Genomic DNA, 555,740 nt, shown 5'->3' on the forward strand with positions numbered 1-555,740 from the left:
CTAGCTGTCTCGTAGCAATTATCTTTTAACAGAGGGAGATACGGGCAGTCCTTGGGGGAGGGGGAGGGGGCGCAGGTGCAGCCTTGTTGTGCTTCAACAGTGTGCTGGCGGACAGGAAGAAGCTAACTGGATGTGCATCCTTCTTCACGAGGCTCTATCTTGTCCATGTCAAATAACCCGTGAGGGCAACCTACTGTAATTTGTGCTTCTGTCCCCACCCTCTGTTCTCCAAGCCATTGCTTTTACCCTTCCTGGGCAGAAGAGTTTCCAAACCACAAGAAAGAGCGGAAAATACTGCTCTCTGTGAGTCTGGTGCAGTTTGAGTTGTTCTGGGACTGGGCGGTTGGGAGGGTGGTATTGTCTTCAAGGAACAACATAGGTGGATGCAAAGGGACCTAGGAGTTAACCTCGCACCTTCGTCGCCCTGACCCCTGGTCCCAGCTGCTCTAGGGCCCAAGGACACCCAGGCACGTGCTTCTAGGCTGTCACACAGCTCTTGGCCCTGCATCTCAGGGGACAGCCTGGACTCACCTGTCTGGTCCTTTGAAGCCCTGGAGGTGGGGTCAGACACATATCTGGTCCTAACAGTCATCTGGGGTGATTGTGTAAAACACATATTGCTAGGCCTCACCCCACGCATGTAAATCCGTGTTTGCAGGAGGGGGCCTGGGAATCTCTATGTTTTGAATAGACATCCCAGATGCGAGAAACGTTGGTTGAGAGATTAAGAGCCCTCACTTTATTTTTTTTTATTTTTTAAATTAATTTATTTGTTTATTTTTGGCTGCGTTGGGTCTTTGTTGCTGCGCGTGGGCTTCCTCTACTTGCGGCGAGCGGGGGCTACTCTTTGCTGTGGTGCGCGGGCTTCTCACTGAGGTAAGAGCCCTCACTTTAAATCGGTGGTTCTCACCCTTGGCTGCATGCTGGAATTACGTGGGGCGTTTGTAAAAATACTGCTGAGAGATTATGATTTAGTTAATCTGCAGTTCAACCGAAGCATTGTGATTTTTACAAAGCCCTCCAGGTGTTTCTAAGTGGGTAGCCAGGGTTGAGAATCATTGCTTTGGAGCCGGATGTGTGTGGGTCTTGGCTCTGTTTAGGCTTAAGAAATTTGACCTTTGACCAGGTACTTTCTGAACATCATTTTCCTTACCTGTAGAATGAGAATTGTGATGCCTATTTGGGGCGTTGTAGTGGGCATGCAATGAGGGTGCCTGTAAGTGCTGTTCACAGCACCTGGGACCTGGTAGGTCTTTAGATATTCTGGACACAGTCCTTCATCAGATATATGATTTGCAAATATTTTCTGCAAGTCTATAGCTTATCCTTTCTTTTCTTTTTTTTTAAATAAATTTATTTATTTTATTTTATTATTATTATTTTTGGCTGCATTGGGTCTTCACTGCTGCGCGCGGGCTTTCTCTAGTTGCGGCGAGCGGGGACTACTCTTCGTTGCGGTGCGCGGGCTTCTCATTGCGGTGGCTTCTCTTGTTGCGGAGCACGGGCTCTAGGCGCACGGGCTTCAGTAGTTGTGGCACGCGGGCTCAGTAGTTGTGTCTCACTGGCTCTAGAGCTCAGGCTCAGTAGTTGTGGCGCACAGGCTTAGTTGCTCTGCAGCATGTGGGATCTTCCCAGACCAGGGCTCGAACCCGTGTCCCCTGCATGGGCAGGCGGATTCCTAGCCACTGCGCCACCAGGGAAGCCCTCTCTTTATTTTCTTAATCTTGTCTTTTGGGGCAAGTCGAGAGCAATTTGTGGGAACAGCCCATGGCCTTTCTGAGACTTCCAGTTAGCATGAGTGAGAAAGCATTTCCTAGTGTTGCATTTGAACCCTGGCTCTGCTGCTGCCCGAGATCTTGCATTTCACCTTCTCGGCATCCTGAGTGTGTCAAGTCTTGGAATGACTGAGTGGCCCAGCCAAGGTCAAGCAGCTGGCGAGTGGCAGGGCCAGAACTCGAAGTCAGGGTCCAACCCAGCCTGCTTTTCAATTTCCCACTGTGCCTTTCATGACCAGTAGCACAAGTCAGAGGGTTCCCAAAGGCCTAACTATTCTGCCTGCTGGGGAAGTGGTCTGACCCTCTCTCCTTCTCAGCTGGACTCCCAGCCCTCTCCCCGTTGGAGTGACGTGGAGGGAAGAGGTTTCAGTGGGGCTCCCACAGGGTGATGGAGGGTGGAATCCAGTAACCTAGTGGGTGAGCCTTTCTGGCAATCACGTGGTTGGATGGGAGGGTTTCCAGAGAGGCCTGGGGCTCAAATCTGTATGCTGTATGATCAGGTCCAGTGTGTGGCAGGGAATTTAGTTCAACGTAATCGCCATCAGTATTTCTTCCTGCCTCACAATAAACATACTAGCTCAGCAAAAACTGTATCATTTGGTGAGTAAGAGCTTTGGAGTCAGGTAGACCAGCTGTACCACATGTGAGCTATGTGATCCTGGGCAAGGCATTCTGGGTATCTCCAAATATCGGATTCCTCCAAAGTAAAATGGTGATTTTATTGTCCACTTCAGAGGGCAACGGTAAGAACTGAACAAGATGATGCTTAGCCTGTAGTCATCACTCCATAAATTACTTTTTCAAATGCAGATGCAGCATCTGGATAAATCCATTAGGAACCCTCCCCCCAACCAGACTGGGAACCTGGAGCTGCCCCCGGTGGTGGGGTCCGTGGGGACTGGGAAGCAGCCAGCTGGAGCCCCTCACCACACACCCTCCCTCTGTTCCTGCAGCAGCTGGTACCATGGAGATTGTGTACGTGTATGTCAAGAAGCGCAGCGAGTTCGGGAAGCAATGCAACTTCTCCGACCGCCAGGCAGAGCTGAACATCGATATACCGCCCAACCCTGAGCTGGCCAAGCAATTCGTGGAGCGGAACCCCGTGGACACGGGCATCCAGTGCTCCACCAGCATGTCGGAACACGAGGTGGGTCCCTGCCCCAGGGGCCGGCGCCAGTGGAGGTGTGGTCCGGCAGGGTGGCTGGCCAAAGCAGGCAATTGGGACCGGGTGACTCCATCCCCCCGGAAGCCAGTTAGAGTGGACCAGTGAAGATGCTGGAAGTATGAGGGCAGAATCGCCCCCACACCCACCTCGGTGCCCAGGATCAGGACAAGGCCCAGCACCAACCACTCCCTGGGCCGGGTGACTGTAAACCAAGATGTTCTCTCTCCCAGGGGCTCTGGCCTCACCTCTAAGACTCTTACTAGAGTTGTTTTAGGCATTGGGTACATCTGGGAGAGGTATCTGAGGGGGCCAGGGATTCACATCTACAGGACCTGCCTAGCTTGGGAAAAGGAAAGGGTCCCATAGAAAGTGCTGGTCAGAGGTGCCTCCAGGATAAAGGAACTGAGGGGCATGTTCCTGTCCAAACTCCCAGATTTCTCCTGGTCTGTCTGAACCAAGTGATCAGCTCCTGATTACGTCAAGAACTGCTGGGAGAAGATTAGACTGAAGGGGTTAACACAACCGTCATGTTCCCAAATCAACGGAGTGAAAATCACACTGATTTGGCCAAAACACTTTGTGGATGGCTCCAATAACTCACAGTTCAAACAAACTTGAGTTTCTTGCTTCCCCAGGGCAAGCTGCCGTCATGGCGACCAGGGTGGTTTTGTTCATGGTGTAGCCACCTAAACAAGAGGGCGGCCATGAAGGCCACACCACATCGGGGTCTCCTCTGTCAGCAGCTCCACCCTGTTGAAACTTTTAGCTTTTGTGAGAACTGGCTTAAAAAGGAAAAGGAGAAGGGGAGTGACTGCTCAATGGGTATGGAGTCTCCATTTGGGGTGATGAGAAAGTTCTGGAATTAGAGAGTGATCATGATTGCACAACGTTGTGACTGTTCTTAATGCTACTAACTTGTACATTTTAGTCAAAATGGTAGATTTTATGTCATGTGTATTTTACCACAATTTAAAAGATGGGGGAAAACTGGGAAGGAGGAAAAGAGGTAAGTTTAAGGGGTAAAACTACACCTATGCCATCCTCCCTACAACAGAGAATGGGCAAAGCAAGTCCACACTCTTAATTGTTTTTATGTTTCGATTCCTGTGACATTGTAAATGGTAGGGTGGAGAAAGCTCAGTCACGTTTTCCTTTGGGATCTCACAGAACCGATGGGTGGGCTCCTCTGGACCTTTAGGGTGGAGATCAGGTCAGAACTGGATTTTCCATAGCCACTGGCAGCATCAGCAAAGCTGCTAACTCCACAGGGGTGGCACTCTTGTGGCTGCCTGTGACCACCTGAGGACCAGAAAGTTCCTTGCTGGACCTGAAAATATTGTGGCTTTGGCCAGGGGCACCTCACGGGTCCATCCCTGAGCACTCAGAGCCCAGGGACCCGGGAGCCCTGGGACACTGGTTTGCAGGAGTGGTCAGATGCTTCCACCAGGGCCAGGCGTCTTCTCACCTGTGGCTCTCTGTTTAGGCCAACACAGAGCGGTTTGAAATGGAGACCCGGGGGGTTAATCACATCGAGGGGGGCTGGCCCAAGGATGTGAACCCCCTGGAGCTGGAGCAGACGATCCGCTTCCGGAAGAAGGTGGAGAAAGATGAGAACTACATCAACACCATCATGCAGCTGGGCTCGGTAAGGCTTCCTTCAGCGCCCGTGGTCAGGGCCTCAGCCATCACTCTGCTTCCCCAGCTGCGTGTCAAGCTCGGCAACTGTGGCTCCTCGGGGAAGGGCGCCAGCTACCTTATGGAACCTTCTGTCTGGGAGCAGGCAGGCAGGTCCACACGGCAGACCAGAAGGTCCAAGGACTGAACGGGCTTTAAGAGGAATCTGAAAAGTGGGAAATCCTCTGGGCAAAGAGAACCCCAAGGAACCCCACCCAGCAGCTACCTGCCAGTAGGGATCATTCATTCATTCGACACATTCGGATGGAGCTTCTAGTCTCTGCCAGGTGCAGTAGAGATTGCAAAAATGAAATTCACATATATTCTGCCCCAAAGAGTTTATAATCCATTGGAGGCCAGAAACAAATACAGAGGTATCACTGTATAATGTAGAAAGAAAGGCTGTAAGAGAAAAGATGCTCTGCCATTTGCCCCATAAGGAGGGAGAGTTGATTTCCTGCTGAAGGAATCAGGGGAGTCTTCCTGGAAGAGGTGGCACTTGATCTTGAGCTTTTCCTTGTTGGACATTTGGAATAACGGGGAATGGCCTTCTGGGTGGAGGAAACAGGAGATGGATGCCATATATGGAGTGGTTACTAATTCTGTTTGCCTGGAGCAGTGTTTCTTCACCTTTTTTTCATTGTTGTCCCCCAACAAGCCTTTTTAGACATCGCCCCACCCCAATGAAAATGTAATACCGTAGGTGTACTATATATTTATGTACTGTATGTATATCTGTGCTTTGTATAAAAAAGTAATAGTATTTTACCCCCAAGAACCAATTTCCACCCTTTTGGTGGGTAGATGTTGCCCCCAGTGAAAATGCATGGGCTGGAAGGATGGGAAAAGACTACTAGATATTTCTCGTCCCTCCCAGACTCCATCTCAGCCCTGATCAGGCTGAAAGGACCTCCCTTTACTGCTAAGAACTCCCGATGTGTCCTCCTCAGATCATGGAGCATTGCATCAAGCAGAATAACGCCATTGACATCTACCAGGAGTATTTTGATGACGAGGATGAGGTGGAGGTGATGGAAGAGGCCCCTTCAGCTAAAACCATCAATGTTTTCAGGTACCTCTATAGCCCGGCAGGTGTCTGGCCAATTTCTTTCAGCCCTATGCGTGGGTGCTTCCAAAGGTGACCCCTTGCCAGTCACTCCATGCCATGGGTACAATGCCACCTGTGATCCGAGCTTAATAAGGGACAGAGCAATAAAACGCCCAGCAGACAAGTGGTGCCTACCCTGAGGGCAGGCCTGGTTGGTGGAAAGGGAGGACAGAGTCTGGGGAAAGACTAAAGCAAATTTGCAAAGCTGTGTACAAGTGTGGTTGATTCATATGGTGTAGAGAATGTATCAAGTACCAAACATCAGTGATCCGGCTGCAGTGTGAGTAAACAAGACCCTCATCCCAGACTCTCAGGAGTGTGCCTGGAATAACCTCCAAGGACAGCAGAAATTTGACAAAAGAAATTTATCCCACAGACACATGTGTGAAGTCACTGGATATTCACTGAGGCAGGGTGTGTGCCAGCCAAAGACTGGAAGCAAGCGAAACCCATCGGTAGGGGGCTGGTTCCAGCAATTCTGGTATGCCCACACTGTTGAATACCACGCAGCCATCAGAATGAATGAGGCAGCTCCTTATGTGCCTATAGAGAGTTGCCAAGATTTACTACGTGAAACCAAAGCAAAACAAGGGGCAGAACAGTGTGTAGAGAGCACTACTTTTTGTTTAAAATACACCTATATGCATGTGTGTATGCATATGTGTGTACATGTGTATGTATATATATGCATGTGTGTGTACATGTATACATGTATATTGCGTGTGTGTGTGTGTGTATGCTCATATATGCAGAGAATACCTGTGATTTCAGACGTGACTAGCCTCAAATGCCAACTCTGGAGGATTCATTTTGCTACCATGACCCACTGAGGGTCCTGGGAAGTGTTTTACCCAGCCCTAACGTGACCAGTAAGGACTCTTTTCTGATCCAGGGCTGAGTCATGGTGTGCCAAGCAGTCTTCTAGCAATGGGCGTGCAAGAGAAGGGCCAGGGTGGGGCGGGGGCTGTCTGTCCTGCTGCTCCAGCCCTGCTGGGGTCTGACCTTCCATGTGGATATCCAAGAGGGCTGATGCATTAGAAGTCATGCCATCCAACCTCCGCGTCTGACAGATGAGGAAACTGACCCTAGGGAGGGGATGTGCTCAGGGCTCACAGTGGGTGGGTGACCCAACCAAGGATGGGCTTCAGCCTGTGCTCCTTCTACTATGGCAGTGCTCCCAGGGGGGAGTGATGTGGATGAGTCACACGGCCAGAAAGTTATTGCATTTCCCACTTTCGTTCATTCCTTCCGGTGACTTCAGTGACAAAGTGTCAGTTTGGGGCCATTAAGTCTTTAATCCTTTTCTAACTCTTACACATTCTCCCTCCCCTTTCATTTTTTTCTATTAAGAGTTAATTTTTTTCTAGCAGTTTCTTTTTTTTTTCCAGAGAAGGAAGGATTTATTAATTGCAACAAGTAAAGAGAACACCTCAGATCTTTCCCGAAGCAGTGTCTCTCGAGCAGTTTTAAGTCCCCAGCAAAACTGATCAGAAAGTACAGAGAGTTCCCACATGCCCCATCCTCCCCCATCCCACACAGCCTCTCCCACCATCAGCGTCCCTCCCCTCCTCCCTCCCCGCAGGTGGAACATTTGTCACAGTCAGAGAACAGCACTGACGTCATTACACCCTGCCCTTGGTCTGTTCAGGCTGCTGTATCGAAGTACCGTTAAGTCAGGTGGCTTATAAACAACAGAAATTTACCCCTTACCACTCTGGAGGCTGAACGTGTGAGATCAGGGTGCCAGCAAGGTCAAGTTCTGTGTCCGGTGAGGACTCACCGGCCCCCTGCAGTGAAAGTGCTGAGTCCTAACCACTGGACCTCCAGGGAATTCCCAGGACTCAATTTCTAACTCAGAGACAGCCGTCTTCTTGCTGTGAACTCACAAGGTAGAAGGGGTGAGGGATGTCTGTGGACCCTCTTTTATAAGGGCACTAATCCCATTCATTAGGGCTCTACCCTCATGACCTATTCACCTCCCAAAGGCCCCACCTCCTAATACCAACCCATTGGAGATTAGGCTTCAACATATGAAACTTGGGGGGTTGCCTACAGCACACCCAAAGTTTATAGTTTACATTAGGTTTCACTCTTTGTGTCATACATTCCAAATGTATTATACAGAATACTTTCACTGTCCAAAAATCCCCTGTATTTTTTCCTATGTATCCCTCCCTGCCCCCAAACCCTTGTCAACGACTGATCTTTGTACTGTCTCCATGGTTTTGCCTTTCCCAGAACGTCATATAGTTGGAATCATACAACATGTGGCCTTTTCAGATTGGTTTCTTTCACTTAGCAATGTGCATTAAGTTTCCACCATGTCTTTTCATGGCTTGATAGCTCATTTCTTTTTAATGCTGAATAATAATGATGTCTGGATGTACCACAGTTTATCCATTCATCTACCGAAGGGCGTCTTGGTTGGTTCCAAGTTTTGGGAATTATGAATAAAACTGCTGTAAACCTCTGTGTGCAGGTTTTTGTGTGGACATATGTTTTCAACTCAATTGGGCAAATACCAAGGAGCATAATGGCTGAATTCTTCACCCTCCCTCATAGTTTAATATTAATGAGAAATCAAGCCTCAGGCTCAGAACTTTCAGCCACCGAAGACATCAGGCTGAAATTTAATATTTTATTTCCATTGTCTTAATTTTTATTAGTTTTTATTTATGGCTGGTGAGATCAGTTTTCCAATTAAGGGAGTCCTGTCAGCTTTGTTTTTAAAATAAATTTATCTGAGCGGATGTTTAAATATGTATGAATTCTTTTAAGAAAAAATTTAGCAAATACGAAATTTAGGGAGCCTGGGATTTCAGTCTTCTGCCCTCTTGCCCTCCCCTAAAGGGATCCCCAGGAAATTAAGCGGCCAGCCACACACATCTCCTGGCACCCCGATGGCAACAGGAAATTGGCAGTGGCGTACTCTTGCTTGAATTTTCAACGGGCACCTGAGGGCATGAGCAACGAATCGTACATCTGGGACCTGGGTGAGAAGCAGAGGGGTCTGGTAGCCAGGGAAGGATGAGGGAGTGCGGCAGAAGCCAGCGAAAACTTGGGGGAGGAAGGTAGACGCAGCGGTACTCTCGTGGGGCTGGTCCCTCACTGGGATGCCCAGGGACCCAGGAAGAAGCCACTGTCTCGTCCCTTTGCTGTCTGGGTTCAGGTGCAGCCAAGCGAAGCCAAATCAGAAGCAGGAACTCCCTTCACTTCCAGATCCCGGGGCATTCAAGACCAGACCACGTGGAGACCCAGCTCTGGGTCCCTGAAGAGCATATCAGAAAGAGCCCCCAGCAGACTGAGAAGGGACCCGAGGGGCCCTCACAGGGACGCAGGGACTCACCTCTGTCCCACCTGTCCTGGCACTTTCCCCTAATTCATGGCCAGTAGGGGCAGTGTGTCCACTCGGGAGCACGGACCACTGTTGACAGAAGGGCTCACTCCAAGGGCAGAGTCTGGCAGGTAGCAGGTGATCGTGGGCTCCATCCATGCTCTCAGGCGTCCCTCATTGCTGTCGTTGTGAAAATAAACGTTACCTTTATTAGCAGGTGTAGGTGCCACACACGGGACTGAGCACTTCACACTTCTGAGCAGCTCAATGGGCTCTTAGCGCTGCCCCGTGGGCCGGACTCCATCATTACCCCCGTTGTACAGACAGGGCAGCTGGTTCACAGAAGTCAGGGGAGAGCTGACTTCTTGTAAAAGCCTTGAACCTCATTTAACACCAAACCTGGAAAATGGACTAGAATGACAGTCACACACACACAATCCTGATTCCCAAAAATAAAACCAGCAGAAGAGCCTCCAGGGCTAGATGCTGGCCACTGAGGACCAGAGCTTGCAGCCCGGAGAGGGGCTTCCAGGCTTCCCCCTGCAACCCCCCACCCGTAGAAAGGGTTAAAGTGTTTGACCCTGTCCTTTTTTTTTCCAGGTCTGGTAGAATATATATATATATATATATATATATATATATATATATATATATATATATATAGTCGTTGCTGTTGTTCTGCTTTGTAGAAAACCCCAACAGGCCAGAAATTGCCCTAAAGCCGTCTTCTCCTCTTGTCACCTTGGAATACAACCCCAAAGATTCCCACGTGCTCCTGGCAGGCTGCTACAATGGGCAGATCGGTAAGGAGGGACCCCCCGCCCCGACCCCGGCACTTAACCAGGAATCAGCCCAAGTCCCCTGCAGGCTCTCAGGCAGCTTGGCCCCTGCTGCTGTCTGGCCAGGGCCCACCTGCCAGGCCAGGCTGGCCACGGGGGACAAAGTGGGGTGGGGACTTCCTGTAGCTTCCAGACGTCAAGGTGAGACAGGTTTTGCTGATACTTCAGCCGTGTCTTCAGTTGTAGAAGTTCAAGTGAGTCTAAAATGAGTTCAAAATAAAAAGTTAAGAAAATTATGGGCCAAGTAAAGTCAAGAAACATTTACTGTACACCTACCCTGAGCTAGGCTAGGTTAGCTAGAGGCAAAGGGGTTATGAGACCACTGGGGAGCTCCAACTCAGGAGATGCAGTCGGGGCAACCTATATGGTAAAGGGTGTGAGTAATACCAGCCATATAGAGTGAATGGGGGGAAAAAAAGGAAAAAAAAAAAAAAGAATTATAGAACTGGCTAAAACAAGAGGTATGAAGACCATTTACAGGGGGATTCGTTCAGTTTAGAAACTGATTCTATCAAAACTTGTTTAAAACCAGCTTACCGTCTTGCTTGTTCTTTCATTAGTGAGTTAGATAAAGCTTCATACATTAAAAAAAAAAAAAAAAGAATGAATGGGGAAGTGTTAGTTCTCTTCTGTTTTTTTTTGTTTTTGTTTTTGGAAGAGTTTGTGAACAGTTGATAGCCATTCTTTTTAAATATTTGGTAGAATTCACCAATGAAGCCGTCTGGTCCAGGGATTTTTCTTATTGGTATTTTGAAAGTTGAAAATTCAACCTCTTTATTTGTTACAGGTCTTCTCACGTTTTCTGTTTCTTCTTGAATCAGTTTTGATAGATTGTGTTTTTCTAGAATTTTTCCTTTTCATCTAGGTAATCTAATTTGTTGACACAATTGTTCATTCTCTTACAATCATTTCATTTCTGTAAGATTGGTAGTAACATCTCCTATGTCTTTCCTGGTTTTAGTAATTTGAGTGTTCTCTCTTTTTCACTTGGTCAGTCTAGCTAGAGGTTGGTAAATTTTGTTTTATTTTCAAAGAACCAACTTTTTATTTTATTGATTTTTCTCAGTTTTTAAACTCTCCATTTCATTTATTTCCACTCTAATCCTTATTATTTCCTTCCTTCTGCTTGCTTTGGGTTTATTTTGCTCTTCTTTTTCTAAATTTCTTAAAGTGGAAGGTTTGATTATTGATTTGAGGTTTTTAAAAATACAGATATTTACAGTTATACATTTACCTCTAAACACGGCTTTAGCTACACCTAAGTTTTGGTATGTTGTCTTCTCATGTTCATTCATTTCAAGGTATTTTCTAATTTCCCTTTGACTTCTTCTTTGACCCATGGATTATTTAGATGTATGTTGTTTAATTTCTCTATATTTGTGAATTTTCCAGTTTTCCTTCAGTTATTGGTTTCTAGGTTTATTCTATTATGGTAAGAAAAGATACCTTGCATGATTTCAATCTTTAAAATCTATTGAGACCTGTTTTATGGCCTAACATGTGGTCTATCTTGGAGAGCGTTCCCTGTGCGCTTGATATGAATGTTTTCTGCTTATTGTTAGGAGCCAGTAAATCTCGCAGACTTTGCTGGAAGGCTCTGTGTGCGTACTTGAGCATACCTTCAACACTCAGCCAGGCAGTCGTCAACTCTGCCTTAGCTGCTGCACCGAGCCTTACGGTCAGCCAGAGGTGAAAGTTTAGGGCCCTCTCAGTTCTTTCCTAAGTATGTATGCAGCCCTGGGAATGCACACAGCCATACCCATGCATGTGACCTTCTAGGTTCCAGGAGCTTTTCAAAACCCCTATGGACATTCTCCAGCTTTTCCTCTCAAGCTTTTTGGTTAGCCTGTTGTTTGCCCCACTTGTTATCCACCACCGTGGGACACTGCAAAGTTAATCAATTGTCTGTAATTATAATTATTTTCAAAATTGCCTTCTTAAAAAGACCTTTTTCACTGGGCAAGCTCCAAGTCAAGGTGAATATAGACAACCTTGCAAGTGGGGGGTCTTCCAGGGAACCACCAGACAGACAGGTCAAATAATGACAATTCTTTGAATAGGAGACTTTGAAAGAGCTCCAGCTCCATTCTGCTCAATCCCTCGGCTGCCAGGCTATTGGTTTTTTACCAGGTAGGCAGAATGTTATTTTTCAAGGCTCCCATAGAACTGGAGAGTATAGGATCCTAACTAGGGCAAGTCAAAATGCAACAGAACTTACTGTTCTTACCAAGATTCAGCCGTTGTTCTCAAATAAACACTCTGATTTGCTGCCAGCCTTCGGCTAATTTCCAGAGTTCTGAAAAAGTTGATTCTGACCATTTTTGCCAATGTTCTCTTGGAGAGAATTCTCAGAGGTCTTTACTCTGCCATTTTTGCTGGTGGGACACCCAGAAAACTGATGTTGGTATCCCTGGTGAGCTCAGAAGAAACCTGCCCACGTGGGCCCTGAAGGTTCCTGCCTGCCCTTCACCTCTGGCCTTGAAGTAACCAAACAGTTAATCCTGCTGTCTGCATCCGAGGTCAGACTCAACCAGACATGAAAAGGGTTCCCCTTCCCTCCTGCCTTCACGAGCTCTCTTATGTTCCCCTCTTGCTCCAGGAGGAGGGGCCGGAATGGCTGGGACACTTCTCAGCAACTCCCTGTGGCCAGGCTGCCTCCTGGCCTCCTGGCCTCCTGAGGCCTCTGATCTCCCTCTTAGACCTGCTACCTCCTCTCCAGGGGAGCTCCTGGGTTATGAAATAGACGTGGGCTCCCATAAACCTCCTGCAAATTTATCTGTGCGCCCAGGCTCTAAAAGGCTGAAGCAAAGCCACTTGGCCACGATTTATTCAGGAGCCCTGCCTCGCTCATCATTCATAACCCCTTTCAGTGGTTTTGCATGCCAGCTCGGACCAGCCCAGGCTCTGGGGCTCTGCTGTCTGTAAGACAGACATGGTGGGACCCACCCTGGAGTACTACTTTGCCCAAGCAGAGCGAGCTTAGCTAAGAAAACCTGTTTCTGGGCCAGACTGATCCAGGGCCAAATGCCTTGGACTTGGATTCCATAAATCAAGACTTATGGATCATGGACTTTTGTTGTTGTTTTACAAAACCAGCTTTCCTAGAAACAGCGCTGAGTAATAGGGTGGGTCCTTGCTATACACTCGTGGGAAAATGAAAACAGAATCCACTGGGACAAAAAAAATAAGTAAACTTTGAGTCTTTCTTGGTAAAACAGAAGAAGCAACATACTAATGATGAATCAGAAGAAAGGACAAATCTCCCTCTGTGTGTTTCTTTCCGATCAAATGCAGCAAAGGTACAGAGGCGAAAAGGGAATGAGTGGATGCAGCAGGAGAGATTTGCATAGATGTTTTTACTTCCCAGAGCCTTTCCCTGGGGTGGAGGTGCTCCTCTCTCTTTGCCTGGCTCACTCCATCCCGAGGCTCCTCCTCAGTCTTCGTTCCTTCTCACTTCCTCCAGGAAGCCTTCCCTGACTGCCTCCATGTGTCTCCCTCTGGAGCAATCACGGCACGGGCTGTACTTGCAGATTTCCCTTCCTGTCTCCCAGGGACTGTGGCTGTCTGAATCCCAGTGGCTTCCCCAGTGCCCAGCGTGATGCTCAACACGTGTTAGGGGCTCAGTGGAATGAACGAAGCATGCTTTGGGGGCTGGTAGGAAACTCAGGCGGGTTTGAAGTTAGCCCTGCTTCTAAAAAACCACATACCTGCCAAACCAAGACAAGCAGCATCCCTCTATCCCGTGCTCCCTGCACTAAGAAAGGAAGCCTGTGCCTCCATCACATCCCCTTCATTTTCTTCCCCGCCAGCCTGTTGGGACACCCGGAAGGGCAGCCTGGTGGCAGAGCTATCCACCATTGAGTTCAGCCATCGAGACCCTGTTTACGGCACCATCTGGCTGCAGTCGAAGACGGGCACCGAGTGCTTCTCGGCGTCCACGGACGGGCAGGTACCGACCAGCCAGGCGCTGTAGGGGGCGAGGGGGTGGGGCTCAGTAGCAGTCTCCCGGCCTCCCACTGAATTACCTAAGAACGTTTCCTTTTCATTCCATTCTTAAATTGAATAACAGGTAATCCACGCACATGGAACAAGATCCCAAAGGTACAAAAGGGCAGACAGTGAAACGCCGTCCTCCCACCTCTGCCTTCTAGCCCCCCAGTACCCCTCCCTGTAGGCGCCCACCCACATCAGCCTCCAGGGTCCGTGTCTGCATACAGAAGCCAACGTGTCTGTCTTTGCTCTCTTTCTGTACACCTGGCACGTTGATCTGCACTTGACGTTTTTCATTTAGCGTGTCTTGAAGATGATTTCATATATCGTAAAGCGCTGCCCCATGCCTGCTAAGGACTTAATAAATTATGGGTATGCTGTAATTTGTTTAAGTGGATTTTAATATTTTGTAGTTACCAAAAAAATGTGGCAAAGGGTGTGTTTGTATATAGATTACTGCACACATGTGAAGTATACGTTCCTGGCGGTGGGATTTCTGGGTCAAAGCATGTGTGCATTTTGAATGTTGCTGTATATTGCCATACTGTGAGGAGCCTTTAAGAATACAGACTCCAGGGCCCACGTCTGGCAATTTTCCTTCAGTAGGTCTGGGGTGAGGCCCTGGCATCTGGATTTTTAGGAAGCTTGCTCATGACTCTGATGGTCAGCCAGGCTTGGGACTGTGGACCAAAGGAGTGATTCTCAAAGCATGTCTGTTCCCTCGGGTTGCCGGTAGTCTCTGTCAGACACCCCTTTGGCCCCAGGGACTGGCCCCAAAAAGGTGGAGGGGGTAAAGAAGGCAAAAAAGTCAGGAGAGTTGCGGGACCTCAGGTCTCAGAGTTGGCCCCTCCTCCCATCAGGTCATGTGGTGGGACGTCCGGAAGATGACCGAGCCCACCGAGGTCGTCATCATGGACATCACCAGAAATGAACGGTTGGAGCATGCCTTGGGGGCCATCTCCCTGGAGTTCGAGTCTACTCTGGTGGGTGTCCCTTCCTCTCCCTTCCCTGACTTCCATTGCCAGGGCAGCCAAAGCCAAGGGCAGACCCGTGGCTACTGAGTCAGATGGACCCTGAGGCTGCTTCTCACCTTGTGCCCTGGACCATCCTCCTGTGGTCCTCCGAGACCTGTGTGGTCTTTACAACCACTTTCCAGCAGGGGGCAGCAGAGCAGAGGAAGGAGGCCATTCTAATTCACTCAAGAGTCGCCATTTGGCTAGTGTCCTGGCTGATTAGAAGGCAAGCTTTCTGAAAGGACGGGATTCCAGAGAGGCCCCATTCTATGAGAAGAGCCCTGTCCACAACCAGCGTTCAGAGGCCAGGCTGCAGCTCTGTCCCTGCCTCACGTGGGACCCTGGGCCGGTGGCTTCACTTCCGTGGGGAAAGAAGAGGTGTTGGAGAGGAAAATGAGATCAGAGGAGGCTCCTTGGCAAACCAGAGCACGGGCCTGTGATGGCATTTAGTAAATGAGAAGGAAAAGTAAAGAAATATCAAAGTGGTAATGTGGTTGTGTCCGAGGAGGGAAGCTTCTAGAAGCTGCAAATGAAGACTCCCTCCAAAGCAAGAAAACGACCTTTCCAGATGGCTCTTGGCCTGGCTCCCCCTTGGGATTGTCACTGGTTTGCTTCCAGGCCGTGTGACATCATTCCCAGGCCCTTAGGAGGTGCAGGTGCTCTGGCCTCACCCCTGCCCTGGGAGTCCCCCACCACCACCCCCCAGGCGGGGGATCAATGTGGTGGATGAGGTGGAAGACAGTTTTACTGACCCCCTCAGCCCTGGGCGTGGAGTCACAGTGGGGAGGACTCAGAAAAACATTCTGTCCCCGAATCAGAGATTTCTAGGCCAAGTGCTAGATGCAGTGACCTCAATGCCACTAGTCCTCATCTCTCCCACACTGTGTGCTGGACCCTCGTAACTGCCTTACGTTGTGTGATCACCCATGACTGTCTTGTGAGGTGATGTGATTATCCCTACTTTGCAGATAAACAACTTCATCTTAGGGAGGTAAGTCACATGCTCTAGAACACGGGGATGCCGGGGCTCAAACCCAGGGCTCTGACCCCAAGGCCCAGGCTCTTCACCCCATGCCCCACCAAGGAGTCTGAGGCATGATGGGCCACCGGGACCTGGGCAGTTTATCTCCCTTACTAGCTTGCAGAAGCCCTGGAGTTGACTTTATTCCTTACTTTTCTGGGACCCTCGAGCTGTGTTTCTTTCCTTTCCCCTTTCCTTTTTTTTTTTTTTTTTTGGTTTAATTTTTATTGGAGTATAGTTGATTTGCAATGTTGTGTTAGTTTCTGCTCTACAGCAAAGTGAATCAGTTATACATATACATATGTCTACTCTTTTTTAGATTCTTTTTCCATGTAGGTCATTAGAGTATTGAGTAGAGCTCCCTGTGCTACACAGTAGGTTCTTGTTATCTATTTTGTATATAATAGTGTGTATACATTAATCCCAATCTCCTAATTTATCATTTCCCCACACCTTTCCTCCTTGGTAACCATAAGTTTCATTTCGATATCTGTGAGTCTGTTTCTGTTTATAAATAGATTCATTTGGGGTTTTTTTGTTTTGTTTTGTTCTTTACATATTTATTTATTTAGGCTACACTGGGTCTTAGTTGCGGCAGGTGGGATCTTTAGTTGCGGCATGCGAGCTTCTTAGTTGCAGCATGTGGGCTTCTTAGTTGCGGCATGAGGACTCTTAGTTGCGGCATGCACATGGGATCTAGTTCCTGACCAGGGATCGAACCTGGGCCCCCTGCATTGTGAGCGTGCTATCTCCCTAAATAGGTTCATTTGTATCATTTTTAAATTAGATTCCACATATAAGTGATATCATAGAATATTTGTCTTTGTCTGACTTACTTCACTTAGTATGATCATCTCTGGGTCCATCCATGTTGCTGCAAACGGTATTATTACATTCTTTTTAACAGCTGAGTAATATTCCATCGTATATATGTATCACATCTTCTTTATCCATTCCTCTGTTGATGGGCATTTAGGTTGCTTCCATGTCTTGGCTATTGTAAATAGTGCTGTAGTAAACATTGGGGTGCATGATTCTTTTCGAATATATGCCCAGAAGTGGGATTGCTGGATCATGTGGTAGTTCTATATTTAGTTTTTTAAGGAACCTCCATACTGTTCTCCACAATGATTGCACCAATTTACATTCCCACCAACAGTGTAGAAGGATCTTCACTTTCCTTTGACCTTCCAATTTGTAGCCCAGTTGTTCTTTTTAATTGTAGTAAAAACAAAAACAAAAACAAAAAAACACACATAATGTAAAATGTACCATCTTAACCATTGTTAAATATATTTACATTGTGGGCTCTCCGGAACTTTTTCGTCTTACAAAACTGACACTCTGTACCTTTTAATCAACAAACTCCCCATTTTCCCCTCCCTTCAGCCCCTTCAACTTTCTGTGTCTATGAATTTACCTCCTCCGGGTACCTCATTTTAGTGAACACTTCCTGCATTTGTCTTTTTGTGATGAGCTTTTTTCACTTAGTACAATGTCCTCAAGGTTTATCAACATCGTAGCACGTGGCAGAATTTCCTTCCTTTCTGAGGCCAAATAATATTGCATTGTATGGGCAGAGCACATGTCGTTCACATGTCGATGACACTTGGGTGTTGTGAATAAAGATGCTATGGGCACGGGTGTACAATGTAGACCAGTTTTGCCGGGAGTAGTAGTTGGAGGCTGGAGGGAGCTCTTCTAGATCCATGTTTTACATTATTGATTCAATCATTTACTTTATGTGTAAACATTCAGGATCTTTATGGCAAAATGCTTAGTGGACACAGTGAGGCTACATGAAGAGGGCTGGCGATGAGATTCTCCAGGGACCAGAAGAGTCAGGGGGGGCTTCATTATTTGTGGGGCCCTTGGGCAGGTTTAAAGAAGTGTGGGACCTGATCAAGCGCAAGAGTGGGCGCAGCTACCTAGAAGGGGGCGGGGCACAGCGCGAGCAGAGGCTTAAACCGAAGGCACTTTCAGTACCTTTCGACCCGCAGCCGCCCTGCCGCTCCGCCGCCCTGACTCCGGAAAACCGCTCGCCTTGCCAGCTAAACCCTGAGCTGATGTTCCATGGAGCCTTTCGCTCACGTGTCACCCCCTCCACAGCCGACCAAGTTCATGGTGGGCACGGAGCAAGGCATCGTCATCTCCTGCAACCGCAAGGCCAAGACATCGGCCGAGAAGATCGTGTGCACCTTCTCAGGCCACCACGGCCCCATCTATGCCCTGCAGCGAAACCCGTTTTACCCGAAGAACTTTCTGACCGTCGGCGACTGGACCGCCCGCATCTGGTCAGAAGACAGCCGGGAGTCGTCCATCATGTGGACCAAGTAAGGGGGGAAGTTGGGGGGGTGGGAGAGGGGTTCCGGGGGTGGAGGGGACCGAGGGGGCCCAGCCCAACCCAGGAGTGCTCTGAGCCTTTCTGTGTCCACCCATAAAATGGAGAAAACACTTCTCCACAAACAGCCAAGCTTACGCTGGGAAGTGGCTTGATTCGGCCACTTCACAAAGGAAGATGCTTCAAACCGCACATTCATCTGTCGATGGACATTTAGGTTGTTTCCACGTTTGGCTATTGTGAATAGTGCCGCAGTGGACATGGGAGGGCAGGTATCTCTTCAAGATCCTGATTTCAATTCCTTCGGATAAAGACCCAGAAATGGGATCGAGGACCCTCCACACTGTTCTCCACAGCGGCTGCACCAATTTACATTCCCACTAACAGTGCACAAGGGTTCCCTTTTCTCCACACCCTCTCCAGCACTCATCTTTTGTTTTTCTAATAATTTAGCCATCCTCACAGTTGTGAGGTGATATCTCACTGTGGTTTTGATTGCATTCCTCTGATGATTAGTGATGTTGAGCACCTTTTCACAAGTGGCCTGTTGGCCATCTGTATGTCTTCTTTGAAGAAATGTCTGTCTGGGTCCTTTGCCCATTTTTTTAATCGGGTTATTTGGTTTTTTGCTATTGAGTTGTATGAGTTCCTTATATATTTGGGCTATTAACCCCTTATCGGATATATGGCTTGAAAATATTTTCCTTAGGTTGCCTGTGCATTTTAAAAATTTATTTATTTATTTATTTATTTATTTATTTATTTAAAAATTTTAATGGCGTATAGTTGATTTACAATGTTGTGTTAGTTGCCTTTTCATTTCGTTGACTGTTTCCTTTGCTGTGCAGAAGCTTTTTAGATTGATGTAATCCCACGCGTTTATTTTTGCTTTTGTTGCTTGTGTTTTTGGTGCCATATCCAAAAGGTCATTGCCAAGGCCAATGTCAAGGAACTTTTCCACTGCATTTTCTTCTAGAAGTTTTATGGTTTCCGGCCATACGTTTTAGCCTTTAATTCATTTCGAGTTGATTTTTGTATACAGTATAAGATAAGGGTCCAATTTCATTCTTCACTGCAGAAATCGTTGAAAATCTAGGTTAAACCAAGTAGGAAGTATAACACTCTCTTCATCTCAGTAGCATGAACTTTTCTGGGCAACTTTTCCTTCCTCCGACTCCTTTCAAGTGAGTCTCACGGCTGGGGGACTGGACCCAAGCCTGTGCCCTGGAGTTGGCTGTGGAAAACGCCAGTGACCAGCGCCTGGGAAGGACCCCACCCCAAACCCTTTATAGTGCAAACTGTGAGCTGTGGGTGGCGAGGCTGGTGCGGCTAGAAGTCAGACACAAGAAAGAACTTCCTGCCCAGCAATGAAACCCTGGAGCCGGGGCGGGGCTGGAGGAGTAGGGCTGCGGCCCCGCAGGCTCTCCATCCCTCCCACCCACAGGGGTCCCTGACCGGTGTGACACCTGGCTCCCAACAGGTACCACATGGCTTATCTCACTGATGGTGCCTGGAGCCCGGTGAGGCCAGCGGTTTTCTTCACCACCAAGATGGACGGGACCTTGGACATCTGGGACTTTGTGTTCAAGCAATGTGACCCCGCCCTCAGCCTGAAGGTCACGTGCACCTGCCTCCCCATGCACCCAGGCCCTCAGACTCTGGTGGCACAGCAGAATCACCTGAGGGGAATTAAAAAAGGAAAAAGGCAGATGCCCGGCCTTTCCTCCCGCCAGGCCTGTTCCTTCAGAAGCCCGGGCGCAGGCTCCTGGCAGCTGACCCCTTCCAGCCTGAGCTAACGTAATCCTATCAGCAAAGCCAGAGCAGAGACCTGCAGGCTAGGGCCGAGGAAAAGCGCGGGGTTGGGGAAACTGCAGAATGAAAGTGGGGCTGAAGGGACTTCCCCGGCGGTCCAGTGGTTAGGACTCCACGCTCCCAATGCAGGGGGCGCGGGTTCGATCCCTGGTCGGGGAGCTAGATCCCACATGCCAACAGTGCAACAAAAAAAAAAAGAAAAAAGAAAGAAAATGGGGCTGGACTGAAGGGGTGGGTGTGGGGGGCCGGCTGAGGCGGAAGATGCGGCTGGGGGTGAAGGGCTTTACAGCCAGTCATAGAGTGTGAACTTCATCCTGTGGGTTGAGGCTGGGGTCCCCCTCAATCGGGGGAGTCACCAAGGGTGTTTGAATGGGGCTGCTTGGCTAAGTCTCTCCAAGAGCCAGATAATCAGACCAACAAAGGGTGACATTGCTCCTCTCTCCTCCCTCACCCGGGTCTGCCTGACCCTCCAGCAGGTGTGTGACGAGGCCCTCTTCTGCCTCCGGCTACAGGACAATGGATGTTTCATTGCCTGTGGCTCCCAGCTGGGGACAACCACGCTGCTGGAGGTCTCGAGTGGGCTGTGCACCCTCCAGAGGAATGAGAAGAACACGGTTTCCTCGGTAGGTGCGGGCCCCGGGCGAGGTGCTCACCAGCTCCTGAACTGACCTGGTCCCCAGGCCGAGCGGGCCAGTCAGGGAAGGACAGATGCCCTTTTCTGTCACCTCCTGGGAAATGGATGGATATTTGGGGGTAGATCAGGAAATGAGCCCGAGAAATGGGTGTTGGGAATATCTGAACCCACCCTGGCTTCACCACTCAGTAGCCAAGTGGCCCTGGGCAAGTCACTTTACCTCTCCAAGCTTCAGTATTTTTCAGCTGCAAATCCAAGTGGTTTGACTCGGTCAGTTTGTCTAGTTTCAAACAACATACTTTTGGGGCAGCAGAACCTGTCCAAGGAAGTCTTAGCAGAATGCCTGTAGAGAAGACAGCTGGAAGGGGACCGTCCTGGGGAAGGGGCCCTGGGGGCTGAGATCCATCACCCCGGAGGCGCCTCCCCAGAACCGTGGGGCACGCAGAGAAATTGAAAACCCCTGGTGCCGAGACCCTGGGAGACCCTCCCGGCTCTGCCTGAGATTGTGGTCCCACCAATGAACTCGTCCTCTGTAGGCCCAGGCCGTCATGTTGCGCAGCCCCAGAGGGTGTCCTTCACGCCTGCTTCCGTGTTCTTGGAATTCCTTGGAACTGAGTAACTTGGCACCCCTGTTCCCGCCTCCCAACCCCAATATTTAGCCCCCCTTTCTTGCCGTTAGCCCGGAGTACAGGCCTCTGGGTGGGCTGCTTGGAGTCGAGCAAGGAGAGCCCGCCCGGCCCCTGTGCTGGGAGCCGGCGCTGCCTGCCCGCCTCTCCCACGGCCTCTTTGTCCCTGTGCACAGATGTTTGAGCGTGAGACCCGGCGGGAGAAGATCCTGGAGGCCAGGCACCGCGAGATGCGGCTGAAGGAGAAGGGCAAGGCGGAGGGCAAGGATGACGACCTGAGGGAGGGAGAGCCCGCCTTGAACCTGGAGGAGCTGGTCACCAAGGCCGAGGAGGAGTTCTTTGATGTTATCTTCACGGAGCTGAAGAAGAGGGAGGCGGAAGCCATGAAGCAGAAGCCCAAGCCTGTAGGGGCCTCGAGCGGGCTCGGGGTGGGGTGGCCGGGAGGGAGGCACGGCGCCCGGGCCGCCTGCTTGCTGACCTCGGGCGACCGCGAGCAAGTGGCCTCGCCAGGCGGACCTTCATTTGTCCATCTGGCAAGTGGGAGGAATTACTCCCTTCCTCCGGAGGAATCCTAAGTCTCCAAACAGACTTCAGGCTCCCTGAGCGCAGGAGCCGTACCCTGTGCTTCTTGAAATCCTCCTCTCCCCACCGCGATGGGGACCTTGAACATGCATGTGACCCGCGCTACATGAGCCACCAGAGAAGAGGGAGCCTGGAGGCCCCGGGAGGAGGGGGCTGTGAGATCCGTGATGACCCCTCCTGGCAACAGGGGGTGAAATTTGTCCTGAGCTCAGCCATCCATGGCCCCGGCTCCAAAGCACCTTCTAGCTGCATCACCTGGGCCGGTCACTTCACTTCTTGGTTCCTTAATTTTCACCTGGAAACTGAGGAGATGGAGTGATAAAGGTAGTGTCACCTTCCAGGCCCTCTTCGGTACCAGGGGACGAAGAAAAAAACATGGTCTGTCTGGGCCATTGCCTTTAGGGGCCCACCGATAAGACGCTAAGATGTGAAAGAGTGAAAGCACAACAGGGAAGGGAAAAGAACAAACGAGTGTGGGCCAGCGTCTGCCCTTGTAAGCAAGATCGGCTACCTAGTTAGGGAAGGAAGGAAAACATGGGGCCCCTAGTTCAAAAGTATTGAGAAGTTCAAGGGGCTTCCCTGGCGGTCCAGCGGTTAAGACTCCGCGCTTCCACTGCAGGGGGTGCGGGTTCGATCCCTGGTCACGGAACTAAGATTCCTCATGCCTCGCAGCCAAAAAAAAAAAAAAAAAAAGGGTTGAGAAGTTCAAGACAGTGGCAGCAGACGCTAAAGCAAGCGTGGAGCCCTGGTCAGCACAGGCCGCGTGACCGCACAGGGCGCCGGCCCATGAAGCCGGCCCTGGCAGCAAGAGGGGCTGTGTGTCCAGTTCTCGGGCACTGATGGAGTGACAGGGGGACGGAAGGTGGGTAAGCACACGGAGGAGCTCACCGGTTCCATCCCGTGACTACTCACCATTTCTGCCTCTCTCCCACTGGGTCCAGAGACAGGCTGTGATTGCTGTGGGCGCATTTTGCATTTGGAAGTACTCGGATCTGAGCGGCTTTATTCTCACACCATCTGGTGGTACCGGTGGGGCTGAGGCGAGGCTGGAGTCCTGCCTTTCTGACCCACAGCCCGGGCTCCTCCCACCCATCCCCCCGGGGCCCTCCAGCCCTCCAGCAGGTGATGCTGACACCGTGCAATGCGGCCACTGACTCCGTGGCTGGTGCTGGACATCCCCAGATGTGCTCCCCACAACAGCGTGAACACTCTGGATGGAGAAGCTGATTCTCAGAAGGGGTTAAGCTACACAGAACCTGGCCCCCTCCTTCTTCTGCCCACCACACGCTTCCTGCCCATCTCTGCGTCTCTGCAGTTGGCCAGACCTTCTGGGGTCAGAGCTGAGAAAGCACTGCTGGATCCTCACATGCATTATCTCTAATCCCAGCCACAGCCCTGCAGGGAATCATGTCCCCTTTACAGGGGAGGGGACCAAGGAAACTCAGGAGGAACTAGCTCGAGGTGGCCCAGGCAGCAAGCGGCAGGTGCCCGAGGCCGTTCCCACCGTCCATACCCGCAGGTGTCGAGCGCCCGCTAGGCCCTCACGGCCGTGGTGCTGGCAGCGTGGCCTCCTGGGTGCCCAGCAAGCTAGGCTCAGGGGTTAACCTCCCGGGTGCAGGGAGCCCTGCCCCCCACCAACAAGTCTATGCTGTCTTTCCGTAGCTGAAACAACCAAGTCTGGAGACAGAAGAGGAGGTGGAGGGAGAGGAAGAAGGGGCGGAAGAAAGAGACGGTGAAGAGAGTCCAACCTTGGAAGGTCAGCCTTGACTGGAGCCCCGCTCACACACGTGCTTGCTTCCCACCTCTCGGCACTGCCCTGGTTTTACAAGTCGGGGTGCTGACCCCCTCCCTTAAAGAGTCTCCGGGGTAAGGGAGGGCTGGAGGAGCAAAGGGGCCCCAACCCAGCCCCCATGCCCCACAGATCCCCGGTCCCCGGTGACTCCCTGAACCCAGTCCCAAGAGACGCCTCGGGGGGAGGGAAGGGGCAGGGTTCATCCCTGGGCTGGTCCCCTGGTCTCAGCCACACCCCAGCCAACCTCACCCAGGTCCCCTGGCCCTCCCTGTTCCCTTGGATTGAGCTTTGCAAGGGCTTTCCCGACAAGCATGTTCCTTCACAAGCTTGCAAAGCTTCCGCTGGGCTGGCCACGGCCATGGCCGGGCCTCGGGAAGGCCTGTGGGTGCGGGAAGCGGTCTCTCCTTCTCTCTTGCTCACGCTCCACACCCATATATGACTGGGGAACAGAAAGTCTGTCCACTTCTAAGACGTCTTTCCAAGCAGCTCCTCTGGGGAATGTTGACCTCCAAGAGGGTGAGAGTCAGTGGATGAAATGAGCTGGGTGTCTCTTGCACACGGCGAGCTTTCTGCTGTCTTCTTTCTTGTAAAATTAAATTAATAATAATAGTGCTAATGGTTAGTGCTTATTATGCCTCCCGCACTAAGAGCTTTTCATGTTATCTCGTGTCACTCTTTTGATAAAGTCCCTGGAAGGTTTCTGCTCTGATTATCCTTCCTCGGTAGAGGAAGAAACAGGTTCTGGGAGACATGTGGGGACCTGCCGGGGTCACCGGGCTCATGAGGGGCAACACGGGGACGGGAGCCCAGGCAGCTCACTCCCGACCCTGCGCAGGGCCCGAGGGGGCTCCAGCATGGGCAGTGGGATGCCACAGCAAAGCAGAGCGTTTGGTGACCAGAAACATCGGTAGGGCAAGAGGGCAATTCAGAGGCAGCTTTTTTTTTTTTTTTTTTAACATCTTTATTGGAGTATAATTGCTTTACAATGGTGTGTTAGTTTCTGCTGTATAACAAAGTGAATCAGTTATACATATACATATGTTCCCATATCTCTTCCCTCTTGCGTCTCCCTCCCTAAGAGGCAGCTTTGCACCAGGAGAAATCCCGGACCACCGTTCACTCTGTGGGTGTCAGGTCATCCCGATGGTGACTGAAAGTGCTCTTTATTTTTAAATATTTATTTATTTACGTATTTATTGAGGCTGCTCAGGGTCTTAGTTGCGGCTTGCAGACTTCCCAGCTGCGGCATGTGGACTCTCAGTTGCGGCACACATGCAGGATCTAGTCCCCTGACCAGGGATCGAACCCGGGCCCCCTGCATTGGGAGTGCGGAGTCTTACCCACTGGACCACCAGGGAAGTCCTGAAAGCGCTCTTTAAAAAATAAAAAATGACTGTGTTAAGAATCTTACTGGGGAAGGACACAGGGTCAGCTACCCCTTGTTCCCAAAGGAAAAAAAAAAATCCAGTTGCCACTGTGGCTAGACCTTGATAAAACAATCATCGCAGGGCACACTGACTGAGCACTTGATCTCTGCGTTAACCCCAGAGGGAGTGATATCACCACCTACAATCCCTGAGTCACGATGTGCCAAGCAAAGGCACAGAGAGAGGGAGGGAATTGGCCAAGTCTCCTGGGGGCAAGTGGCACAGCTGGGACTTCAGCCCACCGTCTGGCCTCGGAGTTCACGCCCATCTGCACCCCACCCTCAGGTCCCCCAGGAAGGGCAGTGGGCCGGCCCGGCTCCGCTCCCCGCCCAGGGTGGCATCCAGGCAGAGGGTGCGGGCACACCCCGCACCCTGCTTTGTAGGATCTCCTGTGATAAGGCCCCTCACTGTGGGAGGACACAGGGAGCCCCAGTCCTGCCTGACGAACAGGGGTTTCAACTGGGGGTGGGTTTTTGTCTCCAGTGGGACACTTGGCAACGTCTGGGGACATTCTGGATTGACGAAACTGGTTGGAGGGTGCTACTGGCGTCCCGTGGGTAGAAGCCAAGGGTGCTGCTAAACATCCTACGGTGCACAAGACAGTCCCCACCACAAGAGGTCAGCAGTGCAGAGGTCAAGGAACCCTGACTTAGGACTTCCCTGGTGGCGCAGTGGTTAAGAATCCGCCTGCCAACGCAGGGCACATGGGTTCGAGCCCTGGTCCAGGAAGATCCCACATACCACGGAGCAACTAAGCCCGTGCGCCACAACTACTGAGCCTGCGCTCTAGAGCCCGCGAGCCACAACTACTGAAGCCCGTGCACCTAGAGCCCGTGCACCTCAACAAGAGAAACCACCGCAATGAGAAGCCCGTGCACCACAACAAAGAGTAGCCCCCGCTCGCCGCAACTAGAGAAAGCCCGTGCACAGCACCGAAGACCCAACGCAGCCAAAAATATAAATAAATAAATAAATTTATTAAAAAAAAAAAAAAAAAAAAAAGAAACCCTGACTTAGAGAAAAAAAGTCTATCCAAATGAAACGTCCTGGAGAAAGTCAGAGCTCCCTGCGTTAGCCCCGGGAACACCGATGGACCCCTGGGTGAGATGCCGGGCTGATGAGCCCCAAGGGAAAACATTCTTTTGCTTTACTAGAATTTGGGCCTTTGGCTTCTGCTGGCAGTGGTGGGCCACCTCTGGGGCCTCAAACCCTTCGCTGCAGTACAGAGGGTGCCACTGTGCCGGACGGCATTTGAGGAATGGGCGTGGGAGAGGCGAGGAGGTCCCCTCGGACATCGCGGGGCAAAGGGTGGCGTGAGCCCTGTGAACGCGATACCCATCGCTGCCCATCCTCACCGACCACCGTCCCCTCCTCGGTCACCAGCCTCCCTGGAGCCTGTTGCCTCGTCTTTCCCAGCAAGGAGCAAAACAAAACCACGATGCATCGCTGGAGACGCAGGCGCTGCTGGAAAGACCCAGCCCGTGGGCGTGGAATGTGGAACGTGGAGGACAGGGCCTGGGTGCGGGGACACATCCAAGCAGGGTCGGAAAGCGGCTGAAGCGGTGGCCGGACCCAAGCCTCCACAGCACAGTTAAGGCCCCCCCGCCACCGGTCCATGCACACCCAGGGGAGAGTGTGCCCCTCCTCTGGGACCTGTTCCACTCGGCTGCCGTGACTGGCTACGATGCCGCTTACCGATGCCGCTTCAGTTGCAGCTGCGACAGCCCCGTGCGCTGCAGGGGAATCACCGTCCCGCGTTCCCTTCTGTGTGGCAACCAGATACCGTGGGCCCCAGGGCAGGACTCTGAAGAAGGAACCCCCTTTGCCCTTCACTAGAAACAAAATAAAGTGCTCCCTGGGGTCCAGAGGCCCCTGGGATGGCACTGCCCCCCGGGGGAGGCAAAGGTGGCAGCTGGTAACCCACCAGGGCCAGATCAGCACCCACTTTCGGCTCTTCTCTGTCTCCCAGAACCAGAGGCCCAGAGGCCCAGCACCGGGGTGCTAAGGGCCTGATGGTTACCCTCAGGACAGGCATGAGAATGGCAGACAGCAGCAGCGCTGTACGGGGCTCAGAGGCAGGCGAAAGGGTCTGGGCTTTGGAGTCTGCCTCCAGCTCAGGCGCTTGCTGTCTGGGTAACGCCGACTTTGCTCCGCATCGTGCCAGGCCCCGGCCACGGAGCAGCAAGCAAATAAGCCAGATGCAGGCCCTGCTCTCCCGGAGCTGGTACACCAGTGGGAGAAATGGAGCCCTGACAAATACACAGATAAATGTAGAATGACAGTTGTGCAAAGTGACAGGGCCCTATGAGCGGGATAATAGGAGGAACTAACCTAGACTCTGGGAGCGGGGGGGGGGGGGGGGGGGGAAATGGGACTGTCAGCAAGGCCTCCGTGAGAAAGTGACAGTGAAGCCGAGACCCAGGACGAGCGTGAGGCAGCCAGGCGGTGTGTGCGCAGGTGCGGGTGCGTCCGTGTGCCCGTAGACGCACACGCGTGATTGTGGAGGTGTACAATGGAGGGGGCAGTCGGGCAGAGGAGAGAAGATGCTGGAGCTGCTGTCTGGCCAGCAGGCAGAAGTCGCTGTTGGGGAAGTGCGGTGAGCAAGGGCTGGAGAGACGGGGAGAGAGCCTGGGCGGCCAGGACCTTGACGGTCCCGGGAAGGATTTTGACCTTTCTCCTAGTATCACTGAGAAGCGGGGGAGTGGTGTGATCAGATTTGTATTTTTACAAAATCACTGGGCTGCTCACGGCTGATGCCGGGAGGGAGGTGGCCTGGACCCTGGTTGGAGGATATCAAGGTGTCGGGTGAGAGAAGATGGCAGCTTGGAGCGAGGCGATGGCTATAGACTTACTTACCTCTCTGTATCTCTGTTACCTACCTGATTATTTGGGGGAGTCAATGAAATAACACGTCAACATAACACCACAGTTGGGTTCAACGTGAATGCTCGATTAGTGTCTATTACCTCTCTCATTTAGGAGACTCTGGTGGCAGCCTTCACCATGGGCAACAGGTTCTAGGTTAATAAGAGAACCTACTAGGATGATGTGTGAAATGGTTTCTCGGGATCCCTTCAGCAGCTGAACCCCAAACCTGGAAGGGGATGCTGGGGCTTCTTCCTAAGAGACAAATCCTCAATGGGTGCTCTGTTTCCCAATGACTCTCCTTCATGTCCCCTCCCAAGCTATAAGTACCCTTGTCCAGCTCACAGGTAGGGGGGACTTTGATCCCTTGGGCCCTCGAGGGTGACAGGGCTTTAGAAAGTGCTCAGGGCTCATTGAAACCAGTGGGTTCCAACGGGGGTGGGTTTGGAGGACAGCGGAGAACGTCACATACCTCTGATTGAAAATACCGTTGTGCGAATTCCCTGGCGGCCCAGTGGTTAGGACTCGGCTCTTTCACTGCCAAGGGCACGGGTTTGATCCCCGGTCGGGGAACTAAGATCTGCAAGCCAAAAGAAGAAAAAAGAAAGAAAGAAAGAAAATACCGTTGCTCCATGCAAATAATAGTCATTGACAACATCAACACTCAGGAGGGCAGCGATGGCCTTTTATTAGGTAAGGGAGCTTTTGCCCACTGGAAACTTCAGGTGAATGACTGAAGATCTCAATGAGCTCAGAAAAGCCAGAAAAGGGGGAGGGGCCATGTGAGATGAGTTTTGAAGGCGGAGTTAGCCAGAAAAATAAATGGAAGATGGACAACCAGGACAGAAAGGCAGGAACAAAGCCCAGGAGTGATTGAAGAGCGTGGCACATCCAGGATACTTTCCGTGGTTGAGCATGGCCAGAGCAGGGGCAGGAGGAGGGGACGGGCCAAAGATGAAGCGGGCAAGGCCAGGACTCCAGGCTAAGGGGCCGAGTCCGTATGCAAGGCAATAGGGAGCCATGGCAGGATCTCAAGTGAGGTGATGACACTGATCTGTCTCTTAGAACAATGATGGTGGGAGTGGGTGGGAAGAGAGCAAAGCTGGAGGTAGAGCAGGCAGGTTGCTGCGGCCACCCAGATGGGACACTCCGAGGTCCCAGCCTGCGGGCAGTGGCAGTGGGGATGCAGAGGAGGGTAGGTACTACACGCTCCCCAAGTGCCCGGGCCCCTGCCCTGATGGAGCCTACTTTGATGGCTCTTTGAGGGCATAAAAAGGAGATTTGTGGAGAAGGAGGGGAGGGGTCTAATATGGAGGACCAACAAATTCAACAGAAGTTGGAAAGGGCGTAGCAGGCAGGGAGACCAGCATGAGCAAGGTAGGACCCAGCACCAGCATGTGTTTGAGAGCAAACAAGGAGTCAGGACGGGTGGATGCAGACCAGTGTGCGGGTTGGCGGGGGCGTGGGTGGGCGGTGAGGCTGGGCAGGGGGCTGAAAAGGAGGTTGTGGTGAGCGGGGTACCGGCTTCTACTTCCAGGTCAGAGCTGCAGCTTTCAGAAGTGGAGGAGACCGCAGGCAGGGGGCACAAGGGGCCATGATGTTGCCCAGGTAAGAAGAGGTAAAAGCTGGAGCCCGGGCCGGGCCAGGGCGGGGAGGGGAGGGGGGGGGATGGCCAGGAGACATCGAAGAGGAGACACACTTGCAGAAGTAGAACCGCCAGGACTGAACATAGAGATGAGAGGAGAGGGGAAGTCAAAGACGACTTAGAGGTGTGGGGCTCTAAGGACGGGGGTGTCATTGACAGAAACACGGGAGTCAAGTGGGGGACGTTTGAGGATAGAGATGACTTTATGATAAGTCAGAATCTAAGTAATATGGGCTGGGACCACCTGCTTAGAAGCTCCTCTTATTTTTACCACCATGGGCCATCCTGAGTAGAATTTATGCATGAGGAGGAACAGAAAAGAGAGAGAAAGATAGCTATAGTGTAATTGATTAGAGGCCTCGTGTGCTGAGCCAAATGGATTAGACTCGGGGGTCTGAAATGCAAGGCTGGAGCGTGTTTTCTTTCCTTCCTTCCTTCCTTTCTTTCTTAACAAATTTTGGATTTTCTTTCTTTTTTTTTTTTTTTTTTGCCTCACCGCAAGGCTTGCGGGATTTTAGTTCCCGACCAGGGATCCAACCAGGCCCTCGGCATTGAAAGCACAGAGTCCTAACCACTGGACCTCCAGGGAATTCCTTGGAGGGTGTTTTCAATCCAAATGACACATCTTCAAACTTACCTGCTTCTCCACGCAGCTCGCCCGTTTGCAAACTGTCCAGCCTCCGTGCGCAGCCCCGGGAGCAGCCTGGGCCAGAGGACGGGACAAAACCTTGGGACCCCATGCTGGAGTGTTTGGTTTCCACTGAGCTTTACTGGGTTTATCTATTTATCAAATCCAAAGCCGCCGGCAGCTTTCTGCCACTGTTTATTAATAACTATACCTGACACGAGCTCCTTGGGGTCAGCTGGGGAAGCCAGTCCCAGGACACAGGCTGGCATCATGTCTGGATGTGTGCCAGGCCGTCTGAGACAGCCCCAGGGGATAAGCAGCTCTTCTTTACCCAGCTCCTTAAAAGGGAAGTGAACCCCACTGGACTCCCCTTGCCCAGTCTTTGCAGGGGGGCTGCCTGGCTCAGCTTCAGTGGGGGGAAGGAGAAGACAAGAAAGATGATGGCTTCTTCCATCAGAAGCAGGTGGAGCTCCACCATCACCCAGGAAACTAAGGCCCAGAGAGTATAGAAAACACTGACTCCAGGTGATTCAACAAGTTGGATTCAGAGCTGGGACCAGAATCCTGTTTTCCTGGGGCCCCTGAGGCCAGGAATCTTTCCACTGTGCTTCCTGAGTGTGTAATTGCTGTCGTTCTCACCAAGAATGGAGACTGCAGCGTCTGACCTATACTTTCTTGAACAGTATCGTGGCTGTTACAGCAGGCAGGGAGCCAGAAGGCACACAGACCCAACCATCTTGACCTAGATTCTGGGTTTACGGATCAGGTCTGGTTTGCTAGTGAGGTACATTGAGAGGCGGGCTCTTCTGTGACACAACCCAAGTGACATAGGTGCTCCCCTGCACACGCGGGTGGGCAGCCTGGGCAAAGGGCCAACTCTTTGCCCGCTCTGTCATTGGACACGCGGTGGAGACACCACGCCAGCGACACGAGCCCACAGCCACGATGCACGCAGCGCCCATGGAAACACAAGGCTGCCAGCCGCCGCCCTGGAGACGCTGAGTCAGACAGACAGACAGACAGACAGACAGACCGGCAGAGGATGCTCGCGGCCCGAGCGGGAGGCAGCGTGTCTTGTCTCTCGAGCCACGCGGCCGGACGGGCGCCCCCTGGAGGGCCGTGGAAGAGGAGCCCAGGCCGCGAGCCCCGGGGCGCGGGGAGGCGGCGCCGAGAGCTACCAAACGGACGGACGCAGGGCCGCGCCGAAGGCCGGAGGGTCGCACGGGCGGACGCTCGCCGGGAAAGCGGAGCAGGCCAGGGCGCCTCCCCGGCGGAGGCGGCCACCCCTCGGCAGCAGCGCGGAGGGGCGGGGGCGCGGGAGGCGGGAGGCGCCGTCGGGGCCCTCCCCCGGCCCCGCCTCCCTGTCAGCGCCTTCGGCCGCGGGCGCGTCGTTGGTTTCGGGTTGTCAGGCAGCAGCGGCGCAGGCGAGGCTGCGAGGGAGCCGGCGGCGGTGGGGCTGCGGCTCGGCCATGACCGCTGTCGCGGCCTGAGCCCTTCCACCCGCCGCAAGCATGAAGGACAGCGGGGACTCCAAGGACCAGCAGCTCATGGTGAGACCCCGTCAACCTCCCTCTCCTCGACCCCATCCCTGGTCCCCCGAACCCACACTCGCGGGCGGCCTCCGGACCGTACTGTGTGTCCCCGCTAAGAGGACACAGGGTCAGCAGCTGGGAGTGTCCAGAGCAACTTGCCCCGAGTCGTGCATGTCAGGAAGGAGGGCATCGTGGCCACCCTGCTAAGGCCTGGAAAGTTAGCCTGGCTTCAGTCCCATCCCCCTTTACACCTTCCCACCAGGGACCCCCCACCCCGCCACCTGTGCAGATGGGGCTCTGGAACAAGACTGCTCTCTGATCCAGAAAAGCCAGGGGCAGGGAGGGCTTGACCTACCTGCCCGGGGAAGGAAGGTGGGAGTTTCCTGGTGAACCAGGGCATGCCAGCCCGGTGGCGTCAGGAGTTTAAAGGGTTTGGGGATCACAGGTAGGTAGACAAGAGCCCCCAGGTACCAGAGGAGCTGGTACAGGGTTGAAGGTGGCTGGTTATTGGGTTGCAACACAGATGTTGCCCAAGTCAGGACTCTAAACATTTCAGAGAAGTGCTGGAAGCAACCAAGATGGCCCCTCAGAGCCCTGGGGACTGGGGCAGAGGAAGAGGTGTGAGTGGGGGGCACGGGAGACAGGTGGAGGCAAAGACAGGTTTCTGATTGTCACTGGGGCCAGACTGAGTGATGGGGGGAAGACTCAGTGACCCCAAAGCCACTGCTTTCTCCCAGCCCCCTCCCCATCCCCTAACTTCTGAGATCTGGGAAAGGGCTGCCATCACCAGCAGGTGGGTGGTAATGTAACTGGAGGATAATGCAGCCCCCAGAGACTCCCGCCTCCGTAGGGTGAGCTCGCTGCTCCGAAGACGAACCTCAGCCCCAGGCCCCCAAGCAAGCCCGGGGCTCTGGAACATCCTCTCTGGCAGTTTAGAATTGTCTCTTTGAAAACGGCTCACCTTGGCTTGTGTGGCACGCGCCCCTGGGGCAGGGATGGAGGGGCCTTCCCTGCTACCTGTGGAGTTTGGCTGAGGAGGCCGGTGTGGGCGGCCTGACAGGCAGTGAAGTGCCTCTGAGAGTGAAGGGTTCTTACCTGGCATGAGCGCCCGTTAGTTATACCCACACACCCCCCCTTGGTGCCCCTCAAGGGCAGCTATTTCCCCTTGATCAGTAGAAGAAGCAGCTCCCCGTCTGTGGGGAGACCCAGGCCCAGGATGAAGACCCACCATCTCTCTCTGGTGGGAGGGTAGAGGGAGGTGGGAGCTTCCGATGGCACTGTCCCCAGGTGGGAATGCGGTCACAGGTTGTCCGCATGAGGAGGGGATGTCCCCTGGGCCCCCCGTCCCACCTCCCGCCCACATCATTCACAGACGCGCAGACAGCCTGCACCACTGCCAAGGGCTCCAAGTTCAAAGCCCAGGGGAGCTGCAGGTGCTTAATTTGGGGTGTGACTGATGCAGCCTGGAGGAGCAGACAGCTCTCTCCCTGGGGCACAGGCTCCTGGGAAGTTCATAGACTCAGACAGAGCCCACACTCTGTGGACCTGGTACCCTCAACCTAGATGGTAGCCTTGAACCACTGAGTTTTCCTTAAGATAAACCAGGCTTGGATGGCTGAACAGAGAGGAACCCATGGGGCTGGTCCAGGGGAGGATTCCTGGGGTCCTCTCATCCTTCTCTCTGCGGCCCGGCACAGCCCTCTCCATCTAATCCCAGGGGTCTGGCCTTCCCTCCCAGGTGGCGCTCCGGGTCCGGCCCATCAGCGTGGCGGAGCTGGAAGAAGGAGCCACCCTCATCGCCCATAAAGTAGACGAGCAGGTACATGGGGCTGTGGCTGGGAGCTGTAGGGCAGGGCAGAGGCACCTACTCACCTGGTGGGGGCAGGAAGGGCCCTTCCTCTACCTCTGAACTCTTGTCTGTACTATTGACTACATCATCAAGGAAACCACAGTCCTTCTTCCAGGAAGCCTCCCTAGATTGATCCAAGGAGAGCTAAAAGCTTCCCTGGTCTGGGGGGGAGGGGGAGCTTGAGCCCCTCCCTCCGGCCCTGAAAAAATTCACACACCTTCCGTGTACCCATGACTTGATTTCCCCACCTTAATGGGTCTGCTACCCGTAGAGCACGTGTTCATAGGGTCTAGAGCTAATGCTCATCTCCAGACTCTTCATGTTTTGCAAAGTCTTTGGATGTCTATTTGCTCTCTTGGTTCTCCTGTCAACATGATGAGGTGGGCAGGGCAAGCCCCACCTCCATTTACACAGGAGACAAGAAATATTTATCAAGTACCCACAACACGCTGGGGACAGTGCCAGGAGCCGGGAAACCACGGTGAACAGAAGAGACCCTGTCCTCCCTCCGTTGCCAGTGCAGGGAGATGAGACTTAAATGAAAGAATTGAATCATGAACATATGAGTTTGTAGCCAACAAGGGCTGCAAAGAAATGCATGGAGATATGAGAATAAGAGGGAACTTGACCTCGTCCCAAAGGTCAGGGAGGGCTTCCTTGAGAAAAGGTGCTTGAGCTGAAACAGGAAGGATGAAGAAGAGGTCATTAGGAGTGTGCTGAAGGGAGAAATTTCAACCAGAGGGACGTGCACGTGCAAAGGCCCTGTGGTGAGAGGGATTGTGATACACTTGGGTAACTGAGAAAAGGCCAGCGTGGTTCAAGCCAGAGAGAGAAGGGGCGAGAGGAGTGAGATAAGGTTGGCGGCGTGGGCAGGAACCAGACCGCGCACTCTGTAGACCACGGCCAGGATGGTTTTGGGGGTAGGCAGTTGAGGACTCAGGTTTGGGGTGGGGATGGGCACAGTGGTGGGGGCAGGCTTGGTGCCTGGGTAGAAGCATCATGGTGATATGGCCTCTGGGGACCCCGAGAGCAACCCCTTGCCTCTGCTCTGTGGCTGCTGCTAGCTTCTCCTGAGTGCCCAGGCCCATCAAGGTGGCGGGAGTGCTAGGGGGTCAGAGGAGTCGGGGTGGCCCAGTGCATTGCACAGAGAGGCGTAAAGTGGGCACCTGCTGGCCTTGAGCCTGGCAGGCCGGACTCAGGAAGCCCAAGGGCCATGGTAAGAAGACCATAGGTGGACAAAGCCTGCGATGCCTGCCTGCCTCGGGGCCCCTGGGGGCAAGTGCTCACCCCTCCCAGCCTCTTCCTTCAGCCCCAGTGAGCTGTGGCCACAGCAGAGCTGGGTGGCACCAGCCTCCTGATTTCTCTTCCTCTGTGCCCTCTTGGAAAAGGGTAGCCTTCCTCAAAGACCTGAAGGAAGGCAGGGGAGGGCTGGGAAGAGCCCATCTAAAGGCCCGGTGGGAGCAGACGAATGCACACAGCAGCCGTGTAGCGTATGTTCCATCATTTACCCGCTGTGTGGCCTGGGCCATGTTGCTTCCAGAGCCCCAGTTGCCCCCTCTGTAAGTGGGGACGGTAATCATTATGCCTCCTCCGGAGGATCTTCAGCCGCAAATGTGTGCACGGTGCTTCCCCAGGGCCTGGTACCCAGCAGGCATTTAACAGCTGTGAGTTATCGTCTATAAGTGACTGAGAGTGCCCAGGTCTGCTGGATTGGCTGATGAGAGGGGCCAGCCATGAACGGCCAGAGAACTCGAGAGGAGAAACCTCCTTCCAGGCAAGGCCACTCCCTGTTTTTCCAACTTGTCCCCAAGGATATCAGGTCCTCAGAGGTGGGACAATGATGATCTCTCTCTGGGCTGCTCCTGGCTCCCAGCCAGAGTGGGGGCTGATAGATATTAACTGATGCTGATGGAAACGCTCTGGCCCAGGGCACAGCCCATTGTGTGCCCACGCACAGCAAACACTGGCTCCTTTCTGTCCCTGCCAGTGGAGAGGGAGGCCGAGCTGCGCCTCCGAGAAGGTCCCAAGGGCTGGGCAGTCCCAACGAGGCTGCTCCTTTGTCAGCTTAGACATGGAGAGAGTGGTCTGAGCAGCGTGGGCTCAGGGCTCTCAACACAGACTCCAGGCCCTGCAGGGAGAATGCTAAGCTTCTGGCCCCCAGCATCTTCTCTCCCTGCTGGATTCAAAGATGCACTTGCCTGGGACTTCCTTGGTCCAGTGGTTAAGGCTCTGCACTTCCACGGCAGGGGGCCCAGGTTCGACCCCTGGTCGGGGAACTAAGATCCCGCGTGGGATTCTGCATGGTGTGGCCAAAGAAAACAAAACAAAAAAAAAACCCAAAGATACATTTGCCTGGGCTGCAGTTTGGGAGAAACCACAGCAAATGGCAGGCTGGGAACCTCCGAAAAACCAGCCGCCGCTCAAGTGCTCCGTCCCTCTGACCAGTAAGGTGAAGTCCAAAAAGTAAAATGGATAGCCTCGCCCTCTGGCTAGGCCCTGCCCCCTGACCTCCATCCTTCTCCGGTGACCCCCATGGCTTCTCTGTGGCCCAGGCCCCCCAGGCTTGCATCACTGGCCCCGAGGGAGGCTGGGGGCTGCAGGCTTGGCCAGCCTCACTGATGGGCCAGCTGCCCGGTGGGCTGGCAGGGTGAGTTTGGGAGCATCCCCAGGACAACAGGGCCTTCGAGTCTTTTCCCAGCAAAGGTGCAGCTGGGCCCAAGCATTCTACACAGCACCCAGCCTCCGCTAAAGAGGCGTCCGCTTGGGAAGCGGATCTGCCCTTTACCCGGCTGCCTCCGTTGCTCCCTTGGTTGTGGCCCTCCCTCACGGCCCAGCCCCGCAGAAGGGCTCCCCAACCCAGCCTCTGCTGGCCTGGGGCTCTGGGCTCTGCCTCCTCTGTGATGCAGGGCCTACTTCACCCCTGCTCGTGCTGTCTCGGGCTAGCGGGTGGGGAGCCGCCGAGCAGAGCAGCCCAGAGGTCCCTACTGAAGCCCGGCCCCTGGTGGTCAGCAGGGAGGCGACGCTGCCAAAGCCCACCAGCCGGTGAGTTCTGAGCGGGCAGAGGTGGACCGAGGCCTCAGCCACCCACTGGCTTGGGCCACCGAGAGGGGCCCTAGGACCGCCTTGCTTAGAGCTGGGCGTCATTCTCCTGCAGATGAGGGAGACACTGGCCCCCTGGCTTTGCACAGGTGGACGCTCACTTGGCAGAGTGTCCGCTGGGGACAAGAGGCCGGTGTGCCGGATTCTGGGGAAGCTGGAGTTAGGGTTTGGATTTGTAACGAGGTGGTCCGGGTGCCTGTGGTCTTACCCACCCCCATCGCCCCATTTGATTCGGGATCATTGTCACGGCGCCGTCTTAGAAGTCTTCATGGGCTAACGCCTGCCCAGTGCTTGCCCAGCAGCTGGCGCACAGTCAGGGTTTAACAGATGTTAGTTTATCTCCAGGGCTGACACACGGGATGGTTTCAGGCCCCAGAGGTAAGTGAAACCCTGGCCCACCTCCTGCCCGCCCCCTTCTGGCTTCAGGGCTCCCTGTCTGGAGGTCCCCAATCTGTCACGGCCACACCTTTGTGTTCATGGAAGAGTCAGGTAGGAGCTTGGTCTCCTAGCATCTGGGGCGGGAATAGACCCTGACGCCAGACCCCTCAGGGATGCCACTGATGACCACAAGGTGTGGGGGCGGCCTGAGAGGTCGCTGGGCCCAGAAGTTCCAGAACAAGCAGCTCCCTTCACCCCACAGAGCCCACAGCCTGCTGACCCTCCCCGCAGCCTTCCAGACCATGTTTGTCCACAGGATTTAAGTCACCTGACCATATGCATAATCCCGCAATTAGCCTTTATCTGCTCAAAGCCCAACTGTCACCCCCCACCCCCCCCCACCCCCGTGCCCCTGGGGTCCTGTCGGAGGAGCCAGAAGACAGTATGTTAAGAACCTGCTCCGCTGTTGGACTTCCCTGGTGGCGCAGTGGTTAAGAATCCGCCTGCCAATGCAGGGGACACAGGTTCAATCCCTGGTCCGGGAAGATCCCACATGCCGCGGAGCAACTAAGCCTGTGCACCACAACTACTGAGCCCACGTGCCACAGCTACTGAAGCCCGCGCGCCTAGAGCCCGTGTTCCGCAACGAAGACCCAACACAGCCAAAAATAATTAATTAATTAATTAAGAAAGAAAGAAAGAAAAAAAGAACTTGCTCGGCCCAGCCCAAGAGCTGTTGAGAGGATTAGAGGCGACCCTGTAAGGGAGAGCTGTGCCACGCAAGTGCAGGCTATTGTGAAAGATGAATAAAGTCTAAGGTGACGGATGCTGGGAGCAGCCCGGGCACCTTCAGCCCCACTCACCTGCCCGGGGGCGGAGCCCTCCCTGCACACCCACCACCTGGATGCTTCTTGGTTCTGTGGCCCCACAGGAGGGTGACCGGGGGAGGATTCGAGAAGTCTTTCCCTCCACCCTTAGCCACCACCCCGCCCATCTGCCCAGCCCCCTCCCGGCCCCAGGAAACCACTTTCCATCTCTATAGATTCGCCTGTTCTGGACAGTATGTGGAAATGGAATCATACAATATGTGGTCCTTCATGTCTGGCTTGTTTCACTGAGCATAAGGTTTTCGAGGTTCATCCACATTGTAAGACCTTCCCCGGCGGTCCAGTGGTTAGGACTCCATGCTTCCAGTGCAGGGGGTGGGGCTTTGATCCCTGGCTGGGGCACTAAGATCCCCCAAGCCACGGGGTGCAGCCAAAAAGTTAAAAAAAAAAAAGGCTGCATCCACCCTGTAGCCTGGGTTCAAACTTTATTCCTTTTCGTGGCTGGATACTATTCCATGCTATGGTTACGCTGCATTTAGTTGACCCATTCATCAGTTGATGGGCATTTGGGTTGTTTCCTACCTTCTGGCTATTATGAATAATGCTGCCAGGATGCAAGGATTCTTATACTGAGTGCCTGAATGGGTACAAGGCAAGAGTGCAGGTTAAAAAGGCAGATCTGTGGGCCCAGTTCCCCAGAGATTTTCATTCAGTGAATCTGGGTAGTGCCTGGGAATCTGTATTTTACAAGCTCCCAGGGTGACACTGATGAAGGCATCTGTAGACCCATGAGAGATGCAGCCCTAGACGATCTTGGTCACACCTCCTCTCACCCGAGGCCTCAGGGACCTCAGAGTCTTGTAGGCAGGTTGGGACCTGGCCAGGACATCAGCCAGGTGTGACTCTGTCCTGAGCAGCCAGCTGGGCCTTGGTGGCTTTATGAGCTCAGCGTTCTGGTCTTTTCCATCTAGCCTGAAGGCTGTCAGGGCCCAGGGACACCCTTCCTGAGATCAAAATCTCCTTTCCTGAGTACCCACAGGATGGTACTTTTACAACTAGAACTATGACCAGCCATGAATTTTCCTTCTTAAAGAAAAAGCAAACAAAAATCTAGAAACAGCCTTACAGGGGTGATAGCCACCTGGAATCAGGCTTTTGTTTTGCTGTGTCCTGTTTACACCCTGAGAATACAGGAGCTATGGGCTCAGCTCCCAGGACTGGAAATGATGTCTCCTAGGCTGGGGCCTTCCCAGATGCCCGTTCTCTGCTGGGGCTTCCTGAGTAGGTGAGGAGTGCTGGCACGATTTCTTCTCTCAAGGCTATGGCCTTGTTGGTCCTCCCAGACTTCCAACTGGGAAGCACTTGAGGCCCAGAGAGGTGGTGCCGTTTTCCCGAGGTCACACAGCAGTATGGAGCCTGAACCCAATTTGCACATCCCCTTCCCCGGAGATCTTCGCTGCCAGTTTGGAGGCTTGAGGAGGAATAGTCTAGGTCAGAGGTTTTCAACTGGGGGCGATTTTGCTCCCCGGGGGATATTCGGCAATGTCACAACTGGGAGGAGGCTGTGCCATGGCCTCTAGTGGGTAGAGGCCAGGGCTGCTGCTAAACGTCCTACAACACACTGGATAATTCCTGATAACAGTGATCCAGCCCAAAGTGTCAATAGTGCCAAGATTGTGAAACCCTGGTCTCAGTTTAGCCATTTGGAGGCCAGAGAGAAGCGGTTAAAACTGCAAAGCCGATCAAAGCCCGGCAGCTTAGCGGTGTGCAGCAGGAAGAACTCCCGACACACTTTGTTCGCGGTATTTCTCACCTAGGAGACGCTGGAGAGGAGCCTGGTGCCTAATGGGGACACAGGCTACGGATGACACCCTCCCCCGAGCCTGAGGCCCCCTACTTCCCTTGCGGGTCTTGGGTTTCGGGCCCAAAGCTAGAACCGTGGAAAGGTCACAGTCGGCATTGAATGAAAAACAGGTCTGGAGGTGGAGGCAGTGGGGGCAGGGAGAGGTCAAGCCCGGGGGCCTCTGCTGAGCTAGGAGGCCTGGACCAGTGGGGACAGAGCCCTGCCGTGCGCCACCCACCTTCCCCACTCCCGGCCCTGCCTCCCACCCTCCCGCCAGCATCGGGAGGGCCCTGTGTGTCCTGTGTGGTCAACGTGCCCATTGAAACCTCCCAGAGTCAGGTGCCCAGCATGCCACAGGCATGAACATTTAAGATGCAAAGGGGCTTCCCTGGTGGCGCAGTGGTTAGGAATCCGCCCGCCAAGGCAGGGGACACGGCTTCAAGCCCTGGTCCAGGAAGATCCCACATGTTGCGGAGCAACTAAGCCTGCGCGCCACAACTACTGAAGCCCGTGCGCCTAGAGCCCGTGCTCCGCAACAAGAGAGGCCACCGCAACGAGAGTGGCCCCCGCTCGCTGCAACTAGAGAAAGCCCGCGTGCAGCAATGAAGACCCAACACAGCCAAAAATAAAATTAATTAATTAATTTAAAACATAATAAGATGTAGGGAATTGTGAAAGAGAGCTCCCAGACTAGCCCACCCCCTCAGGGCTGAGGGAGGAGCCCGCCTCCATTACTGTATCACTTTGTAAGGCTGCTGGAACCAAGTACCACAGACTGGGGGGCTTAAACAACAGAAATATGTTCGTTCACAGTTCTGTGGCCAGAAGTCTGAAGGGCTGGCTCCTTCTGAGGCTGCAAAGGAGAATTTGTTCCAGGCCTCTGTCCTCGGCGTGCAGATGGCCATCTTCTCCCTGCGTCTCTTCCCATCATCTTCCTGCCACGCGTGTCTGTGTCCAAGTTTCCCCTTTTTATAAGGACACCACCAGTCCTTATAAAGGGACCACATCCTAACTTAACCGATTATAGCTGCAACAACCCTCTTTTTAAATAAGGTCACATTCTGAGGGACTGGGGGATTGGACTTTAATATTTGAATTTGGGGAGGACACAGTTCAACCAGGACAGGCCCCAGGAAGGCAGCTGTTGGTCCAGAGGCAGGGGCGGGAGGCCTCGTGGTTAGGAGCCTGGGTTCTGGAACCCAACAGCTCCGAATCCAACCAGCTCTGTACTTGGCAGTGCAGCTTTTGGGTACCAATCTGATTCCTCATGATAATCCTGAGATGATACAAGTGCCTACTCTAAGCTGTTGGGGAAAATGAGAAAGTGCGTGCAAAGCACTTAGCACTGCATATGGCACATTCAAAGCTCCCTCCGTGCAGCTTTATTGAGAAAACATTCTTTGGGCAGATGCTGGGTGCCAGCCTAGGTGACATTTAGGACGTACAGGAGCCTCCCAGAGTGGGGGGAGCATGTGCTCACAGAGGGGCCCCGACGTCTCCTTCTGTGGCCATCTTGGGTCTGTGCTCTCGAGATTCCTGGCAGAGAGGACAGGAGGAAAAATCCCTGCCTTTCTCACAAGAAACGCCAGTGATTCTGAGGCCGTCTGCCCACAGCCTACCTCTCACCTCACGGCCTTGCTAGTGCTTTTCCCTCGTCTGCTTTCCTCACCTCACATTCCTCAGCCAACTCTTATTCATCCTTTAAGACTCAGTGCTGGGGACTTCCCTGGTGGCGCAGTGGTTAAGAATCCACCTGCCAGTGCAGGGGATACGGGTTCGAGCCCTGGTCCGGGAAGATCGCACATGCCGTGGAGCAACTAAGCCCATGCTGTGCCACAACTACTGAGCCTGTGCTCTAGAGCCCGCGAGCCACAACTACTGAAGCCTGTGTGCCACAACTACTGAAGCCCACGCACCTAGAGCCCATGCTCTGCAACAGGAGAAGCCACTGCAATGAGCAGCCCAAGCACCGCAACGAAGAGTAGCCCCCACTCGCCACAAATAGAGAAAGCCTATATGCAGCAACAAAGACCCAACGCAGCCAAAAATAGATAAATACATAAACTTAAAAAAAAAAAAGAAAAAGACTCAGTGCTGGCGCCACCGCTTCCAGGAAGCCCTCCTGCAGGGGAAAACCTGGATCACGGATCACATGCCCCTCCTCTATGCTCTGATTGCCTCCTGGAGCCCGGCGCTTGTTATTACAATGATCCACTCCACTGTGATGTCAGAGGCAGGAAACCACATTTCATTTTCTCTGTCCCCTCGGGGGCCCCGCTTAATGCCTGGTACAGAGAAGGTGCCCCGCAGTCGTGGTCACCTGGCCTGAACTCCCTGTGCTGCTCCCTGTGGGCCCACAGCGCCCCACCCCACCCCAGCCCTCCGCGGCTCAGCTCCATTCACCTGGCTGAGGGGCACAAGGGCCCCATTGTATGCCAGAGTGGACCAGGATGGGGGTGGTGCTGTGAAGGGTGGGGCGCGGGCTGGGGCCCAGACAGATGGAGGCCCAGACAAAGCCCTCTTTAAGGGGGGATCGTAGCAGGCGTGCTGACAATGTCCTGATTCAGGAGCCTGGATGTCAAAAGAACCAAATGCCGATGGTGCCATGAACTTGGCAGTGCCCAGAGGTCATTTGAAGGTGATCAGTGGGTGACGGGCATCAGTGCACACAGCTCACCCTCTCCTGCATCAAAGGTCCCTAGAGGGTGGCCCTCAGGCCGCTGGCGCTGCCGGTATGCACAGGAGTTCTGGCACCGAGGGTGAGAGCTGTACATCTGGTCAAGTTCCATCGCGTTCCACTGGGACCCACACCTGGGGACTTGTGGGCGGGTGTATCTTCATTTGGGTCTGAAACTTGATCAGGGCTCCTGCTGCTGGCGTTAGGGCCCGAGCCAGGAACTGGATCCTGGGACAAGCTTACAGGGCACTGGGGCTGAAGCCCTGAGGTGGTAGCTGGGGACAGGTGGGCACCCCAGGTACAGCCGCAGGCCCCGACACCCTGCACTCAGCTCACCATGGCCACCCAGCCTCTGGCAGGCTGTGAGGGGGCCTCAGTCAGTGGCCTCATTCTTTCCCTGCACAAAGCCCCAGCCCCACCTGTCTGGAGCATCCCCTCTAACTGGCTTACCTGGAATCCCATCTGATTGGATAAGACCTCTGGGTGAGGGTCCCGGGTCGGGTCTCCTAGGGAGCTGTCTTACCTCCTCCTTCTTCCCTCCTCCATTGAGAATCCCAGAAGGGGGCCCTGCTGGGACCCCAGGGGTCTTGGGCCAGTTTAGACGCAGTGAGCACAGGTGTGTAGCTACTGGGAGGAGTCTGGTGGGAGCTCCAAGGCTGTGGTCCTCCTGGCACTGGGCCTCCTGAATCCTGGTGCTGGACAGGGGTGCACCCACAGGGACCCATGTGGATCTCCCAGGTCCACGGAGCTGGGCCGGGCTCCCAAGTCAGCCTCCTCTGTCAATCAGCTCCCTCTGCCCCTCATGCCTTGTCTGCTCTCAAGTCCTCTCTGGGCTGTCACTGGCCCTGGCTCCCCTGCTGACCCAGGAAAGGAGCTCCATCACTGTCTCTGCGACCTTGGGTGGCTCTAGGACAGCCCATCCCCCTCAGTGCCTTGTCCTTTGTCAGGACTCAGTTTACCTCCTTGGCCCCGGCGTTCCTGGACACAGAGCATCGTCCCCACTCCTTCCCATGTGCTGAGTGAGGAGGGGTGAGGTCAGTGGTCAGTGTTGACATTGGTATGGGCCTGGGGCTCCCGGGTGACCACCAGCCTCCCCTCGGGTGCCTTTGCAGATGGTGGTTCTTATGGACCCAATGGAAGACCCCGACGACATCCTGCGGGCGCATCGCTCCCGGGAGAAGTCCTACCTATTCGACGTGGCCTTTGACTTCACTGCCACCCAGGTGAGGGACGCCTGGGCCCAGGGACACGCAAGATCCTCTCTCTGCCCTTTGACCCCCTCGGGAGGGAGTCCTTGGGGGACCCTGCCACCGACCCTCAGCCTTCCTTCCATCACTTGCTCTCTCCCCACACATGCAAGTGTGCGTGCGCCTGCGTGGTGCATTCAGAGCCTCCTGCGTGGACACACCCCGGTCAGCACGCGCAGATGCCACCCTACACGGGGACCCACCCAGCACACCCCACAGGTGGCCCCTATGGGAGCTGGAGGAGAGTGCTTGAAGCCCATCTGGTGCTGGGAGGGGAGCTTCGGGAAGCTGACACCCTCCCAGGGACCCCCGTCTTGCCCATCTGCGGGATGCTCCCAGTGGCAGGTGTAATGCGTCCTCGGGGCTGGGGGCTGGGAGCCGGCTGTGGGGGGAGGCGTCTCAGGTGTCCTGAGCTCTCTTTCAGGCTGGCATCCCCCCATGGGGTGAGAGCAGAGACATCCATCCCCCACTTCCCACCCCCACTTCTCTGGGGCCGAGGGCTCCAGGGACAGAAGCTGCTTCTGTTGGGAGCCAGGATGTGCCCGTGGGCCTGTGTGCTCTGCCCTGCCTGTGCCCGGGCCCCTGACGGGTCTCCTCTTTCCTGCAGGAGATGGTGTATCAGGCCACCACCAAGAGCCTCATTGAAGGCGTCATCTCAGGCTACAATGCCACTGTCTTTGCCTATGGGCCCACAGGTGAGGGGGAGCCCAGCCCACGGAGAGGACTGTATGCCCTGGTTGGCCCCTCTGAGAGTAAGCCCCCTTGCCCTCCACCGCCGAGCTAGTCTGGCCCCAACCGGAGCAGGATCCGAGGATGTGGCTGATTAAAACCACCCTCCCCCAGGGCCCTTTGGACCCAGAGCCCCATCCCCAGCCAAGGATGCCATCTTCTCCCCTTCCCCCCACCTCTCTGGCCATCTGGGAGGGTCCAGCCTTGAGGACAGACCCAGGTTTGCCAGGAGCCCCTGCGCTCCCGGCCGCTGCCCTGCTCACCCGCCCCCCTGCTCTGCCCCAGGCTGCGGGAAAACCTACACCATGCTGGGCACAGACCATGAGCCCGGCATCTACGTTCGGACCCTCAATGACCTCTTCTGTGCCATTGAGGAGACCAGCAACGACATGGAATATGAGGTGTCCATGTCCTACCTGGAGGTTGGTCCTCCCTCCACCCTGTTCTGTGAGCTTGGACAAGAGGTCCATAGGACCGGGCTGGCCCACCTCCCTGGGGCCAGGTCACGGGGCAGTTTCCTGGGGTGCTCATCACTGCTGCTCTCCCATGTGCATATGGTTGGCCTCACTTTATAAAAACTGAGGCTCAGAGAGGTTAGGCAACTAGATCGAGGTCACAAAGTAAGTGAGGGAGCAGGGATTCAAACTCAGGACCCCAGGGCTTTAAAGCCGAGCCGTGCCCATTGTGCCACACTCCAAAGTAGCCTTGTCGCTGAGCACAGACCTCAGCCATCCTCCCAGACGCCATCCTCCTGGGCACACTCCTGAAAGCCAACCCTGTCTGCCCTGCCAAGCTACCTGCAGGCACTCGGTGCATATAGGTACAGGTGGGAACTGCACTTACACGGACAGGCTGGGACCTGCCAGCCTTCGCTATCTTGCCACAGCCTCTGATGCCCACCTGTATGAGTGCTACCACCAGGCAATGAGGGGTCAGCGGGGGTGGCCGTGGGGGAGGCGCACACAGAGGCCAGAAGAGGCAGGAGAGCCAGTGGGCTAGACGCCATCTGGCTCCTGGCCTCTCCGGCTCCCTCCGGGAGCTGATAATCTCCTGGGTGACAGCTCAGGAAGGGCAGCGAGACATTGCTGCCAGCAGCTGCTCCAGCCAGCGTGGTGTTGACTCAGCCAGCAAGATGCACTTTGGGGGCCTGCGAGGTGGGAGCAGGTGAAGGTAGAGTATGGGTTGCCTAGAAACAAACAGGGCTCGGCCATGGGTCAGGTCCCATCCCCTGTCCCGTGCCTGGCCAGCCTGCAGAGGGAGTTCCACTTGGTTCTGATGCCTTCTGTACCCTCGACTCTGGCAGCCCGATGTTTCCCTCTGGATGCTGAAGCCCCCTATGCCACCCCATAGAAAGGAAGGGGTCTCTCTCCTTAACCAGGGTTTCCCTGAGAGGAGCCTGGAGCTCTCGGGAGGGACGGAGAACCTGGCCATTGCCTGAACCTCCTGCCCTTGGTCTCCCGTTAACATCTGTCCCCTGCCCCTCCCAACCTGGCCCATCAGATCTACAATGAGATGATCCGGGACCTGCTGAACCCTGCGCTGGGGTACCTGGAGCTGAGGGAGGACTCCAAAGGGGTGATCCAGGTGGCCGGGATCACCGAGGTCTCCACCGTCAATGCCAAAGAGGCGAGTCTTGCGTAGCCAGCGGGCAGTAGGGAGGGCCACTAACCTCCCGGGGGGCTGGGCAGGAGGGGGCTGGACCCTGCAGCCAGGGAGCAGCTGCCCACTCAGCTGGGCTGGGGCTGGGGCTGGGGCAGACACAGAGAATCCTGGATGACACGCCCCCAGCCACGCCGACCCTGGGGGCTGACCAGGCAACCAGCCTCCCAATTTACAGACAGGCCCTGACCTCCCAGGCCCCGCAGCACACAGGGGGCCGACCCACCCCTGCCTGGACCCCTTCCCAACCTCTCAGATGCAGGACGTGGGAGCATCCCCACAGGTACCCAGGAGTGGCCTCCCTCCCCCGTCCCATCCACCCAGATCATGCAGCTGCTGATGAAGGGGAACCGGCAGAGGACCCAGGAGCCCACGGCCGCCAACCAGACGTCCTCCCGCTCCCACGCCGTGCTCCAGGTGGCCGTGCGCCAGCGCAGCCGGGTCAAGAGCGTCCTGCAGGAGGTGCGGCAGGGCCGCCTGTTCATGATTGACCTGGCTGGCTCGGAGCGGGCCTCCCAGGTGAGGCTAGCTCCCCGTGGGGCTGGGGAGGAAGCTTGGGGGGCAGGGCAGGGATGCTGGCCGCCCAGCTCCCCAAGGGGTGGGGGTGGGGACTGTCCCAGGGAGGGCGGGGATGAGGGGGATCCCGAGGGGAAGGGACTGAGGAATGTCTCTGATGAGCAAGAAGGATGTGGGGGGGGGGGACCCTGGGGAAGCGCTCAAGGGCTGTTTGTGGGAAGGGGCCTGGGAGTGTGGGGATTTCTCCAGGGAAGGAGACAGTGGCTGCCCCGGAGGAGGTGGGGGGAACAGGCAAGAGAATGAATGCGCCCAATGAGGAGCTGGGGCAGGGGGGAAACAACGTCCCCGACTGGGGGCATCGTGGGCAGAGCCGGGGAGGGGCCCTTGCCAAACACATCAGGGAGAGAAAAAGGTCCATCATCCATTTCTCAGCATTTGTCCCCCATCACTAAGCCCTGTCCGCCTGGCCCTGCGCCTGGGCCCGGGCCCCCTCCTGCGGGCAAACTTGGAGGTTTCACAGTCACGTGAGTGCTGGTGCTGGGTGATGTCACCGTTAGCACTGAAGCAAATGCAAGGGACAGGACAGCGCCAGGGAGATGTAACAGGGCTTCATATTTGAACGTGTGGGGTTGGTTTAAACGGGGTGGGGTTGGAGAAACACACCCCTCTCTTCCAGTAAAGGCCTGAGGGCTTCCTGGAGGAGGAGTACAGGGGAGCAGCCAGCTCCCCGCGGGGGGAGAGGGTGTGCCCCGCGGCCACCGGAGTGAGTGGCTCCCAGCTTCACCAGGCTGGCCAAAGACGTCTCCCGAGGGCGGCTGTAGGCAGAGCCTCCTGGGACTTGACACTGTCCTGCTCTCACACCCACTCACATACACCTCAACCCATTTCCTCACTCACAGACTTTCTTATACACATATACATGCTGTCACATATACACATGCAATTCACACACACTCACTCCCCCCCTCCACACACACACACAAACTTCCCTCTTCCCTCCCTGAAGCCTGGCGCACCCTCTAGAGCCGTGTGCCCGTGGCCACGCCTGTTGCCATGCCCGTGGCCGGGCCGGCTCTCAGCTGAGCTGCCTGGGAAGCCACGACCCACCTCTATCGCATTCTCCGTGCTGCCTTAGCTGTGCCGCGGGGCTAGCCCCGGGGGGGACGAAGTGCCAGGGTCTCAGCCCTCCTCAGAAGCCTCTTGTCCCCCACTGTTGTTCAGAGGCCTTCGGGTTCTCTGACCTTCTCGAATGCCCTCCGTGACCCCCGGACAGAGGGCGGGACCAGGCCCTCAGCATCTCTCCCTTGCAGGGCCCCGGGGGAGAGGGAGGGGTTTACAACTCAGGATGGCCCGGGGCAGGGAGTCACGCCCACTGCTCGCCCCCCAGACACAGAACCGTGGGCAGCGCATGAAAGAGGGGGCCCACATCAATCGCTCGCTGCTGGCCCTGGGCAACTGCATCAACGCGCTGAGCGACAAGAACAGCAACAAGTACATCAACTATCGTGACAGCAAGCTCACCCGGCTCCTGAAGGTACCAACTGCCGCGGGCCCAGTGCCTGGGCACCCAGGGTGGGGCTGCCAGCGTCACAAAGAAAGATACAGGACGCCCGGCTGCATGTGAATTTCAAATAAACAAAATCTGTCTGGGTATAAGTATGTCCCATGCCATCTTCGGGACATACTTATACTAAAAAACAAAAAACAAAAACTCACTTGTTATTCATCCAAAATTCAGATTTCACTGGGTGTCTTGTATGTTATCTGGTGACTCTCACCAAAAACTGGGCAGCAGGGAGGGAAAAGGGCTGCATCTGACCCCCCACCCCGGGGCTGTGGGTCTAGCGGAACTGGGGGGTCGTCTGGATTTGGGGGTTCAGGTGGTCAGTCAGCATCATGGCTCCCAGAGGCTGCTGTTGGGAGGCCCCGCTCCTGCCTGGGCTCTGTGTTCGGTGCCTCAGCACCCCCTTCCCAGTTCCTCTCATCTTGTCAGCGAGTCTGAGTTAGGGGATTACTATTTCCATTTGCAGATGAGGAAACCGAGGCACTAAGAGGCTAAGTAACCTTCCCAAGGCCTCACACTAGTAAGTGCTGGACGTAGGGTCCCAGCAGAGGTCTGTCTGGGCTGATAGCAGAGCTGCAGGTGACTTAATGCTCGCTGGCCATCGGCCTGCCTGCATCACTGCACTTACAGCCTGGGAGGTAGGACAGTTAATTACTGCCACCCTCGAAACCCAAGGAAGCCGAGGATTAGAGAGGTGATGGAGCTTGCTTGAAGTCGCCCAGCTGGTAACTGCTGCAGCCAAGGGCTTTGTCTCCCGCCAAGCCCGCAGCCCCGCTGTACACTCTCTCTCTGTCCAGGAGGGCATTGCAAGCCCAGGGCAAGGGAGGCGGTGGCCACAGGCCAAAGTCAACCTCCATACAGAGGCCCCCTCACCGCCTCACTCCAGCCAAGACAACAGTGCCACCGGCAGTCGGATGAAGGGGGGTCTGGGAAGCCAGAGGGGATGGGGGAGGGGCCCAGGGCCCCACGGGGCTCTTCCCCCTCTGGTTCCCAGCCAACCAGGGCCGCTGCCTTTCCTCCTTCTCACGTATGAGGGGAGGAGAAGGGAAGCCGGGAGACCCTGACCTGGATACTCGAAATTTTCAAATATGAACTTTGGCGAAGAAGCTGGAAGAGGGAAGAAGGGGGGGCGGCAGAGGAGGAGGGGAGAGTCCTGTGATGCTCGGCACCAGCACCTGTGAGAGTGTGTGCGTGTGTGTGTGTGTGCGTGTGTGTGTGTGTGCGTGTGTGCGCGTGTGCGCTTGTGCGTGCGTGTGTGTGTGAGTGTGAGAGAGAGAGAGAGAGAGGGAAACGCACACACGCGCACACACACACACACACACACCACGAGGGCATCACGAACAGCCTGGCGGGAGCAGTGTGCAGGAAGGCAGGGCCCTGCTGACCGCAGCCCGCCCTCGTCCCCATCCAGGATTCCCTGGGGGGAAACAGCCGCACGGTGATGATCGCCCACATCAGCCCAGCGAGCAGTGCCTTTGAGGAATCCCGGAACACCCTGACCTACGCTGGCCGGGCCAAGAACATCAAGACCAGGGTGAGGGACCCCTGGTCTGTCCCCCAGGCCCCGCCTTCCTGGGCCAAGATTCGAGCCCCTGGACTGATTCCAGGCCCTGCCACCCCACCCCACATTCTCTGGAACCAGCCACCATTGCGCCGGCCCCATTCCCCAGTCCAATGTCACCCCTGTGCCCTCCCCTGTTGCCGGCCGGGAAGCCCACAGCCCCTGAGAATCCCCTTCTTCTTGTTCAAGGTCTGTGCTCCCCCAGCCCCACATCCCCTTCCATCTTCCCGTTTTCGTCTTCAGATACTCATTCAGATGTTTACCTTTCCAAAGCCCCTAATCAGAATAGTCATAATAGAGGTGACCGTTACTACGCACTTATGTCGGGCCCTTTATCAAATCATCTCATCTGATCCTCCAATGAGGCAGGCGTTATTTCTGTCCCCATTTCACAGCTGAGGAAAATGAGGCTGCAGGGAGTTAAGTGACCTCCCAGTCCCAGGGCAGTGGTGACGCCGAGACTAGAGCTGTGTCTGCCTGTTTTCCAAGCCCACGTTCTCACCCTCTCTGGTGAACATGTGAGAATCCTCGCTATCTGTTAGGACGTTTGTTTCCACCCGTGTGGGTCGAGGGGTGGGAATTCTAAGGCAGAATTTCATGAACATTCTCCCAACACTACAATTCGCCAGACATTGTTCCAGGCACTTTATGTTTTATCCCAGCCCTCAAGGAACTTAATGATGGGAGGAGACAGGTAATAATAATACTCTGAATTGATAGTTCAGAATATTATTAACAGCAGGAAATGATGCCAGCGATCGGGGATGCGGGTGCTGGTGGGATCCCATGTAGCTCTTTGGAGACTGTGAGAGGGAAACAAGGATGGGGAGGAAATTGAGGGAGAGAGGGAGCAGTTAGGGTAGAGGTTCCGAAGGCAGGAAGGAGATGGTGTCGGTGGTGGGAGTGGGGCAAGTACGATGGTTCCTCGGCTGGAGCAGAAATGTTCCTGATGGAGCAGTGAGTCACAAGAAAATCTAGAGAGAGTGGTGGGGGAATCAGGGCATTCCCTCAAGCAGTAGGGAGCCATTGAAGGTTGGGCAGGGAAGGCAGCATTTTAGGAGTATGCCTCTGGCGGAGACACGTAGTGTTGAGAGGTTGTAGGATCAGAGGACAGGAGTCCATTACTGTCAGGAAGATCAGGGGTAAGCAAGAGAGAAGAGGAACCCGCAGGCAGGCCCTGGCGTCCAGGTGACCGTACCTGCTCCCCTCGCATCCCCACAGGTGAAGCAGAACCTGCTCAACGTCTCCTACCACATTGCCCAGTACACCAGCATCATTGCCGACCTGCGGGGCGAGATCCAGAGGCTCAAGTGCAAGATCGACGAGCAGGGTGGGCGGGGCCAGGCCCACGGCCGGCTGGAGCGGGGCGATATCTGTCACATCCAAGGTGTGTGTGGGGGTCTGTGTCAGTGGGAGCCCGTCTCCCGAAGCCCGTCCAGGCCGTCTCAAATTGCTCAGGGGTCAGGCAGGGCTGGGTTCAAAGCTAGACGCAGATTCTTTCTGGCTGAGTAGCCTTGGGCTAGTCATCGACCGCTCTGAGCCTTCAGTCCTTCAACTGTCAAATGGAATCATGATCTCTGCTTCAGAGACTCGACCTGAGGATTAGATGGTATCACACGAGTGAGTGGCACGTGGGCATTCAGCTGTGTGGGGCGTCACTCTCGGGGCCGCAGTGCAGGGCTCCGAGACTGTGCCTGGCATCGCCAGAAGGGATACGGTGCTCATACATTTTCTGTATTTGCTATGATGATTTTCCAACAGATGGCAGTAAAGTGTCTAAAGGGCACGTTTTATTAGTTGACGGAAAGGTGCTCTAAAGGCTGGCGGAAGCCCGGTTCATACAGAGAAGCTGGGAATCACCTTTGGGTCAGAGCCTGAAGACTCAGTGCGGAAGTGGGATGTGGGAGGGGTGTGGTAATCTAGGAGGTCTTTCTGGAGGAGGTGCTTGCACAGGAAGTCATTTGGGAAGAAAGAGAGGGGAGGGCCCCAGGTAGCCCAGACTTTCCTGGCCTGACCCTTCCTCCTCCACTGACCTCCCCCCACCTGCCGTTCAACGGCCAGCCAAGGTCCAACTGCACAGCGAGAAGGGTGAGCGGGCTGAGATGGGACCGCTGCGGGAGCAGCTTATCAGCGCCTTCCAGGAGCAGATGGACGTGCGGAGACACCTGCTGGAGCTGGAGAACCACGCCATGGAGGTGCAGATCGACACCTCCCGCCACCTGCTCACCATTGCAGGGTAAGCACCCCCCACCCCCCGGGACAGGGGCTGGGAGCTGGAGATGCATGCTGTGCCTCCCACCGTGGCCTGAATCCCGGGTCTCCCTCGGGGGTGGGGCTGCGGCAGCTGGGAGCACGAGAAGTCGCGCAGGGCACTCAAGTGGAGGGAGGAGCAGCGCAAGGAGTCCTACACCAAGGACGACAGTGAGAAGGACTCGGACACAGGTGATGACCAGCCAGACATCCTGGAGCCCCCCGAGGTGGCCTCCGCCCGGGAGAGCATCGCTGCCCTGATGGGAGAGCAGAAGAAGCTGCGAAAGCACAAGGTGCCTGGGGTCTGGGGGTCTGGGAGGGTGGGTTTGAGAGGCCCCAGCAGGAAGGGGCTGGGGGAGGCTTGTGGGAGGAGCGAGAGCTGGGAGCTCAGGCCACAAATCCCCTGTGACCTTACTAAACTCCTTCACCTCTTTGTGCCTCTCTTACCCATCTGTAAAATGGGAGTATTCAGCCCTAGTAGGGTTGTTGGGAAGATTAAACAAATGCCTTTCACATGCCAAGGACTCAAAAAATGGTAGCCAATATCATAATTAGGATTTTCCAGATCCCTGCCCTCTGTTCTGGAGCATATCCTCGCCAGGGGGTTTCAGGGTACCATGAGCCCTGAGGGCATCATTTGAGCTGGGGCTCAGCAGATCCACGGAGCTGGTTCCAGGGATGGGTTGTGGTCAGGACGGCAAGAAGGTAGGCACAGAGGGGCCACTCAGGAGCAGCCCCTGGTTGCAAGGCCCGAGATGCAGCTTCGAGGGTGGGCCCCGGAATGGGGCTTCGGCCGGGAGCCCACAGTCCGGGGGCTGGAGGGGCGGGGACAGGCTCAGCGGCGGGCGAGAGCCCGCCTGGCGCTGACCCCGCTTGGTCCCCAGCTGACGCTGGAGCAGCGCTGCCGAGAGCTGCGCGCGCGCGGCCGGCGCCTAGAGGAGACGCTGCCGCGGCGCATCGGCTCCGAGGAGCAGCGCGAGGTGCTCAGCCTGCTGTGCCGCGTGCACGAGCTCGAGGTGGAGAACACCGAGATGCAGTCGCACGCGCTGCTCCGCGACGGCGCGCTCCGCCACCGCCGCGAGGCCCTGCGCCGCCTGGAGCAGCACCGCAGCCTCTGCGACGAGATCATCCAGGGCCAGCGGCAGATCATCGACGGTAGGGCCCGCGGTCCGCGCGTCCGAGCCACCCACGGGCCCCATCGACCCGCGGAGGGCCCGAGGGCACGCGCTGAGCCCTGCCCCTCCCCCGGCAGACTACAACTTGGCCGTCCCGCAGCACCTGGAGGAGCTGTACGAAGTGTACCTGCGCGAGCAGGAGGAGGGCAGCCTGGAGCGGGCCACCATCATGGACCGCGTGGCCTCTAGGGCCCTGCAGGTGGGCGCCTCGGGCCTGAGCATGCGCACATGTGCTAAGGGAGGGGCCGATGCCCAGGGCAGGGCGTGCAGGTCGTCGGCATGGCGGTGGGACCAGGCTGGCTGGTCCCCAGGGAGTTGACTCCTTCCTTCTTATCCCACCCAAAGGCTTGCCAAGCCTGAGTAAGCTTCCTTTCTCGGCGTATTCTTCTCTGGCACTTGTCCCCGCCCAGGCTCTGAGGGTCAGGTTTGGCTATCTGAGAAATGACAGATGGCCCCAGACGCCCTCCCAGGAGACCAGGCCACCAGGCAGTGCCACGGGCGATGCCTAGCATACCACAGCTTGTCCCTGGGGACCCAGAACAAGCCCACTGCCCTCTGGGGCTCCCAGCCCATATTACAGCCCCAGACACCCTGTGTGCCTTTGTCACCCTGTGCTGCTACCTGGCCCAGGACCAAGCCTTCTGACTGCCCCTTCTCCCCCTCCCCAGGACAGCTCTTTGCCCAAAATTAGCAGAGCAGGAACCTTGCTGACCCCAGAGTCTGACCCAGAGAGCGTGAAGACGCTGAGCTCCGAAGCCCAGCTCCTACAGAGCAGCTTCCTGCCTCCGATCAGCACAGAGAGGTGAGACCAGGGACCACTTCCTGCCAGCCCTTCCTGCCTGAGCCACCACAGGCTGTGTCCCAGAGATGCCAGCACAGATTAGGGCTTCCTGGGGAGGATGGAGCGGGAACGACAGGGGGGAGGTGGCACAGGTCTGGAGCCAGGACCTTTGGGTCCTCTCGCCCTTTACATAACAGCTCCCCCCCTAGGGTGGGGGTGGCACTGCAGTGGGACCAGCCTGGTCAACAGATGCCCATCCTCCTCCGCCAACCTCAGTGAAGCCAACCACGTGCTCAAGGCCAGTTCCGGGGCCTGGCAGGTGAAGAGCTCCTCTGTGCCCACCCCACCCCCCATCCCGATTGGCAGCCTGGTGACGCAGGAGGTGAGCACTGGGAACCGCTGGCCCGATGGGCTCCTCTGCTGCAGGTGGGAGTACTAGGGTGGACACCCAGTGGTTGGGATACAACCTTTCCAAAACAGCCCCCTGGGGACATAGGGTCCCTGCTGTGTCCAGTGGCTTCTCTTCCCAACCAATTCGTCTCACAGGCCCCCACTCAGGACGGCCTGGGCAGCCTGAGCGGCCGGATCAACTCCTCCCCTGACAGCAGTGAGAACCTGTCAGAGATCCCTTTGTCCTGCAAAGGTGTGCCCCCTGCCCACCCTGTCAGCCTGAGCCTGGCATCGTCTAAACTGCTCAGATCACCCAGCCCAGAGCCCCTTCCTTCCCTCTGCACTGCTAAATACACCCATGCGTCGGGTGCTGACCATTCTAGAAAGAGAGGCACCAGTGCCCAGAGAGGATTAACGACCTGCTCTGTCCACACAAAGCTGGGGGCACAATCAGAAACCAGAAGGGGGAACACATGGCACTTAGGATCATGCCCCACCTTCCCACTCAGAAATAATTGTAATAGCAAATATAGACCGAATCCCTACCCCCTGGCCATAGGCTATGCCCACGATCTCAGTTACTCCTCATAACCTGGGACTTCCCTGGCGGTCTAGTGGTTAAGACTCTGCGCTTCCACTGCAGGGGGCATGGGTTCGATCCCTGGTCGGGGAACTAAGGCTTGGCCAAAAAGAAAAAAATCCTCACAACCCAGTGGGGTTAGTTTTACCATCCCCAGTTTACAGATGAAAGTAAGGCTCAGAAACTTGCCCAAAGTTTCTTAAACAGCAAGCAAGGGGGGATGCTTTGGCAGAGAAGGGGTGTTGGAGGTGCAGGAGAGGGAGGAATATGTGGCCTTGATCCCGGGTTGGGTGCTCCTTTGTCCCGCCGCAGAGAGGAAGGAGATCCTGACGGGCACCAAGTGCATCTCGGTGAAAGCTGCCCGGCGGCGCTCTCGGGCCCTGGGCGCCGAGGGGCGCCACCTGCTGGCACCCAGCATGGAGCGCAGCAGCCTGTCCCTGCACTCGCTGAGCGAGGCTGACGAGGCACGGCCACCCGGCCTGCTGGCCTGCAAGCGGCCACCCAGCCCCACGCTGCAGCACGCTGCCAGTGAGGACAACCTGTCCAGCAGCACGGGTGAGGCCCCATCCCGGGCAGTCGAGCATCGTGGCGATGGCCCTGGGCCCTGGCTGCGTGGCCAGAAGAAAAGCCTGGGCAAGAAACGGGAGGAGTTGCTGGAGGCAAAGAGGAGGAAGCGGAGGTCCCAGTCCTTTGAGGTCACAGGGCAAGGGGTGAGTCCAGGGGCAAGGATTGGGGGGTCTGGGCCCCTGCCTTGCTGGTGGGGCTCTGAGGGCTGGATTGCTCCAGCGGCCCCAGGGTACCCCTAGCCGTGCACCACCCTTCATGCCGTATCCCCCCAAGCTGGCATAGCAGCTGGGGCAGACCCCTGTATCAGATCCCCACGCAGCTCCCACCTCACCTCACTGCTCTCCAACCAACACAGCTCTCCCACCCCAAGACACACGTCCTGGGGCCCCGTCCCGTGCAGAGCATCTCGGACCACAGGGTGCAAGTGTGCGGGCACCCAGCCCCTGGTACCCGGCATCTGGGAAAGGTCACCCTGCCTATGGCCAAGGTCAAACTCCCTCCAAGCCAGAACACAGGTCAGTACCAGCAAAGGAGGGAATGGGAGGGGAGCGCTTGGTCAGCCCAGGGAGGAAGCATGTTGAGCTCCCTGCCCTATGGCTGCCCCTTGCTGGAAACAGGTTTCTTGAAGAATATTTGTGGGACTGGCACCTTGGGGTTGTGCCCCTAGGGAGTTCAAAGCCACTGGGTGATCAGAGGGGATGGAGAGGCATTCCTAAAGCACTGCTCGTGGCCCTTCCCGTGTTGCAGGCCCTGGGGACTCCTCACCCCTCGCTGTCCCCTCCAACCCAGCTGGTGTTTCCCAACGGGCTACCCGGGGGCCCCGCCCGCCCCATGGCACAAGCACCCATGGCAAAGATGGACGCTTCCGACATAACTGAGGGGCCCTGCCTGGAACCGGCCCTCCTGCCCCCAAGACTGAATGGGGTGTAGCAGGAAATGGGAGATGGAGGCTGGGCAGATGGGGGTGACCTGGGAGCAGGAGCTCAGCATCTCAGAAGGCTGGGGCTCCTGAGACCCAGGAACGGTGAGGGTGCCTGCCCAGCACTTCCGTGCTTTCGGTGCCACTGGGAAAGGGAGGTGAGCCCAGGAGGCACGGCCGGGATGGGAGGGCTCCCTGGCCTCCCAGGCCTGGACAGAAAACCCTGCTGCCAAAACCCTGTTCTGAGACCTGCGGCCCGACTTGGCCTCAGAAATGGGGGGGAGGGAACTGTTAATGGGACAGCTCCTGGGCCCACATCTGGGGCAGGAGCGTTCACATACTGTGGTTGGGGTCGGGGAGGGAATCTGGTTTTGTTACTTAGCAGTGGCTTCCGCCCCCAAGCCCCCTTTCTAACAATAAAATCCCATTTGAGTCTTGATGGTTGTGTTGGAAACTAGACCTTGTCTGAAATGTGGGGTGGCCATGACTGATTAAGATTCAACCCAACTCCCCACCACCACCAACCCCCCCACCAGTGCCCTCTGGCAGGTTGTACAGCACCAACCTACAAACACCTGGGGGAAAGCAGTTTTCCTCTAGACCCTGAGGTCTTTTCCCAGGAAGGGCAGGGCTATAAGGCCCATTCACGTCCCCTCCCACCAGCCTTCCCCTCTGCCCAGACCCCCTCCCAGGAGAGGTCAGAGACTTGGGGTGGTCCACAACCCAAATGAGGTGGTTACCCCCTACGAGTCGGGACTCAGAAGTTGCTCAGCTAAGCCCCCCAGCTTCAAGGTGAGAAAGCTCCCACAGGGGTACCTAGTGCCTTGACCATCTGGATGCTTTTACCTGCCCTGTTCCCTGTGGAGGTGGGGCCCTCAGGGAAAAGCTAAAGAAAGATGGGGAGCCCCTGACCTGTGCAGCCCTCCTTGGACTGTTTTTACCCATGAACTCCGTGGTTTAATCATCCCCTCGCCTCTCTGAGCATTGGTTTATTCTACCAAGAGCATTACCTTCAAGTCAGCGTGAAATCAGCTCCTGAAACCAGGCATCTGGTCTACCACCCCTCGCCTGGATTCCACCCAGCTCCAAGGCCGCCAGCGCCTGGCCACCCAGGGGGCCACGGTAGGCACCTCCGCTGGCCATGCCACTCCTAGTCCCTCTGGCCCATCTCTGCCGGGCCTGTATTTCCCGATCCAGAGGCCTCAGGGACACCGAGCTTCCCGCCCCGGGCCCCGCTTGGCTACTTCGGGGTCCGGATGAGGGGGTGGTAGACGGGCTTCACGATGAGGTGCAGGTGCAGGGCGTTCTCCACCAGGTACTCGGAGTTGCGCCGCTGCAGGTCGGCGTGCGCCAGGAAGTCGCCGGCCTCCTCGCTGCTCTGGTGAAAGCTGTAGGCGTGGCGGACCAGCAGGCGGCCGTGCTGGCGCGTCCCCACCAGCACGGTCTTCTGGAAGCTCACGCCCGCCGCGTCGCCGCCGCTGCTGGCCGGCGTGACCACGAGCCGCGGCCGGCCGTCCTCGGGGCGCGCGAGGGGCAGCGCGGTGCCCGCGGCATCCGCGTAGACGGGCCGCAGGCTGACGGGCAGCCAGCGCGGCGAGAAGAGCACGTTCCACGTGACCCGGCGGCCCGAGTCGTGGCCGCTGGGGCCCAGCTGCGTCTGGAAGCTGGTGCTGCGATCGTCGCGGGCCGGGTTGTTGATGACCCACGGGGCGCCCCACGCGGGCGCGAGGTAGTTGCGGGGCAGGAAGGAGCTGCCGTTGACGTCGAAGAACTTGGCGTAGTGCAGCGGCGAGGCGGCGTGGAACTGGTAGGCCTGCAGCAGGAGGTCGGCCACCGCCGCGCCGTGGCGCGCCAGGGCCGCCGAGCGCGCCTGCAGCTGGAAGAGCTGCGCCGGCGGGATCATGGGGTAGCGGATGGAGCGCAGCGCCCGCTCGGCCACGGCCGGGGGCGGCCGCGCGCGGCCCAGCCACGCCTCCAGCGCGTGGAACAGCTCCAGCTCGTCCTGCAGCACCAGGTCCGAGCGCGGCAGCAGCTGCGCCAGCAGCTCGGGGCTCACGGCGCCCCACTCGGCGCTCCCCGCCACGGCCGACAGGTTCCAGGCCAGGAACTGCAGGCAGCTCTGGCGCAGGGCCTCGTCCCCGGTGCTCACCGCGTAGTGGTACCAGCCCACCGCCGGGCCCGCGCCGCCCGCCAGGTGCGCGCGCATGTAGTCGGCCACGCCCCGCTGCAGGGAGGACACGCCGTACTTGGCGGCCAGCCTGTGCAGGGGGATGGCCTGCGCCAGCAGCACGACCAGTTCGCCGCAGTAGAGGTACCTGCCGGAGAGGCGCAGGGATGGGGCGCGGTCAGGGCGGGCGGCTGGGCGGGTGGGCCCACCCCGACCCCACCCCGACCCCACCCAGAGCCGCTTTGTGGGTCCAGAGGGCCCCGGCCTTGGTCAGAGAGCATCATGGCCAAGGGTGCCAACAGAAGGGCCCTCCCACGACCATCCGACCTCACCGCCTCTTCTTTCCGTTTCTCGTGGGGACATGGAAATAGCATGCACGTATTGAGCACCTACTAGGTGCCGAGCTCTGTGCTAGAACAAGACAGATGTAGCTCCTGCCATTGCGGGGTTTACTATCTGGACTCATGTGCCGCCAGCTGCTTGCTATGAGAGTGGGCAAGCCATTTAACTTCGCTGTTTGCCTCTGGGACTAAAAGATGTTTCCCAGGCTCCCGTAGAGCGAGTGCGGCCATGTGACTAAATTCTAGCCAATGAGATGTCCGCAGAGGCACAGCGTGGGATCGGGGGAAGGCTGGTTAAATAGAACTGACTGGGGTGGCGGGCAGACCCTTTGGCCCTTCTGTGTTATCCCTCTTACCATTGCCTGGAAGTTGGAAGCAATGACCCGAATTCTGCAGCCATCTTGTCTAAGCCGTTAAATCGGGGTCACTTTCTCAGACTAGAGTGTGAATGGTGCCCCACTAGCAGGAGGCAGGAGATGGGGCAGAGAGATGGCTAACCTTTTTAGCTCTCTAGCCCTCTGGTTCAAAACGTGGCCAGACACCAAAGCCACCTGGAGACATTAAAATAAGAAACGACTGCTTGGGGGACTTCTCTGGTGGTCCAGTGGCTAAGACTCTCTGCTCCCAATTGGGGGGGTGGGTTCGATCCCTGGTCAGGGAGCTGGATCCCGCATGCCGCAGCTAAAGATCCCACGTGCCACAACTAAGACCCGGCGCAGCCAAATAAATAAATAAATATTTTTTAAAAAAGGAAAGAAACGACTGCTTGGCCCAACCCTAGACGGAAAGCCCAGGATCCAGGGTGGGGCCCAGGAATCTACAGTTTTTAAAAGCTCTCACGGCCAGATTTGGAAACAGCTCTGAGGTTAACTGGTAAGTGACATGAAACCACACAGAGCTTCCAGGCAAGGGTGGGGGAGTCACGCTGCATTTTGCAGGAGTGCAGTGGAAGGAGGGAAGAAGGAGGTGGTCGCACGGTCATCCTAGTGACATCCAGGGAATGGGCATGATGTCTGCTAGGAGCCAGGGCTTCCATCGCCCTGTGAGTGGAGAAGCCAGGGACCTGGGAAGTCCTGAAGTCTTCCCCCTGATCCTTCCCCACCTGATGAACTTGTCAAAGACCGCAGCACCGTCCCGGGGCTCCTGCAGCACCACCTCGCTCTGGTTACTCAGCAGCTCCCGGAACAGCTCGCTGTGCAGTCCCAACAGCAGGCGGTGGGCGTGGAAGACCCGGACCTCGTCAGTGCCCGCAGCCTGGACCCGCAGCACCACGTCGCTGGCATTGCCCTGCCGCAGCAGCTCCTGCAGGCGTTGGAGCAGCGTCTGGGAGTGGTTGATGGAGGTGCCCGTTGACTCCCCGCCGACATCGGTTTTCTGGGCTGCAGCAGGAAGGAACACGGCACAGCCTGAGGAGGCACCCGGGCCCCGGGCAGCATGCTGGGGTTGCGGAGGGACCAGCTAGAGATGCATGTGGTTGGATGTGGGCAGAGAGTAGATGAGCCTGGGGCGGCTGTGTGCTCACCTGTCTGTGCCCGTGAAGTGCGTGGATGCATGCGTGTGCACACAAGCACATCCTGGGTGGGGAAGCTTGTGAGCCTGACCCTGAGCGGACCCTGAGAGGATGGATGCTGTTGGAAGGTGGGCAGATTCCTGGCGGGGAGAGCTCGTGACCCAGCATGGGACAGAATGTCCAGAGCTGGTCTCCATGATGCCAGACCCCTAGGGGAGGGTCGAGGAACCTCTTGGTTCCCACCCTTCTCACCTCCTGAAGAACTGTGCGCCTCACCCCTTGGAAGAGTTGTCCAAAGGAGTGCAGTCACTAACACACTGAGCACTTACTACAAGCCAGACACGCTCCTGGGAGCTCAGAATAGCACAGTGAACAAACAAGCCGGGTCCTTACACTCATAAAAGCACAAGTTAGCTCCTTAGACAGGCGATAAATACACAAATAAGCACTCTAGTTTTAGATCTTGATAAATAAGGGAGGTGATAGTAGTGGGGTGGCAGCTCCTTTAGGTGCAGGAATCAGAGACAGGCTCCCTGAGGAAGTGATGAGAAGGACCCAGCCAGAGGCCCTGGAAGAGGATGGGCTCGGCAGGCTGGGAGGGGAGCGAGGACCTGCCCTAGCCCTGGGTGGGCGGGGAGGGGCTGAGTGGGAGAAGAGGCTGCAGCCTGGAGGGGAAGCTGTTTCCAGGCCCAGCAGCCCTCCTGGGTCCCGTCTACACTGGCCTGCGGGAGACCGGAGAAAGCACAGAGGGCCAGCTTGCCCTGGACAGGACTCTCGGGGTACCTGTGCCTTGAGGCTGGTGTTCCCCGCTTCCAGGCTGGGCGCGCTGGGCCCTTCTCTCATGTTTCCAGGGATACCGTGAGGGTCAGCTGGGGACATGCCCTCGGTGACAGAAAAGTCAGTGACAGAGAACACTGCCGGCAGCTTCTCCAAGCGGAGCACAGTGTGAGGAGCTGACAGCAGCAGATGGGCGTACCCACCCCCCAGAGTGCACACACACGCACACACACACACACACACACACTCACACACACACACTCACAGTCCCGAGGCCCACGTGCGCTCTTGGAGAGGAGACTCACAGGAGAGCAGAGCACCTTTGTGTAAGCAAGAGGGAGACAGAGGGAGGAAGAAAGGGTGAGAGAGGCGCCTGAGGTTATTTCCCAGCCCCGCCTCTCCAAGCTGTCACACTGAAGGCCCTGAATGCTGATGGCACCCCGCTCGCCTCTACCTGGGCCCAGCTGCCTGGGACAAAGGACAGTGGAAGGGTCTTCTTGTCGTTGAGACCCCTGCCTGCCTGCCCAGCCCTCGGCCCCTCGGAGGCAGGCTGCCCTCCTCCACGGAGCTGTGTGATCAAATCCACTCTGCGCCCGTCCTGGCTGGCTGGACACCGCCCCCTCCTGGCCGTGTGTGGCTAAAGCCGGAAGGTCCTGCCCCTTCTCCCTGCCCCCTGCCCACTCACCTGCACGAGTGACCAGGCCCACTAAGGTCAGGATGGCCCAGAAGCTGGCCCAGGACCCAGGTTTGGTGTAGCCCAGCCTAAGCATCTTTGTGCCCGGCCCCCAAGCCAACTGGAGGAAGAGCGAAGCCCAGACCTCTCCACTCACATTCCTCCTCCTTATATAGGGTCCCGCCCAAGGGGCTGGTGCCCTCCCTTCCCCGGCTGGCTTCCCTCCCACCACCCAGCCTCTGCCGTGGATTGGTGGAAACGGGCCCCAGCTGTTGCCCAGGCAACGAGTTAAGCCAGAGAGCAGCAGCCCCAGGGGCTATTGTGCTGCCCGTGGGCCCCTGAGGGGGACAGATCCGGCACCCTCCCCCATAGCTCCTACCACCTGGCACAGCTAGTCATTCCTCTCCTGGGAAGTTTAAGGCTCTCCAAAGGGCAGGCAGAGGACTCCAAAACCAGTGGCCGCCACCAGCCCAGAGGGTCGCCGGGTCCCAGGCGCAGCCTCCACTCTGGCACAGAGCATGAGCTTGCCAGCGTCAGGGCTGGGGAGCCATGGTGAGCCGGCTGCAAAGGAAGGGCCTGGAAGAGGAACACGGCGGCAGCTCAGGTTCCCACCCCTCCCCCTCTCCCATTTTGGGGTGGGCTAGCTCTCCAGAAAGGAGGGGGCAAGGGTCTCAAATAGGGGCCCACGGCGTAACTGATATCATTTTCATGTTCTTCGTTGAAGAATGTTCCTGGGAGGGTGATGGGCCTTTAGGGAGATGGGGACTGTGACCATCACTCCCCTCACCCAGGGTCAAGGTGAGCCAAGATGGCAGGGCTGGGCGTAGAGGAGCTGCACCCGACCCTGTGCACCCCTGCACGGAGCACCCCTGCCCAGAACAGAGCTGGCCGCCTCGCTGGAAGCTGGTCCTCGGCAGGCATCCAACCCCCCTGCCCAAGCAGCCCAAATCCAGACATGGGGACTGGAGATGCCTGGTCACTTCCTTCCTTTAATTCACCTTCCCAAGAGGTCTCAGGTCTCTTGGTTCACCTTGTTGGAAGACTTCTTTTACCAGCTTCTGTCCAACGTCCTAGTGTAATTTTTCCCATCTCAGAGTTCCAAGGAGACACACAGCAGACACAGTACCCCACCCTGACAGTTGGAGAAACAGGCAGAGAGCTAGGTGGCCGTTTCAGCTGGGTTAGTACAGAGGAGAGCTCTTCTAAGGACAAAGGAACAGAGAGAGGAGGGTGGTGTCTAGAGCCCAAGGGGTGTGTGTTAAGGGTGGGCAGGTGCTGGGGAGGCCTCACCTTTTCCAGAAGCAAGTAGGGCCTGGCCCCGATCTTCACGGGAGGGAGTCCTTCCAAGTTGATGAATTGAAATGGTGGAGGTGGGGTGTGCTCCTGAGAGATCCAGCTCAGAGTTTCTCCCGAGGCTGGGTCTTTAACTGGGGATGGGTGGGAGCCCGCCCTCCCTCGCTCTCTGGATGCCAGGGACCAGCTCCATGCATTGATTTCTGCCCCGGGCTGGCACGGAGAGACCCAACAGCTCCACCCCCCTCTCTGGAGCCACAGAGAGAGCAGGAATTGGGTCTGGCACCTGCCTCGTCCGGGTTGGCAGAGCTGTAGCTGTCCAGCCCAGCGGAAACCCCTCCCGGCTGTCCTGACCTTCACGCCTGGTTCCCCTTGTCCAGATCCACCATCCCTTGCCCACTGGCTGCCCGCCTGCCCTTCCCGTGGGCTGCACCACCTCCCTGGCCCCGCTCAGCAAAACAGAGCCTCAGTGTGACGGGGGTCGGGGCCTCTGAGGGCATCCCGGCTTCCACGTGCAATGCTTTCCGCTAGGAATGTTGATGCTAAAAAGACGACGCTAAGAGAACCCACTACTCAGAAAATGGTCTTAACTTCTTAACTCCAGCCTCCTGAGGCTCTGCGTCAGCCCCTAGAGGTGTGGCTGCCTGCGCTGGAATCTCCCACACTCCACCTAGGAGCCAGGGCACCTGTGTCTTCTCAGCGTCTCGGCGATCGTCATGTACACCCCAAGCTAAGGTCTACCTGCTAGAATTACATGGCTGGCATTTCAAGTGTGCAGGGATCGGGGAGGCCCCAGGTTGCCAAGAAGACTCAGGAGGGTCACGTCTGACTCCCCATCTCTGAGAGGCTCCACCTCTTACTAGCTCTAACTTCTGTTATCCCTGAAACCCCTCTACTGATTTAGAAACTGGCTTTCCAGGAATACGCATTCTCTGTTCTCATTTTCTTAGTCTGAGGTTTTCTGGAGTGTGTGCATGCACGTGTGTGTGCTATGTATGTGTGCACACATGTGTATGTATGTGTGGGGTGTAGGTGTGCATGCATGTGTTTTGTTTTGTTTTGGCCACGCTGCACAGCATGTGGGATCTTAGTTCCCTGACCGGGGATCGAACCCGTGCCCCCTGCAGTGGAAGGGCGGAGTCCTAACCACTGGACCGCCAGGGAATTCCCTGCATGCATGTGTTTGTGTGTGTGGCGTGCGTGAGAGTCTTGGAGCTGGAGAGAAGAAGGAGGGCGTTCGCCCTGCCCAATCTTGGAGATGGAAGATCTGAGACAATCTGTTTTATTTTGCCCTGTCGATCTGGAAGCTCCATAATTCCTTGAGAGCAAGTCTGAGCTAGAACAGAGAGAAGTGTTACTTCCCACCCGAGGCAAGGGTATGTATAACTCAGGTGACTTGTCTGAGGTTTCACGGCTCAGAATGGGCAGAGCCAGGATTCCAGTGCTGCTTTGCTGCTTGACTTTTCTTTCCACAGCCCGATACTGTCTTTTCTGGGAAGCTACTGTGTTGGCCAAGAAGTTCATTCAGCCCTTTGGGTAACATCTTACGGAAAAACCTGAACGAACTTTTTGGCCAACCCAATGTTTCAGTAGTCATAGACGATCCCCGTGGGGCAAGGAATCTCTAGTGCTGGGAAAGCAAGCTTGGGGCAGGATGTAGAGTTTCTGGATCTGTGGCGTGAGTGATCAGACACGGGACGGCGGAGGGGTGGGCTCCCAGGCCCAGCCCCACCCCAGCTGCAGCCTCCCTTGCACCTGTGGCGTCTCCCTTCCTGAGCTAGGGTGCCCCCAAACGCTTAGATTGGGGAAGAGGGAATCCTGAGCTTAGGTTCCAGGCCACGTGGATTCAGGGGGGCAGAGCGTTGCTAAACAGGAAGGAATTGCTCCCTGAAGTAACTGACATGATATTGAAAGCTTCCCCTGAAGCCGGGCTGTCCCGCGGTGGCACACCTGCCTTCCTGCCTCCATCCTGCTGTCCCCCGACTGGAGGGCCTTCCATATCCGAGTGCTGTCTGCCTGGCCCACTTCCCCTCCCCATAAAGCCCGAGCTCACAGTGGCCTCGTGCTGCCTGAGCCCCTGCTCTTCCGGAGAAGGTGGTGGGAGGGAGTGACCAGCGAACAGCTCTGGGGGAGGGACAAACCCACGTTCAATTTCCAACCTCCACTTACTAGCTCTGTGGCCTTAGCATAGTTGCTGGACTTCTCTGAGCCTCGGTCCCCTCTTGTGTGAAACGGAGGTAACCTGAGTTAGCTTGAGGGGCTGCCGGGAGGGTGACACGTGTAGGACAGGGTAGGTCCTCAGGAAATGTCAGCAGAGACCCTCACACCCGGCTGTAAACGGCCCCCTGCTCATCCACAGCCTCCTGGCGCAGGGAGGTGGTGGCCTGAGGAATTATCTGTGCTACTTGCACCCTCTGGGGCTGGAGTCCTGGACACTCTGCCTGGGGACCTGAGTGGGTAGTGCCTACTCTGGTCCCACTGTGCCACCCAGGGGACCTGGCCAAAGCCAGAGGACTCTCGGAGGACTGCAGGGTCAGGCCCCAGCCACCAGGGGGCAGCAAGGCCTCTGTGAGTTCCAGGGCTGCGCGTGGGGGTGAGGCTGGGGGTGGGCGTCCAGGTAGCTCCAGCCCCAGAACTGGGATCTAACTTGGGGAAACCAGCTCTGGGACATCCCCAGAGGGTGAGCGTGGGAAGGGAGTGCTGGCTGGGCCTCAGCTCTCCTCCGAGTCACTCCACACGTTGTCCTGGGTGCCCACTGTGGGCTGCACCGGTCGCTCTTCCCCGCATGGGGTTGGGGAGCTGGCCGGGTGCAGGTTCCAGCCTCTCCAGAGTGCAAGCCACGCCGGATGGTGTTGATTTGCCAGTGACTAATTTTCCTTAAAGGATGGTCCATTTCACCAGGGCCAGGAAAACAACAGCTTGCGAGGAGCCGCTGGGTCTGGGTTTCCCAGCGCTGCTGGCAGCCTGGTCAGGCTTCTGCTGGCCTGGCCATCACGGCCGGCACTGGGCATGGCTTCCTGCCATCCTTCCAGGCCAGCGGCCCCCCTGGGTAGTCTCCTTCTCGTCCTACCACCCGCAGCCACTGCGGCACTGAGTCTTTCAAACCTGGCCCGTGAGGCTTCTCTCCAGATCTGGGTCCTGCCCAGGGCAGCCTCAGCTCTCCCTCCCCAGCACTGGTTCCCTCCCCCTGAGGGAGCCCCCTCTGAGTCAGCTCCTGGAATCTGTCTGCCTTTCCCCAAAGGCCTCAACGCCCAGGGTTTGACCCCCAGACTGAGCCCAGGCCGGTTCCCAGAGTACCCTGGAGCACGAGGCAGCCCAGCCAGAGCCCTGATGCTACCCCCTCCCCAAGGTCTCCCTCCCAGCCTCGCCCCTCCCCTGCCTGTGCACCGCCCCAATCCTGCTTTGCTCCAGGCAGCGACTACTTTACAGACTGATTCCCCTCAGCCTCTGCCCCGCCCTCTCCTTCCTCCTCCTCCCTCCTCCCTCCACCCCACCGCTCTGCGCGGCAGGCTCAGGACTGCTGGAATAATCCTGGGGCAAACAACCACTCGGAGAGCTGGCGATGATGAGAGGGAGCTGCTGGGACCACCAGAAAAAGCCACAGGGTGACCCAGGACTCAGGACCCAGGAGCATGAGACTTGCAGGACAAGAGACAGGTAAAGCGCCCGGGGCCAGGGTGGGCGGGGGGAGTACGGTGGCAGGGCCAGTAAGGAATCTAGAGTCCGGGAGTGGCGAGCTTGAAGCGGAAATGGAAACATCAAAAGCTGGAAGGTGAAACCTAAAATCCTAAAGTGTGGGCTAAGAGGGGCAGGGACCAGAGCGTGAGGTTGGTCCTCATCCCGGACCGGCCACCTGCCTGCTGTGTGTGATGGCAGGCAGGTCACCTTACCCCCTCTGGACTCAGTTTCCCCATCTGAAAACCGGGTCCGTTCCAGCTCCAATAGCACTAGGAGAGGGTGCTCTCTAGCGTAGAAAGGAGCGGAACTTAGTAACATCTCTCCTTAAAGAGGGGGGTGGCTGTCGGGTAGAGCAGTGCAGCTGCCGTGAGTTACTGTGGGTCAGGATCACCCGGGATGCTTTAAAAACACAGCTGCCCAAGCGCCGGTGCAGACCCTCCAGCTCAGGCTGCCTGGAGCAAGGCCCAGGGCCCCGGTATGTCACAAGCGCCCCACCCCCAAGCCCCCTCCTGACTGTGCCTAGCAACCTGTTTAGGGCCCTGCTTTCCAGGCTGAAGGTCCTCCAGGAGCAATAGGATGGAGAAATAATTTCTGTGTCAGCAAGAAACGCCACTGAGCGCTTCTTCCCATCAATGCAGGAGCCGGGCCACTACGGGGGTGGGCTGGGGTGGAGTGGGCTTTGCAAGAGGGATTACCGTTTGGCTGGGCCTGACCAGAGGGTCTGCACAGAGTGGGGGTGAGTAAAGCCCTCAGGGTCAGGGTCAGGGTAGGGCTGCTGCCCGGCCAGGCTGGAAAGGAACCAAATGCTCCAACCCACCCTCTGCGCTTCCTAGCTGGCCAGCTGCAGGTGACTCTACCGTTCACACCCAATGGCAGTGGGCTGAGCCAGGAGTTTGAAGGCGATTGGCCGGAGATCCCAGAGAGGTCCCCATGTGTGGCCGGGGTCATCCCTGTCATCTACTACAGCGTCCTGCTGGGCCTGGGGCTGCCTGGTGAGTGGGGAGCTGGGTCTGGGGTCCTGGGTTTGCCCAGAAATTGGGGTTCTCCTTCAATGGGTGCCAATCCTCTGGGCTGACCCCTGAAACCCAGGATCATAGACCCCAGGGCTCTCCTTGCCTTTGGGGGGTGATCTGGGTCACTGGAAAGCCAAGCATAGTGGGGAGTAAAAGTGAGGGGCCAGGAGCTGGGGTGCTCTATAGCTAAACCCAAGTTTTCACCACAGCAGACAGCCCCCGTCTACCCCCAGGAATGGGCACCTCCTAGGATGACTAATCTCGTGCAGGACCGCCCCCAGCTCCATCAAAAGCTTCCTGTACCATCCACTGCGTTCAGAGAGCAGAGCTGGGGGTCAGGTGGGGTGTGGATGCAGGAAAGGACGGGTGGAATTAGGGAATTGCCCATCCCTGCCCGTTGCCAGGGAAGCTGGTGTGTAAGGCAGTGGCCTACGGTGCATGACTGGACAAGGCAGGGCTGATCTGGTTCACCTTCCAGACAAAGTGAGGTTTAAGAAGGGTCTAGAAAGAGGAAAAGGGAAGCCAGAACCAGCAGGTGGGGAGGGACGATGAGAAAGCAAATCCGAGGAGCCCTTCTAACGCCTCTGACCTCTCCCCTCCCTGACCTCGGTTGCCATCAGTCAACCTCCTGACCACAGTGGCCCTGGCCCGCCTCGCCGCCAGGACCAGGAAGCCCTCCTACTACTACCTTCTGGCGCTCACGGCCTCGGATATCATCACCCAGGTAGTCATCGTGTTCGTGGGCTTTCTCCTGCAGGGAGCCGTACTGGCCCGAAAGGTGCCCCAGGCTGTGGTGCGTGCGGCTAACATCCTGGAGTTTGCTGCCAACCACGCCTCAGTCTGGATCGCCGTCCTGCTCACGGTCGACCGGTACAGCGCCCTGTGCCACCCCCTGCGCCATCGGGCCACCTCGTCCCCAGGCCGGACCCGTCGGGCCATCGCTGCTGTCCTTGGTGCTGCCCTGCTGACTGGCATCCCCTTCTACTGGTGGATGGATGTGTGGAGGGACGAGGACCCCCCCAGCACACTGGACGAGGTCCTCAAGTGGGCTCACTGCCTCACCGTCTATTTCATCCCTTGTGCCGTTTTCCTGGTCGCCAACTCGGCCATTGTCTGCCAGCTACAGAGAAGGGGCCAGAGTGGGCCTCGGCCCCGGGTGGGCAAGAGCACCGCCATCCTCCTGGGTGTCACCACGCTCTTCGCCCTCCTTTGGGCACCCCGGATCTTTGTCATGCTCTACCACCTGTACGTGGCCCCCGTCTACAGAGACTGGAGGGTCCACCTGGCTTTGGATGTGGCCAACATGGCGGCCATGCTCAACACAGCAGTCAACTTTGGGCTCTACTCCTTTGTGAGCAAGACTTTCCGGGCCACTGTCCAAGAGGTCATCCATGACGCCCACCTGCCCTGCACCCTGGGGTCACAGCCAGCAGGCATGGTGGCGGAACCTGTGCTGAAGCCTGCAGGACTCCCCAGAGGGGCAGAACTGTAGAGGAGGAGCCCATGCAAGGAGCTTGGGGTGGCTCACCGCCAGATTACTGGGGTCTTTGTGGTTGCTCCCACAAAATGTTATCAACACCCTACTTTGCAATCTGGGGATGGAAGGAGAGGCTCCTTCCTTCAGGGGTGGCTTCCCAGGAAGCTAAATTAATGTTGGTTGAATGAATGAATGAATGAATGAATGAGTGAATGAATAGATGGATGGATGGATGGATGAATATGAGTTGTTTCCAGGCCACCCCTTCCTGGAGCCCACCTCTCATTCCCTGAGTTGATTACTTCTCTGGCTTCTAGTGGCAATGCCGGGGAGAAAGGGAGATGTCCGCAGGATTCCAGGCCTTTCCTGGGCTGCAGGAACCAAATGCAGGGGGCCGAACAATGGGAAAGGGACTGCCTGGGAAAGGGAGTGGTCTTTTTTTTTTTTTTTTTTTTTTTGAAAGGGAGTGGTCTTAAGCAGATTCAATGCCCCAGCCCTGGGGTGACATAACCTCTGGGGTCTCTAGCATCCTGGACTGATTAAATCCCTGCCCTGGAACCAGAACAGGTTCAGGGGCCCAGAACAGCCCTGGGGCTGCACTTTTCATGGTTGCTGAGGACCAGGACTAAGAAAGAAAATGCCCTCTTAGCTCAGGGGCCAGGAGAGCAGGAAGGGGGATCCCGGCCACACCCCTGAGCTCACTCCTCTTGGAGAAGAAGCCTCTTTCTCCACCAAGGGGAGGAAGGGAGATGGCTCAGCCAATCTGAGACTATGAGGGGCTCTGCTCGGCCCCTCCCAGCCTCTCCTTTCAGCCATGCCAGCTGGGAGAGGCAGCTAGGAGAGATTAACAGACAAACCTCCCACCTGCTCCAGGCACTGGGTAAACACATTAGCAGTCTGCTTTCTGCTTTCAGATCAGACTGAGATGACCTTTCCCCTGAATGTGAGGTCCAGGCGGGCCCCCACCGGCACCCAACCCCTTAATGGGATCACAGAAAGGAAAGAGCCAGTTGTGTGCCGGGCAAACAGTCAGTGCAAAATAAATGCACTTGGCTTTCCCCCTTTCCTCTCTACTTCTCCCCACAGCAGGAATGTCCAGGAAGGGATTTTCAGCCACACCCAGAAGGAGGAAAAGGCAGGTCCCCAATCCTTTATCCACAATTCTAAACTCCAAAAACTCTGAAAACCAAGACAGTTTTCCTGAGTTTGCCACAAACACACCAGAATAGATACAAGACCACGTATATCTTGGTGCCGTCCAGCTGCATAGGTTCCACTGCAGACTCTCAGTGGGTGTGATTTTGCAACAACTCCCTACACCCTGCCAGAATAGAGATCTGTTACTTTATCTAAACCACACATTACCTTCCTCTATTCTGAAAAATTCTGAATTCTGAGACACCTCTGGTCCCAAGAGTTCAGAGAGAGGATTGAGGACATGTAAGTCCCATCACTTTTGCCACAGCAAGGTCTCAGCTGGCCCTGAGTGGGTCTGGGGCATGGCAGATTCCCCCATTGTTACCGAACCAAACTTAGGTCCGCTTGCCTGCTCACAGTAAAGCCAATCTACTGACACCCGGTTGTGGTGAAGGAAAGGGCAACATTGATCGCAGGGCGCCAAGCAAGGAGTTCAGGCAGCTAATGCTCAAAAAGCTGCAACTCCCTGATGGCTTTTAGGGAACGGTTTTTAGACAGGGTGAGGGAGAGGGTTGCAGGGTGAGTGATCAGCTCGTGGACACTCTTCTGATTGGTGGGTAGTGAGGTAATCAGGAGTCAACATCATCAACCTTCTGTTTCCAATTGGTCTGGAGTCTACATGCTTGTGGGCAGCATACAGTTAATTTCTTCCACCTGGTAGGGGTTTCAGTATCTGCAAAACAGCTCAAAGGACTTGGCACAGAATATTATCTATAACCCTTGAGGAGGAACTAAAGGTCCTTGACTTTGTTTAACGACTAAACTATTATTATTTTGTCTTGTTTGACTGTTTTCCTTTTTTCCAACAAATGTATTTCCATGTAATTTAACATACCAAATAAGGAGTTCGGGCCTTTTAAGCCCTAGCTGCCTGGACTCCTTGCTTGGTGCCCTGCAATAAACGTTGCACTTTCCTTCACCACAACCAGTGTCCATAGATTGGCTTTACTGTGAGCAGGCAAGTGGAATCAAGTTTGGTTCGCTAACACTATGTGCAAACAGACGTGTCCATGGGTAGAGCTGATGCACCAGAGCTTCATTCCTTGCTTAAAGGGGAGGGGGTGCGAGTCCAGGTACCCCAAGAAGGGGCACAAGAAGATGAGATGATGCCTTCCCCAGCCCAGCCCCAGGGGCCAAATCCACCCTACAGAGGAAAGGTGCTTTTGATGCAGAATCAAATGGAATGTCTTGAGGGAGAGACCCGCCTCCCCCTCTATACGAAACCTGTGGGGCCCTGCAGGAGAGCTGCCCAGTGCCAGGGGAGACCCTTGGCATGGAAGGCAACTGCGGTGGGGCAAGGCTGGAAGCCTGGGACTTTCCTGGTGGTCCAGTGGTTGGGATTGTGTGCTGCCACTGCGGGGGGCAAGGGTTCGATCCCTGGTCAGGGAACTAGGATCCCGCGTGCTATGTAGCACAGCCAAGAAAAAAAAATGAAGATGGGAAGCCTCTTTCAGCTGGCTGGTGGGCTGTCTTCAAGGAGACAGAAAGATTCACTCACCTGTCCCCAAACACCAGGGAAACCAGGTAGCTCCAGAAACAGGTGAGGAGGCTCTATTGAGGCAGGTAGCATTTTGCACTGGTGGGGGATTCGAGCCACGGGAATGTGGGTGTCCCTATTAATGTGACCTCACTTGTACCCACAGGCTGGAGCGACATCAGTGTTTTCAAATAACCCAGTATCCTGAGTATTGCAACCATTTTACAGACAGAGGAAACGGAGGCACAGAGAGGTTCAGTGATATGCACGTGGCCCTAAGCTGCTCAAGAGCAACAGTGAGACTCAAATTCATGTCTACTGTTTCGTTCTCAGTCCGCCCGTCACCTTGCAGGTGGTCTCGGGTGCAGAAGATTAGAGGAAGGGCAGCTTCAAGGCTGTTGGCATCACTTATAACTTTTTGGTTCTGGACTTAACAGATTCAGGAACCAATATCATATTTCTCTAATAAGATGCATTAGGTAGCAGTTCCTTTTTAATATTTTCGTAACTTTTAATAAAAGGACGAGATCATCACTGTGATAAGCATGTCACTGAAATGGGAATGAAAAGTATTCTTAAGACTGCTCATGGGCTTCCCTGGTGGCGCAGTGGTTGAGAATCTGCCTGCTAATGCAGGGGACACGGGTTCGAGCCCTGGTCTGGGAAGATCCCACATGCCGCGTAGCAACTGGGCCCGTGAGCCACAACTACTGAGCCTGCACGTCTGGAGCCCGTGCTCCGCAACAAGAGAGGCCACGATAGTGAGAGGCCCGCGCACCGCAATGAAGAGTGGCCCCCACTCGCCGCAACTAGAGAAAGCCCTAGCACAGAAACGAAGACCCAACATAGCAATCAATTAGTCAATCAATCAATCAATAAATCTTTAAAAAAAAAAAAAGACTGCTCATGTTTCCTTTATGCATTTCTATTGTTAAACTCTCAGTGACTTCTGGAGAACAAGACAGCGTGGGTGTGGGTTACCCTTCTCGCCTCCATCCCATCTGCTGAAATACCTTGGCTAACGGAAATCCTTTTTGGAATTCTAAGTTTTTTCCTTACAGGTCCCCCCCCAAGCCCCGCCCCACACACAATTTGTCAGTTGATCTTATGTTCTATTTTTAACCCTTTGTTAATATTTAAAGGCAATTATTTTTCTAGTGTCTTTCACATCTTTCCAAGTCTATATATGATTTTTGCTGTTTTCTGGTCTCTACATCCATGTGTATTTGCTTTCTAGGGCTGCCATAACAAAAAAAAGCCATAGACTGAGTGGCTTAAACAACAGAAATTCATTTTCTTAAGGTTCTGGACACTGGAAGTCCAAGATCAAGGTGTCGGCAGGTTTGGTGTCTTCTGAAACCTTTTCCCTTGGCTGGCAGATAGCTGTCTTCTATCTGTGTCTTAAAAAGCTCTTTCCTCTTTGCGGGCACATGCCTGGTGTCACTCCTCTTCTTTTAAGGACACCAGTCATATTGGATGAGTGGCCACCCTAATAGCCTCATTTTAACTTAATCATCTCTTTAAATTCACATTCTGTGGTACAGGGGGGTTAGGGCTTCAATCTGTGAATTTAGGGAGACACAATCCAGCCCATACACTAAGGTTATTTTTCTTCTCTTTTCTTTTCTTCTTCTTCTGTTTTTTTTTTTTTTTTTTTTTGGTCCCTGTCACACAGCTTGTGGGGTCTCAGTTCCCGGACCAGGGATTGAACCTGGGCCTCCACAGTGAGACCGCTGAATCCTAACCGCTAGGCCACCAGGGAACTCCCCACTATGGTTAATTTAAAGAAAATTGTTGGTTTGGTTGCATACCCAGCTCTTGATGAAAGGAATTTTTCTCTTAGCTTTATAGGAAATGTCCCTCCACTTTTCCTTCTGGTTGGTGTAGCAGGATTCGGCCTCAGTCTTGTATCTTTCAACACGACCGCTCCTTTCTCCCTGGATTCTTGGAAGATCTTGATTAAACCGTAGTGAAGATGTATCTGAGGACAAGTGTCTTCCTTCAAGAAGCTTTCCCGGAGTCTGCTACAGAGCTTTTAAATTCCACACTGAGAGTATCTTTTCGTTCAGAAGAATTTTCTTCATTTTCTTCATCGTGGTTGGGTTGCTGGCCCCCTTTCCCCTCCACCGCTCTTATTTGTCATCAGGCAGGAGAATAAATGCGTCGTTTGCCACATTTCCTGGGTTCCCTTTAGTGCTCTCACCTCCAATAGCGTTTTTTCCATTCTGCGTCCGGCTTCAAGTTTGCACGACCTGCGGGCATCGCCAAAGACTCCCTGTTATCCGCGCTTCCCTCCTCTGCTTCCTCACGTGATACCAGTGCTCCCAGGGGCTTCTGGGGAGCAATCTCACTCCCCCAGCGCCACCCCCACCCCGCCCCATTTACATTCCCGTCCAGCCCGCTTCGGGCTAGTTGGGTAAAGCGCCCCACAGCTGTCCACGTCCTCCTGGGATGGGGAAAGGTGGGAGGGGACCAATCGCCAGGCTTCTGGAACATCTGCTGTTTTCAGCAACCTGGCCCAGGGGAGGGGGTCCCCCCGCTCCAGAGAGCAAAACTATACTTTTCCACTGAATTAAACGTTGAGCGTCTTGGTCGGCCAGGTTATAGATATGCCGGCAGGGACAATGGGACAGTCTTTGACATGGGGGTGTCTTGGGAATCTTGACTCCCCCAGCCCCAAAGCCCTGGCTCCTTTGTCAGTGGGGAAGCTTGGGCTCCTTAGAGGGTCTTACGGCCCAACTTCCCCCTTCGGCCTGTCGCTATGGGCTCAGACAGCAGAGGGCGCTGCAGGACTGGAGGGACGGACAGACTGGCCTGGGAGCCTGGGGGCGGGGCTTTAAGCCAGATTTCTAGGCAGATCCGAGTTATTGCAAAGAAACGGTGTCAGCCCCGCGAGCCACGGCCAGCGGGGCGCAGTTGGGTGGGAGGACTCCGCTGTTCCCCTGGTCACACCCCTCCACCCTGAAGCCACGAAGCCACGTGCTTCCTCCCCCTGGGGTTGGGGGTGGAGGCGGGCGGCAGGTCACTGCAGTTTTCTCAGATCCTTCTGGTGGTTGGAAAGGCTTCCTGCGCGAGGCACTCTATGAAGGGCCCTTTCATCACCCTCGTCCCTCCCCTCTCCAGGGGCAGGGTCCGGCCAGCCCCTCCCCCCCGGTCTCAGATTCAGCTGCCTGCCTTCTCCAGTGTGCGGAGCTCAGCCCGCCTGGGTTCAGAGCCCCAGGGCTCCAGTCAGTCCTCCGGGGTCCCAAGTTCCACCAGCGATTCCTGCCTATGGCGACCACTTGGGCATCCTGCCCCCTAAGGGAGTTTGAGTCTTGTCACCAGCCGAACACGACAAGGATGGAGGGAAAGGGGCTGGGAAGGTGAGGAGGGAGGGAGCCTGCCAAACCCCACAGTGAGTCATGAGCAGAGCTGGGACCCAGGGCGGAGGGAACCAGGGTGGGGCTCCAACGACGCTCCCGGTCCTCTAGCCAGGAGGACCTGGGGAGGCTCTGGGAGCACCTTTGGGGGCAGGAAGCCAGGCCTGGGCTGAGGGGCGCCACGTTGAGCGGAAGGGAAGAAGGGGAGGTGGGGGGGGGGGGCGAATCCAGAGCATACTCCCGTCTGAGGCCAGCTCCCAGGCCTTCACACCTCTACTCAAGGAGCCTGGAAAGGGGACCCACCCTGGGGAGAAGGGGGCCTGCCCGCCTGGCACTCCCTCACCTTCTCCTTGAAAGGAAAGCTCAGGCCATCCTCCAGATCCTCCTGGAGAAAGTGGCCGAGGGCCTGACTCAGCCTCAGGGCTGCCCAGAGTCCCCCCCACCTGCCCTCCTTTACCTCCGTTTCCTCCTCTGGGCAGGAGTGGGGAGGGGGTGTTGAGGACACAGTTGGTCTCCTTCCCACAGGTCACCCCTGACCTCTGAGCCCAGGTCCCCATCCCCATGGCCGGGTGTGAGGGGCTGCGTCCTCCCCCCGCCCCAGTCTGGCCTTGGGCGCCCCTCCCACTGGATTGCCAGTCCCCCGCCCCCTCCACAGCTGCTGGAGGTGAAAGAGTCAACGAGGTCTGTGGCATTTCCTTCCCAGGCTCCTCCTGGATGTATATTTAGCAGACAGGGCAAGGCCCAGGGAGAGGAATGCCCAGATGCCCTGGCACTGTAGCCCCTGATCTGCCACACCACTCCTGGGGGGGGGGGAGGGGCGATGGAGGGGAACGGGGCAGGGATGTGTGAGTTGGCTTTAAACGGAAGGCTGTGGTCTCAGAGAGGATTTCGAGGCCCCGGTAGGAGAGGGCAGGACATTGCTCTTTTTCCAGGGAGAAGGACTGAGTGACCAGGTCTCCCAGGGACACGGGGGGATTGTGGAAAAGAGGGCTGGGATCAGAGCGCTCACTGTGGAGGGGCCCTGGGGCAGGGCTCGCTGGGAGAGTTCCTTCCGCCTACTGAGCCCCAGTGCTGGCCCCGGCCAGGGGGCCGTGGGAACTGAGGGTCTCTGGCAGGGTGCCCCTTCTGGTCCAGGCACCCACCCGGCTGGCTGGATGTGGCGAGAGGTGAGATGGCTGGGGTGCACTGTGCCGGGAGCTGCCTGTCCCCTTTGGGATAGCAGACGTTGCCACCAGACATTGCATGGGGTGGGGCTAGAGCAGAAGAGTTTTACTAAGTTCTCCACGGAGAGCACTTCCAAGGGCTCTGCCCTGGAGAGCGTGATGTTGAGAAATAACTGGAGGTGGGCTGATTGCAGAGTATTTTGACTTTGAGAGGGTGGAAACTGTGAAGCAAGTAATCCAATTCCTCCAAGAACCTCTGGGACGCTCTGTTCTTGGGGACTATGCTTTGTTTGCATGTTTGTTTTTTTTTAATTGGAGTGTCTGCACCCTTCCCAGAGACCCAGGGAGAATTCTGCAGATCTTTACCTCTCACCCCCAGGGCTTGTCACCAGGGGCCCTCCTTTCTTCCCCGGGTCAATGGAGCAGTCCAGCCAGATCCCAGAGAGCCTCCCACTTGTCCTAGAACTCAGTTCCCTGACCCACTGACACCCACTGAGGCCTGGGGTACGCGCATCTTCGGGTGGGGCCCCCTCAGCCAGCAGAGAAATGGGCCCTTCCAGAAAAGATCCAGGGGTTGCCTGCCATCAAGACATGCCAGTGGTTACAGGACTTAGTCTGTTTGGATTCCCCTGAGCAGGGGTCACCACCCTTCTAGAACTTTCTGTGTCATGAACCCTCATGGTGGTAACTAACCCAAACCCCTTCCCCAGAGCGCCCTCTCTACAAACTATAAGGACGCAGTTTGACCTGATAATTCTTTCTGGGGGGAGACTGTAAAAGTAGGGAGATGGACGCAAGTGAGCTGATCTGCTGTTTGATGCAAAGAGCACACAAGTGTTGCGGTGGGACACGGTGGGGAAGCCACTGGGCTGGCACCGGGGCACCTGGGTTCCAGGCCCTTCTCTGACACCAACGCACTGTGTGACTTTGGGAAAGTCATTTCCAACCCCGGGGGTCTCCGTTACTTTGTCTGTAAAATGTGGAGGTTGGACCAGATGGGACCAACGGTCAAGTCCATTGGCAAACTCCTGAGTCCTCCATGAACCTTGGTTCAGAGTAGAAGAGGCTGCTGGTTGGGAGGCATCTCACAGAATAGGCAGCATCTTCTGAGCATTTTCCATGGACCAGGCACTAGACTGAACATTTTATTTGCACCATCTCATCGACTACTCACAATAACCTGCAGGAGGTGAAACCGTGTAACTCGGATTAGGACTTGAACCCATGTTTAACTGAGATCGCACACTTGGTCTCAGGATTTAATGAAGCTCAGGTTCTTGATGTCTCACCACAGAAAGAATTCAGTGAGAGACAAAGTGATAGGTAAGAAGTGGATTTATTTAGAAAGAAACACACACTCCACAGACAGGGTGGGCCATCTCAGAAGGCAAGAGCGGCCCCAGGGTCTGGGGTTGTCAGTTTTTATAGGGGTGGGTAATTTCATAGGCTAATGAGTAGGAGGAGTATTCCAGCTATTTTGGGGAAGGGGTGGGATTTCCAGGAATTGGACCACCACTTACTTTTTGACCTTGATGGTTGACCTTGGAACTGTCATGGCACCTACGGGTGTGTCATTTAGCTGAAGCGTTACAATGAGTGTATACTGAGGCTCAAGGTCTAGTGGAAGACGACTCCTCTGCCATCTTGGACCTATTTGGTTCTAATCAGTTTATGTCGTGTCCTCAGACTCTGTCATTCTTTCGAAGGTTATACCCTGCCCCTTTCCCTCCTGTTTCAGAGGCAGGAATTATTGCATCCATTTTCTAGATGGACATACTGAGGGTCAAAGAGTTAAAGCAATTGGCCTAAAGAACATACCTGGTTAGTGGGGGAGGCAGGACTCGGATCAAGGCCCGTTTACCTCTGCGTCCCGTACATCTAACAATTGTGCAAGGCTCAGGGAGACACTTGAGTTAGCGTGGAGCCCAGGTCCAGAAGGGACGTACAGCGCATAGTCTGCACGTCCAGACACACACGAGCACACATCTCTTTACTCTCACTCTTGGAGACAGGTAAGAACAGGGAGTATTAATAGTTTGGTGCAGCCGGAGACTGGTGGGGGGGGGGGGGAGGGGGCTGTCGGCAGTGGGAGATGAAGCTGGAAAGGTGGGTTGGTGCCGGCGTGGAGGCCGCTCTTTGTATGCAGGCTGAGCTTCTGAAGGTTCTTAGGATCAAGTTCTAGAAGGATCCCGCCGACGGCATTCTAGACAAGGGATCGATGAGTTAGGAGGCTGGATGCCCCTTAGGAGACCACTGGGATGGTCCAGGCTAGAAAGTGTGAGTCCAGGACAGAGGCCCAGATGCTCCTGTCAGGGTATGCTGAGTTTGGAGGAGACCCGGGGACAGAGGGAGGGAAAGCTCACCCCCTCTGTGGCCCCTGGAACACTTCTGGGGAGAAGGAAGGTTGTGGAAGAGGCTGGACATGGAGACAGAGGAGGATATTTTGCCTGTGTTGTGACATAATCCCCCATGAGACGGTCCCTATATTACACCCTGGGTTTCCACCGCTACATAAGTTGGGGGGTTCAGCTCTCTCCCTGCCCCACTGATCAGCCTGTGCCCGTCAGGGCTTAGCCCTGAGTGCAGGCATGCAGAGGTGTCCCTCTAGACTCTGGACAGGTACCTAGAGGTGGGCTGAAGGGAAGGCAAGGTTGGGGGCGAGCAGAGATCCACCCCCCCCACCGGCAGCCCTGGTGGCCTGGCCTCCCCCCGCTCACCTCCCCTTGCTCACTTTGCCACAGCTGGCGTTTCTAGTGCCGGGGGCGCTGGGGCCCGTCCTTATAGGGCTCATGTGATGGCTACACGTAAGGAGCCAGAGGCCTGGGGGAGGCTGACCCAAACACCGCCCCCTTCGGAGCTCAGAACAGTGGCCCGGAGCAGGGCCGGCCGCTGAGGTCAAGAGGCTGGAGGCTCTTCCCTTCTCTGACCACCTCTCCTAGCCATGCCCCCTCCACCTTGAATCTTCCTACCTTACGTGCCTAGAATTCTGGGCTCTTCAGAAGCCCAGAATTCCCCAGCTCAGCCACATTCCCTGGCTCCTCTGACCCCAATATGGGAAAAAACGAAGGCCACTCAAATGAGAGCAAGCAGAGGCTATTTATCCAGAGTGTGCTACACAAGAAGTCGGCCACCATCACCCGCGCGGGACAGGGAGGGGAAAGGTGTCCTAGTGGGGCAAAGGGAAGGTGTCAGGTGTGCACTGATTGGAGGCTATGGGCACAGGGAAGCTTAGGGGGGCTCACTAGAAGTGGGGTGTCCTTGGGACTTCCCTGGAGGTCCAGTGGTTAGGACTTGGCGCTTTCACTGCTGGGACTCAGGTTCAATCCCTGGTCGGGGAACTAAGATCCTGCAAGCTGCACGGCGGGGCGAAAAGAATAAGAATAAGAATAAAAATAATAGAAATGGGGTGTCCTATGTGACTGGTTAGAGGTGCATACCTGGTTTTCTCTGGTTGGTCCTAAGCTGAAAGCAGGGATGAGAGTTAGGGAAGCTGTCAATCATTAATCAGTTCTGGCCATTTGGGGCGATTGCTACAGGGGTTATTGTTTGGCTTCCTGGACCGGTTGTTGGAGATGGCGGTCTGATTCCCTGCAAGTCCGACTTACAGCTAGCAGGCCGGCTTCCTGGCTTGGTTGCTGCAGATTGTGGGTCAGAGTTCTATTTTTATAGATGCTCTGGCCATTATCCATCTGTATAGCCAGTCTCTCAACAACAACCCGTGAATATCACTCTGGTTTTTCAGGCAAACAAACTAGGAATCGAAAAGGCTAACTGACCTGCCAAAGTCCCAGAGCCAGTAAGTTTCAGAATTTGGAGAGGAGCCCACTGGTTTGTGCTGATGTTTTTTCCCCTTCAGTCTTCTGAAGGCAAGGGTCCTGCCCCCTAGTCTCCAGCTCCTATGCCAGTACTTTGAGCACGCTCTCAATAAATATTTATTTAAAGGAACTCATACTAATGTTTGAGGCAACCAAGTAGAAATGCAAAGAGAGAGTCGGGGGCGGGGAGTTCCCTGGCGGTCCAGTGGTTAGGATTCCAGGCTTTAACTCTCATGGCCCGGGTTCAATCCCTGGTTGGGGAACTGAGATTCCGCAAGCCATGTGGCGTGGCCAAAAAAATAAATAAAATAATAGAATAAAATAGTAAAGAGTGGGGGATCCTGGCTGAAGAGGCACCTGCAGTTAGAACTGCCGAGCTTTTGGCCACCTTCCCCCCTGGCATCCCGCAAGCATCTCTGCACTCCCAGCTTGGAAGCTGAAACCACAGGCTGAGACTTGTGAGTCTGGGCCAGTTGGACCGGGAGAGAACTGGCCTCTGGGAGACAAGAGCTGTCTGCCCACGGGCCTGTCCACCCCTCTGTTATTATCAGCGTACTGGGGGGTCTGGTCCAACCTCGCTGAGTGAAAGGGACAGCCAAGAGCTGAGAAGGACACTTCCTCCCAGGAGCTGGCCTGGGGGCATGGCCAGGTGGTGGGGATGGGAGCCTGGGGCCCCGCTGGAGGCAGAATTCTAAGGTGGCCTCGTCCCTGTCCTCAAGAGTTATTCCATAATTATATCATGTTACACAGTTAGAGAGATTCCTAGTGTGGAGAGAACCACACCGCAGGGCAAAGGCAGTGGCCTGAGGGCAGGTGGCCTGATGGGTCAGGTGATGGGGGTGCTCAGACACATGGCGGGGGGGGGGGGGGGGGGTCAGGTGACCTGGCTGCCAGCGGGTTCTGTACTTGCCCTGAGACTCTCCCCGAGCCCTAGTTTCTGTATCTGTGAAGGGAGGCGTTGGCCTGAGTAATCTAACCCTACCAATTATGATCCAGATTCCCTTGAGGCCAGGATTAAGGCCAGCTCCCCAGGGTTACGCAGGTCAGGTGGGTGTAGGTGGCTCCTTGGTCCCGGGGAAAGAGACAAGAAGAAGAAATCATTTCCGGATGTGGGTGTGGTGTCCGCAGGCCCGTGTGATTCCCTCAGGGCCCCTCACCCCCTCATCCCAGCCCCCCACCCCACCCTCCACAGCCTCAGTTCCTCTACAGCCTCAGGGTAGAAGGGCCACACCTAGGAAGCAAAAAGACATGTGGCCATTGATATTTCCCGGGGCTTGGCTCTGCTTTCCTCCCGGGCCCTACAGGAGGAGGGGTGTGGTCACAATTGATATAGGCTTTTTTTTTTGGCCACGCCTTGCGGCATGAGGGATCTTAGTTCCCTGACCAGGGATAGAACCCGCTTACCCTGAGTTGGCAGCGCGGAGTCTTAACCACTGGACCGTCAGGGAGGTGCCCTGATAAAGACCTTCTGAATCCCACAGCCTGGGGAGCATCCAGGAACCTGGCTCACTGCACACAAGGTTGTGCCTCGGGAGTCTGAGCCCAGGCCGGGGAGGTGACTGACCCCTCGTGACCCCACATCACGGCCCTTCTGACTTCCGGGTGGACACAACTCGCTGCAGGAGAAAGGGAGTGGGCGGGGCCCTCCAAGCAGCCGCCTTTAGACATCTCAGTGGCTCTGCCAACTTCAGCTTTCTCTCTTCTTTCTTGTCTCCAGAAAGGCATCCCACAGAGGACTTGGTCCCTGAAAAGCTAAGGAAAGAAAAAAGCATGCAACTAACGATTATCATACTAGGTGAAGTAAGTCAGAAAGAGAAAAACCAATACCATATGATATCACTTATATGTGGAATCTAAAACATGACACAAATGAAAGTATCTATGAAACAGACATAGAGAACAGACTTGTGGTTGCCAAGCGGGGGAAGGGGGAGGCAGGGAAGGATTGGGAGGTTGGGGTTAGTAGATGCAAACTATTACATATAGAATGGATAAACAACAAGGTCCTACTGTATAGCGCAGGGAAGTATATTCAACATCCTGGGATAAACCATAACGGAAAAGAATATAAAAAAGAACGTACGTATATGTATAACTGAGTCACTTTGCTGTATAGCAGAAATTAACACAACATTGTAAATCAACTATACTTCAATAAAAGAAATTTTTCTTTTTGGAAAAGAAAAAGAAAAAGCGTCATGTAGGCTGGGCAGACGGAGCAGAGACACAGAAAACAAGCTGAGGATGCAGAGGGTGGAGTTCTGGGAGAAAAGGAAGTCGTAACCCGTTTAGCAGCCAGGATGAGAAGATGCAAAAAGAAACTGGACTTGGGAGACAAACCTCTCCTTCGGCAGAGGAGCTGCTTGGTGCCAAATCAGATCTGGCAAAGGGCACGCAGATTTCATTACAGACTCAGTTGTGGATTATTGGTGCTGATGGAGAGAAGGGAGCCGTGGTCCACAGGCCTCTGTCACCTCTCCAGGCTTCCAGCAGTGGGTCCCCTGGCCTCTCTCCTCCAGGCTTGTCCCCTCCTCTCTCTGCAGCCAGAGTCACCTATTTATTTTATTTTATTTATTTATTTTTTTTTTAATTTTTTGGCCACGCTGCACAGCTTGTGGGATCTTAGTTCCCTGACCAGGGATCAAACCCGTGCCTCCTGCAGTGGAAGCGTGGAGTCCTAACCACTGGACCGCCAGGGAAGTCCCTCCAGAGTCATCTTTCTCGATGCAGTCCTGACCCTGCATATAGTCACTGCACAAAGCCCTCTGCTGGCTTCCTATTGCCTCGGGTGAGGTCCTGCCCTTTCTGGGGCCTGGCACCCAGCCTCTCAGCCCATCTCTCCCCACATACTCCCTCCCAACCACACTCCAGCCAAGCTGTCAGATTCCCAACACCTCCTCAGTGCCTGACAAATGGATGTTACTATCCATTAAATTCGTACCAAGTGCACAAATGATAACAGGAAATCTGGCCAATTGGAGAGTTTCCTTTTCGTTTTGGAATTCCGGGCAGGGCAGGCGGCACCTGCATGCACACCGGCCTGAGTGCCTTTGCTGTGTTACTCTGTCCAGTGACGCTGCAGAGAGTGTCTGGGCCCCAGGGAAGTGGGCGGCCGCCTGGGCCTCAACCACCCCCATCCTTTGCTCCCTGTCTGTCACTGGATGCCCTCCATGGGGTCCCAGAGGAAAGGAAGGGCTGCAGGCCCAACAGATGGCTTTTGGTGGGAGCTCTGGATTACATTGTTTGACTACCTGGACAGGGGCCCCTTTGAGTCCTCCAGGCCCTGAAACTCACCAACAGGAGTAGAGAGCAAGGTCGAATCTGAGATGGGTCTGAGATGCCAGCTCCTGGGCGGGAAGGAGGAGAAATCTGCACAAAGCGTCCTTCTGCAACGAGGGGCCCCAGCAGGGAGGCCTGCAGCTAAGAAAACATTTTTAGTGGTTTTTGCTGCAGGCATCTACATTCCTGAATAGCTAAAGGGGAGCAGGCCCCAGTTGGGGGCAGGGAGAGGCACCTCACCTGGCCTTGCTACAAGGAGCAGGCATTGAAAGGAGCTAGAAATGGCAGCAAGTTAAGGACAGACCTTCAAGGAAGCCTGGAGCCGACAGACAGGGCCCAGCTTTCTCTTGGGGAGTAGAGAGCTATGTGCAATGTTGAGTTTCTGCTTGGGGGGTGGGGGGCAGTCCCGTCTCCACGAGGCTTTCAGAGAAAGGAATTTGCAGCTGAGGGAGAGGAGTGCCTTTCCTCTCTATTCCTAGATTCCAGAGTGTATCTGGAAAGAGCTGGGGCCAGGCACGTTGGTTGCCCGACCATGGCTGGGTGGAACCAAGTGGGGCAGCTCTTTGCTTAAGAGACGAGAGTCTCTTTAGCTCCAAAGGACACCACTCTGGATCCCAGACCCAAAGCAACAGGCATTGTGGAAGGCAGAATTCTAAGATGTCCCTTGGGTGTTGCCCTTGAGATTATTTTTCATTAAATGGCAAAAGGGATTTTCAGTGGAATTAAGATTACTAATCAGTTGACCTTCAAATAGAGGGGTTACCCGGGTGGGTCCGACCTAAATTGAAAGAGCCCTTTATACATACATACATATATATATATATATATATATATATATATATATATATTTTTTTTTTTTTTTTTTTTTTTTTTTTGCCTGTGTTGGGTCTTCGATGCTGCACGTGGGCTTTCTCTAGTTGCGGGGAGTGGGGGCTACTCTTCGGTGCACGGGCTTCTCATTGCGGTGGCTTCTCTTGTTGTGGAGCACGTGCTCTAGGGGAGTGGGCTTCAGTAGTTGTGGCTCGCTCGGGGGCTCTAGAGCACAGGCTCAGCAGTTGTGGCGCACGGGCTTAGTTGCTCTGTGACATGTGGGATCTTTCCGGACCAGGGATCGAACCTGTGTCCCTTGCATTGGCAGGCGGATTCTTTTTTTTTTTTTTTTTTTTTATGGCTGTGTTGGGTCTTCGTCTCTGTGCGAGGGCTTTCTCTAGTTGCAGCGAGCGGGGGCCACTCTTCATCGCGGTGCGCGGGCCTCTCACTATCGCGGCCTCTCTTGTTGTGGAGCACAATCTCCAGACGCGCAGGCTCAGTAATTGTGGCTCACGGCCCCAGTTGCTCCGCGGCATGTGGGATCCTCCCAGACCAGGGCTCGAACCCGTGTCCCCTGCATTGGCAGGCAGATTCTCAACCACTGCGCCACCAGGGAAGCCCGGCAGGCAGATTCTTAATCACTGCACCACCAGGGAAAGAGCCCTTTAAAAGCAGAGGGTTTTGGGACTTCCCTGGTGGTCCAGTGGTTAAGACTCTACTCTTCCACTGCAGGGGGCGCAGGTTCAATCCCTAGTCAGGGAAGTTCCTCATGCCGCGAAGTGTGGCCAAAAAAAAAAAAAGTAGAGTTTGTCTGATGGCAAAGGGAGAGTCAGAGTCAGAGATTCTAAGCAAAAGAAGGATTTGATGCACAGTCAGTGGCTTTGAAGATGGAGGGCTGCAAGGAAAGGACTTGAGAGCCAACTCTAGGAACTGAGACTCTGTCTCAGCCAGCAAAAGCACAGGGACCTCAGTCCTACAACCACAGGGAACTGGTCCTGCCAATAACCTAAATAAACTTGGGAGTGAATTCTTTCCCAGAACCTCCAGTAAGAGCTCAGCCTGGCCAACTCCTTGATTTTGGCCTTCAGTCTTAAGCAGAGACCCAGTCAAGCCCACCCCAGACCTCTGACTTACAAAACTGGGAGCTAATAAATGGGGCTTGTTAAGCCTCTAAGCTTGTGGTGACTTGTTATTGGCAATATAAGTGCCTACACTGTGAAGGTTCCAGGTCGTGCATGTTGACCCAAGTGAGAAGGAAAAGGCACGATTCCGATTTCACCCACAACCTTGGGGTTGCAGCCTCTTCCTGCACTCCGGCTGTGCCCCTCCTCCACACAGAGGCATCGAAATCTTTGTCCATGTAGCCTCTGCCAGAGGCCCCAGCTCCAGTCACTGGGCTAGGAAGTTTGGGAACAAACTATTTATCAATAGACAAATTACAGGTGAAGGGCACAGCTTCTTAGGCTTAATTATCCATGTTTCTTATACGTTTGCTTCTCTGCTAACTTTTCCTATATTTCTGCCCATTTCTGAACCTGTTGGATCTCTCAGTCCTTGACAAAAGCAAAATCCCTTCCAGCAAGTTATCTAGGACTCCCTGTCAGGACCCAGACTATTCTTCCAGAGAGTCCCTTAAAACTCAGAATGAATTGTTGTCTCTCTCTTGGTCCCATGACCTAAATGACTTGATTCATCCTGTGGCAAAGATGGTTAGCCGTCCATCCAAATCTCTGCTCCCCTTCCATAGTATAGAGTTTTCACTAAGGAGCTGAGACTACATTTCCCAGCTGCCCTTGCAACTAGGGGTGGTCATGTGACTGGTTCCCACCAATAGAATGTGAGCAGAAGAAACGTATGCCAACACCGTAAGAAGCAGGGTAAGAAGCAGGTGTGCCTCCCCCGTACACCCCTTCCTCTTCTACCAGCTGGATGTAGATGACAATGAGACCCTGGAGAATGGCAGAGCCCCGAGATGGAGAGAGCCTGAGTCCCTGGATCACCATATGGAGGAAAGCCACTGGCCAATAAATAATGCCTGGCTCGGACTTCCCTGGTGGCGCAGTGGTTAAGAATCCACCTGCCAATGCAGGGGACACGGGCTCCAGCCCTGGTCCGGAAAGATCCCACATGCCACGGAGCAACTAAGCCCATGCGCTACAACTACTGAAGCCTGCGCGCTGCAACAAAGAGTAGTCCCCGCTCGCCGCAACTAGAGAAAGCCCGCGTGCAGCAACGAAGACCCAACACAGCCAAAAATAAATAAATAATTAAAAAAAAAAAAAAAAAAAGAATGCCTGCCTCGGTGTGTTATATGAGATATATGAGTAAGAAATAAATTTCTAAGATATTTAGACCATTATACATTTGGGGATCTATTTATTACTGCTTTTTAGCCTACCTTTTACAATACACACCCCTCTACTAGGCCTGCGACCTGAATCAAAGTGCACAAGGTGCTGACTAAACTCCTGGGATGAAAACTTCCAAATATCCCTGTATTTCACTGCCTTTGGCTGACTCCCATCCCCGTCCTGGTTCACACTGTCTGCTCCAAAGTCTGGCTGACTCAGCTGGCCTGGGCCACCATCCATCTGCTGTCGGTGAGTGCCTGGCTCACAGAAAAATGCACATTTATTCCCCCAAAACAGGGTTCCTTTTTCAGCAAAGGTGGTGTAGCAATATATTTGGAGAAGCGAGCTACTATTCAGCACCCTGGCCCCTGGTACTTTGGGACGCAGCCAGGAAGCAGACATCTTCAGACCCAGCTCTCTAAGTGAAAGGTGCCAGCGCTTGGAGAAGAGGTGGACCAGGGTAATGGAGGGAGGGAGGAAACCAGAATGAGGTGACTACTCTCTCAGAAAGCAATTAAGCATTTCTCGGTAGCCTCAGGGACAACCTCAACTTTTTGTACTTTTCCCCCAGGGAGGCGGAGGCGTGGGGGAGGAGAGCCTCTGTAGCTGCAGCTCTTGAAAACTCTGCTTTGTGATGTGGCATTGAGAAGACTCCGAGAAGCTCTCCGCAGAAAGGCAGCCCCACCCTGCCCTCTGCCTGGGGATGCCCGCTCCCCCACCAGCCGCGGGTCTCCGGTATAAAGACCCCATCCTCTGCCTGAAGCAGCAGCGCGGGGAGCCCTGGAAGGGACTGCAGTGGGGACCGAGATGCAAGAGGGCGCCACCCCACTGTCCATACCTCGAGTACAGTTCTGGATCCCCAGCCCCAGTAGAGAGGACAGGCTTGACTGTGAACAGTCACGCAGCCTAGAACAGGTCCAACAGGAGTGGGGCTCTGTGGTAGCTCATGGATGCCACAGCCCAGCTCCCGTATGGGATCTAGATGCCCTGGAGGTCATAAACTTACACAGCAGCCCATGCTTCACAGGGCTCCAGCATGACTCTGCCTCAGCAATATCCAGGGCAAATTTGCTTTTGATTTGAGTCTGGAAATAACAATGGCAGACTCCCCGGGGCCCAGGAATCTAGCCACTGGCTCCTCCTGGCTTTTCCAGTCCGTGAGCAAGATGCAACCAGATGCATAGCCTGGCACAGAGGTTAAATGACAACGACCTGACCTGGGCTGCCCCACAGATGCCCAGAACCCACTCAGAGAGGGTCAGCGAGGGTCCCTTGGCCTCCCCATACCTCTAGGTGGGCACACAAGAGCCCTGAATCCTCCATGTGCAGCCAAAGGGGCGCCCCTGCTTCCCATCCCAGGCAGCTCTTGGCACTAACCCTGAAGTGGCGATGAGCTGAGGAAGCAGGGCTGGGCGCATCTCATGCGAGATACACTTAGAGATTTTTTTTTTTGGCTGCACTGCGCGGCACGCGGGGTCTTAGTTCCCTGACCAGGGATCGAACCCACACCCCCTGCCATAGAAGCGTGCAGTCTTAACCCCTGGACTACCAGGGAAGTCCCCATTTAGAGATTTCAAGTGCGAATCTTTTCCCAACTTCCCCTGATTCCTTCATCGTGGCTCACCACCCTTTCTGCCCAAAGTCCTTTCCAACAATTTAAATCCTGCCTTCTCTACACCCAGCTTGGTTCCCCTCATTCTGTCACTTATAACTTTGGACTCTGCTCTCATCAGTTCCTTCCAAATGTCCCGTCTCCGAATCTAGCTGGGTCCTTTCCATGCCTAGTTTGCAAACATGTCTGACCTGATCCTAACCTGCAAGCCCCATCTCTCCGAAAGGTACCAGGGGGCCGGGGTTTGACAGGTGTAATGATCCAGTGCACGGGTGCTGGGTGCCCACAGGGAATGCCAGAGACCAAGGTCTTCCCAGGACTGACAGCTCAGATGGCTCCCGGGGCAGAATAACCTGAGCCGGCTGCCCTTTCCTTCTTGTGAGTGACTCAGCAAGAAGCTGGCAGACGAAAACAAATCTAGTCCTGGATCTTGCAGAAGGGGTAGCAGGCAAGGCCATGGCCTTAGGCTATGTAGGGAGAGGTACTGAGGCTAGCGGCAGAGATGGATGCTGAAAATATGCTCAATCTCACTTAGATTAAGAGCAGTCAAATGAAAACTATACCCAGGTCCAGTTTTCCACAAAGCAGATTGGCAAACATCAAAGGTTTGATCACGCACTGAGTTGGCAAGGGTGGGGAAAGGATTTCTCATGCTTTGCTAGCGGGATTGGAAAACCATACAACCTCCATGGAGGGTAATTTGGCAATCTTTATGTAATGCACAGTTTCTTTGACCCAGCAATTCCACTTCTAGAAATGTGGCGTCTAGCTGTGCCTGTGCATTGGTGAAATGACAAGTGGCATTGTTTGTAAGAATGACAAGAGATTGGAGGTACCCTCCATAGGTCCACACTCATGGTATGCCCAGGTGATGGAATACAGCAGCCAGAACAAAGAATTAGAACCATGGATGTATGGATATGGAAACACACCCAGATGCATTGTAATGTGGGAAAACGCAAGAAAAGCAAAGCAGGAGAAGAATAGGTTATGAGGCTATCTGGTTTCAATTCTCGATGAGTGAATGAAATGGCATGCTACAATTTGGGTAAAAAAGGGTAAGAAAAACAGTATATATGCTTGTCTGGTTGTATGTACCGAAGAATCTCTCTGGATGGATACCCAAGAAACTGGTTTCATCGGTTTTCTAGAAGCAAACATTTTCATTATATACCTCTTTGTAACTTTAAACTTTTGAACTGTGTGAATATATGACCTATTGAAAAAGAAAATACAGTTTAAAGTATGTGCTCCCCACCTCCATAATGGAAAGGAATAGCTCCAGTACTTGAGAGGCAGCTACTAGTTCCAGGACAGCATGAGGTGGTGGAGGTCATTCTGTCTTATATTCACATGGTGTGTTATATTCTAATTTTGATGAAGTCTAATTTGTGATGTTTTTCTTTCTCTGTATTGTGCAATTGGCACCATGTGTGAGAACTCTTTTGCTTAACTCCAGGTCATGAAGATTTTCTCCTGTTTTCTTCTAAAATTTTATAGTTTTACATTTAGATCTATGATCCATTTTGAGTTAATTTGTGCACAAGGTGTGAATTTTAGGTCCCCCCTTTTTTTGCATACGAATGTCCAATTATTCCAGCACCAAGTGTTGAAAAGACCATCCTCTTCTAAGGTATTACTTTTGCCCCTTGGGTTTTTGTCTGTTTCTGGATTCTCTGTTCTCTCTCATCGACTGATGATGTCTGCCTGTTTGCTTACACCACATTTTCTTCATAACTGTGGTTTTGTAATGTCTTAAATTTGGGTAGGGACTTCCCTGGTGGCACAGTGGTTAAGAATCCGCCTGCCAATGCAGGGGACACGGGTTCGAGCTGTGGGCGGGGAAGATCCCACATGCCGCGGATCAACTAAGCCCGTGCGCCACAACTACTGAAGCCCGCGCGCCTAGAGCCCGTGCTCCGCAACAAGAAGCCACCGCAATGAGAAGCCTGTGCACCACAACGAAGAGTAGCCCCCGCTCGCCGCAACTAGAGAAAGCCCACGCACAGCAACGAAGACCCAACACAGCCAAATAAATAAATAAATTTTTAAAAAACTGAATAATCTATTTAAAAAAAAAATAAAGTTGGGTAGAATGATTTTAAGTCCTACCACTTTATTCTTCTTTTTCAAAATTGTTTTGGCTATTCCGATTCCTTTGCCTGTCCATATAAATTTTACAAACATCTTGTCTCTATACAATCTTTCCTTGTATTTATAGATCTAGAGTGTTTCCAACACACCAAGCAATTCTCCAGTCCCCAGAGGACACCAACAGAGTGTCCTACAACTTTAGCTCAGTTCTGACATTATCCACCAGAAGATAGCATCAGATCCCACAGCGTAAGGGTTCAGTCCCACCCAACTCCCACCCCGCCATCCCCACCCCCGCTTTAGACACCAGTTGCAAGTCCATGTTATTACATGTACTTCTGACCATCCAGCTATGAATCCGAGGTTCCCATGACTCCCTTTTTGGGTTTGATTAATTGGCTAAAGCACTTCACAGAGCTCAGGAAAACAGTTTACTTGGTAGAATACTGGTTTATTACAAAAGACATTATAAAGGATACAAATGAACCACTAGATGAAGAAGTACATAGGGTGAAGTCCCGAAGGGCGCCAAGCTCAGGAGCTTCTGTCCCTGTGGATCTGGGGTGCATCATGCTCCTGGCACGTGAAGGCACCACTCCAGAAGCTCATCAAGTTTGTTGTTCAAGAGTTTTTCTGCAGCTTATCTCCAGCTCTGCTCCCCAGTGGTAGATGGAGCTGAAAGCTGCAACCTTCTATTCGCTTGGTCTTCCTGGTGACCAGCCCCATCCAGAGGCTATGTAGGGATCCCACCCTAGGGCACCTCATCAGCACCAACTCAGTTGTGTTCCAAAGGGCTTGTTACGAATCACAAAAGATACTCCTATCACTTAGGAAATTAAAAGTGTTTCAGGAGCTCTGTGTCTAGAACAGAAGACAAAGACCAAATATATTTCTTATTATACCACCAGGTATAGACTTGTGCTACCCCAACTCTCTTTGTTCTAGGTAGGACTTTGACACTCAGATCAGACTTTGAGGGGGTTCTAAAGGTGGGAGAAATGCGAAATTTATAGAAAAACTCAAAACCGGACATTCACCTGCTTCCTGGGAGAACAGATTGTATTTTACCTGAGGAACACAAAGAATGCAAATTTGCTTTCTTTTACTCACTGAGTTGGTAAGTGGTTACAAAAAGATTCACAGACTGCTGAATGCTCCCCTCTAGGCTGCAAGGCCAAGTCTATTCACTCTTTGACAGCAAAATGATCACAACACTTCTGACTTCACCTGCAAGATATTACTTATCCATTGGAAACATGTTTTTCATCAAGGTCAAAGAACTAAAGTGGAGAGGGAATCTGTGTGGTCTTCTTCTGTGATTGTCAAGTCTGAATATACTGCCCTCCAATTCTCTGGTTTCTAGAATAGACAAGGCTGCAGCTCAACATGGAAGCTAAGGGCGGAGTTGAAGTGGGAGTAGGTCCCGCCTGCTCCACTGGTCCCTCTGGAGCCTGGCGTCGGGACCACCTTCTCCCCATGGCCTCCTTCCTGTGACTGGAGCCCTCGTTGTCCTTCAGCCCCTCCGCTCCCAAGTCCTCTGCTCTTGCGCTAGACCTGGGGCCCATGCTGCTCCCCTGTAAACTGTCCACTTTGCTATCGGCCCTGCCCGTCTCGTGGAATTGTGGTGAGGTTCAAATGATCAAGCACAGAAAACATCTGGAAAGCTACAGCCCAAACTGGCTCCTGTAGGGAATGGAAGGGGGAAGTGGAGAAGAGAGATCAGGGACATCCCTCATCTTCAAACGACTCTGATCTTGTTTCAAATTTTTTTTTAACAATTATGAATTCCTTTCGTGATTAAAAAAAGAGTTTAGAAATGTTTACAGTGACTAAATATGTTACTGTAATAATGTATTTTGTGGTCTTCAAAGAGTTTCCAGCCTTGTTAAGCTGCCAGCTACTCTGCTATGCCTGTGTGGGGGTCGGTTGGCCCAGCTGTGGATGCCAATGAGATCAGCTGGGGTGGAACCTGGGTTCCAGGGGAGGTGGGGGCTAGAGGTGTGGCCCCATGGGGCTGTGAGGATGGCTCCTCCTTCCTCCCTCTGAGCTCCCAGGTATGGGACATGTGTTTCTCCCTGGCTGTCTGGCCAGACCAGCTTGCAGGCAGGAGCTGCGGTGCCAGAGAGAAGGATGATACAGAACAGAATGGAGTCAGCACAGAACACATTTTTAAAAAATCAATCGCCGGGACAGCAGCCCACCAGAGTAAGGGAGCTGGGCGCCAAGGCCATCATCCCAAGAAGCCAGCTTGCAGCTGCGGGTTCTGGGCATACTGATGGCTCAGCAGATACTGGGGCCAGCCTTGGCCAACTGTATTCAGTGCCCAAGGGCACAGCCAGGGGCTGGCACACCTTCACCAGGAAGTGAGGAGGAATGGAGCCGTGTGCATTTGTACTTGTTTATTTGCTGTTTGAAGCTCCTCGCACGTGGGTGTGGGTGTGAATTTCCCCATGTGGCTGGAGTCCGCCCAGGACAAGCACTTCCTTGCTCACAGCCCCTCCCAGGTCTGGGAAAGTGGCTGGGGGCACGGTCCATGGAGAACCCAGGAGACCACAGGAGCAAGAAAAGGGACCTGATAAGGAGACTACTGTTGTTCCTAACAGGGGCGGTCCCCACCCACTGTCACTCTGCTCATGATAGGAGGGCAGGTCCCCAGGATGACTCCGAAGAAGTGGGAGAGAGGCAGGGACGGCAGGGAGCCCAGGGCCCTCCAGCGAGCTGAGTACACCCGGTCACACTGAGCTCAAGTAACAGTGGCTCTCACCCCTCCGGAATTTACCTCCTGTCCCTCAGGCTCCGCAGTCATTTGGTTAGTAAGTGACAGCAGCTCACCGGAAATTCTTCATGTGCTGGGAACAAGTTCTATCCATTCCTCCTGGGCTGCCCAGGACCTGTTGGACAGAGGGAACCGGTGGTTCTCTGCTGGGGACTGCAGCTGCCCAGTGACCAATGGCTCAGGGCAGGAGTAAGAAACAACCCAGGTCCGGAGTCAGCACCACTTAAGACCTCAACCCGCTCTCATTCTGAACAAGTCCAGCCCATCAGGTTGGGAGAGACACCCAAACATCCCCTCCAACAGACTGTCGCTTACTCAAAACACAAATCTCCTCTATCAGCCCAAACAGAAATCATCATGCAGAGGGCAGCTTGAGGGCTTCCCTAATTCAGGAGCCAGCAGTTTGTTTTTTATGTTTTTTTATAAATTTATTTATTTTATTTTATTTTTTTTGGCTGTATTGGGTCTTTGTTGCTGCACGTGGGCTTTGCTCTGCTTGCGGAGGGCAGGGGCCACTCTTCGTTGTGGTGTGCAGGCTTCTCATTGCAGTGGCTTCTCTTGTTGCGGAGCACGGGCTCTAGGCGCGCGGGCTTCAGTACTTGTGGCACACGGGCTCAGTAGTTGCGGCACATGGGCTCAGTAGTTGTGGCTCATGGGCTCTAGAGTGCAGGCTCAATAGTTGTGGCACTTGGGCTTAGTTGCTCTGCGGCATGTGGGATCTTCCCCGACCAGGGCTCGAACCCGTGTCCTGCATTGGCAGGCGGATTCCTAACCACTGCGCCACCAGGGAAGCCTGCCAACAGTTTTTGTAAAGGACCAGAGAGCAAAGACTTTTGACTTTGTGGCCACGTGGTCTCCATCACAACTACTCAACTCTGCCATTGCGGCATGAACACAGACAGACAATACATCAACAAATGGCTGTGGCTGTGTCCCAATAAAACTTTATTTATAAAAATGGGCCAAGGGCCAGATTTGGCCTGTGGAGTATAGTTTGCTGACCCCTGTTGTAATTCACCAGACCCCTGCTCAGGCAGGTCTGAGCAGCCTTTAAGACTGGCCATCCTCCCTAAACTCTGGACCTGCAGTATCCCTCAAGAGCCCAGATGTCCATCACTGCAGAGAGGAGAGTTTGTATGGGGGGAGAGGAAGCAGATGTTTGCTGAACTGAGCCCTCCACCCCGACCCCGGAAATCACTTCACCTTTGCCCAATTTAATTAAACCTGATCAGATATCTCCCCAGTGAACAAGTGTTTGTGGCTCCATAAATCACCAAGGTAGGCCCCTTACTTACAGAGATGAACAAGGAGTGACCCTTCTGCAGGGGGTATGTGAGTCTAGAGAAAAAGCTGGAAGCCTGAGGAGGGACCATGGGGCTTAGGATCAAGCTGCTGTGGGAAAAAATGGGTTCAAGTCTCAGAGCTGCTGTCACTTACTAACCAAATGACCTTGAGCAAGTTACTTAATCTCTCTAGGCTTTATACTTTCCTTGATTTATAAAATGGAGATAAAAACAGTCCTTGGTTCCTGGAGCCCTGAGGTTTAGATCAGATAATACATGCAAAGCATTTAACAACTAACATTTTGGGGGCAGGGCCGTACCTGCAGCTATGGCTGTTAACTTACTCAATGGGCATCTTCCATGTGTCAGACCTGTACTAGGAACTGCTAGGTTAAATCTTATTTAATGCTCATAGCAACCCTATGAGGTAGCTCTTATTATCTCCATGTTACAGGTAAGGAAACTGAGTCTCAGAGAAGTAATAATTCACCCCAGGGCACACAGAGTTAGTTATAGTCAAAAGGGAAGTGTGAAAAAAGAATCTGAAAAAAAAAATAGCTATATATGTATGTATAACTGAATCACTTTGCTGTATACCTGAAACTAACACAACACTGTAAATCAACTATAGTTCAATAAAAACAAATAAAGGTTTTTTTTTAAAGGGAAGCATGATATACAAGAAGAAATGTACAAGAAGAAAAGGATGGGAGTGGGCAAGGGAGCTGCGGAACGTCTGAAGGCAGTGGGCAGGGAAGCAGCTCCATTGGAATAACTGCGTTTTCACTTTCTGGGGAGGAAGAGGGAGTTGCCTCTGAGCCTGTCTCTTGTACACCTGCCAGTCTTTCCCAGGAAAGGACAGGTTCTTTGGGGGTTGTTGGGTGTATATCCCAGTGCCCCCTGTACTGGGTTGGGTGGTGTCTCTCAAAAATTCACATCCACTCACCTGGAAACCCAGGTCATGACCTTATTTGGAAATAGGGTCTTCACAGACAAAACCACAGTCAGGATTGACATGGGATCAGACTGGATTAAGATGGGCCCTAAATCAAATGAGGGTGTCCTTGTAAGAACCAGAAAAGGAAACATGGCAGGCGACTTAGGGACAATGGTGATGTGGAGATGGAGGCAGAGACTGGAGTGATGTGCCTACAAGCCAAGGATTGCCGGCAGCCTCCAGAAGCTGGGAGAGGCTGGAAAGATCCTTCTCTAGAGCCTTCAGAAAGAGTGTGGCTCTGACGACACCTGGATTTCAGACTTCTGGCCTCCAGAACTGTGAGAGATTAAATTTCTGTTCTTTGAAGGCTCCCAGTTTGTGATAATTTGTTACAGCAGCTGCAGGAAATTAACACACCATGTGTGAACTTTTGAGGGTAGTTCCTGGTGTCCAGGTGCCCGGCACACTCTGAGGTCCACAATGATGTTAGTAGGATAAGAGAAGGGACAGGGAAAGGACACAGGAAGGGAGAAATCCACCGGTGGGCCAGGGTGGGTTTGGAAAGCCAGGGAGTGTAATGCAAGTTTAAGGGAAGCCACTGCTAGGAGCCAGGAATAGGGGTGAAGTTAGGAAATAAATGGGAGGCGAGGCTGGCCAAGCAAGGATTCATCTCCTCTCTGCCTGAGAACTGCAAATAAACGGGGCTGGTGACAAGTTCTTCATTAAAGAAAGATGGCGCATTCAATGAATGCATTGTTTGGTCGGCTTCCCTCTTCCATTTCAAGCTGCCCTCACCACCCCCACACCAGGGCCTGTGCCTGCACAGCTGTCCAGCAGACAATCTGAAACCACTCCCACGAAGCCATTCAACTTCTAGGTCAGGATGTGGGAGTAAAACCAGGCTAGACGGTGGCCATGTATAGACCTCTATGCTGTGGCTCTGATCTTGGTGCCCCAGGGCCTGTACTCTACCAGGATTCCCATTGTCCAGGGCAAGCCAGCAGCACCTGGGTGACAAGGGAGGGGACTAAGGTTTCCCAGCAGGTTTTCGATTGAGAGGTTTCTTCCTGCCCCCACACTTCACCAAAGGCTGTTGTCATAGCAACAGCCCCTCTAAGCTGGACAGCTCAGGAGCCTGAGTAGTGGGACTGTTCCTTAATCCGAGTGGTAGCTTGTCTCAAAGATGGTGACCAGGGACTTCCCTGGTGGCACAGTGGTTAAGAATCCGCCTGCCAATGCAGGGGACACAGGTTCGAACCCTGGTCCAGGAAGATCCCACATGCCACAGAGCAACTGAGCCCATGTGCCACAACTACTGAGCCTGTGCTCCAGAGACCTCAAGCCACAACTACTGAGCCCGCGTGCCACAACTATTGAAGCCCACGAGCCTAGAGCCCATGCTCCACAGCAAGAGAAGCTACCGCATTGAGACGCCCACGCACCACAACAAAGAGTAGCCCCCGCTAGATGCAACTAGAGGAAGCCCGTGTACAGCAACAAAGACCCAGTGTAGCCAAAAATAAATTAATTAATTAACTAAAAAAAAAAAGATGGTGGCCATCACTTCCTGCCCTCCTATGTTCATACGACTGCCCCATTGGGAGGTAGAGTTCATTTCTCCACTCCCTTGTAGCCACGCTGCCCTGTGGCTGCTTTGACCAAGAGAATATGGCAGAAGGGATGCTGAGCCATATCCACACCCAACTCTTGAGAGGACCGGCCATTTCTACCTGCTCTTGGAGTTGTGAGCTGCCACTTAAGAAGCCAGGGACAGGAGATTGGTTCAAGATGGTGGAGTAGAAGGACGTGCACTCACTCCCTCTTGCGAGAGCACCGGAATCACAACTAACTGCTGAACAATCATCGACAGGAAGACACTGGAACTCACCAAAAAAGATGTCCCACATCCAGAGACAAAGGAGAAGCCACAATGAGATGGTAGGAGGGGCACAATCACAATAAAATCAAATCCCATAACAGCTGGATGGGTGACTCACAAACTGGAGAACACTTATACCACAGAAGTCCACCCACTGGAGTGAAGGAGCCCCACATCAGGTTTCCCAACCTGGGAGTCTGGCAATGGGAGGAGGAATTCCTAGAGAATCAGACTTTGAAGGCTAGCAGGATTTGATTGCAGGACTTCGATAGGACTGGGGGAACAGAGACTCCACTCTTGGAGGGCACACACAAAGTAGTGTGTGTATCGGGACCCAGGGGAAGGAGCAGTGACCCCACAGGAGACTGAACCAGATCTACCTGCTAGTGTTGGAGGGTCTCCAGCAGAGGCAGGGGGTGGCTGTGGCTCACAATGGGGACAAGGACACTGGCAGCAGAAGTTCTGGGAAGTACTCCTTGGCATTAGCCCTCCCAGAGTCCGCCATTAGCCCCACCAAAGAGCCAGGTAGGCTCCATTGCAGGGTCGCCTCAGATCAAACAACCAACAGGGAGGGAACCCAGCCCCACCCATCAGCAGACAAGTGGGTTAAAGTTTTACTGAGCTCTGCCCAACAGAGCAACACCCAGCTCTACCCACCATCAGGAAGCTTGCACAGCCCTCTTAGATAGCCTCATCCACCAGAGGGCAGACAGCAGAAGCAAGAAGAACTACAATTCTGCAGCCTGTGGAGGGAAAACCATAGTCACAGAAAGATAGACAAAATGAAAAGGCAGAGGACTTTGTACCAGATGAAGGAACAAGATAAAACCCCAGAAAAACAACTAAATGAAGTGGAGATAGGCAACCTTCCAGAAAAAGAACTCAGAATAATGATAGTGAAGATGATCCAGGACCTCGGAAAAAGAATGGAGGCAAAGATCGAGAAGATGCAAGAAATGTTTAACAAAGATCTAGAAGAATTAAAAAACAAACAAACAGAGATGAACAACACAATAACTGAAATGAAAACTACACTAGAAGGAATCAATAGCAGAATAACTGAGGCAGAAGAACGGATGAGTGACCTGGAAGACAGAATGGTGAAATTCACTGCTTCGGAACAGAATAAAGAAAAAAGAATGAAAAAAAATGAAGACAGCCTAAGAGACCTCTGGGACAACATTAAACGCAACAACATTCGCGTTATAAGGGTCCCAGAAGGAGGAGAGAGAGAAAGGACCCAAGAAAATAGAAGAGGTTATAGTTGAAAACTTCCCTAACACGGGCAAGGAAATAGCCACCCAAGTCCAGGAAGAGCAGAGAGTCCCATACAGGATAAACCTAAGGAGAAACACGCCAAGACACATAGTAATCAAACTGGCAAAAATTAAAGACAAAGAAAAATTATTGAAAGCAGCAAGGGAAAAACGACAAATAACATACACAGGAACTCCCATAAAGTTAACAGCTGATTTCTCAGCAGAAACTCTACAAGCCGGACGGGAGTGGCATGATATACTTAAAGTGATGACAGGGAAGAACCTACAACCAAGATTACTCTACCCGGCAAGGATCTCATTCAGATACGATGGAGAAATCAAAAGCTTTACAGACAGGCAAAAGCTAAGAGAATTCAGCACCACGAAAAAAGCTCTACAACAAATGCTAAAGGAACTTCTCTAAGTGGGAAACACAAGAGAAGAAAAGGACCTACAAAAACAAACCCATAACAATTAAGAAAATGGTAATAAGAACATACATATCGATAATTACCTTAAACATGAATGGATTAAATGCTCCAACCAAAAGATACAAGCTTGCTGAATGGATACAAAAATAAGACCCATATATATGCTGTCTACAAGAGACTCACTTCAGACCTAGGGACACATTCAGACTGAAAGTGAGGGGATGGAAAAAGATATTCCATGCAAATGGAAATCAAAAGAAAGCTGGAGTAGCAATACTCATATCAGATAAAATAGACTTTAAAATAAAGAATGTTACAAGAGACAAGGAAGGACACTACATAATGATCAAGGGATCAATCCAAGAAGATATAACAATTATAAATATATATGCACCCAACGTAGGAGCACCTCAATACATAAGGCAACTGCTAACAGCTATAAAAGAGGAAACTGACAGTAACACAATAATAGTGGGGAACTTAAAAATAAAATAAAATAAAATAAGATAAAAAAGACCCAATGCAGCCCAAAATGAATGAATAAATAAATAAAAATTTAATAAAAAAAATAGTGGGGAACTTTAACACCTCACTTACCCCAATGGACAGATCATCCAAACAGAAAATTAATAAGGAAACACAAGCTTTAAATGACACAAGAGACCAGATAGATTTAATTGATATTTATAGGACATTCCATCCAAAAACAGCAGATAACACTTTCTTCTCAAGTGCACACAGAACATTCTCCAGCATACAACACATCTTGGGTCACAAATCAAGCCTCAGTAAATTTAAGAAAATTGAAATCATATCAAGCATCTTTTCTGACCACAACGCTAGGAGATTAGAAATCAATTACAGGGAAAAAAATGTAAAAAACACAAACACATGGAGGTTAAACAATACTTTACTAAATAACCAAGAGGTCACTGAAGAAATCAAAGAGGAAATAAAAAAATACCTAGAGACAAATGATAATGAAAACACTACGATCCAAAACCTATGGGATGCAGCAAAAGCAGTTCTAAGAGGGAATTTTATAGCTATACAAGCCTACCTCAAGAAACCAGAAAAATCTCAAATAAACAATCTAACCTTACACCAAAAGGAACTAGAGATAGAAGAACAAATAAAACCCAAAGTTAGCAGAAGGAAAGAAATCATAAAGATCAGAGCAGAAGTTAATGAAATAGAAACAAAGAAAACAATAGCAAAGATCAATAAAACTAAATCTGGTTCTTTGAGAAGATAAAAAAAATTGATAAACCATTAGCCAGACTCATGAAGAAAAAGAGGGAGGACTTCCCTGGTGGCTCAGTGGTTAAGAATCCGCCTGCCAATTCAGGGGACACAGGTTTGAGCCCTGGTCCAGGAAGATCCCACATGCTGCGGAGCAACTAAGTCCGTGCACCACAACTACTGAGCCTGTGCTCTAGAGCCCATGAGCCACAACTACTGAGCCCGCATGCCACAACTACTGAAGCCCGCGCACCTAGAGCCCGTGCTCCACAACAAGAGAAGCCACCGCAATGAGAAGCCTGCGCACCGCAACGAAGAGTAGCTCCCACTCGCCGCAACTAGAGAAAGCCCTCATGCAGCAACGAAGACCCAACACAGCCAAAAATAAATAAATGAAAGAAAGAAAGAAAAAAGAAAGAAAGGAAGGAAGGAAGAAAAAGAGGGAGAGGACTGAAATCAATAAAATTAGAAATGAAAAAGGAGAAGTTACAACAGACACCACAGAAATACAAAGCATCCTAAGAGACTACTACAAGAAACTCTATGCCAATAAAATGGACAACCTGGAAAAAATGGACAAATTCTTAGAAAGGTATAACCTCCAAGACTGAACCAGGAAGAAATAGAAAATATGAACAGACCAATCACAAGTAATGAAATTGAAACTGTGATTAAAAATCTTCCAACAAACAAAAGTCCAGGACCAGATGGCTTCACAGGTGAATTCTATCAAACATTTAGAGAAGAACTAACACCCATCCTTCTCAAACTCTTCCAAAAAATTACAGAGGAAGGAACACTCCCAAACTCATTCTGTGAGGCAACCATCACCTTGATACCAAAACCAGACAAAGATACTACAAAAAAAGAAAATTACAGACCAATATCACTGATGAATATAGATGCAAAAATCCTCATCAAAATACTAGCAAACAGAATCCAACAACACACTAAAGAGATCATACACCATGATCAAGTGGGATTTATCCCAGGGATGCAAGGATTCTTCAATATACACAAATCAATCAATGTGATACACCATATTAACAAACTGAAGAATAAAAACCATATGATCATCTCAATAGATGCAGAAAAAGCTTTTGACAAAATTCAACACCCATTTATGATAAAAACTCTCCAGAAAGTGGGCATAGAGAGAACCTACCTCAACATAATAAAGGCCATATATGACAAACCCACAGGAAACATCATTCTTAATGGCAAAAAACTGAAAGCATTTCTTCTAAGATCAGGAAGAAGACAAGGATGTCCAGTCTTGCCACTATTATTCAACATAGTTTTGGAAGTCCTAGCCACGGCAATCAGAGAAGAAAAAGAAATAAAAGGAATATAAAATGGAAAAGAAGAAGTAAAACTGTCACTGTTTGCAGATGACATGATACTATACATAGAGAATCCTAAAGATGCCACCAGAAAACTACTAGAGCTAATCAATGAATTTGGTAAAGTTGCAGGATACAAAATTAATGCACAGAAATCTCTTGCATTCCTATACACTAATGATGAAAAATCTGAAAGAGAAATTAAGGAAACACTCTCATTTACCATTGCAACAGAAAGAATAAAATGCCTAGGAATAAATCTACCTAGGGAGACAAAAGACCTGTATGCCGTAAACTATAAGACACTGTTGAACGAAATTAAAGATGATACAAACAGATGGAGAGATATACCATGTTCTTGGATTGGAAGAATCAATATTGTGAAAATGACTATACTACCCAAAGCAATCTACAGATTCAATGCAATCCCTATCAAATTACCAATGGCATTTTTTACAGAACTAGAACAAAAAATCTTAAAATTTGTATGGAGACACCAAAGAACCCAAATAGCCAAAGCAGTATTGAGGGGAAAAAACGGAGCTGGAGGAATCATACTCCCTGACTTCAGACTATACTACAAAGCTACAGTAATCAAGACAATATGGTACTGGCACAAAAACAGAAATATAGATCAATGGAACAAGATAGAAAGCCCAGAGATAAACCCACGCACCTATGGTCAACTCATCTATGACAAAGGAGGCAAGGATATACAATGGAGAAAAGACAGTCTCTTCAATAAGTGGTGCTGGGAAAACTGGACAGCTACATGTAAAAGAATGAAATTAGAACACTCCCTAACACCATACACAAAAATAAACTCAAAATGGATTAGAGACATAAATGTAAGACCAGACACTATAAAACTCTTAGAGGAAAACATAGGAAGAACACTCTTTGACATAAACCACAGCAAGATCTTTTTTGATCCACCTCCTAGAGTAATGGAAATAAAAACAAAAATAAACAAATGGGACCTAATGAAACTTAAAAGCTTTTGCAAAGCTTTTAGGCAGAAGACCTAAATAGACATTTCTTCAAAGAGGACATACAGATGGCCGAGAAGCACATGAAAAGCTGCTCAACATCACTAACTAGTAAAGAAATGCAAATCAAAACTACAATGAGGTATCACCTCACACCACTTAGAATGGGCATAATCAGAAAATCTACAAACAACAAATGCTGGAGAGGATGTGGAGAAAAGGGAACCCTCTTGCACTGTTGGTGGGAATGTAAACTGATACAGCCACTATGGAGAACAGTATGGAGGTTCATTAAAAAACTAAAAATAGAATGACCCAGCAATCCCACTACTGGACATATATGCAGAGAAAACCATAATTCAAAAAGACACATGCACCCCAATATTCATTGCAGCACTACTTACCATAGTCAGGTCATGGAAGCAACCCAAATGCCCATCGACAGATGAATGGATAAAGAAGATGTGGTACATATATACAATGGAATATTACTCAGCCATAAAAAGGAATGAAATTGGGTCATTTGTAGAGACGTGGATGGATCTAGAGACTGTCATACAGAGTGAAGTAAGTCAGAAAGAGAAAAACAAATATCGTATATTAACGCATATGTGTGGAACCTAGAAAAATGGTTCAGATGAACCAGTTTGCAAGGCAGAAATAGAGACACAGATGTAGAGGACAAATGCATGTACACCAAGGGGGGAAAGTGGTGGTGGGGGTGGGGGTGGGATGAATTGGGAGATTGGGATTGACATATATACACTAATATGTATAAAATGGATAACTAATAAGAACCTGCTATATAAAAAATAAATAAAACAAAATTCAAAAATTGAAAAAGAAAAAGAAACCAGGGACATTAAGAATCTGCCTGCCAATGCAGGGGACACGGGTTCGATTCCTGGTCCGGGAAGATCCCACATGCCACGGAGCAACTAAGCCCGTGTGCCACAACTACTGAAGCCCGCACACCTAGAGCCCGTATTCCACAACAAGAGAAGCCATCGCAATGAGAAGCCCGTACACCACATCGAAGTGTAGCCCCTGCTCGCCTCAACTAGAGAAAGCCCACTCGCAGCAACAAAGACCCAACACAGCCAAAAATAAATTAATTAATTTTTTAAAAAAAAAAGGAAGCCAGGGACATACTGCTGGACAGAGAGGCCACGTAGGGGAGCCCTGAGCTTCCACCTCAGACATCCAGCCCAGTTGGGCCTTCAGATGACCACAGCCCCAGGTGCTCTCTGATACAGCTGCACAGAGGCCCCACTCCCATGGCCAAGGAAGAATGGGCCAATTGAACCCCATCAACCCACACAACCATGAGAGACAAAAATATTGTTTTAAGCCTCTACATTTGGCAGTAGTTTGTTTACGCAGCTCTCAGTGGTAGGAATACTCTGAAAGAGTAACCCCAGTCTTATTCCCTGGCTACTTTGGGGCAACTGAACCGCCCCCACCCCATACTCCAAGTCCATGATCCCTCATTGATGATTTGGCCCAGTGGTGTCCCTGGTAACCGGCCCTGGTTACGAGGCTGAGTTGTTGGGTGGTGCTGCTCCTCCTAGGATTGGTAGGAAGTCTTTACATTAAAATCAACAAATATCTGTAAAGCAGCTAGGAGGTCTGTGGCACTCTGAGGAGCTCAAAGAGACATACAACACTTTTTGTTTGAAGAGCGTTAAATAGCTTAGCAAGCATGCTAACTTATTGAACATCGTTTTACCCGTGACAACCATGAAAGAGCAAGGCAGGCATCATTCCTTTTGTTCCTGAACAGGAAAGTACACAAGACCACACAAATAGAAGCAGCAGAGCCAGAGCTGAAAGCCAAGTCACCTGGCTAACTACCTGTCCACAGCCCTCCTTCGCGCTGTACCCTGATTTTCCCCAAACCATCCAGATAGCAGTTTGGGGCTCGGTCAGGCCCATTTTCCCAGGTCAAAGGAACAGAAAGCTGGGGAAGAGAAAGTGACCACAGGTGCAACATATGTGTTATAATTATGGGCCCTAAATTTACTTTCCAGAGTTCTGCCCTTAGTTGTAATAACTTGGCAGTTATTTACCTTGCTGAGCCTGTCTCTGTCCCTGTAAAGGGAGATGCACTTCTGCAGACAGCTGCTGTGAACCCAGGGGGAGGGCGGGCTCTTGCGACTGTCTCCAAGGACAGAGCACGTGGAAGTGGCCCTCGGGGATTCTGGAAGCTAGGTCACCAAATGCAAGCTCTCCGCCTTGCTCTGCATGAGTAGTGTGACCTCCCCTCGCAGCCATGCTGTGAGGAAGCCCAAATCAGCCCACATGGGGAGAACCGCCCAGCCAAGCCTTTTCCGAATTCCTAACCCAAAGAAACCATGAAAGATAAGAAGATGGCGGCTGTTGCTTGAAGTCACTAAGTCTGGGGGGTATTTGCTGCACAGCAATAGATAACTGGAAGAGACTGGGTTGGCGGGGGGCAGTTAGTAGGTTGAATGGTGTCTCTACCTCCCCTTCTCCCCAGCCAAAAAAACAAACAAACAAACAAGAAAAGATACATTCCCCTGGAACCTCAGAATGTGACCCTATTTGGAATAAGGGTCTTTGCAGATATAATTAAGATAAAGATCTTGAGGGAGTTCCCTGGTGGTCTACTGGTTAGGATTCAACGCTTTCACTGCTGTGGCCTGGGTTCAGTCGCTGGTTGGGGAACTGAGATGATCCCGCAAGCCCCACGGCACAGCCAAAAATAAAAGACAAAGATCTTGAATATGAGATCATCCTGGATTGGGATGGGCCCTACATCCAGTGACAAGTGTCCTTATAAGAGACAGAAAAGAAGACACAGAGACACAGGAGCTGTGAAGCCAGAGGCAGAGATTGGAACAAGGCTGCCACCAGCCAAGGAATGCCCGGAGTCACCAGAGCTATAAAAGGCAAAGGAAAGAACGAAAAATAAATTTTAAAAAAGGCAAAGGAAAGAACGAAAAATAAATTTTAAAAAAGGCAAAGGAAAGAACGAAAAATAAATTTTAAAAAAGGCAAAGGAAAGAACGAAAAATAAATTTTAAAAAAGGCAAAGGAAAGAACGAAAAATAAATTTTAAAAAAGGCAAGGAAAGAACGAAAAATAAATTTTAAAAAAGGCAAAGGAAAGAACGAAAAATAAATTTTAAAAAAGGCAAAGGAAAGAACGAAAAATAAATTTTAAAAAAGGCAAGGAAAGAACGAAAAATAAATTTTAAAAAAGGCAAGGAAAGAACGAAAAATAAATTTTAAAAAAGGCAAGGAAAGAACGAAAAATAAATTTTAAAAAAGGCAAAGGAAAGAACGAAAAATAAATTTTAAAAAAGGCAAGGAAAGAACGAAAAATAAATTTTAAAAAAGGCAAGGAAAGAACGAAAAATAAATTTTAAAAAAGGCAAGGAAAGAACGAAAAATAAATTTTAAAAAAGGCAAAGGAAAGAACGAAAAATAAATTTTAAAAAAGGCAAAGGAAAGAACGAAAAATAAATTTTAAAAAAGGCAAGGAAAGAACGAAAAATAAATTTTAAAAAAGGCAAAGGAAAGAACGAAAAATAAATTTTAAAAAAGGCAAAGGAAAGAACGAAAAATAAATTTTAAAAAAGGCAAGGAAAGAACGAAAAATAAATTTTAAAAAAGGCAAGGAAAGAACGAAAAATAAATTTTAAAAAAGGCAAAGGAAAGAACGAAAAATAAATTTTAAAAAAGGCAAGGAAAGAACGAAAAATAAATTTTAAAAAAGGCAAGGAAAGAACGAAAAATAAATTTTAAAAAAGGCAAAGGAAAGAACGAAAAATAAATTTTAAAAAAGGCAAGGAAAGAACGAAAAATAAATTTTAAAAAAGGCAAGGAAAGAACGAAAAATAAATTTTAAAAAAGGCAAGGAAAGAACGAAAAATAAATTTTAAAAAAGGCAAGGAAAGAACGAAAAATAAATTTTAAAAAAGGCAAGGAAAGAACGAAAAATAAATTTTAAAAAAGGCAAGGAAAGAACGAAAAATAAATTTTAAAAAAGGCAAAGAACGAAAAATAAATTTTAAAAAAGGCAAGGAAAGAACGAAAAATAAATTTTAAAAAAGGCAAGGAAAGAACGAAAAATAAATTTTAAAAAAGGCAAGGAAGGATCCTCTCCCTAGAGCCTTCAAAGGGAGCATGGCCTTGCTGACACCTTGATTTTGGACTTCTAGCCTCCTGAACTGTGAGAAAGTAAATTTCTGTCATTTTAAGCCACGAAGTTTGTTGTAGTTTGTCGTGGCAGCCCTAGGAAACTAACACAGAGGTGAGAGGCAGTTCAGGACCTGCTGTTATCATGACCGTAACTGTATTTTATGACTCCTGAATCAGACGCAGAACTGACAAACAGAAGTGCTCCTCTGTTCCTCGTGGGAACAAGAGGACGGAAGCTGTGTGGTCAGGACCTCTTGGATGATGAATGATGCCTGTTTGTCACAGCCAGACCCAGAGCAGACAAAAGATCAGGGCAGGAGGCAGACAGGAGCTGTCTATCTGCCGTAGTTCCTTACAGAAAAGTTCACCTAAAACAAAAATAGGCAAAAGTATGAATGACCTGTGTGTGTGTGGCGGGGGTCTCAGTCTCTTGACCCTAGAGTTCAGGTTACCTCCCTCTAATCCTCATAATTCAACTTTTTGGCAGAGGGTGGCCAAAACTCCTTCCCCTAAAAAATCTTGTGCGGATTTGGAATGAAATCGTCATGCAGCTGGAGTTGGTGTAACTAAAATACGATGCTTCACAGAAGCACAGACATCTGCAGTGGCAACAGGTTTTGAAAAAAGGGGCTGCAAACTTCAGTGCCGACAGGGCCAGGCAGGTAGCATAAATGAGAGAAGGCTGAGTGTGGGAGACAATAGGGAGGGGTGAAGAGTGGGGCAAACGGAAGGGCTCCAGCTGATGCCTCTTGTGTGGGAACGTGGCCGCATCTTCCAGTTTTCTAAGAGAAGCTGGAAATCTAGATTTCCATATAACATCTGATTTTTAAGTTCTAGTGATCAATGCAAATTTTAAACATTGGGTGGAAAAAATGAAATGTGTCTGGCAAGTCCCTGGTGTCCAGTGGTTAGGACTCCGTGCTTTCACTGTCAAGGGTCCAGGTTCAATCCCTGCTCAGGGAACTAAGATCCCACAAGCCCCGCAGCATGGCCTAAATAAATAAATATTAATAATAATAATAATTTAAAAAATGAACCGTGTCTGTAGACGGGATTGGGCCTGAGAGCTGCTGTTTGTGACATCTGCATCTGTGACCATCTAACCCAGTCAGGCACCATAGATGCCTTGCAAGTCTCCTCACCCTCCTCACAGTGGTTCAGTCATCAGTTCTGGAAGTTCTGACTCCACCATGGAACAGGGCGTGCTTCTGACATCTCCTCTCCACCACCAGTGCCGTCAGCTCCCCATCCTCTCCCACCTGGACCACCAACCCTGGATCCCAAGAGACACCCCTTTGGGGGCCAGGTCAGGCCTCGGTGGTCCTGCCCCAACCTCATCACCAGCCTTCAGTCCTCCTCTCTCCCTCCATGGTCCCTCTTCTTTTCTTTTTTGGCTGCACTGCTTGGCATGTGGGATCTTAGTTCCCCGACCGAGGCTCTTAGTCCCCCTGCAGTGGAAGCACGGGAATCCTAACCACCGGACCACCAGGGAAGTCCCACGGTCCCTTTCATGAGCCACACTGGGTTACTCGTTGCTTTCTGAACCCACCAGGACCCCATGGCCTCCAAGTCTCCTTTCATGCCGATCTCTCTGCTTAGAATTCCTTTCCCTCCTGCCTTTGAATTCCTCTCAGAGTTCCTGGCTGAGCTCAAATCTCACCTCTTTTCTTATTCTCTCCTGGATTCTCTCACCCTCATTCCTGGCGTCCATGGAGTCCCCCGTCTTCATTCCCGTGGACTTAATGTACGTCTGTGACTGATATCACCCCGTATCTCAGCGACTGGTTAATATTGACCTTGCTGATTAGGTTACACATGTCTGGAGGCAGAGACTGACTCAGTTTCCTTTTTACCCCATGCCCCTGGCACAGCCAAGGAAGAATTTGATAGACAAATTTTGTGACCAGAATCTAGAACCCACTGGAACCCATGAGAAAGTTCCAATGTGAAAGCTTGGGAAAATGACTGCGACATCAAGGACTTTTAAAGTGACCTTGGGACTTCCCTGGCGGTCCGGTGGTTAAGACTGCGCTTCCAATGCAGGGGATGCAGCTTCGATCCCTGGTCAGGGAACTAAGATCCCACATGCTGGGCGGCAAGGCCAAAAAAATAAATTAAAAATAATAATAATAATAAATAAATAAAGTGACCTAAAGAACTGTCTCCCTGTGCTGCCATCACAATGGCAATGCCATCAACTAGGCTGGCCATTCTAACCATCGACACCCATTATTGCTATACGACTGTAATCAAGGACGATACCAACTCATACATACACAGGGATTTACACATTACATAGCATGTGCTGTGGGTTGAATTAAGCCCCCCACTCCCCAAAAAAGATATATTGAGGTCCTAACCCCCGGTACCTGTGAACGTAGCCTTGTTTGGAAACAGGGTTCTGTAGATGCTATCAAGTTAAGATGAGGTCATACTGGATTAGGGTGGGCCCTCAATCCAGTATGACTGGTGTCCTTATAAGAAGACCATGTGATACAAAGCAGACATTGGAGTGATGCAGCTGCAAGCCAAAAAAAACAAAAAAAAACAAAAAATGCCAAAGATCGCCAGCAGCCACCAGACGCTGGAAGAGACAAGGAAGCCTTCTTCCCTAGAGCCTTCAGAGGGCACATGGCCTGGCTGACAACTGATTTTGGACCTCTAGCCTCCAGAACTGTGAGAGGATACATTTCTGTTGTTTGAATCCACCCACTTCGTGGTACGGCTGCCCTGGCAAACTCATACAGCATGTTTACATCTATTCTTTGATTTGATCCTCCCAACTGCATGTTACTATCTGTGATAGCCAGCCTCCGTGATGGCCCCAGCGGTCCCACCTCCTGGCATTCACTTCTCTGTGTAGTTCTTTTCCACACTGAATAGGGCCGACCTGTGTCACTATAAGCAGATAGGGTAGGGGGGCCCTGGAGAAAGAGAACCAGGCATGGCTTTCTTGACAGAAGAGAAGCCATTTTAAAAAAAAATTTTTTTTAATTAATTTATTTTTATTTTTGGCTGCGTTGGGTCTTTGTTGCTGCGCACGGGCTTTCTCTAGTTGCGGTGAGCAGGGGCTGCTCTTCGTTGTGGTGTGCGGGCTTCTCACTGTGGTGGCTTCTCTTGTTGCGGAGCACGGGCTCTAGGCACGCAGGCTTCAGTAGTTGTGGCACACGGGCTCAGTAGTTGTGGCACACGGGCTTAGCTGCTCTGCAGCATGTGGGATCTTCCCAGACCAGGGCTCAAACCCATGCCTCCTGCATTGGTAGGCAGATTCCTAACCACTGCGCAACCAGGGAAGTCCGAGAAGCCATTTTTGGTCAAAGCCATTTCGTGATCTAAGCCTGGCCACAGTGCTTGCCCTTGAATGGGTCACAGTAATTAATGGTCTTAAGGGAACAAAAGAATGCAGAGACAAAGGACTGTTATCGGGCAAGAGAATTAACAATAGTAAAGATAATATATCAGTTGTAAAGACTGCCAGTTCTGTTTCAATGGTAAAGATTAGCCTGAGGTGCTCAACCACCAAATCAACGGCACCTAAGGGGTGACGATGACCTTTTGTGACTTCAATCCACTAAAGCTTGGACTCTGTCCGCTGCCCAAGCCCTTCATGAGAATGCATGTACCCTTAGCTTAAACCTTCCACAATTTTGTTATTCGGAGAGACACTGTTTTGGGAAAGATCCTTGGTGTTCTCTTTACTTGCTGCAGGTAATAAATCCTTTCTTCTCCTGATCTTTGGCTTGGTTGTGTCTTTCGGCTTGAACATCCACCAAGAGGCGAACCCAGTTTTTGGGTAACATAACCAATAAGATCTCGTGCAGGGCTTCCCTGGTGGCGCAGTGGTTGAGAGTCTGCCTGCCAATGCAGGGGACACGGGTTCGAGCCCTGGTCTGGGAGGATCCCGCGTGCCGCGGAGCGACTGGGCCCGTGAGCCACAGTTGCTGAGCCTGTGCGTCTGGAGCCTGTGCTCCGCAGCAAGAGAGGCCGCGATAGTGAGAGGCCCGCGCACCGCGATGAAGGGTGGCCCCCACTTGCCACAAATACAGAAAGCCCTCGCAGAGAAACGAAGACCCAACACAGCCATAAATAAATAAATAAATAAATAATTAAAAAAAAAAAAAAAGGCAGTAGAAGGTGCCTCGGGGCAGGATGAGCCTGGTTTAACTGCTCTGCTGTCGCCCTCCTGCAATTTAAAAAAAAAAAAAAAAATCTCGTGCAAATAACAGTGCGTGCCTTCCATGATTCAGTCACTATGTTCAGTTTCTGCCTTGCCCTCTCTCGGAACACTTGCACTGGGAAAAGCCCACAGCCTGAGGCCACTCAAACAGTCTGTGGAGAGTTCTTGTGATGAGGAACTGAGGCCTCCAGCCAACAACCAGCTCCATGTGAGGGCGCCATCTTGGAAGCAAATCCCCCAGCCCCAGTCCAGTTATTTATTTATTTGGCTGCTTTGGCTCTTAGCACTCGGGATCTTTTGTTGAGGCTCATGGGCTTCTCTAGCTGTGGCGCGTGGGCTTAGTACCCCAACCAGGGATAAAACCTGGGTTCCCTGCCTCGGAAGGCGGATTCTTAACCACTGGACCGCCAGGGAAGTCTCCCAGCAGACATCTTGGCTGCAGCCTCATGAGACACTTCAAATAATCCAGACCTCCCAGATAATCCACTCCCTGATTCCTGACTCCCAGAAACTGTGTCATAATAAATGCTTATTGCTCTTGTGCCACTAAATTTCACGGTAATTTGTTACGTAGCACTAGGTAGCAAATATGTGTTTTCCTATCTCAACCGAGGCAGTGTGCATGGTAGTTAAGAGGTCAAGTTCTGGAGTCAACTATCACTTACTAGTTACTGACTCTGAACAAGTTACTTTGGCTTCTTTGAGTTTCCTCATTTTATAAGCATGTAGAACAATTGTATCCACTTTAGAGACTGTTGGGAGGAACAAAGGAGTTAATACATAACTTATAACAGTCCCTGGCACATAGTAAACATTAGCTATTGTTATTATATGGGTGAGAAAAGAGCTGCTTAGCAGTTGGGCTGCGTCCTGGACCCAGGTCTCCTGACTTCCTGCCCAGTGTTCATAGTTTAATTGAATGCCTGGGGATAGACGCCCTGTGAGTCTATCATTTCTATCATTCTCTCCCCCTGCAGCTGGCTGTTTTAGCTGCAAAGCCCTGTCAACAGCTGGCTGCACACATTGTGCTGGTCGTGGGGAGACAGCCAGTAGGGGTCAGACTGTGGCCCAGCCCCGGGGAGAACTCCTCAGCCTTTGCAGGAGGAGGGTTAAAAAGGCATGCAAGAGGGATCCCTGGTGGTCCAGTGGTTAAGACTCCACGCTTCCAATGCAGGGGGCACGGGTTCAATCCCTGGTCGGAAAACTAAGATCCCATGTGCCGTGCGGCAAAAAAAATTAATTAATTAATTTAAAAAAAAGAAAGGCATGCAAGAGCAGGCAGCAGCAGGCTGGGTACCATCTGAGGGGGCTGCTCTGGATCACATTTCGTTGCCAGGGTGGGTCCAAGAACAGGAATGAGCCTTGGTTAGGAATGGCCAGGAGAGTGGGACAACCGTTTTGAAATGCAATACGGTTATTAGGGCGAAAGTGTTGTCAGGAGTAAATCTCTCTGCACGGCTGCTTTCGTTTAAGCAGATCAAAATGACCTCGGACAAGCAGAGGCCAAGGAGCCAAAGGCTCCCCCTGGAAGAAGTACCCACTCCCCTTTTTTCCTCTTAAGTCTGTGGCTCCTGCCCCACATCTGATAATAGGAAACAGTGAATGCCTGTAGTAAATGAGGCAATGGAGAAAAAAATCAGAAATAAGAAAAAGCAGTGGCATTTGAAATTTACCTTTGAATGAGCAGTGTCACCTATGAAAACTGGATGCAAAGAATTTCCAGGTGTGCTTGTAGCTTTCCAAAGACTCCTCGTGGCAAATGTAGCCTTTTGGAAAACATCAAGTGAGGTCACTGGGTGTGGTTTTTCCAAAACTGTCACTGAAGAGTGGTAGAATATGCCACCCCAAAATATGCCTCTTAGGCACAAGGGTTATTTTGAGAAACAGCACATAGGAGAAACTTTAGAAGCAGAGCCACAATTACCCTTTGGCAAGAGAAATCTACATTTATAGAGGAAATCTCCATTTGTAGTGGTGTCTTCCTCTCTGTGCCAGGAAAAGAAGGATGGCTCTAAATCCTGACAATCTTACCAATGGAGAAGGTGTTGACAGAAATCTGCATAACCTTACTCTTGTTTATCACGATGCTTTTCCTTTTTCCTTTTTTTTCTTTTTTTTTTTAATCTTTTGGCCATGGCACGTGGCAAGTGGGATCTTAGTTCTCCGATCAGGGACCGAACCCGCACCCCTGAACCCACGACCCCTGCATTGGCAGCGTGGAGTCTTAACCACAGGACCACAGGGGAAGTCCCCACACACCTTTCTTTTGTCTTAAGCTGAAGATGGTATCTAAGTCTGAATTCTAAGCCACCTCTTTGAGTTACTCACTTTTCCCCTGGTTATTCCCCATGTATACATGAGGTAAACATGTTAATAAACATCTGTTTGTTTTTCTCTTGTTAATGTGTCTTCTGCTACAGAGTTCCCAGCAGAGAACTTAGAAGAGTAGAGGGAAAATTACTCTTCCCTGCTCTACATCACCAAGACCTAAAATGGCCCATAACAGCATCCAAGGCCCTCACTTCATCTGACTTGCATTTTCTCTGGAGCTCTACCATGTCCACAAAGAGGAGTCTGGGTGAGAGGAGGCAAGACCAGACATCAACAGAAAATAATTCAAGATAACTGCCTCTGACCTCCAGGGAGAGGAAACCTACAAGGGGTCAGCTCCTGAAAAATGTTTCTGAGGGCTGGTCTTTGGGGACTGGCTCACACTTTCTTCTTGCGCTGTGGCTCCCCTCCCACCTCCGGGATCCTCATCTTCCAACAGACAAGAGTCTGGGGGCTTCAGATTATGGGTCTGGCCAATGCCTCTCACTGCAGCATTGCCCCCCTAAGGACTCCGTACTCTAATGCACCCTCGTTACTTCTCTCTCCATGAAAACCCCGCTCCCAGGAGTGTGTTCGTTTAATCATGCTGCTCTCCAACCACTCACCCTCCAGCTGGCTGCTACTCCTCAGCCCCAGTTCTGTTCATCACTTTACGTTCCTGGGAAGCGTCTGCTTGTCTTCAAGATAGATTTGTATTTCGGTGACTCTCAAATTCTATCAGACACAAGCATCGCTTGGAGAACTTGTTAAAATACAGAATCTGGGGCGGATTCAGAAAATCTATAGTCTTCTTTACATTTTTATTTTATTTATTTATTTATTTATTTATTTATTTATTTATTTATTTGGCTGCCTTGGGTCTCAGTTGCGGCACACGGGCTCCAGGACGTGCGGGCTCAGTAGTTGCAGCGCGGCTTTAGTTGCCCCGCGGCATGTGGGATCTTAGTTCCCTGACCAGGGATTGAACTTGTGTCCCCTTCATTGGAAGGCAGATTCTTAACCACTGGACCACCAGGGAAGTCCATTAATTTTTATTTTATATTGGAATATAGTTGATTAACAATCTTGTGTTAGTTTCAGGTGTACAGCAGAGTGATTCAGTTATACACATACATGTATCTATTCTTTTTCAAATTCTTTTCCCATTTAGGTTATTACAGAATATTGAGCAGAGTTCCCTGTGCTACAGAAAATCTATAGTCCTGATAATAAGCTCTAGGTTATGATGAGACTTGAACTCGGAGGAACCATGCCCTAACTGGGATGATTTCAGACCAGACTGGAAAAGATTTGGGACAGGAGCACAAGACAAAGGAAGAGAAGGCTAATAGTGACTTCCTGATCCTTAGTCATGCCTTCAACACTGGAGGGCCAAAGAGTGGATGTGCGAAGGAACAGAAAACTGCAAGGCTCTCATTTCCTGGAACGCATCCCTTGTGGATCTGTTCTCTGCTTCCCACCCTGGCTCCACCCTTATGTTGCAGGAAGGGGGACCCCTCCCAGGGCCCAAGAGTGGGCTCTTGTCTAACACTTGGAAATGAATTGTCCGAGGAGACACACATGCTGACAAAGCAAGAGACTTTTTTTTTTTTTTTTAGAGATGACATCCTTCTCCAATGGCAAAGTTCCAGGGTGTTTTTTTTTCTTTTCTTCTTTAATTTTATTTATTTATTTATTTTTGGCTGTGTTGGGTCTTCGTTTCTGTGCGAGGGCTTTCTCTAGTTGTGGCAAGTGGGGGCCACTCTTCATCGCGGTGCGCGGGCCTCTCACTGTCACGGCCTCTCTTGTTGCGGAGCACAGGCTCCAGACGCGCAGGCTCAGTAATTGTGGCTCACGGGCCCAGCTGCTCCGCGGCATGTGGGATCTTCCCAGACCAGGGCTCGAACCCGTGTCCCCTGCATTGGCAGGCAGATTCTTAACCACTGCGCCACCAGGGAAGCCCCCCCTTTTTTTTTTAAACCTATTTTTTTTTAATAAATTTATTTATTTTATTCATTTATTTTTGGCTGTGTTGGGTCTTCATTGCTGCGAGCGGGCTTTCTTTAGTTGCGGTGAGCGGGGGCTACTCTTCTTTGCAGTGTGTGGGCTTCTCATTGTGGTGGCTTCTCTTGCTGCAGAGCATGGGCTCTAGGCGTGCAGGCTTCAGTAGCTGTGGCATGCGGGCTCAGTAGTTGTGGCTCGCGGGCTCTAGAGCACAGGCTCAGTAGTTGTGGTGCACGGGCTTAGTTGCTCCATGGCATGTGGGATCTTCCCGGACCAGGGATCGAACCCATGTCCCCTACACTGGCAGGTAGACTCTTAACCACTGTGCCACCAGGGAAGCCCAAAGCAAGAGACTTTAATGGGAAGGGGCGCCCGGGTGGAGAGCCAGTGGGGTAAGGGAAACCGGGAGAACTGCTCTGCCACATGGCTCGCAGTCTCGGGTTTTATGGTGATGGGGTTAGTTTCCGGGTTGGCTCTGGCCAATAACTCTGACGCAGGATCCTTCCTGGTGTCTCGAGCATGGCTCAGCCAAGATGAATTACGGCAAGAAGGATTCTGGGAGGTTGGTAGGACATAGGGGCTGGCGTCTCCTCTCTCCTTTTGACCTTTCCCAAATCCTTCCGGTTGCTGGTAGCTTGTTAGTTCCACGTTCCTTACCAGGACCTCCTGTTAAGAGAACTCATGCAAGTGATTACTATCTTGCCTGGTCAGGGCAGGTGGCTTCGGCCAATGGTTCCCCTAATGCGTTCATCCTCCAATGGCCCTCATTCCCCAAAAAGCAGGGAACCTGCCCGCCTGGCTGCGACGACACAGAATCCTTCATGGGCCATCCGTGCCAGTTGAGTTTTGCCTCTATTCCACCTTCCTCTCCTCATAGGTGACTTGAACAATTCTTGGTTTAACCTTGGTTCTCAAGGGCAGTGTGCATCATTAATCATATTTGGCAGTGGGGAGAGGGGATTTTTAAAAACAGGCACTTAGGCTTCTTCTTGGCTAGAGACTCAAATTCCATAGTCCAGAATGGAACCGAGAAATCTGCTTTTTAAACAAACACAACAACTGACCCTGAAGCTGTGCGCTGAAGTTTGGGAAAGCCTAAGGACCAGCTTGTTTCCATTTTTGTGAGTTGCTTTCTCCCTACACAGACCGGCAGTGGAGGAAGACGAGCCTGGGACCGGAAGGTCCCAAATCACTGGTCACTCCAGCCAAGGGTTCTCAGATCCGTGGTTTCATGTAATCTCTACAGCAATCAGCAGGGGAAGAGGGGCAGGGATTATCACCTCATTTTACAGAGGAGCAAGTTTCGTGCTCTTTGGACAACTCTGTTGCCCTTTCCAGCTCTAAAACTCGATGATTTCATGGCAGGAGATCAAAACACCACGTTTAAGCTTTACGTCCATCACTTGTGACCTTAGGTAGGCTCTCTTCCCGACTTGGCCTCCAGTTCCCACATGAGGATAATAAAACCAGGCATGATCTCAGGGGGCTTCTCTGAGGGCTCTCCAAAAACAGGTTAATCACGGGGGTTTAACTTTGTTGTAAATTGGGTTTGACTATGACCCTAATCTTTTGTCACCCAAACTCAGTCTTCATACTTGATTGTTTGCACTGCAGAATCAAATCTTCCAGTCTCAATTTAGGAAGGAAGGAAGGGAGGGAGGGAGGGAGGGAGGGAGAAGGCTCTCAGAGGAAATCCATCATTGGATTTAAATTTGAGGGACTGCCCCAGAATGCCAGTGGATGGGTTAATGTGGCAGAGTGGGTATGAGGACAAACTATAAAACTAAAGGAAAATGACTACGGGTCGTGTGGTGTGAGTGACAGCAAGAATGAAGGCTGTTGTATCCAAGGGCTGAAGTATAGATTGTTTATGGCCAGTCCCCACTTTAGCAAAACCACAACTGCTATTAAGACACTCAAATGCACCATCAGTGGTTCTGAACTTTGCATGATGATTTGAACTCTGCCTTATCATCAGAGGGAAGGCAAACAGCACGTCTACCGAAGGGGCTGAAATTTCAGCTGCTGCCAGGCGTCGCGGAGCTCCATCACAGTCCCAGAATAGCGCAGCTCGGTTCCCAGCAGCCTCGGGCTGCACCGCGGCTGGGCTTCCGGCAACGGAGCTGGAGTCAAGCCTCAAGCAGCGGCCGGAACAGCTGGGACTGAACTCCACCCAGATGCCAGCTGGCTGGCCCTGCCCTGCTGGAGGCGCCATCTCTGGTGAGTGCAGGCAAGTCTGGCTCTCCTGTGGCACCCTGACTCTCCCCCTGTCCCCTTGGGGTCCTGGCTGAGTTTGACAGGAAGGACCCTCAGGGTGCCCTCAAATCCCAGGCGAAGGGGTGGGGGCTTTGGGTGATCTAGGCTGGTGGCTGGCGAGGCTGATGAAGGGCTGAGAGTTCCTGAAGGTGGGCAGGCTGCGGTGTGCACAGAGAAGACGTGACCACAGCGGGCTGGCGGCCACCAGGGGAACCGGGTTGAAGAAGGGAGAAAGGGCAGAGAGGGAGACACACAGCCGTGCCACAGGCCAGGCGGTTGCCCAGTGCAGCGCTGTCGTGAGGCTGGCTTCCGAAGGTGATGGGATTGTTGGGAGAAGGGAGAGTGGCTGAGAAGGAAAGCTGCAGACTAGACAGCTGGTCAGCCCTGTTTCCAGTGTCCTTCCCCTGTACTGGCCCACGCAGACCTTCCATCTATTTATTCCCTCGCGAATTTTTGTTTTGGCTGCACTTCACTCCATGCGGGATCTTCCCTGACCAGGGATCGAAACTGTGACCCCTGCGGTGGAAGTGCGGGCCGCCAGGGAAGTCCCCCTGGCAACTGATCGAGGCCCTGCCACGGGCAAGGACGGATCGGGCACACATCTTTCCCTCGAAGAGCTTACACCCTGGTTGAAGGCATAAGACATGTACATAAGCAAACATTCGTAGAGCAGAAAATGAGCTACATAAGAGATACGAAAGCGCTTTGGGCCATAGAACAGCGAAGTTAAAACCAGTCCAGCAGAGTTAAAACCAATGGGTTCTAATCCAGGGCTAGTCCCTTAGCCTTTATGAACCTCAGTTTTATAAATTTATTTATTTATTTATTTTTGGCTGTGCTGGGTCTTCGTTTCTGTGCGAGGGCTCTCTCTAGTTGCGGCGAGCGGGGGCCACTCTTCATCGCGGTGCGCGGGCCTCTCACTGTCGTGGCCTCTCTTGTTGCGGAGCACAGGCTCCAGACACGCAGGCTCAGTAGTTGTGGCTCATGGGCCCAGCTGCTCCGCGGCACGTGGGATCTTCCCAGACCAGGGCTCGAACCCGTGTCCCCTGCATTGGCAGGCAGACTCTCAACCACTGCGCTACCAGGGAAGCCCTGAACCTCAGTTTTAAATTGAACTCCTAGGGTTGTCAAGATCAAATATATGTAAAAGACATGGAAAAGTGTACAGTGCTACACAGAGGTAAACTATTATGGGTGTTGTTGCATTATTAGATCAGCCAGTGTTTGTGTTTCTCTGAGCTTCTCGGCCTGGGATTCTGGGAGCCAGGGATCTGAGTGCGGAGCTCAGGACAGCAGCAAGGCCAAGCCTAGACCCGGAGCCCACCCCTTCCCCCGAGAAAAGGCTGATGGCATCCCTCAGGTCTGGCCCATCATTCCACCCATTTTATTATGCGTACAGAGAACTATCCTAGGGGCTGCAGGGAAGGCTAGGTGTGAAATCTGCTCCCCACTGAGCCTATCATGGAATTACGGAGGCCAGATATCTACGTATAAAATATACTTAACCGTGCAAAGCAGCGCAAGATTGGCAAATTCATGCTAGAGGGGATGCTTTGGGAGAGCAGAGGAAGGAGGTCTATGGGGCGGGGTCACCAGCAAAAGCTTCTGGGAGAAGCAGAAGGCTTTAAAGGGGGAATAGTTCAGAGAGGCCGGGAAGGGGCGTCCTGGATTGAGAGTGGGGGACATTGTGAGTGAAACCACAGGAAGGTCAGTCCGGTGGCCAGACCCGGAGCCGACCTCTCAGGCTGGAGTGGCCGTTTCCTGTGGGGAAGAGGAGGGAGAGGAGATGGCCAGTCCAGGTTGAATGCAGCCTGCAGGGGCCTCAAATGCTGGGCAAGGGAGTTAGATCTTTCACTTAGAGGCAGTGGGAACCACTGAAGGTCTTAGGAGCCGAGAATGCCAGGGGGAGGTCGGTGAATGCCCCACAGCAGAGGGGGTTTGCAGGTGACTGGAGGTGTCAGGGAACGGAAGGAAGACTGCAGGCAGGGTGATTAGGTTGGGTGTGTGTAACCCCAGTGGGAGGGTGAGCTTGCCCTGAAATGTTCTCACAAGGGGGGCGCGGGGGGGTGTGAGGGGAGACTCTTCCTCAAGGAAGGGAAGGGGGACTAAACACTGCTGTGTACACATTTCTTTTCTGTTTTTGGAAGGGGCGGGTTGAGGGGCCTGAATCCCTGGACACTTGGCCTTGACCCTGGTTCCTAGATTCACTCAGTCTATTGACGGAGGTTCTCCAGACCTGGGCAGCTCAGAAAATGCAGCTCTCTCCTTCCACAGGGAGCTGGTTAGTGGCCACTGAGCCATGGGCAGGGAAGGGGGGGAGAGGGAGAGGCAGATTTTGTGGCCGCCATGGACGGGCTCAGCGTCAGGTGACATTCCAGCAGGTTCTGCCCTAGGCCCGTTTCCGGGTACCCGCCCAGGGGGATCATCCATGGGCAGCGGGTTGTGGTGAATAGGTGTTTATCTCGCCTGCACCCTGGCCCCTGGCTTCCTGCTTCTTAAGGGGCCACCTTGGTACCTGGGTCCTCTCAAAATGCCAGCTGGTACCAGGCTGCTCCAAGCAGGCAGTCCTAGGAGCTGAAGAGAAGAGGAAACTTAGCCAGACACCACAGCCTGGGCAGTAGCCGGTTAATGCGGAGCGCGGGAGCAAGGAGAGGTCAAATGCAAAATCTGTTTACCAGCTGGTTTGGGGGCACCCAGCTGCCTAGCGCAAGATTCCAGGCGCCTACCTGTCAGGGGGCCAAGAGCCCCACCCTCAGCTCAGCGAGGGACTACGCCTGCTCCACGGGGCCCAGGGGGCCAGGCGCCAAGACCAGGGACACTCAACCCTCTAGGGAGGGGGAAGCAGGCCTCCCAGTCCCCGGAGGAGGAAATGGCTCCTGAAAGAGATTCTGCACACTGACCCGGCAATCCAGGACTCCTGCTACCCAGGCAATAGGGAAGCCCCTCTAGGGAGCAGAACTGACCTCAAGCACCCCTGGGGCCGGCTCACCTGCTCCTCCAGTGCCCCAAGTTGGGTTGCCAAGGCCCCCTACGCTGCACTCTAATGCAAGGCGTTGCTGGCCCTGGGGAGTTGGTGTCTCCAGCAGGTACTGGGCTTGCCTGCTTCCCAGGAAGGCCTGTGGCCAGTGGGCAGGGCAGGTACGGCCCTGTTTGCATGGTGTTTGCAGTGGTCCCCCCCTTCTCCACCCCAGGGTGATGGGGAAGGTCAGCAGGGGGCTGCCCTCCAGGGGCCATGTCTCAACTCTTGCTACTAGGGTTCAAACCATAGGATAAATGGATCTACCGAGTGTCAGGCTCGGTGCCAGATACCGGGAACAACAAAATGAGTGAGACATGTCCCTGCTCTTGAGAAGACAAGAACTGAGAAGGCTAAGATACACTGAGATAAATGATAAATAAACAAATGCATACTAGGCTGTGGGTAAACAGGGCAGCTCACAACGGCTCATTCTGGGGAAGGTGAGGAAAACATGGCAGAGAAAGGGACATTGGAGCTGAGCTTTGAGGCAGGGCAGGTTTTAAAAACCTTTGGTCAGACAGGGAAAGGGGGTTGGGGGAGGAAAGGAATAGCAGAGGAGAAGCCCAGAGCATGGCACAGCGAGGCTACTCTGATCATGGTAAAACAGGACCAAAAGAATGTTGGAGAAGCAGCTTCTACAAGAGTTTGGATTAAACACTGCTAGGACTCTTTTTTTTTTTTTTTTTTTTGGCCACGATGCGTGGCTTGCGGGACCTTAGTTCCCTGACCAGGGATTGAACCCGCGCCCCTGGCAGTGGAAGTGTGGAGTCCTAACCTCTGGACTGCCAGGGAATTCCCATTTCTTTTTAACTGTCAGGGCTAAGGCTCAGAGGGGATGGACCAGGAAAGGAGAGGCTGATTACTGAGCATCTGAGTGCCAAGCTTGTGCGAGGCCCATTGTAGACATGGCTTCGCTTGGATGTTACAGCAAGGATTGGGGGTGGTGCTATCCTGACCTCTTTACAGTAGAGGAAAGTGGGGCTCAGAGCAGTGAAGTGACTTGTCCAGGTCATACAACTGGCAAGTGGCAAAGTTGCACCCCACCTTGGGCCTTGTCACTAGCTTAGACTCAAGCAGCTCAAAAAGGAATTGTTCCAATGAATAAAGGTAGTTTCGATCGGCCGGCGGCCAACAGGAACTCACGCACCATGTTGGGAGGGAGGGGTACAGACACCATCCACACAATCCATTAATCCAAGATCTATCTGAACAGTGGGAGGGCAGTGTCCCTATGGGACCACTTCTCAAAGTGTTACCTTTTGGTGAAGATGGGAGTTCATAAAGGCTTACATGCCTATGTATTATTACATTGGGCGAAGGGTATCTGGGGGCGCAGATGAGTCTGCGGTTGGAGTCTTTGACGCAATGGCACCTCCCACCGAACTTCTCTCCCGGCCACTGGCCGTGTCCATCAGGACCCACAGCCATCCGGCTCCCAGGGCTGGGGGTGGGGCTCTCAGGATTTCCACCCTCCAGTGTTCCTGTTCTTGACAGGCCCTGGGGGATTTAAGCCAAGGGTACCAGGGATCCTGGGGCCTCAGAAGCCCCAGGTCATCTGCCCTGAGGGCGTTGCTTTGTCCTGAAGGCATATCCTGTTCCAGAGTGAGACGGGGTGGAAAGGGGGAGAGCAAACCGTTCTCAGAAAACGGCCCTACATTTCCACTGCCATCACGGCACAGGGCTGGCTGGGGGCGGAGCTCATCCACTGAGGTGTCCAGGCCTGTTTCCAGACCACCGCCAGTGGGTGGCCAGGCACCAGATACCCCATCCTGGCCCCTGCCTGGGCCCGGAGGGAGGGGGGAGACTTGCCTCATGGGAGAAGTCTCTGGAGGGTGAAGGGGTTCTCCACGAATCGAGACGGATCCTGAATTCACCTGTGTCTCCCTGAGGTCACTTGTATCCTGGTCTCCCCACTACTTTCCCCACCCCTTTCCCAGGCTCCTAGATCTGGCTCTAAACGTATGCTAATGAGGGACCCCTCCCAGCAAACTGGTTTCAGCGTTGGTTGCCTAGTTAATGAAAACTAGTCAGAGGTCAGAGTGACTGATCTGTTTCGCGTAGGTCTGACCTACTGCTCCCCCTTTCAGGGTGGGCCCCCCACCGCCTGGCCCTTACACACGTCTGCACGTGCTCACGTCCGGTGTGTGTGTGTGCGGGGGGGTGGTCCCTGAGATGCAGGAGGTGGAGTTAGGGGAAGGAGACCAAAGGCACAGCAATGCGCTCTTCCTCTCAACATTGAAAAGAATTGAAACAATTCAATCCTCACATTTTCCAGGCCAGCCAGAGAGGGTCAGGCGCAGGAAGAGATATAGGGTTCTAGAAAAGCAGGGCCTCACCGCCAGCCCAGGCTGCTAAGCAAACAATCCCTCCAGGAGTCCGAAAACTGGTGTGCGAGGGGAGGAGCTGGCCTGGGGTTTATCGCTCCGGCAGCTCCGGGTGATTCAGGGAGTTTGACTTCTGGTTGTCATAGATGGAAGCACGCAAACAAACAGCCCGGGAGGTACCCCTCCCCTCTGCCTGCGCCCTCCCCCACCTTGCTACCCCCGGCCCGAGACCAGCCGCCTCCCCCCACGGTTCCCGCCCTCCTCCCGGGCGCTCCGGGCAGAACCAACACGCCCAGCCGCCCGCCGGGCCACCGGCTGACTCCGACCGCGCGCCGCTGGCGATCCCCCAGGCAACTCGGCGTCACGAGAACCAGCACCCCGGAGACCCGGCGCCCGGCCCTGCCTCCGCGTCCCCTGGGTCCCGGCCAGGCGCAACAAGCACTCCCTTCTCGGTGCGCCGCGGCCCCTCCGGGCCTCCGGCGCTTGCCAACTAGGCCCCGCTGCGTAGCCCACCTCCCGCGGAGCCCGCAGCCCTGGGGGAAGGCAGCCGGAAAATCTCTTGTTTACTGGGCCGGGGTGATCCTAGATTGGATTCGCTTCCCCATTTCGGCAGTTCCCCTTCTGCTGATTCCTGGGGCCGGAGAGGAAAGGGTGGCAACCCGCTGATGCACCCCGGGAGAGGGAGTGAGGTTGGGGTACGGGGAGGGGGGAACTCGAACTCGTGGAAAAGTCCCCGGGCGGCGGGAGGGGCAGGACTCGGTGGCCAGGCCGATGTGTCCCGGAGCGCAGAGACCGCGGGGGCCGGGTTAAACACTGCACCTCGGGGAACTGAACCGTGAAGGCTAATTAGGACAGGTCCGAACAGGTAACGGGGACACGGGGAGGGGAGCGCGCGCTAAGGAGGACCGAGTCCCGGGCGATCGCAGGAAACCCAGGCGCGGGGTAGTCGGACCCAGGGCGACTTCTGCCCACGGTCCCGAGTGGTTCTGGGCCCGGCCCACGGCGTCAGGGGCGCGCGCGGTGGCGTTCCCACGCACACTTGGTGACCCGGGTGCCGGGGAAGGATCGCGCGTGCAAGAGGTGGACGCTCGGTGTGTGGTGTGTCCACGTGTGCAAGCTCGGGGAGGGCAGGGGGCGCAGAAGGCGCGACAAAGACAGACTTGGTATCTGAGTGTGCGCCTCGCTCTAGTCCGGAGCGGCGAACTGTGCCCCGCGTGTGTCTCACGGGAGAGCCACGACGAAGGTGACAAAGACTAGGTGTCCGCCCCGGAGAGACGCACCAAGGTGGCCCCCGCGCGCGTTTGTGTGCGCGCGCGCTGGGACTTGGGGAGAGGGAGAGCCCGCCCGCGAATTGTGTTGGGCTGCACCCCAAACCGCTTTCCGGAGAGAAAACCGAGTCCCGAAAGTAAGTGCGCGTGAGTGTGCGCGCGCCCGCGTGCGGGGGCGTGGCAGTAAACAGCAGCAACCCACAAGCCGGCTTGGCCAGAAACTCCGATCTCCCTCCCCTGCCGGAAAGTGCGTCTAGTCGGAGCCTGGAGGTGAGTCGGGGATGGGTGGGGGGAGGGCCGGCCGGGCTTTGTTACTGTGTAAGCGGATTGCACGTACCTGGAGCGCCGCGGGCGCCCGATAAGCCCCTGAATGGAGGTGATGTCACGGTGATGCAGGCGCCGGCCCACCCTCGCGGCGAGAAAGGAGCCGAGCGCGGGCAGAGGCCAGCGCGAGGGCGAGAGACGGAGCGCAGCCAGCTCCGAGTCCCGGGGAGAGGCAGGCCCTGCGCCCCGATCCCCCGCCTGAGCCCCGCCACCTCAGACCAGGGTGGGGCCTGGCCCCGCTCTCTGCGCCGAGCCCCTCCCACCCTCCCCGCTCGCGCCCCGCCTGGAGTTGGCCCCAAACGCCGCGCCGGAGCTGGGCCGGCGACGCGTCCCAGGTAAGGGCTGCAGCCTGCTCGCTCCGCCCTCCCCTCGGCCGCCGGGAAGAGTGGGGTCGGGCTGGTGGGGAGTGGGCGAGGGCTGAGGCCCAGGGGTGGAGAACCGGGGGGCGGAGGACACCGCTCCTACTTCGCTCGCTCGCAGAAACTTTCCAAACCGGAGCAGGCTGGGGACTGGGGGTGTGGGAAGCCCGGCGCTGGGCTCGGAGTTGGCGGCGAGGGAGAGCTCCACGATCGGGGTCTCCAAGGACTACCCCCTCCGCCCTCGCAGCCTCTCTGCGTGACTCCGCGGCCAATAGTGACTGGGGGGCCGGCGCCCTCTCCGCGGCCCGCTACCGTGGATGGGGAGGGCAGGTTTCTGGGACCAGAGGAAATGGGAGAGAGGCTGGCCGCCCTGTTCCTTCTGTTCCGCCATCCAGGGGAGCGTGGGTGTGGACCCCGGTCCCGGCGAGAGGTAGGGAGGGGAGGGCTCAATCTTCCTGCGGGAAGTTCGGAATTTCGGTCAATCGTAGACCCTCTACCTTTGGCGGCGTGGCTTCTAGATCCCTTCCCTTTCCCCGCTCCTCCCTCACGCCCCACGGGGTTTCCTGCGCCCTTCCCAGCCGCGGAGGTGGAGTTGCGCCTCTCCAGCCCCAGACCCACAGCTTTAAACCCAGCAAAACGCAGTCATTGAAAAAACTCCACGCTCTTGATCCTAAAGCTCAGGGACCAGAATATGTTGAAATCGGGTTTTGTGCTCTTGGAGGTTCCCTGCCTGGGCCTTTATCTGTGGCTGGGGGAGGGCGTGCCGCTGGGGGGTGGGGCGCATTCCGGAGTGGCTTTCTAGAGCGGACCCTTGGGTTGAGGACTCACGTGTTTCAGAATGCTCAGGGAATTGGGGGCCAAATATCCGCCCTCGGTGTGAAGGGCTAAGCCTGGGGTTCCTGGAAGCCCTCTACCCCACCCCGACCCCACCCCCCAACTTGGGCACTGAAGTAGTAGCCCCGTACAGGTACAGGCACCTCCGACCCCTCTTCTTATTGGTTGGTTTAAACACCAGAGTCCCCTGAACAGAGGAGTAAGATGACAGGACCTAACCAGGGGCAGAGAGGAAGGAGGAGATGGATGGGAGAAGGGGAGGATGTGGGAAGGCTGCCCGTGGGTCCATCCGTCTCTCTCCGTGGGCTGCTGAGTGGCGGCAGACCCGGGAGGAAGGAGGCTCCTCTGTGGCTCTGCTGGGCGCCTCGGAGAGGGGCCTCTACATGGTCATGGCACCCTTGGAGGTACCTGGCTGTGGCTCTATATCTTACTCTGTCCCTCTGAGCCCAGGAGACAGACCGAGGCCGCAGTGTGAAGCCCATGTTGCCCTTTTCAGGATGGTTCTCAGGCTTTCGTGTAGATGGTCGAGGAGTGAGGAAAGGCGAGAAGGCCTGGCTGCCTCATCCTTGCTGGGTGAAGCCCAGTCGGGGCTGGCTGGGCCTCCGAGCCACCGCTCTGCTGAGGTCTCTCTGCCTCCCCTGGGAGAGGGAAAGAGGGAGGAAGGGGATTCTGGAACGGGATTGGGCTGACTCAGACCTGAGCTGGGGGCTGAGTGGCTGAGCCTAGGGAAAGGCCGATTTCAGAGGTGATTAAAAATACTTGTATAACTGATTCCAGGGAGGTGAAGCAAAAGGGCCCCTTTGTCCAGAAAATAATCTGCAGCTCGGCTGGGCTGCGGCCATAGTGTGGGGGGGACTCATGGAACTGAAGGAGGTCCCCCTCTTTGGTCCTACTGAGAAGCTTTTTTAAAAAAAAATATTTATTTGGCTGTGCCAGGTCTTAGTTGCGGCATGCGGGATCTTTAGTTGCGGCATGCGGACTCTTAGTTGTGGCATGTGGGATCTAGTTCCCTGACCAGGGATCGAACCTGGGCCCCCTGCATTGGGAGCTCGGAGTCTTAACCACTGGGCCACCAGGGAAGTCCCCTCTACTGAGAACCTTAAAGCAGGAGACGTGACTCTAAAGTGAAGAGGCCAGACTGGGATGGGGAGAAATGGGCACCAAATCCGTTCAGCGAATGCTTTTCAAATGCCTACTATGTTCAGTGCAAGACTAGATGTTGCAGGCGATGCTAAGATAAGCAAGTCTTGTTCACTCCCCTCAGACCTTACAGCCAGGTAGGGGACACGCCTACGCACACGATTCTAACGATCAAGGCTCAGAAGACAGCCTGGAAGTGCAGGCTCTAGGGACCCGCAGGAGGGAGAGTCTCAAGGCAGAGCTGGTCTGTTTCATCCAAGTCCTTTCCCCCTTGGCCGCCATCTTCAAACACAGCATCCCTTGGCTGGCTGAATCTGCATTCCTGGATGTTGAAGGACACTGGGCTGAGCTTTCTTTAAGTCTCCTGCTGGCCGCCAAGGGTCGCTGTCCCAGGCAGTGGACAAGAGCCAGGCCCAACGGGTCCAATTTCCCCACTTGAGTTGGTGTCTGCCTGTCTGTGCACTCCCCCACTTTGAAGTTCCCATGTTGGTGGGACCGACAGGCTTGAAGGGTAAGGTCCAGGGCCAACAGCAAAGTTGAGAAGGAAATTGGGGTGAGGGCTGTGAAGCTTCTCTGGCCCTGGCCCAAGTTCTTATGAGGTGTTGGATTCTAGCAAGGTACAGGCAGGTATGGCTCTAAGAGCAAGATAGACCAAGAAGAGGGATTGACATAGTGGTCGCAGACTAGATGGGAGCGGGCTTGGTTTTTTGTAATGACGTGGCCGTTATAAGATTTGAACTTGTAGCGTGGACTTTTAGCACTTTCCCCCACATCCAGCCAGGCCTTAGACTTTATCTGGGAAAGGATCTCCATTAGGCCTTACCTTTGGCCTTGGTCTTTAGCCGGGGATGAATGTGTGCTCAACAAATCGATTGCCTGTGCTTTTTTGCCAGACTCAAATCTTAAAGCGCAACCCTGGTTATGCCCTCATCATGCAAAAAACAGCCTTCAGTGGCTCCCCACTGCCTTTAGAATCAAGCCCTAAACTCCTTCCCTGTAGTGTCTCTAATCTGTAGCCAGCCAGCTGCAACCTCCCTTTACAGACTCAGTTCATACTTGGTGAATTTGATTAGAAACTGAATAAAATGCTGTTGAGAGGTGTTCTTCACTCTGTCTTTTCTGACCCCCTCAGCTGGGAAGAGCTTCCTCCTCTGTGTTCCTGTAACACTTTTCTCTCCCGAGAGGTAAATTCTTTTGTGTGACACTTACCTTATTCTTCTTTGGGTAGTTTTCTTGTAGACCTACCTTTTGGACTGTGTTTGTTCATCTTTGTATTTTCCACTGTGCGTCTAGGGGAACTACTGGGCCTGGTCCCCCTAGACGCACAGTAAATATTTGCTGATTTGGAATATTTGTCTGTTCTAAACTGGGACCTGGCGGAGGGAGATGGAATGAGCAGCTCTTGAAGATGTGCAGATTGCCAGAGGCTAAGTCTGAGTGACCATTCTCAGGGTTCATACCACATCTCCAACTTCACCCCAAGGTCTAGCTGTTTTGCTGTGAGCCAGAAATACTCATGATGGGGTTGAATGCTTAGGATCCCATAGCACGTTATCCATAAATTATCTCCTGGAGTGGTTCAATATTCCTTATCCATTAGCCCTCTCCGATTCCTCTTTTCTCTTCCCAGCCCTTGTAAATAAAGTACAGTTTGTGCTTTATTGATTTGCTATTACACAAAGTCCCCTACAAGAGCTTATTTAAATCGTGATGTAGGGGAAACATGCTTTTGCATTGGAAGTCGAGAGAAACTAGCTGCGTTACAGTACGATTTATTTAGGAAAACAATAATAAATTCACAAAGGAGTGTTAATTTATTAAAAGTTAATGGTAGGTGTTGTTTGGGGAAAAGCAAGCTTAATTGACAGATGAGGTGGTATTTGGGAAGGCTGAGAGACCTAAAATATTTTCAAGGAGCATGTAGGATATCTTAAAGGACTTTGAAAGTTGATCTTTATTATGTCAGTTTCACTTAATTTGTGAGTTTTATTTCCTCTGACTTAGTAACAGTGTCCTTCCCTTTCTCAATCATGGAGAGACAGTTCTGTTTGCCTGTTATACATTAACTAACCAGGAATGGTGAAAACATTAAGGGCTTAGCGGTGTGCAAATCTACACTCCACCTCCAAATGGGAAGAAAGAGAGGTGGTGGGGAAGTCGGATCATGCCATTCCCCTCCCAGCCACTAGTGGTCACTATCAGCCCAGGAAAGCTTGGTTGCTGTCTTTCTGGAAAGTTCCTGGGTCCAAGAGGTGAGAGAGGAAGAGGCAGGGTTACAACTAGTTACTTGAACATAATAAGGGGTGATTTAAATGTGGAGTCCCTGCATTTCATAGAATTTTGGAATTTATGACTTGCTTTTTAGAGCATTTAAATGTTCTGTTCTCCAGGTAAATTTAAAGTCTTTGGGTAGAAAACTCACTGATTTGGTCTTTAATTTCTCTTAACCTGCCACACTCTTTACCTCCACTTCACACAAGGAAAATCCAGTTGGTATTGAGAGCAGGGGTTTGGTTTTCTTTGGTGCCAGTCTACAGCATTTAGTAAGGCTGCTGTCCGGGACCGGTCCAGTGAGTTGTTGCAGTAGTAAGTTACCTTCCTGGTGTGAATAAAAGACATCTTTCTTGCCTTCTAGCTACAGTGCCTCAACACCTTCCATTATAGATTAATTTCTTTGGGTTTTGCTTTGCCCTTGCCTGGTTCTTGCTTTTAAAACGTTAATGCCTCATAGGAGGATTTTTGTATTAAGTCATTAACTCCCTAGCTGGGAAATTCGTTGATTTTTTTTTTTTAATATTTATTTATTTACTTGGTTGCTCTGGGTCTTAGTTGTGGCAGGCGGGCTCCTTAGTTGAGGCACGCGAACTCTTAGTTGCGGCATGCATGTGGGGTCTAGTTTCCTGACCAGGCATTGAACCCAGGGCCCCTGCATTGGGAGCATGGAGTCTTACCCACTGTGCCACCAGGGAAGTCCCAGAAATTCGTTGATTTTATTCTTGAGACTCTAGCAACTGAGCTTCCAAAGAACTTTGGATTCTGAGGAGAAGCGTTGGCCCTAAAAGTGGGAAAGTGAAGGGCAGAAAAGGGCAGTGGTAGGGAGGCATCAGGGGAAAAGTGTTGATACGTACAACTTTTCAATCATCTCTTCACTTTCTCCGGTTGCAGTTTGTACCTGTTACAGGTGCTTGTTAAATACTCACTGAATGAATGAATGCGTGGCTGATTTGCCGTAGACTTAGGCATCACAGGGACAGAGTGGAGGGGCGTGGTGTCTGGCCATTTGAACTCTGGAAGTCCCGGGGCAGAGAGGAACTGAGTGCCCAGTGAACTTGCTCACAAACCTCAGCCCCCAGCCCACCTGCAAGAGCTCAGGGAATATCTGGGCCCAGGTTATGATTTGGGGGAGGGGGAGGGGCCTGAAAATTCAGCACAGTTTCCTCTTTTTCCATGACTGGGAACAGGGATGACAGGTTTCATCTCATTTGCCTCTCTGGTCACTTGGTACAAGGCCCAGGAGTTCCGTGTTAAGAACGATTCTGAAGCCCAGAGGCACAGGCAAGATCAGTGTGCCGTGGTTCAGGATGGGGGGAACGGCGCCTTGTGTGTCAGAGTCTGACCCGGAGGACTGATTTTGCCTTTCCTCCCCTCCGCCTCTAGGGACCCAGCTGGGGCCTGGCCTGGGAGCCAGCATGGCCATCCAGAAAGCGGTGCTGATGTGCCTGGGACTGCCTCTCTTCCTACTCCCAGGGGCCCAGGCCCAGAACCACGCCCCATCTGGCTGCAGCCCGGACCTCAGCCCCCTCTATTACAACCTGTGTGACCGCTCCGGGGCTTGGGGCATCATCTTGGAGGCAGTGGCGGGGGCGGGCATCGTCACCACCTTTGTCCTCACCATCGTCCTCGTGGCCAGCCTCCCCTTCGTGCAGGACACCAAGAAGCGGAGCCTGCTGGGGACCCAGGTGTTCCTCCTGCTGGGGACCCTGGGCCTCTTCTGCCTCGTCTTTGCCTGCGTGGTGAAGCCTGACTTCTCCACCTGTGCCTCTCGGCGCTTCCTCTTTGGGGTCCTGTTCGCCATCTGCTTCTCCTGCCTAGTGGCCCACGTGATAGCCCTCAACTTCCTGGTCCGGAAGAACCACGGGCCCCGGGGCTGGGTGGTCTTCATCGTGGCCCTGCTGCTGAGCCTCGTGGAGGTGATCATCAACACGGAGTGGCTGATCATCACGCTGGTGCGGGGAGGGGGCGGCGAGGGTGGCCCTCCGGCCAATGGCAGTGCCGGCTGGGCCACCGCCTCCCCCTGTGCCATCGCCAACGTGGACTTTGTCATGGCGCTGATCTACGTCATGCTGCTGCTGTCCTGCGCCTTTGCGGGGGCCTGGCCCGCCCTGTGCGGCCGCTTCAAGCGCTGGCGGAAGCACGGGGTCTTCGTGCTGCTCACCACGGCCGCCTCCATCGCCATCTGGGTGGCGTGGGTCGTCATGTACACCTACGGCAACCAGCGGCGCAAGAGCCCCACGTGGGATGACCCCACGCTGGCCATCACCCTCGCCGCCAATGCCTGGGCCTTTGTGCTCTTCTATGTCATCCCTGAGGTCTCCCAGGTGACCAAGGCCAGCCCGGAGCAGAGCTACCAGGGGGACCTGTACCCCACCCGGGGCGTGGGCTACGAGACCATCCTGAAAGAGCAGAAGGGCCAGAGCATGTTTGTGGAAAACAAGGCATTTTCCATGGACGAGCCAGCCTCAGGTGGGTCATGGGACACCCTCCCCAGGTGCCGTTTTATTTTTTTTTAATTTCTAAAAATTTTTGGCCACACCATGCAGCCTGTGGGACCTTAGTTCCCCAGCCAGGGATTGAACCTGGGCCACAGCAGTGAAAGTGCCGAGTCCTAACCACTGGACCACCAGGGAACTCCCCCCAGGTCCCCTTTTATTCCAGGTGGTTTACTGCAGGACAGGGGGCTGGTCTCCTGAGCAAAATGGGAGGTTCCTGAGATTATCCAGAATTTTCTGCCTTAAAGTCCCTAAATCCCATTTTTAAAAAAAAATTCTTTATTTATTTTTGGCTGCGTTGGGTCTTCGTTGCTACGTGCAGGCTTTCTCTAGTTGTAGCGAGCGGGGGCTACTCTTCGTTGCGGTGCGCGGGCTTCTCATTGTGGTGGCTTCTCTTGTTGCGGAGCACGGGCACGCAGGCTTCAGTAGTTGCAGCACACGGGCTCTAGGACACGCAGGCTTCAGTAGCTGTGACGCATAGGCTCAGTAGTTGTGGCTCTAGAGTGCAGGCTCAGTAGTTGTGGTGCACAGGCTTAGTTGCTCCGAGGCATGTGGGATCTTCCCAGACCAGGGATTGAACCCATGTCCCCTGCATTGGCAGGTGGATTCTTAACCACTGTGCCACCAGGGAAGTCCTCTAAATTCCATTTTTCTTAAGGATTTTTTTCCTATACTCGTGCAATTCATGAATATATTTTCGTTGTAAAATTTTACACATTACAGGTAAAATTTCCCTCCACTGTCAGTTCTACCCCATTCCCTCCTGTTCTATCCCCAGAACTGATCACTGTTGACTGATATTTTCCTGCTAGGAGCCTCAGTTTCCTCATCTGTAAAATGGGGATAATAATGGTTCCTGTTTCATAGGATTCTTTTGAGGATTCAATTAATGCATCTTCTGGCGCTTGGAAGATACTCTAGAAGTATTAGCTATTAGCTCTGTGTATTACTAGTATTTTACTGTCATTATTATTATCCTTCCAGAGCTTGTTTTTCCACTATGTACATATCCATAGTCTTAGTTTCCTTTTAAAGTCTTTTCAGTTCACAATTTTTTCTTTTTCATAAAATCGCGTGTGCCACATGCTGATCTAAGCAGCACCCACTATCCGATAGCCAGCTTGTCCCCAAGCTCCTGCCCCGGCTCTTTGTTAATGGGATGGGCCTCTCCTGAGGTGCCAGGCAGCCCCAGAGCCTTGGTGGTTGGAGCTGAGGGCGCCTCGGAGGTGGAAGCGGCAAGAAGGCAAGAGAAGCCCCTGCAGCCTGGGTCAAGCCCCCGTCAGAAAAAGCTTGGGAGGCAGGAGGGGGTGGCCATTCTCCAGGAGACTTGGCCAGACGTGCTCCCAGCTCCCTAAGGAAGGAGCCTTTTTCTGGCATTTGTTCATTGTAAGGACCATTAGCGTTTATTGAGCACAAACTGAGTGCCAGGCATTGAGCCTTTCCGGATGTGCCCTGTGGCATGCGTCTCACGTGCTTTCTTAGCCGGCTGGTCACAGCCCCTTCATCTGCTGTGACCCGGAAAGCCTGGACGCTGACCCCCTACTCTGCTGATCGAGGTGTTGGGGGCTTAAGAGTTGACCTGGCTGATTGTTGAGCGCTACCTCTGGGACCTCTGCCAGGGGTCAGAGTCAGAGGCAGGGGAGGTTTCAGAATGAGAACTCTCTGCCTTTTCTCTACAAGCTGCGATCCCTGTGATCCCTGCCTTGGGGAAAGGAGTGATCCTCACCCCGTCAGGCCCTGATCTTTGACCTGCCCAGCGGGGTGGCCCCTGGCATCCGCACAGCCTGGTGCCAAGTGAGGGGGGAGGGTGGGGCAGCTGGTGAGGTTGGGGACGAATGTTGGGAGGAGCCTTGGCGGCCCCCACCTTTGCTGTCACCCGCTGCCTGTTTGCCGGGCCAGAGAGTTCTCAGCCTTTGTCCTCAAGACAAACACTTCTGGGCCTGTAAGGGTTTTTTTTCCTTTTATTTTATTTTTTCTAAATGGAAAAATCAATTGAGTGAGCCCAGCACTTAGGAAGCCCTATAGAGTTGTGGTCCCTTTAGAGCCGCAGGGCCATCAGCCGGCAGGAGACGGGCATCCGCTGCCCCGGCCCTCACGGCTCAGCCCTCTCCCCGGCCCTCAGAATTGGTCAGCAGCTTTCCTCCGACCCAGCGCCCAGCAGTGCAGGACAGATCGGGACATCAGCACCCCCGAAGGCACAGGGAAGTGTTCCCAGAGCTGAAAATAGTTCTGGAAACTTGCCAAGGGGCCACAGGACAGGATGTGCCTTCAGTCCCCCTGGTGGAGCTCTGGGTCCTGGGCAAACAGCACCCAGCCCTGCCCCATGCAGACTCTTGGGCAGTGGGGTCTCTGCTTTTTTTACCCTGGCGCCTGGCAGCTGGCCCGCAGCAGGAGAGGCCAGAGCTGGAGGCTGGCCATCCTGGAAGGCGGCCGAAGGTCCATGTGCCCCTCTTGGCCTCTGGCCCCAGAGGGCGGAAGGGGATGTGAAGGTTGCTGACGGGACGTTTTTTCGGTGGGAGGGGGTCTCGTGCTGCAGGAAAGCCCAAGGGGAAGGCAAGCATTGTGCTCTCTGTGCATCCAAACAAAGGGATGCTGGGCTCCACGGGGTGGGGTACACCTACAGCCTCAGCCCCAGGGCTGGCCTAGCCCCCTGTTCCCTCTCCCTGCCTCCTGGGGGGCCTTGCTTGAGAGCAGGAAAGGGAGCTGAAAGTCCAGCCCGGAACAGCTGCTGTGTTTCCTTGCAGCTAAGAGACCAGTGTCACCGTACAGCGGGTACAACGGGCAGCTGCTGACCGGTGTGTACCAGCCCACCGAGATGACCCTGATGCACAAAGCCCCGGTGAGTGGGGTCCCCGGGTGTGCAGGGTGGGTGGAAGCGGGAGGGAGAAGGCAGGCTCTGCATCCAATGCGTCAGCCTGCGGGAGCCCGGGACCCCGGCTCCTGATGCCTTCTTCCTGGGGTTGATGTTCCCGCTGCCTTTCACGACACTGTGGCGGGACCTGTCTGCCCTGTGTCGTCGGGGCGTCAAACACCCACTGAGGACAGCTGCTCAGAACGGTCTCTCTCTGAGCTGGTGGGAGCTGCCAGCTTTCCCCTAAGCAGCTTAGGGGGGGACAAGGGGGGGGCCTCAGCCAGGTAGGTGCCATTCTTGGTGGACAGAGGACCACAGGGCAGGTCTGGGTAGGTATTAGCTGCTCGACCACAGCTGTCCCAAGAGGGCCTCCTGCTCCCTCCCCCCCACCAGCAGGCAGCAGCTCTTGACCTGACACCTCCCCTGGGTTCTGGATACCAGATGCTCCATTAGCCAAGGGAGGGCGGGTGGGAACAGGAAGCCGGTGGGTTAGAGTCTTACTCACTCCATATACGTGCCTCCTCCCCGGGTGGCTGGCAGTCACTCTTGGGGAGACCCCTCGCTCTCCGGAGCCTGAACCTGCAGCTAGGTTCCAGGAGAGGGAGGCTGTGGCCAGGAGCCAGGATAGGCCGAGGAATGAATCTCAGAAGGGCATGAGCAGAGTTGGCCAGCGCCCAGACACCCAGGGTGCCCCACCTGGCCACCCCTCCCCACCTGTGTGCATGGAGTCGTGCTCCTTCAGGAAGGATCTGAACTAACAGAGATTTCATCTAATGGTGGCTCCCAAAACATGGTCCCTCGACCCCCAGCGTTACCATCCCCTGGGAACTTGCTAAAAAGGCGCAGGGGCCAGGGGTGTGATGGAGCCAATAGTTACATCTCTTCAGCGATGTCACTTTGATAACTTGGAGTTATCCAAGCCATGACGGGAGTAACCGCCCACAGAGATCTGCCAACACTACAGATCAGGGTCGTTAAACATTCACCAGATCACCGCGGGGTGGGGCCCCCTAGGCATGGCTGTGGCTTCATAAACAGTCAGGTGATTCTGACGCACAGCCAGGTTGGAGAACCCGTCCTCCATCTAGATGTTCCAGGAGCTACGTGGGGAGGGGGAGTTGGAGATGGTAAATGGGTTGGGAGGACCACCCAGGTCTGAGTTGATTCAGAAGGCGGCTTGGGGCCCTGGAGCTGCGGGGGTTTGGTGGCAGCTCTTTGCCTAGGGATGAGGCAGGCGGGGCCTGGAGCTCACCTTCCCTCCAGGGTGGGACCTGGGACCCATGCCTCAGCCTCACCCGCACAGGAACAGAACCAACGCAGCTCCGACCAGAATCCAGGCAGAGACTTTGGATTTTAAGTCTCCAAAACTTAAAACTCTCTCAAACCCCAAACCATTCGGGGTTTAAGTCTCTAAATCAGACTGCTAGATAAGAAACGTGTGACATGCCTGGGGCCTGACAGAAGGGTGTTCTGGGCCCGGCACACCAGCCATGATGCTGTTGGGGGGATGTAATGCTACCGGGGGTACTCGGGTAAGAGTCTTGGAGGAAGGGAGCCTGGGAGCGGAGCCGGGCGGGTCACAGAAGCCCCGTGTGTTTCACCCTCTGTTGGGCCCCAAGGTTTAGGGAGGGGAACAGGGCTTGAGAGGAAGATCCTTTTGGAAAGAGCCATCCACTGTGTGAAGCCCCGGACCATGGAGGTGGCTGGGAGCCTCATTTCCATGCCCAGAGGGTGGCCCTCTGCAGGGTGAGATAAGGGGCTGGAGGTCAGAGGTGAACTCCTCCGTTTCCAGACTCCGGAGTCATCCATCCCAGGCCCCGCTGGAAGGGGGCGGAGGGGGAGGACAGGGAGGGAAGGGGGGGCTGCAAGCGCAGCCCTGCAGGAAGCGGAGTGGGAGCGTGTGTGCATCCGCCCGGGCGGAACCCAGCTGTGAGGCCGCCTGTTCTTCCCTCCAGTCTGAAGGAGCTTACGACGTCATCCTCCCACGGGCCACTGCTAACAGCCAGGTGATGGGCAGTGCCAACTCCACCCTGCGGGCCGAAGACATCTACGCAGCCCAGAGCCACCAGGATGCCACCCTGCCGAAGGAAGGCAAGAACTCTCAGGTCTTTAGAAACCCCTACGTGTGGGACTGAGTCGGCACCAGGAGGAGGCGGGCAGATCTGGGGACCTGGCCCCGGGCGAGGGTCTTCCTGGGAGCCCGTGCTCTCCCCTCCCCTTCCCCCTCGCCAGCTCAGGACAGGTCATGGGCCTCAGCCGGGAGGCCCTCCCCCATCTGCCAGTGTTCGGCTGGGCGTCCCCGTGCCCCTCACCCACTCCTCAGTGTTTGTGGAGTCCAGGAGCCAACTCCGGCTTCGTGTCAGGGTCACCTGGCTTCGTGTCAAGGTCACCTGCGGCAGCCACGCTCCAGCCAAATAGCGGCGGCCAGTCAGCACCTACGTTCTCTGGAGTCTTCGGAGAGATTCCTGCAACCTTGAGAGATGTCCCAGGCGCTTCTGTCCTGGGTCTCGCTCCTCTGTGAGGGGCAAGGGTGCCTAATAAACACGTTTCTGCTTTATTAACCCTTCTCCTGGGAATGTCGTGTCTGATCTGGGCTCTCGGTGTCTGACGAGCCACTCCTCCACCCTGGCCTGTGGGCCTTTCCTCTTTCTCCTCCTCCCTCTGAATCCAGCTCCCAGGAAAGCCGCTGCTGACTTTTCCTTCTGTGCAACGAAGTAGCTGACACCTCTCCCCAGGGAAGAGTTCTTCAGCTAAGCCTGGGTCCGTGTCCCATGTGATCAGCATGGACCTCTGGGCCCGGCTCCTGGCTCGGGTCTCGTCCAGCATGTGGGCTTGTGTGAAACGAGGCAGCTTTCCTCTGGGATGCCCTCCACTGGGGTCGGGGCCGGGGGGGCGGAGCAGGGAGTTCTGTGGAGGGTGTTTGTAAGGGAAGATGGGCTGGCGTCAGCCCCTTAGTGGGAAGGGTGGTGCAGACCCGTCAGGGGATGGGGTGGAGGAGCCACTGCTCCGTCTCTCAGATCACGCTGTGCGCGTGTGTGTGTTTTGGTGGCCAGGAGTGATTCGCAGAGGACCAGGACTTGTTTTCAAAGGTGGGAAGGGGCGGGCCAGGTTCTGGTTGGTTTCACTCCTGGGCAGGAATTTAAATGCCCATTTGCTCAGTCCTTTATGGTAAAACCTTTCCACAGTGGCTCATTTGAATCCTGGGGGCTGCCCCTGAAAGATGGGTAGCACAGTAAGTACTTTCTCTCCCTTTTCCAGAGTCAAGATCCCAGAACCAGACCATTTTAGGGTTAGACAGGGCCTTGGGGGTAAGTGATCAATGTAGCTCTCTCACCGCCTCTGACAGGTAAGCAGACTGACCCAGAGAGGCCACAGAGCCTCTAGAAGTGGCCATGCTGAGACTGGCCAGGCTTTCGCAAGACTCTGACTTGTAGCAGGTCTCGGTGGCCTGGGTTCAGACATGCAGCAGTGCTCTGACCCTTTGCAAGGGGGTTGCCAAGTCGGCTCCTCCCAGCTTTGGGAATGTTTCTCCCCAACTCGCCAGAAGCTATTTTCTGACACCGGTTGTAGGGAAAAGATGTTTCTGTTGGAAGAGGGGAGAAAGGTTGCTGGAAGAAAAAAAAAAAAAGCAAACTTCTCCTTCGATGTCAGATTGCACCAACTCCCCTGGAGACTCGAACCCTTTTCTTCGTTGTTCAAACACTTGTTCTTTCTGGTTACTTTAGGCTCAGTCCCCGAAAAATAATACAAGATGGTAGACGCCCTCTTCCCTGGACCGCACGTCGTTCTGCTGTCCTCATTCCTCTGTGTCCAGGCTGGGCAGGGCCCTTGTCACTGGAGCGGGAAGGGCCCGGAGGCCACCGATCTGGAGCAGTGGAGTCAGGGGCCGTGTGAAACCCTGGGGCATGTGGCTGGGGCTATGGGCCACCCCCCCCCCCTTCCCGGCCCCGCAATTCCTGCCCAGCCCAGCCTCTCCTGGTCCCCAAGTGACCTGAGACCACAGGAGCGGTCTGCAGACACCCAGCCTCCCTCTGGACGCCCTCCCCCAACATCACAGCCCCTGTGCCCCTCTACTGTGGGTCTCCAGATGGCCATCTTTCCTGGCCATCTTTCGGTTCCAGCCTCAGCCTGTCCCACCCTGCTCCAAGGCGAAGCCAAACCATGGCGAAGCTGGCCCTTGCCCTTCTCACCAGCTCCTCCTGCCACCACCTGGACGGTGGAAGGCCGCTGAGCTGGGCAAAGCTCACTCAAGACCTGGACAGATCGTGCCTCTCTTCCTGGCCTGTGGGTCCTGGATCTGAGCCCCTCTGCATCACCACCTGATACCTTCATTGAACCAGGTCCCATCAAGACAAAGTAGGGGGTAGGGCTGCATTCTCAGGGGTCAACTGAGAGTCCTGGGCCAGATGGACCGGGGTCTAGGCCTCTCCCAGGACTGAGACTTGTGGGACTGGGGGCAGCCCCTGCGATAAGTGGTGTCCAGGACTGAAGATTGTGCCATTTCCTGATGGGCAGATGGCTAGGTTTCTGCCTCACCTTGGGCACCTCGACAGTGCTGGTGCCGCTGTCATCACCCATGACATGCTCCACCAGGTCCTGATGGCCACCAAGGGAAGTGGGGGCATCCTGGCGACCTGCACGATGCTGGCACCAACAAAGATGTGCACATGGCTCCAGACTCGTGGGAACGACATCTCTGTAGTGTCTCCTTGGCCTCCTGCCCTTGGGTACCGGAGCTGGCTCATCCAAGGGGCTCAAGCCAGGTGTGTCCCCGGAGCTCACCTCTGCCTGCTGAGATGAGAGAGGATGAGCACAGCGCAGGTGCTGACCCCGTAGGCGGCCCCACAGCCCTCACCCCCACCCCAGCGCCACCCCCCTGCCCCCAGCACCACCCCCCTGCCCCCAGCACCTGTGCCTTTGTCGCCAGCATATTTCTCCAGGGCTAAGTTGGGTGAACAGGCCCTGCAGAGACTGATGGAAGGGGAGGGGGGAGCTCTGAGCGCCCCGGACTCCTTGTGATCTAGGTTAGTAGCCCCAAATCCCTCACAGTGAATAAAGGCTCTATCTCGCTTTTTGAGCTGATAGTCTCGAGTGAGTCCTGGCAGCGCCAAGGGACCACGGGGAGCAGCCTGCAGTGAATGTGGGTTTGTTCAGAGTCTGAGTCCCCTGGAGGCCTGCGGGTGAGGCTGGGGAGGGATGGGCTTCTGAAAGATGCGAACCTGCCCGGATTCAAGTATACCCCCCACCCCCCCGCCACCCCGTGGCCCTGCTTCCTCCAGTCTATGGCCAAGTGAAGAAGACAGAAGTGTTCCAGCTGCATCACAAGCCTTGAATGGAAAAAACCAGAATAGGCCAGGACCTGTTGCAGGTGACGTCAGGCCAACACCTTGGTAAACGGCACACCCATTTCTGTCAAACCATGTAGCTCGGGGCGGAGTAGTTTGGACTTCATCACTGCTCAGGATTACATGACCTTATTCTCTGTTTGTGAGGAATTACTACCGCAGAATCCCTGTGTGTTCATTAATTTGTCTGGGATTTATTAATATATATTTTTAAATCCAACTCCTTGCCTTCTAGACCAACAAAGGCTGTTTGATTCCAACTAAATATTTTTCTTGGTTGGGGATTTGTTCTAAGGGGAAACCAGGCCTCCCAAACAGGCCAAGCCCAAGGTCACTGTCTCCCCACACTCCCCCTCTCCCCCCAAACACAAGGCCTGGTGATGCAGGCATGGGGCAAGAGAGGGGACCCACCTTTATCATAATCTTGCTGCCGCCTGGTAGGCTGGTGGGGAGGGAGGTGGGAGCACCGTTGGGTAAACTTCTGGGCTCATGGGAAGGCGGGCGGGAGCCGGGTATAACCAATACCTCCCTTGAGTCAGGAGGACCTGCCAAATGCCACGCCCAGCATTCAGTTTACACATGTGGTTCCTGAAGTCTTTCAGGGTACCTCACAGTTCCTGTAAGAGCAAGAAACAGGTTAAGTGACTTGCCCATGGTCACGCAGCTAGTTAGGGTCCGTCAGCCTTCCAATCCATTCTCACCAGGTCTAGCACTTCTAGCTCCAGGGGGACCTGCGGTGCTCAGGCACAGGTGCAAGTGACCAGACTTTGTTTCCTGTCTGCCGTCTGCACTCTGGGCCCTCTTGGATGCTGCAGCCCCCGCTCACAGCAGCCGCATGAATTATTTAGCATGTGTACCAGCCCTGGTAATGCTCTGACCTCATCCCCCTAGGTCTCAGGGCGGGGCTCTGGCCTCGGTCTCCTTGAGGAAAGGCTGCTGAAGGGCAGAGGCTGGGACGTGGGTCCCTATGGGATGTGGGTGACCGAGGGGACATCAGTACCCTCAGGGAAGTGGGTGGGGGCCAGAGCCCAACTGCCCTTGTAGCAGGAGGCAACTCTGCAGAGGAGAGAACGCACCCCAAGAATCAGATGGCCACGGGTTCGGATCCAGGCTCTGGCTTACTAACTTTGTGACTCGGGGCAGCCCTCTTGACTCTCCCTCAAGTTTCCTCATTTGTAAAATGGAAGTGCTAACACTCTGAGTTCATATTTAGTGCTGAGCTCCTCAAGGTCGCTCCGTGGAAGTCACGGCCAAGGATAAGCATCCAGGAGCTAGCTGCCTCCTGTTTCCTGCCCAGGCAGGCTGCCCTCCAGGCCAGGTTTCACCACCTTCTGCCCTCTGGAGGTGCCACATCTTCCCTTTCCTCTGCTGTCCCTCACGGGTGCCCAATGGGTGGGACAGCAGGTTGCTGGGATTGGAGGGAGACACCAAGGAGAGGGACAGACCCTTGGCAGAGCCTTGACTGGCAGGGGTCGGCAACCAAGATTTTAAGAGGGTCACCTGGGCACAAGAAGTCAAGAAGGCAGGTTGAAGAGCTAAGGTTGAACTGCTTTCAGTCCGTAAGCAAATGCTTATTAAGCCCCTACTCTGGGGACCTAGCAAGAGCTGATCCCTGCCCGCTGGGGGCTCACAGCCTAACTCCTCCTTCACTGGGTCAGACCCAGGGGCTGAAGTGGATGTGGTGATGGTGGGTTCCATCCCGGATCCATGCTGGCATTAAGCAGGCGGATCACACTTCCACCAGGCCCCTCCCGCCCCCGTCCCTCCGAGTGGCACCTCTGCTGTCAACAGGGCTCCTCGGGTGCGACCCGGTTCTTACTAACTCCCGGACTTTGGGCAGCTTCCCTCACCCTGCCATACAGCGTTTCCTCATTTGTAAAATAGACCCCAGCCTCCAGCTCTGCCTAAGCCCTGGATCTGGGGCCCCCAGCAGTTGATTGAGAGGGGCCCCGAAACCTTAGGGCTGTGCTGAGGGTGACCCCAGGGGCCTCGACTCCGGGTCTGGAGGAGAGCTGGGCGGACGCGGGGCCACCACCCCCTGGCGGTGCCTGGAGCAGAGGCTCTGGGGGCGGGGGGCCGAGGGGCGGGGTCGGGGAGCGGCGAATCCCAGCCAGCTCTGTGCTCCTTGCCCCGCCTCTCCGGCCCTGCCCTGAGGAGGGGGAGGGGGGAGGGGGGAGGGGGGAGCGGGCCCCCGAATGCCGCAGACGCCCCACTGTCTCCCACGCACCTGGGGTGGCAGGAGGTGGGGCTGAGGACCGAGCCCCGGGCGCCCGGACGTCACTGGCCAGCGAAGACCCGCCCCCCCAGCCCCCAGCCAACCCGGGTCCGCCTGCTGCTCCCCTCCCCCGGCCCCGCCCCGACACGCCTGCAACCTGATCCCCGCCGCCGGGGCAGCCGGCCCGGACCGGTTGTCTCCACTTGTGTAGCCGTCTGGGCTGCGGCCTGCCCGGGGCCGCCGAGTCCTGCCCTTTCTCCGCCTTCAGGGCCCGGCCCGGCCAAGACCCGGTCCTTCCACTCAGCTTCTCCTCTGGGGACCTTTTTTCCTCCCCCTCCCAGGCTGCGAGCCCCGGACCCGGGCCGATACCTACAGCGTTCATCCTTGTATCTCTGGGCCCAGCACAAAGCGGGGGCCAGGGAAGCGGGTCCCTGTTCCCTTGAGAAGAGATCCCCTCTGGGAGGCTCGCTGCGCTCATAAAGTTTGGATGGGTGGGTGTGATGGGGCCCGGCGAGCCCCACTGCCTCCTGCCTGCCTTGCCTCTAGGGCGGGATTTCTCAGACTGGCGCTACTGACGTTTGGGCCCAGATCATTCTCCGTGGTGTGGGCCGCCTGATGCAGTGTAGGACACTGGGTAGCATCTCTGGCCTCCACCTTCTAGATGCCAGTAGGCCACCATCCCCCTTAGTTGCGACAACCAAAAATGTCTCCGAACATAGCCCGGTGTCCCCTGGGGGCAAACGCCTGGGTTGAGAACCACTCCTGGGGGTATTGCAGTGGGCGTCCAGCCAGGGCACACAGGGCCCTGGGTCTGGAGCTGGAGGCACACCCCCCGGCTCCCCACCTCCCCACTCTGTTCCAAGTCCAGGACTCTGATGGGCTTCCCCTCCCCGAGCTGGTTTGCAGGAGCCTCAGGCCAGCCTGGGGACTATGACCCCTCAGCCTGGCGACATTCAGGCAGCACGTGACCAGCCAGCTCCTCTCACTGTGCAAACCCCTTCTCAGCTCCTCCCCTGAGGTGGGTGCCGAGCAGGGCCCTGGGGCCGGGGATGCGGGAGACTCAGATGCTTTTCTGTCACTAACTGTGTAGTTGGGGCACCAGAAGGGCAGCCTCTTACACACGAGCGTGCACACACACACATATGCATACACATCACACATACACACACGTACACACGTGGAGGTAGAGGGTAGGGGAATGGGGTTTTCGGAGCACAAAATCTATAGGCCCCGGCTGGGGAAGATTCAGTTCGGCCCCTTAACCAGGCCCGCTTGGGGCTGGCCCTCACAGCCAGGTCGGGGGTAGAGAGAGGGTGGGGTACCCCCCCACCCCATATGCAAAGCAGAATTTTCAAAAGGATCCAATCCCAGCCGGAAGTGGGGAGGTTTTACTAGTCCCTTCTTTCCCCATATTCATATTTTCCAGTATCTGCATAAAGAGACAGACGACATCATAACAGGTTAAATAGGAGGGGACGGGTCCCCAGGACCAGGCAGATGAGGGACAAGAAGGTTTTTCACTGTTTCCCACCCCCACCTTTCCCTCCTTGCTTCCTTCCCCTCATTCCTTCCTTCTGCATAAAAACAAATTACATATCTTTGGGACCTTCCTGGCGGTCCAGTGGTTAAGGCTCCACCCTTCCAATGCAGGGGACGTGGGTCTGATCCCTGGTCAGGGAATTAAGATCCCACATGCCTCGCAGCTCAGCTTAAAAAAAAAAAAATGTTACGTATTTTAAAACAACTGATCTGAAAGAAAGAAAAGGTGCCCCCAAAGTGAACTCGCCCTGTAGCAGCCCCCTTCCCACGGGCCTGTGTGGTCACTGCCCTGCCCTTTGCAGAGGCCAGACCCAGCGATCCTTGGCCACACCTCTCACTCCTCATCCCCTAAGAAAGATAGGCAGCTCTCACCCTGCCTAGTTTGTCCAGTGCCTTCTCCCCTGGGGAGGTTTCTGAGGAGGCTGAGGATGGGGGCCTCAGAAGGCAGAGTGTGTTCATTGCATGCAGGGGCATGGGAACCCCACGCCCACCCCACCCCTACCTTGCTAAATAATTGCAATTCTGAGGACTCTGAATGAGATACTCAGGCCGCAGATTGGTGTGCTCCTGCAGTTTTCAGTTTTTCTGCATGTAGCTCATCCTTATAAAGCATGCCGTGTCCCGCAGGGCAGACAGTTCAGACCTGGGAATAACATTTGGCTCGTTCATTTCATTCATTCTTTACCTCTTCATCAATATTTATTAAAGGCTGTTCCCTGCCGTCATGCTCATTGACATCAGTTTCCACACTGAACTCTGTCGGGCACACAATTTTCCTAACGCCTCAAATCTGTGACCTCCATCTCTGCGTGTCACTTCAGCCACATGTCAGATGTGTCTGGGAGTTACCACCCACCGTCTGCGTGATTTCTACAGCTACCTTACCGCATCGAGAAGGTGCTGCCATACTCTTGGGCTGCGAGGACAGAGTCACCCATAAGTGTGTATGTGTCTGAGTACCTGTGTTGGGGGTGAGGGCTGACCTGGGAGAGGTTGTCAGATTAGAAAGTGGAGCCCATGACCCCTGGGCAGGGGTGAGGGAGTCTCTCCCTTGGTCAGAATCACGAAGGCCAACAGGGGAGTTTGTGAGTCATCAGAAGGTCCATTCTCCATGGGCACCAATGAGTAGAGAATCTGGTATATTCGTTTGCTACTTTGCCATCTGCCAAGGTACCACAGACTGGGCAACTTAAACAACAGAAGTGCATCATCTCACGTTTCTGGAGGCTGGAAGTCCAAACTCAAGGTGTCGTCAGGGTTGGTTCCTTCTGAATCTGCGAGGGAAGGGTCTGTTCCAGGCTCTCTCCTTGGTGGGCGGATGGCCATCTTCTCCCTGTGTCTCTTCACATCGTTTCCTCTGGGCATGTCTATGAGTCCAAATTTCCCCTTTTCATAAGAACTCCTGTCATATTGGATTGGGGATCACCCTCATGACCTCATTTTAACTTGATTACTCCTATAAAGACCCTCTCTCCAAATCATTCTCATTCTGAGGTACTAGGACTTCACCATATGAATCTGGGTGTGGGGGGATGAAACTCTCCCATAACCCCTGGGCTAGTCTTGGGCAAAGTTGAGGCGAGTGGGCAGTACCCTGGGGCGGCTTGAGGAAAGGGACCCCAGGAAAGGACCGCCTTGAGAAGTGCAGTCTTGCACGCATGGCTGTTGTTATGTTTCAAGCACCCCCGTGCAGACTTCGTTTGATTCTCTCTGGGGTGGGACACCCCTGCCTGGGGTCTGAGACTCCCTGAAACCACCAGGCTGAGATTTTTTTTTCTCCTCCAGGAAAGCAGGTGGCATTAATAAATAAACGGAGACAATTATCTCCCTTGTCCATAAGCCAAGAATGTTGAGCTCCTTGTGCCCCTTCCCAGATAAGGGCTGCAGATCTGGGTCAAGGGAGGGCCGGCACTGAGCAAGCCCCACATATAAAGTCCCTCTGTTTAGAAAACGTGCCTCCTCGTCTTTCATGTGTCAATAAAAGAAGAGGGAAGGAGCTGTGCCCCCGCCCCCCGCACCCCAGCATCCCAAGTGAGGTGAGAGAGCTGTGATTGGCTATCACAGTGGGCCCACAGTTGCCCCAGAGGAAAGCCATAAAAGCCATGGGCATCTCCCCATCTTGGGTCCAGAGCACCACCGTAAGTGTCGGCCACCCCAGGAGTGAGCACCGCCCACCAGCTCTGACCCCCAAGGCCACCTGGGCAGGTGGTTAAAGAATCCATCTTCCAAGGAACAGAAGCTGCAGGTAACACCCAAACACAGTGTTATATTCCAACTGGAGGGCACAAAGGACCACAGTCCTCTTGGCCAGTTTCGGACTCACTGAGATTACAAAGGAAGTTCAGCCTTGCCCGGTAGGAGGGAAAGACCCTACCCTGGCATTCCCGGGGTGCAAGGCACTGAGGAGGGGTCTTTTCAGATGGCCATCCTGCCCCTGCTGTCCTAGTGGGGACCAGGGGAAGGTTTTCTGGCCATCCTTGGACGGGGCAGCAGGGAAGGGGGACTCCAGGGGCAGAGTCAGGACCTCCTGGAGGAATCTTGTTTAGTTTGATCCTGACCTTGGAAGTTCCAGGTTTTATCTTTCTAAGGATCGTTCTTTACAAACTCTTTCCTCTTCCAAGTTTCAAATCCTGAAATCCTTTCCACTGCCATAACCTCTTTACCCTCCGCCTTCCCTCCCACCCTTTCCTTGGACTTACTTCCCCTCACTGGGGTCTCGCATCTCCCAGCCCCCTCCTTCCTCCAAATCCACCAGGACCCAGTCTTCCAAGCGCCCCTGGGCAAGCTCATCCTCGCTGTACAGTCTGTAAACAAGGATGCTGCTGGTCACAACCTCACCAGTGACCAAAAGATGGTCCGAGCCACCTTACCCTGCCCCTGTTAGTCTAATCTTAACACAGCTTTGGCAGAATCTGGAGCACCACAGGCACAGTTATCTTTCTGTTGCTTGTACAATGCTTTAACAAATATTTCTGATGCTCCAGGATGCAGGGGCATGTGAGTGCGGTGGCATTAAACTCTTTACTAGGACTCTAGGGCCCTCCGTCTTGATGGGGCACTCACCCTAATGCCCCAGACCTCTGGGAACCCAATGAGAATCCTGACACTGTCTGGGGAAAGCTGGGGAGCTGCTGATCCCCATTCCCCTGTGCAGGTACCAGAGAGCTCTTTAAGCCACTCCCACTGATTTCATTTCATTCAGTAAATATCTGTTGAGTTGGCCACCACGTGTAAGGCACAGTCGTATCCTGTCCTATCCTCTCTGCCACCTCTGAGCACAAGTAGAGTCCCAGGCATCCCACAAATCCTGCACAGTAATTTCCTAAACTTATCTGATTGTAGGCATCTTCTGGGGGGTCTTGTTAAAAATGAAAGATTCAGGAATTCCCTGGCGGTGCAGTGGTTAGGACTTGGCGTTTTCACTGCCGTGGTCCGGGTTCAATCCCTGGTTGAGGAACTAAGATCTGCCGTGGTCCGGGTTCAATCCCTGGTTGAGGAACTAAGATACCACAAGCCGTGGTGAGGCCAAAAAAAACCCCCCAAAACAAAAAAGACAGATTCCCGGTCCCCAGCCCTGGAGAATCCTGATGTGGGAGGTCTGAGGGGGGGCCCGGGATTTGTGTTCACAACTAGCTGGGAACAGGACAAGCATCCTTCTGGAATTTTCAAGGGCTCTGTCCATCCATCTCCCAGAATATCTCCACGGGGGCAGAGATCAAGTGGGACTGAGAAGGAGGGTGCAGGGTCCTGGGCCGCCTGTCTGTGCTGACCCCTGTGTCTGATCTTCTGTGGCCCCTCCTCATGCAGGTCACTTGGATTTCTGCCTTGACCTGAGTATCACTTCTACCTTTTAAGGGTAATCTTTTGTTTTCCTGTCTTTGTTTCCGTGCTTGCCCATGAACCACAAACTCCTGGAAAGGAGAATTGTTGTATTTTTATCTTCATGTTCCCGTCTTTGGGCCCAGTTCTTGGTACAACCCAGATCTCCATTAAATATTTGTCAAATAAATGGATAAATGGTGCCTGGGCATAGAGTGCCCCCTGGTGGAGCCAGAGAGTATGGCAGGATCTTGGATCTTGGCTGGAACAGTCAACCTGGAGAGACATGTCCTGGCCCTCGGGTTCAGAGCAGCCCATCCAAGTGTGATGTCACGTGGGGCTGGGGTAGGGGTCCCTGGACAAAGTCTGAGGGGAAGGGATGGGCTGGGCCTTTGAAAGATGTGGCTCTCCTAGGATAGGCAGGGCTGGCCAAACAGTGAGACCCAGAGTCTACACTCTTAATCACTCTCAGCATCCATCTATCCATCCATCCATCCATCCACCCATCCATTCATCCATCTATCCATCCATCCATCCATCCATCCGTTCATCCATCTATCCACCCATACATCTATCCATCCATCCATCCATCCATCCATCCATCCATCCATTCATTTTCAGAGCCACCTTTATGGATCTGACCCTGTGGAAGGACTGGGGATGGGACACCAAATCCCCCAGTCACGTCAAGTCCCCCTGTTTGAGCCCTCTCCTTCTCGGGAGAGTTTTGGTGGTTTAGGGGTTAGAGAGTGGCTCCCTGAATTGAGTTCCCCGGCAGACTTCTGTGCTCCCTCCACCTGCTCCTGGATGTGTCCAGGGTCTGTCTGAAACCTCTTTTCTCCCCCTGCAGCATCCTCCCTCCTCCCTCTTCCTCAGAGCACGGTGCCATGCCAGGGCTCCACCCAGACCAGCTGAGTGTGAATCTCGAGGTGCAGTTGGGTAGGGAAAAGGGGGAGGGAGATGGAGGAAGTGGCTTAGGCAAGGATGTTTTTTAAAAGCTCCCCAAGGGACTTCCCTGGTGGTGCAGTGGTTAAAAATCCACCTGCCAATGCAGGGGACATGGGTTCAAGCCCTGGTCCGGGAAGATCCCACATGCCGTGGAGCAAGTAAGCCCATGCGCCACAACTACTGAGCTCTCATGACACAACTACCGAAGCCTGCGCACCTAGAGCCCATGCTCTGCAACAAGAGAAGCCACCGCGATGAGAAGCCCGTGTACCGCAACGAAGAGTAGCCCCCGCTCACCGCAACTAGAGAAAGCCCGCACGCAGCAGTGAAGACACAACGCAGCCAAAAATAAATAAATTGGTTAATTAAAAAAAAAAGCTTGAGGTATAATTGACATAGAACATTATAAAAATAAAGAAATTTAAAAAAAAATCTCCCCGAGAGAGTCTAATATGCATCCAGGGTTAAGACCCCTGCCAGCTTCTGTGTAAACAATGTGGTGAACAGGATTGGGAAGCCGTACCAGGATTATGCCTCTTTCTTCTTCACCCCACCAGGTCCCCGCAGTGCTGTGCTATTTCTCCTACCCTCTCCCCCATGTACATACAAACATGCACTCTGCCCATGACAAGAGCTGAGCCTCCTGTTCTCTAGAGCTGGAAACCTCAGCAGCGTTTAAGGTTTCATCCTCGGGTCCCTGTGGCCAAAATACATACGCAGAAAGGGCTTCCTGTCAGCAGGGAGCCTTGGGGTGGTGCAGCCTTGAACCCAGATCCTTATAGTGGAGAACGTTACCAGCAGGGGAGGGCAGGGGTGTGTGAGACCCACTTCCCTGTCTCTGCTTCCCAACCGGAGGTGAGGCTGCTCCTCCCCCACATCTGCAGCCTCAGCCCCACCCCTCTTCTAGAATAGTCCAAAGGAGGCAGGAATTGGAGCAACAGCATGCCCACATTAATGGGGCAGCTGGACCGTCCCAGGCTGGCCTGAGAGCTGGTGGTCTAGTTGGGCATCTGAGCCCCTCCTGGTCTCACTGGCTGCGAACCAGGAGCCCGAGAGACCCCAGAGCCTGAGCTCTGGCATCTGCCATCCCTCCTGGTCTGCGAGCTGGGCACCGCCCCGTTTCCTTCTCCATCACTTCCACCCCTTCTCCTTTCATCCCCTCCTTCTCCACCACGGAGGGCCAGCCTGCCTCTCTGAAGCCCCTACATCTTCTTTCTAAGGGACTGGAGCCTTCCTCTTGTTCCTGGTCTACTGACTGGGGGATCTGGAAGGATCAGTGCCACACACCTGGGTACCCGGACAGAAGCCTCTCTACTTCCTGACTTGCAGAGACGGGAGCAAAGTTACCTGCCGCAGAAAGCCGGCAGTTCTGGCAATCACCGACAGATGGCGACAGGGGCTGCTCATGGCTGGCCAGTTGCGTCTTTGCCGAGGTTCTAAGGAAAGCAACTTCTCTAGTCCCTGTTGCACTGCTTCTTGGCTGCCTGACTGGTATTCCCTGGTTCCGGCCACCTTGGGAATTAGGACCAGGTCTGTTGGACATCCCAGCACTGCCCCATAACCTGCCTGTTCCAAGGCTAGTTTTGGTCATCTGGTCCACCCCAGTTCCACTGTCCAGCCCCTGCTCACTCCCCTCCCTGTCACACTGAGTCTCCGGGGGCCCTCGTGTGTCCCCTTGGGGCCAACCAGAGATGGGACAGACAAGCAGAGATGGAACCAGGTGGGCAGACAGGAGTTGAAGCACAGAAGGCACTGGAATTCAGAGTGTGATGGAGCGGATAGGCCTGGTTTGGGCGCATGGAGGGTCGAGGCCAGGCCAAGGCAGTAAGTAGATCTTGCCTGCAGCTCTGCTGACCAACAGGAACCACACCCCTGCACTTAATTCCTCGCTCCCCAGGGAGAGCGAGATACAGACACCCATCCCCTCTGCTGAAAGTTTTTTGATGACTTTATCTCTGGCACATTGACAGCCTCTCCTGTTTCCTTTCAGTTTTGCAGGAAGGAGGCAATCAGCTCTTTGATGTAGAAGCATTTGATCAGGAAGTGGGGGAGGGGCAGATGAGGGGGGGAAAAACCCAAGGAGAAAGGCAGGCCGGGGTCAAGACGATGGATGGGGTCGGGGTGGGGTAGAGAGAGGGTCTTCTGGTTCATCTTCACCACGGGCTTCAACTTTGCTTTTTAAAAATTTAGGTATAACTTAGCTTCCATAAAGTTTACTCCTTTTAAATGTATAATTCAATAATTTCTAGTCCTTTTACAGAGTTATACAACCATTACCAGAACCCAATTTCAGAACATTTCCTCAAACTTAATATTGACATTATTTTCAGTGAATTTCTCCTTAAAGGCCCAGAATTTATGGGACTTCCCCTTCTGGGAAGGAGAGAAGGTACCTTTCCCATAACTTGACACCGGGGTCCCGTTACCAGCCCACACCATGAATTAATATTTTTATAAATCTTGCAGTTGTCTAAAGAATAGTCCAATTTCTTGCTCGGTGTGTGTGTGTGTGTGTTGCATATCAAAAGCCTTGATTTGTTAAATGCTGTCATTTTCATTAATCCTTTTTTGGAATCTCTTCTTTGTGTAAAGCACTAAGAGGCTCAGAAAACAGAAGTGGGCTAGACCTCTCGGGTCTCAGGGCAGCACAGGAAAACAGAAAGATGAAGGGAACACACAGGACCCAGGTCAAGGTGAATCAGCACTTCTGGCTCTCTCTTTCCTAACAGGCAGCGCGTATAATACTCAACCTGCTGCCTTGGAACAGGAATGGAGAGACAGGCTTTTCTCTAGTCAGTGCTCCCCTATAATGAAGTGCTGTTAACGCTTGGCTTGCCTGCAGTGGTCCTTTGAAACACACACATTTCTACCAGCTTCTGGAAATGTCTGCGAGAAGGTCGCTGTGGTGTGAGACAGATGAGCAGTGGGGTCAGGATGGTTACAGGGGTGCTGGGGGTGGGGAGGAAGCTTCTGACCTTCCTGAGGCCTTGGGAGCTGGGGTCATCTTCAGCGTGAAACTCACACATTCAAGCTCAAGGCCAAGTGTGCCCCTCAAAGTCAAATATTAGAAGTTTTTTAATGGACCACTTGCTGTTTCATCCCACCCCTGCTCTTCCTCAGCACAGGGGCAAGAGCCCCCAGGGACAGTTTTGTCTTTGCCTGGGGCGGCCCTTGGGAAGGAGGAGGAAGCAGAAGGTGGTGGTGGTGATGGGGAGGCCGGGGGGGATGGGGACTCCCTGGCAAGTTCATCAGTTTGGTTCCCGTGGCCTCATCATCCTGTTCCCATTGTGCTCCTGGGTCAGCAGTTTGGGCAGCTTCCACTGCCTTCTCGAAGCCATTCTTTCCCTGCCCTGTGCAGTCACCACCCTTTGAGTCATGAGTCATGGGTCATGGTCTGGTGGACGGAAGTTTGGGGATTACTATGGACAGACGTGGGTTCTTACGAGTAAGTTATCTCATCTTTCTGGGTTGTGAGGAGTAGAAGTGAGCACATGTGCATGATGTGTGTTGAGGAAACAGGAGAGTAAATGATGGACCAGCCCATTCACGTCTCTGATCCCATTTTAAGCCTCCCGTGAAGGGGGCAGGGCGAGGAGTAGTGTTCCCATTTCACAGAAGGGGAAACTGACTGAACAAGGATACCCAAAAAGCCGGAGTGCAGCTCAGGGCCGGGACACAAAGGCTGGACCCTCCCCACTGTCCTGTCCCCATTGTCACAGTCAGGGGTCCCCCGGAGGCCAGCTCCCTTCACCCACCCCACACTGTCAGTCCTGCTCCCTGGAGAGATCTCAGATTACTACCTGTGATTCAGCAGAGGCGCTGGAAGCCAGCGCTGGGAGAAGGCTGTCCCCTTAGACCCCTGTCCCTCTGTGCGTCCCTGGGTAGTTGGGAGGGGGCTCTTTGTCCATGGTGCTGCCGGTGCTTTCCCTTCCGGGTGTGCAGACCACTGGCCTCTGCTTGAACCTAGTTTGAGGTGTAACTTAGGTGAAGTGCACGTCTTACATGCTCGGTTGGATGGATTTAACACGCTCGCACCATTTTAAGTTCTATCCCTTTCTTCTCCCTGGGGGTGGAGTTTGGCAAGAGGATGAGAGAGAGACCTCGGTGCCCTGGCCTTCTCTGGATTGATCTCCAGTCCGGTTTCCCTTCCCCAGGAAGTGCGGTGGGCATGTGAGCCTGGGGCGATGGGGGCCCCGTGTGGCCCCCGCTTTTGTGAGGTCTTACAGTCTCCATGAAAAGGAGGGCACGCAGTGACACCTGGGCATAGGTGATCAAATACAGAAAGAGGCATTGCAGGGCACGGAGGTGAAGGAGGGGGCTCAGAGAGGCCTGAAGAAGGAGGGGGTCTTCTGAGAAGATGGCTGAGGATGGCTGTGAAAGAGTGAGTGGCGGGCACGGAGGAGGCTGAGGACGGAGGAATGACCTTGAGGAGCCGTCCATGCCCCTGCCACTGTGGGTGCCCCATCCCCGTGACTGGCCCTGAGGAGCTCACGACCATCTCTCTGCACTGGAGCCAGGAGCGGCCCCAGGGGGACGCTGCCCTCCCGAGCCGCTGCCCCCCACCCCCCCCCCCCCCCAACCACGGTGCCCGGTGAGCTCCGCAGGCCCCCGGTGCACCGGCTCTCGATCCCGGCTCCTCCCTGAGGGTGGAGAGATTCTCTCCAGGTCCAGGTGCCTGCGAGGAAGGACAGGGCCTGCGTGGAGCTGGGGCAGGAAACCTGGAGGATCCCTCCAAGGGACGGTGAGGGCTCCCAGGCCCCTGGCTGGCACTGCCAGCCCTCTGCCCACCCACAGCTTCCTCTTCCTCTCGGTCTCAACCACTGCACGTCCAGACCCAAGCAGAACAGCGTGGTACGGCCGTCACGTTGGCGGTGGACGGTAGCCCTGGGACTGTGGGATGCCCCGGAACATGGGCTGCTCAGGCCACCTGGGCCCCCAGAGGGTCAGGCCAGGCTGGGGTAGCTTCCCTAGAGAAGAGCAGGAGGACGAGATGTGGGGAGTCCCACGGAGAGGCAGGCCAGGCCAGACGGGAGCTTCGGGGTCAGGCCGCGGATGCTGGTCTCACCCAGGCTCTGGCGGGAGGGAAAGTAGATGCTCCATCCGTCCCTCCCCGCTGCTCTGCCCCTGACTGCTTCTCATCTGGAGTCCATCCCTTTGCCCGATGGATCTTGCAGTGATGCAACTCCGAGCGGGTGCATTCCACCACCACGCAAGCACTTGGAGAGTAGTAGGTGCTCAGCGGATGTCGGGCAGCGCCCCCCCCCCCCCCCCGGCCATCGCCAACTCACCCAGCTGTCAAGCTCCCCTTCTCCCCACCAGCCACAGGCACCTGCTTCTTTCTGCTTCTCAGCCCAGCCTCTTGGCCACAGTCGACCCACTGCAGTGGGTAAGACACTGTGGGTGAGACACTCCCTCCCTGAGGCCCCCCTGGCTTTCCTTCAAGCTCAGGAGGAGGCAGAGGCAGAGCTGACGGGGAGCTGCTGACCTTCCTGGGGTGGCGGCTCTTAGATTGTGCTGCTGGGCAGAGGGAAGTTCCGCTGAGCGGTCCCACCCTTCAATCTTTTCTGGCCCCTCCCTACCGTTCTCGGGGCTCAATGCTGCTGCCGCCAGTCTGCCCAGAGAGCCCCCATCTGTCACCACGTCACCCTCGCCCTCTGGTCTCTGAGCATGTGCATCCGCACTGGGAACAGGATCCCAAACTTGGTCAGAGGCTCTATGGTTGCAGGACCCCCCCCCCCGCCCCCCGAGAAAGAGGGTTCAGGCCTGCAGCTGGCAGGTTTCATCTTCACCTCCCTCGTGTGCACTGATGGTCACTAGGGAGCAGTGGGGCAAGAGCCACTTCCTTTATTTTCTGACGTCATGCGGTAATTTTGCATCATTCTTTGCATCATTCTATTTCTTGCTTAGGGCTCGTGGACAGGTTAGAGCGAGCAGGAGGGTGTGGCGGGAATCAATTCCTCTGGCCCTTTCCTCTTTGCTGTAGTTCAAGTGTTTCTCTATCTTTTCTTTCTAAAGACAAGTGCATCCCGTAGACTATTTGTAAAGCATATGTCTCCCTAACAAATCCTATTTTCCTATCGCCTTTCATTAGAGGACAGACTTATTCCCTCGGGAAAAAAAATACTGGCTTGAGGATACCATTACCTCACATTCAGGTATTTTTATAATTATGATACTACTTACTCCCTCAAATTAGCTATTATTATTATTTTTTAAAATAAATTTATTTATTTCATTTATTTATTTTTGGCTGCACTGGGTCTTCGTTGCTGCGCACGGGCTTTCTCTAGCTGCAGCGAGTGGGGGCTACTCTTCATTGTGGTGCACTGGCTTCTCATTGCGGTGGCTTCTCTTGTTGCAGAGCACAGGCTCTAGGCGCGCGGGCTTCAGTAGTTGTGGCGCACAGGCTTGGTCGCTCAGAGGCATGTGGGATCTTCCCGGACCAGGGCTCAAACCCGTGTCCCTGCATTGGTAGGCGGATTCTTAACCACTGTGCCACCAGGGAAACCCCTAGCTATTATTATTGACATTTTACAGGAGTCACGGGTTTTGGTCAAGGTCACACCAGTGGTACGTGGACAAGCCACAACCTAGCCTCCTGCTTCTTCTCAGTCCGGTGCATCTGCCTCTTAACCTTGACGTTCAAGACCTTGGCAATGACTTTTGGTGGCTGAACTGAAAGATATACATTTCTGGAAACTTTAGAGCCAGAGCAGGAAGGGAAGGGCATTCTGGGGACTCCAGATGGTGGCATTCGGAGCTACTATCTGCAAGCTCTCAGGTGACACATCACACGTTAGGACTAGTTTCCTATGCTCGTGTGGCCATTCTGGGCGAGCTGGGGGCACTTGTCACAAGGAATATGTGTGTGTATATTTAGAGTCTGAGCTCCCCGAAGGAGGAGTCCCTGCAGGCTTGCTGAGACCTGCTCTGTACTCGCCCTGAGCTGGGTCCAGTGGGAGCTGCATGGGAAGGAAGGTCACAGACCGAGGACCTTCAGGCCAAGTGGAGGACATGTGTCCAAGACGAGCAATCATTCAGGGACTCTGGGGTCATTGTGCCACCTTGGAGGTCCAGGCCTTGAGCCGGGGCTGCTCCTGGAAGGGCTGGTCCCCAGGGCAGTCGCTCTGTGGGTGCTGTCCGGGGCCCTCGCTCCTCCCCCAGGGCGCTCACCCTGACCACCTCGACTACGGGGAAACCGAGGGAGTCACTGGCTGGACCAGGAGGGACCTTGACACTGCGGTTTGGGGGGTAGGAGGGAAGGGGAGGTGAGCTGTGGGACTGGGGAGGGTCTCCTTACTGGAAATACGTACAGAACCTGCGACACGGCCGGGGCGTCTCAGGCCCCGGCGGTGGCCTTGCTCCCTCAGTGAAGACCTCCATCTTTTCAGCAGCTCCAGAAACAGAACCGAAAAGAAGCCGAACGAGGAAGCAGCGAAGCACGAGGAAAAGCAGAAGTGGGAGGCTGGAGGCCTGACACTCCTCCTCGAGGGGGGACTGAAGCCTTGGGACCAGCTGTGGCCTGGCGCTGTTGCAGGTGACATCTCTGCTGGAGAGATGGCCTGGTGGTACCAGGCCACGTGGCTGCCCCCAGCTCTGCTGCTTCTCTGGATCCCAGGTGAGGGGCTGCGGTGGGGGGGGGGGCAGGCGGGGGGAGGAGGGAAGGTGCGAAGGGGAGAGCTGCAGGGGAGGTGTCAGGAGACTCAGAATGGGACGCCCTCTGTCCACCGCATAAGACACACATCCTCGGAAGGGTAGGGCTGAGGGTCTGTCTCCCCTTCTGCATCCATCTGGCCTTAGATGAGCCACAGTGGGGCAAAGATGTGGGCCCGGAGGAAGGGCTTTGCAGGAGGTTTGGGGATGAATTATTACAGGAAGAAGGAGGGCGAGAGGCAGGCACACCAGAGTGAGTGGCAGGGTGACCACCAAGCGCACCCGGGGACATGTTTATTGTCAGGATGCTCCCTGTGGTTCACGGGTCCCAGGGGGTGGAGGAACCTTGGGGACCAGGCAGGGGCAGGCCTTGGTCTCAGGGTCATGGAGGTGAATGACTGTCCAGGGCGGCTCGAGGGGCAGGGATCTGAGGACTAGGGGGCCAGTGGTTTCCAAGGAAGGGAGATGGGACTCCCATCTCATGGGGAGAGTGGGGCAGAGCAGCTGTGGGACAGAAGGGGGAGGCTTGCTCCGGGGAGAAGAGGGCGTCCTTGCACTTATTTCTCTCCTAAGCCTCCAGGAGATTTCAGGGCTCTCCTCAGATTGCTCCTGCAGTCTTGCTAAGTTTATTCCTAGCATTTTTAATTTGGGGGTTGTTTTGCTTATAAATTGCACGTTTTCTTCAATTCTATTTGCCAACTAGTTGTCAATAGGAAAGCTGTGAGTTTTTGTGTATTAATTTTGAAATTGGTCATCCTCTCACCACTCATTTTTAAAAAATATTTATTTATTTGGTTGTGCTGGGTCTTAGTTGCGGCTGGTGGGCTCCTTCGTTGCAGCTCACTGGCTCCTTAGTTGCGGCTCAGCAGCTTCTTAGTTGCGGCATGCAAACTCTTAGTTGCGGCATACATGTGGGATCTAGTTCCCTGACCAGGGATCAAACCTGGGCCCCCTGCATTGGGAGTGGGTAGTCTTAACTTCCCCACCAGGGAAGTCCCACCACTCATTCTTCTACTGACCCTCTAGGGTGTTCATGGGATCTGCCTGCATGGAGGGTTCGCTGCTTCTCTGGTTTCCTCTCTCATTGATCACGGGCTGGTTTGGCCAGAATGATGTCCAGGACAGAGGCGGCAGCAGTCATGCCTGCCTTGTCCCTGACTGGGCAGGTGTCCAGAGTTTCCGTTAAGTGTAAAGAAGGCATCCCCTTGTGTTTTTAAAAACAGCAGCCTCAGGTGTCGGATGATTTTTCATTATCGAGAGAGATGATTACAGGCCACACCTCATTTTATTGTGCTTTGCTTTATTGCGCTTCATTGATACTGCAGGGGTCTTTTTGTTTGTTTTGGTTTGTTTATTTGTATTTGTTTTATTTTTACAAATTGAATGTTTGTGGCAACCTGCATCGAGCAAGTCTATTGGCTCCATTTTTCCAACAGCTTTTGCCCACTACGTGTCTCTGTCACATTTTGGTAATTCTTGCAATATTTCAAACCCTCCACCAGCAAAAAAGATGACAAGTCACTGAAGGCTCAGATAATGGGTAGCATTTTTTAGCGAAGTATTTCTTAATTAAGGTATGTACATTTTTTTTTTTAAGACATAATGTTATTGCACACTTAATAGACCATAGTATAGTGTAAACATAACTTTTATAAACCAAAAACTTCATGTGACTTGCTTTATTGTGATATTCGCTTTACTACGGTGGTCTGGAACCAAATCTGCAATATTGCCTAAGTATGCCTGTAATTTTTTCTCCTTGGAACTATTCAAGTGGCGAATTATATTAAGATATTTGGCTGGATTTTAGTCTTGATGTATTATACTGACTTCATGATAAGAATTAGGGAGGTTTTCCTGTTTCTTTATCCCCTGCAAATGTTTAAATAAAATTGGGATTGTTTGGTCCTTGAAGGTTTTGAGAGAACTAACTTGTGAAACTGTCTGGCTTTTGCTCCTCTTTTTTTGGAAAGGAAAGAAAAAGGAACTTCTCTTTTTTTCTTTCCCCCCAGCTTTACTGAGGTATAATTAACAAATAAAGATTGTGTATATTTATGGTGTATAATTACGGTGATGTTTTGATACCCGTATACACTGTGAAATAATTACCTCACCTCACATAGTTATCATTGGGAAAGGACCCCTTGATAACACTTACCAGAATTGGTCTACATTAAAAAAATCTTTTCTGGGCTAATACTGGTAATTTATACTTTCCTAGAAAATCACCAGTTTTGCCCAAGTTTACAAATGTTTTTGTAGAGACTTGCAAATTACCCCGGGCTATTTTCTTTTTAATTGTGTATGTGTGTCTTCTCCTTTTTTTCTTGATCTGGCTTCGCACAGGAATGTCTATTTTGTTGTTTGTTACTCCCAAAAGAAAAATCAGCTTTTCAGTGTATGTACTAGTTCCATGGTTTTTCTTTTCCTAATTTACTAACTTCCGCTCTGGCTTTACTCTTTTCTCCTGGGTGGCGTGTGTATGCATGTGTTCCTCTCTCGACTTCTTGCGTTGGATGATTCACTCGTTTATCTGAGATTTAGTGGGATGAGACTTTGTGATTCTAAAGTAAAACATTAGGACAAAAAGGAACATCCTGTTAGAAGAGATAGAGACAGACAGATAGATAGACAGACAGGGAGAGAGAGATAATGAGAGACAGAGACAGAGCCCCACAGAGAGACAGGGGAACAGACAGAGACAGAAAAAAAGAGACAGTGAGAGACAGAGTGAGAGAGACAGATGGAGAGAGAGAAGGACAGACAGAGAGACAGAGTTAAAAACTTTGGTCCTGGGCTTCCCTGGTGGCGCAGTGGTTGAGAATCCGCCTGCCAGTGCAGGGGACACGGGTTCGAGCCCTGGTCTGGGAAGATCCCACATGCCACGGAGCAACTGGGCCCATGAGCCACAACTGCTGAGCCCGTGCTCCGCAACAAGAGAGGCCGTGACAGTGAGAAGCCCGCGCACCGCGGTGAAGAGTGGCCCCCACTCGCCGCAACTAGAGAAAGCCCTCGCACAGAAACGAAGACCCAACACAGCCAAATAAATAAATAAATAAATTTATTAAAAAAAAAATCTTAGGGGTGACAGCGTGGACGGGGGAGGACTCTCTGGCTGATGGGAGGTGGCTGGCATGAGATGGGGGAACACTGGGGGGTGACCCCCAGGGCGCCCCTGACCCAAGCCCACCTAATGAACAGCCAGACTCGGTTGTGTTTTCCAGGCTGTTTGTCCCTGAGTGGCCCCAGCAGAGTGACAGGCGTCGTGGGGGGATCCCTGAGCGTGGAGTGTCGATACGCGGAGAAATACAGAGACAACAGCAAATACTGGTGCAAAGCCCCATGTTTGTTATTGTGGAAGATTGTGGAGACCAAAGCGTCAGAGAGAGAAGTGATGAGGGGCCACGTGTCCATCAGGGACCATCCTGCAAACCTCACCTTCACAGTGACCTTGGAGAGCCTCAGAGAGGACAATGCAGGAACGTACGAGTGTGGGATCACGGTACCATTTTCACTTGACCCCACCGTCCACGTTGTGGTGTCTGTGTTCCCAGGTGAGCCGTGCACACCCCTTCCCCCTGTACCAGCAACAGGGCTACCTGAAGAGTGTCAGGTCAGAATAGCCAAGGCAGAAACCTGATCAGAGACCAAACTCTGTGTGTGTGTGTGTGTGTGTGTATGTGTGAGAGAGAGAGAGAGAGAGAGTCAGGGCGCTGGCACCTCTCCTCAGTCTTGAGCGATGGGAAGGTGCCTGTCAGGGGGAGGGGAGGCCGAGAGAGTGAGTGTGCCAAGGAGAGAGGGGGGCGTGCTGGGGGCAGCCCCACAGAAAGTGGGGAGCTGAGTGGAGAGGCGGGACGGTGGGGGGTGTCCGGGTGCCGAGTGCAGTGGGAATGCTAACAAGATCTGCAGTCCAGACAGCCGTCTCTGGCAGGCAGCGTGTGGCTGTGACTTGGGGTTGGGGGAGAACGAGCCTGGGAGTGGGAGTGACTGTGGGCCCTCCAGAGGACCCTGACCTCATCAGCAGGATGGAATCGGGACTGTTGGGGACCTGTGTCCTGTTTGGAAATGCTCACTCGGCCCCGGGAGGGTCCTGGGGAGACTTTGGCTGCAGGGTCCTCCATCCTGCCCTCTTCCTGAGTGAGCATTTTGTGTGAAATCAAACAATAAAGGTATTGGCGAGTGGTGGGAGAGTCAGAGAGCGCTCCCTGGGTCTGATTTGTGTTTCTGCACCAGCAGCAGTGTCAACCCACCCTACTACTGTGGCCGAGACCTCGACAACCACAATCAATATTTCAACCATGTCGTTCACCACCCTGGCCATAGCGAGTCCCACCTACAGCGCCAGCAACGAGGAGGAAGCCATGCAGGGGTGGGGGTAAGGCGCCCGAGTCCCCATGTCTTGGAGGTGGGCTTCCTCTTGTCCATTTGGGGTCGGGAGCCCCATCCCTGTTGGCTGGGGACCTCTGGCTCCCTTGCACCCAGGCTGGAAGCCGGTCTGTATCTCCTAGCTTGGGTTGTAGGGGTCAGGGTGAACCTGCCCTGGGCTCTGAGAGAGGGCTCAGGCCGGGCAGAAGCTGGGGGGGTGGATGGAGGGAAAGTAAATTTAATGAGAGCTGATGATATCCTACCAGGCACATACTAAATGCCTCACATGAATGTTCTCATTTGTTACTCACAACCTTTACCGTTATTACCCTCATTTTACAGACCAGTAAACCAAGGCTCTGAGAGGTTAAGTGATTGGCTGGGTCATGCAGGCACTGAGGCAGGCTAGGCTCCCAAGCCAAGTTTGTGAGATTCCAAAGTCTTAGATTCTTTCTTCTAAATTCGTGATTCTCGATCCTTTTTTTTGGGGGGGGGAGGCCAAAAACCCCAGGAGAATCTGACAACATTTATAGATTCTCTCCCCAGAAAATACATACTGTCAGAAACCATTTCTGGGGTTCACAGACTCTCTATTCTGACACCACCTGGTGCCCTGCCAGTTGATTCCGGCACTGACCACCTGGAGTTAGCACAGACCCCAGCGTCCCATAAGACTCCTAAGGCTCAGTCCCATAAGACGGCTGACTTCAGAAGTGCCAGAGCACTTTGCGGATTCCCCAGGTCATCACATTTCTGATCAATTGGATGCCAGTTTGGGGGTTCCCATGGGAAGTGCTGTACTTACAGTTTTATCATAAAGGATAAATGTCAGGACCAGCCAATGGAGAGACACACTCAGGGTGAGGTCTGGGAGGGTCCTGAATGCAGAGTTTCCCTGCCCTTTCCCAGTGGGGTCAGGGGACATCACCCTCCCAGGACATTGATGTGTTCACCAGCCAGGAAGTTCCTCCAAGCCTTAGTGTTCGTAGTTTTTATTTGGGTCTCATGACGCAGGCATGACTGATTGAGTCATTGTCTGCATGACTGATCTCACTCCCCAGCCCCCCTTCACTTCCCTGAAGGTCAGGCTGGCTCAGAGCCCCAGATCTCTAATTACGTGGTCAGTCTTTCTGGCGACCAGCTCCCATCCTGGGTCATGCCATCTCTCAGCAAAAACTCAGGCAGATCTAAGGGGCTCGTGAATAACAAACGTACTCCTATTACTAGGAAAATCCCAAGGATTTAGAGTCTTCCTTCCAGGAGCCAGGGGCAAAGGCCAGTCAGGTTCTTTATTACATGACACCCCCAAGGCCCCTCCACTGGCTTCCTGACAACCCAAGTGACAATCCTAGTAACAGGCAAGGTGAAATGCAGGCCCCAAATATGCCACTTCCAGAAACTGGCTCTGCAGATACACACCTGGGGGACAGAGCTGGGTTTTGTATGGCTGAAGCCTATGCAATTTACAGGGGGCGGGGGAGTGCATCTTTAAGAAAAGACTAGAGCATTATAGATGCAAACCAGGCATTAAAGAAGGGGCCCGAGCAAGTGAGGGACCAGAAACCCCAGGTTATGTCAGCTTCCCAGGAGCTCAGCTGCTGCTCGTCCAAATATGAAGTGGTATAGTTACAAGGTGATTTTTTGCAGCCATGTTTGTAATTGAAGTCGACTGGGAGAAATGCCCATAGAGAGGGAAGAGTTAAATAATTTATGGTCCGTCCATGCAATGGAATACTATGAAGCTGTAAAAAAACAAACAAACAAAAAAACACACCCCGAAGGACTTCTTTACGTACTGACACGGAAAGCTCTCCAAGATGCATTGTTAAGTAAAAAAACTAGTGTTTATACTCTGCCTCTTTTGTGTGAAAAAAGGACATCTATAAAAATAATATACATTCGTATTTTCTTGTATCTGAATAAAGAGCCTCTGGAAGGTTCTTAGGTATACCGTGTGTGTGTCTGTGGGGGGATTTAGGTAGATGGGGGATGTGTAGAAAGGAGACTTTATACCATCTACATTTTTTTCAATGGGACCTTATCTAACTATTGAACAAGAGAGGGAAGACATGATGTCCCACCTCACCCTCTCTCCCCTCAGGCTCCAAGTGCCGCTGGCCTTGTTGGCACTTCTGCTGCTTCTGTTGGCGGGCATCTCACTGCTGGCCTGGAGAATGGTTCAGAGACGGATCAAAGGTGAGTGAGTTCCTTACACCTGCTGCCCCAGGGTAGGCAGGCCCCGCCCACAGCCTCTGGTCTTCGAGGCTCTGTGTCCTGGTTCCCAGAATGGTCCTGAGACCACATATCCCGGGTGACCCTAGAGGGCAGACCCCAGAGGCGGTGTCCTGGCATGGCGGATCCAGGCTGTGGGAGATGGCTCACCGAAAAGAGGTGTTTCCCACAGCGGGGCCTGGGGTGGGTGCTGGTGCTTCTGTCTAAACCCTTCCGTGACCTCCCACACTCTCCAAAGTCCAGGTCCCCACAGGACAGTGAAGGCCCTCTGCAATCTGCCCATCCTTACACTCTGGAAGGCAGCTGTTTCCCAACTTCTTCTGCGTTTGCTCTGGGCGCCTGGGGTGCCCCCCTGCCTCTCTGTGGCTCACTCCTGCTGGGCCCTAAGCACTGCTCTCAGATTTCCTTTCCTCTGGGACCTTTTCTTGGCCCCCAAAGAGCAGCTTAGGGGCCCTTTCCGGGTGGACCTCGGTTCTCCCACCATCATAGCCCTTTTCATACCAGATTGTCACACCTGCTTCCATGCCTGCCTGCCCACCGGCCCGTGCGACTCCTTAAGATCAAGGATCCTGACTCAAGAAAGTACAGTACTTGTTGAATGAATGTATTATTTAATATCGTCACATCGGGCACCCCAGGAAGCTCCAGGCATCTTGTGGTCCAGTCGCTCTTCTCTGAGCTCAGATTAAAAGAGAGAACGTAGGGTGCACCCAGCATCCTGTCCGGCGCTCAGTAAGTAGGTGCTCAATAAACAGTTGAGCAAATTAAATAAACAGAAGAACGGAGGAACCAGTGAAGCTGTGGTCTTGTTGCTGGCTGGAGGCCCAACTGTCACCTGGAGGAGAGCAGGTTTCTGCCTGAGCTGGAATGTGAGCCTTAAGTTTGCTTACTGGGCTGAGGGTTCTTGATTCCATGTGCACAGGGTTCTGGGGGGATGTTCATTCGTAGTTACCAATGCTGAGCTTTTCAAGGTTGCTCTGCTCCATAGCTGCAGTGCTAACTGGGAGTTGGTACTTTCTGGGGGCCGGGTGGAGGGGACCCTGCATTACTCTCTCACCTCCAGCCTCCCCGTGGGGTTCAGCCTCTCCCCCCAGCACAGCTCAGGCCTTTAGGAGAGAAATCAGCCTCAGCATATGTGTCCTTGGTGGATGGAAAGAAAACCACTTCCTCTTCCCCATCTGCTGTTCCCATATCATTTTTGGGAACCCTCCCCCTAAACTTCAGCCCATACTGCTTACCACGTGGGGGTTTTCCCAGCCTGGATTGCCTCAGATCTGTGGGTCCCGGCCATCTCCACGGTGCCCTTTCACCTAAAAAGCACCGCCCCCCCCCCCCCCGCTTAAAAAAGGGATGTGTGATCGCTGTAGAAAATTGGAAGAGTAAGTAAAGCACGAAGAAGGAAATCAACTCACCGTAATAAATAAAAACGGAAGCTCGCACCACCTAGAGAAAACCAACCACGGGCATTTGAGTCACGCCCTTGCAGTCCCTTGCATATCTGACTTCTTAAAATGTTTGCATCATACTGTAATTCCACTTTTAAACCTTAACATATTGTACGATTTTCCCTGCTAATAATGTTCTTCTGAAAATCCCTGACTCAGAGTTGACTTGTGCCGGTGGGTGACACCTTGTTACGTGATCTTTGTTTAACAGGAGAAAGGTTTTCTGTTCAAGTAGGCTGACTGGCCCTCCCCCGCTCTGCGTCTCAGCTCCTGTCTCCTGGCTGCATCCGGGGTTGTCTTCCCGGTGTCCTTGCCCCGCCCGCCTCAGCCTGATGCCTGCCCTACCACCCACTCATGGTTCTTCCCCTCAGCCCACTCTTGTTCATTCATTCATTCACTCATTCACTCACTCAGCAAAGCTGTCCTGAGCACCTATTGTGCACCAGGGCCTGTGTCGGGCTCTTGGGGACACTGTCATGACCATGATAGACTGGGTCCGCCTTCAGGGTGCATCCCGTCCAGCTGGCTGCCACCCAACCCTTTCAATGCCAACTTCCCTCCCCAGGAATGGACTCCCATCCCTTCCTCACCAGCCCCCTTCCTCCTTCCCATCAAATCACCCGTCTCAGCTGAAGGGACGGAGGGTAGTGGGGCACCCGCCTGCAGCATTTGGAACAAAATGTGTTCATATCTCAGAGCCCCTGGTTGCATGTTCCTCTGAGTCAACTGGTGGGGCTTAGCAAACACTTCTGTCGTACGTGGCCTTGTGTCTGCTGAAGGTGGGTATCTCACCTTTGACTTTGGGGCCCCCTCCCTGAGGCTGGACAGTGTCTCCCCGCAGCATTTAGTAGACTGGGCTCTGGAGTTGCCTGGCGGTGCACCCAGACCTAGGGCATTCTGGCTGCGTGTGCATCACCTGCTCCCCATCGGCTCCTGGGGCCCCGGGTTGAAAAGGCCAGGGGTGCACAGAGTTTTGCTCGGAGGCAGGACACCTGCAGAGCCACGCTGCAGGAGCCAGAAGCAAACGGCTGTGTGACCTGAGCTGCGATCCCTCAGAGCTGACAGGGCCTCGTGTCTGGGAGGGACAGACTCCCAGGCCAGGGGGTCAGAGCAGATGACCCTTGTGACTTTGTATAGTTTGATGCGGCTCTAGGTCTCTGCAAGGACACTGCCTTTTGTTTTATTATTTTATTTTTAAAAATTTAGGGCTTGTTAAAACACAGATAGCTGGACTTCATCCCCAACGTTGATAATTTAGTACATCAGCAGTGGGGCCTGCAGATCTGCATTTTTTTTAATTGCGATAAAAAAAATACCTACCGTAAAATTTTTTTTTTTTTTTTTTTTTTGGCTGAGTTGGGTATTTGTTACTGTGTGCAGGCTTTCTCTAGTTGCGGCGAGCGGGGGCTACTCTTCGTTGCGGTGCGCAGGCTTCTCATTGTGGTGGCTTCTCTTGCTGCAGAGCACGGGCTCTACGCATGCGGGCTTCAGTAGTTGTGGCTCACGGGCTCTAGTTCGCAGGCTCAGTAGTTGTGGCGCATGGGCTTAGTTGCTCCACGGCACGTGGGATCTTCCCCGACCAGGGCTCGAACCCGGTCCCCTGCATTGGCAGGTGGATTCTTAACCACTGCGCCACCAGGGAAGCCCCCTACCATAAAATTTGCCTTCTTAACCATTTCTAAGTTTACAGTTCAGTAGAGTCATGTTTATTTACATTGTTGCAAAAGAGACTTCTAGAACTTTTTCATCATACAGACACTTCCTTTTAAATGAGTGTCCTTCCTTTCTTGTCTCTCCCACCTGGGAATTTTTTTTGTTTTTGGCCATGCCACGCAGTGTGCGGGATCTTAGTTCCCTGACCAGGGATCGAACCCATGCCCCCTGCATTGGAAGCATGGAGTCCTAACCACTGGACTGCAGGGGAAGTCCCTGGGGAACATTTTTATGAGTGACTGTTTGGAGAACTACCTTTGTTTGGCCCCTCTCCGCAAGCTGGAGCCTTCCTGCTCATTCGTTTATTCATTCATTTCCTCATTCACTAATTCACCCATTCAACAAACCCTTGAGTTCCTACCATGCTACCGGCCTGAAGCGATAGGTCCCCAGGGCTGAAGTCTCTGGGGAAAGGCCTTCCTCCGGTTGGACCATAGGGATCCCCGTCCCTGCCTTGCGCTGGGATTCGATCTCCTCTCTCTTCTCTCGTCTCCTTAGCTGGTGAGAATCCAGAGCCTCACCAGAACCCCAGTCAGGTAAGAAAGGCTACTGCAGGAGGTGTCTGGGTAGCTGGGGGGCCACAGAGGAGGTTTGGGGCCTGCACTGTCCCATCAGCCAGTGGAGGTCTGTGTGGATCGCACGTGGATGGAGCGAGGTGCTCACCCCGAGCGGGAAGGACAGTGCCTGGGAGATCCGGTCACCGGGTCCTCATGAACTCTAGCCAGTCTCTTCCCAGGGAAAGTGGGGTGAGGGAGGGTCCTCCCAGCCCAGCTGTTGACCTGACCATTCAAATGCTCCCCAGAGAGGACCAGAGTGTGGGAAGGGGGAGGCCGAGTGGGAAGGCTGGGACACTGAGAGCAGAGAGGGAAAGGGGAGATGCTTGCAGAGAAGGAGGGACAGAGGGCCCTCTGGGCTGGACCATGGAGGGGCTCTGTGGACACCCAGCAAGCCCTCACACCTCATGCCCACCCTAGGCTGCTGAACAGAGTGAACCCTGCTATGAGAATCTAGAGCTGCAGATGTGGCCCCCTCTGGAACAGCCCGTTAGACCCACCCAGGAGGAGGTGGAATACAGCAACTTGGTGAGTGCAAGGGCCCAGCTCCCGTCACAGGGACCCCGGGCTATGATAGAGGCATCACCTTGTGGGGTGGCAGCAGGCAGAGAGGCGAGTGAGGGGATCCACAGTGTTTCTCTAGGACCAGGACATGTAGAAAACGGGGCAAGTGTAGATTTTGCCAAAGGTTGTTGTCCTTGTAGCTGGGGGTGAGGGGGGTGGGGTGGGAGATGAGGGAGCTATTGAAATGGCCAGTGATAATCAATAGTCAATAAAGTACAGCATTTATTAGGCACCAACCATGTACCATACACCCAACGTTAAAGACTATGATTTCTCACTGTTTTGGTCCTATCATCTCTTTGGAATGAACTCTGCTTTTCAGATTTTTATCAATGACCCCCCTATGGGGTCAACCCTTCGGCACAGCCATTGTAAAGTAGAATAATGGAAGAGGTTGCCTCCCAACTCCACCCGGCCCAGGGTCGTAAGCCACCCATTAGTGGAACAGTTTAGACAGAGGCTGAGCGATCAGTTGTTAGAGAAGATGAGGGGGAGATTTAAGCATCAGACACGTGGCCCTGAGACTAACAACATCCTTGTTTTTCTAACTTGGTGACTAATGACCTCAAAGTAGACCCCAGGGAATCCCCCGGCTCTGAGGCCTGGGACTTTGTGCTGTGTCTTGACCAGGTCGGGTGGAGCAGGAGGGTGGACAGGATCTTGGAGACCAGGCCTTGCAAGAGGAAGAGGCCGGGACAGAGGGGAAGGGTGGAGCCACCGCCCCCCAGTGGAACCTCTCTAAGGCCCTGTCTGGTGTCTCCCAGACTCCACCCTCAGCTGGGGGGTTCCTGCTTCCCCTGCCTCTCCTGAGCCTCTGGTCTCTGTCTCTGCAGGGGCTCCTCAGTGAAAACCTTCACTACATCTCCGTGGTATTTGATTCCCGAAGCCAGGATTCTAAGACGGACAGAATTCCCTCCCAGAAGCCCCAGACGCAGGAGCCAGTATACAGCATGGTTAAGAAGACATAAGCTTGTGTCTCCAGCCTTGCCAACTGGAGGGCTCTGTGGGTCACAGGAGGCCCAGGGCTCAGCCCCCACCCACGTCTGCCTCCACCTGCTCCCCTTGATGGTGACCGACAAGGCAGCTGGGCTCCCCAGAATTGTCCCTCTTGTGCCATCAGCCAGGCTGGCTTCATTGAGGACGACCGGGAGTGGGGTTCTGGATGGACCTGTGGGAAACCTTCCATCCTACTGGCTCTCGATGCATCTCTCCTGTCTTCTCTGCTTCATCCTAGCTCTGTGTGTGGAGGGCAGGAGCTCAGCCCCATGTGACTCCAGGAAAAGATGTGGCTCATGTAGGGTGGTACCTTCCAATAGCTTTGTAAATCACAGCCCCATGGAAATGCCTGGGATTGCTGGGGAGTGGGGAGAACTGATGGAGAGCCAGAAGAATACAAAGGCACTGAAGGCTGGGTCCCCCTCATCTTACAGACAAGGAGACTAAGACCCAGAGAGAAGAGAGTCTTGCCCATGGCTCCAGAACTAGCGGCACGTTCCTCTGGACTCTTAGGTTTACTGTTAATATAAGAGATATTAATAAAGTTTAAAGTATCTTAAGAGAGAAGAAAAAATTAAAAGAAAAATCCTTTCTTTTGAAGGTTGAATAATATTCCATTTATGTATATATCACGTTATGCTTATCCATTCATCTGTCAGTAGATACTTGGGTTGCTTCTACGTTTTAGCTCTTGTGGAAAATGCTGTTATGAACATGGTGTACGAGTATCTCTTCGAGACCCTGCTTTCAATTCTTTTGGGTATATACCCAGAAGTGGAATTGCTAAATCATATGATAAACTATTTTTAATTTTTGAGGAACTGCAATACAGTTACCTGCAGCAGCTGTATCATTTTACATTCTCACCAACAGTGCACAAGGGTTTCCAATTTCTCCACATCCTTTTCAACACTTGGTTTTGTTTTTCTGGTTTTTGTTTGTTCGTTTTTTTTAAAAGTAGCTATCCTAATGGACGTGAGGTGGTATCTCATTGCAATTTTGATTTGCATTTCCCAAGTGATTAATGATGTTGAGCACTTTTCATGTGCTTATTGGCCATTTGTATATCTTCTTTGAAGAAATGTCTATTCAAGCCTTTTGCCCATTTTCAAATTGATTTTTTTGTAGTTGTTGAGTTTTAGTTGTCTATATATTCTGGATATTAATCCTTGTCAGATATACGATTTGCAAATATTTTCTCTCATTCTGTGGGTTGCCTTTTTACTATGTTGATAGTGTCTTTAGAGCACAAAACTTTAAAATTTTCATGAAGTCCAATTTGTCCATTTTTTCTTTTGTTGCCTGTGTTTTTTGGGTCATATTCAAGAAATCATTGCCATATCCAAGGTTGTGAAGATTTTGTCGCATATTTTCTCCTAAGAGTTTAATGGCTTTAGGTCTGACATTGAGGTCTTTGATCCATTTTGAGTTAATTTTGTATATGCTGTTACGTAAGGGACCAACTTAATTCTTTTGCATGTAGATATCCAGTTTTTCCAACACCGTTTGTTGAAAAGACTGTCCTTTCTCCATTGAATGGTCTTGACCCTCAAGTCAAAAATCATTTGACTATATATGTGAGGGTTTATTTCTGGACTCTATTTTATTCCATTGGTCTATGTGTTTGACTTTATGCCAGGATCACTCTCTCTTTTTTTTTTAAATTAAATTATTTATTTATTTATTTTTGGCTTAATTGGGTCTTCGTTGCTGTGCACAGGCTTTCTCTAGTTGTGGCGAGCGGGGGCTACTCTTTGTTGCGGTGCGTGGGCTTCCCATTGCAGTGGCTTCTCTTGTTGTGGAGCACGGGCTCTAGGTGCGCGGACTTCAGTAGTTGTGGCACGTGGGCTCAGTAGCTGTGGCTCTCGGGCTCTAGAGCACAGGCTTATTAGTTGTGGCACATGGGCTTAGTTGCTCCACGGCATGTGGGATCTTCCCAGACCAGGGCTCGAACCCGTGTCGCCTGCATTGGCAGGCGGATTCTTAACCACTGCACCACCAGGGAAGTCCCCAGGATCACTCTCTTTTAATTACTGTGGCTTTACAGTAAGTTTTGAAACCAGGAAGTGTGAGTCTTCTAGGTTGTTCTTCTTTTTCAAGATTGTATTGGTTATTGGGGGTCCCATGAGATTCCATATGAATTTTAGGATGGGTTTTCTATTTCTGCAAAAAATGTCATTGGAATTTTGATAGGAATTGCATTGAATCTATAGATCACTTTAGGTAGTATTTTTATCTTAACAACATTAAGTCTTTCAATCCATGAACATGGGATGTGTTTTCATTTATTTACGTCTTCTTTAATTTCTTTCAGCAATGTTTTATAGTTTTCATTGTACAAGTCTTTCACCTCCTTGCTTAAGTTAATTCCTAAGTATTTTGTTCTTTTTGATGCTATTGCCAATGGAATTGTTTTCATAATTTCCTTTTCAGATTGTTAACTGTTAATGTACAGAAATGCAACTGATTTTTGTGTGTTCATTTTGTACCCTGTTACTTTGCCAAATTCATTTATTCATTCTAACAGGGTATTTTTGGTGGAATCTTTTTGGGTTTTCTACATATAAGATCATATCATCTGCAAACAGATAATTTTACTTCTTTCTTCCCAATTTGGATGCCTTCTATTTCTTTTTCTTGCATAATTGCTCTGGCTGGGATTTCCAGTACCATGTTGAATAGAAGAAGCAAAGTGGGCATCCTTACCTTCTTCTTAATCTTAGAGGAAAAGCCGTCATTCTTTCACAGTTGAGTATGATGTCCACTGCGGGTTTTCTATATATGGCTTTTATAATGTTGAAGTAGTTTCCTTCTATTCCTAGTTTGTTGAGTGTTTTTATCATAAAAGGATGTTGAATTTTGCTAAATGCTTTTTCTGCATCAATTGAAATGATCACATGGGCTTTTCCCTTCACTGTGTTAATATAGTGTACTACATTGATTAATTTTTATGTTGAATCATCCTTGCATTCCAGGAATAAATCTCACTTGGTCATGGTGTATAATTCTTTTAGTATTTTGCTGAATTCTGTTTGTTAGTATTTTGTTGAGGATTTTTGCGTCGGTGTTCATAAGAGAAATTGGTCTTTAGTTTTCTTTTCTTATAGTGTCTGGCTTTGATATCAGAGTGATACTGGCCTCATGTAGTGATTCTGGAAGAGTTCCTTTTTTTTCTATTTTTTTGGAAGAGTTTAAGAAGGACTGGTATTAGCGCTTCTTTAAATGTTTGGTGGAATTCACCTGGGAATCCATCTGGTTCTGGGCTTTTCTTTGTGGGGAGGTCTTTGATTACTGATTCAGTCTCCTTATTTTGTTATTAGTCTGTTCAGGCTTTCTATTTCTTCTTGATTCAATCTTGGTAAGTTCTAGAAATTTGCCCATTTTATCTAGGCTATCAAATTTGTTGGTGTACAGTTGTTCGTAGTACTCTCATAAACGTTTTTGTTTCTGTGGAATTGATAGAGATGTCCCCACTTTCCTTTCGAATTTTGGTAATTTCAGTCTTCTGTTTTTCTTAGTCCATCTAGGGAAAGTTTTGTTGATTTTGTTGATCTTTCAAAGAACAAACTTTTGGTTTCGTTGATTTTCTCTCTTTTCCTCTATTCTCTATTTTGTTTACCTCTGCTCTAATATTTATTATTTCCATCCTTCTGCTAGTTTTGGGTTTATCCTTCTTTTTCCAGTTCCTAAAGTTGTAAAGTTAGGTTTTTTATTTGAGATCTTTGCCCCCCTTTTTAATGTAAGCATTTAAATTTCCCACTTAACACTGCTTTTGTTGTGCCCCATAAGTTTTGGTAGGTTGTGTTTATGTTTTCATTTATCTTTAAGTGTTTTCTAATTCCATTTATGATTTCTTCTTTGATCCATTGGTTGTGTAAGAGTGTGCTGTTTAGTTTCCACAGGTTTGTGAATTTTCCAGTTATACTTTTTTTCCCTTTTCAAGTATTTATAAATAAACATAAATTGGTTGGTTATGTGTCAGTGTCAATTAGTTTTTTGAATTCTGTCTCATAATACTGTGTAATCTCTTATAAGAAAAAAAATTTTTTTGAGCATTGAGTAATGCCCTTGCAGTATGAATTGGGCCAACCATCAGATGTGGCTCCTCTCCTGTCTCAATATGAATAAAATGCAGTTAAAAAACAATGAAGAGAATCCAGTTTAACTTTTGTTATTTATTTCTAATTTCATCCTGTTGTGGTCAGAGAAGAAACTTTGTGTATCTATCTTTTTAAATCTATTAAGACTTAGTTTGTGGCCTCATATATGGTCTATCCTGGAAAATGTCCCATGTGCACTTGAGAAGAATAAGTATATTGTTTTTGGGTAGAGTGTTCTGTATGTATCTGTTAGATCTAGTTGATTTATTGTGTTAAGTTCTCTATTTCCTTACTTATCTTCTGTCTGGTCCTTCTATCCATTATTGAGAGTGGGGTACTGAAGTCTCCAACTACTATTGTAGAACTGTCTATGTCTTCCTTCAATTCTGTCTGCTTTTGCTTCACATATTTTGATGGTCTGTTGTTAGGTCCATAATTATGTATAATTGTTGTATCTTCTTGATCTTATTACCTGTCCATGTTTATGTTGTATGAGACAAATAAACCTGAACGTCTTTAGGTAACTGTTTGTTGGAGTTTCTGCTATTTACAGGAAACTACATTCCAAACTGAGGCAGTGCTCTAACCCAGAATCTTTTCCTATTTTGTCAGGGATGTTTGCTAAAACTTCACCATCCACCCAGATGGAGGAGACATCTGTTTGGAGTTCCCCCAGTTGTTCTAATCAAGTCTGTATTCATTCGTTTACTCATTCACTCATCCATCTACCTAGTCATTGGTTCAACAAAAATTATTTGAACACTCAAAGGTACTATTAAATGCAGCAGTGAAACTATAGCAGCAAATACAGTAGTGAAAAAGATACACCATACCTGTTTTCAGAGAACTTGCTGTCTAGTGGGAGCAATATTAAATTACAAAACGAAAACAACCAGAGGAATAGCCAGGTAGCCTCATGCATCTGTGAAACCTGACCATGACACAACGGTAGGTGGAACCCTTCACATACAACACGGTGTTGCGTGGTGTTCCCTGATGCCGTGCAACATGGACTCCTGGCAATGAGGATTTGAAAGGTGGATGTGAAGAGTGTTGAGGGGCCCCATAATGTGGATAGGGGCTTAGTCATGTACCTGTGCAGAGTAAGCGCTCAAAAACATTTGTTGACATGAACTGAGTTCGGTCCAGTCACATTCCAAGCCTGACCTAACGCGGCCCTTAGAGTTATCCCGTTTCCAATCAGAGAGTGACCTCTGCAGGGTGGTTTAAAACATAAAAGGACATGGTAGAAGATAGAATCTAAGACCTAAGAGGTTCTTTGCAGGACTCTGTCTCCTCAAATGGAGTGAATTTTAAGATTTTTATTTAGTCTGAATTTTCACCAATTAGAAAGACATCCTCTGTAAAATGCAAATATCTAGAGCATCAGTCAGGGGAATTGATGCTAGCTGCTGTAACAACCACAGCCATGAAACTGGCTGGCATGGCAGTGGGGGCCAGATCAAGATGGTATTTCTGTCATAGCTGCATGCTGTCCCCACCCCCCACCCCATGAATCTCTAAGGCATGGCGTAGGGATGCTTCCCAGTGTAGACCGCCCAGCATGGTTGCTACCCCTTGGGAGTCCTTCATATCACTTCCTGACAGTGGGGCTCAGTTGAGACCATCCCAGTTCTCCAGAGGAGGTCTACCAGAGAAAGTGGGGCTGGTTCTCCATCTTCTTTTCGCAGAAGTCTTGTTGCCTTAATCTACACAGATTTGCCCAACTTCCTTTCAGGAAGCTCTGCACACCAAAGGACATTGGGAAAGGCAATCTTCGCAAGCCAGATATTTTTTTAAGTTCTTTTATAGCTTTTATAGCCCCTCCAGGGCTCCCGGGGGACGTGTATCATAACTGCATCAGGAAGAGAGGGAACCTGGTGACTCTTCCCTGAACAAATATCTGCTCTAGGGTGATTTGTCGGGAGATGCCTCAACTTACATTTGACTGGATTTCATATTTTAAGTTGTATTTATTAAAAATTAGGCATCGTATTACACAATTGAAAACTCAAAATTTATTGGAGAATGTACAGTGAGAATCAGTGCCCTTATTCTTGTCCCTAGTCATCCAGAGATAATGTTAATATTTCTTCCCTTTTAATCATATAGCATATATCTATACAGCATATATCTCTAGCTACCTACCTATCTATATATCTATCATCTATTTATCTATGATGTATATGATATGTATATATATATAATATATATGATTTGATACATGATATATGACATATATATGTCTGATCTTCAGTTTTCTTATCTGTAAAATGGGGGAAGTAACACTATAAATCTGTATATTTGTGATGAGGATAAAATGATATAGCAGGGTACTTAAATCACATAACACTGTAATAATAAATGCAGCTGATATAAAATACTACCCCTGCCCACAGGGAGTTTACAGTCTGTCCCCCGGCACCTTTCCCTCCCTGGTCCTCCAAGCCAAACCATCATTCCCTAAACTGGCCTCTGCTAATCCTTCTTACATTCAAGCAAGTGATGCTGAAGATGCTGAAGGATCAGAGCCTTGACCTGAAAAGAGGAACCTGTTGACCCTGCATTATCGCCTCCTGGTGGAATTGGAGGAGTTTTGGGGGAAATCCTTTTTCTACTAGGGAGCTGTCCGCTGCTCTCCCCACCCCCTGCACCCCACAACACAGAAAACAAAATTAAAGGAAAAAAATACTTTGCTGTAGGAAAATAGTTTTGATTCAGTTTTGTAGTTCCTTCTAATCCATTCAGTACGCTGGGTTTACTGCCCTCATGGCTCAGGGAAGCCAGGGCACCACAGAAAGCAGAGGATAAAGGTTGCTTGCCTTTGTAGTTCCAAAACTGTCAAGGCTTTGTTGGAAGAGGAAGAAATGTGCACTGACCATAGATCTGAGGGACAAGTGAGGAGCGAGAGAAAGCTTTCCAGCCTCAGACCAGAAAAGAGTGGCCTGGATGGGGGCTGGGGTTGGACCCCAGCTTGGAGTTGCCCAGAGAACCAGCAGTTCTGCTGTTCAAACTGAGGCAGCCATGGGCCACAGGTGGGTAGTAGCTCTTGAAATGTGCTAGTTCTCAATTAAGGTGGGCTGTGAGTCCGAGAAGATGATGAAAATAAGAGGATTTAGAATATCTCATCAATAATTGAACACAGTGATTACATATTGAAATGATAATATTTTGGATATATTGTAAATAAAATATATTACTAAAATTAATTTCACTTGCTTCTTTCCTTCCTTCCTCCCTCCCTCCATCTTTCTTTCTTTCTTCCTTCCTTCCTTCCTTTCTTTCTTCCTTCCTTCTTTCTTTCTTTCTTTCCTTCCTTCCTTCTTTCTTTCTAGGGGAATGTGTGAGCTGAGGTTTATTCATACAGTGGAACACTCTACAGCAGTGAAAACAAATTGGATTCTTTGTTTTACAGAAGAAGAGACACAGGCCAGAGAGGTTACCTGAAACAACAAATGCCACTCAGATGGGTAACAGAAAATCTGAATCTTGTGTCCAGGACTCCTGGGATCTTAGTGCTTAAAAACTAAAACCTTTTATTATTTTAAAACAATTTCAAATTTACAGAAAAATTCTGAAAACAGTAAAAAGCACTCTCATATATCCTTTATCCAGATTCACCTTTTTTTAAAAAACATTTTGCCACATTTGTTTTGTTATTCTGTTTATATCTAAACATAATTTTTTTCTGAATCATCTATGAATAGATTGCTTATACTATCTCTATTGGACTAAGCCTGCTGCACTTAGATGCCCTCCTGGTATGTCTTCCAGTGGTGTCTGATAAATTCCTCCCTGAGTTGTGTCATTTTTTTTTTTTATTGGCTGCGCCAGGTCTTAGTTGCAGCACGCAGGCTCTTCGTTGTAGCATGTGGGATCTAGTTCCCCAACCAGGGAAGGAACCCAGGCCCCCTGCATTGGGAGTGCGACCACCAGGACCACCAGGGAAGTCCCTCCCCCAGTTGTGTCTTGCCTTTGTTTTACAGTCCAGATTCCCTCTCAAAATACAGCACTGTGTTTGCACAGGGCGCCAGCATGATAAATATTTGCAGTATTAAATAATGTAGGTTAATCATGTATTCACAACTGGTCTAAGGAATTGGAAGGTATTTCTAAATTAGCCCGAGTCCTTTAGAAAAACGACCCAGGGCTGCCTTACTCAGGGTTAAGAAAATGACTACAAAACTATGTTTGTTTTTAAACCTTACTCCCCAGCAAATGTACTGTTGCGTAAACCCTCAATAAGGCTCAGCCTTGGAACAAGACATAGGGATTGACAACCATGTGTCTCCACCTTGTGGCCATGTCTGGAATCACACATCCTGGATCCCAAGCCCATCTCAGTTGCTCCAGCTGGTCTGTCAATGCAGAAGGAATTCTGTGTTTCCCGGGTCAATGCAGCTGAGAGGGGGAAGGGCCTGAAACAGGGGGAAAGACAGGAAAACTCCTGCTCAGCTTTTCAATTCCCCCTTTGCAATTCCCACCCCTTGGATGTCATTGTGCTGAACGAAAAAATTCCTCCTCAACCTTGACTTCACTTGTTTGGTGCCCAATTGCCTTTTTCCAATTCCTGGATTTTCCCAGCCTGACTTCAGCATGTCAACGGGAAGGGCAGTCATACCACCTGTGACTGATGTAATGGATTTGGGGTCAGACAGAGCAGGTCTTAAATCTCACGTCTGCCCTTACCAGCTCTAGGGTCTGGGGCTGTCATCTGAGGCCATTGAGTCTCTGTTTTCTCATCCAGTGACCACTAGTGGCCCCTCCGTGTTTTCTACCTTGCCAGACTCAGAAGCAAGCTCTTCTTAAAAGGCCCTTTCCACTCTGCGCCCCCTGCCGTCCATGCTGTTTGTTGCCTCTGAGAATCCTTCCAGGTGCCCTTGACCTGGATTCTTGGGGTCTGCAAGTTATCTGTTGCCAATTCTTTGATGTAACACTCTTCCCAGATCTTTTGAATTTGACCCTCAGGACTCTTCCCCTTTCCTTATGGGCTGAAAATCTGGGCCACCTGGGGCAAATGAACCCACAACACTTCCTAAAACCCAGGCCAAGGGCAAACCCTGGGTTCCCGTGTGTCTGGAGGAAAAGCGTAAAAAGGGCAGGACAGTGTTTTCAGGATTGTTGAGAGTCATGGGGATGCACCGAATAGAGGCCTTGAATCAAAAAATATTGTCTGTATATGTGAATTACCTTCCTCCCACCCTCCCTCCTCCTTCCTTCCTTCCTTTCTTTCCTTCTCTCTCTCTTCCTTCCCTCCTCCCTCCCTCCTTCCCTTCCTCCCACCTTCTCTCCTTCCTTCTTTCCTCCCTCCCTCCCTCTCTCTTTATCGGTAATTGTTAAGAAGTCTATAAGGCACCACGACCTTTATTTTAATAGTTATAAGAGGGAGGATACCTAGTTGCCCTCTACAAGTAAAACTCAACAGCACGTGTTGGTTGATTTCAGTGATGAAATGACCCAGTCGACCTCAGCTGCCTAATGCAAGCTGTAATAACGTGTATTTAATCGTCACATAACGAAAACAAACTGTAAGGATGGTGGCTGTACCAGCCAGACATGTAACTGTTCAATAAGTAAAGCTCCATGTTGGTATCGATGAGTTAGTGTGCGCAGGTGGATGAATCTGGAAGGCAAGTGAAGAGGAGAGATGACAGGTTATAAAGAAGGAGCAGGGGGTGCTTCCCTGGTGGTGCAGTGGTTAAGAATCCGCCTGCCAATGCAGGGGACACGGGTTCGAGCCCTGGTCTGGGAGGATCCCACATGCCGCGGAGCAACTGGGCCCGTGAGCCACAACTACTGAGCCTGCGCGTCTGGAGCCTGTGCTCCACAACAAGAGAGGCCGCGATAGTGAGAGGCCCGCGCACCGCGATGAAGAGTGGCCCCCGCTTGCCGCAACTGGAGAAAGCCCTCGCACAGAAACGAAGACCCGACACAGCCATAAATAAATAAATAAATAAATAAATAAATAAATAAATAAATAAACAAACCCAAAGTTAAAAAAAAAAATTTATTAAATGAAAAATTAAAAAAAAAAAACAAAACCTTGGATTGACAAGGGTCTCTGATCACCTAACACTCAATGCACTGAATTCAAGGTGAAAGTCATCAGTGAGACTCACAGATACAGAGAACAAAGTAGTGGTTACCAGTGGGGAATGGGGAAGGGGGGAGGGGCAAGAAAGGGGCAGGGGATTAAGAGGTCCAAACTACTATGTGTAAAATAAATAAGCTACAAGGATATATAGTACAGCACAGGGAATATAGCCACTATTTTATAATAGCTGTAAATGGAGTTTAACCTTTAAAACTTGTGAATCACTATATTGTACACCTGTAACTTCTATAATATTGTACATCCACTATACTTCAATAAAAAAGTCACCTGCAGAACATCGATCGGCCAAGCTGCTCTTCACTTCCGCAGAGGCGGCGCTGTCCTCACAGTGTGGGACCGGTCGGTGAGAGGGTCAGACATGTCCTAAACTTGTCAGATGATCAAACTCATGGGCTGTCTGCTGATCAAAAGGATATGGGGTCAGGAGAAAGGTCTGCATAAAATTCTCTACAAATGTCAGAGAAAGAGCTCTGGGGCTTTGGGGGCTCTTTCCATTCATGTCACAAATGAAGCTGACACAGCGTCATCTTCACTAAGACCAGAGCCGGCCACTCAGCATCTTAGGGACACCTTGGAAGATGTGTGTGTGTGTGTGTTTGTGTGTGTGTGAGAGAGAGAGAGGATCAAAAATCCATACATCCATCCTTGGCCATCACAAACCACGTTTATGTACATGTGTCAGGGTGTATATCTGTGACTGTAGCTGTCAGAAAAAGTCCCCTCGGTGGAAGGGATTGATAGATATTGACAAGTTTCCCTTCAAAAAGGCCTTGCTCTCTTACTTTCTTGTCAAGAATACCCGAGAGCCCATTTCCCTTCACTCTTGCCAATCTTGGATATTTTCAGACCTCTATTTTATTTTCAGTGTGATTGGAGAAAATAGTATCAATTTGCATCCCTTCGTGAGTGAGGTTGAACCCATTTTCACGTTTATTTACCATTTTAAGTTCTTTTCCTGTGGACTACCCATTTGACCACTTGGCCATCGAGTTGTTCACCATTTTCTTATTGAGTTCCTACATGAGCGCTTTGTAAATGACAGCTCCTTGTCAAATGCCTGCAAAGTTTCCTCCCCAGTTTGCCATTTCATTCTGAATTTGTTTGGGGTATTTTCACCCAGTGCAGCTTTATGTTTTTATGAGGTCAGATTCCTCCATCTTTTGCTTTATGGCTCACGGGGTCCAGGTCCTTAGATCTTTCCCATTTCAAGATTCTAATAGATTCACCCATTGTTCTAAAAGTTTTAGTTTCATTTTATTTTATTATTTTATTTTTTTGGCCACACCTCGTGGCTTGTGGGATCTTAGTTCCCCGAACAGGGATTGAACCCAGGCCCTCGGCAGTGAGAGTGCGGAGTCCTAACCACTGGACCACCAGGGAATTCCCTAGTTTCATTTTGTATTTAAATCTTTCATCCATCTGTAAATTATTTTGGCTTAGAGAGTGACATACGGATAGAACTTCGTTTTTTGGGTTTTTTTTAAATTTATTATTTATTTATTATTTATTTTTGGCTGTGTTGGGTCTTCGTTTCTATGCGAGGGCTTTCTCTAGTTGCGGCAAGCGGGGGCCACTCTTCATCGCGGTGCGCGGGCCTCTCACTATCGCGGCCTCTCTTGTTGTGGAGCACAGGCTCCAGACGCGCAGGCTCAGTAGTTGTGGCTCACGGGCCTAGTTGCTCCGCGGCATGTGGGATCTTCCCAGACCAGGGCTCGAACCCGTGTCCCCTGCATTAGCAGGCAGATTCTCAACCACTGCGCCACCAGGGAAGCCCCAGAACTTCGTTTTTTCTAAGATTCAGCCAGTTACGTCAATGCCATTTATTGAAAAATCTTTCCTTTCCCATGCGTTGTACAAGGCTCTGCTGTGCTCCGTTGGAATCTTAGGGAGTAAGTCAAGCGACTTACCCAGTATTTGAAACCTCTCCTGTTTGGCTCAGAAGTCCACAGCCTTTCCTTCCTGCCTTGATTTTTTGACCACTGCTCTTTGTTTTACAAGTGATAGCAAGTCATGAAGGGTCCCACCACCTGGGATGGGTCCCAGGTCTGAGCTATTTGCATTCCTGCTGCTCTAATTGGATGTGAAGGGTCTTTAAGGGTGAGGTCACACACAGGAGTGGGGCCCCGAGGGTATGTCCTCACGGGGAGGCAGCTGCTTCTGCTGGGTGCTGTCAGGGGGGCCCCGGAGAAATCCCAGACCCCAGCAACTCTCCCGCCCACCTGTCAAATCACCTACATCCCACCTGTGCGGGTGGGAGCTATTTACTTGGATCTGCAACTTTAGCAGACTTTGTTCCTCTGAGGAGACGGGAGCCTCTGGGGCAGGAGGGGTTTGGACAAAGCCCTAGACGAGACTCAGGACCAGCTGGGGTAGCGGAGGGGATGCCCCTGGACTTTGTGACTTTCCTCTTGAAAAGGTGTAAGGCTTCTAATAGGAAGCCTCTCTCACCTACTGTGATGCAGCCAGCAGTGGGAATGGAGGGAAAAGACTCTGGAGGGAGAGGCCAGGGATCCAGACCGCGGTCCAAAATCCTCGAGAAGGAGGGAGCGAGAGTCTTCTCACCCCAGAACCTGGGAAACCGCCACTTTCACCTGGACCCCAGGTCAGGTGCCACCAAGTGCTAAGCCATGTTAGTAAGTGTGGGTAATTGTCGCAGTCACTGTGAATGTGCATCCCCGTGAAGTCCCTGAGGGACACACAGCCTCGCATCACTTCCAGCCTGAGGCACATTTCAGCTGGAGTCCCAGGTTGCCCTGACACCCCTGTTGCCCAGAAGCCTTCCACGTGGTTCGAGTGACCCTCACTGCTCAGCCCACGGGATCCCATCCACCCAGTGTGTGGAATCTGCCCACACAAGCAGAGATGCTCGGTGCTCTGGAACAGCCTGGAGAATGCAAGCCTCAGACCCACGCACGCAGGGAGCACAACCCAAGTCCACGTGCCCAAGGGAACAGTCCGAAGTCTACATCAGGAGCTCCTGGTGGAAACTGGCCAGGAAGGTGTGCAAATAGCAGGACATCCTGCCTTCCTGGGACTCTGGCTTAGGGACAAACACCTGCCCCCACCTTTGTCACTGAAGCATCTTTCTTGCTGGGGACACAGCTTTAGGGGGTTGACTTCAGAAGGAGCCACTCTCTACCCACAGATATCTGAGGTAGCAAGTCCTCCAATTTCAAATTCTCCGCCGGCAGAGCAGTACAGCCTGGTCAGTGATTAAAGAGGCCTTGACCAGGTACCAGGAAATGGGCATCCTGTCGTGGCTCAGAATCATGGGAAGTAGGGGCTGGCAGGGGTGGAACAGGTCACGCATCATCCATTTCACAGATGTAAAAACTGAGGCCCAAGGAGGTGAAGGGATGCACCCGAGTCTGCACTGTTTGCACAGAGCCTGGATTCTGGACCAGGCTCTAAATAGACCTCTAAGTAGACCTGAGTCTATCCTTTTTTTTTTTTTTAATTGAAATATAGTTGATTTACAATGTTGTGTTAGTTTCTGGTGTACAACAAAGTGATTCAGTTTTTTTATACACACATATATATTCTTTTTTTCAGATTTTTTTCCTTTTAAGTTATTACAGGGCACTGAATATAGTTCCCTGTGCTATACAGTAGGATCTTGTTATTTAGCTATTTTATATATAGTAGTGTATATCTGTTAATCCCAAACTCCTCATTTATCCCTCCCCCACCTTTCCCCTTTGGCAACCATAAGTTTGTTTTCTATGTCTGTGAGTCTGTTCCTGTTTTGTAAATAAGTTCATTTGTATTATTTTTAGAGACTCCACATGTAAGTGATATATTTGTCTTAATCTGTCTGACTTACATCACTTAGTATGATAATGTCTGGGTCCATCCATGTTGCTGCAAATGGCATCATTTCATTCTTTATTTAGGGCTGAGTAACATTCCCTGAGTCTATTCTTTGAGCTGAACTCCTTCACCTGTGAAGTGTTGGGAAGGACAGGTGGCATGGATGGGTAAAAGTGGGGTTTGAGCTGTTAGGATGTGGCGCGTACGTGTGTTACAAAACGTTATTACTGACCTATGATGTGAGTTTCCTTTCCTCCCCTGACCGTCTGCTCACAGTGTGGGTGACTCTTCCTGACCTCCCTCAGGGGGCTCTTCTCCTTGCTGCTTGCTTCAGGCTCAGGACAGCGATTTAGTGAGGACATACAGGGGTGATGCTGAAATGAGATCAAGAGGGTAGGTAGAATTGCATCCAGCAAGGAACCAGAACCTGTGCCGTCAACGTCAGGCGTGAGTGAAATTGCAGCTTGCCCTCCGTCTCCTATTGCTGACGATCCTTCAGCTCTGCCATCTCCCACCTCCTCTCCCTCCTCCAGTCGGTAACTCTTCTTGCCTGTTCACTCAGTGCTAGCCCTTGGATGCCAGCTGTTGTACAGTACTACTGTACTTTTCAAGATACTGTACTGTAAGATGAAAAATGCTTTATTTTTTGTGTTTGTATTATTTGTGTGAGAAGTATTATAAACCTATTACAGTACAGTACTATATAGCCGATTGCGTTAGTTGGGTACCTAGGCTGAATTTGTTGGACTTACGAACAAAGTGGACTTAAGAACGTGCTCTCGGAACGGAACTCGTTCGTATGTAGGGGACTTACAGTACATTGTAGGATGTGTAGCAGAATCCCTGGCCTCTACCTGGTAGATGCCAGCAGCAGCCCCCAGCCCAAAGACACACCTGTCATGACAACCAAAATCGTCTCAGACACTGACAGATGGCCCCTTGTTGTCTTGTCCTTGGTTGAGAACCTCTGGTTTAGAGGGTTTGTTTGGCTTATTAAAGTGAAGTCGGGAATCCCCTGGCGGTCCAGTGGTTAGGACTCCGAGCTTCCACTGCAGGAGGCCCAGGTTCGATCCCTGGTCAAGGAACTAATATCCCCACAAGCTGCTCAGCACAGCCAGAAAAAAATAAATAAATAAAATAAAGTGAAGTCAGGTCATGACATTGGTCCTTTGGGCCTGGCAAACATTCCACGTGTCTTTCTAAACTTCCTCCCTCCCCAGCCCCCAACACTGAGTTTTATTTTAATGTATTTTTAAAAATTAATTAATTTATTTATTTATGTATTTTTGGCTGCTTTGGGTCTTCATTGTTGCGTGTGGCCTTTCTCTAGTTGTGGCGAACTGGGGCTACTCTTCATTGCGGTGTGCAGGCTTCTCATTGAGGTGGCTTCTCTTGTTGTGGAGCACGGGCTCTAGGTGCACAGGCTTCAGTAGTTGTGGCACATGGGCTTCAGTAGTTATGGCTCACGGGCTCAGTAGTTGTGGCTTGTGGGCTCTAGAGTTCAGGCTCAGTACCTGTGGTGCACGGGCTTAGATGCTCCGCGGCATGTGGAATCTTCCCAGACCAGGGCTCGAACCCGTGTCCCCTGCATTGGCAGGCGGATTCCTAACCACTGCGCCACCAGGGAAGTCCCTTTTCTTTTTTTTTAAATTTTATTTATTTATTTTATTTTATTATTTTTGGCTGTGTCAGGTCTTAGTTGGGGCATGTGGGCTCTTCGTTGTAGCTTGCGGGCTTCCCTCTAGTTGTGGCGCGTGGGCTTATTTGCCACGCGGCATGTGGGATCTTAGTTCCCCGACCAGGGATCAAACTTGAGTACCCTGCGTTGGAAGGCGGATTCTTAACCACTGGACCACCAGGGAAGTCTCGGCATAACTATGTCTGATACATACAACTGCCTTATTATTTTCTGTATGGTTGAGCCTGTTACATTCCTTCCAGCAGCTTCTCACAGTGCCTGGACCCCCTTGTCCCCTCAGTAACACATGAGTCATCAAAACTCGGTTGGTTTGATATGTAAAAAATGGCACTGTCTTCCACATTTATTTGCTAAGTTATTTAAATTAAACATTTGTATTTTATTATCCACTGAATTTCCTCTTCGTGACTTGCCTCTTTCATCAATTTTCCAAATGGGGTCTTAATGTTTTTTCTTCTATACACTCTTAATCAAGAGAAATGTTATTAATCCTTTTCTATGTTATTTGTTCTAAATATTTCTCTCATTCTGTTCTTTGTCCTTTCAGTCTTTGTTTATTGGTACGTCCAAGTGCTATATTTGCATGCAGTTGAATTCACTACTGACTCTTTCTTGTCGACCGTTAATTTCAAGTTTCGAAAGTGCTCCCTGTCATCCAGGAATTTTATAGAGATTCACTTCCATTTTCTGTTTAAAAAATTATTTGATATCCTAATCTCCCTGAATTTACTTAAATGGAGCACACTGAGGGGTGACACCATAGGGTTATGCCCTAACCCTTCCCTTCCCTGCTTATCTTTTTAGTTTTCTATGCCATATGTGAATTTCTTGAGTAGACTAGGTCTGTTTTTAGGCTATTGACTGTGTTCTATTGATATGTTTATCTAGTCTTGTTAGATTTACAAGCTGGTTTCTTTATTATGACCTGGTACTGCTCTACTATCTGGCAGGTAATCCTTCCTCATTGCTCATCTTTAAGATATTAGAAATTTTCTCTTCATTTATTCAAATCTCTAGATTATATATACATGTATGCATTCTCCTTTCTCCCAAATAAATTTATGACTTAACTCAATCAAAATCAAAGCCAGCAGAGTATTTTAGAATATATATATGTATAATCCACATTTATAAGATGTATATACATATATACAGTATATAAAATGCTATCAAATGGCACTGAATGCTACAGAGAAATTGTTCATGAAAGGAAGTGTCAATCGATATGGCAAACTTCATTGTTGTCTTATTTTAAGATATTGCCACAGACACTCACCTTCAGCAACCACCACCTTAATCAGTCAGCAGCCATCAACAACAAGGCAAGACCGTCCACTAACAAAAACTTTAAAGTTCGCTGAAGGCTCAGATGATGGTTAGCATTTTTTAGCAATAAAGCATTTTGTAATTAAGGTATGTATGTTGTTTTTTTTAGACATAGAGCAGTTGCACACTTAATAGACTATAGTAGAGTATAAACATAATATTTGCTTTATTGAACCTGCAATAACTCTGAGGTATGCCTGTTCAAGCTTGAGAGATTTGCCTCAAGAGGGAGCAAGAAACGTGGAGTGGGTATATCCATACAAGGTCGGGAAAATGTTCCAGATATAAGCAGGGCCAAAGAAAAATATCTCCAACCTAAAGGCAGCTAGTAAAGATTAGAGGAGGTGATGCTACTTCAATGTGAAAACAACAATGCAAAACTTCAAGGAACATGAGAAATCAAGGAAATGTGACATCACCAAAGCAAACAAGGATCCTCCAGTAACCAAACACAAAAATGGAATTTTGCAATTTAACGGATAAAGAATTTTAAATACCTCTTTTGAGGAAATCAATGAGCTGCAAGAGAACACAGAAAGACAATTCAATGAAGTAAGGAAGACAACACACAAACAAAATGAGAAATTTAATAAATAAATAGAAATCATGAAAAAGAACAAATTCTGAAGCTGAAGAAGTCAATGAATTAAATTTTAAATTGCAATAGAGAGTATCAACTACAGAATAGACCAAACAGAAGATAGAATCAATGAACTGGAGGGTAGGAACTTTGAAATATCCCAGGCAGAAGAGAACTAAGGGGGAACAAAATGAAAAAGAGCAGAGAAAACCTGTGTGATCTATGGGACTTCACCAAAAGAACCAATATCAGAGTCACCGGAGTTCCAGAAGGAGAGAGGGAGGACGGAGCAGAAAGTTTATTTAAAGAAACAATAGCTGAGAATTTCCCAGACCTGGTGAGAATTTTGTACATCCAAGTTCATGAAGCTAACAGATCATCCCATTAATGCAAAATGATCATTTTCAAGACACAATATAATGAAACTGACAAAAATCAAAGACAAAGAGAGAATTCTAAGATCAGCAAGAGTGAAAAAGATTGTAACCTACGAAGGAAGCCCTATTAGGCTATCGGTGGATTTCTCAGCAGAATCTCTACTGGCCAGGAGAGAGTGAAATGACATATTCAAAGTGTTGAAAGAAAAAATATTGCCAGCCAAGAATATTCTATCTGGCAAATTACCCTTCAGAAATGATGATAAATAAAGACATTCCCAGACAAAGAAAAGCTGAGGCAGTGCATCACCTCTAGACCTGTCTTATAAGAAATGCTGAAAAGGAATTCTTCAAGGAGAAATGAAAAGATGCTAATTGGTAACATGAAAACACTCAAAAATATACAATACAATTTTGTAGGCTTGAATAAGACTATTTTACTTTTATTTTTTTATTATTTTTATTTTTATTTATTTTTGGCTGTGTTGGGTCTTCGTTGCTGCGTGCAGGCTTTCTCTAGTGGCAGCAAGCGGGGGCTACTCTTTGCTGTGGTATGTGGGCTTCTCATTGCGGTGACTTCTCTTGTTGCAGAGCACAAGCTCTAGATCGTGTGGGCTTTGGTAGTTGTGGCTCATGGGCTCTAGAGCGCAGGCTCAGTAGTTGTGGTGCACCGGCTTAGTTGCTCCTTGGCATGTGGGATCTTCCCGGACCAGGGATGGAACGCGTGTCTCCTGCATTAGCAGGCTAATTCTTAACGACGGCACCACCAGGGAAGTCCCAACTACTTTACTTTTAAACGTATAACCCCAAAGTTTTGACTTACAGTCTTTTTTTCATTCAGTAAAAATCTTTAAAAATTTTTATCGTGATTTTTTTCTTCAATAGTTTGTTGTTTAGACATTTTCTGAGCATGTAGAAATGTTTCAGTTCTGTTTTTGTTATTAATTTCTAACTTAGTTGAATTACATTCAGAGAACATACTCAATGATTTCAATCTTTGGAAAACTTCAGTGACCTATTTTATGGCTGGTCTCTTTAACAGTCAGTTTTTGCAAATGTTCTCTGTGTGCTTTAAAACACATGTTGTTCGAAGTTGTTGGATCAAGTGTTCCACATGCTTCCAGTTGCATTTCAAACTCATGATGAACAGTCACACTGAATGTCTATTGGCTCTATATATGGTCAGAGTTTCTGTGAATGGGTTTGTGTTTAGTTCAGTAAATTTAAACAATTTTTTAATGGGGGTCTGATTTAAGTTATTTCCATTGCTCTGAGTGCCTCTAAGCAAATGATTAGACTGAAAATACTATGCAGGCGAGTGTTGTCCTGGAGCACAGATGGTTTGAGAGAAGAGATAATAGTCATATCAGTTTACTCATTTTTGAACTGCTGCTTGAATCATTTCCATTAGGTTTAATGAAAACCTTACAAGACACCAGAGGGTATACATGGGTGCTGCTCTGTTTATACCTAACCTTTACTTGCTTTTATCTTACAAAATCACTTCTCCCAGGAAGTTTGGAACTGGAATTTACAATTCAGTGGAGAAAAAGGGATCTGGGGGACCTTCAAGATGACAGAGGAGTAAGACGTGGAGATCACCTTCCTCCCCACAAATACATCAGAAATACATCTACATGTGGAACAGCTCCTACAGAACACCCACTGAACGCTGGCAGAAGACCTCAGACCTCCCAAAAGGCAAGAAACTCCCCACGTACCTGGGTAGGGCAAAAGAAAAAAGAAACAACAGAGACAAAAGAATAAGGACAGGACCTGCACCAGTGGGAGGGAGCTGTGAAGGAGGAAAAGTTTCCACACACTAGGAAGGCCCTTCGCGGGTGGAGACTGCGGGTGGCGGAGGGGGGAGCTTCGGAGCCGAGGAGGAGAGCGCAGCCACAGGGGTGCGGAGGGCAAAGCGGAGAGATTCCCGCACGGAGGATCGGTGCCGACCAGCACTCACCAGCCCGAGAGGCTCGTCTGCTCACCCGCCGGGGCGGGCGGGGCAGGGAGCTGAGGCTCGGGCTTCGGAGGTCAGACCCCAGGGAGAGGACTGGGGTTGGCGGCGTGAACACAGCCTGAAGGGGGCTAGTGCACCACAGCTAGCCGGGAGGGAGTCCGGGAAAATGTCTGGAACTGCCTAAGAGGCAAGAGACCATTGTTTCGGGGTGCACGAAGAGGGGGGATTAAGAGCACCACCTAAACGAGCTCCAGAGACGGCACGAGCCGTGGCTATCAGCGCGGACACCAGAGACGGGCGTGAGACACTAAGGCTGCTGCTGCCGCCACCAAGAAGCCTGTGTGCACATCTTACAGTGCAAGAGTAAAAAAGACTGTAACTTACAAAGGAAGCTCCATTAGGCTATCAGTGGATTTCTCAGCAGAAACTCTACAGGCCAGGAGAGAGTGGAATGACATATTCAAAGTGTTGAAAGAAAAATATTGCCAGCTGGGACTTCCCTGATGGGGCAGTGGTTAAGAATCTGCCTGCCAATGCAGGGGACACGGGTTCGAGCCCTGGTCCGGAAAGATCCCACATGCCGCAGAGCGACTAAGCCCGTGTGCCACAACTACTGAGCCTGCGCTCTAGAGCCCACGAGCCACAACTACTGAAGCCCACGTGCCTAGAGCCTGTGCTCCGCAACAAGAGAAGCCACCGCAATGAAGAGTAGCCCCTGCTGGCTACAACTAGAGAAAAGCCTGCACGCAGCAACAAAGACCCAACGCAGCCCAAACTAAATAAATAAATTTATAGAAAAATAATGCCAGCCAAGAATATTCTATCTGGCAGTTAGCCTTCAGAAATAAAGGAGAAATAAAGACATTCCTTCAAAGAAACCCTGAGGCAGTCCATCACCACTAGATCTGCCTTAGGAGAAATGCCAAGAGGAGTTCTTCAAGCTGAAATGAAAAGATTCTAATGAGTAACATGAAAACATATGAAAGTATACTAGTAAAGGTAAATATACAGTCAGATTTAGAAAACTCTAAATCTGTAATATGATGGCATGCTAACCACTTAACCATAGTTATATAAATAGTTATATTTAGTTATAAACAGTTATATAACTGTTATATAAATGTTATATAACTATAGTTATATAAATGTTAAAGGAAAAGAGGATTAAAAATAACTATAGCTACTATAATTTGTTAACAAATACACAATACAAAAACAGGTAAAGTGTGACATCAAAGATATAAACGAGGCGAGTAAAAGGGCAGAGCTTTTGTATGAGATTGAAGTTAAGTCCTATCAGCTTAAAATGGACTGTCTTCTCTATAAGGTGTTTTATGAAAGCCTCATGGTAACCACAAAGCAAAAAACTATAGTAGATTCCGAAAAGATAAAGAGAAGGGAAGTCGAGGATACCACCATGGAAAATCATCAATTCACAAAGATAGGCAAAAAGAGAGGAAAATAGAACAATGGAAGCACAAAAAAGCCAGAAAGCAATTAACAAGATGGTATTAGTAAGTCCTTACATATCAATAATTACTCTAAATGTAAATGGATTGAATTCTCCAATCAAAAGGCATACGGTGGCTGAAAACAAGACCCAACTATATGCTGCCTACAAGACACTCACTTCAGCTTTAAGGATGCACAGATTCTCAATAAACTATTAGCAAATCAAAGTCAATAGCACATTAAAAGGATCATACACCATGATCAAATGGGATTTATCCCTGGGACGCAAGGATAGTTCAACATACACAAATCAATAACTGTGATACACCACTCATTAACAGAATGAAAGATCAAAATCTTATAATTATCTCAATAGATGCAGAAAAAGCACTTGAAAAAATACAACTTCATATAAAAAAAAAAAGACCCTCAACAAATTGGGTATAGAAGAAACATACCTTAACATAATAAAGATAATATACAACAAACCTATAACTAACATTATACTCAGTGATGAAATTCTGACAGCTTTTCCTCTACGATCAGGAACAAGACAAGGACGCTCACTCTCACCATTCTTATTCAACATACTACTTACTAGAAAACCTAGCTAGAGCAATCAGGCAAGATAAATAAACAAAAAGGATTCAAATAGAAAAGGAAGAAGTAAAATTGTCACTACTTGCAGAAGATATGATCTTACATATAGAAAATCCTAAAGACTCAACCAAAAAACTATTGGAACTAATCAACAAATTCAGTAAAGTTGCAGGATATAAAATTAACATACAGAAAAGTTTGTTTCTATACAATAACAATGAAATATCTGAAAGAGAAATAAAGAAAACAATCTCATTCGAAATTGCCCCCCAAAAAATATTTAGAAATAAATTTTACCAAATAAGTAAAAAATCTGTACAATGAAAACTACAACACTTTGATGAGAGAAACTGAAAAAGATACAAATAGAACAATATCCCATGTTCATGGATCAGAAGAATTAATATTGTTAAAATGCCCATACTACCTAGCGCCATCTATTGATTCACTACAATCCCTATTAGAATTCCATAGCATTTTTTGAAGAAATCAAAAAAAATCCTAAAATTTGTAAAAAAGACTTTGAATAGCCAAAGCAATCATGAGAAGAACAAAGCCAGAGGCTTCACACTTCCTGATTTCAATACTATTATATACAAAGGTATAGTAATTAAAGCGGTATGGTACTGGCATAAAAACAGACACAAAGACCAACATAACAAAATAGAGAGCCCCAAAATAAATCCCTGCATATAGAGTCAACTAATATTTGACAAGGGAGCCAAGAGCACTCAATGGGGAAAGGATAGTCTCTTCAACAAATGATTTTGGGAAAACTGGAAAACCACATGCAGATAAATAAAACTGGATCCCTATCTTACATAATTCACAAAAAATTAACTCAAAATGGATTACAGACTTCAACATAAGAACCCCCAGGGACCCCCCCAGGACCTCAATTATGAGCAGATCCCTGGATATCTCACAATCTGTATTCCTAACTTCCTTCCAACCTGAGACCTCTATACCAGTCATGCCCTTGATCTCTCCCCTTGGACTGTCTCAAAGATGCATCCAACTCAACAAGTCCAAAACTAAACTCGTGATTATGCCCCTCTGAAAAGGGAGGCTCACCCTCTTCCACCGTTTCCTAGTTGTCATCCCTGACCCATCTGTGTCTTCACCCCTACATCCTGTCCTGCTTGTATTCCATTCAATGCTGCCTCCTAAAGGCTCTCAAGTTTGTCCATCTCTCTATCTCCATCCCTGCCAATTTAGCACAAGCTACCATCATATCAACTCTCAATAGCCTCCAAGCTGGTCTTCCCACGTCCACTCTTGGTTATTCACCACCCTGCAGCCAGAATACGCTTTTTGAAAAACAAATCCGACCTTGTTACTACTCTGTAAAACATTCAACAGCCTCCCAAGGCTTTTAGGATAAAGGCCAAACTCCTCCACCAGACCTCAGTTTGGACCCTGCCAACTCCCCAGGCCTTGGTCCACAGCAACCTCCTCTTCCTTCCCCAAGTGACAACCACAGGGTTTCAATTCCTCATAGAGTGCACATCCCCTTGGCTACTGGAACTTTTCATGTGCTGTTTCCTGGGCCTAAGATGCTCCTTTTTTCCCTTTGCTTGGTTAACCCATACTCTTCCTTCAGATCTTAAACAGTCATTCATTCATTCAACAAATATTTATTGAACATGCATTACATGCCAGGCACTGTGCTAGGCGCTGGGATCAATGAACAAAACAAATCAAGTTCCCATTCTCAAGAAGCTTACATTCTCCTGGTGGGAGGGGGAGGGGAGACAAACATAAAATATGCCAGGTGGTCACAAGTGCCCTGAAGAAAAAGAGAGCCGAGGGTGTCAAGGGGACACAAGTGTGGTTATACGTTAGGAAGTTCTCGATGATAAGGTGATATTTTAGCAGAGACCTGAAAGAAGTGAAGGAGTCGTGCTAAGAGCTGGGGGTAAAGGATCCAAGGCAGTGAGCACAGCAAGTGCAAAGGTCCTGAGACAGGAGCAAAGAGGCTGAAAGAGAGGAAGTGAGGGCAGGAGTGGAAGGAGATGAGATCAGACAGCAAATGGAGAGCCATCATTTAAGGACCTGTAGGCCTTCGTGGGGAGTGTGGGTTTTTCTCTGAATGATTTAGGGAGTCACTGGAGAATGACATGATCTGACTTTGTAAGGATCACACTGGCTGCTGTGAGGAAAAACAAATGGTAGAGGCAGGGGTGGAAGAGGGGAGACCATGAAGAGGCAATTGTAGCATTCCAGGTGTGAGGTGATGGTGGACGGGGGTGGGCCACAGAGGGGCCGAGAAGTCACTGGACCCCAGATACACCAATGCTCCTGCTTGTAAGTTCCCAGAGCACCTCCTTCATCTATGGCAGTTGTAACTGGACGTTTATTTGTGCACATTTGATTAATGTCTGATTCCCCCTACTGGGCTGTGAGCCTCAAAGAGGCAGGAATGGGGTTTCTTTGCTCACCACGGCATCTCCAACACCCAGTGCCCATAACAGATGCTCTATACAATTTTGGTGAATGAATGAATGAACGAATACCAGAACAAAGAAAAAAGCGCACACACACACACGAACATATACACAATTCTACAATTTGCTAAGTCCAGCCTTCTTTTTTCTCTCGGGGCTCTGCTAGAAGCAGTCATCCTGTGTCTGCTCTGTACCCAGTCACGATATCAAAGAACAGCATATCAGGGCTTCCCTGCTGGCGCAGTGGTTGAGAATCTGTCTGCCAATGCAGGGCACACGGGTTCGAGCCCTGGTCTGGGAAGATCCCACATGCCGCGGAGCAACTGGGCCCGTGAGCCACAATTACTGAGCCTGCGCGTCTGGAGCCTGTGCTCCGCTACAAGAGAGGCCGCGATAGTGAGAGGCCCGCGCACCGCGATGAAGAGTGGCCCCCACTCGCTGCAATTAGAGAAAGCCCTCGCACAGAAACGAAGACCCAACACAGCCAAAAATAAAAATTAATTAATTAATTTAAAAAAAAAGAACAGCATATCAGGGTGGCGTGACATGTGCCACTTGGGTTCAGGCCCGGGGTCCACCAGTCATGGCTGGAGACATAAAATTGCTAACAACCGCTGTGTTTACTTTGTGCCAACGACAACTTAAAATCTTTTAAATGTATTACCTCATATAATCCCCTATGCCAGTCAAAGAAAGTAGGTACTATCCCCGTTTTTCAGATCTGGAAACTGAGGCACAGAGAGCTTTATGACCTGCCCAGGAACTCACAGCTGGTAAGAGGCAGATGCGGGCGGTCCAGTCCCTTGTGACAGGACGTGGCCGTCTTCCTGGGTCTGTCCCAGTCTCCCTCCCACTGACCCTTTCACCAGCAGAAGCCTGTTCCTGGAACCTTCCACCACCTCCCAGCCTCCCAACTCCCCCGGCCTCTCTCTTTACCCACCCAAGCCCATATGACTCTGTCCTGGTAAGTCCACTTCTTAGCCCAGATATGTCACCATCTCACATTCCTGGGTCTTCCTGGGAGGTCCACCACCATCTGAAACGCCATTCTAAACCTCTCCAGGTTGAAATCTCCGATCCCACTGAAAACCCTTTCAAATGCCAGACAGTTCCACCCCCGCCCCGTCCCCCATCCCCCATTCTCCGAGTCTCTCTCATCACCTCCTTCCACCAGCCAAGCGTCAGCCTCCAGAGGGTCGGCCACACGGGCCCTGGCGTCCAGACGCAGAGCCCGCGCGTCCCCAGGATGTTGGAGACCACCGTTCCCTCTCGGAAGCCCACAGAGGGGCCCAGAAAGCCTGGCCCACCAGCTCCAAACCGCCGTCTGTGGGGGAAACTGGCTAAAAGAGCCCTGGGACAGACTCCTTACTCTCCCCGTAAATCCAGGGCTGCGGACGCCGGGAGTCAAAGCCACATGTCCGAGCCTGGTGTGTGTCCCGGGTTAGGCCAGAATCCTGGAAGTCAGGAGACGAAGTAATGGCTCTCATTTTTCTTGATTCAGCTGCATTTTCGAGAACCGAAACTCCAGGATGACTGACGGCAGGGGAAGCAATACTCCGTGACCCAGCCCGCAGAAGCTCCGCCGCGTGGACGGTGCATTCGAGTTCTGACTCACCCGCACCCGGGAGAGGGGGAACGGGAGAGCGCGCCCCCTAGCGGACTTTAGAGGAGGAGGCGGGGGGGCGCCCAGGAGGAGGAGCAGGGGGAGGGAGAGGAGGAGGAAGGGGGAGGGGAAAGGGAGGGGGGAGTTGGAGGGAGATCAGGAGGGGGAGAAAGAGGGAGGGGGAAGGAGGGGGGAGTGAGGATTGGAGGAGGGGCAGGGGGAGGAGGGGGAGGAGGGGAGCTCCAGAGTCTCTTCTGAAGCGGAGGACCTCTAGAGGCTGAAACCTAACGTCTGGTGGGTGATTGCATTTCCAGGATGGGAAATCAACTTAGGTCCCCTCCAGTCCCCTGGAAGTGTGCCTGGAACAGTGAGTTGACAGGAGTTGAAGGCTGAGCCCGGACTCACTAGGTCAGCAGGCTGTCACTGGTTAGTGATCAGTGAAGGGAAGGCAGAGGGCGGGCACGTGTGCCAAGTGTTCACTGCTCCCGGTCTGAGCTGTTCCAGAGCCAGATCCTGTAGTAACTCTGCCTCCGTGACTCTGACCCCTGAGAATCGGAAACGATTTCTCCCTTACTGTTCAGCCAAGTGAAGAGTCGCCCTCACTGAACCTGTCAGGGTTCCAGGCCCCTTAGGGACATGGAGTCTGGATGGAATCTGTTTGCAGTTTTAGCGCCTCCTGGGGCCCTCCGCTGCCATCTGACCCAGCAACACCAGGAAGCCTCTCTTAACCACACGCCACCTAAGAACCACCCACGTGGCTGCCAGACAACCAAGCAAGCAGGCCGAACCCAGGAGTGGCCCCCAAACCCTCTCCCCACACCCTTTCCATCACCTCCTTCTCACCTCCTTTCCCACCATCTGCCAAAATAAAAAGTCAGTCTTCAAGAACAAATCCTGAAAAATGAGTGAATATGGAAAATCAGGTTAAGAGGAAAGTATCACTTAGGCTTAGGTCATTAAGAGGGGAAAAGACTAGAAGGAAACTTGAATGAAGAGAGGCAGTATATGAGGGGAAAGCCAGCAGGAAGTTACAAGGGTGGAGTCTAGACCCATTTCTGCCATTCCCCTGGGTCTGAGGGTTCCCACCTGCAGAAGGAGGAAACCAGACCCAGTGAGGGAACCAGACCTCACAGCTCCCACCTGAGGTCCTGGCCCTCTCAGGGGTCATCTCTAGGCCTTAGAGGGAAGGGCTGATAGAGCCAGCCTCCACGGAGCCCCCTGCTTCAATTAAGGCAGCTTCCAGATGAAATTTTCTGCAACCTACAAAAATAGAGTATTAAATATTTCATACAAAGAGTATATATAACCTAGAAGTACATGATAAAGAATAATAATAAAATGCACACCTGTATGCCCCCCATCCAGCTTAAGAAATTGTCTTTAGTTTTTTTTAATTTTTAAAATTTTTAATTTTTGTTTCCTCCTTTAAATGTAATATATGTTCACTATAGAAATTTCACAAGATCCAGAATACTGAGAAAATAAAAATCACCACAATCCCATTACCTTACTGCTAATGCTCTGGTAATAATACTTCCCCATTTATCCTGGATATACTATTTTTCTGAAACTGAAATCCTATTGTACAAATTGTCCCCTTTTGTCATCATGACCACTTTCCTTGGACCAGCTAATCTCTTAGCATCCTTCCACCTTTGAGATGCCAAGAAAATTATCCCCAAATACTCTTACTTTTGAACTGAGAGTTGTTTTTCCAGAAAGAAGCAGAAGCGGGAATTGGTGGATGGGGGAAATCTTTCTTGTCTGGCTTCCACCTGAAACATAAACTAAATTAAGAGGTTGATAAAGTGCATCCTGTCATGTCTGGCACAGGGCAGTATCTGGTGAGTAAATGTTGATTGATGATTGCCTCTCACGAGGCTGAAAGCATCTCTGGAGATAAGAGGGAAAACAAAAGCCAGTGCTTTCATGATAAGCAAAAGTGCCTGAGAAGCTTTCTCTTCAGCCCAAGCCAAGTCCTGGGTCCAGGGTGGATTCTCAGCACAGACCAAGAGTGCTCATTGCCTGTGCCTTGTCACTGCATCTTTGTTGAATCATAATTTGTCCAGAGAATAAGGCACAGTGTTGGGGGCTTTGAGGTAGGCAATGAAGAAGCTGGCATGGGCATTGCTTTGAAGGAGTTAACATTTTAATGGGGAAAGTAGGACACGCAGACAAAAGGCTCTATACCCTTTGTAGCCCAGCTCCCTGCGCACAGCTGGCTTCCTCCAAGAGAAGGAAAATACAGCCACTGACCTCTCCCAAGTTTACCATCTTATGGGCTTTACTCCCAGAGACAGTCTTACTCCCTTACTGAGTCTCAGTTAAAAGAAAATAAGAAATCCTGGGAAGAACTGAGATTGGCCTGGCTTTCATCAGGTGCACATCCTGGACTGTTCCACTGTGGCCAGGTGGGCAGGGTCCTTTAAAAGTGATGCCACACATGGACATATATACACTACCAAACGTAAAATAGCTAGCTAGTGGGAAGCAGCCGCATAGCACAGGGAGATCAGCTCGGTGCTTTGTGACCACCTGGGAGGGGGATAGGGAGGGTGGGAGGGAAGGAGATGCAAGAGGGAAGAGATATGGGAACATATGTATAACTGATTCACTTTGTTATAAAGCAGAAACTAACACACCATTGTAAAGCAACTATACTCCAATAAAGATGTTAAAAAAAAAAAGTGATGCCACAAATAAATAAATAAATAAGTGATGCCATGCTTCCTCCATTATAGCCATGGGGGATATCTGGGGCCAAGAGCAGTGAGACTTGAATCACGACAGTGGCTGAGATCACCCAGTGAGTGTACAGAAAGAAAAGAAGAAAGGGAGGACAGAACCCAGCAGGAAAATGAAATGTAAAGAGTGGAAAGAAGGAAGGGAAAGAGGAAGGAAAGGAAGAGGGAAAGAGGGAATGAGTGACAAAAGGAAGGGAAGGAAGCGAGTGACAAAGCAGGTAGGTGGGGGACCAGGACAGCCCAGGGTCACAGGAGCCATGCAGACTAGGGTTTGAAGGAGGGCAGAGAAACCAACAGCTTGGAGTCCAATAAAATATGCAAAGAATGGCCTTGGGATCTAGCAGCATATGGGTCATTTGTGATTTATCCAAATGCCAGTGAGTGGAGGTGTAGGAGTGGAAGCCAGTTGTCGATGAGGCAATGCAGACCATGAGTGTAGTTCTTGAGGAACTTAGAAAGGAAGGGTGGAAAAGCAGTGGGAGATGAAGTGGCAGAGGTGAGGGGACAGTCCCCTCCACCTGAACCACGTGGGCTTATGGAATCGATACCCCTTGACACTAAACCCTTTGCAGGCAACTTCCCATTATGAAATCAGCCACCACATTAAATGCTTATGCTGTGCAATATAATAAACTATTTCTAATAATAATAGCTAATACTTATTATCATAAATTGCACAGATCTGACCCAAAACTCATATTCTCACCCATTCTTTCTACTACCTCCCCACTGGTGGATGCAATATAAAGATGTAAATTATCCAGAAGGAGATGACAGAGTCACAGAAGCCTGCCCCCCTCAGCCAGCCCCTTTCTTAGGGCCTTCCACAAAGAAAAGCTCTCTGCTTCTATGTCTACCACCATCTACCTCCATTCCCACCAAGACTCTCTCCCAGCTCACCGAAGGAAACAAAGCTCTATTTGAATCGTTTTTAGGCACAATCATTGCTTGGATCAAGCAGCAATTCCAGACAACTGCAACATCCATTTGGCTGCCCCTTGTCCCCATGACCCGTCCCTGGAGTCTGGATCCCCCCTTTTCCATGCCTGTGCTATGGGAAAACTGCAGGGCTGCCAATGAGGTCATGTAATGACTTGATATATAACAGACATAGACAGTACCAGACTCTGGGAGATTATTCCAGGCTGACTTTATTTAGTGTGTCTCACAGCCAATGATCACCCGGCAGACCATGATGCCGTAGCTGATAGGACAGGACAAAATAGCTCTGACACCTGCATTGGCCTCCTGGAGGTGGGAAGAACATGAGACCAAAGTCCCATCCTCAGAGCTTGTCTTGGAAATAGGTTCCCCCTCTAGTTCAGCCACAGCCATTGCCTGGTGACCTCACTTCAAATAAGGCTGGGAAGTGTCAGGTTGCTGATACTCACCTGACTGTCACAAGTCCCTGTCCTTTGTCACAAGCTCCCTGTTGAGTGCAGTATTTTTGTCCCCGTCTATGCCTGGTTTTTCGAGCAGGTAGATGAAATAAGACCTCCTGTCTGTTCCCATTTCTAAAATATCAGGTGTAAAGAAATATTCTCTCTGAATCAAAAATACTCCACGTTGAACCATTAACTTGAAGGTTACCCCTGACTCTCGTTTTCCCTTTCCTCTCTTCCTTTCTTCTCCTTTAATTCCTCTCCACCCAACCCCATCCCGTAGTTCCTAAACTTGTCTTCACATTAGAGTCGTCATAGAACTTTATCATAATGCAAATTCCCCAGCCTTACCCCCCCAAGAGATCCTGATTCAGACAGTTTGGGGAAATCTGTATTTTTGATAAGGGCACCCAACCGTCCCCCCAGTTCCAAGGGAAGTCATCTGAAGTCTGTATTGAGAACTATTAGTAGACTGCCTCCCTCCAAATCCAGGATTTGAATCTCCTCTGCAGAGTCCCCGCCCAGTGGACACTCGGTCTGTGTAAGGAGCTCACACTACACCCCAGGTTAATAGCAGCACCTACTGTGAGCCAGACCCTGGCACAGGGATTTATGGATTATCTCATTTAATCACACAAAAGCCTCAGAGCTCAGGATAATTCCTAAGCCCCACAGGGAAACAGAGACTCCAAAAGCAAAGTGAGGTTCCTGAGGTCATAAGCAGGTAAGTGGAGTGGGCTAGCGCAGTGTGAACTCTGACGTGTTGCCTCAAGGGGGCGTACTTACTCTCAGGCAGCTCTGCATCTCCAGCTATGCTTTGATGTCTCACTGTTTCTTGCATGTTATTTTTAATCCTCAGATATATCATAAATTCCTCTAAATTGAGAATTGCGTGCTTTATTTCTGTTATTCTGATACTAGGTATAACAACAGAGTATTATAGTAGATGTACAGTATATATGATATTGTATAGGAATAATGATAGCACCTGGGGGTTGATATAAATGAAGAATGAAAGAATAAGTATATAGAGAGTACCTACTATGTGCTAGGCAGTGCTTATCCCATTTATTCCTCACAACCCTGTGAGGCAATATTATTGCTCCTCATTTTAAAAACGGGAACACTGAAACCCAAAGAGGTCAAGAAATGCTCCATGTCACATATCTAGTAAGTGACCCAGGTGGACCTTGGATCAAGTCTGTCTGATCCAAAATCCCAGGTTTGTCTCAATATGTCACAGCCCTTTCCAGCAGAGCGCCCTGCAGCTCCATCCCCCCAACAAGGTTTGAGGTGAGGAATGCCACACTCTCCACGATGACCAGGGCAGTACATGCGGTGGGTTTGAATAAATACTTCTCAGATGGAGAAATAAAGAGAAACGCTTGCACATGTACAAGAGACATTTATGAGACAGTTTACAGCAGCGTTGCACACAACAGCTAAAAACCAGGAACAGCCCAAGTGTCCTTCAGTAGGAGAACAGATTAAAAAAAATGTGGTCTATCCAGTCAACCAAACATACACAGCAGTCAAAACAACAAACGACAGCAAAAAGCAAAAATATAGAAGAATCTTAGCAATATAATCTTAAATCAAAAAAAACTAAAATAAAAAATGTATTTTGAGACATGCATATAGATGCAACAAAACTATATTTAAAAAGGAAAGAAGGAAGTGATGGACACAGGGATTGGGATGATCATAACCTCAGATGCAGGAGACAAAAGTATGGGTAGGATGGGTAGAGGGAATATGATTAAATATAGGTCATTGTCAAGGTCCTAGTTTTTGGTTTGGGTTTACAGGTTCTTATTGCATTACAATGAAAGAAGGAAGGAAGGAAGGGAGGGAGGGAGGAAGAAAGGAAGAAAGAGAGGGAGGGAATCATTCATGGATGAATGATGAATGTGCTAGAATTCAATTATTTTGATTATCCCAATTCTGTGCACCCTGAAGTTCAACTGAAAGAAAAATTAGGTTAATAGATGAATAAATAGCTTAAGATCCTTGCATTATCAGCTCTTGGAAGGAGGGATTGAATTCTCCTCTTCCCAGTTTTGACGTTCAGTTGTGTGCCTTGAGGAGAAAATCACAAAGGAGAGGGAACACATAGGAGCCCAGAGTACCTTCTGCCTCTTCTGAAAAATACCTGAAACTGAATCTGCTGCTCCCTGCAAGCAGGTGGCAGGCTGCATAAGAGGGCCTGCTGGCATAGGATCATGGCCAGGTGGTGTGTGATTTCAGCAAAGAAAGACCCTCAAAAAAATATGATGCCTCCTACACAGAGATGTACAACACACACCTGCTGCTAACTATGGATAAAATCTTTTAATTCTCACAGCCAAGGCTGAAGCCTAAAGAACAAATCCCTTCCCAAAAGGTGATATGTGCACTGAAAAGCATATTAAGATGTAAATGACAGGTACCTTCACTTCCTAAAAGTATATTTCTTATGTGCAAAGGGGCCTAAGTTACACAAGCAGGAAAAGATGGAGCAGAGAGGGTAGCCGAGTGAAGTGCAGGTAAACTTCGCTCCCTTCATCGTCTTGCCTGACTACTGGGCAAACGCAGCCCATCTCCCCCGATCTCCCCCAGGGCTTCTGACCTTACAGTCCTCCGACAGCACAGATGCCAGCTTCTGTGAGCCCGCTGGGGACAAATGTCCACAAGGAGGAGACAGTAAGTTACGAAGGACTTTGGGCTCAATAGGGAGCCTGCCTGGACGCTCCAGGGCCCAGTGGGCTGTGCAGCTGGCCTGTGCACGAGACAGGACAGCACCCCAGGACTGATGGCCAGTAGAAGGACCACCGGCTTGTGGGTCCCAGCCCCTGGGGGTTACCACACTTGCCCAGATTCCAGGTCAGAAAGGCACTGGGACATTGCTCAGAACTTTGTGGCAATCCCCTGTGTGTGCCAGGAATGGGGGTGCTGGAGCAGATGCGGCAAGACCACCAGCACTTCTGTGCCTCTAGAGAGGCAGACCCCCTTAGCTTTTCCTCCCCCGACCCTGACTGAGTGGCAGGAAAGGTTGGAACTTAGAAAAAGTAGTGTATGTCAGAGAGTGTTCCCAGTGACGGATCTTAAAGCACTGAGTGAATCTCTAAGGTCCCTTCCTGAGCCACAATTCTTTTTTTTCTGTTTATAAGTTTATTTCATTTATTTATTTATTTTTGGCTGTGCTGGGTCTTCGTTGCTGCGTGCAGTGTTTCTCTAGTTGTGGAGAACGGGGGCTACTCTTTTTTTTTTTTTTTTTTTCTGGGGCTACTCTTCATTGTGGTGCGCAGGCTTCTCATTGCGGTGGCTTCTCTTGTTGTGGAGCACGGGCTCTAGGTGCACGGGCTTCAGTAGTTGTGGCACATGGGCTTCAGTAGTTATGGCTCGCGGGCTCAGTAGTTGTGGCTCGTGGGCCCTAGAGTGCAGGCTCAGTACTTGTGGTGCACGGGCTTATTTGCTCCGCGGCATGTGGGATCTTCCCGGACCAGGGCTCGAACCCGTGCCCCCTGCATTGGCAGGTGGATTCGTAACCACTGCGCCACCAGGGAAGTCCCCACAATTCTTTTTTTTTTTTTTAATTTTATTTATTTATTTATTTATTTATTTATTTATGGCTATGTTGGGTCTTCGTTTCTGTGCGAGGGCTCTCTCTAGTTGTGGCAAGTGGGGGCCACTCCTCATCACGGTGCGCGGGCCTTTCACTATCGCGGCCTCTCTTGTTGTGGAGCACAGGCTCCAGATGCGCAGGCTCAGCAATTGTGGCTCACGGGCCCAGCTGCTCCGCGGCATGTGGGATCTTCCCAGACCAGGGCTCGAACCCGTGTCCCCTGCATTGGCAGGCAGATTCTCAACCACTGCGCCACCAGGGAAGCCCCTCACAATTCTTGATTGATGATTCTATGCGAATGAGGCAGTTGCAGGATGTGAAATGCATATCAGCCTGCGGCCACACCGCAAGGACCAAATCTCAGTCCTGTCTGCTATCTTCATGATCTCGGTGATTGATTTAATGTCCCTGAACTGAGCTCACTTCCACCATCCATAAAGCCAGAAGAAGAGTAGCCTCCTCCAGAGGATTATTGGGTTAGATTAAATTAGAAAATACCTGCAAAAGAGTCTGGCAGATGGTGATAATAATGCAGGTTCATTCATTATTCATCCTTGCATCTCCCAGAAAGCACCCAATAAAGAAGCCAAGGCAGCAGAAATCTGGTACCATGGTTAAGTTACCCCAGTGGCCTTAGAGTGAATTTCCCTCATTGGAGGCTCTTGTCAATGGTCAAAAATGTGACTCCTTGGAGTTCTGGGACAAGGGAAGATACCATCTGGGAGCCTTTTTTTTTTTTTTTAAGATTTTTTTTTTTGATATGGACCATTTTTAGCCTTTATTGAATTTGTTACAATATTGCTTCTGATTTATGTTTTTTGGTTTTTTGGCCGCGAGGCATGTGGGATCTAGTTCCCCGACCAGGGATCAAACCCGCACCCCTTGCATTGGAAGGTGAAGTCTTAACCACCAGACTGCCAGGGAAGTCCCTGGGGGTCTTTCTCAGGAAGGAAGTGTCAGTGTTTGGAGATCCCTTCCTGGATGAAACCCTCCCTGACTCCCACCCTCCTCCTCATCCCCAGGCAGAGAGATGATCACCATCTTCTCCAGACTAGCAGCACGTGTTATTCTCAATATTATTATTCTCAATATTTACCAGGTACTGAGATGAGCATTTCCCATGCCTTATTTCATTTAATCCTCACGACAACCCCATGAAAGAGGAAAGTGAAGATTAGCAAAGTGAAATAATAGAGTCGTCCAGATAACAAATGGCAGAGCTGGGATTCAGACTGCTGACTTCAGTGCTACACTGTCTCCCAGACATCCCATCATGGCCCTTATCACATGGTATGCTCTTTCTGTATCTGTTAGTCACACCTAGTAGACTGTCAGCTCTTCAGAGGCAGAAACCGAGAGGCTCTTTTATCTGTTTATCCCCAGCACTTAGTACAGTGCCTGGCTAAGAATGAATGAATGAATGAATGATCTTCTCCAAAGCCCCAAGGAAGGAGACGGCACCATTGTTCCTCCTAGGTCAATATGATTCATAACCTCCATCCTCATCCAAGCTTGTTGGGGGAGGGGGTGGATTTGGGGGAAAGGACAGGCAGCTACATATACAGGCTGCTCCTTCCTATAATGTATTTCTCACTCACGCCAAGAGCCCAGAGCTTGATCACGGGAACTGAGCCAGGCCCTTCACTAGGGGAGAGATGTTGCTGCATCTTTAATGCTAGAAAGGCCATCCCATCTCCTCCTTTCACAACTTTTTGCAGCATTAAATCATCATGGAGTTGATTCTGGATATCAATAGTTAAAGGGAGAAAAAGGTTAAATCAAGAGAATTACCCAAAGAAAAAGGAGACACACATCTTCAAACTGAAAGGGTCTACAGAGCACCTAGCACAGTAGATATAAAAAGGTATACAATCTATACTCGTGCTTCTCTTCATAATCGAATGAGTCTTTTGCTTTTTACTAAAGATTCATATAGGGAGGGAAAAGCATGACTGTTGCCTCAATTTTTTGAGGCCTTGTGGGAATAAACAAGGCTGATATTTCTGTGATAAAAATAGATCTAGCAATGGACTTTCCTGCTAATCTAGTTTGTGAGACTCGGTGCTCCCCATGCAGGGGTTCCGGGTTTGATCCCTTGCCTAGGAGTATGATCCCATGTGTATCCAGCAACTGGGAGTTCACATGTCACAACTAAGGAGCTCTCCTGCCGCAACTCAGGAGCCCGCGTGCCGCAACCAAGACCCGGTGTAACCAAATAAATAAATATTAAAAAAAAAAAAGGTATACAATTAGATAAATTAATGTGAAATTTCAGAAAACCGTGGATCAAGACAAGATCTTAAAAGCTGCCAAAGAAAAACAAATAATAAAACAGCTCATTTCCAAAGCTGAGGAATTAGTCTGGCAACAGACTTTCTGCTGGCAACACTTCCAATTAGCAACGCTAACTCCGGTTAGTGTACCTGAAGACATTGCAGTAATGTCTTCAAACTTGGGGGAAATAGTCTTCAACCTGGAATTCCAAATTCAGCTGAAATTGAGTAAGAGGAAAACAAACATATTTTCAGATATATCAAGACTCAGGAAGTTCACCTCCCATGTCCCCTTTCTTAAGAAGTTATTTGAGTACATTCTCAAGTAACTTCCTCAAATACTTATTCATGAGAAGTAAACCAAGAAAAGTAAGCCAAGTTCATGAGGGGGTAAACAAAGAAAGAGGAGGAAGGTATGAATCACAGGGAATACAGAATCCACATGGGAATAAAACTGAAAGAAAACACCCGAGTGACAGCTATGCAGCAGGCCCAGAAAGCAGCCAGCTCAGATTGCAGCAGGAAAATAAAGTCCTAGAGCAGAGAGGTTATGAGAGAGCATAGAAGTGAACTTGGAAAACGAGCCTTGAGCATGTGATGAAGGTCCAGAATTCAATTTTTAAAAGCAATTAAACACTCAAGGAAAAGGAAATAAATATAAGAAAGTCATTATCTAAATACAAAGAAACCAGTCCATATCAGACCGGGAAGTCACTGAGATTCATAAAAGGAATGGAATGAATACCGCAGAAAAAGAAAAGCAAAAAAGATGGAAAATCTGGGAGATATAATAAAAAAAAGGAATGTATCTCCTCTTCCAACAAGCAAAAAGAAAGGCAATCATAAACATCAGAGAAAAGACAACAAATATACAAAAAAAAACCCACGTACATATTAAAACAATGCATGATTTTGAGCAATGGGGGTATTATAAGAATAATCTTTTTTGAGCTTGCTGATATAAGCCTTTGAAAATGAAATGAAAACATAATCGTAATGTACTATCTGCTTCTGCGAGTAAACTGTATTTGCCTACCTATAGCAGTTTAAATACCAGCGTTTGGAAAAGGATTCAAATTTTAGAATAAGTCTATAAAGAATCACAAAAGATTATAGTATAGTTACATATTATATTACTATGATTACATAAAATACATTCTTTCTATCAGTTGAGAAACTTTAAAAGCAAAAGTACACCTGACAGGGACTTCCCTGGTGGCGCAGGGGTTAAGAACTCACCTGCCAGTGCAGGGGACACAGGTTCGAGCCCTGGTCCAGCAAGATCCCACATGCCACGGAGCAACTAAGCCCGTGCGCCACAACTACTGAGCCTGAGCTCTAGAGCCCGCAAGCCACAACTACTGAGCCCGTGTGCCACAACTACGGAAGCCCACGGGCCTAGAGCCCATGCTCCGCAACAAGAGAAGCCACCGCAATGAGGAGCCCACGCACCGCAACAAAGAGAAGTCCCTGCTCGCCACAGTAAGAGAAAGCCCGCACGCAGCAACGAAGACCCAACGCAGCCATAAATTAATTATTTTTTTAAGTACCCCTGACAATATCTCAGTAACAACGAACATATCAAGCACCCAGATCTTGTTCCTAATACTTTCTCCAACAAAAGGAACCAGGGGTTCTTAGAGAAATGACCGATTCTAAGTCTCGGGTAGAAATGTATAAGATAACCCTAATTAACAGATACACACTACTGTATATAAAATAGATAAACAACAAGGTCCTACTGTATAGCACAGGGGACTATATTCAATATCTTGCGATAACGTGTATGGAAAAGAATCTGCTTTTATACATATAATCACTTTGCTGTACACCTGGAACTAATACAACATTGTAAATCAACTATACTTCAATAAAAAAAGAGGGAAAAAGAAATGTACAAGATAACCCTAGAGCTAGGACCCTGGAATCCTAGGAATCTTAGTTCCAGAAAAGAATGAAGTATTCCAAAAAAAAAAGAAGGATTTTAAAGAGGAGATAAATGTCAGTGGGTAAACCTGAAAAACACAACCTCAGTCAGATGATCCAGGTTTAAACCATCAATAAGTCATACTGATACCACATTCTCTTGATATGATAAATTGATAATGACATAATCCCACACTAATCATGAGAAAAGTGTCAGACAAATCCAAATTGAAAACATTTTACAAAATATCTGACCAATACTCCTCAAAACTGTCAAGGTCATCAAAAATAAAGCAAGTCTGAGCAATTTTCATAGTCTGAGGAAGCCTAAGGAAACATAACAATTCAATATAATGTGATACCATGGATTGGGGCCTGGAACAGAATGAAGACATTAGGTTAAAAAATAAGGACATACAAACAAAGTATGGACTTTAGTTAATGATAATACATCAATATTGGTTCAAAATTGTGACAAATGTGCAAAGGTTAATAGTAGGGGAAACTGGGTATGGAGTATAAAAGAACTTTCTATACTATTTGTGTAACTCTTCTATAAGCATAAAATAATTCTAAAAGGCTATTTTTTAAAGTATATCTGATAGAGGTTGGGAAATGTAAGGGGAAGAGAAGTGAAAGAAAGGACGGGGGTGCTAATTATTCATCTTACATCTTGGGGACTAAAAAGATACAATCTACGATTAATGAAGCAAGAAATGGAGGTTTCAGTCTGTTACACGAAACGGCAGAGTTAACTAGTGAAAGAACGGAAGACAGTGGCATAACTATATCAAGAAGGATGAGCAGGGGAAATATAGGGGTACAAGTCAACAGCAAGTGTCTGTAGTTGATAAACTAAAAACGTAGGAACTAAAAACGAGAAAGAGCTAAAAAGGGTTTGCCTTAAAGGAGAAGAGAGATTGGTAGTGGAGAGAAGAGCCCTTTCTCACCATTTTATTTTCCTTTCTATTTTTTTTTCTTTAATATACCATTCTGGTTTTGGCTATAGGCATTTATTGCTTTTTTTTGGGGTTTTTTGGCCAAGCCACATGGCATGTGGGATCTTAGTTCCCTGACCAGGGCTCGAACCCGCGCTCCCTGCATTGGAAGCACGGTGTCTTAACCACTGGAAGTCCCTGTTGCTTTGTTTAAAACTTTCAAAATGAAGTGAAAAAGATAAAATTCTTTAATGTCGTTAGTTCAGTCATGACAGATATGGAAAGGGAATCCACCAAAAGTGATTGTCTTTCCCAGACAAAGAACCGAAAGCTTCCTATTAAAATGTAAATGAGTGCTCGTAAGAATCCCATCTAACAGGGAGATGCTGATAGAGATAAATTTCTCAGGGTGGACATAACCTGCCATTAATATAAAAATATGGATTGCAAACCACAAAAGCAAAGGCAACTGAACCCACATAACCCAACACCACTGATCACTGGAGTTGTGCAGAGATAAGGAAGGGAAACTGAGCACAGAAAATTCAAATAGTCACCGACCCTGAAATCAAGGGCCGAAAGAAGAGACTCTGAGAACCCCATGCCCTAGTAGAATTCTAACTCCATTTCCCAACAGAGGGAGCTGGACCAAGAGGCAGACCCCAGAACAGGGAATAAGCAGTTGGCAACAAAGCTGGATTTGCAGTGTAATTGCCTCTCTGCCTCTTCAAGGAAACATGGCGTCAGAGAGTCCATGTGCAAATAAATTACCTCCTCAGCACATGGAGACAATTGTCGACAAAAAACTGAATCAAAAAAAAATTTTTTTTTTTTTATTTTTAAATTTTGTTTTTGGCTGCGTTGGGTCTTCGTTGCTGCACACGGACTTAGTTGATCTAAGAAAGGAACAGATAATTTTATTCAAGACAATCTAAGGATTATAACCTGGGAGACAGTCTTTCAGAAAGCTCTGAGGACTGTTATATGTGTTTCTGAGACAAAGGGTTATACATCAAATGAAGTATTGATAGTTTACACAATCCAGATCTGCACGTACAAAGCGAGTAATGGGTCATGGTGACCACTTACAAGATTAAGAAGGAATGTTATTGTCTAAGGAGGTCTGGGTAATGCAGATGCATGATACATACTAAAAGGGAGGGAGGAGACCCAAACAGGCAGAGAAATATGTTAGGTCTGAATTTTTCTTATCTTGCCATAAAATATGAATTTTATTTCATTGCATTGTAAGAAAATGTCACTTTAAAAATCTCCATAAAATGAATCACTATCCTGAGATAGGTCTGCTAATGTGTAGGCAGATAGGGTTGGGGGTCCCCAGAGGCAGAGAACCAGACATAGCTTTCTTGACATAAAAAAGGCATTTTAGGCCTAAGTCATTCTGTGACCTAAGCCTGACCACAATGCTCACCCTTGCAGAATAGGTCTCAGTAGTTAATGATTTTAAGAGGAATAAAGAATGTAAGAACAAACAGCTATTACCAGCCCAGAGAGATAACTTAACCATATCGGAGGCAATATATCAGTTACAAAGACTCCCAGTTCTGTTTTGAAAGTAAAGATTAGCCTAAAGGACGTTCTTGAGCTGTTTTGCAAGATCCAAACCCCCTTAAGCAATCAACCACCAGACTAACAGGAACTTAAGGAATGATGATGCTGACATTTGCCGACCATCATGACCTCAATCAACTAGAGCCTGGACTCTGTCGACCCAATTCTATGCTGAATTCTCCTCTGCTCAAGCCGCTTCATGAACATGCATGCACCCTTAGCTTAAAATTTTCCCAATTTTGCTGTTCGGAGAAACACTGCTTTGGGAAAGATCCCCAGTGTTCTCCTTAGTTGCTGCAAGTAATAAATCCTTCCTTCTCCCACACTTTGGCTTGGTTGTGTCTTTTCTTAGACACCCGCTCAAGAGGCAAACCCAGTTTTCAAGTAACAAATGTACTTTCCAATGACACTTGAGCAGCTCCAAATATTAAAAACATACCAATCCAAAATGTAATTACTGTGAGAATAAGGTGTCTTTGAAAATCATTATGTTGATTTAAAATGTTACAAAAAGGTCCAGAAGGCATGAAGCCCAGAAAAAGAGATTGGAAATCAAACTTCTGTTTGTTTGTTTGTTTGGCTGGTTGATTTTTGTATTTATTTTGTTTTGTTTTTTGGTATTTTTCCCAGGAAAGATGATACTCTAATTCTAAATGAAGGACTCGTTTTAACTCTGATAGGTAAGAGTTGGAAGTCATCACTCCCATCCTTACAGGAAAAAGCAGGACAAACTAAAAATCAACTGCTTTTCTTGGACCCATCAGAGACCTGAGTCTGCAGGGAAAACTGCTACCCTGAAATCTGGAGAGACAGATGAATCCAGAAAGTCACGGCCGAGATCAGCTTCCCTGGAGCAAAAGGCACTGGAGCCATGAACTGATAGGAACTCTTAAATGGTAATGTTAGGGGAACCACTGACTGAAATTGCCCATCCTGGTCAGGCACCACAGTAACCATCTGCATGAGTTATCTTGCAACGGGAGGTCCTGGTAAGGAACTCAGAACTAACAAGCCACCACCAACCGGAAGAATTCGGGAAAGGTCAAAAGGAGAGAGGAGATACCAGTCCTACCAACCTCCCAGAATCCTCCTCGCTGGAATCCATCTCAGCTGAGCGATGAGCGCACCACCAGGAAGGACCCTGAGTCAGAGTGATTGGCCAGAGACAACCCGGAAACTAACCCCATTACCATAAAACCCGAGACTGCGAGCCACGTGGCAGAGCAGTTCTCCTGGGTTCCCTTACCCTCCTGCTCTCTGCCCAGGCACCCCTTCCCAATAAAGTCTCTTGCTTTATCAGCACGTGTGTCTCCTCGCACAATTCATTTCCGAGTGTTAGACAAGAGCCCACTCTCGGGCCCTGGAAGGGGTCCCCCTTCCTGCAACAGTAATTTTGAGGAACTGCTGGAGGCTGAACATGGACGCATGTGAGAGTGAAACTCCTGGGAGCCACAGTCTTAGGAGGGTCCCACACTTTCACGGACTTGACCTCCAGGAAACCCACCAGGTTCTCACAGGAAAGATTTAAAAATATCCTCATGGCTCTTGCAAGGGGAAGGAAAGAGTAATCCTTGTGAAATATGCCCAAAGCCTTCGCTGTAACAAAGGCCTCTTCTGCAGAGAGAAGACTGTACCTGAGCCTTGTCCCAAAGCCATGAGGGGAGGGCATTCCTCTCACTTGAGCCCCCTCTAGCCTTCCTGTGTCACTTAAGGCAGGTAAAAATCTGCACAAGAAGAACATTGGTGAAGTCACAAGCCAGGGACACAGACCCACTAAAAGACCCATTAAAAGAGATTTAACTGGAAGATGATGAAACATCCCCCTTTCCGGCACCAACAGGGCTCCAATATAGTAATGGAGGATTACAGCTGAAAGAGCTGCAAGACACAGACTCTCTGATGTAGGAGTACTTAGGGAAGCCCAGTGTCAAGAGAGGAGACAAAAACAAGGACCCTAGAGCATTCTAAAGTCTCTGGCGTCCATAGCTACAACAAACATTGAACAAGTCCTAACTCCTAGTCAGAGTAGCATAAACCCACACACTGAAGACCTGTTCACCTCAATTCCTATTACCTGATACAACTTGTCTGGCTTTCAACAAAAAATTACAAGGCACACTAAAAGGCAAGGAGAAACACAGTCTAAAGAGACAAAGTAAACATCAGGACCAGGCTCAGATATGACATAGATCTTGGAATTATCAGACATGGAATTGAAATAACTGTGATTAATATGTTCAAGGATATCATGGGAAAAGTAGGCAACATGCCAAGACAGGTAATGTAAGTAGAAAGAAATCAAAAGCACTGTAATGGAAAAAAAGAGAAATAAGTCAGGAAAAAAAAAAAAAAAAAACCCACTGTAATGGAAACGAAGAATGACCTTAATGGGCTCATCAGTAGATTAGACCTGGCTAAGAAAATTATCAGTTAGCTTGAAGACAGGTTAATAGAAAATTCCCAAACAAAATGAAAGGAAAAACAGAACAGAAAATCCAAGAATTGTAGAATAATCTTTAAAGATGTAATATGCATGTGAATTGAATGCTAGAAGAAAAAGGGAGAAAGTATCAGAAGAAATATTTGAAGTAATAATAGTTGAAGTAATAATGGCTGAGAATTTTCCAAAATGAATGACAGAAACCAAATCTAAAAGACCAAGTACAGGGAATTCCCTGGCTGACCAGTGGTTAGGACTTCACGCTTTCACTGCTGAGGGTGAGGGTTCGATCCCTGGTTGGGGAACTAGGGTCCCAAAAGCTGCATGGTGCAGCAAAAAAAAAAAACAACACCCAAGCACAATAAAGGCCAAAAAACAAAAACAAGACAAAACAAACAAACTATATCTAATCATATCATATTCAAACTGAAGAAAACCAAAAACAAAATCTTGAAAGAAGCCAAAGGAGGAAAAAGTAGCTTTCCTATAGAGGAACAGGAGTAAAAACTATAGTAAACTTCTCATCAAAAAGTATGCAAGCAAGAATGTAGCATAAAATATTTAAATTAGTTGGGGAAAACTCACCAACCTAGAATTCTATATTCAACAAAATTATCTTTCAAAAATGAAGAAGAAATAAAGATCTTTCTTAGACCGACAACCAAGGGAGTTCATTGTCAGCTGATTTTCCTTGCAAGAAATGGTAAAAGATATTTTTCAGGCAAAGCACAATGATATGCATCAGAAACTTGCATCTACATAAAGCAAGGGAGGGTGTCAGAGGAGGAATAAATGATGGTAAAGTAAAATCTTATTCTTCTTATTCTTAATTGATCTAAAAGATAATTATTTAAAGTAACAATAATAACAATGTATTTAATGATTATTGCACATGGATAAGTGAAATGAATGACAGCAATGTCACAAAGGATGGGAGGGAAGAATTGGGAACACTGTTTTTAAGGTTCCTACACTACAACTGAAGCAGGAATAGTATCATTTGAAGGTGGATTTAGTTTAGTTAAAAATATATACAGTACTGATGGGACTTCCTTTGCAGTCCAGTGGTTAAGACTCCACACTCCCATTGCAGGGGGCCTGGGTTCGATCCCTGGTCAGGGAACTAGGTCTCGCATGCTGCAACTAAGAGCCCGCATGCTGCAACTAAAAAGATCCCGCCTGCCACAACTAAAGATCCCACACTCGGCAACAAAGATCCCATGTGCCACAACTAAGACCCAGCGTAGCCAAATAAATAAATATATATTTTAAATATATATATATATATATACACACACACACACAGTACTGTTAACTCTAAGACAACCACTTAAAAAGTTTTAAGAAGAATTTTTTATTGATATGCTAAAAGAGGAGATAAAAAGAATCATGTAAAACCACTCATTTAAAACCAGAGAATGCAGAAACAAGAAGCATCTGGCAATGAATAGAAAATAGTTACAAACACAGTTGATATTAACCCAAATACATCAGCAATCACTTTAAATGTGAACGCCTTAATACACCAATTAAAAGACAGAGATCGTCAGAGTGGATTAAAAAAAAAAAGACTGAAGTATATGTTGTCTACAAGAAACACATTTTAAATATAAAGATTCCAACAGGTTAAAAGTAAAGGGATGGGCTTCCCTCGTGGCGCAGTGGTTGAGAGTCTGCCTGCCAATGCAGGGGACACGGGTTCAAACCCTGGTCTGGGAAGATCCCATATGCCACGGAGCAACTGGGCTCGTGAGCCACAATTGCTGAGCCTGCGCGTCTGGAGCCTGTGCTCCGCAACAAGAGAGGCCGCGATAGTGAGAGGCCCGTGCACCGCGATGAAGAGCAGCCCCCGCTTGCCACAACTAGAGAGAGCCCTCGCACAGAAACGAAGACCTAACACAGCCATAAATAAATAAATAAATAAATTTAAAAAAAAAAAAAAAAAGTAAAGGGATGGAGGGCTTCCCTGGTGGCGCAGTGGTTGGGAATCCGCCTGCCAATGCAGGGGCCATGGGTTCGAGCCCTGGTCCGGGAAGTTCCCACAAGGCGTGGAGCAGCAAGGTCCGTGCACCACAGCTACTGGGCCTGCTGTGCTCTAGAACCTGCAAGCCACAACTACGGAAGCCTGCGTGCCTAGAGCCCATGCTCCGCAACGAGAGAAGCCACCGCAGTGAGAGGCCCACGCACCGCAGCAAAGAGTGGCCCCCGCTCACCACAACCTGCGTGCAGCAACGAAGGCCCACTGCAGCCAAAAATAAATAAATTAAATTAATTAATTAATTAAAAAAAGAAAAAAAGTAAAGGGATGGAGAAAGTTATACCACGTTAGCACTGATCCAAAGAAAGCTGGAGTAGCTATATTTTCAAACAAAGAAGATATCAGAACAAAGAAAACTGTCAGTAATAAAGGAAGGCACTTCAAAACGATAAAGGAGTCAGTTCTCCAAGAAATGTGTATCCACCTAAAAACAGAGTGTCAAAATACTTGAGGCCGAAACTGATAGAACTGAAAGGAGAAAAAGACGAACCCACAATTATAGTAGGAGGTTTCAAAACCTTCTGTCAGTAACTGATAGATCTGGCATGCAGAAAATCAGTAAGGATATAGTTGACTTGAAAAGCACTATCAATCAACTTGATCTGATTGATATATTTTTTTAAACATCTTTATTGGAGTATAATTGCTTTACAATGGTGTGTTCGTTTCTGCTTTATGACAAAGTGAATCAGCTATACATATACATATATCCCCATATCTCTTCCCTCTTGCGTCTCCCTCCCTCCCACCCTCCCTATCCCGCCCCTCTAGGTGGTCACAAAGCACCAAGCTGATCTCCCTGTGCTATGCGGCTGCTTCCCACTCGCTATCTATTTTACATTTGGTAGTATATATTAGTCCATGCCACTTTCTCACTTCGTCCCAGCTTACCCTTCCCCCTCCCTGTGTCCTCAAGTCCGACCTGATTGATATTTATAGAATACTCCATCCAACAACAAAATACATATTCTTCTCAAGATCACCTGGAATGTTCAGCAAGATAGATCATAAAACACACTTTAACAACTTTAAAAGAAATCATAAAGTTTGAAATTATAAATTAATAGTATTAGTTATTTGAACATAAATAGCCCTAGAATAAAGAAAATCAATTTATCATCCTATCACATTTTAATGGACACAGTCCGTAAAGAATATCTATTTTTCTTTACTTATATTGTTTGCTCAACAATACACTTTCTGATATCCTCTGCCTGGCTAACACCCACTTATGCTTAATCCAAACTTAAAGATTAAAAACTTTAATATGGTACAATAAAAGCATAAACAAAGTTAATCATTAGAAAACAATCCACAGAAAATAATGAAATATTTATGACATAAAAGATCAATGTCCTTAATATATAAAGAGATTTTAAAATCAATATAAAAAGATGAGCACATTTATTCTTGACTCTTAATCCATTCTCTACACAATAGCCAGAGTAGTATCTTTAAAACTCAAATCTGGCCATGTCACTCCCCTATTTAAAGTCCTTCCATGGTTTGAATTGCTTAGAATAAAGTCCAAAACCTGGTCTACAGATCTGGTCCTTACCTCTCTAGACTTGTCTCCCATCATTTTTCTCCCCTCCCTTTCTGGACTCCAGCCAGACTGGCTTTTTTTTTTCAGCTCCTGACCACCATGAAGTTTTTTCACATGCTGATCAATGTGCCTGGAGACACACCACCACTTCCTTCACCTGACCGATGCCCACTCTTCCTCTAGATCTCAGCTTAAACATCATTTCTCAGGGAAGTCTTACATCATCAACTCCAGATCAGTTCAGATCCTCCATTATGTGCTCTCCATAAGCCTTGAGCAAACAGATGAAATCATGTTTGTGAACCTTCAGCGCTCAGAACCAGACCCCAAGAAGTGGTGACCCCTCCCAGGAATGTAAAGTTCAGGGCAAAGCAGCTGTTGGCTTCTGGAACCTTCTTAACTACAGTAGTCATGGATGGTGAGGAAGCTCAGGGAAAAGTTATGATAAGAGTTTCTTTTAAGCTGTTGACCCTTAAATTTTTTTTTGAATAGACAACTTTGAAAACATAATGAAATCTATGAGACTTCTCTCCATAAAAATCCACATAAGCAAAACTTTTTATAACATGTTCCATCAAACAATGTTTCACAGTTCACCTAAAGTCCATCTATTCACCTCAGGTTAAGAACCCCAACCATAGGACTACTGAGAATCTCATACATACAAACACATTTTCCCTGGCTTTGTTCATTTAATTAATACTTATTGAATATCTATAGTATAGAGATTCCAGTAATACTAACACCTGGTAAGTGAAACTTGTTTTACAGTTTAAAAAGAAAGAAAGATGTTCACATAATTGTCTCATTTACTCCTCACAAAAACCCAATGAGGTAGGCACACATAGCTCTACCTATTTTACAGATGAGAAAATGTTAGCAATCGCAGAGAACTTAAGTGATTTGGTTAAAGCTACCCAGCCAGAAAAGGAATTGAAGCCCAGAAGTTAAATGCACCCTTTTAAACTTAGGCCTGGCCCTTTCCCTCCATATTAATATTGACTCTAGAGGCCGGTGGTGATAGGACTTGTGTCTAATGAGGTAGCTGCCTGCTGAATGTCAAGGTCATCATATTAGGAAAACCTCTGAGACCACAGTCTCAGCTTCCAGTTCCCATGGTGGTCATCTTCATGCTCACCTTTCCCGGTGGTAATACAACTCTGCAAATTGGTGGTCCCAGCAGCAGGACTCTCCTGGTGTTTAGGGGAGGTAGACCGAGCTCCCAACCCCTTGCCCAGAGAGCACAATGGCTAACATTTTTTGAGTTCCTAATATACGTCAGGCACCGTACTAGGTTCTTTACGTAAATAAACTCATTAAATCCTCAGAACAACACCATGGTGTAGGTACTATTATTATTTCCAGTTTGTGGACACTTAGGGGAGGTTAAGTAACTTGCCCAAGGTTACACAACTTATAACTTTCAGAGCCATGATTTGAACTCTGGAGCCTGTACTCTTAACCAAACAACCCTTCTGCCTTTCCCAAGACAATTGTTCTTAACTCTGGCGGGGGACATATGCATCCTAGAGAGTGTAATTTAAGCTCTGGACCCTCCCTCTAGGAAAATGCAGTTAAGCAAGATTTTGAAAAATATTTCAGAAACGTCAGGGACCCCTCTGGGCCATCACCTGTCGACCTCATACCTACTGGAGGGAACTGTCCAGAGACCAAAAGAGAAGCGGCTCCAGCGCCGCAGGGCTTTGCCTCTGCAACCGCGGGAGGAGAGTTGAGCGGCGTGGTGTGACGGTCTGCTCGGTCACTAAGAATCAGGAACGGTGAGCTCCCGGGACCGCAATACCCGGAGAACGCAGCTGGGTCGCTGAGGCTCCGGAATCCGGTAGCTGAATGAGATACGCATGGGGCACCGGCTAGATTGAAATCTGGCGTCCCTCCCAGCATCCTGGAGTCACGAGACAGGGGACTAGGACAGAACTCTGGTCCCAGGCGCGCAGGGACTGTATCGCTGTTCCTGGTGCTGACACGCCGCGGTTGCGGAGGGCAGCAGCCGCCGCCTGCTCTCAGGGTACCGCGCCGCAGCGGCTGCGGGAGCTGTCCAGTGCTGAACCGGATGCGGCCCGGTCCGCGGGGCTTAGACCCGAGCCGGCTGCACCCCGCAGAGCCCGGACAGAGCTCCTGGGAGCATTGACGCAGAGCGCTGGGAGAGTGCGGAGCAGCGGGGTCCAAGCCAGGCATGGATCTGCAGAGGCTCGACTCCTACCAGGGGGGAGCTGGCCCTGACTTCCATGAGCACGTCCTGCATAAGGTAAGGATCTCTAGTTCCCCGCCCCCATCTCAATCCTGGGAGAGGGCGCCGTCACCAGTTCTCTCCGTTCCCCTCACTTGGTTTTGGAACTTAAAGAGAAACTAGCCTGTATCTGTGAGCCTGGAGAACGCTTTCTGCCTGATCCTGTTTGCTGCTCAAAACAGATGCTTGAACGCGGGGGAGGGGCCGCCCCCAGAGGTTCAGATAGTCAGGAGCTTGGTTCCTGCATTTAAATCACCTGTGTCCCTTTCTCACTCACTCTTCCTGCCTCTAAACCCTGTGAACCTCGAGCAACTTTGCCCTCCGTAACCCTTGTGGGAGGCTACATTTGTCCTCCCACCCTTACCTCACAAGCTCCGGACCCGGTAAGTCTGGTAGCTGTGGTCAAATATCTGAATTCCTGGCCAACTTGGCTGAAGTTAAACATAGAAATGATCTGCAGCAGAAATAAACTGTTGTTTTCAAACCAGACTCCCTTGTGCCTCCAGAAAGCTGCCCTCCAGCCATGACTCACTCATAGCCTCCTGAAAGTGTTTGCTTATTTCATTGTTCACACTCATCCCTTGCTTCCCTCATTCAAGTTTTTTATACAACTAAGTTATCAATAACATAACTAGATTATATCTAAATTATCAATAATGTAAATGATCAAAAATATCCTCTTGAAGTGATTGTTGGGAAAAAGTAGCAGCCTCTCTAGGCAACACTTATTGATCCAACATCCATCACTCTGAAGCATCAGAACCTTATATTTGCCATAAGAAGTCGTTATTGCACCTCATCCCTTTCTCTGCCCTCCTCATTCAGCCCTTATATTTCCTACTTTGCTGATACCGGTTTATCTATTAGTCCCCTGAAAGGCTGTACATGGTCCTATAAGTGGAGATTTTTAAAAATCAAAGTATCACTCTGAAAATTCCATGAATGTAAGCTTTGAAGTAATTGCATCCACTTTTCTCCCCTATCATACAGTTGACATTTGAGGAAACTCAAATCCGGAGAGGCAAAGTGACTTGTCCAAGAAAACAAGGCCAGGAATTATGATTCAAAGCCTAACATTCCTTTCTCTCTACAAGTTTGGTCCATAGACCAGCAGCTTTGGCATTACCTCAGAGCTTGTTAGAAATGTGAAATCTCAAGCTCCACCCCAGACCTGCTGAATCTGAATCTGTGTTTTAACACGATCCCTAGAAAATAAATATGCACGTTAAAATTTCAGAAACACAGCCGTGTGCCACACTGGCTATTTCTGACACAAATTGCAGAAAACCAACTACTAAGGGAAGTGGTCTATAGATTTGAATAGCCCAATGACTTCTCCCTCCAGGTCCCTCAGCCCCTAGGGTATAGATAAGGAGAAAAGTGTGTAACTTCCCCAGTCAGGAAGTTTAAAAACCACTACAGTTTGAAGTAAACTAGAATAAGATGTGTGTTCTTTGAGGTGGTGAATCTAGCCTCAGTAGAAAATGCATGCAAACAAAAGGGAACATAATTACAAATCAATTACAAAAGCATCCTGGTGACTAGATACATGGGTCTCTCCAAGTTTAAACCATCTTATAAAGATATAAATATTCACTTTAAAAGCTTTAAGATTTGGTGGTCAAAGATTTAAAATTATTGATCAAGTGTGGTCTTTCCCACCTCAATTACCCACGCATGAAATGCAGGATGTAGCCCATGAGAACTTTCACTTCCTTTGGGTTTATTGACTACCAAATTGCAAGAGAGCCTTTTCCTACGAGTTCCAGTATATTTGAAGACAGGTGTCTACTTACCACTAGTAAATACTCAATATCTTCAGCTTGGTTGTAAGCATCTTGAGAGCAGAAGCTGGTCTTAAACCTTCTGTGATGCTCAACAGAGTAACATATGTGTGTAGCAATTTTCCTTTTCCTATAATACTGGTCACCTCCTCCTAATATTATTTTATTTTTGTACATGACTTTTTATTGTGATACGCTTAGAAACCTTTTTGTAAAGGGGCAAGGTATCAACATATTTGTATTTTTTTATTAATTTATTTTGTTTATTTATTTTTGGTCTTCGTTGCTGCTCGCGGGCTTTCTCTAGTTGTGGCGAGCGGGGGCTGCTCTTTGTTTCAGTGTGCGGGCTTCTCATTGTGGTGGCTTCTCTTGTTGTGGAGCACGGGCTCTAGGCACGCGGGCTTCAGTAGTTGTGGCGCGCAGGCTTCAGTAGTTGTGGCTCGCAGGCTCTAGAGCACAGGTTCAGTAGTTGTGGCACACGGGCCCAGATGCTCCGCGGCATGTGGGATCTTCCCAGACCAGGGCTCGAACCCGTGTCCCCTGCATTGGCAGGCAGATTCTCAACCACTGTGCCACCAGGGAAGCCCCTGGAGGGGACATTAGTCTTAAGATCAAACATTCCTCATGGGTCATGCATACATTGTAATGCTTACTGTATACATTTCACTTGATAAAGCTAATTACATCACATTATTTGTGTATATCCAAATTTTAAAAAGTCTTAAAATTAAAATGGCAGTGTGATACAGCCAGCATATAATATTGGTCCACACAGAGTCTGATGCCTTATTCCTTGTTTTCCTTCTTTCTTTTATCTTCCCACTGAATCAAAGCCTTAAGTTACCTAGATTTCCATCTGATAGTCTGATTAAATTAATTGAAACTCAGATTTGAATTAATGATAGATCAATAATCTTACTAATTATCCCAAAACTATAAAAGATCTCCAGTTGATAGAGTAAGAAATGATGATTTTCCCTGGCATAACTCCAGGCGTTCTTCTTAATCCATAAAATGGCAGGCACGTCCTTCTCCTTCCTTTCATATATATCGAGTAAACCTGCTAGCGTTGGAGAGTCTCCTGCAGAGGCGGGGGGTGGCCATGGCTCACCGTGAGGACAAGGACACTGGCAGCAGAAGTTCTGGACATATTTGTATTATTTTTAAATTTGCTGTGTAATAGAGTCCAGGGAATCCTGTTGATTAATTAGAACATATTGACCATGGGAGGCAGGGCTCCCCTCCAACATTAGTTGCTAGGAAGGATTTTTTTTTTCCTCTTTTTTTTTTTTTAATTAATTAATTAATTTATTTATTATTTTGGCTGTGTTGGGTCTTCGTTTCTGTGCGAGGGCCTCCTCTAGTTGCGGCGAGCGGGGGCCACTCTTCATCGCGGTGCGCGGGCCTCTCACTATCGCGGCCTCTCTTACTGCAGAGCACAGGCTCCAGACGCGCAGGCTCAGTAGTTGTGGCTCACGGGCCCAGTTGCCCCGCGGCATGTGGGATCTTCCCAGACCAGGGCTCGAACCCGTGTCCCCTGCATTGGCAGGCAGATTCTCAACCACTGCGCCACCAGGGAAGCCCAGGATTTTTTAAATAAACATTTTATTGAAGTATAACAAACACAAGAAAAGCCCAAATCATATGTGTATACCCTGATGGGGTATAACCTGATGGGTTATCACGAAGAGCAGCTCTGTGCAACCACTATCAAAATAAAGGTAGACCCTTACCAGCTTCCCAGAAACCACACCCCACATACCCCCTTCCACACACACTTCCTATTCTCCTCCCCAGAGGTCACCTTTATAGAGGGGGAAGTGTTATTTAATGTTTTGACAGGGCTACCAGATTTTATGTAGGATAGTCTTAGAAACCTGGCAGAAAAGAGATATTGCTGTATGATGGAAAGAAACCCCAGGCTTGGAATCAGACCTTGATGTGACTTTGAATAACATCTGTGAGCCTTTTTTTCTTCTCTTATCTATAAAATAGGAATAATAATACCTGGCTTATTGGGGTTTTTTGAGTGAAAATGTTAGATAACATAATGTAATTTCTTTCTTTCTTTCTTTCTTTCTTTCTTTCTTTCTTTCTTACTTTCTTTCTTTCTTTCTTTCTTGGGTGTATAGGAAACATTCAATAAATGGTTGTTATTAGGACACACATCTTGAGCTCCAGAACAACGTCAATAGGTGTCACATTGGGTCTCACCTAAAATAATGAAGCTTTGTGAGAAGAGCAGCAACTTCATATGCAGAAACACACACATATTTCACAGGCACAATCCCAAGGGATTAAGCTCACACACCCACCTACACAAAAATCATGACTGTGTGAACCTTGCAACCGTGATTTCCTAAGTTGAATAGCTCTTTCCTCTGGGAGGTGAGGTATGGGGTGCAATGAGACCTCTCATTAAAATTCACTTATCTGAAAAACATACACCAAGTATCATCAACCTTGGATGGCACTTGCACTTTAGCTCATCCCGAGAGGTGAAGGCTGACCCAAATGAGCCTGAGTAACTCTTAGAATATTCTTTGAGTGTGGGCTGGAAGCTGGGAACTGCCTGGAAACACTGAGTTCATCCATGACGTGCTTGGAGTTTTTAAATAGAGTTGCTGATGTTCTCACAAATCTGAATATTTGATGCAACTAAATAATTTAAAACATGTGAACAACCTTGCTGCTCTTTCCCTTAGAGAACTCCCGGCCCTCTTTTGCTGCCAGTACAGTCTCATGAGCCATCAAAGACAATGATGTGAGTTAGGGGCTCAGAAACACTCCATGGTGGGTTCTTGCTGTGTCAGGTCCTGACTGTGAATTCTGAGCAAAGGAAGTACAGAATGGGGGCAGCTTTTGCTCCAGATGCTAGTGAATCAGGACAAAGTGAGTTCAAGAGCTCACTTCCTGGACTTCCCTGGCGGTCCAGTGGTTAAGACTTGGCGCTTTTGCTGCAGGGGGCACAGGTGCGATCCCTGGTCAGGGAACTAAGATCCCGCAGGCCACGTGGTGCAGGCCCCCAACCCCGCAAAAAAAAATAGAACTCACTTCCTAACTCATCCTCACCAGTGCTGTGATGAACACCCACATGCCAATCTTGTTCCAAGAGGAGCAAATAAATTACTAAGTTAAAGTCAGTCTCTTCTATCGAATCTCAGAAAAACCAGCAACCAGAGGGCATAAAGGCATGGACGGTCCATCCATTCATCCAGGGATTGGGCCTCATTGGAAAAAAAATGGAATCATTAGAGAGATAAGGATGAAAGTTCTCTGTCCTGCAAGGATTCCCTTGTCCTCTAACTCTGCTCCAACACCTCTTCTAGGTGAGTGGGAAAGGTAAGCAGGTCACCTCCACTCCTCTCCCACCTCTCTTGTGCTTGTCTTTCATGTCCCACTTCTGCGGCTCATCTTGTATGTCTACCTCTTTCAATAGCCCACGTGCCTCATCTTGTCATTCAGCAAACATGTACTGAGCATTTTCAAAGGGTAAGAAACTATGCTGAGCGTTAGAACACACACACACACCCCAAAAAAGTAGTTCCCACCTTCAATAAGCTCATGGCCTGTAAAACAGGCACACAAATTGCTATAATACTGTATAGAGTCTCAGATGGGCCCTGATAAAGGTACGGGAAGATATAGTGAGATAACCCAGAAAGAAATGGTCACTTCTGACCTCAATTTGAGGCCTCTCTCTCATGGCCTCTGCTTGAGAGTTAATATTTGAAAAAGGCAGAGTTCCATATACCAGCCAGCCTCCCTCCCACGAGGCTGTCACCCACTGGTCCTAGAGAAGGGTCTGGGTTCAGTAGTATTGTTCTTCCTTGCCAGAAAATTTTACCAGAGAAAGACAAATCAACCAGCAAAAGGCCATACCAGCTATTCTGTCTCCCTCTACCATTCTTTATCCCTCAAGAGCACTTTTCTTCCATTAAACAATGGTAATGAGGGACTTCCCTGGTGGTCCAGTGACTAAGGCTCTGTGCTCCCAATGCAGGGGGCCTGGGTTCGATCCCTGGTCAGGGAACTAGATCCCACATGCTGAAACTAAGAGTTCGCATGCCGCAACTAAAAGATCCCTCACATTGCAAGGAAGATAGAAGATCCTACGTGCCACAACTAAGACCCGGCACAGCCAAATAATTAAATAAATATTTTTTAAAAAACAATGTTAATGAAACACAAATTTGTGGTCAAAGAATCCGATTCCACAGAAAATCCATGCTCTGTAGGTGAAGAGATTTTAGTCTCAAAGTGAGTTCATCATACCTCAGTACCATAATACCTCAATAAAGTGGTTTATTTTCTAAAAAAAGAAAAAGAGAGAGAAAAGAAGAAGGGGGGGGAGGAGGAGATGGAGAAGGAAGAAGCAAAAGAAAAATATATATAAAAGGAAAGTGTGAGAAGACTAGATCCACTTCTTGCCAGATTTCTATCTTCAGCTCAGGAACAAACAAGAAAGCCAAGAAAGGTTAGCTGCTCCACTCCCTGTAGAATATTTCCATTTGCTTGTTTTCCTCTCTTGCCCACTCTGGAGACTTTTGGATAAACAAATGTGTATGTTACATCATTAACCATCTCTGACCATCTGGGACTCCTTTGGCTAATTCGTCAGTCCCGCCCAGATCCCAGCCAGCCAGCTAGCAGGGGGAGTGATGCTGGCTGGTTCTCCTGCATAACCTTAGCAGGAAATGACCATGACTCTGTCCAATGTCTCAAAGGCATTTTCCAAACTCTCAGGCTTCCCTCTCCAAGCACTCTTCCCTCTAATTTAGCGTTCCTGGGACCCTTTGTGAAGAAACTTCTGAAACTCACTAGTGTTGCTATGCTAATGTTTCCCTTGTGAGGTGTTCTGGGAAAGGGCTATGCCTTCCTTCATCTTCAGGACAGGAAATCCAGCTTTGCTGGAAGTGAACAGCCAAAGGTGAGCACCAGGCTAGGGAATTGTGGAGCTGGGCATTTGAAGTGGCTCTGAGTTTATCCCAGCATGCTCCTCGTTTCTATCCCCCTCTCTCAGGCAAGAGAAACAATCCTTGGAGATTCCAAGTGAGAATGGAGATCACAGCTCCTTTGCTACCTAGCAGAGAGTTCAGGCAATGTACCTCCCCAGATGGAACAGCCCTGGACCACCCTCCCATCCGCCAAGCAGAGGAGGTTTTCTGGGGACAAATGAGAGAACTCCAAGACAGCAGCAGACAACAGATCTGGAAATCTTAACCCGATTGCACCAATCAAAGCCTCCCCAACCTCACGCTGCTCCCAAAGTTAGCAAGGTCCTAAGCAGTGCAGTGAAAATAATATAACTGTTGAAACAAGCAGAACTCAAAATTCCCCCAGCAAATGATTCTTATTTCCCTGACCTTGATGCCAAAGTCTGCTCCCTCCCTTTTTATTTGCATTTCTGCTTATTAGCGGACAGTTTTTACCCATCAACATAAGGGTGTATTCTTAATAATTTGTGCTTATGTAAATGCCATAGGTATGCTTTCAGGTGTCTTGAACCAAGTTGTGTTTAAGCTCACATTTCCTTTGGCTTTCTAGTCCTCTGCCCCTGCTGCCAACAGCACACACACACACACAGACACACAGACACACACACACAGACATACACACACACACAGACATACACACACACACATACACACACACAGACATACACACACACAGAGACATACACACACAGACACACACACACAAACATACACACACACACAGACACACACACACAGACATACACACACACAGACATACACACACAGACATACACACACACACACAGACATACACACACACAGAGACACACACACAGAGACACACACACACACATAGACACACACACAGACATACACACACACACACACACACACACACACACACACACACCCCTCCTCTCACAAGGTATAGGCAGGGCCAGGGATGAGGCGTTCTTATTCTTTGTCTCTTCTTTTGTTGTTACACGAGCCTTTTAAAGGCAAAGCAAGAATTTTCCCTCTTCCTCCTCCCTCCGCCGTTTGAGTTTTGCGTCCACATCACTGCTGGCAGCTCTGCTTTTTAAAAGGCGGCTCTGCCCTCTATCAGAGCGATACCCCCAGGGGACAGTCAACTGCTTCTTCCAGCCCCTCCCAACTTCACAGGGAGCAGCCACTTAACCTCTGAGAGGGAACGAAGCCGCCGGTACAGAGCACAGAAGAGGCAGAGACCCCCTCCAGCCCCTCGGGCACCTCCTCGTTCTGGGGGGGCAGCACCAAACCTTCTCTTCACCCAGGTTCTGCCCTCTTCTCTGGTCCCCTTCTCAGGTTCCATTAGGCTATGAACTAAGTATTAAAATCATCTGCACTATAGTCTAGAGGGGCCCAGTAAGACTAACAATTGTTAATAATAAATGATAAAAATCAAGACAAATGGTTCATTTGTGGAGCATTATAGTTTACAAAAAACTATAATGCTATAAAGCATTATAGTTTATAGGTTTTACAAAAAAACTGTAATAAATGCTATGACACTGTACTCTTACCCCATGCTTTTTCCAGTAGATGTTATTATTAATTCCATGTTATAAATAAGGAAATGGAAGCCAGACGGAAAAAAAAAATAGTTACTTGCTCGAGCTTCACAGCAGGTAGGCATTATGGGAATTCAAACAATAACAGCAGAGCCTTACATAGCACGTATGTGCCAGGCACGGAGCTAAGCATTTTATATCCTTCAGTCCTACAACAGCCCTATTTTTTTTTTTTTTTTAGTAATGTATTTATTTATTTATTTATTTTTGGCTGCGTTGGGTCTTCGTTGCTGCGCGTGGGCTTTCTCTAGTTGCAGTGAGCGGGGGCTACTCTTCGTTGCAGTGCATGGGCTTCTCATCACGGTGGCTTCTCTTGTTGCAGAGCACGGGCTCTAGGCACGCAGGCTTCAGTAGTTGTGGCGCTCGAGCTTATTTGCTCTGTGGCACGTGGGATCTTCCCGGTCCAGGGATCGAACCTGTGTCCCCTGCATTGGCAGATGGGCTCTTAACCACTGCGCCACCAGGGAAGTCCCAACAACCCTATTTTAATCTCATTTTACAGATGAGTAGACTGAGGCACATAGACATTAAGAAACTTACCTAAGGTCACCCAGCTAATAAGTGGCAGAGCCCAGATTCAAACCCCAGCAAGCTGGAAATGCAAAGAGGTAGAGTCAGGAGAGGGCAAAGGGTTTCTCCAAGGGTCTCACAGATTGTCATCACTTTAGGGTGTCCCCAGCTCTGCAGGATCAGAGATGAGTTTTGTTCACTCAGTCAAGGGTGGATTCATCTCAAAAAAGCATTAAAAATAAAAGCCAAAAAATGCAAAATAAAACAAAAAAGAGCGGAACCATCTCTCCAGGCAGGCTTGTGTTAATCAAACTCACAAAACTGAGGTATTGGCCTAGATGCCAAGCCACATTATAATCAGGGGATGGTTTGCTAAGCATGAAATTCAGAAAGAAAAAAAAAAAAGAGACTTGGAGAACTCAGATGTTTAAAGATATCAGGCTGCTATGGTTTGACGGCTGGCTACACTACAAGGACAGCCTCAATCTACAACCCCCTCCGCCCCTCCTACCCTTGGGTCCTCTCCACACTGACCTCTGCCTCCCTTGACTGTGTTTAACTGTGACTTAGGGCAGGTAGGCATTCTATTCTCCCCAGATATCCAGTTTCCAACACTCCTTTAGGGACCACTTGCCTTTGAGTTTGAGAATGCCCTGGACTTGACCTGGTGATGGGGAGAGAGGAAGGTGGGGGAGGGATGCTTCCCCCAGCTGTCATCCCACCACTCTACCTCCATCTCACTCATGTCAGGGCCTTAGGGCTATGGGTTTCATGGGAGAGACCATGAAAGAGAAAAAAGGCGATTGCAGTCATTTCCTTATATCCCACCACTGCCCCATTCCACATGCCCCCCTTGAAACTGGATATTTCTGGTTGAGAATCTTGAGAATCAGCAAACGTCTGCCGGGTGCCATGTGTCCCTGAGGGTCCAGGCACAAGACCCATTCCCCACCCCAAGGAGCTGAGTCTGGCAGGCTGGGTGGCTTAGCCGGCTGGCACAGAGGACTCAGGCCACGTCTGACTGTAGCCCATGTTGACCCATGGACATCAGTGCCCAAGAAGACTTCTCAAAGGTCAGAGACCTCTCGTCTCACATGGTGGGAAGCAGGGGACCAGGTCAAATGCTTGCAGCTCTCTCAGGCTGCCAAGTTCTGGATCCTGATTCAGTCACTGATCCGAAAGGCTGTAAACGCCACAGCTGCAGGAAAGGGCCCCACCTCTGAAGGCCAGAATGGCTCTGGGCACCCAAGACAGGGATCCCTTCAAGTCCACGTCCAAAAAAGGAAGGGGCTTGTTCTGCGAAGTGCCCAGAGCAAAGATCCATGGCCCAAGCATGGCAGAGTCAGATTCAGAGAAACAAAGCTGATACCCCTCCCTCAGGGTCTCTAAAGATCTGAGCCAAAAAAAACATCCAAACTCAAAAATGCCAGGGCCCTTTTTTTCTTTTTTTTTTTAATAAATTTATTTATTTATTTTTGGCTGCATTGGGTCTCTGTTGCTGCGCGCAGGCTTTCTCTAGTCGCGGTCTTCGTTGCGGTGCGTGGGCTTCTCATTGCGGTGGCTTCTCTTGTTTCGGAGCATGGTCTCTAGGCGCACTGGCTTCAGTAGTTGTGGCTCGCAGGCTCTAGAGCGCAGGCTCAGTAGTTGTGGTGCACGGGCTTAGCTGCTCAGCGGCATGTGGGATCTTCCCGGACCAGGGCTCGAACCCACGTCCCCTGCACTGGCAGGCGGATTCTTAACCACTGCGCCACCAGGGAAGCCCCCCGGGCCCTTTTTTGATTTGGATTATTTTATTTATTTTTCTTGTCTGATTGTTCTGTAATAGTTGTCTGATTGTTCTGGCTGCAACTTACAGTACTGTGTTGGATGAAAGTGACACAAGTGGCAAAAAAAAAGGCCAGGGCCCTGACCCCTTGGGATGACAAGTTGATGCATGAAGAGAGGTTTTGGAAAGGCAGAAGTGAGGGGCCATGTGAGCTCTGGGGTCATTCCCTCCAAGACCTTCACTCTGCCCTGCCTATGCCTGAAAAGCCAGGTCTGCCCCAGACATCAGAGACACCACAAACGCATGAGAAGGCCACACAGGGTAGTCCCTGACCACCGCTTGTTCTGTCCACTTTCTTCTCATCTACACCCTGCTCTCTTCACCCCTGTCCTGTCCACCAACTATCCTGCCCACTCCCTGCCCTGTCTGCCACCTGGCTCCATCCACCACTTGCCCTTTTCACTGATTTTCTTAGAGCAGGAGGCAGCTCCTTAGCAATGAAAGAGAACTGGGCTCGGGGTGCTGTCCTGGCTCTGCATCAGCTGACTGACCTTCCCAGGTCATTCCATTCAAAAGCCCTTTGCAGTCTGCAGAGCAGTTGCACATAAGTTGTCACATGTGATTTCCACAGCACAGAGTGTAAGCAGCACAGACATTATTACTGCCTGTGAAAGGGGAGCCCTGTGGTCAGGACCCTTTTGATTGCCAGTGACAAAACCAACTCAAACCATCCTAAGCCAAAAAGAGAATTCACTGGCGAGCCGGGGGATACTGCTGACGTCCGGCTCGGTTGGATCTGGGGACTCAAACGATGGCACCAGCAGCCTCACTCTCTCTGTCCCTCAACATTCTTTCCTCTGGTTCGACTTTAATTACAACCTCCTCCTGGGGTCACATGGTTGCCAGCAGCTCCAGGGTCACATCCTCACAGCTCCCTGTTTCAACTAAAGTCCTAGATCTAATGCTCATTGGGCTGAGATGGGTCACATGTCCACCCCAAAGGTGGAGTCGGTCCTGCCCATTCCTTATCAATGGAGAGTGGAAGAGAGCAATTTCCAAGGAAAATGGGGATGATGTAAGCTGTGGGCTCGTCATGCAATGACGGATGTCCCTATGGTAATCCCAGAGGAGGTTGGGTCCCAGTGTCTTTTAAATGTTTTAGTGAGAAGTGATTGAAAAAGAAATGAACTGAACTTGTCACTCTCCCATCTAAATTGGGCTAGTTGTGTCCCACTCATGGTGTCACTTCAGACTGATTAATCCAATTTAGTTTCTTAGTAACCAGACTCAGGAAATGAACTGACGTCACCCTATAAAGGGATTGGTTTACTGGGGCTGTGAAGCCAGACCTCACCCTGCGGGTGGGAGTAGATTTTCCTATGGAGGAAGATGACCCAACTTTCAATTTTCAATTACCCAGGGAGGAGGCTGATTGGGGTGGGGGAAGGGGGGACGGGGTGAGGATGCAGGAGGTGAAGCTCAGGCTGGAATGAAGGAAAGTTCTTCCTCCTCATTTTGGGATCAGAATCAGGTTGTGTGAAGATGCCTGGATTGGACTCAGGAAGGCAGATGAGAAGTGAGACAGAAGCCTGCCAAACAAGGCAAGTGTCATGAGTGTGCAACCTGGGCCCTACATTTGGAAGGGCTCCGTGATTGTTTTAATACTCTGCTGTCACCATCTTGAGAGTATTAATTTTTGTACAAGGAACCCCATATTTTTATTTTGTGCTGAGACCCACAAATTATATAACCATTCCTGCTGTCAAATAGGAACCCCTGGAGGGTCTGAGCGCAGGTCTCTGCAGTAGTTCTGAGCTATTCTTTGGGGTGTATCTCCTTTCTTTTGGCCTCACCCCACGCCTGGTTTCAAATGAGCTGTGAGGAGCCAGAGAAGGGCTATCTTATGCTCTGGGCAGAATGGCTGAGGAATGAATTGTATTCCTCCCCAGGGCCATCACTGTGTCAGCAGCGGTGGTCACTGGCAAAGAATGGCCCAGCAGAAGAGCAGTCTGCAAGGGCCGTGGGCAGCAGGAAGCGTGACATGGAAGGCAGATCAGAACATCCAAGGGTGGATAAACGAGGCCCCAGCCTTGGGCAGGCCCCTGGGGGTAAGTGACCGCCACATAGGCTGGGGGAGAAGTAAACGAGACTTGTGTTTGTGATTTGAGCATGGCGTTGAGTGAACAGTCAGCTTTTATTGGTGGCTATTAGTTAATAATGGGAGCCATTATTATTAATACATGTTTAATTACACATTTGAGGAAAGCAAAGCAAAGAAAAAAGTTACCTGTGATGCCACTGCTTCAAAACACCTACCTTAAATAAAAACGGAATTGCACTCTGAATATATCTATGTATATGTATATGTGTGTGTATATATATGTATGTGTGTATATATGTATATATGTGTGTATATACATATGTGATATATATATGTGTGTGTATATATGTATGTATCTGTGTGTGTGTATATATATATATATATAGAACAGGCATTTTGTCATCCACATTTTTTTAATGACTACATGATATTCCATTGTATGGATACATGAAAATTCATTGTTAATTCTGAAATTTTGAAGCTTAACAAAAGATACAGAGACTAGCATAACAAAAAAGAAATGCCCATGTACCCACCATCCATATTAACTAAATGCTAACATTTTGCCTTTAAAAAAACCTTAAAGGAGCTTCTACTGGGTGTGTGGCAGTAGCTCCTGAGGGACCTCTCAGAGAGAGCTGGGGTCGGCTGGAAAGACATCAGCGGGGCCTACGCTATTACACACTGGGAACCAGAAGGTTACCTTGAGATCACAAGCTAGAGGGTCTGTGGCACTTCGGTTAAACTCCATCTTGCAGAGGACTGAAAAGACCCCGAGACACATCTATGATTGTCCAAGGCCACCCAGCAAATAAACAAGAAAAAGACAGAACCCCGGGACTTCCCTGGCGGTCCAGTGGTTAAGACTCCACGCTTCCACTGTGGGTAGCACAGGTTCAATCCCTGGTTGGGGAACTAAGATCCCACATGCCATGCGGTGGGGCCACAAAAAAAGAAAGAAAGAAAAAGAAGGAAGGAAGGAAGGAAGGAAGGAAGGAAGGAAGGAAAGGAAGGAAGGAAGGAAGAAGGAAGGAAGGAAGGAAAGGAAGGAGGAAGGAAGGAAGGAAAGGAAGGAAGGAAAGAAGGAAGGGAGCAAGAGAGAGAGAGAAAAGAAAGAAAGAAAGAAAGAAAGAAAGAAAGAAAGAAAGAAAGAAAGAAAGAAAGAAAGAAAGAAAAAAAGAAAGGAAGGAAGAAAAAGAAAGAAAGAAAGAACCCCAACCCGGGCCGTCTGACCTCAGGCCCTAAGCTCCTCCCCATTGTCATGCTGGCATGTCCCACCTTGGACCGCCGGGGTCCACAGGAAACAAAAGCTTGCACTGGAAGCTACCTCAAGCCCCTTCTGTTGCTGACCTCCCAAAATTCTAGTGTGGCCCTGGCAACAATCTCAGCCTAGCTCCGGACAGACACCGAACGCAGTCGATGCCAATGGGGGACACGAAGCAGATTCAAGACTCTGCCTCCAGAGCTGCCCAGACATCATTGGAAAGTAGGCCTGGTGCAGTGAGCCCCTGTTAATTGGGGCTCAGGAGCAACATTATCCCCTGGGAATTTGCCTCCATCAAAACCCCACTGTGACTGTCATACAGAGTGAAGTAAGTCAGAAAGAGAAAAACAAATATCGTATATTAATGCATATATGTGGAACCTAGAAAAATGGTACAGATGAACCGGTTTGCAGGGAAGAAATAGAGACACAGACGTAGAGAACAAACATGTGGACACCAAGGGGGGAAGTGGCGGGGGCGTGGGGGGTGGGATGACTTGGGAAACTGGGTTTGACACGTATACACAAATATGTATAAAATAGATAACTAATAAGAACCTGCTGTATAAAAAATAAATTAAATTAAATTAAAACAAACAAACAAACAAACAAAAAACCCCACTGCTGGGACTTCCCTGGCCGGTCCAGTGGTTAAGACTCCGAGTTTCCACTGTGGGGGGCACAGGTTCGTTCCCTGGTCAAGAAACTAAGACCCCACATGCCACACAGCACGGCCAAAAAAATATATATTAAAAAAAACCCAACAACTGCAATAGATAAACAAGGACCTACTGTATAGCACAGTGAACTGTATTCAGTATCTTGTAATAACCTATAATGGAAAAGAGTCTGAAAAAGAATATATGTATATATATATATATATATATATATATATATATATATATATAACTGAATCACACCTGAAATTAACACAGCACTGTAAATCAACTATACTTCAATAAAAATTTAAAAATTAAAAAAAAAATTTAAAAACCAACTGCAAGATAACAACCCCAGGAAAGAGGGGCAAGATTTACTGACACCAAGACAGCTCCAGGGAAGAATCTCCTTCATTTTACCTCCACTTTCACATCTGTTCTCATGTCTCAGATATTTTTAGGTAAAATACTTCTCTGCTGGTTCTTCTTTCATTTGCCATCCAACAGACATCAGGGTGTTTCAGTGGGAGGACAAGGGTCTCTGGCGTTTAGTCCTTCTGCTTTTGTGGCTTATTACAAATCTTGCGAAGGCTGTGTGAACTTTTGAAATGAGTACATCGTCTGAACTTTGCAGCTCCTTCCAATGACCAGAGGGCTGGCACTGGGCAGTGTGGCTGAGACCAAGGGTTGTGACCTGGTGCTTCCTTGTCACAGAAACCCTCACCATCCTTGACAGAGGGGAGCATTCTGCATGGGGATGCCAGAAGGAAACTCAATGTGTTTGCTCCCCCAGTGACAAACCCATCACCCGATGTTTAAAGAGCACATAGGCACAATTAAGCATTGGCTTGTAGGTTTACTGGGGGAGAAAAGTCGTATTAATACAGGAAGAGTTGCATAGATTTGTTACCTTAGTATGAATGCTGCATAATGTAGACCAGCTTATCTGATGGCTTTGGTAATTAACATGAAGGCAAGGAGAATGGGCCAAGTGTTGAGAAGGGCCCTTAGAGCCACCTTAGGCAAGCACATTCTTCCTTGGAAGAAAACAAAGACAAACAATGAGTGGGTTGCTTCAGTGGATTTGGTACTGTTCCATTTCTTCGTTAAGGTTGTGAGCAGGAGGTGTTTGCTTCCCTACCCTTTATAACGTATCTGCATCCTATATAAACATGTAGTACGCACCAAATATTTTATAACTTAAAATGAAACAATTAATAAACTAATAAAAAACAGGATTGGGGATATCTGGGTTTGTGGCACTGAAGATGGAAAGGGTGATAGGGAGGATGTGGGAGGCTTCAGAAACTCCCCAGGATGGAATTTTTATTCTGGAACATAGAGTAGACATCCCTCCTTTCTGCTAAGAGTGGATTTTCTACCACACAAGCATTCAGAATGTCTCTTCTCTATTTCTGACCCTTAGAAACAGAGTCTTACCCCTTCCTTAATTCTGAACCACTCCTCAGAGTTTCCTCAGCAAAACCAGTGGGTGAGTCACCCTTCCTTGATGCTAGAACCGCACCCCTTCAGGACAAGACCGTGTGAGTTTGCGATCACAGTGGATTATTTGGGGGAGAGCTTATGCTGGGCGGGGGAATCTGAGTGATTAAAGGGGCCTTTTTCCCAACTGATGTAGGGTCACGGGGCCCTCATGAGTGAAAACCTTAGAGTTCCGATGAATAAGATTACTAGAAGGCTTTAGGGGGACACTAGACCACACTAGCTGGACCTAGAGGAGAGAATCCATGTCTAGAGAACAGTGTAGACAAGCTCAGTAGCTGCCAATCCTTAGTCCATATGTGAGCACCAGCCCTTGACAAAGTATCAATAAATTTGTAGGAGATTATATACACACACAGCAGAAATCCATATTGGCATAAAGTCGCCAACTGTCCTTCTTGGGAAACACTGCCTATTATTCTGACTTGGGGTGCTTAAATGTCCTTTCTTTTATGAAACTATGGTCATAACAGACGGTTTAGTAGAAACTGTCTTAACCAATCCCTTTCTTTTTTTTTTTTAAATACAATTGCTTTTTTTTTAAAATTAATTAATTAATTAATTATTTTTGGCTGCGCTGGGTCTTCGTTTCTGTGCGAGGGTTTCCTCTAGTTGCGGCGAGCAGAGGCCACTCTTCATCGCGGTGCGCGGGCCTCTCACTGTCGCGGCCTCTCTTGTTGCGGAGCACAAGCTCCAGACGCGCAGGCTCAGTAGTTGTGGCTCACGGGCCTAGTTGCTCCGCGGCATGTGGGATCTTCCCAGACCAGGGCTCGAACCCGTGTCCCCTGCATTGGCAGGCAGATTCTCAACCACTGTGCCACCAAGGAAGCCCCCAATCCCTTTCTTAACCAACTTATCAGATCAACCAACACCCTTCAATCTCTTGGTGAAGCACACTATCTTTATGCTTGTGGCAATGGGCAGATTCTCTTGAAGATTCCCTCGCTTCTGCTCTCACCCGTTGAGGTACGTGTTTAACAAGAGTCAACTTCATTCAGGCCCAAACTTGTTTAGGTCGGTCAAACATGTTAATTATAATTATGCAATTTAATGAATTCATCCATAAACTAACCAATTAAGAGTGTAAACAGAAAGGATATTGACCAATGACAGGAAATGTAAACAAAAAGAGAACAGTTATTTCTACAAAAACTAAATTGAATGCTTTAGAAAAACTCAAAGCATGCCATTTTTTTAAAAAACATCAAATTAAGAATGAGGGAGAGGACTGTAAAATAGTCACAGTGAAAACATAAAAATGAAAAGAGGTTTTGCAATCAGGTTGCTTCGTAAGTATATAGAATGTCTTGCTCCAACGTTAGGGAAACTGGAACTAGAAACTCCAGGACGAGACAGTGTGTGTGATTTGTGCAGAAAAGGCAATGAGTCCCTCTTTCAGCAGACCCATCAGCGAAAAAGAGGCTTAGAGCTACATCCAAATACTAGCAAATGACGACACATTTAGATATTTTGAGCCAAAGAAAGCATTTAGAGAAAGAATATATCTTTTGTGTGATTCCTTGATTTAACCAACTTTTCCAATGAACTGACCAATAACAATTCCAACTACATTGGGTAAGAATGCACCTACTTGATAAAATAAAAGGCTGACTACTATATCAGTCCCTCCTGATCTAAAAAATTGTTGATACATGAAATCAACTGATGTTAGCTGCCTGGCCCTTCCTGGCCCTTCCTGCTAAAGGCCATGTATTTTGAAGGTTGCCAGTGCAGTATATTTTTCTCCCACAACTGACTCTCAAAAGGGCTCTGTCCATAGAGAACAGACTTGTTTGCCAAGGGAGAGGGAGGGTGGGAGAGGGAAGGATTGGGAGTTTGGGGTTAGCAGATGCAAACTATTATATATAGAATGGGTAAACCACAAGGTCCTACTGTCTAGCACAGGGAACTATATTCAATATCCTGTGATAAACCATAATGGAAAAGAATATTAAAAAAGAAGATATATATATATGTGTGTGTGTGTGTGTGTGTGTGTATATATATATAAAATATGTATAACTGAATCACTTTGTTGTACAGCAGAAATCAACTACACTTCAATTTTTTAAAAAGGGCTCTGTCTTCTGGTAAATGCCAGAAGTAATGCCACCCTCACTCAGATCAGCAGAACCTTATCTGAACTTTCTCTCTCTTGCAGTAAAGGTACTAATCCACAACCCAAAGTCTGCCTTAGCAAAGTCTTTACGGAGCAGCCGGATACGGTTGAGACAACACCTAGATGCCAGTCTGTAAACTTTATGAAACAATTTCCCTTCAAACCTCTTGCACATGTTTGCCTCCCTTCCCCCACCCTGACTACTTCCCCAGTGCTCTCAGGACTGAACAAATCTTGCTGGATTCAGGGCAGAGTCCTGTAGTCATGACCCAAAACCTAAAGAACCTAAATGCCTCCTGTGAGGACCACCAGTCAGAAATCTGCTCCGTCCAGCTATAGAATGGACTGGACAAATTTCACAAATATCATGGGCTAGTCAACTCCATCTCTAAGGACATGAAAAGCTCTCTTTTCAGACAACCACCCATCCAGATGGCTGGAATATGGGATAAAAACATTATATCCAGCGATATATCTGGTAGACACCTTTTTTAAAGCTTGAATGAGGCAATTAAAAGTGTGAATCAGAGTGAATCTGTCTTCTAAGCTGATTTACCTTTCCTCGGCTCAGTCAGGCGGCCAGGACCTTCCACATCCAGCCCATATCCACCATCCAGACAAAGTCAGGATGGGGGGGCTGGCGGGAGGGAAGTCCAAGAGGGAGGGGATATAGGTATACATATAGCCGATTCACTTCATTGTACAGCAGAAACTAACACAACATTTTGGAGCAATTATACTCCAATAAAAAAAAAAAAGAAGAGGAAGAAGAAGCAATCAGACTCCTCCAGTCAAATCAAACTGAGCTGAATACTAGTCTGTGTTCCTAGATATGTCACAAGTTTCATGACAGTAAATCTTTACTAGTATCTGTGGTAGATTCCAGAGATGATGAGTTCCTTACAATCCAACAGAAGCTTGTACTGAGCGATTCTATTTTGTCCGGGCTGCTTAAAAACTCAGCAATAAAGGCACTTGACGCACAACAGTTAAAATGGCACAGTGACGCCATTCAGAAAGTGACTTTCTGTTATGACTTATCCATAGAGCTCAATTCACTCTCATTTTGTTCTGCTTTGCACTTTTTCATTTAAAGGTCTCTCTACAGGCACTTCTTACTCTGTAAATCTTAAAACAGCCTAGGTCAAAAACACTCTTACTCTGACCCACTCAGCTCAAGTGACCAGCCCAAGAATACTTAAGCCTGCTTGGGCTCCGTAAACTCCCCCAGGCTGATAAAGCTCTTGAGATTCTAGGGAATCATCTTTCAGGGAGTGGGAGTAGGAACAAGGAGCAGCCCACGCTGAGATGAGATGGCCATCCACTAAGGCCACCTCCGCCAGACCACTTGGGATGTCCAGAGCTGTGAGAAGTTGGGGAAGCCCCAGGACACACTGATAATGGCCTACTAAACATCCCTATGGCCCCAGTACCTGCTGGGGCACTTGCCTGTGACCCCTAGGCAGAGCTGGTCCTTTCTTCCCAAGTCATGACTCCCTTCCCTGACACTTCCCTCCAGCCCCAAACAAAAGAAACCCAAGCAAAGGAATAGACCTTTGTCCTCCAGTCAAGGGGAATCATGGCTCCTCACCTCTCTCATTTCGGGAGGGGAGAAAAAAGTCTCTCCACTCCATGCTGCTGGGAAGTGGATCCTGAAATTCCTCTGGTTGCCCAGGTGACCCAGGGGTCCCTTCCTCAAATGATGGACACGGGTGTTCCTGCCCCTGATAGCTCACCCTGAGTTCCCAAGTCTGAACCATCACGTTACTTATTCATTCGGCCAACATATAGATAGTCAAGAACCCACCCTGTACCTGACATTAAACTAGGCACGGAGGATACAGCAGTGAGTAAGACAAATTCCCCACGTTTGGGCAGCCTACAGCCTGGTGGAGAGGGGGGAATCAGTAAACCCATGTGCCAATAAACAAGTTAGCTCATAAAGTTAGCTCAAAAGTAAGTACTACTTTTACTTAGGGCAATGTGACAGAGAGGAATCAGAGGTGTAGCAGGGGCCACTGCTGTTAGGGGGGTCTGGGAACGCCACCCTGGGAGGAACATTTGAGCTGAGTTGTGATAATGAAAATAAGCTTTTTTTTTTTTTTTGGCCACACCACGTGACTTGTGGGATCTTAGTTCCCCGACCAGGGATTGAACACGGGCACCGGGCACCCGGCAATGAAAGTGCCGAGTCCTAACCACTGGACCACCAGGGAATTCCCTTTTCTCCTCTTCTCCCTCTCTCCCTCCCTCCCTCTCTCCCTGCCTTTCTCTCTCTTTGGCAAACCTAACTACTCACATATCCGTTGGAAGACCATTCCAGAAAGAAGGAATAGCAAGTGCCAATGCCCTGAGAAGGGACCACGTGTTATCTTGTTAGAAGGATGGAAGAAAGTCCAGTGTGGGCAGAGCAGGGCAAGTGAGAGGGAGAGTAGCCAGAGAGAGGGTCTTAGGGGCAGGCAGGGACCCATGGATCCTGGGGGCCTCCTGAGCTGTGGAAGAAGCCACTGGAAGGTTACAAGCAGGGAGTGATCAGGTCTGTGCTTTAAAAAGATCCCTCTGGCTGCTGGGAGGAGAATGGACTCAGGAGCAGAGAACAAGAGGGACTCCAGGCCGGGGACTGGACTAGTTTGGTAACCATGGAGATGGCAAGCTGGGACGAGATTCAGGATTCCAGAGGGAGAGCTGCCAGGACCCTAGAATAAAGACAGCAAGTCCAGCGTCTGTATATACTCGACGACTGTCCCTGTGTGAGTAGCCATGTACACACACACACACACACACACACACACACACACACACATTATCCTCCTTACACACAGTCCAGGGTGGTGGCCCAGACTCCAGACTCTGGAGCCAAAATGCCCAAGTTCAAATTCTAATTTATCCACTTGCCAGCAGTAAAATGTGGTGAGTCACTGAACCTCTCTGTACCCAGATTCCTCCTCTGTAAAATGGGGACAGTAATAAAGGTGTCCTCTTAGGGTTGTGGTGAGGATTAAATTAGTCACTGTAGGTAAAGCATTTAGGGAAGAGTACCTGTCACATAGTATATTTTTTCCTATTACTGCGGTAACAAACTACCACAAATGTAATGGCTTCATTAACACAATACAAATTTATTCTCCTACAATTCTGGAGGCCAGAAGTATGAAATCAGCTGCGCTAAAGTCAAGTTGGCAGCCGGGCTGGTTCCTTCTGGAGGCTCTGGGGAGGATCCGTTCCTGCCTCTTCAGCTCCTAGAGGCTGCGGGGTTCTGTGAATCCTGGCTGCATCACTCCGACCTCTGCTCCCACCATCACACTGTCTTCTCCTCTGTGACCTTCTTGCCTCCCTCCTGTAAGAACCCTTGAGCTTGTATTCAGGGCCCAGCTGGATAATCCAGAATAATCTCCCCATCCACAAACCCTCAGCTCTGTTACATCTGCACAGTCCCTTATGCCACAGAAGGTAACATTCACAGGTTCTGAGGGTTCAGATGCCAATAACTTTTAGGACCGTTATTCAGTCCACCACTCATGATAAGCAATAAATAAACGTGAATTACTATTATTATCGTTATCATTGTGATTGCTCCCTCAGCAGCTCCAGAGTATATCCCTAGCCCCCTCCCAAGCTGTGTGGGAGAGAAAGGGATGTGGAAAGACCCCTGTCTAACTCCCAGAAGCTCCGTGAGAATAGGCCCCGAGCCCAAACCATAGCTGGCCATGATGCTGGCTGCATCAGGCAGAGGCCTCAGTAACTGGCTGGTCCCATGAGGGGACTGAGGGGCAGGCAGAAAGCAGATGAAGCAGGAATGTACTCAGAGGCCTCGAGTGGGTCTGAGAGGCGCCCCTGGAGCACAGGCTAAGGCTTCCTGATGGTGCTGTATTCCGTGAGCTCCTCGTGGCTCCTGCTGGGAATGTGGGTGATGAGGTACCCCATGTTGTTATAGGTTGGCTCTTGATCTGAGGTTTCCAAAGACAGAGCTGCATAGGCAATGTCCTCCCTGGGAAAGGGAGCCTGCAATGAAGACGTCCTCGGGGTTAGAGAGGCTGGCAGGAGGCTGTGCCAATGGATGGAGGTGATCTTGGAGGAACCTGGAGAGACAGACCCTCCAGGGCTTTTGGAGTCTTCTCCCAGGCCCCCCAGCTCCTCCTCCCTCCACTCTGCCAGGCACCTTTAGCTCCGGCCACGGCAGAAGACACTCTCCCTCAATTCCATGCCAGGGCAGCACATTTTGCACGGAATTCCAGGTCCCTCAGCCTGTCTGAGTCTCCCCTGCCCAGCATGAGGACCGTGTCTGACCAGGATCTGAGTCTCCCAACGCTAAGACCTGGTGTGGAGGCACTTCAAATGCCAAAAGCGCGCAGGAGCTCTGCCAGCAAGTCTTTCAATGGCTGCATCTTTGCCCAGCACCCAGCCTCCCACGTGGTGGGGAGAAAGCCGGTCCTCAAAGGAGGGGAAACAGCGGGTCCGGTCTGAGCCCCACAGCAGCCCCACCAAGCACATACCATGGTGACATACTGCACTTCCCCTGCGTTGGCCTGGGCGGAGGAAGAGGACCTCCTGGAAGCCTTCTTCCGGGAGGACCCAGAGTTTTCGGTCTGCTGCAGGCTCAGGTTTGCATAGCTGATGCCCTCCAGGGGCTGAAGCACCTAGGAGAGGAAACACAGGTTCTTCTTCCACAGAGGGACGCGTGGCTCTCTGCTCCCCTGGGACCCCCTCTCCCAGCTCCCTCTGCAACCCCCATCTCCTCTTAGCCTCCCACACCTCCCCCTCCCAAGCCCTCCTCCCTCCTGGCTGATTCCAGCATACGACCGGGCCCCTTCCCCGGCCCTTGCAGCTGGGCCGTGAGCATGTGGACACTTGGGCACAGGGCTCGTCTGATGCATTTGGACCTTGGTGCTCCTGGGATATGGAAAATAAGGAAGTGAGGGAAAGGCGTCTGGTGTCTCTGCTCTGACCTCGGGGACTCTCTTACCTGCTCTGGGGATATCCCAGCAGCTAAAAGACAAAAACAATCAGAGTTAGAAAGCCCATCCAGAGGCTCACAGGCGCCCTCAGGTCTGGGAAAGAAAAGAGGTGAATTAGGCTTCGGGCTCAGAGAGAAGAGACCTGGTTCTAATTCTGATCCCTCAGATGAGAACTAAGGAGACCTCAGCCCATCTATTCCCCACATCACAGAACTGTGTGATCAGCTGCTCAGGTGGCCCTGCCAATTATCAGCTCCCCTGGGATTAGGCTCAACCTAAAACTTCTGCTGGGATTCTGCCTGTGACGCCACCATTTCTCCACCTGCAGGGGTCAACTCAAAGTCACACCTACCTTCGCCAGCTATCCAGGCTGTCAAATCCCTCCCTCCCTGGCTCCCAGGGCATTTGATTTATGTCTGTCTCATCACCCTTGTCCCACTGAATTCTGGTTGGTCTTCAGGTGGGATGCGGGCTGCTAGATGGCTAAGCCTGTTCCTCCCACGCCTTCTGGGCACGGACTGTACCAGACACAAGAGGGGCTCCATCAGTACAAGTTGTCCACGCGACGGGATTGCTCGAAGCTGCCCTCTGAGTGGCGTACTCGAGCTGGGTCATCACTGCCTGGACCTACTCTCAGGTGCCCTCTGCTTCCTGTTTCTTTCCCTCCCTGCCGTCCCCCTGCCACCGTCACGCCCCCAGCTTCGGAGACAACAAAGAAACAAGAAGATTTTCCCTATGGTTTTTAGATACTGAGGGGGACAGAAAGTATTTTTAACTTAGGTCACGGACAATACATTGGGGGGAAAGTATGATGAACAGGAGTCAGGCTCCCATCTTTCCAAACTACAAGATTCCCCAGGCTGTAGGGAGGGAGCAGTGTTAAAGACGGTCCCGTGAGCGCCCAGATCCCAGTGGGTTCTGAGAAAGGGAGGAGGGGCAATTAATGTGAGAATGTGGAAGTGGAGCCAGACAGGAAAAGTGTTTGGCCGAGGCCAGACCTCGTGATTGACAAGTGCAGACTCGTGAGCCGAGGCCCTTCCCTAAAGGGCAAATATACACAGAACAAGTAGGGTAGCCTGAGAAAGGACTGAAGGGAGGAAGGGCAAAAATAGGAGTGGCCACCAACATTCTTGAGAAAACACAGAGAACTGTGTATGAGTGTGCACATGCACATGTGCGCATTCGTGTGCGGGCTATGTTGTGTGTGCATGCATGAACATGTGTTCGTGCATGTGTGTATACATCCGTGCATGTGCATGCATGCGTGTGCATGTGTGTGTATGTTTCTCGATGCCCCCATGTCTATTCAGTACCTCCTTGACAACCACAGGGATTCTACTAAAGTGTCTGGGTACCCTAGGAAGGCTGCCTGCCTAAGGCCATTGCCATCTCTGCCACCAGGAGCCAAACCAAGAAACAGATAAGGAGGCGGAGCAGAGAGGCAAGAAGACCATAGAGGGAGGCTTCCCAGGTGGTGCAGTGGTTGAGAATCTGCCTGCCAATGCAGGGGACATGGGTTTAAGCCCTGGTCTGGGAAGATCCCACATGCCGCGGAGCAGCTGGGCCCGTGAGCCACAACTACTGAGCCTGCGCGTCTGGAGCCTGTGCTCCGCAACAAGAGAGGCCGCGATAGTGAGAGGCCCGCGCACTGCAATGAAGAGTGGCCCCCGCTTGCCGCAACTAGAGAAAGCCCTCACACAGAAACGAAGACCCAACACAGCCATAAAAATAAATAAAAATAAATAAATTAAAAAAAAAAAAAGAAGAGCATAGAGGGATGATCAAGGCAGAACTGAGTCCAAAACCTACTGGGTTCACCTCCAAGCTCCAGCCCCTCAAACTGCCAACTGCTGCGGCCTTTGGGACGGCACCCCTTCCAGACTGTGCAGGTATTCCCTTGGGCTGATGGTTCCTGGATGGCCATTCTGGCCATCAATCCCACACACTTCCACGCAGCCCAGCCCCAGTCCAGTGTCAGCCAGGTCCCCTCACCTTTCTTCTGTTGTTTCACCATTCTCCAAACCACAAGTGAGGCCACCATCAAGAGAAGAAGCAACACAGCAGAGATGAGGGGCAAGAGGATGGTGACCTTCAGGAAGACACCGCTGGAAACGACAGAGGATGCCCCATGAACCCAGGCTCCCCTCCTGTCTTTGGCCTCATCCCACCCACCTGGGAGCAGGGACAGCCACTCGCCTTGAAACCTTTTGACCTACAGGCCTGAGGTTTCCAGTCTGGGAACCCCTACTCCCAGGTGCCCTCAAAGATGGTTTAAAAAAAAAAAAAAAGAGAGGAGGGTTCCACAAGGTGTTTCAGTGGGTCTAGAAGCCAAATAGAAATTGTATGGCAAAGGATCTGTTAAGGTCTCCCTGCTTCTAAGCTTGCCCCCTGTACAGGTTGAGCAGTGTCCCTCATCCAGTAATTCATATTCATTCAGAACTGGAGAAGGTGACCCATTGGGAAATAAGATCTTTGCAGAGGTTGTCAAGTTAAGACGAGGTCGTACTGGATTAGGACGGGCCTGAATCCAATGACTGGCGTCCTTATAAAAGGGAAATGGGGGCACACAGACACAGAGGGAAAAGGCCCTGTGATGACAGAGGCTGAGATTGGAGTGATACTGCCATAAGCCAAGGAGTGCTTGGCGTACTGGCAACCACCAGAAACTAGGAGAGAGGCCTGGGACAGAGTCTACTTCTGAGCCCAAAGAAGGAGCCAACCCTGCCGACACCTTGATTTCATTTCTGGCCTCCTGAGCTGTGAGAGCAAGCGAGAGGAGGCCCCAGCATCCTCGAGCTTGAGGGTCCGGAGACAAGCTCTGGCTGGGACCTGGAACTACAAAAGTCCCCCCTTTGGTAGAGTTTGGGCCAAGTGGGCCACAGCATCAGAGCTGGCTTACCCGCTGTTGGAGCCGGGGCTGGTCACAGCCGGGGAGCCACTGGTCTCTTCCAAGCTGACTGGCGCTGTGAACGTGTTGATAGCAGAGGTGGCAGGAGTGGTGGCCGGCACTGCAGTTGGTGCTTGGCGTACGGACCAGGTTACACACTGCTCTGCCTGCCCACCCACCCGCAGCCTTAAACGTGGCTCTGAGCCGGGGGTGGGTATGGGGGTGGTGGTGGGGACCATGGGCTGCCTGAGGAGTCTGGAGCAGGGCCAAGGGAGAGGGCCTATCGCCTGGACTGCTCATATCTCCCTGGCCGCTAGGAGACTCAGAGCCTCAGAGGCAGGTGGAGCTGGCACAGGTCCAGAGAGGGCATCAAGCAGAACTTGGAAGGTTAGAGGGGGCCAGGCTTGCCTCAGGACAAGGGCAGCTGGAGTTCAGCTGAAATTCAAACACTCCAGCTGCTTATGACAGGGCCTCGGCCAGTGGCCAGTGCCTCTCATCCTATTTATCCACAAGGACAGGAGCAGAATGGGGGCTATCAGCTGGCTGACATACCCAAAATCTGTGACTTCAAAGATCAGGACCAGCCCTGAGCAAAATCATAAGGTTCAGGAAGAGCCTTTACTTGGGGCAAGTTGTAAAGCTTTCACAATGGGGATGGTTACATCTCAGGAATGTTGTCAGGATTGAATGAAATGATGCTGTGCTTTGCAAGTATAACAAGCCTCACTCGTTCCCAGTGTGGTGGAGGCTCTGTTGACTGTGCGCCCACCCCCGTCGTCACAGGTGCCCAATGAGCTGGTGTCACCCGTCCGAGGGTCAGCAGAAGCAGAGCCCGACAGATAAACTTGGTCAAACCAAGGCACTGAGACCCCTGAGCCGACAAGCCCAGAGTGTTTGCATTCTAAAAGGACTTAGGAAGAGAACATCGTTAATCCCAAATATGTAAATGGCTCATGATGGGATTTCAGGCACCTGGGAATGCAGCCCTTTGACTGTGGAGGCCTTTCCAGACCCCAGGAATTAACCACAGCAGCCCCACTGTGCTGGGTCCTTCCCCCTGAGATGGGATATGGACCAGGGGGTGGGAGCAGCAGCTCTGAAGACCCAGCCCCAAATTCCAGAAAGAGCAGGAACACCTGGGCAACAGGGGTCCCAGGAAAACATTAGCAGAAATTAGGGTCTCCGGGTGAGACCTTCACCTTGACCTCCATGGGCAATAGACTCGGGCACTGACTGTGCAGAGAGAAAAATAATGTGTCGAGAAAGGCTTGATCCCATCCTGGAGGAGGCCCTGGGAGCCACGAGAGCCTCTAAGGGAAGCCCTGCCCCTCCCAATCCCAAGTGGTCTGTGTGGGTTCCATGAGACCTCAGGACTCCCCCACCCTCTGTGACAGTTCACTCTGAGTCACAGGTCACTAAAGAGGGACCCCAGGGGCCAGGACAGAGCAGGCCCTGAAGAGACACATCTACACATACACATACTCTTACCTGGGTCAATGGTCACTTTAACTTGGACCCCATCGTCAGTTCCAAATCTCTCAATCCCACACCAGTAAGTGTCTGCATCGTTTAGCCTGAGCTTCTCCATGGTCACAGTGATGGTGCGGTTTTTCCAATTGTCCCTGATGGACGCGCGGTCCTTCTTCACCTCCTTCTCTGCTCCAGTGGTTTTAACAACGAAATTGCAGCTGCGCCAAGCAGCTCCTCGGCACCACCACTTCACGTGGGTCTCCAACCCAGGGCTGTATCGACACTGCACAGTCAACGAGCCCCCCTCTAGGCTCCTCATTGCTTTTGGGCCAGTGATGGCAGATTCTGGAAAACACGAATCCATGTACCTGTCACCTCCCATCCTGAGGGCAGGGCCACAGCCTCCTGCATCGTGAATAGTTCCAATAAACCCAAGGTCCTCATGAGTTAAATAGCAGTCAAGAAAGGAATATACCTTACACGTAAAGACCTTTTGTTCTTCAAAATTCTATCAGGTCAAAGCCACCAGGAAAATCCCATAAAAGCACAACTACAGATCTCAAAGAAACAAAAACATTGACACAGAGCAATAATAGCTTCCTGTAGTTCACCCCTCTCCCCTTCTCTGTGGTCAGTAAGTCTTTCTATTTCCAGCAATGTCCTTTTGCAACCTTCTCTGTGTTATGCTGGTCTGGTGGGGAGGAAAGACCAGAGGACCCATTTCCACAGAAGACGACTTTGTACTGATGACCTCAGGAGGTTCAGCTGAAACACCCTCATCACCTAGCCCTGGAGAAACTTCCTAATGGTTCTAATTGTTTCGAGCGGTTCTACTGTAAACCACCCTGGAAGGAACACCTTTGAAATTGACCAAAACAGTGATGTTTTCCCCATGCTGTGGAATCTGTAACGCCCAGATCCCATTTCTTCCCATTGAATTGCTTCGGTTCCTTTGTCAAAAAGCAAATATGTGAGTTCTTTATGGATTTTCCGTTCTGTTCCATTGATCCATTCGTCTGTCCTTTTGCCAATCCATACTGTCTTGAATACTATAGCTTTGCAGTAAGGCAGGTATCATAGAGTAAAGCAGCATTTTCCGATATATATGTTCTTGCTCTTTCTTTCATTTTCTCACCTTTGAAAGATTCAAGATACAGAGAAATGTATCTTTATTATAAGAAAAACAACACTTCAAGCATGATGAAGAATGGCATCAGTGTCAGACCCTGGGAGGTAGTGAGGACCAGGGCAATCTGGAGAGCAAACGCCCCCCGCAGAGGCGTGGCCCCTCCCACTCAGCCCACTGTGCTCATGCAAGAAGCAGGCAGTGTAATTTCAGATCTTTTCATTTTTCTGGAGTAGTCCAAAATCTGGGTTTGGGGTGGAACCTCTCAATTTTAAAACTCTGCCTTATTTAGAAACAACAGCAATCCTGCCTGGGCCACCCAAACCCGTCTGCCGGCAGAGCCTGCTGTCCGGGCTTAACTCAGATCCATACTCATAAGGGAGGTTCTTTCTGTCATTTTCCTTGTGTGTCTTTGTCAGGGTTGGTAGTAGAGATATGCTACTTTCACACAATTGATCTGGCAGATCTCCATTTTTTTGTGCTCTGAGATAAGAACATAAATAGAGCAAAGGAATTTTGGTTTCTTTGGGATCTTAAAAAATTGGCTACAAAACTATCTGGCAAATTCTTCACTGGGGCAAATTCTTTGATTACTTAAATTTTTTTCTCCATGAATATTGACCTATTTAAGCTTTTTTATTGTTCTTTAATAAATTCTGTTCTTTTGTTTTTCCCCTAAAGTTATCTATTTTACAGTGTATTAGCATAAAGTTCTGCAAATATAAAGTATCTTTTAATAATTAAATTTTTCAAACCTATTATAATGACACATTTTGATGACATGTGCTGTTTTATTTTATTGATTATATGTGCCACAAGATTTCCTCTTTCATGTTTTTCCTCCCCCCTTCCTCTTTCTTTTTTCCTGCGTTAAACCATTTTGAGATTTAGTTGGTAAATGTTACTGTTTTTAGTTTTAAATTATTAATTTCTCATAGATATAATTTTATTTCCTTGAGATTACCACGTATCTTTTTCTAATTTGCTAAGTTTAAAACTGTGATAATTTTCTTCCTTTCTAAAATTAAATAAAGCGTGTTGAAGACTAAGTATTTACTTTTGTCCACTTTTAAAGTTAAGATATAATTCACATATCATAAATTTTATGCTTTGAAAATGTATACTTCGGTGGGTTTTAGGATATTCACAAAGTTGTACAACCATCAACTCTATCTAATTCCAGAATGTTTTCATCACCTCAGAAAGAAGCCCTGTACCCATTAGTAGTGACTCCTTACCTCCCTCTTCCCTGAAGCCTCTGGCGACCACTAATCTTTCTGCCTCTATGGACTTGCCTTTCTGGACATTTCATTCTTCTTTCTGTCTCTATGGACTTGCCTTTCTGGATATTTCATATAAATGGAAGCATACAATATATGATCTTTTTTGTCTGACTTCTTTTACTTAGCATAATCTTTTTAAGATTCATCCATGTTATAACATGTGTCAATATTTCATTCCTTTTTCTGGCTGAACATTATTCCATGGTGTGGATCTGCCACATTTTGTATATCCATTCATCAGTTCATGACATTTGGGTTGTTTCCACTTTATACATCACTTTGGAACACTGTAAAAGTGCTTTTCTTATAAAACAAAGCATGAATCTATCCTATGACCTAGCAATTTCACTTCTAGATACTTATCTAAGAGAAGTTAAAAACAAATGTCCACAAAAAAGAATTTTTATCACAGCTTTATTTATAATAACAACATATTAGAAGTAACTCAATGGAGTGGGAGGTTGGGATTAGCAGATGTAAGCTTTTATATAGAGAATGGATAAACAACAAGGTCCTACTGTATAGCACAGAGAACTATATTCAATATCCCATGATAAACCATAATGGAAAAGAATATATTTTAAAAGAATGTATATATATGTATAACTGAGTCACTCTGCTGTATAGCAGTAATTAACACAACATTGTAAATCAAAGAAAGAAAGAGAGAAAGAAAGAAAGAAAGGAAGGAAGGAAGGAAGGAAGGAAGAAAGAAAGAAAGAAAGAAAGAAAGGAAGAGAAAGAAACTGAAATGTTCAACAGGGGAACAGATAAACAAATAGCATATTCATAGTAACAGCATAGTACAGAATAATAAGAAGGAGTGAATTAGTGATACACAAAACAACATGGATGAATCTCAAAAACACACTGAGTGAAAGATCAAAAGAGAATAAACTTCATGATCCCGTTTATGCCAAGTTCTACATTACGCAAAATAACCTTTGGTGATAGAAATTACAACAGTGATTCATGGGTGGGGGAAAGATTGGGAGGGACACTAAGGAACTCCAGGTGATGGAAATGTTCTGTATCTTGATAGGCGATACAAGTTACACGAATTTGTCAAAACTCATAGAATTATACACTTAAGATCTATACATTTCACTCTATGTAAATTATACCTTATTTTAAAAGACTCTTACGGGATGCATCTGGAGTTATGCTTAAAGACATTTTATAGCGTTAAATGTATCAGAAAAGTAAAAAGGACTTGAATTTAATAAACATATATTTCAGAAGTTAAACAAAAAACAGAAGGAGGAGTAGGAGGAAAGAAGAAAGTAGAAGAAAGGAAATAATGAAGTTAATACAAATTAATGAAGTGGAAAAAATCATATAATAAGGAAATCAACAAAGCCTAGAGTTGGTTAAAAATAAATAAATAAATAACCCTAATTAGATATTCATTACAGAAAGAGAGGTCTAAATAATGAATATCAGGAATGAAAATGGGGACATCAGTACATATCCTGCACACATTAAAAGGATAACAAGGACTTCCCTGGTGGCACAGTGGTTAAGAATCCGCCTGCCAATGCAGGGGACACGGGATCGATCCCTGGTCCGGGAAGATCCCACGTGCCGCGGAGCATGAGCCACAACTACTGAGCCCGCGCGCCTAGAGCCTGTGCTCTGCAACAAGAGAAGCCACCGCAATGAGAAGCCCGCGCACCGCAGTGAAGAGTAACCCCCGCTCACACAACCAGAGAAAGCCCGCGCGCAGCAACGAAGACCCAACGCAGCCAAAAAAAAAAAAAAAAGCTAACAAGAGGATAAAGCAATAATAGGATAGGATAATAAAAGGATATCTAGATAAGATTATGGCAATAAATTTGAAATTTTTTGGAACAAACAGATGCCTAGCAAAAATAATACAATATGTTAAAACAACACAAAAAGATATAGAAATCTGAATAATCTTACAACTATTTAAATAAATTAAATCCATTATTAAAAACCTCTCCAAAAGAAAACTCGAGACTTATACAGCTTCAATGGAGATATCTATTTACTAAACGTTGAAGGAAGAAATAATGTCTACCTAATGTCTACCTACTTTAATGTCTACACAAAAAAATTCTGAAACAAAGGAAAGGAGGATGCGATCCCAAATCCATTTAATGAGACTGGCATAATCTTGATGCCAAACCCTGACAAGGGCAGTGCAAGAAAGAAATATTATAAGCAAATATCACTCATGAACTTAAGTGTAAAAGTCTGAAATGAAAAATCAGCAAGCTGAATCCAGGGAATCTTTTTAAGATTCATGCATGTTATAACATGTGTCAGTATTTCACTCCTTTTTATGGCTGATGACTATTCCATGGATCTGCCACATTTTGTATATCCATTCATCAGTTCACAACATTTGTTTTTCCCACTTTACACTAAGATCCCACATGCCGCGAGGTCAACACCCATTCATGGTTTTCTAAACATTCTTAGCAAATTAAGAGTAGAACTTGATTTATCTGATAAAGATTATCTATTAAAAACCTCAGCAAATACCACAATTAATGTGAGACATTGGCATATACTTTATAATAATGTGTTAACCTGGACATTGATCCTGTATCCACTTTTCTGTACATGTGCTGTTTTCTGAAATTCTGACCAACGTAGTGAGACATGGAAAAATATAAAATATATAATTATTGGGGGGAAATAATAACAGTTAGAGAAAATTTTTAAATCTTAAGTTTAAAAGGATTTTCATTTATAATGGAATTCAACAGAGTGGCTAAAGACACAATAAATATATTAAAATCAATGGCTTTCCTATAAACCAGTAACAAGTAGTTGGAAAATAAAATGGAAAAGTCCTCATTTACAATAGTAATAAAGGTGTATTAAATACCAAGGAATAACTTTAACAGAAACAACCAGGACTTATAGGAAAAAAAACCATACACGAACACAATGAAACTTTCTTGACAGACATAAAGGTTTAAATATAAAAGAAGGGCTTCCCTGGTGGCGCAGTGGTTGAGAATCTGCCTGATAATGCAGGGGACACGGGTTCGAGCCCTGGTCTGGGAAGATCCCACATGCCGCGGAGTAACTAGGCCTGTGAGCCACAACTACTGAGCCTGCGCGTCTGGAGCCTGTGCTCTGCAACAAGAGAGGCCGTGATAGTGAGAGGCCCGCGCACTGCGATGAAGAGTGGCCCCCGCTTGCCGCAACTAGAGAAAGCCCTCACACAGAAACGAAGACCCAACACAGCCACAAATAAATAAATAAATAAATAAAAAGTGTCATTTTAAAAAATAAATAAATAAATATAAAAGAAGAGCTCTGTTATGATCACGAATGAAAATGCTGTATATTGTAAAGATTTTCCTCCTTCCCAAATACATTTATAGATTTAACTCAAAACCTCCAGAACATTTTTAGAGCATGTACATTTTTTTCAGATAATCTCCATCTATACACATGTGTGTGTATATATATGGATATGTATGGCTATGTAATAAATATTATATTTAATATATGCTAGAGATTATTTGAATAAATGAAGAGATAAGAATTTTTAACATATTAAAGATGAGCAGTAAGGAGGGACTTGCCTGCCAGATATCAAAATAGTACCAGGCCAGGGGCTTCCCTGGTGGCACAGTGGTTAAGAATCCACCTTCCAATGCAGGGGACAAGGGTTCGATCCCTGGTCCAGGAAGATCCCACATGCCACGGAGCAACTAAGCCCATGCACCACAACTACTGAGCCTGCGCTCTAGAGCCCACGACCCACGACTACTGAGCCCGCATGCCACAACTACTGAAGCTCTAGAGCCTAGAGCCCGTGCTCCACAGCAAGAGAAGCCACCACAATAAGAAGCCGGCACACCGCAAGAAAGAGTAGCCCCTGCTCTCCGCAACTAGAGAAAAGCCCACGTGCAGCAACAAAGACCCAACACAGCCAAAAATAAATAAATAAATATTTTAAAAATAAATTTAAAAAAATAAAATAGTACCAGGCCATAATAAAGAAACCAGTTTGTGAATCTAACAAGACTAGATACACATATCAATAGGACACAGTCAATACCCTAAAAACAGACCTAGTCTATTTAACAATTTCACATATACCATAGAAGACTAAAACGATAAACAGAGAAGGGAAGGGTTAAGGCATTACCCTATCCTGTCACCTCTCAGTGTGCTCCATTTAGGTAAATATAGAGAGATTAAGGAGGTCAGCATAAAATAGCAAAGCATTTTTTAAACTGAAAGAAAACAGAAGTGAATCTCTATAAAATTCCTGGATGACAGGGAGATCTTTCAAAACTTGAAATCAATGGACAACAGGAAACAAGAAAGAGTTAGTAGTGAATTTGACTGCATGCAAATATAGCATTGGACATACCAATAAAAAAAGACTGAAAAAGCAAAGAACAGACTGAGAGAAATATTTAGAACAAATAACATAGAAAAGGATTAGTAGAGTTTCTCTCGATTAAGAGTGTATAGAAGAAAAACATTAATACCCCATTTGGAAAACTGATGAGAGATAAGAGGCAAGTCACAAAGAGGAAATTCAACGGCTAATAAAATTCAAATGTTTCACTTAAATAATCTAGCAAATAAGAAATGTGGAAGACAACACCATTTTTCACATAACAAACCAATCAAGTTTTGATGACTCACTTTTTGCTGACAGGGGCCAGGTGGTCCAGGCACTGTGAGAATATGCTGGAAGGAATGTAGCTGGTTCAGCCATACAGAAAGCCATATGGCAGTCATATGTATCAAACATAGTCATGCCCTTTGCTCCAGTAATGCTACATCTAGGATTTGGTTCTCAGGAAATAATCAGAGAGGCTAACAAAAACGGTGTGCACAAAGATTCATCACATAATTAGCAAAAATAAAGGAAACAAAGTTAACTTCCATCAATTAGGGAAATAAGTATATAATGAAATATAATGCAAACACTGCTAATTATTCTTAGAAATATTTTTAATTATGTGGAAAATTCTCATATGAAGTGAAAATAAGGGTTTAAAAAAATCGTATGCAGTATAATACCAATGAACTTTTTAAATATGCATAGAAAACAAAGATTAAACATAAATAAACCAAAATCTTAACAACTGGTCACCTCGGGCATTAAGACAGACATAAGGTTTTTTTATTTTTCCTAATTCTTCATTTTTTTCCTGTACTTTCCCAAGTGTCAACAATGAGCATTTACTACTTTCAAAATCATAGGAAAAACAAATGCCTAGACAGGGCTGTTAAATAGTGTGGTAGGCAGAGCAATGGCCCCTACAGATGTCTGTGTCCTAACCCCCAGAATCTGTGAATATGTTCACCCTTACATGGCAAAAAGGGACTTTGCAGATGTCATTAAATTAGGGATCTTGAGATGGAGAGATTATCCTGGATTATCCCGGTGGCCCAATATAATCAGAAAGGTCCTTAAGCGAGGGAGGCGGGAGGGTCTGAGTCAGGGAAGGAGTGATGACAATGGAGCGGGGGCTGAAGTGATGTGGGACCACACGCCAAGGAAAGCAGGCAGCCTCTGGACTTCCCTGGCGGTCCAGTGGTTAAGACTCTGCGCTTCCACTGCAGGGGCCGCAGGTTTGACCCCTGGTGGTCGGGGAAGTTCCGCATGCCACAAGGTGTGGCAGGCAACCTCTGGAAAGCCTCTGGAAGTCGAGGAATCAAATTCTCCTCCTAGAGCCACCAGAAGGAACGCTGTCCTGTTGACTCATTTTAGACTTCTGATCTCTAGACTGTAACATTATAAATTTGTGCCGTTCTAAGCCACTAAGTTTGTGGTCATTTGTCCCAGCAACCCTAGGATTCTAACGTGGATGGCCATTCCATCTTTAGTTGTCATTTAGTATCAGATCTGACCCTTGGACCATCTGTTCCACTCACTTCTCGGACCCCTCTTCCAGGTGCCCACTCCCCATCAACCTCAGCAGAGCACTGGCTCTGCTGTGGGAACCCTCCTGGCACAGAGGCAGCCTGGAGCTCCAAGGAGCAGCATCTTCCCCGGGCATGGTTACTCACAGCCTAGATGATCAGGAATAATCCTAGATCAGGTGGAAGCTGAGCCCCAGGGGGAGGTGAGGGGCTCACTGTCAGTGAGTGACAGTTGGGACTGGACCCCGCCTCCGGCTCAACGGGGGACTTCAGCTAATTTCCACTCTGGGTCAGCACATCTGGGGTCTTGTCCACCTCTGCCACCACTTATGGTGAGGCTTAAGTTGGACAAGACAGCTAATTTTTCTCTGAAAAAAATAGGGTCATTAAAACTCTCTTTTCTCACAGAAAATGAATGCTATAAAGCCCGGTGGGAACTTTCTGGGGGGTTTTCTTGTGTACTTTTAAAACAATGAACTCTTGCAAAGAGGGAAGTAGTGCTGGTTAAATGTGTTACTTGCAATCGGAAGTTCTATGGGAAAGGCTGGTACAGGGGGCACAGAGGTTCCCACTGAAGCCTGGCTTCCTGTTAGTGCACAGTCTAGCCTGTTCCACTGCAGACAGATATCCCCGCTCTGCCTCAATCACTCCTAAACCATATACACACGTGCGCGCACACACACTACTCTCACATCTGCTCACCATCAAGTTCCCCTGTTCCCAGATGGCAGAGAAAAAAAGCAATCCTTTATGTGCATTCCCTGCCTTGCTTGTCAATTTGTCCCCTGACTCCTCACCCAAAATCTATCTTCTCTGTTTCTACACCGAAACTCAAGGCTGAGCATCCACAAGGCACCCACAGCCGCCGGGAGGAGGAGAGCCACACATCTCTCTCCTCCCCAGAGACCTTCTCCCCAAAGAGATAATAGTATCCTCCCAATCGGCCCCACCAGGCTGTTGTGAAGTGTGTAAGGAAGCCACAAGGCCTTTCTGTTCCTCAAACGTACCGCGGCCAAGCTCGTTTCCACGTCAGAGCCTTGCTGTGCCCTGTGCCTGAAAAGATGTCCCTGACCTGAAGTGCCTGCTTCTTCTCGTCTTCCAGGTCTCAGCTCAGGCGGCTCCGCCTCAGAGGGCTTCTTCTAAGCCCACCCTATCGAAAGCACAGCCCCCACCCCCTGAGTCAGGACATCCAGCTCAGCTCTGTTCACAGTACGTGTCAGGGCTTGGAAGCATCATTTTCATTTCTATGCCAGGTGGAACGAATGGTCCAATCAGACCACGTAAAAGAGTCACGGGTCACAAAGGGATGTCCCGTTGTCATGCCCTCTGGAGACTCAGATCCAAATGCAACCACAGAAACTCTTCTCAGGAGAACACGACTGCCCCTAGTTCTTCTCTCTGCTCCTTAATTATTTTCTTATTGAGATATAATTCACATACCATGTAATTCACCCTTTTAAAGTGTACAGCTCAGTGGTTTCGTAAGATATTCACAAAGCTGTGCAAACATCAGCACTAATTCTGCAACACTGTCACCATCTCAAAAAAGAAACCCCATACTCATGAGGAGTCCCTTCCCCTTACTCCCTCCCCCAGGCCCTGGCAACCGTTAATCTACTTTCTGTCTCTATGAATTTACATATTCTAGACTTTTCATATGAATGGAATCATACAAAGTACAGCCTTTTGTGTCTGGAGTCTTTCACTGAGCTTAATCCAGGTTGCAGCAAATGTCAGTACCTCATTCCTTTTTATGACTAGTAGTATACCATGGTATGAGTATACCACGTTTCATTTATCCATCCATCAGTTGATGTGCATTTAGATTGTTTCCACTTTTTAGCTATTATGAACTATGTTGCCCTGAACATTTGCATACCAGTTTTTTGTTTGTTTTTTTAAATAAATTTATTTATTTATTTATTTATTGGCTGTGTTGGGTCTTCGTTGCTGCACGCAGGCTTTCTCTAGTTGCGGCGAGCGGGGGCTACTCTTTGTTGTGGTGCGCGGGCTTCTCATTGCGGTGGCTTCTCTTGTTGCAGAGCATGGGCTCTAGGTGCGCTGGCTGCAGTAGTTGTGGCTTGCGGGCTCTAGAGCTCAGGCTCAGTAGTTGTGGCGCATGGGCTTAGTTGCTCCATGGCATGTGGGATCTTCCCAGATCAGGGCTCGAACCCGTGTCCCCTGAATTGGCAGGAGGATTCTTAACCACTGCGCCACCAGGCATACAAGTTTTATACGTGGACATTTGTCTTCCATTCTCTGGGATATATACCTAGGAGTGGAATTGCTGGGTCATGCGGTAACTACCTGTTTAACATTTTCAAGAATGTCAAATTGTTTTCCAAAGTGGCTGCACCATTTTAAAATCCCATGAGCAATGTCCTCTCCAGGTAATGTTACGAGTCTCAATTATTTAATTCTATGAAACTAGAAGGAGAAAGATTTGGTCGGGGGGGTGGTGCGTGTTACAGCAATCATATTGTTCCCTGTCCGTTAGATGTATTCACTCATTCAACTAATACTTACTATTTGTCTAATCTGCACCTGCCATGGTTGTAGGCACAAAAATCCTGGCCCTCTTGAAGCTTACATTCTATCAAGGTGGGGGAAGGGAGAGGGCAAGCCATGGAGAAAAATAATGCAGGAATTGCTTTTTTTATTTCCTTTGGCCTCACCACACAGCATGTGGAGGGATCGAACCTGTACCCCCTGCAGTGGAAGCACAGTCTTAACCACTGGACCACCAAGGAAGTCCTGGGAATTGCTGTTTTAATTAGGGTCATCAATGAAGGCTTCAGTGAGAAGCAAAGATGTGAAAGATGTGAGGACTCAAGCCTATGGCTATCTGAGGAAGAGCACTCTGGGCAGACTGAACAGCAAGTGCAAAGGCCCTGAGGCAGGAGTGTGCCTGGCATGTTCAAAGAACATCTAAGAGGCCAGTGTGGCTGGAGTGGGGGAGCAGAGTAGAAGAGGAGACCAAGGAGATGATATGGTGCGGGACCCAGACAGTGTCACCTTGTAGCCTCTGTAAGGACTCTGGATTTTTACTCTGAGTAACATGAAGTCATTGGAGGGTTTTGGCCAGAGGAGAGACAGGATCTGGCTTACATTTTCAAAGAATCATTGTGGGATATGAGAGAAGAGATGGATGCCCCCAGGGTTCTGCCTGAGCACCTGAAAAGATGGAGTTGCCAAACACAAAGATGGGAGAGAAAGGAATTCGAGGAGAGAAGATGTGGCCAGGTCACATTTGAAATGTCAACATCTGAGTGAAGATGTCGAATGGGCAGCTGGATAGAAGATTCTTGAGTTCAGGGAGATGTCCAGGCTAGGGATATAAACACGGGGATCATCTGTATGGAGATGGTATTTAAAGCCAAGAGAGGAGGTGAGATCAACAAAAGGATGACTCTAGATAGAGAAGGTGCCCAAACACTGAGCTCTGAGGTCCCCCAACATTTCAAAGTCATGAAAATCCCCTTGACTTTTAATCAAAATGGTATCCATGGGACTTCCCTAGCAGTCCAGTGGTTAAGACTCCACACTTCCAATGCAGGGGGGGTGTGGGTTCGATCCCTGGTCGGGGAACTAAGATCCCACATGCCGCACGGCGTGGCCAGAAAAACATGGTATCCATCAACTTCAAGTTGCCTTCAACCCTCTGTCTCTGCTCACAGCCCTGTCCCCTTTTCCTCTTCATTCTACCAAGCTAACCTCCTCTTGACCTTTCCATTCTACTATTTCCTTCCCCAAAAGCCTAGAACTGCCTCTCCCTCTCCATCTGGCAAACTCCCGCTTCCCTTCTTTCTGGGCCCCCTTCACCCTCACCCCTTCCCCAGAGCCTTCCCTTGCTCATAAAGCTTTCTGGAAGGTGACAGTGCAGGAGCGAATATTCACCAGCTGTCTCCTGAGCAACTAGGGCGCCTCTGCTTTTCTGTGACCAGTGGGGGCCATCAGTCTGTCCATTTTGAATGACCAGCCCCTGGGGGGGTCAGGAGTTATGCCTGGTTCTGGGTTCATTATGAAGACCATGGTCCATATTTCTGCATTGGCCGTTGTGGGCACCGCAACCCTGGGTGAGGGATTGAGTGGATGAAACACACACAGGCTCACGACCAGGAGGAACTGCTTAGAAAGGGGGTTGGTTTCTCAGCAGGACACCTTGCTGGGCTCCCTCCTCCCTCTGCCAGCCACCTCCTCCTGCCCCATAGGCTCTTCCCGCGAGAACAGACCCAGGCCCAGCTCACCTGCAAGCCAGCAGAGGAGGAAGAACAGCAGCAACAGGTGCATTTTCTCTTCGCACGGGTCCTCCTCGGTGGAGCGAGTCAGCGAGAACCAACTGCAGTCTGCTTCATCTTCCAGCCTTTCTGCTTTCACTTATTCTCACTCTTGCACTTCCTCCTTCAGGCCCTTCCCACTGGCGAACGAGACAAAAGAGGAAGGAGGTGGAATGGGTGAGATTTCAAGGCACTTAGCAATGCCAGAAGTGATCACAAATAAGCTTTTGAGAAATACCTCCCTGTCCGGAGCCATGATGGGTTCTCTAAAAGGAGAACTTTGCTCCTTCTTGGCCTTGAAGTTTGCAGACCCACCAGTTCTGAGCAGCTCTTAACTCAGTCCTTTTCCGTTGGTGGGAAGACTGGGATGGGGGAAACCAGCCCCACTGGAGAAGTAGTGGGGAGCTAAGGCTGATGCACACAATGTCCTAAGTGTGGAATTTCAAGCGTAGCCAAATTCTCGGGAGACTGGAAGGTCAGGAGTTCCACTGTATCGCGGGGGGCTTGAGCCAAAGTCTGAGAAGAGATTCTAGATTCCAATCTAGACCAGAGATTGGAATGAGGGGGTGAGGGGGTAACAAAACCCAGACTACCTACTAAAAGAAAGGGGCTCAAAGAGTAGGGACACGGGTATTCCCTGGGGGTCCAGTAGTTACGGCTCCGCACTTCTTCCACTACAGTGGGCACGGGTTCGATCCCTGGTCGGAGAACTAAAAAACAGAGTAGGGACAAGTGAGCAGGGAACTATTGGTCCAATGGGCAAGAGGGGCCTCTGTCCTGAGAACATACCAGGAACTCTTGTTGCTGTGCCCCAGCTTACAAGGTGAGAATCCATGGATATCGATTCCAGCCTGAATCCTCCAGAAACTTGTCAATTATACCTTCCTGAAGAAACCAGCTCATTGTTCGTGGCTATTACCCCCTAGCTCCTCACCCCCGACACACACCTTGTAATAACTATCTGTTGCAGTGGGAAGAAAGGAGGCACCAGCTTCGCCTGTCTGACTCCCTTTCTTTTTTGACAATTTTGTGCCCATCTCCCACCCGTTTCCCCCATCAGAATCCCAGCAAGACCTGGGGTTAAGCACAGAAATTAGGAAAGGATTGGACTTTTCTCATATTTTGTTCCTGGAGCCACTGTTGCTGTGTGTCACACATATCTTGTGACATCTTGAGGAGCGAGTGAATCCCAGGGAGAGATATAAGCCCTCACAGGTTCATCAGGAGTGAGTAGGCGTCAGGAGGGTTATCTGCACAGAAAAACGCAGCAGCTAATAAGCCAGGATGTGGCCAGAATTGGCCTCTCACTTTACATACCTCCAGACCGTAAAATAAGGTCAACAATACAGGGTGAGAGCTCGGTCAGCCCTTGGTCCCCGCTGCTCAGCAAAGCCATCATCGGCCTGTGGCACTGAACAGCTATGCCAAGAGACATTGGGCCCCAGGAAACAGGAACACCATTTGGCTTCCAGGGGAAATGACCAAGGAATTAAGCAATTTGGAGCACCCTGAAAAATAAGGGACAGGTGCTTTGAGGGATGTGGGGTAATCTTTCCTTTCTTGGGAGCAGGCAGTAGGAGTAAACAGCCTCTGAACTACCCAAAACTCTGCCTGTGGCCTGACCCTCTGCTCCTGGGCCCTCCTGGATCAAGAACAGAAATTCTCCTTTGAATCAAGAAAAGAGAATTCTCTGAGCATCTCTAAATGATAACAAGTCTATTCCTCTAAACAAATGTCTCTGGGCACTAGGGGAGCGTCAGGCTATTCTGGGGGCCCTGTGTCCTCAAAGACCCATTTGAGGCCCTCATCCTGGCTTGGCCATTGACGTCTGCATGAGCAGTTACCTTCAATGGCCTCCAATGTCCCCATCTGCGAAGGAAGGAATTGGACGGGTTGTCTGAGATTCCCCTGCCCCGAGGCACCTGTGTGTGTGTGCGTGAATATGTGTATGTGTGCACACGTGCGCGTGCGTGTATGAGCACATGTGTGGTGTGTTCCTGTTTGTATGTGGGCCCATGTGTGGGAGCTGTGTTACAAGTGTGTAATGCATTGTGCGTGCTAGTGCTGTGTGTGCACATATGTAGTGTGTGTGTTTTGTGTGTGTGTTGATGCAATCATCGGGTTCTCCTGGTGACAAGGAGCAAGTAACTTGCTCAAGCTACTTCTCTAGGTCATATTGGACTTACAAACTACAATCTTTTCAGAACCCAATCTGTTCTCAGGGGGAGGAGCTCCTGTATTGAAAGGGCCAGTTTCATTGAGTCTCTCTCACTCTGGAATAGAAGGTCCACGAGATGTCTGTTCCAAGACCCACTGGAGAATTACAAAACCAAAGTCTAAACCAGGTGGAACTGAAGAAAACCAAGGAACTAAGCCTCTCCATGGAGGAACAACAACAAACAACATTCAGCCAGACTTCACCAGGACCAGAGCAGATGTTTGTCCAGAATCCAGGCACCCCTGGGCTGAAGAAGCCTCACTCTGGGCTCTGCCACCAGCATGACAGTGGCTTTGCTGTGCTCCCCTTCTCAGCTCTGCTCACTGGGGTGGCTAGATTCTCGCTTCTTTGTGAAAGTGAGGAAGAGGTGAATTTGCCACGAATCCGATGGTGTCAGCACCCCTCACTTGACCAGACCCTTATATCAAATTTTGTATTCATAACTTGGGGATCCTTTTTTTCTTAAAAAGGGCCCCCAACATTGTATAAGCTTCAGGCCTGTGATGGATGGTCCCACCCTGGATATCTACCCTTCGACCCCCTAGTTCTTCTCACAAAGAGGCAGAGTCTCTCCCCCCTCCACTTGAGTCTGTACCAGACTTAGGATCTACTTTGCCCAAGAAAATGCAGCAAAAGTGATGCTGGGACTCCTCTGGTGGTGCAGTGTTAAGAATCCACCTGCCAATGCAGGGGACACGGGTTCGAGCCCTGGTCTGGGAAGATCCCACATGCCGCGGAGCATCTGGGCCCGTGTGCCACAACTACTGAGCCTGCGCGTCTGGAGCCTGTGCTCCGCAACAAGAGAGGCCGCAATAGTGAGAGGTCCGCGCACCACGATGAAGAGGGGCCCCGCTTGCCGCAACTAGAGAAAGCCTTCGCACAGAAACGAAGACCCAACACAGCCAAAAATAAATAAATTAATTTAAAAAATTTAAAAAAGGAAGCGTGGCACAGCCAAAAAAAAAAAAAAGGATGGTTTTAAAGCTTTGGAGAGTAGAACCAGCTCACATTTCTTTTTGGTGGAAATGCCTCCAGAGACTATGACCACAAATTCCTCTTCGTCACGTTGGACTTGCAAACTACAGTCTTTTCAAAACCTAACTTGTTCACAGGTGAAGGAGTTCCTGTATTGAAAGCATCAGGTTCGTTGGGTCTCTCCCACTCTGGATTAGAAGATCTGTGACGGCTGTATCCCCAGTGGCTAAAGCCACATTTAACACTTAGTAGATTCTCAATAAAATAATTGGTGGAAAATGAATAAACAAATGAACCATTTTTACTGCATTGTCATTCTTCCCCTAGTCGTGTAACCTCTGCTAAGAAACTCTGTCTAGCACCTAGGAACCCGTCATAAACCATAATTGTTCTCAGCAACTGTCCCCAACCCTTTTGGTTCACCTTGGACCCAACCTCACTCCATCTTTTCTACCCACTATGTGCTACGTTCCATATTTCACATAGTTACCGTATTGAACCCTCACTACAAATCTAGGGGAAAGGTGATGTTATTCCTATTTTTCAGGTAAAGAAATCAAGGCTCAGAGAGCAAGTACCTTGCCCAAGGTCACATGGCTAATAACTGGCAAACCCAGGATTCAGCCCCAGGTCTGGCTCGTATAAGCATGCCATCCTGCTTCCTGCTGGAGAGGCTGAGAAAGAAGCCAGCTGCCCTTTGATTCTGTTCCGTGCTGACAATGAAGAAGAAGTTCAGCATCAAAGAGTTGATAAGACAGAGCATCCTTGAGCTGCTTGTCCTCAGGGTATCCACTCCGAGGCTGTTTTTTTTTTAAATTTATTGAAATATAGTTGATTTACAGTGTTGTGTTAATTTCTGCTGTACAGCAAAGTGATTCAGTTATTCATATACATATTCTTTTCCATTATGGTTTATCACAGGACTGAATATAGTTCCCTCTGCTATTCAGTAGGACCTTGTTGTTTGTCCATCCTATATATAATAGTTTGCATCTACTAATCCCAAACTCTCAATCTTTCCCTGCCCCCCACACTTGGCAACCACAAGTCTGTTCTCTATGTCTGTGAGTCTGTTTCTGTTTTGTAGATATGTTCCTTTGTGTCATGTTTTAGATTCCACATATAAGTGTTATCATATGGTATTTTTCTTTTTCTGACTTACTTTGCTTAGTGTGATAATCTCTAAGTCCATCCATGTTGCTGCAAATGGCTTTATTTCATTCTTTTTAATGGCTGAGTAATATTCCATTGTGTATGTGTACCACATCTTCTTTATCCATTCATGTGTCAATGGACATTTAGGTTGTTACCATGTCTTGGCTATTGTAAATAGTGCTGCTATGAACATAGGGGTGCATGTATCTTTTCAAATTATAGTTTTGTCTGAGTAAAGACAAAAAAACCTTCCGCAAAAGTGAAAGAATGTGTTATCGTGAACTGGAAACTGATTTAACAAAGCAAGTGACTGATAACACCGGCGTGGAACATTTTCCAGGTCTAATGCCCCTCTAGTCTGCAGTCTATGGAATGAGAAACTGAGTCTCAACCAAGCTCTTGTCCAGGAATTCAGGCAGAGGCAAAACTTCTTTTTGAGAAAAACATAGGTCTCCAGAGAGTGAGTTTACCCCCTACTAGGATCAGAAGATGAAAGGGTTCTTTGATTTTCAGAACAGAGTGTCTGTCATCTCTGCTGCCTGCTCCTCGGGTATCCAAGGTGCGTAACACCTGCTGAAACGGATGAAACGGAATAGCTGCTATTCAGGCTCCCTTTGCCCAAAGAGCCTGATCCTTTTTAAAGCACATTTTAGTGAGCTAGATTTATTTGCAAAAATAAAATCAAGTATTTTTAAGCAACAGTTAGGCTAAACATTGGCATTCTTCTTGGCTTTTACCAGAGTTGTCCTAGCTCACCATGCTTCCCCAACACAGACACAGACTTTTTCAGATTACAAAAGTAATGTGTGGGACTTCCCTGGTGGTCCAGTGGTTAAGACTCCGTGCTTCCACTACAGGGGGCATGGGTTCGATCCTTGGTCAGGGAACTAAGATCCCATGCTGTGTGAGGCGTGGGCAAAATAAATAAATAAATTAATTAATTAATTATTTTAAAAAGCTTATGCAAAACCAGCATATACACCTAAGTGAAGTACACATAGGTCATCATACAAGCAGACCTCTCTGCCCCTTCTTCTTTTGCTTAATAATATAGTTTTTCCCAAACAGCACATATAGATCTTCCTCATTCTTTTATCATTCCCAATATTGCACTGCATGTACATTCTAGAGTTTATTTCACCCGTACCAACTGCTTAATTATTTGCTCCTACAAATGCTACAATGAGCAGCCTTGTACACATATCTTGGTGTACTTTTGCAAGCAAAGCCATAGAATTGCTGAGTCAAAGGAATTTGCTTTTGTAACTCTGCTATTGTCAACTGCTCTCCAAAATGCCCCAATGTAGACTCCCACCAACGATGTATGTGTGAGTACCTGCTTCCCCAAGTCTCAGCCAATATTGACCATTATCAAAGTTTTATCGAACCTTTGTATATTATTTTGTATCGGTCAGGGTTCTCCAGAAAAACAGAACCAGTAGGAAATATATCTATAAAGAGAGATTTCATTCAAGGAGTTGGCTTACACAACTGTGGGAGTTGGCAAGTCCAAAATCTGTAGGGATGGCCAGCAGATTGGAAATTCTCAGGCAGGAGCCAATACTACAATCTTGAGGCATAATTTTTTCTTTCTCAGGGAAATCTCATCTTTGCTCTTAAAGTCTTTCAATTAACTGGATAAGGCAAATGCAGATTATTGAAGACTTACAAGTCAACTGATTGTAGGTGTTAATCACATCGAAAATATGCCTTCACAGCAATCTCTAGGTTAGTGTTTAATTGAATAACCGGGATTATAGCCTGGCCACGTTGACACATAAAACTAACCATATATACACACACATAAAATATATCTATTCATAACCTTTGTTCATTTTTCTATTGAGACTTTCCTTTGAGAGCTCTTTATATTACTCGCTGTTTTAACCCTTTGTCTGTCATACGTCTTGCCAATATTTTCCCTCTGTCTTTTCATTTTTTTTTTTTTGGTTTGTAACTGCATTTTTATTTCTTTTTTTTTTAACATCTTTATTGGAGTATAATTGCTTTACAATGGTGTGTTAGTTTCTGCTTTAAACAAAGTGAATCAGTTATACATATACACATATCCCCATATCTCTTCCCTCTTGCATCTCCCTCCCTCCCACCCTCCCTATCCCACCCCTCTAGGTGGTCACAAGGCACCGAGCTGATCTCCCTGTGCTATGTGGCTGCTTCCCACTAGCTATCTATTCTACATTTGGTAGTGTATATATGTCCCCCTCTGTCTTTTGATTTTGTTGCTGGTATCTTCTGTAGACCAGAGTATTTTTTTCTATACAATCAGATCTATTGATATTTTTCTTTATGGCATCTAAATTTCCTGTCTTGTTAAAAAAGGTCTCTGGGGTGGGATAGGGAGGGTGGGAGGGAGATGCAAGAGGGAGGAGATATGGGGATATATGTATATGTATAGCTGATTCACTTTGTTATAAAGCAGAAACTAACACACCAATGTTGAAAAAAAAAAAAAGGTCGCTCAGAGCCACTGTAAGAGACATGGTAACCACCCCATTCATCTTGGTCTCTAAATGTTCCCTTGAATCACAAAGTCACAGGAAAGCAATGTATTTAGACAGCATTAGCCCAGCTCCCATTGAGAGGCCTCTATGGAAATGTGATTTAATGTGATTATGTGACAAGTGGATTAAAGTTTTACTGAGCTCTGCCCACCAGAGCAACCCCCAGCTCTACCCACCACCAGTCCCTCCCATCAGGAAGCTTGCACAAGCCTCTTAGATAACCTCATCCACCAGAGGGCAGACAGCAGAAGCAAGAAGAACTATAATTCTGTAGCCTATGGAAGGAAAACCACATTCACAGAAAGACAGACAAAAGGAAAAGGCAGAGGACTTTGTACCAGATGAAGGAACAAGATAAAACCCCAGAAAAACAACTAAATGAAGTGGAGATAGGCAACCTTCCAGAAAAAGAATTCAGAAAAATGATAGTGAAGATGATCCAGGACCTCGGAAAAAGAATGTAGGCAAAGATCAAGAAGATGCAAGAAATGTTTAACAAAGACCTAGAAGAATTAAAGAACAAACACCTAGAAGAATTAAAGAACAAACAAACAGAGATGAACAATAACTGAAATGAAAAATACACTAGAAGGGGGCTTCCCTGGTGGCGCAGTGGTTAAGAATCTGCCTGCCAATGCAGGGCACACGGGTTCGAGCCCTGGTCTGGGAAGATCCCACATGCCACGGAGCAACTAAGCCCGTGAGCCACAACTACTGAGCCTGCGTGTCTGGAGCCTGTGCTCTGCAATGGGAGAGGCCACGACAGTAAGAGGCCCGCGCACCGCGATGAAGAGTGGCCCCCACTTGCCGCAACTGGAGAAAGCCCTCGCACAGAAACAAAGACCCAACACAGCCAAAAATAAATAAATAAATAAATAAATTAATTAATTTAAAAAAAATACACTAGAAGGAATCAATAGCAGAATAACTGAGGCAGAAGAACGGATAAGTGACTGGGAAGACAGAATGGTGGAATTCACTGCTGCAGAACAAAATAAAGAAAAAAGAATGAAAAGAAATGAAGACAACTTGAGGGACCTCTGGGACAACCTTAACCACAACAACATTCGTATTATAGGGGTCCCAGAAGGAGAAGAGAGTGAAAAAGACCCGAGAAAATATTTGAAGAGATTATAGTCGAAACCTTCCCTAACGTGGGAAAGGAAATAGCCACCCAAATCCAGGAAGCGCAGAGAGTCCCAGGCAGGATACACCCAAGGAGAAACACGCTGAGACACATAGTAATCAAGTTGACAAAAACTAAAGACAAAGAAAAGTTATTGAAAGCAACAAGGGAAAAACGACGAATAACATACAAGGGAGCTCCCATAAGGTTAACAGCTGATTTCTCAGCAGAAACTCTACAAGCCAGACGGGAGTGGCATGATATATTTAAAGTGATGAAAGGGAAGAACCTACAACCAAGATTACTCTACCCAGCAAAGATCTCATTCAGATTTGACGGAGAAATCAAAAGCTTTACAGACAAGCAAAAGCTAAGAGAATTCAGCACCACCAAACCAGCTCTACAATAAATGCTAAAGGAACTTCTCTAAGTGGGAAACACAAGAGAAGAAAAGGATCTACAAAAACAAACCCATAACAATTAAGAAAATGGTCATAGGAACATACATATCGATAATTACCTTAAACGTGAATGGATTAAATGCTCCAACCAAAAGACACAGGCTCGCTGAATGGATACAAAAACAAGACCCATATATACGCTGTCTACAAGAGACCACTTCAGACATAGGGACACATACAGACTGAAAGTGAGGGGATGGAAAATGATATTCCATGAAAATGGAAATCAAAAGAAAGCTGGAGTAGCAATACTCATATCAGATAAAATAGACTTTAAAATAAAGAATGTTACAAGAGACAAAGAAGGACACTACATAATGATCAAGGGATCAATCCAAGAAGAAGATATAACATTTATAAATATATATGCACCCAACATAGGAGCACCTCAATACATAAGGCAACTGCTAACAGCTATAAAAGAGGAAATCGACAGGAACACAATAATAGTGAGGGACTTTAAAACCTCACTTACACCAATAGACATACCATCCAGACAGAAAATTAATAAGGAAATACAAGCTTTAAATGACACAATAGAACAGATAGATTTAACTGATATTTATAGGACATTCCATCCAAAAACAGCAGTTCACACTTTCTTCTCAAGTGCACATGGAACATTCTCCAGGACAGATCACATCTTGGGTCACAAATCAAGCCTTGGTAAATTTAAGAAAATTGAAATCATATCAAGCATCTTTTCCGACCACAACGCTATGAGATTAGAAATTAATTACATGGAAAAAAACGTACAAAACACAAACATAAACACATGGAGGCTAAACAATACATTACTAAATAACCAAGAGATCACTGAAGAAATCAAAGAGGAAATCAAAAAATACCTAGAGACAAATTACAATGAAAACATGACGATCCAAAACCTATGGGATGCAGCAAAAGCAGTTCTCTAAGAGGGAAGTTTAGAGCAATACAAGCCTACCTCAAGAAACAAGAAAAATCTCAAATAAACAATCTAACCTTACACCTAAAGGAACTAGAGAAAGAAGAACAAACAAAACCCAAAGTTAGTAGAAGGAAAGAAATCATAAAGATCAGAGGAGAAATAAATGAAATAGCAACAAAGAAAACAATAGCAAAGATCGATAAAACTAAAAGCTGGTTCTTTGAGAAGATAAACAAAATTGATAAACCTTTAGCCAGACTCATCAAGAAAAAGAGGGAGAGGACTCAAATCAATAAAATTAGAAATGAAAAAGGAGAAGTTACAACGGACACCGCAGAAATACAAAGCATCATAAGAGACTACTACAAGCAACTCTATGCCAATAAAATGGACAACCTGGAAGAAATGGACAAATTCTTAGAAAAGCACAACCTTCTGAGACTGAACCAGCAAGAAATAGAAAATATGAACAGACCAATCACAAGTAATGAAATTGAAACTGTGATTAAAAATCTTCCAACAGGGGCTTCCCTGGTGGCACAGTGGTTAAGAATCCACCTGCCAATGCAGGTGACATGGGTTCGAGCCCTGGTCCGGGAAGATCCCACATGCCGCGGAGCAACTAAGCCCGTGCCTAGACTCAAGAGCCACAACTATTGAGCCTGCGCTGTAGAGTCCATGAGCCACAACTACTGAAGCCTGCGCACCACAACTACTGAAGCCCGGGTGCCTAGAGCCCATGCTCTGCAACAAGAGAAGCCACAGCAATGAAAAGCCTGTGCACCACAACAAAGAGTAGCCCCCACTAGCTGCAACTAGAGAGAAAAGTCCGCACGCAGCAATGAAGACCCAATGCAGCCATAAATAAATAAATAAATAAATTTATATTAAAAAAAACTTCCAACAAACAAAAGTTCAGGACCAGATGGCTTCACAGGTGAATTCTATCAAACATTTAGAGAAAAGCTAACACCCATCCTTCTCAAACTCTTCCAAAAAATTGCAGAGGAAGGAACACTCCCAAACTCATTCTATGAGGCCACCATCACCCGGATACCAAAACCAGACAAAGATACTACAAAAAAAGAAAATTACAGACCAATGTCACTGATGAATATAGATGCAAAAATCCTCAACAAAATACTAGCAAAGAGAATCCAACAACACATTAAAAGGATCATACACCACGATCAAGTGGGATTTATCCCAGGGATGCAAGGATTCTTCAATATACACAAATCAATCAATGTGATACACCATATTAACAAACTGAAGAATAAAAACCATGTGATCATCTCAGTAGATGCAGAAAAAACTTTTGACAAAATTCAACATCCATTTATGATAAAAACTCTCCAGAAAGTGGGCATAGAGAGACCCTACCTCAACATAATAAAGGTCATATATGACAAACCCACAGCAAACATCATTCTCAATGGTGAAAAACTGAAAGCATTTCCTCTAAGATCAGGAACAAGACAAGGATGTCCACTCTCACCACTATAATTCAACATAGTTTTGGAAGTCCTAGCCATGGCAATCAGAGAAGAAAAAGAAATACAAGGAATACAAACTGGAAAAGAAGAAGTAAAACTGTCACTGTTTGCAGATGACATGATACTATACATAGAGAATCCTAAAGATGCCACCAGAAAATTACTAGAGCTAATCAATGAATTTGGTAAAGTTGCAGGATACAAAATTAATGCACAGAAATCTCTTGCATTCCTATACACTAATGATGAAAAATCTGAAAGAGAAATTAAGGAAACACTCTCATTTACCATTGCAACAAAAAGAATAAAATGCCTAGGAATAAAGCTACCTAAGGAGGTAAAAGACCTGTACTCAGAAAACTATAAGACACTGATGAAGGAAATCAAAGATGACACAAACGGTTGCAGAGATATACCATGTTCTTGGATTGGAAGAATCAATATTGTGAAAATGACTATACTAACCAAAGCAATCTACAGATTCAATGCAATCCCTATCAGATTACCAATGGCATTTTTTACAGAACTAGAACAAAACATCTTAATTTTGTATGGAGACACAAAAGACACCGAATAGCCAAAGCAGGCTTGAGGGAAAAAAACAGAGCTGGAGGAATCAGATTCCCTGACTTCAGACTATACTACAAAGCTACAGTAATGAAGACAATATGGTACTGGCACAAAAACAGAAATATAGATCAATGGAACAGGATAGAAAGCCCAGAGATAAACCCATGCACCTATGGTCAACTAATCTATGACAAAGGAGGCAAGGATATACAATGGAGAAAAGACAGTCTCTTCAATAAGTGATGCTGGGAAAACTGGACAGCTACATGTAAAAGAATGAAATTAGAACACTCCCTAACACCATACACAAAAATAAACTCAAAATGGATTAGAGACCTAAATGTAAGACTGGACAATATAAAACTCTTAGAGGAAAACATAGGAAGAACACTGTTTGACATAAATCACAGCAAGATCTTTTTTGATCCACTTTCTAGAGTAATGGAGATAAAAACAAAAATAAACAAATGGGACCTAATGAAACTTAAAAGCTTTTGCAAAGCAAAGGAAACTACAAACAAAACGAAAAGACAACCCTCAGAATGGGAGAAAATATTTGCAAACGAATCAACGGACAAAGGATTAATCTCCAAAATATATAAACAGTTCATGCAGCTCAATATTGAAAAAACAAACAACCCAATCAAAAAATGGGCAGAAGATCTAAATAGAAATTTCTCCTAAGAAGACATACAGATGGCCAAGAAGCACATGAAAAGCTTCTTGACATCACTAGTTATTAAAGAAATGTAAATCAAAACTACAATGAGGTATCACCTCACACCAGTTAGAATGGCCATCATCAGAAAACCTACAAACAACAAATGCTGGAGAGGGTGTGGAGAAGAGGGAACCCTCTTGTACTGTTGGTGGGAAGGTAAATTGATACAGCCACTATGGAGAACAGTATGGAGGTTCCTTAAAAAACTAAAAATAGAATTACCTTATGACCCAGCAATCCCACTACTGGGCATATACCCAGAGAAAACCATAATTCAAAAAGACACATGCACCCCAATGTTCATTGCAGCACTATTTACAATAGCCAGGTCATGGAAGCAACCTAAATGCCCATCGACAGACAAATGGATAAAGAAGATGTGGTACATATATACAATGGAATATTACTCAGCCATAAAAAGGAACGAAATTCCTTTCGTAGAGACGTGGATGGATCTAGAGACTGTCATACAGAGTGAAGTAAGTCAGAAAGAGAAAAACAAATATCGTATATTAACGCATATATGTGGAACCTAGAAAAATGGTACAGATGAACCAGTTTGCAGGGCAGAAATAGAGACACAGATGTAGAGAACAAACGTATGGACACCAAGGGGAGAAAGTGGTGGGGAGCGGGTAGTGGTGTGATGAACTGAGAGATTGGGATTGACATATATACACTAATATGTATAAAATGGATAACTAATAAGAACCTGCTGTATAAAAACATAAATAAAATAAAATTCAAAAATTAAAAAAAATCCTATGATAAACCATAATGCAAAAGAATATGAAAAAGAATATGTATATATATATAACTGAATCACTTTGCTCTACAGCAGAAATTAACACAACATTGTAAATCAACTATACTTCAATAAAATTTTTTAAAAAAAGGGAGAACAAAGACACTTGTCTGAATGGTGGCGAAGCTGTCACAACCACAATTAATTAACAGTTCCATAAATGCTCCAAAAGAGGGAAAGTGGAGTAGAAAATCTAGATCTGAGGTTGGCATCTGGCTTCTCCAAGCAGTAAAGTTTGGAGCCTCCCTGGAGAAACTTCAGGAAAATCCTGGCAGCTGTTGAGTGGAGAAAGAAACTCCATTGTGTCTCTAAGGTAATAGATTAGGCAGACCCACCCGTAACATCTGGGAGACCAGGGCTAGAATACAAAAGGTGGCCCATAAACCATATGTCTCAATATTTTAATGTTCTAAATCAAGCTAAAAAAACTATCCAATCAAGTGCATCTGATCTTCCTACCTTGACAAAAATACCGGCCTACTGACCCAGAAGCTGGATTTGAATGTAGGATTCTCAGAAGTTCTGCACCGAAACGTGGCAGCCTAGTGACAGCCATCTCCCGGTCCTCAGCCCGCCATCCACAGACACTCCCCTGCCCTTCTCCCTCCTGCACATTCCACACCCCAAAGGTCCTCAGGAGGATGCATGTGGACACCCCAGCCTTCACATCCAAGCTCTGTTCACATTCCTGCAAAGGAAGAAGATGGAACTGTTTTCATCTGAGAGAAGAAAGTGATGAGAACTCTTCACCCTGGAAAGAAAAAGGATATATCCTTTAGTTAATGAATGAGGTGGACACGGATGGACAGATTGACCCCTCACATTCTGGAATATTCTCTCTAGGAAGCACTTCTTCCAGCTTGAGGAAGTTAGATTTGAGGCGTGAATTATTAAAGCTGCTGCACACAACAAACAAATGGAGCCTTTTAACCCGGGAGGAAAATAAAAGCTGAATGGAATTTGGTTCGCGAAGTGTGGGTGGGGGACGGTAGTCAGAGGAGGTCCAAAGGCAACATCATGGATAACCCCACGTTTGCCCTGCTATCGAATCAACGCCACGGTCAGAGCAAACAGTGCTGGCACCCACGGCTCTGACCTAAGGAGGCCCTGTCAATCTTTATGCTTCTACATTTTTGGTTTTTTATGTCTTTATGTTTTTCCAAGTTGAGCTAACGTTGGCATCTCCTAAGCCTTTCCAATGACCTTGAATGCTTGCCTTTGGAAAGCGGCTACTGTCCACTTTGAAACTAAGGCATTTACCCATTCATTCATTCATTCGTTCATTCATTGAGCACCCACTGGGTATCAGCCTCTGGGTGCATGTATATTTCTTCCCTGCTGCTTATGATTTTCCTTCAAATATAGCCCCTGAACTTCCAGCTAATTCTCCCCACTTACTTCTTCCAAGTTCAAAAGTAGCCAGACCCTTCTTTCCCAGACTTTGCTTCCCTTTGAAATGTTATCCTCTCCAAGGCCAAGTGCAAACTCTTCCCAAGATCTATATCCAGACATCCTGATTTTTTTTTATTCTATAGGCTTTCCCATACAGGAGACCCATTGTGTTAATCCAGGTCTTCCAAGAAGCAGATGCCAAAAGGGAATTAAATGCACAAGGATTTTATTAGGGGACACACCTACAAGATAAATGGGGTGGGAGCCAGGAGAGGTAGGGAGAGCGGTGAGGCCATGGGGGAGGGCAGGTCTGACCGCAGGTGAAGGAGGGAGAGCAGCAAGGTTGGGTAGAAGCATCTGAGGCTGCTTTGAAGTCTCTGGAAGGTTCTGTAAAACCGAGAGAGAGTCCTTGAGCCTAAGTCGGCCTTTAGGGGAGTCTTGTGTCTCCCAGGAACAGATCTGCCTCAGTGTTCCTGCAACGCTCCACCTTTGGCCAGGAAGTTCCCGTGGGAAGCGTGGCCTTAGCACAAACACATCAGCGATGGATTGGATTGCAGAGTGCAGCCACGGGGGCCTCAGTCAGGAATGCCCCTGTGTTTGGAAGTCTGAGAGGCACATTCTCAAGGTCACCTCAGATGCTAATTAACTTGGGTTGAAACGAGATTTCCTCTGTGCTTTCATGATGTCTTCAGTGGTTTCAATAGGAAATCCAGAGTTTAGCCTGTGTCTGTGTATGTGTGTGGGGGGGGGGGGGATGTGTGTGCACACACGTATATGTGTATTTAGAGAACCCACTCCCGCAGCCAGCAGGACCTCTCAGCAGCCTAATCTACACGGCAGGCCCTCAACCCCCTCTGCTGCTCCCTTTCAGATCATCCTGCTGGGCGACAGCGGCGTGGGGAAGACATCTCTGCTGGTTCAGTTCGACCAGGGCAAGTTCATCACGGGATCCTTCTCAGCTACCTTGGGCATCGGATTCACAGTAAGTACCTCTGGGCTCGGGGGCCCTGCTGGGCCTCTGACAGGATCCCGGCAGGAAACATGTGGATGTTCACATTGGATCACTCAGGAGGTTTAATAGAAAGGCTATTTACCAAGATGCAGGCCATGGGTGGGGAAACCAGGAGGGATGGCCCAGGGCCCTTGGGCAGTTTCAAGGTGTCCATCCCACCCCGAGCCTGAAAAAAAGTGAGGAGGGCACCGTCACCAGAACCAGGGACAAAGAGGGCTGTGTGGAGGGCTGGGAGGAGCTGTCACCCTCGGTGGTGGAACGCAGCAACCAGGGCAATAAATTGGCCCCCCTCCCATGGTGCTCTCCTCCTGCTGCCCTTCCATCTTCTTCTTGGGTTCCTCGTGGCTGAAGACAACTAGTAAGCAAGGGAATATCCTGATACAGACACAGGGCAAGAAGAGCCTGGAGAGGCCAAGGGATGGCTTAAAAGTTTAAGCACAATCCAAACTTGGCATTGTCATGAGGGTCCTAGGGCGCTGGCAGGTCAAGGGTTAAAGTTCAGTTTTTTAGCCCTCTGTCTCACCCTGGACACAGCACAGAGGAGCAGCTCAAATTAAGGAAGCATCCTCAAGTCTTCTCTATTCCCAGCCCTTCTGTGGGCCACGAAGCCCTTGCTCTAGCTCACATCCCCATTTCTCTCCATTTTCACCATGGCTGCCGGCTGCTGTCAGAAGACCTTGAACCCTGGGGAGGCCTTTGGAAGGGTCTCGGCCCTCTCTTGGACAGTGGCAGGAGCAGCACGACCCTGTTTTGGGGTCTCCAGAATCCTAGTCTCCAGAGATGCAGAAGAGCAAATGTCATTTCTTGGGCAGCATGGGTATTTGAAAGGCCAGCCTCCGGGACCAAACAGAGCACCAGGCCTGCGAGGTGCTGGGACACAGCAGAGCCACGCTGGTGGGAAGAGAGAGGGGACCCCAGAATTTGGGCCTGCCCACTGGGTCACAGTGCAGAAGGCAAGGGCCCACAAGGGAGCAGAAATGAGAGGCTGGCCAGGGTGTGCGCCAGGACCTGGAGTCCAACCTGAAACACCAGCGCCCAGGGCTCTCCCGGGACAGGGAGCAGCTGGGCTCCAAGCGCCGTGAGGGGCGGGGCCGAGTCCCAGGGGGCGGGGCCGAGTCCCGGGGGCGGGGCCGAGTCCCAGGGCCAAGCCCCCCAGAGGGCGGGGCCAAGTCCCAGTGGGGCTGGGCTGAGTTCCAGGAGAGTGTGGCCATCCTGGCAACCCCCAAGACTTGGAACCGGGCTGCCATGAAATGAACCAGGATGGCGGTGTCAGGCATCCTCCACCGCGGGCCCACGTCACCTGCCCTCAGCACCCAGGGCACGTGGTGTCCCCACAGTCACACTTCTCACTCACTCCACCCCCGTCCTTCCGCCTGTCAAAGGACAGGAGGCAGAGAGTGGGGTGGGGGCTCTGATTCACACTCCACAGAGGCACAGGGGTGGGACCTGAAATTCTGCCACCAGCCTGATAAGAAACGTGAGGCAACTCGCCCGTGAGAAGGAAGAAAGTGTGTGGTCAACAGGACAGGCCGGGCTCTTCCCCTCTCCTGGGCCAGAGCCTTCCAGAGCCTCGGCTGCTTGCCTGGCACCGGTCAGCACCTCAGGACAAAGCCGTGGGCAGCTTATGCTGAGTGAGGGCCTGAGGGCCCAACTCAGGCCTGAACCTGGGGTCTCCTGGGTCAAGTACATGACCTGGGAGCAGAACGGGTACATAGTCTACCCCTCAGCTGGGACACAAACCTAGGGGAACCCCCATACTGGTGGTAGAGGGCAGAAACAACAGCCCATGATGGGAGCCACACCAAGGACAAGTGACTGACCCTGGGCCTAGACACACTGCCCAGTTATATACAAAGAGGCCTGCAGCTCTCGCTGAGAAAATGCCTGTCTCCTCCGCAAGCCCCCTTCCCACCCCTCATCTAGCACTAAGGACCCTTAATTCCTTTCATTTCCAGAGACAGGTCTCTTTCCAACCCTCTGCTCAGAGCAGCTCGATCTTTGTGGAGCAGCTGAAGTCTCCTGTATTGTCTAACAAAGGGGCTGGAGGGCACTGGGGTCTCCTTCCAATATCATTGGTCTGGGGAGCCCCAGAGAGCTGGGCTGCAGGACACTCATTCGTCTGTCTGTCATTTGCACAGAGATTTGAAACACTGCCAACAGCTGACCATGTGCAAGTGCCCTGTGGCCAGCCCTGGTTGTGGCTGAATTCCCGGTAACTGAGGCCCTGCTGGCCTAGCTCATAAGGCTGAGTGCAGCCTGGGCAGCAGGAGAGGGGAGGAGTCCTTGATCTTCACTTTAAAGGAGACAGAGGTGGGGAATTCCCTGGTGGTCCAGGGGTTAGGACTCTGCACTTCCACTGCAGGACAGCAGGGGTCACTGGTTCGATCCCTGGTTGGGGAACTAAGATCCCGCATGCCATGCGGCCAAAAAAATAATAATAATACTAAAAAATAAAGGAGACAGAGGTACGTGGGGGGACCACCTGGGGTCTGCCCTCAGGCCACTTCTCAGAGCCTCTGGAGCCCAATGCTTCCAGAAGTGGGACCGGCCCAGGTCCTGGGTAGATGCCTCTCAAACCAATATCTTCCCCAACTACTCCATCATCACCTCCATCAGACTGGCTGCGGAGTCCCGCGGATGGGTTTACTGAGGTGCTGACACCGACCTGGCTCACGCAGTAGTTGCTCCAGCTGGCCCCTCCCCCATGCCAGTTCAGGTCCTCCTGGCTATCTCTTGCCTCGGTGTCCCCCAAACTCTCCAGTCTTGCCTGAACACTGCTGTAAAGTTCATCTTCCAAAAGCCTTGCCCCTGCTCCCCACCACCAAGCACCATCAGTCTCACTACCGCCTTCCAGTAAAGTCAAAACCCATCATCTGCCAGCTGAGGTCTTGCACAATTCAGCCTGGTGGTTTTTCAAACACTCATGTAATGCACATAAACACCTCCGTTTTGTCTGCAGTGCAGGCGCCAAGCTCACCCACGCGCACGTGGGGACCGGGATTCGCATGTTGTCAGCTACCACGGACTCTGATGCTCCACGTGCCTCAGCCCCCCCCCCCCAGCCTCTGTCTTGGTCTCCCCTCCACATCCTGACGCTGCACTCACAGGGCTGTGCACCTTTCCCCCCAGCTCTGGGGGTTTCTTCCAGCCCCCTCTGCTCGCCCCCCGATCTCCTCGGCTGCACACAAAGGCCCTCCTCTGAACAACCGTGAGGTTTCACGAGGCACCATCGCCTCCTGTATCAGGAAGGGGTGTGGGTGTGTGGGGTGACTTGTGCACCGGAGGGCAGGGAGATCTTTTAGGGGTAATGTGGGGTGTACGTGCCTTCTGGATTTGGAGGTGATGAGAGGGGCTGGGGTCATTTAAGAGGCGCTTTCCAGGAATTCCTTGGCGGTCCAGTGGTTAGGACTCCTCGCTTTCACTGCCGAGGGCGTGGGTTCGAGCCCTGGTAGGGGAACTAAGATCCTGCAAGCCCCATGGCACGGCCGGAAAAAAAAAAAAAAAAAAAGAGGGGCTTTATTTGGAGGGTGATTTGTACATCTGGGGACGGCGTGAGACATGGGGGCCAGTTAGGGGGGTGTGTTTGTGCAGTGGTGTGTGTGTTGGTGGTGTGGGTTGACCCGTGTCTGTAACTGTGATGTGGTGAGAGGTGTCTGGGGGGACGTGAGGTGTGTGCTTCGGGAGGGGTGGTCATTTAAGATGCGTGTTTTGGGGGGGCCATGTAAGGCATTGTGTGTTTATGGTATGATACGAGGTGCGCCTGTGTTCATGATGTGACGTGTGTTTGTGGGATGATGTAGGGCATGTGTGGTTGTAGTGTGTCATGAGGCGTGTGTGTGTGATTGTAGCTGATACAAGACGGTGTACGTGGCTTGATCTGAGGTGTGCATGGTGTGAGGGGTACGTGTTTCTGTGATGCTGGGCGCGTGTGAGATCTGAGGTGTGTGTGTGAGTTGCGTGCATGACGTAAGGTGTCTATTTGTGGTGTGCTGTGAGCTGTGTGTGTCTGTGTGGGGTGTGAGGTGTGGGTGGGGTGACGTGTGCCTGGTGTGAGTACCTGGGGAGATGCAGGCTGCCCCGGCGTGTACACAACACTGAAGAGGCTGTCGGGAGGCCTGGACCTCCCAGGGGTTGTGCTCTCCAGGACACCCGTCTAAAGAGCCCCCCGTCCCTGAGTGGGCTGTGCTCCCTCCCTTTGGGGCAAAACCTGCCTCTCCTGCACCCCCAATTCTGAACACCCCTGACCCCCTCTCGCTTCTGCCTCACTGGCCGCTGCCCTTGAACGCCCCGCCTGACGCTGCAGTGTCCCACAGGACAGTGTGTAACACTCTGCGTACAACCCAGCCAGACCCCAGACCCAGCGGGCCACACAGGCATGGCCCAGAAGAGGGCAGCCGGGCCCCCCCCCCCCCCAGTGCCACCAGCCCACTCGGACTCCGGTGCAGCGTACAGCAAGACAGTGTTTGTATTTCTCCACTACTCCTGGGGCGTTCACACTGATGGACAACCGTCTCCATCCCAAACCTGTGTGCCACAGGACAAAGAGGGTCTTGGTGGAGCCAACACAAACCACAGCCGGAGGCCAGAAATCAAGGCATCGGCAGGGCCACACTCCCTCTGAAGGCTCAGTGGGAGGGTCCTTCCTTGCCTCTTCCAGCTTCTGGTGGCTCCCGGAAATCCTTGGCGTTCCTTGGCTTGTAGCTGCAATACTCCCATCTCTGCCTCTGTCTCCACATGGCCATTTTCTCCCTGTGTGTCCTCTTCTTATAGGGACACCAGTCGTATTGGATTAAGGGCCCACCCTACTCTCCATGACCTCATCTTAAATAATTACATCCACAATGACCCTACTTCCAAATAAGGTCACATTCTGAGTTACTGGGGTTTAGGACTTCAGCATCTCTTTGGGGAGCGGGGGGACCATAATGCAACCCGTATCAGCCTGGTCGGCAGTGGAAGGCCAGGGAGGACCAGGCCAGGTCCCCTCTCTCCTTCCTCCTCGGTCATTACCCACTTGCGCTGAAACCCTCTCCCCTGCAGGGTTCCTGGATGAGCCCTCAGGAGCCCGGAGCCCAGGACACTGAATGCACTGGGGCCTTAGGTGCAGCCAGAGCCTCTGGCACCCAAACAGCAGGCAAGAACGCACGCCTGCAGGGTTGTGTAGAGCTGCTCCTCGCCCAGGTACGGCTCCCCGTTTGAGTCCCTCCCTGTGTGCAGATGAGGTTATGGCACAGCACTTCCGGCAAACAGCTCCAGCCGATGCCAAAAGTCACGTGGTAGGAGGCGGGTGGACACACAGTCCCCTCGGGCCCTATGGTCACCCATAAGCCATGCCTGCCCCTTGCCCCTCACCCCAACATGTAGGTAAAGAGGTGCAGGGCCCCGCCTCTCCTCACACCCTTCACACAGTTCCTTTGTAACGCACCCACCCTGTTCTGCCGGAACCTGACCTCACTTATATAAGATGTTGGGACAGCGTAATTGAATGGTTAGCCCAGGCCAGGGCCCCTGAACTCCGCTATGGACAACCCCGGACGTACTCTCACCCTCTGTCACCAGGAGCTGCAGGGTTCCTTGGATGTCCTGGAGACTCTGTTCAAAATGATTCACCACAGGGACTTCCCTGGCGGTCCAGTGGTTAAGACTCTGCGCTTCCGTTGCTGGGGGTGTGGGCTTGATCCCTAGTTGGGGAACTAAGATCCCACGTGCCAGCACGGTGGGGCAAAAAAAAAAAGATTCAGGACTTCATGAATTCTTTTGATACCAAACGTTTAAGGCCTACTCGGTGCCGGGGGTCAGCCCTGCCTTCGGGAGCGCCTGGATTGGGAGGTGTGCAGGGAAGCCCACCTCGGAAGGCTCTCGGGGGTGGGGGGGGCACATTCTGGGCGCAGCCCAACAGGTCAGGCGGAAATAGGAGGTGTCAAAGTCCAAGCACCGGCCAGGGGCCCCGAAGTGCAAATGTGCTGCAAGGTGAATATCCATCGGTCGGTAAACATAATTACATTCAGATGATGCCGAGCTGGGGTGTATTAGCAAAAGCGAAACTGCCTGAGAGCTGCGCTCGGAAGGCACGCCTCCTCGTGAGCCCCGCGCCGCTTTGCCCAGGGGCGTCTCCAGCCTCCCCGGCGCCCGTCCCCGGAGCCACCTGTTGTCCGCCTGCTGGATGGAGCCCGGGCGCCGCCTCTTGGCCACGCTGCGCAGTGGTAACCCGGGCGCGGGTCCGCGGGTCCCAGGGAGGCCAGACTTTCCCCTGAAGGGGGGGTCTCCAGGGACAGCTCCCGGTGGGAACCTAACCCCGGCAGCTGGCAACCTTGGGGACCGGTCCTAGGGCTGGATCTGGCCCACGCTCTCAGGCCAGCGTGGCTCAGGGGGGCCCTCCTGGCCCTCGGGAGCTGACCCTGCGGTTCTGCGCGCCCCCGCGGGACAGCCTGCTCCCCGCCAGTGTCTTTCAGGTGGCGGACGGGGGGAGGAGTCTGCCGGGGTCCGGGCCGGGGCGGTGGAGGGGAGAAGGGGTGGGTGGAGCCTAAGGCGAGGCGGTTCCTGCGCCGTCCCTCGCCCGCCGCCTGCCCCAGCTCACCTCTGGTCCAGGGACATGACGGGCACGCCTGGCGCCGCTGCCACCCGGAATGGCGAGGCCCCCGAGCGCTCCCCACCCTGCAGTCCGAGCTACGATCTTACGGGCAAGGTGGGTGGGCACTGCACCCAGCGCTGGGGACTCGGTGCCGGCTCTGGGGGTCACCCCTCCCCGCGCTCTTTGCCCTGAGACCCCGGCCCTCCCCGCCCAAGACCCTTTCTGGCTGCGTCTGCGTTGGGCTCATCCCTTCCCCCCAGGCAGCCGGGTCTCCCAGAATAAGGAAGGAGGGTCGAGACAGAGCCCTGGGCCCATGCCAGCGTCCAGGGATCTGGGCTGGCTCCGTGGGAGAAGGGAGAGGAAGGTCGGAAGGAGCGAGTGCCTCCCCACCCAGAGGACCCCAACCCCATTTTCTTCTGCCACTCTCCGGCCAATACGAGCCCCAGGAATCCCACGCTTCTAGGTAGGGTTTGAGCGCACAACCCTCCAGGGTACAGGCACCCGAAGCGCTGGGAAATAGGGCTGCCTGGCGACTCAGAAAGGACGCCCCCTGGCGGCGGGGGAACTTGCAGTTAATGCCCTTCTCCCAGTTTCCAGGCCTTAGGACTGAAGATCTTTAGGACCCCAGCTGCCCCCAGGTGCTACCCCTTCCCTTTCCACCCCTGCAATCACTGCCCACACCTTCTTCTGGGAGGATATTGCTAGCCAGAATGCAGACCCACATGGGAATTGTTAGAACCTGAGAAAGATCTGGGGCGTTAGGCACAAGTCTCCCACCTGGGAGAGTTTAAGTCAGCTGTCTGGGGCTGGTTCCCTCTGCGGGTGGCCCTGAACGGAAGCAGGTGGGGCTGGTGGTGGACACTGGTCTGTCTGCCCTCCCTCCATGCCCTTGGAGCAGGCAGGTACCAGGAACTCTGAAAGAGGTGCTGAGAGAGCCCAGAGCCTCCACTCTTCCTCTGTAGGGTTGGGGATAGATTAGCGAAGGGGCTGCCCATCTCATTGCTACCTGGCCTTGCAGGAGACCTGCCTCTTTCTGTGCCTTGGATTCCTCCTGCAACCCCCCTTGTTTCAGGGGAAGCTACTCTGCAAGTCACCCACCCAGAGCCGTTGCGATAAGCGTCCTCTGTGGGCTCCAGGCAGGAAGTCGGCCCCCAGTGTGTTCAGGGGAGGGGGAGCTGCTGAGGGCCAGCCCCCGGCCGCTGGGAACTGCCTGACCTCCTTGCCTGACAAGCCAGCTGGGTGTTTGCCTAGGAAGTGGCAAGGCTGGGCAGCTGTTTGTTTGGTGGACTTGCCTGGCTGGGTGGGTGGCATCATTTGCTCAAGGCAGCCGTCGTCTGTAAAGTACACAGGTGCTTGCCCTCCCTCCCTCTCTCCCTCCTCCCCCATCGGGTACTGCGACCCAGGAGCCAGGGAGCAATGCAGGCTCCAGAGGGCTCCTTAGCCCCCAGCCTGCCCTCTGTCCCCTGGGCCAAGCGGCATCTGTGGAGAGTTGGCCTCTGGCCCTCACCAGCCTTCGTGGCCGAGGCCTGCCTAGGAGACTGAGTCCAGGATGGTCTGGGAAGAGCCTGGTGGGAGCTCCTTGGGGAGGATTAGAGGGGATGGGGCCACAGGCAGGCAGCACCCACCCCGGGCCACTCTTCTAGAGTCAGGTGGTTCATGCCAACATTGTTGACCCTAGACATTAACAGAGTCTAGAAAGGCCTCAAAGAAATTATCCCTCTTTCCTTCTAACCACTGTGGAAACTGCCACAGAAGGGTTAAGAAATCTTCCCGAAGTCCCCCAGTAACCCATGTACGAGCCAGGACCCCAGCCTTCATACACCTTTGGCTCAGCCCCCCACCTCTCCACCAAAGTTAGCTAATCCCATACCCCATGCCCACAGCAGGAAAGCCCTTGGGCTCCATTGTCAAGGTCAGAGCCTCAAAAATAACTCAAACCTAGTCCCTGCTCAGCCCATTAAGTATCGACTCGGCCTGTTGGGAAAGTTCCAGCATTAGGTCTAGACCTCTGTTCTCCAAGATTGAGGAGTGACTGGACAGAGGGGTCCCCTCCCCCACCCATGGTCCCTAGAGAAGATGAGCTGAGACTGGCCAGACAGGAAAGGGACAGACATACACCCCCCCCCACTCCCTCCTGCTCCTCCACCTACATTGACCCAGGGATGCCAATTTTCAGCCATTTGTCCCACGTGGGAGGTTTCTGCGGAAAGAACTTCAGACTAAATGTCTCTCCGCTTCAGTATACATTTCAACCTTCCCTAATTCATGCAACGCTTTCATAAACATAAAATGTCATTAGGAACTTCCAAATAAATGTAACCAAAGATAAAACACCCAAACAAAAGTTAAGTTTAGAATATGCCTTTGCCAATGACAGAGCCGTGCCCCCATCAGATTCTGATACACTCCCTTGGGTGGGAATCCCTGTCCGAGGTATCAACACTTCTCTTTCTGGCACCGTAGCCCCGCCCACGTGTGCACACATGCGTGGAATACACACAGAGAGGGGAGGGATCCTAGCACGGTGCAGCGGGCGGCAAATGTGGCCCGAGTCGAGACCACATGAATGTGGTTGTTCTCTGGGGCCACAGAGCACGTTTGGGGTTCCTGTTAGTGCTAAGGTGGCAACTCAGGCTTCCAGGAAACCAGATGAGGACAGGAGGGTCAGAGGGAGAGCCTGAGAGGCAGCCGAAGCCAGGGAGTGTGGAGAGGAGAGGCAGGGTGAAGGCAGCAGCAGGCTTTTCCAGAAGCAGGTACCCTCGGGGCAGTCGGCACCCTTCCCTGGCTCTCCCTGGAAGCCCAGAATCTCGCCCCAGCTCCCCATTAACTGCCTCTGCCCCCATCTCCTAGGTGATGCTTCTGGGAGACTCAGGCGTCGGCAAAACCTGTTTCCTGATCCAATTCAAAGATGGGGTCTTCCTGTCCGGGACCTTCATAGCCACTGTCGGCATAGACTTCAGGGTGAGGTGGCTGCAGGCTCCTCCTCCCAGCAGCGAGCCAGGGGCTATGGCTCAGGCACGGGGGGCGGTCCTCTCCTCACCTGCGCTGGCTTCTCAGGACTGCTGTGGCTCACCCTAGGGCACAGGGTGCTCCCCTAGGGACCCCAGACGTGGCCAGCTTAGAGGAGTCTGGGCTTGGGGAGGCTCCTAGCTCCCCTACAGGATGAGAAATGAGAGACTGAGTCTTAAAATCCTGCCCCCAGCCGGGCAGATATATCCCACAGGGCGAGCTGGGCTCCCCCCGGCAAGACCTGAGGCCAGCCAGCCTTTCTGGAGTCCCGGGGAGCACAGCACCGCACTGGGTCGAGGAGCTGGGCTGGCCCTGTGGGGAGAGAGCAGCTTGCCAGCATCCCTCCCTCTCACCTCGATGAACCCATCTTTACAAATCGGCATCCCGGATGCCGAGGGCTCTGAGCACTGCACATGCACGGGGGCCAGGAGAGTGAGGGTCTAACCCTGGCAGGGGTGCTCTCGAAGGCCAGGTGCCTCCCGCCCAGTGCAAGGGGAAGCTTCACTGAGGAGAACTAGTGGACAGCCAGGGGAAAGACGGCCCTGCAGATCCAGCCTCTGTGGTCCCCGAGATGCTGGTGGGCGTCTCATCTCTAAGAGCTTGGAGGCTGGGCTCCGCCTGTGCGCCTTGCTGAGCCCGGGCCGGGGCGAGAGGAGGGGTGCGGTCAGGCAGGTTCTCAGGCTCTCCCTGCCTTGGCGTGTTGTCAGAAGGGTGGACGGAGTCCCCAGAAGAGAGGACTCCAAAGTAGGGATACCTGGGGACAGAGTCCCACTGCCCTGATGGGGCGATCTGGCTGGAGACGTCTCCAGGGCTCACCGGACCCCCGTGGCCCTGGGGGGCAACCAGACAGGATGTTTGCTGTTCTGTAGGATTCAGCAGAAGGCAGAAACCAAGACTCCCCTGCCCTCCACGCCCACCTCTCCCTCTGCCCTTTTCTCTTTCAGAACAAGGTGGTGACCGTGGATGGTATGAGGGTGAAGCTGCAGGTGAGACCAGCGGCTGGGAGGGCTGGGGTGTGGGCGAGAGGATGGGGGAGGCTGCCCAAGCTTTGCACCCAACCACAGGAGGCCTGCGGCCCTGCGCTCAGCCTGGGCTAACTTCCTGTGGGGCCAGGAGAGGAAACGGCTTTTGTTTGTTTGATGTCTGCAGAAAAACCGTTCCCAGGCACCCTCTCTTCTGTCAAAGGCAGCAGCTCGAAGTGCCTTCAGACAAGCTTAGGCTCGCTCCAAATCCTCCCCAGTTTCCCAGGCCTCATCTGCTCTAGGAGGTTGGACGCCTCTAATCCCTGGGCTGGGCAAGAGGCAACAGCACCGAACGAGCTTGAGAACTCATTAACTACCACCATCCGGGACATCGTCAGATGTTCACAAGCCCATGAGAAACTAAAGAAGGAAACATCTCACCTCCCCACCCATCTCTCGTACCACAACATGGCTTTCCTCTGCCCAGTACAGTCCCTGCCCCCTTCTGACCATTTGTCCATCCCTTCCTAGATCTGGGACACCGCAGGGCAGGAGCGGTTCCGCAGTGTCACCCACGCTTACTACCGAGATGCCCAGGGTAGGTCCCTCACGTGCTCCACCTCCACCCGCCCCCCCAGCCCACTTGTAACATCCACCCTTCTGCCGCAAGTTCCCCGTGTGACCTCTCTCTCCCCCTCCAGCCTTGCTCCTGCTGTATGACATCACCAACAAATCTTCCTTCGACAACATCCGGGTAGGTCCTCCCCACCCACCACTCATGAGCAGGCAGGGCAGGGCCTGTGCAGGCCAGGGCTGCTTCCTGCTTTGTGAGAATGGGTGGAGCATGGAATACTGCTGCCTCGTTAAAAACACCCGAGCTGTGACTCAGAAGTAATAAACTACTCCTGGGTAGTTGATCGGCGTGTGGGCATAAAGGCCAAGCAGGCTGTGTGCCACCTGCTTATCCCTGACTGTGATTCATGGAGCATTTCATGACAAAATGTTCCGGAAGTACCCAGCTCCACCCTGGACAATTACCCACAGAGACCAAGGGGACAGCCCAAGCAGAAAAGTCTACCCATACATCCACCCCAACTTTCAAGAAGGTGACTCAGGCAGATAAAGTGAGTGGCTCTGTCCTCACAAGCAAACTATTAACTAGTTGAGACAGTAATTCAACAAATACAAACACTGACTCTGTGCACAGCACGGTGAAGATTTCACATGCTCCCTGACCTCAAGGGGTTGACAAGCAAACTGGGGGAACAAGACATACAGATATAAAACTGCTTATAAACTGGATGGAATCCATGGCACTCCTACTGCCACCTCCAACCCCATGCTCATGGCAGACATCACTAACCAATCACAGTATTTTTGATCACTGAGCCCTTATGGGGCCTTAGAATCCTCAACAGGGCACTCGAGGAGACTGCTGGTGACTACCAGCTGATTTATGAGATAAAGCCTCTGTCACCTCTGTCTTTCACAGAACTGAGAGCTACACTGCAAGGGGTTTAGAGATACTCAGGACTAGAGAGGCCCAAACAAAGATGTAGATGAGAGAATGCACAGGGCATTATGATCGGTGTTCAGGGGCAGTGAGTAATCCAGGATAATCCACAGGGCAGAAGAAGGAAAGGCAAGAGGGAGGAGGGGAATGGCTGGGGCTCAGCGCACCCTCTCCCACAGGCCTGGCTCACTGAGATTCACGAGTACGCCCAGAGAGATGTGGTGATCATGCTCCTAGGCAACAAGGTGAGTGGCTTCAGGGCAGGATCAGCCCACCCTTCTCCCACTGCCACAAGAGTATTAGCTGGACATCCTTCCAGCAAAGCACTCTTTACAGCCTCCAGTTCAGGAGTCAGACCTATCTGGAGGCTTCAGCCCATCATATCTGCCCTCTTAAAGCTTTGGAAATGGCCCCCTGCAGGGAAAGGTCAAGCTGCTTCCTGAGAGATCCAGGGATGACCAGCTGCTCAGCCCCTATTAGATCCTAGGGACTAGATACACGGATTAAGAGCTAAGTGTGGAAAGGGTTCACCTCAAATACTGTCAGCCCTTCGAGGCTGGTCACCACCCCCTTGCCAAGCAGAGTTACCCACCTCCCTGAGTTGGGGTGAGATTCCTCCTGCTGGGAGCTGGGTAAGAACTTGAAGAAGGCAGAAGCCCTGGCCCCAGGTGGATCATACCACCCGCAGTCCCGCAGGCTACCAGCAGAGGGCGGGCAGTGCCTGCTCCCAGGGCAGAAAGCTGGGCCAGCGGGGCAGGAGAGGGGCCAGCTGGGGTCAAGGCTTCCTTCCCCAGAGTGACCCACCTGGGCTTGACAGGCGGATGTGAGCAGTGAAAGGATGATCCTTTCAGAGGACGGAGAGATGCTGGCCAGGGTAAGTGACTGCCTGGGGGGAGGGCGAGGGGTGGGGCAGCCGGAGACCGGCCACTGAGGATAATGTCACCCTGGCAGGAGTATGGAGTTCCCTTCATGGAGACCAGCGCCAAGACGGGCATGAACGTGGAGCTAGCCTTTCTGGCCATTGCCAAGTGAGCGCTGGGCCGGGAAGGGAACGTGCAGGGCAGGGTGGCACCATCTGGGAATTCAGTAGGGCCTGGTCCTTGGCCCAGTCCCCGGGCCTAGCTATATTCTGCATTCGGAGGCCCCCTGGCCCCGGGCCGTGGGAGTGGGAGAAGGCTCAGTTCCTCACTGCCTGCCCAGCCCATTTCTTCTTCCTCTTCAAGGGAGCTGAAATACAGAGCCGGGCGGCAGGGTGATGAACCCAGCTTCCAGATCCGAGACTACGTGGAATCCCAGAAGAAGCGGCCCAGCTGCTGCTCTTTCTTGTGAATCCCAAGGGGCTGCGAGGACGCTCCAGAGACACATAAGGACGCAGCCTTCTCCCTCAGACCTGGTTTATTCTAAGTGGCTGAGCCAACGAGGAGAGAGTCGGGGGACCCAGTGCACAGCCCCTCCGTACTCCTGCCCCTATTCTAGCTCCTGTAGCTTCCCTGCACCCCCGGAGGAGGGTAAAATACTTATATTTCATTTTAATGATATATAATCTAATCAAAAGGGCACCAGAAAGCGGAGGAAGGGAGCTGGCGCCCCTTTTGCCTTCTACTGCTAGGACTCAGGGGCCTGGGCCTCCCTCCTAACCATGATGAGGGTGATATTGCTTCAGCTCAGCACCAGGGGGCACTGATGCACTTCTGGGGTATGAGGCAGGTAGTGACCCCATTCCCACCCTTCAGCTGGCAAGAGGCTGAGCAGACCCAGCCCTTCATTTCCTCCGGCTCCCCAGAGAACAATCTTCCCCAATAAGACAGGGCCCTTGTGCCGGGAGCTAGACCAAAGCCTCGGGAAGATAAGAGATGTGGAGATTGGGCAGGGACCCAGTTCCCTGGGGCGAGGTGGGGAGAGGAGTAACAGAGATTAGGTCTGTCTGTTTGGCTACCTCTGGCCTTACTAGCCCCTCTCTGGGAGGTGTACCCCATTTCCCCCAGCCCACAAGCACATTAGGGCACCTGGAAACATCTGGTTCCTATTCGCTGGACCTCAGATCCCAGGGGAGCCCCTCCTCCCTGAATCCCTGGCCTTATCTTTCTACCTTTCTGCCTGTGTCCCCAGACACCTACAGTTACTGATACGGAAAGGTTATTCTTCTGTCCCAATCCTTTGGCAGGTATGCAGCCCACAGGCTACTTCTTCAAGCAGCTGTAGTGCTTCCACTGGATAAAGAGCCAGATAAAAAGAAAGCCCTGACTCCTGGAGTAGGTGGGAGGTAGAAGTGAGCAAACCTCACCCCATTGTGTAACCCCTAAACCCAGGTGCCATCTCCTCCCTGATCAGCCACATCCTTTTCTTCTCAGACGGACATTAGGGCCCAAACTGCTTTATCTCCCTCTGTACTGAGCCTGGTTAGGGAGTGAGAGGTTATCCATTTCTGGGAAAATCAACGCATTGTATGCAAAACAAGGTCATGTGGGTGGGGAGCCAGGCAGCAAGGAGTTTACATGGGGCCAAGGTCACATGTCTCCCAAAGCCCTGACCCCAACAATGGGAAGAGGGCAGGAGACGCGAAGATTATGACCTAGAGGCACCTTTACTCCAGCTCTGTTCACCAGGGGTGGGGAGATGGGTGAGAAAGGTATGCACTGTACATTTCTGAGGCTGCTGCATTTGCTTTCAAGGCAGAAATCTTGCTCCCAGAGCAGAGTCAGCAGCTTCAACTCAGGCCGATAAGGAAGGTCTCCAGGCTTCTCCCAGGCAGAGCAGGGAGGAGCCTGACCTTGCCGGGTTCTTCTGGGGCCCAAGGCAGGTCGCAGGCAATCCAATCACATGGGCTGCTCTGGGCCTCTAGCATTTGTGTTTTTCAGAAGTAAATGGCAGTATTTTGGAAAGTACACCCTGTCCATTGCTTCTTTGAGGTGCACATGATGCGGGGGTGGGGTGGGTGCGAGGGCGGATCATGTTGAAAGGATTGTTGTTGCTTGTCACTGATTGCCAAAATCATTTGATCCTCATCCTTCAATGTCCCCAACTGGTCACCTCACCCCTAACAGACTGCCCCCAGCCTCTGTGACCCGCCTCTCATCTGAAAGTGGGAGCTGAAAGCAGGTTTATCTTACGGTCCTAATCATTTTTCCTTCTCTATTGAAAAAAGCCAGGGCTCCTTTTCCTATGGGCTGTACCCAGAGATTGGTTACCTGACTCTGATCTGCCGCTCCCCAACCCCACCTCCCTAGCCAAAGGCTGACGCCAATTCCCACGACATTGCCCCTAGGTGGCCTGTCTTGGATGGACAGCCCCGTGAAGCCTTGGGCTCTCTGCTGGACCCTCACACTGTCCCAGCGAGGATCAGAGCCCACACCCCTATTAGCAGTTTCTGGGACAAAGCAAAGTGGCCCCACAAATGGGAAAATCTCGTTATTCAAACTCTGTTTGGGTGGGCGGTGGACCTCGTTCTTATTCCTAAGACCGCTCGCAGCACCGGAGCGGGATTGATTTTCCTGGCAACAGTCGCCCCAACCCCCACCCCCACCCCCAACTGGAGTTGCACACTTTGGCTGAAGGCTGTTGAAATGTTAGGGTCCTTTACCCGAGGGTTGGCTCTCAATCCCCGACGCAGGTGGAGGGAAATCAGAACAGATCCTGCGGGCCGCTCTGCCCAGTACCAGGAACTCGCCCCCGCCCCCGGGGCTCAACTCCAGCCACTTGGTAACAGACACTTCCACTTCCTGAGCCCTCTTTCTTCTCCCGCCGCGGGGCGCCGCGCTCTGAGAGCAGAAACTCACCCTTGCGCGCTCCCATTGGCCGGTGTCGTTCACCCTGCCAGAGCGCCCCCTCTCCGTGGTGTCTGATTGGCCCCGCGGTGGTCCACACCCTCCGCGCGGCCCCGCCCCCCGGAATAAGCAGCCTGGGCGGGCTCTGGAACGCTCAGACGCCGCGCACGGCGGGGATTGGTCCGTGAGCTTCTGCTTCGGCTCCTCGCAGTTCGCCTCCGCCGCTCCCAGGACACCTGCTCGCTCGGCCAGTCCGGCGGCGCGGGGTTTCCCTGCCGCTCTCGCTCTCGTCTCCCGGCCCGCAGGTTGAGAAGAAGGGGTGGGCCGTCCCGTCTCCGGACCCCGACCGGACGCCTCTTCGCGCCGCTGAGCCGTTGCAGGGCGAGATGAGCACGGACGCGGCGGCCGGGGCGCCTCTGCCCCGGCTCTGCTGCCTGGAGAAGGGTCCGAACGGCTACGGCTTCCACCTGCACGGGGAAAAGGGCAAGGTAGGCCAGTTCATCCGGCTGGTGGAGCCCGGCTCTCCGGCCGAGAAGTCGGGACTGCTGGCCGGAGACCGGCTAGTGGAGGTGAATGGCGAGAACGTGGAGAAAGAGACCCACCAGCAGGTGGTGAGCCGCATCCGTGCCGCACTCAACTCCGTGCGCCTGCTGGTGGTCGACCCCGAGACCGACGAGCGGCTGCAGAAGTTGGGCGTCCAGGTCCGGGAGGAGATGCTGCGCCCCCAGGAAGGATCCGGGCAGGCCGAGCCGCCGGCCGCCGCCGAGGAGCAGGGGGCTGGCGGCGAAAATGAGCCGCCCGCCGCCGCGCCGGAGCCGCACGAGGCCGAGAAGAGCCATCAGGAGCGGGTAAGTGCGGGCCCGGGCCGGACGGCGAGGCTGGAACCGGGTGAGAGGGAGAATAGTCAAGAGACCCAGGCGCCCCGGACGCCCAGCCCTGCTGCCGCCTTGTCTTTCTGAAACTGGATCCTCACAGGGGAGACTGCTTCTGCCCGCCGACCGGGCGAACTGGCAGTTACAGCCTTGAGGCTGCGTCCCGCGACCCCTACTCCCTCTCCCCAGACTGGGCTGGGACCCTGAGCGCCTTTGGGAGTGAGAGTGAGGGTGGGCGGCTCCAGGGAGCCCAGTCGCCTTTTCCTCGACTCTGCTGGTGGTGTCTGCTCCAGTCCCTTGGGACTCCCAATCCCCCCCCTCCTGGTGCAAGTGACCAGCTTCCTCCACGGCCCCTGGGGGTGGTAAATGAAGCTGGGGTGAAGCTAGAGCGGCCCCGACTTCAGAAAGCTAGAGGAATAACTACGCTCTGTCTGTGTGGAGCTGCAGCGCTGGGAGGGGAGGGGAGGGGAGGGGAGGGGGGCGCACGCTGGGTTCTCAGGCACTTCCCCCCTTCCGCACAGCCCGCTGGCTGGCGTGTGTATCATTAACTTCAGCCTGGCTGGACTTCATCCTCCTGAAGTCCGGTGTGACTTCTAAGAAAGAAGCTCCACCGTCCCAAGGCGATGAATGGGGGTGGGGCTCAGGGACGAGGCGCAGAGGCGTCTGGTCTGGGGGATGGTGGCAGCTCTGCCACCCAGGGGGATTTATGATTCTCAGGAATGTGAGGAGTAAGCGCTGGCTTGTATCTGGGAGCGGGAGGGAAGACCTTGGAGGAGGAGGAACGGCGGCCGGAGTGGTCCAGCGTTCCTGGGCTGTGCAGCGGACAGCAGGTCACCACGGGCAGGTGGCCTTGCCCTGGCATCAGCTGTCTCACTCCAGTCCCTGGACAGCAAGCAGGCTGGTTGCTTTCTGCCCACGTTTGGGTTTCCTCTCATGACCCCAGTTTGGATCGGCCGTAGGAGGGGCGGAGGCAAAAGGGAAGTTGTACTGAGCCTTCTGTTTCCCGGAGAGTGAAGGGGGAGGCCTCAGGGTGAGGTTGTGGGGAGCAGGGCCAGGGCCTCCCCTGGGCCCGTTTGGCTTCACCAGCTCTCCACCTGCTGGCAGGGGTGTCCATGGTGCCAGTAGGAGCCTCCCTTGACAGAGAAAGGGCACAGTTCAGCATTTAAGGGTAGAAGGTGGAGCCGGAGCGGGCCAACTGGTTTGGTGGAGGTGAAGTCACCAGGAGCCCTGTTCAGCCAGAGCTGGGTGCCACAAACGCCAGGGCCACCAGGCTCCTGCTTCCTGCCACTGCCAAGCTGGCATTGGCAAGGGTGGGGGTGGGGTCGGAGCACCCCTGGCAGGGGTTTGACACTGAGGAGTTGGAACCCATGACCTGTGGTCCCAGGCAGAAATCCAATTTGAACTTTGTGCCGAGGGCATCGATTTACCATTCCTTTTTTTTTTTTGGACTTTGGCACTGGCACAAGTAACCCGCCACCTCACCCGGCCCCCCAGATTGCAGTCATGTTCAGCTCCTCCCGGTGCCCTTTTGGTTTTGCTGCTGGGTGCAGGAGAGCCTGCGGGGAGCTGGGGGGCGCAGAGGCCAGAACGGAGGCTTGACCTAGCACACGTGCTCCCCACCAGGCCATCTGAGAAGCCGCAGAGGTTGGCTTCTGCCCCCTGGGCGAGCACAGAATGGGGTTGCCCCATGTAGTGGTGTGACACCTGCATTTGTGTGTATGCTTTGTTGGGCCAGTGGAAGGGAATAGAACCCTCCAGCCAGTCCCGGGGACACCATCACCAGGCCTCTTGGGGTTTCAGGTCAACGAGCAAGTCAGAACTTCTCTGAGCCTTGGTTCTCCCATCAATAAAATGAGGGCATTGGATTCCCAGTGACACCTGCCTTCTCTAGAATTTTACAAATAATGGAAAGTACTTGAGCCCCTAGTGGGTGCTGGACTGAGCATCTTGTACGCCCAGGCATTTGAATCCCAGCTGTGAGCGGGGTCTCTCTTAGCCTCTGCATAGCCGCCGAGCAGCGTTAAGTCCTTCTGGTAGGAGGTTCCCATGAAATCTGGTACGGTGGGCCTGCAGATGACCTGCCCTGTCCTTGCAAAAAAAGAAAAAAAAAAAGTTAATAGACATCATAAGAGTTAATTGTTCCCCGAAAAGACAAGGGACGTCTATATAAGGGATATACCCAGCGTTTGAATGTTACTGATTAGTTTGCGTCTGAATTCGTTTGCAAAGTGGGGGCTGTTAATGACATCTCCGTTAGTTCTCAGAAGTGAAAAAGGTGTTAGTGGGAAAGTGTCATGCAGAGTGGGTGGCGGGTGACATCTCACTGGGAAGAGCGGCCTGGGTCGAGAACGATACAGGGCAGAGGGCAAGGGGTGCCCGTAGTACTGATCTCAGAGGAGGTGGCGGGGCGCTTCCAGCTCGGCCCACCTCCACCCACGGGGAGGGAGGGGCAACAGCACCCCTGCTCACGGCCCCCCCGCAGTCACAGGATGAGGCCTAAGTCCTTGAGCGGGGCAGCCAGCCCGGGTCCCACAGCGGGGGCTGGGCAGGCCTGAGCCAGCTCAGCTGTACTCGCTGGGCCACCTCGAGCCAAGTTTCTCTAAGCTTCCATTTCCTCTTGTGTAAATTGGGGGTGACAGCAGCGGCGGCCTCGTGGGGTTGGCGGGGTTACATGAGGATGCCTGTTGAGCCAGTAGCTCAGAGCCTCCACGGAGTAAGTGCTCGGTGAACGTTGGTTGCTGGGATCTGAATTAATACATATTTCACAGTGATGATTACACGCCCACCCAGGGGGCAGCTAGCCCTGGATCTGCCTCTCCCGTTGGGCACGTGCAGCCGTGGCCAAGCCTAGCATCCGAAAGTGCTCCATCTGGGGTCGCCATCACTGAAGAATCAGCCCATCACAATCTGGCAGCCTTCTCTCGCCACCGCCCCTCTTGTCCCCAGCAGCCCACCAAACCACTCCGAGGGTCCGAATTCCCTCCCAGCATGCCATGTGCTTTGTTTGAGCCTTCGCGCCTGATATTTGCACGTGGGAACCCTCAGTCCCCTTGCGCGCCAAGCACGCTCCCCAAGACCACTCGCCTCCCAGGAAACCTTTCCTCCACCCCGCAGGCATCATGAACTCTTCCCTCACCTCCTGTTCCCTGTCCTTCCACCTTTTCTCACACTGAACACTGAACACGTAATATCTGAATCATCTGTTCATATCTCCTCCACCAGCCCATGCTGAGTCCGAAGGGCAACAGCTGTGGCTTATTTATGTTTATATCCCCAGCACTGTCCCAAGCACTGAGCAGGGAGGGGCTCAATAAATAATTTTTGCATGAATGAATGAGTGCGAAACAGCCATGGGGGACCTTTGTCCTAATTCATCTCAGCCCAACCCACCTGGGTCTGTTCATGCCTCGAGAGCACACCCGGAGATTGGAATTCCAGATAGAGCTTACTTGCTCCTTTTTCTTGCCTACTAGCAGCTTCCATTTTAAAACTAGAGAGCCAAAAGTCTGTGAATCCCAGCCCCGTTGCCCTCTGGCTCTGGCACCCTGATTGTTCAGCGTTCCCCACGAGCCTCAGCTTCTACCTCTGTGAAATGGGGACCCCGACCCCACCCTGCAGGGTTGTGGGAGAGATTTGACGAGATGATGCGGAAGGTGTGTGTAAGTGCCCAGCGTGGGGTGGGTTCCCGCCACACCTGACCTTGATCCCAGAGGTACCCCAGGTGGCAAAGTCGGGGGTGGGCACAATTAGCTGGCAGCCTCCAACCTCTTTCCCATGTTCCCATTTCACACGGACCGAGTTGGAGTCTGCGAGGGCAGAGCAGGGCTTGAGCTGCAGGATGTTTGGATTGGAAATGGACAGGGTGTGACGGCTTGTGTGCTGGTTCCTCCTCTTAAGCCACATACTTGGGATTTCTTTCTCCCCTGGGATAGCCCCTGGTTCTGACCTTCTGGTTCCTGTTTAATCCTGGAGATGATTCTCTTGGAAAGAGAAAGGGGCTTTTTTCTCAAGGAACCCCATCATGTCTCAATGGGGGGGCCCTTCTCTTCCTCCCCAGGCTTCCCATCCTATGGATCCCTGAGGAGGTGGGGGAGCGCTTAGGAATTAGGGGAAGAAGGGGCCTGGCCAAGGTCCTGAGGCTGCTGTGAGCCTCTTACAGAGAGAAACCAGAGCTCTAGACCCCAATAATGGGAGCTACTCTAAGCCTACTAGTTGCCCGGCCCTGTGCCCTAAAGATGGTGATACACACTTCATTGATTTTTTTTTTTTCTTCCCTCACCACAACCCTGCAAATCAGGTATTATTTTCTCCATTTTGTAAGTTGATAAATAATAAGTAAACGGTAGTTATTATATGTGTCTGGCAATGTGCTGTGTACTAAACATGCCTTATCTCAGTTAATCCACATGACCACCCTACAGGGTAGATACTAGCCCCATTGTCCGTATGTGGAGACTGAGGCTCCATCAGTGCAGGGGGTGGCCCCACGGTTCTCAGTAGGGAGCCCTTGCCTTGTAGCAGGGCTGTGTCTGCGAACCCCGCTCACTCTGACTCCAGTGTCTGCACGTCCATCCAGCTTGGGTTGTGCTTAAGGGCCTGACCCTCCAGCTGGGTGTCTCTGCCCATCACATTCTGGGCCACACCAGGGCCATCACAGCAGCATAAATTCAGGCTGCTGGAACCAGCTCCCTGCAAGGATCCAGGGCTCCCAGGTGCTTCTGTTCCCCAGGGGACACCATCAGGAAAAGTTGTCAGCCCTGATGGAAGGCCTCGGTCCAGAAGGGGCGGGCTCCAGGCCCCATCCCTTCTCACATGATGGGCCCAGCCGGGAGTCTGGTGACCAAGTCTCTACCCTCATCCCCAGGGCCTGAGAACTGTCCTTGCTGGCTCTGGGGTTCCCCTGTAGCACAAAGGACTCCCCCCGAGAGGCTGACCTTGACTGTTGGCCTTGGCCTTCCTCCTCCACCCCTCAGGGTAGGACAGTTCACCACGTCCCCTGACCCCAGACCATGTTTAGCTTCCTGCGCCCTGAAAAGGACAAGTGGTTGCGGATGCCCCGAGGCCTGGGTTCTAGTGCCGCAAGGCAGGGGGACTGAGGCCGGAGCTCTGACTTTCCAGGGACAAAGGCTCCAGCCTCTCCCTGTGCTTGTTATAAGGTCGCGATGCCCAGTTGAAACAGCAAAGGCCATGGGGATGTAGGGGACAGCCTAATAGTTGAGAGTGAGACCTCTAGGGTCTGTATGGGCCTTTTTGGCAGCCACTGGCCACATGTGGCTCTTAGCGCTTGAAATGTGCTGGTTGAAATTGAGATGTGCTGTAAGTGAAAAATAAAATGCACACCAGATTTTGAAAACTTAGTACAGAAAAAAGGATGTAAAATATCCCATTAATAACTTTTAAATAGATTACGTGTTAGAATGATAATATTTTGGATATGTTGTGTTAAATAAGATATTAAAATTGATTTCTCTTGTTTCTTTTTACGTTTTAGTTTGGCTACTAGAAACGTTTAAGTTACCTACGTGACTGGCATTCTGTTTCTATGGGGCAGTGCTGCTCTAGATCTGAGCTCAAAGCCGACCCTCTTCTCCTATCAGCTGTGTGTACTTGAGCAGTTTATGCCACCTGTTTGAACCTGAGTTTCCTCATCTGTGAAGTGAGGGCAATAATACCCTCCTCCCAGAGGGTTACAATTGGGTCCTAACGAGAATATACACTTATAAAGCCCTGGTGCGGTGCTTGGGTGCTTGGCACTTAGTAAGTGCTCACTAAATGGCAGCTGCTTTTTGTTATTTCAATAGAGCCCCGATTTCACAAGCTCCGAGAAGGTCCTTACAGAGCCTCTTGGGACAGCCCACAGGAGTTAAATCCAGCAACTTCTGGAAGGAGGGTGAGGGGCGAGGAGGGATGATGGTAGAGAGCCAGCAGCGGCAGGCGGGCATGGGGCGGCCAGCCTTGATGGTGTCCAGCCAGGCCGCAGCCCAGGTACCAGCCTGCTCCATCCCAGGCTTGCCCAGGCCTGGGGAGAACTGAGCCAAACTCTCCATCGGGTGGGTCTCTGGCCAGCACCAGGAGAAAAGAGCCAGAGGGAGTACCTGGCTCAGGGTCCCTGCGGGGGGGGGGGGGGGCGGGTGTCAGAGAAGCAGCCCCCACTTTATCATCTGGCTCCCTCCTGGATCCCACCCTGCGGGTCTCCGGAGAAGGGCCTTCCCGCTGAGAAACAGCAAGCACAAGATCAAGGCCTAGAGTCGCTCCTTTTTTGCAGAGGGAGGTGTCCAGCATTCCTCAGTGTGCGCAGACCTTGGGCCGGGGTGTCTTCTAGGGAGAAATAAATGAAGCCACATCAGGGCCAGAGATCATGGGTCAGTGACAGCCAAGCCCTTGGTACCTCCCTTTGGGTGAGGAGAGGGTGCCTGCAGTCTGAGCTCCTGGTCACTTCCCAGCCTGCCCTGAGGACAGTGCCCCCATGCCACCCAGTCACACGGCACTCCCAGGCAGAGGCAGCTCGCTCCATCCTGGTTTCCTTGAAGACTTGGCACCACACCCAGGCCTGTGTCTCCAGAGCCCCGCAGAGCAGCCCGGGCTCCATCTCTCCACCTCGCCACCCCTCCTCCCTTGTTGGGGCTGATTCCCCTGCGTGGGGCGGCAGGGTATCATTCTTATCTTATTTGCATAAACAAGAGCCCTGGGCGGGCCGGGCTGGGGGGAAGGGCAGTCTGGGGAGGTGACGAGTCACCTCTGTTGTTCCCCTAGCCACCCCGGTGGTCCTCCTGCCCCTCCAGCCGCCCCTTCTGGGGCCCAGAGCTGGCTGGCCTGTGAGAAGCGGCCTGGCTGTTTCCTATAGCGCCCGTCACCATGGCACCGGCCAGGGAGGGGCTGGGCCCAGTGGGGCGTTGGCCCCCAGCCGCCCTCCCCGGAGGAGCAGGGAGCGGCCCTGGGCCTGCTCCCCAGAGACGGTCACCAGGATTAGGGTATCGACTTTCCCCAGCTTTCCAGGTGGCTGCTGGTGGTGCCTATTGAATTCCGTGCCCAGCGTCCGCTCCCTGGGCTGAGTGGGTGGAGGTGACTGGGCGGCCAGTTGGGGTGGGGCTGAGCTCCCTGGGTGAGGAGGCAAGAACGGAGTGAGCAGCCAGGGCAGGTCTGTGCAAGGCTTGGGACAGCCTGAGACCCGGAGGGTGGGAGAAGCCCCCATGGGAAGAGTCTAGAGGCAGCTCTCCTGACAGGGTCTCTTCTGGAAGGCAGGTCTGGCATTGTCTGGAAGTGAGAGACTCATCCAGCCCCCAGCCGCCCCAGCCCATTTGCACAGCCCGTCGGCCACCATTGCCTCATGGTCTTTCCTCTCACTTCTCTGCCAGTCTCCCCACTGCGCAGATCCTGATTTTTACTTCCGAGCTGTCATCCTCACTGGAAGACCCACCTGAATCTCTGAACACTCTGGGACCATGTTCCCCTCTGGAGCTGCCACCATGGCACAAGTCCTCTCCTGAGCTCCTGGGAGCCACATACCACCCCCAAGATGTCCCAGATGTTCCATTTATTCCCCTTGCCCCAGAGGCAGAACCCAGGCCTTGCCCCAGCTCTGGGGGTGTGGGCCCAGAGCAATGGTGGCCAAGCTCCAGCCAGCACCTGACCCCTCCTTCTCCCCATCTTCTCCTCTCAGTGCTGGGCCTGGAGACCGCACACCCTTAGGGAGCTGCCCCAGGACTCCTGACAGCACCAGCCTCCACCAGGCTGGGATGGGCTCCTTTGATGGGCTGACTCAGCAGCTGGCAATGACACCTCCTGGGGGCAGCTGGGGGAAGGGTGGAGAGCAATGCGCCCCCCCCACCCAGTCCCATGGGAAGGGAGGGAGCCTCTGGGGACTGGGGAAGATGGGAGCTGGGTGGGGCTCTATACTTGTCTGAGCGCTTCAGAAAACGCCTGGGGTTTCCTTGTCCCCTGGCCCAGCCACCCCCAGAAAGCAGCGGAACAGGTCCCAGTGCAGGGGGAAGGGAGCGGCGGGGGCCTGGGCCCTGCAGGTGGGTCTACCATTTCCTGAGATCCTCATGGCTTGGCACCGGCAGAAGGGAGTGAGGTGCATACGACAGGTCACCAGGCAAGGGTCCCCGGGGTGAAAGGTGCTGAGCATCAGTCAGGGAAGCCCACGGCACAGAGACCCATCACGGGGGCAGCCAGGGCCGCCCCGCCAGCCAGGAGGACACCCGAAGCCGCCGGGCCTGCTCACTGCCGTGTCACCCCGCGAGAGGCCGCGAGCCTGAGCCTCGGAAGGAAGCCAGCGGTTTCATCATCTCCTCGCCCCTCCCAGCAGAGGCTGCAACCGGTGTTTGCAACTCCTCAGCTCCAAATGGGCCTCCTCCCAGCCTGGGCTTGGGCCCTTCCAGGGATGGTGGCAGGAGCACAGGTCCCCAGTCAGAGCCCGGGGTGGCGTCCTGGCTCCTCCACCGTGAAGCTCTGACATCAGGCAGTGGGCTTCCTGTCTCAGTTTCCCCATCTCGAGGACAGGGGTTAGGGTTAACCCTCAGCCTACCCCTAACCCGATCTCGAGGGTGGGAGGAAGGCTCTCTGGAGTGAGGGGCGGCGAGGGGAGCAGAGACATCAGAGCTGCCCTCTCCCTTCCCCCTGATTCACCCTCCCCGCTTTCTCAGGGTGACTGCAGAGCGCTGCCCGGCTGGGGCAGAAAGCTGAGCCTGCCCGGTGGTAGCAACTGGTCGGACCTGTTCCTGCTCCCCTGGGCCTGGGGGAGGGCTGTGCTGGCAGCTCCGTGGAGGGATTAGCTTGAGGGGAAAAGAGCCTCACTCCCGGAACCAGATCCCGGTGGGGGGCGGGGGCCGCAGGCTGCGGGAGGTGCTCCCCCCCCCACCCCAGGGGAAGCAGCGGGAGGGGGGCATCAGCAGGCGAGTGGGCCTGCAGTGAGGACCAGAAGGGGGATGAGGAGAACTGGAGAAAAGAGGGTGCCTCCGTGGGCGCCCCCCACTTTTTTATGCTCACTTAACTGTCTCAGCTGTTGTCTGGGGTGAAGTGAGAGCGCACGGGGCCTCTAGCCCAGATTAGGGTAAACCCGGGCCTAACCGTCACCTCACCCCTCCTTCCTGTCCTGTGGGGCCTCTCCACACCCCCTACCAACATCCTGAAACACACAAAGGCCCACCCAGGCATCAAAAGGAAAGCAGAGTCACCCTCCGCTGGCCACCTCCCTACCCCTCCCAGAGCAGAGGGGTGGGGACTGAGTCTTCACTGCAGATGGCAGCTGCTTCCTGGGGCCAGCCAGTTGGGGCAGGAGGCCTGTAAGCCCTCCCCTCCCTCCCCGCCCCTCCCTTGCCTTCTCCTCTCCCAGCTGGGGAGTGAGGTCTCAGAGCTACACGGCACCCCACCCTCAGAATCTCACTTCTCAACTTCTTGTGACTATTCATTAGTATTGATATTAACAACGATGGCAAAGGCCCCCGTGCACAGGGATTTTAGCGTGGTCAGGTGTTCCCACATATGTTAATTACCCCCTGGACCTCCTAGCAACCCTGGCACTAAGAATGGTCTACAAACAAGGAACCCAAGGCTCTGAGAAGGAAATTACTTGCCCCAGGTCACATAGCTCATAAGCAGGAGAAGCTGGAACCTGGGCCAGGGCCCTGACTTCAGCGTTTGCTCCCTGCCTGGCAGCCGGGTGATAACCCAGAGCTAGCAGGCCTGGGAGAAGGGGGAAAGGGACCCCAAGTCAGGCATGGGCTCAGGCCTCTGGCCCCCTCACACTGTATTCCCTCCATCATGTAAACGTACCCTAGGGCTGCAGCTTCTAAGCTAAGCTGCTTAGGCTGGTGAAAACTGTTTTCAGTGGAGGGTCTGAGTGTTTCAGAGCAATCTTCCTGTGCCTTTTCTGTGGGTCCCCCTCTCCAGGCCATGGCCACAGCCACACGGGGCTCCCTTCAGCCCAGCCCTGCTTCTCACTGCTCCCCTCCCCATTCAGGCTCCTTGGGGACCCACATGGTCTTTGGGGTTCTGTTGCTGCCTTTGCCCTCAGCCTTGGTTCTGCTGGTGGGAAGTGCCTGTCCTGTCTGGGACCCCTGGCTGTGCCTCCCTCCGGTCTGTGGTCATCTGGCCCCCAGCTCCCTTTCGGCTGGGCCATTTTGCTTGGTGGGGACGAGACAGGAGTCCGTGTGGGCGAGGAAAGGCTTTACTGTAAACATGCTGACCAGCTTTGAGTAACCAGCTGCCCTGGCTTCCCCCGCTGCAGACAATAGGGTACAAAAGGGCTGGGGGTCCCCAGTCAATGTCCCAGGTACCCAGCCAGGCTGGCAGGGTTGCTACCGCCTGAGAGATGAGGTAGCCATCAAAATAACATGATTACCCTTAGAATGTCAAAAGGGGAGAGACTTGAGCTAATCTGCTCCCACCCCTCATTTGCCAGGAGAGGGAACGGTGGCCTGCCCAGGGTCACCCGGCCGGGTTGCTGCAGTGCGGGGTCTCAGGCCTTCTGAGTCCCAGGCCAGCATTCTCCCTCGTTGCTGCGTAGGGTCTCAGCAAGGTTGCATCCTCCCCCAGTCTTCCTTGGTGGGGAGGTGGGGTCAGGCACGGAGCAGGGAGGGCGGAACCCGGCATGCCGCGGAATGACCGTGGCCCCTCCTTTCTCCCCGCAGCACGAGCTTCGGCCTCGGCTCTGCGCCATGAAGAAGGGCCCCAACGGCTACGGCTTCAACTTGCACAGCGACAAGTCCAAGCCAGGCCAGTTCATCCGGGCAGTGGACCCAGACTCGCCCGCTGAGGCCTCGGGGCTCCGGGCCCAGGACCGCATCGTGGAGGTAACGCTTCTTGGTCTCTTCCCAGGTTCTTCCTTCCTGACTGCGGGAGGCCTCCCCTGCGGCAGGCGTCACATCATTGCTCCTTCATTAGCCCGTGAGGCTCGGGCAGCCCAGAGATACCAGACCGATGGATGGATGGGGGAGGGGGGAGGATGGTGGGTGAGTGGGCAGGAGGGAAGGAGGGAAGGACAAAAGGAAGGAAAGATGGGGGACTTCCCTGGCGGTCCAGCGGTTAGGACTGCACGCTTCCACTCCTGGGGCCCGGGTTCAATCCCTGGTCGGGGAACTGAGATCCACAAGCCATGCGGTGTGGCAAAAAAAAAAAAAAAAGATTAAAAAAAAAAAAAAGGAGGGGCTTCCCTGGTGGCGCAGTGGTTGAGAGTCTGCCTGCCAATGCAGGGGACACGGGTTCGAGCCCTGGTCTGGGAAGATCCCACATGCCGCGGAGCAACTAGGCCCGTGAGCCACAATTACTGAGCTTGCACGTCTGGAGCCTGTGCTCCGCAACAAGAGAGGCCGCGATAGTTAGAGGCCCGCGCACCGCGATGAAGAGTGGCCCCCACTTGCCGCAACTAGAGAAAGCCCTCGCACAGAAACGAAGACCCAACACAGACATAAATAAATAAATAAATAAATAAAATTTAAAAAAAAAAAAAAGGAAGGAAGGAAAGATGGGTGGTGGACGGATGGAGAGATGGACTGACTTCTTTCCTGCCTGGATCTCCCCTGGGCTCTTCGTCTCCGAGCAGACACTCAGCTGTCCACGACTCACCCATCCATCCAGCTAGACGTCTGGGGCCACCGCCAGAACTTCCCGCTGCCCGAGGCCTCCATGCCAGGCACAAGGATGGGGGCGGGAGGATGAAATCCTTCTCCCAAGTGGAGCTGTCAGGCACACTCTTACACTCTTGTGCTACGCTCGTTGGGAGAGGAAATGTGAACCAACTGTCTTGGGGCCGGTCCCAGAATCTCAGTCTTAGAACCTTAGAGCTGGAAGATCAGCTCTCCCAAGACTTCTCATTTTACATGTGAGCAAACCAAGGCCCAGGGAGGGAAGTACCTAGAAAAGCTGGGGCCCAACCCAGGCCTCCCATATCTTTCCCGTCCCATCTCACAGCTGTGTTTGTTCAGTCTTGGCTGGGTATTTTCTTTGGCTTTTCCCACGTGTCCTGCCTCCCCATCTGACCGTCAAGTGGGAGGGTCACTTGGCCTGGTTCAGGACTCCACAGGCAAGGGGGGGTGCTGAGTGTCCCCCAATTGCCAACTGGCCGAGGACAAAGAGGACCCCTTGTACCGCTTCCACCTGCCCCCGCCCACCCCGGAACTGAGGCCTGTGCCAGTAACCCCTGCCCCCGCCCACAGGTGAACGGGGTCTGCGTGGAGGGCAGGCAGCACGGGGACGTGGTATCCGCCATCAAGGCTGGCGGGGACGAGACCAAGCTGCTGGTGGTGGACAAGGAGACCGACGAGTTCTTCAGGAAATGCAAAGTGATCCCGTCTCAGGAGCACCTGTATGGTGAGCTGGGCGGCGCGGCCCGAGGCCCCCACGTCAGGGATGTGGGCCGCTGCTCTAGACTCTACTGTGTCCCAGGGGATGGGAGGCAGACGGTGTAGGTTGGGAGAGAGGGTCAGGGAGAGGACGCCGGCGCTTACGGTGGGTTTCTGAGGATGGCACATGACGGGGGGGAAGCTGGCACGAGGGATGGCGAGATGGAAGAGAGCTGCTGATCCCCAGGCCAAAGCTGCAGCGCTGGAGGGAGGCCTGGGCCCCCACCCCTCTCCCCCCAGTAAGCTCTCAGGGCAGTGCTGATGCAAGGAAAGGGTTAAGTCTGGAGAGGCTTCCAGCCTTAGCTTGGTCAGATCAGAGTCCAATGACAGGGCCCAGTACCTCCCCTTCCCTTCTCTCAGGTTGTCTTGGAAACCCAGGCTCGCTGGCTCTAGAGAGCAGTGGGTCCCTGGGCCCCTGCCCTCCCCATCCCCCGCATCACCCTGCCAAGCCTGGCACCTCCCCCGCCCTAGCCCAAGCCAAATGGGGCAGGGCTGCTGCATCAGGGCAGGGAGGAGTTGAGCAGCGCTCTTCTCCCTGGTCTGGACTTTTCTCCCTGGGAAGACGGCTCCTGGAGGGGTGGGGGGCTGGGTGGTAAATCTTTGGACTTTGCGATGGGTGGGGCCTCCCTGAGGGTCATATTTGTAGCAGATGGGTCCACACAAAGGTCCTGCCACAAACTTAGATCCCCAGCTGGAGGGGCCCAGTGGGTCCTGGGGGTTCCTGGAAGCGGGGATGGGTGAGTTAGAAGTCGCTAGCAGACTCTGGGCATGGGAGGTGGGTACCCCTTTACCCTTGGCTCCCAAGTTCATGGAAACCAGGTAACTCAGATTATCCCCTTTCTCATTAAGGGGGAAACTGAAGCCAAGAGAAGCCCCCAGCCTTGTTCTTGGCAACATGGTGTGGGAAGACTGAAATCAGCTGAAATCTGGATTCCCCTCAGCTGCTCAAATACCTCCCCCAGCCTCCCCCAGCATCCTTCTCCGCCCCCCACCCCCAAGTCATCAACCCTCAGACATTCCTCCCTCCTCTGTCCCCTTCTGGCTGGGTGGGAACGCCCTGGGAACCTCAGTGACTGCAGCCTCTGGCCAGAGGACCTGCACAGGGAGACCTGGGGGTGGGTACCCTCCCCGGGTGACCCTCCTCCCAGCTGGATGTAACTCTCCCCATGGAGAGGAATGCCCCCTCCCAGCGGCTGCCTCCCTACCACAGTGAGACAGCCTGCAGCTCATGGGTGAGGGGCTGCTTGCAGCGGGGTGGGAGTGAGTGTCCCCGTGTCCCAGCAATCCCCTGCCCAGCCACCGTGGGAAGGCTGGGTGAGAGTCAGGTATGCCTGCCTTGTGCCGGGGCCCCGGTCCAGGGGAGGAGAAAGACACACGCTGATCTTAAGCTAAGAGTTCAGAAGAAACCCACCCAGGCTGACCAGTCCCCAGAGATGGAACAGCCCCCCTTGCAGCCAGGTGGGGTGTCTACCCTGAGTGAGCCCAGGGAGGGTGACCCCAGGCCCGGTTTCTCTCCCTCTGACCCCTTCTGCCACCACCAGGTTTCCCATTGGCTGGGGGAGGGCACACGCAGGACTCTGCCCTGAGCCCTCTGGTCCCGTCCCCCCCACCATCCCCACACTGGCCAGTAGGAGTTGGGGTTCTTTTCTTTCAGCTGATGCAGGTACTAATCATAACCAGGGTGTGGTCCCAGTTCTGGTGACGCCACCGTCACCTAGGAAGCATTTGAAAGATATTGATTCCTTGGCCTGTCCCAGACCCACTGAAACAGAAACTCTGATGCCAAAGCCCAGGAATCTGTATTTCTAACAAGCTTCCTGGGTGGCTGGTAGGCAGCCGGCCTGGAATTTCAGCCCCCTCTAGGACAGTGTTTTTTTTCAAACAGCTCCTTACTCATCAGTGGTTCTTGGGATTAATCGAGTAGGCAGAGGCCAGCATCTTTTTTTTTTTAATGAAACTGAATAGAAAATATCAAAAAGCATTGCGATGTAGTAAGGGCAAGTTGTTTTGTTAAACTTTTGTCACACACATGCATAATCTATGTGGGTGCTGGGTTGTCAAAATGTCAAAGGTACTCACAGTGGGTGGCAGTCAAGAGACTTTTAAACACTGACCTTGGGGAACAAGATCTGCTTATCTGCCCAAACCCCACAACTTCCACTGCCTTCCATGCCCCACTCCATCGGCATTCCCCAGAGCCTCTGACTCACCTCCACTCTTTTCTCCTTCGCCTAGGTCCCTTGCCTGAGCCCTTCACCAATGGAGAGATCCAGAAGGTAAAGGCAGACCCCTAATTGCTTCTCTGGCGCTCAGTCCTGGGGTGCAGGAGGAGGTGGGAGGTGGACAGCATCTGGCTCAAGTGGAAACTACGGGTTTCCAGGCTGCTCCCTCCTGAGCCCCAAGCTATGTAACTGCCCGTTTATCCCTCAGCCCCCGCCTGGGGCCAAGGCAGAGGGGAGGGAGAGGGGCCTGGCCGGGCCGTCTGCAGCCCGCCATCCTGGGTGACAAGCTCCGCCTCTAGCTCCCCACCGCACAGAGGAGGCCATTCTTCCCCCTAAGAACAGAGCTGCAGTGTCTGGCCGCGCGCTTCCCGGCCCCTGCTACTTCCAGTCTGGGTTGGAAGAACAAAGCCTCTCCTGCCCAGGCAGAAGGGAAGAGAAGGCAGCGGAGGCTGGGGGAGAGATGGCGGGGCCTGGTGCCAGCTGGGGCCACAGAGGAACCCAGGCAGGAGCTGACACCAAGCCACAGCCCTGGTCAAGGCCTTGGCTCTAGGATGGGCCGACTCACTGTCAGACCACAGAACGGGAGCTCTCTGCAGGGTCTGCTCAAAGGCTTCCCTGTCCCCGGGGGACACAGCAAGGAGCTGGCCCTGGACCACCTGAGCCTTCTGTCACTCTACCTGTGGGTCTAGAACTCTCATCCACCCCCTTCCTTCAAAGCCCTTCTTGGCTGCTTTGGGGTTAAGATTTCAAGAATCCCGGGGTCAAGTCCAAGTAAACAGGCAGATGGGCTGCAGGAGATTCAGGGAGCATCACGGGCGTTCCCCACGCCAAGCAAAGATGCTCCCAGTGTCCCCACACTCCAGGAGGCCCCTCCTGGGTCACCGTCCCAAAAGGCAAGTCAGGCCCAAAGGCTGCATTGGGAGGACTGGGGCGGGTAACTCAGCTAATCCCACGATGGATGGTTCCTCCTGCCTGGGTGGTGGAACCGGGCTACCCTCTGATCCTTGGAAGAATGTGAAAATGTAAATCCTCGAGGGGCCCTGGCAGGCTCAGGCGGTGGGGCTCTGGGGTGGATAGCAAGGGCTTAAGTGGAATTTCTCAGACCAAGGCGCCTGTCTTCCCTGGGAATGCCCTTCCTCTCCCAGGACTGCCCACCCCATGCCCTGCCCACCCACACGCCTCCTCTCTGTGCCAGGAGAACAGTCGTGAAGCCCTGGTGGAGACGGCCTCCGAGAGCCCCAGGCCAACCCTGGCAAGGTCCACCTCCAGTGACACCAGTGAGGAGGTAGGCTGGCCGGCTGGGCGGACGGGGGGTGGCACTGGGTGACAGGAAGTCCGTTCCCAGGCCACACTTGTTCCTGGCACACCAGCCTGTGTGGAGGTCACATGCTGAGCCACGTTCAGTTCTTGTGACCCGGCTTCCCTGGGCACTGCCCGAAGGGAGCCACCTCGCCAAGGCACTAACTCCCGCTCTCTGTCACCCCCTCCTCTTTACAGCTGAATTCCCAAGACAGCCTCAAGAATCAGGACTGCACGGCACCCTCACCTACCTCCTCCTCCTCCTCCTCCGACCCCATCCTGGACTTCAACATCTCCCTGGCCGTGGCCAAAGAGAGGGCCCACCAGAAGCGCAGCAGCAAGCGGGCCCCGCAGATGGACTGGAGCAAGAAAAACGAACTCTTCAGCAACCTCTGAGCGCCCCTCCCACCAGCCACCAGGAAGGCTGGCCAGCCCCACACACACCCCGGCCCGACTCCTTTTCCCTCTTCCCCACTTCCCCCCAAATCGACACACCAATCAGCACCAGCATCTCCTCTCTTGGCAAATCTGACTTTTCTAGAGAACTGTGTTCTTACTTCAGGGAAGGTGACTGTTTTTCTGTCCTGGCCCCAATCAGAAAGCAGACTGTCCCCCACTGGGTGCTTCAGCCTACCAGGTGTCCCGATGCCACCCTCCTGGGACATCACCGGGACCTCCACCGAGCAAGGATCGTGGGACTGGGCTAGAGGTCACCTTCCCACATGACCCCCAGTGATGACTGGGTCCAGGATTGATCAAGGACTCAGATCACAGCAACATCTCGGAGTGGACAGGGGGCCATCATCCTAAGCTGTGGCTTGGGCATCTTATTTTTGTTTGATTTTTTTTTTTTTTTTAAAGAGTGCGGTACCGCACACTTTAGTGGGACTTTCGTTTCCTTGATTAACATGATTTTCCAGGTTGTTGCATCCAGGACATAGCAGCGGCCTTAGCCTAAAACTTTTTTGTTTCTGCTCCCACCCCCCAGAGACCTGGGCAACACGGGGAGGGTTTGGCCACCCGCTGCCCAGCCCTGAGCCAGGCACAGTTGTAAGGAAACGTTATCAAAATTCAACTGGTTTCTCCAAACCGCCTTGGCCTCTGTGTTTTCCTTTGGAGCTCTGTCCATGGGTGTTCCCGGCGTGGCCTCTAGCGGAGAGGGTAGGGAACAGCTGGAGGGAGGGGATGGTCCAGGGTTCCGTGAGCCCGAGCCCGGAGCGGGAGGTGGGGTGGCCTTATCCCGAGGGCCTTGAGCCTGTAGCTGCTGGGTGGCCCCGCTGTGCCCCCGCCCACGCCATGTGTTTGGCTCACTGGGGCTGCCCTAGAGGGACGTTCATCAGGGAAAGTGGGAGCTAAACCCACATGCTCGGAGGGCGCCGAGAAGGCACCTCGGATTCCAGGAGCGTTGAAACTGAATTCACGATGGAGCCAGACTTGGAAAGAGAAGGCTTTTGCCTTTAATCTTTCCACCCACAGCCAGCGAGGTACAGGAGTCCCAGGAGTGGCCTGAGCTGGTCCCAGATACTCTCATCTTCTCTGGCCGTGGACCTGACTGGAGGGACTGGGGGAAATCAAACCTGGCCCACCGAGGCCTGGGACGTGCTTGTGGCAGGTGGCATGGAGGGGACTTTCCAAGAGCAAAATGCCCTGCTCCTCCATAAGAGACCCAGGTCCCTTATACCTCTGGCCCCTGAGGCCACATCCTGGAGATCTGCCAGGGTGGCCTGCCAGGGCCAGGTTCCTGGGCAGGTGCTCAGAAGGAAGGGAAGCTGGCCCTAGGCTATTCTCTACCCAACCAGGAGGCCACTCAGAAGCCAGGTTCCTGGGACTGAGGTGAACAAGTAGGGAGACAGTGAACCAGGGAGGAGACCCCTGGAGCCCCTGGGGTTGAGAGAAGGGCAGGTCACTATCTGGCCATCGCTATCTGACCTGTTAAGGTTTGGATCCCACCATTGTTAAGAGAAACCTTCCAAAACCCTTATCACAACACCACTGGCAGCAGTTAGGCTGGGCCTGGCCTGCCCCCAGCCCGCCCTCTGACCCCTGAAGGAGGCCCCCTGCAGGCTAGCAGGCCTGAGGAGGGGCCCCTCCCTACCTCACCTGCTGGGTGGGGAAGTCCTAAGGACTTTTGACTCTGATTAAGCTGGGGACAGGTGGAAGGAACACGTGGCTCAGAGGGGCTGGGGGCCCCAGCAAGCAAAGTTTGTGTGTTAGCTTCAGGCATGTTTTAGATTCTAGTTTTCCACATGCGTAGTCTGGTGTGAGAGGCCAGGATCAAGAGGCCTGCGAGCTGGGAGTTCTGGCTCTGCCATCAAAAGCTCTGGGGCCTTGGGCGAGTGCCTCAACTTGCCTGGGGCCATTTCCTCCCCTTGAAGACGTCCTAGGTGCCCTCAGGAGTCTCTTCTCCAGTTGTGTTTTGAAACATGCCTGACTTTTCTTGATGGCCACCCCAGATTACGACAGGGCATGAGACGGGGTTAGAAGTCAAAGGGTGTCCCCCCTCGCTCTGAGGTGGGGAGACCTGGCCCGGCTCTGCCTGTTAAGCCCCGGTTGCCAAGCACCTTAATCATCCAAACCTGTGCCTCTGGCACCCCCCAGTGGCCTTCGCAGGTGCGGCTGCTCCCAGAGGCGGTGGGATGAGGCGTGGAGAGCGAGGACGCAGGTGCCCTCAGGAGGACGCTGCTCAGCGGCCTCCGCTTCCTTCGGAAGACCCTGCAACTGAGCAGGAGGCCCAAAGCTTCATCAGCAGGGCGGGTACTCCAGCCACATGGAGCTGCATCCAAAACTAACTTACTCCACCCTCGAAACTGGCTCCAAAGAGAAAGGAGCAAGGACACTTGCCCACTTTCCAAGCCACCTGTCTGTCCTTCAGGGCCGAACTCAATCATTTCCAGACCTCCCGGGGTCACACCCACCTGCTTCTGCTGGATGACAGAGGACCGAGCTACCCCTCCCCTGCCCCTACGACGCCAGACCAGATGCCGCAGGCTGGCCCTCCTGGCAGCTCAGCTCCACACGGGCCCAATGAGAGAACAGGGCGAGCTGTGTGCAGTGCGCTTTACTCCCGGCCAGAGCCTCGGCGGCCCCTCTGGCCCTCCAGGGGAAAGGGAGGTCCTGCCCATTCACCAGGCGCCCCCTCGTCTCCAGCTGCACCTCCACCCTGCCTCTTCCCATGGATCCATGCCGTCCGCTCCAGACTCCAAGAGTCTGAGTCCAGGTCTGGCCAGGAGGAGGGGCTGGCCCTGGAGTGGCTCAGCCACAAGGCCAGCCAGAGGGAGGCCAAGGCAAGCCCAGCCCAGAGTCTGAAGGGCCCCAAGAGGAGGCTGGAGCAAGGCCAGAGCACTCTGCCCCACAGGCCCCCTCTGTTTGCCTGCTGCAGGGCTCTGGTCTCACACCCCCATCCACACAGGGTGGCTGGTCCGCAAGGCCGGCTGTCAGCGGGCCTCCGACGCCCCAGCTCTGTAGGGCTTCTCTTCCACGTGGCTGGTCTGCTCGAGAAGCCACTGCCGCTCCGGCTCACTCATCGTCAGTCTGAGCGTCACCTCCTGGAAGACACTGCTCACAGCCACCTACGTGATCCAGACAGAGCAGGGCCGGCTAAGTTACAGGCCCAAGTCCTAGCAGCACTGGGCCCGCCCAGACCCAGGCCTCACCCTCTCGCTGGCACCATCCTCACCTGCTCAAAGTGAAGCTTTCGGAACATCCGGATGCTCGGTTCATTTCCTTGCCCAATTTTAGCCTCAAACTTGGTCACACCTAGCTTGGTCACTCCTCCCAGAAGAGATTAGAGAGGGGTAAGCAGCAGGACGAAGCTCTCCCCCACCGCCCCGGCGCCCTCGCCCTCGGCCCCTCCTGTCCCAGCCTGTGATGGAAACGCCTGCCACCGGCTCCCGCCCTCCGGCCTGGAGGCTCCCTCCCAACACGCCCTCGCCTTCTCCTGGGGCCTGGCCACTCCTCCCCAACCTGGCCTGCTCGGCCGTCCTTACCATAAGACATCATCATGAGGACGGCCTCGGTGCCCAAGCCCTGGCCCCTGCAGCTGGGCTCTAGGAGGAATGACAACAGTCACTGGCAGTGCGTGCCCGGCTCATGTCATCCTCACAACCCTAGGAAGTTCGCAAATATGGGTACCATTCTGCAGATGAGGAGACAGAGGCCCAGAGAAGTTAAATGACTCGCCCGGGGTCGCACAGCTTAGAGGCACCCAGCAACCTGACCCCAAAACTGACCCCTTCGGCTCAGTGTGCTGCCCCACGAGGACAGTCCCATGGCCCCTTAGAAAGAGGCTGAGGACCCTGATGGACACAGAAACTGGAGGGGCTCCTCCCACGGCATGGGGAGATGCTCCAGGGAAGATCGTTTGTTTTTGGAGGGTCCCCAGTCCACCCCGAGGATGGGCCAGACTGCAGTTTGAAGACCCTAAAACCAAAGGTTAAGTTCACACCTAAGCATGAGAAGGGAATAAAATGAACTACCAGGGGTGAGCCACAAGGCTAACGGGGTGCCAAGTGACAGTCTGCCCAGCCAGGTGCTAGGCTCACCAAGGCCGGAGCTGCCCATGGAGCTCTCTGAGTGCCCTACACAGCCTCGGTGGCTTCAGGCTCAGCGGATCTGAGGACCAGAGGGACGGAGGGCAGGGCCAGGTGGAACAAACCTGCAATCATGACCTCAATCTCCCCCAGGGCGGGGTCCCCTAGATCCGTGAGGAAGAGGTTCACGTCTCCCGCCATGCAGCTTTCTTCGCCGGCGCCCGGCTGGGCCCGCCACTTCTCTGCATCGAGCATGATGAAGGTACACTCTGAGGAAGGAGGCGACGGGATTATCACCTGCCCGCCCCAAAGGAGTGCAGGGAGGCCAGTCCTCCTACCCGAGCCAGAGAACTGCAGAGAGCTACCACTGTCTCTGAGTCTGGCAGAAAAAGGGAGCCAGCACTTCCTTCAGCGGATTACAAAGCCTAAATCGGCCTCATGCAGGAAACAATGGCCTTTTTGCAAACAGCAACTGTATTCTCAGAGAGCACGAACCACACGGGGCTTGCAGCAAGGGGCACAAGGGGCAGGGCCTCGATTTACAGCCAGAGCCCCAAATGCTTTCCTTTCTCTAAATCCCTTCACGCCTGGTGCAGTGAGTGGGGAAGAGGACAGAAGCGTCAGCCACAGGGACTTGCTGCAGGGGGCATCACAGCCTGAGGGCTTCAGGCACCTCCCAAGCTTTTCACGAAGTGTTTTTTACAAACTTTCTGTGGCCCCAGCGGGGCTACAGCTGGGAACAGGGAAGGGTGGGAACCCGGGAAGGCCTCTGGAATCAGCCCTCCCATGACCGGCACAGCCCGGGGCCTCCACTTCTCACTGTCTGCATCTTCCCGCCAGCTGTGTTGCATCACATACTCCTGCTCCAGGGTCAGCGGCTCGGAGGCTGTCAAACGCCGCAGCTCCTCTGATTTCATCCACTCGTGGTACCTGCAGGGACGGAGGGTCGGCCTTTGGCAGGCAGGACAAATTCAGAAGCCTAAGTCTGACGCTTTATGAGATGAAGAAATGGATGGTTGAGAGGAGAACCCCCCAGGGCTAACAGAGGGCTAGAGAAGAACCCCAAGAAAGGGTTATAATGGCTCCTATGGCAGAAGGCCACAGGCCCAAGAACTAGAGGCAGGCTAGTCCTAAAGAGAACAGCAGGAGGCAGTTCTATCCATCCAGCCTCCTCGCCTATCTCAGGGGTCAGTGCGGGGGAGCAGTCTGAAGCTAAACATTCCTCAAATTCCCCAGGGGAAGTAATGGCAAGCCAAACTCAGCAAAGAAGGCTGGACAGATCTCCACAAAGGCCAGGCACCAGGAACCCCCAAAAGGAAAACTACAAGTAGAGAATACACGCCTACAGCACCAGCATCCCTGTCTACCAGGCATTCGTCACCTGGCCCACAACAGTCCCACCCTGCGACTCGGTCCTGGTCTTTCCAAGCAGTAGACCTCACAACAACCCACCTGCTCAGTTTTATGACAAGCTAACATTTAGTTTCCAAGAACTGAGCCTATTTACTGGCACCAGAGGAATGGCACTCATTTATAATTAGAAGACAATATCTTTTTTTCTTGCACACATGTAGTTTACATAAGAGAATTCCTGGCTGAAAGGCCAAAAAGGAAGCTGAGGGGATGGAAGGGAGAAACAGGGGGATGGATGACTTCTTCCAGGGAGATCATAGCCCTTTGTTTCAGTTTTCACTTTTTCCTGTATGCAGTTACTTCTCACACCAATGTTTCTCCTTCTCAGAAAAAACAGCCTCTGAGATTTGGGTTAAGACAGGCTCACCCTCCTCACTGCACCTTGGAGAGCTGGCTTGCACCCCATGTCAGGGGAATGGTTACCTAGGCACATGCTCTGGGGTGTAGGGTACCAGCACCACCTTCTTTCCCAGCAGCAAGATGTTCTGATTTAACCTCATGGTAGCAGCCTGCGGGTGGGAGGGCAAAGATTTCAGCACCTGCGTTTCCTCCCACTTAGGGTGGGAGCCCCGGCTCTCAGTTCGCTAAATGCCTCCCGGGGCTAAGTTGTCAGAAGAGCCTCTGTCCTTCTTCCTTTCCAAACACTTCAGAGAACACGGACTTTAAACCCTTTGCAAGAAAGGGAACCCGGCTGGTGAAAGATGATTAAATAATCCTGGGCTCGCATCTCAAGGGGCCAAATATGGGCTGCCTTTTCTGCCAGTCCCTTCAGCCCCATCACCACCTCGATGCCCCACACTGAAGCACCAAGACTCACCACCAGAACTCCCATCACTCGCCCCAGTTCTGAGACTCCGCCCCACGGTTACTTCTCAGCCCTGTCTTAAACCTATTTCCAACCCCTCTTCCCAGCGACCACCCCACTGGGCTCGGACCCTCCCTCTTCCTGCCCCCCAAGCCATCGGGGCCTCCCTGGCCACTCTTGAGTGAGGCAGGCTTAAGGCCTCAATCCCCTCCTCTTTGTGAGGAGTTACAGGCTACTCTTCTCGAACCCCCACAACCACTAGGGTCCCGGCACGGCCAAGTTCACACCCACTCTTCGCCGACGAACGCGTCCCCAGCAGGTGCGATCCACCCCTTCCAACCAGCCCCGCTTTCCCACCTGGCAGGCGGGCCCCCCTCCCGCATGCGCGTGGGCGCGCACCCCGCCCACTTCCGCCACGCAGACGGCAGCCGCCGGGGCCCAATCCCGGTCCCGCCTCCGCGAGGCGCCCAATCAGCGCCGTGCGCCCCGCCCAAGGCGCGCACAAAGTAGGTGGGCTCCCGGCGCGGGCGCATGCGTGCTGCCGGCGCTGGTGCGGGACAGCTGGCGCCGGCAGCAACCCCGGGTCGGAGACAGCGGTCGCGGCAGCGGGAGCAAGCTTCGCTGTACGTGTCGGAGCGGGAGGGTGGGATGGAATGGGGTGGTGCCCGACTCGGGGCTCCTCCAGGAGGGAGGAAGAAATGGGGGAGAGGCTCGGAGAGGGCCTCTTGGGAAGAGGAGGAGGCTGGAGGGTGGAGAGCCCTAAGGCAGGTTGGGAGACGTGGAGGCCCCGTTAAAAAGGAGAGGCTCTGGGGCAAGGAGTTGGGTTGGGGGGCGACCTAGGAAAGCCCCCAGCCTCTTGCTCTAGGCGGAGGAGGCAGACAGTTACTTGGCTTCCCTGTGTGGTAGTGAGCTCGCTGTTCCTGGCATTAAATGGGGGATAACCAGAGTGTGTAAAGGGGACCCTTGTGGTGGTGACTCTTAGTGGCGTCTCAGGCCCCTTAAATCACTTGGAGTCTGAGCGGCAATGGATACATGCCTTGCACAGACAGGAAAAAGTTAGAAGAAACCACCCAGGTGTCATCATACAGGGAGGTCCTTCCCTCCGGGCTCTCTTTTAACAGATAAGGCCATAAGTGTCTGTGATTAAAGGACAGGGAGGGGGTGGCTCTGTAGACATCCCTCCGCCCGCGTCTAGGTCCATCAGAAAGCTGAAGTCTGTTCTTTTCCTAGGGGGCCGCAACCGCCGCCGCAAGGAAGGAACCTTGGCAGCCGACGGACCCTTCCTCGCTTTTGGAAATGGCGGGTGAAATCACAGAGACCGGGGAGCTCTATTCTCCTTATGTGAGTTTTACTTTTGGAGCTGTTTTGCCCACATCAGTGCCCTTGGCTTCTGGAGAAGCACACTGCTTCCTGTGGACTGTACTTGTTGAGTCCAGCGGCTTTCATAGCCGCCGTCTGGGAACCCCATTCAGCAGCAGCCACGGTGAATGTATGATGAGAGTCAGGTTTGTTCACTCTTCACATGTTGATCAGAGAGTGGTCAAGAAAGGAAAACGGACTTGCTCGCTCGTTATTTTTGTCTCAGGGCTGCTAGCACTTGCAAACTGAGGCCAGTTCAGATGGATGAAGGCTGTCGGCTGTTGACTCTGGGTTCTGCTCCCCTCAGCAGTTTGAAACCACTTCGGTTCTCAGCTGAATTTTAAGTTGCACAACTTTTATTATCTTGGATGGCGTAAGAGGCGGAGAAAGCATACAGAGACCTCCAGTTGCCGTTGGGTGGAGTCTGTAACTAGGACAACTAGAATGGTTGATTTCTCACTGTCTTGGGTCTGCTTTACCCCCACCCCTCACATGTACACTCGGTTTATCTTCTTTGTGTAATATGAGATTGGTCATGTTTACATCACGGAATCCTCTTGCTTGGATGAGTAGCTGGAGGATTGGAATAATCAAGTGATTGATTCATGTTGCTACCAAGTATCCCAGAGAAAGGCAGCACTGCCTTAAGTAGCAAGAGTCCTCTTTCTAGAAAGTACCTAACCTTCAACAGCTGCCCTGCTCTGCACTTGCCTGGGGATCCATGCTCTGTTTCTGCCAGCTTCATCGACTCTAGAGCTGGGGTGTGATGCATAAGGAGGCACCTCTGAGAACAGCTGACAAAAACCAAAAAACACTAGGGTCTTCCTGCTGGGTCTGTGCCATTTGTGGCTTCAAGGGAGCCTCCTTCACCTCAGTAATTTATCAGGGAAGTCTTTCTTTTTTTTTTTTAAATAAATTTATGTATTTTTGGCTGCGTTGGGTCTTCGTTGCTGTGCGCAGGCTTTCTCTAGTTGCGGCGAGCGGGGGCTACTCTTCGTTGCAGCGCACGGGCTCCAGGCGCGTGGGCTTCAGTAGTTGTGGCTCGCGGGCTCTAGAGCGCAGGCTCAGTAGTTGTGGCGCACGGGCTTAGTTGCTCCGCGGCATGTGGGATCTTCCCGGACCAGGGCTCGAACCCGTGTCCCCTGCATTGGCAGGCGGATTCTCAACCACTGCGCCACCAGGGAAGTCCGGGGAAGTCTTTCCTGAGCCTTGGAATGAATCAGGTCACGCCCCTCTCATCATGTGGAATTGCGTAACAGCTCACAGCCTCCTCTTGGTATCAGCAGTGACATGTCCACACTGTCTGTGAAAGTCACCGCGGTTCCCGCGTCATCTTACGACATCTGTAAGCTTAGAGGCGAGGAAATGAGTTATTCCTGTAGCTGAGTGTTGGGAAGGAAAAGCTTTGATGTGCCCACTTTTCTTGTGCCTCCAGCTGTTCAGTAATCATTTCACATGTCAGCATGTGCCCACAGGAAATGGGGCAGTGAGACCTAAAAGCCTCAGCGGGTTCTGCTTTTTTTAAATTTTTTCCTCTGTTTTCTATGTGTTCGGTTTTGTTTGAGGCATGTGTTCAAGGGCCGACTCTGGGCACTGGCCGTAAACAACTGCTCGTATTCTCTTGTCCCGCCGGTGAAGCGAGGGGCAGGGGGAAGGTGGATGGTGCTGAGGATGAGGTGGCGTTAACCGGGATTAGTGGTCTCGGTTTGAGCCGAGAACACACCTTCTGCCTGAGGTTTCCTTAACTCTGCCATCCTGCGAGAATGGTTCTCGATCCCCTGTGAGACCAGGAGAAGGGTGTGAGGTGCACCACCCCCTGAGCCCAGAGAGGCTGCGGAATGGACTTTACCGCAGCTGCTGCTCAGCACGATGTGGGCGGAACCTGCTCGGCCTGCCTTGGGAGATCATGACCCTGAGCGGTGCATCAGCCCTTAACCCGGTCACTCCCAGCACCAAGCCTCTCCCTACCTCTGCGGTACCCTGCGTCCCCCCCATAAGTGATCTCAGAACAGGCGTGTCTGTTTCCCCATTTATGGGGACCATGAGGGGCTCAGCACTGAAGGGATCGTGTGATCAAAATAGAGGAAGAAGGGGGTCACTGCCTACATAAGGATAACTTCTGAGGCTGCCTTCCGCCGGCCGGTCTCGCGGAAGATCGACGCGGGTGCTTTCGAAGGAAAGAGGGCTTGTCTCCCGGCCTGAAACCCTAGTTGTTGCTTCCACATCTCTGCCACCTTCTGTTTCCTTTGACAACTGTCGTTGGGGAAGCTGTTGAAAGATGCCCGTGACCCCTGCCTCATGCGCGCCTGTGGGTGAGGCCGCGGGAACGCTGCACTGGACCCCCTCGAGCACGGGGGAGCGGGTCAGCCGCCCCAAGGGACAGGCACTGTGCCTTCTCCGCTTCAGCCACGGAGGAAGAGTCCGGAACAGAAGGAAGCTCGGTTTGCATAGCCTTCTTTATTGAGACCACAGCAGGGCTCTATTTCACCGCTTTTGGTCATGCCTCCCTGGAGGCTGTCCCCACAGAGCTGTCACCTAACAAGCAGAAGAGCAATTCACTCCCCCGTTTCCTCCTGCTTCACAGCTGCCTTCCACCCGGCCTGCGGCTCAGCTCAGGTTTGCTTCCTGCGTCGTGCTCTGCTCCTTGGGAGTGGTCCCTACTGATCCCCGTTACTGAAAGCAAGGAGGGTTTAACTCTGGCCAGGAAGGTGGAGAAGGCATACGTTTCCCTACGGGATTCCCCGCAGCACCACCAGGCCCGGAGTGCTTGCCTCAGAACTAAAAAGTAGCAACAACCCAAGACAAATGTGATCACTCATTTCTGCTCTTAACTGCCAATAGTTGGTCCCTAATTAACTTCCTTGTCAAGTTCGTAAAGGGTCTTTTTCACTGAGGTTTATTTGAAGTTTCCATTGGGAGTGTGTTTATTTCACTGCATCTTTATCAGCAGTGGTTCTCAGCTGGTGGCAGTCTTGCCTCCCAGGGGACATTTGGCAATGTCTGGAGACGCTGTAACCATCACAACACAAGGACAAGGTCGGGGGTACAGGAATCTAGTGGGTACAGGCCAGGGATGCTGGTAAACATCCTACAGTCCACAGAACAGGCCCACAGCAAAGAGTGATCTGGCCCCAAATGTCAGCAGCACTCAGGCTGAGAAACCCTGCTTGACAATAGATCCTTGACTTTTCCATCCCAAGACCTTCAGGCATCCCTGAACTCACAAATGCTTCTTGTACTACTTAATTTCCCCATAAAACTTTTTTTTTTTGGCCACGCCCCGCGGCTTGCAGGAACTTAGTTCCCGAACCGGGGATCGAACCCATGTCCCTGCAGTGAAAGGGCAGAGTCCTAACCACTGGACCGCCAGGGAAGTCCCATCCCCATAAAACTTTTGGCTGAGAACCATCACTTTCTTAGGCCTCTTTGCTTTCTCTTAACTTCTGTCACGAGCCCATCACCAGGGCTGTTTTCCATAAAGAAATAAGGTTCTGCCCTTCAGAGTGTTACAGCTTATAAAAGCGATACGCAGCGGACAGAGCTGCCGGGAGATCAGACGTTAGGTCATCGACCAGGGCCTGGTCTCTTAGCGTCCTGCTTACAACCCTGCCTGTGACGTCGAACTCCCTGTCCCGTGCACCAGGGCCCAGGAGTCTGCCTGCAGCCACGCTGGCCTCAGAGTTCCTGGGACATCCCTCCCCCTCTCCCACCTTAGGCCTTCCTACCTGCCAGTGTCTTCCCTGGCCCTTTGCCTGGGTGGCTCCTGCTCGGCCTTCAGGTCCCGGCTTGAATGTCACCACGAGGCCGTCCTCTACTTGAAGTGCTGACCCACTGTTCTTTGTCACGGAGCCCCTTCTTTCCTTCAGAACGCTTCTCCGAGGCGGTAATCATCGTTTGTTTTCTTGTCTGTGTCCTCCTGTCCGTCTTGCTCGCTGTCATTCCCTGGGCTCTGAGCACAGGGCCAGGACCATGGAAGGCTCTCGGTAGCTGTTGAGTAAGTGAGCAAACGAGCCCACACCTGGATGTACTCGCCTCAGAGTGCCGGTGATTGAAGTTAAACCCAACAAAAGTCAAAGTTAGTTTGTAGACGTTCCCATTTGTGAAAGGTCAATTCAGAAGGCCAGCTGTCACCCTCACATTTATTCTCATAACATCACCCTGGGCCAAGACTCCTGGCAGGGGAACCACATCATGGTTTTGTGATCCAATCAGGAGCTAGAGGAAGACGATTCAAACTTGTCTTAATCCTTCTGGGATCTGCCTGGGGGATCAGAGTGAGACCGTGATGTTTAAAAGGGGACGAAGGTTCAGGCAGAGAGGGTTCACGGCAGAGAGGACCTGAGCCAGAGCCGTTGAGGACCCCCATCTTGAGGCTGTGTGCCAGGCACCCTGAGAAATGCAGAGAGAAATGAGATGCAGGTTGCGACCACAACAAGCCTCAGATTTAATAGTGGGGAAAAGATAAACACATCAACATCAAAAACCCAAACTAGGGCGTAAGAAGTGTTCTTTGCTTTGAGAGAGGGAACAAGATGGGTTTGGGAGACTGGGAAGGGCTTTATGGTGGGACAGGCGTTTGAATGGGCCCCTCATGGTGGGTGGGAGTTGAGGGGCTGGGTGGGAGGCACAAGGGCTTGGTGCCCTGTGTCAGGTGTACATGGGCTCTGGGCAGAGGTGTTTCCTCTCTACAGGACGCCCTCCCGTTTGTCCAGCACTCACATGGCCAGTCAGCACCTGCCCGGAATCCTGTCCCTCCCTGTCAAGGGCCCCAGAATGGTAGCCGATGCTCCCTATCTCTGTTTCGTCTTGTTTTTTAGATCTGACTGAGGCTGGTCTGAGAATGGGCCCTAATTTGTGTGTTTCTGATTAAGAATGCAGCACATGGTTGTCTTGGAAAAAAATTTAAATACAGAAAAATGCGTATTTCTCAGAAAGGGGAGGTGAAAACGAGCGATGGATAGGTGTTTCTGGTGTTTGTCTTCTAAAGACCGGAAACAAGTGGTAAAGCAGACTGTAAGTTGGCCAGTTTAGTGCAGTACAGGGAGACCAGTTAGGAACCTACTGTCATAGGCCAGGCCAGAAATGGTTCACTTGAGTTGTAAATGGAATAGGAGCCAGAGGCACCCACAAAAGACTCTTCAGAAATAAAATCACTAGCACTGGGGTATGGAGGGGAAGGGGGGAGCTGAGGCCACGCTGGGGTGTCCAGGTGGAGGTGACCAGCAGGCAGTTGGATTTGAGGTCTGCAGAAAGGCTTGTACTAAGAGAAATACAGTCCGCCATGATGGTTAAAGCCTTGGGGTTGAATGATGTTGCTGAGGAAAAGAAACGTAGAGAGAAGAAGAGACCGCCAACGTCAGAAGTGCAAGAAAGATTAAGTCTAAGAAAGCCATTGAATTTGGCAAATAGGAGGTCATTGGTGATTTTTAAGAATGCAGTTTCAAAAGAGTTCTGGAGGTGGAAACCACAAACTACAGGAAGCTGGAAATGAAGGCAGAGGATATAGGTTGCTCCTTCAAGGAGTCGGGTTGAGGGAAAGCGAGAGGGCAACGTTTTAAAGGTGTCGAGAGCGTTCGCAGTCAGAGGGGAAGAGAGCTAGGAGGAGGAGAGGATTCCAGAAAGAGCCGAGCCCAGGTCAGGTGCAGGGCTGAGCCTGTCAGGGAAGAGGAAGCACCCGTGCTCCCCCAGACATGGGGAGGGGGGCAGAGGGGAGGCCAACACCGGCTTTTGAGCTCGGAAGGAGCGCGGCTTGGGGAGCGCGTGTCAGATGGTCTCCGTCCCCTCCGTAGCGTTGGAGGTGCAGCCTTCATCTGGGAGAGATGGGAGCCGTGGGTCTGGGACTTGGAGATTGAGGTCTGGAGCCTTTGCGTGCGTGGGAAATACTTGCAAGTCCACAGGGAGGAGTAAAGAAAATCTGTTGCTGCCGGACCGCAGATGAAGAGACCATCTGTTAGGGGACTCATGGTTAGAATTTTTTAATAATTCCAGGAGCCTTTAGCAGTTTCCTATTAGGGAGTCAAGGAAGCGGGTGCCGGGTCGTCTCTGAGGCTGGGAGCCAGAGAGGTTAGAACGGGGAAGGTGTGGGGAGCTCGGGGCAGTGCGAGCTTTGAGCAACCAGCTGATTGTCAGTGAGGCCACCGTGGAGGTGGTGGCCTGGGTAGGGAGGGTTTGGGGAGACTGCACATCATGATGACGACAGAGGCGGGTCAGTGGGAGTGCACAGGGTTGTAGGCGGCAGGGGCTTCTGGTCAGAGAAAGGGATTTCATGATCGAGAGCCCGAGAAGGGAATAATTGTAATTAGCTGAGCTAGAGTCAAGTTGCTGTGAGTTAAGTTTAAAACCTGAAGTCAGTGACCCAGCAATTCCACTGGGAGGTTGGTTGCCAGGGGAGAGGGGGAGGGGCTGCCGGTGAGTAGGGGGGTTCTTTGTGGGGTAATGAAATGGAATTAGATGGTGATGCTGGTTGCAGAACTTGTGAATATACTGAAAGGCTGTGTACTTTAAAAGGGTGAATCTTATGGCACGTGAATTATCTTTTTTTTTTTTTAATCCCTGAAGTTAGTACGGGGAAGAGGGCAGGAAAAGGGAAGCAGCATGAACGTCGACGTCCCAAAGGGCATTGGCAAGAATGGGCGGAGAGGAGGATTGGGTCACGTGCTCAGTGGCCTTGGAAAAGTGGGAGTTTTTTGGGGGGTCAGCACTACAGGTTGATCCGTGTGCCGGGTACCCCAGACGTGATGGCCTGTCCTCAGGAAACCTGCGGTCCGGTTGAGCACAGAGCTATCATCTGAGACACAGTTCTGAATAATATGCACGGAGGAGGTGATGGGGCTGATGACAGCCAAAGCGGAGAATCAAACCCATCACCAGAGACATTTTGAAAAGACTGGTGGAACGCGGGGCTTCAGTCTTCCAGGTGTTCACGTTCGGCTCCCAGCAGCCGGCTGCAGATCCCGCCTCCCTGGAACCTGGGTGGAACCCTCCCTGCTTACCTGCTCGCCTGGCGAAGGCCTGGCCTCCTGGCCTCCACAGTTTTGCCGTTGCCCAGGGTCACCCTTGGGAGCCGTTCGGGGGTGAGGCTCGTTAATTTCTGGGCTCGAATGTCACCTCTCTTGCTTCCAGGTCGGGCTGGTGTATATGTTTAACCTCATCGTGGGCACTGGCGCGCTCACCATGCCCAAGGCCTTTGCCACGGCCGGGTGGCTCGTCAGCCTGGTCCTGCTGGTGTTCCTGGGCTTCATGAGGTAAGAGACCACCCCCGGGGGGCTGGGGCCAGAGCTGGGGGAGTCTGCCCAGGAAGCCCGAGCTCTCTCCATCAGTGTGGGGGAAGACGTCTGTGGTGAGCGAGTCCTCACAGGTGCCCGGAGCCAGGAAAGGAGGCCCAGAGGTCTCAGGGGCTCGCTCTGATGGAGCGGTTGTCCACCCCCAGTCACTGAGAAGTGAAGACCTCCAGCTAGGCTGTGGGGTGTCTCACCGTGGTGCTCGTGTTTTTCTTACCCAGCTGCTTTGCCTCCCCTGTTGTACCCTTTCTTAATGTTACCATCGACGTTTGTTCCCTGAGAAAGTCCCACCTAACCACAGAAGAGAATCTCGCAAATGTTTCAGGAGATAACGGGAAATCAGTTTGGAATTTAGAATTTGTCTAAGATAGTTCCACAGAGTCAGCGATAAGCACGCAGGTGCGCGCAGTTAGGTGTTAATCTCGCCTGGCTTTGTCCTCGGCAGCAAAGAGGAGGCCGGCGCCTGCCTCAGCCTTCGGGGCGCCCGCACCTTGCGCAGGTGTGTGGGATTCACCTGGGATCCACCAGCTGGTGCTTCTACGGACGACTCCTCGGGGATCTCACAGGCAGGTGCCCCAGGCTAGGAAGGGATTTAGGGCTCAGCGTTTCCAGCCCCCTCAAGCTGGTAGGAATCCGAAAGCTGCAAAAAAGAGGGGGAGGGAACACCTGGCACCACCCCCAAGGGGTGCCATCCCTGAGAGAAGCGGCAGCGGGCCCTGTTCTTCGGTGCTTGGGGTTCTGCTCCAGTGAACAGAGCAGAGATCCCTGCCCTCGCAGACTTACCTCCCTTCTCCAGGGAGACGGACAATTAGTAGTGAAGATAACAGGTGTACGTTAGGTGATGAGTGATAAGGGGAAATGTATAGCTAGGTGAGGGGTTCAGGAGACTGGGGTGGCCACGGTTTGAAGTAGGTGGTCCATGGCCATGGAGGGCAGCAGATTGGAAGGACGAAGGAGGGGGCACTAGTGGAGGAATGAAACAATTTAGTAGCTGAAGTGAGTTGAGACCTAGAGGAGGCTGCACAGGATGGGAAAACACCCATGTTTTTCAGTTTCTTCCCACGTTTTCTTCTGGGAGGTTTTGTGGCCAGCCTTGAGGGACTGTTGGCTCATTACGTACTGCGAGCCCTGGCAACCGAGAGCCCCAGAAGTCCTTGTCCTTCTGTGACCCTGCAGTCCCCTTCAAAGGACCTTCAGCGCAGGCAGCCACCTGAACGGGAAGTGATTATTGGGGGCCCCCAGCTAGGGGCCGCCACGCCCTAAACCCCACTCAACCCATCTGTGTTCAGACCTGATCAGTGAGCTGGCTTTGTGCAACCTGGAGAAGCCTCTTTATGCCTTAAGATTGATTTTAGTTTTACTTCCCAAAAGAAGGGGAAATCTAAAGCCCTTAAAACGGTCACTTAGGCAAGGTAATGAGAAACCTTTCTAGGAGGTGCTGTGGCGGCTGGAGTGGGAGTTTCAGAGACGGCTGCCCCACCCGTACCGAGATGGAGTGGGTGTGGGTTAACCTCTGTGTCGTCACCCCCGCCAGCCACCTGACTGCTGGGCCAAGCAGCCAGCCTGCAGCAGGTGACAGCACCCGAAGCAGGGGCTTGGGGTCGAGTCTGGCGGCAGAGCCTGCCGGGTGGCTTCAAGAAACAGGGAGAGGGCTTCCCTGGTGGTGCAGTGGTTGAGAATCTGCCTGCTGGTGCAGGGGACACGGGTTCGAGCCCTGGTCTGGGAGGATCCCACATGCCGCAGAGCGGGTGGGCCCGTGAGCCACAATTGCTGAGCCTGCGCGTCTGGAGCCTGTGCTCCGCAACAGGAGAGGCCGCGATAGTGAGAGGCCCGCGCACCGTGATGAAGAGTGGCCCCCACTTGCCACAACTAGAGAAAGCCCTAGCACAGAAACGAAGACCCAACATAGCAATCAATCAATCAATCAATTAATCAATAAAAAAATAAATCTTAAAAAAAAAAAAGAAACAGGGAGATGCATGTTCCACCCCGGGTCGTTTCAGCAAGGACAGAGTCAGCAAGGACAGAGTCGTTCCTCAGGTTCTATCAGCAGGAAAGCGGCCCTCCCCTGTACTACCGGCTGCTAACGAGAGCCCTCCCGCTGTCATCCGTGTCTCTCCCGTTTCCTTAAGTAAAGACGATTTTTCACTCTAGCCTGACTTCTCAGCAAACGTCTGGTGCCACCTCCCAATTTCCCTTTTGATTCGGACCAGATTATTAGGAAATTAAAATGTGAACATATTTTAATTTATTAATAAGTTTTAATTTATTAAATATATTACTTTATTGGTATATTTTAACTTATTAATACGTTGTTTATTGGGACTTCCCTGGTGGCACGGTGGTTAAGACTCCACACTCCCAATGCAGGGAACCCGGGTTTGATCCCTGGCCAGGGAACTAGATCCCACATGCATGCCACAACTGAGAGTTCGCCTGCCACAACTAAGGAGCCCACGAGCTGCAGCTAAGGAGCCCGCCTGCCGCAACTAAGGAGCCCACCTGCTGCAACAAAGACCCAGCGCAACCAAATAAATTAATTAACATTTTAAAAAATACATTATGCCTTAATATATTGTAGTTTATTTTAATACCTAATAGTGAAGTAACAGGTATTTTAATACTAACCAAATTATTAGGAAAGTAAAGGTACCCCCCCACATAAAGAAGGAGGGAATGATTCCAGAGCCAAGTGTCCTTTTCAATTTTTTTTTTTTTAATTAATTAATTTTATTTTTGGCTGCATTGGGTCTTCGTTGCTGCGCGCGGGCTTTCTCTAGTTGCGGTGAGCGGGGGCTACTCTTCGTTGCAGTGCGCGGGCTTCTCATTACGGTGGCTTCTCTCTTTGTGGAGCACGGGCTCTAGGCGCGTGGGCTCAGTAGTTGTGGCTCGCGGGCTCTAGAGCACAGGCTCAGTAGTTGTGGTGCACGGGCTTAGTTGCTCCACGGCATGTGGGATCTTCCCGGACCAGGGCTCGAACCCATGTCCCCAGGCAGGCGGATTCTTAACCACTGAGCCATCAGGGAAGTCCCCCTTTTCAATTATATCCACACCTGTGCTCCGTCCATTAGTGTGTGTAACTGGGGGTTGACCGCTTGGCTAGCGAGGAGAGGTGAGAGCTGCCTGCTGCCCTTCCCAGAAGCTCTGGGAGGGCCCCCTTGTGGACCAGCCTCCTCTTCCCAGCTTAGAGCATTACCTGGTGTCCGTCCTCCCATCTCTCCCACCTCTGCCCCCCGACAGGCCCCTTCTGGGGAGCAGTACCACCTTGCCCCCCAGGCAAGGGAGCACCTCTCCCCCAGTCTCACTCTCTCTCCTTCCCATCAGCTTATTTCACACCCTTCTCTCCAGTGCACTGGAAATACATTCTAAATATAGACAGACGTCAGGGAGACCACGAGAGGCACCACGTATTCACACATGCTTTTTTATCAGGTCAGACCCATCTCAGAAGTTGTCATCCTTTCCTCAGGAGACAGAATGCTTTGGGCTTATTGGTCGGGTCAGGTCTTAAATGGCTTTTCCTTTTATTTTGTACCTTCTCCAAACTCCTCCCTGCCTTTCGCAGTTAACAGGTGGCCTTTCCTTGCAGTTTTGTGACAACTACCTTTGTGGTGGAGGCCATGGCGGCAGCCAACGCTCAGCTCCGCTGGAAGAGGATGGAAACCCATCAGGTGTGTGTGCTGCTCTCGGCTCCGGGCAGTGCCCCCAGGCAGTCGTGTGCACAGAGGTGGCCCTCAGCGGCCAGTCCCCTCCCTCCCGACGCCTGGAGGGCTCCTGACCGCGGCGCTGCTCCAGGACCCCAGCCCGGAGCTGAAGCTCACAGCCGCGTCAGCTTACAGACCAAACGCAGTCTCTGCTCTTTTAACATCCCCTGATTGGTCCCTCCTACCCCCGGCCTTGAGCTGGCTCAGTCATTCTGAACCTTTGTGCCGCAGCTTCTCCCTCCCCGTGTGTCTGACCCTCTAATGTGGCAGCAGGGAAGTGTTGAAAGCTTCCTAATCAGATACCTTCTAGAAAGAAATTACAAAGGAAACAGGCTCTCCATTGGCTGTCCCAGGGGCTTGCTGTAGAGTTGTGTACCCCCTCTTTTTCCTTGTTTGTTCTCATCCTCCCCATCCCACCCCCTCCTAGGAGGAGGAGGACGACGACTCCTCCACGGCCTCTGACAGTGACGTCCTCATCCAGGACAGCTACGAGCGGGCAGAGAAACGGCCCATCCTGTCTGTGCGTAAGTCTTGGGGTTCTGGGCTGGCCCGTGCTTCCCTCTGGTCTGCGGGGTTTCCCTTACTCGTGAAGAGGGCCCGGGGGTCTGCCTGCAGAGACCCTGTGGCATTTACCACCTGAGGGTTGATCCGAGGAAGGCACCATGGAACAGTAGAGCAGAGCACCGGCCCGGCTGGCTCCGCTGCTAACTGGCGTCTGCAGCTCGGGGAGGTCCCTTCCCCTCGGCCCCTGGAAGCTCAGGGAAACGTCAGGTCTCTGACTTCTGTCCTTCCTCCTATCCCAACGCACACACACACTCACACACACGCATGCACACGCCCTCATGCACACGCACACACACACACTCTTACACTCTCATACACATGCATATAGTCACACCACACTCGCGCACACACACACGTGCACACACACTCACACACACGCGCACACATGCCCTCATGCACACGCACACACACTTACACTCTCATACACATGCATATATTCACACCACACTCGCACACACACGTGCACACACAGTCTCACACACTCTCACAGACACACTCACTAACACACATACACTCACACTCAACCACACACCCACACGCTCACACATGTGCACACATGCGCACACACGCCCTCATGCACACACACACACACTTACACTCTCATACACATGCATATATTCACACCGCACTCACACGCACACACACGTGCACACAGTCTCACACTCTCTCACAGACACACTCTCACTAACATACACTCTCACACACTCTCACACACACTCTCACCCACACTCACACATGTGCACACACAGTCTCACACACACTCTCAGACACTAACATACATACACTCACACACACACTCACCCACACACCCACACGCACACACACACACACTCCAGTGGCGCCAGGGCGAAGCATCCCAGCCTTCCCTCTCACCCCACAGTGAGCATCCCTGGGGTCCCTTTCTATAGACGATTTATTTATTTACTTATTTATGTATTTATTTACATATTTAATTTAGTCTATTTATTTATGGCCGTGCCACATGGCTTGCAGGATCTTAGTTCCCCAACCAGGGATCAAACCCACACCCCCTGCAGTGGAAGTGTGGAGTCCTAACCACTGGACCGCCAGGGAAGTCCCTCTAGATATTTTAAAATGTTTCAAGCAAGAAACATTAGGAAAACTTTTCTCAAGAGTTTGAACCCCTTGGGATGTCATTATTCTGGAGAATTCAGTGAACTCAGCACCCCTTTAAGAGCTTTTCCTCATGAGAAAAAAAAAAAAAAAAAAAAACGCTTCCTCTTTCTTCTTGGCTCCACAGAGAGGCACGGATCTCCGAACCTTTTTGAGATCACAGACCGGGTGGAGATGGGGCAGATGGCCTCCATGTTCTTCAATAAAGGTGGGAGTGCGTTCTCCAGGTGGGGCAAGGGCAGGGGGAGAGCTGGTGCCTTCTTGGGGGCCGGGGCCGCCGGAGCGGGGGTTCCGCCTCAACTAGGGGCGGAGCAGGCGAGGGGGAGGAGCAGATCCTCAGCCTGTGAAACCGCCTCGCTGAGAGGCCTGAACCACTTCAAGGTGTTTTCTTGGATTTCTCCCCGTTCATCAGCGCATCAGGAATAAAGAAGCAGCTACTTAGCGACTACAGCTCATACAGGCTGAGAGTCCCAAGCAGCTTTCCAAGGAAGGAAGCCAGTGGAGGCAGCTGGTGGTTCTGTGCCTCTTGCTTGATTACTTCTGACTTGTCTTCTCTTTTCTTCTGGACTGTTCTGTTTAGGACAGGACAGAGCAACCACCTTGTGACAGTAGGAGGGGTGTGTGTGTGTCTGTGTGTCTGCGTGTCTTCCTGGTGGCCAGCAGAGGGCGCTACGAGCCTACGCTCAGGACTGCTGTCTGGACTCTGCGCATCTAGTCCTGACAGTAGGGTAGTGTGTGTGTGTGTGTGTGTGTGTGTGTGTGTGTGTGTGTGTGTGTCGCTCTTCCTGGTGGCCAGCAGAGGGCGCTAGGAGCCCACGCTCAGGACTGGACTCTGCGCATCTAATCGTGACCTCTCCGCGTGCTCCACCTGCGGCTTGGTGGGATCGGAAGGATAGCACCCAGCTCGGGTGCTGCCTTGAGCTATTTAGGGTTTAGTTTTTTAAAATGTTCGATCCTTCACAGAAAGTCAGACACGTCTCAAAAACTCCTTGACCTTGCTGTTACCTTGGGAGATTTTATGCCCCTTCATCAAAGCCCCTGTTTGCAGAGGGGAGCGGCTCCCTTGGTTCTTTCCTGTCTTGAATGTGGCTGCACTAAGTTAGAGCCGAGGGGAATTGTGGAAACTAGAATCTAGAATCTTCTCAATGGCTTCTTAGGACATCCGGCGGTCCATTTATCACCATGGTGTGATGTGACGGAAGATCCTGATTGAGGTTGCCTCGGGGTCTGCCTCCCTCCGTCCTCCCCACCAGACCAGCCTCACTGAGGGTTCTCAGAATTTATCAAAACCAGATTGGGGGCTTCCCTGGTGGCGCAGTGGTTAAGAATCCGCCTGCCAATGCAGGGGACACGGGTTTGAGCTCTGGTCCGGGAAGATCCCACATGCCACGGAGCAACTAAGCCCGTGTGCCACAACTACTGAGCCTGTGCTCTAGAGCCCGTGAGCCACAACTACTGAGCCCACGTGCCACAACTACTGAAGCCCGTGTGCCTAGAGCCCGTGCTCCGCAACAAGAGAAGCCACCACAATGAGAGGCCCACGCACCACAATGAAGAGTAGCCCCCACTCGCTGCAACTAGAGAAAACCCGTGTGCAGCAACAAAAACCCAACACAGCCAAAAATAAATAAATAAAAATAAATATATTTATAAAAAAAAAACAGATTGGTTGTGTCTGGCCCACTTCTGTGCTTTTCCTTTGTTCCATTTCTCTCTCTCCCCGTCTCATTAGACTCAGATCAGAGAGGCAAACATTTCCTTCTGGCTGCTGCACCGCCTCCTCCCAAATGCAAGCTTCTGAAATAAAATGCACGTTGGAGGGGGGACATATACCTCTTAAACGTCCTTCCTAATTTTCATGTTTCACAGTCCGCCCTGATTTCTTTTAAGAATTCTAGGAACTTGTGGTTTTGTTTTGTTTTTTAATTTATTTATTTTATTTATTTTTGGCTGCGTTGGGTCTTTGTTGCTGCGTGCGGGCTTTCTCTAGTTGCGGCGAGCGGGGGTTACTCTTAGTTGTGGTGCGCGGGCTTCTCATTGCGGTGGCGTCTCTTGTTGCGGAGCATGGGCTCTAGGCACGTGGGCTTCAGTAGTTGTGGCTCACGGGCTCTGGAGCGCAGGCTCAGTAGTCGTGGCGCACGGGCTTAGTTGCTCCGCGGCATGTGGGATCTTCCCGGACCGGGGCTCAAACCCATGTCCCCTGCATTGGCAGGCGGATTCTTAACCCCTGCGCCACCAGGGAAGCCCTGGTTTTGTTTTGTCTTTGTGTGTGTGTGTGTGTGTGCCCCACAGACTAGACTCCTAGTTAACCCAAATCTGATAGAAAATAAACACGTTCGTACAAGAGCAGCTCAGACTTAAAGGATGCTCTCTTCCCACCTGCTCCTGGGTTTCTCAAGCTCGCCACTATAGCTGTGTGGCTGGGTCCTTCTTCACGGCAGGGCCTGCCCTGTGTGTTGTAGGATGTTGAGTAACATCCCTGGCTTCTACCCACTAGTCGTCGGTAGCACCGCCCAGTCGTGACAATCACAGATGTCCTCAGACTTTGCCAAATGTCCCCAGTAGGGGGTGGGAGGCAAAATCACCCCCAGTTGAAACCACTGCTCGGCTCGATCCTAATTCATAGACCGTCACCTTCGCCTTTGGGAGGGCTGCCACACTCCACACAAGGCTCCCTTGGGATCCAGACTCAGTCCTTGTAATGAGAAATGCCAGTCCTGGTCATTGCTGCCCTCAAGGAAGTTCATTGATCCTCCCACTTTGTGTCTCGTATTGAAATTTATTGATCGGGGGGGCCAGTGGCAGTTTTATAAACAGCGGACCTGAGTCCACGGCAGGTGGAGAAAAGGCTGGGAGTGGGGAGAGGCGGTGCCTCCCTGCAGGATCGTGGGCTCAGAGCAGAAAGATGAGCGGGGGCTGGGCTCGGAGCCTGGGGGTGAGTGGCAGCTACCCCAGGGGCCACTGAGCTTGGACATCCAGGGTTCTTTCAAGAACCATATCTTCTGAGTCTTTTCTGCCTAGGCTCCTAGGAGCAGAGCCAACCTCAAATAGCCCAGGAGGAACATGTCCCTGGCTTTCCCCCGGGGACCCAGAGGCTCATCTGAGCCACCTGGATTAGAAGGGAACTGTCACTTCATTTTTCTTTCTGTTCTCGGAGACTCCAGCAGCTTAATATCAGTGAAACCAAAAACAAGCAGTCAGTCTGAATGGGAGTTTGAGACTGGCCGTCTGGGGCCACGACCCTGAGGTGGTAGGGCCCGGATGCTTTTTTCAGCACTTTTACCCGTGATCTTTGTAGCTGGAATCACGTATGGAATTTAGCACTGGCTGAATTCTCACTGCACAGGATTAGAGATGGTCAGGGACTTGCCAGGGTCAGGAGAAGAGGCCGATGGGATGAAGCCAGAGCCTGAGTTCCCGCCTCCTAGTCCAGGCCCCTCCTGGAGGGAGAGGGGACCAAGGTTCGCCTCTGCAGAGGGAACTTCCACGTCCTGGCCCTTCCGAAGTCAGCATCCTCCCCTGCAGACGCTTCTTGTAAGGAGGGAAGTGAGCCGTCCCACTCCTGCCGCTCTCTCCCTCCCCAGCGCACCAGGCCACCCTTCTTCCTCTTGGGTGCTTGATGATGGGCCACATTCAGAATGAGGCACTTGGTCTTTGGAAATCAAGGGCTTTTTATCCTCCTGATTTCAGCTTCCGAAGCTGGGCCGCTTCCTGTTCTCTTCTTTTCAATCCCTCAGTCTTTCGTCTTAGAGCCCTGTGTGCGGCTGCGAAGGAGGCCCTGGTCCAGGCAAGCCCGGGGGTTCAGGCCCCTGACTCAGGCCATCCCTCCTTCTCCCCTCCGGGCAGCCTGTCCCGAGCGCGAAGACGCCTCCGGGTCCTCCCTGGCCAGTCCACGCCCCACACTCGCCCTGGATGCAGAACCTCTCTGATCCAGTCCCGCTCAGCCCCCACTGGGCGACAGTCACGAGCAGATGTGTCTCCCGCCAGCATCTCAGTGTAGGCAGCCAGAATGAGAAACAGGACTTGGGGGTTGTTTTCCCACTCCGCTTGGAGAACGAAAGCCGTGGATGAGGTAGAGCTGTAGTCATCAAAAAAGCAGACCGGCGTCTCCCTGTGGCTCCCTGACCAATGGCTTTGTTGCTTTCAGTGGGGGTCAACCTGTTCTATTTCTGCATCATCATCTACCTGTATGGGGACCTGGCCATCTATGCTGCCGCCGTGCCCTTCTCTCTCATGCAGGTGACCTGGTGAGTGTCCCCCCTACCCCCCACACCAGCTGCAGCCAGAGGGGCTTCCTTGGGCGGTCGGGGCAGTGTTTTCTCAGGGTAGAAGCCCAACACCAAGCGAGTCCGTCATGTCCGAGGCCCTTTTCTGCACGCATCACAGCCAGCTGTGCGTCCTGGCCTTCGGAGACACTGCTCACCGCTGACCCCATCCCTGCCCCTCTGGGAAGGTGACCGGGATTCCCACCAGTCGCCGGGAGACAGTGCAGCAGGAATAAGGTGCCTGCCCCCAGAGACAGAAAAACGTGGCTTGTGGAGAGTCAGAGCGTGGGACCTGAAGCTGCAGCTGGGGGGCGGGGAGGGGGGCGGCAGTTGCCCCGGATTAGTAACGGCAGGTTCTGTCTGCTTCCGGCCTGGCAGGGAGGCCCACACTGAGCCATTGTTCTCTGTCAGCAGCGCCCTGGGCAACGACTCCTGCGGAGTAGAGGCCGATGCCAAGTACAACGACACGGACCTGTGCTGGGGGCCCCTGCACCGCGTGGACGCCTACCGCATCTACCTGGTGAGTGGCCGGCCAGGCCGGGGGACCAGGGGGACCAGGGGCCTGGGAGCCGCCTGCACCCTCGGCTAGAACTTGCCCCAGAGAGGAGAGTCTACACAGCCCCACAGCCTGGCTAATTACTGGGGCTTTGGTCCCGGGCAGCAAGTGGATCATGTGGCTACAGTGCCAGCCCCAGAGCGTCCCGGCCACCGGGCTTCCATCGTATGTGGTTTGGAGTTGGCATCGGGGTTGGCGCCAGCTCCAGGGCCGTGAACTCTTATAAACTCATCTCGGGGTTTGAGGGGCATGCTTATCAAAGCCCTGTAAGAGGGCCAGGGCTGGCTTTCCGGAAACTTCCCCCGTTTTGCCCTTACTCCCGGGCAGCCCAAGAGCGTGCGAGTGGGTGCCGGTGTTGCTGGCTAGGCAGGCGGGACTGAGCCGTCTCACGGCCGACCCCAGTTACAGACAGCTCTCCAGATCAGGAGGGATCAGCCCAGCTGGCTCCCAGTCTCCCCTGCTCCTCGCAGACGAGGGAAGAAGATGAATGTCCAGGCTCCGTCTTGAGCGCTTTCTGCTGGGGGCGGGGCGGGGTGGGGGTGGGCGGAGGGGGGAACTGGAGCTGAATAACGCGTCCGACGGGTCTCGGTAATAAGACGCAAAACCAGAGGCAGGTGTCTGTCTCTGCCTGCTTTGCAGGCGCGACTCAGAAATGGTTCCCTTTCGCTTGTGCGGTGTCTGTTAATACTCTCTGCTTCCTCCTGGTCCTCCTCAGCCCTGGCACAGATTTAGGTGCATTAGGTGACACACAGCTTGACATGCGGCCACTTAGCTGATGTGGAGCGGGACGCGGGACGCGAGAGAGCCGGCCTCTCAGGGAGTCTCAGGGAGTCGGCCTCTTGACTTAATTATCCCTATCCTGGCAGAGGTTCCCGCGGCCCCACCAGCTGTTATTTGGCTCTGAATTTGTTAACCCCAAGGACAGCCGAATGGTGGTTTCGCCTTCCCAGTCCCACCCTATCGACCTACCCCAGGAGTCCTGTGGCCCCAGCCCCGGGAGAGATTTGTTTTCCTCTATGCGTTTCTGGAGCAGTCGGGTGGTCAGCTACGGCTAGGAGGGTGTCTTCTAGGAGAACTGTATCTCAGCCGAGGTCCGATGGGACTTCGGTGGCACGTTAATTTCCCAGCCCCTTCCCCACTTCCCCAGCCTTGGGGGCAGGCAGAGAACTCAGCAGGGCCACCAGGAGAACCCTGGAGAGCGGAGGCCTGTTAGCCTCTCAGCATTTCAACAAACCGTGATTGATACAGTTAGCGAAAGTGTTGGTAATTGTAAGGACCCATCTGGGTCTCTAACCGGCACAGTCAGGCAGAAGGAGGAGGTTGAAGAAAGGGTGCAAGGGGCTCAGCACAGAGCCGGGAGCAGGTCCAGGAGGGAGGGTCAGCGGCGGAGCCCCTCAGGCAGGTCTTTACGGGGGCGCTGCGGGAGGCTGTGCAGGATCTGCCTGGCTCATTCCCCCGCCCATCGGCAGAAGAGACAGGGAGCGCTGGGAACGTTGCTGCCGCCATCGGCCCGATGAATTATTTAGCAGCATCGTTACTGCCTTATTAAATTGTTCTTCCTCTCATTCCTATAAACCTTCCACATGATGGAAGCCTCCCTGCCCGGATCTCAATAAATGTCTGACCGAACAGAAGGAACCCTTCAGGAAAGCAGACAGGCATTAATTACTGCCTTCGTCTCCTAGATATCGCACTTATAACTCATAAAGCTAATTGCCACCAGGCCCACAAAAGCTGCACGAAATAGGAGGGGGCGGGGCTGAGCAGAAACTGAGCCCGTTCTCTCTAGGTTGTTGACACCCTCCCACTGCCGGGGACTTCAGTTTGCTCAGAAGGTTTTCGGTTCAGACGTGCTCTTCTGCCTGGTTTGGAGAAATTCGGGGCAGGTGGACCTTTGCGTTGTCTCAGAAGTTACTTTACAACTTTGCATGTGGCTCCCGGGGTCCGCGGCTTCCGCAGAGCTGCGCCTCCTGACCCTAAATACCGGGGGAGCTCTGTCCCTCTGCAGGCCACCCCCTCTTAGTGAGTCGGAAGCGGCCTAGCGACTGAAGGAGGGGGTTGGCAGACGTGGGTTTCCTTCCTCCGTCGTGGGCGCTCTGTGACAGGTGCTAACAGCATCTTCCCCTCCCAAGTCCGGCCCGTGGGGCTCATCCCTGCGTCCTTGTTCCACCAACTGGCCCCTTCAGATCATGGGAGAAGAGGGGCATTCTTTCCCCTCGCCCCCCAGTCATTCATGTTTGGAAGATTGTCCATCCCGCCTAGAGATTCCCGTCGCGCCTCTTTCTACCAGCTGTTTTGCTGCTGCAGCGTTGGCCACGGAGGCAGGCGGGTTTAAAGCCCCCTTCCCACCCCAGGCACAGCCACTTCTTTGTCTCAGGTAAACGATACACCTGTCTGGCCTGCATGTTCAAAAGGACCTCTAATAGCCACTTCTTTTCTATTCCAGGACAGTATTTTCTGGCTTTAACTTTATGGTTTAATTTTTAGAAAGTCCTCTGGAAGCAGTCTCTTCTGTCTTTCCGGGAGTGCTGCTGAGATGCACACACAGAATGAGAATATTTGGGATATTAACCCTCTCCAGAGGCCAGCCTGTGTAGCATCATGATTACTTGTCAGAAGGGAGCTTTCTCTACCACCAGCTACCGGTCGCCTCCCAAAGCCCTTGACCTTAATGAGTGGAAAATTCCTCCTCCCCTCCCGTAGCCTGTGACCTCCGTCCACATCCTGTGATTCCCGTGCAGCTGATATGAGTCAGTTTCTCCCTCCCCCTGTTTGGAGTAGCCGCAGAGCAGGGCACTGTGAGGCGGGGGTGGTCCCGTGAGTCACACGTGCCCCCAGGGCGTCCCAGCAAGACGCCACAGCTGGAGCCAGCAGTGACCTGGGCCCCCGTCACGAGGGCCCATGAGAATTAACATCAGGATCTGATCTCCCCAGCCCCACCGCCCACGCCTCCTGCTCCTTTGAAGGATCAAGTGGGACATTGTTGACGCCCCAGCGCTTTCAAACCCGCAGCCTTGCCTCCAGGCTGGGGACCGTCCTGGGATTCTCTCCGCAGAGCATCTCTGGCTTCAGTAGGAAACAAAGTCAGAATTTAGCATTTCATTTTCCTACACGGTGAGGAAGAGTCAGGAGCTGCTGGTGAACGGCAGGGTCATATGGAAATGAGTTCCGTCCAGGAATCGGACTATCCCTAGCGTCTGGGAAGCAGGACGTGTGTCGCTGTCCCCTTGAGTCAAGGGCGCTCTCGTTCTCCTTCCTCATTCCTGCAGGGCCGTCCGGCCTCATTTGCGCCCCGGGCCCCGTCGGTACCGCCTCCTGGAGAGTGTCAGGGGGAAGTCCTGGGGGGACAGCGGGACTCCCCGAGCGCTGCAGCCTCCTCACTGCCGGCAGGAGCGGCCTCCACAGCTCACAGGTGGGCAGATGCCGCTGCGGCACCGGCGGCCCAGCAGGCCCCGGCCGGGCAGAGCCGGGCCCGCAGATGGCAGAGCGGAGCTCATCCTGGCTGGAGACCCGGCCGCAAACTGGCAGCGTTGGGCAGGGGGCCCCTCGTGGGCTGCTTTGAGACAGGCCAAGGTCACCCTGGCTCGCCATGCTGCCTTGAACGCAGGAGCTGTGAGATCCACCTCCGGGGTCTGGGTGAGCTGGGAGAGAGGTGCAGCCTGCAGGTGCCTGGCAGGTGACCTGCCACCCTCTGCCAGACAGAGGGGCCTCTCCCTCCGGACACCCCTTGAAGAAACAGGGTATGTGTTGGGGGCTGCAGGGGGCGTTCTGCCTGCTGAACTCTTCCTAAAGGAGCAGGTCAGTCTGATTCAGGCTCAGGTTAGCGGTGAAGGGTCCTTCTGGGCCTTTACCCAGGGTCCTGGTCTCTCCTTCTCTGGCAGGAGGCTGTTTTCTGAATCCACCTTGTCTCAGTCTTACACGGCAACGCTTGCCTCTGCCACTGGCAACGTTTAAAACAGCACACGATTCCCTTTTTATTTTTATTTATTTATTTGGCTGCTCCGGGTCTTAGTTGCGGGATGCAGGCATGTGGGATCTAGTTCCCCGACCAGGGATCGAACCCGGGCCCCCTGCATTGGGAGCACAGAGTCCTAACCACTGGACCACCAGGGAAGTCCCACACGATCCCCTTTTTAAAACCAAACAGTCTCTTTCTAGAACGGTACCATTCAAGGGAAGAAACATCCTTTGTGTTGGGGGGGTGGAGGACGGAGTGACGTACTCGAGTGGAGGCGCCAGGCCGAGCACTGCCAGGTCCTTCCTGCTGTGTGGTTTGCGTCAGCGTAGCAAGTTACCCATTACTTTCTCGTTTCCGCTTTGGTCCTCCCAGCCAAACAGTAAGGTCTGTGGCCTCATCCCATTTCACAGCAGAGAAAACTGAGACTTGGAGACCGTGACTTCCCCAGGGTCACTGAGCTGAGGCAGAGATGAGAGCCCAGAAGCGAGGGCGCAGGTCACACCTGCTCGTCAGCCCTGGGAGCCTGACGTTTGCAGAGCTTGGGGCGACGCTGCCCCAGGATGGCATCTGCTCAGTGACCTGTGTCTGCACATCCTGCCCACCTGCCTGGTTGACCTGCTGTCTTCCTGCCGCCCCTCACTCCTAGGTAGCGAGATGGGCTTCTTCCGTTCACTCAAGTAATGCTGGAACTCAGAGCGTCTGCCCAAGGACGTCTCCCTTCCCTGCCACGGTCTCTCTCTCTGTTCTTTCAGTAGCAACCACGGTACCCTGGAACTGTGGCATCTGCTAAAAAGTGGGTCACCGCTGCCATTGCTTGAATATTTATTCTTACCGATTCTGGGGCAGGAGGTGGTCTAGAGGCCTTCAGGACCAGTGAGGAGGGAAAGTTAGTGTGAAGCAACAAGGTTCAGCGGCAGTAGTGACTTCACAGGACCTCGGGACTCTCGGGGACACCTCCAGGGGCACCAGCCTGTGCCCCTAGAGCACAGCCCCCATATGAGACAGTGTGAGCGCTGCCCCTGGATTTGCACAACGTGGGGAACCCGGAAGGAAGCAGAGACCATAGAGAGACAGGAAGGGTGGTCCTGGAGGGCAAGCACAATGCTCCCAGGATGGGCCGTCTTCATGGAGGAGTCTAACGGGTTGGCTCCATCCGCAGATGGAGAGCAGGGCCCTAAGCACAGTAAACGGACCAGTGGCAGTTTCCCTTCTTTGGGGACATCGCCCTCCTGTCTGACTCCTATGGGTTGGGACCTAGCCCAGCACCAAAGTGGAACAAGCCAAGAGGAGGTTCCCGGCCACCTGGGCAAGAAGGGGGTTGCGTACAGGGTCTGGGAAATCAAGGCGCCTCCCTCATAGGATGGGGACTGTTTGGGGACCTACCTGGGCTACCAGGGAAGCCCGTCTTCTTTCCCTTCCTTTCCTCCCTTCCTACCCCGATATCAGCTCCTCATTTGGTTCTGGAGGCTCCCGGAAGGTCAGTTTTGTTGTGCCTCACCCTTTCCTCGCCGCCCGCCGGTGGGAAGATGCCGGTGCTGGGCAACCCCCTGCAGGTGCGGCGAGCAGAGTAGCTCTCCCGACCCGGGCCCGTCCCACCCCGACTTGGTGGGGGTCTGCGGTCGTCTGCCAGCTCCTCTGGCCCCCCGAGAGGCCTTGTGTCTCAGGGTGCTAGCCCTCCAAGCGCCGAACCTCTGCTTTCAGCCCACGATCCTGGGTCTCAAGGAAGAAAGAATTTCTGCCCAACACCCTAAAACGGCATGTTCCCACTCGGCTCATGCTGAGCAAGTTCTAACTTCAAACAGTGACCAGCGCTCAGGTTGAAATGACTGACTTTAAAGGATTAGCTCGTCTCTTCTTTTTCAAGGATATCAACAATACAGGGACAGGCCTGCATTTTTCTTCCTCCCTTCCTCCCTCCCTTCCTTCCTTCCTTCCTTCCTCCCTTCCTCCCTCCCTTCCTCCCTTCCTTCCTTCCTTCCTTTCCTAGGAAGCGGTCTCTATGGCTCACCCAGGGAATGGCTGCTTGTATTTTGTTGTGCTTTCCATCCCCCCCAGCCCTTTCTAAATGAAGTTCAGATCACGCTGTCACTCACTCTGACACTATGGCTTGTCTCTCCAGCTCCTGCCAAGGGACCCCAGGGGCACCCCCGTCACCGCCCCCCCACTGCTACTGGTGTCTGGGCACAGCCTCCGGTCCGTCCCCAGTGCCAGCCCAGCTGCTGCCCAGCATTGCTCAGGACCAGCCCTCACCTTTCCGAGGAGACCTGGGTAGCGCCTCGCTGGACCACGGTGACCCCCTCCTCCCTGACCCCCAGTGCCTTGGGGTTTTTGGCCCGAGGTCCCTCCAGCTCAGTGGGAGGACTGTTTTTATTTTTAACACGGCTCTCGGGGACATCGGTTCTGTCCGCCAGCGTTAAGCTCGCCATCCATCACACCCCGCGTCCTGCCTCTGCGATGGCTGATGCCTGACACACCAGCTTAGAGGACGGCGCTGACTCCCCTGTGCCATCCGCTCCGAGCTCCCGGTAAAGATAGCAGGTGACGGGCATCAGGATCACAAGACAGTCCCCACCACCCCCTCCCCGAGCCCTGGAAGCTGCTCACCGGCTGAGCTTGAGTCCTCTGGCCTTTCTTCCGTCCTAATGGATGAAGGGAACTCGGTTGTAGCTCCTGAGCCAGGTGAACTGCCCAGACCCCCTTCTCACAGTGGCAGCTTGAGTGTCTCTCTGACCCCGGTAGAATGTCCCCAATCTCCACCCCCGTCTCCGTCGTCTGGAAAGTAATGAGTACATCCTTACACATAGGACTTGCCCAGGGCACAAGCCACTTTTACCCTGGGCACGCGGGAAACTGTCAGTTTGGCTTGTCTGGTGTCTCGTCCTTTCTCCCTGCCCCCTTCCCCAGTTCACTCAGGGAAGGGCACTGCGATGGGGAAAGTTATCTGTGCGCCAGAACCGGACCAGAACCGGACCACCCCTGCCAGCAGGCTCGGCTTGTAAGAAGCCCCATGATGTGACAATCCCAATGTATAAAACGAACTCAGCGGGTAATTATTTGTTACAAAACAATTTGTTACTTTACAGAAGGGCTCGCTGTAGGTTTCTCTTGAGTACTTACTTTCCCTAGTGCGCTTAAAACGTTATTCTGTGGAAATTAAGTATTTATAAATAGAACTTTTAGAGGCCCATCTCTTGGGTAAAGCGTATCCGTATGTTTGTGTGTAAAGTGCAGGAATCCAGAGCCCATTTCGCGGAGAAAGAGGCCGACATGGGGTTGGCGTGGACATCACGGACAGACGGATACACACACACGCACGTGCACACACACAGGGCCCCAAGCCGGGAAAGCGTCACGGAGCTTGTTAAGAATATACCCACGACCCACACTCATGCACAGGCCAATTTGGTTGGGAAACTTCCAAATAAGTCTCCGTGGGGAGTGTTCGTCCCTGCTGGGGACCTTCTGCACTGTGCTCTTTCAGGACCATTTTTACCCACACTTCACACTGATCCCGGGCACGCCCTAAGCTGGAGGCTTCTTTATTTGTGCACAGCGTGATCAGGGGTGAAAAGCTGCTGTTCCTTGCTTCATGAGCTCCCCGGGCTGGTCCTGGCCACTGACCCAGGTGTGTGTGTCCATGTCTGTGTGTGGGGTTTTTTTTGTTGTTGTTTTTTTTAATTTTTTTAAATTTATTTATTTATGGCTGTGTTGGGTCTTCGTTTCTGTGCAAGGGCTTTCTCTAGTTGCGGCAAGCGGGGGCCACTCTTCATCGCGGTGCGCGGGCCTCTCACTATCGCGGCCTCTCTTGTTGCGGAGCACAGGCTCCAGACGCGCAGGCTCAGTAATTGTGGCTCACGGGCCCAGTTGCTCTGCGGCATGTGGGATCTTCCCAGACCAGGGCTCGAACCCGTGTCCCCTGCATTGGCAGGCAGATTCTCAACCGCTGTGCCACCAGGGAAGCCCTGTCTGTGTGTTTTTAGTCAGTCCCCTCAGAAGCTGCTCCAGGCAAACTCCCAAAACGCTACAGCTGAGGCCATCTCCAGACTCTGCATCCCCTCTGCTTGCAAACCTCCCATTTCTGGGCAAAGAGCTAAAAAAAAATGACTTTGTATTCTTTAAGGAAATGTCCCGGTTGTCAATTTCAGATCCTTACTCTCCCCCGCTCTTTTTTTTTGGCTTCATTTCCCAAAAAGTATAAGAAATAGAGCAGCCTTCCAGTTGTCTTAAGAGTAACATGGAATGTTCTTAAATGTCTTGTGCTAACGAGGATCAAAACTGTATACGCTGAACCACGTTCCTCCTTCGCTCTGTGTCTCTCTGATGCTTTCATTCCATGGCTGAGTCCGTGGTCCTCGCGACGGCCCTGCTGACTTCTGTGAGGCTGTGCTACCCCCTGAACGATGCTTACTGTCTGTTACAGGGTGTCTGTTATAAACAGAATCTGCTGTCTTTCTAAATAGTGTCCCAGGGCCCTGGCAGTGATTGTTTAAATGAAGCACTCATTCCAAAGTAATAAGCGTGCTCCTCCGTGTGGCGGGTGTCCCAGCCGGAGGCCCAGCAAACCGTGCGGAAACTAAAAGTATCCACGGGCACGTTCCCCAGCCTGCAGGCTGGCCCCGAGGAGAAAGCAGCAGCCAAAGAACCCCGAAGGGTTCTCAGCCAGCAGAAGGGTGCCCGGGACACGGGCGTGATTAGGCAGAGCTGAACAATTAGGGTGCATATCAATAATGACATCCGATTAATTAGCACGAGCTTGGGATGTCTCATGGATTAGCCAAGAGTAGGCCAAAGGTACATTTTAATAAGCCTTCGTGTGCAAAGGGAGGTACCGCAGAGGGCATTGCTGAGCAGATGCCGTGTGAAGCCAGAAGGAAGGGTCACAGAGCACAGCCGGGCATGTTGAGTTGAGCTACGGGAAGAACCTCCTTTAGCCGCGGATCGACGCTCTCTGGAAACCTGGACGGGAGGAGGGAAGAGGCTGCCGGGCCAGGTTGGATGCTGACCAGGGCTGGAAGGCCCCCCCCCCAGTTTGTGACACCCAAGCAGTTCTGGCAGGAGAACTGCTCACTGCTGTTTCAGGAGTCTGTGCTCCACCCGGGGGATGGGTCACCGGCCTCCAGGAACACTGCCCAGCCCTCTCCCCACCCCGGTCAGGAACAATAGCCTCAGCTGGGTCTCGGAACTTGGTTCCAGGACCACTGGCACTTATTAAAAATATAGATTCCCCGGGTCGCACCCCAGGCCTAATGTAGCAGCACCTAGGACTGCAAGGCCCAGGAATCTGCATTTTCCACCTGTTCTGAGGGTGATTCTCTGTCCTCTCCCCTTTGAGAAAGTCTGCTGGCCGAGGCCCTCTCGCAGCGATAAGTGGCCTTGCTGACACCCAGCCTCCCGGGGAGAGGCCTGCTCTGGTCTCCCTTGGATCTGCTCCCCAAGCTGCAGCTGAGGAGGCAGCGGTCAGGGCCCTGCCGAGCCTCCTCCAGGGAGAGACGGGGGCAGGCATCGCAGGTCTCCAGCCCGGCGTCACGAGTAACAGCCTGAAGCTGATGCCTCCTGCACGTCAGTGCAGACAGGGAGCAGCTGCGCTCCTGCTCTGACCAGACTGGTTTCAGACTCTGAGTGTCCCCAGGAGAAGAGGGCCTCCAGCAGTACCCCTTTGCCGGCGGCTGCTTTGTTACCTGTGGCCAACAGGTCCCTCCCGGTCCCTTCCTCTTGGAGCCCACAGCGTGCCAGCCCCACAGAGAGGCCTCGGCCTCTGACCACCCACTAGGGAGGGAGCCGGGGGTCATTAGCGTGATTTCTTACACCCGACTCGACGGAGCTCGTTAGTCAGCCCCCTTGACTTGCCGGCTCCCCTCCCTCCCCACCTCCAGGGTTACTCGGTACCCCACAAAGAATCCTGCTCCCTTCCGTCTATTTCGAGGCGGGGGTCAGCGGGGGAGGGGTGGAGCCAGCCCGCCTGTGCTCTCTGCAGGGCTCCCGCGTCGTCCCGGGCCCCTGACTTCCTTCCCTCCCTCCCTCCGCTCCAGCCCTGGCCCCACTCTCCCTGCGCAGAGATGAGCAGTGAGTATCTGGCACCTCTCCTGGAGCATCACGCAGGCATCAGGCAGTCGAGGTGACAGAGGGCAACGGCTCCGCCTCCTCATGTCCCCGGGGCGGGGCCAGCAGAAGCAGTCAGATGCCAGCTGGTTACTGGAGGCGCTGACAGCCCTGCGGGTCCTAAGGGTCCACGCGGCTCACGTCCCGCCCAGCACCCAGGCTATCTGAGCATCTTCGTTCTTGACAGGATCCGGTGGTTGGGGGTGTGGGTGCTTTTTTCCGAGGGAGCTGAGGGGCAGGGCTGATGGCCCAGAGGCTCCCCACCCCCTGTTACTCATGACACAGTCCACGATATAGAGTGTTACCTGCCCACCTGTTCCCCTCAAGTCCTCCTGTTCTGAGGACCTGTAAGGCCCAGTTGATCTCCAGTCTGGCCCCGACAGCTGTTCCCCAGCCCCTGGATCACGTGGCCAATAGCTCCAGCTTCCTCGTGTCTGTGAGGCAGCGTGTAAGTTCACCCGGCCTTGGGGGGAGGAACGCCAGGTACCCGTCCCCTCCCCTTGCTTGACAGCCAGCAGAAATAGACCGGGACACAGAGCTGGTTTTGATTCTCTGTGGACAGATTTCAGTGGCTAAAAAGTGGGAAGGGGTAAACCTAGCCTGCGGTGCCCAAGAAGTTCTCATCTGTGCATCTGTTCACTGAGCCCGAGGAGAGAGGTTGCCGCAATCTTCTGGAGCTTTCAAACTCTGCTGCCCATTAGAAGAGCCCTGCCTCCCCCGTGAGACCTGTTTTCTTCTTGCCGTGGACGGTTGCTTCGGAGCCTGACCTGGGCTTGTGCACCTCCTTGCTCGGCCTCCCCGCCGGGGCCTAGGTCAACATTTTCATGCATCTGTCACTGCACCCAGCTGGACGGGGAGTCCCAGCCGTGCCTCCTCTCCTCCGGCCCCCAGCACTTAGAGTTCTAACGTTCCAAGTCCCTTTCAGATCTCCTCCCATGAGAACAGAGAGGAGGACTCCCAGCCGGGGGATTCCAAGGAGGGCCGTGGAGCCCGGGCGCCTGGGCAGCTTGTCCGCGGAGAGCTGCCTCCTCCCAGCCTGAGGATTGCCCCAAGGTCATGAGGCTTTTCTGTTTCTGGTATTTCATTCTTTCAGCCTGGGTTTAGGTAAATCTGACTGCCATCTCTGTACTTAAAATCCTTTAGAAACTCCTCTCTGTAAGGCAGCTCTAAACTCCTTCACGGGACGTGGTCTGCTCTAATCTCCTGGAACTTTCTCACCACTGCCCACCCTCATTGGCCACTGTCCCCCACAGACTCTGGGTACTTTCACGGCTCTGTGCCCTTCACGTGCCTTTCCCTCGCTTCAGAGCCCGACAGGCACTCACTCATTCCAGACTGAGCTCAGAGACCCCCGCCCCTCACCCGCACATGGCAGTAATCAGACTCTTATCCGTGTTCAGTTCCTTGGCCTCACCGTGAGCTCCTCGAGGTTAGGGCCATGCCTTATCCACCTTTCAGTCCAGAGCCAGCATGGGGCTGCACGCAGGGGGGTTGCTCCATGAGCATCTGAGTGGACGAGACCTTTCAGGCGGGCCGCCACCACTGGGTCTGTGGCCAGGCACGGGTGCGAGACCCTCCATCAGCCCTTGGGCCTGCTGACGCCCAGGGCTCACCACAGCTGGCGGCCACTGCTCCCGCCAGAAAACCTCCCCGTCCAGCCGACCCCTCCTTCCCCAGAGGCGTGGCCGTCCTCTGCTCCTTGGTGCTGGGACAGAAGCTGCCCCTCAGCGAGGGCTTAGGGGCCCCCTATCTTTGGCGGCTGCAGATAGCGGGGAGCGGTCCAAAGCCATCCAGGTGCCAGGAGGTCGAGGATGGCTCACCACCCATCTCTTTCTCTGCCGCCTCTTGGCACCTGGAGTGTGAGAAGTGAAGTATTAGAACAGGTGCCAGCTCCAAAGTCCAGTCTTTTTCCCCAGGCAGGGCCCCCAGCCTTCCACCTGTTTCACCCCACTTCCCACATCCTCACACACCCCCTGTCCCTCCCCAGCTCCTTGTCATAATGTCCTTAAAGCCCACCTAGTTCAAGATCAAGCCCCTTGGTCTTTCACCTGGATGTGGGGGGGAGGTGGACCGCCCCCCCGCCGCCCCGGTCTCTTTCACACTTGTGAGGAGCCAGGCCGTCCTTTTTAAACCCTGATGGCTTATCATCATTGAGTGAGTGACTGTGTGGGTTTTCCACAATATTTATCTTTTCTTCCCAAATCACAAGGGTTGGAGCTCTGGCATCAAATCCTTGGAACTCTGCCCACCACTGGTTACCATCTGGCTTTTCAGCTGAGAAAGAGACAACACAGGCACCCAGGCTTGTCCTCCAATAAGAGGGCAAGGGCGGCAGCAGCCATGCCAGGCTAATGCCATCAGACCAGACCAGCCCTCCTGGCCCGGCCCTGGGAGCCAGCCTGGAAGGGACGTGGAGGGGGCGGTGGAGAGACTCTCTCTAGGACGTAATCAAGGGAGGCAGTCAAGTGCTCCAAAGGAGGACTGGGCCTTGGATACAGACAACCTGAGCTCTCATGTCAGCTGTGTCTTGGTTATTATGAGATCTTAGACAAGTTCATTAATCCCCCTCAACCTCAGTTTTTTTAAGATGGAGACAAGAACCAATTTGTAGGGTGTCAGGATTAAAAAGCGATCTTAGATGGAAGATGCCGTCGTGTCTGGGCACTCAGTAGGTGCCCGGTAATGTTGGTTCACTTGCTCCTTGGTTCTCTGAGCCTCCTTCTTCCCCACCCCTGCGCAGAGCCTTCCTTCTCTGAGAGGTGGCTTAGTCTCCTGGGGAGTGTCAAGAAGTAGGAGAAGGCTCTGGGCGTAAGAGTGGTCTGGTCGGGGGCAGAGCCCTCCCTCGCTGCCAACAGCACCCCCTCAGAACTGGGGGCTTGGAGATGATGTGGGCATGACACCTGGACCAGGTGGGAGATGATGTGGGCATGACACCTGGACCAGGTGCATGGGACGCCGCCTGACTCCAAAGGCCGGGAGGGGATTGTGATGTGATGGTGGAGACCTCTGGCTGGGAGCCACAGCGTATGTTCTGGAAAGACCCGGGCTCCCTCCAGCAGTGGGCACAGCACATGCCAGGCCACCCTGCACTGGAGGAGCCTCCCATAGGCTGTGACATTTCACCCCCTCCCAGGTCGCTCCTCCCACCATCTCTAAAACTGCACGAAGCAGCCAGACTCCTTGGTAGGACATCGCGGTGCTTGATAATAGAAGTTTGGGATGAATTTCCCAACCTATCTTTTTCACCATCTGTGGGTTAGGGAGGAGACATGCTCTTTTTTTTTTTTTTTTTTTTTTGGCCTCCCAGAGCAAAAACCATAAAGCTGGATACAAACCTCAGGTCCCTAAGTAGGGATTTTCTATCTCATCTGAGTGAGAAGGGGGCTCGGAAAAGGAAGTTATAGTTATTTGGGTTCTTTCCTAGGTCTGTTCTGTTTCCAGCTGCCTTGAAAGAAAGGGAAGCAGGCCGCTTTGAGGGAGGGATCTGGGGATGTTTTCAACTGTCAAACAGTCCAGGCAGCCTTTTAGTCAGCGTGTCCGGGGAGCCACAGAGCGAGCCCGAGACCTGCCCTCTGCGTGCACGGTTGTCTCCGGGCTGACAGGGCTGAGGTCGCATCACCCAGGCTCCTTGAGAGCTGGGGAGCGATGCGCCGGGGGCCTGGACCGTCCTGTGTCCAGCCCTCCCCTCTCAGAGCTGGAGCCCTCATCCTGTGCAGTTGCCACGTCGGCTCAGTCCGGGGGGCTCTCCGCCGTTGTCTTCCAGGCCGCCCCCTCCCCAGCCACAAAGCGACTGAACTCACACCCTGCAGGAGGCAGCGCTCCGGGCTTGGACAGCCAGAGCTGCCCGTGTGCACGGGGTTCTGTGGTCCCTACCCGAAATCACTCTCCCAGGCTCCCGGTATCAGAGACAAAGACCGTGTTCACCAGTACCTTAGCGGAGGTTGTTCAGGCACCCCCACCCTGGCCAGTCTGTGTTGCTGCCGGGAAGGTGCCCCAGCGTTTCATCCTCTTCTCGGTGAATCGTGCGTGGGGAGAGGTCTTTTCTCCCAGCCAGCCCCCCGATCCCCGGGTCTGACAGGCGGTCGAGTTCCTGCCGTGTGGGTTCGGTTTCTTGCCTCTGTTCTGTAGCTCAGTGGCTACTTAAGAACTCTCTGGGGAATCTCACTTCTGGCTCCTTATTGCCTTGGCCTGGGGCTCCGCGCCTTGCTCTCCTGGGCTTAGTGTCTGCCAGCAGGCACGCGCTCACCTTTTGATGAGCACTACAGATGTTATGAGTCTCGGCGCTCACTCAGTCCGAATGGGGCTGAATTGTTTGACAGGAGTGGACTTTGTTTTCTGCTGAAGGGTGTCATGAGATAACAGCTGGGTTTATAGAGTTGACGTCTATGTTCCAGAATCACACGCTGCTTTAGAATATCTGGGCGTCAACCCTCCACTTTCTTTCTTTCTTTCTTTTTTTAAAATTTATTTTAAATGTATTTATTTTTGGCTGCATTGAATCTTTGTTGCTGCGCACGGGGGCTGCTCTTCGTTGAGGTGCACGGGCTTCTCATTGCGGTGGCTTCTCTTGTTGAGGAGCACAGGCTCTAGGCGCGCGGGCTTCAGTAGTTGTGGCACACAGGCTCTAGAGCGCAGGCTCAGTAGTTGTGGCTCACGGACCTAGTTGCTCTGCAGCACGTGGGATCTTCCCGGACCAGGGATCGAACCCGTGTACCCCGCACCAGCAGGCAGATTCCCAACCACTGCGCCACCAGGGAAGTCCTAGCCCTCCACTTTCATCTTCAGGCATCACCTGAATCTTTCAGTCTTTCAACCCATTCAGCAAGCATCTCCAAAGTACCTTCTAGGTGAAGTTTGGGGAAGCTGGGGAGGGACCCAGGGACACTAAGACGGGGTGACTCGCCCTAAGCGGCGCATCCGGGGAGGGTGCCGGTCAGACGGGCCACGGCTGCAAGGTGGCTGTGGAGGCTGGAGAGGCGTCCAGCCTCCATCCGTCTCCATCACTCCTTCTCCACCAGGTAAGCATATTGGAGGGATCGGTGAGTAAGAGGTTGGCAGCGCCCCCATCATGGCTGGCTTGGTCGTCTGGAGCCCAGCAGTCTGTCCTGGCAGGAGCCCCCTCCCACAGCAGGGCTCCTCACGGTCTCGGGGTCAGCCCCTCCCTGCCTGTCGGGGAAGGTTGTCATTTCTGAAACCTCATTCTCAGAGCTTCTTGTGAGTGTGCCGGTCCTCCTGCAGGATTCAGGTGACCTCCTCTAGGTGGCACGATGCCTCTCGTCTCAGGGTTTTGGCAGAGAGGCTGTGCTGATGGATGGTTCACTGGGTCCAGTGCACAAGCTGCTGACTCCGCTTCAGCCCCACCCCCTGTTCTCGCTCCCTCACATGATGCATTGCATCTGCATGACGACTGATCCTTCATGCTTGGTGGGGAGAACTTGAACTCCCCCTGAGGAGCGCTTGGGGTGGAGGTGCTGTAAGTCCAATAGGAATAGGATTGACCTAACATTCTGTGGCCGGAGGTCGTCAGTTGGCTTCAGTTGTTCCGAATTCCCCCTCCCGGGATGTTGGGAGGGCAGGTGGGCTGTGATAACGTGAGGGTGTGCTCATCCTTGTTGGGGTCCCACGGCCAGGTCTGATGTTTATTGAGTACCTTCTCTGCACACGTAACGTGCTCTGGGAAGTTCACGAGCGCTCCAGGGTCTCTCTGTTAGCTGGGACAACATTAGGATTCAGACCCCCGCCCTGAGCGTGTGACCCCGAAGCCTCTGGTCCCTCCGCTGTCCCTCACTGCCTCAGAACGCACCGCCTTCTCATGGCTGGATCACCAGACATTGTCATTCAAGTTGGGAAAATACAAACTCCCAAACCAAAACGTTCACAGCCACTTAGAAATAAAAATAGAATCCTTGAACATTTCTTCAGTGCACTTCAAGGACGTGTTGAAAGTTCAGCTCCCATTTAGGGACGGGTTCGTGCTGAGTTTCCATTAACCCCAATTAACTCTTAACCCTTAGCGCCCAACAAGGACAGCCCTGTCAGCAGGGCGTCCGTTTCCTTTGTCATTTGAAGTAACCTCCAGGGCCCGTGCACAGAGCTCAGCCGTGCCCTCGGTGTGTGGCCACCTGGCTCCCTGCGGGCCCGCGTACTGGGTAGTCAGCCCCACGGGTCCCTGTGTGTTTAGGTAGATCAGGCAGCATAGCGCCATTCGCCCTTCCAAGACTTTTTGCTTCGTCACCCCCGCTAGGTTCACGAGAGAAGTCGGAGTCCTCCCAGAGCCCTAGTACAAGAATGCTCCAAGTGGATCTGCCGCTCTGTTATGTTGAAAGTCAGGAACCGACAGCTGAAGTGAGAGAAAGCTGCTGATGGCTGAATTCTTGTCTCTGGGAAGCGCCATCTCACTACACCATGGGAGCCACAGACAAACCAAAAAGATGCTTATTTTTAGAGGGAAATAAGTAGGTAAGCAGGCACTCCAAGGACTGGCCGTCCAGCCAGTTACCCAGCCGGGCAGGGTTTTACCTCCTTCAGTCCCAAGCCCCCTCTCGGCCCGGGAACGATGGGACACCACAGAAGCGTTGCCCTGGTGCTTTGAGGGCCACTGCTGGCTTCCCTGACTATCTGGCCTTTGTCCCCCCGGATCCTATCCCTTCGCTCACGCCAACGTCGGTGGCAGGGCTGGGAGGGAAACATCTTCTAAGATGTTTTCTCACTGTCACTTGTTAGGGGCGGTGATTGGTGTATCGCCCTTTGTCCCATGGGGTTGCCCAGAGGCTCTTAGGACGCTTGTCCTGTATGGTGGCCATCACTTTAGCACATCATTCTCTCCTGCTTCCCTTTCCTCGAAGAAGAGCGTGCCCTCTCTCTCCTCCCCCCACCCCTTTTTCAAGGGGAGTGAGATGGACTTATGGGTGTTGTTGCATTTCATCCAAGTTTAAGTTCTAATTAAAAACTTTGGTCCCGGGCTTCCCTGATGGCGCAGTGGTTAAGAATCCGCCTGCCAGTGCAAGGGACATGGGTTCTAGCCCTGGTCCGGGAAGATCCCACATGCCGCGGAGCAACGAAGCCCGTGCACCACGACTACTGAGCCTGCGCTCTAGAGCCAGTGAGCCACAACTACTGAAGCCTGCATGCCACAACTACTGAAGCCCGCACATCTAGAGCCTGTGCTCCGCAGCAAGAGAAGCCACCACAATGAGAAGCCCACGTACCGCAATGAAGAGTAGCTCCCGCTCGCCGCAACTAGAGAAAGCCTGCGTGCAGCAACCGCCATAAATAAATAAAAGCAAGCTATGGCCCCCTCCGTGTCTTCCCAGCAGGAGGAAAGATGACAGCAAACAGGATTGGGGGCTTTCGTTTTGTTTTATAAGAACTGGTGGGTGGCCGGTGTATGGCTATTTAGGAACCATGAATCCACTGTCTCCCAGAAGTAGGAGTGGGAAGAGCCGCTCCTCTGAAGGCTTATAGGTTCTTGACTTTAGGTTTCTTCTAAGACATCGCCCCTTCCTTAGTGGGGGTCCTGGGAGGTGCTACTGACGGCGGGCAGCCGAGTACCCGAGCTCATCTCAGACGGGCCTTTTCCTCTTCATCGGGGCTGCGTATCACCCTCCCCTGGAACCAGCTGCATGCTCGGAGCAATGCCATTTCCATGCGCTCTTCCTAAATCAAAGCATGTTGATTTCACAACTGTTTTGGGAAGGGAGTTTTTTCCCTGACAAAGTGAACTGCTTTCCGGCAGAGCGGGTGACTTCTGCATACCTACATGCCACTTGCTCTGCCAGCTCAGATGCTGCCCGTGATAGAGGGTACAAGGCGAGTCAGCAAGACTCGGGTGGCCTCTTCCCACCCTGCAGGATTAAACCTTCCTCTATCAGGCACTTCCTCCACCAAATTCAGTGTATGCTGTAAATGTTTACTTACTGAGCATCTCACATGTGCCGAGAGATGCAGAGCTTGCCATCATGGTGCTTACCCTCTGCTGATGGCACAGCCGACCCACGAACAAGGAGCGACACAGAACCTACGAGAATTAGGTGATGTGGTACCGACCGTGCGTTTGGCGATTCAGTCAGGAGCCCCCAGGGAGGAATAAAACATTTGGAGAAACTTGCAGGGGAGACTGGCACTTGAGCAGGGCTTGAAAGCAGATAGGAATAAGGAAGGTAGAGAGGAATTCTTTGCCAGCAGGAGGAATCACGAGGGTAAAGGCATGAGGGTGAGAAGTAGCTTGATGTGGAGAGAGGAGGTGTCAGAGGGGAAAGCAGCCTCACACAGGACGCAGTGTGTGGATCTCAGCGGGCGGGGGAGACGGCCAGGAGACGCCCAGTCTCCTCTGCCACTTTCTTACCCTGTCACCCAACCTCTCCAGTCCCTCGGCCCCCTTGTCAGTAAAATGAGACATCGTCAGCTGCCTGGTGACCTCACAGATGGCAGTGAGTGTGACGTGAAACCATGCGTGTGTGAGCACTTTGTGAAGCTCGGGGCGTCTGCGGCCCTGGGCAGCAACCTCATCACGAGACCCCTTTGATGTGATGGGTGGTTAACAGGAGCGGCAGCTGGGGGGACAGGGCTGAGGCTGACGTGACAGATCCACAGGCAAAAGGCGGAGCCCAGAGACTTGGCACCCAGGTCCCCTGGCGTCTAATTTGGGATTCCCACCAAATTAACATTTTCATTCTCTGGCCAGCTAAACTTGCAGAGAAATTTGGGGGTGGGGAGACAGGCAGCAAGCTGCTTTATTTACTACTTTGCCCTGATTCTGACTCGCTCCCGCTTTCTCATTTTGCACCATTGAGCAAAGGACATAGCACATGGCCAATCCCGGGCTCATTTTGTGTGTGAAGCAAGGTTGAGCTGCGTTGGGGGTCTCTCCTCTCCGAGGGCAGTGGGCGCAGCTTAGCCTCCGCACTTCTGAGCAAGGGACCCTGATTGAAAGATGCTCTCTGAAGCAGCACAGCGTGTGTTCCTCTCTCCCATCCCGTAGCTGCGGCTGTTTCCCAAGAGGAAGGCGGTGGCTCCAGTTAGAGACGAGCCTTGGGTTCCCCGAGGCCAGCCGGCTCGTGCGGGCCTGAGCATCTGTACTGCGGGGTCTCAGCAAAGCCGCCGTCCTGTCCGGGGAACCTCCTGTCCCGGGCATCTCGGAGCGCAGCCCCCCTGGCCTTCCTCGCGTCTCTCAGACACTGACTCCTGCCTCTGGTGGACCGGGAGCTGGGAGTTAGGTTAGGACTGTCTTTCTTCCCCTGTCGCCGGGTCTCGTTTCTGGCAGAGGCTGGAGAAATGGGCTCCTCCCTGCCCACCCCACCCTCCAGGCATGTGCCCGGGCTGCTCAGTCCCATGGGGGACACAGATGTGCAGGAAAACCCTGCCCACTCCAGTGAGGGGACTCGGGAGACAAGGGTGAAGGAGCAGACTTTTGAGCAGGACTCTGACCCGCAGAAATGGCGTGACGAGCTTGCCGAGCAAAGGCCCAGCAGCCGGAGGGGGCCGGGCACGTCGGGGACTCACGCCGCCCAAGGCTGCTGGGCCGTAGGCTCTCGGGGTGGTGTCTCCAGAGACGAGGTTGAGAAAGGCAGCTGGCACCAGATCATGGGGCCACTGGACTTTGTTCTCTGAAACGATGAGCGCTCGCGAGTTGAACACAAGCGGGTGTGGTTGGGGCTGACTGTGGGGAGGCGGCCCTGGCACCAGCTGGCTCGGGCCCAGGAGGGAGAGGACGGGGGCAAAGGGACCCGACAGCTCCCCAGTCCTGAACTGCCCCCAGCCCTCTGCCCACCTGATACCTCTTACTTTATGTATTGTTACCCCTGTGTCCCCCGTCTCCCCGGCCCCTCCCAGGCTGGGTTAGGAGCCCTTGCTCCGTGTTCCCTGTGTCCCCACCAGGACTACAAAAAACACGTTCCTGTGGTTTTAAGCCACCAAGTTACAGCAGTCATGGGACATCAGCACAGAGAGTGAGGAAGGAGTCAGGGGTAGTTGGAAGTTTGAAGTGGGAGCAGCTGGAGGTGGATGGTGCCCTTAACCCGCCCGGGGATGTGGGCGGAGAGGCAGCATTGAGTTCTAGACTCCGTGTCAAGTTCACAGTGCCACCAGGACACTGTAAGAGCCGTGGCCAAGCGTCGCCGGCCATGCCTGAGGACGTGAGCTGCGTCCTGTCCGTCAGGACTGGCAGGGTTGCCACAGGGCACATCTAAACTCAGCAGCCAGAAGAGAGAGGCACATGAGCGGCCCCGTTTGCACCCTCCCGGGTCTGTCTCAGAGTTTGCTCCCAGTGACCAGTTTGAAGGTTTCATTAGAAACCAAAAAATTGTTCTTTTTTTTTTTTTTAAAGAAACACATTCAGGACTTCCCTGGTGGTGCAGTGGATAAGAATCCGCCCACCAATGCAGGGGACACAGGTTTGAGCCCTGGTCCGGGAAGATCCCACATGCCGCGGAGCAGCTAAGCCCGTGCGCCACAATTACTGAGCCTGCGCTCTAGAGCTCACGAGCCACAACTACTGAGCCCACGTGCCACAACTACTGAAGCCCACGCACCTAGAGCCCATGCTCCACAACAAGAGAAGCCACCACAATAAGAAGCCCGCGCACCGCAACGAAGAGTAGCCCCTGCTCGCTGCAACTAGAGAAACCCGCGCACAGCAACGAAGAACCAACACAGCCAAAAATAAATAAATAAATAAAATAAATAAATTTATAGAAAAAAAAGAAGCACACTCGGCTACAGCAGTTGGTGTCCCTACCTCCTGTCATGAGTTGGGCTCACAGAGCCCTTGAACAGAGACCGAGCTTGAACTGATCAATGGCATGTGGGCGCTGGGAAATTGCTCGGGAGGCAGGTGATTTATAATGTCATACAGGCTGGACGAGAAGACCCCAGAGGACAGGCTGTCTCTCGGCTTTTAATTTCTTCTTTTTGTAAAAGAAAAGGGAAAACAGAAGGTGCCAAGCTTGGCTGGTCGGCATTCAGAGATGAGCAGTGGCCCCGCTGGACCATCGGGCCACCAGGGCCGTTCCGTCCCCCAGACCTCGCATCCACACCGCGGTGAGGCCAGACGTGCCGCCGCGCCGAATCCTCTGTCCTTCGCCACCCCGGATGCCGAGTCTGGCAGGAACTAATTTGCAGGGACACCCGTTCCTTAACTAGCCCCAGCTTGTGCCGCGTCTCGGTCTGGGCTCCCCGCGCTGCGTGAGCTCTGCCCCGCGCGAGGGCTGCTGTTTGGCTGTCGGCCCTGCGCCTTCCCGAGCCCTGCGCTCAGTCTGGGCTCCTGAGTGGAAAAAAAGAAAGCACATCCCAGCCGCCGTCCAGCCCCAGATGTCACAGCCTGTCGTCCGAATCCTCCGAAAGAACCCTTCACCGCCAGTCCCCACCCTGGGGACAGACCTGCTGTCCCGGAGCTGGACCTGAAAGAGCCCGGCAGCAGCGGACCCTCGTTCTCAGCTCGACTCACGCTCCCCGGCACTCGGTGGGCACCTCGCATACGCTTCCGACTGCCCTGGGCAGTGTGTCTGTGTGCTCAGTCCCTTTAAATGAGGGGTGCTCTCAGCGGGGTCCCATCCTACAGGGTCATATAAAATGGGGCCCCGTGCATAATAGGATGTTGATAAACGTCTGCCGAGGAGGAGGCTGAAGATGGATTCCCTCTTGGCAAGGAGGCCCCACGCAGCCAGCAGCCGCAGAATTCCCCGCCTGCCTCTGGGGCTGGTTCTGTGATCTCCCTGGTTTTAAGCAATGGAACCTTCTAAAACCCAGTCTTGAGACTTCCAAGGTCAGATCTGACCTCCCACATCAGCCACCCGCCAAGAAAATGTCCAGCACCCGCAGCTGGAGCACCGTGTTTTCAGCAGGGGGCGTCGCAGGTCAGAGATGAAACACCCCAACCTCTGGCCCGGGTGCCCCAGAGTCCAGTTTCTAGCAGGCCAGGGCCGTTTGGGAATGTTTGTGACAAGCGGCTTTGTACGTGTTCTCCCACATGACGTGTCCCTCTCGCATCCTTCAAAAGAGAAGTTCATCAGTGGAAAGTTTCCCTGAAGTGGTCATTTTCCTAAATGGCTTGCTGCTGGTGCTGCATACAGACTTGCCCGGCCAAGGGCTGCTGATGCCGTACCTCGCTGTGTCCTCGGGCCAGAGGGGCACTGGCGAGGGCTGCCCAGAGAGCCCCTTTCCTCTGCCTCCCCCGTCACCCCCGCCCGATGGAGATGCAGCTCCTTCCAGAGCAGAAGCAGGGCTGGTTGTCAGCCCCCAGGAGAAAGCTCTTTCCCGAAGTCTCCCAGCCCCGGGCACCTGCCAGGAGACCTTGCCCACCCCAGCTAATTAGAACCTTTCCTTAAGCAGCGCTTTAGTCTCTCCTGTCATTCATTCTCGCGGTGATAATGGACTTGGATGAGAGGTCACAGCCTCTCCCACATCCTGCTTTCCTTGCAGGCAGGGAGGGGAGAGACGGGCTCAGCCCGCCTTGGGGGAGCCAGGCCGAGCAGCCGGGAGGTGTTCACCCGCATCACAGGGCCAGACCCAACTCCCCACTTCCGGGCCTCGCGCAGTCAGCCGCATCTCTGGCGAGTATCATTAGCAGTACTGTGATAAAATGGCACAGTGTAAATGTTAATAAGGTCTGATGCCTCCGCTGCTTCCGAGTGGCACATCGGAAATGGTACCATCATCGTAACTCCAACCAGCAGCTTCTAATTCCTCTGCTCTCGGAGCAGCCGATTTGGCATGGAGGTCCTCGCCTTCCCTCGGTTCCCAGCCCCAGTCTCTACAGTGCCACATTTACCCCGGTTTTCCTTTGCAGAGCGGGTTCAGATTTCCCACAGACCAGTTCCCTAAGGCCGGGTTTGGATTCTCTTTTTTCCTCCTAAGTAAACGCTCGCTTTCCCCTGTTCTCCAGAGAGGGAGCGTAGTGAGGGGCCCAGTGCCAGCGGCTCCCACCCCTACCCCGTCCACTCCCAGCTTCCTGGGGTAGCCCTGCTCTTCCTGGTCCAGCCCTGCTCTTCCTGGTCCAGGATGTTTCTCTGACGGGTTTGCCCTGGGAGCCACTGGCTCTGGTTCTCCAGGCTTTCCCTTCTCTTGAAGTCCAGGACGTTGCTGATGAACGACATCCTGATTGATCCTTTCCTCTGAACCCTTCAGGGTGGTGTCCTTCCCACTGTGCCATGTCATCAGGGCCCCTGCGTCCCCCACCCCACCCCTGGTCCTTTCTTCCCAGTAAACCGAGTGGGTCCAGGGTGTGTCTGGTGTTTGTTTCGGAGCCTCACCTTCCTAACTCGTGCTTGCACCAGCTCAGTGCCGGGCCCTCGACCCTTCAGTCAGTGCTTGCTGAAGAGAAGCAAGCAGGGCCATGTCCCTAGGATGTCACCTCGGATTTGCCTAGAAAGTAGCCTCAGGGCAGTAAGTGTGAGGAGCAGCAGAGAAGCACACCTCTGAGTTTCTGTTGCACCCCTGGCCCTGGGAACTCTCCAGTTGATGCTGTCTGACCCCAGGGAGCCTCTGCCGTTCCAGGTGCACACCTGGGTTAGGACCGGCCCTGGGGAGGCTGGGGGCTGCGTGAACGGTGTGCCCACCCCTCACGCACGATGTGCTGTGTGCACCCAGCCTGTGCGCCCTCTCACTCTTGTTTCCGTCACCAGGCTGTCTTCACTCTCCTCCTTGGACCCTTCACCTTCTTTGACGTCCAGAAGACCAAGTACCTGCAGATCCTGACGTCGCTGATGAGATGGATCGGTGAGTCTGAGAAACACCTCGGGTCTGCCCTTTCTCCCCTCCTCCTGTCCTCAGCCACGTGGGCCACGGCCACATGAGCTCACAGCCAGGGCTGCAACGTGGCAAGGGCTTCCGTGGACTACCGCAGGCCAGGAGGCGGCAGGTGCTCTGTGCCTTTTTACTGGTGGGGAGATCTAGTACCAAAAAAGAGAAGTCACTTCAAGGTCCCGTAATGCGGGCAGAGGCGGGGCTCAGCCCTGGACTGCTGATTCCGACCGTGCTGGGTCCCCCTGCAACCCGCAGGTGGGCTCCGGGGCTCCTGGGGGCCTGGGTCGGGCTCAGCCCCCTTCAGGGCGGGGGAGAAGCCTGCTGTTTGTTCTCTTGGGCACACTGTGAGGCACAGCCATAGAACCCCGTGGGCCATGGCGGCCACCTCTGCGTCCCCGGCCACCCGGGCGGGAAGAGACACCCCATCTGCGGTACCTTCCAACTGTCTGACGCCCTGCTGAGCAGGTGCGCCACCATCCTCAGGGGAGCTTGGGGGTTTCTCCCCCATACCAGGTCTGCGGCCAGGAGCTTGGTCACCCCGACACTGTCCTGCCGCCACCCGGAAGGGCCAGGCTGCTGACCCACCTGGACCCGTGACCGGAGGGTGTGCGGTCACCGCTGCCCCCCCACCGGCAGGCGCTCTGGGATCAGTTGCCGCCTGTTTTGGTCTAAAAAAGTCGCTCTTGCTGTTCTGGCTGACGGGCCTGGCGGGGGTCTGCCCAGCCTCCAGGACCCCCGCGAGGTGCTCCCCAAGATCCCCACTGCCCATCAGCACGGAGGTTCCCAAGGAACCCGAGGTTGGGAGGCCTTCCTCCTGACCCTCTGGCCCAGCTCCCGTCGCTGCTGCACCCGCCCTGATCAGGACTCAGGGTGCACGTTGCTCCTCATTCCGTGCTGGCACTCGGCGCTGGATCATGACGAGCTCAGGACAGTTTCTGATCCAGATGGTCTCCAGCAAGTCTGGCACCTTCAGGCCCCTGGCTCCCCTCACTCCAGGATTCCAGGATCCCAGCGTAAGGAGCCACTGCGTCCCAGGAGTCCTGATGCATCTCCATTTGGAAGGTGCCAGGTCATCCAGCCCAGCCCCCTCCCCTGCAGAGGCAGGCGCTGCAGCTCGAGGACGGGGCGGGCAGCCTCCAACCCAGGAGCTCACGAAGGGGGAAGGCCCCTGCTGCACCCTGAGGGGACGTCTGCCAGTGCCTCGTCTTGAGCCAGACTCGCCAGCCTGTAGCTTCTTCCCACTCTTGGTCCTTCCAGCAAGGAAGTGAGAGCAGGACCGAGCCGTCCGGTGTGTGATCTCTGGGGCCTCTGTAGCTCGATCAGCTGCCCTTCACCGTCCAGCTGAGACGAGGGAGCAGGATGACCCCATCACACCTGGATGGGGCGGGAGTCCTTGTTGACCCCACCCGGTTGCTCTGACCCTATAGGCTGCTCTTCCCAAATTTCATTCACAGGCTCCAAAGCCCGGGGTTAAACTAACATGACCACCTGGGGAAAAAATGCAAACTCCTTCCTTAGAAGGTAAGGATCACGCTAGCTCCAGGGTAAGAAGCTGGAAGGGAGCCTCCATGGGTACCAGGAGGGGTTGTGTCCAAAAACTGGGATCAGAATTACTGGCCGTCCAATCTTCTCCTTGTAAGTCCGCTTATAGGAAGTATTTGAAAGCCCTGGTGACCTCCAGAAGGAAAAGTTTTCTCTCGGTAAGCTGTATTCGGAGAAAAACGTTCTCCCTCCTCGCTTCCCTGGCCCAACTCTGTTGCCCCAACTCCTCCGCTCCCTGAAGTCGGGTCCGCAGGTCCTGGAGGTCTGGCCCCTGCCCGGCTCGGGGTTGGCTGTCCTTGACCTGCCGCATCAGTGGTGGAAGGGGCTCGTTAAGCGCTGGCTCCGTCGTCGGGGGGACAGAGCAGGGTGCCGGAGGTGGAGGGGACGACGTGCTGTAGCTGACGTGATGGATTCCCGGTCAGCCCACGGGGGGAGCCACCTGGGTAATGACAGTTAATGGCTTCCATAGCACCTGGGGCCTGTTTAGCATGACGAGGTCCTCTCCGCGTCTGGTGAGCGATGCATTTGTTAAAAGGGAGAAGGTTGTAAGAGGGAGAGGAGGAGGCTGACGGTAAATAGAGAGCGATTGTCTGGGCACAGGACACCAGGTGCCCCCAGGCTCAGGTCAGACCCAGCTCCCACCTGCAGAGGTGGCACTGAGCTCCTGTTGCTAGCTGGCCACAGGGTCCTCAGGCCCCTCGAGCGGCCCCTCCTGCTTCTGCCGTTGGAGTTCTCTTCCTCCTCCTCCAGAACCGGACTCACAGAGTGTCACCTGCAGCTCAGTTGCTTTAGAAACTCAGCTGCTCTTTCCCATGGCACAGGCCACCCTGGCCCCCGGTGACCCCATCCTGCCTCTCCTCCCAGCCAGAGCCCCCCTCCCACAGGGCAGCAAGGGGACTGCAGGGGGACTCCTCTGGTCTCCCACCTGCAACTTCCTGGGCCCTCGGTGGCAGCCCTTGCAGTGCGACAGAGCCAGGCGGCTGTGGCCTGGAGAGAGGGCACCCGGTGGAGACCAGCCCGTGAAGGTCGTCCGCGCTCGTGTTTTGGTGGTGACGTGGCTGTCTCTGCGAGTTACTCGCCTCTTTCCTCCCTCTGATCCTTGAGATAATCAGGCGGCAGCAGCCTCTCCGCGAACCTTCTCCCGGAGGCGCTGCAGTGCGTGACAGCTGCAGTGGGTGACGGCACAGTCCAGTCCTTTGTCTCCGTGAGGGACTCAGGCCTCTGGGCTTGAAAATTAGACCCGTCTCTGACATAAAGACCTCTCAAGTGGAAGACAAATCGGCCACTGAAGTCAACTCTCTAACATGTAGTTGAACCCGGGGTTCAGTTCCCAGCCTGGGGCGGTGGAGACACCTCGGCGTTTTCCTTCGTAGACCTGGTGGAAGGAGTTTCCCTGGTCCTGACCCCAGGCAGCGGGCGGCAGCAGGAGGGGGGGCAGGGAGCGGAGATTGTGGAATCCGGGGAGCCCCCAGGCAGCCCCGCTGTGGGAGGGAGCGCGCCCTGCCCACGGGACGTCCCAGGGGGGTGTCTCCTCTGGCCCCAGCTGACCCCAGGTGATTTTTCTAGAACTCCTCCAAAGGCAGTGAGCACCAAGGCCCCGTTAGTCCTCTCAGGTTTGCGCCAAGTTGTCAGTTTGCAATGAGCTCCCTCTTCATTTTGCTTCTGAACGGCAGCTGTGCGGCCGTGCCCCCCGACCTCCCTCCTTCCCACGCACCCTGCCTCTTCCCGCCGCCCAGATTAGGGCCCAGACTGTACAAGAGAGCCAAGCGGTGAGCTCAGGGTGGCAATAAGCTGGCTTGGGTTCCAGGAAGACAAAAGGGAAGAATGAGTACCAAAGGGACCGGAAAATCATAAATAAACGTGCTGAGCCGGAAACGTTCTTGTGCGTAATCAGGAATTTGTTCTGCCATCTGTTGAAATGAGGCTGGGGCAGACTTGCAGGAACCCCACCCCGAGCAGGGGCCCGCGGAGCTCCAGACAAGCGGAGAAGCCTTTAAGCTGGTTCCTCCAGGGTGTTCACCATGCCCTCTGCCAGAAGCCCCTGGTGCTGCCAGGACGGGATCTAAAGGTTGGATGGCCTTTGCAAATAGCCGCTTGTCGGGAAAATGTCAGAACATGTCTGACACGCGCCAACATCAATTCGTGTCTTCTGCTGATCAAATAAGTTCTGGAGAGACCAAGATGCTGAGTCTGGGAGACCCCGTTTGCAAATGCCCCTGAATTTGTGTGGACGAGAGGGATCGATTGCCATCCCGGCAGGTGGAGCTTGTTCAGGCCTCAGCAGACTCCCTGACCTGCCCCCCGTGCCGTCCACTGGCTCCTGAACGCTCGGCTGCGGCCCGGGTGCACAGGTTGGCCGGCGTCCGTCGCCGGTGTGCACTGACGGCCAGGCTCCCTGTCGGGCGGTGGCGAAGGCCGGAAGATAAACCGGGACTGTGTGGAAAGCGCCATTGGCAGAGCTCAGCAGCGGGCCGGCATCCAGACGTCAGCCCCGTGCGCGTCCCTGCCCTTGGCGTCTCCGGCCACTGCGTCCTGGGAGCGGCCTCAGGGTGAGCCTCCCGTGGGGCTGGCCCGGAGATCAGGGACGTGGCCCAAGCCACCCCCAGAAAGAGCTGTGTCGCTGGATGGTCCCTGGAGAGACGTTGGAGCATCACCGGCTGCCTCCGTATGGCCTCCCCTCCGCCCCACCCCAGCGCTGTGTGTACCTGGGGAGCACCGGGCGGGGAGCCTCCCTGCCCCCACCAGCCTCCACCCCCATCGTCTTCAAGGAAGCCTGAGCCCAGGAGAAATGAGACGCAGGCCCACCTCACAGGGAGGCTGGGCTTCCTCCTGACTTCCGGCTCTCACTGTCAGCCGCAGGCCGACCAGGGACACTTAGGAGACGCCGACGACAGCGCTGTCCTTCGTGTCCACAGGCCCAGCAGCTGTGGCACCAGAGCCTGAAGCCCTAAACCGCGAAATGGACCACTGTGGACTGTTCTCCCTGGGCCGCCAGCAGGGAGCTCTCAGGCTGGAAGGGGCTGCGGCAGCATCACCGCTTCACTCCCGTTACCAGCCCCCCACCCCCGCCCCTGCAGACGCCTCCCACTCGGGGACATGAACCGCTGGCTCTGCTCGGGGCTCCCCATCTGGCGTTGTTAAAAAAATGATTCTTTCTAATAAAGGCAGCTCTGGCTCAGGGCAGCCCTCCTCGGTCTGGGTTGTCAGGGACCCACAGGGCTGCCTTCCCTCTGATTGTGTATTCAGAGCACCACGCACGTTATTCCCATCTCTGTGCTCCCCTCAAAGTGGGTCAGGCACCGTCCTCCCCGACTGTTGGTGGATAAACTTGAGCCTGCCTCGTGAATTTTCTTGACACTGCTCGCCCCACCTCTCCCTGGCTGGTGCCCCAGATTTGTCTTCCAGACCGAGCCAGCAGGGAGAGGTGGGACCCGGTGGTGTTAGCCCGAGAGGCAGAAGGTCCTCAGGAGGAGACCATCACCTGGGAACATAAGGGCTCTGGTTTTACCTGTCCCCAGAATTATCTGTGGCCGCGTGGCCTCCTCCCCCGCAGATCCGTGACTGATCTCAGCTGGGTGTCTCCTGGTGGCACTGCTCTGACCTGTCACCACCAGCAGCCTGGGGTCTTCTACATTTGAGCCATCTGTTCCCCACATCCTGTTGGCTCAGCGTGGCAGCTCAGCATTTGAATTCCTTCATGGTCACTCACTGCTGTCCCCTCACTCTCAACTGCTGCTTCTCGGGGGACCAGGAAGGACCCCCGCTCCCTAATGAAGGTAGCACATGGGCCCCCTCTGACCTTCCAGCCAGCCTTTGTCCTGAGCCTTTGCTGCTGCCCTGCCTACCCTCTCTCTGGGCCACTGTCCAGGGCTCTCCTGGGCCATTAAGGGTCCGGCTTTCCCTTGTTACACAACCAGTGGAGGGAATCCAGGAAACCCTTTTTATGTACATTTCATTTCAGTCTTAATTTTACTCTTGGTTTTCTAAAAGTTCTCTCTGCAGATGCAAAAGTCAGTTGAAAGAAGAGGAACTGAAGGGTTCTGTCTTCAGGCTTTTAGGGTAGAGTGGACACTTAATCAAAGTTTGCTGAAGGGCCAGCCACGTGTCGCCAAATGACCCCTTTCATTAGCGGCAGGACTGACCTGAGAGCTCCGCTTGGCCCCAAGCAGAGGCCGTGGCTCTCCCGGCCGCACCTGCCCTCTGAGCGGCCTCTGTTGTCAGCAGCTCTACTCTGCGTGTGGCTGACACGTGTGCTGACCCGGCCATCAGGCAGGGACTCCTGTTCCACCAGGAGGTTAGTAGGCCAGCTGCCTGGACTCTGGCAAGGGAAGAGAAGGTGAGGCCCAGGCGGGGCGAGGTGTCTGACGGACACTGATGGTTACAGGCTCGCCTCTGCTCAGAATCAGGCTGCACACAAGCCAGGGTAAACCCCAGGCAGGCAGCCAGGTCAGGCAGCCATATCCGTCTACAGAGCTAGTGTGGCCCAGGGCAACCCTGGAGCTCCGGGGTTTACGTTCAGACCAGGGCAACCCTACGCCCTTGTCACATTACTGCCTCTCCTCTTCCTCGCCTTCCTGTTTTCTCTCTGCATCCAGCCACTGCTTAACAGCTGTCTTAGCTCAGGCTACTGTAACAATACCACGGGCTGGGCGGCTTAAACGGCAGAAATTTATTTTTTCAATGCTGGGGGCTAGAAGCCCAAGATCAAGGTGCTGTCAAGGTTGGTTTCTGGTGAGGCCTCCCTCCCTGGCTTGTAGACGGCCACCTTCTCACCGTGTCCTCACATGGCTTTTCCTCTGTGTGTGCAGAGAGAGAGCACGTACTCTGGTGTCTCTTTCTCTTCTTAAAAGCGCACGTATCCCATCAGATTAGGGTCCGCCCTTATGACTTCATCTAACCTGTAATACCTCTTTAGAGGCCCTGTCCCCAAATACAGTCACATTGAGGATTAGGGCTTCGACATACGAATCAGAAGCGGGGGACGGTGGAAAGAAGAAAGGGTTAAGAAAGGACTGAGCGGCCTTCAGGAAAGGTGACGGTGTGGAAGTTTTATATTTCCAGTCTCTGGGAAGGAGATTAGTCCACGAGCAGCCAGAGGCCCCTCGGCTGCGCTTTCCCAGCGATTACAAATGGAGCTGGCTCTGACAGCTTAAGAATGAAGAACTGAGAGCCTGCCGTCCCCGGCGCCACTTGCCATGCCTTGAGAGTGCGGAAAGTTGAAGGATGAAAAGGCCAGAACTCTTGATTTCGTACTTAAGACTTGATTGCTTCAGAGACTCAAATACCTGCCCTTTATCAACGACCTGCGCCTCCTGACACACTTGGAGGCGGGGAGGCTTTGCCCTGAGTCCTTCTGGAGTAGAATCTCAGTCCCGTAAGTTGATTATGTAAACATCCTTCTCTTCTGCCTCCATGATGGTGATGATGACGACGACGACAACTACAGACTTAGAATCCTCCAGAAACCACGGGGGCTGATCCTGCATGGGAAGGAAGTCTGACTGGCTTTAAATTCCCTCCCTTCAGTGGAAACCCAGGTGACTTTTTTGCAAGGGCAGCAATCACAGAATGTCTCATCGACCTGACATGAAATCTGACGCCGGGCCAAGATGCTTCTGGAGCCGAGTGCATCTGCACGGGGAGCTTCCCCTTCTCCCCAGAGGGAACCCCTCCCAGCCAGAGACAGAGTGTGTCCTGTCTTCTCGGAGCATGAAAGGAGGCCCCACCCCGACCACAGCCTGTGCTCAGGTGGGAGGGTGATGACACAGGAAGGATGGACCAACGCGAGCACCAAAGAACCCGAACAGAATTCCTTTCCAGCCTCGCCCAGCCCCCTACAGAGAGCACGTGTCGACTCCCCCCAGATGACAGGTGGAGGGGACAGCTTAGCCTTGTGTGGCCTTCAGTGGAGGGAGGGGAGGTGTCTCTGATTCACAGAGCAGATATGAGCAGCCCAGGGTCCTCCTGACCCCCAGAGCCCCAAAGATCAGCTGACCCCTGGGCCAGAGACGCTCAGCAGGGAAGGGTCATGACTGCGGTTCGACCCGGCTGGGGTCACGAGGATGACCCCAGTACCCTCCTTGGAGCAAAAGGAGAATTAGGAGAGAACTTGGTATTGACAAGTTTTCCTGCTTGCCTGGGCTTTCCGGATGGGAAATCAGGTTTTTGCGACAATAAAAGGAACTGACACGTTTTTGAGCAACTGCTGTGGGCCAGGCAGGCCCTGCCCCTGTTCTTCATTGTACCATCTTATTCCATCCTCCCAGCACCCATGAGCTTCCCTCTTTTTTTTTTTTTTTTTTTTTTTTGGTTAGGTATCAAGGGGAGGTAGAAAGGAACTTGATTTGATACCAAGGGTGGGGGAATTCTCTCTTTTTTTTTTAGACACCAATTGTACTTGAACATTTGTTATTTTATTTTTAGTTTGTTTATTTAGTTTTGGCTGTGTTGGGTCTTCGTTTCTGTGCGAGGGCTTTCTCTAGTTGTGGCAAGCGGGGGCCTCTCACTGTCGCGGCCTCTCTTGTTGCGGAGCACAGGCTCCAGACGCGCAGGCTCAGTAGTTGTGGCTCACGGGCCTAGTTGCTCCGCGGCATGTGGGATCTTCCCAGACCAGGGCTCGAACCCGTGTCCCCTGCATTAGCAGGCAGACTCTCAACCAGTGCGCCACCAGGGAAGCCCAGCATCCCCCTTTTTAAAGGTGATGGAGCAGAGGCACTGAGAAGTTAAGTGACTGCCCCAGGATCACACAGTTCGGTGGCAGAATCAGGAGTTGAACCCAGCGTAACTTGAGAACTTAAGCTTGTTTAGAAGAAGGGCAGCGGCCACCTCTCTCCCTCTCTTCTGCTCTTTCCAAGGGGTTAGAGCTTCGCGAGGTGAGCTGCCACTCACACCCCTGGCCTGTGGGTCTTGTGAGACTGCCCAGTGGCTCTCTGTTCACAGTCGGTCCTGTTCTTTAAGGAACAGTTACCCAGCCGCCTGCTCCCACTTTTAGGGCCGAGCAACTGCTTGGTCTTCAGTGGTTCTCAGCTCAGGCTGACGTTACCCTGTCAGTTCCTCCCAGCTCTCCTGAATCTCGGGAGGCCCCGGCCCAGCTCTGATGACCCAGCCTGAGGAGAGACACATGCAAGCCCCAGCACCTCTGAGGGCAGGGTGGTGGTGAAGAAGGAAGCTGGTGCCGGATCCTCCCCCGGACCCAGCTCCCAGCCTGGAACGCCAGTGCCCGAGCTGGGATGGGCACCCCCGGCCATTCATTCGCATCAGCCCTGGCATGTTGATCCCCTTCTTGGAGAAGAGAGCGCCGTCCTCCTGACAGCCGCCTTGACAGATGGCCTCCACCTCGCACGTGTCAGAGCAGAGCCACTTACAGGGCTCCGAGAACAGCAAGGTGTCTGGGGGCAGCATCAGGGCCAGTCCAGAGCTCAGGGAGTTAGGCGGCTCCCCAGGAGGCAGGCCCACCCGGGCGAGGCACGCTGCAGGGCTGGCTTGTGCGGAGGGCCCGGGGCTGCTGACACGGGCCCCGGGGCACCACTGGGAAGAGTCCGTCAGCTTCGCCCTTGGCTCTTAATCACGGCTTCACATATATGTGTGCTCTGGGGCCCTCAGGGATTAAGGATGAGGGATCTGGCCTTAGTGGGCATGTGTCCCCCTCCTCCGTGACAGCTGTGTTCCTTCCAGTGCCTGCAGAGGACACAGCAGGGGTCAGGGCCGGGCACGGGCCACTGGGCAGAGCCCTCCTGCGTTCCAGAGAAGCTCTGTTCCAGCTCGAACTTCCACCAGAATGTCCCTCTGACCTGATGACCCAGGACCACAGGCCACCTCCCCAGCCCTACCCAGCAGTGCCTTCCCTCTGCAGGGCAGGTCGCCCTGGTGGGCACAGCCCGGGGAACTGATAGCCTCTTTTTCCTTTAGCTTTTTAAAGACTGGCCCAGTATCACACCTCAGGCCTAGGTTTTAAGTGTCTCGTGCAAATCAGGGCAGGTGACCGAGGGTTACAGTGAGGAGACCTGGGCTGAGGTTGGGGGCAGGGGGCAGAGATCTTTCTGATTCCCAACAGGTCAGGTGCTTCACTCACACACCGCCACGGAGCACACAGTCACAGTAAACCCATGTTGCCCCATCAAAATATAATGCGAGCCAACTGGGGAATTTTCAATTTTGTGGTAGTCACATCTGAACATTTAATTAATTTTAATAATATGCTTATCCAGCCTAAGATACCAAAAATACCTTTTCAACATGGAACCAATATGAGAAAATGATGAATGAGCTAGTTTACATTCCTTTTTCACACTGAGTCTTTGAAATCGAGTGTGTGTTTTAGACTTCGGCATGGCTCGTTTTGGGCCGGCCACATTCAAGCTCTCGGGAGCCTCATGTGGCTCATGGCTGCCGTGGCGGACAGCACAGCTGCACGTGCTTCTCTTTCAGAGCTCGAGGGTTTTACTGCCACCTGCTAGGAGGGCCCTCAGAAGCATTCAGCGTGCCCAGAGGTAGCCCATGCATAATTCCAAAGCCAGTCTTGGGGAAGGAGCAGAATGGTAAAACCATCATGAGGGATCCCATGTCCCATCATCACACTTACAGAGTGACAGCCTAATGGCGGGGGGGGGCGGGGGCGGGCAGGGGGCTCCTGGGAGAGCTCTGCCCTGCCCTCCTCCAGGCAGGGAGAGTCTTGGCCCGAGCTCTCCAACTCCGGTGATGCTCAGGCAGGTGGCCCGGCTCATGCCAGCCCCACACAGACCCCAGAATCCTGTAAGGAAGGCGGAGCTCTGCACAGCCTCACTGCCACTCCAAGTGCCTGGGAGAGCCCCACCACGGCCCAGAGGCCAAGGCAGAGCCCCGGAAGGAACTCTCCCCTCTCCAGCGCCAGCGCAACCCACCCAAGGGTGGGTTCCAGTGCACGAAGGCTGGAACTGGCTTCTGACCACTCTGACCTCTGTCTTGACCCACAGCCCCAAGACAGGCATACTGGGGCCACTGGTTGGACTCCCAGAGCCCCGGACCCAGACCTCAGACCCCTGCTCATCTCCACTTGGCGCCAAGAACGAGTCAACTTCAACTCCTGTGAGGTCTGGGCCAGTTCACCTCTTTATGCAGCCGAGGCCCCAGGGTGGAGGGGCATCCGGGAGAGCAAAGGGAGGAACCAGGAGGGGCTGAGAAGTCCACATTCAGGGTCGTTTGTTTTTTCACTCTCATCCCCTTATAAGTCTGGACCACCTTTACCCTTTGGCAGGAGTTCAGAGGGTGTCGGCTCACCGGCCCAACTCTCTGCAGAGGAGAGAGGCTCTGAGGTCAGATAGACAGACAGCCGTGAGGCAAGACAGCTCCCAGCTGGGGCCCCTCATCTGACTGTTGCTCACGAAGAAGGGAGGAGCAGGAGGCCTCTGCGGACAGCGGCGTTTCTCCTCTGCCCGCTCAAGGGAACTCATGGATGACTCGTTAATGTCGTGAGAATGCATCTTGATATAAAGTATTACCTTGACCTCCATACTTGAGGCTGCTGACGTCCCCAGGACAGAAAACTAGTACTGACATGACCCCACTGACCTGCCACCATCCTGATATTGTCACCCCGGACGTGCCTGTGCTGGAGGGCCATTCCTGGTGTAAATTTTACTTTTAACCTGACCTCCTCAGAAAAGGAGGCGGACAGATGTCTCCTCTAAGCTGTGCTCTCAGGGCTCAGGATTTGTACTGAGATTAGGACTTGCCTCCCGCTCCTGTCTCCCTCCCTCCCTCCCAAGGCAGCGCATGTGGGGAGAGCGGGGAGCAGCTCCAGGTGGATGAATATGCTGAGGGCGGAGGCGGTGAAATCCCGGGGCCCTGACCCCCTGTCGCCGCCCTCACCAGGCTGCTCCTTCCCTCCTGCACCGCGAGGGGGACAGCCGACAGGTTCTTCCACGTCAGCTCTGGTGCCCGGTTCCCCTGTGACCCCCAGATGGTCTTCTTCCCTGGGCTTGGACGTCCCGAGACAGGGATCTCCCCATCTACCCCCCTGCCCCTCCGCAGCTCATGTGGCTATTAGCCAGGTCTTTCTTTTGTAGTAATTTGTGTCCTGTAAGTTCCACCCGGTGGGCCCCCTGGACCTTAGGCTCCAGAGGACCAGGACCATAACTGCTGGCTCAGAGCACCATCCCCAGATGCCCAGAATAGTATCAGCACAGTGGGCCCTCAGTACATCTTTGCTGAATGAACGAATGAATGAATGAATGGTCCTGGTGAGCCCCTTGAGCCACACAAAACAAGCGCAGTTGTTTTTACATGGGCTCTTACCGCAGGTATTAAAAAAGAAGTCTCCTGATCCCCCTTGTCACCCGGCAGCTGCCTCTTCCGAGGCCGTCAGCCACTCCTCTGGTGACATGTGTCAGGCCCTCACCTCCTCCCCCCACAGCATCCTCCCCAGCAACTCGCTGCACCTCCTCACCCCTTGGAGCAGGACTCCTGTGCGGGGTGCGGGTGGATGCAGGTGGGTGCCGACTGTTACCCTGTCCATCACGTGGGCTCCCTGAGCACAGCCCGTGAGGCTCAGAGAGAAGCCCGGCCCGCCCTGCCCTCGGGGAACTGGGAGGCCTGCTCACCCAGACGGCAGGACCGCCAGCGCCCTGCCCCCCTCTCCCAAGCGGCCACCCCCGCCTCCCACACGGCCGCGACCAGGTGGCGCGAGCTGCCAGTGGCCGCGCCCGAGCCCTGGGCATCCTGTGTGCACTGAGAACCCTGCTCTCCGCCGAACTTCCTGGCCGTGTTTGTCACTCACAACCTGTCATCCTCATTTCATCTTGATTTATTATCAGATCTAATGAGTTTTTGGAGCAGCTATCTCCCAGGGACGGGACGATCAATCTAGGAGATGGCTGTTGAACTCTGCTTCCCCGGCAATGAGGGGAGGGAAGGGCCGGGAGCAGAGGAGTGTGGTCCAGAGGGCAGGGCCGGGCGGCCCTGGTGCCAGGACCCCTCAAGGTCAGAGCCGCCGGTCAGGGCTGTCCAGACAGCTCGCCTTGAAGTCAGCGAGCCAGTTTCTGCCTGCGTTTCTTACAGCCTCTTGGAGATGTAGGGCTGAGGAGGAAGATAAGCAGAGAAGCACCAGCCAGCATCCCAGCTGCAGGGAGCGGTGATGAGCTCACGTCCCAACAGCCAACTCCTCCCTGCCTCCTCCACGCCCACCAGACCCAGGGCCCCGCCCACTTGCCTCTTCGCCAGTCCGTGCTGGCCTCGGCCTGGGCCAGGAGTAGCGCCGGGTCACCGGGGGACACTCCGCTAGTGGCACGACAGGATTGAGCTCTTGTCTTACAGCAGCTGCCCCCTTTGCCCCGACCCTGGTGGCCCACCTCTGCTGGCAGAAGTGTCAGCTGCAGCCTCCTGAACAGCTAATCAGCAGGCGGCCCGGGGGCCAGCTGTAGCCGCCCTACCCGCTCAGCTCTGCTTCGTAACCCTTTCCGGCCCAGGACAGACTCCCTGGCACATGGGAGACTCCGCCTCCACCCCGTCCACCCTCTCCCCTGGGGGCCCCCCCTCACATCCTGCCCCAGCTTCCTGGGTGTGGTTCTGCCACACAGATCTCTGGCCCGCACACCCCTCCCGCACCCACCCTGAGAAATGTGACGAGCCAGACTGCCGGGGTCCTGGGTGTCCCCGAGGAAACAGGGAGGCCCTCACGGGGTGTCCTGTCCCAGCCCCGAGAGGGTTCAGCCAGAGGCAGCTCCTGGACTGAGACCTCAAGGGAGGGACTGGGTCACCGCTTGCCCGTTGACCGACCAGAGCTGGCGGGATGTGGGATCCCCGTCAGTCGTGGGGCCCTGGGAATCAGGGGTGGCGGGGCCGGAGCCGGGTGAGAGCATCAGAAACAAATCATCGTCTTTACTGGCAATTTTCACAGGCCTGTTCCCTGGCTCCCCTCCCCCCATCCTGTCCCCAGCAGTGTCAGCAGCTCTGATGAAAAGTAACAGATGACATTTCCGTTGAGCCCACTTCCAAGTGTCATTTTGGGAAAACATTGGTCTGGCTTCCCGTGAATCCTGGAAGAAAGACCTCTCCCTTCCAGGGAGCGGGGAGGGTATGACGTGGCCCGAGGAGACAGTGGGGAGACCCCCAGCCTCCCACTCGGGAGGAGCCCTGAGCTTCCGATGCGCCAGCAGGCAGGAGCTGCGTAGCTGGCAGGCAGTCTCTTCAGCCACTGTTCCTTCACGCTCGCCTGCGTCACTCCCTGAGAAGTGTCAGGTGTCATCGTGGGCTCTACCTGAGCGATGGGGGCCCGGGCTGGAGGGGCTGTCAGGTCTGGTCTGAACAGAGACAGCAGCGGTTTATGGGCTCCAACACTGGAGACAGGGACACCGGTGGTCCCTGGGTGTGCCGAGTGGCTAAGGGTGGCGGTTCTGGGAGATCTGGATAACAGATGCAAGAAGCCAGAGACTCAGAGAGAGACTGCTCGATCTGGAAGTATGTCTGTCTTCTGGGAGCACCGGCTGGGAAGCCCGGCTCTGGGTATGAGACCCACAGGAGGGCCGCTGTAAGAGGTGCAGCCAGCCTGGAGCTCTGTTTGCTCTGAACAGATAGATCATGGGCCCCTACCGCTTCTGCAGCAAACCCGGGTCAGAGTTACTCCCTGTAATTCTGTGCCTCCTGCCTGTGCCACCAGGCCCAGGAGAACAGAGCCACATGCCCTTGGCCTCCAGCCTTGGACTCAGCTCCCACCAGCCTTGAGCTTTGGTGCCATTTCTTCCCTCGAGTGACCCCAGGTACCTTCCTTCTCGGTGTTGGCCCCTGAGTGCCTGTCCGCCTTCACTGTCGCCCCTTTGCTGTCCCTAGCAGGTGCCCTGGCCCAGGAGGACACCTCCTCCCAAGTGCTCTGTGCCCCTTACCCCTCCACCCCTGCTCCTCAGACACACGTTCTTTAAGCCAAAGGAGAATCAGGAAGCTGGCAGGAACCCCCCCAACCCCCAGACCCCTGGGGCTGGTAAGGGAGCCGGGAAGTGCCTGGCCAGGAGCCTGCACTCCTCTGAGAAGACAGCGCGTGGCTCCGCTGCTGACCCCCCGTGCAGCCCCCATCGTGCCCGGCCCTCACCTCCAGACACCTTCCCTCACCTGCTGGCGTGGGGCGTGCACAGCATGTCCCCGGCGGCAGCAGCCACTGCTGACCTGCCCCAGAGTGTGACCCTCACGGCCACAGGAATTTAGTGGTTCTTTCTCATGGGGCTCGGGTCCCTCGGCAGGCGCCCCCAGACCAGAGACTGTCCCAGGTAGGGCTGCCCCTCCTTCCCTGGCTGACTCCCCTCCTGTTTTCCAGCTTTCACCATCATGATCGTGCTGGCCCTGGTCCGCATCGGGCATGGGCGTGGGGAGGGGCACCCGCCGCTGGCCGACTTCTCCGGGGTCCGGAACCTGTTCGGCGTGTGCGTCTACTCCTTCATGTGCCAGCACTCCCTGCCGTCCCTCGTCACCCCCGTCTCCTCCAAGCGCCACCTCACGCGCCTGGTCTTCCTGGACTACGTGCTGATCCTGGCCTTCTACGGCCTCCTCTCCTTCACCGCCATCTTCTGCTTCCGCGGTGACAGCCTCCTGGACATGTACACCCTCAACTTTGCGCGCTGCGATGTCGTGGGCCTGGCGGCCGTGCGCTTCTTCCTGGGCCTCTTCCCCGTCTTCACCATCAGCACCAACTTCCCCATCATCGCCGTGACCCTGCGCAACAACTGGAAGACGCTTTTCCACCGAGAGGGGGGCACGTACCCCTGGGTGGTGGACCGCGTGGTGTTCCCCACCATCACCCTGCTGCCCCCTGTGCTGGTGGCCTTCTGCACCCACGACCTGGAGTCCCTGGTGGGCATCACGGGGGCCTACGCGGGCACGGGCATCCAGTACATCATCCCCGCCTTCCTGGTGTACCTCTGCCGCAAGGACACCCAGCTGGCCTTCGGCTACGGGACCGTCAACAAGCACGGGTCCCCTTTCCGCCACACCTTCTGGGTGGGCTTTGTGCTGCTCTGGGCTTTCTCCTGCTTCTTCTTTGTCACCGCCAACATCGTCCTCAGCGAGACTAAGCTCTGATGTCAGGACAAGTCTGGTGACGAGAGGGGTGGGGGCCACCCGCCCTCCCCGCTGGCAGAGCCAAGAGCTAGTTGCCTCCCAGGTCTCCGTGGGGCAGGCAAGGCCCGGGCTCTTGGGGGGTGCCCTCCACGCCTCCAGCCGGGGGGCTCCTCCCCACCCAGGATTCCACACAGTCTCCACTTCGCCTCACTCGCCGGGGTCACCCTCCTCCGGGTCCTCCTGCCTGGGGCTGCCCCCAGCCAGCCGAGTCCCACAACCGGGGCACACGGCTGCTCCCAGATTCTAGGACTGGTTACTGGGATCGAGCCCTCTGCTTTCACACACCCCACCACCAGGGCGGGCTCTTCCCCCGGAAGGGTGGAGACGCAGTGCTGGCACTGCCACTATTTATACCAGACACGTGTCCCCCCACCCCTTACCCCGCTCTCCCAGTCCCTCCCGCATCCTTGTCTGGGAAATCTCCATTAGGGCAACCCCAGGCCCTACCCCTCCTCTCCACTGGGCCTGGCAGGGCTCACCTTCCCACCAGGCCTGGAGGTGCCGAGTGCCTCTCCTAGGGGAGTGCCTGGCCAGCTGACGACAAGGACCGTAAGTGCTAATTGGCACCAGGGTCCCCAGACCAGAGCTGGGAGGGCCCTGCTGTGAGCGCCGGCTCCTGCCCTGGGCTCCGGAGCCCACGATGACTCCGGAGCAGCGGCTGGGAGCAGCCTCTCCGCACGGGCACAGCAGCCCACGCACGGGGTTTAAAGCCCAGAGCGCGCGACCCCTGAAAGGGAGCCTCGGGCTTCTTGGGGGGGGGGGGGGGTGCAGCGTACAAGGGCCACCAGAGGGGAGCTACCCCCAGCTGTCACCGCAGTGGCCTGGGAGCGCCCCGGGCATGGAGCCCGTGGTCCCCAGCCTGTGAGAGAGGTCGGGCCTGCCCCCCAGCACATGGAGCAGAAGCTCTTACCTTACAGAAAAAACCCTGAGAAACCCATGCACAGACTCCAGCAAAACCCTAACCATTTACATTTCAGTCTGAATAAAGCGCAGCTGTGGGGGTGCCCCGGCCCTGCCCCGCTCCATCACTAACGGTGGCTCCTCCCCCCGGAGCCGAGCTGTGGGTGCTCAGCGTTCACACTCTCCGTGTCCCTCGGGCACTGTGGGGTGAGACGGGGCCCCGGCCACCATTCCCATGGAAGGAGGGCCAGGTTCCCGGGCACCTCACCAGCTCCACGTACTCCCCTCCCCCCCCAACAATCATGCATGCACCTGCTGGGCCCGCCTTCCTCGAGACACAGGTGACCCTAAAGAACTCTGCATTTTCAATGTGCCTTCTCCTGCTTCAGGGCCTGGGGGCTCCTCCTGCCCCTCCCTCGTGTGGCCCCGGCCCTGGGCCTAATCCCACTTGTCCTGGAGCCCAGAGCAGCTCGACCAGGAGCAGCCTCTGGGATGGGGGCTCGGCCCTTCCCCCTCCCTCCGTTGATTTCCGTGCCTTGCTCAGCTCTCCTGCAGCCTCCCCCCTGCATCTCACCGTCATCGAACGTTGGACAGAGCGAGGACGCCAGGTCTCCCGGGGCCCACGGTGGTCTAGGGCAGGGGGACATGGCATTTGCAAGAACATGGGGAGTCCGCAGGCGGCCCCAGCCCTCCCCTATGGCCCCCTGGCAGCCCCGGCCTGTGAGAGTCCCGTGTCCTAATCGGCCGCGATCCGCTGTCTCTCTTTTGCTGCACATCTTCAGTTCTCACAGCTCATCCGGCGTATTGTTATTTTCCATCCTCGTGAAAGAAGGACGCCTCTTCCCCGTTTGCCATCGTGGCTGCTTCCCAGGAGGCCTGGCGGGGTGGGCGGGGCCGGGGGCCTCCACGAGGCCCCGTCCCCCGTGGCTCGGACCCCGCCTGGAGCTGCCGGGCTGTTTGCTGAACACTCAATTAAAACATCTGTACTTACCCTTCTCCAATTACATTCCCTCTTGCTTAAGGACAAAGCAAATTAAATCATCCCGCCGCCTCAGGCTCCAATCCAAATTTTGGACACGAATTTACTAGCGTGATAAAGCCCGTTTGCTTTATGTGGCGGTCTGGAGCCACGCAGCAGTGGAGCCGGATGGCTGCATTCCCCTCCACCTCCGAGCTGGGCAACCACAGTCCCGGAAGGAATTGGCCGGAGGTGACCACGTCACTGGGTTCCTTTGCTCCTTGGTGTTTGCCTGCTGTCTGTTGTGCTAGAGGTCATATGGGGTCAGCTTCCTCTCTACTGCTGATGGCCTGGGGGAGGGGGCGCGAGGACCCTGACAGCTAGACGTTCCCAGCTGATGCTTGTTCACCTTGCCCATGCAGCACATTCGCCTGTGAGTTTTTACATCAGCTTGCGGAGGTGGGCCAGTTGGGTCATGGTCTCCGTTCTACCGATGGGCCCTGTGGTCTGTGGTGGGGAAGCCAGAAGAGGATGCCAGCCCAACCTGGCCCAGGTACAAGTGTCGCTGTGGAGGAGAACATAAACTCAGCAGGCTCCACCCGACGCCATTCACCCGCACTGCCCCAGACTGGCCCCGAGGGCAGGCCAGGTCAAGGTGGGAGGCAGCCTTCTCTGTCTCGTTCCCTGCCGAAGCACTGGAGCCTCGTGCCATCGCGCCAGCGGCTCCTGGCTGTTCCCTCACCTGAGGCCAGAGAGATGACTGCGGGCTTATGGATGGGACAGATGGCAGGTGACAGGCCAGGAGGCACTGCCGAGTGGTGGGAGGTGGGCAGCGGGCACCTCGCCAGGCCCTCAGACACACACCTGTTCCCGCCAAATGGGGGCCAGGAGCGGCCTCAGCAATGGGCAGAGGCTAAAGTCAGAGTGGGGAGAGGGCAGGGGCTGCCCTTACCTCATGGGGAACCAGCCCAGGGGAAGAGCCTGGTGTGTGTGTGACACTGGGCCAGCGAAGGCTGAGGCCATGCCTGTCTAGGGACTGGGTCCCTGATCAGGGCTGACACCTGGCTCTTCCACAACCAGGATCCAGAGCTGCAGGAGGGAGGTTCACGATCCCTTCTCCCCGGGGCCTGGGGCTCATGGTGTCGATCGGAGAAAGGGGGAAGTGGCATCTACTAGTGCCTGGTGTGTGCGGGCACGGTGCTGGGCACTTCCTACGTGGACCTTGGTGGCATAACTTGGCGGATTAAGAGCGTAGACCGAGAAGTCGGACCTGCCACTTGCAGGCAGCAAACCCCATGCTCTCTCCTCCTGTCCTTTGTAACATGGGGAGGATAGTACCTGCATCACTGACCCGTATGGGGCTGAAGTCCTGAGTACCTGACACAGAAGTGTTCAATAAAGCTCTTAGGTACTGAGCCCAGCTCCCTTGTCCCTTGCCAGCTATACTGCACGTGTACCACATACCTCTAGACTCGTTGAAGACCCCTGGTTTGGGTCCTCAGGCACCTAACCGGTCTCATAGCCTCCTGATGAGTCAAGTGGCTTCTTGTGAGCAAGCGCCTGCCACCATTCAGAAGCGGGAAATGGACTTGAATTCTTTAGGGCTTCGGGGAGGGCGTGGTCTCTGGTCCCCCGACTCCCCCAGGAAACTGAAGGACAGCCTTCCCCCGTCACAGAGCCACACTCAGGCCAGGCTGGGGAGCTCTGGAGCCAAGACCGAAGCTCAAGTATCCTAAGTGAGGGCATCGTGCCCCCTCCCCACACACGGGCCCCAGGAAAGAGGTGGTGTGGACCATGAGCCACTCAGGAAAGACAGAGGAAGAAACACAGCGATGGCAGCAGCAGGAGGGAACGGGGGAAGACAGTAGGAATTTCTACTGCTGAGATGTGACCAAAGGCCTCTCCCTGTGTCCCACCAAAATTAAAAAAAAAAAACCCAGCATTTGGGTGTCTGGTGTCTGGGTTCACTGGCTGTGCTACACCGTCACACCCTTGTGTGTGATGACTGAACATCTGTGGCTTCTCTCTCCCACACAGCCGGCTCCCTCCTCCCCTGCAGGCTTTCTGTCCTCCCCTTGATAGTGCAGGACCCTCTTCCTCGGTCCTCCCGCAGAGGGGCAGCAGGCATCCTTCCTGCCCGCACTCCCCACAGGACTCGCTTCTCCTCAGAATACATTCTTAGAGAAGGAGCAGGATCGGCCCCTCCTTAGAGCCAGTCGGCAGCAGGCTCAGCTCCACACGTGGCTCTTAATTATCTTTCCAGTTCTTGGTTATTAATGATCTTGGAGAGCGAGCAGAGAGCAGCCTGGACCTCGCAACTCCTCCAGGCGTCACCTGCTGCAGCCTTCCACCCAGCACTGCACTCAGACCCTGACCCAGGGAGCTCAGGTCCAGGGGCTGGTGGCCAGCGGTTAACCCTCTCACCTCCAGTGGCTGCAACCGAGGTCAAGCTCCCTTCCGTGGCACTGGCCTCTAGCACCCTCCTAGACTCACACTCACAACCTGTTTTTGAGCCCCCCGATCCTGGACCTGGATCCGTGAAAATCCATGGGGCAGAGAATGTGAAATTGACTATAATGGGCTGGGGGGGGCACCCATTCTTGCGGTTGTCAGGCCCTCCAGCCAGGAACGGAGGGGTACTGGCAATTTCCGCCACTCTACCATTTCAGCGGCTCTCACCCCTAAAACCAAACAAAAAAACTTCCAGTTTTCATGGCTCCAGCCCCAGCAGTGGAATATTTGGAGAGTGGAGAGGGGACCCAGCCTCCTGGGAGCCATAAGGGAGCCGTGTGGGTAAGGGCCCTGGGCCGTGGCCGCACGTGGTACTGGCATCCAGCGCTGCCCTCCCCAGCCCCCTCCCTACTACATGGAGTTAAGTTTCTGCCCTGCTTCACCCAAATTGCCGGGGACAACAAGGCCTTGGACTTCACAGGCTCACAGTTAGAAAAGGCTCTAACGGCACCAATTATGCTCACCGTGTTTGCCGAACGGATGGAAGGAGTGCTGGCTTGCTTTAGTCATTGTGGGGCTAAATGTAATCACAGAAGTGAAAGCATTGAAAATGGTAAGCAAGAGCCATCTTTTTAGATGGTTCACAGCCAATGACATGTGACAGAGGAAGGAGGTGGGGCTGAGAGCCCCAGAGGGAGGACAGAGAACTGAGATGTGGGACAGATTCTCTGACCTGGAGGTCTTTCCCTCCCAAGGCTGAGCCGTGCCTGACCCCAGAAGCCACCCATGCCAGGTTTCCAGAGCCAGCAGGCAGTCCGAGCCCTGCACAGCCACCACGGGGTGAACACAGCTGGCCAGGGCCCAGGAGAGCCCAGCAGGTTCCCCACAACAGACCTCCCTCCGCCGTTTGCACCATAACATTGTCAGGCTCCCATGGGGGGCCCTGGCAGGGCAGAACCCCCAGAGCCCCTGGCATGAGCCCTTCTTTTCAAGGAAATTGAAGGATGAGCTCCATCCATCACCACCAGAGCCCCCGTGCTGAGCACATTTGTCTCATTTGGCACCAAGGCAGGCAGGAGCTGGCACTGAATACCAAGTGGCTTCTGCTGCCTGGAGCCCTCTCTCAGCCTTACCTCCCGGATACTCCACAAAGGGAGCTGCCCACCTGCTCTAGGCAGACACCCCATCTGGGATACTCCCATGATGCTCCTATTGCCTACCAGCTCTGGTGTGCCCCCTCCAGGGATGCAGAATGAGGCAGCCAGGACCAGTGGGTTGTAAAAGGTTTGTTTAATGTCCCAGCACTCTGAGGAGAAGAAACTCCAGCCAGCTGAAGCCAGGAGCAGGACCGCCCTGCCCCAACCCCGAGCTCCAGCCTCCATGCTCCCACACCAAGCCCCCAGAAGCCATGACCAGGGATTGGCTCACAGCAGGGCAGGGAGACCTCACTGCTCCCCGTGACTCCAGGCCAGGTGGGAAGTGATTTGCGTAAGAAGATAGCAAAAGCCCAGCCCACACCAAGACCTGAGGCTGCTGAGGTCGCTGAGCTGACCATGGAAGACAACATCTGTCACTGGGTTCCCATGGCCAGGATTTCATGGCAGAAGCCAGAAAAGCCCGAGCCCACCTACCCCCTAATGCTGGCAGTGCCAGGCGGAGAATCCAGCTGAGCAGGGACCAGAATAGCTGACACCTCACACTTCTGACTCCAAGCTGGAGATCCGCCTCCAGGTGCAAGGTCGGGGGAAGCCGTGCACCCCACAGGCCACCCTGCTGACCTCTTCCAGCCCCCCAGTGTCCCTGTATTCTGTGCTCAGCCCCAGGGTCCTGCCCCTGTGCCCCGGAGGCCCCCAAGCCCCAGGAAGCCAGGGGCCGTGGCTGGCACAGTGTGGGAGGTGAGGGCAGACAGCCCCCCAGCAAAGCGGCAGGTGGGCATGGGCGTGGAGGCAGGCGTGCTGTCCGTGCGGCCAGGGGGGGCACCCTGCCCACACCCCCTCCTGGCAGGCCTCCCGGTAGGACGGCAGCCGCATCGACTGCGCCTGCGTCCAGCGCCCGCAGGCTGGGCGAGCACACCGGGAGGGCTCCGAGCTGGGCCAGGCGAAGGCCTCGGTCACCGAGCTGGGCAGGGAAGCGTGGCGCGGGCGCGAACCTCGGGCCCAGGCCGCGCGCAGGAGAGCCTCCCGCCGGGCCAGCTGCTCCGGCCCGAGCAGCGGCAGGTCCTCGGGCTCGGGGGGCTCCGGGAAGAGGGGAAGGAAGGGGCACCCTGACCGGTGGGCTCGAGGGAAGGAGCTGTAGTGACAGCGCTCGGGCGACAGAGGGCGCTCCGGGAGCGCGCGCCGCTCGGAGCCCGAGAGGTGCCGCCCGCCGCGCCCGGCCACCAACGGCCACCGCGCCTCCCAGGCCGGCCGGCCAGACACCCGGGAGACGTCGGGTAGGGAGGACCCGGGCGTCGGGGGGCGGCCCGCGGGCTGCGGGGCCCTACGCCCCAGCGCGGTGCGGCCCCCGCCCGGCGGCCCGCAGCCCGTGGGGCTCGGCTCGGGGGGCGGGCCGGGGGTGGGCGGCCGCGGACTGGAGCAGGCGGGCGGCGGGGGCTCACGGCGGCCGCCGCCCCAGCTCTCGATGGTGCGCGTGGCGCGGTCCAGGGAGCTGCTCACGCCCGCCGTGGTCACCATGTCGCGCGCCGCCTGCAGCATCTTGAGCACGCTGACCTGGGCCGGGCCGGCGGTGAGGTCCGGGCTGGGCGGCCGCGCGGGGCTGGCCAGGCTCTGCACCCCGCTGAAGCAGCTGTAGATGCCCTGGGCGGAAAGCAGGAGACCGACACGGCGTGAGCGGCGCCCGCCCTTCCGGGACCGCCCCACGCCCCACGCCCCACGCCCCACGCCCCACGCCCCACGCCCAGGTGGGAAGCATCAGCCCAGGTGTCTCTAAGCCCCAGGAAGTAACTAACATTTGTTAAGCGTCTACTGTGTGCCGCTGGGAGAGTTTACAGTGGAGCTCTCTGAGGCACCAAGAGGTTTAACTCCTCCTAAAGTCACACAGCTTGTAAATGGCAGTGAGGACTCGAACCCCGGTCAGCCTGGCTCCAAAGTCCTGCCCTGCCTGTCGGAAGAGGGCTCTGCTTCTCACCTGCTGTGTGATGCTGGCAGGCCATGCCACCTCTCCAGACCTCAGTTTTTACATCTGTAAATGGGGCCATGGCCAGCTCTCGCTTAGCTGGGTTGCTGCCCCTAAAGCTGGGGCCTGTCTAGGGTGGAGTGGGCACCCACCCTGCTGAAGGCCAGCAGGAAGTCCAGCCGGGACGCGCTGGGCACCGAGTGGCGCAGCTTCCGGTACACCAGGTGCTCCCAGGCGAAGACCAGCAGGGCGAGCCCCATGGCCACGAGCAGCATGTAGAAGACGCCCGCCATGTTGTCGATGTCCAGCTTGCTGCTCATCACCTCGTTCTTCTCATTCTGGCAGATCCCCGAGAGCCACACCGACTCCAGCTTCTGGGTCTCCCCTGGTGGGGGCGAGGCACACCTGGCTCAGGAAGGACCCTTCCGGTGCTCACCCAAGCCTGGAGTGAGGAGGGGTCTGGGGCCAGGGTACCACCCCCCTGTAGGACCACACAGGGATCCAGCCCGGGAGGGGAGGATGGGGGGAGGGGGTGTCCATGAGCAGGGAGGAAGGAGAGCAGAGTGGGAGCTTGGGGGGGAATGCCAGCCTCTGGCATGCCCACCTCCCACAAGCCCACACTCCACATGCCCAGCAAAGGCTTGTTGACTGCATAAATTTTATCATTCATTTATTCATCAAATACTTATTGATCACCTCCATGCCAGGCATGGAGCTGGGCACACAGAGACAAAAGGCCTAGGCCCCCGAGGAGGCTGCAAGCACTTTCATTGTTATCACTCGCATTATTCTGTGGCACTGATGGAAAACCAGACAGTTATTTATCTAATAGGGTTGGGACTCTAAATTCAAAGCTGTCTCTGGGTGTTGGGGCAACCCAGCCGGACCGCTCACACATGTGAGCCCCCGGGGTACCAAGGCAAACCTGGGTTCTGGCTCTGGGATTAGGCAGGCTGTTGGCACTACCCCAGGTCATCTCAAGATGGCAATGGAGGGGAGGGGTCTTGAGGAAAAGTAAAGGAGTTCACATGCCCCCAACCTCCACTGTGTGGCCCGTCTTCCCATCCTGCAAGGACTCCCCAGCTATTTCCTGCTCCCTCCCGGCAAACCAATCCCTCCCCATGTCTCCATCCAGCTGCTCCTAATACCCCCCACCCAGCCACTGCACCCACCTCTCACCCCCAGAGACCTCTCTCCGCGCCGGCGGGCCCTGGGCACTCAGAGGACACTGGTGGAGATGTTGACCAGCCATCGGGCAGCTGTCCCGACCACGGGCTCTGTGGCCCACCTGGGACCCGCCCCAGCCCCCATCAGCGGCTGCACCCACCGTCCCCCAGGAACTGCAGGAGCGCCAGGTCTATGGCCCGCTTCCAGTGGGAGTCCTTCTGCATGGCGATGCCATAGCCGGTGGTGGCAAAGACCTTGCCAGAGCCGATGGTGACCAGCTTGCAGCCCTCGTCCTTGCCCGCCATGTAGTTGAGGACAGCAGCGTCATAGATGAAGGCATCCAGCTTCCTGGGGACAGGCTAAGCCCTCAGGCCAGGGATCAAGTGGGGTTCAGGGCACCAAACCTGGGGCCCGACAGGGGTCTGGGCCACGTGAGCCCACTGACCACCACCCAGGAGGGATGGATGGGCAGAGCCTTCTCTAGTTCTCTGGGGTCCTGATGCAGAGAAGCCCCCTCCCACAGCTTCGGAACCCCACCTACCCTCCTCCTCAGAGAGGCCAGGGGACACTCTGCCCCCAGAGGACACACCCTCTCTGCCCTCCAGGCCCCTAAAGATCCTAAGAAGGTCACAACCAACACCTGAGGGCAAGGCTGAACCTTGGTCAATACCACAGCTGCGTCTCTGGGCTCTGGTGGGTGTCCTCAAGCTTCACTCTGCCCCAAGACCTCCTCCCCCGCTCCCCGGGGGTCCTACATGGCAACCCAGTCTCACCGTCCCACCTTGGGTCTCTCGGGGAGACACGTGGGTAGAGACAGTCAGAGGGTGGGTGCAGGACTGCGGACCCACCCCATCTTGAGGCTGCTAAGCGCGTCCTCCACTGAGCGCTGGTTGAACTTGACCATGTGGGTGTGCATGTCGCGGTAGTTGCTGCGGATGTTCCGCTCCGTGCTGCCGTTGGGCACGGTGCCGAAGCGGAAGGGCGGGTACTGATCCTGAGGCCGCTGGAACTGCGCACAGAGGACAGCCGCCATTCATAACCCCTCCTCCAACCCTCCAGGCGCCCCCGGGCCCGACCCCATCCCCCTGGTCTGGACTTGAATAGCGAGCACAGCATGGTCTTAAGAGACTGTCCAGCCCACGCCTGTGTTTTACAAATGGGGAAACTGAGGCCGGGACAGGGAGAGACTTACTCAAGGCCACTTAGTCCGTGGACCTGAGCCGTCTCTCCCCGTCCCCGTCCCCAGCCCCCTCGTCCCCAGGCTCCCCGGCTTCTTCCTGCTCCCGCCTCCACTTCAAATTCCACTGATTCCAACTGTCCTGTGTCCCACCCAAGGCCTGCCCCTGGCTGCGGCATCCCCCCCACCCTCCAACAGCACCCTCTGGGGCTCCAGAACCTTCTTGTCACTGAGGCCAGACACAGTGTCGATGTACTGCTCCTGGATCATGAAGGCGGCCAAGTTGGCAGTGTAGCTGGCGAGGAAGATGACGGCGAAGAAGGCCCAGACCAGGACCATGATCTTGCTGGTGGTGCCCCGGGGGTTCTCGATGGGCACCGAGTTGTTGAAGACCAGTGCCCAGAGCAGCCACACAGACTTGCCGATGGTGAAGGACGGGCCCCCAGACTCTGGGGGTGAAAGGGGGGACACTGGTGCCCCTCTTGCCCGGCACAGAGGGGATCAGGTTCAGCCCACCCGACTCCACAGCTCCTGTCTCCGCTCTGTCCCGGGGGGAGACCCCATCCCCGGCCATCCCCACCCCCGGGCACGTCAACTCACCTTGCTTCTCTCTCTCTCATGTATCTGATTGGCCCCCTGCATACTGTCTGAAGGCCAGGGACCTCCCCCACGGGGCATTCTCTGAGAGGCCCCCCTGACCCTGAACCCACCCCTCCTGGAAGTTCCAGCCCTGCCCCTGCTCCCAGGCCCAGGTGGGAGCTGACTCTTGCCGCTGGTGAGGCTCCGGTTGTAGCTGACGGGGCTGAAGTACTCGAACATGAAGACGGTGATGGCCACCACGGTGAGGCACATGACAAACATCATTACCCACACGGCAGGGCTGTAGGGCTCTGGGAACAGAGGGAGGAGGCTGAGAGGCGTTGGCGCGGCCTCTCCCCCCAGCAGCTCAGGAGTTCTGGGTGCAGACAGGTGGGGCCATGTGGTCATCAGCCCCGTGGACTGAGCCGAGGGGTCTCTGACTCTCAGAGCAGTGGAGCCCCAGGAGAGACGCCCTCCCCCAGGGAGGTCAGGCTCCCCAGCATTCCTGGTCTCTCCCCTCCATCTGCCCTGGGCCAGGGTCCCGTCACCCATCACCCACCCTCCATCTGCCCTGGGCCAGGGTCCCGTCACCCATCACCCACCCTCCGTCTGCCCTGGGCCAGGGTCCCGTCACCCGTCACCCACCCTCCGTCTGCCCTGGGCCAGGGTCCCGTCACCCGTCACCCACCCTCCGTCTGCCCTGGGCCAGGGTCCCGTCACCCGTCACCCACCCTCCGTCTGCCCTGGGCCAGGGTCCCGTCACCCGTCACCCACCCTCCGTCTGCCCTGGGCCAGGGTCCCGTCACCCATCACCCACCCTAGGAAACCTCCCTTTGATTCCGCATCTCCCCTGGCTCTCATTCTCCCTCTTCCCCCCACATCCTTTCACAAAAAAGGGCCAGCACCCCATGCTCTTTCCCTTTCCCCTCCCATCCCCCTGCCTCTGCCTGCAACCTCTTCCACCCCTCAGCCCCTGAGGGTGGCCCCTCAAAGCCACAGGAGCAAGCTCAGGGGCAGGCCCTCTGCTTTCCTCCTCTCCTTCCTCGCCGCCAGCACCGCTGCCCACGCTCCTGGGTCTGGAACTCCACCCCCCCACCCCCACCCCCGGGCCCAGCATGGGTGAGCTGCTTGGAATCAGAGCTCTGAAGCCAAGTCTTACGCCTCATCCTACTGACACAGAAACTGAGGCCTGAGGGGCTGGGGAGACCGACCTGAGGTTTCTGACAAAATCATTTCAGTCTCCCTGAGTGAGAAGTCATTACTGCCCAAAGCATTTGCTCCTTTGATACAATGCCCATCCTGCGAAGTGGAGTTTATTGCCTTCCCTGTGGCTGAGGAACCCTGCTCAGAGAGGTTCCGTGACTTGCCCAAGGCCACACAGCAGGAAGAGGCAGACCTGGGATTCCCTCTTCTGTTCCTGGTCGAGAGGCTCACCTGTCCTCAGGGCTCTTTGAACCATCCCACACTGCAAGTCCCACCTGAACTTCTGACTGGGCGCTCTGGGAAGGCCAGGACTATGGCCGGATCCCAGCACCTAGCATGGGACCTGGCACAAGGGAGCTGCCCAAGAAATGCTGAATTCCTAATCAAGTCAGACACTAGTCCGGCTTCCCATGCTCTGGGTTGGCTCCTCCAACTCCCCGTGAATCTTCTCCCTTTGTCCCAATGTCCCAGCCCAGGAATTCCCTGGTGGTCCAGTGGTTAGAACTCTGCGTTTTCACTGCTGAGGGTGCGGGTTCAATCCCTGGTCAGGGAACTAAGATCCCACAAGCCATGAGGACAAAAAATGAAACAAAAAACCAAAAACAATGTCCCAGCCCACCAGGCACCTCCTGAAGGCAGCCTGCCTTCCTGGTTTTCCTGTCCCTCATGATGGCGCCACCTCTTACCCCGCTCTCCCCATCCCCCGCCCTTACCGAGCACCCAGGCTCAAGACTGAACCTGGACGTCACCTCTTCCCTCTCTGTTCTACTCACCTATTATAGCTCAGGCCTCTGGCTAACCTCCAAGGCACCCAAGGCTGCAGTGCTGCCCTCTGAGGGTCCACCCCAAGCTCCCCATCTCCACCCATGCTCCACACGTCCACTTCGTGGGCCCCTCTGCACTATCCCTGCCCACCCCGAGCCGCACCCAGGAAGGCCGAGGGGGAGACGGTGCCGTTGCTGCGAGCCACCATCACGCTGATGCCCGTCTCCACGAAGGGCACAGAGAAGTCCACGATCTCGGAGCGCTCCTCATTGATGGTGAGGGAGCCAATGGCCATGTCTGCCCGCTTGTAGTACACCTGGGGGTCAGGGCCGGATCAGAGGAGGGGCTCCCGCAGGCTGGAGGACTCCCCCACTCCCCTCCCAGCCCCACACCCAGCACCCACCAGCTGAGTCAGTTGTTCCCACTTGGGTCCTCAGAGCTCCACTTTCAGTACTGACCCCAGGGGTCATCATTGGTGCCAGCACAGTGCCCCTGCCAGTTTGGAGACCCTTAGGAGCTGGGCCTGGGTCCCACCCTGACTGATCCCCAGAACAGGAGGAAACACCTAAGGAACATCGGGGGGTGGCTGACGGATGGATGGGGCCCAGGGCAGCAGGTGGGCAGGTGGGCGGGCTCAGGTGGCCTGGGGGCGGGCCTACCTCCCCGATCATGCCGTTCCACACGCCGCGCACCCTCTTGCCATGCTTGCCGTTGGTCACCAGGTACAGGTCGTAGGAGAACCTGACCACCTTGGCCAGCTTCTTGAGGATGTCGATGCAGAAGCCCTTACAGCAAAGCTTGGTGTAGGGGGCCGTGTCACCACTGCTGCCACCAAAAGACCAGCAGGGGTCAGAGCCAGTGGCTCCTCCCAGCCTGGCGGGTGGACGCCCACTCCTATACCCAAGCATAAGACACACACAATGCCCGCCATCGCACGGTGGCACACGGCTCACACCGGGCCTCCCGGGTGTTCTCGCGGACCTGAAGGTGTGGTTGCCGTGCCGGCGGCAAGGCACAGTGTTGGGCACGCAGCCGCCTGTGCCAGGGTCGGGGCTCTCCACGATGACAAAGGGTCGCTCTTCCAGCGTGGCCACCGTCAGGTGCCGGCTGTCCACCACGGGCTGCAGGGAGGCACTGTAGCGAGGCCACACCGGGTACTTCATGTGGAGGACACCATGGTCCCAGCGCCCCACCTGCAGAGGGTGACCGGCCTCAGCCCGGGACCTTCAGCCCCACTAAGCCCACGCTATAGGTGGGGCCGCTGGGCGAGGCCTGCCAGGACCAAGAATCCCCCCACCACACCTAAGGTCACTTGGGGCAGGACGAAGCAGGGCCTGGGGCGGGAGCATCTGGAGAACAGGAGAGTCGGGGCAAGGGGCTGGGCAAGGGGAGGGCTTCCTGCAGCCTGCCGGCTTCTGGTCCCTGCACTTCCCCGTCCAGCCTCCACACTGCTGCTGGCTCACGGCATCTTCCTAAAGCCCAGACCTGAGCCTGTCACACCGCACTCATTCCCCCAAGCTTCACATAAAGTCCTTAGCCCAGCACTCAAGGCCCTTCACGGGTCCAATTTACCTCCATCACCCTACCCTTCTTCCCCAGTCTCCACACCTCCAAATGCATCACTTAAAAATGCTCCAGGGGAATTCCCTGGCCGTCCAGTGGTTAAGACTCGGCGCTTTCACTGCCATGGGCCCTGGTTCAATCCCTGGTCGGGGAACTAAGATCCCAAAACTCTAAACCCTCCTTCCCCTCAGTCTATACCAGGCTACTATCCCTTCCCGATGGGCTCCTACTCAACCAACCATTGCCCAGCCCAAATGTCCCAACTTCTGTGAAGCCCTCCCCAGTTTCCTCCTTTGAAGGCAGAACTAATTTCTGCCCCTCCTCTCTATCCCCCTAATGCTTTGCAAACATTTTTTCTTAAGCACTGACCTCCCCAAATTCTATTTGTTTACGTGTCCGTCTAGCCAGCACAGCTGTGGGTTACTCCTCCAGGGGCAGGACTGTGTAATAAGAGTGCTTGATAAGTTCTATAGTGAAGGGTGTTGTGGGAGCCCGGAGCAGGGCTGCCTCAGACCCCCTGGGGGATCTGGAAGGCTTCTCAATGGAAATGTTTCAGCTGAGACCTGAAGGATGAGGGGCAGGATGAGGGACAGAAGGGACTCTCTGGTCAGCTGTGGGACAAGAGGGGGGGATAAAATGAAAGGATACCGAGGGCCCCTGGGCTCACCCCCTTCTCACCATCTCCCAGAGGCGGTGCCGGTTGAGGGCGATCACCACCATGGTGGGCTGGACCAGGTACCCACCAGGGCTGAAGGAGAAGTCCCGGCCCTCCCAGGTGACATTCAGTAGGTGCCTGAGACGGGGGAGAAGCCAGGGTCCCCTTAGCCCTGACCAGGACCAGATGTGCCCTCCCCCACCATCTGCCTCATCACCGCCACCAACAGGTAGCATTTGTGTAATTATTGTTCTGTTTCCCTGTGTTGACCCCCGAGATCCTCACCACACCCTCACACCCCGCTCTTTTCTCAGATGAAGAAACAATGGCCCAGAGAGGTGAGGTCACTTGGCCCCAGGCACACACCTAGTGGGAGGTGTGACCAGTGAGCCCAAACTCACGGCCACTCGTGGCCATCCTATGCCCTGGGCAGGTGCCCACCTGTAGAAGGCCTTCCGGGCAGGGCTGACAGGCCCAGGGTGGCCGCGGCACTCCCCAGCCGGGGCGGGCAGGGCGCCATGCTGGCGCCGGTAGCCGTGGGCGCCGAGGGCCAGGATGGCCACGCCGTCGCGGACTTTCTGGCGCAGGCTGAGGCGCCAGCTCTCGGTGACGACGCTGATGAGGCCCACGGGGAAGGCGGCGGGGGGCGCGTCGGTGCTGCCCAGCGCCAGGTTGGGCACCAGCCACACGTGCCTGGGCCCCACCAGGCCGGCCTGGGCCGCCTCGGCAAAGAGCACCTCGGCCTCCTCGCGCGAGCAGTAGGCCACCAGCACCGGGGCGTCGAGCTGGCGCAGCAGGCGCTGGGTGTGGGCGCGCGTCCCGCCGGGGCCCAGCTCCAGCGTGAGCACGTCCAGCAGCCGCCAGGCCACGTAGCTGGCGTCGGCGACGGCGCGCACGCTCTCGAGGAAGAGCGCGTGGCCCGGGTGCAGGCTGGTGATCACGGCGAACGCGCTCCAGTCGTACTCCTCCAGCACCTTGAACAGCACCTGCAGCTGCTGCTCCAGGGACACGCCCAGTTGCAGGAAGGCGGAGCCCGGCTCCTAGGGGGAGGGGTGGGGCCTGAGCGGGGGGTGGGGCGAGCCGAGTCCCGCCCCGCCCCAACTTCCACTCCCTCCGCCAACCCCCACACGCCCTTGCGTCGGAAGGTGCTGGGCGTCCCGGGAGCCCTAGTCTCGCGATAACCTCCCTCGCGCCCGCCAGCCCGCCCCGCACGTGGTTCCCAGCCCCTGCCGCCCATTGGAATGGCCTGGAGAGGTTTTTAAAATATTCGTGCCTGACCAAGGCTGGACCGCAAACCAGCAGCGGCAGCAGCAGCTGGGAGCTTGCAGGAAATGCAAATTCTCGGGCGCAGTGCACACCTGCTGGATCAGAATCTCTGAGGATGGCGCCCGGGAATCTGTATTTCAACAAGCTCTTCAGGTGACTCTTGAGCCCGCTAGTCCAGACCAACTGAATGGGAATCTTAGAAATGGTACACTGGGTGTCTGTATTTTTCTAAAGCACTGTGAGGGTGGAGAACCACCGTGCTGAGAGCTAATGTCAGGCCCACAGGTAACTGGGAAAGCACCATCCTCTGTGGAGCCCTGGGGATGAGAATATTCTTCCTCTCTACTGCCTCTGCCCCCACAAACGCCCAGGACGCCGCAAGATCGAGCCTGGGCTAGCGCAAGCCTCTCCTAGCTGTGGGTTCCCCACCGCCACTGCAGCCCCTCCAAGATTTCACCACACTGCGACTGTCCCAATCTTTTAAAAAAGCAACTCTGAGAAAACTCTACAGGACAAGTAACCCAGTTCCTTCAACAAACAAATCTGCAAGGAAAAAAGAGAGAGATGGAGGAGGAGCCTTGAGAGGGAAGACTCCTAAGTCATACCAACCAATCGCCACGTGGGAACCTAATTTGGCTCCTGATTCAAGTCAACAGACATAAAAATAAACATTTATGAGACAATGCGGAAGATTTGAACACTGCCTGGATATTTTATGATGTTAAGGAATTTTTATTATTTTTTAGATGTGATGATGTATGGTGGTTTTATTATTTTGTAAAGTCCTATCATCTAGAGATGTGTATTGAAGTATTTATGGATGGAATAAATATTGTGTCTGGGCCTTGCTTCACAATGAAACAGAAGAGGAGAAGTGGGTGGGGGTAAGGATGAGGCATGGTTGGCCTGGGCTGGATAGGGGATACATGGGGTCATTATACTCTTCTACTTTTATGTATGCTCGAAATTCCCCATAATAAAAATATAATCATAAAAGAAAGGCAAATCAGATCAGTCTCCCCTCAACACCTTCTTCAGTTCCTCACTTACTTAGGGCAAAACCCAAATGTCTTCCCGTGTGGTTGGGACCTCACCTCCCTCTCCAGGCTCCTCTCTGTTCCTCAAAAACTCTGTGCTCCTTCTCACCTCTGGATGTTCACACCACCTGCTCCCTCCGCCTGGGACACTCTCCCCCAGTCCACCCCACACACATACCTTGTCAACCCCCTCATCCTCCAGGTCTCGGCTTAGGTGTCATTTCTTAGGAGACCTTCTCTGACCAACCCCAGACCCAGAAGGGGTCCCACTGGACTCCCTCAGGGCATCCTGTGTTTTTCCTTCAGGACTAGGATCCCAGCTGTGATTGCTGGTGAATGTGTGTTTAGAACTTTCTCCCCACAGGACAGCAAGGGCGTGACCTGCCCTTGGATGCTCTCCCCTGCAGGCCAGCTACATCAGATCCCACACCCAGCCTGGCCCTGCACTTCTGGGTCTGGAGCCTGACCACGGAAGGCCAGAAAAACAGGGAGAAGGTGGGCGAGGGCTGCCCCAGAACCAGAGGTGGGTTTGGTACCTGCCCATCCCTCATCCAGACACAAATGTGAAAGCAGCTCAGAAAGTTTATCTTCTAGAACATAGGAACATCATTCCCACAGCCTTCTCCTCCCTCACCCATGCCTCCCTCAGCCCTCACCCCCTTGCTGGGCCCACCCAATCCCAGTTTCCCAGGACCTAAGTGTCTCCCTGGCCCAGACTCAGCCCCTCTCCCCCAGCCCCAGCCTGGCTCCAGGCTCATGGGATGTAGGGACATGACTTTGAATGGGCACCTTGGGGGTGAGGACCACAGCAGAGCCCCCACTGATGCTGAGGATAGGCACGTGGGCCTGGAAGGAGATGAAGTCGAGGATCTGGGCCACGGCCTCGGTGTCCACGTTGTCCTCAAAGACGATGCCGTGGACCCGGGCAGTGCCCAGGAGCCCGCAGATCTGGGTGAGAAGACTGCTGGGGTTGCTGTCGTTGACACCCACAGTGAGTGGCTGGATCTCCAGGGGCAGGTCCAGGAAGCTCTGGGGGGTGAGGCGGGTACGGGCCTGGGCCTGCGGTGGCCCCGAGCTGCCAAACACCACGGCCACCGTCACAGCCTGCTCGCCCTGTGCCGGGCCCAGCCCTGCCCAGGCACCAAGGAGGGAGGTGAGCAGCAGGGCCGGCCCCAGGGCCCCACCCATGTCCACTGGAGGGTCCTGCGGAGAGACCAGGATAGGCACAGGGAGGGGGACAGAGGCACAGAGAGAAAAGATGAATGACAGAGAGGAGGCAAAGGCCAGAGTCAGAGGGACACACACCCAGAGGATGAAAGAGAAGAGGGAGAAACCTCCCTCCACAAAGGGAGGCAGAGAGAGGGGGAGACAGACAGACACAGACAGACAAAGAGAAAGAGACAGAGAGGTTAGCTGAGCGTCCAAGCGCAGCCCAGAGGGCAGGACCTGGGAAGAACGTGACCAGAATAGGTGCTCACTACTTCCATTCTACTGTTGAACATCAGGCTTGGCTAGAAAGGCCAGACCTTTGGAAACTCATCCATCTGGGTTCTGACCCAGGAAGGTTCACAGCAAATGCTAATCTGGTGGGACTTCTCTGGTGGCGCAGTGGTTGGGAGTACACCTGCCAATGCAGGGGACCCAGGTTCAAGCCCTGGTCAGGGAAGATCCCACATGCCGCGGAGCAACTAAGCCCGTGCGCCACAACTACTGAGCCTGCGCTCTAGAGCCCGCGAGCCACAACTACTGAGCCTGCGTGCCACAATTACTGAAGCCCGTGCGCCTAGAACCTGTGCTCCACAACAAGAGAAGCCACCGCAATAAGAAGCCCGCGCACCACAACAAAGAGTAGCCCCCGCTCGCCACAACTAGAGAAAGCCCGGGTGCAGCAAGGAAAACCCAAAGCAGCCAAAAATAAATAAATAAATTTATTTAAAAAAAAAATGCTAACCTGGTACCAACTGCATGGATATGAGTCAGAGGGACCTGAGTTCAAGTCCCAGTTCTGCCACTTACTAACTGTGTGATCTTGGGGAAGTTGCTTAGCCTCTCTGAGCCATGATTTCTTGCCTGCAGTAATCACAGGACCTACTTCACAGCAGTGGGAGGGCTAACCACTGTTATCAGTATCCTTATCCTATAGGTGACAGCCCCACAGCCAGGTAAAGGAAGGCAGCTATTGTAACACACACACACACACACACACACACGCACACACACACACACCTTCTCCATCCTAAACTGAATCTAACATCCCCAAGGGCCCCGCCCTTCATAATCCTACTTGGCACAAAGCCCCCTCCTCCTGGGCACTGGATATCCCTACTCTACCCTCCGTGGCCTCAATTAGTAGCAGCTCTTCCACAGCAGGAGTGTGTCACCACTGATTTGTTCAGGGCTCGGGGTCACCTGAAACCCCGAGGTATCTCACACATGACCTGCCACCCTCGGCCGTCGCTGGTGTGAGGGATTTTTTAACCTTCCCCAAGGGCCTGACGTGTATCCCTGCGAAACAAACGTCATTGCTTTTGGACAAACAGCCACACCGGTGAATGGTACCCATGGATGCAGCTCTCCCTCCCAGCTGGCCATCGGCCACAGCTTTGCCACCCTCTCCAACTCCATCACATCCCCAGTGAAACTTCTGAACAGGGGAGAGCCAAATGGTGACCAGGCTGGGCTTGGTTTCATTTCAAAATGAGAAGACAGGATTTTTGGCAGGGGAGTGCTCATTTTTGTGCCCTTGAAATCTCCCTCTGTGTATGGTTTCCCAGTACACTGACTTAGAACGTCAGCCCGGAGGCGTGTGATTCTAGGGTGGGAACCTAAGCGTGCCGTGCCCACCACTACCTCCAATCAGGGATTTCAAATCACACCTGCAAAGAGCACAGTCGGGTTCATTTCTGCCTTTGCAAGGCCTCTCTGTGCTCATCTCTGCCCACCTCTGTAGGTTCCCCATCCTCTGGGAAGCCCGAAGCTTTCCCCACTTACGCCTCCCAGCTCTGAGCTCTAGAACTGTGCTGTCAAATACAGCAGCCACCAGTCACGTAGGACCACTGGGCACTTAAATGTGGCTCGTCCAAACTGAGGTATGCTGTGAAGTGTAATATGCACGCTGGAGAGTGAAGACTTTGTATTACAAAAAGAAAATCTCTCACTAATATTTTTATATGGATTACATGTTGAAGAAGTATTTTAGCTACACTGAGTTAAACAATATAGTGTTAGAATTCATTTCACTTTTCTTCTTCCTTTTTCTAATGTGCCTACATGTGGCTCTCGTTTTGTTTCTTTTGGACCACGTGACTCTAGATGAAGGACCCAGGTCCTCCCTCAACTCCGAGGGGGAACTGCCCCTAGAAACTCTCCCTGCTGGGAAGGTGTCCTCCAGGACTGGAGTTGAGGAGGAGAGGAAGTTGGTGCAGGTCTTGCCTCTCCCCAGGAGGGATTGCAGAATGCTCCTGGAGGGAGGGGCCCCAATCAGGCCAGTCTCTGAGCTTCAAATAGCAATGGGCAGATTCCAAGAGATTCAGGCTCCAGAGTCTCAGCACCACGTGGCATCCAGCCTCCCCCGCAAGGCAGGAGGTCATCCCCGAGCCCTGGCCTGATCCAATCTCCCACTTCCCTCCCCCTGGCCTCCCACCTCTCCGCCTCCCATCCACCCACCCCTGCCTGCCCCACTGGCCTGAAACAGTCCTCTGGCCACTGCACCCCTCCTCAAAGAGCACAGCTGCTCCCTGGTGCCCACAAATGAAGTCCAGACACCTGGGTCCCATGGACAGAGCCCCACGCACCCCAACTGTCCTCCCCTCCGTGCACCCCACACTCCCTCCAGTCTGGTGCCCAGACAGCTCCCGCTGTCCTCACCCCCAGGCCTTTGCCCTGCTGTTCCCTCAGGCTACAATGTCCTCTTCCCACTGCCTCTCTCTTGTCTACAGGACAAATTCCAGAATTTTCAGAGCCCCACCTAAATCCCTCTCCCACAGAGCACCTGCCTTAGTGCATGGCAGCTCTGGAAACACGGATGAGAAGACAGAGGGTCTGGGTCTGGCTCTAAGCCAGTTGCCCTTCTCCCCCACCCCCATCCCACCCCCTCCTGGGTTGGGGAGCTCCTGGCTATGCCCCTGCGATGGCTCCCTCCGTCATTTTGCCCCCTGTTGCAGGAATTTGCCCACTGCATGACGCCCCCGCCCCACGCTGGCCTGTTGTCCTAAGGACCTCTGCCCACCCACTTGCCGTCCACACCTTTCACAAACGTGCTGTTAATATCTGATGAACACCCGGACCCCCAAAAAGCCCGGCGGAGAGTGGCAATGGTGACACTTCCGGGACACTCAGCATCACCTTGAACGGCCTGAGCACCTCCACGAGCTTAGGGCTCTTCTCTTCCCCCTGCTCCCCCAGTCCCAGGCAGGCTCCCGCACACGGACGTGCACACGCACTCACACTCCAGACATCTGATGGCCGCCCCCTCTTCTAGGCCGGGAGCCTCGGTCCCAGGAGTCGGCCTAACCCACCAGCCGCGCTGTTTCCCGGGAGCCCAGGGACCCCGGCTGCGCGGCTCCTCTGGATCCACTGCCCTCCGAGTGAGCGGCCTCGGCTTTGCCGTCGGGTTTCCTCCCTCCATTTTGCCGAGCTAAGACCTGAACCCAGGCGCCAGGGGAGAAGACCACCCCTCCACCTTGCCCCCACTGGCGCGGTCACCGAGGTGTCCCTCCTCCAAGACGAACCCGCCCCCCCCCCACCAAGCTGATTCCTCCCGGAACCCCCGGGGGAATCTCTTACACTCGGGCTGTGAAGTTCGGGGTATTTTTAGGCCAGCGATAAATAATTCATAGGGAACGTGGCATCGGGCTCCCCCCGCGGGAGGAGGGGGCGCGAGCGGCGAGAGCCACCGTCACCCGCGGCTCAAGGACACTCGCGATGCGGCGGCAGCAGCGGCGGCAACTCCGGGCGCGGGAACCCGCGCCACGCCTCCTGGCGGCCAAACTGGGCACCACGCACTCCGCGCCCCCCGCCTCGCTGCTACCCTCTGCGGGGGTCCCGGCTCCCAGGCCCCCATCCCCACTGCCTCAAGCTGGGTCATCACCCCAAGCCCCGCGGGTGGGGGGCGTCGAGTTCGCCTGGCAGGCGGGGCTGTAGGCGGGTACCAGCGCAGCCCTGCCCTAGGGCGAACCCAGGAGTCCGGTTCCCGACCTACGCAGTCCCCTTCACGTTCCTCTTCGAATTCCTAACGGGGTTTAGGAGCAGGTTGGAAACGGACTGGCGCAGCCAGAAACTAGACGCGGGCTCTGAGATTGAGCAGACGAGCTCCTCGCCCCCGCCCAAGTTCCTTTCCTCAGTTTCTCCATAGCCCGGGTCGGATCGAGCCAGGGCGGTGCCACTATCAGAGGGCTGGGGACTGAACCCGAAGTTCCGACGGATGAGCAGGACAAGGACAAGTGGGGTGAGCGTCAGGGCCCCGCGGGAATTCCCCCTTCGCTCACCCAGCAGGACCTTGGGATGGGCCGTGGGACGCACCCTTGGCGATTTTCTGGCCACTGGGTGCTTTTGCCTTCCTATGGCCCTGGTCCTGCCCACCTAGGCCTGGCACGAACCGCCTTCTGCTGCAGGAGGCTCAGTGGCTCCCCTTCCCCGCCGTCGGGGATCCTGGTCGAAGCCCCGGGGGACCAGAGCAACACGCTGGTGGGGCAGCCAGGGCCCAGCGGACCCGGGCTCTCGGCTCTCCCAGGTCCTCTTCGCCCACCCTTCCTTTCCCCTCCTCGGAGCCTGGGTCCGCCGGGCGCGGGGCCGGCATTTGGGAAGAGCCCACCACCCGGTGAAGCCCACGCTGATTTCCTGAGGTCAGAGGAGGGAGCGCTCTACCGAAGGAAGAGCTGGGAGGGGAGGACCTGGGGGACTTACAGCCGGTGAAGGGGCGGGGGTGTGAAGGCAGCTGCGCGCGGTAGGTGCTCAGCAGACCTCCGGGAGCAGGGGGCCGGGCTCCTGGAGCCACCGACAGCCCCCTTTCGTCCTCTCTGCTCCGTGCCCTCTCCAGCCCCCTTCGCTCTGGCCGAACCCAGCCGCGGCCCCAGCTCCCAGCCCCGCTCCCCAGCCCCCGCCCGGCTTCCAGCAGCAACAGTTTCGGGGCCCGCAGCTCAGACTCCCACGTCCCCGCACCGCACCCTCCCCTGCGGTGCCGCGGCGCCGGGCGAAAGAGCTGGAGGGCTCGGCGACCCAGGAGACGAACGTCTTGGGCGCCTCGCCCGCGTCCTTCCCTCGCGCCCGCCGCGCGCCTGTCACCTCGGCCTCTCTTCCTCACCTCCTCTCCGCCCGCCCGGGTCCAAACCCCAGGCCCGGTCCCCGAGGGTCCCGGTCCCCCGGCTCCCCCTTCCTGGGGTTCCCTGCGCCCACCAGACTCTCCCCGGTGCCGCGCCATCTGTCTCCGCCGTCCTTGCTCGCGCGCGCCTGAGCCCAGCCCCAAGTTGGCGGCGAAGTTGGCGCCCCCGGCTCAGCGCCCGCCACTCACCGGAGGGAAGGGGCGCTGCGCCCGCGCCCAGAGCCCGCGCCGGCCGCCTCCCGCGCGCTGCATGTCCCCGCGCCTCGGCTCAGCGCGCTGGCGTGTGCTGTCCTAGCCCGGCGGGCGCCTTTGCTAGGGCGCCGCGGGGCCGGTGCCCGTGGCGCGGCCTGGCGGGCTGGGCCGGGCCCGCCCCCCGCGCCCCTCTGGTGGCCCGCTCGGCGCCCGGCTCCGTCCAGGGCTGGGCTGCGCGCCGCTCCCAGGCTTCCAGGGCTCGCCCACCGGCTGTAGCGGAGCGCTTGCCGCCGCCGCCGCCACCCGCACGGGCCCGCCCCACCGGGTCCCGCAGCCTCCGCCCCGCCCCGGCCCGCCTCGGCCGGCCCACCCCGCCGCCCGCTCCCGAGCTGCTCTAGGACTCTTGTTGCCCGCCCTCGCCTCCCTTCTCCCCTCTCCACGACTGTGTCCCCAGACCCGACAGGACACTCGGGGCCAAGTGCAACCTCGGAGAAAACAGGCTGCCCGGAACCCTGGGATGGAGCCCGAAGCTCACTGGGTGTGTGACCTTGGGCCGGTTAATTCCGAGAATGCCCCAGTCTATGAAGTGAGGCCCGCATCCTGGGGCCTGGTGTAAAAGATGGTGAACAGGCTACGGACATTGAGGTACTATTTTTTAAAGGCTTGTCAATCTGGCTGGAAACCAACAAAGGCGGGTAGGACAGAGTGGGGGACCCGCACGAGACAGAGGGGCCACAGGGAGCAGATGTGGCAAGCTGCTGCCCAGCTCCCTCTTGTTCTCTTTTCTTGTTTGGGTTGTACTGGGGACTAACCAGGGAGGGGACCCAGCAGTAGGGCCAGCAGGGCAGGCAGGCTGGGGTCACAGGGTGCCTGCCGTGTGGGCAGAAGGCAGGCAGGCCGCAGCAGCAGGGCCAAGCTGAGAAAAAGACGGTGGGTGCCAGGACTGGCTGCCAAAACCCCTCAAGCCCCCAAGAGGCCCCTGAGCAGGGAGCTGGCTCTGCAGCGCCACCTGGTGACTGGAGGGGAGCTGCAGCTGGAAGGTGACCCCGGGCCCCAGAAGAAGTCGCACATCAACCACTGTCCCTCGGTTGCGGGTGTTTTATTTCCAGCATATTTCCGACCTGGTGACCCTCCACAGTCCAGCAGGAGATAGGCAGGAGGGAGGAAGGTCAGCCTGCACCTGCACCCATCCCTAACTAAGGTTATCTCCTTGCTGAGAGTTACCCACAGTGGCACGAGCGACCTTCCGGCACGAGGAAGCGCTCAGAGGCCCCTGGAAAAGGGACAGCCAAGGCCCCACGCCAGGACGGCCAGGCGATGCAGCTGTGGTGCAGATCGCTCTCCCCCGCACAGCGCTCCTCCCCTCCGTGCCCGCCTGGGATCTGGGCTCAGCGTCCCAGCAGCCGCAGCATCTCCTGAGGATCCAGCAGCTTCTCCCTGGGCTTCCCCACACCCTGGCCCCGGGACACCTCCTCAGCATCCAGCTTCTCCCAGTCCGAGAAAGACACAGGCCAGACCCCTGCGGCAGAGGGAAGACGGGTCACTGCCTTCACCGCCTCCTCTACCCCAGCCCAGAGCAGCCCCCTTCCAAACAGTGAAAGGCCCAGGGAGCCCCCCACCCCGCCTCCCAGGAGCTCACACAGGGCCCAGACCTCGGCTGCTGAGCAGGGCCTGGACGGCCGCATAGCCAGGCCTGGGGCCAGACGGCAGCAGCCCCGCTTTCAGGTCCTGCAGCAGAATCTGGCCGGTGACGAAGCTGTCAGTCATGGTAGTGGTGATGACGCCTGTGGGCCCCCGCTTCACCCAGCCGCTGCAGTAGAGGCCTTGGAGAGGGGTAACAAAGGGGTAAGCAATGGGGAGTTGGCTGGACACCCCTGGCAAGCCTGGGCCTCAGTACACACACACGTGCACACGCCTCCATACACCCCACGGCCTCCCAGCATCCATCAGCCGGGCCCACTCTGGCCGCTGGCCCACTGCCCTCAATGCTTCCCAACCTGTATTCACCATGCCGTCCCCCCTTACACCTCAGTGTCCCTGTAGACCAGGAGCTCCCTGTAGGAGCTGGGTCCTGCCCACCTTGTTTCAACAGGCTCTCAGTCAACACTGACTGAATGAATTAATGACTAGACAGGTATGTGGATGTTAAATCAGGCTGGAAGCTCGCTGAGGCCAAGGGGCTGCTCCTTCATCTCCAGTCTCAGCACTAGGCCTAGCCCAGAGCAGGCCTCAGTAAATTGAATGACTTAATAACCAGACATATGTGTGGGCATCTCAGCTAGACTGGGAGCTTCCTCCAGGGCCAGGAGGAGGCTGGGGCAGGGCCAGGAGGAGGCTGGGGCAGGGCCAGGAGGAGGCTGGGGCAGGGCCAGGAGGAGGCTGGGGCAGGGCCAGGGTCTTGGGACAGGGCCTGGCTCAGAGCAGGTTCTCAATGCATGTCACCAGGTGAATGAATGAATGTGAATGGCCCTGGGAGACACCAGCCTCCCTGTCCCCCACTGCACCCTCTCACCTGGCACATCCACAACCCGGCCCTCCATATTGGGGATGACCCCGAGTTTGGGGTCAAAGGGCACACTGGGGTCGATGGGGCGGCTCTTATACCCAATGCTGCTCAGCACCAGCCCACAGGGGAGGTCCTCCACGTCTCCAGTGGGCACTGCCCGGGTGGCCTCACCAACACCCTGTGGGGAGAGGGTGGGAAACACCAGGCTGGGGCTGGGGAGATTTGAGAATGGGGGTGTCTTTGGGTAACAGAAGACTCACCTCCAGTCTGGTGACTGCCAGGCGGATGCCTGCCGCTCGCCGCCCATCTGGCGAGGGCAGCACCTGCTGCGGGCTTCGGAGAAAGCGGAGGCCCCAGGCGCGGGGGGCCGATGCCCAGCGGGCAGCCTCCGCCACCCCTGGCTTCTCCGTGGCTGCTCGAAGCAGTAGTTCCATCAGCCGCTTCCTCGGGCGAGGGACCTCTGTTAGCAACACAGAACATCTCAGGGCGGTGTCCGGGTTACAGCCCTCTCCCCTAATGCCCTCCCCCGAGCCCTCTCTGACCTAGACCATCCCCTCCCTAGTGAGCCGGGGGGCCAGGCCAGGGCCCCTCACCCTTGATTCTGTCCTGAAGGCCCAAGAAATCCGCAGGATCCAAAATGGGCCGAGTTCCTGGTAACTGAATCATCTCCCGAAGCTCCTTGGAGGTGTGGGCGGGGAGTGGGGGAGGAGTCAGGCCCAGAGCGCTGTCCGCTCTTGAGCCCACCCCAGAACCCAGCCCAGGTGGGAGACACCACCAGCTCCCACCAGAAGGCAGGCACTGGGCCCCAGGGGGGCCTGCCTGGCTCTCCCTGTTCCACCCCAGGCAGCTCTGCCCTGCCACACCTCCCAAGGGGCAGACCATCTACTTGGGACCCTGGCCCCTCTCCCTCAGGCCCCAGCACCTTAATGGTGAAGGCCACTTGCAGGGCTCCACGTCGGCCCACTATCCACACCGTCTTCACCTGACTCTGTCTCAGTGCCCCCAGGGCAGCCTCCGTGATATCCGTTTTCTGGCACAAAAGGAGGACCTTAAAGTTGTTGGACACTGACAGCAGAAGGGGCCTCTCCATTAGCTGGGCGGTGAGGAGGTTGGCAGCCTGAGATGGTACCACTGCCCACCCCCCCGGTGGCCAGATGGAGCACTGCTGCCAATTCTGCAAATGGCTCCAATTAGTAGCAAACCAGGCCCACGCTCTTCATTCGACAAGTGTTTACTGAGTGTTTACCACGTGCCAGGCACTGTGCAAAGGGCATGGGTTGGGGGGGTGTGAATGGTGAGCGAAAGAGACGTGGTGCCGGCCTTCACAGAACTTCTGATCTGGTGGAGAGAGAGACTTATCGAATATTCAGTAAAAAGTATAAAATTGCAGTGGTGACAACATGCTTTGAAACAGAAGTAGCCAAGTCTATGGGAGGAGAGTATTACAGGGAAATGGACCTATTCAGGTCCATGGAGGCTTCCTGGAGGAAGGGACAAGTGAACCAAGAACTAAAAGATGCAGACAGGTTAACGGGCAGGAGGTGAGTTGAGAGGGTTCTGAGCAAGAGGAATGGTGTGTGTATACGGAAAACTTTTTTTCAAAAAGCCTATGTAGCTGCAGAAAGTGAAGGGGGAAATGGTATGAGACGAAGCTCACAGGCTGCCTTTTAGAAGGCCTCTGCCCAGCACCAAGGGGAAACAGAGGCTCAGCGTGGAGGGACGAGGCCCAAACCCTGCAGGCAGGGGCACCCTCTCCTTGGTGTGACCCCCCCTCCACCCCTCCGGCCCTTGACCTACCCACTCACCTCCAGGTGCTCAGGTGGCGTCAGCAGGATCCGGGCCACATCCAGAGCCACATTCCCCTGCCCCAGGACCACGGCCGTGTCACAGCTCAGGTCCGGCGCCAGCTGGAGGACAGAGGTCTGGATAGGGGTCCCCTAACCTTGGCCCCAGTCAGGCTAATCTCAGCCTCATGCCCAGTCCCCGGCCGCACCCTCAGGCTCCCCTACACTCGGAAAGTCCACCCACCCTGAGCTTCAGCTCAGGTCCCTCCACCCCGACCTGGCGGCCCCTCTTCCCAGAGGCCTCCCCCCTCAGTCAGCCTGATGTTTCACATCTCATCTCACTGCGAGCTTCCCAGGACTGTGGCTCCCTCTTCCCCGAGCTGTGGCAGCCAAGAGCTGCCCCTGGCCCCGGTGAGGAGTGGGGAGGAAGAGGCAGGGGGAGTGCTCCCCAAACTCACCTCCCGGTTCTCAGGAAGCCCATTGTACCAGCCCACAAAGGCCCGGGCTGAGAACACGCCAGGCAGCTCCTCTCCGGGGATCTCCAGGGCCTGATGGTCCTCTGCCCCGTAGCTCTGAGGAAAGACCCAGAGGCCTCAGCAGCAGCTAAGGGGCCAGGCAGCCCCCGCCAGGCTCCCAGCGGCCTCCTTCCGGCTCCTCCTCCACAGCCTCCGCCGTGGCCCTCACCCCTAGGCCTCCACCCGCTGCCACCAACCACTGCTGCGGCCCTGCCCCCTCCCCCGCCCCCGCCTGCGCTCACCAGCACCACGGCGTGGTAGGCGTCCCGCAGCTCCTGCACGGTCACATCCCTGCCCACCACCACGTTGCCGTGGAAGGCACAGCGGTCAGAGTGGGCCGTCCGGGTAAAAGTGTTGATGACATTCTGCCGGGGCCCGAAGTGGGAGGGGTTAGAGGGTGGGGCAGCTCCAGGGCCCGTGGCTGTGCCACCCTCACCCCACAGTGTCCGGGGTGGCATCCCCCCAGAGGGCCTGGGGTCATTCCATGCGGTCAGGGAGCCTCCCTTCCCTCCTCACCTTGACCAAAGTCTCCAAAGCCCTGCTCCGAGCCCAGAGAGACCCACCTTCACCTCGGGGTGGTCGGGCGCCACGCCAAAGCGCACCAGGCCGAAGGGCACCAGCTGCTTCTCGTAAATGTCCACGTGGGCGCGGGAGTGGTGCTGGGGGAGAAGGCAATGGCTGGTGGGGCCGAGGGAGGCCCCTGTGGGTCCTGCCCTTCCCAGGACAAAGCAGGAGAGCCCAGCTCAGCGGGCTAACAAGGTGGCCTCGACCCTCTGCAAGGAGACAGAAAGGCCCACGACTCCCCATCTGCCTAGAGAGCCGGGCTAGAGGAGTGGGCAGCACAGCGCCAGGGCAGCCGAGGCCAGACTTCAAGGACTGCCAGCCCATTGAGATGGCAAGAACTCTGGCCAACCAAGGAAGACGGCAGCTTTCCCACCACTGGAGTTGTATCAGGGGAGCTTCTTCGTCTACTTGGGTCAGACGTGACACACAGCCCTGCCCTAGAACCCGCGGACACTTCTAGAAATGCCCAGCCCGCAGATGGCCTGAGAACCACCCTTGGAAACTCATACCTGCTTTAGCTCTAGCCTCCAAGACCATCCTGTTGGAAAGCGGACCAGCAGGACAGAGACTTAGAGGCACAGCTGGGGCATGAGGGGAGCACACGGGGATGGAAGTGGCCCTACTCCTAGTGTTAGAAAAAACAATCTCACTCATATGTCGGTTCCACATTGCCTGCCCCCCACCCCAGGGCACCCAGAGGGGCCGTGGGGAAGGCTCAGGTTTGGGGGTCGGGCAGACAAGTGTGGTAGCTCTGCCACCAAACAGCTGCATGGCCCCGGCAAGTCCCAGCGTCCGCCTGGGTCTCAGTCTCTTCCTCTGTAAACCCGGACAGATGACACGCCCCTCTCAGGGTTGTTGGGAAACATCCCGGAGGTCAGGATGGTGAGACTCTGGGCCACAGGCAGGTTCAGGGTCAAGCAGTTGGGGCTCCCGTGGATGACACTACCCTGCCTCGCGCCCCCATCAGCCTCTTGCGCGATTCCGCCCCCCCCCCCCCCCGATTCAGTGGGACTCGAGGCAAATGAGCTCCCGCCCTCCAGCAGCCCTCACCCCAACAAAGCCTCACGCTCAGCTCGTCGCCTTTGTCCACATCCCACTGCCTGCGCCCAAGTCCCGGTCCCCCACGCGCCCATCGTGCCTCCCGACTCTCCCCATCCCCCTCAAGCCCCGCTGACGTAGCTGTGCCCTTGAAGAGCTGCAGCTTTGGAGTCAACAGCCGCGGGGCCAACCCAGCCCCACTGCTATCTGACTCTGTGCCGCTGGAATGTTCCTCACTGGAGCACAGAACATTCCTTCTGGCGTGGGGTTCTGGATGAAATGAGCAAAGCCTACACCCTTAGCCCAGGGAGTGACCCGCTGTGAGTGTTCAATCAAAAGCTGTCATTACCGTCACTGTAGTTTTTGTGGTAGTTGTATGTCACCACCTTGCTCACAAACCTTCCCTGGCCGTCCTGCCGTGGGACAAAGTTCAAACTGCTGAGCCCGGAGGTCGATACCGGACAGACGCTGTCCGCCTTTCCATCTTATCTTCCCTTCTTTCCAGCTGTGAAGCCTTCCCTCCAGCTCACAGGGCTCTCTCCAAGGCCACCTCCATAAGGCTCAACCCGCTGGACCTATTTACTGGTTCTCTCACAGGACTGGCCTCATCTTCCAGGATGCCCCTCCTCCCTAGCTCTCACAGGTCCCTCCAATCCCTCTGGCTGTTCTTTTCCAGGCCCCTTTTCCTCTGTCCCCCCTCTAACAAGAATATTCTCTGAGGTTCTTCCAATCTGAGACCCCCCCCTTCCCTTGCCCCGGCACACATTCCCTGGGGAATTGTCATCCGCTCCCTCCTGTGACCTCAAACTCCTGTGGACTTACTGATGACATTCTACTCTCTCTCTTCTGCCCAGACCTCCCAGCAAGCCTGAGACCCCTGAACAGCGCACCCCAGACACCTCACACCCATTGGGATGAAAGTCAGTCCTCCCCTCCCCCAAACCTCTCCCTCTCTGCTCCGGGGTCAGAAGCTGGGGCTCCTCCCTGACTCCCCTCTACCCCGTCCAATCAGACCCCCATCCTCCCCACTGCTCTTTCGGCCACCAGCCCTGCCTCTCGCTCTGCTGTCTGCCCTGCAGGCAGAGAGAGGGCTCCAGATCAAAAACGGGGTGCTTTCAGTCCCTTGCCTAAAACCCTTCACTGAAGCCAACCACCTATAGCAGCAGGCGGGGGTTTGTTTTCAAATGTTGATTCCTGGGCCCCAGCCACAGTTTGATTAGGTGGGAACTAGGCCCAGAAATGTGTATTTTCACAAGTCCCCCAGGGGACTCTGATGCAGGGAAGGGGGTGGGCAGCACCAAGAGAAACTGCCTGAGTCCAAGCTGGTCAGTGGCTTCCCAGCCACCAGGATCTGGGCCCACCCACCTCCTCCAGCCTCTGCTCTCAGCCCTCCACCCTCACTGCACACGCCCACCTTCCTGAACTCACCGGTCCCCAAACCCGCATTCTCTTTCCTCTGGGTCTTTGTCACACGGTTCTCTGTGCCTGGGGCCCTCTGGCCTCTTACCCATCCCCCTGCCCCACCGGGTTGCTCCTTCTGTCCTTGAGACAGCAATCTGGACGTCACCTCCTCCAGGCTGGGTTAGGTGCCCCTCCTGTACACGCCCCCGCCACCCACATCAGAGCCCTAGAATACCACGTAAACCCTCTTCCCACCACTCCACAACCTCCCACAGTAGACTGTCAGGTCCTTGAGCATGCGGACCACGTCTGTCCTGCTCACACTCATGTTCCCCGTGCCAAGCTGTGCCTGGATCATGTCAGTGTCCAGAGGTTGATTACTGAATGGCCCAGCGCGGAGCTTAAGAGCGGGCTCTGCCATCGGAGTGCCCACGCTCAGAACCCAGGCCTTCCCTGCTCAGACGAGGGGCCTTGGGCAGCCTTGCTCGGTTCTCGCCTGTGAAGCAAGAGTCATGCCACCTGCTTCGCAACTTGTCTTGGGGATGCGATGAGATGCTGTACAGACAGTGCCTGACTCGGCTAAGTGCCACTGTCCCAAATGTGCTGCGCGTGTTCCCGCCGCAGGAGCACAGCCAGTCGCTTGGAGCTCCCAGTGGGCCAGGACCAGCTTGTAACTGGCCTCGGTGCCCATCCCCCTGCACCTCCCCCAGGGAAAGTATGTGCAGGCCAGAGCCTTTGTTCACACTGGGGACATTGAGAATCCTGCCTGGAAGGCCTACCCTCCTCCCTCTCCGAATTTCAGGCTCAGCTCGCACACTGCCCCTTACACAGAGCCCTCCAGGATCTCCCCAGCCCCTCGGAGATCCCTGGTCTCCCTGCCAGCGCCCATGTGGGAGGCCCTCTCCAGAGCCTGAGGCCTCCTTCAACTCACTTCTCCAGGAAGCACTTTCTGACTGACCCCACCCAACTGGGCTCATGCTGGTCACTTCATCGTAATTAGCTCTTTCCCCTGTGCTGCTTGGAAGCCGTGCTTAGGTCCCTTTTTGGCAGGGTGACCGACGCATCCTGGCCTCCCAAGACCCTCCCAGTTTTAACACTGAAAGCCTTACGTCCTGGGCAAACTGAGCAGGTTGATCACCCTACTTTTTAAGTATTAATATCTGTATATGTGTGTGTGTCTGTGCATGTAATTAATATATTCATCCTTTCTCCTCTCTCTCCACGGCAAGGCCATTGTCCTACGTCTCAGTCAGCCTAGGTCTCCCACACCCCTCCCCCACCCCACCCCCACCAACTCACGCCAACCCATGATTCTCCCTCCCTCCTCCCTCCCGCCAAGGTTTGCCGAAGTTTCAAGGGTAACCAGCAACCTTGGGGCCCTGCCCGCCAAGGCTAATACTATAAACCTTGAGACCCCGGCCATGGGGTGGGGGGAAGGCGTGGAATGGAGGGTGGAGAGCAGGCCGGAAGACCAGCACGGCATGGGGAGGGCTGGAGCTATTGGCGAGGAGAGTGCAGTGAGGTGCCTAAAGTTACAGAAATCCCTGAGAAGAGGGGGTGGCCTCAAGATGCAGGATGTTCAGGACAGAGTGGAGACAGAGGAGAAAGAAGGGAAGATGAGGGGCAGGACAAAGTCAGCATGCAGGTCTGCATAAGCTCCCTGGAGTACTTGGCCAAGAAGGCATAGCTGACCGTCTGCCACAGACCACTGACCATCACCCATGAGACAAACACACTTCTCTTCTAGCTGAGGACCTAGAGTGGGGAGCCCCAGGTGACAAAGCATGCGGGAAATGTCCCGTCTAGATGGGCTGGGAGCCCCTTCCCCTTCAGGGATCCAGGAGTGCTTTTAAAACCCAAAGGAGTGGAGCTTGCCCTTAGGATTGGAGCAGCAGGTGAATCATGGGAAAAGGAACCAGGAGGAAGCGGCTTACCTTTAGCAGGTGTTGGGTGGTATAAAAGCCAGCTGGGCCACTGCCCACCACACAGATCTGGGGGGTCTGCTCCTGTGTGGAGAACTGCTGGCGGAAGCCTAGGGCAGGGGTGACCGGGGAGGAAGGTCAGTTCAAGACTCCCTCCCCATCCCAAACCCCAACTTCAGTGTCCAACAGAAAACGGAGTTTCCCAGGCTTCACCCTCATCTGTGCCCTCCTTCTCTTTTTCCTCAAAGCTTTGGCGTTTGCAGGGTCCCTTACTTCATCTGAATTCCCAAAGGCTGTGTCTCCATCCAGAGCCCTCATCTCACCCATGAACTTACTACACCGCTGAAGATGGCCTACTCGACAATCCCCATCACCCCTGAAGCTTCCCTGCTCAGCACTTCTTAATTTTTCTCACCGGGTTCCCAACCCACCCAGCTAGAATACCACATCCTTCCAACAGACCCCATATCGCCCCTGTGGATCTGCCCACAAGGCCCCATTTTACCTCTTCTTACCTCTCTCTCCACAGAGCCCTCTATTGCCCATATAGGCCCCTGTTTCGCCTCAGACTTCCCTCTTGCCCCACAGACCTCCTTATCACCCCCATTCACTCCTTCTCACTTCTGTGGACATCATGGTCTCCCCTTCTCACTTCTGTTGATCCCTGTCTCACTCCAGGAGCCTCACATATTACCGCACAGGCCGCCATCTGCCCCTGTACACCACCCCCATCTCATCTGCATGAGTGGACCCCTCCAGTCTCGCCCCTGGTCCCCTCTCTCTCCCCTCTCCAGCCCTGCAACCAGCTCGGCTCCTACTCCTATACTTAGCGCTCGCAGGCCTCCCCGCGCTCCCATTCAGCCCTAGAGGTGCCCTGCTCCTACTCTGGGTGCTCTCGGAAGGAGGCGGCCGGGTCCGAGGCCATGCCAACCAGGGCCACCAGCGCCAACAGCGCGGAGCCATGCCTGGAAAGGGCAACTAGCCAGCGGACCCGACCCCGCTGACTGCCCTGATCTCCCGCGCCGGCTCCGGCCCCGCCCTCCTCCTTCCTGTGACCCCACCCACAATCGCGGCCCCGCCCCAAATCCCGCCTCCCACGCTCCAGGAAAGCACAGCGTAGCGGCTCCACCTCCACAACCGAAAGAATCCCGCCGCCCTAATGAAAAGCCCGCCCCCCCCGGTCCACCCCCTTCCGCTGAGGGCCCGCCCCCCCAGGACTTCCGGGCCGTACGTGACTCAATAAATTGCTCCGTAATCTTTACCCTCCCTCCAATTATCTGGAGCCTAGAGTTGGAGGAGAGCAAATCCCCATTGCTGTTTCAATCCCGCCTGAAAGAAGGAGCCAATTAGAAAGGCGCTTACTTTACTTACCCCACCCCCGGAAGCTGTCGTCGCTCGCTGATGACGCAACGCCTTTCCCATTTGATGGCGTACCCCGGGTCGTTTCCGTCTCAGCCAATCACAAGCCAGTTCAAGCGAGCCTCCCCGCCCATTGGGTAATAACCACAGAGTCCGGAAGTGTGGAAAAAGGGTCTGCAGGCAGGACTTTGGCCATTCCGTTCTCCGACGCCGGACGTTACACAGGTTTGACCCCGATAAGATGCTGTCCAGGTCGGGCCAGGGAGAATTTTAAACCTTGGAGATCTTGCTGCTTAATCGTCCTCCCCTTTACATAGGTAAGGGAACAGAGAGGAGCGTCTTGCCCTCTGTACCAAGGGCAGAGCCAGATCTCCCACCCTTGTCCAGCGGACTGGAATAGGGTGAGGCGAATGAGGCAATGGCCTGGAGTGCAAAATTTAATGGAGCGCCAAAAACCTCAGTAATCAAAGTAATTATCTTGTAATGCAATGTTTCAGAAGATCAAAATTAAGGCAAAAAAATCCACAATGAACAAGATGTATTTTTTTAATTTAATTTTATTTATTTTTTATACAGCAGGTTCTTATTAGTTATCTATTTTATATATATCAGTGTATATATGTCAATCCCAATCTCCCAATTCATCCCACCACCACCACCATCCCCCCCACTGACTTCCCCCACCTTGGTGTCCATATGTTTGTTCTCCACATCTGTGTCTCTATTTCTGCCTTGCAAACTGGTTCATCTGTACCATTTTTCTAGATCCCACATACATGCGTTAATATACAATATTTGTTTTTCTCTTTCTGACTTACTTCACTCTGTATGACAGTGTCTAGGTCCATCCACGACTCTACAGATGACCCAATTTCGTTCCTTTTTATGGCTGAGTAATATTCCATTGTATATATGTACCATGTCTTCTTTATTCATTCGTCTGTCAATGGGCATTTAGGTTGCTTCCGTGACCTGGCTATTGTAAATAGTGCTGCAGTGAACGTTGGGGTGCATGTGTCTTTTTGAATTATGGTTTTCTCTGGATATATGCCCAGTAGTGGGATTGCTGGATCATATGGTAATACAAGATGTATTTTTAAATGACGGGTCCGTAGTCACATCTGACCCAGTGATCCTGATGCTGCCTCCCCCACCCTTCCCCCAAGGGCCTTCTTGTGAAGCACATCCTTGGAGAAGCCTTTCCTGACCCATCCTCTCCCAAGCTGGGTTAGGGCCCTTTTTGTCCCTGCAACCAGCCCATCATTACCTATTACACTGCTTTATCATTCTTTTTTTTTAATAAATTTTTAAAATTTTATTTATTTATTTATTTATTTATTTTTGGCTGGTTGGGTCTTCGTTGCTGCACGCGGGCTTTCTCTAGTTGTGGTGAGCGGGGGCTACTATTCGTTGCGGTGCACGGGCTTCCCATTGCAGTGGCTTCTCTTGTTGCGGCGCACGGGCTCTAGGCACGCGGGCTTCAGTAGTTGTGGCTCGCGGGCTCAGTAGTTGTGGCTCGCGGGCTCTAGAGCTCAGACTCAGTAGTTGTGGCGCACGGGCTTAGTTGCTCCGCGGCATGTGGGATCTTCCTGGACCAGGGCTCGAACCCGTGTCCCCATCATTGGCAGGCAGATTCTTAGCCACTGCGCCACCAGGGAAGTCCCTATCATTCTTAAATTATTTTTTTTATTGAAGTTGTCGACTGAAAGAAAAATGCACAATGTGCACATCCTGAGTTCAGTTTTATTCCAGGACCTTACTGAGGACTGTAGCCCAGGAGACAGCCTCTCAGATTACTCTGAGAAACTGCTCCAAAGAGGTAAGGGAGGAGCCAGGATATATATGAACTTTTTTTGCTGGGAAAAACATGTAGTCAAGCAAAAAAAGATTATTGCTAATCACAAAGAACAGACATCTCGAGTTAATGCTTTTAGTGCTTTTCCATGTAAGATGCAAGAATATGGGGTCACTGAAATTTTTCCTTAGATATATAAATTAACTACCTAGGGGCCAGTATATCCAAAGCACAGAATGCTTCCTGTTTTTCCCCATCCTGAATTCCCCTTAGGGATCATTGTCAGTGGGTGACTGCAGTAGCTAATGCCTTGATTCTTGCAGAACTGGAATGGCAGGCAACATTTTTTTCTTTACAAAGTACAATGAACAGAAAAGTGCACAAACCATAAGTGTGCTATTTGATGAGTCACCACGAAATATAACCATGTAACCACCACTCAGATCAAGTAGAACATGGCCAGCACCCCCAGGAGCACCTTGTGCCCCTTCTAGTTACTTCCCCTCCCTCGTACTCAGAGGTAAATACTGCTCTGATTTCTAACAAGTCCTTGTGTTTTGTGCTCGTCCCACTAGACCAGGAGTAGGCAAACTACTGTTTGCAGCCCAAATCCTGCCCACCACCTGTTTTTGTATAACGCACAAGTTCAAGGCTGTTACATTCTTAAATAGTTTTTCTAAAACTGTAGAGAAGAATATTCTGCGACATGTGAAAACTACATAAAGTTAAAAAAAATTCTTTTAGGGACCTCCCTGGTGGTCCAGTGGTTAGGACTCGGCGCTTTCACTGCCGGGGCCCGGGTTCGATCCTTGGTTGGGGAACTAAGATCCTGCAAGCCACGCGGCATGGCCAAAAAATAATATTTTTTTTTTTTAGAACACAGCCATGCTCATTTCTTTACATATTGTCTCTGGCCGTTTTTGCACTTTGATGGCACAGTTGAGTAGTTGTGACAGAGACCGTATCATCCACAAAGCCCAAAATATTTACCGTCTTGCCTTTTACTGAAAAAGTTTGTCAATTCCTGCACTAGACGGTAAGCTCCAGGAGATTGGGGCCCAATCGCATTCACTCTTTTATCCCCAGAGCTTTGCACAGTGCCTGGCACATAATGGATGTTCATAAAGAGTTTGTCTTGATGATCCATTTATTAAGACGGGAGGAAGAGAAGGAGATTCAGGATCTGACACCCCAGAAAGCCCTAAAGGGCTCCCCACGCAGAGGTAGTATGTCTGGTGGTTAAGAGCAGGAATTCTGGAGTTGGACGCACCAGCTTTGAATCTTTCTTCCTCCACTTGCTAGCTATATGACATTGATAAGTTTAATCTCTTTAAGGCTTATCTTCACAATATGTAACGTGACGGGAAAATAGTACCAATTTCTTGTAAAGATGAAAGTTAGATAGCATAGGTAAAAATGTGCTGTAAGTTCTGAATTGATGTTAGCTATCATCATCATCATTGTAAACATTATCACCTCCGATACACCTCTGTTAATTAGACCTTAGGTCTCTGCAGAGCCCTAGAAGGGCTTCATTCACTCCTGTCATCTCCCCTCATTTCTCAAGCCCCACACAATCCCAGCCACAATCCCAGCGTAACAGAAAATCAAGCTTCAAAGTGATGGAGTGTTCTTGGGTGCTTATTGTACAGCCAAGTCTGGTACCAGGGCCTCCAGGTACAGCCCATTCCCCACTCAGGCCCAGATCAATAACAATGAGTCACTGATTGTATTAGGATGGTTTTATTTTTATTTTTATTTTTTTTATAAATTTATTTATTTATTCATTTATTTAGTTTTTGGCTGCATTGGGTCTTTGCTGCTGCACACAGGTTTTCTCTAGTTGCTGAGAGCTGGGGCTACTCTTTGTTGCGGTGCGCAGGCTTCTCATTGTGGTGGCTTCTCTTGTTGTGGAGCACGGGCTCTAGGCGCACGGGCTTCAGTAGTTGTGGCTCGCGGGCTCTAGAGCACAGGCTCAGTAGTTGTGGCGCACGGGCTTAGTTGCTCCGCGGCATGTGGGATCTTCCCAGACCAGGGCTAGAACCCGTGTCCCCTGCGTTGGCAGGTGGATTCTTAACCACTGCACCACCAGGGAAGCCCTAGGATGGTTTTCATCATTAGCCAGGACTGTGCAATGGGGCCTTTTCTGATGTTGCATTTTTCATGTGGAGAATAAGCAGTTTGATTAATCACATTCCCAGTCCTTAAGGCCATGTCTGAGTCGCTAATGCATTTCAAAAGAGCAGCGATATGTTATAGTATATATATATATATATATATATATATATATATAAAAAGTAGGCGGGGGAGGCTGCCAAGCCTGCCTCGTTCCAAGAGGGCTGCTTGGATCCAAACCTCTGCTCTATCAGTCAGCCTCCCAGCAGGAAACAGATGGCGTGCTCAGAGGGGCTGACTGAAGAGAGTTTAATGAAGGAACTCTGTGCAGAGGTGTAGCAGGACGCAGGTTGTGGTGTAGCCCCTCCAGGGCTAGCAATAGCTGGAAGCCACTACCACCCCAGGCCCGGAAGGAGCAAAAGGAGGGACTGTTTCAGAAGTAGTGAGAGCTGCAGCTGTAGGAGAGGGCGCCGGACAGGGGGTGTGGGCTTCGGGACGGGAGCGCAGGGTGGAGAAGGTAATGGCTCTGGACGGGCCAGTGGCAGCTCCCCAGCAGAGCCACCTAAGGCCACACCAGAGATGGGCTCCCTAACAGGACCCGGCTTAGAGAATGCCTTCACCTGCCCTCTGACCCCTCAGCCCATCCCATTTGCAGGCATTTAGCCTCCCCATCTTCAGGGTCACCACCCCCTTCACCTCGTCCAAGGACTTCACTGAAAAACAAGGCAATTGTGTGCTCAGAATAGACTTGCATGTCCTCGACCAGAGATGATTTTTGCCCCCCAGGGGACATTTGGCAGTGTCTGCAGACATTTTTGATGGTCACAACTTGGGTTCCTGGAACCTAGTGGATAGAAGCTGGGGATGCTGCTTCAGGACAGGCCCCCAGCGACAAAGCACTACCTGGCCAAAATGTCACAGTGCTGAGGTGAGAAACCGTGCTTAAACTAACTGCTCTGGCCTCCTGTCACAGGCTGGGCCTCCCCCTCTGTTCCTCCATCAGCCTCCAGCCGGGCCCTTCCTCCCACCCTCTGTTCCAGCCTCCAGCCAGGGCAGCTCCCAGCCCTGTCTCAAGGCTGCCCGCTTTGGGCTGAATCTCAGTGGTGTCCCCAGTACCTGGACCTCTTCCTGCGGCTGGCACCGGTAGTTCTCTTATATTCCCACCTCGCTCCCAGGCTGCAGACCATCCTTTCACAGCCAAGCCTAGCCCTGGACTCCCAGCTCCTGTATCCGCACCCCACACACACACACTCCTTCCCCTCCTCCCTCTCCGCTCTAAGGCCGTCTGACCTCCAGACCCTGTTCCCGTAACCCCTCTCCAGCCTCAGCGACCCTCCCAGTAATTTTCTCTCTCTCCCAATTGAGAATTCTTCCACCCCTTGTAAACATCATGGAACAAAGCAGACTTCTAGAGCTAGCCAAGGTCACGCTCAAAGCTATTTATACCCTTTCTCCCCTTATTTCGCCTGGAGTGCCCTCCCCACAAAACACACACTTTGATCTCACAGATGCTGTGGGTCTTGGGAGCTGCTGAGCCAGTGTCCTGCACAGGCTTCCGGGCTGAAAGATTAGGAAGGTCTGCCAAAGGTAACCTCTCCCTGTGGTCCCTGGGGAGAGGGCTCCTTAGGGGCCAGAACCTCAAGGGCACAGGAAGAAGCAGTGGCCAACCAAGTATGGGGCTCCCTGGCGCCAGGGAGCGGACCCTTCTCTCTCGGTGCCCCCTCCTAGCCTGCCCCCTACATAGGGCCCCTCCTTACCCCGGTCCTATAGCCCTACCAAGGCTCAGAGCGAGCAGGGGAGGAATCCAGCTGTTTAGTCCTGAGATGAAGTTGGCTGAGGTCCAGATTGACCAGAATGCCCAACCACCTTTATTCCTTTCCTCCAGATATTCCTCAAAACCCGGGAAAGCAAGCAGGGCGGGTGACCCCCAGGCCCCCCAGCATGAGCTCCCCGCCTCACTGCCCACCCCGCGCCTCCACGCTCCAGGCAACCGAGCCACACCCACTGGGCAAGGACCTGCGCCCTCCCAGCCCCAGGGATGGCCGGCAGAGGCAGGAGAGGCGGGGGTGGGCCCGGAAGGGAGAGCGGGGTGACTGTGCCGGCCGCCCCTCACTGCAGCCCCACCAGCTCTGTGATGGGAGGGGTCTGCACCATGAGCTCCTCGTAGTGGTGGAGAAACAGCCGGAAGCGAGCCAGGTAGGAGTCCTCGTTGTACGGCAGCTGCTTCTCACGGAGGAACTGGGACACCACGGGCTTCACCTGCCAGAAGGTGGGCGGGAGGAGGGGCCGCTGAGCCGGGACTGTGGGCAGGCCCATCCCCACTGGGACCCTTCCTCTGCCCAGCCCCCCGCTCCTGTCTGCTCTGTCCCGTCATGCTCCGGAGGAGCTGAGGGGCTTGGAGAATTCCCGCCTCCCATTTCCAGCAGGCAAGGGGAAGGGAGGGCTTCTCCCCAGCACCCTTCTCTGGAGCTCCCGAATCTGTGACCGTCCTCCTTTGCACAGGGGGATAGACCACAGCTCCTTTTCACCAAGCACCTACGGTGGGCCCAACATTTCAGATCCATTTCTTCATCTCATCCTCAAAGCCTGTCAACATAAGCACTACTTAGTCCCATTTTACAGATGAGGAAGCTGAGGCTCAGAGACACTCAGTTAACTTGCCCAGAGCCACACGGCTAGTAAGAAAACCAGGTGTCTCTGATCAGAAACCCACACTGCTGCCTGTACCCTGGACTGACCTTCCTGGGAACCTCTGACCAGGCCAGTTGGTTAGAGAACCCCGAAGGTGACTCCCCCTCCACCCTGAGACAGTTTCTTCATCCAAGCCCCCCCCAGCCCGACCCTCATCTACCTTCAGGCACATGTTGTCGGAGAGCCTGGGGAAGAGGTGGTGCTCCACGTGGCAGCTGATGAGGGAGTGGCCGAACGCCCAGTCCAGCACAGGCAGCCGGGGCAGGTTAAGCACCCCCAGGCTCATCATGTGAATCCGTTGGGGCTTCTTGTCCCGGGAGAACATGGGCAGCCCGATGTGCTGTGACAGACACAAGGGTCACGCCCTGGGGCTGGGCCGGGCAGCCCTGTGCTTCCCCACCCCGCCTCAGGCATCCTCAGCCAGCACCCGGGGACCCGTGGGTTCTTCTGCCTTCCTCACCTCCCACTCCAGCAGGACCCAGTAGAGGCGTGAGGAAGCAGAGGTTCTCCACCCAGCTCCGATGCGACCCTGTCTGTGCCCCTCGCTGAGTCTCGCCCGTCTCTGGGTCCCTCTCCCTATCTGTGCAGTGAAGGGCTTGGCCTGGGTGCCTCTCTGATCTCGTGGTCCTCTAAGCCCACGACTGCCCACCGCTGTCCCTCATGTCCCTGTGCCTTCATCCCAAAGAGACCCTTCTCTGCTTTTTTTCACCAGTCAAAATCCTGCTCGTGGTTCAAGATCAAGTTTGCGCATCCTTGTTTATTTTTTCATTCAACAAGGATGTATAGGGCTTCCCTGGGGGCGCAGTGGTTAAGAATCCGCCTGCCAATGCAGGGGACATGGGTTCGAGCCCTGGTCTGGGAAGATCCCACATGCCGCGGAGCAACTAAGCCATGCGCCACAATTACTGAGCCCGCGTGCCTAGAGCCCGTGCTCCGTAACAAGAGAAGCCACCACAATGAGAAGCCCGCGCACCACAACAAAGAGTAGCCCCCGCTGACCGCAACTAGAGAAAGCCCATGCGCAACAACGAGGACCCAATGCAGCCAAAAATAAATAAATAAATAAATGTATTATTAAAAAAAAAAAAAACAAAGATGTATAAACGCCTGCTCTGCCAGGCACTGTCCTCGGTCTAGAGGATGCAGAAGTTGAACGGGAGCTTCTGCTCTAGCAGGACAAGCAGATGGGACACAACTATGGGATTATGTCACGGGATTCACTCATTAATGGCAGTGTGGTAAGTGCTGGGATGGTCATATGCAGGATGCTCTAACCCGGGGTCTTCACTGGTCCCGGGAGCAGGGAGGTGACCATCCCTGGAAATGGCCCAGAACTGAGTGCTGAGCTGCTGGCCTCCCATGAAGACCTTCGTCTCCAGCTCCTCCATCTGCCTGCCTCGACACGTGTGTGCCGGGACCTCTGCGATGGCCCTTGGGCTTATCACAGTAAGAGCCCTAGAGGTAGGCGCTGGGGTCCTATTCACTTGTGTCCCCACAGAGCTTAATCAAGTAACCTACACATAGAAGCTTCTTAATAAATCTCTGATCTGTGTGTGAATGCCAGCCAGTGTTGAAGAGAAGCTCCTTACCTGGGACCAAAACTCTGTGATGACCCACAGAGAGAAAGGAAGAGAGAGGGTGGGCGGGGGAGGTGGAGGGATGCTTCCTCAGGTGGCCTCTCTCTCCCCCCAGAACCTAGAGCCCAGCCTGCGCCAGGCACCCTGGAGAGCGATCCCTGTAGCCCCCCAGCACTCAGGGTGGGGGAGGCCTCACCTGGAAGATGTTGACGTGAAGGTAAGGGTGGGCCAGCAGGGATCTGGTGATGAGCATGCAGGCCAGGGCTGAGCTGGGGCTCTGGAAGCCGGACACATTCAGGAGCAGCCAGTAGTGAGAATAAAGGCCCAGGGAAATCAGGCCAAGCGTCCGCAGGGCCGTCCTGAGCTCCACCTCTCTCAGCCGTTCTGCCAGAAGGGGCGAGAAATAGAGGGAGGGGTCGGCAAGGTTCCGACCCAACATGAGTTGGCTCCCTGGTGGCTCAATAGTGCAAACTAGGGTGACCGAGGGGTTCAGTTCATCCATACACGGCCCTGAGAAGTAGGCTCGCCCATTTTCTTTTCTTTTTTTTTTTTTTTTGGCCGCGCGGCTTGCAGGATCTTAGTTCCCTGACCAGGGATCAAACTCAGGCCCCAGCAGTGAAAGCACCAAGTCCTAACCAGTGGGCCTTCAGGGAATTCCCTTTTGTTTTTTTTGGTTCACCCATTTAATGGATGAGAAAACAGAGCATTAAGCAACCTGACCAAGGTCAGTCTGATAGTAAGTGGTGGCCTGGGACTTGAGTCCAGGTCTGGCTGTCCCCTAGCCCCTGCTCTTTCCACCGTATGATATTGCTCCTATGATACTAAAAATTATAACATGCAATAGAGTGTGAGGCATTTAGAAAGCATTTTTACATCTATGACCTCATTATGCTTTCACACCATCCTTTTTTTTTTTTTTAGAAAAAAAGTATTTAATAAACAACACAAGTGAATGTTTATAACATGATCAGTGATTATTAAATAGACAACAAGATGATGGTAAATGAGGCTTGTAAATCAAATATAAAGAGTAAAGGTTATTCATTTATTTATTTAGGCATTTGATGCCTTCCCCTGCAACTTTCTAGTCTTCTCAGGTAGCCACAGAGTTTTTTAAACTTTTATTTTACTTTACTGTGGTAAGAACACTTAACATGAGATTTATCCACATAGGTTTTAAAGTGTGTGATACAGTACTGTTGTCTATGGGCGCAGTGTTATATAGCAAACCTCTAGAATTTATTCATTTTGCATAACTGAAACTTCATGCTCATTGAACAGGGACTTTCCATGTTCCCCTCCTCTCAGCCCCTGGTACCACCATTCTATTCTTTGCTTCAATGAGTTTGACTACTTTAGATACCTCATATAATAAGTGGAATTGTTTCACACCATCTTTGACGAGCAGGTAAGAACCTGAGGTTCAGAGAGGTTAAGTTACCTGCCTGTGGTCACCAGCCAGTAAGTGGCAGAGCCAGACTTGGCCCCAGGACCAAGGTTCCTTCCACCCTGCCTGGCTGTCTCAGAAAGTTTCTGTCCGGTCTTAACTCAGGGCTTCTCACTTCCTCCATGAAGCCAGGAGAGGAAGGAAGGAAAGGGGGAACGAGATCTTTGCGGGGCCCAGGCCTGGCATACTCACCGACAGCCACCAGCGGGGTTATGATGGGGATCAAGAGGGGAGCGAGGAACATGTAGACGTAGCGGTTGAGGCAGGGCAGCCTCCACGTGCTCGAGTCCCCCAGGCCCAGCACGTTGGTGTAGCCATGGTGCATCTTGACGTGTCCGTACTTGGCGTGCTCTGCAGTGAAGGACGTGCATACCTAGAGGAGGGAGCCAGAAAGGGCGCTGGGTCCGCATCAGGCACAGGCGAGCGAGGCAGGCCCTTCGGAGCCGTGAAACACCCCCCCTCCCCAGGCCACGCATTTCCAGGGCCTTCCTGCCTTCCACCCACAGCTCATCAGCCTTGACCATCAACGCTCAGGGACCCACGACCACAGAGTGGCAGCCAGTCAAAGCAACTGCGTCCACTTGGCGTGCAAAGCAGTTGGCGTGCACAGCCCCCCGTGATTGCAGCCTGCAAGCCTGAGGATTGGACACACTGCAGGTAAAGCTCCTGGCACGTGTTGCCAATTATTTTGTGAGTGCTTATCTTTGAAACATCTGTACCTTCGTAACACTGCTTTGCATTCTGGGCCCACAGCAGTGGGGGGAGGGGTGCAGGAGTGGTCTGGGGGCGAAGAAAGGCCATCTTCTCAACTGTCCATGAGGGTGCCCCGGTGGGGGCCAAGAGTCCACTTCTTCCTAGGGGGTGACTCTTCTCTGGCGCGACCCCCCCCCGTGGGATTCTCTGAAGCTGGCAGTGAGCAGCAGCAGCTCTGACTCCAAGAGCAGTCATTCTGAATGTAAAAGAGGCGCTAAGGTGTTTCTTATGCAAATATATGCCAATGAACATGCAGCCATCAGCCTCTTCCAATATTTTATCCAAGCCAGAAGATGTTGCTAATTTTATTGAAGATGCTGCCTGCCTGTTTCCAGGAGGACGTGAAGGGTTTCCCAGTGCCGGTCACTGTGAGCCCCATACAGACAGCAGAACACACTCAGCTGAGTGTTCAGTGTTCTGCACGTTACACATGTAACTCATTAATCTTAAGCCTGGCGGGGTGGGGGAGGGTTATTATTATTATTATTATTATCAGTGCTCTTATTATTCACAGCTGACAGAAGCAGAAACGGAGATAGAGGCCACGTGCCCACCCCAGCTTACTCAGCTAAGTAGGTGGCAGAAGTGGGATTTGAACCCTGGTTCCATCCAAGATAAGGCATAAAACCCCTGGGATGAGTCACTTACTGCAACAGAGCATGAACCCAGGCTTGGAGTCCAGGCAGCAGAGACAAAACCGCGAGAAGACAGATAAGGAACGACACTGTCTTCCCACTGTCTGCAGAGACTCTCTCCCTTGGAACGAAATGAAGCCGAAAAGTAGGATATGATGTCACAACGGCCGTTTCACAACAGACAGGGGAAGATAGTCAAACCAACACTGTACGGGCCCCTCTCAAGGCAGAGGATGTGAAGGTAAATGCTGATTCAGCGACAGTGTGCCTGTGGAGTTCACAAAAACAGGAGAGGTGTTTTGCTCTCAGATGATGTAACCCACAGAGGGGTGGGTTTGCTCTCTGGTTTCGTAACCTTGCAAAGGGACAGAACCTGGGGGAGGCTGCAGAAGGTGGGCAGGTAACCTGTCAATTAAAGTGATGTCTCTTCCAGGCCTGCTGGTCTGGAAGGACCTGCTGCTCAAGAGGGCCAGGCAGTTGGTTTAACAAAGGGGCCTCCGCCGGGGTCTGCCAGGACCTCCTCAGAGGCCAGGCTGCCTCTGTCCAAGGCCTGCAAGTGTGTTTTGAATCTCACGGTTCTGTAACCAGAAGAAGCGACTTTTTTTTTTTTTTTTTTTAATAAATTTATTTATTTATTTATTTTTGGCTGTGTTGGGTCTTCGTTGCTGCATGCAGGCTTTCTCTAGTTGCGGCGAGCAGGGGCTACTCTTCCTTGCAGTGCGCGGGCTTCTCATTGTAGTGGCTTCTCTTGTTGCACAGCATGGGCTCTAGGCACGCGGGCTTCAGTAGTTGTGGCTCGTGGGCTCTAGAGCACAGGCTCAGTAGTTGTGGCACACGGGCTTAATTGCTCTGCGGCACGTGGGATCTTCCCGGGCCAGGGCTCGAACCTGTGCCTCCTGCATTGGCAGGCGGATTCTTAACCACTGTGCCACCAGGGAAGCCCGAAGCGACTGTTTTTAACTGCTCCTTCCTCGTACTTCTGCTCTGAGGGCCAATCCTGTCTGCATTGCTTCTTTCTTCAAGAAACATCAGCTGAATGCAGCGATCTGCTCTTCCTTCTGGCCCAAGCTCCACATCTCCTCGCTGACCACACTTTGAGTAGCAAGGCCAGAAACAACCTGGGGCCTGAACCCTACTAAGCCTGGTAAGAACTTGACCCTCAGGGGCCTGGTAGGGCCAGGTGCTCAGCCACGTGCCCAGACGCGGGAATGGGGGGCGGGGGCGGGGATGAGCCACCTGTGTGGTCCGACGTAACACATGATTTGTGACTCAGCACAGGCTTCCAGAGTCTGTGCGCTTTGCCTTTTTATATAACTAAGAAGAGATTTGAGGCTGTTTCTATAAGACTGGAATTCTCCCTCCCATCTAGATGTTCTTTCCAGAACAAGAAGGAACGCGGTGGGTTTGGGAGAAGGAGAGATTGGACGTGGACTGCGGTGTGTCTCACTTGCACCCATCAGGGGGCGGGAGGATGTAGCCACGTGCTACAGACGATCCTGCCCTACAGGATTACTTACAGGTCTCACCCAAGAGGTTCTCCCATCCAGACCCAGAGAAAGTTCCAGAAGCTTCTTGACATCGCTACCCTCTGTACCCTCAGGAAGACTAAAGAGCCTAGACCCCTTAGCCGCACTCAGGCTCTGCAAGTGGCCAGAGTGTGTGCGGGGCGGATGTCAGTATAATTCCTCTGGACATCCCCTCTCAGCTAAAATCAGAGGCCCCAGACCTCTCATTCATTCATTTAGTTGTTTTTTCACTTAGGCATGCTCAGACCCCTGCCAGCAGCCAAAGGTGGTTACCTAATATTCTCCTCTTTTATTTTTTAAACAAACAATACTTTGCAGGATTAAAAACCATCATTATAAGATTATGACACGAAGTTGGGTTTCATTATAAGATTATGACACAAAGTTGGGTTTCGAATTGGTCACTTTACTGGATTGGAAGGGGAGGGGCAGGACGAGGCAGGTGATGGGCCGGAGGCTGTAGGTGTGGCCACTGAGAGAGGTGAGGAGTGGAAGAGCAGGCATGGAGGGTGGGATCTGGGGGAAGGGTGAGGAGTGGGGGGAGGAGGAGGCATCAAGACAAGGGCCAAGTTTCCAGCTCAAGGCCTGGGGCATGGTGGGGCCGCTCCAGAGATGGGGCAGGAGAAGAGGGCCACAGGCATGGACCAGGTGAGAAGGAGGGGCTGGGGGTCGTCGCAGCGGCAGCATCCCTCAGGCAGGAGGGACTCCAGGCTGGAGTCTGCCCAGCGTCCATTCCTCCCTCCAGACCCTCTCTCACTGACCCCCGGGCTGAGCAACCCCTTCACACTGGCTTCAGAGTTTGCGGGGGGCTCCACAGGCCTCAGCAATTGGTTTGTCAGATAAAGTATAGGGCACCCACATAAATCAGAATCTCAGATAAACAACCAATCATTTTTTATAGACATATATCCCAAACACTGCCTTCATTTCTTGTTTATCTGAAGACCAAAGTTCACTGGGCATCCTGGATTTTTTTTTTTTTTTGGCTGTGTTGGGTCTTCATTGCTGTGCACGGGCTTTCTGTAGTTGTGGCGAACGGGGGCTACTCTTTGTTGAGGTGCACGGGCTTCTCATTGTGGCGGCTTCTCTTTGTTGCATGGCATGGGCTCTAGGTGCGCAGGCTTCAGTAGTTGTGGCACGCGGGCTCAGTAGTTGTGGCTCGCAGGCTCAGTAGTTGTGTCTTGCGTGCTCTAGAGTGCAGGCTCAGTAGTTGTGGCTCACGGGCTTAGTTGCTCCGCGGCACGTGGGATCTTCCAAGGCCAGGGATCGATCCTGTGTCCCCTGCATTGGCAGGCGGATTCTTAACCACTGCGCCACCAGGGAAGTCCCGCATCCTGGATTTTTATTTGCTACTTCTGGCAGCCCTACTCAGTGAGAACACAAGTCCCTGAGCGCGAGTCCTCGGGTACCACGCGGGCTGTCCCGCTAACAGTGATGTGTTAGCACCTTTGGATAACAGAGGGGCCGCGGTGAGGGCGGAAGCCAGGGGAGCCTGGAGTGCCTCGTCCTGCTGGGAGCGGCCTGGACGTGGTCGGGCCGATCCTATCAAGCGGCTCTCATGAAATTCTTTCCCTTTTCAGGCCTCGTCCCTAGAAACTCCCAGCTCCTCTGCTTGGCCCATGGGCCTCCTTGTCCCCTTTTCTCCAGAGTCCCCATGAGATTCTAGTGACTCCAGGTTTCTGTGGGTCCCTCATGCACTATGCTCTTCCCAGATCCGTGCCTTTATCTGTACCTCTGCTCAGCCTGCAGCCACCTTCCCGCTTCTGGGCCTGGAAGCAGGAGCCCTGTCCTGTCAGTGTCTCCTCTGGACACTCTCACCAGGGGTTCTCGGCACTATTGACATTTGGGACCAACACTCTCTCAGCCCCCAAAAGCTCCGCAGCAAACCCAGCCTCCCTCCAATCTCCCCTCCCAACTGGGCAGCCACTGGGCCCCTGGGAGCAGCCCCACCCTTTTCCCTCCAAGCCCTTCCCCCTAGGGACACTCCTCAGACTAAGTGCTGCCACCCACAGACGACCACCTGATCCTGCTCCCGGGTCCTCGGCCTCTGGGGGCCAGTGGGCAAGCCCACCCAGAGGCAGGCTTTTAGAGACCCTCAGGAGTTGGAATCACCACGAGAACCCTTAAAAGTACATTTTGCAAATCTGCACATGTGATAAAATGGCACAAACACACACACACACACACACACACACACACACACACCAAGGTCAACGTCCTGGGTTTGCTGTTGAATGACATTTACATAAATGTAACTATTGGGGGAAAACTGGTGAAGGATCCACTGGACCTCTGTCCTCTCTGATCTATTTTTGCAATGTCCTATGAATCTATAATTTTTTCAAAAATAAAAAGGTTTTATTTTTTTTTTTTTTTTTTTTTTTTTTTTTTTTTTTTTTTTTTTTTAAAGGTATGTAGTACTTTATTTATTTATTTATTTATTTATTTATGACTGTGTTGGGTCTTCGCTTCTGTGCCAGGGCTTTCTCCAGTTGCGGCAAGCGGGGACCACTCCTCATCGCGGTGCGCGGGCCTCTCACCATCGCGGCCTCTCCTGTTGCGGAGCACAGGCTCCAGACGCGCAGGCTCAGTAATTGTGGCTCACGGGCCCAGTTGCTCCGTGGCATGTGGGATCTTCCCAGACCAGGGCTCGAACCCGTGTCCCCTGCATTGGCAGGCAGACTCTCAACCACTGCGCCACCAGGGAAGCCCAGGTTTTATTTTTTTTTAAAGTATATTTTGTACTGCAGATCTGAGTTTGCCTGCTAAACCTTTTAATTAAAAAACTTAAAAATCACAGCGGTGCAAACTCAGATTACCACCCCTCGGGGGCGGGAGGGGCTGAACAGAAAGAAGATCAGAGGCGGCCCAGAGGATAACGGCCACCGTGAACTCGTGGCAAGAGAGCATTCGAGCATCATGACCAGGCTGGGGGTTCTCGGCTCTGTTTCCACCACCACCACACGGGACTGGAACGAAGGTGACGGCATTTCCCTGGGTGACACCCCTCCCCCTGGGCAGAGCTGGCCTGTGTCTCTGTGGACCATCTGTGACTCCACCCCCGTAGCACAAAGCCGACTTCAGAAGGACGGTTTGAAGTTGAGACACAGTGGAACCTAGTAACTGGTACAGCCTGTTCGCTCCTACTCAGGGGAACATCTTGATAGTGAGTGACTTGCAAGGGAGTCCCTAAAGCCCTCTTGACTGCAGGAGTTAATCTTTCCCAACTAAAAATAGAGTTGTCATATGATCCTGCAATCCCATTCCTGGGCATGTGTCTGGAGAAAACTATAATTCGAAAAGATACATGCACTCCAATGTTCATTGCAGCACTATTTACAATAGTCAAAACAGGGTAACAACCTAAATGCCCAGTGACACGTGAATGGATAAAGAAGACGTGGTATATATATACTATGAAATACTACTCAGCCATAAAAAAGAATGAAATAATGCCATTTGCAGCCACATGGATGGACCTAGAGATTATCATACTAAGTGAAGTAAGTCAGAACGAGAAAGACAGATACCATACGATATCACTTACATGTGGAATCTAAAATGTGACACAAATGAACTTATCTACGAAACAGAAACAGACTCACAGGCGTAGAGAACAGACTTGTGGTTGCCAAGGGTGGGGGGGAATGAGGGAAGGATAGATTGGGAGTTAGTTAGGGATTAACAGATGCAAACTATTATACATAGCATGGATAAACAACAAGGTCCTACTGTATAGCACTGGGAACTATATTCAATATCCTGTGATAAACCATAATGGAAAAGAATATGAAAAAGAATGTGTGTGTGTATACATATATATATATATATATATGGAAAACTGAATCACTTTGCTGTATAGTAGAAATTAACACAACATTGTAAATCAACTATACTTCAATAAGATAAATTAAAAAAAAATCTTTCCCAAGCTTCAGTACTTAAACCATGGGGGCCTGCCCGCCCCAGCCTGCCCCCCACATTCCTGTGGCCTTTGACTGGCAGTCCCCAAGAATATAACTAGTAGTCCCTATGACATAGCCCAGGCCAGGGTAATCAGTGGGCAAGGTAGAGGGTCAGAAGTACACTGGTAGGGGAAATGGAACATTCTGGGGTAGCCTGGAAATGGGTCTTCAGAGGGAAGTCCATCCTGGTGTGGGTGAACTCCCTGGCGTACGATTTTGGATACTTCTGCAGAGGAACAACAGCCACGTGGAGGTCAGCCACCCCCTCCATCCCGCCCGCTCCTCCCCTCAGATCTGATGCGTCAGAGTGACCTGTCTCACCCCCAGCTCTTGACAGCAGACCTTCAGACAAACCAGGCAAAAGCTGGGTGCCCCAGGAAAGCCAGTGACGTTCAGCTGACACCTGAGGCTGCAACTAGCGGACTAGATTCTTCTATAGTGATGCTGCCTCCTGAGGGTCACGGTTTGGGAAGAGCACAGGCAGCCAACAAGAGGAGGATTACAGAGAGACAACAGGACGTAGCACACGGGGAGAGCCAGGGATCCAGGAGGGTCCCAGGTCGTCCACTGAGATCCTGCACGTCGAGAGCTGGTCCTTTGCGTGATGCAAAGGACAGGTGGTGGTCCAGGACCTCAACAAACAGCCCCGTCAACACACACACACACACACACACACACACACACACACACACACAGCTCCACTGAGCTTTGCATAAGTTGGTCAACCTTTCAGTTAAAAATAAACCACTAACAAACAAAACAAAACAAATAACAAAAATCACTAACCCTGGGACTAGCCTGGTGGTCCGGTGGGTAAGACTCCACGCTCCCAATGCAGGGGGCCCGGCTTCGATCCCTGGTTGGGGAACTAGATCCTGCATGCCGCAACTAAGAGTCCGCATGCTTCAACTAAGATCCCGAGTGCCACAACTAAGACCCCGCGCAGCCAAAATAAATAAATAAAAATTTTTTTTTAATTACTAACCCTTTCCTTGCAGTTGAGTGTGTTCCCTCCAGAGGAAAAAAAAAAAAGAAACTTGTTACTTCGAAGCAAACATTGACGAGTCAGGCCCAAACCCTAAATGAAGATCTAGGATGTCTCGTTTAATCCTCATGCTGGCTTCACACGGGAGGTAACGTTATTATTCTCATTTATTAGGTGAGGAAACTAACACTTAGATGCTGGTCCAAAGGCAGCCATTGTGTCCAAAGTGTCCCTGACACTGTCCCCTGCCTGGCGGACAAGACCAAGGACTCCACTCGCCCCACCCATGCCATGGGCTGAGGAGGTGGTGCCACCCCTCCTTCTCACTGGGAGCTGGATCTTCCCCAGAGGGTGGCCAGAGCCATGCCTTGATGGGGGCATGGAAGAGTGGAGGCCTCCCACTCAGGTTGGCCTTCTGAGAAATCTGTGACCTGCCCGCAGCTGATTGCAGCATAGCAGCCTCTGTCACAACACGGGGGTGGCAGCCAAGCCCCCCCCCCACTGTGGGGGGGCTCACCCACCTCTAGGCTGTGACCCTCCTGCAGCTGGCTCTTCCCTGGACCTTGTCCCCCCATCACCTGCAGGGTCATCGTCAACAAATTTTGAGTTCAGCCCTGTGCCAGGAGCTAAAGGGACAAAGAGGCAAAGACGAGGCCACTGCCCTGGGTCCCAGGGGACAAGCGGAGGTGCAGCCACCAGGCTGCCTGGGTCCTTCAGGGTGGGCCACGCGCTCTGTTCGCCTGGAGCCCTCCAGCTGGGGAGCCTGGGAAGACTCCTCCTTCTCAGCTGCCCCCAGGCCCCTGGGACTCAGTACGGCTTTGTCAAATCCACAGAGAGCTAACCCTCCCTCTCGTGTCCCATGTGACTGCCTAACATGCCCGGTTCCTCCCCTGCCCGTGACGACAAACTTAGGGGGCATCTGACCCCGGCTCCAGGGTTGGGCCTGCACCGTAGAGTCTGGTTGGGACCAGTGCCCAGGGGTCCCCGGGAAGGAGAGCGTCTTGAAATGGACCCTGAGGACCCATTGGTTCCCCCATGTCCTTGGCACTTTAGAAATGTGTGCAAGGGACTTCCCTGGTGGTTCAGTGGCTAAGGCTCCACGCTCCCAATGCAGGGGGCCTGGGTTCGATCCCTGGTCAGGGAACTAGATCCCACACGCCGCAAGTAACCGTGCAGCCAAGTAAATAAATAAATACTAAAAAAAAAAAAAAAGAAAAAAGAAAAGAAAAAGAAATGTGTGCAGGTGGGAGAGATGGGTTTGGGGAAAATGAGGGCAATGGAGAGTTCTGGGCAGGAAATGCTTCCTCTCACCCAACCGATGCAGTATAATTTTATAAAACATCGTGTGTGTGTGTGTGTGTGTGTGTGTGTGTGTGTATGTACAGTTACGTAGAGTTTTATAAAGTTATATAACTTTATTAAAAGTTAATAACTGAGGGACTTCCCTGGCAGTCCAGTGGTTAAGACTCCGCACTTCCACTGCAGGGGGCACGGGTTCGATCCCTAGTCAGGGAACTAAGATCCCGCATACCACGAGGCAAGGCCAATAAATAAATAAAATCTCTTTTAAAAAGTTAATAATTGAGTTAATTGGTCATGGTAACCAGTTCCTGGCAAAAAAGGGCTGTTTTTGGTACCAGCTTTCATATTAGTTCATAAGGGACCTGGGTGGCCACGGGAGAGGCCGCCTGGAAAGGAGGGAAGGGGCTCTCAGAAGAACTGGGAGACCTGAGACCAGTCCAGAGAGAAGGGCAACGTGGCCAGAAACCTTTGCCTTCCTGACCGTGCCCATAGGCTGAGGCAGCATGGGGAGGGGGTGGAAGCAGGGGGGCCAAGGGTCAGGAGAGAGGAGGCGCCTTCCTGGTACAGCCCTGGGGAAGCAGGGGGCTTCTAGGATGGCTTGGCCATTGCCAGGTGTCGGGAGATGGCAGAGCTGGGGTGCTGTGACACCAGTCCCCTGCTTGCCTGCCCTTTGGTCCGTGGTTCACATCCTAAACCCTGATTGCAAAACCAGGAGGCCCCGAAGGTGTAGCCAGGACCTGCCAACCACAGGTGTCCTGGTGGGAGGAGGAAGCTCTACCACCCTTGGCCCAGGGCTGCAGAGAGGCGAGCCGGTGCCCCCAGGAGAAACGGGTGCTCAGACCACATCGGCTGCCACAGTTAAATACTCATCATTCCTCATGCAGCCCTCTACCCGCTCAAGGGCTTGGGGACGTGCACACACACAGACACACACCCACCGTAGTGAAGGCTGCACACTTGGGCCCACAGACCACAGCTGCAGCTGCCGGCCCTCGAGGGCACACACAGCTGCACACACCTGGATTCTCACACACAGTACCAGCAGCTGCTCCCACCCAGTCCCAGGCTCACCTCCACAAAGAAAAGCACCCAGATCTTGCTCCAGCGTTTGGACTCGGTGAGGGCACCATGAGTGGCAAGGTGGCTGCCCTTGACGGTGAGCGTGTAGTGGCACACACCCAGGATGGCGATGCCCAGGGCAAAGACCAGGAGATTCTCAGAGCGCAGGCACAGGAACCCTGCATGGAGAAGGGAGAGTTGGTGTAGGGGGAGCGGTAAGGGCAGGGCCTTTCTCTGGTTCTTGGAGATCTGGGCCCAAACAACCCAGCCCGCACCCCTGGGAGCCCAGGCCAAAGCAGGCCCAGTCCTGAGGACTGCCACAGACAGCGGTGAGGCAGGTCCCATGATGGCCTGAGGGGCACGGGTTGGCTCTCTCTACCGGATTTGGGACAAAACAGCCCCACTGACTCACCAAGGAGACGCTGGGAGTCTTGATTCTGCACCCCAGCCAGAGGAGCGATGGCGTGGAGGGCATGGTGGGGGGTCCAGGCCAGGAGAAGTCCAGGGAACGCTCCCATCCTCCCTCTCACTCCCCTCACCCCATCCCTGGTGTCCCCTTGGAGCATCCTCTCCTTCCCAGGCCACCTCATCCCTCCCTGCCTCTCCTTGACTCGGCTCAACTTTCTCCTCCACTGCCCTTCGTGCCATCAGGGCTCCTCTGGGGACACAGGCAGGACACCCCAACTAGACTTTCGGGGTTGACCCTCTGTCCTGGGGTCCCGGGCACGCGCCGTCTACCCCACCCCGCCGCCCCCCAGCCCTCTCCGTCTCCCTCCCCCGCCTCCCACCGCCCCCATCCCAGCCGGGCCCCTGATCGCCCTGGCCCCGTGTCCCTCACCGGGTGGCAAGGCGAGGAGGTTGAGCGCAAGGATGGCGCAGTCCACGCCGTGGCGCTCCCACCACGAGCTCACCCTCACCACGTCCTGGACCCGCACCTCCAGCTCGCCCAGCAACGCCTCGGCCCCGCCGCTCGCACGGAGCGCGCCCCGCGCCGGTTCCATGGGCTCCGCGCGCCGCGCTCGGCGCCCGCGGAGGACTCGGAGGACCCGGAGCGTCTGCGGCGCCGGGCGGGCTAGACGCAGAGCGCGAGCTGGGGCGGGCCGGGGCGGAGTCACGCGCGCGGCTGGAATCACCCGCCCCCCCCCGGTGTCTGGGCGCGTGCCGGGCGCCCGGGCTCCTCCTGCCGCGCGCGGCGGCGACCCGGCCCGGGGCCACCCTCCTGGCGGGCAGGACCAGAATCGCCGCAGGAGGAGCGCGCAGATGCGCGGGGGTGGGGAGGCCAGCCGGAGCCAGAAGCAGCTCATGATCCAGGGGCCCCGGCGGGGGCGGGGCGGGGGCACAGAGACCCCAGGGGAGACCCCCGAGGGCCTTCCCTGATTGCCTATCTCAAATAACTCCCTCGCGTTCTCCCGGACCCCGCACCCCGCTCGGGTTTGTGGTACCATTTTTATCCCATAGCTTAAGTATTTTTCTCAGTAGCACTTAGCGGCCTCTCCCACACGAGACACGGACATTTGTTCCCTGTCTCCACCGACAGACTGGACGCTGGTGCCGACAGGCCTCACTTTGCCGATTTTGCTCAAGCTGTATCTTCAGTACCTTAAACAGTGCACGAAAATATTTTTGAATTCGTGGGACAGAAAATTCAAGGCGTCACTCTACTCAGACCAGTGGGGTAGTGGGGGCACCCCTTCGAATCCGGCTTTAGCAGCGGTGACCCGTGGAGCGTTGGCTCCCCAGCCCAGTGGCTTTGGGGGTGAGAAGGGATAGCTATAGAGAAAACACGTTCAGAGCTCACCATTCCAGGTGGGGTCCCTCTGCAGTGCCGCTCACTCGGGGGCGGTGCCCGGGTCTGAAGGCCAAGGCAAACAGCCCCCAAGACTTGGGAGCAGCACCCGTTCTAGCCCTTCCCATCAGCCCAGGCCCTGACCCAGCGCTGCTGGAGGCTGGCCTTGGCCCCAGGAGCACAAGCCACTGTGTTCTGCAAACACCCTTCTCGGCTTCTGAGGGTCCTTTCTCCTTTTTCTTTTTTGTTTAACTTTCCCCCTGGTTTTATATTGAAGTCCCTTTAAAAATGAGATCTGGGATGGTGAGGGCAGCAGCGCTGGCCCCAGGAGACCTTTGGAGAGAGGGAGGGGGAGGGGGAGGAAGAGGGGAAGGTGGCGGGAGGGAAGAGATGGAGGAGAAGTCTGTGAAAGAGGGTCAGGAACACTTAAGACTTTGATTCCTTTGTCTTCCTTGGCGTTTTCCTTCACGATTTCTTATGAGTTTATCCCTCCAATTTTTTATAAAAGGGCAAGATTTCTTTACCAGGTCGGTATTCAAAAGGGCTAACAATTTAATAGGCCAATTCTCACCACACACACGTCTGGCTCCTTACAGTTTACCACTGACTTCCGGGTACTTCTTAGGTTTGGTGTATTCCCCACAACCCTGTGAGGATGACATCATCCCCATGTAATTGATGGGGGCCCAGATCTGCCCCCAGTCACCCCACAGTTATTAAATGGCAAAACTAGAACTCAAATCCAGGAAGTCTCCTCTAAATCCAATCATCTTTTGTTTTTATCAGAGATTCTTCCTTCTCAAACATACTAGCATTTTCAGGGAGGGGATACCTACAATTTTTTTTTAATTAATTAATTTTATTTATTTATTTTTGGCTGCATTGGGTCTTTGTTGCTGTGCGCGGGCTTTCTCTAGTTGTGGTGAGCGGGGGCTACTCTTCATTGCGGTGCGCGGGCTTCTCATTGTGGTGGCTTCTCTTGTGGCGGAGCACGGACTCTAGGAGCACGGGCTTCAGTAGTTGCAGTGCGCAGGCTCAGTAGTTGTGGCACACGGGCTTAGTTGCTCCGCGGCATGTGGGATCTTCCCAGACCAAGGCTAGAACCCGTGTTCCCTGCATTGGCAGGCGGATTCTTAACCACTGCGCCAGCAGGGAAGCCCGATACCTACAATTTTTAAAAGGATATTCGATATTAACATGCAACATTGTAATTCTATAAGGGCGGAATCCTTCTGCTTTTATTCTATAGACTGGGGAACTTCCTGGTACCAGGAAGCCCCTCTCCAGGCCTGGGCTGCCCTCTGGACATCTAAGTGGTGCTGGAAGGAGGCAAATGCTGTGTCGCAGAGGCGGACAAGTATTAGAGGAGCTCAGAGGAGCAAAGAACCCCCGTGGACTGGGGCTGACTGGTAGCCTCCTTGGGGAGAAGCAGACTTAATTTAGAACAAAGTTAGAACAAGAGGGTACTTTGGGTGTAGATGGCAGGGGGAGGGGCTGTGGGTTGGGAGATGGGGGGAAAAACAAACATCCGAAAGACTTGAATAGACAGTTCACCAAAGAAAATGTACAAATGGCCAATAAGCACATGAAAAGATGCTCCATGTCATTAGTCTCTAGGGAAATGCAAATTAAAAATCAAAAAAAAGCTTGAAGTACTAGTTGACTTACAATATTGTGTTAGTTTCAGGTGTACAACAAAGTGATTCAGTTATATATATATATATATATATATATATATATATATATATATATATATACATACATACATATATACATTTCAGATTATTTTCCATTATAGGTTATTACAAAATACTGAATATAGTTCCCTGTGTTATGGGATTAACAGATACAAATTACTATACATAAAATAGATAGGCAACAAGGATTTACTGTATAACTACAGATAGACTTGGGACTGTAGCCTTCCTATGTGCCCGGGAAGAGCAAGTGGTATTAACAGCCACACAGCCAGTCTTGGTCCCATCGCCAACTGCACTGGGAGCTTCCCAAGGGCACCAACCCTGCACACATCTTCCTTATGTTTCCCTGAACCTCCTCCATAACTTCTAACCTGCCTGCCCCCCAACACATACTCACACACCCATCGGGCCCAGCACAGTGTCTTGTACCAGAGCTCAATATTTACTAGCTGATGGACAGGCTCGTGTGAGTCAAAACAGGCTGCCTGAAGGAGAAGGGGATGGGGCTTGGTGGAGAGACAGGTCCTTCCTGTTCTTTGGACGGCACTGCTTCCCTGGGGCCTCACATGGTGAGTGGCACATAGGAGGTGCTCAGTAAACATTTGTTGAATAAATGATTAGATGGTTGCGTGGAAAGATTAGGAAACCTGACTCAAGAGAATGGAAGGAAGAGATAAAAAAGTTTTTTAAAAAGAATGGATGGTAGGGACTTCCCTGGTGGTCCAGTGGGTAAGACTCCATGCTCCCAGTGCAGGGGGCCCAGGTTCGATCCCTAGTCGGGGAACTAGATCCCACATGCATGCCGCAACTAAGAAGTCCTCATGCTGCAATTAAAAAAAAAAAAAAAAAAAAGATTCCCGTATGCCACAACTAAGACCCAGCGCAGCCTAAATAAATAAATAAATCTTTAAAAAAAAAAAATAGATGGTGGAGAAGATTCCAGTCCAAGCCTGAGACAAGTGAGCCCTCCTCTCTGACCCCAAGAGGCTGGGTGCTCATGGACCTACCCAGGCATCAATAGCATGGGGGCTGTGGTGTTAGATGATGCTGGGTTTGGCCTTGCTGGGACCTCCAGAGTTCCCCACCCCGGGGCAATGAGGAGTCCTCCCTTCTGCGATCCAGATCTCTATTTGCTGGGGTTCATTGGCATTAATTATTGTTGTGGTTGGTGTAGGGTGGGAGGGAGACCAGCCCTGGCCCCAGGGCCTGGGTGGGGGGGGGTCCTGAGAGTCAGGGATGGATTTGGAGACTTGGAGGGTCAGGACTGGGAGGCTGGGGGGCACATGGTGGATTAGAAAGGCACCTCCTGCCAGCAATGTAGCCATTTCTGTGCCCTAAGTCTAGGTGAATGGGTCTTTAACCCTTTCTTGTCTTCCGCCCATGGATGCCACCCCCCAAATCATCAAAGCCCAGGGAGGCCCAGCTCCGTGGGGCAAGTGGCATTACTCACAGGGGTGGGGCTGAGTGAGCTAGGGGAGAAGTGGCCTGGCCTCTGCCTCAGATCTTGGTCAGCTGAGAGTGGGACTAGCCCCCCAAGTGCTTCTGGCTCCAGCAGGGCCGGGCCACATGGACGGGGCATCTCAGCAACAGCCTCACCTTCAAGGATCCTCCCCCAGGCTTCCGTAGTTACCTGCGGCCTCTATCTCGCCATTCTGCGGGGACACAGCCAGGTGGGTGATGGCCCAGAGGCAGGTCAGGGAGCGAGAGGGGTGAGGGAAAAGGGCCCGACCTTGAGCTGGCGGGGGTGCTGCTGAGGCTCTGGGGCCATCCGTCTGTCCCCACCTTATAGGAACTGAGGCCCAGGCTTCCTCAGCAACTTAGGTAATAGAAAACCCAAGGCTGGAGCTCAGCCACACAGACTGCCGCCTCATGAGGTTTTCCAAGGGTCATCTGGCCCCTCCCCCTGCATCAGGGCAACACCACAGTCTGGTGTGTGTGAGTGACTCTGGGGTATGCAGCAGCCTGAAGGGGGTGTGGGGTCCTGCTGGGGTGAGTGCCAGGGCTGGAGGGGGGAGTAAGGGCCGAGACTCTTGCACAGTGTGGAGGCAGCTGAGGACAGTGTCTGGAGGGGGTCTCTAGACACAGACACCCCCAGGTTCCCGTCCTTGCTGTGTGACCTTAGGTAAATCACTTGGCTTCTCTGGGCCTCAATTTTCCGAGAGGGTGATTCGGAGTGGATGAAGGTGATACTATGTACTTTACCAGGTAGGTAATAAAAGGGCAAATGCTCAAGGTAGATGCATTATCACCAAGGTAATGCCATTTCTTGGGCTATTGTAATTATAACATTATTGTTACGTTAGCTATTGTTATGGTTTAAATCTAACATATATTGGTATCAGTAATGATACTCATAAATGGCTTCCATTTCCAGTGAGAAAAGGGCTTGAACATGCTCACTCCCTCTATTCTCCTCCTTGCCCACATTTTGTGTGTGTATGTGTGTGTGTGTGTGTGTGTGTGTGTAGAGGGCTGGGCTTCAGGCGTGTGACGACTCCTCCCACTTCTGCTGTGCAATACTGTGCAGGTGTGATGAGCGTGAAAAGGGGCATTTGGGGGACAACCCAGCATGACAGTTCTCTCTGCCACCAGCTCAGGGATGCCCAGGCCTGGCTGGTGCCCACTGAGCCCTCCCCCATCTCCAGATTCCCTTCCACCAGGTCCCCGGGCTGGTCGTCTACCTACTGGGTGTCAAGGCTCCAATCAGTGCTCTATGTAGTTTATCCACACAACTGGCCTATGATGTGGGTTATAATTATCCCCACTTACAGACGAAAAACATCGAGGCTTGGAATAACAAATTGGCCTTCCCAGCAAGTATCAGAGCTGTGAGCCCAATCTGGGTACCGCGACCCAGGGGAAGGGCCCACCAGGCCCCTTGGTACCTTGACTGCCCCAAAAGGTAGATTTGTCTCTACCCCATTCCCTGCCTTCTGGACCACTGGCCCTTCTCCCCCTCCCGCCCACCCCCTCCCTTGGGGCTCTGACCCCAACAAGCCTGTCACCGAGAGGGAGCCTGGAGGGAGCTTTGTGGGAACCCTCAGTTCAAGGTGAGGGATGGGGCCGGGGAGGCGGGCGGCCAGAGCTTCAAACTTCCAGTCTAAAGGAGCTGGGGCCCTAAAAGCAGATAATAGGTGGGAGGAGGAGTCTAAAATAGACTCTAGACAAAGTCATGGAGCCTCTGTGAGTGTGTGCTCACACACTCACATGCACACACATGTGCACACACCTCTCCTCTGGGAATCTTGGAAACCCCGAAGTAAAGATAAATGAGCAAAACTACAGAGACACACAAGCACACTCAGGCTCACAAATACATACAATCTTCAGGGGAAGCTTTGGGTCCACTACACCCACCCCATGCATGCATGAGTCCACATCAGGGTCCTCGCCACGTCACACACACACACACACGCACACACATGGGCACAGGGCAATCCGTGGTACAGCTGAGAGGCTGAGCAGGAGGAGACAACAGGAACGGAGGAAGAAGAGGCAGTGAGGGCCACCTGTCCCCCATCCCACCTCCCCAGACCCGGCCAGCTGAGCCCCTGTTCTGACCTGGGGAGCCCCTGAGCCGCCCTCGTGCAGAGTGAGTGCCGGGGGAGGCGGCACAGTGAATGGGGGAGGCTGGGGCCGCCACGGAAAGAGCCAGAGTTTGGGGTGTGAATCCCACATCCCTGACACTTCTGCACTCAGAGGCTGGGAGAAATGACTTAACCTGCCTGAGCCCCGGTTTCCTTACCCGTGAGGCAGGGGGCAGTGGTACCATTCTCATGGGTTTGCTGTGCCTGGTATGTAGAAAGTGCTAGATACGGGTTCTTTTTTTTTTTAACTTTGGGTTCATTTATTTATTTATTTATTTATTTATTTATTTATTTATTTATGGCTGTGTTGGGTCTTCGTTTCTGTGGGAGGGCTTTCTCTAGTTGTGGCAAGTGGGGGCCACTCTTCATCGCGGTGCGCGGGCCTCTCACTGTCGCGGCCTCTCTTGTTGCGGAGCACAGGCTCCAAACGCGCAGGCTCAGTAATTGTGGCTCACGGGCCTAGTCGCTCCGCGGCATGTGGCATCTTCCCAGACCAGGGCTTGAACCCGTGTCCCCTGCATTGGCAGGCAGATTCTCAACCACTGCACCAACAGGGAAGCCCCTAGATACGTGTTCTGAGAAGGCAGCTGGCCGCGTGCAGCAGTGCGAATGGCCCAGACTAGCCATCCTGGCTCACGCAGTTCCTAGCAGGTCATTGGCCCCCCTGAACCTCAGTTGCCACATCTAGAAAGTGGGGCTTGTAAATAATGCCTTCCTGCCCTTGCCCTGCTCAGATGGCTGTGGTGAGACTTGAAGAGACAGTGCTGTGAGGGGCAGTTTGATGCTGTGGGATAAAGAGAGCCCCCGTGGGGCAGTGAGGTCAGGGGCCAGCCTCCACTGGTAGCTGCTGTTGCCCCGGAGAAAGTCCCTCCCCTGCCCACCCGTTACCGTTCAGGGTCCAGTGGGGCAACCTCCCAGATGTGTGTACATCCAGAGCAGGGAGAGGGTCCCGCAGCCCTCAGAACACTTGCCCATGCAGACCTTCCCGGACCTGTGGAATAAAGAAGTCAGAGTAGATGAAGGTAGAAATAGTGCCCGGGGGATTTGCAGCTTTCCAGGGCTCACCACACTGCATGCCCCAAGAGCTTTCTTGAAAGACCAAGCATTTGGGGCTCTGAATGGACTTGCCAGAAGTTTCCCCACCTCGGGCTCCAAATCGCATAGGACTTAGTCATTCAGCGATAGAAACCCAGGGAGGGCTCACCGCCCTCAGCCTTCCTGGAGGAAATGGGGTGATGAGAGGTAGCCAGTCCAGGGTCACACAGACGACGAGTCAGGCCCTGTTTGTGCTCTAACTGTCTATGTGACCTGAGCAACGACTTGGTGTCTTGGAGTCTCGGTTTTCTCCTCTGTCAAATGGGTTTAATAATCCCCTGTCATTATTAAATGAGGCTGTCATGAGGATTCACCGAAATCACAGATATCAAGTGCTGACATACAGCAGGCGCTCAATAAATGCCCTCCATCGTGATGAGACACGGCACAGCGGGAGCCAGCCTGACTCGGCTTGAGACAGCTTGGTTACAAATTCGGGGGTTCCCACAACCCACCACCTCAGCTTCGATAATTGTCTAGAACAGCTCACAGAGCTCAGAAAAGCACTTTACTTACATTTACTGGTTTATTATAAAGGCTATGCGTGAACAGCCAGATGAAGAGATACATAGGGTACAGGAGGGTCCCAAGCTCAGGAGCCTCTGTACCCAACTCCACGTGGAGTCGGCACGTGGATGCGTTCACCAACTCAGAAGCTCTCCGAACCCTGTCGCTTAGGGATTTTTATGGAGGTTTCATCATGATCAATTATTAACTCAACCTCCAGCCCCTCTCCCCTCCCCACAAAGGATGGGGGGTGGCGCTGAAAGTTTCAAGCTTCTAATCGTGGCCTGGTCTTTCTGGTGACCAGCCCCCATCCTGAAGCCGTCAAAGAGCCCACCCAGAGTCACCCCATTAGAACAAAAGATGCTCCTGTCATCCCAGGAAATTCCAAGGGATTTAGGAGCTCTGTGTCAGGAGCCAGGAGCAGAGACCAGTTATCTATTTCTGATTATGTCACAGACACCAAGAGAGACTGAGGCCTGGAGAGATGAGATAATAGAAAGAGGGGGAGAGAGGATGACACCAGGAGTCCCAGCGTCACAGGGAGAAATGGGACCAAGAGACAAGAAGACAAAAAGAAAGCAGGCAGACTCTCTGTTTGGAAGGAAGTACTTCTGCAGGCCTGCTCCCCCATCTCGGCAGGCTTGAGACAGAAAGCTTTCACCCTCCCAAACTGTCCTGCAGTATCCTGTCCGGTGGCCCCATGACCCAACCTGCCCTCTCTCAGCCCAGCTCCCCCCAGGGCAGGTGAGCACTGTCTCAGACCATGTGCTTGGGCTGCTGAAGCTGCCAGCATGTCCCCACCCCACCTCAGGCTGAGTCTGGCACCTGCTCAGGACCGGGCATGCCCAGGTCAAGGGGACCCAAGATCAAGGACAACCCCCACCAAAGGGTACAGTACAAGTGCATGGGGGCCTACAGCACCGTGGTCAGGTCCGCAGGCTTAGGCCCGCAGGTTTCAGTATCACGGACATTTGTCCTTGAGGCCTAGTTCACCACCTAATAGCTCTGTGACTTTGGGCAAGTCATATCACTGCTCTGACCCTCTGTTTCCCCACCTGTAAAAGGGGATAATAATCATAATATGGTCCTTGTTTTATAGGGTTGTGATTTTATTGTGAGGGGTGAATGTATATAAAGTGCTTAACATAAGCACCTGACACCTTACAAGCTCTCAACAATTGATAGTAAAAACTTGAAAGCTTACCTCTGGGCATAGGGGTGGCAGAAGGGACAAAGGTCAGGGATCCTGAACTTTTCTTAATTCACTGGGACCTTGGGCACATCAGAAAACCTTTCTGATACTCAATATCTTCACCTATGAAGGCTAAAACCCCTCACCTGCCTTGGTGAAGTTCAGACAGTAGCGTGATGCGGGCCCAGGCCAGTGGGTATGTGACTCTCCCTCCATAAAAGATACCCAGCTCCTTGGGCACCTCAGGAACAGCTCTGGCTTCTCGCTGGGTCCTTCCACTAGATGGGGGCTAGCTATTTCTTAACCGCTGGCTGGATTGTCAACGCCCCCTGCTGGTCAGACGAGGATGCCCGCAGAGCCGGCTCCAGAAGCTAGTGTGATTGGTGGGGGCGGCTGGGGTTCACTCTTATACAGGGGTCAGAAAAGCAGGACTGCTCCCTGGAACTGCCTAGGACTCACCTACTGGGCGGCTGGGACCACAGATGCAAGGAGTGTCCCATGGGCCTGTTTCAGACCACCAATAACTGTGATCATTAGTAACTGATGTGCAGTAAATATCGGGCGGCATGTTAAGTGCTTTCTGCGCATCATTTCACCCTCCTAATGACCTATGGGGTTAACACTTATTGATATATTATAATAAATTGTAATACCTATTTTGCAGATGAGGAAACAGACTCCGAGAGGCTGGGTAACTTGCCTAAGGCAACACAACTAAAAAGGGGCAGAGCCAGTTTTGCTGCCCAGATCAGGCTGTCTCCTGAGTATGGCCACCTCCCGTACAACCCAGGCTTGTCTCAGAGAAGGTGACACAGGCACATGCTGGGAGGACAGGGGTATGGTGCTGTCCAGGACTGGTCTAACTTGGGCACAGGAGGCAGCTGGCACCATGGGAAGCATCACGAGACCTAGTGTCACTTTGCCCACTTGACTGTTCTGTGATCTTTGGCCAGCCCCTTGCCATGCGGCCCCGGTTACTTCATCTGTAAAATGAGAAGTCTGTGGGACTTCCCTGGCAGTCCAGTGGTTAAGACTCTGCGCTTCCACTGCAGGGGGCAGGAGTTCGATCCCTGGCCGGGGAACTAAGATCCCGCATGCTGCCCGGAGCAGCCAAAAAAAGAGAGAGAGAGAAGTCCGTGCCACATACCCGGAGGTCCTTCCTGCCTCTGATTCATTCCACCACTCCCACCTCCAACAAATCAGTAATCTCATTTATGATGTAACTTCACAGCAGTCTAACTAATGCTTCTTGACCTGGGGTCCCCGGACCTCTCCGCACTTCAGGAGCTGTCTGGAATTACGAGGAAAGTTGTATATGAGTGTATACGTATTTCAACGTGCATTTTCCCAGGGCAAGTGTCCATATTGGCACCAGATTCTAATCCCCAAAAGCGAAGAATCATTGATTATTCTACCTTTTTAGAATTTCCCTAACCTCCATCTAAATTTTTAGGGGGACGAGTAGAGAAAGCTGAGTCCCTACCGAGTAAAGTTCTTCCCTTCACTGTGTTTAAAGTACCCTCAGGCTTCCTGGAGCCACACCTGCTCCTGCACCCCAGTCTTCTACCCTCCAGCTACGCTGACCCATGGAAGCTCCAGCCCCCACTGCTTCCGGTTAGTCTCTGCCTCCACGCTGAAGCTCCGACCTCCTCTATCTTGTCTTTGCGAGTCCTCACCCCCATGTCCTTCCCTGGACCACCGGCGCCAGGAGGCTGGTCTTTCGTGAGGTAGGTGCAGTGACCAGGACGGCCAGTAGGGGTCGCAGGGCAGGGGAACCACGAGGAGCATCCGAGGGCAGAATCTCGCGTCTTTATTGGCCCCCTTGGCAGCCTGGGGGCGAGGAGAGCATGGCAGCAGTCAGGAGGCCTGTGTTCTGGGTCAGGACTTTCCCCTCCATAGGGCTCAGGTTTTCCATCCGTAAAGTGGAGGGAGGTGGCCTAGAATCACGAGATGGTTGCTAGGTGATCTTGCTGCACTAACGTCCTGTGGACCTTTCTGATGATGCTGGAGGGAAGAGGCTGTCTTGAAGTGCCCTTGGCAGAAGCACTTGGCCCAGCAGCCTTAGGGAATGAAACAAAATGACTCCAGGGCTCTTTCCCAGACTTGACTAAGAAAACAGAGCCCATTGTCCTGCAGCTTAAGGGGAAGCCTTACCCCTGGGAGAAAGGAGGGCTCTAAATAGGGCTGCCACATGAGCTGCCTGGGGTGATGAGGGAAATGGAGACCCCACTGGAGGCCTCCCAGGGGTGGGCTGGGGCCTTGAGATCAGGGCTCATGGGACCTTGGTGATAGGTGACAGACTCCTAGTGTACAGCATCTGCCCATGTCTGGAGAAGCTCAGGCAGACCTGGTGGGAAGGCAGGAAGTGTTGACCTGCCCTCAGCAGCTGCAGCGGACAGGCCTGGGCCATCCTCCTCACTCAGCTGCTGGGGGGTCTCCTGTCCCAGTTCTTCTGAACCCTCCCTCTCCCTCAGCTCTAAATTCTGGGTCCAGAGAGAGAGCAAGGTGAAGACTCGGGGATGAGGGAGGGCCCTGCAGAGATGCATGGGGTGGGGGAGGGCCCTACCATCTATCCCAGGACCCCCTCCAAGGAAGAGGGTCAAGTCCTCATAGGCACAAAAAGACCCTCTCCCTCTCCCGCCTCCACCCTCTTGCTTTCTTCACCCTACCCGTCTCCCAACCCCAAATGATTAAAACAAGACACAGGCATGACAAGGATGGAGAACGTTCTCTACAAAAATTATAATGAGCCTGAGGGAGGGGTACTTTGTACAGTGGTGGGAATCGGGGAGCCCGCCCCACCCCAGCACTGAGAGAACAGGGAGGGGGCTGAGGCCGTATACAGACAGGGAACAGGAGAGAAAAGGCAGCACCTGGGGCTCCGGGAAAGTCAAGTCGGCACATGGGGGTGGCCCCAGGCCCAGAGGACGGGGGGAAGGACTGCGGTGGGCTCAGGGTGGCAGTGGCAGGCGACCAAGCCTTCAGTGTGGGGACAGGGACCACCTCCATCACGCCCCCAGCTCTGAACAGGTGTGTGCCCAGGGACTCACGCTCAGACAGACACACCAGAGGGAGGCCTGTGGCGTTTTGGGGGGGTTCTCTCTCCCCTGCACCAGCCAAGGGGGGCCCAGGAAGGAGCTGGGGGCTGTGGCAATGCTCCCGGTAGGAGCTGCTTCCCAAGCTGAAGGTCAGGGATGGGGGCACCATTGTTGACAGAGGAGGAAGGGCACATCTGCATGCGGTGTATATGTGCACACCGTGTGGGCTCCTGAGTGACCCTCCCACATCCGTGACCTTGGTCTGAGGACCCTCTGAGGCTGGCCTTTCCCCTGGTCTCACCAGCATCACAGAGCAGGGACCCGTGCAGAACTCCCCCCTACCCGCTACCCACACAGAATCAGGCAGCCACCCAGCTGCTTCCAGACCTTGCCCAGAGCCCTGGGGACCTGGGGGCAATCAGCAGTTTAGACTATCCACATCCTCAGGCTCCCGTGTCCACGTGGCAGGACTTGCCCACACGAGGCTGGACACCCAGCCACAACCAGTCTCTGCCTGGTTTGGGCCTGGGAGACTCTGAGCCAGTTGGCAGATGCCTTTCCCCAGCCCAGAGATGCCCGCCGAGCCTCGAGGCCATAATACTGTAGCCAGTCGCTCTAGCACCTTGGATCTATTGCCCTGACCCTCTGGGGTCCCTGGGGTTGGGGGCACCGGGCTGCACAACCAAGGAGAGAGTGAGTGGAGAAGGACAGGGTGGGGAGGGCGGAGTCAGGCTGGGCCCCACCCCGGGGTAGGCTGGAAGGGCACCGGTCACCCCCACCCCAGCCCAGCCTGGCACTCCACCTCCCCAGCATGGCCAGTGGGAGAAGGAGAAGGGGCCCGGCCGTGCTTGGGGCGGGGTGGGGACTAAAGCTGGGGCATTTGGCTGAAGAGTCTAGCTGGGAACCTCCCCTCTGGGGTGCACAGGGGGAGGGGAGGCAGCCCAAACTCTTCCTGCACAAAAATGTAGGAGGGGAGTCTCCAGACTGAGCAGACCACAGGACCCTTAGAGGAGGGGTGGGGACAGACAGCGGCCCCAGGACAAGCCATGCCCACTCGCACCACACGCTCCCATCCAGCTCTGATGGGCTGGTCATCTAGTGGCCCCTGCCCTGGCACTGGGGCTGGCCTTCCACGAATGCACGCGTGCTTTAGAGCCACTCAGAGAGAGGTGGCTTAGGGGCCCCAGGACCCCTCAGTATTGATGTTCTGAGTCACTCTCTTGGCCTTCCAAGTGCCTCCAGGCCATACCCTCTGCGGCAGAGTGGGGACAGGCTTTCAAGGGAGATGTCCCGCGTGGTCCTTGCTCCCGGGAAGCGGCTGGGGAGCCGCAGGGCTGGCAACTGTGAGGACCTTGCGGTCCCACCGTGGGTTGTGGCAACTTGCAACTCTTTTTGGTATGGGGATAGGAGCCCCTGTTATCTGTGGAGAGAGAGACAGAAATGGACCTCAGATAAGGGCCTTTGGAGACAGCATTTTAAGCCAGGACCAAATATTCTGACCACTTACCCTCTCTAGGCAGACTGATGATCAGGGGTGGGGACGCTGGCCCCCAACTCTAAACCAGACTACCTCCCAAACCCAGCCCTGCCCAGCCATGCAGGGTAAAGGCCATAGATACCAAAAGGGGGCGGCGGTGTTTGCTGGGCTTGTGGGATGCCAGGATGGAGAGTCAGGGCAGGGATGGGCCAACAGCATTGCCAGTTTGACAGCAGCCTTGGGCTCCCCATGATGGCTTTTTGAACATGACAACTCTGCCCTCAAGGCCACTGTTGGCCCTGTTGAGAGCATCTGCTCATGTTTCTGGTTACAAGGTTCAGGGACCAGTAGGTAAAATATCTGCCTTGAGGGCTTGGGCATTTGGTGAGATGACTGGCTGCCACACCCTCCATCCCACGGGAGTCGCCTTGTCCTCCCTAGGCTCTAGAGCCACACAGACCAGGGATCAGGCCCAGCTCTGCACTGAGCAGCAGCAGGACCTTGGGTGAGCTACTCTAAGCCTCTGAACCTCCACTTGCTCACCTGTAAAATGGGGATGATATAGCCCCTGCACATGAGAGGACTTGTGCAAGGGCGACTCCAGTACCCAGGAGAGGGGAGGGCTCAAAACGTCCCGGCTGTGATTACTATGACTACTGGGTCTCATCCATACAAAAACACCCATTTTCCTGCATTTTGACTTCTTCAAAATCGAGGTGCATTTGACATCAGCAATGTAAATTGGCAGCTTCTTTTTCCGAATTGGGGGTAAATACGTGGGGCCTCTTGGAACTGACGGCGACCTAATTAGCCCCCACCCGAAAAGGCAGACAGATCCACGCCCACCCCAGGGCCTTACAAGCCCTATCTTCCCATCCCCGCCGAGGCTCTGGGCACTCACAACTCTGTGTCCTCCAGGGCCGGTGGGCGCTCCAGCGCCTGCCTCCGCCTCCGCACGGCCCCCATGATCTTCTTGCGGGGTCCCAGGGGGACGCTGATGCTGCGGAGGTCGAGGTCCGAGCACAGCATGAGCGCCTCGAGGTCGATCTTCTCCTGCCGCAGGATGGAGGTGAAGTCCTCCATGTGCAGGGAGGCCAGGAACGTCTCCAGCGGGCTCGTCTCGGGCTCCAGGTCCTCATCCAGGCCCAAGTCCAGCTCGTCCCAGGGCAGCTCCTCCCCGCAGCTGCGGTCCTGCAGGCTGTTGGCACTGCCCAGGCTGTCGTCGTCGAGGCTGGGGGAGCTCTGAAGCCGACCCCGCGGCGTGCCCGCGCCGTCCAGGGCCGCGTCCTCGCGGCCCAGGCCGTGCAGTCCGCTGCTCAGGTAGTTCCTGCGGAACACCATGGTGCCCAGGCCCGGGCGGGTGAACAGGGAGTCGTGGCCTGAGTCGGTGCTGGCCTCCGAGCGCGCAGGCTCGGCCGCCAGTGTGGCACGGGAGACGCTGTCCTCGTCGGAGAGGAACATGTCCCGGAGCGGGGCGCGGCCCCACTCCTTGGGGTTGGCGTAGGTGCCCTGGCGCACAAACATCACGTCACTGCCCAGCTGCAGGCCCGAGAGCGAGCGCACGCTCTTGCGGCCGTCCTCGGAGATCTTGAAGGTGCCTTCGCCGCCCTGCTTGCGCCGCTCCAGCTTCTTCTGGATCTTGGTCTTGCCCTTGGCGGTGCCGTGCAGCGTGGCCTGCGAGTAGGGCAGGTGGCTGCCGAGCGCCAGATGCTGCAGCCGGCGGCTCAGCGTGCTGGACGTGAGGCTGGAGAAGCTGAGCGCGTCCGAGCGCTCGGCCAGCTCGCGCCGGTAGCGCCGTTCCATGCGCTCGTGGTGCTTGCGCTGCATCTTGGCGCACTCGCGGATGCGCCGCTCCGCCTCGCGGAAGGCCTTGTCCTTCAGCTTGCCCACCAGCTTGGGGTTGAGGCTGCTCTGCTTGGCCGCGATGGAGTCCAGGTAGCGCACGCACTCCAGGTGGCCCTTCATGGCCGCCATGTCCAGCGGCGTGTGGAGGTCGTTATCCAGGCACCAGATGTTGGCCCCGAAGGACACCAGGAAGGAGAGGCAGTGCAGGTGGCCATTGGAAGCTGCCAGGTGCAGGGGCGTGTTGCCCCAGATGTCACACTTGTCCGGGTCACCCCTGCAGGGAAGACACGCGGGGAGGGGTGATGAGCCATCGCAAGCTCAGGCAGGCAGTCGGCAGCGGCTGCCGGTGGCGGGGAGCGCCCAGCCTGGATGAGCTTCCCCACGGGCACACCAGAGGGACTCGACGGCCTGCGCTCTCTCCTCCGACTCCGCGAGACACGTAGCCCGGAGCCACCGGACGCAGCTCGAGCGAGCCCAGGGTTAAAGATGGCTCCGGGCTCGCAGTGGGTGGGGCGACAGAGAAGGCGGGGCCGGGGCGGGGCCTTCCCCAAGAGACCTGCGGGCTGGGAATCTCAGGGGATAAATATTTAATGCCCAGAGAGAAAGGAGTGAATTATTCATGGAGCCCGGCGGGGAGCTGGCCCAGAGAGGTGGTGGGCCAGGGCCGAGTCTGGGTCTCTAGGCGGGCACGGCGGCGAGTGTGGCTGCCTGTGCAGGAGTGACCGAAAAAGAGGACGAGAGGGTTGTGTGTGCTGGGCCTGAGCCCTGGGGGGGGGTGTGAGGGTGCGCGCCCGCGTGTCGCCGGGCACGGCCACGTCTGCAGGGAGCAGGGCCAGGCCTGGCAAGGCGGCGTGTGAGAGCAGGTGTCGGGTCTTGGCCTGGGCCAGGAGGGGAGCATGGGGGCAGCCAGGACTGGAGGGGAGGGGAGGGGAGGGGAAGGGCAGCCTGCAGCCTGGGCCCAGCTGCCCTCCCCTCCCGGGGCGGCCCCATCTTCGGGAGCCCTGTGAGGCGGCTGGCTCGGGCAGGTCCGAGGGACCCACGCAGCCCCCTCCAACACCCTCCGCGCCAGACTGTGCCCCCCCTTGGGCACCCTCGCCCTGGCTCCTCCAAGCTTGCCCCGCCCTCAGGGACCTAGCTCAGGCCCTCTGCCCCACTCTAATGAGGAGGCCACCCGGCAGGGCTGAAGGAAGAATCACTTCATTGTCTCAACAGCTCCTGCCCACACTCCCCAGCCCCCCACCCCCGCATTCCCCTCCCCACTTCCATTACTGGTCTTCAAGTCCTTCGAGAAAGGAGCTACTGGGCATCTGGCCCACACCCCATCAAGTGCCAACCCTCACCCTCTGTAGGAGCTGGGGGTTTTGGTGCACCAAGGGGGGCCCCCTAGTCCCCTCCTCCCACGAATCTCTCCAAGGGGGGAGCAGGATGGCAGATCACTGTGTGCCCTCTTCGCGTGGACAGGGGCCAGTCTCGGCGTCTTGGAACATGGTTCAGCTGCCTGATCTGAGGGGCTGCTTCCACCTGTTGCTGGGCCTGGGGAGCAGCTGTGGAGGGAGGGCAAAGGGGGGTTCCCCACCTACCCCATGCTCAAACCACAGGCCAGCTCCTGGCACCAGACCAGCTGGGCCCCTTTCCCTCCACCATGATTTCCCAGGGCCTGAGATGTTCACGTTAACCCTCCTGGGGCATCTCGTACATCCCTTTTCCTTGTCCAGGCCGTCCTGGTCCCCAGGTCAACCTGACTTCTCTTTATTAAACCGCTGGGGCTGGCAAGCTGTCCACAGGGTCATTCAGCCGTAGGGAGCCCATGTCAGTGGCCCTGGACGCCACGTTCCTCAGCTGCTACTTCCGAACCCCTTCCCTGGCACCTGGATTCAATGCCCACTCCTCCCCCCAGACAACTCCACAGGGAGGGTGATGGAGCCCGTGGTGGGGGAGGGACACAGAGGGAGTTAATGGGGTGGCTGAACCGAGTGACACTTGGTACTGTGGACAGTGCCCGCAAATCCCAGGAATGAGCAGGGAGAGAGCTGTGTGAAATCCAGTGTGTGGGGAGGTGTGGGTGCCGGCTGGACCCCTTGGACCACAGGCTGGGGGTGGGCAGTGAAGAGCTTCTCCTTTCCCAGCCCCCCTTCCGGCCCCTCTGAGGCGTCTGCTCTTTCTCTCCCAGTCTCACTATGCCCTTTACTCTTGCTTCCTGGTGCTACCCACCCAGGAGATCCCTCCCACCTTCTCCTCACTCTGAAGCCCCTCCCACAATCATGGACCCCCATGTCCCAGTCCCTCTCCTCCTAGCCCCACATCCAGGTCACAAATGTCACAGGCCTCAGTTTGTTTCCTCCTCCCACGACTGCCAATCTCCAAGGTTCCACCTTAGGGTCTGTCCTAGGGAAGAGGGTGGCTCAGCAGGGGGGGGGGGGGAGATGCCGTGGAGTTGGGGGGTGGCGTCTCAGGGGCCTAGAGCGGCCCTGAGACTCTCAGTCCTCCCCGGCGGGGCCTGGGTGGGGACAGGGGGGTACTCACCCTCGACTCACGATGAGGCGCAGTGACTCCAGGTTGCCGTGGTAAGCAGCCCAGAGGGTGGGGGTCATGCCATCCTCGTCGGGGGCGTTCAGCTCCTTCCTGGTGGCCTCCTTGAGGAGTTCCAGGTAGCCGTCCCGAGCCGCCCGGTGGTACTGGTCGTTCATGGCGCCTGACTTGGACGGGGCGGGCAGGGGACCCGGGGAAATGCCCCCCGCGGGGGAGGGCGGCGGGGTTAGAGCTGAGGCATGGGGTTGGGGGAGGGGGCCGGGCAGGGGCCGGGGCCGCCAGCCCCCGCCGCCGCAGACAGAGGATGCGGAGCGCCAGAGCCGCCGCTACTCGGACATCTGAGCCGCTCAGCCGGCGGGGAAGGTGGGGGGAGGATCTCCCGCTGCCCAGAGGGCCGCCCCGGGCTGCCCCTGGGTCCTAAACTCCCTGCTCCCGAGCACACCGGGCCCGGCCTCTCTCCAAAAGTGCCCACCCCGGCGTCCCGCCCCGTGAGGCCCAGTCTGGGGACAGTCCGAGGTCTGTCTTCACTAGAGCCGCGGCGCTGCGGCCCCCGATGTCTCTAAGCGTCAAGGGAACGGGCCAAGGGCTGGGGAGGGTTGTCTGAGGGCAGTCCTGACCCCTTGGACAATGGGCCTAAGAGGGTTATGAGGACCGACCGCCAGACCGTCAGCGATCGGGACACGGCTGTCCCGGCTGCCACAGTCTCGCGCGAGGCGGGCCAGCCGCGCTCCAGCAGGAGGCGCTAGAAGACTGGCCGAGAACTTCGTACGCAAGTCCGACTCGGCAGCATCCAGCGCAGCAGGAACCAGGGGAAGGGATAGCGGAAGAGGGAACTTCGATCACTGTGAGGGTGTCGGGGAAGGGGCATTAGGGTCCCGATCTTGGGGCAGCAAGAGAGGAGCACAAAGGTCCAGGGCCGCGGGGGCTGGGAGGGCGTCGGGGTGCCTGCGGGCCCTTGGGGGGGCGTCTGTTGAGCGTCAGCTCTCAGGGCTCTGGGCGTCAGGAGAGCGGGGCGCCAGGGCGCGCTGGGCGCCGGGGGCGGGGTGCCCGCTGGGTGCCGTAGTGCCGGGCCGCGCCCGAGGCTGGCTGCGCCGAGGTGACAGGGCGGCGGGGGAGGGGGCGCCTCTTAACGGGTAAATATAAATCTCACCTTGTCTGCCTCCGCACGCTCTTCCCTAAATTCAGCCCGGGAAAAAGATGGATCACGTGAGTGAGACTGAGAGGTTTATGGAGCTGAGCTCCCGCGGCTGTAAATCACCCTGCCCTCCCCGGTATAAAGCGCCCGTCCATCCCGGCGTTAGAGAGAGGACGCACTCGCCGCCCCCTGACCCCCAGCTCAGCGCGGGCTCCCGGCCCAGCCAGGTGGGTGCCCCTGGCTAGCCGGCCGACGGATTTGGGGAGTGGGAATCTTGGACGGGGTCCGACGGGGCTGCAGCCGCTTCTCTTTTCCTCCCGTCGAGCGCGAGACCGGCAGAGTGGGCTTTTCTCTTCCCCTTCCCAGCGCTTCCTTCACCACCCGCAGCCCCCGCCCCTCGGGTCCCCAAATCTAGGGATAAGATGGAGGAAGGAGAGCCCTGGAGGCTGACCTGGGGTCCTGTCCGCTCCTCCCCGACAGTGACCCCTCCAACCTCCTCCAGTCGCCTCTGCCATGTCCGAGGAGCCGCCCACGGGCCCCAAGGAGAGCCCGCCGGCACCGCGGGCAGCCCACCGCGAGGTGTGGAAGAAGGGCGGCCGCCTGCTCTCCGTGCTGCTGGCCGTGAACGTGCTGCTTCTCGCCGGCACGCTCATCAGCGGCGGCGCCTTCAACAAGGTGGCGGTGTACGACACCGACGTGTTCGCCCTGCTCACCACCATGATGCTGGTGGCTGTGCTCTGGATCCTCTTCTACCTCCTTCGCACCGTGCGCTGCCCCGACACCGACGCCGTCCCCCACCGGGACGCGCACGCGGGCCCCATCTGGCTCCGAGGTGCCAGGGGAGGTGCGGGCGGAGGTGGGGCGGCCCAGGCGGGGAGCTGGAGGCTGGGGCTCCCGCAGGAATTGCTGGGTGCCCTTCGAGGTAGACCGGTGAGAAGTCCCCACCCTCCAAGGCTAGATGTGTCTGAGAGTGAGGAGGGCTGTGACTGAGGGAGAAGAGAAAGGGAAAGAATCCTGGAAGAGGGATGAAGAGAGGGATGGAGTGGAACTTCTCTGCCCTTTCTAAAGATTGAAAGAGGATGGCCATGGAAGAGACTGATGGAGAGCAGAAAACAGATGACAGCTGCAGTTGAAAGAGCCTCTCTAGGGCCCTTCCCTTTATCTATGCAGCCCCAAAGGGATGGGGGCTCAATAGGACATCCATCCATCCACCCACTCAATCACACACTCATCCTTCCATCCACCCATTCACCATCCACCTGTCCTTCCATCCATCCTTCCATCCACCCATTCATCACCCACCTATCCTTCCATCCATCCTTCCATCCATCTTCTCACTTACCCCATTCATCCATCCATCCACCCAATCATCCAACTCTTTGGCCATCCATCCTCAAATCTGTAATCATTTTCTCCTGCCTCTCTGATCCACCCCTCACCCCTCATTCCCAGGTGGGCTGGTGCTGTTTGGGATCTGCACTCTCGTCATGGATGTCTTCAAGACCGGCTACTACTCCAGTTCCTTTGAGTGCCAGTCAGCCATCAAAATCCTGTACCCTCTGACCCAGGCCGTGTTTGTCATTGTCCAGGTGGGTGGGAGGAGTGTCCCTGAGTGTGGTGGAAAAGAGCCAACACGGGGCTTGGAGTCAGGCGATCTGAGCTCCACTCCACATCTACGCTGAGCAATCGATTAGGGTGGGGATAGGACTGTAGTGCAGATCACATGAGTCCATAAATCTGGAAGCACTTGGTAATGAAGTAATATCCGAATGTGAGTGCCTACTTAGGGGCCCTGCAATTTCATTTCAACTTAAGCAGTGCCAGTAGTTAACACCTAGGAGGTGTCAGTTGTGGCAGCTGCTCTGTCTCCTGGAACCTGACCTGCCCTCCTTGGGTGCCCATAGAGGGCATCAGTCTCAGCTCAGCGTCCTGCTGTGGGCATGGCCAGTTTGGCCCCAGCCATGTTCCCTATATTCTGTATTTTTTCAGGAAATAGGGTATCCTGTATATGGGATTTTTCAAACAAGTTCACGTTTTTATTTGTTGCATGAATAACACTTGGAAAGATCTTCTGATTGAGCTGAGGCAGGACTGGTCTTACATGGGACCCGAACCCTCCCCAGCCCAGAATGACCACGTGTATGGTTCCCTCTCTTAAAACATCACCCCTACTGCCCAGATTTCCACAATTTAACACATTTATGACTTCGGCATTTATATAGTTTTAATTTTACATTTTATGACTTTAAAGAATACTCAGGCAAAATGGAAATACAGACACCCCAACATCAGTAAACACCACAGCAAGGATTTGTGGGCAGCCAGGTGAGAGCGGGGACTTGCAGGGCAGCAAAGGATGAGGGTGAGGCAGGGATACTGCCAGAGAGAGCTGAGAAGCCCCTTAGATTCTTTCTGAGGCTGGCCTCGCTCACAGGGATAAATAACTAGGCAGTCAAAATTCCACCCTGCAAAGAAACAGAAAACAAACACCAAGCCCAGAGAGTTTACAGGTGGCATTTTGCAAACTTTTAAAGAACAGAGAACTATTTTGTACAAATCGCTCCAGAGAATAGAAAGAGAGAAAAGCTCACATCTCACTTTGTAAAGCTGAAATAAACTCGATCATGTAGTAGGAGGGCTCTTGAGGTGGTAAGAACCTAGTGCTGGGCATGGACCCGGGCGCTCCGGCTTGAGCCCGTCTGCAGAGTAGATGACCCCACCACTCTCTCTCAACACAGACTTACTTTCTCTGCGTCTCCGCTAAAGACTGTGTTCACACCCACCTGGATCTGACTCGGTGAGTGCCTGCTCCATGTCCGTGGCTCAACGTCCGTGCCCAGGGGCTGGGCTCACCTGGCATGAGATGAGCGCTTCCCAACCTGGGGCATGGGTCCTCTTTCTGCCCCCAGGTGGGGTTTCAGCCAAGGCCCCCTGGCTTTGTCGGCCTGATTTCCACCACCCTCTGCTGGGGGTATGGGGGATGTGCTTGGTGAGATGGCGTGCTGAACCCCATGACCCCCCCAGCCCTCTTTTGGGAGGCATCTCAGCCAGGCTAAGTGTTCCTTCCAAACTCAGCTTCCCTGTTCACACAGGGGTCTGCCTGCTTTCTCGCTTCTCAGCACCATCTCCCAGGAGAGCATCCCCAGCTCTCCACCACGCCGGGGACCCAACATGAGCCAAAGACTCTCACTGGCCTCTTTGCTCTCCCTCCCCAAACAGATGTGGTCTCATGTTCACACTCACCACCAACCTGGCCATCTGGATGGCAGCCGTGGTGGACGAATCGGTGCACCAGGCCCATTCCCTCAGCAGTTCTCACGGCAACACCAGCCATACTCGCCGCGTTCTGGACGGTGAGTGCTCACTTCGGACTAACCCTGGTCCCGTGGCAGCCAGGCCTCGGGCTGGGTGCTTTGTGGGCTTGTAGAGGGCACGGAGGCGAAGGTGGAGGCCAGGGACCTCCTCCTGCTCCAGGCTATGCCTCTGGAGAAGTTTAGATGTGGGTGGCCCAGGAGGAAGAGTGTAGGGGAGCATTTTTTCATCCTGGACAGTACAGCCTTGGTCCCACTGTCCAGGTCTCCATCCCACCAAAGAAGGGATTCATGCTCCAGGAAGAAAGGGCAAGAGTGATCAAGGTAGAAAGAGGGGAAGGGAGGCAGGGTGGCTCAATGGTGGAAGCGTGGGATCAGAAGGGAGTGCCTGATGTGGAGAAGGTAGAAGTAATAATCGCGATAACGACGGTGACAATTCACTGAGCTCTATATGTCAGGCACTGTGCCAAGTGTCTTAAGCACCATCTTACTTAACCCTTGCAACCTCCCTATGAGATGGGTACTATTAGTATTCCCATGTTATGGATGCAGAAACTAAGGCATAGAGAGGTTAAGTAGCTTACCTGAGGTCACAGAGCTTGAAATTGGAGAACTAGGGTTGAGATCCATCTTTGCTTTGAACCAATATGCTATGCTGAAGAAGAATGAGCCCACAGTCCCCCTGGTCCTGGTTCTCTGGACTTCTCTAGCCCCCTCTCCCCCCCGCCACCAGCCAGGATCAGACTAGATGACCAAGTCCACCTGGATCTTGCCTGAATACACACGCACACCCAGTGTGGGAGGGTCCAGGAATGGAAAGCATGGATCCAGGCCTACAGGAGATCCCAGCCCAGCAGGACTGAAAAGGGCCATTCTTCACATACAGAGGGTTCCTGAGGATGGTTAAACCCAGCCCAGGGAGGTGGGCGACCTTATGTGCTAGGGCTGCACGACCCTACGTGCAGAGAGGTACCTGCCTCAGGCGTGAGAGTCACGTCATTTGTGTCAGCTCTGCTATCACAAGCCACTTTCTCTGAGTGAGGCTCAGTTCCTTCTTCTGCAAAACCAGCTGAGATAGTTCTGGGGATCAAAAGAGCTGTCTGCCAAGGCCCGAGGAATCTTACAGAGCAGAGCACACTCTGGATGCAGGATGAGATTCCTATCAGTATGGTACAAACCGAAGTGACAGGAGGTCACGGTTGAGATCTGGGCACAGCAGCTGCTTTCTGGCTGAAGCAGATGTTGGGGAGAGCTAAGAGGCAGCTTGAATTTTAAGGGTTGCCAAACAGGCCACCTTCTATTAGGACCAGAGCCTTGCCTATCTTGGGCAGCCAGGGGTCATTACTGGTGGGGAAGGGTTGGGAGTGTTTTTCTGCAGGAATGGGACAGGATGAAGCGGGCAGCTCCGTAGTTCAGATTTTCTCTTTCTTAATCGAGCCCTGGCTAGAGTTTACTGGTGTGTCCCACAGTTTCTGGCACATAGTAGGTGCTCAATAAATATCTGTGGCATGAACGAACGTGCCAGGCCCTGTGTAGGCATTTGGAATACGGTGGTGACGGATAGCAGCCCTGCCCTTCCAAAGGTCACAGTCGAGGGGTGAGGTTCTTCAGGTGGGGGCCTCCAGGAAGGTGGGAGGGCAGTGCAGCTCCGCGTCCCCCTCTCCACAGTGGAGCGTGCGGGCAGCCCAGTCGGAGAAGTCTGCTCCTGCAACACGGCCGTCTGCCAGATCTTCCAGCAGGGCTACTTCTACCTGTACCCCTTCAACATCGAGTACAGCCTCTTTGCTTCCACCATGCTCTACGTCATGTGGAAGAACGTGGGCAGGCTGCTGGCCTCCTCTGCCCATGGCCACAGCCACACCCCGTCCCTGCTCAGCCTCTTCCGGGAGACCTTTTTTGCCGGCCCGATCCTGGGCCTGATGCTCTTTGTGGTGGGGCTGGCCGTCTTCATCATCTACGAGGTCCAAGTGAGTGGGGAGAGAGGCCGCGCCCAGCAGGCCCTGGTCATCTACTACAGCTTCAACATCGTCTGTCTGGGGCTCATGACCTTGGTCAGCCTGAGTGGCTCAGTCATCTACCGTTTTGACCGCCGGGCCATGGACCACCATAAGAACCCCACGCGCAGCCTGGACGTGGCTCTGCTGGTGGGTGCCGCCCTGGGCCAGTACGCCATCTCCTACTACTCCATCGTGGCTGCAGTGGCGGGCACACCCAGGGAGCTGCTGGCGGGGCTCAGCCTGGCCCACGCTCTGCTCGTGATCGCCCAGCACACCTTCCAGAACATTTTCATCGTTGAGAGCCTCCACCGGACTCCCCCCGGGGCTGAGCCTCATGGTACTCCCCCCAAGGAGCCCTGCCACGGCCTCACCTTTGCCAGCCCGGACACCCTCCACACCTTGCCTGCCTGCCCACCCGCCCCCAGGCTGGTTGGCCCCAGCCCAGCAGGACCTCAGGGAGCAGTGAGCGTCATCTCGGCCCCCAGGGGCCACTGGAGATGCCGGTGCTTGAAGGACATTTCTCTGTTTCTCCTGCTCTGCAACATCATCGTGAGTAACTGGGCAGACACGGGGGTGGGCTGGGGGGAAGAGAAGGCCGAGGAAAGATGCTCTTTCAGGTTTGTTCGCTTGGCCCTCTCTGTCTTGCCCCCCAGCCCACTCGAGCATTGTCTGGCTCTCTAGGAAAGGAGCAGGTTCAGGGAGAGTCAGGTGCAGCCCCGGGGGCGAACAGCATCTCAGGGAGCACAGGGAGAATGAGATCCCGGCATTCTGGCATCTAGGCAGAGCTGGAGGGGTCTTAGGGAATGCTGATGTGCGGGCTGGGAGGAGGTGAGACGGAGCTGAGTGGGGGCCCTTGCTCCCGGGTGGGAGGTGTGACTCTTCCCAGGACCTTGTGACCAGCCTGCTTCTTAGAATAATCGGAGCAGCGACAGGAAGTGGCAGAGACCAGCATAAGCGTGAGGGGTCTGTCAGCAGAGTGCAGTGGCGGGCTGGCCGGGAGGGAGGCATCCACAACAGTCGCCCCCTCCCCAGTGATTCAGCAAGGCCCCTTTCCAAGAGAAACTCCTCTGTATAGCAGCAGACTTCACCCAATACAAATATACACCCTGTACGAGAACACTCTTTGTGAAGGTGCATCCCAACAGAGAAATGCTCCTAGTGTAGCTCCAACCTAATAGAGAAAGGCCCCAGTGTAGACATAATCCCCAGGAGGGAAATCTCTAACAGAGAAACTTGGAGCCCTGTGAGTATATCCCAAAGAGAGAGCACACCTCAGTGAAGTTTTGCTCAATGCAAAGACAGTCCTTTTAGCTATAACCTCTGATAGAAAAATACCCCTAATATAGAAAACAGCCTTAATGTGGGCATATCCCAATATAGAACACATCTCCAGAGGGATTCCACCCCCGTGGGGTCTACATGAAATACACGCCCTAATTGAGGTGCATCCTTGGTGAAGTCCCCACTGCCAATATTGCCCCTCCTATAGGTAACTTATTTTAAAAAAAAAAGAGTCGTCACCCATCTCTGACCTACCAGTAGAAGCAATAAAGCTCAAATCCTCCTCCTGTCTTGGGCCACTTTTGGTGCGGCCCCCAGCCTCAGCACCCCCTCACCTTCTCCCAAGGCCGAGCCTACAGGCCGGGAGTCACCTGGGAGGCCGCTTTTGCTCCAGGTGTCTGAGCCTGCATCAACTCTGAGGGCATCATCTCCAACTCCTTCATTTTATAGGACAGAAGCAGGCTCAGATTTGGGCTGTGCTGTGCCCAAGGATGTGATACATTTGCGGTGGGGGGAGGGGCGTTAGCCTAGAAGCCTTTATTCTTTGCCTCACACCCCATATGTGAACTATCTGAGCTCATAGCCAGGGATGAAGCAGGATTTCAGCTTCAACCTCCTCCCAGACCCGGGAAGGGGGTGGGGTGCGGGGCCAGAGCTGGAGAGCAGACCTCATAGAGGGCCGGGCTGGGAGAGCCTTCTGGCAGGATCCGGAACCCCTGCCCTGGGCCTGTGTGATTCTACCATCACCACCCTGCACACATCTCTCCAGGAGAGACCTACTGATTTGGCCATTTATTCCAAATTCTCACAGCATCTATTGAGACTTCTTCTCCCCTTCCCCAGTCCCACAAGTGGGCCATATTGAGGGTGGGAGATGTGATCACAGGCGGAGCCCTAGGCTGGGGGGTAGGCAAGTTCAGTTGGGCACATTTATTGAGCTCCTTAGTGAGTGCCAGGCCCTGCCCAAGATGCTCGAGGTCCCCACTCAGCAACACCCAGCCCTCGCTGTCCACAAAACCAGAGGGCTGGGACCCCCATCCTGCCCCCACCCCACCCAGCAAAGCCCACGGAACGACCCACTGGCACGAGTCCGGGCCAGGTCCTGACACCCCTTTGTCCCCACAGCTGTGGATCATGCCCGCCTTCGGGGCCCGCCCTCACTTCAGCAACACCGTGGAGGTGGACTTCTACGGCTACTCCCTCTGGGCAGCCATCGTCAACATCTGCCTGCCCTTCGGCATCTTCTACCGCATGCATGCTGTCTCCAGCCTGCTGGAGGTCTACATACTGTCCTGAAGCCCCACTAGAGACGTGGGGAGGAGGGGCTCAGCTCATGCACCCACCCAGAGACCCCCGGGGAATGAACCCCAGGCTGGCCGTCACTATGCCACGTAACTACCCATTCCCCCGCCGGCCCCAGAGTGGAATTTTCACAAAAGTTATTTTTCCAGGATAGTTTTTAAATCACAATCAGGACATGCATATCCCTGGGGCATGGGGCAAGCGGGGGAGGAGGATCTCTCCCTGCACCCTTTCTAGGATCAGGCAAGATCTGGAAGTGTCCTAGACTCTAGCTCCACCCCTACCCCAGCCCCGTGTCCTGGCCAGTGCTGCCGCCTGGAGCTGGAAACCAATAAACCTGATGTTCTCCCTGCCCCACCCTGTGACCACTTCGTGTCCAGCAGCCACATCTAAGATGATCACAGGAGGGGGTCTTGGGGTCGGAGCTGCAAGGGCCCCGGGAGATATTCAGGTCTCAGGCTTTTCTGTGGGTGAGCCAAGTCTGAGTCACAGACTAGTTACAGACTCGTACCTGGGTGGCTGGGAGGGGCTGGGCGGAGTACCCAGGCTGCCACCTTCCTCTTCGCTTTATCCTCAAGTGACATATACATTTTTTAATGTATTCCATGACACATGAAAGATTAGGAAGGACTCACCTAATCCAACTACGATTTTACAAAGAAGAAAACCGGGGCCCAGAGAGGTAAAGTGACTTGCCTACAGTCACACAGCGAAAGGGAGCCAGTGCCTTTCTACTAAGAATAATAATTTTCAAACTTTTTTCATGCATCAGCGCTTTTGTTTTCCCCTCAAATGAAACATTTCAGGAACGCAACTTCAATTCATAGGCTGTTATAATTTATAACAGGGCTGTTACAGCTAAACAGGGCTTGGGTGGCACAGATTCTCAACCCCTGGGCCTCCTCTTACCCACAACCCCACTCCCTGCGGTCCCTGAGGCTCCTCTCCAAAGCCCTCTGGCTTCTACTCCACAAGAGATATAGAGATGGGGCGACTGTGAAGCTGGAGAGATCCTGGCAGGGCAGAGGGTGTGGGATCTCACTGCTTTCCCAGCCCTTCGACCCTCTCCGAAGCCCCTCAATAAAATGGTTTGATCCAAAAAAAGGTGGGGAGAGGGGATATAGAGGTGGACTCAGAGAGACTGAGGAAGTCAGACGGTGCAGAGAGAGATTGAAAAGGAGGCACCAACAGCTAGAAGGGGAGGCGGAATTGGTGGCCAGCGAGTCAGGTGAAGGGGCACAGGCTGGGGTGGGGCCTGGGGTGGGAGGAGATGGCATTTTGTGCGGGAGCGTGGGAGCAGCCGCACCTCGAGCACAGGGCGCTTTAGAGGAAAATGTGCCAGGACCCCCCCAGCAGGATGAGGTGGGCAGGTCTCAGAGGCTGCAGGAAGAACTGAGGAGGGCCGCAGGGGGCGTCTCCTGCCGTGTCAGAACCGGGTCTCTTTCGCCCCAGGTTCACGTTTGCCTTAGGGAGAGAGAGCTTGCGGCAGGGCCGGGCCTGGTGCTACGTGGGGTACAAGAGAAGGTGACCCCGGATCTGTGGGGGAGGGTCCATTCCCTGCTGGGCCGCCAGAGGCAAGTGTGGCCTGAACCCTACACGGCCTCTATTGCGGCCTAAGGACATTGCACCCCGACCTACCCCGGAAGCGGGCCTGCTCGTGCGTCCCCTGACCCAGCGCCCCGCGCCTGCACCGCCTCCGGCCCCGCCCGCCTGTCCAGCGGCCTCGCTATTGGCTGAGCTGTCCGGGGAGACCCCGGCGGGGTAATTAACGAAGGATTAATGAGAGCCCCAAAGTCAACAGAAAAATCAATGGGCCGCGGAGCCCGAGAGGCGGCTGCGCAGTCCCTCGGAGGCAGGGCGTCGGGGGCATCGGTCCGGCCCAGGGGCCTCACCCGGGCAGACGATCCGCGCTGCGGTGGTCAGCCGGCGGCGATGCCTGCCCAGGCCTCAGGTAAGGCTCCCCGGCGGCGCCGTTACGGCCGGGAGCGCCCTCTGACCCCTGGAGGAACATTCCCGAGAGCCCACCCTCGACACTCACACCTACTCCGCTCCGAAAGCGAGGGTCAGAGACCGGGGGCTGCAAGGACTGGGGCGGGAGGGCGAGATGACGGGAGGAAGGTCAACCCTTGGTGACCCGAACGGCGGCCCCCCTGTGCCCCCACCCCGGCTCCGCACCCCGTCTCCTCTCCGCGGGCGGGGGGCGCGCAGGGGTCAGCAGGGCACCCCCCGCCTTAGCCGGGTCCGAGCGCGCACAGCGGAAAGGGGGCGCCGAAGCCGGGAAGAAGCTAAAAGCCCGGACGGCTGGAAAAAGGGGTGTGGGGCTGGGTTGCCGGGATGCCCACTCAGAGGCACCCGTGTGGTGCCTGTCCCAGGCCTCGCAGTCCCTCGAGTGGCTCGGAGAGAAATCCCGTAGCTCCGCGACCAGCGCTTCGCAGCATCCGTCGGATCCGGCCAGGCGCCGCGCCCCGACGGCTCTGCAGCTTTCATCACTGGCTCTAATCACGACCCACAAACCAGCCTGGTGTCCGGGCCCTCCCCTGAACTGGCGTCGCGCGGAGCGGCGAGCCAGAGGGTGGCGGATTCCTCCTTGTCACTCAGGGAGCCCTCACCCTCTTCCCGCGACCCCTGCTTGCCCATCCCCGCACCCTTCCCAGCGGAGGACCCAATCCTCCACTTTGAGCGCTCCCTCTAGCGGCCGATGGAGGGTTGGACCCGGGGGTGGGGGCGGGGAAGATAGTCAAGGTGAGGACCCTGGAGGACAGGACCTTGGCCTCCAGCGTCCTCTCTAGGCCTGCAGTCCAATCAAAACCTGCCCCTGTAATTCACCAATAATCCCGATCCTTCCGGCCTCTCCAGGACCTGGACAGAACAGGAAGGAAATGCATAAACAGCTAACACTGAGAGCGTTCTCTATGCCAGGCATGTCTCTACATGCATTTACATATGTTAAATCATTTAATTTTGAAAAATCCCCATCAGGTAGGTATTATGCCTTAACTCCTTCATTTACTCATTCAAGAACTCTTTATTGAACATCTACTATGTAACGGGTACTATTCTATAGTCGTGTATCTGTTTACAGAGAGGAAACTGAAGCACCGAAAGTCTAAGTAGCTTGACCAAGATCACACAGGTAGTAAGTGCCAGAATTGGGCACTAGGCTATCCTCCTGCCTTGGGGTAGATTCTGGGAAGGCGAGATGGGGCAGTCAGGTTTGGGAGAAAAGGAGCAGGGGGTTGTCCCTGTAAGCTTCAGATGTGCTCAACCTGGGTGGGGGAGCCTGGGAAGAAAGACAAAGATCATCTGGAAAGTCGCCTCCACTGGGCCAGGATGCAAAGGGTTGGATGGGAAGGGTTTCTGTCCACGGCTCTGGTGCTGAAATTTCCCCAGAAAATGCCAGAGTCAGTCAGCTAACATTGGTTTAGTGTCCTGCCTGTGCCATATATGGGGGATGAGGTAAGCAGGAGCTGGTCGCTGCCCACCAGGCACACCCACAGCAGTGCACGCCCGCTCTCGATAGATGTTTGGGCAAAGGGAGAAGTCTTCCCAGAAGCGCTTGAGATGGGTGGTGAGGATGGGCAAGAGCCACTGGTGGAGGGTAGCAGGAGAGGCAGAAGGAAGAGCAGGTTCCAGGAGTGACGGAGGGGGGCCTGAGGCTACATGAGAAATGGGGAGGCCTCTGGCTGGGCCTGGATGAATGTGGGGAGCAGGTGCCTAGAGTGTGACAAGGGGGCTGGACAAGGAGGGGACAGAACTGGAGCAAGCATGACGTGGAGGACTGGGAAGGGGGGAAGCATTGGTAGAATCTTTAAAAGAGTACCAAGTTTTATTATTCTATTTGCCCCAGAAGAGGACCTTAGGAGGTATAAATATTGGGCAGGTTGCACATTGGAGAATGGGGGCCTGAAGAGGCTGCATTTTAGAGCCAAATGTGCTGAGGGTCTTCTGGTAGTTACATAGGGGGATGGTCTAAAGGTCAGAGTCCAAAGGGAGAGACAGAGCAAAGCACAGCTAATTAAAATAGAGCATGAACACTGATGTGTATAAAATTGATGACTAATAAGAACCTGCTGTATAAAAAAATAAATAAAATAAAATTCAAAAATTTAAAAAAATAAATAAAATAAAATAAAATAGAGCATGATATGGGACTTCCCTGGTGGTCCAGTGGCTAAGGCTCCGCACTCCGAATTCAGGGGACCCAGGTTCGATCCCTGGTCACAGAACTAGATCCCACATGCCGCAACTAAGAGTTTGCGTGCCGCGATTAAAAACAAAAAGATCCCCCGTGCTGCAACTAAGGACCCGGCGCAGCCTAATTAATTAATTAATTTAAAAAGAAGTAAACTTAAAAAAAATAACATAAAATAGAGCATGATAGGTGATGCTTCAGCAACAAGCATGGGTGCAGTGGGGGTACCAAGAGGGGCACCTAGTCCAGCCTTGGCGAAGGGGTTCAGGGGAGGCTTCCTAGAGGAGGTGGGGCTCCACTGAGTCCTGAGGGCACACCACGGTCATCCAAGGGGCAAGTGGGTGGGCATGATGGGCAAAGGGTAGGGTGTGGGCAAAGACAGGGAAGTGAGCAAAAGCAGGAGCATTCTGGGAACTAGGCAACAGGATGGCATGGTCCATGGGCAAGGGAGTGGGGGTCTGAAGACAGGGCTGGAGAGGAAAGTTAAGGCCAGACCAGAAAGCAACAGCAGCTACCCTGCCTTGATCACCTTGTGTATCCCAAGCCCATACTAAGCATACACTGCCTTGTTTCATTTTGAAAGGCCATACAGGCCATGCTAGATAGTTTGGACTCTACAGTGAGGACAGTTGGTTGCCTTTGCAGGGGAAGGAGGGGAAAGGTACAGTGGGTAGGGAGACCAGTCCAGGAGAGAGAAGAGGGAGCCGTGGACCAGGGTTGTGCTTGTGGTAAAGAAAAATCTCAGTCCTTGAGCTGGAATGCACAGGGGTGAGGGGAGAGGCAAGGCAGACACGTGGTTCCCTGCTGGGAGACATGGGGATGGAGACTCCGCTTGCTGAGACAGTGAATTAGAAAGCAGGCCTCCTGCAGCCCGGACAATGGGGACAGTGTGCACTTAGGACCCTGAGCCCAGAGCACCAGGGATGCCAGGGCAGCAGCAGGACCAAGGGAGAGCACCTGGGACAGCAGGGGGTGGTGAAGGAACCTTCCCACCAGGACAGCACCCAGAACCAGTGGGGCATCCCTGCACTCCAGTGCAGCGTTATGAGTACTCAAAGGGCCCATGGGGGAAGTGTGCTGGACTCCAGGAAGGGGTCCTGAGCTGCAGGTATGGGGTGACCCAAGATCTGGGTCCGAGTGAAGGGTAACAAAGGGGTCGGCCTGAGTGAAAGCTTGGGGCAAGCAGGAGACACTCAGGGAAAGAGAAGGGTAGGACGGTGTTCCCCATGTTGAGCTGTACATTCGTGAGACTTCAAGGAGTTGAGGGAGGGTACAGATGGAAGTCAGTTCTATCAAAGCCAAGGGCGTGGGACTTCCCTGGCAGTCCAGCGGTTAGGACTCTGCGCTTTCACTGACGAGGGCACGGGTTCAATCCCTGGTCAGGGAATTAAGATCCCACAAGCTGTGCGTCACAGCCAAAAAAAAAAGAAAGTCAAGGGCATGGCATTCATGCTCATCCCAATGTGTCCCATGCTCTCATGGCAGACATTGCCAATCAATCTCAGAACTTTTTCCTTAAGCCTTTAATGTGCTTTACAATTAACTTTAATTACATAAGTAATGTTTGTTTGTTTGTTTATTTTTTGGCTGCATTGGGTCTTCATTGCTGCACGTGGGCTTTCTCTAGTTGCAGCGAGCGGGGACTACTCTTCCCTGCGGTGTGCGGGCTTCTCATTGCAGTGGCTTCTCTTGTTGAGGAGCACGGGCTCTAGGCACTCGGGCTTCAGTAGTTGTTGGTCACGGACTCTAGAGCGCAGCTCAGCAGTTGTGGCGCACGGGCTTAGTTGCTCCACGGCATGTGGGATCTTCCCGGACCAGGGCTCGAACCCGTGTCCCCTGCATTGGCAAGCGGATTCTTAACCACTGTGCCACCAGGGAAGTCCCAGTGATGTGTTTTTTTTTTTTTTTTTTTTAAAAACTAGAACATTAAACCTCTCCCAATGCTAGTGCCCTCCTCCTTTCCCCAGAAGAAACTCCTATTGTGAACTTGATGGGTGTCTTCTAGATCTTTTAAAAGTAATTTTAGGGACTTCCCTGGCAGTCCAGTGCTTAAGACTTTGCCTTCCAATGCAGGGGGTGTGGGTTCGACCCCTAGTCAGGGAGCTAAGATCCCACATGCCCCGCAGCCGAAAAAGCAAAAAACATAAAACAAAAGCAATATTGTAACAAGTTCAATAAAAAGACTTTTTTAAAAAGTAATTTTATATACACCCATATGTACCTAAAATAGAGTATTCTCTCAGATCATAGCATTCTTTCCCACCAAGCCCACGCTCAGCCTCAGGATCCTTCTCAACCCAACACTCTAGGCAACCACTGCCCAACTAATCAGAGTCAGAACAAGAGAGGACACCTACTTGCTCTCCCTGACTTGAGGAGTGAATTTCCTTCCAGAAGACAGAGGGCACAAACTGCCTTTTGGTGGTGAAAAGTCACAGCCTTGGAAACTGCCCAGTGGCCAAGCACTGTGCAGATACCCCTGGCTGCCTTGACAGACATCATTATTCCACCTTAAGATCAAGCACTGATGCAGGAGGATAGGGGTGGGGGGAAGGCGGTCCTCAAGCCAGTCGAAATAAATCCTATGTTTATGTGGGGCACAGAGGGCTTCCATATCCCCTGGTCTGTCTGAATCTTCTCGGGTCCTGTAAGGCAGATGGTGCAGCTGCTATTATTTCCAATGTCCTGACCAGAGAGGTTGCTTAGCTTGCCCTAGGTCCCACAGCGGTTAGAGGCAGAAGCGGAACTGAGCCCGGGACGGCTTGGCAGCCAACCAGAACCCTGTCTCCCTCCCCAGCCCCTACTGAGGCTCCACCCATGGCCTCTCCAGAAGCACAGGAGACTGGAGAGACCCCGGCCAAGGAGAACCAAGTGGCCACGGGGGCCGAGCAGACAGGGGCCCCCGCCTCGCCCCTCAAGAGGTCCTGGCTGGTGCGGCACTTCTCACTGCTGCTGCGCCGGGACCAGCAGGCCCAGAAGGCCGGACAGCTCTTCTCGGGGCTCCTGGCCCTCAACATGGTGTTCCTGGGCGGAGCCTTCATCTGCAGCATGATCTTCAACAACGTGGCCATCACGCTGGGGGACGTGTGGACCCTGCTGGCCGCGCTGAAGGCCCTGGCCCTCCTTTGGCTTCTCTACTACACCGCCAGGACCACCCGCCGGCCGCAAGCCGTGCTCCACCAGGACCCGCACGCAGGACCCGCTTGGGTGCGGGGTGAGTGTCGGGGCGCCTGGGTGGATGCAGAGGGGTGGGGAGGGAGGGCTCTTTCCGGGGGAGGTGCCAACGGCCCCCTGGCCCGGCCAGGCTCCCTGGTGCTCTTTGGCAGCTGCACCATCTGCCTCAACGTCTTCCGCGTGGGCTACGGCATGAGCCACATCCAGTGTAAGTCACAGCTGGAGCTCATCTTCCCGGCCGTCGAGATCATCTTCATCGGCATCCAGGTGACCCGCCTCTCGCACCCCCCTCGCCGCATGCATACACACCCCAGCCTATGCCTAGAAACAGCCACGTCAGCAAATACCTACACGGCCTAGAGTATGTGCACACATACCACAGCGCCCCTCCACGCCTGCCTCTGTGTGCCCACACCCGTGCCACCTACACGTGCCAGCATCGCCCCTCCACGCCTGCCTCTGTGTGCCCACACCCGTGCCACCTACACGTGCCAGCATCGCCCCTCCACGCCTGCCTCTGTGTGCCCACACCCGTGCTACCTACATGTGCCAGCATCAGCACACACACTGTGTCACTGAAACGCAGCACCTATAGACACACTTGCCTGTACGTACCTGTGTGTACCTAAATCTACACCCCCCGGATATACTGTGCTATTCTCCTTCTTTTTTGTTCTTTTTAAATACAATTTATTTATTTATATTTTTGGTTGAGCGGCATGTGGGATCTTAGTTCCCCGACCAAGGGGCCCCTTGTATTGGAAACATGGAGTCTTAATCACTGGACCACCAGGGAAGCCCTACAGAGCTACTTTTTTTTTTTTTTTAAAGAATGTTTTTTTTTTTTAATTAATTAATTAATTTATTTATTTTTGGCTGCGTTGGGTCTTTGTTGCTGCGCGTGGGCTTTCTCTAGTTGCGGCGAGCAGGGGCTACTCTTTGTTGTGGTGTGCGGGCTTCTCATTGCGGTGGCTTCTCTTGTTGTGGAGCACAAGCTCTAGGGCTACGGGCTTCAGTAGTTGTGGCACGTGGGCTCAGTAGTTGTGGCTCGCAGGCTCTAGAGCGCAGGCTCAGTAGTTGTGGTGCACGGGCTTAGTTGCTCTGCAGCATGTGGGATCTTCCTGGACCAGGGCTCAAACCTGTGTCCCCTGCATTGGCAGGTGGATTCTTAATGCCACCAGGGAAGTCCCCAGAGCTACTCTTAATGAATCTCCAACTCCCTCCTGAGTTCCTGATCTGCAGGCATTGTGCTATGTGTTTTGTTTGCATCACCCTTTTTATTGCCCCAATAAGTAGGCATTCCCCTGATAGACATTTTAGTCCTATTTTAGAGCCGAGGAGACTAAGGCTCAGAGATGTTTTTCCACTGGCCCAAGACCACACAGCGAGGAAACACTGGAGCCACGAATCCAACCCAGGCTTCCTCACTGTCCCTTCCACTGTAAATACACACATGCCACTGGAACACACGCCCCATAGTCCCACCACCAACCTTCGCCCCACCCCTAGCCCCTGGGCTCAAGGCCCTTTCTCTTTCAGACCTGGGTGCTCTGGAAACACTCTAAGGACTGCGTTCAGATCCAGACCAACTTCACTAGGTAAGATGCGGGCACCTTCTCTCCTTCCAACAACTCCTGGGATACCCCTGTCCCCCACTCATGCTGGCCCCCCAACAGCTTCCCTGGACAGCGTGGCCCTGGGGCTATCGGTTAGTCTGGGAATGGGTCCCAGGTAGCCCCTAGGGCTGCCCCTCCTGAAGTTCTAATGGCAGATGGCATCTGGCTTTGGGAGAGAGTGGTCACCCCAAAGGCAGTGATGGTGAACGTGGGGCACCCGGGAAGCCGGCTAGGCTGTGTGGCGGAGTGTAGCACCTCCTCCAGGTGTGGCCTGATGCTGACGCTGGCCACGAATCTGCTGCTGTGGCTTCTGGCCGTCACCAACGACTCCATGCACCATGAGATCGAGACTGAGGTCAGCGCCCTCATGGAAAAGTTCTCAGGTACAGAGGAGACCGTGACTGCCCCCCGATCCCTGAATGTACACACACACACACACACACACACACACACACACGTGCGTGCACGCTACACTCCCTCAAACAGGTGAGGCTCAATGACTCTGCAGAATTGGGAGCAAGCTCTAGAGGCCAGATCACGACTAAACGGAAACTGACATTTGCCAATGGTACCCATCCTGCCCCCATTCTGGGCCTGCCCCATCAGGTGCTGGCACTCTGCAAGCCCGCTCCAGGCATCCGTCTAGCTATCAGTAAGCTAACCACTAATTCTGGCTGAACTATTCACTGATAAGTCCAGGTATGCACTCTACCCCTGGTATTTGCATTTTACTTGCAAGAAACTAAAAAGCCTTCAAGACTGAAAGGAATGTCTTCCTAACACAGTTGTAGGTGCCTGGACATATAAGGAAGAACAGAAGATCCCTGGGCAGAAAGAACTCCCTGGATTGTTCCATGTACCCAGTGCCCTACCTGTCAGTCTGCCCTTAGAGGCCATGTCCCGTAAACCTACATGGGAACATTGCTGTCTGTGGGATTCAGCCACACCTGTATGTATACACCTCCCCCCGCCCCGGGTGGCATCACCATCCTGACCTGTGTACAGCCAAGCCTTCCCAGCAGACTCATGCATTCACACATCCATTGCATAAATCTCAGCATGCCTGTATACCGTGGGCATTCTTTATGCTCCAGATCCATTTTTCAGAAGACCTGTGCAAAGAGAATTTTCGGCAAGTGACATCATGGATTGTTTATTATTAAACAATTCAAGCATACAGATGAGTAGAAGGACAGGACATACCCATCACCTAGATGTAATAATTATTAACATTTTGCCATATTTATTCCAATATTTTTGCTGAATTACTTACGTTGCAGAAATACTGGCATTTCATCTCAGAATATTTCAGTATGCATGTCTTTAATAGCTACTTTTTATTTATTTATTTATTTATTTATTTATTTATTTATGGCTGTGTCGGATCTTCGTTTCGTGCAAGGGCTTTCTGTAGTTGCGGCAAGCGGGGGCCCCTCTTCATCGCGGTGCACGGGCCTTTCACTATCACGGCCCCTCCCGTTGCGGGGCACAGGCTCCAGACGCGCAGGCTCAGTAGTTGTGGCTTACGGGCCCAGTTGCCCCGCGGCATGTGGGATCTTCCCAGACCAGGGCTCGAACCCATGTCCCCTGCATTGGCAGGCAGATTCTCAACCACTGCGCCACCAGGGAAGCCCTGCATGTCTTTAAAATAATATATTTCCCTACATTAGCACAACGCCATTGTAATTTCTAACAAAATGCCTTAACATCATCCCCATCCTCTGTATCAGTCTATATTCGACTTTCTCCAATCAGCCCATGAAATGTCTTTTCAAGATGGTTTGTTCAAACATGCAGTACATTTGGTGGCCCAGTTAAGTCTCTTCCCCTAATGACATTGAGATTTGTCAGGTTGCTACCTCGTGGTGGCATTTGACTTGTTCCCAAATCCCCTGCTTTTCCTAGAAACAGGAAGTATGGACCAAAGTGCTGATTAGATTTGGGTTAAGCATTTTGGACACCAACATTCCACAGCGGATACTGTGTGCTTTGCAGGGCACCTCATCACAAGGCAAGATGTCTGGCCCACAGGGGATGCTGCTGATGGTCCAGGTGTATCAGCCAGATCCTCCCAGTATAAGGTTACAGGCTTCCCCCTGTGCTCAGCAAGTAATCTGTAGAGGTGACATTTGGCACCAAAGACATCATGTGTCAAATGCTTTACCTAAGCTTGGCACCTGAGGTCTAGAATCCCTTTGTCAAGGAATGACCATCCTGGGGACTTCCCTGGCGGTCCAGTGGTTAAGACTCCACGCTTCCACTGCAGGGGGCACGGATTCGATCCCTGGTCGGGGAACTAAGGTCCCGCAAAAAAAAAAAAAAAAGACCATCCTGTGATTTCTGACTTCTCTCTCTTGGCCTCAGTTTCCACATCTGTAAAATGGGTGGCTGGGTCCCTTCCGCCTCCTGCCATAATCCAGGAGGTGAACAGATTGATTTGTGCATCTGGTTTCCTCAGAGCAAGGCCCACCTGAACGTCTGTCCCCTCCTGCCCTGCCCCCTCCCAGGCAACAACACCAACACCTGTCTGTGCCTCAACGTCACCATGTGTGAGGTCTTCCAGAAGGGCTACCTGATGCTCTACCCCTTCAGCACCGAGTACTCCCTCATCTGCTGTGGCATGCTCTTCGTCATGTGGAAGAACGTGGGCCGCCGCCTGGCACCCCACACGGGCTCCCACCCCAGCACCCCGCCCTTCCACCTGCACGGGGCCATCTTAGGGCCACTGCTGGGCCTGCTGGTCCTGGTGGCAGGCACGTGCGTCTTCGTGCTCTTCCAGATCCAAGCAAGTGGCCCTGCCATCGCGCGCCAGTACTTCATCATCTACTACGCCTTCTACGCAGCCGCACTGCCCACTATGAGCCTGGCGTGCCTGGCGGGCATGGCCATCCATGGGCTGGAGGAGCGAGAGCTAGACACGCTCAAGAACCCCACCCGCAGCCTGGACGTGGTGCTGCTGATGGGCGCGGCGCTCGGCCAGATGGGCATCTCCTACTTCTCCATCGTGGCCATCGTGGCCACTCGCCCCCACGAGCTACTCAACCACCTCATCCTGGCCTACTCGCTGCTGCTCATCCTGCAGCACATAGCCCAGAACCTCTTCATCATCGAGGGCCTGCACCGGCGCCCGCTCTGGGAGGCGGCTCCTGAGAGCCTGGCGGGGAAGTGGGAGGCTGAGCCTCCCCGCAGGGGCTCCCTGCTGGAGCTGGGCCAGGACCTGCGGCAGGCCTCGCTGGCCTACATCCACTCCTACAGCCACCTCAACTGGAAGCGGCGGGCCCTCAAGGAGATCTCACTCTTCCTCATCCTCTGCAATATCACAGTGAGTGGCGGGGCCGGGAGGCGTGGGAGTGGAGCTGGCAAGGAGGCCCCAGAGAGCCTCACTCAGGAAGGAATGGATCAAGGTGCATTCATTGTGCATTGACTGTCCCGAGGGCGACTGGCTTGTCCCTTTGATTGTCAAAGACACAGGCCCCTTTCCAACTAGCTTGATGCTGCTTGAGAGTAGGGAGTGTCCCCCAGCTCCCTGCCAGGTGCCTGGCATGAATGAATGTGCCAAGCATATAGCTAAGTGCTATTTACAAACATACATATAGGATTTCTACCTTCGGGGAGCTTACTGCTTAGCTGAGGAGACACAGGGGGACCAATTAGAGAATTACCAAATAATTAATGGTCCACTGACTTGAGTCAAAGGAAGAGATCAGAAGGTGCCTGTTTTTCTAAAGAATCTCTAGGGGAAGGTATTGACAATGACTGCCCAGTGCCCGGCAGCTGCTAAGTTCCAAGTCCACCTTTCCGTGCATCTCTCTGAATTATCACACTAACTCCATGCAGCAGGCTCTATTACTGTCCCTATTTAACAGATGAGCAAACTGAGGCTTAGGCTGTTTGACCTGCCGTGTTCCCACAGCCTGCAAGTGGCAGTCCCGGGACAACTCCAGGTTGTTTTAGCCCATGCTGGTAATAGCTGTGCTGGAGACACCTCAGAGGGTGAAACCTCTGGTCCAGACAGAGCATCATAAGTAATAAATTGGCCCTAAAGTGTGGTCGGAGTTCAGAGAAGTGTGGGCCCAAGTGGCCAAGGAAGGCTTTGTGAAAGTTTGATCTGGGCCTTGAGAAATGGGCAGAATTTGGACGGGAGGCAGGGTCAGGGTGGGGCGGGCAGAGAGTCATGACAGCGGAAGAATGAACCCAGAGCAGAAAAAGGTGATGGAAATGAGGGCCCAGGAGAGCCCGGGTGGAACAGGTTGTACCGTGGTGGTGGCAGCCTGGGGTCTCAGGATCCAGCTGGAGTTTAGGCTGGCCCCAGGCAGGCCAAGGAGGGGGCTGAGGCCTTCTGTGGGATGGGGTGAGGGGGATATAGGGGGAGAGGGGCTGGTTCTGAAAGCCTAAGGGTGAGGGGCTGCTAGGGTGGGGGGTATGCTGGAGGAGCTGCAGGTTCTGGGGCCGCCCCTGAGCTGAGGGCCTTGGGGGATGGGAGAGCCCCTCCCCCACTCATCAACCTCCTCTCCCCCCAAGCTGTGGATGATGCCCGCTTTTGGCATACACCCGGAGTTTGAGAACGGGCTGGAGAAGGATTTCTATGGCTACCAGACATGGTTCACCATCGTCAACTTCGGCCTGCCTCTGGGGGTCTTCTACCGCATGCACTCTGTCGGGGTGCTGGTGGAGGTCTACTTGGGGGCCTGAGAGTGCCCAAGAAACCCACCCCCTGCACACCCCCGAAGTGCCAAGGCTGGGGAGAATGTAACCCAGATGCCCCATTCCAGGGGGACCTAGACCAGCCTGGATTCCGCAAAGCCTCCTCCTCGCCAGAACCTCACTGGGGTGGGTGGTCACCGCAGCCCAAGGCCAAGGGCAGGGCCTGGACACAGAGCTCTTAAGGCCCACACCCAGGACTGAGCACACACCTGCCCCCGCTCACCACCACCGTCAGCGCAGCCCCAGGAAGCCCGCACAGCTACTCTCGGGACGGTCAGCCCTAGATGGTTCCGGGGAATCCAGGGAGGGCACCCCTACCCAGCCAGGCCTTGGGGTCTGCCTCCTGCATGGTCCAAGCTCAGCCCAGGACATCTGGAAGCTCGCAGCTCGGCAGGCAGCCCTGCCCTTCTCTCCCCACACACCCTGTCTCCTAATGAGCTGGTTAATTAGCTGCCAGGCAGGGTTCAACAGCTCTCTCCCGCTGACATAAACCCTGTTTGTTTGATCGATTACATTCGGGCTTCGTGGCATTTTGTTCCCGGGCACAGAGAGGGCACTCTGTGTATATGGTGGGAAGGGACAGTCCTCCTGGGCGGGGCTGTGGGGCTGGGACAATCCTATTTCTGGGCCACGAGGGGTCTCAACCCTTTGTCTGGTCCTCCCCTTGTCTGATCCATGGGAGGAGGTGGGAAGAGAGGAGCCGGGGCTCTCGCATCCCCCCACCCCTCGCCAGCACACCTTCTCCCCAGGACGGAGCCCCCGGTGACTTTCTGTAGCCGCTCACCCCAGGCCTGCCGATCCTCTGAGCCATCGGGTGGGGAGGGCAGGCACTGACAGCCCATCCATCTCCCTGTGCCCAGCGCAAACAGTGAACTGTGCCCAGGGTGAGGCCCAGGGTGAGGCCCAGGGACGGCAGCCCTGGGCCCTGCAGGCCAGGCTTGTACCCCTTGCAGCTGGGTGCTGGACCCCCGGCGCTGTCTCAGTGGCTGCCTGGGGGCCGTGCAGGAGGCTGGGAGGCAGGCCCCTCGCCTCTCCTGTGTGGGCTCTTTCTCTCGGGGGGGCCACAGCCTGGGGCGTCCAACCCTCCACTCCCCCACCCAAGAAAATGACAAACGCTGGTTCCCAGGTGTGCACCGAGGGCCCTCTGGGGCCTGATTCTGGGAGGCAGAGTCCCCAGCTTCCCCGAAAACAAGAGCCATGGCCTGACCCCCTCCCCTCCAAGCACAAAGAGGCAGGGCATGGAGAGGGGGTTTTATTGTGTAAAGGGGCCGATTGTACAGAGCAAAGATTGTACTGACACAGGTGGGGTGAGGGAGACCAAGAGGCCAGAATCAGGAGGATGGGGCGTTGGTATCCTGGTCCCCCTCCCCGCAAGTCATCAGGCGGTGGGCAGGGGCAGGGAGGACTGATCAGCTGTTCCCCCGCCCCCATTACCATATAAGAGCCAGCCAGGCTATATTCATTGACCCAGAAGAATATAGCAGGAGACCCTCAACACCCCACTCCAAATCCCTAAAATGCACGAGGTCCCCTCGTCTGCCTTTCGGTGTCTGTCAGCCCCCAGCCTCCTCCACAAGCAGCCTGGTCACCCTCCTTCTTCCCGGGGTCCTGGCAGCGAGCCGGGCCTGGACCAGGTGGTTTCAGGTTAGGAGGCTTGGAAAGGCTCCCCTCACCCTGCCCAGGTGCCTCAAGGGGCCACCCAAGACTCCCTCTTGGGCAGCCCACTAGGGCACAGTGACCTGGTGGCCTCCAGGGCTGGGCAGCTCAGGAGCCAGGCGGGCACTGAGGGTCAGCACAGAAACGGGTCCCGAAGGGGAGCCAGAGTGAGGTGGGGCCCTGGTGGAGGGCTGCAGCCCTGGAGACAGAAGGTCCCTCTCAGTCCAGCCTGGAGGCAGGGGGCAGGGCCGGTCCCCACCATCCCAGCCACGAGGGGCCTCCGGGGTCTGCCACTCCGGACTCAGCCACTCAAGCCCCCAGCCCTGATCGTAGTAATTTAAAGCTCAGAATGGTGGGTCGGCGGGAACATCGGGGGACCAGGGTCCCCACCTTCCCCTGGTCCCTGCCCCTTGCAGGCTTCCATCTTCACACCCGCTGGATCTCAAACAGCTTCACGTCTGTGTCGTACCAGACAGGTGGGTCCACGTTCCTGCAGAGGGAGTGGGCTGTCACCCAGGTGCCGGGAGGCCTTGCTGGAAAGACTGGGGAGGAACGAGGCTGTCGTCCTCCCACCCTGATGTTCTCTGCCCCCTTCCCCTGGGGAAGCGGGTGCCCACCCTCCACCAGACAAGACCACCCTGGTTGACTGTCTTGACATTAACCCCACTACCCTAGTGGGGCACAGCCCCACTGAGCTGACCCTCGGGTGGATGCCAGACCCACCCAGGCCGGTAACTGCCCCACCCCCAAGGGGCCCACCTCAGATAGATGACGCCCCACATGTAGGTGCGGAACCACATGGCCGTGCCCGAGTTGGCCTGGTACTTGCGGATGAGGATGGGGTGGGGCACAGGCAGCAGCCCCACCAGGGTGCCATGTTGCAGGAACCGCAGGATCTCCGACTCGTCCGTCAGGCCCCTGCCAGGGAGAGGAGGGTCTCCAACGTGCCCACTCTGAAGGTCAAGGGGAGCAGAGAGCTCACCCTGGACCCCCGAGGCCCATGCTCCCGGCCACACCCCCGGCGCAGCCTGGGCTGGCCCCGCAGAGCCCGGCCGCCCAGCCCCGTCCCCAGCCTCACTTGTCAATGCAGATCTTCTCCACCTGGGGAACCAGCACCTGGAGCAGCCTCATGATGGTTTGCAGCGGCAGCTTCGACTTCCAGGAGAGGACCTGGGGGAGGGACGGGGGTTCCTGTGCTGGCAAAGCAGCCCCCAGAGGCTGTGGTGTGGGCTTGACCCCTGACCTGAAACCTGACCCCTGACCTGAAACTCCCCAAGGCAGAAGGCATCCCCGCTCATCACAGCAAGGGCCTGGCACAGCGCAGTGCCCGTACACAGCGACTGCTATTCATGGGAAGAGCGGGGGCCTCTCACTGAGCGTGTACTCTGTGCCAGAGAGTATCCCCTTTGATCCTCACAATGGCGTGATGAGGTAGGGACATTTATTAGCCCCGTGCAAATGCAATTAGTGGTGATCTCAGGAATCATATAACGGGGTGGGCAAGTGATTCGGGGAAGGAAGCTGGAAAGGGTGATTTACTAAGAAAGGGCTGTGGACAACTGAAGCTTAACCCTGCTGGGGAACAAACTCTGGGACGGTGTAGACAGAGGAAGCAACCAAGCCAGAGAGGCCAAGGTCATGAGACAGGACTGAGCCCTAACCTGACCCGGGCCAGTCCTTGGATTTGGACCCATTCCCATCCAAGCCTCTCCTGAGCTGTTCCCAGGGCCAGGAGCCCCGGACCCACCCCCGCACCTCGTACCCGACCTCGTCTGCCCCACCCTCACCCACTCCGACGTCGGGTTCCACTGCCCACCGGCTGATGCGCTGGACAGTCGCCGCTGCTCCCGCCACGCCTGGCTGGGCTCCTGGTCCCGGGGAAGGAATAAGAGAGAGGGGTGGGGGGAGAGGGTGCGGGGGGCAGGGGGAGGGCAGCTCCTCTTCCCAGTCCCTCCCACAGTCTGGAACCGGGAGGGCCATGAGGTCTCCCCATTGGCCCATGTTGCAGGGAGGGGGCTCACTCCCAAAGGAGGGGGTAGCCCAGCCCAGCACCTTTGCCCTGGGTCCCAGGCCCTGCCTGACCCTGCCCAGCCCAGTGACAGGTTTAGGGCCAGGAGCTGACTGAGCAGACCGGGTACAGGCTAGCCCAGCCTAGATAAGGCTGACGGATGAGGAATCTCAAGGCCAGGGGACTGAGCCCGTGACCAATAAACAAGGGAGGGGTCTGTGAAAGGCCCCCCACCCCCAGAGAGTCATCAGTGCCAATCCTGATGCCCTGGGCGCTGGGTACCTGCCCCTCTGCCGCAGAGTGCTCTGGCCCGGCCTACACCTCGGAGGCCAGGGAGAAAGGGAACGCCCAGCCTCGCCCCCCAGCCCTGCCCAGAGTCCCCCACACCTACCTCCGAGGCTGGGCTGCCCTCTGCCGAGTTCTGCTGGGGTGCAGGCTCCAGAGATCGCAAGGTGCCATCTTCTGACACCTGGGACTTCTCCGTCAGCTTCTCAATGCCTGGGGCGTGGGGTGGGGAGCGGTGAGGACTCCTGCCACAGTGCTCCTCCTAGAAAGCCTCTGCCTGGCGCCGGCCCCGAGAGTCTCCAACGTCCCCCCACTTCACAGATGCTGTGCCTGATCTCCCCACGCTCAGCCCCGAGGCCCGGTCCCCCCACCAAGCTGCCCCTCCCGGGCCCCCCGTACCTCCACCCCCACCCTTGCTGCCACTCTGCACAGCACCCTGCCCCTCGCCAGCACCGGACCTGGGGTGGCCACCAGGCTGGTCTTGAGGGTGCCCGGCTCGGCGGGGGCAGCGGGGTGGGAGCCCTCCATGGAGACGCCCTCCTGTGAGCTGGTGCGGGACAAGGCCTCGGGCGCCCTGCGGCGCCGCTGCAGCGCCTTGTGGATGGTGGGCGGGTCAGTGGGCAGGTTGGCCAGCTGGTGGAAGACGCTGCGCTTTCGGATGATGGCGTAGACCAGGTTGGAGTTGCCTGTGGGGAGGAGGCGTGTCTCGGGGAGGCCCCCTTGCCACCCCCTTCACCTGGGTGTCTTCCTGGGAGGGGGAGTTTGGAGGACAGGAGGGTGTCTACCCCAGGGGGAGGCGACAGCACAGGGCACAGAAGAGAGGGAGCCGGGCAGGGCTGGCGTCGGGCAGCATGTGTGGTCTGAGGCTACGCCGGGATGCTACCTTTCGGTAAAAGAGCTTCTGGGCTGAGCTCCGCCCCTGCCGCTCCCTAGTACCTTCCGGACCCTCTCAGCACCCAGCACTAAGGGGTAACACCTGGCAGAGCGGGGCGGGCCCAGCGTGTCAGTGTCCCACCAAGCCAGCTGTTCAATATTTTGACTGTCCCCCAAGTCAGGTCACCAGGAAGAAGGACGATATGGCGTGTGCCTGTGCTCTGTCGCCCACGCCGAACGCCCTTGGCTCCCGGGGAGATAACAGACGCTTTCCGGGCCTTCAATGCCCCATCCACCGCTCTGGTCCCTGCCTCTCACCACCCTGCTCTGCTTCCACTTCAACACATCTCACCCCAGGGCCTTTGCATATATTGTGCTCCCCCCATGTTTTTCTACCCCTCCCCACCCCCATTCATCCCTCATAGATCAGTACAGATATTAATTATTTTGGAAATAATAATAACTGCTAATCTTTAGTTCACCAGGCAAGTGCTAAGTGCTTTTTTGGGATTATTTTTACTTAATCTTCTCAATACCCTCTGAGATGCGGACTCCTGGAATTATCGTTATGACCATCTTACAGATGAAGAAACTGAGGCTCAGAGAGGTTATGTGCACACAGTCACAGAGCTAAGTGGCAAGGCCCTAACTGACACCAGGCAGCCCAGCATCTGTGACACCCAACAGAACCATGCCACTCTGCACTTCCCTCTCAACAGATTTAAGATGGCCTGTTTGTCTGGGTGACCATCTGTTTAAAGTCCCCCTCCGTGCCCTCTCCCCAGCTATGAGCTCCACGGGGCAGGGAGCACTCTGCTTTGTTCCCCAGTGAATCCCCTGCACCTGGCACAGGGTTTGGTATGCAGTAGGTGCTCAATAAATGCACGCTGGACAAACAAACAGGGGGGTGGAGGGCCATGCCCTCCTCAGATGGGGAGGTGTCCTCGCCCACTGCCCACTCTGGTTCCTGACCCCGAGGCCAGGCCAGGGGCTTGGACCGGTGCCTCACCGTCAAACTGGTACTGGATGATGTTGTTGAAGACCTCCAGGAGGAAGAAGACCAGGTGGTGGTTCTGGGCGGCAGAGAAGAGGAACCAGGTGGTGGAGAAGGCCTCCAGCAGGTGCAGCAGCTTGTTGGCGGCCATCATGGACAGGCTCTTGAGGTAGGGGGACACTGCAGGGGAGGGGTCGGCTCACTCCTGGGGCCCCCACCAACCACCCCAGCACATCCTGGGCCTGGGTGGGACACGATGCTCCTGCTCCCACACCCTCCCTGCCCCCTGCCTGTGAAGTCCCCCGAAAAGTCAGGAAGACCAAGCGCCAGAGGCTAAGGCCACACTGGCCATGCCCCCTGCAGAGCCCCAGGGCTCCACCCTGGCCCCTCCCCTGTGGACAGCCGCACCGTTTACAAAGCCACTCACACACTCCATCTCCCCCACTCCTCCCCGCATCTGAGAGGGAGGTGGACAGAGAGGAGACCATCCCCATTTTACAGATGAGGAAACTGAGGTTCAGAGAGGTCCATAAACTTGTCCAAAGTTCTCCAGTTATAAAATGATTGGGCAGGGATACAAACACAGGACCTTTAACTCTTTCTAGAACATCAAGCTGGGAATTCCTTGGCGATCCAGTGGTTAGGACTCCGAACTTCCACTGCAGGGGGCCCAGGTTCGATCCCTGGTTAGGGAACTAAGATCCCACAAGCTGCACAGTGCAGCCAAAAACTAAAAATATTATTTAAAAATTTTTTAATAGAATATCAAGCTGATATTCCACGTATAATTAGATAGAGATTTTCTGCACAGCCTGTGAAGGGGGAGTCGGAAATGCGAGGCTGCACATGGCTTGAAGTCACAGATTGATCTGTGTGCTTCCTTGCCCTGTGTCTTTCTCCCTCGGGATGAGGCAGGGTTGGTGGCTATCTTGTTCACAAATGTATTCTCGGTGAAGATTTGTGGGGTGGAGCCAGTGATGGAAGGTGAGGTTCTGGCCCCAGAACTCACGTCCAACAATGCAGCTAAAGGTCACCAAGGCCCTACAACATCCCACCCACCCTGGAGTCCAAACCGGACCACGGAGAAGTCAGCCCCTCCCATTCAGGACCTTCCTCTCCAAAAAGCAGCCACGCGGAAGTCATGCCGCCCCAGCCCTGGGCCCCCACCTTGCTGGGTCCAGCGCCCCCGTCAGCTTGAGGCCCCTCCCAGCTCGGAGGCAGCTGTCTACAGCCCTTGCTGGTGGGCAGGGCCCTCATCCAAACCTGTGCAGTCCAATACCTCAGCCGCAAGCCACATGTGGCCATTAAGTGCTAGAAACGTAGTCCTAATGGATGTGTGCTGCACGCATGAAACACACACAAGATTTGGAAGACTGGGTTCAAAAACGAATGTAGAACATCTCAATAATTTTGTATTCTGGTTACATATTGAGATGATGGTATTTTGGATACAACAGATTACATTAAATATATAATAAAATTACTGTCACCTCTCTCTTTCTTTCCTTCTTCCTTTTTAATGTGGCTACTAGAAAACTGACCAGTACATACTTGGCTGCCCTAATATTTCTATTGTACCCAGCCGGTTTGAACCAGGGAGCCAGCGGCAGGTCAGCCTGTGCCCTGGCGCCCCCTGGTGGTGAGCATGGGGAAGCAGGCTCTGGTCCCCCCTACCGTTGACGACGATGGTGAGCAGACAATCGAAGAGGGGCTGCAGCCGCTGGTGCCCGCTGGTGATGATCTTGTGGAAAACCTGTGCGGGGAGGCAGAGGAGCAGTCATGGGGTCCCTGCCACCTCCAGACTCAGCCGAGGGGACGTTACACCACACCCCCAGGTCCTGGCGGGAGCTCCCTCACCACAATGAGCAGGTCGGCGTGGGTGCCGGTGAAGACCGGGATGTCCATGGGCACGCGCACTGAGTAGGGCTTGTTCAGCCGCACCCCGAAGTTCCGTTCGCCGCTCAGAAGCAGCAGGATGAAGACGCCGATGTGCATCAGGCCCACCCGAGCTGCGGCACGTGGCATGGGAGGGGTCACCACGCTGGGTGGGGAGGGGAGGAAGGGAGCCCAGGGCAGGGACCCATCTTGGGGGTAAAGGGAGAAGCCCTTCCCGGGAGGTCGGGGCACCAGGCCTGAGCTGCTGGGAGGCAGGACAGACTGGACGAAACTGCCCCTCCGCGAGGAACCCCCCAGGGATCCTCAGCCCACCCCAGCCTTACACTGATCTGCCCGGGCATCGTTGAGGAAGTAGAGGATGGGCACCAGGATATCCAGCACGTCACTGGTCTTCAGCACAAAGAAGAGGAATTTCTGGGGGGAGGCGGAGACAGGTGGGCAGAGTCAGGGGGAGGGGCAGCTCTGCCCCGCCCTCTCCCTCTCCTGGGAGTCTCCCCAGATGCTGTCCCCATCCCTGAGGCAGACCACTGCCCGCCAGCCTGGGCCCCCGAGGCCGGCCCACCTTGTTGAAGTCGCAGAGCTTCCAGAAGAGGACCAGCAACTCCTGGTGGAACTGGATCTTCTTGGTGGAGTTGGGCAGGTAGGTCTGGAGCAGGGGGTTGGAGAGCAGCCGGGCTATGCCCTTGAGGATGAACTGGAAGTCCTGGGTGGGGGAAGGGCAGGGGCCTGTCCAGTCCGGCTCCCTACAATCCAGGCTTCCTGGCCAGGCCTCCCACAAATGCCTCCGAGCCCCCCAGGGCCTGATCCCACCTCTAGAGCCGGAGGGGCCCAGATGCCAGTGTCATCAACAGCTGTCCTGGGGGGCAGCCCCTCAGAAGCTGGGTCCAGGGCAGGTCTAGAGAGCACCCTGCCCCTCCGCCAGACCACAGGCTCCGCATCTGCTCCTAGTGACCTCCTCACATGCACACTGGACTCCTGCCCACCTGGACTCCTTGTTGACAGGTGACATCCTTCCACCCCTCCCCATCGCCCTGTGACACGTGAGGAGCATTCTGTCCTCAAAGAGCTGTCATTCACTGAGCCCCTGCTGCCTGCTGGACTGTGCTCTCAGCTAATCCTCACTACAAGGCAAGGGCACAATTACTGTCCCCATGTCATAGCTGCAGAGGTTAGAGCTCTGGGAGCACAAGAACCTCCGCCAAGGTCACAAGACACAGGAACTCAGGTCTGACTGGCCTTTCTGTCCACTGTCATTCCCCCACCAAACCTGACATCAGAGCCACCTCCTCCTGGAAGTCTTCCCGGCTACCCTCACCCAGTTGAGGCCATCAGCCCTTTTCTGAGTCTCAAGACCCTCGCAGTTCTGCCATCACTACTTCACCTGTGGTGGCCTGAGTCCACAGGGACCATGGTTCCTTCATGTAGGGGTCAGGACTCTCCCTACCCCCATCTCATCTGCATCCCCTCACACCCTGCAAGGCCACAACCTTTGTGGAGGGTGGGCATCAAGAACCCACAAGAGCAAGAGCATCGTTGGACTCACCTCCTCGCGATGGATGCGGGACAGGTAGTTCACAAACAGGTTCTCGGGCCCTGGAGGCTGCAGAGGGCAGAGCCTGAGGTGAGCAGGTGCCTTCACCCCCTGCCCCTACCCTAGGCCTAGGCAGTGTAGCAGTACCCCCTCTGACCCCAGATACCCCCACGAGGTGCCCACTGGATAGCCTTTGCCCAGCTCCGCTAGAGGGGGTGCCACCCGCCTACAGCCTGGCAGGGCTGGCTGCCCTCCCTCTCCCGTCCTTACATCAGCATCATCCATGGCTGTGCCTGTGGTGGTACCGTCCACGGTGGGGGTGGCGCCGTCATGGTCCAAGGTGACAATGAGCACCTGAGCAGCTTCCTCCACCAGGGGTTCCCGGTAGTCAGAGAAGAGCAGGTGGTTGTAGGGGATCCCGTAGCCCACAGGGTCATAGGCACACACGGTGTTGAGGAGGGAGGTGAAGAGGGGCAGGGCATGTCTGCGGCAGGAGAGGAGGGGCGGGGCTTCAGAGACACCACCCACCAGCCCAGCCCTCCATCCGCCCCCAGCCGTGGCCAGGTGGGAGGGTCAGCCAGGCCAGCCCCCCTCATTCCACAAGGGTTTCAGTGCCAGGCCCCCATCTTCGGGCCAGGGAGCAGAACCAGGAGTTCACCCCTTCCCCCGTAGGAGAGACCCCTCCTCATCCTTGCCTGCATCTGGGACCCAGGCCAGGCTGGGCCGAGGCCAGAAGGACTTTATTACCAAGAGAGGGATGGCCAGTCCTGAGGGGCTCTTTGTAGGATAGCGTGCCCACACCCCTTAGATTTTCACCCCCAGGGGTTGAAGCCTATTGTTTTTTTAAAATTAATTTTAAAATTTATTTATTATTTATTTATTTATGGCTGCGTTGGGTCTTCGTTGCTGCGCGCAGGCTTTCTCTAGTTGCGGTGAGCGGGGGCTACTCTTCGTTGCAGTGCGCGGGCTTCTCATTGTCGTGGCTTCTCTTGTTGCAGAGCACGGGCTCTAGGCGCGCAGGCTTCAGTCGTTGTGGCGCGTGGGCTCAGTAGTTGTGGCTCGAGGGCTCTAGAGCTCAGGCTCAGTAGTTGTGCCACACGGGCTTAGCTGCTCTGCGGCATGTGGGATCTTCCCGGGCCAGGGCTCAAACCCCTGTCCCTTGCATTGGCAGGCAGATTCTTAACCACTGCGCCACCAGGGAAGCCCTTTAATTATTTTTTAAAATAGTTTTTAGAGCCGTTTTAGGTTCACAGCAAAATTGAGAGGAAGGCACAGAGATTTCCCGTGTACCCTCTGCCCCGACACGTGCACAGTCTTCCCCACTATCGACATCCCCCACCAGGGTGGCACACTTGTTAAAATTGTAGACCCTACATTGACATATCATTTTCACCCAAAGTCCACAGCTTACATCAGGATTCACTCTTTTTTTTTTTTTTTTGTCCATGCCACAGCTTGTGGGATCTTAGTTCCCCGATCAGGGATCGAACCTGGGCCCTCAGCAGTGAAAGCACTGAGTCCTAACCACTGGACGGCCAGGGAAGTCCCCAGTGTTCACTCTTGACGCTGTATGACGTACAGGGTTGGGCAAATGTATAAAGGACATGCCCCTGATGTTTTTGAGGGGCAGGTACCCTTCCTTGGGGCTTCAGAGAAGGGTTGGAGGGCCCACGGGGAAGGCGGGCTTCCCCTTGGGAGGCAAAGCATGTGCCCCATCCCCCAGCTCCCAGGCCACAGAATGACTCCGTTCAGAGATTCGTAAGACATCAGAGATCAAGCTCCTCATCTTACAGATGAGGAAACTGAGACCCAAGGAGGTTAATCAAGTGGCAAAGGTGGCCATTTGCCCCATAAGGCTGGTGAGAAAGAAAACTCTGGCCAGCTTTTGACTGTGCCTGGTGGAGGGAGTCACCTGGGTTCTCGCTCCTTCTGGGAGTTGGGGGCGGGGGTGGGGGAAAGGTCAGGCAGGCAGCCAGCAAAACCTGAAGGATGAGGCCTGCCATGTGGGAATCAGAGTCTAGAAGAGGGTGAACCATGACACTGAGGGGCACTAACCCCTGAGCAGCCAGCGCAGCCCTGGGCACAGCTGGAGCTGCACAGCTGGAGCATGTGTACCTGCTCTAAATACTCAATCCAGCCATGGGACATCTCCATGGGCTCCTATGCCCCCCACTGCCCATAAGTGCCCCCATGTGGGTGGGGCTTCCCCACCCTTCAGGGTATTTATCACGCCCCCTCTCCACCCACTGAATAAACTGCACTGCTCAGGGAATTCCCTGGCGGCCCAGTGGTTAAGACTCCGTGCTTTCACTGCCGAGGGCCCGGATTCAACCCCGGGTGGGGAACTAAGATCCCGCAAGCCCCGCAGTGCGGCCAATAAAAAGAAAATAAAATAAACTGCACTGCCCAATACAAGCTACATGTAGCTGTGGAGAGCTTAAAATGTGGCTGGTCTGAAGTGAGATGTGCTGTGAATGTAAACTAAACACTTGATTTTGAAAACTTACTATGAAAAGGGAATGCAAAACATTTCAACAATTTTGTATAGTGATTACATGTTAAATGCTAATATTTCAGATATATTGGGTTAAACGGAATACATTATTAAAATTAATTTCACTTATTTCTTTTTTATTTTTAAAGGTCGCTACTAGAAATGTTTAAGTTGCATGTGTGGTTCACATTATATTTCTGCTGGATAGCAGGGCTCTAGATGGAGGACCCAGGCATGGGTCATCCAGGGCCCCCCAATGGGACATGGGACAGAGCTGGCGTAAGGTGTGACTGTTCTTATAGGTCACCACCACGAGGGGGCAGCACATCCCCTCAAATAAGACTCACAGGGCTGGCAAAGGGCCTCAGCGCTGGGCTGCCTGGAACCAAGAGGAGGAGAAATGGAAGGAAAGGCCAGGGGCCCCTCACCTGTTCTCTGTGGAACAAAAAAACTGCACCCATGGATTGACGCTGCTGCTGTCTGGAGCTGGGGGCAGGTACATGGCCTCAGAGAAGCACGTCAGCAGCAGTTTCAGCAGCTCCATCCTTGGGCAGGGAGGATAGAGGAGAGGGTTCAGTACCTGAGGACCCCAGTTCTCCTGTAGGAGGGCGCGCCCACCCTGCCCGGCCCCAGCTCAGGTCCATGAAAAGAAATGACTCCATTTTATCCCTGTGAGGCTGAAGTTGGGTCACGAGCGGGCAGGGTCTCCTTGGAAGACCCCACGCGTGGTTCCCGCTCTGAACTGTTCAGGGGGCCAGGCCTGGAGTCCAGCTACATCCTGAGCAAGCTCACCGGTTCATGTCGTGGTTGTAGTTGGGCTGGGGGGAGTGAGCAAAGCCCACACCGGCCTCCCAGATGTATTCACAGCTGTCCAGAGAGTGGATGTCCTCCGCCGAGTCCTGGGGACAGGGTCAGGGAGAGATCAGGCCAACCCAAGCCCCCCGCTATCCTTGGGGGCAAAGACCCTCATATTCTCCTAAAGACAGACCCTCAAAATGCCCCAGGTGCTAATGCACACGGGAAGAAATGAATGTTCTCAACCTCTTGAAAGCTCCTTTTCCTTCAGTCTGGTACTTGCTCAATCCAGTTTGAGACAGGGAGAGAGAGACAGGGAGAGAGCAGAACGGAATCAGGTGCCCCTGGTGGTGCGTGGGAGTGGGGGACGGAGAACAGTCAAGGTCCAGTCCATGGGTCCACGGGCAGTGAGAGGGCCAGGGCTCCCGTGTGTAAGCCCCACTTCTCCACCCACGGCCCAGGCGAAGACAATGGGCGCTTGTGCCCGACCTCCTGGATGCAGGGGGCAGGGCCGGGCACCAGCTGGCTCCCCTCCAGCCGTGCCAGCCACCACCCCTCCCCGGGACCAGGCTTCCTGGAGCAGCCCCTGCCCAAGGGAATTTCAACCGGCCCCAACCTGGGACCAGAGCCCTCCTCGGCCCAGGGGCGGGGATTGGGGGGCTCTCACCACGGTGCTCCGCCGGTGGCTCTGGACGGTGAAATCTGGGCAGAAGAGCAGGTCAGCGATGGCCAGGAGCAGGGACTCGGCCAGGGGCCGGGCGTTCTCATCATCGTCCTCTCCCTGCTTGGGACACAGCACCTATAGGCCCCCTCAGTCGTAGCTGGCTAAGGAGAGGTGGCCCCAGGACTTGGAGGGGGGATGGGAGGAGGACGGGGTCTGGGCCCAGGCAGACACTCGTGGGCAGAGGGATGGAGGAAGAGGTGGGAGAAGGAACAGGGAGTAGACCCCTAATCACCCCAAACCTCCCAAGGCAGAAGAAGTGGGACAGAGTGGGGAGCGGAGCTGGGACCAGTGAGACCTCCCCACTGACTGGGAGGGGACAGGTGAGCCCCCTAAACCCTAGAGCCTCAGCCCTGCTGGGAATCACTGCCCACCTCCCCACCCCCCTGCCAGTTGCTTGGACAGAAACCCAGGGAGGCGGTGGGGCGGCGGGGGCGGAGGGCCCAGCTGCCCTGCCCCCATCTCTGCCCAGCTGCAGAGGCCGAGACCCCCATGGGAGAGAAACCGAGGGCTCAGGGAGGAAGAGCTGGCCCCCTCCTCAGCAGCACCTGCACTGCCCCTACATCTGCCCTTCCCAAACCCCAGAAGAGGTCTGGAGGAACGTGGCCGGCCCTGAAGGGGTTCCTTCCCTGTCACCACAACTCCACCTCCCGCCCAGCCCCGGCCAGGTCCACAGACCGCTCCTCGCCCGGCCCCGGGCACTGTGGACCAGAAGAAGCCCCTCCAGTCAGGGTCCTCAAAGATGTAGGGCAGCACGCGGGTGAGAAGCCGGCTGCAGTTCAGGACAATCTGCTTCTCCTTCTCCGAATGGCAGCCGCTCTCGGCTCCCTGCACCAGCTTCTCAACAGCCTGCGAGGATGGGCAGAGAGGCACGCTGGCAGGGTGGGGAGTGGGGCCCTGGCACTTGGGGTCAGGCTGGGTACCCCAGGCTTCAGAGGGGGAGAGACAGTGGGGCCACCCTACCGGACCGCCTCTCCAGACAGGGTCAGCCAGCCCAGGAGGATGGGACGTGGGCCAGGGAGCAGCCTAGAGCATCCTGGGAGCAAGACCCAGCCCACCACTCACTGGCTGAGACCTTGCTAAGTGACCAGCCATCTGGGCCTCAGTTTCCTCATCTGTAAAATGGCGACATTGACAGTACCAACCGCACAGGTGAGCTACATGAGCTGACCTATGGAAAGTGTCACCCACAGGCAGCCCTCACAGGTGGCACTGCCACCATCACTTCCCCCAGAGCCCAGCCAGGAGGAGAAGTGGGTGAATACTTGGGACCACTCCAACCTGGGTGGAGGATTTCCTGGGTGCCTGTCCTCTTGGACCACAGGGCTGGGCCAGTTCCAGCCTCCCTGGGAGGGTGGGAAATGGCTCAGGTGGGAGTGGCAGTGAGGGGCCGGGCACCCTTCACCTTGTAGCACAGAGTGGCCAGGTTGGAGGGCGACTCCTCTCGCACTGCCCGGATCTCCGCTGCCGGCACCAGTGCAAAGACATCCTGCACCGAGGTGGCCGTGTCCGCCCAGAACTGGTCCCAAAAGGCGTCATCAGTGGCTTCCACGGGCTGTGGGGAGATGCAGTGTCCAGAGCCGCATGGTCTCTTGCCAGCAGGTCCACAGTTTGCCTACCCTGTAGCCAAGGGAGCCCCCGAAAGGGAAGCCCCCCTACTCCATCCCTGCTGGTGCCAGGAGCCTTCCCACATGGGAGACATCCTCCAGCCACCATGAGCCCCGGCTGGCACAGGCAGGCTAGGGACACTTGACACAGATGGTCAGGGGCCAGCTGGACACTGAATCCAGTAGCCAAAGCCCAGCCCAGTCCCTGAGGGACTGTGTGACCCTGAGTAACTCACCATCCCCCTCTAGCAGGCCCTCCCTACCTGGGGGCCTCCCCAGGCCACACCCCTAAGTCAAGCGCCCAGGGACCAGAGCCAGGCTGTGCCCCACCCCCTAGGAAGAAGACAAGGGGACATATGCTCATTTCCATTCACCCAGGCTGCCCCCTCGGCCCCAGCCTCCACCCTCTGCTGGTATACCCAACAGATGCCAAATCTAAAGGAGTCATCCCACGGCTCTCTGACAACACCTGCTCCTCTCAGTACCCACCACCTGTGCTGCAGTTCAGGCCACTCTTGCCAGGACCCCACCTCCAAATTCACCCCCTCAATCCCGCCTCCGTGCTGCCCCCAACATGCATTCAAAACACAGCACCAAAGGCTTTGTTCCCTCAGAGTCCAGACCTCGGCCAGAGAGTCAGCCAAGATCACACCTAAACACACATACAAGCCACACACGTGCACGTACACATACACGGACACATGTATATACACAAGTGTGCACATGCATGTGTGTGCACACACACCTGTATTTATTATCCCAACAACACAACCCTGCCATATTTTCTCTTTGCCTTTGCTCAGACTGTCCCCTCTTCCCAGCACGCCTGCCCCTTCTAACACATCCCAAAGTCCCACCGGTCCTATCAAGGTAACATGCCTTCAATACACGTATGCCTTTTAAGTTATATAGTCGGTCATATAGACAACCAATTTGAATCATGAACTCCACTTCTAGAAATCTTTCCTAAGGAAATGATCTGAGAAGTGCAGGTATGAGGATGTTTACTGAAGAGTTGATAACAGTGAAAAGTTGGAATCAACCTAAATAACCAACAATTGGGGAAATGCTTGAAAAGTTAAGGCACCCGCATACAGTGGAATATTACACAGCCATCGGAATCACGTCTTCAAAGAATATGAATGAATGGAAAATGCTCACAGTACAATGTTATGTGAAAAAGGCAAGATATAAAACTAACTATAGGATGATCACAATTTTGTGTTAAATTATACAGGAATAAAAGTCTAGAAGAAAATGACAGAATGTCAACAGCAATTATCTCATGGGGTGGTTATTTTTTTCTTTATATTTTTCTGTAAGTGCACGTATTACTATTTTTTCCTTTTGAATGTTCATCTGTTTGAGGGGCGTCCAAGACACTCTTACCCTTCTGAATAGCACTTCCTGCAAGAGATCTTCCCGGGTTGCTCCAATCAACCTAGACTTTTGCCTTCTCTGAAAGGGCTGATAATGGGGCCCTGCTACCCCACCACAAACCCGCATGCAATATGCATCAGTCTTACCATCAGAGAAAAATATGAATCTTGTTAAAAAATAATTCTGGGGGCTTCCCTGGTGGCGCAGTGGTTGAGAATCTGCCTGCCGATGCAGGGGACACGGGTTCGAGCCCTGGTCTGGGAAGATCCCACATGCTGTGGAGCAACTAGACCCGTGAGCCACAACTACTGAGCCTGCGCATCTGGAGCCTGTGCTCCGCAACAAGAGAGGCTGCGATAGTGAGAGGCCCGTGCACTGCGATGAAGAGTGGCCCCCGCTCGCCACAACTAGAGAAAGCCCTCACACAGAAACGAAGACCCAACACAGCCATAAATTAATTAATTAATTAATTAATTTAAAAAAAAAAATTCTGTTCTCTGAAGCCGCTTCTTCCAAGAAGTCTCCCAGAGCTTTGACCAGCGGGCTCCCTCCCACCTTGGAACCCCCCTCAGTCACTCATCATAGTCCCCAACAGGTCTGGGTGCGCTTGCCTGGAGGCCCCATTAGGCCATCAGCCCTTCTCCCTGACCGTGCACTTGAGGCATATGGCAGACACTCAGCCAATATTTGTTCAGCCAAAGGCTGTAATTAGTCCTAGAGAGAGATTCCTTCAGCCCCGTCACGGGGCAGAGCTGAGTGCCAGTGGGGCTGCCCAAACTCAGGCCTGGCCACAAGCCTCCCCAAGGTCCAGGTTTACCCTAGCCCACCCCCCAAACAATGCCCCCCTCTGAGGTACAGGGCAGCATGTGGCCGTGGCCTTCAGGGCAGGCCTGGCACCAGGACGTGCTCAGTCCCAGAACTGGTAGAGCGAGTTAGCTGGGGGAGAGGAACAAAGACCAAAGGAGGGTCACTGGGGCTGGGGTTTGCTGGCCCTCATGCCCTCAGTCCAGACAGCTCTCTGACACTCACTGGGATCCAGGGGAAGCACATCCCCATGTGGGTGGCCGGGGTGGGAGTGGGGAAGGAACATCCCAGAAAATGTGCAGAGCCCCCCACCATCTGGGAACACCTCTGGGAAGCCACCTTCCCCACCACCCACGTAGCCACTACCCCCTTAAAGGGGCAGACACTCATCAAGTGGAGTTGACCTCTGACCTAGTTCATCAGGTAAGTGTCACCTGGGGATTGAATTCAAAATGAGGAGAGAGCCTTAGGAGGGAACTTGGGAGGCCCCAGGGCAGCCCAGACCTGAAGCAGAGGAAAGTCCCAGCTCTGGGAGCTGGCCTTGAACTTCAGGAGTGAAGACTTTCACCTCCCCCATCCCCAACTTGGGCCTCCCCACCTGGTCCCAGCTGTGGCTCAGACACTTCAGTTTGGTGACCATTACCTGACCATACCAGGCTAACCTGATGCTACAGGTACTGCCAGGGTCACTGGAACTTTTGTTGGAAGGGGGACATGGCTTAGCCCCTGCCTCAGTTACCCCAGCTGGGCTCCACCCAACGCAAGGAAGCTTCTAAAATCCAAGCCAGTTTCTTTGCTGGAGGTGGGCAGGCCCATGCTGCCAGGGGCACTGAGCTACCCTGGTGGGAAACCAGATATTCTTAGCATAGCTTTACCAGGACCTGCTCAGGCCAAAGCCCCCGCCAGCCTGGGGGACCAGCTGCATCTTTTGAACCTCTCTGGTGGCGGGGAGAAGGGAAGGACCAGCAGTGCTCCAGCCTGCTAAGGGTGACCTGTACCGGAGGACCGTGTCACAACGGCATTCACACACACGTACATGTGCACACATGTAAACATGGACCCACCCGGTATCATCTGACCTACGGCAAACAATCTCCAAATGGGCAGGATCTAGGAGAGGGTCCCAGGTCCAGGAATGTGCCCCCTCCAGGGCCCCACCCACACCAGGAAAGGCTCTGGAAACACAGCCAAAGCTGCTGGCCCTCAGGACCAGGGTCAGGCCTAGCCCGAGGCAGGAAGAAAACAGGATGCAGCACGGGAAGGCAGGGAAGGCCGAACGGCGGCAGCTCCGGCCCGGGCCACGGGAGAAGGTGCTGGCTCGGCTTGTCTGCCGCCCAGAGCAAAAATCTGTGTTCACAGCACAACCTCTGAGGGCCTGGGACAGGTGGACACCTTGTGGACACAGCTGGCCTGAATCTCCTTGGGGACACCGAGTGACAAGGTCTGGAAACACCATCTGGGATCTGGTCCCGACTCTTGAGCTGCCCGAGCCAGGTCACTACACAGGGCAGGCGGCCTCATCCCTGAGGGTCTCTCCCTCCAAGCAGCCCAGGCCCCCTCCCACCTGCAGGGCCCAGGGCCCTCCAGAGGGAGACCCAGGCTGGCCTCTGGCTCCAGTCCTGTCCCAAGCCAACTCACTGTCCCCAACTGGGAAACGAGACAGCACCGTCTCAGTCAGCCCTGTCATGGGGCCACAGCCAGGGAAAGACGGAGGCACACTGTATTTCGGGGAGGGGACCGGAGCATGTAAGAATCTTGTCCACGCACATCCTTTGGGACGTGGCCGAGCTGGCCCTGCAGGCCTGACAAAGGACCCTGGCTGCTGAGGCTACAGCCCATATCTCGTTCCTCCCACAAGGTGTTCCCTCCCCAGGTAGGTAAACATGGAGGCCTCCCTCCCTTCCTCTCCCTATGGCCCCGCACTGAGAGGCTGGCCCACCTGCCACCCTCAGATCTAGAAGCCCCATGCCAAGAAAGCCAAGCGCCAGAAATAACCAGGAGCCATGGGGGAAGTGGCGAGAAGCAAGGCCTGGTTTCTATCAAACGCCTCTCAGCTGGGGCTGGACTCTCCAGAGGCCGCGGGTGTTTGCCGGGCTCCTGACCTTTCTCTTGTGAGATCGAGAGAGTGTGGGACCAGAGGTCTGGAGCTGTGACCAGCTGGCTGTGGGGAAATGGCTCCTCTGAACCCACTCTAATTGCCTAGAGCCAGAGAGAGCCCTGGGGGTGGGGGTAGGAGGAAAGTCCTAGATGGCAGCAGGTCCTGACCCCCTTGAAAGCGGGGTATCTGAGGAGTGAGCGCTGGGCATCTCTGTGGCCAGAGCAGCCTGGCTCAAAGAGTGAGGAGAGAGGGGTGGGCAAGGAAGAAGCCTTGCTGGGGCCAGGTCCTTGTGCTGGGGGCAAGGAGGTGGCCTCTGTGCCACTTGTGGACTCAGGGGAGTGTGCAAGCATGGCCTAGGGTGAAAGATACCCTCAGGTATCAAGGGCAGCCTGGACGGTTCTTAGCCCTGACCCAGAGAACAGAGGGTACCTGCAAACACAGACAACCCCACCGCTAGGCCTCAAAGGGGGAGCCCCCTGGAGCAGTGGTCCCCAGCTGGGAACCTGGATTCCATAGACCCGGGAACAGGTCCCCTTGCCAGGTTGCAGCGGTGCCCGCCACTCTGCGTGTTCCCAGCAAGACCTGGGCCTTCCCTGGCCGTGGGCATCGACCTGGGCCCAGCGAGGCCGCTGCCGCTGCCGCGCACCAGCTGTTTCGCGGATCCGGGAGGGCGCCGGCCGGCTTTGTTTGCATTGAGTCAGCCGGGTCTGTGCCTCCGGGACACGCGGGCACCGAGGGGCAGGGAGGAGAGCAGGGAGGTGTTTTTTGGGGGGTAGGAGGCTGGAGATGCGAGGCTGGAGGGGCTTGGGGGGGTGGACAGAGGGGCGGACAGCGGCGACGCCAGCTTGGAGAGTACGCACACGTCAGCCTAAGGTGGCAGCAGCAGCTGCGGGAAAAGGGATGTTCCCGGGAGAGAAGGCTGGGGGTGGGGGCTAAGGGATGGAGCCCTGGGATACAGGCCAAGGGGTCTCGCTCCGGCCCTGGCCTCAGCGTCACCCTCCTGGCCATCTGGTCCCCCTATCTCCCGGCAAGCCAAGTTCTTGCAGTCCCCCAGCCCTGCCCAGCCCCCAGCCCGGCAGGTGGGTGGGGAAGCCGGGGCCCCGAGCGCACCTGCGTCTTGGTGGTGAGCTGGATCACCGCCTTTCGGAAGTTCAGCTTGGAGTCGGCCGACCCCATATCGCTGGAGCCCGCTCCGGCCCGGCCCTGGCCCCGACTCCCGCCCGGGCCCCGGCTCGGTATCCAGCTCCAGCTCCGCGGGCCCAGCTGCTCTCGCAGGAGCGGACCGGCGCACCCCGCCCGCTCGCCCGGCGTCGACCCCGCCCCCTCCTGGCTCCTCCTCTCCGGGCTCCGCCCCCCGCACCTGCCGCTCCCCGCACCGCCCGTTCCCGGCTCCCGGGGTCTGCCCCTCGGATCCACTGCTGCCCCACTCCCCGGGTCCTTCCCGGCCGGACCGGTTGCCTCTGCGCGCTTTCTCCTGCGTGGCAGCGTTATCCCCCCTCGGTCTCTCCCATTTCCACCCAGCCCCCAGGGCCCGCAACCCTCCCAGCCTCCCGTCCCCTGCCCCCATCCTCACCACTGGTCCCCACGCCATCACTGGGCCCACACTTTCAAAGCCAGCCCTCTCCAGTTTCTTCCTTGTCAGTCCCTGTACTCGCATTCTGAGGATCCTCTCTTTTAGTTCCCCTTTTTCTGACCTGTCAAACCCACATGTCCAGACGGCCCCGCTGTTATTGCAGTCACAAGCCCTCAGCCTTCCGTTCTGTGGAAGAGAAGCCCTGATTCAGTGCCCCTGCTCCAAGAAAGCAGCTCTGCGGTCTAATGAGAGCGAGAGGTCCCTCCGAGTCCCACAACTCCCTTCTGGCCACCTGCCTTCCCTGAGAATCCTTTTAGGTTCATCCATTTCAACAAATAGGTTGAGGGACTAGTATTTACCAACACTGTGTCAGGGGCGGGGGCAGAGGGGGCTTAAGTAACAGGGTCTGCCCTTTAAGAGCAATTAGCTAGGGAGAGAAACAAGGAACGAATTAGCCATGGTTCAGCCCAGTGAGGCTTTGATAGAGGCAAATTAATAATAATAATAATAGTGACAACAGCATCTCCTACATAACAAAAACTTACCTCTGAGATAGGTATTATACCCATTTTACACTAGGGGAAACTGAGGCTCAAAGCAGTTAAGTTGTCCAAAGTCATATAACTGGTAAGGAACAAAGCCAAAAAAGCAGATTCAACTCTGGCCCCAAAAGAGGCTGCATTTTTTCAATAATATCGTCTTGCATGGTGTGTCTGGAAGCTTCTAGAAATCCTAGCTTCTTCAAAAGGAGGTGACATTTAGTTTAAACTGGAACTCCATGAGTAAAAAATGAAGGGTGCACCGTCTAGGCACAAAGGCAGGGTAGGACAGGTGTGGAGGTAGGGAGGAGGGAGACGGGGATGTTACCATGTCACTGAATGAGCAGACTGGACAGGATAGCTCTGTCCTTGCTCCAGAGGTGGGTTTTCCCTGCCCTGGATGAAATCTTGGACAGGCTCCATGGCTTTTCTAATCACTTCAAGATAGCAAATGAATAGTACCTTTATGTGGCGTTAAAAAAAAAAAAATCAAGTCCACCCTACAAATCACCCAGCCCCAGTCCAGGCCAGAGTGACATTAAAAACTCTGAATCTTATTCATTAGGGAGATGCAAATTGAAACTACAATACAATAACTATTACATACCTATTAGAATAGGTTAAAAACCAAAACAAAACCTGAGGATACAAATACTGGTGAGGATGGGGAGCATTTATATTTTCTTATAAAGTTAAATATAGGGACTTCCCAGGCAGTCCAGTGGTTACGACTCCACCTTTCAAATGCAGGGGGCATGGGTTCGATCCCCGGTCGGGGAACTAAGATCCCACATGCTGTGCGGCCAAAAATAAAAATAAAAATAAAGTTAAATATACAATTACTATACAACCCAATAATCCCACTTTTGGTTATCTCCCCAGGAGAAATGAAAACATATATCCACACAAAAAGCCTGCGTAATGCATATAACAATTTCATTCATAATCACCAAAACCTGGAAACAACCCAAATGTCCATCATCTGGTGAAACAACAGATTGTGGTTCATGCATACAATGGGACTAGTACTCAGGAATAAAAAGAAACAAACTACTGGTACAGGCAGCAACAATGTGGATGAATCTCAAAAGTGCTGTGTCAGACACAGAAGGCAACATACTGTGTTATATCATTTATACGATATTCTGGAAAAGGCAAAATATAGGGACAGAGAACAGATCAGTGGTTGCTGTGGGCTGGAGCAGGATGAGGGGACTGACCGTTGAAAGGGTATGAGGAGACTTTTTGGAGTGATGAAAACATTCTCTGGTTTGATTGTGGTGGTGGTTCCATGACTGTATATGTTTGTCAAATTCATAAACTATACACCTAAAAGGGATGAATTTTACTGTATGTAAATTACACTTCAATAAAAAATACAAACACCAAGAGCAGGTGCTCACCGGCCATTCCAAGGGATTCATTGTGAACGCTTTGGTCTTGCCCGTTGTTCTGAGCCATTCCTGTGGTTTGCAACCAGGAACTCCAGGTGGCACCGAGATATTATTGGTCACCCATGGACAAGTGGACAGATTAGCCAAATTGAGTTTAATCAAGGGGTGATTTAGGGAATTCCCTGGTGTCCAGTGGTTAGGACTCTGTGCTTCCACTGCAGGGGCATGGGTTCGATCCCTGGTCGGGGAACTGAGATCCCATATGTTGTGTGGTGCAGCCAATAAATAAATAAATAATTTTCAAGGGTGTCCCTCGAGAAAGAGGAGGAAGCTGCATGGCCATTTGGTACCCAGCATGGGAATAATACATATAGTCACTTCTACAATACTCTATTGGTAAAGCAATCACAAGCCCTCCAGATTCAAGGGGAGGGGACCCACCTCCCCACGGAAGACGTGTCAAAGAAGTTGGCGCCATGTTTGAAACTGCCACATTGTGGGCAATTCTATCCTCCACACTTCCTCCTCCCAAGCCCAATCCATCTCTCTCCTAACGTTTGTCTTTTTTCTTTTTTTTTTTAATAAATTTATTTGATTTATTTATTTTTTATTTTTGGTTGCGTTGGGTCTTCGTTGCTGCATGCGGGCTTCTCATTGCAGTGGCTTCTCTTGTTGCAGAGCACGGGCTCTAGGCTCACGGGCTCAGTACTTGTGACGCACAGGCTCAGTTGCTCCGCGGCATGTGGGATCTTCCCGGCCCAGGGCTCGAACTCATGTCGCCTGCATTGGCAGGCGGATTCTTAACCACTGCGCCACCAGGGAAGCCCCTAACGTTTGTCTTTAAGTCTTCTCATCTCAGTAAATGGCATCTCCCAGGTTCTCAAACGAGAAATCCAGTGTCAGCCTGATGCTTCTCCTCTTGTCAACCCCTCCTCCAGTCCATCACCAAGACCCGATGATGTCATCCCCCAGACGTATATATTATAAGTCCTACCTCCCTCATCTCTGCCGCCCCCACCTTTGCCAGGGCTCCCACCATCTCCTGTCTACCACAACCACCACTCCTGCCTCCCTTAATCTACTCTCTGCAGAACAGCCTGAGGAATTGTAAACTGCAGCTCACAACGCTCCCCCACTGAAAACACCTGGGAGCCCACTGTTAGGGTCAATTCTCTCTGGGTCCCACTGTGACCTCCAAGGCCCTGCATGATCTGGGCCCTGCTCCCCCTCCCCCGAACCCCCAGGTTCCACCCACACTGGTCTTCCTTTATTTCCTCAGACCCTCTAAGCTCTTTCTTCCCGGGATCTCTGTACAAGTTGTTCCTTCTGACTGAGACATCCCTCCTCCCACTCTTCACGCAGCTGTCCCCTTCTCATGCTTTAGGGTCCTATCTTAAAAGTCTCTTTCCCTGAGAGATTTCCCATCCCCAGCTGTTGTTAGTTCATCCTTCAGTGTGTTTCCTAAAACTTTCACCACCATCTTAAATGTTTTTGCCTTTTTGCCTGATTTAGGTCTGCCTCTCCTACTGAGATGCAAGTTTCATGAGAGCTGGGGCTGGGTCTGTCTTGTTCTCTACATCCCCAGCACCTAGCACTGGCCTAGCACACAGTGGATAACTGAATGAAGAGAATTCCTGGGCGATCACAGAAGATGGAGCCACTTTGGGAATCCACTTCAGTCAATAGGAAAGGCACATTTTCACCCACTGTTTTTCAGATTCATTTTTTAGTGCCTTTAGGAGCCTTTCAGGTAGGGCAAGTGGATCTGTTCTGGGGTGGAGATGGATAAAGAAGGAGGGCCAAGGAATATGGTTCTGCCACTGGTTTTAGAGCATCGATTTGTTCCTTCATCAGGTACCTGCTCTGTGCCAGCTGGAGTCCTTGCCCTCAAGGAGCTTTTAGTCTGCTGGGAGCCAGATGGATCCCATACAGGGGACCGAGTGCTGTGTTGCAGTGGGAGCCCAGGCAGCCAGCAGTGAGCAAATGTGCCTGGAGCTTCTCCACAGTTCTCTTAGGCCTGTGTCTCAGGCCTTGACTGCAGGCCTGACCTGCCCCCGTGACCCCCCACCAGGAAGGTAAAGTCCCTGGACAGTCTTCCCAGCACCCCCGTCAGGAGCCCCGCCAGAAGAGGGGTAGTGATAGGCAAGGAGTGGATCCTCCAGGTAAAAGATGTTACAATAATACTGATCCTAAGAGCAAACACTGAATAGTGTTCATATGGTCCAGTCACTGTTCTAAGCCCTTGGCCTGTGTTAACTCAGACCAAGAGTTTATAGCCCCTCCCAACAACCCCATGAGGAGGTATCAAAGGAGGAGAAGTAAGAATGACCCCACAGGAGGGACACCCTCAGCATAAGCATCCTAAAGGTCACTGCTGATGACAGGCCTGGAGGGTTTAAACTGCAGGGATTTGGGGTAGACACACAGAAGCACTTCCTGACCACAAGGACTTGTGAGACTCTAACATAATTCCCCTTTCAGAACAGACAGTTGTCTGGGACACACTCCGATGGTGTATGGGGGAAGGGGGGTTGGACATCAGATGACCTCACTCATTGAAATGTACTGAGTGCCTTTCCCCGCCAGGCGCTGACCTCAGAATGGTGGAGGGGACAGATGGGGCGAGATCATTCAGTGCAATGTAAGCCCAGCGCTAAAATCACGGGTCTGGGGACAGGGAGGGTAGCGCGGCCTGCAGGGGTGGGAGCACCCAAGATGCGCAGCGTGTGGTGTCAGTGGATACCCCGACGGCGCAGAGGCGCGGGCTGGGCACCCTGCCCCTCCCCCAGGGTGACTCCTGTGACTGGGAGCGCCGGGACCCTCTAACGTCAGTGCTGCCTGCGCATGCGCCGTCATTTCCGGTGGGTTGGGCTGGGCTGGGGGCAGAGGGGGCAGCGCTCACGCTCTTCGGGGAGGGCGGTTACATCTTCAAGTCCCGGATCCTAGCTCTCCCGGGGTTCCGTATCTGTGCTCTGGTCCCAAATCCAGCATCTGGGCTTGCATTTCTCGGGAGCTCGTGTGAGAGCTCGGGGAGAGCTCCTGGTCGCCCGAGTGTGAAACTGACCCCAAGGGAATAATAGTGCCCAAGGCTGAGGGGACATCGAATCCACCGAGGCTCTGACCATCAGCATCGAGCCTTGAGGCCCCTGACAAGGAACACCACGAGAGAGGTCTGCCTGACACGCAGATGAGGTACCAGTCTCTGGGGGTTACCAAGGTCGGGTAGTTTATACTTCCCACCCCTGGGCTTGACTCTGCCCTGCTTAGAGGAAAGACCAGAAATGGATCCCAGGGCTTGTTGGCTGATAGCTCAGGGAAGCTGAGGAATTTCCTTCTTCAAAGGTAGATCTTATTTTCCTCCTCAAGGCATAGTTTAGAAAATACCAAGGCTGCCCTGAAGGCACCAGGAGTGGTACCACTGGGCACCACCGATGAACCAACCCAGGGGGTTCAAATGAACCAACCCAAGCAAAGGGCCCAGCACAAGCCTGGCAGGCAGCAGGCACCACACCCCTCAGCCACCCCAGCCTCTACCCTCTGTCCCCTGCAGAGGGGACAGGGAGGCTCCACCAACCTGGCAGAGTTGGTTGCCCAGCTTCAGCTCACTCCCACCCCACACCAGCCCCATGAGATCCAGGGACTCTAGCCTGAATCACTCCACCCCGTGCTCAGGCAGCAATAAGAATTCAGCCTTAAAAAAAAAAAAAAAAAAAAAAGAATTCAGCCTTTGTGACATTTATTTATCCTTGCCAGGCAATGCTTCTGTGGTTGGGGCAGGTAGAGGGTGTCCACAGGAAGGGAGGGTATTTGGGTCATGCTGAGGGTGTGGTCAGCGTGGTAAAGGCCAAAAGCTGAGAGATGATCCAGGAGCTGGATGTTTTCAAACATGGGGGTCTTCTAAGACATCGCTGAAACCAACCTTAGCTGCAGGGGTTGGCGGTGACTTTTCGGGTTGAGGGGTTGCCTTTCATTGCTAGCATCCTCACTGCACAGGACGTGGCCCTCAGCCCTTTGCCCCTGTTCTCCTCTGGCAACTCCTTAAACTCCCTGGCTCCTGTGGGTACATTTCCACACAGCTGCAGAATGAAGAAATGAACACATGGGAAGGGATTTGGTGGTTTTGGAATGTGGCTAGATCCCTGTGGAACAGCCACCCAACCTGCTTGTCCCTTAGATTCATTTTGTCCCCATCTCAATAAATGGCATCACTGTCGCCCAGTTACTGAAGCCAGACGTCTAAGGCATCACTCTGATTCTTCAGTCAATTCATCTGCACATCTTAGTTCTACAACTCAAATATTTCTCATCTCGCTCCATTTCCACTACCACCAGCCTTGCCCATCTCACCGTTACCTCCCTTCTAGATGATTGCAAAAGCCTCCAAACTGGTCTTCTTGCTTCCACTCTTGCTCCCCTCCAATCCATGCTCCAAACTTGCTAGTGATATTTCACAACTGAAAACGAAAAGCCTTTTATTGGTCCTCTCTGTCTACTTGGGAACAAAAAAAAATCCCAACTCCTTCCCATGGCCCTAACTGCAATTCATCTGTCTTCTATCCTCTCCACTCCAGCTATGCTGGGCGTCCATCAGTTTCTAATATATGTCGAGCTCTTAGGGCCTTTGATCTTGCTGCCTCCTCTGCCTGGAACACTCTCCCCCCAGAGCTTGGCATGGCTGGCACCATCTTATCCTTTAGGTATCAGCTTAGATGTCACCTTCTAAGGGAAGTCTTTCCTGAACCTTCCCCCAGACTCTCTCACAGAAGCCTGTTAATTTCCTTCACAGCACATTGCAGGTTGTAATCATTTATTTATCCCCACTAGAATGTAAGCTACACAAGAGCAGAAACTGCCTGTGTCTTAGCCATAGGGTGTTTTTTTCCTTCTTCTTGAGTAAACTATTCTATTAAAGTATAACATTCAGAGAAGTGCACGTAAGTATACAGGACAATGATTTTCACAAATGAACACACCTGTGTGTAACCAACACCCAGATCAGGAAATAAAACACTCCTGGCCCCTCAGAGTTCCCCCATATGTCTCCCCAAGGCCAAATACTATCCTGATTAGATTTGTTTTGCCAATTTTGAACTTTATGTACATGGAATCCTGACCCCCAAAGATAACCACAACCTAATCCCCAGAATCTTTGAATATGTTACTTCGCATGGCAAAAAGAATTTTGCAGATGTGGTTAAATTAAGCATCTTGAGATGGGGAAATTATGCTGGATTATCCAGGTGGGCCCAATGTAATCACAGGGTCTTTAAAAGTGGCAGAAGGAGGCAGGACAAGTCAGAGTGATCCAGTGTGAGAAGGATCACCTGCTGTTGATGGCGTTCAAGATGGAAAAAGGGAGTCATGAGCCATGCAACGTGGGCAGCCTCTCTAGAAGTTGGAAGAGGCAAGGAAAGAGACCCTTCCCTGGAGCCTCCAGAAGGGAACAAAGCCTTGCAGACAACTAGATTTCAGTCTTCGAGAGCTATGTCAATCTTCTAACTTACAGAACTGTAAGATAATAAGTTTGTGTTGTTTCAAGCCACTAAATTGGGGGTAATTTGTTACAGAAACAACCGTGGCTCCTTCTCAAGAAGTTCAACAACTTGTCACATGTTTATTGGGTCATTTAGGTCATTTGTGAAGTGCTTGGTTAAGTCTTTTACCCACTTTTCTACTGGGCTGTTTTTCTTTTTCTTGTGGATTCGCAGGTGTTCTTTCTATATTCTGGATACAAGTCCTTTGTTTGATGTATTTGCCACATATATTCAGAGTCGGTTATACTCAGGGTGCTTCAACAGTACCAGCACATGGTGGGGCCTAATAAAAGTGAGTTACATGTATACTTGAGTCTGAAAACTCCTTTAAGGAAAGAATGCTCGGATAAGTGACACTGTATATAGTTTAATGGATATAGTTGGGTATAGGATATGAATCCCAGGGAGAGGGAAACAGGACCTTAAAGGGAAAGGCCCAGAATGCAGGTAACAGTCAAAGTTCACCACTCCTAGCGTGAGGTTTCAGGCCACAGGCATTTAAACACAATTTCTTAAAGGTAATTTCCGATTAATTTTCATTCATTCAAAGAGTCTCCATGGAAGGTAGCAGTAGGTCAGCCTGCTCTGGGCACTGAAGAGCCAGCTGTGAACAAGAGCGACAAGATCCTTGCTTTCAGGAGATCTACGGGGAGAGAGAGACAACAGTAGGTAAACAAGATAAAATGATTTTAGGCATTGAGATGTAAACTGGAGTCGGCTGTGAAGGGAAGGTGGGGTTGATTCAGCAACAGCCGAACCTCGACACTGCGGAGATACCGCCCTCGACCCCGCCTCCAGTTTTGCATAGTCTCCTGATTGGCCATCGGCGGCTGGCCCCACCCCGCGGAGCGGGCGCCTCGGGAAGAGCGAGGGGGACCCCGCCAAGATGCAGCGGCGGCTCCGGGTGTCGCCGGGCGGGCCGGGGGTAGCGCGGGCAGGAGTCGGGCAGGGGGCACCCGCCGCGCCACCCGCTCGCTCCTAGCGCCCCAGACCTGCCGGCCGGGCCTGGGCCCTCCTTGCCGCCGTCCCGCCCGCCGTCCCCGCCCCTCCACCTTTTGTGCAGCTACCCCCCGGTGCCCCGGGCTCCGCAGGACCCCAGCCGGGCCAGACCGCGGCAGCGAGCCAGCCCCGTGCGGGCGCCAGGCCGGCGGCCGATGGCGAGGGGGCGCGGCGCGGGCGGGGGCACTGCAGCCCGAGTCCGCGACGCGGGAGGCTCGGCCCGCCTCCGCCGCATTGTCCCGGGCCCCGCGCCCCGGCCCTGAGCCGCGCCGCCGCAGCGCCCAATTGCAGCCCGCCGCCTGCGGGGCCATGCGGAGGGCCGCCAGGATGGAGGACTTCACCGCAGAAGAAGAGGAGCCCTGGTACGACCAGCAGGACCTGGAGCAGGGTGAGCAAAGGGGGCGGCAAAGAGGGGTGCGCCCCGCGACCTCTGTCCGCTTCTCCATTGTTGGGCGGTATCACCCCGGGGAGGGCTGGGCTGCACCCGGCGTGCCGGACTGAGAGAGGAGATGCGTCTGGAGAATGGGGACGTGGAGAGAGAGGGCGCTGCCCGGGAAGACCCGAACCAGACCCGTGGAGACCTGCAAAACTGGGGGGAGCGGTCTTCCTCTTTCCCCGAACAACAGGGGCATACTTCACCCAGTTCGCCCACCCCATCTTAGAGGCAGGAACTGCCCCGGCGCCCCGGGCATTGTTGGGGGAGTCTGAGAGTACTGGCTGGAAGTCTTTGGAGGTCAGGAGGTGGCTCCTTGGTTATATTTTGCTGAGAGGGGTTTTGGGGGGCCGAGGGGGGAGGAAGTTATCCCCTTTACAAATCCAGCGGCACACTTCCCTGCCAGGATTCCTGAGCTCCTAGAAAGTTTCCCCAACTCCGTTCCCCTCTACCCAGGGAGGTGATGGGGGTGCCGGCACCTTGCCGATGGAGAAGCGGTGGCTACTAGGAGTCCAATCTGCCTTCCAGAGGGAGAAGTCCCCTGGTCCTTCCCCTGCTGGCCTTCTCCCAAATGTCTCAAGGTTTGGAGGGGATCAGATTTGGGAGTTCCGAGCAATGCCCCAGATTAGAGCCTGAGTAAACAGGGAGTCACTTTCCCCTCTCTCCCATCTGAGGGCAGAGAGGGCGACTGGAAGGGGGTTGATGAGGTGGCCGAGGTGACGTCACTCCAAGTAGGGGGCGGGGCTGTTAGGACAGGAAGGAGGAGGAGGCCTAAGAGGGTCAGGGCCAGGGCCTGCTGGAGTGAAATCAAATCCAACCTCTCCTCCCAAGAAAAGTGCGTCATTCTTGGATGGTCAGAATTGGAGGGGCTAGGAAACATGTTCTAGAAGTGACCACAGTCACCCAGCAAGCCTGGTGGGTGTGGACACAGTCTGGTTCAGTGTGTGCAGACACCCTCTGCTCTGGGTCTCCATCCATGGGGCCCAGACGCCTGCCTTTGCCCTCATGTGAGGCATCTAGCCAGATCCTGGAGCCTTTGGTTTCCGGCCCTGACCCACATCCCCACGTGGCCACATTTGCTGGTAGATGAGGCGCTGCCCTTGTGTTCAGGACCGTGGGTTAGTCAGAGCCTCTGGGGGACCAGTGTAGGACGGGGGGGTGCTGGGCTGGACCGCGCCTCGCCTCTGTGTCCTGGAGGCTACCCTCAGCCTCCCTGCCTGGAGTGAAATGCCCAGTCCTGGCTGCAACACCCTCCTTCCCCATCCTGGGCAACTACCCCCAAAACCTCACATTACACAAACACGTATCAGGCTCCACTTAAGTGTCGGACACTATCCTGGGAGCTGGGAGTAGTCCCAGCCCTGGCCTCCTGGGTGCACCTGAGTAGGTGGAGTTGGGCTTGTAACTGAGTGGGGATGATAGGATGCAGTGAGAGGGCTTCATGGAAGAGGCGGGCCTAGAAGGAAAGATTGGAAGCTGAGTGCCTGGGAAGATGGCCTCCTTGGAGGCAGATGCTGATGTTGTTGCTGTCTCATTTCATTCCCGCACCCCTAAAGAAGTCTCTGGCACTGTGCCCGGCCCAGATGTGGGAGGAAGGAGCTAGGGAGTAGGGGTGGGAGATGTGCTGCATCCGGAGAGGGAGAGAGATGTCGAGATTCCAGCTGGGTCGGGCAGCCATGCTCTGGGTCCGGGGTCGGGAATGGGCCCCACAGGCCCCTGCTTTTCTGGCCTTACTGGTCTGCAGCAGTCAGCCTTGCCTCATAGCCTGAGTAGCAGCCAGAGCCCAGGAACGAGGAGGGAAACCAGAAATGAGACAGTCTCAGAAGAAACTGGAGCTTTCCACCAGAAGCCAAACGTCTGCTTGCCGTGGGCCAGGTGCTGTGCTGAGCCTGGGACGTGATCTCCACCCTCGCAGTCTCCACAGTCCAGCAGAGGAGGCAGAAATGGGATCAGACTAGCACTTGTGACGGAGCGACAGGGGTTCTGCAGCAGTGAGCCCCTGAGGACAGTGAGAACAGACGTGAGGGCCTTCTGCTGTAAGACGCGTAAAGGTTTATACACCCCTCGGAGCTGGAGGGTGAAGAGGGCCCTCCCGCTCCGCCCCGGCAGAGGAAGGCAGGCCGGCTGTCTTAAGTGGAGGGGGTGCTTGTACCGAGGCACAGAGCCATGCGAAAAGACCACGCATGATTGCAAAGTAGGAATTATCTGGAGTGCTGGGGTGGGGGTCGGAGGAAGTCCCAGGCACAGATGCTGCAGCACCCCACGGGGACCGGCACGGAGGGCTGGATGGTGGGGTGAGCGTGGGCCAAAGGCCAGACACGTGGGGGATCGCGTGCCTGTTCCTTCCCCCCCCTTCCGCACACCCGCTCCCCAAATTCTCTCCCGCCCAGCTGCCCCCAAGTTGCCTCTGAGTATCCCAGGACATGGTTTTTCTCAGCTAGCCCCAACTCCGCTGAGGACGGGCCCCAACTTTACTTTCAGATGCTTGGCCATCAAGCTCCTGTTTGACTTTGATGCTGTTCCGCCCCAGTGGAGGCAGGCATCTGGGACAAACAGGGCCCTCCTTTCTCACTGTGTTCCCTCTGCCCACTGCCACGAGCACCTGTAAAAATAGAAAAAACCATTAATTATTAAGCGCTGGCACTCTCTCTCTGCCTGCCTCCCTCCCCCACCTTGGACGAGGTGTGGCCGGCCCTGTGGGTACCTCTTTCCAGGCTGAGAGATGGCTGCTGAGTCACAGAATTGAGGTCCTGGGCTCCTGACCTTGAGTCTCAGCCTCAGGGGAGAGCTCTGACATGGCGAGGGAAGGGAGGTGACCGGACCCCAATTCTGCGGACCCAGGGTTCCTGACACTGGTGCCCCAGAGGTTGTGAACAGGACCCCTGTAGCCCTGCCAGGTGGTAGCTGGCCTCCTTCTGCCCCCTTTATCTTTGTCTTTTCTTCCCTATGTCTGTCCTCTGTCCTTTTCCTACCTCTCTTCTCTGGAGTCTAGGGGGTCCCACCGTGACCCTAACCAGGAGGGGCAGTAGGATTTCAGGATTTCTTTTCAAAGACATCCCCTTGGCTCCCAGCCATTCTCTCTAGGGCTCTGGGGCATTGCCCCTGGGCAACACCTCTGCTGGCATTCAGAGGGCAAAACTGCTGCAGCCTACTGCAGGAGACCCCAGAAAATGCTGGGGTCCACGCAGGGGAGATGCCAGTTCAGACTCAGTACCTTCCTTGGCCTGGTCCAGTGTAACCATTAATCTGGCTGTGACAGGCTGTTTATTCAGATTCCAGATTCTACTTCTGGCTTAGCCAGCTCCCCCATTCTCCCACTCCCAGGACTCCCTCCCCCTCTGGCCCAGGGGGAGCTGCACCCTCCCCGAAGCCGTGCCCAGCCCTCATTTAGCTGGTGTCCTTTCCCCAGCACTTGGCTCCACTCAGTGCCCTGCCCTGCAGCTTCTAGACTTCTCTCATGATCCCTCCTGGCAGCTCGGACCAGCTTAGCTTGCATTGTGATCCCGTTTCCCTGAGACAGTCTCTGAGATTCTCCCCAAGCCGCTTCTACTGTGTTCCCTTCCTCCGCATCTCGGAATCGCTAAGCGGCCCGGGTCACATTCGCTGCCTTCAGTATCCCCGGTTTACAGTATGACTTGCAGCTGCCCCAGCCCACCCCACTGGCAGTAGGAATACACACACAGCTCAGATGCTCACCTGGAAGGAAGAACATAAAGTGCAGTTGTTCTTGGCCTTTCCTCACTCTGCCTCTGACCTTGGACTCAAGGTTAAGTTTCAGGGGCTTCGTGCAGGCCACCCACAGAGCCTGTCCTCCCACGCCAGTGCAGGAGGTGGCATCTCTAGCAGTGGCCTCGTCACAGACGACCTGACAGTTCCCAAGGGGAAAAAAAACGTTAATGAGTGTGACCCTCTGTTCTTTTTCATGTATACGTGAATTACTTGATAGCGTTTGTGGATGAGCCAAATGTCCGCCATCCTATTACAGAGAGCAGGAAGCTGGCGTGCCTCCCTCGTCACGAACTAGGGCTGGTCTTGCTGAATTTCCACCAAGCACACAACATAAATTGATCTGACCTCCTCTTTGAGACCACAGTCTGATCCTAGGCTTCCCTTAGACATATATTTATATATTTAAATACAAATAATACTATATTTACAAACATATTAACTTTTGTTTCTTTTCTAAATTTTTATTGGCGTATAGTTGATTTACAATGTTGTGTTAGTTTCTGCTCTACAACAAAGTGACTCAGTTATACATGTACGTATATCTACTCTTTTTTAGATTCTTTTCCCATATAGGTCATTACAGAGTATTGCGTAGAGTTCCCTGTGCTATACAGTAGGTCCTTATTAGTTATCTATTTTATATATTACCCTTTGCTTCTAAAAGGAGTTAGGCCTATATATGGGGAAATATCCACCCCAAATGTCTAGGTACCCTCGCCCAGCTTCAGACCCACTGAGAGAATTTTTAGGGATTCCAGCACCTACCATTCCCTTCTAACCCCTCCCCCTTCCCACCATACAGCCCCCTAAAGACAGGCCAGATTCTCTCCCGACCTCTCTGATAGGTGTTCATTTACCTTTGGCTGGGATTGGGGAGAGGAGGTTCCGGTCCCACGGGGTACAAGAATCGGGGCTACTGGGGGAAGAGGTTGGTTTTGCTGCCCAGGGAAAGGAGAAGGTTTTGGAGAGGGGCGTGTGTCACTAGGACCAAATGGTACCCACCTGGGGTGAGGAGATGTGAATTCTGCTTCCAATGTGGCTATAACCCAGGTAATGAAACCTTGGGTAGGTTATTCTTCTTTCCTCTCCAACCTGTCATCCATAGAACAAGGAGGTTGGGCCAGAGCTTTTTTTTTTTTTTTTTTAATATTTATTTTTATTGCACCATTTTTTACTTTCCTGTTTTCTCTCTCTCTTTTTTTTTAATTAATTAATTTATTTATTTATTGGCTGCGTTGGGTCTTCGTTCCTGCGCACAAGCTTTCTCCAGCTGCGAGCCGGGGCTGCTCTTTGTTGCGGTGCGCAGGCTTCTCATTGCGGTGGCTTCTCTTGCTGCGGAACACAGGCTCTAGGTGCACAGGCTTCAGTAGTTGTGGCACGTGGGCTCAGTAGTTGTGGCGCGTGGGCTTAGTTGCTCCGGGGCATATGGGATCTTCCCAGACAAGGGATCGAACACGTGTCCCCTGCATCGGCAGGCGGATTAACCACTGTGCCACCCGGGAAGTCCTGGGCCAAAGAACCTTGAAGCCTTGTCCAGTTCTAACACCCAGCAAGCCCTTCTGCCCCTCCCCCTCTCAGTGAGCTCCAGCCGCCCTTCCAAACCCAGCTCCAAGGCTGCTTATTGCCTGAGATTCCCACTGTCCCCTGCGTGAACTCTCCCTTACCTATCATCCCAGGGCACTTTGCCCCTATGTCTGCTGATGCTCTTATCACATTCCACTCACTCTTTCTTTCAAAAAAGATTTCTTATTCACCTGCTCTGTGCCAGGTATTGTTCTAGGTCCTAGGAACATCAGTGACTGAAACAGGCAAAATCCCTGCCCTGTAAGCTTACGATTTAGTCAAGGGAGATGAACAAGATAAGTGTACAAATTGTTTGGTAAATTAGGTGGTGATATGAGGTCAGGAGAAAAATGAAGCAGGGAGGGAGTGGGGCATGGGGGAGGGTGCAATTTTGAGGTCAGTGAGGTCAATGTCTGAGGAAGGCCTCCTGGAGAAGGTGACGTTAAAGGCAGAGAGGGGTGAACCCTGGGAGTGTCTGGGGAGAGGACATTCCAGGCAGAAGTGACAGCCAATGCACAGGCTTAGCTTGTGGCTTACATCCCCTTCCAGGCCTGGAGTCTCCCCAGGGGCGGCCCCTGGGTCCTGATTCTCTCAGGGTCCCCAGAGGCCCAGCCCAGAATGAATGCTCAGAACAGGAATAGCGGGGGGTCCTCCAACTTCATTCTCAGCTGCTCATATTCCTCCCACCCTCTGCCCCCTCTCCCCCAAGACTTGCACTTAGCTGCGGAGCTGGGGAAGACGCTGCTGGAGAGGAACAAGGAGCTGGAGGAGTCTCTGCAGCAGATGTATTCCACCAACGAGGAGCAAGTGCAGGAGATTGAGGTGAGGGGCCACACGGGCCCTGCACAGGCTCCGCCACCCGTCAAGGACCCCTTGGCCCGTGTGTACCTTTGTGTAGCTTAGGAAAAGGTGCCCTCTTAGCAGACCCAGCCTTGGCCCAACAGCCTTGTGCAGTTCACAACCTGCACAACTGTCCCAGGCAGCCCTATTGCACTACCATCTTGACCCCTCCCTCTGCTGCAGGCGAATACCCCAAAGCAAACCTGTTCCTAGAAGTGGGAGGAGGGCCCAGGCGGAGACATTTTCCCCAACACAGTTCTGAAAGGTTACTCACCCACCCCCACCCCCAGTACCTGACCAAACAGCTGGACACGCTGCGGCACGTGAATGAGCAGCACGCCAAAGTGTACGAACAGCTGGACCTGGCGGCCCGAGACCTGGAGCTGACCAACCAGAAGCTGGTGCTGGAGAGTAAGGCTGCCCAGCAGAGGATCCATGGGTGAGGGCCGCGTGGGGGGCTGGGAGCCGGGGGCGGGGGCGGCCAAGGAGGGGCCCAGGGCTGGGTGTACATGGGGTGCGTATTGACCAGTGGGTGTGACTCAGGCTCCTTCCTTTAGAAGCCCAGGTCTGGGAACCTGGGATGGTAGTGAGTTTGCCCTTGTCCATTTGGGCTGGCTTAACATTCAGGACACAAACCTTCTTGAAGCACCAGCTACACACCAGGCTCTGTTTTAGGCACTGGGGAATACGGTGATGGGGATGCAAAGCCACTGTCCCGCCCTCTGGGAGGGAAGGCAGACACGTAAATATTTTATTGCAGTGCAGGGTGATGAGTGATTAGATGGGTGTACAAGGAACTGAGGAGACACGGAGGAGAAATGGTCAGCTCGGCCTGGGAGGTGGGGGAAAAGAGTGGGTCCTTGGGCATACAAGGAGTTCCCTGTCTGACCTCAGCACCAGGCAGCATGGCTCAAGGTCACCTGTTTGTCCCCAACCCCCAAGTCCCCCTAGGGCTGCAGTGAGGAGGGCTGGCCCTGTCCCCTTAAAGTCCCTCCCATGCGTGTGTCCCCCACCCCATCCCCAGGCTGACGGAGACCATCGAGCGCCTGCAGACCCAGGTTGAGGAGCTGCAGGCCCAGGTCGAGCAGCTGCGGGACCTGGAGCACCTGCGAGTGCGGCGGGAGAAGCGGGAGCGCCGGCGCACCATCCACACCTTCCCCTGCCTCAAGGAGCTGTGCGCCAGCCCCCGGTAGGTGAGGGTGCCCCTCGAGGGCAGCAGCCCGGACCCCGGACCGCGTCTCCGAGTGCCCGGGGCTGCCAACCATGGCAGGGAAGGGCGGGTAGGCGCCAGGCAGCAGGTGGGAACGAGAGCTGCCGCGTTTTCCAGGCTGTCGGAGAGGCTGCTCCCGTTGCTGACGACAGCAGCTGGCGCTTGTGAGCACTGGCCGTGTGCCCACCACTCTGCTAAGTGATTTGATTCTCACGGCAATATCGCAAGGTGTGGTTTCTCGTCCCCGCTACTCAGAGGAGGAAATTGGCGACTCCGAGATCATGTGTCTTATCCAAGGTCACCTGTTTGTTTAGTAAGCCAGAATTCTCACCCAGGAGGGGTTAACAACTATACCTTTCAGTTCTCATTAAGTCTTTTGAATAGGATGACTTCCTAATGTAAGAATACCGTACACACGGTGTATTTAGTGGGTGTTTCAATAAAGGTCCTGGCAGGAAGACAGATAGCCTCCGCCCAGAGTAACTGAGGAGTGCTTAATAAAGAGGTGTGGGCAAGGTGCGGGGAAACCAGGGGGACACTGCAGCCCCCTGGGGTTGCAATAGCAAGGAGCTGTTAACCATCCTGAGGCCTGAAGGGACCAAGAGAAGGGAGGTTACTGGAACCTAGAAGGCAGGGAGAGCACTGTCTGGCCTGCAGTGACCAGGGAAGGAGCCCAGGGGGAGAAGTTCCCCATGACCTCCCTCTGCCCCCATCCCCCTGGCCCTCCTGCCCGTGCCTCCCATTGGCTGAACCCAAGAGAGAGCCAGGAAACCTGGCGGAAGCTAAGGGGAACCTCCCAGGGCAGAGAGCAGGGGGAGAAAGGCCAAGAGCGACTCTACGGGGGCAGACTATCCAACCCCATGGGGGAGAGAGATGCAGCTGGGCTCCCGGGGCCTTGGCCGTGCCCACCGCCCTCTGCCCACCTGGCCCTGCTCCCTCCCAGGTGCGAGGATGCCTTCCGCCTGCACAGTTCCTCTCTGGAGCTGGGCCCGCGGCCCCTGGAGCAGGAGAACGAGCGGCTGCAGACCTTGGTGGGCGTGCTGCGCTCCCAGGTGAGCCAGGAGCGGCAGCGCAGAGAGCGGGCGGAGCGCGAGTTCGCGGCGGTGCTGCGGGAGTACGCGGAGCTGGAGCGGCAGCTGTGCGAGATGGAGGGCTGCCGCCTCCGCGTGCAGGAGCTGGAGGCCGAGCTGCTGGAGCTGCAGCAGATGAAGCAGGCGAAGACCTACCTGCTGGGCCGGGAGGACCACCTGGCCGAGGCCCTGCTGGCGCCCCTCACCCAGGCGCCTGAAGCCGACGACCCCCAGCCGGGCAGCGGGGACGACTCGAGCACCCAGGACGGGCTCTCCTCTCCGGCCGCGTCCCCGGGCCACACCGTGCGCAAGAGCTGCAGCGACACGGCGCTCAACGCCATCGTGGCCAAAGACCCGGCCAGCCGGCACGTGGGCCACCTCACGCTGCACGCCAACAGCGTGCGCAAGCGGGGCATGTCCATCCTGCGCGAGGTGGATGAACAGTACCACGCGCTGCTGGAGAAGTACGAGGAGCTGCTGAGCAAATGCCGGCAGCACGGGGCAGGGGTGCGGCACGCGGGCGTGCAGACCTCGCGGCCCGTCTCCCGGGACAGCTCGTGGAGGGACCTGCGGGGCAGCGAGGAGGGCCAGGGGGAGGCCAAGGCGGGTGAGAAGAGCCTGAGCCAGCACGTGGAGGCCGTGGACAAGCGGCTGGAGCAGAGCCAGCCCGAGTACAAGGCGCTCTTCAAGGAGATCTTCTCCAGGATCCAGAAGACCAAGGCCGACATCAACGCCACCAAAGTCAAGACGCACAGCAGCAAGTGAAGGTTCCCCGGCCAGTGGCCTCCCCCAGGATCAGACCGTGGGGTCCCTCTTACCTGGGCTGTGCAGCCTCTGGTGAGAGAGGGAGCCCTTTAGCAGCAATACACCCCAGAGGGAGGCTGCTCTCTGACCCAGGGAGCACGCGGGGGACACCCGTTCCCTGCTGACGGGGGAGGCTGTCAACACCTCTTGCCTCCCAGGACCCTCCACCACCCCGCGCCAGCCCAAAGGCGCAGCCAAGAGTCTGCAAGCCAAATGTCCCCACTCCCCGCTCTCCCAGCCCCCACTCCCTGACCCTGGGCCTTGCTCTCAGATTTGTGGCCAACCTTCTGAAAGCCATTCTGGACCAGTTGGCTTTTTTTCCCAAAGTTCTCTTTTTATTTATGTTTTTTTTGAGAGATTTTTTTTTTGCAAGGCAGGGTCTCCCTGACCCCTCACCACAACTGGAAACACTTGAAGGGGGACCCCAGAGCCAGATGTTGCAGGTTCCAGGGGTCTCCTGGACCACCCACTGCTTCTCCAGCTGTGACGTGCTGTCATTCCCTTAGCACCAGCTGTCGCACCTCGAGGGTCCTGACGAGGTCAGAGACGGCCCCTGCCATGCAGAGCAGAAAGCCTGAGCCAGGCCTGAGCGGCCCCGACTCCAGCCCTGGTGAGGGCGGGCTTCTCCCTGGACATCCTCAGCCCACTGCAGATCTGTAGCCAATCAGCTCAGAGCCAGCCTCCCCGGGTTCCAGCCCCGGAAACGCCTTCTGGGTATCAAGCCTTCCAGGGGTCTGGGCAGTGGGAGCCCCCTATCTCTGCATGCCTCCTCTGACTCACCGAGCTTGGCCTCTGCCTGTTCCCATCTCAGGGACCATGATGTGTCTCATTCACTCCCATGCTCCCCCCAGGCCCACCCCACCGCAGGTCATGCCTGCCACCCCCAGAATGTCCTGGATGTGTGCCACCAGCCCATGTTCCCAGCATCCTCCCCTGCCCCCCTTTACTGGGGCCCGCCCAAGAGTCTCACCCCACACTGGGCAGTAATGAAATGGGACCAGATGGGGAACATGTCTCCTCCTTCCCATACAATGCCTGCTTTTGAGGACCCAGCTGGGTCAGGGGTTTAATCTTTTGTTAAGGCTTCAGAAGGTCCAGCTTCAGCTAAGAGCTTCAGCTAAGAGATGCCCAGGTCCCCAGCTTGCCCTGAGAAATTCTTCACGGCTCCCAGTTCCTTCTTCCTGAGACCCTAGAAATCAGAGGAGCCATACAACGCAGTGGAAGTCGGTAGCCCCGGCCTCTGTGCTGGGAGCCCAATGAGGAACCTTCATGCCTTATTTGTTTCTAAGGGGTAAAGGGGTTTTCTTAACAAGCCTGCCCAACCTCCCTGAAGGCGCCACCCTGCTTTCCGGGCGGCACTGTGATGAGAGCTGTCAGCTGGTCCTTCCATTCACACATCTTGGAACCTTTCGTCCGTTGGAGCTGGGCAGCTCCCAGCCATCCGTGTGTCTCCGGCATCTAGTGTGGAGGGGGTGGGGTGGGATGGGACGGGTGGGGGAAGGGCTTCTGCCTGTTTGCTCCCCAGTTCTGTAGCTGCTGACCAGCGTCATCTTTGAAGTATACATGAGAGAAATATATTTACAAATGCTTTATTCTCTTCTTTAATAAAAAACGCACCAGTAATCTAAAACCAGAAATGGAGCCATGGTCCTGTCTCTGTGCATCTCATACACCCGCCTCCCATCACACAGCTATCTGTGGGGGGGAGGGGCACAGCCTGAGCTTCACCACCCCCATGATTGGCAGCCGAACAGCTCTAAATAGCAGGCTCTTGGAAGTTTCCATATTTGTTGAGTACCAGCTAGGCCAGTCACGTTGCCTTGCAGGGTACCCCGTGGGGTGGACCCTCCTTGCTGTACTGATTTTGAAATCCCTCCTCCCAACGCACACCTGCTTTGTGGTTCACCAGCTTTGTTGCTCTGCGGCATGTGGGATCTTCCGGGACCAGGGCTCAAACCCGTGTCCCCTGCATTGGCAGGTGGATTCTTAACCACTGCGCCAACAGGGCAGCCTTCCTTTGCCTTTTAAATCACCCTTGCCCTCAGCAACCTCATGAGGCAGTGGTAAAATCTCTGTTTTACTGATGGGGATCCTGAGGCTTAGAGGTTAAGTTAGTAATTCAAAATCACATAGAAATAGTCGAACCCAGACCTGATCAATCCCACTGTGTGATACTGCATGTTCCCTACCTCCACGTAATGTTGAGTTTTAAGAGCCAGTCTGACCTAGGGCACTCCAGAAAAGAAGAAAGGAAAATCCTGTGGACCCCCTCTACATGGGGGTGGTACCCCAACTCACAGCTATAGAGAAGGCCTGGTGTCTGCAAGCTCCTCAGCTACCAGAAATGGCTTGATGATCCTTTATCTTTTCTTCCCCTCTTCTCGCCCCTATGCATGTCCCCTTCCTGAAGCACCCATTCAACGTATGGAGAACCAGAGAAGGGAAGAAGGCTGGCCTCAGCCTTCAGTGCCACCTTTTTAAGGGAACAGGTGGCACCTCTCAGGACTGTTTCTCCCAGACGGGCCTCTATTCTGGATGGTTCATGGCAGCAGCAGGTGAAAGGAGCTTGCCAGCTGCTCCTCTATCCACCACAGGGTAGCTTGTTCCATTCTCTCCTCTACCCCCTCCTCTCCCAGAATCCAGGCCACCAGATGGCCTGAGCAGGCTGTGTTTATTTGGGGCCATGGAAACCTGCAGCTTCCTTTTCCTATCACTCTGGGTCAGGCGCAGAGCTGGAGCCCAGCCTCAGAGCAGTGATGCCATGGGATGGTGGTTTTATTATTCGTAATCCCTGAGCCGTCAACCTGGGCAAGTCCCTGGCTTTGCTCCCCTGAGCAGCTTTTTCCAGTCACCATGGAGACGCCTCTGTTCCCTCTGAAGTCTTGGGATTAAGTCAGACAGGGAGGGTCCCAGGAGACTCCCTTTAAATCCTAGAGCCCCCAAAGCGCATGTCAATTGCCATTCCCTTCCTAGTCTGGGTTTGCAAAGCCAGTGCTTGGGAAGTATTTTTTTCCCTCCTAAAGAATTTGCCTTTATCAATGAGGCTAAGATGGTAAAGCCTTGACTTGATGACAATCTCCTATTTCAAACAGCCGCATTCCCAGGGGCATGTTTTTCTAGGTAATTGTGCTTTTCCTAAAAATAGAACCCACCATTAAGAAATAACCACTAGTATTACTAATAATCACTAACATTTATTGAGCTCTGTTTTCGTTTACCACACTGCCTCTTGACAAAGCAACTTAGCTAACATTTACCTGTTTCCAAACACTGCTTGCTTTATTTTAAACCTTTCTCAGAGTTAGAACTTCTCAGTTTTCAAGTTCATTTTTTAACCATCTTGTAAAAAGGGCTCTGCTTAGCCTGTCTGTGGCTGTCTGAATCTCTACCTACTTCCCCATCCTCCCCTTATCTCCTGGCTTGGAGAAACTGCCATCAAGCTCCACAAAGCAGGCGGGCTGGGGCGGGTGTCCACTTTCTAAAGTATTTCTTTCTCTACCTGCCCGCCTCTCCTCCATCCTAGTATTTGTCCTACAGAGCCTTCACACAGGTAGGTGCTCAGTAGGGATTTGCTTTTAGGCTGCCTTGTGAATGAGCCTGAAGTTACTAAGACTCAGCTCTAGCGGAACTCAACTTTCAAAAACACCTTCCCAAAGAATCCCTTTTATCAATATTTATTGAGTACCCATGACGTGCCAGGTTCTGGGTACTGGGGATCCAGCAATGAGCCAGTGCCCTCCTGGAGGTGATTACATTCCGGCTGGGAGACAGGCAACAGACAGAAAAATAAGATTGAGCGATGTGGAAGAAGAAAAAAAAAAAGTGGCAAAGAGTAAAGGGGATGGAGATGAACCTGGGCATGCCTCGTTGATGCTGTGAGATTTGGAGGACATAGGTCCAGGAAGGCACAGACCGAAAGGGAGAGAAGTGGTATTTCTGGGGGACACGGCATCCGGGGGTTCTTTTCACCAGGAGGCTCCCTTGAGAGCTCGCTGTCTGGCCAACGTCTTCCCCATCGCAGCAGATGCCCTCAAAGCACCAACCAGGTCTCCTGAAGGCGGCCGACCAGAAGCCTCTAATAAGCTCCGCGCGAGAGCAACGCCGGGAGCTCTGCTCGCTTCCTCCCCGTGGCAGGCGCTAAAGGTCAAGCGGAACCAAAGTCTCGAGGGAAGAGCGAGCCCACGGACCGCGGAAGAAAGCGCCCACCGGAAGCGGCCCCGAGACCCGAACATGGCGGCCGTACGGTGGCTGCGCTGGGGCCTGAATCGAGCCGAATCCTGGCTGCTCCCGCCGCCCGCGCGCTGCCCCCACCGGACTCTGAACAAACAGGTAGAAGGCACCGAATTCCAGAGCGTCTACAGCCTGGACAAGCTCTACCCCAAATCGCGCGGCTCGGACACCGCCTGGAGGGTTCCGGTGAGCCGGGAGGGCCGGACAGAAGGGGCGTTTCCTCGACTCTGCTGGGTGACGTCGGGCAGCCGGGGCCCCATTGGCCGGGCGTGCTGCTAATCCAAGAGACGGACGCGCTCAAACATGGCGGTCGCCGCGGGAGGAGGCTGGTTGCCCGAGCAACCGGGGGACTGGGGCTGCTGGGCGGTTGGCGGCACCCCGTGTGGCTCGAGGTGTGCCGGCATCGGGAGAGCATGCTGGCTATGCTTCTTACAAGACCACCAGCTTTTCCGCATTCATTCCCCGTCCCTCAGGCCCAAATTCTCGTCCCAAGGGAAAAGTGCCCTCCGCAGAGGACAATTAAGGCAGGAAGTTGCCAAGTAGCTCCCTTTTGGAGCCTTTTAGCAAGTGACGTGGTCCTTAGCCTCTAGTAACCCCGGCACGCCTGAGGAAACAGGGCTTCTGGTTCGTTGCCTCAGGATACCCTTATTGACAGCCCGCTGTGCGCAGGCGCTGTATCTGGGCCCGGAGCGGGAGAGTTTGGACCCACCCAGTTCTATGGAGTTTCCACCTACAGGATTGGAAGAGAGCGTTCATTCATTTATTCATTCATTCACTCACTTAACAAACTTCTGTTGAAAGCATGGTGTATACACGATGCTAGGCATGGGGACAGAGTAGTGAACAAAACACAAAAATCCTAATGCTAGTGGAGCTTATCTGCTTAATGGAGGGAGACAGGCAATGAATAAAATCAGTAACATAGAGTATGTGATAAGTACTTCGGAGAAGATAAAGTGCGGAAGGGAGAAGGAGTGCTAAGGTAGGGGGTGGGGTTACAATTGTAAGTAGGCTGGTCCGAGGAGGCCTCTGAGAAGATGATGCTTGAGTAAAGACCCGGGAGAAACAAGGCAGCAGCGAGCCGTGAGAAGAGCGGGGAGAGGAGCATCCCTGCGGAGGGAACAGCAGGTGCCACCCCCCTCAAGGCCGTAGCATGTTCCGCTGGTTCAAGGAACAGCAGGCAGGCCAGCGTGGCTGAGCAGGGGGGTCAGATATGAAGCTGAAGGGGAGAAGGCTGGGGGGAGGCCTTTGTATAGGGCTTACAGGCCTTTAGTTTTGCCCTGAATGTGATGGAGGCAGAAGAGCGGAATGATCCAACTTAGTTTTACAAAAATCACTGTTCTAGAGAAGAGATTGCAGAATGGCAAGAACAGGAAGACCAGTGAGGAGATTGCAATAATATAGGCAAGAGGTGATAAGCAGGGTGAAAGCAATAGGAGTCAGGAGAATTGGTCAGGTGCTAGATAAATTTTGAAGGGAAAGCCTACAGGATTTGCTAATGGATTTTCTCTGAGAAGTGAGATTAAGAGAGGAATTGAGGTCTAGGGCCTTGAGTAATGGAAGGATTGTGTTGCCATTAATGGAGACGACAGAATGGTAATAGCATTCGTTTGTCTGTTCGTTCATTCAACAGAAAGTTTCTCGTGCACCCACTGTGTCAGACACTGTTTCAAGCACTGCAGATACCACCACGATAAAACAGAGTTCCCACTTCATGGAGTTTATGTTCTAGCGCAAGGAGCAGACAGTAAACAAATGGGGAAAACATACCAGAGAGCGAGGAGTAATGAAGAGAACAGAGTGCTTGGATGTGATAGCCAGGGGGCTACTTCAGGTTGTTAGGAAGGGAAGTCCTCTGTGAGGAGGTTTGAGGCTCGAGAGAGGAGACCTCGAATAGCAGTTGGCTGTACCTCAAGAAAGAGGTTTGAGTTTGAGCCAGAAAGTTGGGAGTCATCAACAAAGTTTTTTTTTTTTTTTTTTTTAAACATTGAAGTGCATACTTTTTTTTTTTTTTAAAGAAATTCACATTCTTTTTATTTATTTATTTATTTATTTATTTATTTATGGCTGTGTTGGGTCTTCGTTTCTGTGCGAGGGCTTTCTCTAGTTGCGGCAAGTGGGGGCCACTTTTCATCGCGGTGCGCGGGCCTCTCACCATCGCGGCCTCTCTTGTTGCGGAGCACAGGCTCCAGACGCGCAGGCTCAGTAGTTGTGGCTCACGGGCCCAGTTGCTCCGTGGCATGTGGGATCTTCCCAGACCAGGGCTCAAACCCGTGTTCCCTGCATTGGCAGGCAGATTCTCAACCACTGCGCCACCAGGGAAGCCCCAACAAAGATTTTTTTTTTTTTTTTTTTTTTTTAATTTGGTGGCGCCCAGCTTGTGAGATTTTAGTTCCCGCACCAGGGATCGAACCAGGGGCCCCAGCGGTGAAAGCACTGAGTCCTAACCACTGGACCGCCAGGGAATTCCCAAAGGTGGTATTTTCAAAGAAGATGGATGGAATGTTCTAGGGAAAGAGAGAAGAGGAAGGATTTCAGGACATTTCAGTGCTTAAAGGTTGCAAAGAGCAAGCAAAGGAGAGTGAGAAAGTCACGGGGAGGTAAGAGGAAACTGGAGAGGCCAGCGCGGAAGGAGGGGGAGGAGCGCGCTTCAAGGAGGGCGCAGTCCAGGGTATTCTACGATGCAGAGGTGGAGTAGGGTGAGGATTTCACCCCCAGACAATTCTAAGATGAAAAGGGATGAAGGGACTTCCCTGGCGGTCCAGTGGTTAAGACTCCGAGCTTCCAGTGCAGGGCACGCGGGTTCGATCCCTGGTGGGGGAACTAAGATCCCACATGCGGTGCAGCGGGGGGGTGGGGGTGGGCCCGGGGCCCCCCTCTCCCCCGCAAAAACGGAGTGGTGGGTGATGAAGGCAGCCAGAGCGGGGACAGATGAAGACACTTTGAGCTTGGGGGGCCAGAAGAGCCTCAGAGTGGGTAGTGTTTGCACCGGGCCTGTGGATGTGAGGATTTAAGGCTTCGGAAGAACAACTCGGGAGAGACGTGAAGGTGAGAGGTCCTGGGGTGAGTAGGTCAGCTTGACACAAACCCTCAAGGCAGATGTGCTAGTCACTGTTGAAGGCAGACAGCCCTACATGCGAGCCTCCCGTGGTCTGGGGAGGAACAGGGGACCCATGGTTTGTTGCTCCAGGTTGGCAGAGAGTGTTCCTTTTGGAGTCTGCCTGATGCACATGTACTGTGGCACCTTCCCTCCCCTGGGCGCTGGTAGTTCCCGACACTAGCTAAGTGGAGTCAGGGGGCAGCGGCAGGGAAGGCTGGAGAAGTCAGTTCCATTTTCCTGGAGGAGTGTTTCTGAGGTGGTACCTCTGGAGTCTGGGGAAGATTTTTCTGTCATCCTGATACGATTTTGCTGGAGACCTGAAAATAGTTGTATTACATTCATGTCGTGGCTTTACATCATTTCTGTTTTGTTGCCCTGGACCAGTTAGGAGTCGCCCAGTAGGTAATATTTATTTGACACCGTATATGTTGCATTACAGGATGATGCAGAGCAAGCCAACAACGACATTCCCATAGGTGAGTAGTTTGGGTTTATAAAAAATCAGTCATTTCCTCTACCCCTCACGCGTTCCTTCCAGGTCTCTCCAAACCAATGAAAGTAAAGAAACTGTCTGGGGTTACAAACGCAGAGTCCTTTCAGCATTGTTGAGACTAGGAAGGAAGAAAGAAGTGAGGAGGCAGCCACTCCAGAGTGCCGTGCGGCGCCCAGCCCGAACAGAGAGCTCCTGATGGTCTTGTGACGTGGAACAATCTTTACGATAGATGAGTTGATTGTTATTTGAAAAAAGTAAGGTACGGAAGCATCTATATAGTGAGCTACCATTTGTGTTTTACTTATATATATATCTGAAAGACACATTTCTGGATGTACACATAGATCTGAGAGGATGTGGAGGACCCTGGATACAGGGACTGCCATGGGGAGGGGAGGGGAAGGGACCAACTTGGGAACTTGGTGGCTGGGGAACAGGAGTGGGGACTTCTCCCTGTAAACCATTTGCATAACTTCATAATTTTGTGCCCATCAAGCCTGAGGCGTGGCCTGTAAAGAAACAAGCAACGCTCCTGAGATTCAGAGAGTTTCTGGCGCCCACAGACAGAGAAGAGCAGCCAAAGGTGCCGGCTCCTGGTGGCCCCTGCTCAGGGTGACTCTGAAACAAGGAGGCCAGGTGACCACGGTCTAAAGCAGAGGAGCCGGCGTCCTGAGGCCGGCAGCTGTGTCCTGAGGCGGGAGGAGGCCGAGAACCAGAGAGAAGAGAGGCTGTCTCTTGACAGCTTCGGGGGGACGGGCAGGCAGTGGGAATGGCCAAGGGGCCGCTCCTCACCTGCCTCTGCCCGTGTTCTCCGAGAGGGTCCCAGGCCTCCCCGTGCCTGGCTGGCCTGTACGGATGCAGACAAGGCCACCAGCCCCGGGGTAGATCCGCCCCCCTCCGCCCCCGCGGAACCACACGTATTCCTCACCTGTTCAGAAAAATGAGTTCATTTGATTTTTCAAAGGGAGGAAAGCCTCTCAGAAGCCATCTGGAGAGGTCACCGCTGCCCGCTGAGGCCCACTCTCCGCCGCCACGGGGCCGCACTTCCTCGCCCCCCAAATCTCCTGCAGCTCACCATCCAGTCCTCTGAAACCTTTCCGCTGCTGTGCCTTCCCGGCTTCCCTCAGAGACTACGAGGCTGCCTTTCATGAATTACAGAAATAGAAGGAAGAAACCTCATTTTACAGATCCAAAACAGACCAACAAAACCAAGACCCAGAGAAGCGGTGGGAGTTTGTGGAGGTCACAAAGTCAGCCCGTGCCGAGCTGGTGTTGGAAGACGGGGCTCCCAGCTCCAAATGGAGCACTCATTCACCCAGCAGGTGTTTTCGTCCACTGACCGCGACCGAGGCCCGGGGGTGCACGCGCAACTCACGAGGAATGAGACCCACCTCCCCTCTGGGGGGGTCCACATTCACCGCATTTTCAGAATACAGCATTAAACTCAGTTTGTCCCTTAGCTTGAGCTTTTGAAAGAGTCCTTGCCTTATTTTTTAATAAGTCTTTTTTTTTTTTTTTTTTGTGGCTGCTTTGGGTTTTTGTTGCTGCGTGCGGACTTTCTCTAGTTGCAGAGAGCGGGCTACTCTTTGTTGCGGTGCTCAGTGATGCGGTGGCTTCTCCTGTTGCAGAGCACGGGCTCTAGGTGCGCAGGCTCAGTAGTTGTGGCTCACGGGCTCTAGAGCGCAGACTCAGTAGTTGTGGTGCTCGGGCTTAGTTGCTCTGCAGCATATGGTTTTTTCCCGTACCAGGGCTCGAACCCGTGTCCCTTGCATTGGCAGGTGGATTCTTAACCACTGTGCCACCAGGGAAGCCCAAGAGTCCTTGCATTAAAACAAACAAACAGCAAAAAGCGAGGGCAGTCAGATTTAGTGGAATGTACTAGACCACAAGCAGACAACCTGGGTTGTAATTTTACCTCCTCTGCTCTCTGTGTGGCCTTGGGAGACTCTTGATTTTAGTTTTGACATCTGTAAATAATCTCTGACTTTACTGATCTGAATGTTACGTCATTGAAAGAGAGAGGAATAGGGATACTGACGTTGACGGTAAATTAGCAGTTTGCATGTTTTGCCCTGTGATAATATTTTGTTGGTGTGTGTTCTGTTTTTCAGATCGCTTGACAATATCTTATTGTCGGAGTAGTGGTCCTGGGGGCCAGAATGTTAACAAAGGTACAACAGTGCCTTGTTTTCTTTCACTTTAAAACTTTGCTGAGAGATGGACTTGAGGACTTCTGTGTTTATATTCATGTGGCAATAAAGGGATTGTTTTTTCAGAAGCTTAAATACCGCCAGTTTATATAATAACCCTCTTTATTCTTTTGAATGCGGTCTGATTCTCAGACTCTCAGTTGTGGGTTGCTAGGACTAGGATTGGCTTGGGAGTCTAAGCAAAGGGAAGTCACAGTGTGAGTTGGCAGCCAGCTCCAAGAACAGGTTTCCTTCACTCTTATGGAGCTCCCCCTCCCTGCTCCTCCACCTCCCCGCCTCCCCCCTCCCCACATTCTTTTCAGAATCCAATACCTTGTAAGAGAAAGAAAGCCCTAGGCATTTTGTTCCGGGAAGTTTATGTTTGTCTGGATGTGCAGGCTCATTCCATAGCCCGGTTTGCATCCCCGAGTTCACACAGGATAGAAACAGCCCCGGGTGCGTGTCTCACCTCCCTGTGGTTCAGAATCCGGTGGTCACCAGCCACCCGGGCACCGAGCCTGCCCGAGCGTCTCAGTGACCCGTGCCCCCTCCCTTTATTTACAGTGAATTCCAAGGCTGAAGTCAGGTTCCACCTGGCCAGCGCCGAGTGGATTGCAGAGCCTGTACGGCGGAAGATGGCGGTCACGGTAACCACGGCCCCTTCCTTTCTCTTTAACCCTCAGTCACTTTTAAGCCTTTACTCTGTAGAACTCTGGTTTTGCCTTTGTTCTCCGCAGCACAAAAATAAGATCAACAGGGCAGGAGAGTTGATCCTTACCTCTGAATGCAGCCGCTATCAGTTCCGAAATCTGGCAGATTGCCTACAGAAAATTCGAGACATGATCACTGAGGCCAGCCAGCCAGCCAAGGAGGCATCCAGAGAAGATGCTGTACTTCAGAAAATCAGGTACTGGAAAATTCCCTGAGCTTCTGTAAACCAACTCGTGTGGACAAGGGGCTACCCAGGGAAGAAGGGAGGCACGGTGAAGCCCACGACCTGCCAGCAGGCAGGTGGACAAGCTCCGGGAACGGGAGCGACTCAGACCTGGAGCGGAGGCTCCCGGGCCGGCGCCTGCGGCTTTGGCTGCTCTGCTTCCCACTCAGCTGCCAGCTCCTCTCACCAGCTCCTCTTCCCACTCTGAGAACCACTGATTGGGCATCTGGGCATAACTGTGTTCTTCTTTGTTTTCAGGGTAGAAAACATGAATCGGGAAAGGCTGAGAAAAAAGAGAATAAATTCTGCCATAAAGACAAGCAGGAGGGTAGATGTGGACTGAAATCATGCCCTCGAGCTGGCAAAGACCCTCTTTAGGGCCTCCAGGCAGCTGCCACCGAGGGAGCTCTAACACCATCAGGAGACGTGTGTGTTGTTTGTTGTCAGTGCTTGTCTGTAACATTGCAACCATCTCAAGAATGTTCATCTGGAATGAGGGTTGTAGGCACTGGTTGCAGAGGTCTTTATAGGCAATTACCATGTTGTCAAACCTCTATTATCCATTTAATATATTAGTTGCAATAAAGTTCTAAACTCAGTGGGCTTCCGCTTCTCAGAATGCTTCAGAACAGAATTCCTCCCTTTTCTCTCAGTTGAAATCTGCCTAATAATTATTGACTGGCACTGACTGTACAGCCCGGGGGTGGGGCACAGAGGGATGAGCCCTTCAGGAACACAAGGGCAGAAGGGCTGACACAGGTGCATGGGCATCAGAACTGGGCCTGGAGACAGGGGTAGAATATTAATCAGTAGAGAGCCGGGAGGACATGCCAGTTGAAAGGAACAGTGTGAATAAAGGAGACCAGAGAAAAGGCTGCGGTGGAGGAAATGATGAGGAATCCATCTGAATGGGGGATTTGTGCAGGTCATTGTGAGAGGTGAGTCTGGAGAGGGAGATAGAAGTTCAAGGTGCAGGGTCTCGAGTTCAAATTGAGCAATTTAGATTTTTTTTCTTTTTTTTAATTTTATTTTTATTTATTTTTGGCTGCGTTGGGTCTTCGTTGCAGTGTGCGGGCTTCTCACTGCGGTGGCTTCTCTTGTTGCGGAGCGCGGGCTCTAGGGCACAGGCTCAGTAGTTGTGGTGCACGGGGTTAGTTGCTCCATGGTATGTGGGATCTTCCCGGACCAGGGCTTGAACCCGTGTCCCCTGCATTAGCAGGCAGAGTCTTAACCACTGTGCTAACAGGGAAGTCCCGATAAGTGACTCTTATGAAATACAAAAGATGTGGAGACAGGGTCCCTGTCCTCAAGGGACTCAGCCCAGTAGGGAGCTGAGGCTCATATACAAGGAAGTGCAGCATTCTTTGGTTCATTAATTCAACAAATACTTACTGAAAACCGGCCAATGGGCCAGGTCCTGGGGAATCAGCAATGAACAAAACAAAAGTCCTTTCTTCCAGAGAACTTCCATTTGATCAGAGGATGATAAAAGCTAAGAAGAAAAATGGATTCCTGTTTGGGTAACATGACCTAAAACATGGTAAATAACACAAGAAAGGTCTAAATAGATTTTGGGAAGGAACTAGTTCCAGCTGGATGGTCAGTGAAGATGTACTTGATGTGCTTGAGATGGGATGGAAGAAGGGGAGGGGCTGGCCAAGGGAGCAAGGTAAGAGCTTGTCACCTGGAGGCTCCAGTGATGGCCAAAGGCCCTGCCTGTGGCCGGGACAGTAAACCATAGTATTGAGAGAATGGGCTGTGAAGCCAGCTGCCCTGGATCAGCTCCTGACTTCCACCACCCCCAGCTGTGCAGCCTTGGGCAAACTACTCAGCCTCTCTGAACCTTAGCTTCACCATCTATAAACTAGGGATGACGTTATTAGTGCCTACCTCGTAGGGTAGTAATGGTTAGTGGCACTGAGCCTGTACCCAGGGAATGTTAGCCATGATTGACAGTTTAGCCATGATTAAACAGTTCCAGTTTGGCTGGAAGCCAGGGGGTGAGGCGCTGTGGAAGACACACCTGCCACCTTGAGTGGGAGCCAGGTCTAGAAAGGCCTTAAATGTGACAGCTAAGACATTGAGACTCTACCCCTACAGAGGCTGTCAGGGGAAGATTAATCTGACTGTGACTGAATGAGAAAAGACTGCAGGGAAGTGGACACAGGTTGGCGGACAGACCCACGTGAGCAATTAGGGACCCATCCTGGAACTAGGGCAGTGGCTACTGGCATGGAGAGAAAATAGCAGATGCAAAAGGGTTATGGGGACAGAAAATTGGCTTGGGTGAAATGCGAGCTGGTGTGTGACAAGGGGGTGGTGCTGAGCTTTCAGCCAGGAAAGTCACCGAGGGAGCAGGCTTGGGATGGTTGGATGATGGATATGGTTTTGCCTTCGAGGAGTTGACTTTGTGGGGCCTGAGGAGGAATGCTTAGGTGGAGATGCCCAGGAGAGGGAACGGAGCTGGAGCTGGGGAGTGAGGTCAAAGCTGGAGATGCAGGACAGACGGCACAAGTAGAGTCTTGGGAACGGAGGAGCAGTTGAAGATGAGGCAAGGCAGGGAGACACTTGGTGAGATGATGGTGGCGGGAAACCAGAGAGGGCCTCTCTCTGGTTAAACTCTGGAGCCTAGTGCTGGACCTGTGAGGCCCTCAGAAGACATTGGTGGCATGTGAAGGGACCTGGAAAAGCATTCGAGATACGGAGGAGGGGAAGGAGAGGTAAAGAGAAATAAAACAAGCCAAGGGACAGAGAGTGGAGCACAAGGGCAGGACCTGTCATTTAAAAAAAAAAAAAAAGGTTGAGGGCAAAAGAATGAACATGGGTGAACTCACAGACACAATGATAAGTGATAGAGGCCAGATTATAAAAGAATATGATTCCATTTGTATGAAGTTCAAAACCAGGCAAAACTGCTTTATGGTAATGAGAGTCAGGGAAGTATTTACTCGGAGGCAGTGGTGACTGATGGGGAGGGGATATAAGAGAGCCTTCAGCGGCGCTGGAACTGTTCTGTATCTCATCCAGCCATGACCTTAAGATCTGTACAGCTTACTTCGTGGATGTTACACCTCAGCAAACAGACCAATTAGTAACTGAAAGGAGGACATTCTCAAGGCTGGAGACTGGAGCCAGGTGGGGCACATTCCTCTTTCTTGCTGGTATTAAGGGTTTGTGCAGACTCTATACGTGGGAGAGAGAAAAAAAGAATGTCTCCAAGTCCCTAGAAGGCAAGGTCTCAACGCAGGCACCACAGGGAGTGAACACTGCTCTTGGCTAACGCTTCTCCTGTTACATCTTTCAGATACGCATGAATTTTAGTAATGGATTTTAAACGTGTGTAACATTTTAAAATGTGCTTTTTCTGTATTTGTATTACCTTTTGTATAACAGTTTAAAGGAACAAAATATTAGAGTGCAGTATCCAGTTGGGTGATCCTTTTCTTTCCTGTATATTATATATTTGCGTACGTATATATTTCTACTATTAAGACTGAAAGGATTTGTTCCTCCCCGTTGTACTCGTTTCATGATGGGGGATTTTCACTGTTTGTGCTTCAATATTCGTGATTGATACTAGTTTGTTCTCCTTCCCTTCCTACACTACCTTTTCCTAAAATTCTTGGATTTTCTGTCAGTTCTGTAGAGGTGGACAAAATGGCCATGGGGGTAAAATTTGGAAATGCCTGCAAACGGCAGCCTTCACCCGCCACCCATGGTCCAGGTGCCCGGCGGCCTCAGCGCCGGCCTCCCAGGCCCCACTGTGCTTCCCGGTGCGGGTGGCAGAAGGTGGTGAGTTCACTTCCCACCGTGGTTTCTTCCTAACGGTTGACTGTGAGCACCTGAGAGCCTACCCTCTCGCGGCCCCGGCACCCCGTTAAGTCGTGCTTTGCAAGGCCCGGGGTCGGACCGCCTACTAAGGGGAGAGATGCCGAAAAAACAAAACGCAGGCCCCAGTGGCCTAATGGATAAGGCACTGGCCTCCTAAGCCAGGGATTGTGGGTTCGAGTCCCACCTGGGGTAAGGGAACCTTTTTGGCTCCTTCCGTCCGTACAGGACTCTGGAATTCCTACGCTGTGGTTCCACCGCATTGAATACTCCGAATACACTGCGTTCGGGCCCGCGGGTGGAAGACCTAACAACCGGTTCCACAAAAAGAGATCCCAAAGCCAGTGACTGCGCCCCTGGAAGCCCCCAACTTTTGGACAGCTCACAGGCCGAGGATAAAGGGCCGGAGTAAGGGTGTAACGTCACCAGGACACGAAGGGGGAGTGACGGACACAGCCCGAGGCTGGGACGCGCCAACTACCTGGCTGCAAATGAGGCCCTGGTAAGCTGCACGGCAGAAGGCGAGCAGAGAGCAGGCGGGTGGGGAGCCCCTGGGTCCCTAGATCCCTAGGCTGCAGTCTCGGAGGCCCGCGCAATGCAGGCACAAAAGTTACTTTGGGCCAACCCTGACGCCACCCCAGGTGGGACTCGAACCCACAATCCCTGGCTTAGGAGGCCAGTGCCTTATCCATTAGGCCACTGGGGCTCGATAACAAGGGTACACCACGTGGTCCATGGTAACGTGCAGCCGCACGCGCACAGGCCTCACTCGGGCCTGCCATGACACGCGCCGCACAGTGGACCTGAAGAACGAGGGCCGGCCCTGGGCAGCCTGCAGGACAACCGGAGGGCACACCCGCGGGGCTACGAGAAAAGTTAAGGTTCAAGGTGAGGTGACTGTGCAGTGCCGGGGGGCAGGAAGGAGAGCGCCAAGAAGTCCGAAAGACGCGGGAAGAGGGCGATGAAACCGCAAACGAAGCGGGTTAGGATTGTTAAGCCACCAAAGCCAGGAGCCCCTCGTCCAAAATTAAGCCGACCACGAAGGGACTCGAACCCTCAATCTTCTGATCCGAAGTCAGACGCCTTATCCGTTAGGCCACGCGGTCACGACGCCCAGAGGCTCGCAATGTGATAGTTAAGTGCACCCGCCTTGAAGGTGACGTTGGCGCGAGAAACGACCGTGCGCATTTGGCCGCAAGGTCCGTCCCAGGTGTGGCCGAGGAAGAACCACAGTGCGGTCCCTGCATCTGGCGTCAGCGCTGGTGCGGCCTTGGGTCACCAAATAAATCTACGGGTGACTCCTACTTCGCGAGGAGGCCGCGTGCCCTAATGAATAAAATGTCTGACTTCGGATTAACAGTTTGGGCCCCTTCGTGGTCGAAACGTTTTGGTCCTGAAAAGAGGATAGCACTCTTGTACCGCAACCAAACCCCAGTCCTTGCCGTTGTTTTAGACACGTAGAGCCCTCCGGACCCTCTCCCGGCAGCTACTTCCGTCACCTGGACCCGGTAGTTAAGGCTCGTGTCCGATCGGGCTTTGCACCTGGAAACTTCCGGGCTGACGTCATTACGCAGCCATGCGGACTCATAGTTCAAGAGGCATGTGACCCGGCGCCGCTTTCGAGAAGCCCCAGTGGCCTAATGGATAAGGCACTGGCCTCCTAAGCCAGGGATTGTGGGTTCGAGTCCCATCTGGGGTGAGGCGGCTTAACCACTGAATGTTGCTTTTTTTGTGTCTACCTTTTAAGATATAAAACTCATGCGGCACATTTTCTCTTTTTAAGACCATTTGTGTGTGTGGTTGTGTGTGTGTATGTCTCTGTAGCAATTAATTTGCCCTTTCTTTTTGATCGAGCCTGACTATACTTTTAAAGGTAAACCGATATGAGGGAAAATGGTTCCCCACTTCTTGTTGCCTCTTTGGGCTGGCATCTAAACAGACACGTGGTGAAAGGGCTCTGCAAGCTACAAATCCCTGTGCAAAAGAAGCGAGCGTGTTCTGTGTGAGTCCACCGCTATAAAGTTAAAATCAGGCAACACCTTAGCCCGTCCCTCCCTGCCCCCTAAACCCCCCACGGGAGACGGGCAGGCGGGGTGTGGCGCCGCCCACCTCCGTGTCCTCAGTCCTGGTGTGGACTCTGTCTCCATTGAGAGGGCACCCACCACGCTGCCCTCTGCTAAGGGGCCAGGAGGGGTGCAAGGAAGCTCGTATGTACAGCACGCGCATTGGACAGTGGGGATAACTGCCAATCTCTTGAGTATACCCACGTCCCGCAGGGAAAAGATGGCACGCTCACATCGGGTGATCCCAGGTGTATTTAAAAAGGGATTAGTGGGTAAACAACAAGGTCCTACTGTATAGCACAGGGAACTATATTCAATATCCTGTAATTAAACCATAATGGAAAAGTATTAAAAAGAATGTGTCTATATATAATATATATATATCTGAATCACTTTGCTGTACAGCAGAAATTAACACATTTAAAATCAACTATACTTCAATAAAAAATAAATAAAAATAAAAAGGGATTATCTACTATAGAGTATAGGGAACCATACTCAATATCCTGTGATTAAACCATAATGGAAAAGAATATAAAAAAGAATGTGTGTATATATATATAACATGTATATATAATATGTATATCTGAATCACTTTGCCGTATAGCAGAAATTAACACAACATTTAAAATCGACTATATTTCAATAAAAAATAAATAAAATAAATAAAAATAAAAAGGGATTATCGGGGAGATGTACATTTATGATTTTCACACTCTCCTGTGTGTGTGTGTGTGCGCGCGCGCGCGTGTGTGTGTGTGTGTGTGTGTGTGTGTATATATATATATATATATATATATATATATATATATATATATAAAATTATCCTTTGGTGAAATGTTTAATTTTTGTTTTAATTGTACTTTTCTGACCAGGGATGATTTTTTTTTTTTAACCTTGAAGCCTTGAGGAGCTATGGGTGTGCATCCAAGTTGACTATCGCACTACGTGCCCTTTGGGGATGCTGTATTTACTCGGAGAGAGGCTGTATTCTTCATCAGGTTTTCATAAGTCCTTGGCTCAAAAAAGTTTAAAAACCACCATTCCTTGTACTTTTGAAAAAAGAAATAACAAACTAGAAGTACAGAATCCCCCTGTCCCTTCTCCAGAGTCATCCAGAATTCTTCCTGTTCTCTCTGCTCTAAGCCAGCCTCCAAGTTTTAGGGATGCTACTTTCCAGCTCTCTCTGGCTCCCAAGCCCTGCCACGTGGCTGCAGCATCACAGGCCTAGCCTGCAAAGCTGGGGCTACTGCTTCCCTTCTGGCCTTCAGGCTTCACTTCTTCCTAAAACCATCCTCCAGGCCCTGCATCCACGGAGCTTACATTCAAGTGAGAGAAAAGACAGTAAACTAATACCAGGAGGATTTCAAAATAAAGAGGGTGATGGGAAACTATTAGTTGAGTAGTCAGAGAAGGCTTCTGGGTACAGAACGGCAAAGGTACCATTGGTAATCTTGTCACCTTCAGAGGACTTCTTTAATATCTTGGGTGACACACTACCTACTTCATGGGCTTATTGTGAGGAGTATTTATGCTCAGTGATTAGGACAGTCCCTGGAACGTAGTGTGTGCTCTGTAAGTCATGGTCATCACCATTTACTAGTTTGCTCCATTATTCAAGGTTTTTGTGTGATACTCTCCTATCAGACGTGAACCCCTGAAGGCTCAAATTTCATCTTACATTTCTGCTCTTTCATTCATAAGGAATTCATATTAAGATTCTTCTAAATGCCAAGCACAGTGCTAAGCCCTGGGAAATATAAATATGACTAAGGTATAGCACTGGCACTCAAAAGAGAATCTTCTAGGATCCTCTAGATTTTCCCTAACCTTCTAGGATTAGGAACCGGAATCTCAAACATCTGAAGGTAAGGGGCGCGTGAGAGGGGCAGTTAGCAAACTGCTATGGCTGTAATGGAGGAAGGAGAACAGTGTACGAAGAGAGAACCCTGGAGTAAGGAAATTACATTTGATCTTGCGGGCAGAGGGTTTTAAGCAGAGGAGCAAAATAACTATACTTGCATTTTGAAAAGATCCCCTTGGCAGCACAGTAAAGAATGAATTAGAGGGACTTTCCTGGTGGCGCAGTGGCTAAGAATCCGCCTGCCAATGCTAGGAGACACGGGCTTGATCCCTGGTCCAGGAAGATCCCACATTCCCTGGGGCAACTAAGCCCGTGCACAACAACTACTGAGCCCATGTGATGCAACTACTGAAGCCTGCGCGCCCCCATGCTCTGCAACAAGAGAAGCCACTGCAATGAGAAGCCCGCGCACCGCCAGGAAGAGTAGCCCCCTCTCGCCACAACTAGAGAAAGCCCGCGTGCAGCATCGAAGACCCAACGCAGCCAAAAATAAATACATTTATTTTTTTAAAAAAGAATGAATTAGAGACAACCTTGTAAATCAACTACACTCCAATAAATATTAAAAAAAAAAAAAAAAAAAGAATGAATTAGAGTCAGGTGACGGTGCAGGCAAAGAGACCCCTTAGGGAAAGATGTATGGTTCAGGGAAGAAATAAGCAAACCATGAATGGAGGCGATAGCAGGGATACCAAGAGGAAGGAAGTAAAACAGATGTTCAGGAAATGGAATCTGTGGATCTGGTTCCTAACTGCTGTGGGATGAGGGAGACAAGGAGCCCAAGATGGTGCCCAGGATTTGGGGGGACAGTGGTGCCACTCCCCCAAGACAGATGGGGAAGGGATGATTTCAGGGCTGATTATCTCAAGTTGAAGATGCCTGCAGGATCCCCAAGTGCCTGATCCCCCCTCCCCTCCCCGCCCCGCCCAAATCTATCCATTTTTTTCATTGTAGTTTCTGGTTTCTGCTTTGGTGTTTGAAAAATTCTCTCACCTGAAGCTTATATAAATATTCACCTACAGTTTTTCCTGTTGTTTCTTGTGGGTTTTTTTTTTAACATTTACATCTGTAACTGGAATTTATTTTTAAGTGTCAAGTAAGGATCTGTTCCTGTTTTACAAATAAACACTTAGATCAGTGCCTTTCCTCAATGATTCAAAATGCTACTTAGATTATTTAGTAAATACTTATATGCATATACCTTGAATAACACAGGTGGGGTGGGGGGTGGGGTGTTAGGGGCGCCGAGCTTCAGCTTCAACCAACCCGGATCATGTAGTCCTGTAGTGTTTACAGTTCAAAAAATCTGCATGAAAGTGTGAAAGTGAGCTGCAATTCAAATACTGGTTGTACAGGGGTAAACTGTACTTAATCCTAATACGGTATGGACTTTTCCTGAACATTCTGTTCTTTTCCATTGATCTAATTATTGTTTAGCTTTTTATGATACTTAATATGAGAGTATTAATTTATAACCCAATTTATTAATTTTTTCAGTATTTTCTATTTTTCTTATCTATATCTTCTGATTTTTTCTGTAATCAAAATGTATTGTGTAATGAAATGTTTTTATATGACACAATTTAATGCCATCAGTTTGCTTTGTTTTAATATGAAATGTTCATGTTATTTTTTCTTTCAAACATTCTGTAATTACATATTTGATTTCTCATTGAGCCAAGATTTAGGAGAGAGAGTTTCAGTTTCCAAGTGGCTGCATTTCTGTATTGTTTTGTGTTATTGTAGTTTATACTGTGGCTATTAATTGTTGGTTTTATGTAATGTTTGCTCTGGGAGCAGTCGATGTATACTGCAGATTCTTTTTTTTTTTTAATTTGAAGCTTTCTTTATAGTCTCGTGTTATCGGTTTCCAGTTATTCTGTTCGTATGACATAGAATTTAGTATATAAGCTATTAAATGAGTCTTTATTATAGTTTGCTCTAGTCTCACTTGTCTTGCAAATGTCAAAAATAGAAAGGTATGTTAAAATCTTTACAAATCATGTTTCTAGAAATTTCTTTTTAACTTTTTTGCTTTATATGGTTTTAATGTTATTTTTTTCAGTACATCAAGGTTCCAATCATTATTTTTTTCATGTGAATGGTTTCCTTTATTATTTAAGAGCTGCGTTTGACCCACGTCATGTTTTTGTCTCGAATTCTACTTTGTTAGATAGTAATATTATAAATCTACATTTTTGCCCATGCTTTAAAAATTCTTATTATGAAAAATTTCAAACATACCCAGAAACTGAGAATAGTAAATGAACCAACCTAGATCCATCAGTTATCAAGATTTTGTTGCATTCACTCCATTAATCCCTTTTATCCTTTTCTTTTTCTTAAGTATTTTTTTAAAAATCATTTATTTATGGCTGTGTTGGGTCTTCGCTGCTGCGCGCGGGCTTTGTCTAGTTGCAGTGAGCGGGGGCTACTCTTTGTTGTGGTACTTAGGCTTCTCATTGCGGTGGCTTCTCTTGCTGCAGAGCATGGGCTCTAGGCGTGCGGGCTTCAGTCGTTGTGGCTCGCGGGCTCTAGAGCGCAGGCTCAGTAGTTGTGGCGCACGGGCTTAGTTGCTCCGCGGCACGTGGGATCTTCCCGGACCAGGGCTTGAACCCATGTCCCCTGCATTGGCAGGTGGATTCTTAACCACTGCGCCACCAGGGAAGACCCTTTCTTAAGTATTTTATTTTATTATTTATTTTATTTTATTATTTTTTAAAATTTATTAATTTATTTATGGCTGCGTTGGGTCTTCGTTGCTGTGCGTGGGTTCTCATTGCGGTGGCTTCTGTTTTTGGGGAGCACGGACTCTAGGCGTGCGGGATTCAGTAGCTGTGGCGCACGGGCTTCGTTACTCCGCGGCATGTGGGATCTTCCCGGACCAGGGCTCGAACCTGTGTCTCCTCCATTCACAGGCGGATTCTTAACCACTGCGCCACCAGGGAAGCCTTTCTTAAGTATTTTAAAGCAATCCCAGACATCACATCATTTTATCCCTACATACTTCAATAGTCATCTCTTAATTATCTTTTTACAGTTGATTGGTACAAATCAGGATCCAAATAAGGTCCAAACACCCAGGATTTGGATGCTGGGTCGCTTTTTAACCTAAAGCTGCCCCTCCTTCCCTCCTCCCCTGCCCCATGCCATTGACATGTTGAAAAACAAAAGGTCAGATTTCCTGTAAAATGTCCCACATTTTGGATTTATCTTCTTTGTGGTGTCATTTAACTTGTTCCTCTATCCCAGATATTTCTTCTAAATTGAAAGTTACTTTTAATGCCTTGATTTTTAAATTCAGGTTCAACTTTTTGGCAAAAATACTTTCAAATGGTGCTGTGTATTTAATATAGTATGTCAGAAGGTACATAATATGGGCTTGGCATCAGGAGGTGACAGCCTCATCACTGTCAAGTGCTTCATCAAACTTTCATGTAATGGTCTCATCCATGAATGATCTTTGCCTGAATAAACTACAGTTGACCCTTGAACAACTTGGGGATTAGGGTTGCTGACCCTCCGCTGTCAAATAATCTAAGTTTACAGTTGGCCCTACCCACCCACAGATTCAACCAAGCTTGGTTCAACCCACCTTGTATGGTGTAGTTCTGTAGTATGTACTTATTGAAAAAAATCCACATATAAACGGACCCATGCAGTTCAAACTCGTGTTGTTCAAGGGTCAACTGTATTTCATTAGGGATTACAAAATAGTGCTTTTTCCAATGTTGCTTTCTTTCCACATAGTTTGTAAAGAACTTTCTATCATTAACTAGGTCTATTAGTTTATCCCGAAATACCACTGTTTAAATTAAAGCAGGATAAATGCGTATTTTTTTCCTTCAATGCCAGTTTTTAGAGTAAGGAGTTGGAACCCTTGATATAGCCAATGTATCCTTCTTTAACTTTTTTTTTGGCCATGCCTCTGCTTGTGGGATCTTAGTTCCCCCACCAGGGACTGAACCCAGCCCAGCAGTGAAAGCACCGAGTCCTAACCACTGGACCACCAGGGAATTACCTTTTTTAAAGGATGGACAGCTTGTGGTTGGATGTTAGCTGACCCAGTTTGAATTTTTGTCTTCTAATAGGGCACTTTACTGATCCGTAATCATCCTGTGTATGTTTGGTTCTGTATTTATGCTTATGTTTTTGCTGATTTCTTTAATTTTTGCCATATAGGATGTACTTTTCTCTCTTGTGATTTGAAAAGCATAATCCTATTTTACTAGTGATTATTTTTAATGTAAAATCAATGCATGCTCAATGCAAAAACTTCAAATGATTCAGGATATAAAACTTAAAAGTGCCCCAATCCTTCCTAAATGCCTTGGACTGAGAGCACGTTGTCAGTTTTTCACTGTTGTTTCTTCCTGAGTCTTCCAGAGGCTCTCCCTCAAGTGCTGGGGACCCCTCCCTTTATGTTACGACACTTTCATCGGACTCATATTGGTTCTTCCCTTGAACACACGTTCTAACCACACTCCAAAAGCAAAGTCAGTGGCTTTTTCTAAGATTCCCATGTTTTCACTTGTCTGAATCCCTGGATCTTCAGCTGGATGGCTGGGTGCCAGTTCAGTGTTTCACAGCCTGGGGGGAGGGAGCGAATGGTACTCGTTTTGTGCATTGAAGTCCTTCTGGCAGAACTACTGCTGAACATCAGATTATGTTACGACTAAAGCAGCTCTAAGTGGAACATGCCTTGCCCCTCAATTACAGTTTACCTTCGGCCTAGCCCCTGCCCTACAAATTAGGGGTGATGGTGCCCCAGGCTTCCTCTGCTTATGTCCTTTAAGACTACATTACTTTCTTGAGCGTTATCAGCAACTGTTGATCTTCTCCAGTAAATTCTGGAATCTCTGGCGGAAGTGTCACAAAATTGTTGGCCTGTGCACATTACCCTTCCCCTGGTAGGTTTTTTTTTTTTTGGTCTTCATTGCTGTGCATGGGCTTTCTCTAGTTATGGCAAGTGGGGGCTACTCTTTGTTGTGGTGCGCAGGCAGTGGCTTCCCTTGTTGCAGAGCACGGGCTCTAGGCGTGTGGGCTCAGTAGTTATGGCTCGCGGGCTCTAGAGCGCAGGCTCAGTAGTTGTAGCGCATGGGCTTTGTTGCTCCGCGGCATGTGGGATCTTCCCGGACCAGGGCTCAAACCCGTGTCCCCTGCATTGGCAGGTGGATTTCTAACCACTGCACCATCAGGGAAGCCCCTCAGTAGGTTTTTCCTATAGGATTTAAGCCATATCAAGCCAGATGCCTTTGCTTAGATCACTTTCTTACCAAGAAACTTCCCAGGTTATCTCATTTAATTCTCATTACAATCGTGATGTTTGTAAATGAGAAAAGGAAAGTCCCGAGATGGTAAACGATTCGTCTAGAACCAGCAACTAAATGGCCAAGGGCAGGCATAAGCAATAGGCATACCAGGTCCTCTGACTTCAAAGGCAATAGAACTTTTCCCACCACCTCATCTTACTTTAAACCACCTACACTTCCTGGCATTGCTCAGGAGTCCTGCTAACTACAATCAATACTAGGATTTTTTTTAATGAAACGATGGAATTAAAATAATTTCCTGTGTTCATATACAAAGCTATAACAGGTTTTAACTTTGTGACAAAATTTCTTTTTATACCACATTTATCCTGAAGAGCTGAAGCACAGGAAAGTAGATCCCTGCTGCTACTCACCCTGCTGTTACATCTGCGTGTGACTTACTGATGGACACGTAGAAGGAAGCACTCCCTAGGAATCAGTGGTTTGAAAGCAAAGAGAAAGTTCAAGGCAATCAGTAGATAATGATTCCTCTTTACCATATTCCAGTGAAACACACTGTCATCAACCCTACTGTTATTTGTTAAGATTTCAGCAGCCCTGGGGGCTCAGTAATTGGCTCCTACACGCCCTCACCATTAGGCAACAGCACACACCTATGGGCATACCTTTCCATTTTAACAAAAACTCCGCTCCCAGTGAGGTAACTCCAGAGTTTAACTATCTCAACCGCAAAGGAGCAGACACACACAGCACTACATAATTATTTTTAATGTCCAGAGTTTATAATTCAAGGGCCAGAGCTTTCTTCCAGACTCAAGTTTATAATTGCTCAATTGGCTGGTGAGGCCAGTAAGGATACTTCTTCTTATCTAATTTGGTGTCTGGGAAGACTTCATTCAAGTCCTCAACGGTCATCTGATCAAATGGAATTATGTTCTTCATCTTCTCCAGCTAGAAAAAAGACGGGAACTGTGTTAAGATAAATAGGGCTGCAGAGATGCAAAAAAGAATCCAAGGCAGGTTACCCCCACTAGGTGAAAGATGTGTGGCCGTGAAAGAGAGGAAATATAGGCAAAGGCCAAGGCTCATCCTTACCTCTTTCTCGTATTCCTCAATCCTGGTCTTAGAGAGAGACAGAAACTCAGCACAAATTTTCACCTTTTAAGAGAAGGGAGAAATTCTGTTTACAGAAATGTAATCATACAGTATGTACTCCTTTGCTGGTTTCTTTCACTCACATAATTATTTTGAGGTTCATCCATGTTATTGCGTTTATTAATAGTTCATTCCTTTTTATCGATCCTTTAAAGTCACTCCACCTTAACCTTACTAGGAAGAAACAGAACTGTCAGGAATTAAGAGAATTTTAGAATAAATAAGAGCCTCAAATACTTACATCTTTTTTTTCTTCAGCATCCACCTGGGCAGTATATTTATCCTCTGGCACAGGAACCTTCAGGGCGTTAAACTACAAAACAGTGACAGTGAGTTGTCGTTAATATAACCAAGAGCCCCCAAAAAGGGCTCAAAGCTGCTATTCATAATAGAGCATATAAACACACATTCTCCATTCGGGGAGGAAACCAGCATGCATCTAGGGCGTCGTAGTGGAAAGAGTACTAGACTACCAATGGAAGCTCGAGGTTCTTCTCTGCCCCGTCACTAACTAACTGGAGACCTTGGACAATTCTTTATTACAGTGAGCTTCAGTTTCTTCACTTGATAAAGAGAGTTGGACTTGATGACCTCAAAGAACCCTGCAGTTCTAAAGAAATTCTGATTTTTTTTTTTTTTTAAGAATTCTGCATTTTATTGCACTCAAATAACACTGAACAGAAGACGTTTACATTATTTTTAGAAAATCCATTGATGTTGCCCAGCTTGGCATATACTTGTAAAAGACAAGGCTCATTCATTGAGATATTTGGAATTGAAAAGTATTTGAAGTTGACCACAGCATAATGAATCCTCAATGTCCAGAGTTCTAGAGATGATTATATACAAAAATCCAGCAAAATTTACTTTACACATTTATCAGTTCTATGTCACTCCTAAGTTTCCCTAAAAAAATATGGCTTTATAAAAAGTAGTGTTCTAGGACTTCCCTGGTGGCGCAGTGGTTAAGAATCTGCCTGCCAATGCAGGGGACATGGGTTCGATCCCTGGTCCGGAAAGATCTCACATGCCACGGAGCAACTAAGCCGGTGCACCACAACTAATGAGCCTGCGCTCTAGAGCCCATGAGCCACAACTACTGAGCCTGCATGCCACAACTACTAAAGCCTCCACGCCTAGAGCCCTTGCTCCGCCAACAAGAGAAGCTACCGCAATGAGAAGCCTGCACGCTGCAACAAAGAGTAGCCCCCACTTGCCGCAACTAGAGAAAGCCCGCGTGCAGCAGCAGAGACCCAACGCAGCCAAAAAAAAAGTAGTGTTCTATAATTCACAATACAAAGTAAGAGCTTTATTAGATTTTGAGTAGCAACTCTGTATTACCCAGATCACAGCTTTAGAAAATTATTGTTTTTTTACTAATGTATTACTTTGGGTTTCACTACACTATGGTTCAGCATTACTTACTACAGTGTAACAATGCTCTCTAATGATAAATATATAAAATCTCTTTGATTTTAATCTTTTTTAAAAAATTTATTTATTATTATTATTATTTTTTGGCTGCACCACACGGCATGCAGGATCTTACTTCCCTGACCAGGGATTGAACCTGTGTCCCCTGCAGTGGAAATACAAAGTCTGAACCACTGGACCTCCAGGGAAGTCCCCTGATTGCTCTTTTAAAAGAAACCGTAGTGGACTGGCGTAAATCATGTTTGCATAATGGAGATGGAGGAGATGGTCTCCTTCGAAGACAGCTTAGTGTTGCGGCCCCAGCACTTAGCACTGCACCTGGTACAGAGTGGGCCCTCAATAAGCAACCGCCGAATCAACAAACAAACTTTGGATGTTGAAATTTAACATCAGAAGAGGATAGGTGAGCAAGAGATCACAGCTACAAGGGACAGTAAAAAAGACAGCAGAGAAAAGAGGAAAACAGTAAAAGGGTAGAAAAAAAATGTTACGTTTGTTCTAAAAGGAGACAGGTGGGGAGCTAAGAAGGAACTCAGAGTTGGGCAGAAACGTCCAACTCGAGAGCCCTCTGGCTCCCAGGTTAAGGCTCTGCCATACTGTTTCCTTGGATAAGAAACCTGCTGCATGAAGAGACCCTGAAGTCTCTGCACCTATTTACCATTTAAATCTATCATCACAAGACCTTTGGCCACACCCATCTCTCCTGAGCCTCCTTTGGATTCTGGGTGTTAATTCCACCCCTCTTTCCTCCCTGTCATCCTGCACGTGTAATTGTCCACCGTCCTGCTCCCCAAGTAGGACGGGTTACAAGACCAGAGCTTTAGCTGCCTGAAGTCTCACCTTCTTCTCGAAGTCATCCACCAAGCCAGCCTTTGCCACACTGGCCTTGTAGTAAGCCCAGTCGATGGCAGGTGGCTTCTCAGGCAGAGCGGCCAACCTGATCATGTAGAAAAGCAAAAGTTAAGATTGTTCCATGAGCAACAAAAAATTCACACAGCAATTTCCCTGTTCCTTATTCCTATGGCCTGGGGCTACCATCACACTCTTCCCTTGGAGGGAGATCAAAGGAATGCCAAAAAATTACTTGCATTTGGAAAATGCATGGATTTCTTTATACTTTCTGCTGGAAGAACATCAAAACTTCATGTGCAATTCCAAAGCACATTTTGTTTCCACATTAAGTGACAGGTTAAGACACTCCCTCTCAGCAAGGTACTGACCTGGAGGTGAGGATCTCATTCCAGGATTTCAGGGAGTTAGCAACAGCCTTCTGGTTGCGGGGTATGATCTCCCCAAAAGCTACCCAGTCAATGGCTTTTAGAGCAAGTTTCCGTCCAGCCATCTAGAGATCCTAGAAAATAAAACTGGTCAGATCAAAACAGGGCTCTTGGAGAGAATCGTCTGAAGGGCATCTTAGAAATATTCAAGTATTTAAGAAATAGATCAGCATCATATGAGTGGGTATATCTGTCAACTAAAGGAATTAGGATCACTAAATCAGAAGAGGAGGACAATTTACCTTTTCAAATTCAAGGTGTGCAACCTGGCATATAAATATATTCTCTCCCCGCTAGATGGTCCTCCCTCTATTACTCAACTCCTAACTTATCAAAGCCCCGTTCTCTAGTGTTTGCACTCCATGTACCTTTGGAAATACTGCTAATGCAGTAGTCATGCATTACATAAAATAATTTAAATGCATTTCCACTCAGTTTGCGTTTTATTCACTGATTCTCCAGTGCACAGAACCTGACACATACCTCTATTTCAACAAGGCTTAGTTAAATAGGGCAGATTCTCGACCAAACTTTCCTCATCTGAAAAATGGGGATAATAGCCCTGCTTACCTAAGAAGGCTGTTAAAAATATCAGATGTTAATTGTGCACATCAATTTGCTCTACAATCTTATACAAACTTAAGGGGCTCTCTACCCCCTCCCTGTTAGATTAGTAATACACCTGCACCTTCCTATTCATGTCTGATGATCCCTTGCAGTGTTAGCACATACCCTGAGTATACTAGCAATACGCTTAAAAGAGGTATTCAATACATGTGTGAATGTGAGAGAAGATGGAAAGTGATTACAGCCATTCTTTTTTTAAACCAGGATAGAATATGGGAAAATAGTCAACTTAAACTAAATAAGATCAATGTCAAACATTAGGAAAAAAACTGAAATGTCAAAGGTCTTTGCAAGCTATGGGGTGGATCACAAGGAAGATGGAAGAAATCTTCCCCAGGATCTCAAGACACTTGTCCAACACCTGCCGCTTCCTTTCACTCTCAGGATAGCTTATGTCTCCTGGAGTGGAAGTGAGGGGCAGGTGACCTTTAAATACACCAGAGAAATAAGTGCCCTTACAGAGACTTTTCCAAGCACAGAAGATAGGCTTCATAAGTGGATTGTTGTCTTTTATTTACTGCTGAATCCCCAGCGCCTAGAACAGATGTTGCACACAGGAGGTGCTCAGTGAATATTTGCTGAATCGGTAAATGAACCCTGCACTTGAGAAGCTCTGAAAGCTCCACAAGCTCGAATGCTGAAACCTTCAGCCTGCTGGGTGTCACTCACCAAGCTAAAACTATCTCCCGGCAACGTTTCCGCAGCCTCCAAACCGGACTACTGAACTCGGCCAGGCTGGGGTCGGGCTGGACGAGACAAGGTTAGTGGAAGCGCCTAAGTCAGAGGCGGCGGGGTCACAGACCGGCCCCTGCGACCTCCCGCTCGGGGGAGGGGAAAGGAAGGGAGCACGGAGCAGCAGCTACAGCCGGGACACTCTGCCAGCGGGGCAACCGCAGGGCCCGGCGTCCTCGGTAGGGGCGCGACAAGGGTCGGGCCGAGGTTTGCAGGCGGCAGAACAGAGGAACCCGCTGGGGTCGGACCCAAAGCCCCAAACCCCACTCACCTTCACCGACCCCGGAGGCCCACAGTCCACAGCACCAAGGAACGGAAGTAGGTCACCGGAAAGCCTCCCCTCAGCCAGCCACAAAGCCAAGGGGGCGGGCCCTATTTATCAGATCAGCCAATGGCGATGGGAGCTGGTTCCGGAAGTCCCGTCCCCGAAGGCGGGCGCCTAGCCTCTACTGCCAGGGTCCCCGGGAGCTGGTTGGGGGCGCTCCCGTCCCTCTCCGCCGGCCCCTCCCCCGCCGATGGGCCGGCCCGGCTCTCCCTGCCAAGAGATGGGCCGGCCCGGCGGCGGGCGGGCAGCGGCGGCGGCGGCGGCCCAAGATGGCGGAGCTGCAACTGGACCCGGCGATGGCGGGGCTGGGAGGGGGTGGTGGGAGTGGGCTGGGCGACGGGGGCGGCCCGGGTCGCGGGCCCCCCAGCCCTCGCCCTGCTGGCCCCACGCCCCGCGGGCACGGCCGCCAGCCCACCGCCGCAGCGCAGCCGCTGGAGCCGGGTCCCGGACCTCCCGAGCGGGCAGGGGGCGGTGGCGCCGCCCGCTGGGTCCGGCTGAACGTGGGCGGCACCTACTTCGTGACCACCAGGCAGACCCTAGGCCGGGAGCCCAAGTCTTTTCTCTGCCGCCTCTGCTGCCAGGAGGACCCGGAGCTGGACTCGGACAAGGTGTGCCCCGCCCTCGGGCGCGCCCCCGGCCTTCGGACCCCCTCGTTCCTCCTAGGCTTGTCCCCCGATTCCTGCAACACGCTTCTCACTGGCGGGCACCTCGGGCCGGGACCCCCTCCTCCTCCTCTTTCCCCGCCAGGCTAACCCCCGGGGCTATTCTCCCCCATCCTCAGGCGCACGCGGGCTTTCTCTCTGACGCCACCCTTCGTTCTCAGCGGCTCCTTCCCCATACTGTGCCCACCTTCACCCACGAGAACCCACTCCACACCCCTTCTCCGTATTCCTCTCTGCACCTCTCATCCCAGCCCCTCAGGTCTGCATGCGTTTTCCCCGGGCTCCTCGTCAGCCCCTCACCGCCTGTGCCAGATGCATCCAGAACTGGGTCAGGGTGAGCTAAGGCATCTTTGTAGCTTTCTCAGACTTCCTCTCGGACCCCTCTGCCAAGTTGGGTGAAAGCCTGGGTCTGATGATGGCTTCGACAGCTGCAGGAAGTGCTTCTCATGATATCACACTTCTTTCCTGTGGTCCTGGTCCCTGAGCTCCTATCTGGTAACTGTCATTGTTTTAGGTCGATGTTTGAGATCAGATACGTTCCTTGGAAAGAGGTTGTCATTTGCCAGTGCAAACCTAAGCTGACCCGTTAAGACCAGAGAAAATGAAACCCAAAGAGTGCTGTTGGGCAAGATGCATGGCTACTAAGCAGAGAGTTTAGAGGTGACAAGACGCTTAACCCGTTTTCAGTTTGAGCTGTTGTCTGAGTTGTTTTTTTAACTTTACACGTTCATCTTTTAGTTTCCGACTTAAAAGCATTGATCATTGCTCACAGCGCCTTATATCCCATAGAGCACTTAGCTGTTACCTTGCCAACAGAGCTAGGGTTGGGTAAACATTGGTTGATTTCATTTATTCATTTCCTGCCTCTCCTGTAATAAATCTCAGATTGAAGGAAACCTGTCCTGCCCTAACTTTAAAGAGTTTCCAAAACCTTGCTTATTCTAAAGGAATTATTTGATCTACCCTAAATTTTCCTTGTTGCAGTAGAAGCCAGTTTCTTCTTGTTCCCTTTACTGTAAAGATGAGTAGGATTAAAACTGCTCAGAGCCAAGTCCTGGCTGTGCCAAGCTTCCTGTGGGCACAGATCTGGAGTGTGTGAGTTACAGCTGCCAATGCAGACTCCCACTGTTGTTGGCCCTGAGCTCTGGAGCATTGCCAACTGAACAGAGGTTTTCTTAGAATTAGGAATGTGATTCAGGGACAATAGAGAAGTCAGAGTGTCCATCTCAAGCAAAAATTTAGATCATGCAACTATGGCATTTTCTTCCTCCGTTTCTTTACAACAAGTATCCCAAAGGAAGAATGTTGGTAATTGTGTCAGAGTAAAAATTTTAGAAGTTCAAGTTAACGCCTAGATGATGAATATGACTGTACATCTGTAACACCCTCCCTGAAATGATCTTGAAGTACAAGATACATAAAGCTAGGCTTCTTGCCAATAGTTGGTGATAAATATCTAGCAAAACTTGCCCTCTCACTCATGAATTGTGACAGAGAGGTGGAAACCCTGCCCTGACTTAGTCTGAAAGCTCCACAATGATACCCTTATGTTTGGTTGGCAGGACGAGACAGGGGCCTATCTGATTGACAGGGACCCTACCTACTTTGGTCCTATCCTGAACTACCTCCGCCATGGGAAGCTCATCATTACGAAGGAGTTGGCAGAAGAAGGTAAGAATGATGTTTGCATTGGGTGTTTTCAAAGTTCAGGTCAAATCTTTAAAGCTGTTTCACAGATTTGAACATTTTTTTTCCACAGATTTTATTTTATTTTTTTCTGGCCGCGCCATGCGGCATGTGGGATCTTAGTTCCCCAACCAGGGATTGAACCCGTGCCCCCTGAATTGGGAGTGAGAAGTCTTAACCACTGGACCGCCAGGGAAGTCCTGAGATTTGAATTTTGAGGTTTTCATCAAGCTCATGTGCAGTAGATAGTGTAGGAAAGCTTTACGAAAATAAATAAGGAGCCTCCAATTACCTAGTCTCGTCTGAGAGGGTCTTGAAGGAGCCCCTTTCGGTTCGCTTCAGCCTCCTTCGGGAGAAGGAAGCTACGTAGCTCAGCTTTGGAGATAGCTTTGGAGTTTTTTCTGAACCTGCAGAATTGTCAGGACCCCTTTTTACATTTACTTACTACTAGCAGTGAATGTCCACAGCCTGAAGCAACAAATCTCTGACATTTAGCTATTCATACTTTCAATTTTAGTTTGAACTTGCAGCTGTAAAAAAAAATAATAATAAAGGCTTGGCCTCATTTCTTTTAAGACTGGTCTCATGCTTCCTTGTAAATTTTTGCATCTGACCTAATTCATTCTCCAGCCCGTTGTCAGGTGCATCGTTATTTGACTCATCTTTTTGGTTTGTAGAGCATTTGGACTGTAAGTGGGTCTAGAAATCTTTCTAAAAGGCTGTCTTGGGGGTGGGATAGGGAGGGTGGGAGGGAGACGGAAGAAGGAGGAGATATGGGGATATATGTATATGTATAGCTGATTCACTGTTATAAAGCAGAAACTAACACACCATTGTAAAGCAATTATACTCCAATAAAGATGTTAAAAAATAAAAAAAAATAAAAAATAAAAGGCTCTCTTGGTCTCACTGAGACATTCAGCTGAAGGCTGGGGCCTGTCCCTAGAGCCAGGGCACCCTGACCTGGGAGCTTTAGCTCTGCGTGAGAAAGCTGTAATGGCCGTGCTAATTAATGAAGCGGCTGCAGAACACTGCTGTTAAAACCAGTCAAAAGAGGAATCACTCTCCCTTTTTTTTTTTTTTAAATGCCCCCTCCCTTTTTTTTTTCCTTAACATTTCAAATGCATACAAAGTAATGGGAATAGTGCAGTAAATTCCACCCACCATCCAGCTTCAGCAATTACCAACTCATGGGTACTCTTGTTTCTTGAAAAGAGGAATCTGAAGCATCTTTTCTAATGCCATAAAAAAATTCATTTTGAAATAATTTCAAATGTAGAGAAAAGGGCAAGAATAGTACAAAGAACTCCGTTTACCCAGATTCACCAATTTTTAACATTTTTTGGTCATATTTGCGTTATAATTCATTCTCTGTTTCCTCCTCCCCGCTCTTTTTCCTCTCCCTCTTCTAGTTTTTATTTCAGAACTATTTGAGACTAGGTTACAGACTTTACCCCTTAATGCTGCAGTGTGTATTTCTCAAGAACAGGACATTCTCTCACATAACCACAATACAGTTATCAAATTCAGGAAACTTAATATTGATAAACACCTTAACTATAGCTTATATTCTAATTTTATCAGTTGTTCCATTAATGGTATTCATAGCAAATTTTTTTCCTGGTGCAGGATCACACATCCCATTTAGTTATCCTGTCTCAGGCCTTTGATTTTGTTTAGCATGGGATTCTTTTTTTTGGATTGAACCCAGGGCCATGGCAGTGAAAGCTCCGAGTCCTAACCACTGGACCACCAGGGAAGTCCTATGCATGGGATTCTTTCAATGACTGCCTTTTATATTGTTCAAATAATATGCATCTTGTTAAATTTGGTCCACATAAATTTACACACACATGCACACAGACCTTTGGTCATTTTTAGGACAAACTGGGTAGAAATTGCAAGCTCAAGAGTTGTCCAGTGGGACTAGTTCCAGGAACTAAGTGACATATGGTAAAGGTGTCCTGCAGCTAACGGGCAGGTGCAAGGAGAGCAGGGGAAGGTGCCAGGTGGGAAACTGCAGGGGTGAAACGGAGTAAACAGAGCACTGTTGACTCACTGCCGTTGGGGAAAAGGTCACGGGTGCACACCAAACAGCAAAGAAACATTTGCCAGGCTGAAGGAGATAGACTAGACTTGCATTTGAAAGATGGAGTTCTTAGCAAGCTCATGAACTCCAGCCTCTTCCTGCCGTTTTCTGGGGAATTGACACACATCTAACTACAGTTTGGTCCTTCTAGGTGTGCTGGAGGAAGCGGAGTTTTACAACATTGCGTCTCTCGTGCGACTGGTTAAGGAAAGGATACGGGACAATGAGAACAGAACTTCACAGGTAATGGGTTTTGAACTCTTAAGGGGAAAATACCCCAAGTGGCTCTCTTTGTCCATGTGTCTGGGTGTGATTTGAAACGGATGATGTGCTGCTTGGCCAGAGCCCTGCCTTTCCCCACAGAGCCGGAGGTCTCTGTGCGGAACACTGTCCGTCTGCCAGACAGACAGCGTGTACTCAGCCAGACTTGTTCAGAACAAGGAAACAGAGGGGAAGAAATCACAAAGAAGACAAAACAGCCCCGTGTCCCCTTAGAAGAGCAGGAGGTTGTGGCTGCTCTCCATTTGGCAGTGGGAGAAGCCACTGCACTTGAGGTTCAAAGCCTGTTCTTTCCGGCAGAGTATCTGTCTCCCTTCTTGTCCACGTGGAGGCCAAACAAGGTCTTGCTTCCTTCCGCCTGTTGGCTTCTGTTTATTAGGACCGGCCTTCAGCCTGTTACCATGTCACATCCAGCTCCTGACAGCCTCTTGAAACCAGTCATGGCGTAGACTTTGCAAGTGGTTTGTGAATCATGCTTCTAAGAAAATAATATCAAGCTTCTCTTTTTATTATGAAGTCTGAATTTTTATGTTAACTTAGTAGATATGGTAACAAAAATCAAACAGAATTTGCCACATAGTTTGAGAACGGAAGGCAGTGAGGCACTCTCACCTCATTTCATGTCGCATCACGCATCATGTGTCTTAAGTAAGTGGCCACAATAGCTTCTGTTAGGCCCTGGGGACCCCAACTGATAGGAGAAGGTCCACGCCTTCAAGAAGCTTAAAGTCTAGCAAGAAACACAGACACTCCCTTTCATGTATTTAGGCTCTATTTTAAGAGAGTTTAGCTGCAGTAACGGGGCAGAGTTGGACTCCAGCATGACTTGCCTCTTACCCCATCAGATACCGGTGGTGGTCGCTTTCTTGAGATCTAATCTATTGCAATATAGAATTTTCCTTGAAATAAGAAGGCAGTATGTTCCTTTTCAAAAGTAAAAAAATAGTTCCTTGCTCTTTCTTTGTTAGACTTCATATATCAAAATTTTTCTGGCTCTAAATGGAATTATCTGGATGAATAACGGACGCCTATGATAAAAAATGAACTCTTATACATTTTATCTCCAGCACTTTGCAAAGGTGGAAAGAAGGGCTTATTCATTTAGTTCTCTTACATCTGCCCAATGGCTGAAAGGCTCCTTTTTAATGTTCAAAGATGAACTTGTAGTTGGTTTGCAGATTACCATATGAAATACGATCTAGTGTCACCAATCTTTCTGCCATCTCATAGTATATTTACATGGCATCTTTCACTATTATAGATACTTAATAGATCAGACATTCTGAGAATATTGCCTCATCCTCAGTTTTCCACATTCCAAAAAAACCCCTTTGATTGCTTAATATAAATATTGATGGTACCATAGAGTATGTCATTTGAAACCATTCGAATCATGGCCCCTGAACACTCTCAGTTCTTTGCCATTAGCAAATTCCTTGAGAGCATCGTTAGATGCTCATCTATTTGATGACAGCAGTTAATTAGTTCTCTAGATTCTGAGGCTTGTGGATTTATACCCAGTTGGAAGCTTTTTTATTCTAGGAATGTCAAGACCCTTTTGATGTTAATTGATCTTTCCATCTGTCCTCTTTATTTAGTGGAACTCTGGGCAATGGATTTGATGTTGTTCAATGACGTCCCCTTTTGCATTTGTCCCACGTGGCTCTAAGGCTGAGCGTGGATTTCCGTGGCTGTCCCTTCAGACACGTTATCTCCTTTAACTTGTCTGCATTGAAAGGAGACACACATGGCAGGCAATAGGGCGAAGCCCAAGATGTGGGGGACCTACTCTGCCTTTTCTCAGTGACATCACATCCCTTTTAGTGGCTGCCACCATTCTATTACTCTGCTGTCCCTGGTAGTATTTTTGGCTAGGTGATTAATCTTGGTGCATTTGAGAGCACCAATGGTTTACTTTGGAAGAGAAGAATAAAAAAGAGGCAGTACAGATATCTTAAATACCTGGGACTTTGACAGCTGTGACCACTGTCAGGTCTTTTGGATGCTCTACATCTTATAAAACATCTGGTTGTTTCCGAAATGCACGGCTAGAGTAATTGAAATTGTCGGAAGATTTGTCCTATATTTTACATGGAAGAAAATTTTTTTTACCTTAGCACCTTGTTTAATGGTAGCTGTACCTCATGTAGAAGGACAAAGTGTACAAGAAAGATTGTAATGTTGTCAGGCCGACCTGGGCTCAAGTCCCAGCCCTACCTCCAATCCGCTTAATCGCTGTACAGCTCGGGCAAGATACTGCGCTGCGAACACCAGTGTCCCACGTGTAGAAGGAAGCCAACGCCTGCCTTCCAGGACTGCAGTGAAGACTAGAAGAGAAGGGTGTAACACTTGGGGCTTGTAGCGCTCGGTGATCAGTAGCTGCTTTTATTTATCCAGTATTCCCCAAGTTGTTCTAAAACTAATTTTCCAGGTAGCTGAAGCCAGCTTGTCCTTTTGAAAAAGTGTTAAGTTTTCATCATTCTTAAGGAAACAGTCCATATTTCCTTAAAATCCGATTGAACATAACTGACCCCTCTCTCCATGACCAGGAGTCATTGTTATGAACCTGGGTTGCTGTTTGTGCCTTATGCCCTCTGGGATTGGCAGTGAGTGTGCAGCTTTGCACCCAACACGGAATGGTCCCAGATTGCTAAATACCGAGTCCTCCTGTGCGCCTGTGATTGTCCTTCTGGGAACTGGAACTTCCGTCTGGCGAGCCTGCCTCCCTGCAGCCACCCTGGCTCTCTCGTGACTGGGCGTCTCGTCCCCCTTGGGCCAGATCACAAGTGTCAGTGAAGTGTAGGGGCCTTAGTGCTACGGCTCTGGGGCATCCATTTCCGTTGCTCTGCCTTTTGGCTTTAGGTTCTAACTTATGTTCTAGAGAGTTGAGTCTGGCCAGCAAATGGCCTTTCTCTGAATTTTTGACACCAACTGGGTGACCAACAGTTCAATCCTGTCCTTACCCTGACCACCCAGAGTCAGCGTCAGACTCCACGGGTCTCAGACGCCAGTCGTAAGTCTGGGTCGCCAACCGCCTGCACTCTGTCTGGCTTGGCGACAAATTCGGGGGCTCCCACGATGCCCCCTTCACGTTCAGTAATTTATTAGACTATCTCGTGGAACTCAGGAAATGCTCTACTTACTATAGTTTATTATGAAGGATACAAGTGAACAGCCAGATGAAGAGATCCATGGGGTGAAGTCCTAAAGGGTCCTGAGCACAGGAGCCTCCTCTGTCCCCGTGTAGTCAGCACGCGCCACCCCCCAACTGCGCAACACACGGGTGTGTTTGCCAACCTGGAAGCTCCCTGAACCCCATCGCTTAGGGGTTTTTCAGGACGTTCCATTTGGTAGGGAAGGTTGATTATATCATTGGCCTTTGGTAATTGAACTCAATCTCTAGTCCCTCCCTCTTCCCCCAGGGTCACAGGATGGGGCTGAAAGTTCTAATCCTCTAACTCTCTCAGTCTTTCTGGTGACCAGCTCATTAGCATACAAAAGACACTCCCCCCGTGTTTGTTTGTTTGTTTGTTTGTTTTGGCTGCCACGCGGATCTTTGTTGCAACATAAGGGATCTTTTAGTTGCGGCATGCGGACTCTTAGTTGTGGCATGCATGTGGGATCTAGTTCCCCGACCAGAGATTGAACCTGGGCCCCCTACATTGGGAGCAAGAGGTCTTACCCACTGGACCACGAGGGAAGTCCCCAAAAGACACTTCTGTCACTCAGGAGTTTCCAAAGGTTTTAGGAGGTATGTGCCAGGAACCAGGAACGAAGACCAAATATTTGTTTTTTATTATACGCATATCTATAACAGGAATGTTACCATGTAACACTGAAACACTTCCAGGTAGCTTCAGCAGAGGGTAGAATAGCTTGAACATGTGTACGTTATGGGGTCCCTATTTAATGTATTATTCCCATATATAAGGTATCATTCTGAATAAACCAAGATATGGTCTGCATTTTCAGCATGTATGTCAGCTATAGTGACTGAAGAAGAAAATGTGGCTTCCTTGTCCAGAGCAGTTTTACTCTTATTTTCTACTTTGGGAAATAGATGAAGTCTTCAGTTTATCAGCATGGTCACTCACATAATTCATCCCTCCAGAGTTCAGGATTATTTTATTTTATTCATGTTCTTCGACCCCTTATTTTCTTTATTGGGTAAGTTTTTATTGAAAAACTACAGTGCTGCTTGCAAAGGGGATAGTGGGTGGCCGCCAAGAAAAAAATTCCAAGCAAACTCCTTTCCAGTCTTTATTTTTTGGAGAGCCTCACCGAGGCAGCTGCAAACTGCTGTGCCCTTGAAACCGGTCCTCAGAGTCTGTGTGTGGTTGTCACAGGGCCCCGTGAAGCACGTGTACAGAGTCCTGCAGTGCCAAGAAGAGGAGCTCACGCAGATGGTGTCCACTATGTCTGACGGTTGGAAATTCGAACAGGTAATGTTTCTTACGTGGGAGCAGCCCTGTATCTCAGCCTCGGAGCCAGTCGCCGTCTGTAGCCAGTTAATCACCCTGGGAGTCGGGTGGGGGCCAGGTGTGATCCTGTTCCAAAACGGAGAAGGAGCCACTCCGCGTGGATTCTTTGCGCGGTAGGACGTGATGAGTTGGGGAGAACTGAGGATAGGCTTGTGTCTCCCAGCTTCATATCCAGAGTTTCCGCGTGGTTCTCCCCAGAGAGAGCCAGCCAGCTTGTTTAGGCTTGCAAGTGCCTCTCTGGGCTTTTTTCCCTCAGAGGGATTCCTTTTAAAAGTGCTGTGTTTATAAAGCAGAAACTAACACACCATTGTAAAGCAATTATACTCCAATAAAGATGTTAAAAAAAAAAAAGTGCTTTGTTGACACATTCTAGAATAAGTAGCTAAAGAAGACTAGGGTTTAGCAACAACCCTCCCTTTGCTTATCCCAGGATCAGATCTTCATCATTCTGAGTATGTGCACCATCCACCATGCACGGCGTAGTGAACAGCTGTGATGTGAAGGGATCAGACATCAAGGAGGGTGGCGAGGTCCTTTCCATTCACTCTGTGGGTTTCTGTTCTTTAGCTTTGTGCTTGTGACCGAGGCATCAAAACAAAGTGTCTGAGAGCCAGGATTTTACTGCTTTCTTCCATTAGATGGCAGAATTGTTCATCTGTTGTCTTCAAAACACAGGGAGGCTGAGCACGAATAGAGTGACTGTGTTATAAATTCAGTGAATCCTGCCTGGTTTTAGGTAGAGTTTAAGAGGTCAGCTGAGCTGTCACCATAAGCTTACCTTCTTAAATAAGAGTTACCCTATGTGTTAACAGTATTATGTTATAGATCAAACACACAGGTGTCTCTGTCTTCAGAGCCAATACTGGGTGATTCCTCACACTTAGCTTCCACTGCAGAATCAGTGCTACCTGCATGTGTCAGCCTCGTTCTTGTTCAGGTGTTCTTGTTCAAAATGTCACCATACTTCCACTCCAGAAGTATTTTTTCCCTGCTATAAAGTTTCAAAGACAAAGGATATTATAACAACTTTTTTTTTTTAATATAAATTTATTTATTTATTTTTGGCTGTGTTGGGTCTTCGTTGCTGCACCCGGGCTTTCTTTAGTTTCGGCGAGCGGGGGCTACTCTTCATTGTGGCTCGCAGGCTCTAGAGCGCAGGCTCAGTAGTTGTGGCGCACGGGCTTAGCTGCTCCGCGGCACGTGGGATATTCCCGGACCCAGGCTCGAACCCGTGTCCGCTGCCTTGGAAGGTGGATCCTTAACCACTGTGCCACCAGGGAAGCCCCTATAACAACTTTTTAAAACTATTCTTTGTGAAACTAATGAATAATTTATCCTGTTTTTTCTCATCTTATTGATGTGCTGTGGGAGGACCAAGTCTGCTCCCCTTGACTCCATTACACGGAGGAGGAAGTTAAGGCCCAGGAAGGCTGAGGTGTCCGCAGCCCGGTCATACAGCAAGTCAGTCATGGTCTCCCGACTTGAAGCCTTGCGGACTTGCCAGGATGACCACACCCTCGGGCTCAGCTTCTCCCTCTCTGCATGTGTATTTCCTGTTTAGACTAGAGCCTGAGTTCAGTTCACCAAAAAGGTTAGAAGTTCCAGCAGCATTTGGCTTAGAGTAGCTCTCCAGTGACTCGCGTGGTGCTTTCCAGAGCCTCCCGAGCGCCAGTCTCCTGTCTAGGACTTCTGCTTAAAGGTGAGCCAGCTCCGTGTAGGTGTTTTGGCTGAAGCAAGTGTCCGTTTTCATTCACAGAAGCATTCTAGTTCCCCTCAGTGTTTGCTAGAAGGAATAATGTGACCATATCAATCCTGGCTGCTGCCTTTGGCACTGTTTCAAGTGCTTGGGTGAGGGGACAGTGGCAGAACTCACACTTTTCTTTGGGGAAGCCTGGTGAACAGCTGAGATCCAGTTATCCCCTGGGGCCTTGATAGACCCAGAGAATTCTTCATCCTTTGAGAAGCAAAACAACAAAAGTTGAGTGAGGAGGAGGGTTTGATTTGTGTGGCACTTAAATATTTTAAGATCACTATTTGTATGTTCACCATATTCTTGTTTTATCAGCTAATCAGCATCGGATCTTCCTATAACTATGGAAATGAGGATCAGGCAGAATTCCTCTGTGTTGTCTCCAGAGAATTAAATAATTCTACCAATGGCATTGTCATTGAGCCGAGCGAGAAGGCAAAGGTAAGTCGCTTCACCCCACTTTCGTCTCTGACTCTTTGCTCCCAGCCCCTGCGCAGGCCTTGCCTGAACTGTTGCTCACGGGTTCTTCCCTTTCCTTCTCAAGCCAGCTTTGCATTTCCCCTTCATTTTGGCCTTTTGACTGTTGTAATTTTTTTTTTTTTTTTGGCTGTGTTGGGTCTTTGTTGCTGCACGCGGGCTTTCTCTAGTCGCGGCAAGTGGGGGCTACTCTTTGTTGCGGTGTGCGGGCTTCTCATTGCGGTGGCTTCTCTTGTTGCGGAGCACGGGCTCTAGGCGCACGGGCTTCAGTAGTTGTGGCTTGCGGGCCCTAGAGCACAGGCTTAGTAGTTGTGGCGCACGGGCTTCAGTAGTTGTGGCTTGCGGGCCCTAGAGCACAGGCTTAGTAGTTGTAGCGCACGGGCTTAGTTGCTCTGTGGCATGTGGGATCTTCCTGGACCAGGGAACGAACCTGTGTCCCCTGCATTGGCAGGTGGATTCTTATCCACTGCGCCACCAGGGGAGCCCCTGACTGTTGTAAATTAAATCAGGATTTTTGGAGCAGTGACAGAGGCTTTTAGTTAGGACACGTGAACCAAAATAGGGTAGTCTTTTCCCAGCCTCTGTCAAATCAATGAAAAAGAAAAGCTATGGCCATTAATTACTATAAGGTGAGAATTCTGAAACTCAAAATTGGAAAGTATTTTACCTTTATATTTTGAAACTGTTCTCTCTCTCTCTCTTTCTCTGCCATCTCAAGAGAAAAGGTGTTTGGTTACCTTTGTGATTCCCCCCGCCCCCTGACGCCCTGAAGTTACTTGAAAATGGTTGCACACTGTTATCTTTTTTCCTCCACTGTGCCCCCTCGTACACAGACACACATACATGCTTCTAAATCATCAATATGTGGTGAGCCCGGACCGTGTCCTTTCTCACAGGGGAAGTGGTCCAACAGCACATAAACTTAGGCCTGACCGTGTTCAGCAAAAGTCTTTTACAACTGCAGTGCTTCAGGGGCGGTTGCCTGGCTTCCTGGGGTAACGGATTGTCGTGCTGCTCCGCGGGGTCCAGTGGAAAGTGGCTCTGGGTCTCTTTCTCTTCCCTCGGCGGTCTGGTAAGCAACCGCCGCCCAAAAGCAGTCTGCATCCAGCCTCCAAGCCTCAGCCCTCTCCCCCACCTTCCCCTTCCAGATTCTTCAGGAGAGAGGATCTCGGATGTAAAGTCCAGAGTCCTAACCGACGAGAGAGCAACCCAGCAGAGCACCTCTGTGAAGTTAAATCTTGCTCCTGTACAGTAACTGAGCTACTGCAAAGCAAAGCTGAGCCTGGCCCCCCGGTGGAGAAGTGTTCTGGTCAAAACCAAAGGAACCCCAGCCCCACCCACAGGAGCCGGAAGACAGAGGCCGCTTCCGGCTGCAGAATACCTTTTCAGTACCTGCTTCTGTTTTCTTAGCCAGTGTTATAACAAATCTTTACAAGAGCAGCTGGGCCGGGTTCCCAGCTGGAGCTGATCTACGGCTAGGGGGAGGGGAAGAGGAAGGCCTAGGTCTTTGCACATATGCTGTGCTTCAAGGAAGCTGGAGCAAACGAAGAGGTTTTTCCCTGCGCTGTGCCATGTTTCCACCTGAGTGGGCCATGTTGGACGTTGGCAGCCGCTTTGTAACACCATCTTTCCCCGCCCATGCACCCCAAAATAATGCAGCAGATGCAAAGGGTTCTAGCTTCAGGCTGTTGAACTGAGGTTTGGATAGAGTTGCCAGAGTACCCCACATTCCTATGAACAGAGCCTCTTGGAGGAGGGGGAGGATAGGGTGTCCTTGGTTGTGGTTGGAGACTGGGGATCACAGCTCTGGATTCGGGGCACCCAGCTACTACCATGTTCAGCTTTGCCTCGTTTGTCTCCAGCAGCCTGGACCCCCCAGATAGCTTGCTTTCTCCCCAAGAAGAGGTTTGAGGTAGGCGGCATCCTGCGCCGAATGAGACAGACAGACTGATGGGCGCTTTAGGTAGTTGGTGTAACTGCTTCTGCAGCCTTTTCTTGCCCTCCGTTGGCCCATCTTCCTTCCCTGACTTTTTAAACTGGGGCTGAGGGTAAAGGGACTTTGGACCCTCGATGGCTTGGGGTGGGGAACGGCTGTTTTCTTTGAAAGTTGCCAAATGTGTTATGTTGTAGTATCCAAAAGTGGTATCATTTTTGTGATCGTCTCTTGGAAATGCCTTGACCAAAAGTGCGATATTTGTGTCTCTTCTTGGTTTCTGACCTGGGCGGCGTCAGTGAGCCCCCCCCCCCACCATCCCCCATAGTGTGTGTGCGTTTGCTGGGCAGTTTGCGGACTCCGCCACCTCTGACCTAGCCCTCACCACCACTCCTTTCTGTGGAGCGCCAAGGTGTCGAGGATCAAACGCTGTTGGACCCAGAGGAGGAAAGCCCTCCTTTGGGCTGTGCCCTCAGAGCTCGTAACTGGACTCTCTAAACTTTTGAGTCTCGATGAGCAGTCATGGAACGCAAAGGGGCCAGAGAATCCTGACTTTTCCCCGGGTGACTTTCTTAGGGTGGCAGATGGTCTGGAGGAGGGGGAGGTGCCCGTGGGGAATGCTCCATCCATAAAAGCCCCCTCAAGCCCAAGGCTCCTGGGCACCTTCAAAGCTGAGGTTCTCTCTGCTCCACAGCTCAGCTGCTTACTGCGTGGGTCTGGGGTCATGGTGTTTTGGAAATGACTATCGACTATGCCAAATGTCTTCTGAGCCTGTGACCTGCCCCTGCCCAGGTGGCCTAACTCTTCTCCAGGATTCGCACGTGTCTGTGTAGAGTAGGGTAGAAGCGTGTATCCAGGGCATCTGCTGACACGCCTTGTCTGCGCACCAACGTGAACGTGCATGTCGGCACCTCAGAAGTCTGGCCCGAGCCCAGGATTTTTACAGTTGTAAAATGTTAGAGGAACTTCTACCTACAATAAAAACAGTCACCCCTTCAGAAAGGTGACAGATGTCCATCCTGTCATCTTTCAGGAAAAAAAAAAAGATTTTGAGTGAGTCAAGGAAAAGCTGCCCTCAGTAGGACAGAACTATGGGCGGGGTGCTCTTTGGCCAATTTGAATGAGAACCGTCAGACTGAAAGGAGGGAAAGCAGCTGCATCTGGGGCCTCGTGCCCAATCAGATTTGCTTTCTGGGGCTCACCTGATGATCAGCCTCTGGTCCCAAGCCAGCGAGAAGGAGCGAGGAGGCGTGGGCCAGCCCCTCAGGATGCATTGTTTCTTTCATCATGCTTCTCAGAGGTCCACCGTGGAGCCTGCGAAAAGACTGCTGAGCCCCTTGCTAAGTGATCTGAGGAACTAGAGGGCTGCCTTTCACCAAGTTTCCCTCCTGCCGGCAACCCCGCGACAATTTCAGTTGTTCCAATGCTCCAGGAATCCGAGAGAGATTCGTTTCTTAAGGTTTCTGGAAAAGTATTTTACCCAAGCCCTTTATGAACCTAGTTGGTGTTTTTTTCTTGAAAGCCTTCTCCCTCCGGGAGAGTAACTTCAGGCAGAGGTCTGGCCATTGGCTGGGGGTATCACATGACCAGTGACCCACGCTCTCCAGCTGCCCAGGGCTGCCACGTGGGGAGTGTCTCCCTGCTTCCTTCCCTGCCCAGGTCCGAGGCCGTGGGTGATGCAGGCCAGACCCAGGGAGCAGCCTGGCATCTCCTGAGTGACGACCCCAGAAGCCCGCTTCCATCTCCTCCTCAGAACCTGTTCCTCTTTCTTGGCAGTGAGGCAGGGCCCAACCTCCTCTAGAGTAACTTAGTTTCTGCACAATTTTAACTGATCTCAGGGGTGTCCGTGAGGTGCAGAGGAGGAAGGGACAGAGATGCTGAGGGAGTAGGGCTGAGAAGTCACCCACACCCTCCAGCATGGCCTTTGAGCCAGGCCTTAGGGACCATGCCTGTCACTTGTGGGTGCCCTTTGTTACCATTTGTGTGTTTGAATAAAGTCTGAAATGCCGTGACCCTTTTTTTCTGTCTCTGGTCAATAAAGACATGAAACAAACTTCTGAATCTTGAAACCTTTGGTGTATGTTTTCCAATACTGCGAGCTCCCGGGTTCCTGCTGTCACTCACTAGTGATGATTCTCAGGCTGTCCTCAGGAGATGAATTTCACTGCACCTTTTTCTAGCAGGGCTTCTTACAAAGCCCTGATTTCTCCTGCTGCTAAAACTGCCTGAGGGGGTGTTGGGCCTTCTTCCTCCTGGCTTTCATTTTACTGCATCTGAAAGGACCCAGAGAGGGCCCAGAAACAGAAGGTGGGGACAGATGGGCTTCCCACCAGAGAGCCGGAAAGAGACAGGGGGAGGGGTATGAGGTGGTTTTTAAGGGAAAAAAGTCTTCCTGGAAGAAAATAAGTGACTGGGTGCCCATCTTCTCTGCAAGGAAGAGGAGGAGTAAGAAACGTGAGGTGAGAATCAAGCCACCAACAAGTTAAGTATTGATCCCTCAGGCGTCAGGCGGGGTGTGGGATCCTCAGAAGGCGTTAGGTCGTCCCTCCTATGGGGCGCTTACAGTTGGGGAGGTGGCATGTACACAGGAAGGTACTGAGCAAGGCGTGTAACAGCTCCGACGGGAGGCCACAGCCGTCGTTAACAGGTGGTGGAGAAAGGAGAGGGCCCAGGGGGCTCAGGTGTCATAGCAGTAGTGGTCGCAGGACACAGTTATCGCTCCCAGGACTGGGGAGCAAAGGGAAGAGGTTGGCATTAAACGGTCGAGGCTTGGAGGAGGGGCCCTGTAGAGGGATGCTGCCATCTCAGGGCTCAGTGAGCTGGTGCTGGGAGTGTGGAAAACCGCAAATGAACCGCACTGCTGGGACCAGCTGTTGCTGCCAGAGCAAAGCTGCGTTGCTGTGGTTTCTCTAACAGGAAGGGCCACGTCTCCTTTTTCCCCTCCAGCCTTGCGGTCTCCCTCTCACGCTGCCTTCAGCAGCTTCCCGGCCCCAGCAGCACAGGGCAGTCTGGGTGGGTTGGGGCTGAGAGTTAACAACAGCTCTGCCACCTTTGTGGCTGGTCCGCATCCGTAAGCACTCTTCTGTGCATATTTGAACTTCATAAGAGCAGCTTTATGCTTCCATGTAACAAGACACAACTACTTTTCTTTCCTTTTTTTTTTAAATTTTTCGGCTGCGCCACGAGGCATGTGGGATCTTAGTTCCCCGACCAGGGATCGAACCCGCGCCCCCCTGCAGTGGAAGCGGAGAGTCGTAACCACTGGACCGCCGGGGGAGTCCCAAGACGCAACTACTCTTTACACAAAGATGATCTTACCCTCCCCCCAACACGAGACACTGCAAACAGTCATTGTTCCCAGGTCTGAGAGACCGTCACATCTATTTCTGGGCTGTGTTAATTACTCCTCAGATTGGCTTGGTGGGTTGTGATGGGCAGCTCAGGCCGCATGGTCACTTGATTCCCCTGATTAGGTAGCTGGAGCTGTTCCTCAACAGAAGAAGAGTTATCTGTAAAAGGAGTCATGGTTCTGTTCCAACACCCTGGAGTCTGCATGGTGAGTCTCCCGTTGGAGCTTGCTGGAGGCTCCATACGGCGCTGTTTACAACAGATTATTTGAGTCTGACTGAATCTGCTCAGTCATAAAGCCCAGGTGGCAGCCCAGAGCTAAATTTTTAATAAGAATCACACCACACAGAAGGACTTTCATCAGTAAAGCTTTCCTCTGGAGTGAACTGTTACTCTATTTAGCCAGTTTAATTCCTTGGTCGGTTTTCTATACAATGCAATTCAATTTTTCTTCTATTTTCATTTTCACTTAAAAATATTTTCATTGAGATCATTGTTTTCCACGAGCTTTTGCCCTTGTGAGTTGTACCTTTTGCCCTTGTGGGCTTGCTTTTGTGGCTCTTACCTGCTCTGTGTTTATTTTCCCCAAGTCAAATTTCGCAGCTCAAAATCTAACTCATACCTAAATTTGAGTATTTTTTAACTGGTCAGTTTTCTGTTAATTCTAACAAAACACAAAATGGATAGAAGACTAATAGTTTGTATTTCTTAGCATTCTTGTAAGGAAATTGTGAGCAAGTTCCCTTGGATATTCTTGCATCACTTTATGTCTAAGTTTGGGCTATTGCTTCTAGTCACATTTCATTCTGATAACCTTTGCACGTGCACCGTCTCACAGTTGGCAAATCAAAGAGTTAAACATCCTCAAAATATGCCTGCTTTGCGCAATTATGATGGATAGTAAGCAGATGTTTGGAGGGGGGAGGATTCGGAAGGCTCCACAGAGTTCTTGAACTAGACCCTGAAGTTGGAGAAGGGTGTGGTTGGCAGGTGCAGAAAGGATGTGATGCTCAGCTCTGTCACTTCTATCAGGGCTTGAGCAAACGTCCACTTATTTGCTGCCATGTGCTGCACAGCCACTGCAGGCCTGGAACAGTGAGAGAGAGGGGAATGCTGGAGGCAGGGAGGAAACAGCCAAGCAGCTGCTGTAGTGGCCAAGGGAGCTTCATCAGAACCTGGGCAGAGGGACTTCCCTGGCGGTCCAGTGGCTAAGACTCCGCACTCCCAATGCAGGGGGTCCAGGTTCCACCCCTGGTCAGGGAACTAGATCCCATGTGCCTCAACTAAGACCTGGCGCAGCCAGATAAATAAATAAATAAATAAATAGTAGAGGGCTTCCCTGGTGGCGCAGTGGTTAAGAAAACGCCTGCCAATGCAGGGGACATGAGTTCGATTCCCTGGTCTGGGAAGATCCCACATGCCGCGAAACAACTAAGCCCGTGTGCCACAACTACTGAGCCTGCACTCTAGAGCCCACAAGCCACAACTACTGAACCCGCGCACCACAACTACTGAAGCCCAGGGGCCTAGAGCCCATGCTCCGCAACAAGAGAAGCCACCACGATGAGAAGCCTGCGCACCTCAACGAAGAGTAGCTACAACTAGAGAAAGCCCGCGTGCAGCAGCGAAGACCCGATGCAGCCAAAAATAAATAAATAAATAAATTTTTAAAATAAATAAATAGCAGGGGAAAAAAAAAGAACCTGGCAGAGGCAGGGCAATGGAAATGCTGAGCCAGAATCAAGCCCCTTTGAGATACTTAAAGGCAGCCACGTATTCAAGAATCACTACAAGTCCTAAGCAGGATAAATAAAAACACACATAGAAATACCAAAATGGATGAAAACAAAATATGGAGAAAATCTTAAAAGTCACCAGAAGGGGGGGAAAAGAGGTTACTTTCAAAGGAACAGCAATAAGACTGACAGTCATCTTCTCAACAGAAAAATATAAACCAGAAGACAGTGGAATTAAATCTCCAAAGTGCTGAAAAGAATATAGCTGCCAACCTAGAATTCTATCCTTAATGAAGATATCCTTTAAGAATGAAGATGAGGACTTCCCTGGTGGCGCAGTGGTTGAGAGTCTGCCTGCCAATGCAGGGGACACGGGTTCGAGCCCTGGTCTGGGAAGATCCCACATGCCGCGGAGCAAGTAAGCCCGTGTGCCACAACTACTGAGCCTGCGCGTCTGGAGCCTGTGCTCCGCAACAAGAGAGGCCGCGACAGTGAGAGGCTCGCGCACCGGATGAAGAGTGGCCCCCGCTTGCCACAACTAGAGAAAGCCCTCGCACAGAAACGAAGACCCAACACAGCCAAAAATAAATAAATAAATTAATTAATTAAAAAAAAAAAGAATGAAGATGATGTAAAAGCAACTTTGACAACCAGAACTTGAGAGTATTTGTCACCAGCAGACCTTGTACTAAAGGAAATACTAAAAGGTGTTCCTCAGGAAGAAGGAAACGACCGCAGAAGCTAGAGACATAGGAAAAAATGGAGAGCAATTAAAATGGTAAGTACATGGATTGATATATATAGATATATAGATTACACACAGAGACCATTTAAGCATTATTAGCACTTTAGAGTTTTAAAATATATAAAGAGAATTAAAATACACAACCATAGTAAAAGTTGGGATGAGGTAAATGAAGTTGAAGAATTCTAAGGGTTTGCATTATTTAAGATTAAAGTAACGCTTAATATTAGACTTTGATAAGCCATGGATGCATGTTATAATTTAATTTCTCATGTAACTATCCCCCAAATAATAGAAGTATAACTACCCAGATAATAGGAAGGAGGAAATTGAATAATAAAAAATCAATAATGGTAAAACAAGTCACTAGGAAAACATAATAATTATAAACTTGTGTGCATCTGATGTTCTAGCCTCAAAATTGATAGAACTAAAAGGAGAAATAGGCAAATCCATAATAAACTAGGAATTTTGTCACATCTTTTAGTATTAAAAGGACCAGAAAACCAATAGGGATACCGATGCTTTTAACAACATGATTGGCAAATGTCATAACTGAAATGTGTGGAACGCTACATCAAAAAACTGCAGAACACATTCTGAATTTTTTTTTTAATTTATTTATTTATGTATTCATTTTTTGGCTGCATTGGGTCTTCGTTGCTGTGCGTGGGCTTTTCTCTAGTTGCATTGAGCGGGGGCTACTCTTGGTTGCGGTGCGCTGGCTTCTCACTGCAGTGGCTTCTCTTGTTGTGGAGCACAGGCTCTAGGTGTGCGGGCTTCAGTAGTTGTGGCATGTGGGCTCAGTAGTTGTGGCTCGCGGGCTCTAGAGCGCAGGCTCAGTAGTTGTGGCACACGGGCTTAGTTGCTCCGCGGCACATGGGATCTTTCCGGACCAGGGCTTGAACCTATGTCCCCTGCATTGGCAGGCAGATTCTTAACCACTGCGCCACCAGGGAAGTCCCACATTCTGAATTTTTAAGTGCACGTGGAAGTTACCAACATTGACCATGTCGCTCTGATCCATAAAGCAAGTCTTTAAAAAAGTCAAAGGATTTAAATCCAAGCATAACATCTGATTATAGTGGAATCAAGTTAGAAGTCAATAATAAAAAACGATAATTAGAAAATATCTGGGGCTTCCCTGGTGGCGCAGTGGTTAGGAATCCGCCTGCCAATGAAGGGGACACGGGTTCTAGCCCTGGTCCGGGAAGATCCCACATGCTGCGGAGCAACTAAGCCGTGCGCCACAACTACTGAGCCTGAGCTCTAGAGCCCACAAGGCACAACTACTGAGCTCGCGTACGACAAATACTGAAGCCTGCCCGCCTAGAGCCCGTGCTCCGCAACAAGAGAAGCCACTGCAGTGAGAAGCCCGCGCACCACAACCAAGAGTGGACCCCGCTCACCGCAGCTAAAGAAAGCCCGCACACAGCAACGAAGACCCAACACAGCCAAAAGTAAATAAGTAAAATAAATAAATTTATAAAAAAAAAAAAAAAAGAAAATATCTGTATTTTTGGAAACTGAGCAACATGCTTCTAAATAACTCATGGGTCAGAGAAGACATCACAATGGAAATCAGAAAACATTTTGAACTGAATGATAATGATAATACTCTTTAGTATAAGGTGCAATAAGAGTCATACTTAAATGGGAAAACATATGTGTTAACAAGGAAGAAATGCTAAAAATTGTTATATAAACATCCATCTCAGGAACTTAGAAAAGCAAATTCAACATAAAGAAAGTAAAAGGAAGGAATAACCCAAAGAAGTAAAAGCAATAATAAAGAGCAGAAATCAATGACATAAAAAACAAACAAACATACAATACAACTATCAAAACCAAGAGCTGATTCTTTTAGAAGGTTAATAAAATGGATAAACTCCTAGAGAGTTTATTTCATCAAGAAAAAAGAAAATACAAAGGATATCTGGAATGTGAAAGGGAGCCACAACTACAAATCCTACAGTCTTTATAAGGATTATAAGTGCCACTCTTAGGGATATAGCCAAGGGAATTGAAAGCAGGGATTCAAACATATTTGTATACCCATGTTCATAGCAGCATTACTCACAATAGCTAAAAGGTAGAGGCAACCCAAATGTCCATCAACAGAAGAATGGATAAACAAAATGTGTTTATATAGACAGCAGGAACATTATCCAGCCATCAACAGGGATGAAATTCTGATACATGCTATAACATGGATGAACCTGAAAACATTAAGTAAAATGAGCCAGACTCAAAAGGACAAATATGGTATGATTTCACTCATACAAAATATCTAGAACAGAGATAGAAAGATAGAGATATCATAGAGATAGAAAGTAGATTAGAGGTTACCAGGAGCTGGAGGGAGGGGGGATGGGAAATTGTTGCTTAGTGGTTACAAAGTTTCTGTTAGGGGTGATGAAAAAGTTTTGGATATAGATAGTGGTGACGGTGGCACAACATTGTGAGTGTACTCAATACCACTGAACTGTACACCAAAATGGTTAAAATGCCATTTTCATGTTATGTTAAAAATTATAAGTGGATAGGGAATTCCCTGGTGGTCCAGTGGTTAGGACTCTGCACTTTCACTACCGAGGGCCTGGGTTCAATCCCTGGTCTGGAACTAGGATCCCAACAAGTCGCACAGTGCGGCCAAAAAAAAAAAAAAAAATAGAAAGAAAATAAGTGGATCTTATGAACAACTTTATACCCCCAAATTTTTAAATTTAGAGGAAATGGACAAATTCCTAG

General features: G+C 52.8%; 22 protein-coding genes, 4 long non-coding RNA genes and 6 other non-coding genes across 69 annotated transcripts; 17 read left to right on the forward strand and 15 right to left on the reverse strand.

Moving 5' to 3' along the window:
* The first annotated feature begins 2,739 nt into the window (after nt 1-2,739).
* On the forward strand, nt 2,740-31,761 carry DNAI2 (dynein axonemal intermediate chain 2). The gene is given in 19 exon segments (XM_059908396.1): nt 2,740-2,922; nt 4,424-4,585; nt 5,565-5,686; nt 8,573-8,715; nt 9,746-9,859; nt 13,705-13,844; nt 14,746-14,868; nt 18,029-18,252; nt 19,741-19,876; nt 20,549-20,695; nt 21,509-21,736; nt 22,256-22,315; nt 22,317-22,407; nt 23,434-23,489; nt 23,577-23,670; nt 26,761-26,917; nt 27,103-27,193; nt 27,617-27,729; nt 31,227-31,761. Coding segments are annotated over 19 exon segments (2,919 nt in total).
* A 21-nt stretch (nt 31,762-31,782) lies between these two features.
* KIF19 (kinesin family member 19) lies at nt 31,783-56,770 on the forward strand. The gene is made up of 20 exons (XM_059907072.1): nt 31,783-31,821; nt 33,542-33,622; nt 43,589-43,699; nt 44,331-44,418; nt 44,738-44,874; nt 45,953-46,078; nt 46,436-46,630; nt 48,015-48,161; nt 49,603-49,725; nt 50,974-51,139; nt 51,814-51,988; nt 52,097-52,295; nt 52,887-53,157; nt 53,255-53,376; nt 53,846-53,979; nt 54,235-54,340; nt 54,505-54,601; nt 55,241-55,638; nt 55,851-56,010; nt 56,243-56,770. Exons 1-20 carry the CDS (start codon nt 31,783-31,785, stop codon nt 56,371-56,373), a joined length of 3,006 nt encoding a protein of 1,001 aa, XP_059763055.1. The 3' UTR covers nt 56,374-56,770.
* BTBD17 (BTB domain containing 17) lies at nt 53,179-62,009 on the reverse strand. Of its 2 annotated transcripts, XR_009499467.1 has the most exons (4): nt 61,895-62,009; nt 60,025-60,301; nt 57,425-58,729; nt 53,179-55,557 (listed from the first exon to the last, which is right to left on the reverse strand). XR_009499467.1 is itself a non-coding variant. In XM_059907073.1 (3 exons), the coding sequence occupies exons 1-3, from the start codon at nt 61,977-61,979 to the stop codon at nt 57,655-57,657; spliced, it is 1,437 nt and encodes a 478-aa protein (XP_059763056.1). In that variant the 5' UTR covers nt 61,980-62,009; the 3' UTR covers nt 57,117-57,654. The 2 variants fall into 2 exon arrangements, 1 of the variants encoding a protein (XP_059763056.1); XM_059907073.1 differs by lacking the exon at nt 53,179-55,557 and having other exon boundaries at nt 57,117-58,729.
* A 4,458-nt stretch (nt 62,010-66,467) lies between these two features.
* GPR142 (G protein-coupled receptor 142) lies at nt 66,468-71,423 on the forward strand. Its single transcript, XM_059907074.1, is given in 4 exon segments — nt 66,468-66,779; nt 66,781-66,832; nt 67,687-67,845; nt 68,487-71,423. Coding segments are annotated over 4 exon segments (1,125 nt in total). The 5' UTR covers nt 66,468-66,737; the 3' UTR covers nt 69,359-71,423.
* Nucleotides 71,424-77,859: 6,436 nt separating this feature from the next.
* On the reverse strand, nt 77,860-124,755 carry LOC132355786 (uncharacterized). 5 transcript variants are annotated; one of them, XR_009499694.1, is made up of 6 exons: nt 124,501-124,755; nt 93,280-93,391; nt 83,649-83,774; nt 82,695-82,907; nt 81,759-82,106; nt 77,860-78,742 (listed from the first exon to the last, which is right to left on the reverse strand). It is a non-coding gene; the product is annotated as an uncharacterized LOC132355786 (long non-coding RNA). The 5 variants fall into 5 exon arrangements; XR_009499691.1 differs by lacking the exon at nt 77,860-78,742 and adding an exon at nt 79,617-79,892; XR_009499693.1 differs by lacking the exon at nt 77,860-78,742 and having other exon boundaries at nt 81,547-82,106; nt 82,695-82,891.
* On the forward strand, nt 117,451-139,517 carry GPRC5C (G protein-coupled receptor class C group 5 member C). 13 transcript variants are annotated; one of them, XR_009499689.1, is made up of 7 exons: nt 117,453-117,516; nt 130,478-131,563; nt 134,334-134,428; nt 136,396-136,545; nt 137,112-137,200; nt 137,699-137,748; nt 138,166-139,517. XR_009499689.1 is itself a non-coding variant. In XM_059908348.1 (6 exons), the coding sequence occupies exons 1-5, from the start codon at nt 117,474-117,476 to the stop codon at nt 137,156-137,158; spliced, it is 1,407 nt and encodes a 468-aa protein (XP_059764331.1). In that variant the 5' UTR covers nt 117,452-117,473; the 3' UTR covers nt 137,159-137,200; nt 138,166-139,517. The 13 variants fall into 13 exon arrangements, 12 of the variants coding, with proteins under 12 accessions (XP_059764321.1, XP_059764331.1, XP_059764329.1 ...); XM_059908348.1 differs by lacking the exon at nt 137,699-137,748 and having other exon boundaries at nt 117,452-117,516; nt 136,396-136,531; XM_059908346.1 differs by lacking the exon at nt 137,699-137,748.
* On the reverse strand, nt 131,656-131,727 carry TRNAE-UUC (transfer RNA glutamic acid (anticodon UUC)). The gene has a single exon. It is a non-coding gene; the product is annotated as a tRNA-Glu (tRNA).
* A 16,346-nt stretch (nt 139,518-155,863) lies between the features above and the next one.
* LOC132355402 (CMRF35-like molecule 8) lies at nt 155,864-167,800 on the forward strand. The gene is made up of 7 exons (XM_059907723.1): nt 155,864-155,924; nt 159,184-159,513; nt 160,193-160,334; nt 162,426-162,520; nt 166,213-166,250; nt 166,689-166,796; nt 167,666-167,800. The coding sequence occupies exons 1-7, from the start codon at nt 155,864-155,866 to the stop codon at nt 167,798-167,800; spliced, it is 909 nt and encodes a 302-aa protein (XP_059763706.1).
* A 7,722-nt stretch (nt 167,801-175,522) lies between these two features.
* On the reverse strand, nt 175,523-193,899 carry LOC132355180 (uncharacterized). Of its 2 annotated transcripts, XR_009499557.1 has the most exons (4): nt 193,456-193,899; nt 182,086-182,227; nt 178,311-178,440; nt 175,523-176,346 (listed from the first exon to the last, which is right to left on the reverse strand). It is a non-coding gene; the product is annotated as an uncharacterized LOC132355180 (long non-coding RNA). The 2 variants fall into 2 exon arrangements; XR_009499556.1 differs by lacking the exon at nt 175,523-176,346 and having other exon boundaries at nt 177,977-178,440.
* A 9,605-nt stretch (nt 193,900-203,504) lies between these two features.
* Nucleotides 203,505-203,623, forward strand: LOC132356300 (U5 spliceosomal RNA). The gene has a single exon (XR_009499818.1). It is a non-coding gene; the product is annotated as a U5 spliceosomal RNA (small nuclear RNA).
* Nucleotides 203,624-216,554: 12,931 nt separating this feature from the next.
* Nucleotides 216,555-287,056, forward strand: RAB37 (RAB37, member RAS oncogene family). Of its 3 annotated transcripts, none has more exons than XM_059906880.1 (9): nt 216,555-216,626; nt 271,976-272,086; nt 282,641-282,682; nt 283,190-283,256; nt 283,360-283,412; nt 284,351-284,416; nt 284,989-285,045; nt 285,123-285,199; nt 285,395-287,056. In XM_059906880.1, exons 1-9 carry the CDS (start codon nt 216,555-216,557, stop codon nt 285,498-285,500), a joined length of 651 nt encoding a protein of 216 aa, XP_059762863.1. In that variant the 3' UTR covers nt 285,501-287,056. The 3 variants fall into 3 exon arrangements, with proteins under 3 accessions (XP_059762863.1, XP_059762862.1, XP_059762864.1); XM_059906879.1 differs by lacking the exons at nt 216,555-216,626; nt 271,976-272,086 and adding exons at nt 278,688-278,801; nt 281,538-281,648; XM_059906881.1 differs by lacking the exons at nt 216,555-216,626; nt 271,976-272,086 and adding an exon at nt 278,688-278,801.
* CD300LF (CD300 molecule like family member f) lies at nt 237,981-256,825 on the reverse strand. 2 transcript variants are annotated; one of them, XM_059907207.1, is made up of 7 exons: nt 256,724-256,825; nt 244,212-244,538; nt 242,736-242,799; nt 241,829-241,941; nt 239,845-239,867; nt 239,375-239,518; nt 237,981-238,883 (listed from the first exon to the last, which is right to left on the reverse strand). In XM_059907207.1, the coding sequence occupies exons 1-7, from the start codon at nt 256,764-256,766 to the stop codon at nt 238,728-238,730; spliced, it is 870 nt and encodes a 289-aa protein (XP_059763190.1). In that variant the 5' UTR covers nt 256,767-256,825; the 3' UTR covers nt 237,981-238,727. The 2 variants fall into 2 exon arrangements, with proteins under 2 accessions (XP_059763190.1, XP_059763189.1); XM_059907206.1 differs by having other exon boundaries at nt 242,736-242,856.
* A 1,053-nt stretch (nt 287,057-288,109) lies between the features above and the next one.
* On the forward strand, nt 288,110-305,758 carry NHERF1 (NHERF family PDZ scaffold protein 1). Its single transcript, XM_059907597.1, has 6 exons — nt 288,110-288,783; nt 299,439-299,600; nt 300,963-301,116; nt 303,384-303,424; nt 304,566-304,655; nt 304,868-305,758. The coding sequence occupies exons 1-6, from the start codon at nt 288,322-288,324 to the stop codon at nt 305,063-305,065; spliced, it is 1,107 nt and encodes a 368-aa protein (XP_059763580.1). The 5' UTR covers nt 288,110-288,321; the 3' UTR covers nt 305,066-305,758.
* A 1,951-nt stretch (nt 305,759-307,709) lies between these two features.
* Nucleotides 307,710-311,809, reverse strand: NAT9 (N-acetyltransferase 9 (putative)). 3 transcript variants are annotated; one of them, XM_059906870.1, is made up of 7 exons: nt 311,708-311,809; nt 311,035-311,120; nt 310,019-310,149; nt 309,324-309,467; nt 308,656-308,715; nt 308,346-308,440; nt 307,710-308,238 (listed from the first exon to the last, which is right to left on the reverse strand). In XM_059906870.1, exons 2-7 carry the CDS (start codon nt 311,109-311,111, stop codon nt 308,104-308,106), a joined length of 642 nt encoding a protein of 213 aa, XP_059762853.1. In that variant the 5' UTR covers nt 311,112-311,120; nt 311,708-311,809; the 3' UTR covers nt 307,710-308,103. The 3 variants fall into 3 exon arrangements, with proteins under 3 accessions (XP_059762853.1, XP_059762852.1, XP_059762851.1); XM_059906869.1 differs by having other exon boundaries at nt 310,019-310,128; nt 311,708-311,784; XM_059906868.1 differs by lacking the exon at nt 311,035-311,120 and having other exon boundaries at nt 310,019-310,128; nt 311,708-311,804.
* Nucleotides 311,810-311,961: 152 nt separating this feature from the next.
* On the forward strand, nt 311,962-371,658 carry TMEM104 (transmembrane protein 104). Of its 2 annotated transcripts, none has more exons than XM_059907698.1 (10): nt 311,962-312,039; nt 312,647-312,757; nt 319,898-320,019; nt 323,645-323,726; nt 324,187-324,283; nt 325,585-325,665; nt 329,605-329,704; nt 330,134-330,242; nt 353,955-354,048; nt 368,897-371,658. In XM_059907698.1, the coding sequence occupies exons 2-10, from the start codon at nt 312,713-312,715 to the stop codon at nt 369,655-369,657; spliced, it is 1,491 nt and encodes a 496-aa protein (XP_059763681.1). In that variant the 5' UTR covers nt 311,962-312,039; nt 312,647-312,712; the 3' UTR covers nt 369,658-371,658. The 2 variants fall into 2 exon arrangements, with proteins under 2 accessions (XP_059763681.1, XP_059763682.1); XM_059907699.1 differs by having other exon boundaries at nt 330,137-330,242.
* Nucleotides 371,659-375,584: 3,926 nt separating this feature from the next.
* Nucleotides 375,585-387,734, reverse strand: GRIN2C (glutamate ionotropic receptor NMDA type subunit 2C). The gene is made up of 12 exons (XM_059907071.1): nt 387,321-387,734; nt 384,670-385,268; nt 384,252-384,366; nt 382,992-383,203; nt 382,670-382,835; nt 382,173-382,326; nt 380,228-380,353; nt 379,683-379,912; nt 379,135-379,295; nt 378,447-378,634; nt 377,272-377,504; nt 375,585-376,800 (listed from the first exon to the last, which is right to left on the reverse strand). Exons 1-12 carry the CDS (start codon nt 387,717-387,719, stop codon nt 375,700-375,702), a joined length of 3,684 nt encoding a protein of 1,227 aa, XP_059763054.1. The 5' UTR covers nt 387,720-387,734; the 3' UTR covers nt 375,585-375,699.
* A 6,391-nt stretch (nt 387,735-394,125) lies between these two features.
* Nucleotides 394,126-403,816, reverse strand: FDXR (ferredoxin reductase). 2 transcript variants are annotated; one of them, XM_059906589.1, is made up of 13 exons: nt 403,657-403,816; nt 402,947-403,065; nt 402,785-402,856; nt 398,411-398,506; nt 398,090-398,212; nt 397,791-397,904; nt 397,354-397,455; nt 396,471-396,578; nt 396,142-396,226; nt 395,809-396,008; nt 395,555-395,726; nt 394,695-394,865; nt 394,126-394,561 (listed from the first exon to the last, which is right to left on the reverse strand). In XM_059906589.1, exons 1-13 carry the CDS (start codon nt 403,733-403,735, stop codon nt 394,431-394,433), a joined length of 1,572 nt encoding a protein of 523 aa, XP_059762572.1. In that variant the 5' UTR covers nt 403,736-403,816; the 3' UTR covers nt 394,126-394,430. The 2 variants fall into 2 exon arrangements, with proteins under 2 accessions (XP_059762572.1, XP_059762571.1); XM_059906588.1 differs by lacking the exon at nt 402,947-403,065 and having other exon boundaries at nt 402,785-402,882.
* A 454-nt stretch (nt 403,817-404,270) lies between these two features.
* Nucleotides 404,271-421,711, forward strand: LOC132355220 (uncharacterized). Of its 5 annotated transcripts, XR_009499568.1 has the most exons (8): nt 404,296-404,448; nt 412,036-412,193; nt 412,425-412,526; nt 414,263-414,413; nt 415,024-415,081; nt 415,255-415,385; nt 416,168-416,288; nt 416,514-417,014. It is a non-coding gene; the product is annotated as an uncharacterized LOC132355220 (long non-coding RNA). The 5 variants fall into 5 exon arrangements; XR_009499569.1 differs by having other exon boundaries at nt 404,271-404,356; nt 415,024-415,385; XR_009499567.1 differs by lacking the exon at nt 416,514-417,014 and adding an exon at nt 421,634-421,711 and having other exon boundaries at nt 415,024-415,385.
* FADS6 (fatty acid desaturase 6) lies at nt 407,668-425,039 on the reverse strand. Its single transcript, XM_059907453.1, has 6 exons — nt 424,820-425,039; nt 423,994-424,160; nt 413,949-414,129; nt 412,506-412,693; nt 410,893-411,072; nt 407,668-410,300 (listed from the first exon to the last, which is right to left on the reverse strand). Exons 1-6 carry the CDS (start codon nt 424,980-424,982, stop codon nt 410,151-410,153), a joined length of 1,029 nt encoding a protein of 342 aa, XP_059763436.1. The 5' UTR covers nt 424,983-425,039; the 3' UTR covers nt 407,668-410,150.
* Nucleotides 425,040-438,215: 13,176 nt separating this feature from the next.
* USH1G (USH1 protein network component sans) lies at nt 438,216-440,526 on the reverse strand. 2 transcript variants are annotated; one of them, XM_059908183.1, is made up of 2 exons: nt 439,265-440,438; nt 438,216-438,306 (listed from the first exon to the last, which is right to left on the reverse strand). In XM_059908183.1, the coding sequence occupies exons 1-2, from the start codon at nt 440,335-440,337 to the stop codon at nt 438,303-438,305; spliced, it is 1,077 nt and encodes a 358-aa protein (XP_059764166.1). In that variant the 5' UTR covers nt 440,338-440,438; the 3' UTR covers nt 438,216-438,302. The 2 variants fall into 2 exon arrangements, with proteins under 2 accessions (XP_059764166.1, XP_059764167.1); XM_059908184.1 differs by lacking the exon at nt 438,216-438,306 and having other exon boundaries at nt 439,261-440,526.
* Nucleotides 440,527-444,079: 3,553 nt separating this feature from the next.
* OTOP2 (otopetrin 2) lies at nt 444,080-451,757 on the forward strand. Its single transcript, XM_059908387.1, has 7 exons — nt 444,080-444,099; nt 444,353-444,704; nt 445,325-445,461; nt 446,611-446,669; nt 447,092-447,225; nt 448,852-449,729; nt 451,587-451,757. The coding sequence occupies exons 2-7, from the start codon at nt 444,386-444,388 to the stop codon at nt 451,755-451,757; spliced, it is 1,698 nt and encodes a 565-aa protein (XP_059764370.1). The 5' UTR covers nt 444,080-444,099; nt 444,353-444,385.
* Nucleotides 451,758-453,695: 1,938 nt separating this feature from the next.
* On the forward strand, nt 453,696-465,437 carry OTOP3 (otopetrin 3). Its single transcript, XM_059908397.1, has 7 exons — nt 453,696-453,714; nt 458,672-459,169; nt 459,260-459,396; nt 460,669-460,727; nt 461,010-461,128; nt 463,253-464,067; nt 465,267-465,437. The coding sequence occupies exons 1-7, from the start codon at nt 453,696-453,698 to the stop codon at nt 465,435-465,437; spliced, it is 1,818 nt and encodes a 605-aa protein (XP_059764380.1).
* A 1,251-nt stretch (nt 465,438-466,688) lies between these two features.
* On the reverse strand, nt 466,689-485,894 carry HID1 (HID1 domain containing). Of its 5 annotated transcripts, none has more exons than XM_059907607.1 (19): nt 485,702-485,894; nt 480,108-480,257; nt 479,381-479,551; nt 478,652-478,762; nt 477,979-478,085; nt 477,615-477,731; nt 474,963-475,176; nt 474,705-474,761; nt 473,724-473,864; nt 473,485-473,575; nt 473,123-473,274; nt 472,940-473,018; nt 471,281-471,445; nt 469,857-470,084; nt 469,504-469,611; nt 468,893-468,978; nt 468,184-468,275; nt 467,865-468,023; nt 466,689-467,595 (listed from the first exon to the last, which is right to left on the reverse strand). In XM_059907607.1, the coding sequence occupies exons 1-19, from the start codon at nt 485,765-485,767 to the stop codon at nt 467,532-467,534; spliced, it is 2,358 nt and encodes a 785-aa protein (XP_059763590.1). In that variant the 5' UTR covers nt 485,768-485,894; the 3' UTR covers nt 466,689-467,531. The 5 variants fall into 5 exon arrangements, with proteins under 5 accessions (XP_059763590.1, XP_059763591.1, XP_059763589.1 ...); XM_059907608.1 differs by having other exon boundaries at nt 468,893-468,973; nt 469,505-469,611; nt 478,649-478,762; XM_059907606.1 differs by having other exon boundaries at nt 478,649-478,762.
* An 8,084-nt stretch (nt 485,895-493,978) lies between these two features.
* On the reverse strand, nt 493,979-495,744 carry LOC132354827 (uncharacterized). Its single transcript, XR_009499423.1, has 2 exons — nt 495,543-495,744; nt 493,979-494,274 (listed from the first exon to the last, which is right to left on the reverse strand). It is a non-coding gene; the product is annotated as an uncharacterized LOC132354827 (long non-coding RNA).
* Nucleotides 494,815-505,916, forward strand: CDR2L (cerebellar degeneration related protein 2 like). The gene is made up of 5 exons (XM_059906902.1): nt 494,815-495,018; nt 501,065-501,177; nt 501,486-501,634; nt 502,220-502,384; nt 503,349-505,916. Exons 1-5 carry the CDS (start codon nt 494,940-494,942, stop codon nt 504,238-504,240), a joined length of 1,398 nt encoding a protein of 465 aa, XP_059762885.1. The 5' UTR covers nt 494,815-494,939; the 3' UTR covers nt 504,241-505,916.
* A 2,553-nt stretch (nt 505,917-508,469) lies between these two features.
* MRPL58 (mitochondrial ribosomal protein L58) lies at nt 508,470-515,823 on the forward strand. Of its 2 annotated transcripts, none has more exons than XM_059907037.1 (6): nt 508,470-508,695; nt 512,049-512,085; nt 514,214-514,273; nt 514,856-514,938; nt 515,029-515,198; nt 515,484-515,823. In XM_059907037.1, the coding sequence occupies exons 1-6, from the start codon at nt 508,510-508,512 to the stop codon at nt 515,566-515,568; spliced, it is 621 nt and encodes a 206-aa protein (XP_059763020.1). In that variant the 5' UTR covers nt 508,470-508,509; the 3' UTR covers nt 515,569-515,823. The 2 variants fall into 2 exon arrangements, with proteins under 2 accessions (XP_059763020.1, XP_059763021.1); XM_059907038.1 differs by having other exon boundaries at nt 508,470-508,608.
* Nucleotides 515,824-519,175: 3,352 nt separating this feature from the next.
* On the forward strand, nt 519,176-519,248 carry TRNAR-CCU (transfer RNA arginine (anticodon CCU)). The gene has a single exon. It is a non-coding gene; the product is annotated as a tRNA-Arg (tRNA).
* Nucleotides 519,249-519,686: 438 nt separating this feature from the next.
* On the reverse strand, nt 519,687-519,759 carry TRNAR-CCU (transfer RNA arginine (anticodon CCU)). The gene has a single exon. It is a non-coding gene; the product is annotated as a tRNA-Arg (tRNA).
* A 327-nt stretch (nt 519,760-520,086) lies between these two features.
* On the reverse strand, nt 520,087-520,159 carry TRNAR-UCG (transfer RNA arginine (anticodon UCG)). The gene has a single exon. It is a non-coding gene; the product is annotated as a tRNA-Arg (tRNA).
* Nucleotides 520,160-520,679: 520 nt separating this feature from the next.
* TRNAR-CCU (transfer RNA arginine (anticodon CCU)) lies at nt 520,680-520,752 on the forward strand. The gene has a single exon. It is a non-coding gene; the product is annotated as a tRNA-Arg (tRNA).
* An 8,254-nt stretch (nt 520,753-529,006) lies between these two features.
* Nucleotides 529,007-533,848, reverse strand: ATP5PD (ATP synthase peripheral stalk subunit d). Of its 2 annotated transcripts, none has more exons than XM_059906366.1 (6): nt 533,750-533,848; nt 532,063-532,193; nt 531,683-531,779; nt 529,650-529,721; nt 529,349-529,411; nt 529,007-529,204 (listed from the first exon to the last, which is right to left on the reverse strand). In XM_059906366.1, exons 2-6 carry the CDS (start codon nt 532,182-532,184, stop codon nt 529,073-529,075), a joined length of 486 nt encoding a protein of 161 aa, XP_059762349.1. In that variant the 5' UTR covers nt 532,185-532,193; nt 533,750-533,848; the 3' UTR covers nt 529,007-529,072. The 2 variants fall into 2 exon arrangements, with proteins under 2 accessions (XP_059762349.1, XP_059762350.1); XM_059906367.1 differs by lacking the exon at nt 533,750-533,848 and adding an exon at nt 533,416-533,510.
* A 72-nt stretch (nt 533,849-533,920) lies between these two features.
* KCTD2 (potassium channel tetramerization domain containing 2) lies at nt 533,921-549,221 on the forward strand. Of its 2 annotated transcripts, none has more exons than XR_009499325.1 (6): nt 533,921-534,411; nt 536,028-536,136; nt 538,392-538,483; nt 542,866-542,961; nt 544,562-544,699; nt 545,066-545,138. XR_009499325.1 is itself a non-coding variant. In XM_059906365.1 (6 exons), exons 1-6 carry the CDS (start codon nt 534,073-534,075, stop codon nt 546,403-546,405), a joined length of 792 nt encoding a protein of 263 aa, XP_059762348.1. In that variant the 5' UTR covers nt 533,926-534,072; the 3' UTR covers nt 546,406-549,221. The 2 variants fall into 2 exon arrangements, 1 of the variants encoding a protein (XP_059762348.1); XM_059906365.1 differs by lacking the exon at nt 544,562-544,699 and adding an exon at nt 546,376-549,221 and having other exon boundaries at nt 533,926-534,411; nt 545,066-545,191.
* Nucleotides 549,222-555,740: the final 6,519 nt, after the last annotated feature.

The sequence above is a fragment of the Balaenoptera ricei genome, chromosome 20 (genome assembly GCF_028023285.1).
Source record: "Balaenoptera ricei isolate mBalRic1 chromosome 20, mBalRic1.hap2, whole genome shotgun sequence".
Classification (NCBI taxonomy): Eukaryota; Metazoa; Chordata; class Mammalia; order Artiodactyla; family Balaenopteridae; genus Balaenoptera; species Balaenoptera ricei.

Excerpts from the sequence above, each read along its gene's own strand:
- USH1G (XM_059908183.1), bottom strand. The coding sequence starts at position 440,337 with ATGGCGGCCATGAAGGGCCACCTGGAGTGCGTGCGCTACCTGGACTCC.
- BTBD17 (XM_059907073.1), bottom strand. The coding sequence starts at position 61,979 with ATGCTTAGGCTGGGCTACACCAAACCTGGGTCCTGGGCCAGCTTCTGG. Across the intron at positions 60,302-61,894 it reads GGGCCTGGTCACTCGTGCAG|CCCAGAAAACCGATGTCGGC; the intron begins GTGAGTGGGCAG and ends TTCCTGCTGCAG. Across the intron at positions 58,730-60,024 it reads GTCTTTGACAAGTTCATCAG|GTACCTCTACTGCGGCGAAC; the intron begins GTGGGGAAGGAT and ends CCTCTCCGGCAG.
- OTOP2 (XM_059908387.1), top strand. The coding sequence starts at position 444,386 with ATGTCCGAGGAGCCGCCCACGGGCCCCAAGGAGAGCCCGCCGGCACCG. Across the intron at positions 446,670-447,091 it reads ACCCACCTGGATCTGACTCG|ATGTGGTCTCATGTTCACAC; the intron begins GTGAGTGCCTGC and ends CTCCCCAAACAG. Across the intron at positions 449,730-451,586 it reads TCCTGCTCTGCAACATCATC|CTGTGGATCATGCCCGCCTT; the intron begins GTGAGTAACTGG and ends TTGTCCCCACAG.
- CD300LF (XM_059907206.1), bottom strand. The coding sequence starts at position 256,766 with ATGCACCTGTTGCTGCTGTTCTTCCTCCTCTGCTGGCTTGCAG. Across the intron at positions 244,539-256,723 it reads CCTCCTCTGCTGGCTTGCAG|AATCTGCCATCACTGGCCCA; the intron begins GTGAGCTGGGCC and ends CGTGTTTTCCAG. Across the intron at positions 238,884-239,374 it reads AAGTGCAGTATGTCACCATG|GCTCCCTTTCCCAGGGAGGA; the intron begins GTATGTGCTTGG and ends TCTTCATTGCAG.
- NAT9 (XM_059906870.1), bottom strand. The coding sequence starts at position 311,111 with ATGAGGTTAAATCAGAACATCTTGCTGCTGGGAAAGAAGGTGGTGCTG. Across the intron at positions 309,468-310,018 it reads CTGGCGGGAAGATGCAGACA|AGTGTACCTTCATCATGCTC; the intron begins GTGAGAAGTGGA and ends CTCCTTCCTCAG. Across the intron at positions 308,441-308,655 it reads CCTCATGATGATGTCTTATG|GAGTGACCAAGCTAGGTGTG; the intron begins GTAAGGACGGCC and ends CTCTTCTGGGAG.
- ATP5PD (XM_059906366.1), bottom strand. The coding sequence starts at position 532,184 with ATGGCTGGACGGAAACTTGCTCTAAAAGCCATTGACTGGGTAGCTTTT. Across the intron at positions 531,780-532,062 it reads AATGAGATCCTCACCTCCAG|GTTGGCCGCTCTGCCTGAGA; the intron begins GTCAGTACCTTG and ends CTACATGATCAG. Across the intron at positions 529,722-531,682 it reads TGGATGACTTCGAGAAGAAG|TTTAACGCCCTGAAGGTTCC; the intron begins GTGAGACTTCAG and ends ACTGTTTTGTAG.
- OTOP3 (XM_059908397.1), top strand. Across the intron at positions 459,170-459,259 it reads AGGACCCGCTTGGGTGCGGG|GCTCCCTGGTGCTCTTTGGC; the intron begins GTGAGTGTCGGG and ends TGGCCCGGCCAG. Across the intron at positions 460,728-461,009 it reads ATCCAGACCAACTTCACTAG|GTGTGGCCTGATGCTGACGC; the intron begins GTAAGATGCGGG and ends CACCTCCTCCAG.
- HID1 (XM_059907606.1), bottom strand. The coding sequence starts at position 485,767 with ATGGGGTCGGCCGACTCCAAGCTGAACTTCCGAAAGGCGGTGATCCAG. Across the intron at positions 477,732-477,978 it reads TACAACCACGACATGAACCG|GATGGAGCTGCTGAAACTGC; the intron begins GTGAGCTTGCTC and ends TCCCTGCCCAAG. Across the intron at positions 473,865-474,704 it reads CCCGCATCCATCGCGAGGAG|GACTTCCAGTTCATCCTCAA; the intron begins GTGAGTCCAACG and ends TCCCCCACCCAG.
- KCTD2 (XM_059906365.1), top strand. The coding sequence starts at position 534,073 with ATGGCGGAGCTGCAACTGGACCCGGCGATGGCGGGGCTGGGAGGGGGT. Across the intron at positions 534,412-536,027 it reads CGGAGCTGGACTCGGACAAG|GACGAGACAGGGGCCTATCT; the intron begins GTGTGCCCCGCC and ends TTTGGTTGGCAG. Across the intron at positions 545,192-546,375 it reads AGCCGAGCGAGAAGGCAAAG|ATTCTTCAGGAGAGAGGATC; the intron begins GTAAGTCGCTTC and ends TTCCCCTTCCAG.
- MRPL58 (XM_059907037.1), top strand. The coding sequence starts at position 508,510 with ATGGCGGCCGTACGGTGGCTGCGCTGGGGCCTGAATCGAGCCGAATCC. Across the intron at positions 512,086-514,213 it reads CAACAACGACATTCCCATAG|ATCGCTTGACAATATCTTAT; the intron begins GTGAGTAGTTTG and ends TCTGTTTTTCAG. Across the intron at positions 514,274-514,855 it reads GGGCCAGAATGTTAACAAAG|TGAATTCCAAGGCTGAAGTC; the intron begins GTACAACAGTGC and ends CTTTATTTACAG.
- KIF19 (XM_059907072.1), top strand. The coding sequence starts at position 31,783 with ATGAAGGACAGCGGGGACTCCAAGGACCAGCAGCTCATG. Across the intron at positions 46,079-46,435 it reads CCACCGTCAATGCCAAAGAG|ATCATGCAGCTGCTGATGAA; the intron begins GCGAGTCTTGCG and ends CCATCCACCCAG. Across the intron at positions 54,602-55,240 it reads GATCCCTTTGTCCTGCAAAG|AGAGGAAGGAGATCCTGACG; the intron begins GTGTGCCCCCTG and ends GTCCCGCCGCAG.
- GPRC5C (XM_059908338.1), top strand. The coding sequence starts at position 117,474 with ATGCCAGCTGGCTGGCCCTGCCCTGCTGGAGGCGCCATCTCTG. Across the intron at positions 117,517-130,477 it reads TGCTGGAGGCGCCATCTCTG|GGACCCAGCTGGGGCCTGGC; the intron begins GTGAGTGCAGGC and ends CTCCGCCTCTAG. Across the intron at positions 131,564-134,333 it reads CATGGACGAGCCAGCCTCAG|CTAAGAGACCAGTGTCACCG; the intron begins GTGGGTCATGGG and ends GTTTCCTTGCAG.
- FADS6 (XM_059907453.1), bottom strand. The coding sequence starts at position 424,982 with ATGGAACCGGCGCGGGGCGCGCTCCGTGCGAGCGGCGGGGCCGAGGCG. Across the intron at positions 424,161-424,819 it reads CCTCCTCGCCTTGCCACCCG|GGTTCCTGTGCCTGCGCTCT; the intron begins GTGAGGGACACG and ends TTCTCCATGCAG. Across the intron at positions 414,130-423,993 it reads GGGTGCTTTTCTTTGTGGAG|GTATGCACGTCCTTCACTGC; the intron begins GTGAGCCTGGGA and ends TCCCTCCTCTAG.
- NHERF1 (XM_059907597.1), top strand. The coding sequence starts at position 288,322 with ATGAGCACGGACGCGGCGGCCGGGGCGCCTCTGCCCCGGCTCTGCTGC. Across the intron at positions 288,784-299,438 it reads AGAAGAGCCATCAGGAGCGG|CACGAGCTTCGGCCTCGGCT; the intron begins GTAAGTGCGGGC and ends TTCTCCCCGCAG. Across the intron at positions 303,425-304,565 it reads CCAATGGAGAGATCCAGAAG|GAGAACAGTCGTGAAGCCCT; the intron begins GTAAAGGCAGAC and ends TCTCTGTGCCAG.
- CDR2L (XM_059906902.1), top strand. The coding sequence starts at position 494,940 with ATGCGGAGGGCCGCCAGGATGGAGGACTTCACCGCAGAAGAAGAGGAG. Across the intron at positions 495,019-501,064 it reads CCAGCAGGACCTGGAGCAGG|ACTTGCACTTAGCTGCGGAG; the intron begins GTGAGCAAAGGG and ends CTCTCCCCCAAG. Across the intron at positions 501,635-502,219 it reads GCCCAGCAGAGGATCCATGG|GCTGACGGAGACCATCGAGC; the intron begins GTGAGGGCCGCG and ends CCCCATCCCCAG.
- RAB37 (XM_059906879.1), top strand. The coding sequence starts at position 278,709 with ATGACGGGCACGCCTGGCGCCGCTGCCACCCGGAATGGCGAGGCCCCC. Across the intron at positions 283,413-284,350 it reads CTTCCTTCGACAACATCCGG|GCCTGGCTCACTGAGATTCA; the intron begins GTAGGTCCTCCC and ends CCTCTCCCACAG. Across the intron at positions 285,046-285,122 it reads ACGGAGAGATGCTGGCCAGG|GAGTATGGAGTTCCCTTCAT; the intron begins GTAAGTGACTGC and ends TCACCCTGGCAG.
- GRIN2C (XM_059907071.1), bottom strand. The coding sequence starts at position 387,719 with ATGGGTGGGGCCCTGGGGCCGGCCCTGCTGCTCACCTCCCTCCTTGGT. Across the intron at positions 385,269-387,320 it reads CTGTGGTCCTCACCCCCAAG|GAGCCGGGCTCCGCCTTCCT; the intron begins GTGCCCATTCAA and ends CCCTCCCCCTAG. Across the intron at positions 378,635-379,134 it reads CTTAGCAGCCTCAAGATGGG|GAAGCTGGATGCCTTCATCT; the intron begins GTGGGTCCGCAG and ends GCCTGTCCCCAG.
- TMEM104 (XM_059907698.1), top strand. The coding sequence starts at position 312,713 with ATGGCGGGTGAAATCACAGAGACCGGGGAGCTCTATTCTCCTTAT. Across the intron at positions 324,284-325,584 it reads ACGGCCCATCCTGTCTGTGC|AGAGGCACGGATCTCCGAAC; the intron begins GTAAGTCTTGGG and ends TTGGCTCCACAG. Across the intron at positions 354,049-368,896 it reads GTCGCTGATGAGATGGATCG|CTTTCACCATCATGATCGTG; the intron begins GTGAGTCTGAGA and ends CCTGTTTTCCAG.
- LOC132355402 (XM_059907723.1), top strand. The coding sequence starts at position 155,864 with ATGGCCTGGTGGTACCAGGCCACGTGGCTGCCCCCAGCTCTGCTGCTT. Across the intron at positions 155,925-159,183 it reads GCTGCTTCTCTGGATCCCAG|GCTGTTTGTCCCTGAGTGGC; the intron begins GTGAGGGGCTGC and ends TGTGTTTTCCAG. Across the intron at positions 166,797-167,665 it reads AGGTGGAATACAGCAACTTG|GGGCTCCTCAGTGAAAACCT; the intron begins GTGAGTGCAAGG and ends CTGTCTCTGCAG.
- FDXR (XM_059906589.1), bottom strand. The coding sequence starts at position 403,735 with ATGGCTCCGCGCTGTTGGCGCTGGTGGCCCTGGTTGGCATGGCCTCGG. Across the intron at positions 397,905-398,089 it reads CCTACCACGCCGTGGTGCTG|AGCTACGGGGCAGAGGACCA; the intron begins GTGAGCGCAGGC and ends GTCTTTCCTCAG. Across the intron at positions 396,579-397,353 it reads CGCCACCTGAGCACCTGGAG|AAAACGGATATCACGGAGGC; the intron begins GTGAGTGGGTAG and ends CTTTTGTGCCAG.